This window comes from Homo sapiens, chromosome X (assembly GCF_000001405.40).
Source record: "Homo sapiens chromosome X, GRCh38.p14 Primary Assembly".
NCBI lineage: Eukaryota > Metazoa > Chordata > Mammalia > Primates > Hominidae > Homo > Homo sapiens.
In genome coordinates this window covers 16,402,587-16,930,083 of record NC_000023.11, presented here as the reverse complement: position 1 = coordinate 16,930,083, position 527,497 = coordinate 16,402,587, and the positions used below count along the sequence as shown (strand labels likewise).

General features: G+C 42.5%; 5 protein-coding genes, 3 long non-coding RNA genes, 1 other non-coding gene and 6 pseudogenes across 27 annotated transcripts, besides 33 other annotated features; 10 read left to right on the top strand and 5 right to left on the bottom strand.

The window, feature by feature from the left end:
• Window positions 31,563–32,724, top strand: SLC35C2P1 (SLC35C2 pseudogene 1; annotated as a pseudogene).
• Window positions 47,597–47,646: an enhancer, noted in NCBI's record as "active region_29457". NCBI's record gives its function as "activates an Ori minimal core promoter by ATAC-STARR-seq in GM12878 lymphoblastoid cells {active_cell/tissue: GM12878}" and the evidence as "EXISTENCE:reporter gene assay evidence [ECO:0000049][PMID:35858748]".
• Window positions 54,764–54,967, top strand: RNU4-6P (RNA, U4 small nuclear 6, pseudogene; annotated as a pseudogene).
• Window positions 59,028–59,706: an enhancer, noted in NCBI's record as "NANOG-H3K27ac hESC enhancer chrX:16888501-16889179 (GRCh37/hg19 assembly coordinates)". NCBI's record gives its function as "activates a minimal SCP1, AML or CMV promoter by ChIP-STARR-seq in naive H9 embryonic stem cells {active_cell/tissue: H9 hESC(naive)}" and the evidence as "EXISTENCE:reporter gene assay evidence [ECO:0000049][PMID:30033119]".
• Window positions 59,028–59,755: a biological region, named in NCBI's record as "NANOG-H3K27ac hESC enhancer GRCh37_chrX:16888501-16889179".
• Window positions 59,446–59,755: a silencer, noted in NCBI's record as "silent region_20683". NCBI's record gives its function as "represses an Ori minimal core promoter by ATAC-STARR-seq in GM12878 lymphoblastoid cells {active_cell/tissue: GM12878}" and the evidence as "EXISTENCE:reporter gene assay evidence [ECO:0000049][PMID:35858748]".
• Window positions 59,722–85,743, top strand: RBBP7 (RB binding protein 7, chromatin remodeling factor). Of its 4 annotated transcripts, none has more exons than NM_002893.4 (12): window positions 59,722–60,046; window positions 60,864–61,008; window positions 66,984–67,129; window positions 71,235–71,408; window positions 72,375–72,490; window positions 76,242–76,402; window positions 77,209–77,335; window positions 77,456–77,533; window positions 77,962–78,038; window positions 80,783–80,840; window positions 84,146–84,256; window positions 84,981–85,743. In NM_002893.4, exons 1-12 carry the CDS (start codon window positions 60,031–60,033, stop codon window positions 85,047–85,049), a joined length of 1,278 nt encoding a protein of 425 aa, NP_002884.1. In that variant the 5' UTR covers window positions 59,722–60,030; the 3' UTR covers window positions 85,050–85,743. The 4 variants fall into 4 exon arrangements, with proteins under 4 accessions (NP_002884.1, XP_047298248.1, NP_001185648.1 ...); XM_047442292.1 differs by having other exon boundaries at window positions 77,456–77,668; NM_001198719.2 differs by lacking the exon at window positions 59,722–60,046 and adding an exon at window positions 60,221–60,590.
• Window positions 60,086–60,135: a silencer, noted in NCBI's record as "silent region_20682". NCBI's record gives its function as "represses an Ori minimal core promoter by ATAC-STARR-seq in GM12878 lymphoblastoid cells {active_cell/tissue: GM12878}" and the evidence as "EXISTENCE:reporter gene assay evidence [ECO:0000049][PMID:35858748]".
• Window positions 60,156–60,495: a silencer, noted in NCBI's record as "silent region_20681". NCBI's record gives its function as "represses an Ori minimal core promoter by ATAC-STARR-seq in GM12878 lymphoblastoid cells {active_cell/tissue: GM12878}" and the evidence as "EXISTENCE:reporter gene assay evidence [ECO:0000049][PMID:35858748]".
• Window positions 60,716–60,805: an enhancer, noted in NCBI's record as "active region_29456". NCBI's record gives its function as "activates an Ori minimal core promoter by ATAC-STARR-seq in GM12878 lymphoblastoid cells {active_cell/tissue: GM12878}" and the evidence as "EXISTENCE:reporter gene assay evidence [ECO:0000049][PMID:35858748]".
• On the bottom strand, window positions 85,565–143,618 carry TXLNG (taxilin gamma). 5 transcript variants are annotated; one of them, NM_018360.3, is made up of 10 exons: window positions 143,495–143,618; window positions 111,207–111,510; window positions 109,829–109,920; window positions 101,820–101,990; window positions 100,314–100,508; window positions 97,342–97,461; window positions 95,727–95,801; window positions 92,399–92,491; window positions 90,168–90,263; window positions 85,565–88,656 (listed from the first exon to the last, which is right to left on the bottom strand). In NM_018360.3, the coding sequence occupies exons 1-10, from the start codon at window positions 143,594–143,596 to the stop codon at window positions 88,318–88,320; spliced, it is 1,587 nt and encodes a 528-aa protein (NP_060830.2). In that variant the 5' UTR covers window positions 143,597–143,618; the 3' UTR covers window positions 85,565–88,317. The 5 variants fall into 5 exon arrangements, with proteins under 5 accessions (NP_060830.2, XP_024308168.1, NP_001162154.1 ...); XM_024452400.2 differs by lacking the exon at window positions 143,495–143,618 and adding an exon at window positions 118,165–118,182; XM_047442249.1 differs by lacking the exon at window positions 85,565–88,656 and adding an exon at window positions 89,522–89,639.
• LOC124905251 (uncharacterized) lies at window positions 90,259–95,358 on the top strand. The gene is made up of 2 exons (XR_007068399.1): window positions 90,259–90,801; window positions 91,224–95,358. It is a non-coding gene; the product is annotated as an uncharacterized LOC124905251 (long non-coding RNA).
• Window positions 101,073–101,572: an enhancer, noted in NCBI's record as "H3K27ac hESC enhancer chrX:16846635-16847134 (GRCh37/hg19 assembly coordinates)". NCBI's record gives its function as "activates a minimal SCP1, AML or CMV promoter by ChIP-STARR-seq in naive H9 embryonic stem cells {active_cell/tissue: H9 hESC(naive)}" and the evidence as "EXISTENCE:reporter gene assay evidence [ECO:0000049][PMID:30033119]".
• Window positions 102,703–103,218: an enhancer, noted in NCBI's record as "H3K27ac hESC enhancer chrX:16844989-16845504 (GRCh37/hg19 assembly coordinates)". NCBI's record gives its function as "activates a minimal SCP1, AML or CMV promoter by ChIP-STARR-seq in naive H9 embryonic stem cells {active_cell/tissue: H9 hESC(naive)}" and the evidence as "EXISTENCE:reporter gene assay evidence [ECO:0000049][PMID:30033119]".
• On the bottom strand, window positions 126,731–126,851 carry RPL12P49 (ribosomal protein L12 pseudogene 49; annotated as a pseudogene).
• Window positions 140,776–141,276: an enhancer, noted in NCBI's record as "H3K27ac hESC enhancer chrX:16806931-16807431 (GRCh37/hg19 assembly coordinates)". NCBI's record gives its function as "activates a minimal SCP1, AML or CMV promoter by ChIP-STARR-seq in primed H9 embryonic stem cells {active_cell/tissue: H9 hESC(primed)}" and the evidence as "EXISTENCE:reporter gene assay evidence [ECO:0000049][PMID:30033119]".
• Window positions 142,833–143,272: a silencer, noted in NCBI's record as "silent region_20680". NCBI's record gives its function as "represses an Ori minimal core promoter by ATAC-STARR-seq in GM12878 lymphoblastoid cells {active_cell/tissue: GM12878}" and the evidence as "EXISTENCE:reporter gene assay evidence [ECO:0000049][PMID:35858748]".
• Window positions 143,319–144,051: an enhancer, noted in NCBI's record as "H3K27ac hESC enhancer chrX:16804156-16804888 (GRCh37/hg19 assembly coordinates)". NCBI's record gives its function as "activates a minimal SCP1, AML or CMV promoter by ChIP-STARR-seq in naive H9 embryonic stem cells {active_cell/tissue: H9 hESC(naive)}" and the evidence as "EXISTENCE:reporter gene assay evidence [ECO:0000049][PMID:30033119]".
• On the top strand, window positions 143,818–144,424 carry LOC124905250 (uncharacterized). The gene is made up of 2 exons (XR_007068398.1): window positions 143,818–144,014; window positions 144,121–144,424. It is a non-coding gene; the product is annotated as an uncharacterized LOC124905250 (long non-coding RNA).
• Window positions 144,023–144,222: an enhancer, noted in NCBI's record as "active region_29455". NCBI's record gives its function as "activates an Ori minimal core promoter by ATAC-STARR-seq in GM12878 lymphoblastoid cells {active_cell/tissue: GM12878}" and the evidence as "EXISTENCE:reporter gene assay evidence [ECO:0000049][PMID:35858748]".
• Window positions 157,555–158,080: an enhancer, noted in NCBI's record as "OCT4-NANOG-H3K27ac-H3K4me1 hESC enhancer chrX:16790127-16790652 (GRCh37/hg19 assembly coordinates)". NCBI's record gives its function as "activates a minimal SCP1, AML or CMV promoter by ChIP-STARR-seq in naive and primed H9 embryonic stem cells {active_cell/tissue: H9 hESC(naive and primed)}" and the evidence as "EXISTENCE:reporter gene assay evidence [ECO:0000049][PMID:30033119]".
• Window positions 158,081–158,606: an enhancer, noted in NCBI's record as "OCT4-NANOG-H3K27ac-H3K4me1 hESC enhancer chrX:16789601-16790126 (GRCh37/hg19 assembly coordinates)". NCBI's record gives its function as "activates a minimal SCP1, AML or CMV promoter by ChIP-STARR-seq in naive and primed H9 embryonic stem cells {active_cell/tissue: H9 hESC(naive and primed)}" and the evidence as "EXISTENCE:reporter gene assay evidence [ECO:0000049][PMID:30033119]".
• Window positions 162,181–162,239, bottom strand: RNU7-56P (RNA, U7 small nuclear 56 pseudogene; annotated as a pseudogene).
• SYAP1 (synapse associated protein 1) lies at window positions 164,744–210,472 on the bottom strand. Of its 2 annotated transcripts, none has more exons than NR_033181.2 (9): window positions 210,185–210,472; window positions 194,739–194,819; window positions 193,852–193,918; window positions 188,295–188,368; window positions 186,244–186,383; window positions 174,991–175,139; window positions 173,363–173,421; window positions 172,775–172,922; window positions 164,744–169,852 (listed from the first exon to the last, which is right to left on the bottom strand). NR_033181.2 is itself a non-coding variant. In NM_032796.4 (9 exons), the coding sequence occupies exons 1-9, from the start codon at window positions 210,357–210,359 to the stop codon at window positions 169,725–169,727; spliced, it is 1,059 nt and encodes a 352-aa protein (NP_116185.2). In that variant the 5' UTR covers window positions 210,360–210,472; the 3' UTR covers window positions 164,744–169,724. The 2 variants fall into 2 exon arrangements, 1 of the variants encoding a protein (NP_116185.2); NM_032796.4 differs by having other exon boundaries at window positions 194,739–194,857.
• Window positions 196,704–196,998: a silencer, noted in NCBI's record as "tiled region #4999; HepG2 Repressive non-DNase unmatched - State 7:EnhWF". NCBI's record gives its function as "represses a minimal TATA promoter and a strong SV40 promoter by Sharpr-MPRA in HepG2 cells {active_cell/tissue: HepG2}" and the evidence as "EXISTENCE:reporter gene assay evidence [ECO:0000049][PMID:27701403]".
• Window positions 210,603–210,662: an enhancer, noted in NCBI's record as "active region_29454". NCBI's record gives its function as "activates an Ori minimal core promoter by ATAC-STARR-seq in GM12878 lymphoblastoid cells {active_cell/tissue: GM12878}" and the evidence as "EXISTENCE:reporter gene assay evidence [ECO:0000049][PMID:35858748]".
• Window positions 217,174–342,085, top strand: CTPS2 (CTP synthase 2). 10 transcript variants are annotated; one of them, XM_006724503.4, is made up of 20 exons: window positions 217,174–217,362; window positions 221,566–221,665; window positions 227,143–227,347; window positions 230,991–231,161; window positions 231,748–231,848; window positions 236,597–236,713; window positions 236,860–236,943; window positions 238,464–238,544; window positions 240,483–240,634; window positions 246,858–246,990; window positions 251,634–251,722; window positions 259,410–259,504; window positions 262,360–262,422; window positions 262,527–262,570; window positions 290,841–290,937; window positions 309,752–309,807; window positions 312,838–312,934; window positions 320,399–320,543; window positions 339,222–339,332; window positions 340,309–342,085. In XM_006724503.4, the coding sequence occupies exons 3-19, from the start codon at window positions 227,182–227,184 to the stop codon at window positions 339,289–339,291; spliced, it is 1,761 nt and encodes a 586-aa protein (XP_006724566.1). In that variant the 5' UTR covers window positions 217,174–217,362; window positions 221,566–221,665; window positions 227,143–227,181; the 3' UTR covers window positions 339,292–339,332; window positions 340,309–342,085. The 10 variants fall into 10 exon arrangements, with proteins under 10 accessions (XP_006724566.1, NP_062831.3, XP_047298216.1 ...); XM_047442260.1 differs by lacking the exon at window positions 217,174–217,362 and adding an exon at window positions 217,415–217,526; XM_047442261.1 differs by lacking the exons at window positions 217,174–217,362; window positions 221,566–221,665 and adding exons at window positions 217,415–217,526; window positions 218,368–218,571.
• Window positions 217,543–217,632: a silencer, noted in NCBI's record as "silent region_20679". NCBI's record gives its function as "represses an Ori minimal core promoter by ATAC-STARR-seq in GM12878 lymphoblastoid cells {active_cell/tissue: GM12878}" and the evidence as "EXISTENCE:reporter gene assay evidence [ECO:0000049][PMID:35858748]".
• Window positions 217,693–217,962: a silencer, noted in NCBI's record as "silent region_20678". NCBI's record gives its function as "represses an Ori minimal core promoter by ATAC-STARR-seq in GM12878 lymphoblastoid cells {active_cell/tissue: GM12878}" and the evidence as "EXISTENCE:reporter gene assay evidence [ECO:0000049][PMID:35858748]".
• S100G (S100 calcium binding protein G) lies at window positions 275,414–279,926 on the bottom strand. Of its 2 annotated transcripts, none has more exons than XM_017029841.2 (3): window positions 279,881–279,926; window positions 278,943–279,181; window positions 275,414–275,679 (listed from the first exon to the last, which is right to left on the bottom strand). In XM_017029841.2, exons 2-3 carry the CDS (start codon window positions 279,075–279,077, stop codon window positions 275,575–275,577), a joined length of 240 nt encoding a protein of 79 aa, XP_016885330.1. In that variant the 5' UTR covers window positions 279,078–279,181; window positions 279,881–279,926; the 3' UTR covers window positions 275,414–275,574. The 2 variants fall into 2 exon arrangements, with proteins under 2 accessions (XP_016885330.1, NP_004048.1); NM_004057.3 differs by having other exon boundaries at window positions 278,943–279,085.
• Window positions 299,063–299,709: an enhancer, noted in NCBI's record as "H3K27ac-H3K4me1 hESC enhancer chrX:16648498-16649144 (GRCh37/hg19 assembly coordinates)". NCBI's record gives its function as "activates a minimal SCP1, AML or CMV promoter by ChIP-STARR-seq in primed H9 embryonic stem cells {active_cell/tissue: H9 hESC(primed)}" and the evidence as "EXISTENCE:reporter gene assay evidence [ECO:0000049][PMID:30033119]".
• Window positions 299,710–300,357: an enhancer, noted in NCBI's record as "H3K27ac-H3K4me1 hESC enhancer chrX:16647850-16648497 (GRCh37/hg19 assembly coordinates)". NCBI's record gives its function as "activates a minimal SCP1, AML or CMV promoter by ChIP-STARR-seq in primed H9 embryonic stem cells {active_cell/tissue: H9 hESC(primed)}" and the evidence as "EXISTENCE:reporter gene assay evidence [ECO:0000049][PMID:30033119]".
• MIR548AM (microRNA 548am) lies at window positions 302,999–303,072 on the top strand. Its single transcript, NR_039762.1, has one exon. It is a non-coding gene; the product is annotated as a microRNA 548am (primary transcript).
• Window positions 322,674–323,174: an enhancer, noted in NCBI's record as "H3K4me1 hESC enhancer chrX:16625033-16625533 (GRCh37/hg19 assembly coordinates)". NCBI's record gives its function as "activates a minimal SCP1, AML or CMV promoter by ChIP-STARR-seq in naive H9 embryonic stem cells {active_cell/tissue: H9 hESC(naive)}" and the evidence as "EXISTENCE:reporter gene assay evidence [ECO:0000049][PMID:30033119]".
• Window positions 342,658–343,441: an enhancer, noted in NCBI's record as "OCT4-NANOG-H3K27ac hESC enhancer chrX:16604766-16605549 (GRCh37/hg19 assembly coordinates)". NCBI's record gives its function as "activates a minimal SCP1, AML or CMV promoter by ChIP-STARR-seq in naive and primed H9 embryonic stem cells {active_cell/tissue: H9 hESC(naive and primed)}" and the evidence as "EXISTENCE:reporter gene assay evidence [ECO:0000049][PMID:30033119]".
• Window positions 348,946–349,792: an enhancer, noted in NCBI's record as "NANOG-H3K27ac hESC enhancer chrX:16598415-16599261 (GRCh37/hg19 assembly coordinates)". NCBI's record gives its function as "activates a minimal SCP1, AML or CMV promoter by ChIP-STARR-seq in naive H9 embryonic stem cells {active_cell/tissue: H9 hESC(naive)}" and the evidence as "EXISTENCE:reporter gene assay evidence [ECO:0000049][PMID:30033119]".
• Window positions 349,793–350,639: an enhancer, noted in NCBI's record as "NANOG-H3K27ac hESC enhancer chrX:16597568-16598414 (GRCh37/hg19 assembly coordinates)". NCBI's record gives its function as "activates a minimal SCP1, AML or CMV promoter by ChIP-STARR-seq in naive H9 embryonic stem cells {active_cell/tissue: H9 hESC(naive)}" and the evidence as "EXISTENCE:reporter gene assay evidence [ECO:0000049][PMID:30033119]".
• Window positions 350,800–351,302: an enhancer, noted in NCBI's record as "OCT4-NANOG hESC enhancer chrX:16596905-16597407 (GRCh37/hg19 assembly coordinates)". NCBI's record gives its function as "activates a minimal SCP1, AML or CMV promoter by ChIP-STARR-seq in primed H9 embryonic stem cells {active_cell/tissue: H9 hESC(primed)}" and the evidence as "EXISTENCE:reporter gene assay evidence [ECO:0000049][PMID:30033119]".
• Window positions 351,303–351,807: an enhancer, noted in NCBI's record as "OCT4-NANOG-H3K27ac hESC enhancer chrX:16596400-16596904 (GRCh37/hg19 assembly coordinates)". NCBI's record gives its function as "activates a minimal SCP1, AML or CMV promoter by ChIP-STARR-seq in naive H9 embryonic stem cells {active_cell/tissue: H9 hESC(naive)}" and the evidence as "EXISTENCE:reporter gene assay evidence [ECO:0000049][PMID:30033119]".
• Window positions 351,808–352,311: an enhancer, noted in NCBI's record as "OCT4-NANOG-H3K27ac hESC enhancer chrX:16595896-16596399 (GRCh37/hg19 assembly coordinates)". NCBI's record gives its function as "activates a minimal SCP1, AML or CMV promoter by ChIP-STARR-seq in naive H9 embryonic stem cells {active_cell/tissue: H9 hESC(naive)}" and the evidence as "EXISTENCE:reporter gene assay evidence [ECO:0000049][PMID:30033119]".
• Window positions 353,825–354,328: an enhancer, noted in NCBI's record as "H3K27ac-H3K4me1 hESC enhancer chrX:16593879-16594382 (GRCh37/hg19 assembly coordinates)". NCBI's record gives its function as "activates a minimal SCP1, AML or CMV promoter by ChIP-STARR-seq in naive H9 embryonic stem cells {active_cell/tissue: H9 hESC(naive)}" and the evidence as "EXISTENCE:reporter gene assay evidence [ECO:0000049][PMID:30033119]".
• RN7SL658P (RNA, 7SL, cytoplasmic 658, pseudogene) lies at window positions 390,645–390,947 on the top strand (annotated as a pseudogene).
• LOC100132857 (heat shock protein 90 alpha family class B member 1 pseudogene) lies at window positions 454,738–455,939 on the top strand (annotated as a pseudogene).
• Window positions 465,159–465,810: an enhancer, noted in NCBI's record as "OCT4-NANOG hESC enhancer chrX:16482397-16483048 (GRCh37/hg19 assembly coordinates)". NCBI's record gives its function as "activates a minimal SCP1, AML or CMV promoter by ChIP-STARR-seq in naive H9 embryonic stem cells {active_cell/tissue: H9 hESC(naive)}" and the evidence as "EXISTENCE:reporter gene assay evidence [ECO:0000049][PMID:30033119]".
• Window positions 466,625–492,707, top strand: LOC124905249 (uncharacterized). Its single transcript, XR_007068397.1, has 2 exons — window positions 466,625–467,241; window positions 491,023–492,707. It is a non-coding gene; the product is annotated as an uncharacterized LOC124905249 (long non-coding RNA).
• Window positions 482,487–483,012: an enhancer, noted in NCBI's record as "NANOG-H3K27ac hESC enhancer chrX:16465195-16465720 (GRCh37/hg19 assembly coordinates)". NCBI's record gives its function as "activates a minimal SCP1, AML or CMV promoter by ChIP-STARR-seq in naive H9 embryonic stem cells {active_cell/tissue: H9 hESC(naive)}" and the evidence as "EXISTENCE:reporter gene assay evidence [ECO:0000049][PMID:30033119]".
• Window positions 483,013–483,538: an enhancer, noted in NCBI's record as "H3K27ac hESC enhancer chrX:16464669-16465194 (GRCh37/hg19 assembly coordinates)". NCBI's record gives its function as "activates a minimal SCP1, AML or CMV promoter by ChIP-STARR-seq in naive H9 embryonic stem cells {active_cell/tissue: H9 hESC(naive)}" and the evidence as "EXISTENCE:reporter gene assay evidence [ECO:0000049][PMID:30033119]".
• Window positions 484,608–484,807: an enhancer, noted in NCBI's record as "active region_29453". NCBI's record gives its function as "activates an Ori minimal core promoter by ATAC-STARR-seq in GM12878 lymphoblastoid cells {active_cell/tissue: GM12878}" and the evidence as "EXISTENCE:reporter gene assay evidence [ECO:0000049][PMID:35858748]".
• Window positions 492,708–527,497: the final 34,790 nt, after the last annotated feature.

Sequence of the window (527,497 nt, the reverse complement as noted above, 5' to 3'; positions counted from 1 at the left end):
TCTTTCTTTGTCTTTCATGACCTTGACATTCTTGATGTCTACAAGCCATTTATTATGTAACGTTTATCACAGTTTGGGAGCAGATGGTATTCAATTTGCTTATAATCTGCATCTTCATTCCTCTGTAAGCTTTGTAAATCTTCCTGAGACACACATAAAAATAAGCAGTCCTAAATGTTTTTAAAGAATTTTTTTTGGCTGGGCGCAGTGGCTCACGCCTGTAATCCTAGCACTTGGGGAGGCCAAGGTGAGCGGATCACGAGGTCAGGAGATCGACACCATCCTGGCTAACATAGTGAAACCCCGTCCCCACTAAAAAAAATTTAAAAATACAAAAAATTAGCTGGGCGTGGGGGCAGACGCCTGTAGTCCCAGCTACTTGGGAGGCTGAGACAGGAGAATGTCAGGAACCCGGGAGGTGGAGCTTGCAGAGAGCAGAGATGGCGCCACTGCACTCCAGCCTGTGCCACAGAGTGAGACTCCATCTCAAAAAAAAAAAAAAAAAAAAAGAATTATTTTTTGAGACAGGGTCTCACGGTATCACCCAGGCTGGGGTGCAGTAGCATGATGTTGGCTCACTGCAACCTCCACCTCCCGGGTTCAGGTGATCCTCCCACCTCAGCCTCCCTAGTAGCTGGGACTACAGGCATGTGCCACCACACTTGGCTAATTTTTTTATTTTTGGTAGAGACGGGGTTTTGCCATGTTGTCCAGGCTGCTGAGCTCAAGCGATCCTCCCACCTCAGCCCCCCAAAGTCCTGGGATTACAGGCATGAGCCACTGTGCCCAGCCTAAATATTTTTAGTCTGTCAATGGCTTGTGAGCTGATAATTTTAAGAATTGGTAAATAAAGGGAAATAATCACACACTGACCTTGGCTTCCATATCAATCTTTACCACTGGGGAACCAAATATAGATGAGGTAGGTGAGGGGGGTTTCTTTTTTTAAAATTTTTTTTTTTAGTGACAGGGTTTTGCTCTGTTGCCCAGGCTGGAGTGCAGTGTCATGATCATAGCTCCCTGTAACCAAACTCCTGGACTCAAGCAATCCTCCAGCCTCAGCCCATGTAGCTGGGACTCCAGGTGGATGCCACCTGGCCCCTACATTTAATTTTAAATTTAAATTTAATTTTAATATTTTTATAGATACAGAAGCTCCATAGTTACCCAGGCTGGTCTCAAATTCCTGGCCTCAAGCAATTCTTCCACATTGGTCTCCCAAAGCACTGCGATTACAGGCGGGTTTGTTTTTATATGTTTCAGCAACTAAGTACCAAAGGAGTGACAGAATTAAAATATCACTATTTTGCAATTCCTAATGAATAAATAGATCCAAACATTGATCATCAATGGCTGCTAACATCACAAAAGGAGTCAGACATTATGTGCTTCTGGCCAGACACACCCAAAACTACTTACGAAGTACAACTGCCAAAAAAGCAAACCTGAATTTTAACAAGTCTCTCTAAATCAGCACTGTCCAACAGAAATATGATGCAAGCCACATATGTAATTTTAAATCTTCTAGTGGCAACATTCAAGGCAACTAAAAAGAAATATTTGAAATTAACTTTAATAATTATCTAACTCAAAATATCATCATATCAACATGAAATCAACATGAATTAATTAGTAATTAGATAGTTTAGATTCCGTTGAAACCTGATGTGTATTTTACACTTACAGCCATCTCAATTTGGACTGGTCACATTTCAAGTGTTCAATAAACACATGGGGCCAGTGGCCACCGCATAGGACAGTGCAGCTCTAGACAAAACCATCAAAGTGCAGGAAATACAGAAGGCAGAGAAACATGTTAGACACTGCCACAGAGAAGCAAACAGTCAAAGCAAACTGTGGGATTCTCTACAAGACAATTTTATTTCTTTAACAAATAAATTACAAGTGGGGAAAAGGAAATGGCTGGGGAAATTCTCCATGAGAGGAGGTTTAAGATGCATATAATCCAATCACGATCTGAGGATCTTGTTTGGACCCAGATTCAAACAAACTAACTAAAACAAATATATGGCATTTATGACACAAATGGAAATTTGAACACTGACTGGATATTTTGTGGTAGTAAGTAATTATTATTTAATTATTCAGGTGTGATCATAGTCTCGTGGTTATGTTTTTTAAAAATGAGTTCTTTTAAAGATATGTACTGAAGTATTACGGATGAAATTATACAGTGTTTCAGATTCATTTCAAAATTATTAGGGGCTTTCCATTTCTATTAAATATCCAGAAGAGGCATATCCATAGGGAAAGAAAGCAGATTGGTTTTTCGTGTTTGTTTGTTTGAAGACAGGATCTCGCGCTAATGCCTGGGCTGGAGTGCACTGGTAAGATCATGGCTCACTGCAGCCTCAAACTCCCGGGTTCAAGTGATGCTCCCACCTCAGCTTTCCAAGTAGCTGGGACTATAAGCATGCACCAGCATGCCTGGCTAATTTTTGTAAAAAAAAAATTTTTTTTTGTAGAGGCAGGGTCTTCCTATATTGCCCAGGCTGGTCTCAAACTCCTGGACTGAAGTGCTCCTCCTGCCTTGGCCCCCCAAAGTACTGGGATTACAGATGCGAGCCAGCATGCTGGGCCTGAAAGCAGATTGTTACCAGGGCTGGGAGGAGTGGGTAATGGGGAGTGACTACTCAGTAGGTATGCAGTTTCCTTTCAGAGTAATGAAAATGTTCTAGAATTAGATAGTGATGATGGTTGCACAAGATTGTGAATTACTAAATGTCACTTAATTGTACACGGGTGAAATGTTGAAAATGGTTAATTTTACATTAGGTGAATGCCACCACAGTAGAAAATTGTTTAAATGTTATGATTGAAAGATAAAAACTATAAGGGGCAGTGGAGAAGAACATGTGGGTTATGGACGAAACATTGAGTTTGAACTGATAATTGTTGAAGGTGGGTAATAGGTACATGGGGGTTCATTCTACTATTCTCTTCATTTCTGTATATATCTAAAATTTCCAATAGTAAAAAAGTTAAAAATAAAATCTGTTAACCATGAGGGAAACTTGAATATGGACTGAGTATTCAATTGTGTTAAAGAACACTGTTTATTTTTAAAGTGTAATAATGTCATACAATGTCATAGTGTTTATGAAAAAGAAACCCTTGGCCGGGCCTGGTGGCTCACGCCTGTAATCCCAGCACTGTGGGAAGCTGAGGCGGGCTGATCATGAGGTCAGGAGATCAAGACCATCCTGGCCAACATGGTGACACCCCGTCTCTACTAAAAATGTATTTTTGTAAAAAAATTAGCCGGGCATGGTGGTGGCGCGCCTGTAGTCCCAGCTACTGGGGAAGCTGAGGCAGGAGAATTGCTTGAACCTGGGAGACAGAGGCTGCAGTGAGCCGAGATCGCGCCACTGCACTCCAGCCTAGGTGACAGAGCGAGGCTCTGTCTCAAAAAAAGAAAAAGAAACCCTTACCATTTACCAATGCATTCTGTATTATTTATGGGTGAAATGACATGATATCTTGAATTTGCATTAAAATACTCAAGCACAAAACAAAAAAGCAGAAAGGGGATAGTTTGAAAGACGATTTTGAAAGTGCTGACCACTGTTTTAGCTGAGTGGTAGGTACAAGGAGGAGTATTATATCAATCTCTCAATTTTTTTATGTTTGAAATTTTTTGTAACAAAATATTTTAAAAATATATCAACCACTTCTTCACAATAGCAAAGACGTGGAACCAACCCAAATGCCCATCAATGATAGACTGGATAAAGAAAATGTGGCACATATACACCATGGAATACTATGCAGCCATAAAAAAAGGATGAGTTCATGTCCTTTGCAGGGACATGGATGACGCTGGAAACCATCATTCTCAGCAAACTAACACAAGGACAGAAGACCAAACACTGCATGTTCTCACTCATAAGTGGGAGTTGAACAATGAGAACACATGGACACAGGGAGGGGAATATCACACACCAGGGCCTGTCAGGGGGTGGGGGGCTAGGGGAGGGATAGCATTAGCAGAAATACCTAATGTAGATGATGGGTTGTTGGGTGCAGCAAACCACCATGGCACATGTATAACTATGTAACAAACCTGCACGTTCTGCACATGTATCCCAGAACTTAAATCCATTTGCAGCCCCATTTGTTCATTCCTATGTGTAAGCCCTCAGTGCAACTCTGGTATCTAAGTGCTTTTGAATGTTAACATTAAACAGAAATTTGAAACAAAATAACAATATTAAGGCATGCCTTTCTCTTTAAAAATAGTGAAATACCTGGCAACTAGTCCAATTTTTTGCTGTTTTAGAATGAGACTTCATGAGAAAGTTCAGCACATCTGGATGACAATGACTGCTTTCCTTTCACACAGGAAGAAATAGAAGTGTATGTTCATTTTGAAGAGAATGTTTATTTCACATGTGATGTATTATCTTTGTGAGACTCCACCCTTTAACTAAAATGGGAGTTAAGAACAGGAGCACTGCAAATAAACTGGATTTTTTTTAAGCTTCAGAACCTCTTGGAAGAATATGTGTTTGTAAACAGTTTCCGTATTATTATACATGTCAATCAGGTAACTATGAAAATAATAACACTGGATTAAAACACTAAAAAGTTGATCACCTCTGTAATTATTTCCATTTTAGAACTAGAGTACTGTACTTGCATTGACAGAAAAGGGCTTTAATGCACAATGAGGCTTTAATCCAAGGCCTGTGCAACAGAAAACTTGGAAACATTTTGTAGTTCATAAAACTCATCCTCAATTTTGACTGAAACCAGCTGTTTCATTTAAGCCAACAGAGATTAAAAAAAAAAAAAACTATGGTTTCTGGAGCCAGATCCCACATAGCAATGCCTCAACAGACTTCTGATCCTTTAGAAAATCACTATTAGAAACTTTTTACAAGCATGTTATGTCTCCAGGGATTGTTTTAAAGAATTGGCTTAAACTGCATATTTAGCCAAGTATATGAGAGTTCATCAAATATATAACATGATTCACTGGGACAGTTATAATCAAAAAGAGGGACAATAACAAGTGTTGGTGATGATGCAGGGAAACTGGAGCTCTCATACACTCCTGGTGGGAATATAAAATGGTGAAACCACTTTGAAAAACAGTCTGGCAGTTCCTCAAAAATTTAAACATAGAGTTACTGTATCACCCAGCAGTTCCACTCCTAGGTATATACCCAAGAGAAATGAAAACATGCATCCGCATAAAACTTGTCCACAGATGTTCATAGCAGCATGACTCATAATAACCATAAAGTAGAAAAACCCAAATGTTCAACAACTGATGAATGGATAAACAAAATGTGATATAGGCACATAATGGAATGTTATTCAGTGAAGTTCTGACACATGCTACAACACAGATAAATGTTGAAAACATACCAAGCAAAAGAAGCCAGACACAAAGGACACATATTGCATGAATCTATATTAATATAAATAGACTTGTTTATGAAATGTCCAGAACTGGCCAATCTGGAGAGACAGAGTGATTGCCTGGGGCTGGGTGGGGGTAGGTTGAGGAAAAATGGGGGCTTCTTTTTGAGGTGATGAAAGTGTTCTAGAATTATTAGTGATGGCTGCACAATTTTGTAAATATACTAAAAACTACTGAATTTTACACTTTACAATGGTGAATTTTATGGGATGTGAATTACGTCTCAATAAAAAAAAGTGTTTTTAAATACGTAGCATGCCACTACCACATCCCTATTTATTTCCTTGTAGAAGCAAATGAAGAGCACTGTGTAGCGGGTAAGAGAACAATCTAGTTCCTCTCTTTTGCCTAAGTCATGCTTGGAATTTAACTCTCCAGACATCAGTCTACACTGATCCAAAGAGGTAACACTTCACACGAGGTGTTGCCATCCTTTCACCACTTCATTGCATTGTGAAAATGCCGTGATCATATTGGACTACGTCAATTAAAAGCAAACATAAAGACTCTGCAGTGAGAGCAGTAGGAGTAAACCTTTTCAAATGGTGCCCTTTCTAAATCTTGTCTTTCCCTGCCTCTCTCTTAGCCTGGATCAGGGCCCCCAAAAGAATTCCTTGTCTCCAGAGAGTAGAACCACATGAGGCATCTTCATCTGAATATCCAGTTGGGGAGGGCAGTTCTCCAACCTTTTCCCAGGCTTCCTGACAGCCATTTCTCTTTCCCACCCTGTGTTGGGGGTTGTGTTTCACTTGATAACCCCTATGATGGGATATGTTTCAGATACATCTATGAAACTTTCTGTATAAACCTGATTTTTATAAAAATAAGTGAAATTTAAACAAATTCAGGACAAGATTTAAAATAAATCTTATTATGAATCATTTTAGTAAATGACTAATCACCTCTATTTCTTTGTTGGGTCATTTATCTGGTTTACTTAAAGAACAGGAGACATATAAACATTCTATATTACAGATACATAAATGAGTGTGTGTCCATATATAAATAGATATTATATAGTTATATATAACTATATAATATATATTAAATAATATGTATAATATATTTATATATTATATATATGTGTGTATATATGTATAATTATATATATATAATTCATTGGAGAAAAGCTTCCTGAGCCCAGAAAATAGTTAGGTTTAGATCTTAAATAGTGAAGTTAATGTAAAGCTTTCTTTTTAACAAGTTTCGAAGCCACACATCCGAAACTTAGTACGGCTAACTCTAGGTAGGTAGGTTTTATTTATTTATTTATTTATTTATTTATTTATTTATTTATTTATTTATATTTTTTAACTGAATGAAACTTGTGTCTTGTATCAGCTTATGTAAGAATTAAGTAGGGTATATATACATGTAAATAATAACTAAATTTAAAAAAATAATAAATGTGTTGCACAAATACCATCAACAGAGGTGGATAAACAAATGTGATATACACATACAGTGGAAGAATATTCAGCCTAGAAAAAAAAGAAAATTCCAACACATGCTGCAACATGGATGAGCCTTGAGAACATTCTGCTAAGTGAAAGAAGCCCATCACAAAAAGACAAATACTGTATGATTCCACTTATGAAGTACCTAGAGTAGTCAAATTCATAGACACAGAGAGTAGAATGATGGTTGCCAGGGGCTGGGAGGAAATGGGGAGTTACTGTTTAATGGGTACAGCTTTAATTTTGCAAAATGAAAAAGTTCTGGAGATTGGTTGCACAACAATGTGAATATACTTAACACTACTGAACTACACTTAAAAATAGTTAAGATAGTAAATTTTATGTTACGTATATTTTACCACAATTTAAAAATGTTTAATTAAAAAATAAATGTCTCGAAACATACCAATTCTTACTTAATAAAATCTTTTCAAAAACATACTTCCCACCCAACTTGTGGGCTGCTGATATTCTGGCAAATCATAATGTTGATGCCAATGGTTCTTCCTCCTATTGTCAAGGCTTTCCTGTCCCCAATCACTTTTTAAAATTGATACATAATAGTTGTACACATTTATGGGATACATAATATTTTGACACCTGTATACAATGTGTAATGATCAAATCAGAGTATTTAGGATATCCATCACCTCAAACAGTTATCATTTCTTTGTTAGGAATATTGCAATTCTTCTCTTCTGGCTATTTTGAAATATACAACATATTATTGTTAACTATAGTCACCCTACTGTGCCATCAAACACTAGAACTTATTCCTTCTATGTAACTGTATGTTTTGTACCCATTAACCGACGTCTCTTCATCCCCCACTCCCCTCTTCCCTTCCCAGCCTCTGGTAACCACCATTCTACTCTCTACCTCCATGCAACCATCTTTTTTTTAGCTCCCACATATGAATGAGAACATGCGATGTTTATCTTTCTGTGCCTGGATTATTTCACTTAACATAATGACCTCCAGGCTCATCCATGTTGCTGCAATGACAGGATTTCATTCTTTTGTAAGGCTGAATAGCATTGTAGTATATGTACCATATTTTGTTTATCCATCTATCCATTGATGGACACTAACGTTGATTTTGTATCTTGGCTATTGTGAATACTGCTGCAATAAATATGGGAGTGCAGATATCTCTGTGACATACTGATCTCCTTTCTTTTAAATATATACCTGGCAGTGGGATTGCTGGATTGTAGGATATTTCTATTTTTAGTTTTTTGAGGAACCACCACACTGTTTTCCATAATGGGTATACTAATTTACATTCCCACCAACAGTATGAGTGTTTTCTTTTTTCCACATTCTTGCCAGCATTTGTTATTTTTTGTCTTTTTGATAATAGCCATTTTAACTTGGGTAAGACAATATCTCTTTGTGGTTTTGATTTGCATTTTCCTGATGATTAATCCATTTTGAGTTGATTTTTGTATATGGTGAGAGAGGGGGGTCTAGTTTTTTTCTTCTGCATATGGATATTCAATTTTCCCAGCACCATTTATTGAAGAGACTGTCCTTTCCCCACTGTATGTTCTTGATGGCTTGTCAAGAATCAGTTGGCTGTAAATGTGTGGATTTATTTCTGGACTTTTTTATTTGGTTCCTTTGGTCTATGTGTCTGTTTTTATGCCCCTACCATGCTATTTTGATTACTATAACTTTGTAGAATACTTTGAAGTCAGGTAGTGTGATGACTCCAATTTTGTTCCTTTTGCTCAGAATTGCTTTGGCTATTTGGGGTCTTTTGTGGTTCTATACAAATTTTAGAATTTTTGTTTCTATTTCTGTAAAGAATGTCATTGGTATTTTGATAGAGATTACATTGAATCTATAGATTGCTTAAAGTAGTATGGGCATTTTAACAATATTAATTCTTCCAATCCATGAGCATGGGATGCCTTACTGTGTTTTTTTGTTTGTTTGTTGTTTTATTTTTTGTTTTTTTTTTTTTGTCTTTTTGAGACAGAGTCTTGCTCTGTCGTCCAGGCTGGAGTGCAGTTGCATGATCTCAGTTCACTGCAACCTCCGCCTCCTGGGTTCAAATGACTCTCCTGCCTCCGCCTCCTGAATAGCTGGGTCCACGGGCACATGCCACCATGCCTGACTAGTTTTTGTATTTTTACTAGAGACAGGGTTTCACTATGTTGGCCAGGCTGGTCTTGAACTCCTGATGTCAAGTGATCCGCCTACCATAGCCTCTTAGAGTGCTGGGATTACAGGCATAAGGCACCACATCTGGCCTAAATTATGATTTTCACAGAAACTTCATTATGTTTTCAATTATCATCACAATCCTAAAGTTTATGCATTCACTATAAAGACTCTATTAGTCAGTTCCTTTTGCTAATATTCAGTTTCTAGAGTACGTTTGATGTCAGCTAATATATTTTTGTCATTTACATATTATTACTTACATTTGTCCAATTTGAATTTTTTGTTGTAACCATAGTGCCCCATTATATTCCCAGTTTTTAAAAATGGATCAACAGTTCATTATAGTATAAAAGGGGTTAAGAAAAAGTTATCTAAATACTGCAGTGCAGGATAATTCATAAATATAAATAATACATAAGAAGTCAGTGTGAATATAGAGTATGACTCTGTATTAGTGGGGCAAAAGAATATGTAATAGTGGTGGCAGAAAAAAACGAATAAGAATGAGAAATACAATAATTATATGAGAATTAGATGCTATCTATAGATGCCTGTGCTTCACCTATTATGAAACTGTCAAATAGTGGCAGGAAGCCACCACAGCCTTTTTATGCTTTTCAAAAACAATGCACAATGACCTCTCTGGTGAACCCACTGAGATTTTCCAGAATAAGCTAAAAATTGTGCTTTCCAGGATGCTAAAGGTTCAAGTTGTACTGCTGCCAAGAACTTTGTAAAACCACTCACAAAGTTAATAAAAATGTTGTGCAAGAAGGAAAATTGAATGGTCTGTTGGCAAAATTCTCTTATCAAATGATGGTGTTGTACATCATCTAATATCAATGGCATTCTGCAAAAACAAGTACTTATTATGGTGCTTATGTGAGCAGATATTTTACATTACAGCTAAAATATGTTTGCTTTTGGCATATGTAATGAGCATACGTGAGTAAGATGTGCTCAGTGTTTTCTTCTGTTGATCTCTGAATACCCAGGTTACAAAAGTGATTTTTTATTTAGGTAAAAATTATTATGGGCGCCAGTACTGAGGTAGCACCCGCTATGCAAGCAGCAATGCCAAGCTTTGCTAGGTGAGTCAGATTGATGGCAAGTGATAGAAAAATAATTGCAACTGCCTTAAGCCATCGAGTGTTTATTCGCTCACACAATTGAATTCAGATACTCAAGCAATATCATCACACTGGTTTTGTCTCCATCTTTCCTCTCTGCCTTCTGCCATGTTAGCTTCAATTTCAGGCTCTGCAGAGTGTCTTACCGCTATTCCAGTCACATATGCTCTCATGTTGAAGTCCAACATGCCACTCTTCCAATAGCCCCAACTAAAATTTATGAGAATTTATTGGCTAAGTCCAACTGGGTCACATGCCCATCCATGAACCAGTTTCTATGGCCAAGGGAAGGCAATGCTTTGACTGGTCACACCTAAGTCACCATCCACCCCAGGAGAAGGGGATTAATTCAACTCTCCCCAAAGCACAGAGTCTGACATGCAAGGAGGGCTGGTATCCCAAAGAAAAATCAAATAATTATACCAAGAAAAGTTTGAATGGATGATGGAGATGGGCCAATAATAGATGTCAACTCTAGTGTCTTAGTAAAATGACAATTTTTTTCACACTCCTTTATTCACTTAGGACAGCTGGATGTTACCAATATGCTTCTTGAATCAGTATGGAAGTAATCTGACTAAATTGCCACTACTCAGAGCATGTTTCTTCAACATACTGTGAAAAGTCATAGGAGCATGCATAAGATGGCTTTTCCACACCAGAGTGCATTAACTATCAAGCAAAAGATGCTGACACTGCATACAAGTGTGACAGTGATAATGCCAGCAAGGACCATTTCTGCATGTCCCAGTGCTTGCTACTTTCCAAAGTGCAATTCAGTGGTGCATTTATTTATGTATTTGATACACTATATATGCACATATTTCTGAGGCACATGTGATATTTTGTTACATCCATAGAATGTATAATGATCAAGTCAGGACATTTAGGGTATCCATCACCTGAGTATTTATTATTTCTGTGTGTTGGGTACATTTCAAGTCTTCTCTTCAGGTTATCTTGAACTATCCAATACATTGTTGTTAACCACAGTCACCCTACTCTGTTATCCAGCATTAGAAATTATTCCTTCTATCTAACTGTATGGTTGTACCTATTAACTAATCTTTCTTCATCACCTCCTGCCCCATACACCCTTCCTACCCTCTGGTTTCTATCATTCCACTCTCTATCTCCATGAGATCAACTTTTTCAGCTCCCACATGAGTGACAACCTGCGGTATTTGTCTTTCTATGCCTATTTCACTCAACATAAGGACCTCCAGTTCCATGCATGTTGCTGCAAATGACAGGATTTCATTCTTTTTCATAACTGAATAGTATCCCATTTTTCTATATATCACATTTTTTTCATCCATATGTCTGTTGATGGACAGTTAGGTTGATTTCATATCTTGGCTATTGTGAATAGTGCATCAATAAACATGGGGGTGCAGCTATCCCTTTAATATATTGATTTCTTATTTTATTTATTTTCTTATTTATTTATTTTTTAGAGAAAGGGTTTCACTCTGTTGCCCAGGCTGGAGTGCAGAGGCAAGATCATAGCAGTTGCAGTCTCCAACTCCTGGCCTCAAGCAATCTTCCCATATCAGCCTCCTGAATAGCTGGGACTACAGGCACGTGCCACCACACTCGGCCAATTTTTAAATATTTTTGTAGAGACAGGGCTTCACTATGTTGCCCAGGTTGGTCTTGAAATTCTGGCCTCAAGCGATCCTCCTGCCTCGGCCTCCTAAAATGCTGGGATTACAGGTGTGAGTTACTGCACCCAGCCTGATTTCTTTTCCTTTGGAAAAATACCCAATAGTGGTATTGTGTTTAATACATTGAATAGTCTGAATTTATCACTTGAGATCCAAAATACTGTGATTTATAATGTTCAGCATAAAATATTGGGCATAAATATTTTTAAAAATATTTTTAAGGAAATCACACCAAGGTCCAAACAGCTCAATCACAAGGAATTTGGCTCTCTGTCAACCTTTTATGAATTTCTTCATTTGTGGAGAAAGAAACCACTGCTGTATTTTGGGGCTACATTTTGAAATCACATTCGGTTCTAGTTAAGCAAGGCAGATTGATCTCATATATGTATACATCTTAGGCCCCTCTTCAAACCCCACTAGAAAGACTGAAAGGAAATTTTTTAAGGCATAAGCTCACAAGGAATCAAAACACCCATCAAAATGACAGCAGATGAGATATGACAACAAAATTTTGAAAGCTGAAAAGTAGATGGCCAAGTGGCAAATAACACAATAAAGCAGAAAAAGCTAAGTGCCTACAAGGTGGGAAGCCAAGAAGAAGCAAGGTGATTCGTGTCACAGAACCCCAGAAAAGCTTAGGAATTAGAAGGAGAGAGCCTGCTGAAGGTGGGTTGCAAGGTAGAGCCAAAAACAGAACTGGTGAACATTCTTTAAAGGAACAGCTAGACCTCAGATCTTCGTCCCACCCCCACATAGTCCTAAATATAGATGAATGTGTGTAAAAAATTTACTTGACTTATTCATGAAGAAACCTGCAGCATAGGAAAGCTGTTTCAAAGATCATTTGAGAAACAGAAATTTATATATTCAAACAAGAAAAAGTGCTGATATAAGCACGTTAGCATCAAAACCCTTAATACCCTACAGGGCAATAAAGCCATAACTTTGGGGTTATCCTTTCTACTACTCTTGGTCAAAAATCTACACGTTTACTTGTAAGTTTACAGAGTATGAACCCTAATTAAAAGTGTCAAACAGGCCCAGGCGCGGTGGCTCACGCCTGTAATCCTAGCACTTTGGGAGGCCGAGGCGGGCGGATCACGAGGTCGGGAGATCGAGACCATCCTGGCTAACACGGTGAAATCCCGTCTCTACTAAAAAAATACAAAAAATTAGCCAGGCGTGGTGGTGGGCTCCTGTAGTCGCAGCTACTCGGGAGGCTGAGGCAGGAGAATGGCGTGAACCCAGGAGGCAGAGCTTGCAGTGAGCCCAGATCGCACCACTGGACTCCAGCCTGGGCCAGAGAGCGAGACTCTGTCTCAAAAAAAAAAAAACAAAAAAAAAAGGGTCAAACAAAGATACATTCTCCTAAAGAATGAAATAAACCTTGGGCAGGCCTGTTGGATAGTGCTGTCATATGACATTTGGAAGACTTTCAGTCACCCTCTTGCCTTGTTATATGTTTCACATTATTTTTTCTTGATAAGAGAAATAAACATCTCTTTGAAAAGCCGTTCTTACATGGACACAGGAAGGGGAACATCACACTCTGGGGACTGCTGTTGGGGGGGGAGGGGGAGGGATAGCATTGGGAGATATACCTAATGCTAGATGACGAGTTAGTGGGTGCAGCGCACCAGCATGGCACATGTATACATATGTAACTAACCTGCACATTGTGCACATGTACCCTAAAACTTAAAGTATAATAATAATAATAATAATAAAAAGAAAAGCCGTTCTTACTTAGCTTTTTTTTTTTTTTTTTAGCTTGCAGCTGAACACAATCACAACTAATAAGCCCTCTTTGTCGCAGGGAACTTGGCTACTGAGAGACAGAGCTCCTGAATTTCAAATCGTACAATTCCCACCACAATAAGGGATTGATTTAGGCTCTTTCTAATCACGAATTAGGATAGCAAAGGCATGTTGATACAAGTAGTAAGCTGTGTGGAAATTGTTTTCACTGTCAACCACAGCCCCTGAAATGGGTTCCAGAGCCTATTTTGGTGATTAAAAGTTATTTACTTAGTTTTTGCATTCCTGCTGTAATAGTCTTTAAAAAAATCTTCAAGACAATGAATGCCTCTGGCTTAATGTGGCAAAGTTCACTTTTAGAAAGTACCAACATGAACTCACATTAACAATCCTCTAGATTTTATCTTCCTACCTAAATATGGTCAAATCTTTTCAACTTTTAAAAACAAATCTCTCCAGGTAACCTGGGGGCTTGTCTTAGTCCATTCCAGTGACTATTATAAAATAGTGTAGACTGGGTGGCTTACATACAACTTTTATTTCTTACAGTTCTGGAGGCTGGAAGTCTGAGATCAAGACACAGGCAGATTTTGTGTCTGGTGAGGGCCTCCTTCCTGATTCATAGATGATGCCTTCTCGCTGTGTCCTCACATAATGGGAGGGGCAAGTGAGCTCTCTGGGGTCCCTTTTATAAAGACACTAATCCTGTTCATGAGGGCTCCACCGTCATGATCTCATCACCTCCCAAAGGCCCCACCGCCTAATACCATCACCTTGAGAGTTAGGATTTCAAGATAGGAATTTGGGAGGGATACATATATTCAGTATATAGCAGGGCTCATAGGGCATTCATCATCTTCAGTGATGCCCATTGTGCTTGGCTTCTCTTTTTCTTTATCCTCAGATATCTGTTTCTGGAGGACAGGGAGGGGCCTTGCCATCTCTGCATCCCAGTAGCTCCAGGAACAGCTCCTATGCATGGCAGATGCACACTAACTGCTTGAAAACTGGCACTAATAAAGCAGACAGGGAAGAGCAAAAATCAAAGAAAGAAAAACCCAAAGTAAACAAAAGCAACAACAATCTCCAAATTTTAGAAACAGAGGCTCACAGGCGCTGTTGCTACCCTTCCTTCTATCCCTTACAATCTGTCTACTGTCTGCTCTGCTCCATGACTTTTGCTAACAGCATGGATGGCATCATAACCACTAACTCAATCGTCATTTCTTATTTTTTATCCTGCTTGATCTCTCTCTGCCCATTTAGAATTGAGAAGGAATTATCAGAGAGGATGAAAGATAATCTGGAAAGCACAGTGTCATGAAAGTCTACAGAAGAATTTTGAGAAAGAAGTGATCAACATCATCAAATATTGTAGAGAGGTAAGGACCAAAAATCATCCCATAGGTTTTGGCAGGTAGGGGGTCATTTGTTTGAAAAGAGATTGTAGCCACTTGGTATTCAACACTTCCCTAATGTTCTTCTACAGTAGTTTTTCACCATTCAATCATGGTTTGTCACTGTCTGCAAATGCAGAGGCCTGCTCTCCTCAAATCAAGGACAATGGCTAATTTTATTGGTTGATTGCTAATTCCAAGAAGTTTATACCTAATGAAACCTTGCTTCAAGTTGTATTTATGGTTGTTCCTGTTTTGTCTTTTTTGCCCACTCTTCACTTTTCTTTCTTTCTTTCTTTCTTAGACAGGACCTTGCTCTGTTGCCCAGGCTGGGGTGCAATGATGCAATCTCAGCTCACTGCGGCCTCTGTCTCCTGGGCTCAAGCAATCCTTCCACCTCAGCCTCCCAAGTAGCTAGGACTACAGGTACACACCACCATGCTCAGCTAATTTTTTAACTTTTTGTAGCGACGATGTCTCACTATATTGCCTAGGCTGGTCTCCAACTCCTCAACTCCAGCAGTCCTCCTGCCTTGTCCGCCCAAAGTATTGGGATTACAGGCATAAGCCACCAATGCCCGACCTCACTCTTCATTTTCTATACAGCAATGCACCCATTGACTTTTGCAAAGCACCTCACAAAGACCACCAGAGCCACCCTTTGATGACACAAAGCTAAATTTATTAAACTTGCTGAGTAAGGGAGAGCCCTGAGTTTACAACATCTCAGTAGTGACTCAAAAGAAGGAAGTTAGATGGCTGGGCTCAGACGGTTCTAAGGCTGGGCTGGGTAGAGAAGGAACATATGTCAGATTTTGTAAACCACACAAGTTGCTGAATCTTGGAACACATGGCTTGGATGGGTTGGTACTAAAACAATTTGGGCTGAAGCAGTTTTTGTTGTAAGTTTACGGCCTGCCTTTCTAGAACAGATCATTATGTTATCCACTATAGAAAAGTATGCTATAAACGGTGCTCTAATATGACATTGAAAGGACAAGTGGCCGGCATTTTGTCTATTTCTAAGTTTTGCATATATTTTTCTTAACAAAAGTAAGAGATCTGTGAGCAACATGAAATAGCACAGGGATGACAAATAGATTTCACCAATAGATCCAACTTTGCACCATAGATGGCACAGTGTTAAGTTGAGAAGGATTGTTGAAGACCTTTTTGGGGTCTTAAAGAAAGAATCCCATGGCCGGGTGTGGTGGCTCACACCTGTAACCTCAGCAGTTTGGGAGGCCAAAGCAGGCAAATCATCTGAGGTCAGGAGTTCGAGACCAGCCTGGCCAACTTGGTGAAACCCTGTCTTTACTAAAAATACAAAAAATTAGCAGGGCATGGTGGTGCGTGCCTGTAATCCCAGCTCCTTGAGAGGCTGAAGCAGGAGAATCGCTTGAACCCAGGAGGCAGAAGTTGCAGTGAGCCAAGATCGTGCCATTTCATTCCAGCCTGGGCAACAAGAGCGAAACTCCATCAAAAAGGAAAGAAAGAAAGAGGGAGGGAGGGAGGGAGGGAGGGAGGGAGGGAGGGAGGAAGGAAGGAAGGAAGGAAAGAAGGAAGGAAGGAGAGAGAAAGAGAGAAAGAAAGAATCCCATGATCTATTACAACATTATTTTAGGGTGTTTCCTGTCCTGCAGAAATTGGAAAGCTAAAAACTACATTTTCTAGGTTCTCTTGAAACTTGGGTTTCAGATGTGCTTTGGGTTCTGCCAACCAAATGTCCCCAAACCAGCAGGGCATGAGGCACCCCCAGATTTTATTTTGTTTTGTTTTTGTCTTTGACTTTGTTTTTTGTTTTTTGGTTTTTGTTTTTAGTCCAAGTTCTGGGCTTAACCCCGAGATTTTGGCCTAGGCATGGCTGTGCCTGTCTTCCTTGAACTACATGAGCCAAACCAAGACCCTGCCATGAAACCCCTTTGTTACATACGTGAATCCTAGCTGAGCTTCTGCCACTTGCAACCAAGGATCCTGAGTGACATATCTATTTGCACATAAAATCTTGCATGCAATTTCAGGCCCTCACAAAACCCATCCACAAACTTCAGATTAAACAGCCCTACTCTAAAGACTTAATTATTAAACAGCCCTACTCTAAGGACTTAATTATTTTACTCTGGACGTGTCTCCACAATACTGAAATCTAGTAGAAAGTTTAGAAAATCCCTATTCATACACGTTTAGTCAAATGGTTATAAATACTGTCACTTCTGGGAAAAAATGATTATAAATAATACCTTTGGAAGGTCCAGGAAAAAAATTAGTCTTTTTTCCTCCATTTGCTCACCATAGTACCTAAAATCCAGTCGGAAGTATATATTTCTCAGTGTTAAACAATGACACCTTATTTATACTTTTTTTTTTTTTTTTTTTGAGACATGGTCTCACTCTGTTGCTTAGGCGGAGGGCAGTGGCACAATCACGGCTCACTGTAGCCTCGACCTCCCAGGCTTAAGCAAGCCCCCCACCTCAGCTTCCCTAGTAGCTTACAGTGCTTACAGAGACTATAAGCACACACCACCACATCTTGCTTATTTTAAAATATTTTTGTAGAGACAAGATCTCACTTGCTGCCCAGGCTGGTCTCAAACTCCGAGGCTCAAGCGATCCTCCCACCTTGGCCTCCCAAAGTGCTGGGATTATAGTCATGAGCCACCATACCCGGCCTATACTCTTTTTTTTTTTTTCAACAAATAGGCACCACATACACTGCACTACATGAAGAAGATAGGCTGGTCCGAGTGCAGTGGTGTTTACAACGACGTGATCACAATCAGTTATGGATGTCTTTGTTCTTTCTCCACTCCCACTGCTTCATTTTGACTAGCTGAAAAAAAATTAAAAATAAATAAAAATAAAAACTTCTTAAAAGATGATAGATACGATTCATGCCACCATGGAGCTTTAAGTCAAGTGGGTGAGAAAGACAAGTAAGCAGGGGGGCTCTTACTTAAATGCCCCTGAGTTGTCATTATCATTTATTAAACTAAATAGAAATCTGTTTACAAAATACTCAATCAGTTTAGCATTATCTACTGAAGCTAAACATGTGCCATCCCACGACCCAAAAATCCAACTGCTAGATATAGACCCGAGGAAAATGGTGCACATGTCTGTCCAGAGACTTATATAAGAATGTTTAAAGCAGCTGTATTTATAAGAGCCAAAACCCAGAAACATCTACAACAGGGCAATAGGTAAACGCAGTATGGCATATTCATACAAATAGAAAACTATACAGCAATAAAAAAGAACAAATTTGGCCGGGCGCGGTGGCTCACACCTGTAATCCCAGCACTTTTGGAGGCAGAGGCGGGCAGATCACGAGGTCAAGAGATCGAGACCATCCTGACCAACATAGTGAAATTCCGTCTCTACTAAAAATACAAAAATTAGCTGGGCATGGTGGCGCACGCCTGTAGCCCCAGCTACTCAGGAGGCTGCAGCAGGAAAATCACTTGAACCCAAGAGGCAGAGGTTGCAGTGAGCCGAGATTTCACCACTGCACTCTAGCCCGGTGACAGAGTGAGACTCTGTCTCAAAAAAAAAAAAAAGGAACAAATTCCTGTTGCACCCAACCATGTGGATGAGTCATGGACACAACAATAAGTGAAAGAAGACAGACACTAAAAAGTATGTACTGTATCATTCCATTTAAGTGAAGGTCAAGAATGTGTAAAACTAATATATGGCAATAGAACTCAGGAGAGTGACTACCTCTATGTCGGGGAGTGGCATTGACTGGGGAGGGAGCCATAAGGGAACATTCTAGGTTGTTGTAAATGTTCTATATGTTGATCAGATTGATTTTTTTTTTTTTTTGAGATGAGTCTCACTCTGTCCCCCCGACTGGAGTGCAGTGGCACGATCTCGGCTCACTGCAACCTCCATCTCCCGGATTCAAGCGATTCTCCTGCCTCAGCCTCCTGAGTAGCTGGGACTACAGGCATGCACCATCCACCTGGCTAATTTTTGTATTTTTAATAGCGACGGGGTTTCACTACGTTGGCCAGGCTGGTCTCGAACACCTGACCTCAGGTGATCCACCTGCCTTGGCCTCCCAAAGTGCTGGGATTACAGGTGTGAGCCACCACCCTTGGCCCCGAGTGATCTTTATATATGGATTTGTATATGTAAACATTCATTGAGCTGTATGTATTAGGTTGATGCAAAAGTAATTGTGGCTCTTGCCGTTGAAAGTAATGGCAAAAACTTCAATTAATTTTGCACATAAGATTGGTGCATTTGGCCGGGGGCCCTTTATCCTTCAGTAGCATTTCCCCTAATAAATCTCCTGCACATATAATTCAGTCTTGGTGTTTGCTTCTTGGATGATCCAAACTGACAGGGCTCCCAAAAACAAGTGTTCCAAGAGAAAGGAACCAGAACCTACCAATGCTTCTAAAAGCCTGGCCCAGAACTGGCCCACGGTCACTTCTGCCACATTCTCTTGTTTAACTCAAGTCATGGGCCAGCCTGACTCAATGTGGGAGGGGATTGCCACAGCATGAAGATTGGAGCCATCTTTGCTGACTAGCTGTCACAACTGTATGTATGTTATATCTCTATTTTTAAAGTTTTTTAAAAAAATATCCTGTCTTCTGGATAGACCTTGGATTCTGAAGCTGCAGGTGAAGAGTGTGCTGTGGAGGTCAAACAGCATAGAGGGAGACCTCTTGAGGACACCACCTGTGTTCTTGCCATGCGGCAGCATTGAAAGCGAGACATTTGCAAGTGCTGCTGATCACATATGGCTTCTGTGAACTATCTGTACTCCATTAACAGGGGTCATTCATCTGTCAGCTCAGCCTTGTATGCCCTCTGAGGATAAGGCAGCATACACAGCCAAGGATAGGTTAAGACAAGCACTAGCTGATTTCGGCTGATTTCATTTGTGAGCTCTTTTCACGAAATTTTTCAATTTAATCATTATTTGAGTTTAATATAAACAGTAATCTAATCTAATTAAGTAACTGCACTGGATCAAATTTGGCAGTTGGAAAAGTAAAACACGGCCAAGCACAATGGCTCATGCCTGTAATCCCAGCACTTTGAGAGGCCAAGGAGGGAGGATCGCTTGAGCCTAGCAGTTTGAGACCAGGCAGGGCAACACAGGGAGACCTCGTCTTTACTAAAACAAACAAACAAAAAAAGTTAGCTGGGCTTGGTGGCGCATACCTGTGGTCCCAGCTACTCAGGAGGCTGAGGTGGGAGGATCACTTGAGCTCTGGGAGGTCGAGGCTGCAGTGAGCTATGATGGCACCAATGCACTCCAGCCAGGGCAAAGAGTGAGGCACGGTCTCTAAAAAAAAAAAGGAAAGAAAAGGGCTGGGCGCGGTGGCTCACGCCTGTAATCCCAGCACTTTGGGAGGCCAAGGCGGGTGGATCACCTGAGGTCGGGAGTTCAAGACCAGCCTGACCAACGTGGAGAAACTCTGTCTCTACTAAAAATACAAAATTAGCTGGGTGTGGTGGCGCATGCCCGTAATCACAGCTACTCGGGAGGCTGAGGCAGAAGAATCGCTTGAACCCGGGAGGCGGAGGTTGCGGTGAGCCAAGATCGCGCCATTGCACTCCAGCCTGAGCAACAAGAGTGAAACTCCATCTCAAAAAAAAAAAAAAGAAAGAAAGAAAGAAAGAAAAGAAAAGTCAAACACACCATTGTGCTTTCTTTTTAAAAAAGAGATGGAATAAGTCTCAAAAAAGACAACACATTTTTTTCATATATATCATGCCTTGTCAACAAATGTTTGTAATCAAAAGACCAGAAAAGCTAAGACAGAAAAGGAAAATAAAAATTGAGGTAGGAAAGGCAGCTTTTACTAAAACACCAGAGTAAGTTAGTTAAACCACAGGATCCTCAGGTTCAGATAGGATAGAGCCATAGTGCATGTTGGTTAATTCCTACCTGGAGTTCAAGTCCAACAGAACTTATGTCTTACCTAGAGGGACTTGGCTGAAACAGAATTTTTTGCACTAGTTAGGTTGTCTGGGCAGACATCCTCTTTGGCAGCATGGGGACGAAAGGGGGGTCTTACTTTTTAAATTGAAGTATAATTGATATAAAACATATAGTTTTTGTTTTGTTTTGTTTTGTTTGTTTGTTTGTTTGTTTGTTTGGAAACAGGGTTTCGCTCTGTCACCCAGGCTTGAGTGCAGTGGTATGAACACGGCTCATGCAGCCTTGACCTCCCAGACTCAATTGATCCTCCCACCTCAGCCTCCCGAGTAGCTGGGACCACAGGTGCATGCCACCATGCCCAGATAATTTTTGTATTTTTTGTAGAGACGGGGTTTCCCCATGTTGCCCAGGCTGGTCTCAAACTCTTGACCTCAAGTGATCTGCCCACCTCGGCCTCCTAAAGTGCGAGCATTACAGGCGTGAGCCACCGCACCTGGCCTACATAGATCTTAAGTATACAGTTCTATGGGTCTTGACAATTATGTACTTGTGTAACCAATACCAAAATCAAGACATAGAATATTTCATTTTTTGTTTTCTGAGACAGGGTCTTGCTCTGTCACCCAAGCTGGAGTGCAGCAGCACCATCATAGCTCACTGCAACCTCTGCCTCCTGGGCTCAAGTGATCCTCCCACCTCAGCCTCCAGAGTAGCTGGGACTACGTGCATACCACCATGCCTGGCTAATTTTTTGTATTTTTTGTAGAGACGAGTTTCACCATGTTGCTCAGACTGGTCTCAAACTCCTGGGCTCAAGCGTTCCACCTGCCTTGGCCTCCCAAAGTGCTGAGATTATAGGCTTGAACCACTGGGCCAGGCTGACATAGACTATTTCTTCCATCTTAGAGGTCCCTTTTACCTCTTTCCGTTCAATCCCCATGTACCTACCCTCCCCACCCCTGCAAGTCCCTCCAATTACTTTCTGGATTTTATCACTATAGGTTAGTTTTGCTTGTTCTAGAATTTCACTTACATGGACTCTGACAGAATGGCTTTTTTCATTCAACATGATGTTTCTGAGACTCATTCATGTTGTTGCATGTGTCCTATTTATTTCCTTTTTATTACTCAGTAGTATTCCATTGTATCAATATACTGCTCTTTGATTATTAATTCTCCCGCTGATGGATATTTGAGTTGTTTTCAGTTTGGGGCTCTTAGGAAGAAAGTTGCTAATGAACATTTTTGTGCGGGGTTTTTTGTTTGTTTGTTTTGTTTGTTTGTTTGTTTTTGACAAATGGTTTCATGACTCATGAGAAAATACCTAGGCAAGGAATTCATGGGTCCTAGGGTAGATGTATGTATAACTTTATAAGAAACTGACAAAAATTGTTGTACTTTTTTTTTTTTGCGACAGAGTCTTGCTCTGTCGCCCAGGCTGGAGTGCAGTGGCACTATAGAACTCAGCTCACTGCAACCTCCATCTCCTGGGTTCAAGTGATTCTCCTGCCTCAGCCTCCCAAGTAGCTGGGATTACAGGTGCCCACCACCACGCCTGGCTAATTTTTGTATTTTTAGTAGAGACAGGGTTTTGCCATGTTGGCCAGGCTGGTCTCAAACTCCTGACCTCAGGTGATCCATGTTGTACCATTTTAAGTTCCTACCAGCAGTTCAAGAAAATTCCAGTTGCTCCACATTGTTGCCATTACTTGGCATTGTCAGCTTTTCAAAATTTTAGCCACATAGTGGTATCTCAACTGGGTTTTAATTCCATTTCCGCGTTAACTAACGATGATGAGCACTGTTACGTGTACTTCTTGGACATTCCTATGTCTTCTTTCATGAAGTGTCTGTTTTTAATGCCTTCTATCTGCCTTTTTTTTTTTACAGTCTGCATTAATTTCCCTTAAAGAAGCAGTTCTCCAAGTCTGCTGCCTGGAAGAGTTCTGTGATGAAACAGATCAATTCAAGCAATACATTTAGCTAAAATAGTTTTCTATGCTGGTCCAGTTTCACCATTAAAAAGCAAATATGCTTGCTCACATAAATTGGTATAACCTTCCCAAAGTAAAATGCTGACTCTAGCGTTTTACTTCCAACTTTGGGGTATGTATGTACTATAAGCACTTTCACCACAAGCATGACCACTATAGACTATGGTCTATTATAAATAATGTTTCAAAAAAACCAATGTATTTGCTTTTAAATGAACTCTAGCCTGGGGCAACATTGAAAATCATTAGTATTTCCATTCTCAAAAAATGAGGCTGAGGCAACAAGCATAATCAATAATTAATAATCAGTGAGTCTTAAAATACTTTAGAATGATTGGCATAAAATATACTGTAAGAGCTCATTAAAAGATAATGAGAAAACTTCATTTTCACCCACTACAAAGTGTTTCAATAAAGAATTAAAATCCTACAGAGAGGAAGTCGTGGTCTTATGAGGTAGGTTTACAGCAGTTCATCTAACTTTCATGTTGGCTATCACTGGTGACACCAGCTTCATCTTTGTACTTAAGGATTAATCAGTTTGAATGCTTGATTATTCCATCTTTGCTGGTGAAGACTTATTAAATGGCACTTTTATATGCTGTAAGGAACTTAATATTACTGAATGTAATCATAAATATGACATTAGGGTGTGATACAATGGCCATCAGGTAAGTCTCATTCCACTTGACCGAAAAAATAATCTCTTTTCTTCTCCTGTATCTATCGTATTATGCTCACATTACAACATTTCAAAGTTTTCTGATTTTTGCTCACTGTTCTTATATTTGGACTTTTATTTTCTGTGCTTTTGAGTACTGATGCCAATTTGTCCCTATTTCACAATAGCAAATTGCTTGATCTAGAGTATTTTAGGCATATTGTACTGAGTCACCTCGGCTAGAGCATCTCAAATCTTAGTGTGCATAGGAATCACGTGCAGTTCTTGTTAAACTGCAAATTCTAATTCAGTAGGTCGAGGGTGGACCCTGATTCTGCATTTCTAACACTTTCAGGGTACACCCATTCTGCTCACCAGGGATCCCACTTTAGTAGTAAGGGACTATAGAATAATTGCTGTCACCATTTTGACTGATATTCAATGTAATTTACCATTAAAACTTTTTTCAGACAGGGTCTTGCTCTGTCACCCAGGCTGGAGTGCGGTGGTGAGATTTTTGCTCACTGCAATCTCCACCTCCTGGGCTCAAGTGATCCTCCCACCTCAGCCTCCTGAGTAGCTGGGTGCATGCTATCACAGCTAATTTTTGTAATTTTTGTAGGGACTGTTACACCATGTTACTCAAGCTGGTCCTAAATTCCTGTGCTCAAGTGAATCACCAGCCTCGGCCTCCCAAAGTGCTGAAATTACAGGCGTGAGCCACCACACCCAACCAAAACATTTTTATTGATACACAATAATTGCACTTATTTATGGGATGGGTCCATGTGATATTCTGATACATGCATACAATGTGTAATGATCATATCAGGGTATTTAGGTATTTGATACATGCATACAACATGTAATGATCAAATCAGGGTATTTAGGTATTTGATACATACATACAACGTGTAATGATCAAATCAGGGTATCTATCACCTCAAATATTTGTCATTTCTTTGTATTGGGAACACTTCAAATCTCTTCTAGCTATTTTGAAGTATAAAATAAATTACTGTTAACTGTATTAGGCTGTCCTTGCATTGCTATAAAGAAATACCTGAGACTAGGAAAAGAGGTTTAATTGGCTCATGGTTCTGCAGGAAGCATGGTGCTGACATCTGCTTGGCTTCCAGTGAAACCTCAGGGAGCTTTCAATCATGGCAGACGGTGAAGGGGGAACAAGCATGTCACATGGCAAAAGCAGGAGCAAGCAAGAGAGAGTTGGGAGAGAGTTGCCACATGCTTTTTTCTTTCTTTGGAAAAGGAGTCTCCCCCTGTCACCGAGGCTGGAGTGCAGTGGTGCGATTTGGGCTCACTGCAACCTCCGTCTCCCGGGTTCAAACAATTCTCCTGCCTCAGCCTCCCAAGCGGCTGAGACTACAGGCACATGCCACTATACCCGGCTAATTTTTTGTATTTTAGTAGAGATGGGGTTTCACCATGTTACCCAGGCTAGTCTCGAACTCCTGAGCTCAGGCAATCCACCCACCTCAGCCTCCCAAAGTGCTGGGATTACAGGCGTGAGCCACCACACCCGGCCAGCCACATGCTTTTAAACAAAGCATCTCATGTGAACTCAGAGCAAGAGCTCACGTATCATGAAGGGGATGGCCTAAGCCATTCATGAGGGATCTGCCCCCATGATCCAATCACCTCCCACTGGCCCCACTTCCAGCATTGGGGATTACAATTCCACATGAGATTTGTGTGGGAACAAGTATCCACACTATATCATTAACTACAGTCACCCTGCTGTGCTATGGAACACTAGAACATATTCATTCTATCTAACCGCATTACAAGTTTTTAGCTACACAAATATTGCATCATGGCAGGTGATGTACTTTGCCTGCCTAACTGCCATCTCATCCCCACCTCCTCCACAAACCTTCTGTTTATTGATACAACTCCCATTTTATTTAGGGAACAATCTGACATTAGCTATTATGCTCCTCTTATCCACTTTCCCAGACCCCCTGCATCTAATAATGGCCACATTACCCAACACTGGCCAACAAAATGAAGGGAAGAATTCTCCTAGGATGCTTCTGGGAAAGCTTTTATTTTCTTGCTGAAAGAGACTGTAATAAAAAAAAAACCGCCCTCCCCCTACTTTTTTTTTCTTGGAGACAGTATCTTGCTCCGTCACTCAGGCTGGAGTGCAGTAGCATGATCATAGCTCAGTGCAGCCTCAAACTCCCAGGCTCAAGTGATCCTCCTGCCTCAGCCTCCCAAGTAGCTGGGACCACAGGCATGTGCCACCATGTTGGGCTAATTTTTTATTTTTTGTAGAGACAGGGTCCCACTATGCTGCCCAGAATGGTCTCAAATTCCTGGGCTCAAGTGATCCTCCCACCTCAGCCTGATTACAGGCATGGGCCACCACACTCGGCCGGGTTTATATATATTTTTAAAAGAAAAGACCACCCATATGTTCTGAGGATCCTGGAAAACATTGGGATAGGTCCAGAAGTTAAAAGCAAACAAAACAAAAATAAGCACCTATCAAAATATCACACTACTTTATCTTCTTAGTGCAATTTAAATACCATTTTTTTTAAGTTCTCAGATGTTCTATGGAATGGGGAAGCTCCTGACCAAAGTCTTCTGGCTTACGTTTTAAAAACTGTCACCAAAGAAAATGTTAGCTTTGCAAAGCCAACCACAAGCTGAAATGCAAGAAGAAATGAGAACTAAGAAATTTAGGGTGTTAAAAATAGAAATTATAACTAGCAATAGTATCACCCTGCTTCCTGGGCTTTTCGTTTTCATTTCTTTCACAAACATAATTATGAAAAATATTTGAGCTGTTAAAATTTTTTGAGATGATTGATTTTCTGAATTTAAATGTTGTTATAACTCTTAATGGGTGTCCATTCTAAAGAAACTTGACAAAGTTTAAAATTTTCTACCTAGGTAATGATTTCTACATTTAATATGTCAAGCTGAGTTTTGTTTCTGTTAGGGCTGCAAAATTTTTTTTTTTTTTTTTCTGAGACAGAGTCTCACTCTGTTGCCCAGGCTAGAGTGCAGTGGTGCGATCTCGGCTCACTGCAACCTCCGCCTCCCAGGCTCAAGCGATTCTCCTGACTCAGCCTCCCGAGTAGCTGGGATTACAGGCACTTACCACTACGGCCCAGCTAATTGTTGTATTTTTAGTAGAGACAGGGTTTCACCATATTGGCCAAGGCTGGTTTTGAACTCCTGACCTCAGGTGATCCATCCACCTCAGCCTCCCAAACTGCTAGGATTACAGGCGTGAGCCACTGTGCCTGGCCCAAAGCTATATATTTCTGTTTTCAGTGTTAAGTAGTAGTAGGTTTCTTTCTCACAAAGTTTGCTATGAAGTTTTCAGTATTTCCAGCTTGTTGTTTCACAAAGCAAATAAAATGGGGGAAGTCGGAGCAGGATGGTGGAATAGGACTCTCCAATGACTGCCCCACCACCACCTCTGCCAAAGCATCAATTTGAACAACTATCCATGCATGAAAATACTGGCCGGGCGTAGTGGCTCACGCCTGTAATCCCAGCACTTTGGGAGGTCGAGGTGGGCGGATCACCTGAGGTCCGGAGTTCGAGACCAGCCTGACCAACATGGTGAAACCCCGTCTCTACAAAAATTAACCAGGAATGGTGGTGGGCGCCTATAATCCCAGCTACTCAGGAGGCCGAGGCAGGAGAATTGCTTGAACCCGGGAGGCGGAGGTTGCAGTGACCCGAGATCACGCTACTGCACTCTAGCCTGGATGACAGAGCAAGATTCCATCTACGAAAGAAGGAAGGAAGGAAGGAAAATATGAATATAAGAAAGATATAGTCCCTACCTTTGAGGATCTTAGAGTCTACCAAAAGGGAGACGGGCACATTAACAAATGAGCACTAAAGTTATTTAGGTGTAAAATTAAAAATCTGGGCCAGCACCGTGGCTCACACCTGTAATCCTAGAACCTTGGGAGGTCGAGGCGGGAGGATTGCTTGAGCCCAGGAGTTCGAGACCAGCCTGGGCAACATAGAAAGATGTTAAAAATAAAAATTTAGCCAGGCATGGTGGTGCGTGCCTGTGGTCCCAGCTACTCGGGAGGCTGTGGAGGGAGGATCCCTTGAGCCTAGGAGGTCGAGACTGCAGTGAGCTGTGATCACGCCACTGCACTCCAGCCTGGGTGACAGAGCAAGACCCTGTCTCAAAAAACAAAAACAAAAAAACTGCATGTGGCTCTATGACTTCCAAAGAAATGAATGTTCAATTCTATCCAAAGCAGAGGGTAGGCTTCTTTGAGGAGGTAAATCCTGTTGTGTCTCTAAAGATGTTCAAAGATCAATGGTGGGTTAGTCTGTGGGACTCAGGGTGGGGGATTATATGCCAGTTGAACCAGCAGGAGCAATGATACAGGGTGTGGAGCAATGATACAGGGTGTGAAATAGCAAGGTGCATTCCCCATTAAAAAAGCTCTGTGTGCCCATTCTCTATAGTTTTGAGGTGGGGAGAAGGCATTATAGTGAGATAACATATAGCAGGTAGTCATGTATCACAGCTAAGGACTTTGAACTTTATCTTAGAGGGACGCAGAAGCCATGGGCTGGCCATTTTTATTTATTTCCTAGCCTAAATCATCCTGATTCTGAGCAATTACTATGGTCTATGATTACTGCAATAGATTGTTTTCAAAATGGGTACCATCATTCCCCTCCCTATATCCCTGCCTTGGGTAGATCTCTTCAAAATGGGTACCATCATCCCCCTCCCTATATCCCTGCGTTGGGTAGTTCTCTCCACTCTGACTCTTGAGCTTGGCCACGTGACTTGCTTTGGACAGTGGGTAAATAACAAACATGACACTTGGAAAGTGCTTGCACTGCAGTAATAAAGACACTATACACTATGATCCAGCAATAGGACTCCTTTGTATTTGATGAGTTGAAAGCAGGTCCACAGCAAACCTGCACAGAAATAATAAGAGTACATAAGGAAATTGAGAGAAACTAACAAACAAATGAACTAAATGTAAGACATTGACTGGAAACTGTTTCACAGAAGTTCAAAGACTATACATGAAAATTTATTAACTTCATAGTTAATTAGTAAAAACCAATATAAAAACACAAGACGATCCCATTTCACATACACTAGATAGACAAAAATAATTCATTAAAACATTAGATAGTTCCAATGTTGCCAATTATATGGAATAAATAGACACATGTGCAAGAATGGTGGAAGGGTCAACTCATACACTGTATTAGAAATTACTGGTAATCTTGAAGTTTCCCAGAACCTACAGCCCAGCAAATTTTCTCTAATGTGGAAAATTTGTTATGTATAGGCACTTGCAAACTTAAGTATGGTTCGAGCAACATTTTTCATAAGAGAAGAACATAAAATCAAAGAAAGCCAAATACTATAATAAATGGAATGGATGAGCAAATTGGGTTGTCCAAGACTCAGACACCAGCAGGTGTGAAATATCCTAGGGGGAAAAAAACAAAGGGATGCCAATCCATTTACTTCCTTTCATGGAAAGTGCAAATGAGGCAACATTAAATAAAACACTGCTTGGTGATAAATAGTGGATAGTAAGGCCATAAAAAATATCCACAGAATGATAGATAGTGGTCACCTCTGATGACAGAAGGCAAATGAAGTCAGGGTAGAGCACCACAGGGAGACTATGAAATGCACAATGTCTGTTCATTACTGTGAGCCTCCAGTCTAAAGAACTTTATATGATGTTTATCTAAATGTAAAACAGAACATTTTATGCATTTTTCTGAATAAGATATAATTTATTATACATATAGGCCGGGCACAGTGGCTCATGCCTTTAATCCCAACACTTTGGGAGGCCGAGGCAGGCGGATCACCTGAGGTCGGGAGTTTGAGACCAGCCTGACCAACATAGAGAAACCCTGTCTCTACTAAAAATACAAAATTAGCCAGGCATGGTGGCGCATACCTGTAATCCCAGCTACTCGGGAGGCTTGAGGCAGGAGAATTGCTTGAACCTGGAAGGCGGAGGTTGCAGTGAGACGAGATCGCACCATTGCACTCCAGCCTGGGCAACAACAGCAAAACTCTGTCTCAAAAAAAAATATATTACACATATATAAAGAAAGACTTAAGCACTAAAACTATAATTTATTTATTTATTATTTATTTATTTGAGACAAAGTCTCACTGTCGCCCACACTGGAGTGCAGTGGTGCAATCCTAGTTTACTGCAACCTCTGCCTCCCGGGTTCTAGCGATTCCCCTGCTTCAGCCTCCCCAGTAGCTGAGATTACAGGCGTGTGCCACCACGCCTGGCTAATTTTTGTATTTTTAGTAGAGACAGGGTTTTGCCGTGTTGTCCAGGCTGGTCTCAAACTCCTGACCTCAAGTGATCCAGCCGCCTCAGCCTCCCAAAGTGCTGGGATTACAAGAGTGAGCCACTGCACCCGGCTAAAAACTATAATTTAAAAAAAAGAAAGTCCTTGCACTTTGGGGTTTTTCCTGGGACCCATGCAGTCATCACCTTGTGGACAAGGCCAGGATGCCCTTCCAGAGACATGTAATCCAGTCACCTTCATCACTCTAGCCAACAGCCAGCACCCACTCCAGATATGTGAGTAATGCATACTACATCAATCATTTGTATTAATGCATAATCATTAGGGAAACTCAGAATGCTAGAGAGAAGGAGGCATGTCACTCATAATTATACTACCTAAATATAACTACTATAAGCTTTTTTAGTATTTTTATTTCCAATTTATTTTTTTAAGTTTTTTGAGACGGAGTTTCACTCTTGTTGCTCAGGTTGGAGTGCAATGGTGCAATCTCAGCTCACTGCAACCTCTGCCTCCTGGGTTCAAGCCATTCTCCTACCTCAGCCTCCCAAGTAGCCAGGATTACAAGCGCCCGCCACCACACCCGGCTAATTTTTTGTATTTTTAGTAGAGACAGGGTTTCACCATGTTGGCCAGGCTGGTCTCGAACTCCTGACCTCAAGTGATCTGCCTTCCTCAGCCTCCCAAAGTGCTGGGATTACAAGTGTGAGCCACCGCGCCTGGCCTATTTCCAATCTTATCTGCCCAGATTTCTCTATATGTTTATAATCAATATATATGGACAGTTTTGCAGCCCGCTTTTTAATTTGTATTAAACAAGTATATCTTCGGCCAGGCACAGTGGCTCACACCTATAATCCCAGCCTTTTGAGAGGTTGAGGCAGGCAGATCACTTGAGGTCAGGAGTTCAAGACCAGCCTGTCTAACATTGCGAAACGCCGTCTGTACTAAAAATACAAAAACTAGCCAGGTGTTGTGGCAGGTGGCTGTAATCTCAGCTACTCGGGAGGCTGAGGCAGGAGAATCACTTGAATCCAGGAGAAGGAAGTTGCAGTGAGCCAAGATCGTGCCACTGTACTCTAGCCTAGACGACAGATCAAGACTCTGTCTCTACAAAAAAAAAAAAAAAAGTATATTTTCGTATATGTTACACTTTAAATATACCATGTTTAATGGCTGGGTAATAGTCCATCTGATCTGGCAAATGAACTATAATTCCTTCGCTGTTGTTGAAAAATTAGGTATATGATGTAATAAACCTTTAAAAGCTTTAAGAGTAGGCACCCTAGTCAGAGCAGACCTGGGGACCTGTGAGCCCTGCACCCAGTTAACTGCTGAAGGGGTTGGCTCAGGCTACCGGCCCCTTTGGTGAGAACTCTGCCTGGGGCTCCGCTGATGGTTCTGAATCATGAAGGTGAAGAGGACTTCTCTAGCCAGGTGACGTTCTTGTTGAAAGCCATAGTCTACCTCAATCAGCTCTTCCTGCAAACTGTCTTTAAGAGAGGTGCCTGCCCCCGCTGATCCAGGATCCAGGGCGTAGCAGCTTCCATGGATAGGGAGGTGGGCCCTCTTGTGACCTTTGGGTGGAAGGCAATGTTGACTATGCTTCTGCACTGGCAGGCATCGCCTTCCACAATGAAGGGCGCTGGTTGAATGATCCAGCCACAAGACCCTCGAGGTGCTGAGCTGGACCTACTACCTCAGAAGAGTGGCTCCCACAGCACTGGCAACAGCACTTGACATAGGGTTGTCCAACTGGAGCTTCACAATAACCAAATCTTTAGCTGTCCTCTTCATCATCAATCTTCTCTCTGATCTCCAAGCTGGAGGAGCTGCAATGACACTGGTCCTTGTGATCCTCCTCATCGCCGGGGGTCTCTTCATGTTCACCTTCAAGTCCACACAGCCCAATGTGGAGGGCTTTGCCTTGGTGCTGGGGACCTTGCTCATTGGTGGCATTCGCTGAACCCTCACCCGGACATTCCTGCAGAAGGCTGATCTTGGCTTCCAGGATTCCATCGACAGCATGTTCCACCTGCAGCCACTCACGTTTCTGGGGCTTTTCCCTCTCTTTGCTGTATGTGAAAGTCGCCATTTGTCCATGTGTGGGGAAATATTTCATTTCCAGGATACAGGGCTGCTCCTGGGGTACTTGGGAGCCTCTTCCTTGGTGGGCATCTCACCTTTGGTTTGGACTTCTCTGAGTTCATCCTGGTCTCCAGACCCTCCAGCCTCACTCTCTCCATTGCTGGCGTTTGGAAGGAAGTCTGCACTTTGCTGTTGGCAGCTCATCTGCTGGGTGATCAGATCAGCCACCTGAACTGGCTGGGCTTCCTTCTCTGCCTCTCAGGAATATCCTCAAAGCCCTGCACTCCAGAGGTGATGACAGCTCTGAACCCTTGAAAGGGCTGGGCTCCAGTTCCCACCTGGAGCCACTGCCCTGAAGCGGCCAGCAGGAGGAAGATGACAATGGGGAGGAGGAGTACTTTATGGCCCAGAGGCAGCAGTGACCAGCCAAGGGGAGCAGCTTGAAAGCAGGCCACTCCCCACTAACACTTGGCAGTAGCTCAGGGGACCTGGGTGGCTGGCTCTTCATGGCAGCTGGGAGCAGTGGGCCAGGAGTCACCCGGGCATGACCATGTGGTGTGGCCAGGTCAGGGACTTGTGGCTCCTGCCCCTCCCTTTGGAGCATGGTCAAACAGAGAGGGTGAGCACCTGGCCAGAGCTGGGCCCAAGCTGTGCTAGAATCACAGCAGGAGATGGGAGTGGGCTGGTTCTCCTCAACTATTTCTCCGACTCTGACAGCCAAGTCTCATTTCTGAGGCTTAGCAGCTTTCTAAGGGGACTGGGTTTGGACTGCAGAGCAACTGGGAAGGGGATCTGGAGAGGCTGGGGCCCTCATCACCTGGGCAGCATCTTTTCTCAGACAGCAAATTTATTTATACTTTGGAAATACATGGTTCACGGTCCAGAGAAATGGAACAAAAAATCCCTCGTAAGCACAAAGGTTTCTTCAACTTTAGGATTATTCCATATAACATTCTCATGAAGCAGAGCAATTGGATCAAAAGGTGTGAATATCATTGAGGACCAATACACATCACCAACTCACATGAAGGATTTCATACCAGTTTACACACCCATCAACATTGTCTGAGTGGTCATTTCACCAAAGCCTCAAAGGCCCCATGGGTTTCTGTAGTTGTTCATTTTGTTTTGTTTTCTATCTTTTTTAATTTGGGTGAGAAATTAATTCTGGTTTTCATTTTAATTATTTCTTCAATAATTAATAAGGTGTAAGTGTTAGAAAGTCACATTTTCCAGTGCCTATCAGAGCACTAGGCTAGTTGATTTAAGTTGTGTTAAAATAACTTTCTTCATATCCACACAATAGCTGCTTCCAAATTTCCATATAGTGCCTAGAAATAGCTATCTGTTTGAATCTGTATTTGCACAGCAATTTCAAAATATTGAGAAGATGTCAGTTGTCTATAACTAAGAATAAGCCTACCCAGTGAAGATTATTCGGGGGAGACCTAAACTCCCAAGCTACCCATTGGTATTGCCAGGAAATCCACACCACAATATTGCTGCAATTTATACATGAGTACCCTAAGCCTTGGAGGTTTTAAGAAACTTGCCTGGCTGGGCGTGGTGGCTCACGATTGTAATCCCAGCACTTTGGGAGGCAGAGGCGGGAGGATCACTTGAGTCCAAGGGTTCAAGACCAACCTGGGCAACATGATGAAACTCCGTCTCTACAAAAAATACATAAATGAGCCAGATGTGGCGCATGCACCTGTAGTCCCAGCTACTAACTAGGGAGGCTGAGGCAGGACCGTCCCCTGAGCCTAGGAGGTCAAGGCTGCAGTGAGCCATGATCACACCAGTGCACTCCAGCCTGGGCAACAGAATGAGGAAGAAGAAAAAAAGAAAAAAGAAACTTTCTCAAGAGTCCTGTAGATATATAAACCTCAGAGAATGTAAATAGACGATCAGGGCAGAGTGGATGGGGGTCCTCAGTTCATAGAACAAAAATCAAATTAAGTAGCAAGAATGACATAACATCGTTACAAGATCTTTCTGGTACATCTCAAATACAATCACTTCTTATATCTCTACTGCTACTACCCCATCCAAAGCACATCCTCTCTGTCTCTGCTGGATTACCACAGTAGTCTGCAAACTAGTTTCCAAGCCCATCCATAATCCTCTACAGCTTACCTTCTACATGTCTCCTAAAGATGTTAGCAATCTTCTTTTTTTTTTTTTTTTCTGTTTTTGAGACGGAGTCTCTCTCTGGCCTAGGCTGGAGTGCGGTGGTGCAATCTCGGCTCACTGCAACCTCTGCCTCCTGGGCCCAAGCGATTCTTCCGCCTCAGCCTTCTGAGTAGCTAGGAGTACAGGCTCATGCCACCACGCCTGGCTCATTTTTTTTTTTTTTTTTTTGTATTTTTGGTAGAGACGGGGTTTCACCATGTTGGCCAGCCAGGCTGGTCTCGAATTCCTGACTTCAGGTGATCCACCCACCTTGGCCTCCCAAAGTGCTGAGATTACAGGCATAAACCACCGTGCCTGGCTGCAATCTTCTTTTTCCTTTTATTCATTTGGCAGTGAAGGGAACTTGCATAGGTGACTCTGGTCACTCTGGTGACTCTGGTCAACTTCCTCTGACATCTTGTAGGTCCTCCCCACCCCCAGTGGAAAAAAAGAACCATAAGTACATGAGCCCAAGCTGACGCATTCCCCACCTGTAGGACTTGGGCTTTGCCCATGCCAGGGTAGAAAGAGCAGCCAGACCATCATCTCGGCCACCCGAAACAGTCTCCTGCATTCTCCCTGCTCAATTTCCAGCCTGCCAGATGGAGGGGTGTCTTGAGTACCTGCTATGGGACAGACACCATGTCAGATAATAGGTACAAGACAGTGAACAAGACACAAATGATTCTAGAATTTTGGCACTTACTTTCTAGCAAGGAATACTGACAAAAGTAAATAAACAAAGAAAATTCACGCAGTGTGATAAGCACTAGGAAGAAAGTGCAGTATGAAACTAGCCTAGAAAGTAATAGGGAGGGCAGTCAACTGACTTATATCAGGTGGTTGACAAAGGTCTCCCTGGGAAAATGACATTTAAGCTGAGACTCAAAGGAAGAGAAGGAGGAGTGGGGTTGGGGTTGTGGAGAGGCTGAAAGAGAACAGTAAGTTCAAAGACCCTAAGGTGGAATAAAAATGGGCAAGCTCAGTGATCTGAAAGATCAGAATGTTCTTGGTGCACAGTGAGCAAAGGGAAGTTTGATATGAAACGTCCCTGAGATGTAAGCAGGAGTCCAATCACGTAAGGCCTTAGAGACTATGATAAGGAGTTTGGACTTCATTCAAGGTACAATGGAAAGGCATAAGAAGAGTTAATGAAGGGAAGAAAATTAATCAACTATCCCTTGATGTTTTATGAGAAATGGATTGGAATGTTCATGAGTGGTGTTGGGAAGACCAGGTGGGAGCCTGTGGCTCTGATCAGGTGAAAGTTAATGGTGGCTGGGACTGGGCTGGTGGCCATGAAGATGGAAAGAATTGGAGGGCTCTCAAGATACATTTTAGAGGTAGAATCAAAAGAAATTGCTGAAAAGGAAAACCCACATTCACCAAATACTAATAGATTCTTTTGTGTCTTTAGCAATTAAAAAATCACTAAATACCCCTAGATCAAAATGGCAAAAAAAAAAAAAAAAAAAAAAAAAGAAAGAAATGTAAAGACTATTCTAGAAAGAAATGTTGGCTGGGCGCAGTGGCTCATGCCTGTAATCCCAGCACTTTGGGAAGCTGAGGCGGGCAGATCACAAGGTCAGGAGTTCGAGACCAGTGTGGCCAGCATAGTGAAACCCAGTCTCTACTAAAAATACAAAAAAATTAGCGGGCATGGTGGCGGGCGCCTGTAATCCCAGCTACTTGGCAGGCTGAAGCAAGGAGAATCGCTTGAACCTGGGAGGTGGAGGTTGCAGGGAGCTGAGATCACGTCACTGCACTCCAGCCCGGGCGACAGTGCAAGATTCTGTCTCAAAAAAAAAAAAAAAAAAAAGAAGAAAAAGAAAGAAAAGTTATACTGCCATTTGTGATTTAAATTTTAAGAAATCATTCTGAAGGACTTCGATGAAACAGGCACTTATAATTGGATGGCTGATGACTCACAACATGCATAATCATTAAAAAATAAACTTTTTGGCTGGGCGTGGTGGCTCACGCCTGTAATCCCAGCACTTGGGAGGCTGAGCCGGGTGGATGGCCTGAGGTCAGGAGTTCGAGACCAGCCTGGCCAACATGGAGAAACCCCGTCTCTACTAAAAAACTACAAAAATTAGCCGGGTGTGGTGGCGGGCGCCTGTAATCCCAGCTACTCGGGAGGCTGAGGCGGGAGAATCGCTTGAACTCGGGAGATGGAGGTTGCCATGAGTGGAGATCCCACCATTGCACTCCTGCTTGGGTGACAAGAGTGAGACTTCGTCTCAAAAAAATAATAAAATAAATATAAATATAAATAAATAAATAAACTTTTTTTAAAATTGAGGATGACTCCAAGGTTTCTGGTTGAATAATGAGTTGGTTGGCATTGCCCTTTACTGAGATAAGGACAACTGGGCAGGGAAATAAGGTAAAGGTTGTGCACAGGGATTAAGAGTTCAACTCTAGACATGTTAAGTTTGAGGTGGGCTTAGTCTTCTTGACTCTGGATAAGGTAAACACACGATGGTTCTTTATAAAAATAAATGTGACAACAACAAATTAAGCACTAATAACAGTGGAGAACAATCTGTAAAAGACCTTCCAAGAGTAAAAGCACCCAAAACTGCTGTGTTTCTCAGAGAATGTATTTGAAACTTGCAAATAATAACACTATGAGATAGGTACAGGATTATTGCTCTCTTATTGTAGATGAGTAAACAGAGTGGAAAATTTAAAAACTCATCCAAAAAATACACATCTAATAAGGGGATAAATTGGGATTATATAAATTGTAACAATCTATGGTACATGTAGGAAAAGATTATTTTTCGAAGACCTTGGGCCCGATAGTACGTTATTGTCTCCCAGTTCCAAACTGGTCCTTGCCAGGGCTGGGACTCTGCAAACATTTCCGCTTTGTCAGCTGCTCTCTGCTAGGCTCTGCCAGTAGGGGGAGCTAGATAGAGACTGTAAATCGGGAAAAGGGAAAATAGTCTTGCTCCTCCCCATCTGCTTTCTACATCTTGACTGCAGCAGTTCCTTGCAGCAGGGGATGGCGCCCTCTCCCCTGAGGTCTGGGTCCCAGTTCCTTCCTCGACGTTTCTAAGTTTTAGTAATTCCAACCTCTTCCTTTGTTCACTCAGCCTTCCTTTGCTCACCTTAGAGTTCTCTTTTGAGTCTTTCCTAGGTCAAGATCCTTTACATTAATTTCTGCTTAAGTGACTGATGTGGTTTCTGTCTCCTGACTGACCCATGGCAGATACAGGCCTAAAAACTGAAAATTCCCAGCCAGTGTCACTTATGAATATAGACGCTAAATCCTAAATGTAATTTTAGTAAACTCAGCAGCAAAACAGTTAAGGCTCATGACATGGATCATCCTGGTGAAGCAGGTGTAATTTAATATGTTAAATTAATGAAATTTAACATATTATTATGCAAGACACAATCAGGAACAGGGGAGACAATTATGACCAAAATCAAAGTCCTGTCCTTCACGGAGCTTCAGTGAAGCCAGATATTTCTTGAATAGTCACACAAACACATGCTCTGTGAGAGCTTTTTATTTATTTATTTATTTATTTATTTATTTAATATATATACATATATTTTTTTTTTGAGGTAGAGTCTCCCTTTGTCACCCAGGCTCGAGTGCAGTGGCACAATCTCGGCTCACTGCAACCTCTGCCTCCCGGTTCAAGTGATTCTCCTGCCTCAGCCTCCCGAGGAGCTGGGATTACAGACACCAGCCACCACGCCTGGCTAATTTTTGTATTTTTAGTAGAGACGGGGTTTCGCCATGTTAGCCAGGCTGGTCTTGAACTCCTGACCTCAGGTGATCCGCCCGCCTTGGCCTCCCAAGTGCTGGGATTACAGGCATGAGCCACCAGGCCCAGCAATTTTATATATATATTTTTTTAGACAGCGTCTTGCTCTATCACCCAGGCTAGAGTGCAGTAATGTGATCATGGCTCTACTGCAGCCTCCAACTCCCGGGCTCAAGTGATCCTCCCACCTCGGCCTCCCAAGCAGCTAGGACTACAGGCACATGCCACCACACCCAGCTAATCCATGAGAGCTTTTAATAGGGTATGTGACATGGTCAGGAAGGTCAAAGGTCAGAGAAGGCTTCCCTGAAGAAGTGACACTTGGACAGATATTTGAAGGACACATAAATAGCTATTCAGGCAAAGAGACAAGGAAAGAGCATGTGCAAAAGTCATGTACTACGCTGGGCACAGTGGCTCACGCCTGTAATCCCAGCACTTTGGGAGCCCGAGGTGGGCAGATCGCTTGAAGTCAGGAGTTTCAGACCAGCCTGGCCAACAGAGTGAAACCTCATATCTACTAAAGATACAAAAATTAGCTGGGTGTGGTGACATGCACCTGTAGTCCCAGCTACTCAGGAGGCTGAGGCAGGAAGATCACTTGAGTCTGGGAGGCAGAGGTTGCAGTGAGCCGAGATCTCACCACTGCACTCCAGCCTGGGTGACAGATCGAGACTCTGTCTCAAAAAAAAAAAAAAAAAAAAAGAAAGAAATCTCCACTGCAGTGTGCTCATCCGGGGTGCTTTTAAATATCTCACACTGCACAGCAGACTAATTATGTCAAAATTTGGGGGGAAAACCCAAGCATCAGCATTTTTTAAAATTCCTCAGGTGATTCCAATGTGTAGCCAAGGTTGACAATTGACAGACTATCATTGTATTCCAAGTCCTATTCTAAATTCTAGTGGTGTTAAAATAAATAAATAAATAAATAAATAAATAAAGCATGCAATGTGTGCCTCAGCTGGGCATGGTGGCTCACCACTGTAATCCCAGCACTTTTGGAGGCCAAGGCACGAAGATCACTTGAGCCCAGGAGTTCGAGACCAACCTGGACAACATAGTGAGACTGCCATCTCTAGTTTTAAAAGTAAATATTCCTTTTGGTAGTAGATAGCTCAAATAAATAAATAAATACATAACATATTTTTAAAAAGAAAAAACTGTATGCCTGTATACGGAGTTACTTCACTTATTAATAACATGCTATTTTTACATAAAGCAATTTTTCCTTGAGCATTCTGGTCTTCTCAAACAATTAAAGATAAGCAGGTTGGTCAGACATTTAAACTTATAACTGTTTGAACCTTATTAATTGCCCACTTCAACAGAGCTAGTGGACCTAAGATGCAAATGAAAACTGCAAGGTTCAAAGCTATCAAAAAATTAATGATTGAACCGCTCTGTTGTTGCAGAGAGATGATTATTTGATAACACTCATGGTTATTTCAGAACCAAAGGAGATGCCTGTTATAAAGAAAGATTCTAATCTCCAGTCCCTTCATCTAGAATTTTAAAATTGTAGTCACTTTTTGGAAAAAGTTTTTATTGTGAAATAATTTCAAACTTGCAGAAAAGTTGCAAGAATAGTGCAAAGAATTTCCATATACCCCCTTCACCCAAACTTATCAATTGTTAACATTTTACCATCTCTAGATAGATAGATAGACAGATGATAGATGAATGTAGATAGCTATAAATAGTTTTGATTTATAAGAGAGTAAGTTTATCATGTCCCTTTACCCCCTAAATACTTCAGAGTGTACGTCCCAAAAAACAAGAACATTCTCTTACATAATCACAGTTCAATCACAAGAATTTGGAAATTTAAAGGTGCTATAACACTATTATCCAATCTACAGCTCATATTCAAAATTTTTAATTGTATCAATAATGTCCTTTCCAGCACTTTCTCCCAGTCCAGGATCTAATCCACAAGTACACATGGCATATATCATGTCATGGCTCTTCAATCTCCTTTCATCTGAAATGGTTCTGTTAATATGTTGCAGAAAATCCTTCAGTCTGGGTTTGTGTGATGTTTTCTCAAGAGTAGATTGAGCTACACTTTTTTTTTTTTTGAGACAGAGTCTCGCTCTATCACTTAGTCTGGAGTGCAGTGGCACGATCTCAGCTCACTGCAACCTCCACCTCCCAGGTTCAAGCGATTCTCCTGCCTCAGCCTCCTGAGTAACTGGGATTACAGGCACCCGCCACCATGCCCGGCTAATGTTTGTATTTTTAGTAGAGACGGGGTTTCGCCATGTTGGCCAGGCTGGCACATTTTTTTTTTTAGGCAGAGTCTTGCCTCCCTCTATCGCCCAGGCTGGAGTGCAGTGGCACAATAACGGCTGAGTACAACCTCTGCCTCCTGGGCTCAAGTGATTCCCATGCCTCAGCCTCTCCAGTAGCTGGGATTACAGGCACCCACACCCACGCCTGGCTAATTTTTTGTATTTTTAGAAGAGACACGGTTTCATCATGTTGGTCAGTCTGGTCTGGAACTCCTGACCTCAAGTGATCTGCCCGCCTCGGCCTCCCAAAGTGCTGGGATTACAGGCGTGAGCCACCGCGCCCAACCGAGTTATACATTTTTGGATGGGGATACCACATAAGAGATGATGTGTTCTTCTCGGGGAACCACATCAGAAGGTTCATGACGTCAACTTGCCCGATTGCTGGTGATGTTTGCTTTGATCACTTGGGTAAGATGCTGTCTAGTGTCTGTCAGGTTATCATGATAATGTTACTAATTTCCCTTTGTGATGTCATCTGTGGGGATCTACCTGCAGGGTCCAGACTAGGCTGAGGTGAGTGAGGCTTAGGGATGTAAGCGGTACTCCAGGCCCTGTTGGGGAGATCCTAGTCTCCCTTTTTAAAGACACCTTGTCACGTAATCAGTTCACCTACTGTCTCTTATCAGGTTCAGGAGGAAGTCTTGCAAAAATAAAATTATGCTATCAAAATTTTAACAGGAAATTTAAATCAAATCAAGACATCAAATTTGGCATAATTGAGAAGAAAAGAGAAAGCAGGAAGATTAATCTAGGCAGGTGGGGATCAAATAACAAAAGCAAAGCAACAGGACAGAGCAGGGTCTGCTGGGCAAACTCGGAGCAGAGCGTAGTGGTTGGGATGACTGTGAAGGCCTCCTAACTGGGGCCCCTAAGTCCATCCTTGTCCCCCTACAGTCTGTCTCAGCATAGAAAGCCAAGTGATCCTTTAAAACTGAAAGTTGCACTTGGAAGGAAAGGCTAATGGCTCACAGGGCCCTGCCTGAGCCACCCACACCCACCTTGCTGACCTCTTCGCCCACTGATTGCCATAGCTCAGTGACCTTGCAGTGCAGAGCTGCTCTGCTCCAGTCCTTCAAAAACAGAACAAGCCCATCCACCTCGCCTTGCCTCCCCTGCCTCGGGGACTTTGCGCTATATCCCTGGGCCTGGGACATTGTGTCCCCAGATAGCCATGTGGCTCCCTCCCTCTCCTCCTTCAGATTTCTGCTCAACCTTCTCAGCAAGACCTTCTCTGACCAACCCCCGCAAAATCCTCCCTGCTACCTCCCTACCTCCCTTCTTTGCTTTACTTTTCTCCAGGGCACTTATAAGCAGCCAACAGACAAATGGGGTTCTTTGCTTCGTCTTCGACATCCCATTAGAATGTAAACTCCATGAGGCGAGGAAGTTTTGTGTCTTGTTCACTTCTGGATTCCCAGAGCCTAGAACATGCCTGGTGCATAAGAGCTCAGTAAATGTGTGTGTGTGTGTGTGCGTGTGTGTGTGTGTGTGTGTGTGTGTGTCAGAGAGAGAGAGAGAGAGAGACTGAGACAGAGAGAGATAGAGAGAGAAAACGAAGGGAAGGGAGATCAGATAAGGTTGAGAGGTAGGTTGGAACCAGATTTTATTGGTTGTCTGACACGATGGATTTACCATGAAGATAATGAAGCTTAAGGAAAGGTCCTAGCAATGTGCACATGGCCATGTGTTTAAATTTGCAAAAGTAGGCTAGGTTCGGTAGCTCATGCCTGTAATCCCAGCACTATGGGAAGCCAAGGCTGGAGGCTCACTTGAGCCTAGGTGTTCGAAACCAGCCTGAGCAACATAGTGAAACTCCATCACTATAAAAAATACAAAAATTAGCTGGGCATGGTGACATGCACCTGTAGTCCCACCTGCTTGGGAGGCTGAAGTGGGAGCATCGCTTGAGCTCAGGAGATTGAGGCTGCAGTGAGGCGAGATTGCATCACTGCATTCCAGCCTGGGCGACAGAGTGAGACCCTGTCTCAAAAATAAAATAAAATAAAATAAATTTGCAAAAGTAAAATGCTTAAGCTGCAATCAGTTAGAAACACTGTCTCCATTCCAACTTCCCCTCCATCTCAATATATGCACAGAGCATAGTGCTAAGCTGGAGCTTTTTCCCAGAGTTCTCAGCTCTATGTGGTTCCAGGTTAGCACTGGCCACTAGAGACATTCTGCAGGCGATGTGGAGGGTAGATGTACACCAGCGGGCATATTTTTGAAGCTCTGAAGGTTAGTCTGGGGGTGTGGGGGTAGGCACTGTGGCAGCTTGCAGGCAGTGTCACTGATCTGATCCCTCACTTAGGCGACACTGGACAGCTCCTTCAGTGACTCCAAAGCCTGGGTCAAATGCATGTGTAGTTCCGTGGCAAAGAGTACCAGCTTCTCGTGCAGGCCACACACGACACCATGACAAGAGGTGGTGAGAGGTTGGACACGTGTTCCAGTTTGTCCGTAAGCATTCCAATTGTTATCCACATGCAGTTCTCCTTCCAAATGCTGGTCTGGCTGACCTATAGCAACTTCAGGCTCAACAATAAACATGGAGGTGACAGCTTACACATACTCTTCCCCCAGTCGCATAGGATCGAATCCCTATAATAAATCCCTTATTCTAGATCTCTCATGGCAGTTCTGCTTATCAGATCGACCCCTGACTGATACACTTCCCGCTATACTCAGTGACATTAGAGTGGCTACAGGCATTTTGGGGATCTAGCTAGGGGAAGTTGAGTTGGAGATATATTTGGCTAGGGTTTAGAGAAACATACATGTTTGACGGTCATTTCCATGAATGATTAAGTCATTGATTAGCCATCCAAATAAGGAATAGCTCTCAGGAATACTCCTACACCCCACTGCCAGAGGACATATCACAATATGATCATGTCTGAGGGCACCTGGCACCAGATGTGGGTAGTGGACAAAAAACGAGGCTTATGGTCAGGTGCAGTGGCTCATGCCTGTAATCCCAGCACTTTGGGAGGCCAAGGTGGGCAGATCACCTGAGGTCAGGAGTTTGAAACCAGCCTGGCCAACATGGTGAAACCCCGTCTCTACTAAAACTACAAAACTTAGCCAGGCTTGGTGGTGTGTGCCTGTAATCCCAGCTATTCAAGAGGCTGAGGCAGGAGAATTGTTTGAACCTGGGAGGCGGAGGTTGCAGTGAGCTGAGATCACGCCACTGCACTCCAGTCTGAGCGACAGAGTGAGACTCTGTCTCAAAAAAAAAAAAAAAGGCTTAAAATGCACAAAGCCAGAAGCAAGCCTGGGGAAAGTTCTTCCAAGCATATTATGTGATTTTTCCAGATTTTGTGATGTTTCTGGTATTTGTCAGCTTTTTAACATTTGTAATGTGTCGTGATTTCTCATTCCAAATACTTATTCACTTTTGTATCTAATGTTGTACTATGAAGTTCGTATTATTGTTCTTAAAGAGGGCCCCCAAACTGCATAAGCTTCAGCACCCATGAGATCATATTCTGCTCTTAAATATCAAGCTGGAGAAACTGGAATCCACTCTGGAGCCAATCAGAAATCATCACAGGATTCTGGCAGAAGAATGGAATAATCAGGTCTGTACCAAGCAGTGATGTGTTGGAGAAGGGTCATACTGGTTCATGAGAGCTCATTGTGAAGTTTTCAGGAATTTTATGAGGTGACTGACGTCAGATCGGTAGCTTGAAATCAGCCACTGCAGGAGTATTTATACCACAGAAATTGGCAAGTGCTGCAAATCAGGCCTTCCCCCACCACCAGAGAGCCGGTTATTAAACATATACCAACACATCACTGGTATAATACCAGGTGATTCCCTTGGTCATAAATCTTCATGAGAAAATATCCCTGGAATGAATTGACTCTCAAGTGTAGCTGATAGAGATGGGGGTTAGGGAGGGAAGAAAGGGTAGAAGGCATCACAGAGGAGAAGTTGCTTAAAAGCTTTAAGTACCTGAAGGAGAGAAATAAAGAAAAAGGATGTGAAACTCAAGAGAAACAAAATTGTACCCATCCCCCAACTTTGTCTAAGATGAATCTTGCTGATCTTCCATTCTACATGGGAGCACACTGCAGTGAAGTTTTGTTTGTTTGTTTTGTTTTGTTTTTTTGAGACAGAGTCTTGCTCTGTCACCCAGGCTGGAGAGCAGTGGCGCAATCTTGGCTCACTACAACCTCTGCTTCCCAGGTTCAGGCGATTCTCCTGTCTCAGCCTCCCGAAAAGCTGGGATCACAGGTGCATGCCACCACACCCGGCAAATCTCTGTATTTTTAGTAGAGATGGGGTTTCTCCATGTTGGCACACCTGGTCTGGAACTCCTGGCCTCAAATGATCTGCCCACCTTGGCCTCCCAAAGTGCTGGGATTACAGGTGTGAGCCACCACACCCAGCCTGCAGTGGAGATTTTTGAGTTTGTGTGTTGCATGGTTACTTGGGCAAGCTCTGATTATAACATATGTAATTTAATATTCTAAATTGGATTTAGAATCACAATAAAAGGTCATTGTCTTTGTTTCTGTTTTAATATATTCAGATATATTAAAATAAATATGAAGATACATATTTTCAATGACGTTATTAAATTACACAGATCATATTTCGTCTAGCTCAAGGTGCCATGATTATAAGATACACCATTATTTTATATATAAAACTAAGAAAAAATATGTTGCCAACTATACTATGACGTATTTCAGATGAACGTTAATTCAGAGATGTTAAAATGTGGGGGAAAAAGAGAATGAGTCTCATAATCAGTGAAATACGAAATAACCTTTGGATCTCTCCTGGGCTAAAAACATTGTTTGAGGAATGAGGAAATTATAGATCCGGAAGAGCAAACCATCTACTTAAGGGGATAGGCCTAGTTAGTGACAGAGTTGGAAATGAAATGCAATTATCTCCCTGCCTTGATCAGAGCTCACAGTGATTAGAGAATTTCATACATCAGAGAGCAATAAGGGGCTAATGTGGAAGTACCTTTTACCTCTGAGAATACAATGTGCTAAAATGTACGGATTGTCCTCTGATAAATCAGAAAATGCTATATAGGACAAAATGACAGCATCTGCTAAAAAGGTCCCCATATCTAGCATTGGTTTCTTTTTTTTTTTTGAGATGGAGTCTCACTCTGCCTTCCAGGCTGGAGTGCAGTGGCGTGATCTCAGCTCACTGCAACCTCCGCCTCCCGGGTTCAAGTGATTCTCCTGCCTCAGCCTCCCCAGAAGCTGGGATTACAGGCACCCGCCACCATGCCCGGCTGATTTCTGGGTTGGTTTTTTTTTTTTTTTTTTTTTTTAGTAGACACAGGGTTTCACCTTGTTGGCCAGGCTGGTCTTGAACTCCTGACCTCAGGTGATCCGCCCACCTCGGCCTCCCAGAGTGCTGGGATTACAGGCATGAGCCACCTTACCCAGCCTAGCATTGGTTTCTATTATAGATTTCCAGTGTCTGTAATAGTGCCTTGCTGAAATATTTATTGGCATATTGTAGGTTCTCAATGAATGTTAGATGCATTTATCTAGCTCAGTGACTTTCTTGATGACTTTGAACCAGTTACTTCATCTCTCTGGGTCTGCTGCATCTTCATGAAATGAGCATACTAATATCCTTCACTGAGGGGCATAGCAAAGGTTAAATGAGATGGGAATGTAAGTCTGCCTGGCACAGAAGCTGGCCAATGGTGGGAACATCAATGTTAGTTTTCTTTACCCTTAAGGTATTGTTGTTAGATTCAAAGTCGTTTAAATGCCAACTTTGTAAAGCCATTCAGAAAAATCAATATTCCTATACAGTCTAATGCTCTTCTCCAATATAGTAACCAGTAGCCATGTGTGGCTATTTAAATTTTTAATTAGCCAGGTGCGGTGGCTCACGCTTGTAATCCCAGTGCTTTGGGAGGCCGAGATGGTTGTGCGAGATCAGCCTGAGAAACATACAGAGACCCTGTCTCTATAAAAAAAATTTAAAATTAGCCATGCACGGCAGCTCAGGCCTGTAGTCCCAGCTACTTGGGAGGCTGAGGTGGGATAATTACTTGAGCCCAGGAGGTTGAGGTTGTAGTGAGCCGTGCTTTCGCCACTGCACTCCAGCCTGGGTGACAGAGCAAGACCCTGTCTCAAAAAATAAAATAAAGTAAAAATAAAAATAAATGTATAGTTAAATGAACTAAAATTAAAATTTAATTTCTTCAGTCATTTTAGCCACATATCCACTTGTGGCTAGTGGCTGACGTGCTGGACAACACAGATATTGGAAATTTCCATCATTGCAGAAAGTTCCATTGGATAGTGCTGCTCTACATTCATGAGAGGACCACAATGCCCCTGTTTTTTTCCTCAACCCAAGCCAGGAGGTCCTAAAACATGTTATACCAAACGTCACTTGATTTGTGCGCCCTCCCGTGGCTAGAGGTGGAAACTGGTCTGCGTTTAGCTGACGAAGCAGCACATTTATAAAAGGGATAGCTTAGTAATCTTCAGTAATCTGACTACTAGAAAGAAAAGAGACATAAAATAGAATATGCATTTTGAATGCTCTAGAGACTACTAAGGAAAATCTGTTTGAGAAGGTTTGATTCCGTAATCCTATTGTTCCTATATCTCGGTATTTCCTGGACTACCTACCCTTGTGGGATAAAGACGTTCTCTGTTTAAACAAAGGATGGTACTATATGGCTGTTTAAAAGTGCGGAGAGACGGGCAGGATTATTCGATGAATGATCCCAGGCGCTCTCTCAGTGGCACCTGGCAACAAACAAGCTGGAACCTGTGGCTCCCCCTGTGGGGACTGGGAGGACTAGACTGAGACTCCACTTCCCACTGGATGAAGGGGACTCCTGTTTCTGGGTGCCGGGCACCTGGCCCTTCCGGGCACTCCCCCACACAGCTGGCACCAGAGCTTAGCCTGCCTGGAGCCTGAGCCCAAGAGTTTATGCCCGACCTACCACCCATGCAAGGCTGTTCTCACGCTTGCGCATTAGAAATGAAGAACCGTGGAGGCGGGGTGGGGCTTCCCGCGAAGCAGTCCCCGCCTGAGTTCTGCGGGTCCCCAAGCACCCTCGCCACAGGATGCACAAAACGTGAGGGACCTGGGCGGCCGCTGACTCTTCTGCCTGGGATTTCAGCCTCACCAGTAACACCCCTGGTGCTGGGGAGGGGCGGGGCGGGGGGACAGCTAAACCTCTTTGTACAGATTTTTTTCTGAAGACATTAATATATTAATATTTCCACACACACACAAAATCAGTAAACACAGAGAAATACAAAGAAAATAAAGATCACTCAAAATCCTGTCACCCAGATAAAATCACTAATACAGCTAAATATACGGTTGTACTACACATAATGGCATTTCCCCCTACACTGGTTTACTTAACTTTAAGAGATATTCAGTGAGCAATGCACGTGGCCAAACAGCAGCTGCCTCCTGAGGTCTGGCACAGCTTCCGGGTCCCTCCCCCACGCAGGACATGCACAGTACAAGAATTGGGTTGAACCTGGTGCAGTTCTTCAACTCAGAACAGCTACCCCTTCAAATGGGCACCTACGTGTGTACACTGTGTTCGGTGCATTGTCCCTGTCTGGGAGCAAGTGCCAAGTCACATCCCTTCTCCTGCAGCTGCAACTCGTCAATCAAGAGTTTCACAAAGAATGTTTTTGGAAACCAGGTACACGCTGACCCGCTAACGTTCCACATTTATCTGAGCCCACTACATTCTGGGGCACAGAGACACATCGTGTTGGCTCTTCTTTTTTAAAAAATTAGCTTTATTGAGATGTAATCACATACTATACAATTCACCCAATTAAAGCATACAAGTGACTAGCTTTTAGTACATTCACAGTCTAATTATAGAACATTTTCATACCTCCTAAAAGAAAGTGGACAAATTAGCAATCACTCCTCATTTTCCCCTAAACCTTCCAACGTTAGGTAATCACTAATCTATTTTGTGTACTTATGGGTTTGTCTATTCTGGCCATTTCATATAAATGGAACCATACGGCCGGGCGAGGTGGCTCACGCCTGTAATCCCAGTACTTTGGGAGGCCAAGGTGGGCGGATCACCTGAGGTCAGGAGTTCAAGACCATCCTGACCAACATGGTGAAACTCTACTAAAAATACAAAAAAAAAAAAAAAATTAGCTGGGCATGGTGGCACACGTCTGTAAAACCAGCTACATGGGAGGCTGAGGCAGGAGTATTGCTTAAACCTGGGAGGCGGAGGTTGCAGTGAGCCGAGATCGCGCCACTGCACTCCAGCCTGGGTGACAGAGCGAGACTCCATCTCATAAATAAATAAATAAATAAATAAAGGAACCATACAATATGTTTTTTTTGTGTGTCTGGCTTCTTTCATTTAGTATGATGTTTTCAAGGTTTATCCATGTTGTAGCATGTATCAGGACTTCATTTCTTTTTATTGCCAAGCAATATTTCATTGTATAGACACAATGCATTTTATTTACCCATTTGTCAGTTGGTGGAATCCCATTAATATATATGTGTATCCTTACACCAGTACCACACTGTCTTGATCACTGTAGCATGTAGTAAGTCTTGATCTAGGGAAGTGTGAGTCCTCCAGCTTTGTTCAAGATTGTTTTGGCTTTTCCAGATGCCTTGACTTTTCATATGAATTTGAGGATCAGCTTATCAATTTCTGCAAAGAATTTAACTGAGTTAGGGATTGCGTTAAATCTGTAGATCACTTATACTGTTTTATAACCTGCTTGTTTTTCAGTCAAATATATTGTGGACATCTTTCCATTTCAGTATTTACAGATTTCATCTTCTTTCTTATGTAATAATTTAACAAATATTTATTAAACAATTACAAGACACAAGGTAGTCTGGTTTCCTAGGTAGAAAGCTTCTTTTTTTCTGGGTGTACATGTACCAAAAAGATTACTTACAGCTTTGCAAAATGAGTTAAATATAGATATAGCCTTTTAGCTAGACTAGGGTTTCTTGGTCTCAGCATTATTGATATTTGGGGATTATTCTTTGTTGTGGGGGGCTGTCTTCTACATTGGAAGATGTTTAGCAGCATTCCTGGCCTCTACCCACTAGATGCCAGAAGCATCCCCCTCTCCCAGTTATGACAACCAAAAATGTGTCCAGACATTGGCAAATGTCCCCTGGGAGGCAAAATTACCCCTGGTTGAGAACCACTGAGCTAGACCTTACATAATCATTTATGATGATTCCATAGTACATCCCATGAATAATCTACAATTTATGCAACTAATACCCTATAATTCCATGTTCCTGTTACGCCCAATTTTTTACTATTTTTTATAAAACATTACTTTTAGAAAGTACAACATCAGCTCGTTGGGGTAAATAACTATATCATGTTAGATTTTTTTTTTTTACTATAAAAGTTCTATGTGAAAATTATTTTTCAAACAATCTTGAAGCTAAAATTAAAAGGATTTATCTCTCAATCCTACTCCCCAGAAATAGTGTATGGTATGTTAGTTTTAAATTTTTACATTTATTCAGAAGTGAAGTGGTAAAAACCTTCTTTTAGTGCATTTTTATCATTACATGTGATAATTTTGTCTATTCACTGCACATTTTATCTGGAGCTCTCCAAGCCACATTTTTCGAGCTGCTGGTCTTGGCCCATTCGTGGAATCAAATTAGAGGGTCATGAGCAGCACTTTTTAAAATGAAATAGAACAAAACAGATCATATCAGAGTATATTATACATAACAAAAATAAGTACTATTTTTTGAAAAAAATGTTTCAGTATCAGATAGATAGATGAGATAGACATATAGATGAAAAATGTATGCGTAACTATAGGTTGCAGCCAAGAAAAATGTAAAAGCCACTGCTGTAAGCAATCTAAATATACATATTTAACATTCCTTTCTATAATGGTAGTAAAGTGGTGGATGGGGCAAGTCTCTTCTTTCTTGACTAGAAAAGAATAATTAATATAACATAAGCAAAAATACTTAGTGTTAACAGTTACCCCCAGAAAAACAACACCTATTTAATGTAAATTTAAGTTACCCCCAGAAAAACAAAATACTATTTAATGTAAATTTAAGGTACATCAACTCAAATTACCCTGACTCCTTAGGAATTAAATGATAACATATGGGCTGGTGCAATGGCTCACGCCTGTAATCCCAGCACTTTGGGAAGCTGAGGCGGGCGGATCATGAGGTCAGGAGATCGAGACCATCCTGGCTAACACAGTGAAACTCTGTCTCTACTAACAATACAAAAAAATTAGCAGGGTGTGGTGGTACGCACCTGTAGTCTCAGCTACTCGGGAGGCTGAGGCAGGAGAATCGCCTGAACCCGGGAGGCGGAGGTTGCAGTGAGCTGAGAGCGTGCCACTGCACTCCAGCCTGGGCTACAGAGTGAGACTCAGTCTCAAAAAAAAAAAACCAGGTGTGGTGGCAGGCGCCTATAGTTCCAGCTACTTGGGAGGCTGAGGCAGGAGAATCACTTGAACCTGGGAAGCCTGGGCAACAGAATGAGACTCCGTCTCACAAAAAAAAAAACGATTCAATAGGAATCATCCACAGCACATTTATACATTTACAACTTAAATAACATTATGATATACATTATGATGGTTGCTGATTTTTTTAAATCTAGTTCTCTAATACCTCATTCTTCACTCAGTTTGACTCATTAAACATGACCAAACACTTATGACTGCCAGTAGGGAGAATGGGACATGGTGGCTTATATAAATGTTGTACCTCCCTTCAGCAAGGAGAAGTTAGAATGGCAGAGTTCATATGGCCATGATGCTCTTGAATGTCTTTTAATTTAATGCCAGGATGAAACAATAAAGTCCATGTGACCAATTTACACTACTATATAAATCTTTATGTTCATTTAAGACTAAATTACTGTGATATTTGGCTACATGGCATGGTTAACAAAGGATTTCACTAAAATCATAGGATAATTAAGATTTCCTGGCCGGGTGCAGTGGCTCACTCCTGTGATCCCCACATGGGAGGATCCCAGGTGGGAGGATGGCTTAAACCCAGGAGTTTGAGACCAGCCTGGAATATAGAGAGACCATGTCTTTACAGAACATGCAAAAATTAGCCAGACATGGTGGCATTTACCTATAGTCCAGAGAGAATTGCTTGTGTCCCAGAGGTCAAGTCTACAATGAGCTGTGGTCACATCATTGCATTCCAGCGTGGGTGACAGAGCGAGACTTTATATCAAAAAAAAAAAGAAAGAAAAGAAAAAAAAATAAAGGATTTCCCCAAAAAATTTGAATATTTACTCTAACTTGAAATGATCATATTTTCAAGGTCGCTGAAGCTAAATTATAGATGAATACACAAAATGACCTTCAAACTAAGGAACAGAAAACATTTGCTAGACCTGAGAAACACGTTTTCCCCCAAAGTTTTATTTAAAAGATCACCAAAAAGACTTGATAAAGAAAACTTTTGAATCCTCTGTGTGAGCCTATTCTTTGCCGGAACACCCACAGCCAAGTGATGCCAGCTTGGCTGATCTATCAATGCAATCATTGAAAGCCACATGGCAGAGAAAGGGAAAAATAATAAAGTGAACCCTTTTGGAAATGTAAGGGGATAAAAAAACAATTTATCTCTACTTATAAATACAGGATTTCATTCTGAGATCTAGTCCAACTCCTCACTTCAGAGATGAGGAAAATGAGTCTTAGAGAAGATAAGGCTTTTTAAATTAATAGGCTATTTTTGTGAGCAGTTTTAGGTTTATAGAATAATTGAGCTGAAAGTACAGTTCCCATTAATACAGTTTCCCATGTTAATTCACCCATGTTAATCTCTATTACTTTAATTTCACACGTTAATCTTGCATTAATATGGCACATTTGTTATAACTGATCTGCCAATATAGATGCATTATTATTAACCAAAGTCCATAGTTTACATTAGGGTTCAGTCTTTGTGTTGTACATTATATGGCTTTTGACAAAGATATAATGACATGTATCCACCATTACAGTACCATACAGAATAGTTCTACTGTCCTAAAAATCCCATCTATTCATCCCTCCCTCCCCGCTCCTGAATCTCTGGCAAGCACCGATCTTTTTACTGTTCCATAGATTTTAGCCATTTTAATATATGTGTAATGGTATCTTCTTGTTTTAATTTGCAATTCTGTAATGGCATATGATGTGGAGCATCTTTTCATATGCTTATTTGCCATCTGTAGATCTTCTTTGGTGAGGTGTCTGTTCAGATTGTCTGTTCAGGTGTCTGTTTTTAAATTGAGCTGTTTGTTTTCTTAAGGTTGTGTTTAAGAATTGCTTATATGTTTTGGATACCAATCGTTATCAGATAAATGTTTTGCAAATATTTTCTCTATGGCTTATCTTTTTGTACTCTTAAGAATGTCTTTTGCAGAGCAGTTTTAAGTTTTCATAGAGTTTAATTTATCAACTTTTCTTTTTGGTAGATCATACTTTGGGTGTTGTGTCTAAGCAGTGATCACCAATCCCAAAGTCATCTAGATTTTCTCTTATACTATCTTTTAGGAGTTTTGTAGTTTTGCATTTTACATTTAGGTCTCTGATCCATTTTGAGTTAATTTTTGTGAGAAGTGTAAGGCCTATATCTGGCTTCGATTTTTTTTTTCTTGTGGAAGTCCAGTTATTCCAGCACCATTTGTTAAAAGGATTATCCTTTGTCCATTAATTGCCTTTGCTCCTTTGTCAAAGAGAGGTAAGACTTTTTAGCAACACCTTGAGGTGTTATTTTCTTATCAGTTCTTTTTGCTGATAAACTGACTACAGCTCAGTGTTTAAGGGAATTGTCTCTGGAGTCAGACGATCTGTTTTTTTATCTAAACATTTTCAGCTGCAATCTGTGAGATCATGGGCAAGTTACTTAACCTCTCTCAGCCTCAGTATACTCAACTGTACAATGGGTTTGATGATAATAACATGATTAATAATAATTGTAAGGTTATCAGGAGACAGATTAGATAATATAGGTAAAATATCTGGCACATAGTATACCCCCAAAAAATGTTGAGTAAGGGCTGCTACTATTGGAGTATTCCAAATTTAACTTGCTTTCTGCCTTGGGGCTCACTATTGAAATATACCAGACAAAAATATATGCACATCTTTCTTCATTCTCTAAACACCCTTCTAATTTTTATAAAATTATGTACCATTTAAGTAGGTTTTTTTCCAAAATCACGTTCTCTGCAAACTCATCTGTGGTGGCAGCAGCCAGATCCGTAGTTGCTCAGTAGTCATTGATGGAGGAAGGGGCACAAGGAAACTTCTGGGTGTGATTGAAATGTTCTGTTTTTTTGTTTTTTTTTTAATTGTAGTTGTGGTTTCATGGGTGTTTACATCTGTCAAAATCCATTGAATTGTATACTTTATATGGGTGCAGTGTATTGTACATACATTATACCTCCATAAAGCTAAGACACACACAAGCAGGAAATGTAAATACTATCTGGATATTGACATCAAGGAATTACTGTTAGTTTTTTACATATGAGAATGTATTGTAGTTATTTTGAATTTTTTGAAAAGTCCTTATCTTTTAGAGATGCATAGAGAAATACTTGCAGATGAAATAGTGTGATGTGTAATATTTGCATCAAAATAATAAGAGATCGGAAGGGTGGATTGGGGAGAGAGATGAAACACATTTGACTATGAGCTGATAACTATTGCAGCTGGATGGTATGTACATAGATAGTTCATTCCACTATTCTGTTTTGTTTTGTGTGTTTAAAATTGTCTATAATTTTAAAGCTTTTTAAAGAACCACTCCACACATACAGGAACTGTTGCTTTTATTTCAGTTGATAAATGGAACAGTACTGAAAGCATCATTAAGGTTTTTTTATTTTTTTCTACACACCATTTATTTTTTATCTATTTTTTTTATTATACTTTAAGTTCTAGGGTATATGTGCACAACATGCAGGTTTGTTACGTATGTATACATGTGCCATGTTGGTTTGCTGCACCCATCAACTCGTCATTTACATTAGGTATTTCTCCTAACACTATCCCTCCCCCAGCCCACCACCCCCCAACAGGCCCTGGTGTATGATGTTCCCCTCCCTGAGTCCATGTGTTCTCATTGTTCGATTCCCACCTATGAGTGAGAACATGTGGTCTGCACGCCATTTATACTTTTTAATTACAATTTTTGAGATAATTGTAGATTCACACACAGTTGTAAGAAATAGTATAGAGAGATCCCCTGTACACTTTGCCCAGTTTCCCACAAAGGTAACATCTTGCAAAAGAATAGTATAAGATCTCAACCAGGATAGTCAATCCACTCATCTGATTTAGATTCCCCAAGTTTTACTTCTCCTTGTGTGTGTGTGTGTGTGTGTGTGTGTGTCCTCTCCAGCTACAAATGTCATGTTCCTTATTCAGGATAATCTGTGGTTAAATTCAGGACTTAGAGAGAGAAGGAGGTAGGTTTATGCAAATATCAGATTTCTTTGATGGTAGGCAACAAATGGACACAGGCTAACTTAAGGAAAAAGGAAATCTATAAAAGCTACGTAGGAGCTTTGCACAGTGGCAGTATCGTAGCCAATGAGGTTTATCCGAGGCGTGATTATTGCTAATTGAAAAGCTAAGTAAGAGCTCACAGAATCAAAGGAGCCAACTTGGAAAGGGTAGGAACCAGAGCCATTCCAGAGATCCAGGAAGCAGGAATCAACGGACTTGCACCTCCAGGTGTTTCACCAGCATGAATCTATAGAACTCATATTCCAAGAAGGGTGTTGCCCACTGGGGTCAGGCGCCCTACCTTTTAGCTGGTAGAGAGTGGGACATCCTGATGCACAGTCCTCCCAAACTGTAACTGATTAAGGAAGAGTAGTTCACTCAAAAGAAATCTAGCATGCTGTTTCCTGGAGAAGGAAAAATGGATGGTGGCCAGAAATTACAACAAACGTACACTTTAATAAATTTCAGAAGAGGTCTTCAGTGGTAAATAAGAATGCATTGTATATGAAAACTTTGAATAAAAGAACATTGTGCTTGGAGTGAAACACTCAGGGCTATGTGTCTACAAGAAGATTCTACATTTAGGAGAAATAAGCTTTAGTGATCTATTCTACAGAATGGTGACTATAATAAATAGTAATGTGTTATACATTTCAAAATTGCTGAGTGTATATTTTAAGAGTTTTCACTACAAAAAATGTTAAGTACGAGAGGTGACGAATTTGTTAATCAGCTTGATTTAATCATCTCACAATGTAAATATAAATCAAAACATCACATTGTACCCCATAAATTTATACGATTGTGATGTCCATTAAAAATAAAATTAAAAAAAGAAGGTTTACATGCAAAGCTTTCTCATTGCTGCTTATGGATTGGGACAAGCCTAAGAAGAGTTTCTTGTTCATTATTTTTCGTTTGACAAATATTTATTTACCACGCCCCAGTGATTCTAAGTCTAAGCCTCAGTGATTCTGGTCTAGGTCATTTCCTTTATTCACTGTCCCCAATGCAGAGCTCAAGTGGCTTAGCCTCAATAGCTAGCAACAGGGTAGGTTGGTCTTTTAGAAATCCAGAGGGACACCCCACAAAGGTTACATATTAACACATTTGTAAGTATAAAACAGTTACTTCACTTTTCCTAATAAAATATCAGAATAGTCAATGCAAACAAAGTACGAGTTCAAAGAACAGTGTATTTTCTATTAAAAGAATTTTCCTTCAACTCCCTCTCACACAATTGCATTAAACAATATTTTAAAAGAAATTTCTTAGAATTTTATCACATTAAGACAACTCTTCATTTGTATTACTCCTCTGACATTTTTTTTTCTAAAATGCATGCGTTTTTTCTATTTATATGAGCACTATGCATCCAATGGAAAAAATTTTAAAATAGGGCAATATATGAAGAATAAAACAACAATATACTAGTATCAAGAGACAACAGCTATTAATATGTTAGCGTATTTTCTTCTGCTCCTAATAATGACTGGATGAAAACAATTTGGCCAGAAACAAAATTGGTATTCCTTATGCTCCTCTTTTGCTTGTATAATTTTCAGATCTTTCTGTAACAAGCTTTGTTTTTGTAATAAGAAAAACAAACAATAAAGGAGAGTATAAAAGAGCAGGGTCTCTGTATGCCTTGTTCATCCAGCTAGCTGCAGTTTCCAGAACACTGCTTGGCTCACAGTAGGTACTTCAAAAATTTTTTTGAATGGCTAAAACTTTTTTGCCCCCAACCTAGTGAACCACAGCTGCTAATGAACATGGAATCACTCTGCAGGTATGTCTGGGTACTATGTCTCTGATTCCTTTTAGTAAATAGTTTGTTCTATCCATAGGATCACTTTCGCTGTCTTAATATAAGACTGATTAAATTCAAATTCCAACTCCAACACTCACTAGCTATGTCACCTTGGCAAGAAACCTCACCACTTTGGCTCAGCTTCCTCATGTGGTGAGCACCGGTCCAGGTGCTGAGGGCACAACAAAACAAGAATCCTACCCTCTAATTTACATTCTAGTGTGCAAGAAAAAGCCTGTGGACAAACATCTGTCAGATGGCGATAAGCGATAAGCGCTGTGAAAAAACAGAAAATAGAGTAAAGGGGATAGGAGGTGATTACCTGTGGGGGTGGATGAGGGCGTGTTGCTATTTTATAAAGGGTAGTCGGCAACAGCTAAAGGTTTAAAAACTAGGCCCAGCACGGTGGCTCATGCCTGTAATCCCAGCACTTTGAGAGGCCAAGGTGGGCAGATCCTTGAACTCAAGAGTTCGAGACCAGCCTCGGCAACACGGTGTCTCTACTAAAAACAAAACAAAACAAAATCTGGGAATGGTGGCCTGTGTCTGTGGTCCCAGCTACTTGGGAGGCTGAGGTGTGAGGTTTGCCCGAGCCCAGGAGGTTGAGGCTGCAGTGAGCTGTGATCGTGCCACTGCACTCCAGCCTGGGTGACAGAATGAGAGCCTCTCTCAAAAAAAAAAAAAAAGAAAAGAAAAGAAAAAAAGAAAGAAATAGAAATTTAAAAATCATAGTGTAGTGTTTTTCAAACTTCAAGTTGTGACTAAGCGCAATCATGAAGTCCATTTAGAATTTGCATTTTCGAAAAAATGAAATAAAATTCATCCCTTCCTTGTGTGTGTGCACCTGTTTGTGCCTTACTCTATTAGCTGAGCACAGGAGAGACAAAAAGAACAACCCCAGAAAAGTGCCAGAAAAGATTAGGACCAGAGCTAAGAGGCTGGGGAGAAAGGCAAAACAAACCCAACAGTTAAGCAATCCAAGAGAGAAAACATATCACTTTTTTTAATGCAAAAAAAGTAGTATGGAAAAAAGGCCAAAAAATTAAATAGAATTGACAGATTCAATTTAACAACAACAAAAATGCAAAACTAATGAAATATGCTGTACATGACACTTTCGGATTAAATGCATGATAGTGTGTGAATATTCTCAGAAATTCCCAAAATATTTGTTCCATATTTCCTTCTCTGACCCTCACTGAGGTAAACAGTATCAAGATTTTAAAGCCAAGTCGTCTGGGAAGATTTCTTTTCTTTCAGTCCTTTAAACATTTCTTTTAATAGGTTTTGGAAATCATGTCTACTTGTCAGAAATGAGTACACTGTATTAAAGGGATACAAATCATCTCCCAAGCCGCCTCTTGCTTTGCACACGAGGTTCTCTTTGAAGCAGAGCCATAAGGTACAATTATTCTAGAACAAGGTGGGCAAACTACAGTCCTCCGACTAAATCTAACCCACCACATGTTTTTGTATGACCCTCGAGCTGAGAATGGTTTTTCCGTTTTCAAGTGATAGAAAAAAAAAATCAAAAGATTTTGTGACCCGTGAAAACGATTTTAGTGTCTGTAGTTTTATCGGAACGCAGCCAAATGCATCCATATTTTCCATGGCTGCTTTGCGCTGCAAAGCGACAGAGTCGAGCAGTTGCCCCCAAAGCCTAAAATATTTACTATCTCGGTCCTTTTAGAAAAAGTCTTGCCAACTAATGTCCTAGAATATGAGGGCTGTATTGCTTAAACACCCTTCCAACTCTCTTCCCTCTCTAGCCACCCCCTCAGCCTTAGGCACTAACAAGATTCCTTGACCCAGAATGGGGGGAGGGCGTTATAATAATGAACGGTATTGTATCGGAAACAACACAGTAAATATCTACAGAAGGGAATGTGACTGGTTCTGCCACTGACTAACGTCTGGGTTTGCGTCCCGGTCAGAAAAGTGGGCATGACAGCGGCATCTGCAAGATAGCATCTGAGCATGAAGGCACTTGGAAAGGTATCAAGGCAGCAAATGTTCCGGGGGTGCTTTTGCAAGAGGAGCCTCTCCCGGAGCTGGACGTACACTTCGGTTCCCTTTGCACGCAGGCACCTTGGTCGCCTCCCCCAACTCCGTCCCCTCTGCTCCTGGCCCTCATTTTCTTCTATTTCCCTTTTGGCCTTGCAGCCAGCTTTCTCCTCCCCCGACACACTCCTCAGGGGCTATGAAGTTCCTGAGCAGAGCAGGGCTCAGGTAAGCAGGCCCAGGGTAGTTCAGCCCTGCTCTCTCCAGCTCCGCCAGCTTGGGGTGGGGTCGCGCTGGGACCCCTGCAGGTGACAAAAATGACTCAGCAGGGGCCGGGGCTGGGATGAGAAAGGAACGCCAGTGCAGGGACAAAATCCCCTGAAGCGCGAAGAGGCCGCAAACCATCATCTTAAGGACCCAAACATCGAACAAATTAAAATGTAACAGTGTAAATCGGCTTCGGCCCGCCGGCGGCCTGTGCCGCCACAGGCTGCACATTTAGCCTAACAGGGCGGCCCGGCGGCTTTTGCAGGCAGAAAACGCCCGCGGCCTCTCCAAAAGCTCTCCTCCGTCTGAGACCAGCCCCACCTCGGCCCGACCGGGCCCCAGGAAAGGCCAGTCGGCTGGAGGAGAACATTTCAGGGGTGCAGAGAATTGCATGTCCGTGATTATCAGGGAGACTTTGAAGGCACAGTAATCTCTCGAGAACAGGAACCATTTTCCCCTCTTGCTCTGAGATTTTGCTTGGCTAAGCGGCGGCAGCCTCCCTGCCCCCCTCTCACCCCCACCACCGCTGCCGCTACAAGCAACCACGCCCCGCGGGCCCCAAGGCTCGCCGCCCCGGGGCTCGCGGCCCCCACTCAGCCGGCCAGCCGCGCCTCCATCAGCCCCGCCCTCGCGCGCCCCCATCCGCCCCGCCCCCTCGGGCCCTCATCCGCCCCGCCCCCGCGCGCCCCATCCGCCTCCGCGGCCGGCCCTGGGAGCGCCGGGCGAGCCCTCGCGCCTGCGCATCGCCAACTTCCTGCCGCGGCACGCTCCGCCCACCCCCAGAAGCCCGCCTCCGAACGCCGCGTGAAACCCGCCCGCCGCGCGTCATTGGTCTCGGCGCCGGAGCCGTTGGCTCCCAGACCCGCCTCTCCGCCTCCTCTCACTTTTCCCAGGGCGGATGCGCCTGCGCTCAGCTGCCTGGGCGGGCTGGGAGGCGCGGGTTGAAAAGTCTCGTTCCAAGTTTGGAGAGAGAGAGAAGAGCGCCTCAGACCTCGGTACCCGCGAGCGGGGAGGAGGCAGGAAAGAAGGACGCGGCGTCTGGGGAGCACCCAGGCAGCAAGACGGGGCCCGGGCTTTCGACAGTGGGGAGTGTGACGCGCTTGGGAAAGGCAGGAGCGCCAGCGGTCGGGCTGCTCTTGGCTAACGAGAGGAGTCCGAGGCGGCGGCGAGGGGCGAACGACCCGACGCAAGATGGCGAGTAAAGAGAGTAAGAGGCCCTGCGGGGCGGCGCGCGCCGGGGCCGCGGGGGGCGGCGGGCGCGCGAGGCCGCGGCACGCGCCGGCGAAAGGCGCGAATTGGCGTGCGGAGCAGGGGGCGGGGCCGGGCGCGAGACTGGGCGCGCGCCTCGAGGGGCCTGCGCGGGACGGGACCGCCGCGCCGAGGGCTCCGAGCACTTCCGGAGCCGGGCGCGGGGCCGAGGGCTGGGCCCCCCTCTTCCCTTCCCTCCTCCAGCGGCTGCGCTCCCTCCGGCGCCCTCGGCCCCGGGGCGGAGGCGGCCCCCGCCGCTGGGAAGCGAGCGCCGCGGCTCTTTCTACGCGCGCGCGCGCGTTGACCGCCTCGGGGTCGCGGCCCTTGTCCGGGGGTTGCTGGGGTCCTCAGGCCTATGGCTGCCGAGGCGGGCGTCGTGGGAGCTGGGGCCTCCCCTGATGGGGATTGGAGAGACCAGGCCTGTGGGCTTCTGCTACACGTGCATTTGTCTTCCCGACTGGGTCGCGCAGCCCCTGTACGTACAGGTCGTCATCTTAGAACAGGTGCGAACAGCTGTAACAGGGTAAACAATTTCCATGTCCGTGTAATTGACTACCCAACATGGTGTACGCAGGGGGTATTGATCTCAATGGAAAAAATAGGCTTCCTGATTGTTAGTATTTTCTCCACCTTCTGGAAGAGCAGTTAGTTGTCCGTGTCCAAATTAGAGGTAAAAGGAAAGAGTACATGAGGTGTGGCCATCTTGAGGTGACCTCCAATTTCTGACTTTGATCTATCTCAGCCACTTAATCGTGTGGGCTTTCTCCAAATTTCAGTGTTTGAAGATACTGTGGAGGAGCGTGTCATCAATGAAGAATATAAAATCTGGAAGAAGAATACACCGTTTCTATATGACCTGGTTATGACCCATGCTCTTCAGTGGCCCAGTCTTACCGTTCAGTGGCTTCCTGAAGTGACTAAGTAAGGGTTTCTGGCAACTTTTATTTTGTTTAAATTTAACTGTCGTTCTGAATTTCCTAGTTTTGGCGTTTTATGCATAGAACATAAGTATGTAATCAGCCCTTGCATGAGGTGGCAGGTGGTTTTTATTTTCAAAACTTACGTGATTTGTGGGATGATTTCTGGTGTATAGTGTGGTGGTAAAAGGGGAGAAAGAAGCTGTTGTGAGATTAATCGTGTTTGGAGGAAGCACTGAATATATTTGACATTTCCTGGGCTTGAATGTAGAGCAGCATCTTTCTGGGCCCAAACTAATGCGTTTCTTTAAAACTTTACTGAAAAATAGAATATTTACGGAAAAGTTCACACATCTTAAGTGTTGTATGGCTTGATAAATTTTTACAAAGTGAACACACGTAACAGTCATCCAAGATAAATACATTTTAATTGGTAAAGGGAAAAAGACCTTGTCAACAATTGACCAAAGAAAAGATGTTATCGGCTTATGGAATACACTTTGAGATTGCTGTTAGTCTTCATAAGAGTATTCTTTTCTGTTACATCTGCAGTTTCTCTGGTAATAATTGCTGGCATTTATTGAGCACTCAGAACAGGGCCTGGCACATCTGAAGAATCTACGTCCTGTTGTTTGTTGTAATCCTCATAATAGTACTATGCTGTAGGTACTTTTCATCATCCTTGTTTTACTGATAAGGAAACTGGGAGTGAGAGTTTAAGTGCCATCCCAAGATCACACAGCTGGTCCCTGCATTAGACTGCCTTTCTCATTCACTTGCACCTTTTCTAGTAGGAACTTGACCATGTACTTTTAAAGTGTATTAAATATGGGGTCAGGCACAGTGGTTTATACTCCTGTAATCCTAGTGCTTTGGAAGGTTAGCTTGAGCTCAGGAGTTCAAGGCTGCAGTGAGCCATGATTGCGCCACTGCATTCTAGCTTAGCCAACAGAGTGAGACCGTGTCTCTCAAAGAAACAAAAAACAAGCATCTTAAATTTGGGTGTTGCGGACATATAATTTAAAGAGGATTAAATGAAACTCTAACCTAAAAAGAGGATTTTGCAACAAGTTATAAAAATAATAAGCTAATTTTGGCTGGGTGCGGTGGCTCACGCCTGTAATCGTAGCACTTCGGGAGGCCGAGGCAGGCGGATTGCCTGAGCTCAGGAGTTCAAAACCAGCCCAGGCAACAAGGTGAAATCCCATCTCTACTAAAATACCAAAAAAAAAAAAAAACCGGGCGTGGCAGCGTGTACCTGTAGTCCTAGCTACAGGCTACAGGGAGGCAGAGGCAGGAGAATTGCTTGAACCTGGGAGGCGGAGGTTGCAGTGAGCCAACATCGCACCACTGCACTCCAGCCTGGGCGAGAGCGAGACTCCATCTCTTAAAAATAAAAATAATTATTATAATAATAATCTAATGTATATAAAACTGCTCTTACAGTGGCCGGGTTCTCCATATGCAAACATTGATTTCTATACAGATAGGAATTTCCACTAGGCTTCCCAAAAATCTAAATATAAATGTACAGATGTGGGAAGAGTAGAGAAGAACTAAATGATGGAGACTTGGAAGCATTGACGTTTACAGCCACAACAGATTGAAAAATAGATTAAGCATCATATACTCGGGTATTCAAGTTCTGGTTTGGAGCATCGTGTGCATTTGCCTCTTTGGTCTGTTAAGCAGATTTAAAATGTATTAACTAAATTTACCTTTTGGGGGATCTTTTTGACCCACTGTAACATAATAGAAAACAGCAGGGGCTTTAAACTTAGAGACCTGGGTTAAAATCATGCCCCTACTTCTTAGCTTCATGAACTGGGGCCGTGTTGTCTGGGCTGTAAATGGAGATGTTGGTCATACTGACTACCTACATTTGAGGGAATGAAATAAGATCATGCATGTTAAAGTGCCTGGTGCAGCATAAGTACACGGTAAGTGGTGACTGATGCTGATTCTCCCACCCCTTCCTGTTCAGAAATAATTTGTCAGGATTGAAATAGCTCTGTTTCTTCATTTGGATTTCAATGAAAGCTACTTGCTGAAGTTTTTTTTAAAAAAATGTTACCTATAATATGTAATACTTAGGAATGTAACAAAATGCTTTAATTAAATTATTTAATGTGTATCATGGTGTTCTTTGTATACAAAGCTGTTGTGGGATTGGGTTGTGGGATGTGCAGTGGCTTAGAGAATGTAAGAAAATGCCAAGCAGCCTGCATTCTTGGATGTTGAGGATTGTTGTGTGGTGCTTTGCAGGGTTCAGTTTGGGGTATAAAGGGACTGTGTTTTATCACCATACAGAACAGTAAAAATGTTGACTATTCTCAATGCCTGACTCTGAGGAACAAGATCCTACTCCACCTCATAGGCCTTTCTTCTGCTGACTTACAACATGCTTCATAACGATTACTTGGACTTTCTTAGCTATTGTCCTTCAATTGAGTTAGGTAATTGTCCAAATAATTGATTTGGCTGGCTGGCTTGCTTTCTTGCTTTCTTGCTTTCTTTCTTTCTTTTTTTTTTTTTTTTTTTTTTTTTTTTTTTTTTGAGACAGTCTCGCTCTGTCTCCCAGGCTGGAGTGCAGTGGCACCATCTTGGCTCACTGCAGCCTCCACCTCCCGGGTTCAAGCGATTCTCCTGCCTCAGCCTCCTGAGTAGCTGGGATTACAGGTTTGTGCCACCACACCCAGCTAATTGTTGTATTTTTGGTAAAGACAGGGTTTCACTATGTTGGTCAGGCTGGTCTCAAACTCCTGACCTCGTGATCCGCCCGCCTCGGCCTCCCAGAGTGCTGGGATTACAGGTGTTGATTTGGCTTTTAAAAGGTTTTATTTAAGTATCTCTAAGAAATTTGTTTTAATTAGATAGTTATTTCATATCTCTTGTTGAATAATGTCTTAAATATATTGAGACTAACTTATTGTCTACCTAAAAAGCTTTGTAATTTTTCAAATTCAGGAAGTATAAAAGGACATAGAGTGAAGAATAAGTCCCCTTTCCACATCCCTTACTGTCCTACTTCCTTTCCCCAGTCATTGTTTTCAATTTCCTAACCCATCCTTGCCAGCGTGTAGAAGTGCATACCTGTATCTTCATTTTTTATGGTAGCAAGTTCTTCACTTGAGTTTGTCAGTAAGAGTATGTATTGGAGATTTTCCTGTCAGCATGCTTGGATATGCTTGTTCTTTTCAAGAGTGCCATAGAATTTTGTTTATGGATACACTGTGTAATGTATGATACCAGTTCCTTGCTGATGGATACTTAGTTATTTTCAGTCTTTTTCCTTCTATAAACAATACTGCTGAGAATAATCTTGCAATAGGCCAGATTTATGTGATGCTTGGCTAAATTTCCTAGTGGTAGTTACTGGGGTCAAAGGATTCTGCACTGAAAATGAATAGGCTTTCTTAACCATTAGTCCTTCTGCAGCCTTTAGGTACATCCAGTATTGGAGGAAAATAGTGTCATATTGATTAGTTTAGGAAAACAGGCTGTGTTTTAATGATGGAGGTGAAGGGATTTCTAGTAAAAAGAAAAGTCCTCATATGATGATCAAGTTGGGGAAAACTGGAATAATTAAATTTGAGTCCAGAGGGATTTTTAAGCTCCTCCAGTCCGTCTTGGGACAGTGTTCCTTAGAAAGGGCCTGTGATAAACTGACCTACCTGTTATTTTTTACTTGTTGGTCTTAGTTTTCCTGCTCAACTCCACAAAAAACAAGTGACTTTTTTCCTTTGATGACAGTACCAGCATTGCTCTGTGGTGCCTTCTTTCTCTCAAGCATTATTATTTCTCTTTTTAAATATTTATTTAAATTTTTGTTTTTTGTTTTTGTGTTTTTTGTTTTTTGTGGAGATGGGATTTTGCCACGTTGCCCAGGCTGGTCTCGAAGTCCTGGGTTCAAGCAATCCGCTTGCCTTGGCTTCCCAAAGTGCTGGGATTAGAGGCGTGAGCCACCACATCCGGCCAAATATTTATTCTTTTTTTTTTTTTTTTTTTTTTTTTTTGAGACAGGGTCTTGCTATGTTGCCCAGGCTGGACATGAACTCCTAGGCTCAAGCAGTCTTCCGTAGTAGCCCTAGTAGCTGGTACTACGGGTGCACAGCACTGCACCTGGCTTACCCTTTCATTTTAAGCCACTATTCCCTGTAAAGGTTTGATTTTTATCCAAGTCCTCATAAAGTATGTTGCTTAGAGCCTAATTTTAATGGTTTTACTGGTTAAAAATAAGTGGGCAAGCCAGATATGGTGGCACACATCTGTAGTCCCAGCTGCTGAAGAGGTTGATGTAGGAGGATCAACTTGAGTCCAGGAGTTGGAGGCCAGCCTGGGCAACATAGTGAGACCTTGTCTCTTAAAAAAAGAAAAGGTCGGGGGTGGGGGGCACATGTGCTCATGTGCATTGCCCCCTACATACATATAAAGACCACCTAAGATGGAATTAATTAATTTTTTGATAGCCACATCATATTCTTGGCCCACTGTGCATGTATCAACCAAGACCCATGTTTTCTTTCTTTTTCTTTTTTTTTTTTTTTTTTTTTGGAGACGGAGTTTCACTCGTTGCCCAGGCTGGAGTGCAATGGTGTGATCTTGAGATCTTGACTCACCACAACCTCCACCTCCCAGGTTCAAGTGATTCTCCTGCCTCCGCCTCCTGAGTAGCTGGGATTACAGGCATGCGCCACCATGCCCGGCTAATTTTGTATTTTTAATAGAGATGGGGTTTCTCCACGTTGGCTAGGCTGGTCTCGAACTCCTGACCTCAGGTGATCCGCCTGCCTTGGCCTCCTAAAGTGCTGGGATTACAGGCGTGAGCCACGGCGCCCATTTGTCTTTTTTTCAAACACGTTGCTATTGCTTAGTCACGGCTGCCTTACTCTGTTTTGGGGGGAGTGTGTCTGTGTGTGTGTGTGTCTCTTCTCCATGTGCACACACTTTTTTACCGTAAGCCAAATTTTGGTAAAATTGCATCTTGTATTTTCTTATTACTAAATTACTTGCCTAGAAGTAATCTTCAATCTTTTTAGAAAAAAAAAAAAAATTGAATCCTTTGTGCAGCTGAAATTTAGAAACAGATAAATGGCCTAACTTGTCTTGTGTTAGGGCCTAGACCCCTACTTCTCAGTCCTCTTCATTGAAGTGGGACCATGGAGCACAGTTGAAAATTGTATTCTAGATAATACAAATGGGAAAGCCTTTTTAATAGATACTGATGCAAAAATCACTGCTCGGACCAAGGTGCCAAGAGGTTTGGGCAAGTTCTTCAGCCTCAAGGTGTTTCCACAGAACAAGGTAACAAAGATACCTCGGTAAAATTGAGAATGTTCGTTTCATAAACTTAGGTATCATAAACGTCAGTGAGTTTCACATCATGCCATTTGCACTTATAGCCTATTTTATTCAGTGAAGAAACTGAGGCCCCAGGGAGGTTGTGTTTTAAGCAACTGCATTTTAGTTTGATCCAGGATTTAAGCTAAGTTTTTTTGATTCAACACTTTCTGTCCATACTACCTTGTAGAATTTCTTATTGGGAAATAAGAAACATCTAGTGTATAAGATATTTTTAGGTGGGAAGAAGATTTCTTTAGGTGGGAAGTTGTGATTTATGAGTGTGGGGATTGTTGGTGGATTCCTGTGTAGATGTTTGTCTGTGTTTACTGAGTTGGGCCTACCTTCCCCGGAGTGCTGCTCTATAAAAGGTAGTGTTCACGCTGATAATTGAGGCACAGGAGGATGGCTCTTTGGGAAAGAAGCAAGCCCTCTGCATGTTGTAGCTAGAATATTTTCTTATATTTGCATATGTGGGGATTGTAAAGTTGGTAACCAGAGGGGGAGAAGATACACAGTTGATGCTAAGTATATATTTGCTAAAGAAATATGAATGTATTTTGAGGGAACTAGACTGAATTTGTTAGCAATTGGAGATTTCTTGTAGGATTAGTGTGACTTATTTTCTTTCTTAAACAGACCTGAAGGAAAAGATTATGCCCTTCATTGGCTAGTGCTGGGGACTCATACGTCTGATGAGCAGAATCATCTGGTGGTTGCTCGAGTACATATTCCCAATGATGATGCACAGTTTGATGCTTCCCATTGTGACAGTGACAAGGGTGGTAGGTATATCATATATTCCAATATTGGTGTCAAAGGGAAAATGTCTCTTTCAAAGCATATGCTATTAAAACTATACTATTAGCTTTTGGCCCAGTAATTTAACTTCTAGGACTTTATTCTACAGAACTTCCCACCCACATGTGCACAAGGATTTTAGTCGTAATTGCAGAATTGAAAAATTAGGATCAACCTTGTAACCCAGATGTTGGTTCATAGAAAGTTGGTTAAGCACATGGTATGTTTGAAATACTACTCAGCAATTAATAAGAAAGGCCAGGTGCCATGGCTCACGCCTATAATCCCAGCACTTTGGGAGGCCAAGGTGGGAGGATTGCTTGAACTCAGGAGTTCAAGCCCAGTCTGAAAAACACAGACCTCATTTCTACCAAAAATTTAAAAAAAAAATTTTTTTTTTTAATGAGAAAAATCTGTAGGCACTGGTATAGGAAGGTATCCAAGATAAATTAAGTGACTAACTGCTATGTGTAATTACAGTATTCCACTTTGGTAAAAGTAATATGTGTTGGTGTGTGCAATGGGTATTTTTTGTTTGAGGAGAGAGGCAGTAGTGGTAGGGTTAATTCAGGAATCTGTTGGCTGCTTTTTTCTTTTTTTAATTTGTCAAACATATACTCTCCTGTTTTGGTATTCCCATGACCACCCCAAGTTTGGTGATTTTGCTAGGACTCCCAAGAGCAAATTATACTTGTGGCTAAAGTTTGTTACAGTAAAGAACACAAAAGCAGCAGGAAAAAGATGTACATCGGCAAGTTCAGGGAGGTCTGGCACAAGTCTTGTCCAAGGCCACACAGGATGTGTCTTCCGGCAGCAAACTGCAGGGACATGTGTGAAATATCTCTGCTCAGGGAAGCCTGTTTGGGTCTTGGGGTCTGAGGCTTTCTTGGGGGACTAGTTGCATAGGCACATCCTGCTGACAACCAGCCACAGCAACTGTAACTTGAGGACCCCAGTAATACAAACTGAGGACCCAGTAATAAAAGAAGGTACGTGTCATCAATCTTGATATCTGCAGAGTAACCCTGACAAACTGGTACAACGCGGTCCATTGCTCCAGGTGCACACCACAAAATCATCAGTTCATCAGTGACAGAAAGAACATTCTGAGGTGCATGTTCCCAGGAGTTAGCCAAGGGTCAGTAATAGGGTCCCAGTGTTCCTCAGAGACTCCAGGGCTAAGCACCCAGACTGCTGTATTAACTCTTTCTTCACAGTCCCAAATGGCTTAACGCTATTAGCACTTTCTAATATGTGCCTTAGGGTTTTTTTCTTATTGAAAATAAAATACTGGCCAGGTGCAGTGGCTATACCCATAGTCCCAACACTTCGGGAGGCCAAGGCAGGAGGAACGCTTGAGCCTGGGAGTTTAAGACCACTCAGGGCACACAGTGAGACATTGTCTCTATCAAAAAATAAAATTAAAAATCAGCCATGTGTGGTGGCGCATGCCTGTAGTCCTAGCTACTTGGGAGGCTGAGGATCGCTTGAGCCCAGGAGTTCGAAGCTGTAGTGAACTAGGATCACACCACTGCACTCCACCCTGAGCAACAGAGCAAGATCCTGTCTCAAAAATACTACATTCTCTAGTGTAGTGAAACTGCTAGGTTGTATGGTGTATTCATTGTCAACTTCATAGAAAACTATTTTCCAAAGTGATTTACCCAGTTTACTACTCCCACAATTTACTGTTCATTCCCCGACAACTGTATGCATTATTTCTTTAAATATTGGGGTTTTTTTGTGTTTTGTTTTTGTTTGTTATGAGGCAGGGTCTCGCTCAGTCGCCCAGGCTGGAGTGCAGTGGTGCAATCTCGGCTCACTGCAACCTCCACCTCCTGGGTTCAAGTGATTCTCGTACCTCAGCCTCAAGAGTAGCTGGGATTACAGGCGTCCACCACCATGCCCGGCTAATTTTTGTATTTTTAGTAGAGACTGGGTTTTGTCATGTTGGCCAGGCAGGTCTCGAACTCCTGGCCTCAAGTGATTCGCCTGCCTAAACTTCCCAAAGTGCTGGAATTACAGGCATGAGCCACCACTCCCGGCCTGAATATATTGTAATCAGAAATTTTTAAATGGCTTTTAGCCCTGAAGTATGTATTTACCGGGCTTGCAGTTTAACAGTCTCTGCATAATGATGTTAATATATTATTAAAGTTACACATCCAGTGTATTCTAACAAGTAGCTGAAATAATTCAGTTAATACCTTTGTTAATATTCAGTATATATATTTTTTTTTTCTTTTTTTTTTTCTTTTTTTTTTCGAGACGAAGTTTCGCTCTGTCACCCAGGCTGGAGTGCAGTGGTGTGACCTCAGCTCACTGCAACCTCTGCCTCCTGGGTTCAAGCGATTTCCCGAGTAGCTGGGACTACAGGCGCCCGCCACCACACCTAGCTGATTTTTTGTATTTTTAGTAGAGACGGGGTTTCACCTTGTTAGCCAGGATGGTCTTGCTTTCCTGACCTCATGATCCGCACGCCTTGGCCTCCCAAAGTGCCGGGATTACAGGCATGAGCCACCACGCCCGGCCAATATTGAGTTACATTTTTTAATGGATATTATCATTAAGACAGTGACTTTTCAAAATTTTAAGTTTGAGAAAACAAAACTCTGTGTTCAAAGTAAATCCTACTTGGAAGCCCCGCCCCCCCCCCTTTTTTTTTTAAAGGAGAGCTCTTCAGGTTGTTTTAGCTAAAGGAATCAGGAAACTTGAGTATCTTTGTAGCAGAAGGGTTAGAGCCACTGGAGTCCATGGAATGGGATGTTGAAGGTCAAAGTGGAGCAGATTTGGAGCAGTCTCAGGAGGGAGGAGACGATTGGATCAGGAGGGGTCTTAGCATGCCGAGGCACATTTCTTCCATTGACACCATGGAACAGAAGGTGCTACGAGGAAAAAGGATCCTTTTGCATGTGGTCACATGAGAGTAGTGGGTAGAGGAGCTTTGGAGTAATCGTGGATTTGAGATACGGTTTTTTCAACCACACTGAAATAGTAAGCTATGTTTGCTTCAGAGAGGAACGGCTAGATACTGATATTAAGACATGGAAGCGAGTGTTCATTAAGCATTCCACATAGAAGGAGCTGCCTGGAACTGAGAAATGGTTTGCTCCTTTTGGTGGTTGCTCCAGGCCCCGGTCTATTTTACTTCTTACCTGTCTGGCTCCAGTAGGCATTTGTGTTAGTTGTCCCTGACCTGAGACACAGGGTGAGCTAAAATGGAATGTGCAAAGAAAAGGCAATATAGGTCAGGAAGAATAACACAATTGTAATGTGAACCCTCCTATCTTTTTAAGCGTCAGCAACTAATTCAGGTTTTTTTATCTATGAGCACAAAAAAGAATGTTCTTGTTTGCTGTATTTGCTTAGATGTTCTCTACTTGTATTCTTTCTGCTAACATGTTGCTACTTCTTGGAAGTTACCGTACTTTTTATATGACTTTGTTACTTTACAAGGCCTTTTTCATGATTATTTAATACTATAGTCTTATTCACACACCAGATGGGCGGAGAGGTTAACCTTGGCACTGCACTAGCAGTTAAACCAAGTATGCTGGCAGGGCCAATGTATGTGTGTTTAGGGACAGGTAGGGGTTAGCGTGGGTTTCTGATTGATTTGAGGATGCTTCTGACTTCAGACTCAAAGGGTGTTCATACTGTGGAGGGTTAAAACCTTTCCTGTTTTGATGAATCCTAAAATAAGATGCTAATTCAGTGCAGTACTTACAGTGAGTTGTATTTGAACTAAAAAGCTATTGGTCTGCTTATTATATGGTTACTTGAAATTTCAGTGAATAACTATATCATCTTCATAACTGAAAGAGGACAGTTGTTTTAGATCCAAGGTGGAACTGAATTAAGTTGCATAAGGCAGCTACCAATATTTTCCAGTGCAAATGGGCTTTAAGAATAAATTGATGTGGCAAATGAACCCACATTTTTGGGTTTTCTCTATGCATGTTTCTGTCTTTGTCTTGTCAGTTTGTGTTGTATTCTGCCAGGTCAAAATCTGTTAGGTTGATTGAACTAAGTGATTTGTGAATTTTAATCCTGAGTGTGTGTGTGTGTGTTTCTTTCTCCTCACATTAGAATTTGGTGGCTTTGGTTCTGTAACAGGAAAAATTGAATGTGAAATTAAAATCAATCACGAAGGAGAAGTAAACCGTGCTCGTTACATGCCGCAGAATCCTCACATCATTGCTACAAAAACACCATCTTCTGATGTGTTGGTTTTTGACTATACAAAACACCCTGCTAAACCAGGTATGTAATAATAGAGTTAGGTCATTACTTGAGCAGTTTTCTTGATTCAAACTGGTAATGTTTTTAAGGTCAAAGTAGCATACTTTATAATATTTAAAGGTTTAAAAATTGCTTTGGGGGTCCCATAACCATCCTCAAGTTCAGGGATTTGCCAGAACTACCTAAAAGCAGCTTATACTAACAGCTAAAGTTTATTACAGCAAAGAATCCAGAGCAAGAGTAGGAAGAAAAAGATACACATCAGGGGAAGTCCAGAGGGGTTAGCTACAGGCGTCTGAGTCCTTCCCATCCAGGGCCACGTGGGACATGTTTTGTCTCTAGCAGCAAACCATAGGAACATGTGCTAAATGTCTCTACCCAGGGCAGCCCATTTGAGTTTCAGAATCTGGGATTTTTGTGGAGGTCTGTTGGCGTGGGCACATCCTGTTCTATGACCAGCCATGGTAACAAAATTGAGGACCCCAATAGTGAAGCCAAATACATTGTGAATCTTGCTAAACAATCCTACAAGTCTTGACAGGTCCCTATGGCATACCCCACTGCTCTGGGCTTACAAAACTTTATCAGTCAGTGACGTGAAGAACTTTCTGAGGGTCACATTCCCAGGGGTTGGCCAAGGGTCATTTATGGTTGCAGGCTACCCTAGAGGCATGCAAGGACTGAGCAACCAGACCTGTTGTGTTAGAAATATTTCTAAAAAATTGGGGGGTTGCGGGGATACGGTCACCACTGCCCAAATTTGTAGGATAGCTATAGTTTTTAATATTTTTGTGTTGGGGATAGTATTAGGTTTTCCAAAGAAACCAATCATCTAATGGTCATGAGGCTCAATTTGCATTGGGTATTAAAGACCAGATCTCGTTCGTGTGCAGTTGCTGTAATGGTTCACTCAATGAAGGAGTGAGAATTTATTCTCACCAGTTCTGATAAACAGAGAATAACTTAATGTTTTTCATCTTTTCTTAGACCCAAGTGGAGAATGTAATCCTGATCTCAGATTAAGAGGTCACCAGAAGGAAGGCTATGGTCTCTCCTGGAATTCAAATTTGAGTGGACATCTCCTAAGTGCATCTGATGACCATGTGAGAAACGTATTCTTTGTAATTTGTTCATATAGTGAGAGCTGACGTGTCACAGCTGTGCTGAAGGAGTACTATATAGATGAAAGGTTTTCTAAGATAATACTGCTGATTATTGTGGTAACATTCCCCCAGGACTTTAGAGAGATGGTTTTCATACTGCCCTGTATGAGTCTTCGGATTCCACAGAGCTCTTTTGAAGTAGCCTTAGAATGGAGGGAGCATAGGCAAAAGGCCTCCCATTATTTAAAAGAGGACCCTCCAGGCCCTTAAAATGGAAACTGTAGAGTGTTTGTGGGACCTGATTAATATAAAGTATTTTTTAAGTGTACAGTTCAGTGGGTTTTAGTATATTCACAAAGGTGCACAACTATTGCCACTAATTCTAGAATGTTTTCATTCGCTCTCTGAAAGAGAAATTCCATACCCATTAAGCAGTGACTCCCCACTCATTCCCTGCCTTCCCCCAGCTCCTGGTAAGCACTAATTTATTTTCTGTCTCTATAGAGTTATCTGTTCTTGGTATTTCATGTAAATGGAATCTCATATATGGCCTTTTCTGTTTGGCTTCTTTCACTTAGCATAATGTTTTCAAGTAACATTACTTATGTTCCATTCCTTTTTATGGATGAACAATATTCCACTGTATGGATATACCACAGTTAGCTTATTTGTCAGTTGATGAACCATTTGAGTTCTTTCTACTTTGGGGCTATTTTGAATTATGTTACAAGCATTTGTTTACAAGTTTTTGTGTAGATGTATGTTTTTATTTCTCTTGGATATATACCTAGGAGTGGAATTATTGGATCATATGGTATCTCTGTTTAATTTTTTGAAGAATTACCAAACTGTTTTCCAAAGTGGCTTTCCATTTTACATTTCCACAAGCAATGTACAAATGTTCCAGTTTCTCTACATCCTCACTAATGCTTGTCTTTTTTATTATAGCTATCCTAGTGTGCATAAAGTGGTATTTCCTGGGTTTTTTTTTGTTTGTTTTTGGCTTGGGGGTGGGGAGTTGGTTTTTGTTGTTGTTGTTGTTGTTGTTGTTTTGTTTGTTTTTTGAGACGGAGTCTGTCTCTGTCACCCAGGCTGGAGTATAGTGGCACGATCTCAGCTCACTGCAACCTCCACCTCTCAGGTCCAAGCGATTCTCCTGCCTTAGCCTCCCAAGTAGCTGAGATTACAGCCATGCACCATGAAACCCAGCTAATTTTCGTACTTTTAGTAGAGACAGGGTTTCACCATGTTGGCCATGCTGGTCTTGAGCTCCTGGGCTCAAGCAATCCTCCTGCCTTGGCCTCCCAAAGTGCTGGGATTACAGGCATGAGTCACTACGCCCAGCTCATTGTGGTTTTAATTTGCATTTCCCTGATGACTAATGATGATGAGCATCTTTTCTTGTACTTACTGGCCATTTGCATATCTCCTTTAGAGAAATAGGTATTCAAATTCTTTGTCCATATTTTAATTTTGTCTTTTTATTGTCAAGTTATAAGAGTTTCTTATGTATTCTAGGTATAAGTCCCTATGATTTTCAAAAATTTTCTCCCATTCTGTTGTCTTTTCACTTTTTTTTTTTTTTTTTTTTTTTTTTTGAGACAAGGTCTTGCTCTGTCACCCAGGCTGAAGTGCAGTGGCTCAGTCTCGGCTCACTGCACCCTCCACCTTTCCAGCTCTAGTGGTTCTCTACCTCAGCCTGTCAAGTAGGTGGGACTACAGGCGCCCACCACCACACCCAGCAAATTTTTGTATTCTTTGTAGAGATGGAGTTTTGCCGTATTGCCCAAACTGGTCTTGAACTCCCGGGCTCAAGTGATCCACCTTCCTTGGCCTCCCAAAGAGCTGGGATTATAGGCTCTCTGAAAGGATGCTTCCCTCAAAGTGTGTATGAGACGGTTTCCCAAGTAGGGAAAGTGGATAAGTGGATTGTACTCAGTAACCCAATTACTAGTACCTTTTGAAGAGACCAGGCTGGGAATTGGTAGTAATAATAATAGCTGACATTTACCAGGGGCTACCCACATGCCAAGCATCATGCTAATCTTGCCAGGTCCTTCTGAGTCAGTGTGAATGGCAGGAGCACCACATGTTCCTTTCTCTTCAGTTCACACACATTGAGTGTCTTCATGTGTAAGTAACAACAGAGACTGAGGGCATATGTATTGTGTAAAAAAAAATTTTGTTACTGGGAAAATAGCCATTACTGGGAAATAGCTTTGTTACAGAAAGTCCTTCATGTGGCTGGGCACAGTGGCTCACGCCTGGAATCCCAGCACTTTGGGAGGCCAAGGTGGGTGGGTCACCTGAAGTCAGGAGTACAAGACCAGCCTGGCCAACGTGGTGAAACTCCGTCTCTACTAAAAATACAAAAAAATTAGCTGGGCTTGGTGGCATACACCTGTAATCCCATCTACTCGGGAGGCTGAGGGAGGAGAATTGCTTGAACCCGGGAGGCGGAGGTTGTAGTGCGCCAAAATTGTGCCCTTGCATTCCAGCCTAGGCAAGAGAGTGAGACTCCGTCTCAAAAAAAAAAAAAAGGTGATTTAATAAAAACAGATGAAGCCCTTTCATGATCACGTGCTATGAATTAAAAAAAAAAAAAAAACCCATACCAGTGTCGGTGGAACTATAATTAGTGCTAATATACCTTCATGGTATTATTTCTTATTAACTATTGAATGAGAATCGTTGCCCTATACCTTGCAATATTTTTTCATTAAAACTTTCCTCTTAACTCTTTCTGTGATAGGATGTCAAGGCCCACATCATGAGGCCTCCTTATTTGTGGGCTGCTGTGACCTTTGAGGCCCAAGCAGAGGCCCCATGGCCTCTGCTTGGGCTCTGCTGACGTTTCAAGGAGCACATCATTGGGGATCTGTCTGTGGGCGCCAGGCCTTGACCTCTCAGAGTAGACTAGTAGAGGTTTCTGGCCCAGTGTCGTTTACCTGTCCCATCTCCTGATGTCTGTGGTGGTTTCTGCCATGAAGTGAAAGACTTGTCCATGAGGCTTTTGCTATGTGAGAGGCAGAGTTTAATTTTAATTCCCAGTCTTCCCATCCCAGTGTAAACTTTTAGGATGTGCATTTGTGTTCAGTAGATGCTGAGCGCCGGGCTCTTGGTGATTTGTTGTGTTGTCTAAGTGAATTTGGGGTACTTGAATGTCTGAATGTATGTAGGTAGAAATTCCAGCATCAGTGTCCTTGCCTGCCACTGTACTCAGTCTCCCCTCCCCCTCATTACAGTGGAGTGTCCTTTTCCTCTGCACCTCACATGGAGGCTGCAGCCACATACTCTTCTGTTTGCTTATATTTTCTCTCTTGTGTTTACCTCAAACTTATATAGTTGAATAGTTTTGTTTGTAATGAAATTATTTTAAATAAGATGTTAGCATTTAAATTCAATCTCTTGACCGGGCACAGTGGCTCACACCTGTAGTCCCAGCACTTTGGGAGGCCAAGGCAGGCGGATCACTTGAGGCCAGGAGTTCAAGACCAGCCTGGCCAATATGGTGAGACCCCCGTCTCTACTAAAAATACAAAAAAAATGAGCCAGGCATGGTGGCTTGCACCTGTAATCCCAGCTCAGGAGGCTGAGGCAGGAGAATCGCTTGAGCCCTGGAGGCGGAGGCTGCAGTGAGCCGAGATCGCACCAGCCTGGGTGACAGACTGAGACACTGTCTCGAGGGAAAAAAAAAAAAATCAGTCTCTTATAGCCCTTGTTCTTTTTTTTTTCTCTCCTTCTCTCTTAGACTGTTTGTCTGTGGGATATAAACGCAGGACCAAAAGAAGGCAAAATTGTGGATGCTAAAGCCATCTTTACTGGCCACTCAGCTGTTGTAGAGGATGTGGCCTGGCACCTGCTGCACGAGTCATTGTTTGGATCTGTTGCTGATGATCAGAAACTTATGATGTAAGGTGGAAAATTCAGTGGGATCTTGTTAAATGGGTGACCTGAATGACCATCAGTGATTGCTGCAGGCTGTAGTTTGATTTTTTTTTTTTAAGTTATGGCTTTAAAAAACAGCTTTAGGTAGCTTACTCCTGTAATCTCAATACCTTGGGAAGCTGAGGCAGGAGGATTGCTTGAGACCAGGAGTGTGAGACTCTACACAAAATTTAAAAACAAAAAATTAGTTGGGTATGGTGGTGTGCACCTGTAGTCCTAGCTACTCAGGAGGCTGAAGTGGGAGGATCACTTATTATTTAGAAAAAAAGAAAACTAGGTATGGACATGTGAAGGAACATACTTGGTGTGGTGGTAAATATCAAAATTGAGATCCAGAGTGATGCCAGTTGGAGGTCGAGGAGGAAAATGATTTCATCAAGGTGTGGCCACAGGGCTTCATTCACTTATAATCTTATAAAGAAATACCTGAGGCAAATGTGACAAAATACTGGGCATTTGTCAAAACTAGTTTTAGGTATCAGATTGTGACATTATTCTCTACATAGTCTGTATTTTGTGTACACTTGAAATAGTTGGTAATTAAAATAGGAATCTAATTTAAAAAACAGGACTAACAGCCCTAGCTTGTTCTCTGTAGGTTTCGAATGTATCATTTAGTGGTCGAGGTCTGAATCACCAGCTGTGTGGTTGGTTTCTTCATGAAGGGGAGCACATAGTGGAGCTAGTTGTGGAGTGCAGTGACAGTGATGTGAGGCCGAATGTGAGTGTGTCATCCCTGGGTGCCGTGTGCCTTTACCTTTGTGTTTTAGATGGGACACCAGGTCCAATACCACCTCCAAGCCGAGTCACTTGGTGGATGCGCACACTGCCGAAGTCAACTGCCTCTCATTCAATCCCTACAGCGAATTTATTCTAGCCACCGGCTCTGCGGATAAGGTTTCGAAGTTTTTGCATTATTTGGTGTTTATAAAACCCAGTTCTCTTGTGCCTTAATCAGATATTTGAAAATTCTTAGGTAAAGCATAGAAATCATTTTCACTTGTTATTTTTCTTTAGACCGTAGCTTTATGGGATCTGCGTAACTTAAAATTAAAACTCCATACCTTCGAATCTCATAAAGATGAAATTTTCCAGGTATGTGACAGTTTTCTGGTGTCTGTATGTCAGGAAATGAAATCCAGGGATTCATCAGTTAAGCTATACCAGACTCGTGGGTCCACTATTGAAAAAAATGTCTTGTACGTGGTGTTACATGGAGATGCTCATAGGGTAAGGTACACCTTGTTGAAGAATTAAAAAGCTTCTGGGATGGTTATGGGGTCGAATAAATTTATTGAGATCCCAGGCTGAGTTCCTCAGTGCTGGGGAGTGCAGCCTTCCTGAGGACAGGATGGAGCTGAGCCCTTGCAGAGCACTTGAAAGTCGGGGACAAGAGAGTGAGGCCATCAGGCCAAGGATAAGATAATAGAGTGCAAGATGGGAAAATATCAGATTAGAACAACAGCCACAAACCTAGCAGCGGATGATTCTTTAAATACATTTTCAAAATTATCTATTACTAGGTCCACTGGTCTCCACATAATGAAACTATTCTGGCTTCAAGTGGTACTGACCGCCGCCTGAATGTGTGGGATTTAAGGTAACTTACAGTCCTGTGACAAGATACTGCATAAATGTGCCTATCTGGCAAGTTACATAGTCATTCATAAACTAGAAAAGCAATTTGGTAATCCCCCCTTCAAGAAACCTAATATTAAAGAAACTTCTAAGCATCTTCCTAAAGAGCCTTTGTTCTGTAAAATAGAAGTGAAGCAGCAAATGGACCATAAAATAAATTTCTCTAGTGTGAGTTTTGTCTCTTAATATTCAGGCATGAAGGTGTATGTGTCTGTTTTTGTTTTTGCATTCAAATGACTGTATTTAAAACACACTTGATATAGAGAAATCAAGATGTTAGCTGTTTTATGTCTCATTGGATCTCAGTACGTGTAGGCAGGACTGTTTTTTCTGGGTTTTTGTACCATTTACTTTGCTTTCAGTGATTCATTCTGCAGATGTGCACTCCTGCTGTGGGTTGTGTAACTGCTGGGGAGACCTTTGTGAAGGGGACAAGGACAGCCCAAGCTGTCAGAGAGCTTATGTTCTCTGGGGCCTCATTGTATAAAGAGTTTCTGCCAATTTTTAAAGTTCCTTTAGTTCAGACTTGCTGTTCTAAGAATTTTAGACTCCTTTACTTGTTCATCTGAGCCTTTAGAACTTAATAAAGTTGCTCAGTTACATACTCCTCCGTAAGATGTCATCTTAAGTTTAAATCATAAAATTACCAAAAAATAACTTATTTCCTGCTTGTATTAAATATATTGCTTTGAAGTGGACTGAATTTAGTACAGGTTGAATATCCCTTATCCAAAATACTTGGAATAAGAAGTGTTTGGGGTTTTGGAATTTTTAGGATTTTGGAATATTTGCATTATACTTTATTGGTTGAGCATCTCAAATCTGAACTGAAAGTCCAAATTCTTCTTCTTTTTCTTTTCTTTTCTTTTCTTTTTTTTTTTTTGGAGACTGAATCTTGCTCTGTCACGCAGGCTGGAGTGCAGTGGCGCAATCTTGGCTCACTGTAACCTCTGCCTCCCAGGTTCAAGCAGTTCTCATGCCTCAGCTTCCCGAGGAGGTGGGTCTACAGGTCTACAAGCACTGCCACAGCCACCATGCCCGGTTTTGTATTTTTTACTAAAAAAATAAATAAATAAAGGCAGAGCTTTGCCATATTGGCCAGGCTGGTCTCAGACTCCTGACCCCACGTGATTCTCCCGCCTTGGCCTCCCAAAGTGCTGGGATTACAGGCATGAGCCATTGCACTCGGTGTGAAAGTCCAAATTCTGAGTGTCACGTGGTGCTTAAAGTTTTGGATTTTGGAACATTTTGGATTTGGGATGCTCAACCTATATATTAAAACCAAGGCTGCCTTAATTATAGAGGCAGTAATCCTCAGTATATAGAAGAGACGCTGGAGAATAAAATGCTTGTATGTAAAACTTAAAATAGCTAATGTTCAGGGTTCTGATGGAGCAAACTCTTGCCGTGATAAATACTTGAAGATGTAGAAAACCTTTAAAGCAGACAGTTGGGGGCATTGTATTTGATTTAAAAACAATTTTAGTAGTAAAATAAAACCTAAATCAAAACTATAAAGAGGTTGTATGAAGCGTACAGCAAGGTTTGGAAGTCTGATGCCCTGGCAACTGAATTGCCCCTGAAGGTGCCAATAATTTGTGAGCATTGTGTGTAATTTCTTCTTAGAATTATTTCTTAGCTTGTTTAATATTAAAATTACATTAGATAGGGGGCCAGGCATGGCGGCTCATGTCTATAATCCCAGTACTTTGTGAGGCTGAAGCAGGAGGATCGCTTGAACCCAGGAGTTCGAGACCAACCTGGGCAACATAGACCCTGTCTCTACAAAAAATTGTAAAATTACATTAGATAAAATTTGGGATTAAAATGGTGAGTTTTAGCAACTATACTGACAGGTGGAAGATAAGTATTGTCTAGCAATCCCACAGGTTTGAGATTGTTTGGTTAGTTTTGTGGGAAGGAAAAAAATGTCTCACTTGGAGGGCTGGGTTTTGTTTTTTAGTAGTTGTTACTACTAAAGTCTTTGGGCTAGGTATAAGGACAGGGCTGATATTGATACATAAAGAGTGATTTCACTGTTGAGCACTGGCAAATTCTACAAATTGAAGTTTTTAAGAGAAAAACCATAAAAACATTTCCTTGGCTTACACATTTCTCAAAGTTTTATTGCCATATCTTTAGACAGATCTATAGTACTGATTTGTAATTATATTTTACTCCTGGGATGCAACAGGCTTTGAGTGAAGTATAGGGATTGCACATCAGTTTATGTGTAGATTTTTTTAACTATACATTTCACCTTTTAATTCTAAGGCAATAAACAGTTAATGAAGGGATTTTGAGTTAATGTTTATTATTGACAATAATTCCTCATTCTGCAACTTCAATTATGAACAACTCTAACTTATTTCCAGAAAGTAAACATCCCGTCCTTACACCAAATATAAACAGTAGCCAGATGTGGTGAGGCTGAGGCGAGAGGATCGCTTTTGAGCCCAGGAGTTCAAGGCTGTAGTGCACAGTGATCGTGCCTGTGAATGAATAGCTACTGACTGCAGCCTGGGAAACATAGCGAGGCCATGTCTCTAAGGAAAAAAAAAACCTAATTGATTGTAGTATAGAAATAAGTTGTTTTTGTGAGTGTGTTTATGTTTTAAGATTACTTTCTGGGCTGATACTGGTTTAGCAGATGTTCGTGCTACAAGAATTTCACTGATGAAAGCGTTATATTCTTTATTCTTACAGTAAAATTGGGGAAGAACAATCAGCAGAAGATGCAGAAGATGGGCCTCCAGAACTCCTGGTACGCATTGGCTTATAGAAGATGAAATGTCATATGCAGATTGGATTGTCATTGATCTCTTTATTTCGAGAATGGGTCAGAACTTCGAATTCTAGCTCTTGCAGATGGTTTCAAAATGGAGGCCCTGAAGGTTATTGCAACTGGGCTTTGACATTTATCAAAAATAGTAAATGGAGCCCAGTAGGTTTTTATGAATGTTTCACTGAGAATGGTTTGAGGTCCTGGAAAATAGTATATAGTAATTTCTCACTGATTTCAACTCTGGTATTTGTGATGGTTTGGGGATGGGGAGTGAGTATAATTGCTATTCAGTTGGCAGTACTTAACATTTCCTAACAGTATAGAAAAAATTTTAAATGCTTTTTAAGTTTCCTGCCCAGAAAAGGAGTGCTTTCTCAATCTTGATGTTAGCAGAGCCCACTATCTCCCTCCCATGCCTGATTGAAGCATCACGCATCTCCTTGGCCCTTTGAAAGCTTATGTGGTGGTATCTGCCCATCCTCATTCTTCCCGTCTGAGTCCTTCAGTGCTCACTTCGTCATTTTTCTATGAAGCATTGCCGGATTTAGCAATGGTTCCCTGTCCTTGCTCTGAATCCAACATTTGTCTCCTCCCATTATTTGGCCGATAGTCACTCATCACTCTGTCATTTACGATTTTAGTTCTAATGCCAGTACTCATTTTTGGCACACTTGTACTTTGTCCATGAGTTTTATTTATTCATTTTTTCTGTGAACCTATGGAGTATATTGAATGTCCACAAGTTTTCAAAGGTAAAGAAGGTCCTTGAGAGCAAGCCCTGCACACAGAAGATGTTCACTAAGCCCACCTTGTAAGAATGCTCCAGACCCTTTTATTTTGATGACGGCTTTACTGAGATATAATTTACATACCACACAGTTCACTTCTTTAAAGTGTACAGTTCAGTGGGGAGGGAGTGTTCTTGGGTTTTGGGGGTTTTTTTTCTTTTTTTGTTCTTGAAGTCAGTGGTTTTTAGTATATTCATAGACTTGTAAAACTATCACCACAAATCAATTCTAGAACATTATTCATCCCCTCCAAAAGAAACTATAGCTATCACCTCCCAATTCTCTTCTTCCTCCAGCCCTTGGCAACTACTGTGCTACTTTCTGGCACTATAAGATTGGGCTATTCTAGATATTTCATATAAATATGACTTTTGTCTTTTGGGACTGATTCTTTCACATAGTACAATGTTTTCAAGGTCTCCAGCTATTTTTTTTAGGGAGAAAGGAAAGCGTATTACTTTGTATATTATGCCTCTGCAACAATTCCAAGGTCCTTGAGAAAATACACTAGGATTTTGCTTTTTACAAGAGAGCTTGAAATCAAGGGACATTTGAGAGTAGTAAACTGGGCCTGGGCATGGTGGCTCCTGCCTGGAATCCCAGCACTTTGGGAGGCCAAGGCAGGTGGATCACGTGAGCCCACAAGTTCAAGACCAGGCTGGGAAACATGGCAAAACCCTGTCCTGTCTCTACCAAAAAAAAAAAAAAATACATAAATTAGCCAGGTGTGGTGGCGCGTGCCTGTAGTCCCAGCTACTTGGGAGACTGAGGTAGGAGAATCACCTGAGCCCGGGAAGTTGAGGCTGCAGTGAGCCATGATCACACCACTGCACTCCAGCCTGGGCAATGGGAGTGAGACCCTGTCCCAAAAACAAAGTAGTAAACTATTCCACCAGTATGCTTTGATAACTCCTGTATGTTTTCTAAGCCCCAGTGATCTTAAAATATATTCACCTGTGTACCCCTTAAGAGTACTCTCTCTGTCGCCCAGGCTGGAGTGCAGTGGTGCAATCTCAGCTCACTGCAACCTCTGCCTCCCGGGTTCAAGTGATTCTCCTGCCTCAGCCTCCCGAGTAGCTGGGACTACAGGTGCGCAACACCATGTCCAGCTAATTTTTGTATTTTTAGTAGAGACAGGGTTTCACCATGTTGGCCAGGATGGTCTTGATCTCTTGACCTCGTGATCCGCCCGCCTCAGCCTCCCAAAGTGGTGGGATTACAGGCGTGAGCCACCACACCCGGCCAGTATATTCACTTGTGTACCCCTTAAGAGTACTTTAAAAAGCTATTTACCTCTTTTTTTTTTAAGTCAAGGTCTGGTTCTGTCACCCAGGCTGGAGTGCAGTGGCGCAGTCTTAGTTCACTGCAACCTCCACCTCCCAGGTTCAAGCTGTCTTCCCATCTCAGCCTCCTGAGTAGCTGGGACTATGGGCACACCCCACCACGCCCGGCTAATTTTCGTATTTTTTGTAGAGACGGGGTTTTGTCATGTTGCCCAGGCTGGTCTTGAACTCCTGAGCTCGAGCCATCCGCCTGCTTTGGCCTCCCAAAGTGCTGGGATTACAGGCGTGAGTTTTACCCAGCCCCACCTCATATTTTTAACCCGATAAGATTATTCGGTAAAATAGATACATTGCATAATACCTAGTTGGCAGGCAGAGACCTCATTGTCAAACTAGAGTCAAATCAGACTTTGTCAGAAAGTGTGATGTCCCAGTTCCAAACAGTGTATTTAGTACTGTCCTTGTGAAGAAGTGTTTCGTTTAAATCTTAATTCTAAGATAAAAAAATAAGGCATAGTGCATTCCGACGAGGTTGTCTCTTGCGGGGAACAACTGCTCTCTTCAGAATTGTTTAGCAAAGCTCTCACCTTAGGCATAGCTTATGAGGGACTATCTGGAGCTATGCTTTTGGAGCCAGGGATTTTCTTTCACCCTGGTGCTGTCTGTGTACGTTGGAAAGATGGGCAAGAAGTATGCCTCTCTCAGTAAAGTGGAGAGGGGAAGAACCAGAAGACTCCTCAGGCCCCTTGTATAATAGAAGAGTATGTTACATGGCATATAACGGATTGATTACCTTAGATGTTTGCACCTAACTGTATATGAGCAAATGATGCTGGATTAATGTTCATCATAATCAGTATGGAAATGGCATTTTGACTAGGAAAATGTCCTCATTCTTAAGGGATGCAGGCTGAAGTCTTCAGCCATTTCATTGTATAGGCTCATGGATAAAGCATCAGTTATGCTAGTATCACTTGGTGAATCTAGGTAAAGGGTATACAGGTATCCATTGTACTATATTCTGTCACCTATTCTGGAGGTTTGGAAATTTGCAAAATAAGTATAAATAGATTACTGAGCCTGTACCACCTTCTAAAACCAGACAGCACCCACCCCCAGTTGAAATACTGATAGCTCTAAAAACTTAGTAAAACCTTTGTTAGGATTAACAGGAGAGTATATGAAATCAAAGCTTTTTTTGTTCTTGTAACAGTTTATTCATGGAGGACACACTGCTAAGATTTCAGATTTTAGCTGGAACCCCAATGAGCCTTGGGTCATTTGCTCAGTGTCTGAGGATAACATCATGCAGATATGGCAAATGGTGAGTTAAAATGTTTTTCTTGAATGACTGTCTTGTAAAGGAGAGATTTACTACTTACATAATGTAATAAAGTTATTTCGAATATGTAGGTGCATATTATGCCAAACATTTACAGAAACCGTTTAAAAGAACTTTTTCCATTTCAACAATACAATCTTTAGTCCCATATGGTGCTTCGTCCACTGTTTGCTATTTGTAGCACCTGTCAGGTCAGGAGAAATCTCTGCATCTGCACTGATTTTCATTGTTGTTGTGCTCTTCATACACTGGAGTCTTGGCGTCGCTACTCTGTCTCCAGTGTCTGTTCTGTGTGGTAGGCATGAGGGATACAGGAAGGAGAGGTCAAGGCATTCAAATGACAGCAAGTTCTCTGAGGATGAGCACTAAGTAGCTGACATTTCTAAGTTGTTGTTAACCGAGACTTCCATAACATCTGGGCTACCACTTCCTCTAAACGATGCTTGAAGTGCCTTTGGAAAACATCTCTTATGAACAGTGATTGAAATAAGTAGTGCATCGATGGGTGGCTAAGTATACATACGGAATTACACACTGGCAAAGAATTTTTCAAAATACTGGCTAGCCTACCATTTCCTTATTGAAGTTTTTAAGAGAGAAATGTAAAAATGAAACTATTAAGTTCTAAATAGATTAAATTGTTTTTACATGACCATGTGAAAACCATAGGGAGTTTTTACCTGTGAATTTATTTGGTTATCTCCAGGCTGAAAATATTTACAATGATGAAGAGTCAGATGTCACGACATCCGAACTGGAGGGACAAGGATCTTAAACCCAAAGTACGAGAAATGTTTCTGTTGAATGTAATGCTACATGAATGCTTGATTTATCAAGCGCCAAAAAGGCATTGTATAGTAGGAAATGTAAGTGGGGTGGCTTATGGCTTCTTTATCCTCTGATTCTAGCACTTTCAAGTGAGCTGTTGCGTACTGTATCATATTGTAGCTATTAGGGAAGAGAAGAATGTTGCTTAAGAAAGAACATCACCATTGATTTTAAATACAAGTAGCAGGGTATTGCCTTTGATTCAACTGTTTTAAGTCCTCATTTTCTCAAACTAAGTGCTTGCTGTTCCCAAATATGCAAGAATAACTTTTACACTTTTTCCTTCCAACACTTCTTGATTGGCTTTGCAGAAATAAAGTTTTAAAATAAAACTTGTGTTTTTTTAAAAGCTTAGTGGGGGGGGGCGGGGGAGTCTACTTTTTGAGTAGAAATGGGTAAAATGGTACCTTTGGACTCCTACAGTTAAGGTCACATGGATAATGAAAGAATACACAGAAGCTGTTAAGTTTATCATACATATTTACTTAATCTATACAGAATCAAGTAGATAAAATCAGATTCACATTAGTGAAAAATCTCTACAAAATGTCTTTGAAAAGCAAAACGAGACTGCCTCTTAACAATTCGTATCCTCATGAAAGACGTGGGCTGTAAAAATAAAGCAGTGTGTTTAGCACAAACTAGAAGATATCTGCATCATTTTTTTCACAGTTATTTCCATCTACAGTCTGAAAGAGGTAGATTTTTCTGCAACACCTGAGAATTGAATTGTGATAACCAGGTGTAATAAAGGCAGTTGCATACATAACTGAAAAATACTGGTCTCAAGACCAAGAAATGTACTCCTAACAAGTCTGAGGATGAAATGGTCCATATTACCCAAGACCCAAGTTTTCTCTACACCTTGGAGTCCACCGCCAATATAAATAATACACATCACGATTCCATGATGGTGCAACAATTGCAATTTAAGTGAATTCAACATTTAAACCTTTTCTGGGCCAGCCTAGTAGCATTACAGTGTTCTAGAATATGGTAGATACGGGGTGCGCTACAAAGCCACAACACTGGGCTGGTGAGGTGATCACTGTAGGAAGATGTCCTTCTCAGGGGGTCCCATTTGTTTTTATTCACAGGGTAATGGGAGGAAGGGTTCTGAAAGGACAACAAATGCATCCCAGACAGAATCCATATCCTTTCAACACTATAATAGCATCTAGCTAAAAATACAAAGTAAGCCAAAAGCAGCAGGCCAAGTACTGTTAATCACATTGCTTTAAAGCCCTTGGAAGTATGCAACAGGCCCAAGATTTACAATCTTCCACACAGGACAAGCACCACAAAGAAACGTGGTGGGCTACACAAATGGCTTAATAAAATGTTAAGAGCTGTACATCCAGCAGAGTTCTTGTGAAATAATGTGATCATTAGTACTAATTTTAAGGTGGATTATATTTCTGATCTATACCTGCATTCCCCCCCACCACCAGGGAAATGAGTCTAGTATTTTAGTAGCAGAACAGGGTGTACTCCTAAGAGGCTGTTGGAGGGTGGTGTTTTTTGCTTCTGACTCATTTTGATGGTAATTAGATAATCTACTTTGTGGATTTATTTTCCTCCACTGTGGCCCCTTGAATTAACATGACTGATAGTGGAGGCTTAGATACAACCCTCCTCCACTCCAGGCGGTTTCCTATCTATCTATCTGTTGGACAATTTTCAATTCTTTCAACCCAGTTTCGACCATGAATGTGACAGGACTTTACAAATAACACTTGTAACAAAGAGAAAACCCTTTTAACTGGACAAAACAGAGTTTATTCAGTCCAGTAAGCAATTTAACAAGTGTCAGTCTGATAGTTTTGCTCAGTGGAATGTGCTAACATCAGTTCTAGTAGAACCTTTTATTTCATAAAGCATTTCAATGCAAATTATACCAGGGACAAAGTCAAAACTTCCATCAGTGCAGCCTGATTAATCATCTGCATAACTGCGCCACATTCAACATTGAAACAAAGAACTAATTCAAAAGTTATGTGCTTAATTTCAAATTTTCCCCCAGTCCAAGTGTAGAGACCTTGATAATACTGTGGCTTTTCTTTTTTCTTCTTAAAAAAGAGATGGTAACTAAGAAGGGGGTGAGAAAACAGACTGAACACGTAAGTAACAGATCATGACTAACACTCTGCCAAGTCTTCCCAAAGTAAAAATGTTGGTGCCAGTGTTTGTTTTGGAAATGAAAATCAATTTCGGTTGGTACTGATCCATAATGAAAATTCCCTTTTGAAAAACCTGGAGTACTTTGCTGGTGGAATTTTTGTAGTAACTTTCAAGTAGCCAGAAGGTATTGGAGAAACTTCTGCCTAGTGAAAGTGACACGTGAATTGACCGTCCTTGTCTTTGACAAGGGACTTCATTGAACGGCAAACATGAACACCAGTTTTCAAAGAATAAGTGGCCTTCTATGGGAAGTGGAGAATATGTACTGAAATCCCAAATCAGAATCAAACACAAACCGCCATCCTCTACGGGAGCCCCTCATGGTCCAAATCCCACACCTGAAACCAAAGCAGGATGACTGTTCAGTCACGTAAACACTAAGCTTATTTGTCTAGTGATTTGCCTCTATGTACTATTTTGTCCACAAGTGACATCTTTATATACATATTCTGCCGAAACTTAGGATTCTAGGCATGTGGCCATCTCAATTTGTCCCGAGATATAAATGTTTTCAAAAAGCTAATTTCAATCAAATATGCTTCTGACCCAACACTAGGAGTTTTATTTTTACTTGGCATTTAAATGGGTTATTAGACAAAACTAATCGCCTTGGTATTTTGTTTTTCTGAATAATATTATGGGGGGGGGGGCTAAGACGTTTAAATTAATATTGTTTTCACATCAAGGAACCATCGTCAGAACAAAGTTCCCTTGTAATGGTCGGCCCTGTCAGTGAAATTTTCATTAGGATGATAATGTGCAAGGAGCAGGGAGAGAAAGGACAAGGCAATGAACACATGCATTCCAGTGGAGGGAGAACGAGGCTGATGTGCAACACAGCTGAGGAAAATTTATAGATTAAACTATTCAAAACTGCTAAGCAGCCTCCTGTACCACATAAGTCCAGTAGTTCTAAGAAAATACAGATATGGTAGAAAAAGTAAGAAAATTTTCACCACAAAACCAATAGTTAACTACTAACAGAGAAAGTTATACACAAAATATATCTCTCAATACAGTGATCACACCTCATCTTAGTCAACCGACTCGATGGCCGGAGCAGAGCCTGTGGACGGGGGCTTTTGCACAGCGCTTCTCTGACTCTTGGGCTCAGCCTCCAGGTGCGCTCCCAGGGCTCTTTTCGAGGAAGTGTTCAGCTCCTTGTGAGAATCCAGGGCAGTACAGGGCTGCATCACAGGTGTTGCTAAATCCCTGTTCGCCGCTTTGATGGCCGCTTTGATGGATACCTGCTCTTTCAGGACTTCCACCTTCTCATTGAGCTCATTCCTTTCTGTCTGAAGAGCCCTGCACAGCTTCTCTAACCGTTCCAGTTTTATTTGAAGGGCCTTGTACTCTTTATCACGGACTGTTTTCTGTAAGAAAAAAGAGGATTTCTGTAACCCTGTTAAATATCAATCAGGTTACAAAAAAATTAAGCCAGCTCAGCCATATTGGACACTTCTCACCTATGGAACATGTTCCGTCTCTTCAGCCTCCTAACATTCTAGCTAGCTAGCATGACTGCACCCATAACTATACCGAATGAGATTTAGCATATTGTTTCAGGGGGACAAAATTAAATTCCTTTTGTCACTTTTTTTTTTTTTGAGACAGAGTCTTGCTCTGTTGCCAGGCTGGAGTGCAATGGCGTGATCTCGGCTCACTGCAACCTCTGCCTCCTGGGTTGAGGTGATTCTCCTGCCTCAGCATCCCGAGTAACTGGGACTACAGGCGCGCCCCACCACGCCCAGCTAATTTTTGTATTTTTAGTAGAGATGGAGTTTCACCATGTTGGCCAGGATGGTCTTGATTTCCTGACCTCGTGATCTGCCCGCCTTGGCCTCCCGAAGCGCTGGGATTACAGGCGTGAGCCAAAGATAAACTTTTTAAGACATTTCCTATTGAACTATTAAGGAAATTCAAGATATGACAAAGAGTAGCAGACACAAAGGCCTACATACAGAAAATGACTCACTTCTACATAGATTTCTCCTCTTCCAATTTTTAGATGAGAAGTTTGTTGTTTTTTTTGAGACAGTCTCGCTCTGTCGCCCGGGCTGGAGTGCAGTGGTGCAATCTCAGCTCACTGCAACCTCCGCCTCCCAGGTTCAAGCAATTCTCCTGCCTCAGCCTCCTGGGTAGCTGGGACTACAGGCACGTGCCACTACGCCCAGCTGATTTTTGTATTTTTAGTAGAGACGGGGTTTCACGATGTTGGCCAGGCTGGTCTCGATCTCTTGACCTCATGATCCGCCTGCGTCGGCCTCCCAAAGTGCTGGGATTACAGGCGTGAGCCACTGTGCCCAGCCGAGAACAAGGTTCTTGTACACATGTGCCCCAGCGTTTTCTTTCTTTCCTGAAGTGTTATATAAAACAGGCAAAACGTACTTTGTTGCTTTTTTTGAAAGCCTAATAAGTCAAGCTAGAAAGGCCCTACATGCTGCATCAGCATCACCTGCATGCTTGTTAGAGAGGCGGATTATCTGCCTCCGCCCCCAAGAACTAGTGACTCAGCCTCTGGGAGAAGCCCAGCAATCCTGGTCTTAACAAGCAGGCGTCTGATGCAAGCTCAAGTTTGAGAAATCACTGCTGTAGAAGAAAGCAAAATCTAGATGTTTTATGCTATCTCCGACACAAGCCTGGGCTGATTAACTGGGTGGTAGGAAGCTCAGCCCCTCACTCAGGGCCCTGTCCCTAACCTAACTGCCAGGAAAGAAGTCACAGATTCTACCCAGCAACTCATCCCCACCCCCGCCCCAACGCGGGCTGGAGTCCTCAACTATGGTAGTAGTGTTACAGCACACGTCCCCGGCCCCGATAGGTACCTGAACTCAAGGAGTCCCCATGACTAAGACTACACCTTAGTCGCAGGAAACCATCTCACCTCTTCAGCCATTTGCAGAAGTGCTTTATTATTGTTTTCCCATTTGGTACGCCAAATTATTGTTTCTTTTTCCAGTTTTTTAATTTTCTTTGTCATCTGTGAATACAATTGCACATTTAAATTCTAAGTTCCCTTCCTTATCTCTACTCCCTGTCCCAGTACACAAAAATGTTTCTGTGCCCCTCCCCTCCCCCATCCCTGCACCTCCCTCACCCAGCTGACAGCTGTGTGTGTCTTTATAGAAGTAGCTGTGCCTGCCTGTCGGTAGCAGAGCTTATCTCAGAAGCTCCTAGGGTGGAACCAAAGAAGGGGGTTTGTATTATGAGAAAAACAAATTTAATCTCCTCAATTTCAGAGGCAGCAGCACATGGAGGAAGCTGTCAGCCACCACACTCTGAACTCAGTTAAGGCTGAAGTGCAGCTTTCATCCCAGCTCCGGGTAGCGAGAGACAAGCCCTCCTTCTCCCTAAGTTGTATGAAAAAATGCCCATGACTGAGTTTTCTGTCCATTAAACGAATTCCTCAGATTCTTGGGAGGACAGCGATCTTCAGCCCCACAAGACATTAAGAACTGACACTCCACCACAACCTCCAAGAACACATCAGTTTCAGAACTCAAGGCAGCATGATTCAGGTAAGACTCCAGTGACCAAGAAGATAAAAGTAGTTAATACCTCAGCTTTGGTCATCCTCACAATTCGTGAGGCTGATTTACTTCAGATTTTGCTAAAGATAAAGTGGGTCCCCAAATCAGGGAAGTGTTAAACCTATGCTACCAGAACACAATTTTCAGAAATTCAGGATGCATTTATCCATGCCTGTAGCTAGCTACTTTCTCAATATGCCTTCATCTACTGTTGACTGCACACCAGCTCTGATCCAGGTCGGGGCATTGAGCCAGGTGGTGTTAAGGGAAACAAGGATAAGACAGAGCCAGTGCCCTGTGCCTTGGGTAATTACCCACAAAACTGTAACACAAGGCAAACCGGGACAAAGGCCATGGGAAGAGCTGGTGGAAGACCTAGGTTGACTGCTGACCCATGGTGATCTCTGCAGCCACGGACAGAGAGGAATGTGTTCCAGTCCCAGAGGACCAGAAGGATGGCAGATCCAGGAGGCGGGAACTCTCTGTTCCACCTCAACAGTGAGTCTGTGCTGGCGTCCAGCTATCACCTGCACTGTGCCTAACAGCGCCCCCTCAATTGCAGCCTCAACTGAAAGGACTGGCAGGCAGAACGAATCTGCTGCTCATGGAATTCTCCAGATTACCAGGTCTAAAAATACCTGGAGGTGGTAATTTGAGCACCAATCAGCCACATGGTAACTGAGTACATGTTAATGTGCCAAGCACTGTCTGAAATACTCTATTTCATGAAGGGCAGGTTTTTGTTACCAATTTTAACAGTGAAGGAACAGAAAGGTTTAACAATTTGTCCATAGTCACACGTTCTATGATGCAACTGGGACATTAACCCAGGGCGCACGGTCTCCACCACTATGTGAGATCTAATAATAGTCATGACTAACATCTACTGAATGCTAACAAAGTGCCAGGCACTACTGTACTTCTCCCCAACCCAACGCTATGTTTTTAAATCCCCCATTTTTAAGGGAAGGATGCCAAGTAAAATAAGGCTGGCTGGCTGGCTGGATATGCATAGAATTATATACTTTGGTCCTTAGCTTGATCTCAAGGATATCTCTTTCCTTAACATAGGCAGGAAAATGCAACAGAAGCAAAAGAATTGGTTGGGTCAGGGGAGAAAGAATTCAGTGGGAGTAAAGATAAGAAAAACAGAGAAGCTAAAAAAGGTAGAAACACTGATATATCAACCAACCAAAATATATGATTATTATTCTGGGCTTGGATGTCTTTCAATAGTTAATCTCCAAGGACACAGAGTTTTATGAGAGGGCTGAGGATGATCCTCTAAAGTGGTTAAAACAAACAAAAAACAGCAACACACCAAAAAAACCACCACTTTATTTCTAACAAGTTGCATTTAATATAGGATTTCACTATAATAAAGGTAGAATTCTAAGAGCATAGAGAACATTAGCTACTTGGGGTACATTGAGGGCAAAATGACCAAAAATGCCACTGGAGGATCACTAAAGAGAAAATGAAGACAGTATCATAACAAAGGAAACTCAGCAAAATAGTAATCACACTTAAAAGAGCTTATACAAATTCCATTTGATATACTATTCTACTAAAAATATGTAAATACCTTTTCCATTTCCTGTCTGAAGGTTGTAAACAGTTCATTGCTTTTTGCCATGGTAGTCTGGAATTCTTCAAACTTATCCATATAAAGAGAAAGCTATAGGAAAAAAAGTATGAAACATTCTGAGTTCCATGCAAACAATTCCAGTTCCCAAACTTTCAAAAGAACGTAGTATGGTTACTTATTACAAGTGATAGAAATACGAACAAATGCACATCCAATCCTTGGACACCAGACATAGATGGCTAAAGTTCTGACAACCCACAGAAATGCATTAAAACTGAGGACATTCTGTTGACTTTAATATTAGATCTCCACCCATTGGTCATAACACAGCCTGAAGGATGTGGTGACTATAAACGTCATGCATGTGGAGTGCTCGCCCAACTACCCCTCTCCTGCCAAGTGAAAACTGTCCTTGGGAAAAGATCATTCCTTTAGAATACCACCTGCAGAGTTCTTAGTTTGATAGCAATGGTATCTCTTTCCTTAACGAAGGGAGGAAAATGCAACAGAAGCCAAAGAATTGGTTTGGTTGGGGAAGAAGAATTCGGTGAGAGTAAAATTAAAAGAAAACGTAAAGAGATCTACTCTTAACATAGTCCTACCCTCAAGGAATTTTTATTTAAGGATGAGGGAAAAATGCTAACCAACAAGGCAAGCAAAATATAAAATGGAGTCACCATCTTCTCCCCCTTAGAAAGGAGTCCAGAGAAGTATACGGGGAAGGGCACACTGAGGCTCAGGATACTTAGGGGAAGCTTCATGTGGGAGGCCTGAGCTGGCCCTCATAGGTGAGCTGAATGAGTTCATCTTAGACCAGGAGGGAACCTTTCAGAGACTATCCAACATAATCACATTATTTTCAGGATAGGGGAACAGAGAGAGACCCAGAGGAATAAAGTATTTTGGGCAAGATCACACGATAGATATAAGAAAAGCAGAGAAGAATAAAGGATCTTCAGAGGCCAAGAAACAGCATAAGCAGTGCTGGATGCAGAATATTCACCAGCACCACCTAGCGCACAGGATGCAGGGCAGGGTGGAATATGATGGTGCCCGCCCAGCCACAGCCAGCAGGGGGACGGGCCATCCCGGAAGCACTTAAGCAGCACGCACTGTGGTGTGGTGGACGCAGAAGCCAACTGAAAGTTAGTCATCTCACAGTGACCTTGTGCTTGTTAGGCTAGACGAGGTCCCTGTGAGATGGCCAAGCCACATCTGCACAAGGGCCTGGCCTGGGATGAGGACAAAGCAGGAAGAGAAATGCAGGGTGACCTGGAGAACACACAGGATTTGTTAGCAGACACTGACGGGGCCTCTGACATGACAGGCCTGGAGTTGGGGCAAGAGTGGTGCTCACGCAGAGGGAGGGAGCAGTATTAGTGCCTGAGGGACATTAGAAGTTACAGCAGTTTTGATGTGGTCCTTTAGGGTCTCACTCTGTCGCTCAGGCTGGAGTGCAGTGGCGCAATCACGGCTCATTGCAGCCTCGACCTCCCTCTTGGGCTCAAGCAATCCTCCCATCTCAGCCTCCTGAATAGAGGGGACTGTAGGCACACACCACCACACCTGGCTAATTTTTGTATCTTTTATAGAGATGGGGTTTCACCATGTTGCTCAGGCTGGTCTCAAACTCCTAAGCTCAAGCGATCCGCCCGCCTTGGCTAGGATTACAGGCATGAGCCACTGCGCCTCGCAGGCACAGTCCACTTTTATTGAAAATGGAACATCCAAATAAAGACTGTCCCATGTGAGAGTTCAGTGCTGGCCCAGTGGGTAGCCAATAAGTGGCCACTATTATCACACATGGACCTCCATGGCTAGATTACAAAACAGCGGGTGAAGACAGCACAAAGACTTTGAGTTACACCAGCAGATGCTGGGAAATGACATGGTGAGGGCAGAGAAGGTGAGACATGCTTGGGAAGGACAGCCACATTTAGAGGAAAACAAGAGGTGACAGCAAAGGAAACAAATAGTGACTGGATAAGAGGACTCTGAGTGGTACAGATCACAGACAACAGAAGCTACGATGGTGACAGTACAATAGAATTGGAGCTGGCCTGGGGGCTTGGTAAAAGGGCCCTCTGGTGACTTCCGCAGCATTGTCAATGACACCCACGTTCAGGAACATCTTCCAAAGCCATCTGGAGACTTCGTACCTTCTCCACATCAATTCTCATCTCTATTTACATGGACAACTGACTGTATAGGGCTGATAAGTAAGAGATTCAAATCTCCTAGAAGCTTTCTGGCATGATCTTCGGTTCCAAAGATTCCTCATATCTGACACCTCTTGAATATTCACTCTAAGTTAGGCTAGCTTTATAGGACCTTAAATTCATCACATTGTAAGATGTTCCCAAAGAAAAGCAGCACTCCAAAGAGGTGCTCATGAAGATCATGCCAGTCTCAAGGTCTCAGTGTTATTTTACAGCTAATCTAGAGTCTTCACAAAAACTTATATGATAAACTTTTAAGTAACACTTCTTTCAGCCAAATGTAATCTAGTTAACTGAAAAAAAGGATGAATGTATAGGTAGAAATGCCTAATTTTACCCATCTGTAAAGCCACGGCAAGTCTTTCCTGTACCTTTTTTTTTTTTTAAGGAGCTAACTCCTCCTACACTCATTCCACACAAGGCAACCACAGAGAGAGATCACAGCAGGACACACTTACAGGGTCTGGAATGAACAAGAGGGAGGGCCCTGATGAAAAACACCAGCACAAGCGATCCTGCCGCCTCGGACTCCTGAGTAGCTGGGACTACAGGCGTGCCACCACACCCAGCTATATGTAGTTTTTAAAACAACTTACGTGCTTATAGCACAAAACTCTAAAGATATTAGAGTTCACTATATGAAATTGCCATTTTTTTAGGCCAAGGACATATTCTTGTCTTGTTTAGCAATTTCACGTGGTTCAACTTGATACAAAATAAATAAAATATGCAGATGTATCAGTTTTCCTTTAGTGGGAAATTTAGTGTAACCGACTGAAAAAGGGAGGAATTATCTGGGCTCTTAGAAAGGGTCACTGAAGACAGGTTGACTAACCGTCCCAGGCTGCCTGAGACGGGGCATTTCCTGGGACACGAGACTTTCAGTACCAAAACCAGGAAAGTGCTGGGCAAACTGGGATGAGGTAGTTAACCTAAATAAAGTGGAAAATACCAAGAGGGCCATGAGATTTCTGCCTCAGTCCTGGTCAGCTCTGGCTGGGAAAAAGCAAAAAGCAAAACCATCTTAGAGGAGATTGAAGATATGCAGAATCAAAGGAACCACAGATTTTTCTTACAAATTGTACTATCCCCTGCTGTGAAGTTACCTGCTGTTTTAGTTGTACTTCTTGCTGTTTCATTTGTTCGTATTTGTGCCTCGATTCTGTCGCTTCTTTTAATAACTAGAAAACAGAAACATTCTGGCAAAATGCTAATGGTAATTACAAGCAGGACTAAATATCAAATGATCAGAGTTAGGCTTCATCCTTCTATTTTAGCAAGAACCACAGGTCTACAGATGAAACAGTCTGTTCCACAAATTGCCATTTACCTGTATCTTCTATCTGTCCCACTGGTTAACACTTAGGAATGCAGGAACAATCTTTTTATTGCTGAAGCAGAAAAAGTACCCTGGGGGCCTAATATGGTTTCTAAAACTCAGAGTTAAATTGTTGTGTTTTAGGTGAAAATAATTACATGTACAGTATTAGCAGAGAACACGGCTGATAATCTTGATATTATCTGGGTGACTTAGAAAAGCCCCGCTATTCCCTGAGGCAAGACGAGGCAGAGTGAAAGCGTATGGGGAAAGCAACGCAATCAATCTTGAGACCTGGTTTCTGAGCACTTTTTTAGAAAGCGGGGAGGGGGTGGACATTTTCATTTATATATAGTACTTGTGCTTTCAAGAAAATCACAAAGTTGCATAGTAGGCAGTTGTGAAATTCAGTCCCTGAAGTAAAATATCACACATAGTCCAAAGAAGCCTAGAAAAGTCCTACTGAAGCAACCAGAAAGTACACACATGTAATGAATATGAGTGTGTGTGTGTGTGTGTGTATAAAATTTATATTCCAACTTTGGAAATGATAACCATTTCTCAGCTGAACACTGGATACTATTGTCAGTTCATATGGAAGGATGACACTGTGAAAAACATGTCTCTCTAAACCCTAGATGCACTCAGTGTGACATGCCCGCATGACGAGGGCCACTCAGGAACTGAATCTTCACACTGTGCTCATGTCAGGGCTGTGGATGCAACAGTCTGCATTATTGCAATCATTTCTCCCTTGTGGATAAGCACTTAGCTGAATTTGCACATGGTAATATACATACCCAATGAGATTCCACTGTATTCACAATTACTGACAGGCAATAGAATCTGAGCATACACTGGCAACAATGCTGAGTGATTAGGGTAGAGAATTCTGTTTAAATTTTATCAGAAAATTATACCAGAGTAAGTAAATAAATGACTTCCCCAGTTTCAAGTTACTTGTTTGAAAACAAAATGTAATCATATATAGGAGAGCTGTGGCTTGGTAAGCTTGTTGTTAAACTGAATCACCAAATTTAACATGCTAAATGTGAGCACACAACTCTTGAACCTGATGACCATTATCTAAGATGGGAACTAAATATTCTAAGCACAGAAAAACAACAAGTGCAGGTCTTCCCACTGATTTGGTATAATCTTTCCAGTATATTTTCTGTATAAAAGGTTAAATAGAAATAAACAGCCAAATGCTTTCTAACACACACACACCACATACTCTCTTCTCAATCTACAGCAAAACACCAGCTGGCATGCCCCCAGGTGCTACATTAAAGGTAGAATAGATAAATGTTTCAAACGGCCTTGGTTACAATTTGATGTTTCAAATGGCCTCAGTTACAATGTTGGCAATAATGTCTTTGTTTTTAAGAAGTAGAACTTACAAACTCTCTCTCTCTCTGATGTTTTTCATCAGCTTCTTTTATCAGTTGTGTCGTTTGCTGCAGTTTGGCATCCACGAGCTGCTGTTGCAGTTCCTTATGTTTGAACACCTTATCAATGTGCTATGGGAAAAGGAGAGTTTCTTCCATCACTCACCAAAGAAAGGAACACAGTGGGGAGGAAACATCACAGCAGTTACAGCACCCTGCTCACCCTGCTGTTCTGCTACTACCACTGCAGCTAAGAACACCAGCTCTCTCTCTGTCCCTGTATACTCCGCTGAGAGAAGCGGCAATTTGACACCACCTTGCAAACCATCCCACATGGGCAGAAGCGTGGCCCTTTGACTGTTGCCTGTTCCCCCACCCTGTCAGACATGGGCTGTCCCCCTCACCAGCTTGGTATTTCCTATTTCTGCCCCACACTGAAAATAAGGCTCAGAGTGCACCAAGACAAAGAAGGATAAGAAGAGCAAAGTACTAAACCATACATCATGCACACAGTTCCTTTTTTCCCTCCCCATATTTTCCCAAATTCCTTAGCTGGAGGCAGCATGGTATGATGGTAGGAATGGCCCAGGTCAAATCCTGGCCAGTGTGTGGCCCTGGGCTAATTCCTCTCCACGCTGGAGCGCAGTGCCCTCCTCTGTACAGGGGGATACCTCCACCTACCTTGCAGAGCTGTAACAGTAAATGCGATGGTGGCACTAGGTAAGGTGCTTGGTGCCTGGCACACTTTAGACATTTGGTAAAAGTTCATTAGTATTTCCAAACAAAACTGTTAAGTGGTTACTGATGTATAATAAAGTCAACAGAACAATCCCTTCCCAGCTGGAGAAACGGAACTCTTCCAGTTACAATACCCTACATGAGAGGGGAAAATGCTGGTTGGTGAAGTAAGGTGGTCTAACTATGTATTGAGAGCACCACAGACTGCTCTCAAGAGAGCGCCTGCAAGTAATTTGATCATTATATTCTGACCAAAGAACATAACATAAGACACATACAATATGATTTAAACAAATCTGATTTTCAAATCTGCTACATCAGTTATGAGGTACATAGACTGTCAAAACAAACAACAAAACTAAAAGAATCATTTTAAGACAATTAAAGGCTTTATAATCTAATAAAAAGAAAATTTAACCTCTATGACAAAAAAGACGTTTCTTCAATAAATACAGTGTAAGAATAAAGGGGGGGAACCTATATTTTAGAGACTGGCGTTATATAAACCAGTGAAATGGACTTTCTTTGGATCTTGTTTCAAACAATTTCTCTTTTAAAAAGAAGCTGATCCAAAAAATTTGAATAGTGACTAGATACTTAATATTCAGTAATTGTTATTTATTTGAGACAGTCTCACTCCCATCACCCAGCCATGAGTACAGTGGTGGTGATCCTCCTGCCTCACTCTTCCGAGCAGCTGGGACTACAGGTGAGTACCACCTCACCCGGCTAGTCTTTGTATTTTTTGTAGAGACAGGCTTTCGCCATATTACCAGGCTGGTCTCGAACTCCTGGGCTCAAGCAATCCTCCTGCCTTGGCCTCCCAAAGTGCTGGGATTACAGGCGTGAGCCATTGCACCTGGCCTATTTGTTAATTTTTTAGGTATGAAACTGGTATTATGGTTATACTTAAATCCTTACTTTTTTGAGCTATACATTCAAATATCAATGGAATATTTGACATCTTGGATTTGCTTCAAAATAATCTAGGGGAACAGAGATGAAATTATCAGCCATGTACAGTGGCTCACATCTACAATCCCAGCACTTTGGGGAGCCAAGACAGGGGGATCACCTGAGCCCAGGAGTTCAAGACCAGCCTGGGCAATTTAGCAAGAAACTGTCTCTATACACACACACACACACACACACACACACACACACACACACACACACACACACACACGGAATTACGGTTTCATCTGCTGAAGCCAGGTGCTATATTATCTCTCTACTTTTTGTTAAGCTTGAAATTTTCCATAATTTTTTTTTAAAAAAAACAAAAGGCAGTAAGAAAAATAAAATCTTTAAAAAAAAAATAGCAGTTTTTGAAGGGCTGTATGTAAAACTATAAAGTTTGAGTTGAAAACAAGATAAAGTAACACACAGATGCCTGATCTTTTTTTTTTTTTAATTTGAATCAGCTTTTTGAATCCATTTCTGTAAGGAACATAACATAACAAGCCCAACATTTTACTAAATGTTAAAAGGCAGAGATGCACCATTTAAAAAAACCTAAAGCCTCTAACCCTGTCCATCGGCCCTCTAAAAGTGAGGAACTTGAAAAACCAGGTTAGTACCTTCTAGCAAATAGGTACTAACCTGGTTTTTCAAGTTCCTCGCTTTGTTCAGAGGACACTACCTCTGAACTTCCAGATTAGCTTATAAAATAATTCCAAAAGTCTTCATTGAAGGCCAATGGCCAAGTTCATTAGCCATGGATCTTCCCAGTAAACTTTTTACCCTCAATGGGCTTATGTGTGAGGGGTTAGAAGGGGTTAGAAGTAGGTTTTTCCTCCCAAATAATATAAAGCCCTCATTTAAAAAAAAAAAATCTGAAACATTAACTGTACAAGTATAATGCAATGGTAGTGGATACTGTAGAGATTATCATAGATGTCTGAGATACAGGGTATTTGGGGCCCAAATATTTATTCACTATTAGTCTGGATAAGGGAAAACAATCTACATGCGAAAATTGCAATCTTCCAGTATTTCATGGAAGACAAGCAGTACTTAAACGGGTCTCCTAGAAATAACCTCAAATAAGTCCCAAACCCAGTGACTCCTGGGACATCAAGTGATGATCTCATTTGTGGTGCCTGATCGTTTCCTAATAAATAACCGACTGCCACTATGCATATGCAAAGTTCTGAAACACCCGTGACAGCAGTTTTACTTTAGGTATGAATGGTGACACTTTTGCTAATCTTGAGAAGCCGTTTAAATAAACCAAATGCCATTACCTCTTCCCTCAGTGCGTACTGTTCGATGAGCTTCTTTAGCTTCTCCCCCAGCTCAATGTTTTCCTGTCGGAGTTTGGCGTTGTGGATGTCATGCTGCTCCAGCTGGGCTTGAATTTCATTTAAGGTAATCTGGAAATGTGCAGTTGCTTCTTTACGTCGTTCTTCTTCCTCTCGTGCCTGCTGCATATTTTCCTCCTTATTACCCAAAATAATTTTTGTTAATAATACAGACCTATAGAGAAGATGCTCACAAGAGAAGCTGCTGCAATGTGGGTTCATTTGTTGCTGCCCTGACGTGTTGCTTCTGAACTACAATTCCTCCCCCTTATTTATGACCAGAAGGCTATCACTGAAAAGCAAGCAGTTTTTCCTAAGTAGACAGATAACCAGAGAGATGCAAACTGTCCTGCTACAAAATAAATGTTATGGCTGTCTACAATTCACTCTACTGCAATACTCGCCGGTTACACAGGCCATCATCTTAGATGGGTCGGAAGAGATCCTGCCCCCTTGCAGCTTACTTTCTGGGTCACACTTACTCCCTAAAGGGCAAAGGACAAATGGAATCCTCATCTCAAAAAGCTTCCTTTCTGTAACTACTTTCTGATGATTAAAAAGAAAAAACAAAAAATTCAAAGCTTACTTTCAATTCTTGCTAGGATATGAGTGTCAAAAGACCTTTACATGTCTGAACTGTTACCAGCCTACTCAAAATATTGATTTCCTATGGGAAAAAAAAAATACCACTTACTTTGACATCTAAATCCAAGGGCTCAAAAGCAAAGAAGGTAATAATGGCTCCCATACCAGGTGAAGATCCATTTCAAGAGTGCACTTATAGTCTAGGGCCTTGGGAGTTTGTTGGGGCATAAAGGGAGTTTATTGGGGCATAAAGGGCATAAAGGGAGTCTGTCCCATTCTAAGAGGCAGATTCCTTCCCACGGCTCTGCTCCTTTCCTTCTTCCCCTGTTGATATCAATGAATCTTTGGATACCTATTCCCTCTTCCTTTACAATCAGCCAAGGTATAAGTGGTTTCCTAAAAGTACTTAGCAACTGAATGGCTGGGGGTGGGCCAGTGGAACTGGGCAATGCTCCACCCAGGAGCTCAGCAGTTCTCCCTTCCCAGACTGTCTGTTACTAGTTTCTCATTTCACTGCAGCTTTTCCTACTTGGTGATCAGCTGTATCAGTGCTCAGCAGAAAACTGGCAATTCTGAGCTTCCTAAGCCATGGCTCTAAGCAGGAGGGCCTTGAGCGTAGATTCCCGGGAGCCAAGTATGAGGCAACTAAGGTGCTCTTCCTTGAACAGGAAACCAAAACTTACGTAGAAAGAATTGGTCTTACATTTACAATGACCTCACACAAGGCATCAGGCCAAGCAAAATAAAAAGCAAGGCAGTATCTGTCTCCAAGTAGAGACAAGGATTTATTTCAGATAGGCACAGGGTTGATTATGAAATCAGATAAGTCCCTCCTGAAAAAAACAGACAAATGAAGCAACTAACCTTTAACGTCTTATTGTGACGCTGAAGTTCTCTGCAAAGAGATTCTAGCTTGCTTCTTGCCAAGATAGCCTTGCTATGTTCACTCTGCAAGTGAACTTTCTCTTTCACAATCTGGGCTTGCTTCTTCTGCAGGATCTTCATTTGCTTCTGAACACTCCTGCTCTCCTCCAGCTAAAATTCATAAGCACTTTGTATTTAGGAAGTACAGTAAAAATCTTACAGTTATGGCTAGAATTATAATGAGAGCTATGGAACACATTTTCAAAAAGTCAAATACTATGGTTTAATATATTATTTAAATTGTTTCATGCCATGCTACACTGCCACCCTTCTCTTCTCTCCTCTTCCAGTTGTGACAAAAAAGTAAGCAAATTTAGGGCAGCAGAAAATAATCCATCTTTTTCTTTTTTAAAAAAAAATCCTTTAGACAGATTTAATTTTCACAACCCTTTATTATCCAGGTTTTATAGAAGAAATGTATAAGCCTGGAGACATTAATAAGTTGCCTAACATTCTTTAATTAGTACAGATAATCAGTAAGGGGTGAGGTGGGATTTGAACCCAGCAGCCTGAATCTCTGGCTTTCTTGACTTCCGTATTGGCCTGCTATCCCCTGGGGTCCTGAATTTTGCCAGCTTTCTGACTTCAGACACTGATCACAGATCTTCTCCCTGCTTTCAACCCAACAACTCACAAGCAACATGGGCTCCTCAACTTCCAGCTATGATCTTGTGCTTTTTGAAGGATGATGCCCTTCAACTGGATACCTCCTGCCCCTGAATTTTCCTGGGCCCACTGGGAACACTGCCCAAGTATTCCAGCCTTAACCCTTTGGAAAATAAACCAGCTCCAGTTCTAGCTGAAACCTACTCCAATGTTGAAGGCCAGGAGTGACTCAGTGCTAAAGCCAGGCATGTCCCGAATTGCTGTTTGCTGGGTGAATGTCTGTCTAGATCATTTCCTACCTGGCAAAAAACCCGCTGAAATCCAAATATTTTAACAATCAATTTATTGTGCTTTGGGGTTTTGATTTTTTTATTTTCATTATCATTTTTTTAGATGGACTATTATTCTGTTGCACAATCTCGGCTCACTGCAGCCTCCACCTCCCGGGTTCAAGCGATTCTCCTGCCTCAGCCTCCCGAGTAGCTAGGACTACAGGCACCTGCCACCACGCCCAGCTAATTTTTGTATTTTTAGTAGAGACAGGGTTTCCCTATGTTGGCCAGACTGGTCTCAAACTCATGACCTCAATTGATCCACCTGCCTTGGCCTCCCAAAGTGCTGGGATTACAAGCATAAGCCACCATGCCCGGCCGGGTTTTGCTTTTTTGAGATGGAGTTTCACTCTAGTTGCCCAGGCTGGAGTGCAATGGATCGCGCCATTGCACTCCAGCCTAGGCAACAAGAGTTAAAGCGATTCTCCTGCCTCAGCCTCCCAAGTAGCTGGGATTATAGGCATGCGCCACCACACCCAGCTAATTTTGTATTTTTAGTAGAAATGGGGTTTCTCCATGTTGGTCAGGCTGGTCTCGAACTCCCGACCTCAGGTGATCCGCCCACCTCGGCCTCCCAAAGTGCTGAGAATACAGGCATGAGCCACCGTGCCCAGCAGGTTTTTGTTTTTTTAAATGATGCTTTAGGAGTCGATACCATCAAGTTTTACACCCACAGGCTACTATACTGAAACAGTCATCAGAATCTAAAACTCAGTAAACAGCACTCAGGGTTCTTTGTAAGAAGAACTGCTGCAGTTTTGGGTATGGAACAAATCAGTCTGTTTCAAGGTTAAATCAACATGAACAGATAAGATGGCAGCCTTACTGACCTTTCAATAAAGCTTTTACTGAAAAAGAAAATGATGCTGAGTCACAATTTGAAGAGCAAGAGTGACATCTTGTGGCCTACCAAAACATATCACGCATCCTTACAGCCACATTTACAGATATTAAAAACACCTTTACTGAAATTCTTGCAGGAAAAAAAATCATTGTTTTTGCATAATTTTGTAAAGCAAAATTACTGCGAACTGTACACGGCTGCCCAGTTTAAGAGGCTGCAGGTCCGGCACATACTAGCTGTAATTTCACCAGGGTGCAGAGCTCCTGCCTTTCCTGACCCAGGGTTAGCGCAATCCTGAATCCGGCGTTCATTATTCCTTCGCTTTCCTTTCTATATAATTTCATTTCATCTGTGTGCACTTCTCTAAAAAAAAAATCCTTTTGGTTTTAGCTGTTTTGACTTTATTGTAGCTAGTGCAAATGAGGAATTGAAATTTTCATTTAATTTACACTAATTTAATAAGCCACATGTGGCTGATGGCTACTGTCTTGGACAGCGCAACTCGATTACATTGCTAGGACTCATCCACATTGTTGGCGTGTAGCTGCAGATCAGGACTTAGCAGATTTTTTCTGTAAAGGGCCAGCAAGTAAATATTTTAGGCACTGCAGGCCACATATGGTCTCTGTCACGTGTTCTTTATTTTTAAACATCTTAAAAATTAAAACCATTCTTGTGGGCAGTGTAAAAACAGACTTCGGATGCATTTGGCCCACAGGCTGTATAATATTCCACTTTTTAAAAACACAGCACACACACAAACATACCACACAAAGTGAGAACCTGTCTCTAAAAAATAAACAGTGAGCCATGATTGCGCCACTGCACTCCAGCCTGGGTGGTAGAGTGAGACCCTGTCTGAAAAATAAACAAACAAGTAGATAAAAAATAAAAACACACCACACATACACACAAAACTCTTTATTAATCCATCTTCTTGCATCAACAGGCATCTGGGCTGTCTCTAGGTTTTGTTATTACTCACAGTGGTATGAACATTCTCATGTGTTTCCTGGTATACACGTGTCAGGAATTTCTCCTCTGTGCAAACATCAGAAATGAGGTTGCTGGGCAATGATTTCTAAATGTTTGATTTCACATGACAATGGTGAATTGATATTCCCAACAGCAATATATAAGAGACCACGTAGATCCACATCCTCTCCAAAATGATCAGATTTCTTCATTTATGCCACTACAATAGACGTAAAATGGCATCTCACTGTGGTCCTAATTTGCATTTCCCTAATCACTTATCAGGTGGAACATCTCTTTGAATGTTTATGGACCTTTATGTTAAGGTATCTTCGTATCTTTGTTTTTCCACTTCTATGAAATGTCCCTTTCATGTCTCTCATCCAGCTTTCCATAGGGCTATTTGTCCTTTTCACATTAGTGTTCTTTAGATATTCTTGATACTAAATCGCCTGCTGGTTATATTTGTTGGAAATATGTTCTCCCCAGTTTGTAATGTCGTCTCACTTTTTTTTTTTTTCTGAGATGAAGTCTCACTCTGCTGCCCAGGCTGGAATGCAGTGGTGCGATCTTGGCTCACTGCAACTTCCGCCTCCCCAGTTCAAGCGATTCTCCTGCCTCAACCTCCTGAGTAGCTGGAACTACAGGCGCGCAAACACCATGCCCGGCTAATTTTTTTTTTTTTATTTTTTTAGTAGAGACGGGCTTTCACCATATTGGACAGGCTGGTCTTGAATTCCTGACCTCGTGATCCGCCTGCCTCAGGCTCCCAAAGTGCTGGGATTACAGGTGTGAGCCACCGCGCTTGGCCATCTTCTCACTTTTTTTCAGGGCATCTTTTGACGAAAACAAAGTTCTTAATTTCAATAAAGCAAATTTGTACAATCTTTCCTCTGACAGTGCTTTTTGTGCTATAAGAAATATTTCCTAAACTCAAGGTTTGAAAAATATTTATCTATTGATAAATCAAAATAATATCTACAAATTTCAAAGCTTAATTTTTGACATTTAAGCCTTTAATCTATTTGGAATTGATTGTTGCCTCTGGTGTGTAAGGATCTAATTTTACTTTTTCCTCAAAAGGATAACTTTTTTTTTTTTTTGGAGATAGCATCTTGCACTGTCGCCCAGGCTGGGTTGCCATGTGGCACGAACTCACTGCAGCCTCCAATTCCTGGGCTCAAGCAATCCTACCACTTCAGCCTCCCAAGTAGCTGAGACTACAGGCGTGTGTGCGTGTGTGTGTGTGTACAGGGTCTTGCGACGTTGCCCAGGCTGGTCTTGAACTCCTGATTGTAAGCAATCCTGCTTCAGCCTCCTGAAGTGCAGATGCTACAGGGCTGAGCTACCATATCTGGCCAGGATAACCATTTTTTAAGTTACATTAATATCATGAGGATGGCAATTCTCCCCCAAATGTATCTACAGATTCTGTGAAATGCTCTTTGAAATCCCAAATAGTGCCCCCCAACACACGGAACTACTAAATTGAATCTAAAATCTATAGAGAGTAAAGGGCCAAGAATAGCCAAGATACTTCAGAAGAAAAGAGTAAGGAGAATGGAACCTACCCCAAGCATATATTAAGATTATTATGCTATAATAATCTGTACAAACTGACTACAGGATGGGAAAGAATAGCATTATAAAGTACTTAAGGATCATGTTAATGGTATCCACAGCTAAAAGCAAAATGCTACAATTTCATGAATCCATGTGATCTGGTGAACATGTTGGCCACAGGGTCTCTCCAATGGACAATCCCAGTTACAGTGCACAGAAATCCATTCCAACTGCTCCACAAAACAGTTATGCATGTCAGTGCAACAAGCACAATGACATCAGACGATATATGTCATAAACGGGCAGAAGACAGTGATGGCAAAAGGGAAGGGAACTTTTCAGAATAATCCTTGGGAAAAGGCTGTGACTCCCTTGGTGACCTCACATATATATACTCCACTTTTTTTTTTTTTTTTTTTTTTTTTTGAGACAGAGTTTCACTCTTGTTGCCTAGTCTGGAGTGTAATGGCACGATCTCGGCTCACCACAACCTCTGCTTCCCAGGTTCAAGTGATTCTCCTGCCTCAGCCTCCTGAGTAGCTGGGATTACAGGTATGCGCCACCACGCCCAGCAAATTTTGTATTTTTAGTAGAGACGGGGTTTCTCCATGTTGGTAAGGCTGGTCTCGAACTCCCGACCTCAGGTGATCCGCCTGCCTCAGCCTCCCAAAGTGCTGGGATTATACGCCCGGCCTATATCTACCTTTTAAGTGAAATATGTGTTGCTTCAAGAAATCAAGCTTTAGAACATTTTCTGGAAACAATACACATTTTGTCTTTCAAATTTTTGGCACAAATCTGTATAAAAGAGAGATTACTCACTAGGCAAGTCTTCAATGTGTCACATCCTGAAATGAACACAGTCATTACTGCTGGTGCTTAGCAATAACCTTATCCACAATCAAAACAATAAAACCAAAAGTCACAAACAAAAACACCCTAGACCCCTGCTACTTCAAGTGTGATCCAAGGTCTGGCAGCATCATCACTGTTGCCCGGGCATTTGTTAAAATGCAGATCCTCAGGCCCCAACCAAGGCCTAGTGAATCAGAATGTGCATTTTAACCACAAGTTCAATGATCGGTGTGAGTCTGAGAACAACCACCCCAGATCACTGTTTGTTCTCTCTTCTAACCAATTCATGGCTGTCTGTCATTGTCACATCACTGGGTTGGGTAGCTAACCTTCGACACTGCTTTTTCTGGTTTTTACTCTTTTCTCCATTTTTTCTTTTCCCTTTTCTGTTCTTGTCTTTCTTCTTTTTCCGCCATTTCTTGCATGATTCTCCCCATGTGAAAGGCACCAAGGGGGACTGGCTTCCACAGCCAATGGAAGCATTCCTTTCCTGAAGCCATCAATCCAACCACGCTGTGTTTTCGGCCATCTTTGCATTTGTGACTGCTCTGGGACATTTTCACTGATGCACAGGGCGTCCTGTTGCTACAAATAGTGAAAGGTGCCAAGCTGCTGAATGCCAGCTAACTGAGGTATACCTGGACCACTTCATAAACTAAGGGAAAGTAACTGTCATTTTTTTTTTTTTTGAGTCAGAGTCTCACTCTGTCGTCCAGGCTGGAGTGCAGTGGCGCAATCTCAGTTCACTGCAAGCTCCGCCTCCCGGGTTCACGCCATTCTCCTGCCTCAGCCTCCCGAGTAGCTGGGACTACATGCACCCGCCACCACACCCGGCTAATTTTTTTTTGTATTTTTAGTAAAGACGGGGTTTCACCGTGTTAGCCAGGATGGTCTTGATCTCCTGACCTCGTGATCCACCCACCTCGGCCTCCCAAAGTGCTGGGATTACAGGCGTGAGCCACTATGCCTGGCCTGTAACTGTCATTCTTGAGGCAATAAACTAACAGAATTCAGTTTTTTTATTTTTTATTTTTTTGAGATGGAGTCTCGCTCCGTTGCCCAGGCTGGAGTGCAGTGGCACGATCTCGGCTCACTGCAAGCTCTGCCTCCCGGGTTCATGCCATTCTCCTGCCTCAGCCTCCCGAGTAGCTGGGACTACAGGCGCCTGCCACCATGCCAGGCTAATTTTTTTTTTGTATTTTTAGTAGAGACAGGGTTTCACCGTGTTAGCCAGGATGGTCTCGATCTCCTGACCTCGTGATCCGCCCACCTTGGCCTCCCAAAGTGCTGGGATTACAGGCGTGAGCCACCGCGCCCAGCCTCAGAATTCATTTTTTTAGAGCTGATCATTGATTTAAAAAAAAGTAATGGCTTATGATATGGAATTAACTGTTTTAACAGATGAAGATGCATATAAATTGTACATGATAATTCACCTAAGTATGTCACAAAAGGCAATAATTTTAGCATTTATATTAGAACCACTTATTCTAAAAGCTTCCCGCAACCATTCCTTTAAAGGGTTCTATGATTTTCCCATTCTTCAATTCAAATAGGATGGCAGGGTTTCCAAGTTGAAACTGCCCTCACGGGCCAGGCACAGTGGCTCATGCCTGTAATGCCAGAACTTTGGGAGGCCAAGGCGGGCGGATCACAAGTTCAGGAGATGGAGAGCATCCTGGCTAACACGGTGAAACCCATCTCTACTAAAAATACAAAAAATTAGCCAGGCGTGGTGGCACGCGCCTGTAGTCCCAACTACTCAGGAGGCTGAGGCAGGAGAATAGCTTGAACCCGGGAGGCGGAGGATGCAGTGACCCAAGATCGCACCACTGAAATCCAGCCTGGGTGACGGAGCGAGACTCCGTCTCAAAAAAAAAAAAAAAAAAGAAAGAAAGAAAGAAAGAAACTCCAAAAAGAGAATTAATGCTACCTGTAATACCTGTAATATAGCTGAGAATGGACGGGCGCGGTGACTCATGCCTGTAATCCCAGCACTTTGGGAGGCCGAGGCGGGCAGATCACGAGGTCAGGAGATCAAGACCATCCTGGCTAACACGGTGAAACCCCATCTCTACTAAAAAATTAAAAAAACTAGCCAGGCGTGGTGGCGAGCACATGTAGTCCCAGCTACTCAGGAGGTTGAGGCAGGAGAATGGCGTGAACCCGGGAGGTGGAGCTTGCAGTCTGCTGAGATCACACCACTGCACTCTAGCCTGGACCACAGGCGAGACTCCGTCTCAAAAAAATAAAATAAAATAATATAGCTGAGAACAAACTCTTTGATAAGGTCACTGTTTCTAGAAAATGGAAAAAAGGATGCTTGACACATAGTAGATGCTAAAGAAGTATTTCTGAGACAAAGTATTGTTTTAGCAGATGATTTCATGTAACTCACAATCTCAATCAAAACAGTCCTCAATCTCTAGAATTCCCTTAGGAAAAGTTTAAGACAGGAACCACTACACCCCAACTGAGTGGCACCTAAGGCATCACAACATAGCAATGGAAAGGCTGACTTAGACTCTAAAACTGAGTTTTAGAAAATCTATGCCACATCTTAGTATTACAATGTTCCCTATATATTACCTCATAAAATGAAACTATACAACCAATAAAAAGCCCCAACAAAACAGATTCTCTTCTTCAATTTCAGAATAAAATATAATTTTACATTTAAGGCCATATCAAATTTGTACTTTAAGAAACTTATCAAGCACACACACATTTTGTTATATTTTATATGGCTCTCACATCCTTGGCTTAATACTCACAAGATCAGCATATTTCTTACAGAGAGCTGCCAGCTTCTCCTCTGGGGTTGAAAGGGTGTTTAGGGCTTGCATCAGTAATAAAACTTCTTTTCCTGATGGTTAACAAGAAAAGAAATAAGTCCCAGAAGAATGAGATCAAATCTAACCTGTAAATTCTACTAACAATTCCCGTGCTCTGACATCCAGAGTAAACTAATTTACACCTATGATTATAAATAAGAGATTTACCAGCTCAATGAAAAAGGCAATTTTTAAATTCTGGATTAGCAGGCCTCGCTCCCCTCCCCATACCCACCCCAAATTTCTTAACTCATTCACTAACACTGCGAGCTATTTATAAGAACTCTTGTTAAAAGCTTATAAATTTCCTTGCCTAATCACTGATGTCCAAGTTAAGACAAAGGGCAAGTTACAAAGGGCATGGAATTTTTTTTAAAGCTTCCTCCTAACCAAGTTCGAATATAGAAGCAAGTTCAAAGGGAGTTTCAGTTGGTACTACACTTTGCCAAAGACACACATAATCACAGGAGAACATATCTTTTCCTACGAACAATTTAAAAACGTGTGCTTTTCTTATGATTTACTAAGTATATTCTGTGTGTTAACTAAGGTTAACTAACCAAAGGATGACAAGATAGCTCTTCCTGTGGGGAAAGACCTTAGCAATACTGTAAGGACTTTGGCAGAGAGAGGCAGGTGGCTGAGATTAGGAGGGGACTAATGGCATTTCGAAGTAAGGGGTAATCTTTTATTTCTTAAGCTAGGTGATAGGTACCATTTTTATTTTTTTAATGTTCATTCTTATATGTAAGATATTGCATCAAAATATATATCTCAAAATAACTCTGACATACAGACTGCTATGGGGGAAAAAGGGTGACTTCAAAAAAGAATGCTTTTCTACTCACATAAAATTTTATTAATGAAATCTTCTCTCATTTAACCCAAGGCCAATAAGACCTTTAAGAGACGATTAAACACAATTACTGAAAATGATCAGAAATAACTGCAATGTGGCCGGGCACAGTGGCTCACACCTGAAATCTCAGCACTTTGGGAGGCCGAGGCAGGAGAGGACTGCTTGAGCTTAGGAGTTTGAGACCAGCCTGGGCAACACAGTGAGAACCTGTCTCTACAAAAAAAATTTTTTAATTAGCCAATTCTTGATTATTTGGAAAAAAAAAAAACTAAGCGTCCTCTCTGCTGTTTTCGCCTCCTGCACATAACTGCAGCAGACACATGGACTGACCTCACCGAAGACACTAGGGGTGTTGGCTAAGCACCTCTAAAGTGGCTGTGTTCAAAATTATCTGGGCTGCAGAAAACACAAGTAAAATGATTAGCATGTGAAACGTCCAACCACTGAACGGATTATTACCTAAAGTTTTTTCTTTGTTCCTGTTGCACTCTGAATCTTGCTGACCATCAGGGGGATCTGTTCGAGCTTCTCCCCCAGGGATTTCCTCTCTTGATTCTTGCGTGCAGTATGCTGGGCTCACCAAATTCCTGTTCTCTGTTATAAAGTCACTGCCTTCATCCTCTTCCAATGAATGCTTGTTACTTGTGCCACCACAATTTGAGCCTTGATGTTGAAGAATATCATTTGATTGAGAGTTACACAACATATCTGCTTTCACCCCTAGCCCACAAATTCCAGCTTCTTCCATTGTGCCAATTTCAAACTAGAAGAAAGGAGAAGGAGAAAAAAGATGGAGAAGGGGTTAAATCTAATGTAATCAATGTTTACAAGCAATGGAACATCATAGCCTGATAGTTTTTTCTTCCTTAGTGGTTTGCAAAATTGATGTAAATATGGTACTTTCTAGGTTTCACTGAGAGGTGACCTAACTATAAAGTATAAGGAAATTAGTTAAAATGAATCACACAACTATTCAGTACCAAAGGAGGCAAGAAACCCATTTAGTTATAAATCTAAATTGATTTCCACATAAAAATTCACCACTTAACATAATTAGCACCTTAACAGAAGTGAAACTGTCCCCAGTTAATGAATATTAATTATTCTAATCTTATCCTCAAGGAGACAGTACAGCAGGGATGGCTAGCTAGCTATCCATCAAAACCCCATGCTCCCCCAAGTTCCTGTGGAGTTGGCACTATGAGACAAGTGCCCAGCCAGGGACTATTCCCCAGCCCCCTTACACCAAGGGGCGACTTCCACGTGAAGTTCCCACCAACTGAATGTGGGCATAGGACACGACTGTCCAAGACTTTTATTCTTAGAAGCACAAGTTCTTTCTCAACCATCTCTCCCCGACTCTGGCAAAATGCAGACATCTCCAAGACCCTAAGGGATGGCAGAGCCACAGGATTAATGAAGCCTAGGCCTCCATATCCTATGTACATACAGGAAAGCCACCCTACTTACAAAGAAAACCTACACTGGACTATAGGTGAACAAGAAATAAACTTCTCTCATGCTAAGCCATGGAAATTTTGAGACTGATATTTTAAGCAGCTATCCCTGCCCTAATACACATGGTAAAGATGCCTTTATTCCAGTATGTTATTCTTATGTCAGTAACTGTCTTCTATCACATTGTTAACCCTATTTGAGTTTTTTCCCCTTGTGAACACTTCCTGGTCATGATGTGGCACAAATTTAAATTCTGTGCATTTACTCTCTGTATGAAAGAGGGCCTCTTCCTTTTCTGAATAATACTGTTGAGGTGAGGAGGTGTTTAGTATCCTTCTCTTATCACAAATGGACAAAAGCTACTTTCAAAATTTATGGGAGAGCAGATATTTGAGATTTTAGGTTATAATCATTTTGTGCAACTGAAGAACTCAAAATATCAAAGTAGGAGGGGATAGAGAGGTTAAGGAAAATAAAATCTTATATTTTATAGTCTAATGTTGATAAATCCAGTACTGTGCTTTCATAAGAACAAATTGGCAAGGACACTTTGAAAAACTCTTTGGCAATATATGGATACCTTCTAACCCAGTTAACTCTACTCCTGGGATTTTGCCCAAGTGTGTACATATGTGTATCCAAAGTCCAAGAATAAAGGAGCACTATTCCTAATAGCTCCAAAATGGAATCAACCCAAATTTCTATCAGTAGCAGAATGGATAAACTATAGTATCAAAGCAGTGAGAATGAACTACTGTTGGATGCAACCACATAGATGAGTTTCACAGACCTATGTTGTGAAAAAGGTGCTAGAAGAGTATCTACTATAGGAAATCATTTATGTATAAAGTTCAAAAACAAGGCAAGCTAATAAATGGTGCTAGAAATCAGGATAGCGGTTACCATTGGGGGTGGGGCCTCCTGGGGTGCTTGTAGTGTTCTATTTCTTGGTCTAGATGAGGTGACACATTCACTTTGTGAAAATTCATTAAGCCTAACATTTATGATTTGTATACTTTTCTCAATTTATGTATTTCAGTAAAGTTTATTTTAAAAGTTGCAATTTATACATTATTCAAGAAGTAAGAGGAACCAAAACAAATATTTTCCTCTAAGAAGAGAGATTAAAGATATGCTGCTTTTCATGACACTTTTAAAATAATGTGCATGTAATACTTTGACATCTTAAAAAAAATTAACACATTAAGGGGAAATGGGTTATCTATTTCAGAGTTATGGTTTGATGCCACACTCTAAGCCTAATTCAGATAGAAAAAACTTACAAATACTGAAACTCTTAAGTTATTTGAAAAGATTTTAAAAATTCACTTCCATATGTATCATATTCTATAGAGCAATGTTTCTCAAGCGTAACCCATAAAGTTTTTCAAAAATTCACAATGGCACGCATCGTGGGGCATGCTTGTAGTCCTAGCTATTTGGGGGCTAAGGCAAGTTTGAGGACAGCCTGGGCAATATAGTGAGACTTCGTCTCTTGGGGTGGGAGAGGATTCACAATCAAGTTTTAGGAAAAATCATTTGTAAGATTTCACTACTGTAGAAACTTCTTAAAATTGTTAATAGGCCGGGCAAGGTGGCTCATGCCTGTAATCCCAGCACTTTGGGAGGCTGAGGTGGGCAAATCACTTGAGGTCAGGAGTTCAAGACCAGCCTGGCCAACATGGTGAAACCCCGTCTCTACTAAAAATACAAAAATTAGCTGGGCAGAGGTTGTACTGAGCCGATATCGCGCCACTGCACTCCAGCCTGGGTGACAAAGCGAGACTCCATCTCAAAAAAAAAAGAAAAAAAAATCATTAATATACCCAAATAACATACTATAGCAGTATTATTATTAACAGAACAGATGCAAAGTGATAATTCAATGCTACATTTCACATGTAACTACTAGTTTCGCCTCTAATCAAATATTGAAATGTCATGTACTAATTGGGCGCATAGATATATAAAGAGACCCTTTACACAAAAGCAATAGAAAGGGAAAAAGTGAGTACTATCAATACCATTTTCCCCAATTAAAAAAAAAAAATTTCGGACAGGCGCAGTGGCTCACGCCTGTAATCCCAGCACTTTGGGAGACCGAGACGAGACGGGCAGATCACAAGGTTAGGAGTTCAAGACGAGCCTGACCAACGTGGTGAAACCCCACCTCTACTAAAAATACAAAAATTAGCCAGGCGTGGTGGAGCATGCCTGTAATCCCAGCTACTCGGGAGGCTGGGGCAGGAGAATCGCTTGAACCCGGGAAGCGGAGGTTGCAGTGAGCTGAGATCGCACCACTGTACTCCAGCCTGGGTGACAGAGCGAGACTCCGTCTCAAAAAAAATAATAATAGTTTCAAATCTATTCCCTGAAAACCATTAGGTATAAGAATGGCACTACAGGCCGGTCGCGGTGGCTCACGCCTGTAATCCCAGCACTTTGGGAGGCTGAGGCAGGCGGATCACCTGAGGTCAGGAGTTTGAGACCAGCCTGATCAACATGGTGAAGTCCCGTCTCTACTAAAAATACAAATTTAACTGGGCGTGGTGGTGCATTCCTGTAATCCCAGCTACTCGGGAGGCTGAGGCAGGAGAATTGCTTGAACCTGGGAGGCGGAGGTTGCCGTGAGCCTAGATCACGCCATTGCACTCCAGCCTGGGCGACAGAGCAAGACTCCATCTCAACAACAACAACAAAAACAAACAAACGAGAATAGAAGACTGCTTATCTCTAACACAGAATTTCTCAGACACTTAATGATAATAAAACCCACACAATCCCAGAAAATATGGTGTCAAGCCGTATCAAAAATACAGTGAGCATGAAATTCGTAGAAAAAAGGGGAAGCATAAATAATTTTCACCAAGAAAACCCTGAGGCCTGTCCTAACCCTGAGGCTACTTGAGGAATGAGATTGGTTCATTTGTAGTTTTTCAGTTCCATTAGCGATTTATTTTGTAACACCTTTATTGTGATATAATTCACATACCATACAATTCCCTAACTTAAAGTGTACAGTTCACTAATTTTACTGCATTCACAAAGTTGTGCAAACATTACCACAGTCAACTTTGCAACACTTTCATAACCTGAAAATGAAACCCAGTTCTCCTTAGCTATCAACCCTTAATGCTTCTATAACCTTCAGCACCAGGCCACTAATCTAGTTGCTGCCTCTATGGATTTGGCTATTCTAGACACACTTCATATAAATGGAGCTATACAATATGTGGCCTTTTGAGTCTGCCTATTTTTTCTTTTGAGATGGAGTCTCACTCTGTCACCCAGGCTGGAGTGCAATGGCACGGTCTCCGCTCACTGCAACCTCCGCCTCCCGGGTTCAAGCGATTCTCCTGCCTCAGCCTCCCAAGTAGCTGGGATTACGGGCACCCGCAACCATGCCCGGCTAATTTTTTGTATTTTTAGTAGAGACAGGGTTTCACCATGTTGGCCAGGCTGGTCACGAACTCCTGACCTTAGGTGATCCACCTACCTTGGCCTCCCAAAGTGCTGGGTTTACAGGTGTGAACCACCACACCGGGCTGAGTCTGCCTATTTGCATGTGGCAAATTTTCAAGATTCCTCCATGTTATAGCATGTATCAGTATTCCATGCATGTAGCTGAATAATATCCCTTATACAGAGAGACTACATTGTATTTATCCATTCATCAGATGGACATGTGGGTTATTTCCAATTTTTGGCTACACTGTATTTATCCATTCATCAGATGGACATGTGGGTTATTTCCAATTTTTGGCTATTATGACTATTTCTTTTTATTTTTTTTGAGATGGAGTCTCGCTCTGTCGCCCAGGCTGGAGTGCAGTGGCGTGATCTTGGCTCACTGCAATCTCCATCTCCCGGGTTCACGCCATTCTCCTGCCTCAGCCTCCCGAGTAGCTGGGACTACAGGTGCCCGCCACCACGCCCAGCTAATTTTTTGTGTTTTTAGTAGAGACGGGGTTTCACCGTGTTAGCCAGGATGGTCTCGATCTCCTGACCTTATGATCCGACCACCTCGGCCTCCCAAAGTGCTGGGATTACAGGCGTGAGCCACGGCGCCCGGCCAATTATGACTATTTCTGCTATGAACATTAATGCATTCATTTTTGTGTGGACACTTCTCCAGGGTACAGTCCTAGGAGTGGAATTGCTATATGACCACTCTATGTTGAACCTTTTGAGGAACTGTAAGACTATTTTCCCAAGCAACTGTACTTTTTTTTTTTTTTTTTGGAGACGAGGTCTCGCTTTGTTGCCCAGACTGCACAATGCAAGCTTACTGCAGCCTCAACCTCCTGGGCTCAAAGCATCTTCTCGCCTCAGCCTCCCAAAGTGCTGAGATTACAGGTATGTGCCACTATGCCAGGCTCATTTTTTTTTTTTTAATTTTGTAGAGGGAGAGTCTCGCTATGTTGCCCAGGCTGGTCTCAAAACTTCTGGGCTCAAGCAATCCTCTTGCTTCAGTCTCCCAGGGCACTAGGATTACAGGCGTGAGCCACCACGCGCAGCTCACTGGTACCATTTAAAATTCCCACTAGAAGTGTATGGGGGTTCCAATTTCTCCACATCCTCAGCAACACTTGTTATTATTATTTTTTTATAGCCATCCTACTGAGTGTGATGGTACCTCACTGTGTTTTTGATTTGCATTTCCCTAATGACTAACAATATTGAACATCTTTTCACGTGCCTATTGGCCATTTGTATACCTTCTTTGAAGAATGTTTTTCAGATCTTTTGCCCATGTTTAATTGGGTTGTTATTTTATCGTTGGACTGTAAGAGTTCTTTATGTAACTAGCTACAAGTCCCTTACCAGATATATTTTTCAGATGACTTCATGGTTACCTCAACTTGGAAGAAAGGAATAGGACTGGCGCAGTAGCTCATACCTGTAATCCCAGCAGTTTGGGAGGTTGAGGTGGGCAGATCACCTGAGGTCAGGAGTTCGAGACTAGCCTGATCAACATGGAGAAACACCGCCTCTACTAAAAATACAAAATTAGCCAGGCGTGGTGATGCAAGCCTGTAATCCTAGCTACTAGGGAGGCTGAGGCAGGAGAATCACTAGAACCTGCGAGGCAGAGGTTGTGGTGAGCCGAGATCACACCATTGTACTCCAGCCTGGGCATAAGAGCGAAACTCCACCTCAAAAAAAAAAAAAAAAAAAAAAAAAAAAGGCTGGCCGCAGTGGCTCATGCCTGTAATCCCAGAACTTTGGGAGGCCAAGGCCAGTGGATCATGAGATCAGGAGTTCGAGACCAGCCTAGCCAACATGGTGAAACCCTGTCTCTGCTAAAAATACAAACATTAGCCGGGCATGATGGCACACACCTGTAATCCCAGCTACTCGGGAGGCTGAGGCAGGAGAATCACTTGAACCTGGGAGGCGGAGGTTGCAGTGAGCCGAGATCGCGCCACTGCATTCCAGCCTGGGACAGAGTGAGACTCTGTCTCACAAAAAAAAAAAAAAAGGAATAAATATTCACTTATTTCAAAACATCATAAGGAGATTTAATTAAAAGTTACTCTTGTTTTCAGATTAAAAGTATACAGGTCATTGGCCAGGCACGGTGGCTCATACCTGTAATCCCAGCACTTTGGGAGGCCGAGGCGGGCGGATCACTTGAGGTCAGGAGTTCAAGACCAGCCTGGCCAATGTGATGAAATCTCGTCTCTACTAAAAAAAAAAAGCAAAAATTAGCTGGGTGTGGTGGCGGGCGCCTGTAATCCCAGCTGCTCAGGAGGCTGAGGTAGGAGAATTGCTTGAACTCAGGAGACAAAGGTTACAGTGAGCCAAGATCGTGCCACTGCACTCCAGCCTGGGCAACAGAGCAAGACTACATCTCAAAAAAAAAAAAGAAAGAAAAAAAAGTATACAGGTCATTTACTATTACCACTATACAGCAAAAAGACAATATAAAGACTCAGGGTCGGGTGCGGTGACTCACGTCTGTAATTCCAGCAGTTTGGGAGGCTGAGGCAGGCAGATGACGAGGTCAAGAGATGATCAAGACCATCCTGGCCAACATGGTGAAACCCCGTCTCTACTAAAAACATAAAAATTAGCTGGGTGTGGTGGTGCGTGCCTGTAGAGTCCCAGTTACTTGGGATGCTGAGGCAGGAGAATCACTTGAACCCGGGAAGCAGAGGTTGCACTGAGCCGAGATCGGGTCACTGCACTCCAGCCTGGCAGCGAGACTCCGTCTCAAAAAAAAAAAAAAGCCGGCCACGGTGGCTCACACCTGTAATCCCAGCACTTTGGGAGGCCGAGGCAAGCAGATCACCCAAGGTCAAGAGTTCAAGAACAGCCTGGCCAACATGGTGAAACCCCGTCTCTACTAAAACCACAAAAATTAGCTGGGCGTGGTGGTGCATGCCTGCTACTCGGGAGGCTGAGGCCAGAGAATTGCTTGAACCTGGGAGGCGGAAGTTGCAGCAAGCTGAGATCGCGCCATTACACTCTAGCCTGGGCGACAAGAGGGAAAACTCCATCTTAAAAAAAAAATAAGGAAGGCCAAAAAACTATTGTGTAATGCAGAATAATAGGTGGTGTCATATGGCATAAAGAAGAATATTAAATTAATCTGTATAGTGCACAAACACCACATCACCTATTTTCCTTTTAATTGTATGTCATCACTTCCTATTTGTAGTTAATACTTCCGATTTTTTTGTCTTTCCAGACACTCCTGCCTCTGAACTCTTATCACATATTACAATATCACGTATTTGATACATACAGCCTCCTAAGTAGCAATAGCTTATTATGCACAAATGGTACTCAAATGCCAACTGATGGGGAGCATACAGAGGCAAAAATGGCTGTTGAAAACAATCCACAAAAAGAACCTAGGCATTAATACACAAGTTATAGAAAATACCACTATTGGCCAGGCACGGTAGCTCATGCTGGAAACCCAGCAATTTGGGGGGCCGAGGTGGGTAGAACACTTGAGGTCAGGAGTTCAAGACCAGCCTGGCCAACATGGCAAATCACCATCTCTGGTAAAAATACAAAAATTAGCTGGGCATGGTGGCACGTGCCTGGAAACTCGGGAGGCTGAGGCACAAGAATTGTTTGAACCCAGGAGGTGGAGGTTGCAGTGAGCTGAGATCACACCACTGTACTCCAGCCTGGGCAATAGAGCAAGACTCTGTCTCAAACAAACAAAAAATGAAAATACCACTATTTTTATTTTATCATTAGAAGCAAGACAGTATTACATTTCCCTTCTCTCTTGTACAACTAATTTTGATGTGGTATTGGGGTATTTTTTACATTTGCTAATGAAAGATATACTTTGGCTCTACAAAATCTTTTTGTTTATTAATAAGCCCAGTTCCAACAGGACTTGATTCAAACCACAGTCTACAAATACTCTTGAAATAGCAGGCCCCAATTTTTCTACCACAAGGACTATTCAATTAACAACCTACTTGAGGCTCTGTACCTGGGCTATTGAATATTAAGCAAATTCTTAGGCCAATAACTTTATTAAATTGTAAATGATTTCTCAGACCTCATCTCCTCAACCAGAGAATTCTATATCATATGCCCAGTACAATTTCCTACTCTGTCTTCTCTCTCTGATGCCCATTCTGGATGCCTTTTCTTGGATCAATCTCTTATATAAATAATAGTAGTAGTAGCTAATACTTATACAGTAAATAGTACATCCAGGCACTACTGTAAGAACTTTCCTATATTAATTAGCTTAATCCTCACAACAATGCCACTAGGTAGGCACTATTATTTTCTCCATTTTAGAGATGAGCAAACTATGGCATGTAAAGTTAAGTATCCTGCCTAAGGTCACAGTTAGTAAACTGCAGGGCAAAGATTTGAACTCTAGCAGTCTAGCTTCTGAGTCCATGCTCTTAACCACAAAAATATACTGCTTCATAACTACCTTCTGTCTACTACTGTTCAAACATCCTTCTCCTGGCCCAGCCATCTTAGAGAAGCCTATTTAATAATGGGAAGAGATGCTCCCAAAATACGATGTACAAAAATGAATTACAAAACAGAATGTACTGTATATTTTGTATACGCACTATATATATGTATACAGATGCTGCTCAACATACATTGGGGTTACACAGTGATAAATCCATCCTAAAGTCAACAATGCAAGTTGAACCACAGTAAGCCAGGAACCATCTGTGTGTATGTACATACACACACAGAGAAGTGCTGGAAGAAAATACTGGAAGAAAATATCTTGGCCTGGTGCGGTGGCTCACACCTGTAATCCTAGAACTTTGGGAGGCTGAGGCGGGCAGATAAACTGAGGTCAGGAGTTCGAGGCCAGCCTGGCCAACATGGTGAAACCCCATCTCTACTAAAAATACAAAAATTAGCTGGGCGTGGTGGCGGGTGCCTGTAATCCCAGTTACTCGGGAGGCTGAGGCAGGAGAATGGCTTGAACCCGGGAGGCGGAGGTTGCAGAGAGCCGAGATCACGCCACTGCACTCCAACCTGGGCAACAGAGCGAAACTTCATCTCAAAAAAAAAAAAAAAACAACTATAAGATATCATTTTACACATCAAAAACTTCGACAACACTGTGGGAGGGGGTGGGGGGCATTCTCAAGCATTCCTGGTGGGAGGATAAATTGACTTAACCACCAAGGAGTCCAGTCGGGGAAGGGACTGACTGGGAACCAGCAGCACAAGGGAACCTCTAGGGTGTTGGTAATGCTCTGTATCTTGATGGGGATTTCAGTTACAGAGCTGCATGCATTTGCTAAAACTTAGCACATAATGTACTTCTGATGGCTTCATGGGTGAAGGGACAGATAAATGGATAACTGAAAAAGCAACCAGAGTAAAATGTCAAAGGTAAAATCTAGGTGGTGGCAAAATTGATGTTTAGTATAAACTTTGCAGTAGCTTTGAAATTTTTCATAAGATGTTGGAGGGAGAAAACATCAAGTCACATATGCTTTGATCCAGCAAATTCATTTCTTACCAGTTTTTCCTACACATATACCAGTGCATTTGTGAATGACATAATACATAAGGTTATTTATGCAGCATTATTTATGGTAGCAAAAATTCAGAAATATCCTAAATATCAATAAATAATAGACCGGATGAATAAACTGCTGTACATCCATCCAATTGAGTACCATACTGTTAAAAAAAAGAATAAGGTGGTTATATAATTACTGGTAAGGACACGTTAATAAGGGAAAAAGCAAAATACCCTGTAGCACATACCATATGCCATGATATGAGGCTTGAGGAGGTATAAATGTATGAGCAGAGTAGTATATCCAATCTCTGGCCGGACACAAAGAAACATTACTGGAGACAAACTGGGTGAGTGGGGACAAGACTTTCACAGCAGGCGTGTTTTCACCTTTTAAGTTAGGTGCCATGAGTTACCTTTACAAGAGCTTTAACATGTTTTTTAACAGCAAAATGAAGAGCTCTAATATAGTGCCTTATTTGGAAAAACAAAAGGGGAGGAAATATTTATTTAAATTCCAATCTCAAATGAAAATGAAACCAACACTGAGTAGTTTCCAGATGGATTTCTATTAGAACCCTTCCCTGCAGAAAATCAAGACACAAAAGCTATGACATCTGCATCTTGTGAGCAGCATGTGTACCTTTTAGAGAAGCACAACACTGTGCTACAAGTGTTTGTTTACAAGAGCCTTAAACACGAATAATCCCTCACCCTAGCCACTCCCCTCCGGTCAAAGGATATATTTCGCAATCTTCCTTCCACTGTCTCAATACTTGGAGCTAAGAGGACTCACTAACTGACCAAGAGATGCCTTCAAAATGGGAGGTCACCAGTTTATCAATAATAAATGACAGGAGCAAAGAACAACTATCATAGAAATTTTTGCAAATGAACATGAGGAAGTACTCTGCATTCATCAACTACTTGTAATAGCTTTTTGGATCAAAACATTCAAAACTAAGAACATGGAAATTAAAACCAGAAGGAAAAAAAAATTTTTAGGTTTCTTTCCCTTCTACCAACACCCACATTCACTTCCTAATTATTTCAACTACTGCTTGCTCACATGAGCTCAAACACCTTTGACCAGGGCCAGGCATATGCAGAGGACACAAATTACCCAGTCCTTGCCAGCAAGAGCTAGAGTGGACCTTCAGAGGGAGCAGTTGGGAAAAGTTGTGTGTATTTCTGCATTTTCCTAGACAGACATCCTTAGCTTGCCTCAGATTCCCAGTCTAGGAGGAACTTATCAAATAAGTAAAGGGAACCTTTAGCACCTCAGGCTGACACTGTGTGAGGTATTCTCAAAGTGACCCCATTTAACCTTCCCTGCCTCACTGAGATACAGGCCTTATTGTTCCCAGGTACAGAAAATGAGACTTGACGAGATTAAGTAACTCGCTCAAAATCATATTAAAATCAGTAAAAGGGGCTGGGAAAATTCAAAACCAGGTCCACCAAACTCAAGAGTCAATGTTCTCTCTATTACACTGTTTCCCTCACTTTATAAATCAGCTTTGGAAAATGCAAGTTCAAAGTCAAACAGATCTCTGACGCAGTTACAAAATAAATCTAAATTAAATGTCTAAAAATACACAGCACACTAGAAATACCAATATGCATTCAGAAAACATCATGAAAGATACGTAGAATTTTTAGCAGGGATTAACTCTGGGATTTAGGGAGGTAAGACATGTCTAATTTGGGGGTAGGGACAGCTTCAAATAATTTGAAGTGATTATTTAAGGAATTGGAGTTAGTTTGTTGTTTTTTAATTTTGTGGTTTGTTTTTGTTTTGTTTGTTTTAAGACAGAGTCTCGCTCCATCACCCAGGCTGGAGTGCAGTGGCCCTATCTCAGCTCACTGCAACCTCCACCTCCCGGGTTCAAGCGATTCTCCTGCCTCGGCCTCCTGAGTAGTTGGGACTACAGGCGTGTGCCACCACGCCTAATTTTTTTTTTTTTTTTTTTTTTGAGACAGAGTCTCGCTCTGTCCCCCAGGATGGAGTGCAGTGGCACGACCTCGGCTCACTGCAACCTCCGCCTCCCGAGTTCAAGCAATTCTCCTGCCTCAGCCTCCCGAGTAGCTGGGACTACAGGCGCGCACCACCACATCCAGCTAATTTTTTGTATTTTTAGTAGAGATGGGGTTTCACCGTGTTAACCAGGATCGTCTTGATCTCCTGACCTCATGATCCACTGGCCTCGGCCTCCCAAAGTGCTGGGATTACAGGCATGAGCCACCGCGCCCGGCCAATTTTTGTATTTTTTAGTAGAGACGGGGTTTTGCCATGTTGGCCAGGCTGGTCTTGAACTCCTGGCCTCAGATGATCTGCCCGCCTCAGCCTCCCAAAGTGCTGGAATTACAGGCGTGAGCCACCATGCTTGGCCTTAATTTTGTGTTTTAGGATAAACCAAATTATCTCTAAAAATCTTTCCAACCCTTTGTTTCTAATAATTTACCCTAAGAGTTGTTAACTTCAACCAGGAGTGTACGGACAACAGTGTATGTGCAACCATGCTCGCTCTGCCCTGGGAGGGGCAGTGGAGGCAGAAATGGATGAGGAAATAGTGAAAGATATCAAAGATACCCCATACTCTCGGGGCATCAGCTACTGGCCTTATTTGGTTTTATAAAACATAAACGTTCCTCCTAAACGCTTCCAGTATTTTGAGGGGCTTTCACATTTCCAAATACAAAGTTTTACAAACAAGCCTATTATAAAAATTACATTGTCATGTGGCTAAATTACAAAAATGACTTCAGCTTTGTATAAGTCATTTAAAACAGTGTATACACTAAGGCTATTTTAATCTTCCAAAGAACTATTGTGGATAGCACAGTTTTCCTCACAGCTAATGCTTTATCAATCATTTATCTCAAATTCCTGTTTTAACCATTTTGGATCAAAGCCTTTAAAATATGTATTACATAACTCAATGCCTCCTTAAATAGTAGTCTGTTTTACTGTGTTAGAACAAAGAAATGAAATGAAAGGATATTTATTTTTAACAGATAAAATATTACTGTGCACTATTATATAATTAGATTTTGGTATACATGTCTCTACAATATGCCTATATTCTTTAAGATAATAAATTCTCAATGTTTCCAAATATAAACTCCCAAAGGTTAGATCTTATGTAAATTTTAGGTATGAAATACTTGTCTGAGACTTCCTAAGTTATATAGCACTGTCTTTAAAAACAGACCACACAGACCCATACATGGGAATTTACTACATTAAAAATGGTGTCATTTCAAATTGGTAAAGGAAATAAATGATTTATGATATCTCCCAAACCATATGGGGGAACAAAGGGGTATCCTGTCTTACCCCCTCCAGATATACCAAGATTGAAACATGAAAAATTAAAACCACAAAGAGCTTGAAGAAGTCCTCAACAAATTTTTTTCCATAACCTTGGCATGAAGAAGGCCTTTCTTTTGTTGTTGTTGTTTTGGTTTTTTTATTTTTATGAAATTATATACAGCAGAATGACTGCTCCATAGACAGAGCAGGGCTATCTCAGTAGCACAGAGTAGCCAAGAAGGCCTTTCAAAGGAAAGCAAAAAGCCCAGAAGCTATTTTTAAAAAGGGGGTGGAGGGCGGGTGCGGTGGCTCACGCCTGTAATCCCAACACTATGCAAGGCCGAGGTAGGAGGATTGCTTGAGCTCATGAGTTCAAGACTAGCCTGTGCAACACAGCAAGACCTGTCTCTACTAAAAATAAAAAAATTAGCCGTGTGTGACGGCACACATCTGCGGTCCCAGCTACTCAGGAGGCTAAGGTAGGAGGATCACTTGAGCTTGGAAGATCAGCAAGCTATGACTGCACCACTGCACTCTAGCCTGGGCAACACAGCCAGGCTCTGTCTCTCAAAAAAAAAAAAAAAAAAAAAAGCGGGGGGGGGGGGTGGGCAGTGGTGGTGACTGGAGATTAGTTTGCTAAATAATTAAAATCTTTGAAATTCCTGGGGTGGAGGGACAACGGACAGTGAGGTATGAGAAATTACCTATTGGGCCCAATTTATACTATTCCTAGTAGTGATGGTTATACTAAAATCCCAGACTTCAGATTTCACCGCTACATAATGTATCCATGTAACGAAACTTGTACCCCTTAAATCTACAACAAATTTTTAAAAACTAAAAACTTTCAGACTAGCCAAAAGACTGCAGGAAGCCCTTACAGATGAGCCAGAGACACAGTTTTCAAGGGTTTGTGAACAGGCAGATCACAATTAAAGAACTAAAAATGCCCAATATACAAATAAAAATGCAAAGCAAACCAAGGTACCATCTTTAACTTACCACATTTTAAAGGAGTAAAAAAACAACCTTGGTGTGGGCAAACAGGTCACTCAACATACTTTTGGCGGGGGGTGGGGGGCTCTAAATTGGTAGAGTGGGTTTGTAGAGGTATTAGCAAGCTCTATCAACGTCTGAACTCACATGCATTTTCACCCAACAATTCTACCGCTTTGAGTTTATTCCAGATATTCTCACTCAAGTGTAAATGGTTACTCACCAAACCAGAAAACAACCTAAATGTCCACCAATAGGGAACTGGTTAAATAACGGCCAACCATACAAGGTAAAACCATGCAGCCATTCAAAGGAATAAAACAGATCGTATGCCGACATAGTATAATTAGGTAGGAAAAAAGGCAAATGGCCAGTACAGGATGAATACATCAGTATAAATTTAAAATATCCATACACTGTATAAGCCAATATATGGATACAATTTTCCTACAAGAATATCCCCAAAATTGTTCACCATAATTACCTTTGTGTGGATTGCGGACCTAGAAGTTGGAAATGAAGAATTATTTTTTCTTTTTATAATTCTTGGCTCTGCCTTAATTTATTTTACTTTTTGGCTGTCAAATGATCCTTTATTGGAATATTTTCCTTTGTGCTTCTTTTTTTTTGAGACAGAGTCTCACTCTGTTGCCCAGGCTGGAGTGCAGTGGCACGATCTCAGCTCATCACAACCTCCGCCTCCCGGGTTCAAGCGATTCTCCTGCCTCAGACCTCCGAGTAGCTGAGATTACAGGCGTGCGCCACCATGCCCAGCTAATTTTTGTATTTTTAGTAAAGACGGAGTTTCACTATGTTGGCCAGGCTGATCTCGAACTCCTGACCTCGTGATCTGCCCGCCTCGGCCTCCCAAAATGCTGGGATTACAGGCGTGAGCCACCGCGCCTGGCCCCTTTGTGCTTCTTAAATAGCTGGGTATTGGCCAGGCGCAGTGGTTCACGCCTGTAATCCCAGCACTTTGGGAGGCCGAGGCGGGTGGATCACGAGGTCAGGAGATCAAGACCACGGTGAAACCCCGTTTCTACTAAAAATACAAAAAAATTAGCCGGGCGTGGTGGCAGGCGCCTGTAGTCCCAGCTACTCCGGAGGCTGAGGCAGGAGAATGGCGTGAACCCAGGAGGCGGAGCTTGCAGTGAGCCAAGACTGCACCACTGCACTCCAGCCTGGGTGACAGAGTGAGACTCCATCTCAAAAAAAAAAAAAAAAAATAGCTGGGTATTGCACTGCATCACTGTTGATGTCATTTATGATGTCATGAGAGTGACAGCCATCAACATTGCAATCCACAGACTGGGCAGTCCCCAGGATCTCTAATGGTTATGGAGAGTTCTTAAAGATCCGTGCCACATCTGTAAGGCAAAGTTTGTTGGGTCAAACTTAGGCTGCATGGTGGAGGCAGCGGGTGTCCGACGAACCCCAATTTGGGACAACCAAAGAAAGTAGCAGGCCGGGCGCCATGGCTCACACCTGTAATCCCGGTACTTTGGGAGGCCAAGGAGGGTGGATCACGAGGTCAGGAGTTCAAGACCAGCCTGGCCAAGATGGTGAAACCCCATCTCTACTAAAAATGCAAAAATCAGCCAGGCATGGTGGCAGGTACCTGTAATCCCATCTACTCGGGAGGCTGAGGCAGGGAATTGCTTGAACCTGGGAGACGGAGGCTGCAGTGAGCCACGATCACGCCACGGCACTCCAACCTGGGCAAAAGAGCAAAACTCTGTCTCAAAAAAAAAAAAAAAAAGAAAGAAAGAAAGCATCTTGGCCTTCTCCGAGCAGAAAACTGAAAGCACTGTTTTTTATTGTATGAATGTATTACTTTTATTTTTTAAAAAAGACCTTTTAAGTTGAGATTTTGGTTGGATATCACAGTATCATACTTACTCACTTTTCCGTTACTAACGCAAGCTCAGAATCTGAACACAGCAGGAGGTCATACCTTATTTCATGTCATCTTTTCCCTTTGCCTTGCTCTATGCCAGTGGGAAATGCGACCAAGCCAATTTAACATAAGTAGCGGTCAGAATCACTAATAAAAGGGGCCAGGTGCACTTTGGGAGGCTGAGGTGGACGGATCACCTGAGGTCAGGAGTTCAAGACCAGCCTGGCCAACATGGCGAAACCCTGCCTCTACTAAAAATACAAAAATTAGCTGGGCATGGTGGTGTGTGCTTGTAATCCCAGCTACTCGGGAGGCTCAGTCAGGAGAATTGCTTGAACCTGGGCGGCAGAGGCTGCAGTGAGCCAAGATTGTGCCACTGCATTCCAGCCTGGGTGACAGAGTAAGACTGTGTCTAAAAAAAAAAAAAAAGGCCAGGTGCGGTGGCTCGCCCCTGTAATCCCAGCACTTTGGGAGGCCAAGGTGGGCAGATCACGAGGTCAGGAGTTCAAGACCAGTCTGACCAACAGAGTGAAACCCTGTCTCTACTAAAAACACACAAAAAATTAGCCAGGCGTGGTGGTGTATGCCTGTAATCCCAGCTACTCGGGAGGCTGAGGCAGGAGAATCGTGTGAACCCAGGAGGCAGAGGTTGCGGTGAGCTGAGATTGCACCACTGCACTCCAGTCTGGGTGACAGAGCAAGACTCCGTCTCAAAAAAAAAAAAAAAAAAAAAGAAAGAAAGAAAAAAAAATCACTAATAAAAAGTATCCCTTATTTGCCCAAGATTATGCAACGGTTAGGCCAAGATCTGAACACAGGGAGTCTGGCTTTGTTCAAAGCCTGGGCTTTTTATTACTGTCACACGGTTCACAGGCAACACTAACATTAAGAATAAAATACATGCAAGACATGGGCTTCAGGAGAACTCACCAATGACTGTAGACTCATTTATAAGCAGAGAAAATAGCCAATCTCTTTCCCTCCAACCCCACTAGCTGGAGAATTAATCTATCATAACGCTAAAGAAATCACTATCTTTGGGAGAAAGGTAGGTTGCCTTTAAATAAATCAGTTGACCACTGAGTAAAGGGGGAAAGTCCTTGACTATCTGGATGTTTTGGGGACTAGACTTCAGGTAAGCGTAATGGAAAGGGAGGTGTGTTAGGCCATTCTCATACTGCTATAAAAGAATGCCTGAGGCCGAGCTCGGTGACCCACGCCTGCAATCCCAGCACTTTGGGAGGCCGAGGCGGGCGGATCACCTGAGGCCAGAAGTTCGAGACCAGCCTGGCCAACATGGTAAAACCCCATCTCTACTAAAAATACAAAAATTAGCCAGGTGTGGTGGCATGTCCCTGTAATCTCAGCTACTCAGGAGGCTGAGGCAGGAGAATTGCATGAACCCGGGAGGTGGAGGTTGCAGTGAGCTGAGATCACACCACTGCACTCCAGCCTGGGAGACAGAGTGAGACTCTGTCTCAAAAAACAAACAAAAAAAGAATGCCCGAGACTGGGTAATTTATAAGAAAAGAGGCTTAACTGGCTCACGGTTCTGTTGGCTGTACAGGAAGCATGGCGCTGGCATCGCTTCTGGCGAGGCCCAGGGAGCTCTTATTCATGACGGAAGGCAAAACAGGAGCAGGCGTGCCACACAGCGAGAGCAGAAGCAAGAGAGCTAAGGGGTCAGGGGCATCACACATTTTTAAAAACCAGATCTCGCTAGAACTATCAGGGGGATGGTTGGCACCAAGCCATGAGGGCCCCTATGATCCAATCACCTCCCACCAGGCCCCACCTCCCACCAGGCCCCACCTCCATCACTGGGATTACAATATAACATGAGATTTGGAGGGAACAAGATCCAAACCGTATCAGGTCTGAGGTTGCTGAAGCCAAGAACTGCTCCACAGGAAATACACTAAGAAATAAGCATTTTTCAGAAGTATCTCCTCTTGGCCAGATGTGTTAGCACACGCCTGTAATCCCAGCTACCCAGGAGGCTGAGACAGGAGAATCGCTTAAACCCGGGAGGCAGAGGTTGCAGGGAGCTGAGATAACGCAATTGCACTCCAGCCTGGGCGACAGAGTGAGACTCCATCTCAAAAAAAAAAAAAAAAAAAAGTTTCCTCCTCTCCAGGCCTGGCTCGGTGGCTTACGCCTGTAATTCCAGCACTTTGGGAGGCTGAGGTGGGCAGATTGTTTGAGTCCAGCAGTTCCAAACCAGCCTGGGCAATACAGCAACACTCCGCCTCTAAACAAAAATTTGCCAGGTGTGGTGGTGAACACGTATAGTCCCAACTAATCGGGAGGCAGAGGCAGGACGATCACCTGAGCCTGGGAGGTGGAGGCTGCAGCGAGCTGAGACTGTGCCACTGCACTCCAGCCTGGGTGACAGAGTGAGACCCTGTCTCAAAAAAATAAAAAATTAAAAATAATAATAAAGTGGCTGGGCATAGTGGCTCACGCCTGTAATCCCAGGACTTTGGGAGACCAAGGTGGGTGGATCGCCTGAGGTCAGGAGTTTCAGACCAGCCTAGCCAACATGACAAAATTCCGTCTCTACTAAAAATACACAAATTAGCCGGGCGTGGTGGTAGATGCCTGTGATCCCAGCTACTCGGGAGGCTGAGGCAAGAGAATCACTTGAACTCCGGAGGCGGTGGTTGCAGTGAGCCGAGATCATACCACTGCACTCCAGCCTGGGCTAGAGTGAGACTCCATCTCAAAAAAAAAGATTTGATGATGGATAATTATTCCCAAGTGGAATTACATGGTCAATATCTAAGTTTACTATGTGAGATAAATGGAACACACAAGATGGCTAACAGAATACCTTCAAGGCTAAGTTCTGAGTGAAAAAAAGGAATAAAAAAACTAACATTACTAAATGCCTGACATCTTATTTATTTTTTTGAGACAGAGTCTCGCTCTGTCACCCAGGCTGGAGTTCAGTGGCGCGATCTCGGTTCACTGCAACCTCCGCCTCCTGGGTTCAAACAATTCTCCTGCCTCAGCCTCCCGAGTAGCTGGGACTACAGGTGCCCGCCACCATGCCCGGCTAATTTTTGTATTTTTAGTGGAGATGGGGTTTCACCATGTTGGCCAGGCTGGTCTCGAACTCCTGACCTCGTGATCCGCCCGCCTTGGCCTCCCAAAGTGCTGGGATTACAGGCATGAGCCACCATGCCCGGCCTAATGCCTGACATTTTAAATACATTATTTAGTTCAGTGTTACAATTCTAAGACAGTAGGAACATTACCCCATTGTATAGCTAAAGAAACCAGGGAGCAGAGTAGGAAGTGAGGGGAGGAAGCCATTATTTCAGACCTACATTTATTAAGCCTGGCATGGAGGTCGATGCTTCTATAAGGGGACGTCCTAAAGAACCACATCTAAAGCTAAGAATCATGATGAATACCCAAGTATCCATCGCCAGATGAATGGATATACAAAATGTGGTTAATATATAAGGTAGAATATTATTCCACCTTAAAAAGGAAATGCAGCTGGGTGTGGTGGCTCATGCCTATAATCCCAGCACTTTGGGAAGCCGAGGTGCGCGGATCACCTGAGGTCGGGAGTTCAAGACCACCCTGACCAACATGGAGAAACCCCATCTCTACTAAAAATACAAAATTAGCCGGGCGTGGTGGCGCATGCCTGTAATCCCAGCTACTCGGGAGGCTGAGGCAGGAGAATCGCTTGAACCCAGGAGGCAGCGGTTGCGGTGAGCTGAGATTGCGCCATTGCACTCCAGCCTGGGAAACGAGCGAAACTCCGTCTCAAAAAAAAAAAAGGAAATGCTGGCTGGGCGCAGTGGCTCATACCTGTAATCCTAGCACTCTGGGAGGCCAAGGCAGTAGGATCACTTGAGCCCAGGAGTTGGAGACCAGCCATAGTGAGAACCTGTCTCCACAAAAAATAAAAATATTAGCCTTGTATGGTGGCACATTCCTGTAGTCCCAGCTACTTGGGAGGCTGAAGCAGGAGGCTTGCTTGAGCCTAGGAGTTCAAGGCTGCAGTGAGCTATGATCATGCCACTGTATTCCAGCCTGGGCGACAGAGCAAGACCCTGTCTCTAAGGAAAAAAAAAAAAAAACTTTTGCTGTCCACCACAGTATGCTGGTGGTCTTCGAAAAAAGCACGAGTGCAGCTGTTTGAATTATGAACCCAACTTGCTGCTCTTTCTATGGAACATGTTTTAAATAGACAAACTATGGTTGTTTGTTCAGACCTGGGTATTTGGCAGATATTTTCTCCAAAATATACGAAGAAAGCCTGCCACTTCAAGGCAAGCAAACAACAGTACTTGTTGCCAATGATAAAATTTGAGCTTTAAAGCAAAAAATAGAATTTTTGAAAATTATCTGCCACCATGAGCTAAACAGCTTCCCAATACTTAAAAAGACTTTTCTGATGAGATCAGTGGTGATTAATGAACAAATGTAATTTTTATATAGTATACCAAAACGTACCAACGTTTGGAAGATGAACACAATTCAGTTAACCAATATTTTCGAAATGACTAATGGATGGTATTACAAAATGATACATGGGGAAAAGAGACCCATTTGACACGCAAGACAGACCAACAGAATCAAAGGATTTCCACAATTATCCACAAAGACTATTACAATACTCCTCCCTGTTCCAACTACATACATGTGTGAGGCCACATTCTCTTCATATACTTAGGCTGAAAGGGCATATTACAACAGATTGAATGCAGAAGCAGATGTCTTCTATTAAGCCATTCATTATAGAGATCTGCAAAAATGTGAAAGAATGCCACTCTTTCCAGTAACATTTTGGAAAATCAGCTATTTTTAATTTTTTTAAAATGTTACTTATGTTAACATGTATGGCAGCTTCTGCCATGGCCCCCAATGGTCCCCTCCCCTTGAGTGTGGGCTGAAACTAGTGACTGGCTTCTAATGAAGAGAGAATTTATCAAAAGTGAGAAGATGTCATTTCTATGATTACGATACAAAAGACTGCAACTTCCTTCTCTTTCATGCTGGCACTCTCTCTTACTCACTCTGATGAAGCAGCTGCCATGTTGTGAGATGCTTACAGAAAGACCCATGTGGCAAGAAACCAAGGAAGGCCTCCGGCCAACTGCTCATGAGGAACTGAGGCCTCAGTCCAACAGCCCACGAGGAATTGAATCCTGCCAACAGCCACAAGAGTGAGCTGGGAAGTGGATCTTTCCCAGTCAAGCCTTCAGGTGACTACAGCCCTCGACAAACCCTAAAGCAAAGGACCTGGCTAAGCCACACTCAGATTCCTAAACCCCGAAACTGTGAGATCACAAATGTTCCAAGTCAGTAAGTTTTGGGGTGATCTGTTACACAGCAATAGATAACCAGAGTACAACATTTCTTCTTTTTTTTTTTTTTTTGAGACAGTCTTGCTCTGTCGACCAGGCTGGAGTGTAATGGTATGATCTCGGCTCACTGCAACCTCCAACTCCTGGGTTCAAGTGATTTTCCTGCCTCAGCCTCCCAAGTAGCTGGGATTACAGGCATGCGCCACCACGTCTGGCTAATTTTTGTATTTTTAGTAGAGATACGGTTTCCCTGTGTTGGCCACACTGGTCTCAAACTCCTGACCTCAGGTGATCCACCCACCTCGGTCTCCCAAAGTGCTGGGATTACAGACATGAGCCACCGCGCCCAGCCTCATTTCATTTTTTAAGTGAATTAATAATGTTAAAATTTTTATTGAATTTCTAATATGGTAAATTAGGTAAAGAAGCCCACAAGAACAAAAGCTCCTTGGGACTGTCAATAATGTGTAAGTGTACAAAAAGATCCTCAAACCGAAGTTTGAGAACTGCTGTCCTGGTTGTGGTGGGAGCAGGAATAGAGAGACTAGAAGGCCAGCTCTGTCAAACCATGACCAGAAAGGGGTCCACATCTTGGCAGCAATAAGCAGGCAGATCCACCTCTAGGGAATACGCCCTGGGACCAGGGAGGAGAACAGGGAGAAGAGTGCCACTTCCTTCTTATTCAACTACACCTAACAAATAGGCATCTTTCCCCCTTTTTGTTAAGTGACAGATCTGCCAATCAGTGGAATCCAAATGGGTGGTGAGGGACAACTGGTATAAACACTTTCCCTTGACCTTCATTGCTCTGGCTCATTCAGAAGCCTCTGTAACAGTATTTAATAGACTACTTCCTCATTTAATTCTCAGAACTATCTTATAGGCAGGTATGATAAACAAGCAGCCTCAGTGATAAGGTAATTTAAGTACGATGTCCACGGTCAGGAACCTAGGAAAGGAAAGCAGAGACTGAATCCTTGTCTTTCTCTGTAAAGGGCATACTCTCTAAAGAGCATGCTCTTCCCAGGTTATGTTAAAAATAAACAAGTGCGGCCGGGCACAGTGGCTCATGCCTGTAATCCCAGCACCTTGAGAGGCCAAGGCTGGAGGATCCCTCGAGCCCAGGAGTTTGAGACCAGCCTGGACAACATGGCAAAACTCTGTCTCTAATAAAAAATAATAAAAATGAACAAGTGTAGTGACGGTCACACAACTCTGAATATATACTAAAAAAAAGTGAGGCCGGGCACAGTGGCTCATGCCTGTAATGCCAGCACTTTGGGAGGCTGAGGTGGGTGGATCACCTGAGGTCAGGAGTTCAAGACCATCTTGGCTAACATGATGAAACCCCGTTTCTACTAAAAATACAAAAAATTAGCCGGGCACGGTGGCGCATACCTGTAATCCCAGCTACTCGGGAGACTGAGGCTGGAGAACTGTTTGAACCCGGGAGGCAGAGGTTGCAGTGAGCCGAGATCGCACCACTGCACTCCAGCTTGGGCAACAAGAGTGAAACTCCGACTCAAAAAAAAAAAAAAAAATTGAATTATACACTATAAATGGGCAAACTGTATGGCATGTTACCCAAACAAATTACTAAATAAATGAAGCCAGAGAAATGATGGAGTTCTAAGGAGGGATCATAAATTGGAGGCAGGGTAAGTTCTAGGAGTTGTCCTAACTACTACCTGGGAGCAGGCAGCTAAAGGATCCAGAGTAACTGTCACAGCATGTAAGAGCACAAAGAACACACAGAACCATTAGTAGGTAAATGACAAGAAAAGAGAGGCAGACTAGTGCTAAACTAAGGGATGAGGGAACCTGATCTCCCCCACTGGGGAAGAAACCAAGAATGAGTAAAAGGATCCGGGAAAGGTCTACTTTGGACACAGCTTCTTTAGTCTCATAACCTAGCAGTATAAGTGCTAATATTGTACATTTACTGGTAACATCTATATTAGACTGTGTACATCATTTGCCTTTTAATAAGTGAATGTTAATGACTGCATTAAATTTTGCATTTAACTTCTGTGGCTATTTCTTTTATAAAAATAAATTATTATTTTTATTTTTTTTTGAGACAGTGTCTCGCTCTGTCGCCCAGGCTGGAGTGCAGTGGCGCAATCTCGGCTCGCTGCAAGCTCCGCCTCCCAGGTTCACACCATTCTCCTGCCTCAGCCTCCCGAGTAGCTGGGACTACAGGCGCCCACCACCACGCCTGGCTAATTTTTTGTATTTTTAGTAGAGATGGGGTTTCACCATCTTAGCCAGGATGGTCTCGATCTCCTGACCTCGTGATCCGCCTGCCTCTGCCTCCCAAAGTGCTGGGATTACAGGTGTGAGCCACCGCGCCCAGCTAAATTATTCTTTTATATAAATAAAGGATGCTGGATTCCATGATTTGCAAAATCACTTCTAGTTCTAAAACTGTAACTCAATGAATATCTGCAATCTGAAAGATACTTGTATTAGTGTAAGTACCTATTTCAGCAGCAAAAGAGCAGGACATTCAAAGATTTTAATGCCCAAAGCCACTGAAATATACTTGGACCTGATCTATTTACAGGACAGGGGCTGGGTCACACAACTAGCATCTTTAAGCCACAGACTCTTAGATGTAAAATGGTCCTTTACTTTTATGGGTTACCTAAGTGAACATCCCTGTCCCAATTTTATGAAGTCATCCTTCCCTAGATCCATATGGACCAATCCTGATACACCTCTGAAACATCAAGCCTTCTTTTTATTTGTCTTACTTCCCCAGACCACTTCAACTCTTTGCTAACACCAGGTTATATGAACTTTATTTACAAGAAGTTAAAGAGAGTCTCTCTAAACTCTCTACCTTTCAATTTATTCAAATTACACTTGGAGGTACTGTTGCAGGAAGTTGTAGCATGGCATACCTCCTAAATCATAAATCTCAAGGTTAACCTAGGGCCTAGGTGAATGAAGCAAAAGATATTAAGAGGCTCAAAACTCCTCTGGTCCCCAAATTACAATCAATTTTCGATATCCCCTAATCATCCAACTCCATCCCTCATAATTTGTCTTCGTTTAGCAAAAACTATTACTATTACTATTTTATCTACCAGCATGTTTTGCTCACTTTCAACTAGGGGCACTTATGTGACCTTTACTATCTGAGGAAATGTTAACATGAGAGATACGAAATATGGACAATGGCTTTGGAGCCCAAAGAGCCGAAACTCTGAATATACCACTTAGCATCTCCTGTGTGGCCATAGGGAGGCCAACCTGTCAGTTTCCTTATCTGTAAACTGGGATGTACAGTACTTACCTTCTTAGCGCCATAAGTAGATATAATAGGTATAAATTGCTGATAGATATAAACTGCTGACACATAGCAGAACTGTTATAATATTTGAATGAAGACATTTTACAGGCTGCGTGCAGTGGCTCACGCCTGTAATCCCAGCAGTTTGGGAGGCCAAGGCAGGAGAATCATGCTTGAGCCTAAGAGTTTAAGACCAGCCTGCGCAACATAGGAAGACCCTGTCTCTCAAAAAAAAGAAAAAAAACAGCCAGACATGGTGGCACACACACCTGTAGTCCTAGCTACTAGGAAGGCTGAGGCAGGAAGATCACTTGAGACCAGGAGTTCAAGGCTGCAATAAGCGTTAACTACACTCCAGCCTGGGCAACACAGGGAGATCCTGTCTCAAAAAAAAAGAAAAAAAAAAAAGATATTTTACAAAATGCATTCATTCTCACTTTTAATATGGCCCATTTTGCAATCCAAAAGACCCATAAAGAAATGAGTTTCTAAGCTACTGGCACATCTTTCTTGCCAAACCATTCTACTACCTTGAGAGTAGGGAAAGAAGAAACATGAAAAAAAAAAAAAGTAGCCAGTAAATATTACTCAGGACAGACTATAAGGTGGGAAGTAGGAGATAACAGAGGTCATTCTAGGGACGTTTTGGAAATGCAACACAGAATGCAAATCAACACCCTAAGCAATAAATGCTAATACAATTATTTTGATAGCATAGGAGGAAAACACCAGTTATTTTATGTATCTTTTCCTTCAAGTAATAAAATGTAAGTATTTATAAGTGCCAACAGAATTTCAACTAGGAGGTAGATTCAAACATAAAAATGTACTCCCAGGGTCTTAATGGATCTTAAAGGTCACCTTACCTATTTCTACCCTCTTCTAGAAATGTCCCATCTCAATGTTGATGAATATGATATTAAATTTGTATATTATTGTATACTTTTTTTTTTTTTTGACACGGAGTCTCCCTCTATGTCACCCAGGCTGGAGTATAATGGCACGATCTTGGCTCACAGCAACATCCGCCTCCCAAGTTCAAGTGATTCTCCTGCCTCAGCCTCCCGAGTAGCTGGGATTACAGGCATGCATCACCATGCCCAGCTAATTTTTGTATTTTTAGTAGAGATGGGGTTTTACCATGTTGACCAGGCTGGTCTTGAACTCCTGACCTCAGGTGATCCACCTGCCTCGGCCTTCCAAAGTGCTGGGATTACAGGCATGAGCCACTGTGCCTGGCCTATACTTTTTATTTTTATTATTATTATTATTTTTTAGAGACAGGATCTCACTCTCTTGCCCAGGCTAGAGCAGTGGCCCAATCGTGGCTCACTGCAACCTTGACCTCCTGGACTCAAGTGATCCTTCCACCTCAGCCTCCCAAGTAGCTGGAACTACAGGCACATACCAATGTGCCTAGCTAAGTTTTTTATTCTTCATAGAGACGGGGTCTCCCTGTGTTGCCCAAGCGGGTCTCAAAATCCTGGCCTCAAGCAGTCCTCCCGTCTCGGCCTCCCAAAGCACTGGGATTACAAGCATGAGCCACCATGCCTGGCCCATACTTTATAAATACTGACACACCCGTTATATTAACTAAAAGTTATTCATAATCACATTAGAACCAAACAAGAGGAATTAGGGGGAGGGCAGCAGGAAGAGGAGGAACAGGCAAACAGATTTCTTGAGGTATTAAGTTAAAACTTAACGAGGTAAGCAGAAACTTCCTGGGCATTAGAAGACATCTGTCATACTATCAATTACACAACTATACACTAACCCTAGCAAACGTCACCAACTGTGGGCTCTATTATTCAAGCAAGTTTGTTTCTGACTAAGACTCAGATGCCTTATCTATATACCTGGGGATACCACCTACCTTGCAGAGTTAAGGAGATATTAGAATGCATTCACACCTTAAGTGACTAACACAGTGCATGAAACACAAATGAAATTTGAGGTCTCCAAATTTCTTTCCTTTGAAACATAACTCTGAGAAGTGTAAAACTGTGACAGCATATCTATTTAATAGAAGCCCATTATAGTGAATCTTGTGAAGAATCCCACAAAAGCAGTTTTATGTCATTTGGATTTGATATATACCTTCCTAAACAAAACTTCTCTAGGCAAGACCAATATAAATAACACACAAAATAACATAAAACACCTTCCAGGCAGGGCGCGGTGGCTCATGCCTGTAATTCCAGCACTTTGGGAGGCCAAGGCAGGTGGATCACTTGAGGTCAGGAGTTCAAGACCAGCCTGGCCAACATGGTGAAACCCCATCTCTACTAAAAATACAAAAATTAGCCAGGCCTGGTGGCGCATGCCTGTAATCTCAGCTACTCGGGAGGCTGATGCAGGAGAATCACTTGAACCCGGAAAGTGGAGGTTGCAGTGAGCTGAGATTGCGCCATTGCACTCCTGCCTGGGCTACAGAACAAGACTCCATCTCAAAAAAACAAAATAAATTAAAAATAAATAAATAAAACACGTTCCAATAACATAATAAATATGACATAATATGATATGAAAATGTGGCATGAATAGCAGAATATGCTGTATCTGGTTTGTTCTCATTACTGCTTGTCCTATTTGATCCCAGTAAAAGAAAAAAATAAATTTACCAAAGCTTGGTGATACAATTAGAAAACAATGGTGTAAGCAGAAGATCACTTTACTTTACTTCTCATTACTTAATCTCTGTACCAGAAGAGTGGAAGTTCATCAAGTTGGCAAATGGGGAGAAAAACAAGATTAATGAAATGGCTTTTTCCTGCCCCCATACTCTTGCCCAACCCTGACCTGATTTCTCCTCATTATGTCTATCACGGAGAGATTCTGGGAAGAGGAGAGAATATAAAGGTTGGAAGATGGATTTACAAAATTAGCACCCTAAATGCAAGAGAAATTAATCTCTTCCATATGTCCTCCCCTCCAAACCATGTAAAATTCTACATATCCCACACTGTGCCAAATGTGTCCCATCAACTCCTTCTTCACAGTAATCCCCTGTGGTAGGTATGAGCATTATCCCCTCTTTACAGATGATGCAACTGAAGCTTAGAAAGATTGAGAAACTTGCCCAAGGTTGCAGAGCTATGGGCGGCAGAAAGCCAGGAGTCCCAACTCCAAAATCCATAGATTTACCCAGTACTACACTACTCATTACTGTAGTATAGATGAAAGAGTATTGGGTTCCAGACTCAGCTTCACCCCTTAGGCAAGTGAGTTAACATCGTTGAGCAGCTTGTCATCAGCAAATGAGGGCAGTGAAAGCTGCCCAGCCTTCTCCACAGCATCTGACTGGTGCTGAAAGAGTTAATGTATGTGCAAATGTGCCATAAAAACTACAGGGCATTATGTAAATGCAAGATTTTGTTAATTTGGGCCTAGGTACCTTGTATTATCCTTCCACATGGTTTATGGACCTAAAAATTAGTTTAATAGTAGTTAAATAATTTTTAACATTCCCAAGCAAAAATCTAGTAAAGAAAAAAAATACCAACCTTAGACAAGCTGGAAAAGGCAAAACTATGGAGACAGTAAAAAGATCAGGCCAGGTGTGGTGGCTCATACTTATAATTCCAGCACTTTGGGAGGCCAAGGCAGAACGATCGCCTGAGCCTAGGAGTTCAAGACCAGCCTGGGCAACATAGCAGGACCCCCAACTCTAAAATTTAAAAAAAATAAAATCAGTGGCTGTCAGTAGTCTAGGGGAAGGGAGAGAGGGATGAATAGGTAGAGCACAAGGGATTTATAGGACTGTGAAACTCTTCTGTGTGATACTATAATCGTGGATCCATGTCACTACACATTTGTCAAAATGCATAGAATATATAGCACCAGAGTGAACCCTAACGTAAACTATGGACTTAGTCAATAATAATATAGCAATATTGGCTCATGAATTTTAACACAAGTATCACACTAATGCAAGATGTAAATAATAGGGGATAAGGGTCGGGCGCAGTGGCTCACACCTGTAACCTCAGCACTTTGGGAGGCCGAGGCGGGCAGATCACCTGAGGTCAGGAGTTTGAGACTAGCCTGACCAACATGGAGAAACCCCGTCTCTACTAAAAATACAAAAAAAATTAGCCGGGCGTGGTGGCACATGCCTGTAATCCCAGCTACTTGGGAGGCTGAGGCAGGAGAATTGCTTGAACCCGGGAGGCGGAGGTTGTGGTGAGCCAAGATCATGCCATTGCACTCTAGCCTGGGCAACAAGAGCGAAACCCCATCTCAAAAATAATAATAATAATAGGGGGAAAGGGTGTGTGTGAGGGGGTATATGGAAACTGTACTTTCTACTCAATTTTTCTGTAAAACTAAAAACCATTCCCAAAAAAAGTCTATTAATTTTTTTTTAAATCAACCTTATAAAGCAAATTCTACATAGGGATTTAGGAAGTAAAACGAATGAGCCTGATGTTCTAAAAAATGCCTGACATACTAGATATTGTGTACTCATCTTTTTAGACCAATGCTGATAAAATTTTTATGCAATGATGAAAATATTCTAGATCTGCTCTAATACAGTAGCCACTAGCCACACTGGCTACTGAATACCTGAAACTTGGTTAGTATAACTGAAGAAAAAAATTTTTAATTTTAATTTTAGTTAACAAATTTAGCTACATGTCACTAGTGGCTACTATCAGCACAGTTTTAGAAAATTCCTGAAGAGACCCCTAGTAATGTACTGTAACATTACCTTTAGAAGCAAAAGGTTACCTCAAGAGACCATTCAAATGGTTGTAGTTATGAAACAATGCCACAATTAACTGAGCAGGTCGCGAGTGACTAGGCAGATGGTTAAAGCAACCAGGAACCAAAAAAGCCCATCTCCAATTGTTCCTCACTTCAGGTCCCATAATGTAACTAGATAATGACAAAACACTCACTTTTCTTTTAATTCTTTCAATATTTTCAAAAAACTCAATTCATTAAACATTTCTGCTTCCTGAAAAAAAGGATAGAAGTTAAGCTGGAATTAAGAAATATTTTTTCAAGTCAGTGACCCAAAAGAAATTTTAAAATTAAGGGACACAATGAAGTAATGTAAAAATGATTTTTAAAAAAATTTTTGGCCAGTTGCAGTGGCTCATGCCTGTAATCCCGCCACTTTGGAAGGCCAAGGTGGGTGGCTTACCTGAGGCCAGGAGTTCAAGACCAGCCTGGCCAACATGGTGAAACCCTGTTTCTACTAAAAATATAAAAATTAGCTGGGCGTGGTAGCACACATCTGTAATCCCAGCTACTCAGGAGGCTGAGGCACGAGAATCGCTGGAACCCACGAGGTGGAAGATGCAGTGAGCCAAGATTGCATCACTGCACTGCAGCCTGGGTAACAGAGCAAGACTCTGACTCAAAAAAAAAAAAAAAAAACACAACAAGTTTGTTTGTTTTTTTAAGAGACAGGGTCTCACTCTGCGGCCCAGGCTAGCCTCCTGCTTCAGTCTCCTGACTAGGTGGTACTACAGGTGCATGCCACCATAGCTGGCTTAAAAATGATTCTTGCAAACACAAGATAATTCACCCAATTTGTTAAATGAAAATTCAAAGATTAATATTTTACCATGTATTTGAATGCCGTCACTGTCAGTTAGAAATCAAAAAGAAAAAGATGCTCAGAAGAGCATAAGCAAAGAAGAATGGAGTATGAGGTACATAAACAAAAATGAGTAGACACACACATGACTATTCCTATCCAGCTGTTAACCAGAGCTCTGCACCTCAAAGGGTCATTACCTCCTATCTTGGTTATTTTAAATGCTAGTTGATTAAACCTCAGTTCCTAATTCAACGACTTTTTGTCCTTATCCCAGTGTCATAAAAGGGAACTTATATCCTCAATTGCAGTGGCTTTTTATCAGAGTCCTCCTCCCCTGGGGAACCTACGAAATCAAACACTGAGATTGGCACTCCACCCTTAGGGAATAAGTGAAGTGTCCAAAGTGATGGTGTTGAATCCCTTACAGGACATTGGTCCACAGCTTCTTTTTCAGTCCTGCAAGCACTGGATCTTTCTTTTAGAATACAAAGAGAGGGAGAGAAAGAAAGAGAGGTAATTGAGAAGTAGTAACACTGTCATGCAGAAACATGAAAATACCTGACCTTAGAAACAGGCCCCAAAAAGCTAATTCTTAACACTCTGCTCAGACGTAAACTGGACCTTTGTTCTCCCATTTGAAGTTTATGAATTGCATTAGAAAAATATTATTTCGTAATTTCATACAGGAGTTAAGAGTGTTCAAATACATAATTAAGTAATATTAAATAGCCCTCGGTGATCAAGCAAGATATCCAACAAGTCGAACGTTTCAGTATGTTCACCTGCAAGGAAAAAAAGAGATGGGGTTCCCACCTTCCCAGTCTCAGTCCCCGCAATTATCCATTCCAGGGCCCCGAAAACCCTGTACCCCGTTCGTTGTGCAATCTTTTTCAAACTCCACCCACTGAGCTCCAGAACAAGTGGAATTGTCCCGTTCTGAAAGAGGTCTCAATTTTCCTGTATCTAGGGAGGGACTGAAAACTCCTTGACGTGAGTCAAGTAAGGCAAGGGGAACAGTCCGGCCTGTTTCCCAGATTAAGAAAGACCCAAGGCCAGGGTCGGGAAGGCATTCAAGTTTCCACTCATCAAATTAAAAAAATAATAAATGAAAGAAAAAAAAGAGGGGAAAAAAGAGGAGGGTGGTAAATAGGACTGGGAGGACCAGCTATCATGCGATATCCCAACTCTGCAGGACCGAGGTCCTCCAGCATCGCCTCCCCATCCATCCCCGGCCCCACGTGCAGCCAAGCCCTCGGAGCCCCGGGGTCTAGGTCCCGGGGGCCGAGCGTCCCGCTCGCACCGGCCCTGCGACACTCACCCGCTCGCCTGCCCGCCCGCGCAGTGGCGGGGAGCGCAGGGGGGCGGGGGAAGGGGGGCCAAGCACACCCCGGCTCCCGCGCGGTTATCTTACTGCGCAACAGCCTAGCCTGAGCAGCCCGGGGGCACCCCGCAGCGCGCCCTGCGCACCTGCCCGACGCCAGGAGGGCGAGCCCACGACCCCAGCGAGCCCCCGGACGGCGGCGCTCAGCGCCGGGAGCACGGTGACGGCGGTGACTGGGAGAAGGAACGCCTGGCGCCCGGATCCCCGCGGTGCTGGCCGCACGTGGCTGTCACACCTGGCGCACCCCCGCCTCGCACCCCTTCTCCCTTAGAACCGCGTGCGCCCCCTGCCCTCCCTCCCGGCTTCCCCGCCGCGCGCCGCCAAACCCCAACCGTCGTCCCTTCCCACCCCATCCATCGCGGTCCCACCCCCCCCCACCTGCTCCCACTGTCGTCACCCCCGGGAGGGAAGAAGACCGGATGTTCGTCCCGTGGCTATAGGTAACCAGGGAGAGAGAAGAGGTGGACCCTGAAAAAGGGAGCCCAAACATCCCCCGGGCCCGACAACAACGAGGGCGTCCCCCTGACTGACCTTCTGCCGCGGGCTGCGTCGCCGTCCGCCCCGTCCGGCCTCAGTCGCCTCTTCGGCGCCGCCGCCTCTTCCCCGCGCTGCCTCCTCTACCCGCGTCGCCATGAGGTGACGGCAGCAGCCAAACAAGCGGCCCGACAAGGGGCACAGAATCTCGCAGGGCCTTTCGCCCCGCCCCCGAGCCCCCACGACCAATCGCCGCATGTGAGACTTCCCACGTGACCGGAGGAGGTTGGCCCCCGAGGGGACGGAGCGAGATGGGGATGGGGAGCATTGAATACTGGGCTGGGCTTCAGCAAGACCGAAGGGCAGATAGAGGCCGTGTGAGTCTGCGCGGATCGGGAATGGGACTCGGGAGTGGACTACAAGTCCCAGCAGGGCGTGCGGCCACAGCTCGCAGGCTCGGATCGGGATTGGGACATAAGGCGGCGTTCTGAAAAGGGGAGAGTGCTGCACCCAGTGTGCTTCGTGTGCATCCTAGTGGGACTTGCGGTTTCTGGGGGCGATGTCTGGCTATAGGAAGGTACTCGTTATGATCTTTCGCGGAAAGTTTAGAAATATCCCCGTGTTTGAGAAGGAGCACGATCGGCGACACATTCTTGTGTTTTTGTTTTTGTTGCCGTTCTTAGGAATTGGGCGCGAATGATTTGGGGATAAGGGAAAATACTTCACGACTTTCAAGACGGAAGGTGTATTGGCTCTTAGAATTTGAAGTTTCGTGCTCGGGCACCTGCCCCGAGCCCTGCCCCTCCACCAGAGTTGTTACCACGGTTTACTTGTCCCGAGCTCCCGCGGGATAGGTGCCGCATTCTATTCACCTTGGTTGAACCGCCCCGGCTTCTGCACACTTACTTGGCACTTCATTCATGTTGAATGTATCCTGCTTTCTCCCACCCCATTTACTCGTTTCATTACCTAAATTTTTTCAACAAACTCGGTTTGCTGAACCGAATTTTTTTTTTTATTGATATGATGTTGGGGGGGAGAGGGGAGATTTCCTCAGGAATATTCCCTATTTCCATCTGATGGAACCAGATCTCCAATGGCCGAGCTTCTGAAAGGCACAGACCATCATGAAATCCTGATATATTGTCTTAAATAATTCATTATGAGGCCGGGCGCGGTGGCTCACGCCTGTAATGCCAACACCTTGGGGGACCGAGGCGGGTGGATCACAAGGTCAGGAGTTCCAGACCAGCCTGGCCAACACAGTGAAACTCCGTCTCTACTAAAAATACAAAAATTAGCCGGGCATGGTGGTGGTGGTGGGCTTTTCTTTTTTCTTTGTTTTTGTTTTCCCAAGACGGAGTCTTGCTGTCACCCAAAGCTGGAGTGCAGTGGCACGATCTCAGCTCACTGCAACCTCCGCCTCCCAGGTTCAAGCAATTCTCCTGCCTCAGCCTCCCGAGTAGCTGGGATTGCAGGCACGTGCCACCACGCTGGGCTAATTTTTGTATTTTTAGTAGAGAGAGGGGTTTCACCATGTTGGCCAGGCTGGTCTTGAACTTCTGACCCCCTGATCTGCCCTCCTCGGCCTCCCAAAGTGCTGGGATTACAGGTGTGAGCAACCGCCCCCAGCCGGTGGTGGGCTTCTGTAATTCCAGCTATTTGGGATCTGAGACAGGAGAATCGCTTGAACCCGGGCAGCAGAGGTTGCAGTGAGCCAAGATCGTGCCATTGAACACTCCAGCCTGGGTGAGGAGAAACTCCATCACACACACACACACAAAAGTAAGTTATTCCTCAAAAAAAAATTTTTTTTTAGAGATGGGGCATTATGTTGCCCAGGCTGGTTTCAAATTTCATGATTTTCTATATTGTTTAAGTATGTATGGAATGAAAAAAATCAATAAAGTTATCTTTATTAAGGAAAGAGGCCGGCCACGGTGGCTCACGCCTGTAACCCCGGCACTTTGGGAGGCCGAGGCGGGCGGATCACCTGAGGTCAGAAGTTCAAGACCAGCCTGACCAACGTGGTGAAACCCGGTCTGTGCTAAAAATAGAATTAGCCAGGCGTGGTGACACGTGCCTGCAATCCCAGCTACTAGGGAGGCTGAGGCAGGAGAATCGCTTGAACCCGGGAGGCGGAGGTTGCAGTAAGCCGGGATCACGCCATTGCACTCTAGCCTGGGCAACAAGAGCGAGACTCCGTCTCAAAAAATAAAAAGAAAAGAAAAGAACTATGCCATTAACCCCAAGCCTTCAGAGAAATGAAAAATATTTAATTGAATTAAATGCATATCTTTTTTTTTTTTTTTTTTTTTGAGACAGAGTTTTGCTCTTGTTGCCCAAGCTGGAGTGCAGTGGCCAATCTCGGCTCACTGCAACCTCTGCCTCCCGGGTTCAAGTGATTCTCCTGCCTCAGCCTCCCAAGTAGCTGGGATTACAGGCGCGCCCCACCACGCCCAGCTAATTTTTCTATTTTTAGTAGAGAGGGGGTTTCACCACGTTCGCCAGAATGGTCTTCATCTCTTGACCTTGTGATCCGTCCACCTCGGCCTCCCAAAGTGCTGGGATTACAGGCCTGAGCCACCGTGCCTGGCCTCTTTTTTTTTTTTTTTTTAATGCAGAGTCTTGCTCTGTCGCCCAGGCTGGAGTGCAGTGGCATGATCTCAGCCCACTGCAATCTGCACCTCCCAGGTTCAAGGAATTCTCGTGTCTCAGCCTCCCTAGTAGCTGGGATTACTGGCGTGCACCACCACACCCGGCTAATTTTTGCATTTTTAGTAGAGATGGGGTTTCGCCATGTTGGCCAGGCTGCTCTCAAACTCCTGGCCACAAGTGCTCTGCCCGACTCGTCCTCTGCCCAACTCGTCCTCCCAAAGTGCTGGGATTACGGGCTTGAGCCGCAATGCCTGGCCTATCCTTTCTTTATGTCCAAGACTTTAAGGGTCATCCAATGTTCTGTTTACATTGATCTCACCTTTGCGCCAGGACTATTGTCTTTTAACTGTGCCTGCAGGCGTGGCTCACACCTGTAATCTCAGCAGTTTAGGAGGCTGAGGCAAGAGCATCGCCTGAGCCCCGGAGTTTGAAACCAGCGTAGGCGACAAAGCGAGACCTCGTCTCTAAATAAATAAAGTTATCAAATAAAAAAGCCGGGCGCTGTGGCTCACGCCTGTAATCCCAGTACTTTGGGAGGCAGAGGAGGGCGGATCACCTGAGGTCAGGGGTTTGAAACCAGCCTGACCAACATGGTGAAACCTCGTCTCTTCTAAAAATACAAAAAAAAAAAAAAAAAATCAGCTGGGCATGGTGGCGTGTGCCTGTAGTCCCAGCTACTCGGGGAGGCTGAGGCAGGAAAATCGTTTGAACCCAGGAGGCAGAGGTTGCAGTGAGCCGAGTTCATGCCACTGCACTCCAGCCTGGGTGACAGAGGGAAACTCTATCTCAAAAAAAAAAAAAAAACAAACACTGTGCCTGCTAGAAGGGTAAAGGCCACCAGAACAATAGCTCCTCATTGGGTACGGGGTGTTCTCTCCAGGCTCCCTAAGGAATGTGAATATAACCTGAATATGGCTCCATTTATTCAGATGTTTATTAAAGTCTTGAGCAAGCAGGCATCAAACAATTCATGTGAACAGTAAGCTCAATGAGGTCCCAACTCTTTGACCTTTGAGATGCTCTGACCACCGTTGTGATGAAATGTAGAGCTCTCAAGGTGGACTCACCACTATTACAGAGGCAGGATTCTGTTGGCCTTATAGCCGATATCAGGAAACTGCAACCCTCAGAGTTTATAGCTGGACACAGGACGGTTTAGAGGTTTAGCCTAGAGTATTATCCTGAAGGAAACAAGCTTCGGACTTGCTAGATTCTTTTTTTTTTTCTTATTAATTGTCTGTATGACAAAGATTTTTTTTTTAAGAAAGATTCTTATACTCTTTTAACGCAAAAGTGAGTAGAGTCTCACATATTTTAAACAATGCATATATCTTGAATATCCCTGATTTCACTAATGTGAGCCCATTCTAATGCTGTTATTTTTATTTTTATTATTTATTTTTGGTGACAGGGTCTCACTCTGTCACCCAGGCTGGATTTCAGTGGTGCCATCACGGCTCACTGCAGCCGCCACCTGCTGGGCTCAGGTGTTCCTCCTGCCTCAGCCTCCCAAGTAGCTGGGACCACAGGTGTGTACCACTACACCTGGCTAATTAAATATATATATATATATATATATATATATATATATATATATATTTGTAGAAATGGTAGGAGGGTGTCTCCCTATGTTGCCCAGGCTGGTCTCAAACTCGTAGGCTCAAGAGATCCTCCCGCTTTGGCCTTGTAAAGTGTTGGGATTACAGGTGTGAGCCACCATGCCCAGCCTCTAATGCCTGTTATACTAGCTAAAGCTAATAAGCTACTAATTTCACCTACGAAAACCCATTTCTGGCCAGGCACGGTGGCTCACACCTGTAACCCCACCACTTTGGAAGACTAAGGTGGGTGTATCGCTTGACTCCAGGAGTTCAAGACCAACCTGGGCAATATGGCAAAACCCCATCTCTGCAAAAAATACCAAAAAATTAGCTGGGTGTGGTGGTGCACACCTGTAGTCCCAGTTATTTGGGAGGCTGAGGCAGGAGGATCACCTGAGCCTGGGAGGTGGAGGTTGCAGGGAGCCAAGATTGTGCCACTGCACTCCAGCCTGGGCAACAAGAGCGAGACCCTGTCTAAAAAAAGAAAAAAGAAAACTCGTTTCTTTCTTCTTTTTTTTAGACAGAGTTTCGCTCTTGTTGCCCAGGCTGGAGTGCAATGGCGCGATCTCGGCTCACTGCAATCTCAGCCTTCTGGGTTCAAGCCATTCTCTTGCCTCAGCCTCCCAAGTAGCTGGAATCACAGGCATGTGCCACCACGCCCAGCTAATTTTGTATTTTTAGTAAAGACGAGGTTTCTCCACCTTGGTCAGGCTGGTCTCGAACTCCTGACCTCAGGTGATCCGCCCGCCTCAACTTCCAAAGTGCTGGGATTACAGGCATGAGCCACTGCGCCTGGCAAGAAAACCCATTTCTAACCTTCATTTTGCTACTTAAGAAAGCCTCTGTTATTGGTTGAGCTATGGCTAACAGAAGCATCTGTAGTGGCTAGAATAGGAAATATGGACTCCTGACCACCCCTGGTGTATAAAGTCCTAAGTGGGGTCATTTCCAGCTCTAAACACAACACACTCCTCCTCCACCTCTTCCTTCTCTATCTTTGCTGACAGTAAATTACAGGCCTCATCATACCCTATAATATGATCACAGATATTAACATAGCTAAAGAAGCAATGTGGGGCTGGGCACGGTAGCTCATGCCTGTAATCCTAGCACTTTGGGAGGCCGAGGCGGGTGGATCACCTGAGGTCGGGAGTTCGAGACCAGCCCGACCAACATGGAGAAACTCTGTCTCTACTAAAAATACAAAATTAGCTGGGCGTGGTGGCTACTAATCCCAGCTACTTGGGACGCTGAGGCAAAAGAATTGCTTGAACCCCGGAGGCGGAGGCTGCAGTGAGCCGAGATCGGGCCACTGCACTCCACCCTGGGTGACAGAGCAAAACTCCGTCTCGGGAAAAAAAAAAAAAAAGAAGCAATGTGGCTATGAGAAGAGAGGAAACCTAGAAACTTAGGGAGAGAGTAAGGAAGGCCAGGCTGCCAAAGCCCATCTAAGCAATTTTTGGAAGACAAAGAATCTTGGTCAAAAAGAGGACTTCAAAAATGATCATCCTATTTGTAAGGCTATCCTTTACGTGGGGATGGAGGCTCCAGTTATCCTAACACCTTTGATCAATGGGAATTGATTTGATTTCTTACCTAACCACCTTCCCATTGTAATTGTGCTTCCTACAATTGGAAGCAGGTCTGTGGTCTGACCACAGGGAGAGAATGTAGATGTGTACCTTTTAACTCCATGAGACACTTACATTTGCTCATTGTTAACAAAGGGACATTTTGACTTTATTATTATTTTATTTACTTATTTATTTATTTTTTGAGACAGAGTTTCACTCTCGTTGCCCAGGCTACAGTGCAATGGCACAATCTCGGCTCGCTCCAATCTCCGTCTCCCGGGTTCAAGCGATTCTCCTGTCTCAGCCTCCCAAGTAGCTGGAATTACAGGCACCCACCACCACACCTAGCCAATTTTTGTATTTTTAGTAGAGATGGGGTTTCACCATGTTGGGCAGGCTGGTCTCGAATTCATAACATTAGGTAATCCATCCACCTCAGCCTCCCAAAGTGCTGATTTACAGGCATGAGCCACCACACCTGGCCATTATTATTTTTGAGACGGGGTCTCACTCTGTTGACCAGGCTGGAGTACAGTGACACGACCTTGGCTCACTGCAACCTCCACCTCCCAGGCTCAAGCGATCCTCTCATCTCAGCTTCCCAAGTAGCTGGGACTACAGGAGTGCACCACCATGCCTGGCTAATTTTTTGTATTTTTGGTAGAGATGGGGTTTCACCATGTTGCCTAGGCTGGTCTCAAACTCCTGAGCTCAAGCAATCCACCCACCTCGGCCTCCCAAAGTGCTGTGATTACAGGCATATTCGACTTTATATAGCAGCTCTGGTTAATGTGTACCTATTCCCTGACAGAGAGTGTACTCTGGGTGATCCCTCCAGGAAGCCCCACTGGTCCCAGGATATCTTAGTTGCCTGTGTTATGTACCCCTAGCATACTGTACTTCCCATACCAGGCCAGTCCCCACTCTTCAAGGCAGTGGTTTGTCTAATTGACTCTTTCCCCCAGCCAGATGGTAAACAAAGTGAGGGCAAGGACTGTGCCCATAAGACTCCTATATTCCCAGTGCCCAGCAGAATGCCAGGCACAGTCTGCACACGGTGGTTCACGCCTGTAATCCCAGCAATTTGGGAGGCCGAGGCAGACAGATCGCTTGAGGTAAGGAGTTCAAGACCAGCCTGGCCAGCATGTTGACACCCGCCTCTATCAAAAATACAAAAATTAGCCAGGCATAGTGGTGGGCGCCTGTAATCCCAGCTACTACGGAGGCTGAAGCAAGAGAATTGCTTGAACCCTGAAGGTGGAGGTTGCAGTGAGCCGAGATCGCACCACTGCACTCCAGCCTGGGCGACAGAGCAAGACTCCACCAAAAAAAAAACAAAACAAAAAAACCCAGGCACAGAGAAAGCTCTCCACACATACTTATTGAGAAAAAGATCCCCTGAATAGGTAACTGCATTAAGAAATCTGTTTTCTGAATCTGTTCAGATGAGGACCAAACCTTCAATTCCCCAAGGTGATATCCTATCCCTTCTTGTGACATCTTGGAGAGTTTTCTGACAGCAGTGTCCCTCTGCAACACTGTGTAGACCCTCCAGCAGCCAAGGGACCAAGGTCATTCCAGGATAAACTTGGTGGCAATAGAAAGTTTTCATTCATCAGTTAAACAGGAGCACTGTATTAGTCACCAGGCATACCTTGATTTAGAATAAGGGGTACCCAGGCCAACACTGAACACTCACATGTACAACAAACAATAAAGTAATTTATAAAATGGAGGTATTGCAGGGTAACCTCTTGAGGGTTATTTTCTACTGGTGGTGGGGAGGTTTAAGGATGGTTTAAGGTGACATCTGAGCTGTGTCTAAAGGGTCAACAGAAGTTAAATTAGCCACACTAGTCTGACTTGTCCACCTCAGAGTACTTTCACAGAAAGAAAAGCTCCTACTAACTTTTAAATCAGCCAAGAGTATTGTTTCATCAAAAGAGTTGAATTTCATGTTTGTTGCATACTATTGGGGTTGTAGGTAGTGAAAAAGAGTGTTTGCCTCTTCATAGAACAAAAAGCTTATTGTTTAATATGATTACACAATACCATCTTTCTGAGCTAACCCTGATTTTAGTCCTTGTAGGAATTTGGCCAGTTTCTGCATTTGCTATAGATGTCCACATTTCTGGCAGACACTGAAAGATTTAGAAAATGATTATACTTTATACACAGATCACTCAGGCATACTGATGGCAGGCTATGGAGTGTACTATTAGATTGGCACACACCAGGGTGCCAGCTCTAGCAGAAAGAGGATTTTTAAAATAAAAACTCTTCTCATGTATGGACTATTGGGAGAGAGTATGTGCGTTTCAAAAATTCGAATACGTATATTGCATATTTCAGAGTATTGGGATTCATTCATTTTGTTTTGATATACTTCCCCAAGTCTCGCCTATAATTATAGACTTCAAGGACATGGAAACAATGTTCATGTATAGAGACAATGGAAAAGAAAAATACAAACTACAAATAGGTTTAGGCTTTATTGAAAATCTCGGGGCCAGGAGTGGTAGCACATGTCTGTAATCCCAGCACTTTGGGAGTTCGAGGCAGGGGGATTGCTTGAGGCCAGGAGTTCAAGACCAGCCTGGGCAACATAGGGAGACCCCATCTCTACAAAAAATAAAAAATTAGCCTTAGCCAAGTGTGGTGGTGCACACCTGTAGTCACAGCTACTTGGGAGGCTGAGGCAGGAGGATCGTTTGAGCCTAGGAGGTTGAGGCTGCAGTGAGCTGTGATCATGCCAGTGCATTCCAGCCTGGGTGACAGAGTGAGACCCTGTCTCAAAACAAAACAATTTTTTTTTTTGAGACAGAGTCTCGCTCTGTCACCTAGGCTAGAATGCAAAGTGAGACCCTGTCTCAAAACAATTAAAACAATTTTTTGTTTTGACAAACTGAGACCCTGTCTCAAAACAATTAAAACAATTTTTTTTTTTGAGGCGGAGTCTTGCTCTGTCACCCAGGCTAGAGTGCAGTTGGCACGCTCTCGGCTCAATGCAACCTCCGCCTCCCGGGTTCAAGTGATTCTCCTGCCTCAGCCTCCTGAGTAGCTGGGATTACAGGTGCAAGCCACCACGCCCAGCTAATTTTTGTATTTTGTGATCCCAAAGTGCTGGGATCACAGGTGTGAGCCACTGCGCCCAGCCGAACAATTTTTTCAAGTTTTTTTTTTTGTTTCATTTTGTTTTAAGAAACAGAATCTCTTTCTCTGTGTTACCCTGGCTGGAGTATAGTGGTTTTCATCCTAGCCCACTACAGCGTCAAATTGGGCGACAGAGTAAGACCTTGTCTCAAAAAAAAAAAAAAAAAAAGAGAGAAAAGAAAAGGGCTGGGCTCGGTGGTTCACGCCTGTAATCCCAGCACTTTGGGAGGCCAAGGCAGGTGGATCACCTGAGGTCAGTAGTTCGAGACCAGCCTGGCCAACATGGTGAAATCTCATCTCTACTAAAAAGAAAACACAAAAATTAGGCCAGGCACGGTGGTTCATGCCTGTAATCCCAGCACTTTGGGAGGCCAAGGTGGGCAGATCACTTGAGGTTGGGAGTTCACGACCAGGCTGACCAACATGGAGAAACCCCGTTTCTACTAAAAAATACAAAATTAGCCAGTCGTGGTGGCGCATGCCTGTAATCCCAGCTACTTGGGCCGCTGAGGCAGGAGAATTGCTTGAACCCGGGAGGCGGAGATTGCGGTCAGCTGAGATCGCACCATTGCACTCCAACCTGGGCAATAAGAGTGAAACTCCATCTTAAAAAAAAAAAAAATTAACTGGATGTAGGGGCGCGTGCCTGTAATCCCAGCTACTTGGGAGGCTGAGGCAGGGGAATTGCTTGAACCTGGGAGGTGGAGGTTGCAGTGAACTGAGATCGCACCACCGACAGAGCAAGAATCCGTCTCAAGAAAAAGAAAAAAGAGAAGAGAAGAGAAGAAAAGAGAAGAGAAAAGAAAGGGGAACCATCCTGGCCAACCTGGTGAAACCCCGTCTCTACTAAAAATACAAAAAATTAGCCAGGCATAGTGGTGGAAGCCTGTAATCTCAGCTACTCGGGAGGCTGAGGCAGTAGAATCCCTTGAACCCAGGAGGCAGAGGTTGCAGTGAGCTGAGATTGTGCCACTGCACTCTATCCTGGGCGACAGAGTGAGACTCAAAAAAAAAAAAAAAAAAGAAAAAAGAAAGAAAAAAGAAAAAGAAAGAAATCAGCATCCAGTTTAAACCACTGTAATTCTGGATTTTTCTGTCACTTGCCATCAAGCTGATTCTGAAATCACAGAAAGATATATATAGATTTGCTTCTAGGGAAGAGGGTCTATGCTTTTTCACTCACAGTCACACACACACACACACACACACACACACACACACACACAGATGCTCACTTCCTCCCATCATCACATCATCCTCTCTAAATGGTTGTTTTCATTTTGTTAATTTAATATCTTAATTTTTTTTACATTATTTTCATGTAGATATTATTCACAACCTAGTTGTATAGTATCCTATTAATAATTTCTTTTTTATGTTTCTTTTTTCTTTTTTTAAAATTGAGATAGGGTCTTGCTCTGTTGCCCAGGCTGGTCTCAAACTCCTGGACTCAAGTGATCCTCCCACCTCAGTGGGAGCCACGGTGCCCTGCTCCATGTTTCTTATCTTTTCTCTTCTATTTTCCTATATCCTGTTTTGCTACAGACAGTTCCAGGGTTACAATTTTTGATGTTGCGATGGTGCCAAAGTTGTATGAATTTGACTTTGAGTACCCATACAACCATTCTGTTTTTCACTTTCAGTACAAGTATTCAATAAAGCACATGAGATATTCAACACTTTATTATAAAACAGCTTTGTGTTTGATGATTTTGACCAACTGTAGGCTAATATAAGTATTATGAGCTTGGCCAGGAGTAGTGGCTTACGCCTGTAATCCCAGTACTTTGGGAGGCCGAGGTGGGCAGATCACCTGAGGTCAGGAGTTCGAGACACACCTGGCTAACATGGTGAAACCCCATCTCTACTAAAATACAAAAATTAGCCGGGCGTGGTGGCTGGCGCCTGTAATCCCAGCTACTTGGGAGGCTGAGGCACGCGAATCACTTGAACCTGGGAGGCAGAGGTTGCAGTGAGCCGAGATCGTCTCACTGCACTCCAGCCCGGGCAATAGAGCAAGACTCCGTCTCAAAAAAACAAAGTATTATGAGCTTACATTAAGGTAGGCTAGGCTAAGTTATGATGTTTGGTAGGTTAAGTGTATTTTTTTTTTTTCCGAGATGGAGTCTTGCTCTGTCTTGCCCAAGCTGGAGTGCAGTGTCACCATCTTGGCTCACTGTGGCCTCCACCTCCCAGGTTCAAGCAATTCTTCTATCTCAGCCTCCCGAGTAGCTGAGACTACAGGCATGTGCCACTACACCTGGCTAATTTTGTATTTTTAGTAGAGAAGGGGTTTCACCATGTTGGCCAGGCTGGTCTCGAACTCCTGACCTCAGGTGATCCACCCGCCTTGGCCTCTCAAAGTGCTGGGGTTACAGGCATGAGCCACCACGCCCGGCCAGGTTAAGTGTATTAAATGCATTTTCCACTTATGATATTTTCAACTTCTGATGGGTTTATTGGAACATAACGCCATCATAAGTCAGGAAACATCTGTACTTTGTAGATGATCTCAACTTTGTCTTCTAATACTACTAATGAAGTTTTGATCAATGTCATATTTTATTTACTTTTTATTTAATTATTAATTTGTGAGACAAGTCTTGCTCTGTCACCAAGGCTGGAGTGCAGTGGTGTGATCATAGCTCACTGCAGCCTCTACCTCCAGGGCTCAAGTTGAGGCAGGAAAATAGGATCTGGAGGTAGGGAATATAAGGCCGATTCACACTTCAGCTATGACAGGAAATAGCCTCTCCATAGGGCGTAGGCCAAGTAAATGATTGTAACTTTACTTTATCCTCTTCATTTACATAGGGCATACCTCAAGTAGAGGTTATTTTTAAACTCCCAAAAATTCTGAAACAGGGCCTTTGAGCTATGCTTGGGCCTGCTCAAACCCTGTGGAGTGTACTTTCATTTTCAATAAATCCCTTCATTCCTTCCTTGCTTTGTGCGTTTTGTCTAATTCTTTGCTCAAGACGCCAAGAACCTGGACACTCTTCCCGGGTAGCAAAGTGATCCTCCCACCTCAGCCTCCCAAATAGCTGGGACTAGAGGCATGCACCACCATGCCTGGCTAATTTTTATTTATTTATTTCATTTTATTGGTAGAGACTTGGTGTTACTATGTTGCCCAGGCTGGTCTTGAACTCCTGGGCTCAAAGGATCCTCCCTCCTTGGCCTTCCAAAGTGCTGGGATTGGTGTGAGCCACTGCCCCCAGTCTGCAGGACAATTCTTTTTTTTTTTTTTTTTGAGACAGAGTTTCACTCTTGTTGCTCAGGCTGGAGTGCAATGGCCCCATCTTGGCTCACTGCAACCTCTGCCTCCTGGGGTCAAGCAATTCTCCTGCCTCAGCCTCCCAAGTAGTTGGGATTACAGGCATGCACCACCACCACGCTTGGCTAATTTTGTATTCTTAGTAGAGACGGGGTTTCACCATGTTGTTCAGGCTGGTCTTGAACTCCTGACATCAGGTGATCCTCCTGCCTTGGCATCCCAAAGTGCTGGGATTACAGGCGTGAGCCACCACGCCAGGCTGACAATTCTTGAAGAGTAAATAGCTTTTCCCATCAAAAGGAATCAAGATTCCTTGAAGAAATGCCTGCTTCCAGGTCTGAGGAAAGGAAATGTAAATTATTACCGATTTTTCTTATTTTTCCTACTATGTTAAGCACAGAAATTCCCAAAAACATAACCACAAATAGTTAAAAAAATATATAAAAAAAAGATGGCCAAGTGCGGGTGGCTCACGTCTGTACTCCCAGCACTTTGGGAGGCCAAGGCGGGCGGATCACCTGAGGTCGGGAGTTCGAGACCAGCCTGACCAACATGGAGAAACCCCGTCTCTACTAAAAATACAAAATTGGCCCGGTGTGGTGGCACATGCCTGTAATCTCAGCTACTTGGGAGGCTGAGGCAGGAGAATCGCTTGAACCCGGGAGGCGGAGGTTGCGGAGAGCCGAGATCACGCCATTGCACTCCAACCTGGGCAACAAGAGCGAAACTCCGTCTCAAAAAAAAAAAAAAAAAAAGATATAGCCGCCATTTTGGTGTAAGCCTCCCGAGTCTTTTCTATGCATATGAGGCAGGAGAATAGGGTCCGGAGGCAGGGAACCTAAGGCCGATTCAAGCTGGCTTTCTAGAACTAAGTCAATGGCCGGGCGCGGTGGCTCACGCCTGTAATCCCAGCACTTTGGGAGGCCGAGGCAGGCAGATCACCTGAGGTCGGGAGTTTGAGACCAGCCTGACCAATATGGAGAAACCCTGTCTCTACTAAAAATACAAAATTAGCCGGGCATGGTGGCGCATACCTGTAATCCCAGCTACTCAGGAGGCTGAGGCAGGAGAAGCGCTTGAACCCGGGAGGCGGAGGTTGCGGTGAGCCGAGATCGTGCCATTGCACTCCAGCCTGGGCAATAAGAGTGAAGTCCGTCTCAAAAAAAAAAAAAAAAAAAACTAAGTCAAAAGGAACATCCCAACTTTCCACAGGTAAATAACAAAAGGATTGTAAACTACTCCCTTTGCAAATCCACCCCACCCCCACCCCACCTTTCTGTGCGGCAGATGGAAAATTGAAAGCATTTCTGATTGGTTGCCTTCTTTTCTTTCTTTCTTTTTTTTTTTTTTTTTTTTTTAGGGGGGTGGGGAAGTTGTCTACCTCTGTGGCCCAGGCTGGAGTGCAGTGGCACGATCTTGGCTCACTGCAATCTCTGCCTCCCAGGTTCAGGCGATTTTTGTGCCTCAGCCTCTCAAGTAGCTGGAATTACAGGCACGTGCCACCACGCCCAGCTAAATTTTTTATTTTTAGTAGAGATAATTCCTCATGTTGGCCAGACTGGTCTCAAACTCCTGACCTCAGGTGATCCACCCGCCTTGGCCTCCCAAAGTGCCGGGGTTCCAGGCGTGAACCACCACGCCCAGCCTGATTGGTTGCTTTCTGTAGCCAATCAGACGTTTGCATAGGAGTGAGTGTAACTTTGTAACTACACTTCATCCTCTGATTGGTTGCTTTCCACAACCAAACAGACTGATTGCAGGCCGCTATTTCATTTACATAGGGTGTACACCATGTAACCAATGGGAAACCCCTAGAGGGTATTTAAATTCCAGAAAATTCTGGGGCTCTTGAGCCCCTGTACTAGGCCTGCTCCAGCCTTGTGGAATGTACTTTTGTTTTCAGTAAATCTCTGCTTTTGTTGCTTCATTCTTTCCTTGCTTTGTGCGTTTTGTCCAATTCTTTGTTCAAAACGCCAAGAACGTGGACACCCTCCACCGGTAACACAAAAGCATGCCCAACACACACATACACGGGCATTTTTGGAAGAAAAAGTGTAATCGTATTAAATATTTTTGTAAATTGCCTTTTATATTTCATTTAACATTATATTGTGAACCTTCTCTTATGTCAAATGTAGCGCTTGGACGTCATTTTTGAAAGCATTCAAGAAATCCTTTATCCAAAAGAAATCACAGTCAGGGCATCGGTGAACAAAACAAATTGGTTGAGTTTCCCGGGTGGACTCTGGACTGGGCCTTTTCCCTACCTTGCAGGCTGCAGCCATGCTTGGGAGCTACGGCATTAATCTATAGGGCAATGACTCAGCTTCATTTGCATAACCATGGTGCACTGCATGCAATATATTTACAAGTTAAAAGCCGTAGGTGTCCTTTAAACCTGCTGTTTTGAAGAATGATACTTTTCCTTACACATTCGCCTGAAAGAAGTGCTGTATGTATTTGAGCTGGGCTTAATTTCACCCTCAGTGTACCAGAGGTGGCTGTTACCTGGCAACTGCCTTTCCAAGCTTGCTGTTGTTTTTTCTTGTTTTTAGATTAATAGAGTTAGTCGTTTTTTTTTTTTTTTTAATTCTGTTACTATTTTATGAGACAGGATCTTGTTCTGCTACCTACACTGCATTGTAGTGGTACAAATATGGCTCGCTGTAGCCTCGGCCTCCTGGGCTTAGACCACCCTCTTGCCACAATGGTAAATGCCCAGCTAGTTTTTTATTTTTACATTTTAATTATTTGTTTTTTTTTATTTGTTTTTTTTTGAGACAGCGTCTCACTTTGTTGGTCAGGCTGGTCTCAAATTCCTCGGCTCAAGTGATCCTCCCACAGCGGGGATACAAGCATGAGCCACTGTGCCTGGCTTTCCCTTTTATTAAAGATTTAAGCAAAAATAAAACTAAGTAGAGTTTGTTGGGGGTTTTTTGTTTGTTTTTTGAGACAGTCTTTGTTGGGTTTTTGTTTGTTTGTTTGTTTTTTAAGACAGTTGCCCAGTCGCCCAGGCTGGAGTACAGTGGTGCAATCACAGCTCACTGCAACCTTGACCTCCCAGGCTCAAGTGATCCTCCCATCTCAGCCTCCCGAGTAGCTAGGACTACAAGTGCATGCCACCATACCTGGTGAATTTTTTGTATTTTTATTAGAGATGGGGTCTCACTATGTTGCTCAGGCTGGTATAGAACTCCTGGGCTCAAGGGATCTGCTAGCCTTGGCCTCCCAAGGTGCTGGGATTATAGGCATGAGCCACCAGGCCCAGTGAGTAGAGTTTTAACTGGGTGTTTTATTGAGGTGTGTAATGTTGGGACCTGTCTTCTCCTTGTTTTATGTAGCTGTAGTTTCTTGATTTCTCTTATGCTATGTAATATCTGACTTTTATGGTAGCTGTTTCTTTTAGTTCTACTACATATGTAGTATAGTTGTACCTGTATTTGGAGTTTACGTAGGTCTTCTCTCCAATCTTGCATTTTCTGTTTAACATTACATTTATGAGATTCATAGATTCACTCACAGCACTGTGCACAGCTGTTATTTTTTCGTGTTCTTGGCTCTTTGCTATGGTTATCACACTGTCATTATAATTCCATTCTACTGTTGATGCACATTTGGGTTGGGTGCAGCCTGAGGTCACTAGAACATCACTTTTATTGACAGTCGTGCATGTGCCACCTACTAGCACATGCCATATGATGTTTTTATCTTCCACTTTACTAAGTAATGGTAGTTATTTTCATAAGTGGTTAATACCATTTGGTATTCCCTAGGAGAGGAACTGCTTGCTGGGCAAAGAGAAGTACATATTCAACTTTTCATTGAAGTAATGCCAGTTTTGGCTTACTTCCAAAGAGATTGTGCCAGTGCATAGTTGCGCCAATAGCACGTCGATGTTCCTGTTGTTTCACATGCTTACTAACTCTTGATATTTTCAGACTTCTACTTTTTTTTTTTTTTTTTTTTTGAGATAGGGTCTACTCTGTCACCCAGGTTGGAGTGCAGTGGCACGATCTCGGCTTACTGCAACCTTTGCCTCCCAGGTTCAAGTGGTTCTCCCACCACAGTCTCCCAAGCAGCTGGGACTACAGGCGCGCACCACCATGCCCAGCTAATTTTTGTATTTTCGTAGAGATGGGGTTTCATCATGTTGCCCAGGCTGGTCTTCAACTCCTGAGCTCAGGCAATCTGCCCACCTCAGCCTCCCAAAGTCTTAGGATTACAGGCGTGAGCCACTGCACCCAGCCTTCAGACTTCTACATTTTTGACCATCTGGTGGGTATAAAATATATCACTTAAAATATTTGCACACAATTCCATCATGTGGATGAACCACCATTTGTTCAAATCAAGATTCTGGTGTATGACATATAGGTACCTGCCAATTTTTCTATTGTATACTCAAAGTCTTGCTTGTCTAATTGCTTCCTTAGCATAAATTCCAAGAGTAGAAATGTCGGGTTAAATGTTCCTCACATTTAACATTTTGATGCTTGTTACCCGACTGCCATTTGGAAAGATTTAACAATTTTACACTCCCATCTACAGTATTTTTATGCTTTTTCCCCATACCCGTGTCAAAATTAGGTATTAAAAGAAATCTACAAAAATTAGCTGGGCATGGTGGCAGGTGCCTGTAATCCCAGCTACTCGAGAGGCTGAGGCAGGAGAATAGCTTGAACCCTGGAGGCGGAGGTTGCAGTGAGCCGAGATCGCACCACTGCACTCCAGCCTGGGCGACAGAGCAAGACTCCGTTTCAAAAAAAAAAAAAAAAAAAAGATGCATGTCCTTAATTTTAGAAGTCAAATTACACAAGGCTTTTAAAACAACAGAGACCCTTGACCAGTGCTTCTCTCTTTGTAACTACCCAATGGGTTCATTTTGCCCACTGCCCAGATGGAGCCGATTTATCAAAACAAGGGAATTGCAATAGAGTTTAATACACACAGAGCTGGCTGAACAGGAGACCGGAGTTTTATTATTACTGTGAATAGAAAATATCTTGGGCCCCCAAAATCACTAAGCTAAAGGGAAAATTCAAGCTGGGAACTGCTCAGGGCAAACTTGCCTCCCATTCTATTCAAAGCCATCCCTCTGCTCACTGAGATAAATGCATATCTGATTGCCTCCTTTGGAAAAGCTAATCAGAAACTCAATGCAACGGTTTGTCTCTCATCTACCTGTGACCTGAAAGCCCTCTCCCCTTTCGAGTTGTGCGCTTTTGCTTCCAGTTGTCCCGCCTTTCCGGACCACACCAATGTTCATCTTACATATGTTGATTGGTGTCTCATGTCTCCCTAAAATGTATGAAACCAAGCTGTGCTCTGACCACGTTGGGCACATGTTGTCAGGACCTCATGAGGCTGTGTCACAGGCACACATCCTCGACCTTGGCAAAATAAAGTTTCTAAATTAACTGAGGCCTGTCTCAGATTTTTGGGTTTCACATTCCTGAAATCAGTCTCCCTGAAGATTTGGAAACTGAGGTTTTTAAAGGATAATTTGGTGGGTATGGGGCTAAGGAGTGGGGAGTGCTGATTGGTCGGGTCAGAGATGAAATCCTAGGAGGTCAGTCGAAGCTGTGCTCTAGCAATGAGTCGGTTCCTGGGTGGGGGCCACAACACCAGATGAGCCAGTTTATTGATCTGGGTGGCACCAGCTAATCCATGGACTGAAAAATATCTTCAGCACCTAATCTTAGGTTTTATGGTAGTGGGTAGTGATGTTATCCCTAGGAGCAATTGAGGAGGTTTAGAATCTTGTGGCCTCTAGCTGCAAGACTCCAGAACCATAATTTCTTTATTTTTTTATTTTTTATTTTTATTTATTTATTTATTTTGAGACAGAGTTTCGCTCTTGTTGCCCAGGCTGGAGTGCAGTGGCACGACCTTGGCTCGCTGCAACCTCTGCCTCCCAGGTTCAAGCGATTCTCCTGCCTCAGCCTCCTGAGTAGTTGGGATTACAGACACCTGCCACCATGTCTGGCTAATTTTTGTATTTTTAGTAGAGACAGGGTTTCACCAAGTTGGCTGGGCTGGTCTTGAATTCCTGACCTCAGGTGATCTGCCTGCCTCAGCCTCCCAAAGTGCTGGGATTACAGGCATGAGCCACCGTGCCCGGGCTATTTTTCTTTTATTATTATTATTATTATTTTTACTTTCTTTTTCTTTTTTTTTTTGGACGGAGTCTCGCTCTGTCGCCCATGCTGGAGTGCAGTGGCGCGATCTTGGCTCACTGCAACCTCCGCCTCCTGGGTTCATGCCATTCTCCTGCCTCAGCCTCCCGAGTAGCTGGGATTATAGGCACCCGCCACCACGCCCGGCTAATTTTTTTTTTTTTGCATATTTAGTAGAGATGGGGTTTCACCGTGTAAGCCAGGATGGTCTCTATCTCCTGACCTCATGATCTGCCTGCCTCAGCCTCCCAAAGTGCTGGGATTACAGGCGTGAGCCACCGCACCCGGCTATTTTTACTTTCTTGGGCTTTCCAGTAAAGACCAGAAAACCTGCTAGATAAATTCTAAAACAGCTGTGACACTAAACCATAATATTGTGGCTCATGTGTTAGTCCTACAAAGGCAGTGTGGTTCCCATGCAAGAATGGGGTTTGTTTCAGGAAAGGGCTGTTACAATCTTTATGTCAAAGTTAAAGTTCTTCCCAAAGTTAGTTTGGCCTATGCCCAGGAATGAACACAGAAGCAAGATGGAGTCAGTTAGGTCAGATCTACACACTGCCATAACTTTGTCACTGTTACACTTTTTGCAAAGGCCATTTCACATCCCCAATTCCCACTTCTCAGGAGCCATTTAAAACTTAGCAATTTTGTCTGTTTGTGTCTGTGTCTCATAACAATATGCTTACGCCACTTGCCCTTGATTTTCAGTTGTAGATTGTGGCAGAGACCACAAATTGCCCACCCTGATACCAACTTTTCCTCAGCCTTCCGAGTTACTGCACCTCCAGAATTCCTGAGCATTTCCAGGCTTCTGAAGCATGAAAATGTTCTTGGTATCACTTGGCTGTTGCTGACCCTTCTGTTTTTGTCACTATGAATGTATAGCTTTTCTTTTCATTCCTTTACTGTCATTCAGTGGGGTTTGTGGATGGAGTGGAGATACATGCATATATTTATGTGAGAACCTAAGATATTGTACATTTCAGAAAACTAAAAAACAAAACCCCACTTTGAAAACAGAACTAAAACAGTATTTATTTTACAAAGGCCTCTTTAAAAATAGGATGACATTTTAGACATAGGTTGTTAAAAAACGTGCAGTCCAACCCTTTCATTGTACTGATAAAGAAGCTTGAGTGTGTCAGGCTGAGTATTTTCACCAAGTCTCCTGACTTTCCACTTGAGTCTCTTTCCCTGGGCCCCGTGGTTCTCAATCTTAGCTGCTGTTACAAAGTCTTGGAGAGTTTCAAACAACCCTGTACCCTCAAGGGCTACATCCCCAGCCAAATAAATCAGTATCTCTGCAGGGGAGCCTGGGCATCAGTAGCACCTGGACTTGCCAGGAGGTCCTATTGTGCGGCCACGCTTGAGGATGACTACCCGCTGCCAGGAGATTGACTGGTTTAGTCCATTTCTAAAAGCATGGTAATGTGGACATCAAGACATCCATCACAAGCTCATTATTATTTATTTATTTGTTTGTTTGAGACAGGGTCTGGCTCTGTCGCCCAGGCTGGAGTGCAGTGGCCTGATTGTGGCTCGCTGCAATCTCCTCCTCCTGGGCTCAAGCCATCCTCCCACCTCAGCCTCCCGAGTAGCGGGACTCCAGGTGCCCGCCACCACGCCTGGCTTTTTTTTTTTTTTTTAATTGAGAAAGGCTTTCACCCTGTTGCCCAGGCTGGTCTCAAACTCCTGGGTTCAAGTGATCCGCCCACCTTGGTATCCCAAAGTGTTTGGATTACAGGTGTGAGCCTCTGTGCCTGGCCTATTTTTATTAATTACATTTGTGTGTTATCCAGATTTTTTTTTTTTTTTGAGATGGAGTCTCACACTGTCACCCAGGCTGGAGTGTAATGGTGCGACCTCAGCTGTGACCTCTGCCTCCCGGGTTCACGTGATTCTCCTGCCTAAGCCTCCCGAGTAGCTGGGATTGCAGGTGCACACCACCACACCCGGCTAATTTTTGTATTTTTAGTAGAGATGGGGTTTCACTGTGTTAGCCAGACTGGTCTCAAACTCCTGACCTTGTGATCCACCCGCCTCCGCCTCCCAAAGTGCTGGGATTACAGGCGTGAGCCACCGCACCTGGCCCCAGATTTTAAATAGTATCTATTTTCATGCCTCAATTTCACAAGCATGTACTCTGTTACTCCAATTAACAATGAACACTCAACAATTTTGTTAGTGGCATCAATACAGTGTTCTTGTGCCACACTCCTTTGATAGTGGCATATTATTTAGCTCAGTTCTCACATGCCACTTATACCCTAAAGTAAATCTCCATGAAACAGTTTAAAATTGCTGAGTGACATGGTCATTTTGCTATATCAGGATTTTTTCATTGTCTAAGTGCAGTAATGGCAGAGAACATTATGCACTTTATTGCTATTATGCTGATTACAGTTGGACACTGGGTACTGTAGGAGTAGTCACTCAAAACCTCCATTATGATGAATTGATCTATTATCTCTATTTATTAGGTCATAGGAGCTGGTTAACGTCGCTGAGTTTTAGCTCTGGCTGGCAGAAAGCATACTCACTGTTCATTATGGTTATCAGGGAAGAACAAGAAAAATCACTATATATTGTCACTCCTTGGGGGCAGGTGGCAGTGAAGGAAAAATCCCACAACAGCCTTGGAATACCAGAGCTCCTGACCGTGGGTTAGAATGGTCTTTTATTATGAAGGACAACCCATTGAATTTGAGAAGTCTACAGTGAAAGCAAAATGTGTTCTTAAAATGCAATACTATCTCGAGGCAGTTTAAATTCTAACAATAGGAGCCTACATACCAGATGGCTTTGAAATATTTACAGGTCCTCTTTGCCTGAATTTTTAGTTATCCAGGAACAACCATTATAACTTATACCTTGCCACTAAAAGTAAGCTTTATTTATTCAGAAAAAAAGGTAACAATTTTTCATTTTGAAATAAATCAGGATGCACTGAATAAATGCTGTTTAAAAAGCCACACTTTTAACAACTGAAATCATCGATGGCTTATCTAAGTAAATCCCTTAGTGTGAAGACCAGATAAATAATTTGATGATTTGTGAGAAGTATATAACTGCATGTGATTAAAGCTTCATGTGTATTTGTCATGTCGTGACTCGGTAGTTTAGCCAATAGAAATAATCATTCATTAAAATGGCCCATCTTCCCCACAATAAAACTGATTATAAACCATATCAAAATTTCTGCCACTTTTGGCCAGGTGCAGTGGCTCATCATGCCTGTAATCCCAGCACTTTGGAAGGCCGAGGCAGATAGATCACCTGAGCTCAGAAGTTCAAGAACAGCCTGAGCAACATGGGGAGACACCCATCTCTACAAAAAATACAAAAATTAGCCAGGCGTGGTGGTGCATGCCTGTGGTCCCAGCTACTCGGGAGGCTGAGGAGGGAGGATCCCTTAAGCCTGGGAGGCGGAGGCTGCAGTGAGCTGAGATCCCACCACTGCACTCTAGCCTGAGTGACAGAGCAAGACCCTGTCTCAAAAAGAAAAAAAAAAATTCTACCACTTTTATTTTTAAAAGTTGAAAAACTGGCTGGGCATGGTGGCTCATGCCTGTAATCCCAGCACTTTGAGAGGCCGAGGTGGGCGGATCACCTGAGGCCAGTCGTTCAAGACCAGCCTGGCCAACATGGTGAAACCCCGTCTCTACTAAAAATACAAAAATTAGCCAGGTGTGGTGGCACACGCCTGTAATCCCAGCTACTCGGGAGGCTGAGGCAGGAGAATCACTTGAACCCAGGAGGCGGAGGTTGCAGTGAGCCGAGGTTGCGGCCACTGCACTCCAGCCAGGGCAACAGAGTGAGCCTCCATCTCAAAAAAAAAAAAAAAGAAAAAAAAAAAAGTTGAAAAACTAAATTTGCTAAAATTAAATGTGCCTAATTTTCCTAATTAAAAAATGTTTATCTTTACTTAAAAATGGAGGGGGGTATCTATTACTAGAAAGAGTAACTATATAAAATTATTTGAATTATTGATGCACATTCAGAGTCCTGGTTTTTAATACCAAAAAGCCATTAAGGTTGGGCGCAGTGGCTCACGCCTGTAATCCCAGCACTTTGGGAGGCCGAGGCGGGCGGATCACCTGAGGTTGGGAGTTCAAGACCAGCCTGACCAACATGGCGAAACCCTGTCTCTACTAAAAATACAAAAATTAGCCGGGTGTGGTGGCACATGCCTATAATCCCAGCTACTAGGGAGGCTGAGGCAGGAGAACTGCCTGAACCCGGGAGCCGGAGGTTTGCAGTGAGCTGAGACTGCGCCATTGCATTCCAGCCCAGGCAACAGTGTGAGACTCTGTCTCAAAAAAAAAAAAAAAAAAAAAGCCGTCAAAGAGGCAAATAAAATACTGCAAGTCAGACATAATCATAAGATTTCTGCTGAAACCTTTTAAATGTCCTGAAATCCTATTTTTAACAATATTTTGATTAAAGCAAATCATCTTGATTACAATAGTGCATCTTAAATCACTGGGAGTACAAGTGTAATTGCTGCTTTATCTCTGAAACAATGTTTCTCTAGTTTTTTTTTCAAAAATTACCAATTAAGGCTGTGGCTCATGCCTGTAATCCCAACACTTTGGGAGGTCAAGGCGTGCGGATCATTTGAGATCAGGAGCTTGAGACCAGCCTGGCCAACACGGTGAAACCCCATCTCTGCTAAAAATACAAAAAAATTAGCTGGGCATGGTGGCGGTTGCCTGTAATCCCAGCTACTCTGGAGGCTGAGGTGGGAGAATCGCTTGAACTTGGGAGGCGGAGGTTGCCGTGAGCTGAGATCAAGCCACTGCACTCCAGCCTGGGTGACAGAGCAAGATTCTGTCTCCAAGAAAAAAAAACAAACAAAAAAAGAAATGCCCGATTTACCAAGAATATTTCTCATCCCCCTAAAAACTTGCCCCCCCTCCCTTTTTTGAAACAGAGTCTCTGTCACCCAGGCTGAAGTGCAGTGGCATGATCATGGCTTACTGCAGCCTGGATCTCCTGGGCTCAAGCGATCCTCCTGCCTCAGCCTTCCAAGTAGCTAGGACCACAGGTGTGGGCTACCACACCTGGCTCATTTGTATTTTTGTAGAGGCAGGGGTCTCCCTATGTTGCCCAGGCTGGTCTTGAACTCCTGAGCTCAAGCAATCTGCCTGCCTCAGCCTCCCAAAGTGCTGGGATTACAGGTGTGAACCACCATGCCCAGCCCTTGGGTCTTTTTAATTTTGGTAGTATAGAAATAACTGGAACCTCAGAGGAGACACCTGTAATGCCAACTAGAAAAACACTGCTGCAAAGGACATCTAGTGGAAGGGTAAAAAGTAAAAAGCAGTAGAAACCTCAGCTTCCCTGAGAGCATATTAGACCAGTGCTTCCCAAACTGTAAATAAAGTCCATTCTCATCCCCTGGGCGTTCTTAGTAACATCAACTGGTCTGGGGCAGGCATTTCCAACATACTGCCAGGGCATGGCCAAGCTACACTGGTTCCTGAGCCACACTCTTTGAGTAGTGAGGCATAATCTCCATAGTGTGATGTTCATATTTTAGCATTTTATTAAGTTTTACAGGTTTTCATGCTTGGTATATCTTGTTGGCTAACCCCTAGGCATGTAATAAATACTTAGAAATTTTCCACCAAACATGGTGATAAATTATTTTGCTCTTTAAAGGAATAACACTTCAGTTACCTATATAATTTACTAAAGCAGAACATTTTACTCCTTGATGAATCCATAAAAATACAGCACAACTGTATTCTTACAGTATGTACAAAATCTTATTTTATCCTTTTATTTTCACAGGCAATGCATAATTAGGTTGTTTTTAAATGAGATATTATGTAAAATTGATAGCAATAACTGTCACACACCTCTATTGCCATTGTAGGGTTTTTCTCTTTCTCTGATACTTTTTTGTGTGTGTTTATTCAACATTTATCAATAAGAATTTTAGTGCATTCACTAAGAGCCAAGCACCGACACATCCTGATATGCTTCCATCTAGGACTTTTAGCTGCTTAAAAACATTTAACATGCTTCTTTTCCTCCAGCAAACTCTTTTAAAAAAAAAATGAAACTCTTTCCTTCAATGAGATTATTTCAGAAGTTGCCAGTCATCTTGGAACCCAAACTCAGTAATAAGCAACTGTGGCACCACAAGTGGAAACCTTTTGATGATGGGCCCAGTGGTTTCATGGAATACACGGGTTTACTGCTATAACCCAAGAGACTCCAGTTGAGACAGTCTGGCTCAGACACATGCATCCACAACTATGAACAGGAGTAATGCCTGGACTCATACCCAGTTCTCTTGTTGACTATATCTTTGCCAAAGGACTACTGACTAGTTTTAATGGGGCCAAGAACACAAATATGTATATTTTTCTTATAAAGAAACATTTTAATTCTATTCCCCTTTATGTAATAAAGGCTTCTTGAAAAACATGAAAGGTTTGGGGAGCAAATGCTTAGGAAGTTTTCTGACATTAAACCACCTTGTTCGTTCGTTCATTCATTCATTCATTCATTCATTCATTTTTGAGACGGAGTCTCTCACTCTGTCACCCAGGCTGGAGTGCAGTGGCGTGATCTCAGCTCACTGCAACCTCCATCTCCCAGGTTCAAGCAATTCTCCTGCCTCAGCCTCCTCACCTTGTTCTTTAAAAATAATCATATTCTATGAATATGTGTCTGCTGGTATAGCAGAAAGAGAAGGATTAATCAATAAAGTCCTAGAAGGTGAACTCGGAGGAACACAATTTTATGAAGACTCACAGTTTAAGACAAAGCTAAAACATTTATATGTGGTGATGATTAAAACAAGAACAACAGACTTTAAGGGGAATGGGCTTCTGAAGGTTATTGTAATACAAAAAGTATGGAAGGTCCCACTTTGTATAAAAACTGTGATGTAAAATTTCTGGTATAGTTTAAAAAGAAAAGAAAGAAAAGGCCCCAGAGAAAAACAAATATTTTCGCACAGCTTTTTTTTTTTTTTTTTTTTGAGACTGAATCTCACTCTATCACCCAGGCTGGAGTGCAGTGGCGCGATCTCAGCTCGCTGCAACCTCTGCCTCCTGGGTTCAAAAGCCTCCCTAGTAGCTGGGATTACAGGTGCCTGCCACCATGCCCGGCTAATTTTTGTATTTTTAGTAGAGACAGGGTTTCACTATGTTGGCAAGGCTGGTCTCGAACTCCTGACCTCCGGTGATCTGCCCACCTCGGCCTCCCAAAGTGCTGGGATTACAGGCCTGAGCCACCACGCATGGCCTGCACAGTATTTCTTAATGTAAAATTGTGTGATGCTTATATCATTAAAATCAACTTATTTATTTTATCTTTTGGCTTTCAGGTGGAATTTTAGAAAATACCTGGCAAGTGAATAGTTCTGAAAGTGCTTCCTCTTAAGTTCTTTGGTATAATTTGGTCATTTTGATAGTAATCAACCCATTAAGTAGGTACTTTAACACCCTCATATCAATTAAAATGGAATGTGGAGTACAGATATTTAGAAAACCATGACTGAGGAATAAATTATATTTTTGACCTCATGGAAAACAGAACTCTAAAATTTTACTTATGTTTCTGTGGCAAAGATAGCCATACTGCCTATGAAGACATCTCTAACTTTATATTAAAGAAATGTTCTATAAAACATCTCTTTCTGATTATTAGAAGTAACTGTTCTATATACTTTTTTAAAGTAGAAGAGGCAAGTTTCAACTTGAAAAAAGAATAATTTTGAATTTCATAAAATTATACTCTTTCATGCCTTCTGATTCAGTAATTGTCAACATCTAGAATTTAATGTCAGTTTGCAGACTGTTAAGGATTATTCTTCTATTTCAGGAACAGCTAATTTTCCTCTTGAAGCATTTTCTCTATTTCCTTATCCCAGTTTTCATCTCGTTTTTCAGATTCTGTCACCACTTCATATTCTTGAAGTTCCTGCTGCAGTTCTTTTTCCCAATCTGCAGAATCCTCTAAAAGAAACAAAGGAGAAGAAAAAGATTCTCTCTGAATTCATAATGCTGGTGTTCACAATTCGGTCCATCTCAATTACCTACGTAAAGTCCTAGCTGCTGTAATTTTTAGTATCTCAGGCTTCACTACTATGTGTGCTCAGAAAAACTCAGTAAATTTTAACAGTGACCAAGGATAAACACAATTAGAAAGATAAATCTGTTAATGTAGAAGCAAAGGTATCAGATGTCATCAATATATTTTGGGTGTTATTTTGCTTTCCCTATGCCTCTGCATTTCCTTTTATTTAAATGGGTAAATGATAATTAATACTTGGTTGCAAGTTAATTTTTACCACTACCAATGATGATGATGGTAGCAAAAGCAGCTAATGTTTATTGAGCACTTACTGGGCTGGGCACTGGCCCAACTGCTTTCTATGTATCACGCTTTTCACCCTTGGAACAGTCCATGGACAAGGTATTACTATTTGCCACATCTTATAGATAGGGAAATGGAGACTTAGGAGAGGTTAAGCAACTTGCCCAAGATCACACCGTTTGACAGCGACAGATATAAGGATGGAACCACATCTGCAGGCTCCACAGTCTATGCTTAACCACTATACAAAGAGCTGTCTCCTTAAGAGTGGAGACAGACACCGGGGTCTGAAGTCAGCCTGGACTCTCTCATGGTGTTCTGACTGGAGCTCTCACACTGGTCTTCCGCGTTGAGATTTAGACCTGCAACTTTCTACACAGACACTCAATATACCTCTGTGTGTGTAGGATAATGCATCTGCTATGTAATGTTATAAAATGGTGAGAAAACAAACTGGCTATTTAAAAAGTAAAGCTAAGATTCATTTTTGTCTCTTTTTTTTTTTTGAGACAGAGTCTCACTCTGTTGCCCAGGCTGGAGTGCAATGGTGTGGTCTCGGCTCACTGCAACCTCTGCCTCCTGGGTTCAAGCGATTCTCCTGCCTCAGCCTCCCAAGTAGCTGGGATTACAGGTGCCTGCCACCACGCCTGGCTAATTTTTGTATTTTTTTTTTTTTTTTGAGACGGAGTCTTGCTCTGTTGCCCAGGCTGCAGTGCAGTGGCATGATCTCAGGTCACTGCAAGCTCCGCTTCCTGGGTTCAGGCCATTCTGCTGCCTCAGCCTCCCAAGTAGCTGGGACTACAGGCACCCACCACCACGCCAGGCTAATTTTTTTTTTTTTTTGTATTTTTAGTAGAGACGGGGTTTCACCATGTTAGCCAGGATGGTCTCGATCTCCTGACCTCGTGATCCGCCCGCCTCAGCCTCCCAAAGTGCTGGGATTACAGGCATGAGCCACCGTGCCCAGCCTGTCTTTAAAAATAAACCTTAAACTTAGCTATAGAGAAAACAAAAATGAAATGCTTTAATCGTTCTACAGCAGCAACCTCAAAGGAAAAGACACCCTGTGTTGTGCAGGAAGCCACCAATTTCACAAATATTTATTAGGGTGCTTACTGAGTGCTAAGTTCCACATTAGGTACTGTAGGGGGACAGAAAGACAATGTGTAACTGCCCTTGGGGATCTTACAATTTAGTCCTGGAGCCAAGATATATAATATATAAAAGACTATTGGGGCCAGGCATGTTGGCTCATGCCTGTAATCCCAGCACTTTGGGAGGCCGAGGCAGACAGATCACTTGAGGCCAGGAGTTCGAGACCAGCCTGCCAACATAGCGATACAAAACATACAAAAATTAGCCAGGTGTGGTGGTGCACGCCTGTAGTCCCAGCTACCTGGGAGGCTGAGGCAGGAGAATCGCTTGAATCCAGGAGGTGGAGGTTGCAGTGAGCCGTGACTGCACCACTGCACTCCAGCCTGGGCGACAGGGTGAGACTCCATCTCAAAAAAAAAAAAAGACTGTTGGGCTGGGCATGGTGGCACATACCTATAATACTAGCACTTAGAGACACTGAGGTGGCAAGATTGCTTGAGCCCAAGAGTTCAAGATCAGCCTGGGCAATCTGGCAAGACCCCATCTCTACAAAAAATTAAAAAAATTAGCCTGGTGTGGTGGCACACGCCTATAGTCCCAGCTACATTGGAGCCTGAGGTGGGTGGATGGTGTGAGCCTAGGAGTTTGAGGCTGCAGTGAGCTATGACGGCACTATTGCACTTCAGCCTGGGTGACAGAGTGAGACCCTATCTCAAAAAGAAAACTGGTTTTTAAAAGCAGCCTGCTCCTTCCCAGAAGCAATGCTCTTTTGGCATGCAGCAGCTGGGAAAAGAATCTTCCATGTACATGTCTACAGTCAAGGAGAATGCCAGCTTTTAAAAATTTATTATTATTATTATTATTATTTTGAGATGAAGTCTTGCTCTGTCACCCAGGCTGGAGTGCAGTGGTGTGATCTCGGCTCACTGCAACATCCGCCTCCCGGGTTCAAGTGATTGTCCCATCTCAGCTTCCTCCCGAGTAGCTGGAATTGTAGATGTGAGCCACTGCACCAGGGCCAAAAACTTATTATTTATTTATTTATTTATTTTTGAGGCGGAGTCTCGCTCTGTCACCCAGGCTGGAGTGCAGTGACGCGATCTCGGCTCACTGCAAGCTCCGCCTCCCAGGTTCATGCCATTCTCCTGCCTCAGCCTTCCGAATAGCTGGGACTACAGGCACCCACCACCAGGCCCGGCTAATTTTTTTTTGTATTTTTAGTAGAGACGGGGTTTCACCGTGTTAGCCAGGATGGTCTCGATCTCCTGACCTCGTGATCTGCCCGCCTCGGCCTCCCAAAGTGCTAGGATTACAAGCGTGAGCCATTGCCTCTGACAAGAATCAATTTTGATGCAAAATTTACAACACATTTTTGTGCACTGGCTTCAGAATAACAATTTTCTACAATTAGCTTTGGAATTAGGGAGACGAATAGTTTCTTTGCTTTGATTTGTTTTGTTTTTTACCTTCCAGTACGGCTGTCTCCTCTTGCTTTTTGTCAAGCACTAGTTGCTCCATTTCTTTCCTTAGATCTTCCTGATTTAGGTTACAGGCATCGAAGGCATCACTGACAAACTCAGAAACACCTGGGCTAGTAGAAATTTCTTCCTCATCCTGAAATGCAACAAATGAGCTCTTGAAATGGTTTGCTAAGCGACATTTGTGTTATTCTGGTTTGCTATTGTCTCACAATTTAATGCCGTGCTATTTTTATTTCTTTTCTCTGCGAGCTGTAAGACAATGAGCACTGCTCTCCAACCTTCTAACTTGCAGTTGCTTGGTAACTACATGAGTTACCACCTGAGGCTATTATTCTCCTTCACAGTTTGAATCACTCCAACCCTTCTCTCCAATCCCTGATGAACACATCTAGAATTACATATGCCAGTAAATCGTCCTCAAGTCTCAGCCCTAGTTCCTTGACTATTCAAGTACCAGATGCTGCTTCTTCCAAACCCATATTCATACATAGTTTTAAATGGTATCAGAAAGAGTTAACACAGTTACTTTATTTCCAGATATCAACTACTAGGTACAATGTAAAACTGGATTACCTCTTGAGTTTTAAGCTGAGATTTGATTACAACGGGTGGCGTTTTGGGCCGTACTGCCTCTAAGAAGTGAGAATAAGAGAGACAATAATTGCTTGGTTCAGTTCTGAATACATATTATAATCACAGTAAAATATCCACAAGTATTATGATACTAAATAATTTTCAGAAATGAATTTTTATGTTATGCTTTCAGCTTTTCTTAAGTTATAAGAAACAGCCATGGTGAAACCATCTCAACCTCTTACTTTGGGGATATTTTTATCTATCTATCTACCTATCCATTTATTTATTTTTAGACATGGGGTGTCACTATGTTGCCCAGGCTGGACTCGAACTTCTGGGCTCAAGTGATCCTCCTGCCTCAGCCTCCTGGGGATATTTTTAACATGTCATCATATTCAATACATATCCTTACATAAAATTTCCAGCAGGAAATAATTTTTAACTACAGTGTTAGCAAAATTCATTGAAGAATAGTTCTGTACTTTTTTAGAATAATGAGAATTAAGCTATTTATCAAGTTTGCCTGCTGATAAGAGTGCTAGAAAAAGGCAGTCTTTATGGAATACTGTCATAAATCCATTTTGTTAAACAAGGCAGTATTTGGCAAAATGGCATTTTCCAACAAAATTAACATAAATGCTAAAGAATAACAGACAATTGGGATGCATGTTAACACTGATATACAAAATGACAAATTTTCCTGTGTAGAGCAACTTCACTCCATTTCCCTGACACTAACAGCAGTGTCAGATCCTGTCCTAGTATTCTGTATAACCTGTACCTCAGGACATGCTGTTTTGCTTAATCATTTAAAATTCCGTGAATTAAATCACCCCGCTTCTTGTGGGATAAATGTCCAGTTGTAATGAGTACCTACTATACACAGCAGGTACTCACTAAGAATTTAAACTATGACACAAAATGTGTTTCTTATTTTAATTATTACAGATTTCAAACAGCTGCCCTTATTATAAAACACATTCCCACAACCAGGGGTAAGTTAGTGTCACAATGAGTCCAATGTTCATCAGTGCCTAGCTCAGAACTAGATAGATCCTTGTAACTTGGGAGTGGAATGGAGCTTTGTTCTGCTCTACAGACTACACACACTGGAGAAACATCAGGTTGAAACAAACAAAAAGGAGGCGGACTGAATCAGGGTAGAGGACAGAAGTATAAAGAATCACATGGTTAAGGGCCAAAAATGAGAGGGGGGGAAGATGACGGATGTTTGAGAGAGAAATAAAACGAAAAAAAAACTCGCCAGGCACAGTGGCTCATGCCTGTAAGTCCCAGCTACTTGGGAAGCTGAGGCAGGAGGATCGCTTGAGTCTAGGAGTTTGAGGACAGCCTGGGCAACATAGTGAGACCCGTGTCTAAAAAAAAAAACAAAAACGAAAACAAGGAATGAGAAAGGAGATAAGCAAAGTAAAGGAAAGCTTGGGGAAGACATGTGTGAGCTGGGTCAGAGAGAAGGCAGTAAGAGAAAAATGAAGATTTCCTCTGGGAAGAAAAGAATTTTTCCCTAAGGCAATGACATTTCTGGTACGTATAAGAGGTCAAGCTCATTTGAGTCTCTAAGAACAACTTTTTCTGTAGAGTGCTGTCTTCTACCCAGAATATACCTGCCAGCGGCAAATCTTGCTCTCTGCCATTGCTCTTCTCCTCCTTCCCTGCGGCCTGCTGTTGGGCAGCCAGGGCCGTGAGCTGGGCTGACTGCTTAATCAGGGAGACGCGGTAAAAGTAGTTCCTCCAGAACACTTCTTCCTTCACACTTTTAAAGAAAGGCAAATTAGAACAGTGGAAAAAGGCAAAATTGAAAATCAATAAAAAGCAGACAGACAAGAACACATTTGAGAACGCACACAGACAAGTGCACGCAGGGGTTATTTGTTGTAAAGGGGACTGGAGTAGATGATTTGCAAGAGCACTTTCAAAGCTGAGTGAGGTTCAGAGGGGGTTCATATTGGCTTTAACAATTTTTTTTTTTTGACACGGAGTCTTGCTCTGTTGCCCAGGTTGGAGTGCAGTGGTGTGATCTCAGCTGACTGCAACCTCCGCCTCCTGGGTTCCAGCAATTCTCTTGCCTCAGCCTCCCGAGTTGCTGGGATTATAGGTGCCCGCCACCATGCACAGCTAATTTTTGTATTTTTAGTAGAGACGGGGTTTCACAATGTTGGCCTGGCTGGTCTCAAACTCCTGACCTCATGATCTGCCCGCCTCGGCCTCCCAAAGTGCTGGGATTACAGGCGTGAGCCACCGCACCCAGCCCATATTCACTTTAGAATTGAAAGCTAACAACAGGATAAACCTAACAGCTATCTTCCCCGTAGCAGCAAAATACAAGTTACAGAATACCAATGAAACCTCAGCATTTCTTGGTATCTTAATGATACCAATACTGCTCTCGGTAGAAGAAAACATGGCATTGTTGTGAAACTAGCATAATCAACCTGGGAAACCAGAAGCAGAGCCAGGACTCCACCAATCACTTGCTGTTTCTCAAGAGGATTAAATGCCTTCCAGCAGTGAGAAGCAAGCATTGTGGCTGTTGTTCCTTATGAAAGAGAATGTTTGGCAGCTTGCTAATAACTAGTAACCAGTAAGAGTTAGCAATGGGGTGGGAAATGCTTGATAAAAAGATTGAAGTGCAGTTCAACCTGAAAACTCTTGGTGGTTCTCAAACCTGGCTACCTATTAGAATCACCTGGTGTGATGTGTTGGTGCCCAAGTGGGTGAGGTAAGTGTCCACACAGGGGGGTGGCCTGGAACGGAGAGTGAGAACCAAGCAGGGAGAGAAGGGTGTTTGAGCAGAGGAGTGAGTGGCAGCAAAAATGACAGATCAGCCACATGCACAGGGAATAAGTAAAAATATTAAAGATAGTAGAAACCAGGTTTCTCACCATCAGAGAGGAGAGCTACAAACATGGAAAGGGAAAAAATGAAAATGACCTCCGTCATGAGGTAGCACCATGAACACATGGTTTTCATTCCACACAGAAATGAGCACACACACATTCCCTGGCTGTGTCCACTGAGAGCATGCAGAGCAGTGGCACCCCAATGGCAATGAGCACACCTAGCATCCAGATCTTGCAAAATACCAAGATTTAGACTTTCCACTAAAAGGATCCAGAGCTCCCTGGGGAAATGGCTGATTCCAGGGTTAGAGCAGAGGAAGAATACTATCTTGTGCCAGAAAGCAAGGAAACGTGTGAAGAAATGATGGGGATGAGTTAGAAAGACACAAGTCAGCTTGAATAGTCTCCCATTGGCCAAATTGGTAATTATTATTATTTTTTTTTGAGACAAAGTCTCACTCTGTCATCCAGGCCGGAGTGCAGTGGTGTGAACATGGCTCACTGTAGCCTTGATCTCACCAGCCCAGGTGATGCTTCTGCCTCAGCCTCCCGGGTGGCTGAGACTACAGGCACATGCCACTATGCCTTGCTAATTTTTTTTTTTTTTTTTTTTGAGACGGAGTCTCACTTTTGTCACCCAGGTTGGAGTGCAGTGGCGCGATCTTGGCTCACTGCAATTTCCGCCTCCCAGGTTCAAGCAATTCTCCTGCCTCAGCCTCCTGAGTAGCTGGGATCACAGGCGCCCACCACCATGCCCAGCTATGCCTGGCTAATTTTTTGTAGAGATGAGGTTTCACCATGTTGCCCAGGCTAGTCTTGAACTCCTGGGCTCAAGTGATCCTCCCAACTAGGCCTCCCAAAGTGCTGGGATTACAGGTGTAAGCCACCATGCCTGGCCTCAAATTGGTAATAATTTGAGCATCAAAATTACAGACCATTGCATGAGTCTGTACAAATATAAATACATGGAAAGTCTGATGAATAGAGTATTCACAGTTTCAAAGCACATCCCAGCAAAATAGTAATTACATTCAAAGAGGAAAAGAGTAACTTTACAGTCAAGAAACCTGGCAAACACCACCTGCATCAAATGACCCAAGTATGAACAGTAATGGGACAAATGGCTGCATGTGCCACCTGACAGCATGCAACAGACATAAGGAGATTGATGAGACATGAAAACCAAATGTAACCTGTGAGTGTGAACTGGGCTTTTTTGCTAAAAAGGACATTATTGGGACAAATGGAAAAACCTCAATGGGGTCTGAGAGTGAGATGGTAATAACGTGTAAATGATCATTTCCTAATTTGGATGGGCACACTGTGGTCATGTAGGAGAATGCTTGTAAAACACTACGGCATTTGGGAGTGATGCAACATTAGGTCTCAAGTGATTTGGAGAAAAGTTCTTTATGTTGTACCTCCAATTTTTCCATAAGTTTGTGTTTCAAAATAATAATAATAATAATAATAATAATAATAATAATAATAATCCATTGATAACTGTGCTCGCTTCAGAGAAATTAAATAAAAATCTTGAGGGTTGAATACAAAAAACAAAACTAAATAAAAGCAAAATGGGTCAGGCATGGTGGCCTACGTCTGTAGTCCCAGTGCCTTTGGGAGGCCAAGGCAGGAGGAATGCAAGGTCAGGAGTTTGAGACCAGCCTGGGGAATATGGTGAAATCGCATCTCTGCAAAAAATACAAAAATTAGCCGATGTGGTGGTATGTGCCAGTAGTCCCAGCTACTTGGGAGGCTGAGGCAGGAGAATCGCTTGAACCCAGCATGTGGAGGCTGCGGTGAGCCAAGATCGCACCACTGCACTCCAGCCTGGACGAGAGTAAGACTTTGTCTCAAAAAAAAAAAAAAAAAAAAAAAAGGCCGGGTGCAGTGGCTCATGCCTGTAATCCCAGCACTTTGGGAAGCCAAGGTGGGCAGATCACCTGAGGTCAGGAGTTCAAGACCAGCCTGGCCAACATGGTGAAACCCCGTCTCTATGAAAAATACAAAAATTAGCTGGGTATAGTGCATGCTTGTAGTCCCGGCTACGCAGGAGGCTGAGGCAGGAGAATTGCTTGAACCCAGGAGGCGGAGGTTGCAGTGAGCCAAGATTGTACCATTGCACTCCAGCCTGGGCAACAATAGCGAAACTCCGTATCAAAAAAAAAAAAAAAGAAAAGAAAAAAAGCATTAAAAAAGCACATATACATGCACACAAACATGTACACACCCAAGGAATGGCTTTGGTGACCTGCAGGGTGTGTGAAATTTTATTTTTGTTTGTTTTTGCCTGGAAGAGTGGCTCATTTTATGTTCTAATTTTTTTTTGTTGTTTTTTTTTTGGCAAGTAGAAATGACAAAAGGGTGGGAGAATGCCTCTTTATCCCTTTTTTTTTTTTTTTTGAGACAGAGTCTCGCTCTGTCACCCAGGCTGGTGTGCAATAGCGTGATCTTGGCTCACTGCAACCTCCATCTCCTGGGTTCAAGCGATTCTCCTGCCTCAGCCTCCCGAGTAGCTGGGACTACAGGCACGTGCTACCGTGCCTGGCTAATTTTTTGTATTTTTAGTAGAGACGGGGTTTCACTGTGTTAGCCAGGATGGTCTAGATCTCCTGACCTCGTGATCTGCCCGCCTCGGCCTCCCAAAGTGCTGGGATTACAGGCGTGAGCCACCATGCCCAGTCTATCCCATTTTTTTAGAAGGGATGCAAGGTTCTTAGAATGGGGGGAAAACGAGAAGAAAGCCTGACAGAAAAAGACTTTGAAAGAGTAGAATACGATCAGTCAGTGCTAGGTGCGGTGGCTCATGCCTGTAATTCCAGCACTTTAGGAGGCTAAGGAGGGCGGATCACCTGAGGTCAGGAGTTCGAGACCAGCCTAGGCAACATGGTGAAACCCCGTCTCTACTAAAAATACAAAATTAGCCGGGCGTGGTGGTGCACACCTGTAATCGCAGCTACCTGGGAGGCTAATGCAGGAGAATCGCTTGAACTGGGGAGGCAGATGTTGCAATGAGCCAAGATGGCGCCATCGCACTCCAGCCTGGGTGACAGAGTGAGACTCTGTCTCAAAAAAAAAAAAAAAAAATCAGTGAGAACTAGCAGAAAATAATGAGACTCAGGCTTGTGAATCTGGACAGAGCTTATCTTAGATGAGGCATCAGAATGCACAGTTGTCACACCTGTGAATGGAGAAGCTAGGCCTGGAAGCTAGCATGTAAGTGATAGAGGCAAAATGCACGATTACCTATACAAGCGAGGACAGGTAACAAGATGGAATTTGCTGCCAGACACAGCCCCACTTTTATTAATGCCACCAACATTTACCGGTGGAATTATGGTGCCATGTGCATCAGGCGCTATGCTGGGTGCTGGGGGAATAAGACAAGTTGTCTGCCATCATAGATGGTCACAGGAATAATAACCTCTCACTTGTTAAGTTCTTACTACATGCCAAGCAGCATTTCCCAAACTCATGTGGCCACACAACTGTTGTAACGTCTCTTGGAATTAGTTCGGCAAGAGGGATATTGGGCTTCATAGCAATTCATAAGGGATTATAGTTGACCACGAGTTTAGCTGAGCAAACCACAGTATGCTACCACTGCTAAAAGAGCTCATGAAATCTTCGGCTGCATCAAAAACATACAAGATATGCTATGGTGTGCTTTCTGCAATTAAGACAACGCATTATATTCACTCCTGAGGACTCACTTTAACGATGACACTGACAAACCAAAGGGTATTTACCGGCAAAACACCTGGATGGTGAGGGATTATAGGGACTAAGACATTTAGGGGAACTAAGAACTGGGCCTGTTTGTCCTGATAAGTTCCAGGGTCTTAAGCCATAACACTCGAGCCAAACAAAAGTGAAATGAGCCTTCCCATGAGGTAGTAGGCTGCCTAAATATCTTTGAAATCACTTTTTTTTTTTTTTTTTTTGAGATGGAGTCTCCCTCTGTCACCCAGGCTGGAGTGCAGTGGCACAATCTCGGCTCACTGTAACCTCCGCCTCCTGTGTTCAAGTGATTCTGCCTCAGCCTCCCGAGTAGCTGGGATTACAGGCACACGCCACCACCCGGCTAATTTTTGTATTTTTAGTAGAGACGGAGTTTCACTGTGTTAGCCAGGATGGTCTCGAACTCCTGACCTCAAGTGATCCACCTGCCTCAGCTTCCCAAAGTGCTGGGATTACAGGTGTGAGCCACCGCGCCTGGCCTGAATTCACTTTTAAGTCTGAGCTATGTGAAATGCCCAAAATGAGACTTAGGTATTCTAGGTACCTATGGTAGATCATGGGCACTGTTTGCTGTCTTGATTAATAAAAACAAACATGTGGACTGCTTTGTTTTCCATAGTCTCTCCCTCTTGATATGAGAGGTGCGGTCATAGAGGCACACTGCAGAAATAGTCTGTGTCACCCTCTGGGGAAGAGTCACAATACAGATGACGACTAAAGGTTCTGAGAAGTCAAGTCCTTTGGTAAAGAAATCCAGGCTGGGCACGGTAGTGGCTCACACCTGTAATCCCAGCATTTTGGGAGGCTGAGGCAGGAGGATCACTTGAGCTCAGGACTTTGACACCAGCTTGGGCAACAGAGTGAGACCCTGACTCTACAAGAAATAAAAAATTAGCTGGGTATGGTGGCATGTGCCTGTAATCCCAGCTATTCATAGGGAGGCTGAGGTAGAATTGCTTGAGCCTGGGAGGTTGAGGCTGCAGTGAGCCATGATCACACCACTGTATTCCAGCCTGGGCAACAGAGAGATACCTTGTCTTAAAAAGAAAAAAAATTCACGGCCAGGCACGGAGGTTCACGCCTGTAATCCCAGCACTTTGGGAGGCTGAGGCAGGCAGATTGCAAGGTCAAGAGATTGAGACCATCCTGGCCAACATGGTGAAACCCTGTCTCTACTAAATATACAAAAATTAGCTAGGTGTGGTGGCGTGCGCCTGTAGTCCCAGCTACTTGGGAGGCTGAGGCACAGGAGAATCGCTAGAACCCGGGAGGTGGAGGTTGCAGTGAGCCGAGATCGCACCACTACATTCCAGCCTGAGTGACAGAGCGAGACTCTGTCTCAAAAAAAAAAAAGAAAAAAAAAAGAAAAAAATTAATTGAGCACAGCAACTCTCAAACACTTATCTATTTGTTTTCCTGCACTATCTTAAGGCATTGTATCCTGTGAAAACCCTCCGGGAAACACTGGACAAATGTCACAGGCCAAGGCCAAGGCAGGAAAGGACTTGTGATTTCCCTACTGTCATCAGAATGAGGGCCTCAGAGGGTGCTTGTGATGTACCAGCAGGACCCTATCTCGGTCACAGCATTAGACTACCACAGGGAAGGGTTAAGCTACTAATATGCAGTTTGAAATCCAGAGCAAGTGTTTTGTTTTCTAAAGTGTTCCTAGTTAATGATGGCTTCTGTTCAGAAAAAGTGTTTCAAAGAGCAAAGTTGTGCTTCTGTGTGTCAGGCAGGAAAAGTCTGGAAACCGTATATTTGTGTCTGACAGCTTGTTTTTGTTCTGTTATGGAAATTTTCGACAAAACAGAAGTGAAGCAACTAGAACAATGAACCCCATGTACCTGTGACCTACCTACCGTGAGTATCAGCATTTCACCAGTTGCGTTCCATCTATCTTCCCCTCCCCTGCACACATGCTTTTCTTTGGGAATGGGTTGGAATATTTTAAGGCGAATGAGAGACATCACATTCTTTCATTTGTAAATACTTCAGCAAGCATTTCTTTTTCTTTTCTTTTTTTTTTTGAGACGGAGTTTCGCTCTTGTTGCCTAGGCTGGAGTGCAATGATACGATCTTGGCTCACTGCAACCTCCGCCTCCTGGGTTCAAGTGATTCTGCTGCCTCAGCTTCCCGAGTAGCTGGGATTACAGGCGCCCGCCACCACACCCAGCTAACTTTTGTATTTTTAGTAGACACGGGGTTTCACCAGGTTGGCCAGGCTGGTCTCGAACTCCTGACCTCAGGTGATCCGCCCGCCTCGGCCTCCGAAAGTGATGGGATTACAGGCGTGAGCCATTGCGCTCCACTTCAGCAAGCATTTCTAACAGATAAGGACTTATAAATAAAAACTATAATTTCTAAGTAATCCTCAACAAAATTAGTAGGAGGAAACTGGAGTCATATTGAAATATTTGATTGGCAGGTTGCCCTGTGACAAATTAGAAACACTAATTGCCAAATACCAATTCTCAGACAGTTTCAAAAAATCTAAAATTACTGTCAACAGTGAGAGGGGGCGGTCCACAATTGTAAAGAACCAAAACTGTGGACAGCTACATGCCTGCTATGAGCACCCCAGGCCACAGGCCTCAGGCTCCAGCCACTCAGGGCCTCTTGCTGGTCTTGAGAGCCACAGCAGGAGCCAAGCATATGGCTCAGGGTGATTCAAAAGGTCTTCAAGTTGATGCAGGCTGCAAGTGTAAAGGGCATCTGCACCCCGGAGCTTGGGTACCCTTCCCTCAGAGTCAGTTACTCAGAACAGGCACAGCCTCAAATTCTGAGGGAAGAGCTTGAAACACACACACACAAGCACATACACATACACATTATATATACAAACTCTTCAAAATTCAATTCTACCAGGAGCGTGGGTGGCTCTCGTCTATAACCTCAGCAACTTGAGAGGCTGAGGCAGGAAGACTGCTTCAGGCCAGGAGTTCAAAACCAGCCTGCGCAACACAGCAAGACCCTATCTCTAAAAAAGTTAAAAACAGTATTAGGCAGGCGTAGCAGCACAGGCCTCTGAGCTACTTGGGAGGCCGAGACAGGAAAATCACTTGAGTCCAGGAGGTCAAGGCTACAGTAAGCTACTGTGCCACTGCATTCCAGAGATCCTGTCTCTAAAAAATAATACTTTTTAAAATAAAAAAGTCAATTCCTATGATTTTGTGAGCATATGTAGTAAAAAAATAGATTAGATGGTACATTTAAAAAATATCCTTAACTAGGCTGGGTGCGGTGGCCTGTAATCTCAGCACTCTGGGAGGCCAAGGCGGACAGATCACCTGAGGTCAGGAGTTCAAGACCAGCCTGGCCAACATGGCGAAACCCTGTCTCTACTAAAAATACAAAAAATAGCCAGGCGTGGTGGCATGCGTCTGTAATCCCAGCTACTCGGGAGGCTGAGACAGGAGAATCGCTTGAACCTGGGAGGTGGGGAGGTGGTTACGATGAGCCGAGATCAAGCCATTGGACTCCACCCTGGGTGACAAGAGCGAAACTCCGTCTCCAAAACAAAACAAATCACCTTAACTAAAAATATCCTTAACCACAGCTATTTTAGACAAAGTCTAGCTGGGCGCAGTGGCTCACGCCTGTAATCCCAGCACTTTGGGAGGCTGAGGCAGGTGGATCACCTGAGGTCAGGAGTTCGAGACCAGCCTGGCCAACCTGGTGAAACCCCATCTCTACTAAAAATACAAAAATTAGCTGGGTGTGGTGGCGGGCGCTTGTAATCCCAGCTACTCGGGAAGCTGAGGCAGCAGAATCACTTGAACCCAGGAGGCGGAGGTTGCAGTGAGCCGAGATCACGCCATTGCACTCCAGCCTGGGCGACAGAGTGAGATTCCATCTCAAAAAAAAAAAAAGAAAGAAAAAAGACAAAGTCTAAAGATGAAATTTCTAATGAGATTTTTTTTTTTTTTTTTTTTTGCCATAAAACATACTTTTCTTATGGGAGGGTTGGGGAGGGCTCTAGAAATTTACCACTAATATGTTAATAATTATGGAGGGAAGAGTTTCACTACAAAGAAAAAAAGATTCCATATAACTGTTATTCTGAGTCTGGAAGAACACTTCCAGAGTGGTGTTTTCACAGACAGAAAACCTGTGCTGCTGTGTGAACCAAAAGGCTAGCAAATATTTGTTAAAACCGCTATGTGGCTGGGTAAGCATAGCAAAACAAACATGTGTTCATCTGTGCTCCCTCTGAAGATGCCAGGAAAGTAACAGAAAAGGAATTACATACATAAAAACACAAGGACAAAGAGAATGAGAGAGGAGAGGACAGTGGACGCTGTCAAGGGCAGTCAAGTGGAAAGCTGTCAAGTGGAAATGTCAAGGGCAGACAGTAATCTTTTTTTTTTTTTTTTGGAGACAGAGTCTCACTCTGTCGCCCAGGTTGGAGTGCAAATGGTACGATCTTGGTGCACTGCAACCTCTGTCTGCCGGGTTCAAGCAATTCTCCTGCCTCAGCCTCCCGAGTAGCTGAGATTACAGGCATGTGCCACCACACCAGGCTCTAATTTTTTGTATTTTTTTTTTTTAAGTAGAAACAGGGTTTCACTATTTGCCCAGGCTGGTCTCAGACAATCTGCCTGCCTTGGCCTCCCAAAGTCCTGGAATTACAGGCATGAGCAACTGCACCCGGCCTAGGCAAACAGTAGTCTACTTCGTTGACCAGAGAAAACTGTACTGAGTTGTCTGCAGCAAGGGTGGAAGCCCAGAGAGCCCCTGGGCCTCCCATCTTGCCCTGCCCTGCTCTGCCCATGTGGGGAGGGGAGCCAAGCTGCTCTACACTCAGGGACCGGTGGCACAGTTGAGACTGGGGGTGTGACATCAAGGTCAAGCCACAGGGGTCAAGGGATAGTCTGCCTATCAACTGGCTCTTCCCATTGTCCTGCCTGCAGCCAGGCAGGAGGCCGAGGAGTCCTCTGGGGATAAGCTACCTTCCCACAGCTACTGAGCCTCTCCAGGCCAAAAGGCTTGTCCCCACATTCAGCGGCCATGTACCCTTTCAGTATGGCACTGCTAATGCGAAGGGACAGGTAAGGAGAGTCTGCCACATAAACGACAGATCCCCAAACAAACAAAAGAGTCCCGAGGGAGGAAACAGCATAGAAAAAGGAGTCTGTCTTTTATTTGAGACAGGGTCTCACTCTGTTGCCCAGGCTGGAATGCCAGTGGCGTGATCATGGCTCACTGCAGCGTCGACCTCCCAGGCTCAGGTGTTCCTCCCGCCTCAGCTTCCTGAGTAGCTAGGACTAAAGGTGCGCACCACTACGCCCGGCTAATTCTTGATTTCTTTGTAAAGATGGTGGTCTTGCTATGTTGCCCAGGCTGGTCTCGAACTCGGCCTCACATGATCCTCCCGCCTCAGCTTCCTGAGTAGCTGGGACTAAAGGTGCACACCACCACGCCCGGCTAATTCTTGGTTTCTTTGTAAAGATGGTGGTCTTGCTATGTTGCCCAGGCTGGTCTCGAACTCAACCTCACGTGATCCTCCCACCTCAGCCTCCCAAAGTGTTGAGATTACAGGCATTGGCCACCGCACCCAGCTGAAAAAGGAGTCTTTTGAGAGAACTGTAACTAACGTACTCAGGGAACAGTAAGATACTGCACCCATATGACAAGGTTAAGAGAAAGGGAACAATGACAGAATAAGAAGGAACGCTGACTCCAAACATGCGACAGCTTCAATACAAGGGACTGGACTGGAGAAGGCACGGAAGAGCTTGAGACAGAACACCCAAGGGAAGCAGCAGCGGGGAAGGTGGCCCCTGTTGGCCGCACCACCAAGGCAGGCTTCCAGAATGCATCATGCATGCACTGGAGCCTACAGGACAAGCTGGGATTTGTGGAGCCCAGAAGAGCTGTTGGAGGAAAAGCCTTAGCAAAGAGAGCAGGAACACTGCCACTGGAGGGCAGAGCCTGAATGGAAAATGCAGTCAGCTTGGAAAAAAGATCCCGATGAGCCTCAGAGACCAGAATGTGATTCAGGGTGATGCAGCATGTTTGTGGTTTCTGTAGGGAAATGTGTTCTACCTTGTAACTGGGATAGAAAAGCACATTTCACCTCTACCCTGTATTTCCTGCCAAGTCAGACCTTGGTTTTGATTCCAGAGTGCCCTGACCAGGGGAGCTGCCAAAGGGCTGCGGGGCCTGCTTTTATGAACAGATAGAGACCCTTTTGGCCCCTTCCATCATTATGTGCTGATACTGAGCACATAATGGAGGCCATGAGGAAACGCTGGAGAACACTCTGCTTACAGTTTAGGAACGAGGGCAAATCTCATCTTGCTTAGCAGCTCATCCTCCTGGAGCATGACCAGGGCCACGGGGTACATCTGATCAAAGTCGAAATTAAATTGCACGCCAGCCGGAGGGTCACGAAGGAAATTCCTCTTGTCCTTTGATAAAAAAAGAAAAAAACACAGGGTATTCCACAAAATGCGATTAATAGATAACAATTTTTTTTTTTTTTTGAGACGGGTTGTCACCCAGGCTAGAGTGCAGTGGTGCAATCTCGGCTCACTGCAACCTCCACCTCCTGGATTCAAGCAATTCTCCTGCCTCAGTCTCCCGAGTAGCTGGGATTATAGGCACCCGCCACTGCGCCTGGCTAATTTTTGTATTTTTAGTAGAGATGGGGTTTCACTATCTTGGCCAGGCTGGTCTCAAACTCCTGACCTCGTGATCCACCTGCCTCGGCTTCCCAAAGTGCTGGGATTACAGGGGTGAGCCAATGCGCCCACTCTTTTTTTTTAATTTTATTTTTGTTTTGAGATGGAGTCTTGCTCTGTCGCCCAGGCTATAATGCAGTGGTGCAATCTCAGCTCACTGCAACCTCTGCCCCCTGGGTTCAAGCAATTCTCCTGCCTCAGCCTCCCGAGTAGCTGGGATTACAGGTGTGTGCTAGCACGCCTGGCTAATTTTTGTATTTTTACTAGAGATGGGGTTTCGCCATGTTGGCCAGGCTGGTCTCGAACTCCTGACCTCAAGTGATCCACCCACCTTGGCCTCCCAAAGTGCTGGGATTACAGGTGTGAGCCACTGCACCTGGCCTACTACATAACAATTTATCATAGACTGGGGAAATATTATATTCTTTCTTTATTTTGAGACAGTCTTGCTATGTTGACCAGCAGGAGTGCAGTGAGACTCTCAAAAAAAAAAAAAAAAAAAAAAAATAGAAGCGGACAGGGTGTAGTCGCTCATGGCTATAATCCAGCACTTTGGGAAGTTGGGCAAGAGGATCGCTTGAGGCCAGGAGTTCGAGACCAGCCTGGGAAACATAGTGAGAACCCATCTCTAAAAACAATTTTAAAAATTAGCTGGGCATGGTGGCTTACGCCTATCGTCCCAGATACTTGGAAGGCTAAGGCCGGAGGATCACTTGAGCCCAGTTCAAGGCTGCAGTGAGCCATAATTATGCCACTGTACTCTATCCTGGATGACCAATTGAGACTGTGTCTCTTAAAACAAAAACAAAACAAAACAAAACAAATTAAATTAAAAATTTTGGCAGCGCATGGTGGCTCACACCTGTAATCCCAGCACTTTGGGAGGCCAAGGCAGATGGACTGCTTGAGGTCAGGAGCTCGAGACCAGCCTGGCCAACATGGTGAAACCCTGTCTCTACTGAAAACACAAAAATTAGGCTGAGTGTGGTAGCTCACGCCTATAATCCCAGCACTTTGGGAGGCTGAGGTGAGGGTGGATCACGAGATCAGGAGTTCGAGACCAGTCTGGCCAACATGGTGAAACCCCGTCTCTACTCAAAATACAAAAATTAGCAGGGCGTGGTGGCGGGCACCTGTAATACCAGCTACTTGGGAGGCTGAGGCAAGAGAATCGCTTGAACCTGGGAGGAGAAGGTTGCAGTGAGCCGAGATCGTGCCACTGCGCTCCAGGCTGGGTGACAGAGCGAGACTTTGTCTCAAAAAAAAAAAAAAAAAAAAAAAAAACCACACAAAAATTAGCTGGGCATGGTGGCGCATGCCTGTAGTCCCAGCTATTCAGGAGGCTGAGGCAGGAGAATCATTTGAACCCGGGTGGTGGAGGTTGCAGTGAGCCAAAATTGCACCACTACACTCCAGCCTGGGTGACAGAGCAAGACTCCATCTCAAAAAAAAAATAAAAAATAAATTTTATGTGTACATTTTGTTAATGTACACATCATGTGTTAATGTGTACATTCCTAACATCTCAAAATATTTTAAAAACTGTATAGAAAAATAAATTCTACTAAAGTCACATCAACAGAGATATATCATGACAGAAGAAAGTATGTTCTATCTGGGGTACCACAAGATACTTACAGCTGATAAGGCCAAAATTTGTTGTTGAATTGTTTCTTCATCGTTAGTGTCAACCCATGGGGGCACAGCTGCTTCTATACAGTTTTTAATGGCAAAGAAGAAAAGAGAAAAAAATAGGTCATGATGGTTACACTGCAGTCTATGGTTTCAAAGCATGAAAGTTTCTGCATGACCACTAAAAGTAGCAATTTACCAATAAGTTCCAAATATGAACATTAACCGTAATAACCAGACTTATTATTATGAGTTATATGCACATATGCATTTGGTAAAAAAAAAAAAAACTCTACTTGAGGCCAGGCATGGTGGCTCACACCTGTAATCCCAGCACTTTGGGAGGCCGAGGTGGGTGGATTGCTTGAGCCCAGGAGTTGCAGACCAGCTTGGGCCACATGACAAAACCCTCTCTCTACAAAAAAATACAAAAGTTAGCCAGACGTTGTGCGTGCCTGTAGTCCCAGCTACTTGGGAGGCTGAGGCGGGAGGATCACCTGAACCCAGGAGTCAAGGCTGTAGTGAGCTGTGATTCCGCCATTGCATTTCAGCCTGGGTGACAGAGTTGAGACCCTGTCTCAGAAAAAAAACAAAAAACAAAAAACTCTACTTAAATGATACAGTGGAGAAACTGGACAACTCCTTAATCAGGTGATCAAAATCAACAATGAGGGAGAGATGAACATCATGGCCTTCCAGATGTGGTATCTTGAGAAGGACATCATCACCTATGTAGTATGCTGGCTAAAAATGGACAATCTGAGTCTAGTTATGAGGAAATATCAGATAAAGCCTGAATGAGAAAGAATCTATTAAAAAAAAGGAAGAGAAGTATTCTTCAAAAATATTAATATCATAAAAGACAAAGAAAGGATGTTGGAATGTTCCTGATTAAAGAAGGCTGAGAGACATGACAAAGAATACAATACCTTATCCTCAACTGGATCCTATACGAGGGGGACAAATGTTATAAAGGACATTACTGGGTCAACTAACAAAATTAACTGATGAACAGTAAAGTATTGCATCAAGGTGAAATTTCCTAATGCCGTTAACTATACTATGATTATGAAAGAGAATATCCCTAATTCTTAGGAAATGTGTACTGAACATTTGTGTACACACAAGGAAAAAAAGGGCACACACACAGCAAGAGCTGGAGAGAGGGCGTGAATAAGGCAAACAGAATAAAGCTAGAGCAATTTAGGTACTGGTATATGGGTGTTCTCTGTACTATTTTTATTCTTGCGACTCTTCTGTAAATTAAAATTTTTTCCAAATAGAAAAATTTTTAGAAAGTTACTTAAAAAAATGAAAGAAAAATGGGTAAGTATATTTCTGGAGGAAAAAAAAAGAAAGTTACTGTACTTGATTCATGATAAAAGGTGATGTTGTAAGACAGGTGATTAGGAATAAGAAGAGGGTTTTCAGGAGCTAAAAAAAAAAAAAAAAAGAAATGCACAAGTTGGAGGCAGTAAACAATAGGGCTGGAATCAAATCCTCAATAAGCCGTTAGAAGCTAAATGCTGGGAATGCCAAGATCTAGCCCATGTTTTTCTGGGGCTCACAAGATAGAGGTGATTAGAATCCAGCACTGTAAGTGCCGTGCCAGGTGACAAATGACAACCCTCTGGAGAGGTGAGAACTACAAGATTTTCTGGTGACCTAGGAGCCCAATCTTGGACTAGGAAGAGGAGGTCAGTGGTGGATGGGGGTGGGGGTGTTTAGAGTGGAAACAAAAACAATGGCAAGCTCGTCTGAAGATCTCTCCCATGTAAGCAGCACGGAGCAGCTAGAGAGCAGAGTGAAGGCTGCAGATCTGCGTGATCGGCACAGAAGACACACAGGCAGGGGGCCCTTAATAGCCTCATTCAGCAACCCACAGCGGCAAGATTAGGATGGGAAGCAGAAGTCACAAAAATGTGGACTAATTCATAAGCCACTGAATCACTCCTGCTGCCTTAACACTAGATTCTAGCCCTACTGGTCTTGCAACACAAAGTGAAAAGGCAAATCTTGCAAAACACACGGTGCTTCACAAAGTCAAAGTAAAGTGACATGGGATAGCTGCCTGCATCACCACAAAGCAAACAATAAGGAGGACCTGGCAGTTAGGGCACCTATGCCTGAAGGAAACACAAGGCTGGTGACCCAGCAAGTGCTTTAAAAGAGAATGATTTGGTCCCAGCTACTCGGGAGGCCGAAACAGGAGAATTGCTTGAACCCGGGGGGCAGAGGTTGCAGTGAGCTGAGAAGGTGCCACTGCACTCCAGCCTGGGCAACAGACAGACTCCGTTTCAAAAAAAAAAAAAAAAAAAAGAGAGAGAGAGTGATTTGAAAACCAAAGGGGCAATTAAGGCAGGCCCTTGGAGAGCAAATGCTTTGCTGTCCTGGAATATTTTGGCAGAAATAGTCCCTTTACTATTATGCTCTGAGTCAGAGGGAAGACATATCATATCACGAGCCCACTGAGAGAAAAGTTACATGCATGTGTGGATGGACACAGGGATGGATAGGCAGATGAGCACACGCTTCATTCTTTGGCTTATCCCAAGTCAGCAAATGGTGGCAATTATAATCCAAATTCTATTAATGATAAGATAATCTAAACATATTTGCACATTTTAAAGAAAAAATTAGGGTAAAGCCCCCAAAACATTTTTTCTCACACACTTTAGTCTCCATTCCAAGTCTCTTCACCTTGGGTAGTCTCTCCTGGTGCTATTTATGCTCAGATAATGAGGCCCTCCTAAGATACTTGTATGAGGAGATGCTCCCCACCCCGAGTTCCTGAAATTATTCTTTTTAGAGTGACCAAAACCTCTTGGTTCTCCAACCCCAAGGACACTTCTTAGTTCTCTTCTCTCTAGGCCAGTTTCCTTATCTGGAAAACGGAGGTAACAGTAAGTACTTTATAGAGTTACTGTGATTATGAAGTGAAGAAATGCATGGAACACATTTCCAAGGTGCCCTTCTCATGGTCATTGTAAGTGGACCTCTTGGCCCTGCCTCCCATGGCTGACTGCTCTCCTGGAAACTCTCCCCTCTCTGGGCTTCTGCTACTTCTCTCTCCTAGTTGTCCACTCTCTTGGGTAAACGGGCACTGTTTTTATTTTCTTTTTTTGAGATGGAGTCTTGCTCTGTTGCCCAGGCTGGAGTGCAGTGGTATGATCTTGGCTCGCTGTAACCTCTGCCTCCCAGGTTCAAGTGATTCTCCTGCCTCAGCCTCCCGAGGAGCTGGGATTACAGGCGCATGCCACTAGGCCCAGCTAATTTTTGTATTTGGTTTTGAAGGCAAATTTCAGTTTCATCACTTACCAGCTGAGTGACCTTCCGCAAATTACTTACCCTTGCTGACTGCATCTTTATTATTTATTTATTGAGACAGAGTCTCGCTCTGTCACCCAGGCTGGAGTGTAGCGGCACAATCGCGGTTCACTGCAACCTCCACCTCCCAGGTTCAAGCAATTCTTGCGCCTCAGCCACCCAGACAGCTGGGATTACAGGTGTGTGCCACCAAGCCTGGCTAATTTTTGCATTTTTAGTAGAGATGGGGTTTCGCCATGTTGGCCAGGCTGGTCTCAAACTCCTGGCCTCAAGTGATCTGCCTACCTCAGCCTCCCAAAGTGCTCGGATTACAGGCATGAAGCTACCACGCCTGGCCCTGACTGCGTCTTGAAATGAGATGTTATATATAAAATGCCTGCTGCTCAGCAGGCACTCAGTGATGTCAATTCCTTCCCCTCTTCCCCTCCCTAAACACTGTGGAGCTTCTGCTCATCTCCCTTCATGCTTGACACACTTTCCATAGAGGAGCTCATCTACTCTCATGGTTTTTATGTGACTTGATAATAATCTATATCACTAGATTGAATTCTGCTTCATGCTTCAAACAGGAATAAACTGCTGCAGGAGCCTGCTTATTTAATTCAGAGCCACACTGAGCAAACGAACTTTCTGCAATGACAAAAATGTTCTATATCTGCATTGTCCAGTGCGGAAGCCATTAGCCATATGTAGTTATCGAGGACCTGAAACGTGGCTGATGCAAAAAAAGAAGGAAATTTTCCCCAGATAAAGCACTTGTGTTCTCTTTCCTGTCTTTCTACATGTTCCTATCTCCGGGATGTCTAACTCACTTCAAAACTGAAGTTGCCTCCAAACCTTCCACCCCCACGCCCTCACAGTTCGTATCTCAGAGGCATCAGCTCCTACAGCAAGTCCCCAAGCCAGGATCACTTTTGCTGCTTCCAAATAATCACTAAGTGATGCTAACTTGTATACCTCACTTGTCTAAAAGAGTTGCTCATGCTTTTGAGTTTACCTAGGTGCAAGAATGCCTGATGGAAATTCACCATGGGATTAACTGTGGCACAACTCGAACTGAATTGTTTTCTACTACTTTTTTTTTGAGACAGGGTCTCACTCTGTAGTCCAGGCTGGAGTACACTGGCATGATTATAGCTCACTACAGCCTCAAACTCCCAAGCTCAAGTGATCCTCCTGTCTCAACCTCCCAAGTAGCTGGGACTACAGGTGTGCACCACCACACCCATCTGGCTAATTTCTTTTTATTTTTTTGTAGAGATAGGGTCTCACTATGTTGCCCAGGCTGGTCTCGAAGTTCAGGCTCAAGTGATCCTCGCGCCTTGGCCTGCCAAAGTGTTGGGATTACAGTTATACTACTTTTGCCAAATCTAAAGACACGAGGCTGGTTTTGTGTTTGGGTGCTACAAAATGGTAAGAGTAGGCATGCTGAGGCCTTATAACTTCAGAGGCATGTGTCAGCAGTAATGTATTGAGTATGTTCTCCAAACACCCGAGACTCTTTACGGCCCTCTGTCACTGCAGGTGCGGTCACTCGCCTCCCTCGGAAGCTCTTCCATTTTTTCTCCTGAAGACAGCAGGAACGGAGCCACCACTTGCTAAATGCCGGTCATGTGCATACTGTGCTCTGTGCTGGGCATGTGGTAGAAAGTCAGAACTGAGGCCAGGTGCAGTGGCTCATGCCTATAATCCCAGCACTTTGGGAGGCTAAGGCGGGCGGATCACGAGGTCAGGAGTTCGAGACCAGCCTGCCAACATGGTAAAACCCCGTTTCTACTAAAAATACACACACACAAAAATAGCTGGGTGTGGTGGCTCGTGCCTGTAATCCCAGCTACTCGGGAGGCTGAGGCAGGAGAATTGCTTGAATCTGGGAGGCAGAGGTTGCAGTGAGCTGAGATCACGCCATTGCACTCCAGCCTGGGTGACAGAGCAAGACTCCATCTCGGTGGGGGAAAAGAAAAGAGAAAGTCAGAACTGAAAGCTTACTTGCCCCTTTCACAGCCAGCTCCCCAGTGGGGCCAGCACTGGCAGCCCTCACCCAGAAACAATCTAGTCCCTTCCTTTAAATCATGGAAGTTTATGGGTTTGTCTCCCTCACTAGTCTTTGTGCTACCCAAAGGATGGGGCCATTGCATATGCATTTTTGTGTTCTCAGACCCTCAGTGTGGTATCTAGCACATAACAGGTGCTCAATAAAACCTGGCAGGTTAATTAAGACAAACCTATACCATACCTGACTTCTTTGTATGTTGCTCTTCAACAAATTTTTTCTGTTCCTTCTGAAAATCTCCTATAATTGTCTGTTAAAAAAAATACATAGTCAAATTAAATAGCAATGTATCTAAGGTTTAATTGATGACTTCCTTAGTTCAAATATCTACCAACATAAATGAAATGCCATAGGCCCACTGCAAAAAACAAACTCACTCCTTAGAGTCTTAAAAGGGTTGTTCCTAATGGGCTAGGACCTTAGTCGCATGATGCAAAGGCATAAATATATCCTCAAACAGTTATAAAGTTAAACTCACAACATGAAAAGTTGGCCAGGCGTGGTGGCTCATGCCTGTAATCCCAGCACTTTGGGAGGGCAAGGCGGGTGGATCACTTGAGGCCAGGAGTTCGAGACCAGCTTGGCCAACATGGTGAAACCCCGTCTATACTAAAAATACAAAAATTAGCTGGGTGTGGTAGCGCATGCCTGTAATCCCAGCTACTTGGGAGGTTGAGGCAGGAGAGTTGCATAAACCCAGGAGGCAGAGGTTGCAGTAAGCTGAGATCACACCACCACACTCCAGCCTGGGTGACAGAATGAGACTCCATCTCAAAACAAACAAACAAACAAACAAACAACCAACATGAAAAGTTTAGTATAACCCCCAAGTATCAATGTATTGATTGTAATATATTAAAATAAAAACAGCTATTTAAATCAAGTACTGTAATTTAATGATACTTACTTGTTATTCAAAGAGAGGAAAAAACCAAAAATCTCAACAATTAACATTTTTATCAGAATATGATATTCTACTTAGGTTAAAAAATGTTCATAAGAAGAAGAAACCATCAAGAGGAAACAATGAATTTCATACATTTCTACTTCCAAAAGATAATTGAATATACCTTGTCAATGATGCCATCTATTTTTCCTTCTTCTACGGATTTCTTTATTGTTTGTGCTGTTTCAGCAACTGATTCAGTTATCTTTTTTGTGGCAGCAGATGCAAAGTTAAATAAATAGTCTGTAAAGAATAAAAAGAATCTGTGGTTATTATGTTTGAGATTTTTCCCTTAAAGAGATCTTATGAGAATCTAAAGCATTAGGGCATGTTCCTTGTTCATAAGGACCTGAAACAAGTAATGAGAAGCACTGACAGTGATGAAAAGCACCACTTTCTTGGTGGACTGGCCAATCATACTGGGCCTTTCATTCATCTCTTTTTTTGTTTTTTTTTTTTTTTTTTTTTTTTTTGAGACAGTCTCGCCCTGTCACCCAGGCTGGAGTGCAGTGGCGTGATCTCAGCTCACTGCAAGCTCTGCCTCCTATGATCAAGCGATTCTTCTGCCTCAGCCTCTCGAGTACCTGGGACTACAGACGCCTGCCACCATGCCCGGCTAATTTTTTTGGTATTTTTAGTAGAGACAGAGTTTCACCATGTTGGTCAGATTGGTCTCGAACTTCTGGCCTCGAATGATCTGCCTGCCTCAGCCTCCCAAAGTGCTGGGATTACAGGCGTGAGCCACCGGGCCTGGCCTCATTCATCTCTTTCAAAGACCCTTAGTATACTCTTCCCAGTAGCTGCTTCAAAATTTTCTTGCTCAAGTCTCTGGTTCTAATTTATCTCAGTAAATAATCTACCCTCCTACTTTGCCAGGAAGAACAAGGCTCCTTTATACTTTTCTTCCTTTCTAGATCTCATGTATGCCATCTTTATTTTCTCCTCCTTCCCTCCTGTTCAAAGAAAAAATGCCCCTCCTTTCTCAAATTAACATGTCCCATGATAAATCTGGGGGAATTTTAAATAAGAAATAGAAATCTTGGCAAGCCCTAGTAGAAACAGAAATCTTTTTTTTTTTTTTTTTGAGATGAAGTCTCACTCTGTCACCCAGGCTGGAGTGCAGTGGCGTGATCTCAGATCTCAGTTCACTGCAACCTCCACCTCCCAGGTTTAAGTGATTCTCATGCCTCAGCCCTGCAAGTAGCTGGGATTACAGGCGCCCGCCACCACACCCGGCTAATTTTTATATTTTTAGTAGAGATGGGATTTCACCATGTTGGCCAGGCTGGTCTCAAACTCCTGACCTCAGGTGATCCACCCACTTCGGCCTCCCAAAGTGCTGGGATTACAGGCGTGAGCCACCAAGCCTGGACTAGAAATCATTCTTAATAATAATGAGCAAATAAGTAGAACAAGATTAAAAGTGGAACCCATAAAACTTCCAGTTTTTACAAAACAAAACCACAGAATTAGCTTTCTGGAAGATGTGAAAAGACATGTGTCAAGGTTCTATTGCACTATAAGGGCTCATTTGTTGTAATCCCAGCACTTTGGGAGGCCGAGGCGGGCAGATCAGGAGTTCGAGACCAGTCTGACCAACATGGTGAAACCCCGTCTCTACTAAAAATACAAAAAACTTAGCTGGGCATGGTGGCGTGCGCCTGTAATCCCAGCTACTCAGGAGGCTGAGGCAGCAGAATTGCTTGAACCCGGGAGGCAGAGACTGCAGTGAGCCGAGATTGCGCCACTACACTCTAGCCTGGGCAACAGAGCGAGACTCCGTCTAAAAAAAAAAAAAAAGGGCTAATTTGTAGACAAATATCATTTCAAAGTCCACATCCTACAGAATCCAGGCTGCTGAAAGAGACTTGAGGCAGGTCTTGAAGCTGGACCTGCTGGGGGATGCTCCCAGGCAATTGACATCCTCCTCTCATGAGAAATAGCTGGCACATTAGGGCGGTCTTGCCTCTCTTACTTACACCTGTTGAAGGGGCAGGCAGGTGGAGAAGGTCCCATAAGAATGGCAAAGAGAGCTCTGCACAACAGATTCCATCCTCATTCTGTGGGTGGTATTACTTCCAGGAAACCAGCAGACTGTATAGGTGTCTGGGAGCCAGTAATATTATCACTCCATCTGAATGATCCTTTCACCAGCTTCCCATTTAAAAATCTACTTCCTCCCATTGTGTCTGGTAGTGTTTATCTGTCAACCCCAACAAAACACCCCTAGGACATACCACAGGAAGCTACTTGCTACTTATCTCTGGTCTAGTTCTCATCTTTCTCCTTCTTCCCAGTCTACAGTCATATGATCACATGGAAATTCTTCACTACCTCCAAGGAGGCCTCCTTGGTTTGAAACATTTTTGTCTGCTCTCTCTTTATCTGGCTAACTCTCCATATGCTGTGGGTCTCCACTTAAATATCCCTTCTCCTTAGGAAATATTCCCTTGACTACGATGGATGTCCTGAGATGTGTTCCCTCCGCACATCCTGTGTTTTGAAGACTGTTGCCTGATCAACAATCTTCAAAACACTCTACCGATTACTTGGTGAATGTCTTCTCAGCCAGACTGAAAGCCCATGCTGAGCCCCATGAGTGCAGGGACCTGGGCTGTCTGATACCCCACTGTATCCCCAGCGGATGACCAGTGACCAGTACGTACTTGTTGAATGGATGAATGGGGAGTGACAGAACAAATGCTAAGATTGAGTGAAATCACTCATTTCTCTTTAGTTATGACTACTCTACTTGTACAGAGTGGTATGATAAAATGGGTAGACAGCCACACTAGTTTATAAAACTGTTGCAGGCCAGGTCTCACTAATATAGGCCTTCATCACAACTGTTTCAGTACTGACTGAGTGGTTAAGTTAAATATTAAAAGCCAGTGACCGGGCTGGGCGCGGTGGCTCACGCCTGTAATCCCAGCACTTTGGGAGGCCGAGGCGGGCAGATCACGAGGTCAGGAGATCGAGACCATCCTGGCTAACATGGTGAAACCCCGTCTCTACTAAAAATACAAAACATTAGCTGGGCGCCTGGGTGACAGAGCGAGACTCCGTCTCAAAAAAAAAAAAAAAAAAAGCCAGTGACCTTATGCAAAGGCTGGAATGTAACAAAAGCTCAAGAGTTTTTTGCCTAGGCCTTTCCTGAACCTTAAAGCATGACCAAACTATTTCACTACTGAAAATATACGAAAGAGTTCTAATTAGTTGGCTCACAGAAAAATAGAAGTGCTTAAATACTTTAACAGAAAAAAAGAAAGACTAGTCAAATGCTTTTTCAAGTTTATGTGACTTAAGTAAAATCTTTAATAAATAAGCTAGCTTTAAAAATTACTGGTAAAGTAATATTAGAAATGTCTTCGGAGTTGCCAGCATATATTTTTGTTTACATTTATTGATCAAGCAATTTCATACTTATCTCTGCCAAATACTATAAGGTATCAAAATTTGGCATAGAGGCTACAAAACGATAACTCAGCCCAAAACAGAGTGAACTTTGCTGTGTAATTTTTTTTTTTTTGAGACAGAGTTTTGCTCTTGTTGCCCAGGCTGGAGTGCAATGGCACAATCTTGGCTCACTGCAACCTCCGCCTCCTGAGTTCAAGTGATTTTCCTGCCTCAGCCTCTGGAGTGGCTGGGATTACAGGTGTCTGCCACCATGCCCAGCTAATTTTTATATTTTTAGTGGAGACATGGTTTCACCATGTTGGCCAGGCTAGTCTAGAACTCCTGACCTCAGATGTTCCGCCCACCTCAGCCTCCCAAAGTGCTGGGATTACAGGTGTGAGCCACTGTGCCCGGCTGCTTGTGTAATTTTTAATAAATAAAACACTGATATTGGTTTAATGAAGATAGCTACATCTTGAATTATTTAGTAAAATACCCTAACCTCTGATCTTGTGGCCTTAGGCAGTCTAGTCCACAGACATAAAGGAAGTTTGTTCTGGGAAAGGACGGTTATCATCTTTGTTTCAAAGCTAAACTATAAACTAAGTTAATGAACAAGAATAGCTTGGAGGTTAGAAGCAAGATGGAGTCAGTTACGGCAGATCACTTTCACTGTCTCAGCTATAATTTTGCAATGGTGGTCTCATAACTTTCAATGATGACTACTGCAGTTTTCATAAATAATCTAGGTAAATGATTAAAATAAATAATTAGATAAATGTAATGGGATACTCATAACAAATGTCATAATTTTGAATCTAAAGTTATATTAAATAACAGATATTTCATTATTTGGGTATTTTCCAATAAAAATATATTGTAGGAAAATATTCTTTCTAAACATTGTGTCCTTTTTAAAGGGTAACTAATTTTTGTCTAACTCAAAGCTTATTTAAAGGTTATATATAAAACATGGTAAAAGAAACCAGGAAATAAGAGAGATATAAAGAAAGTTATAAAAATAAAGACAGTTTTAAAGATTACTGGTAAAATAAAATATCTTCAAAATGTAAGCATTTGGTCTAAATTATGCAGGTCAAATATTAGGTTTGCTAAATGCTTTGCATCATAAACTGCTTCTTTGACTTAAACATTGTTTGATTTATTTTGTAGCATTAGATTCTAGAAAAGGCCTGGAGACATGTGAAATTAGCCAAGCCCCCTAGCTATGCAAAAGGTATTAGAGAAAAGAGATTTTATATAAGAAAGGACCTTGTATGGCAAATTCTTGTCCTAAAGTAAAGTAACTGGATGTTTAAAAAGAGGGATGCTTAGGACAAGTCAGAAAGTCAAGGTATGTCATAGCTTGTCTGTGTAAGTTGTGAAAGAATTTATGAAACGGAATTTATGCAACAAATATTGTACAATTTAAAGGTGATTAGGTCTCTTAAATGCTTTATAAAATGCCACTATGACTCTCAGCTGTACAACTTGCCTGCTTTACAGCTAGATAAGGCCTGGGACACATGGAGTTAGATGCTGGAATAAGTCAGACCTTATCTGCACTTCTGTCTACATCTTAGGCTCCACACCTAGTACATAAAATCCCAAACTTACCAAGGTTTTCACCAAAAGTAAAGGTTGCTAAGAGTTAACAGTGTAACATGTATTTAACACTACTGAAGAAACAGATTTTTGTTTGTTTGTTTTTTCTTTTTCTGAGACAGAGTTTCGCTCTTTCGCCCAGGCTGGAGCGCAATGGTGCGATCTTGGCTCACTGCAACCTCCACCTTCTGGTTTCAAGCGATTCTCCTGCCTCAGCCTCCCGAGTAGCTGGGATTATAGGCACCTGCCACCACGCCCAGTTAATTTTTGTATTTTTAGTAGAGACGGGGTTTTACCATGTTGGTCAGGCTGGTCTCGAACTCCTGACCTCATGATCCACCCACCTTGGCCTCTCAAAGTTCTGGGATTACAGGTGTGAGCCACTGTGCCCGGCCTGAAGAAAGTTTTACATGGAAAAGTAAAATATGCTTTTGGTAAAAAGCATATTTACAAGGAAAGTAAAATATGCTTTTGGTAAAAAGATTATAAGGAGGCATGAAAATGTGGATTTTTGCCTAGATTAAAAGGTTAAAGGATTGTTTTAAGTTGGATAAAATAAAGATGAAGGTTTAAGCAAGTTGTGGAAGATTGATTGTAAAGGAAATTCTGTGTGTAAACATACTGGCTAAAGTTAAAAGAGTATCATCCAGTTTTTCTGTAAATTGAGTATTAAAATAAAAGCACATAGGCTGGGCGCAGTGGCTCATGCCTGTAATCCCTGCACTTTGGGAGGCCAAGGTGGGCAGATCACAAGGTCAGGAGTTCAAGACCAGCCTGGCCAACATTGTGAAACCCCGTCTCTACTAAAAACACAAAAATTAGCTGGGCATGGTGGCACGTCTGTAGTCCCAGCTACTTGGGAGGCTGAGACAGGAGAATTGCTTGAACCTAGGAGGCAGAGGTTGCAGTGAGCCGAGATCACATCACTGCACTCCAGCCTGGGTGACAAAGTGAGACTCTGTCTCTAAAAAAAAAAAAAAAAATCGATAAAATCAATAAAATAAAAGCATAACAGGTTTCTTTGAAAGCACTAACCTGCTCTTCAACGAAAATTATAAAGGGTTATAAAAGATCTATAAAAATCTTACCTTATGGTCAAACATTAAAATTGTGTCAATATGTCTATGAGGTTTTAATAAGAATTTGGTTTAACATTAATAGTACACTAACGTAAAGGTGAAATTTGGCTTATTTAGTACCAAAAACCACACAGGAAGCATTGCCAAATATAAAATGGGGTTTGACTTTCTTTGGGCCATATATGTGTAAATATGTTATTGGTATGTGTTCCAAAATCATGTGAAACTCCTATAATTCTGATATATCAGTGTACGTTATCAGTAATAATTATAATTATGTTAAATTATTGTGTGCCACAGAGGTAACAGATTTTGTCAATTGTGTCTTTTTTTTTTTCTTTTTTTTTTTTCGAGATAGCTGCTCGCTCTGTTGCCCAGGCTAAAGCACAGTGGTGTGATCTCGGCTCACTGCAACCTCTGCCTCCCGGGTTGAAGCAATTCTCCTGCCTCAGCCTCCTGAGTAGCTGGGATTACAGGTGTGCACCACCATGCCTGGCTAAATTTTTGTATTTTTAGTAGAGACGGGCTTTCACTGTGTTGCCTGGAGTGGTCACAAACTCCTGAGCTCAGGCAATCCACACACCTCAGCCTCCCAAAGTGCTAGGATTACAGGCGTGAGCCACCATGCCCAGCCTCAACTGTGTCTTTATGGCTACCCGAAAACCTTTTGTCATCCATGAACAATTGTTGTCTTGTTTTGGTCCTCTTTATTTAGTTTTTTTTTTGAGGTGGAGTCTCACTCTGTTGCCCAGGCTGGGGTGCAACGGCATGATCTTGGCTCACTGCAAACTCCGCCTCCCGGGTTCAAGTGATTCTCCTGCCTCAGCCTCCCAAGTAGCTGGGATTACAGGTACCCGCCATCATGCCTAATTTTGTTTGTATTTTTGTAGAGATGGCGTTTCACCATGTTGGCCAGGCTGGTCTTGAACTCCTGGCCTCAGGTGATCCACCTGCCTTGGCCTCCCAAAGTGCTGGGATTACAGGCATGAGCCACTGTGCCCGGCTGTTTTGGTCCTCTTTAGAAGTTGATTTTATAATCAGCTATAAAGCTCTAACAAGTGCTCTTGAATGCAGGTTTCTGATAACTTTGGAGATTGTGACATCAGAACAGAGGAAAAATGTTCAGGACTCCTGAAGAGCTAACATGTTCATTAATATCAAGCAGGACAGTAATTAACTGCATGAACTGAATAGGAGACTGGAGTGATCTTTTTGAGTTTTTGCTTAAAATATTGCTAATCCTTTGTTTTACTTTTCAGAGTCAAGGAAACTTTTCTTCTGAGCTACTGACAGCTTTTAACAATTTAGTATACTCCCATGAACAAAATGTGGAGCATATTTGTTTCTACCCAATTTTCTCCAGAATTTGGAAACTATTTGTGAGTATTCTTAATTATGGCAATATAGTTATTTGCATAAGTTCAATAAGAATCTGTTTTCATTTATAACAGGACACAACTGGAAAAACTTGTTATTTTACCAAGGCTTTAACTGGAATGGTGTGTTTTCCTTTAATGAATCAAACTTGACTTAGGGAGCCAAGAAAACCCTTGGAAAACTGCCCTCATATTTTGTGTACAGTCCCTGTACAGGGTTTCTGATCTGTGGTAAGTAAAGAATGTCACCTTCTGACAGGCCAGGAACCCCAAGTTATCTTGGGACCTCAAGAGGAGAGGAATTCACCCAAGTCATAGGTATTTCATGGTACAAATCCATGGCTGGGCTTGGCTTTAAAAAGGTCTTATCTTACCAGGTAAGGTGGCTCACTTCTGTAATCCCAGCACTTCGGGAGGCCGAGGTGGGTGGATCACCTGAGGTCAGGAGTTTGAGACCAGCCTGACCAACATGGAGAAACCCCCTCTCTACTAAAAATACGAAATTAGCTGCACATGGTGGCGCATGCCTGTAATCCCAGCTACTTGGGAGGCTGAGGCAGAAGAATCACTTGAACCCGGGAGGCGGAGGTTGCAGTGAGCCGAGATCATGCCATTGCACTCCAGCCTGGGCAACAAGAGCAAAACTCTGTCTCAAAAAAAAAAAAAAAAAAAGTCTTATCTCAGATTCCTTCTATGGAACAAAGTTCCATCAAAGCCTGTTTTTTTTTTTTTAATTTTTAAAATATATATTAAATAAAAAAATTTTATTTTAAAAGAAAATGATTTTTCTTGCTGCACTTTATACAAATAATCTGGCCAAGTACAATAAAGCAAATTGGTCCTACCATGATTTGTCTTCTAATAAAAATAGGAAACTAGAGAGAGAAAAATTTTGTTTCAAAAACTATAGTATACCTGTTGTTAAATTCTATGCCTGATGTTTTTCAGTTTTTATTTTTTTCCACAGTTTGGATTAAATTCTAATTTTTCTGGCCACAGGTCTTCAAAATAATGTTTTCAATTTTTCCTTTTCCTTTTCCTTTTTCCCCATTTTTCCTATTTGGAAATCACTGAAACCTAAGCTGTGCTTTCTTAAAGCCCTGTGAACTGAAGACTAGACAACTTAAACTTCAGAAGAAAACAGCAGTAACCTATTTATATGTGTTGCTGTTACATACTATTATGTTTCAGCAGGTGCTGCCTCTAAGCCTCTGAAACAGAGAGTGCTACCGGGAACAAGTTGACCTCTTCTACTTCAGTGCTGCATTCAGTGCCCCATAATGATGAGCCCCTCTAAGCAAAAAGTAGCCAGAAAGATTATGATGCCCCATCTCCCTACGATTCTCATGATAAATAAATATACAAGCATGATAGAAATCATGCGCAAATTGACAGTGGGGATTGCGGCAGGCCAGGACTCACTAACATAGGCTTCCATCACAACTGTTTCAGTACTGACTGAGTGGTTAAGTTAAATATTAAAAGCCAGTGACCTTATACAAAGGCTGGGATGTAACAAAAGCCCAAGAGTTTTGCCTAGGACTTTCCTGAACCTTAAAGCACGATTAAGTAAGTTTTACTGGGGGGTCTGAAGAGACTCCCCAGGCCTCCACAAACAAGTTGATTGGGGGTCTGAAGGAACTCCCCAAACCTCCATGATTTAGCAGGAGACAAGATAAGGGTAATCACCTCAGCACCTGGACCCAGTTAGATTAAGTAAATTTACTGAGGCTCCAGAGGAAGGTCTTCAGGACTCAGACCTTAGTTATAGATTAAAAGAAGTTAATCACTTATGTCTTTAGATGAGTGCACACTTAACACGTAGACGTATAGCTTAGAAGGTATATAAGCTCTGGAAAACTTTCTAATTTTGCGTTGGTCTGGTGATAATTTCCAGGCCTTCTCCCTGGAGCCACTTACAGAAATAAAAACTCTCTTCCTTCCCAGTTGACCTGCATCTTGTTATTGGGCCACGAGAAATAGCAGCCTGACCCTCAGTTTGGTCCAGGAACAAAACCATGCTTTGCAGTCAGAGAAACAAATCTAAAGTTCCAAAAGAAGAGGGTTCTTTTGGAAATAAATTCCTTTTATCCCTTCCTCAGAAACATATTTTGAATTCAAACAATGATTTTTATTCCAAGGGAGAACTGTCATTTAAAAACTGGTATTTTAGCATAATCATTGCATTCCTTAGATTTTAATGACTCCATGGATGGAGTTTACTGAACACACTGAATATCTGAGAAAGCACAAGTTCTTGCCCTCCAGGAACGTCCATCTCTAAAGCAAAACAAATAAATAGAGAATCAAAGACAAAAAGAGGAACAAGATTATTCATTAAGCAGATGTGGCAGCATGGAGGGAGAACTGTCTCCAGAGAGTTATTAGAGTGGCCTGGGAGTGAGATGGAGAGCATGACAAGAGATTTTCAGGGAAGAAGTCCATAAAGACAAGAAGTGATTTATTAATTTTGCAAAGAGATCAGCTGACACCACGTTGAAGACAGTTTTTATTTTGATTTTTATTTTTTATAGAGATGGAGTCTCACTATGTTGTCCAGGCTGGTCTCAAACTCCTGGGCTCAAGCAACCCACCCGCCTTGGCCTCCCAAAGTTTTGGGATGACAACTGTAAGCCACCGCACCTGGCCAAAGACAGTTTTTATGAACTGTCTAGGAAAAAACTGAAACTAAGATAGGAGTTAACAGGAAGTAACAGGAGTACAATGTCCACTTCAGTCCATAAAGTGAGGGTCTGAAACGAAGTAGCGCCAAAGAAAAGGAAGTCAAATTCAAATGTATCTGAATACGACTTAGCGACCTGCTGGAAGGTGGGGGCCGACAGCTAACATTTAAAGTAGTTATTTTACCTTCATTTTAATTATGCCATGTTTTATTCTCATAACCTTCCTGGGACAAGGAGAAGGAATAATCTGCCCAGTTCAAAAAAAGGGAAGCTGAGGCTCACAGAGGAAAAATGATTTGTCCTATGTGATAGGGGCAGATCTTGCTGGCTGCCCAGCCAGTAGCCCATCTCTTCTGCCTTGTTAAAACCACCCCAATTTTGATGCGTGCCCATGTGGCCAGCCCCAGAGAATGAATCTTGACAAGTCCACACCAAAGAAGGTAATGGCACTACCTCTGTCAGGATCTCTGCCACATACTTGCTGAGAGTCCCGTGAAGCTTAGAAAAGCCATGTGACAGCTCCACCCCAAGAAATTTAAGGGGACACCTGCAAGTCGGCATCCAGAAACATTTTCTTTCTTAATAAAAAGGGAGCTATGGGGAGAGTCCTCGTCCTCCCTTTCTACTGCAGTTGCTGTCTTGTGAGCCTGAAGTGATCAGCCTGAGGATGGAAACCAACTCACTATGGATGAAGGAGAGGAAGCGTGGAAGAGATTGGTTCCCTGATCATATCGTTGAGCCATGGAACTGACCCTGGGACCTCCCTCCCATCCCCACATTTCTTGGAGACTCTGCAGAAAAGCATTAACATGGCAGGCCTGAGACTGCTGTCCTTGGAAAGGCTTGCTTTCAAGGTTGGCCACTGGCTGGGTGTCCGGGAACTTAGATTTCGGGAGGGCTCCCACCATTTCTTAAACTGCTAAGAATGCCTCATTGTGGTTTATGCTGAACTCCCGCTTTCCTTGTGGGGTCTGGAATTTGGATATGTGGTAGGCAGAGGATACCTATACGACCAGTCCCCAGTAAAAGTCCTGGGCACTGAGTCTCTAATGAGCTTCCCTGGAAGACAGCATCTCACACGTGTTGTCACAACTCCTTGCTAGAGGAATTAAGCACGTCCTGTGTGACTCTACTGTGCCTGCTTACCCCTGGACTTCCACCCCATGTGCCTTTTTCCTTTCCTGATTTTATTCTTGTACTCTTTCATTGCAATACATCACGGCCATGAATACAACTATATGCTGAGTCCCATAAGTCTTCCTAGCCAATCATCAAACCTGGGGATGGTTCTTGGGGACTCCCTGACACAAAAATAAAGTTTCTTTCATTAAGCCTCTGATCACTGGACTTTCTGTAATTTGCAAATGATATAACAATAAAGACAGTAAGTAGTGTAGGGAACTCAAACACAGGCTATCTGCCTCTAAATCCCAAGCTCATGCTCCAATCCCACGCTGCCTCAGGTCAGTTGAGCAAGTTGACAAGGGCTTGAAGAACTGAAAGGAATGGTAAGAATAAAGTAAAGTAGGAAGAGCTTCAAAGGTCAGAAAAAACATAAATTTGTTAAAGTAAACACAGAGCAAGGTAGAGTTTAAGGCCTGCCGCAAGAATAGGAAGAGAATAAGCATACAGTGGCAAAGTCTTAGGAAATTAATATTCTTATAAAGTAGTTGGTTAATTTTTCAAAGATACTATATTTCATACAATTTTAGAATTTCAGCATCTTAGTGTGGGAATGGACCTTCCTATCCAGGTAGCCCCACTTCCAGGGGTAGGGAGCACAGGACTTAGAAGGGCAGCCAGTAATTACTGTTACTCAACTCTAATCAGAAAATTCTTCTCACTTCTCTAGTCATTTCTACCCCACAGCCTCAGGTCTATCCTCATAAGGAACATCTACGACTTCTTTTCTGCAAAAGACCTTTCAGATTTTCTGCAATGTCCCTAAGTTTCTTCTTCAAATCGAGATCCCCAATTTTAAAAAGTATTGTTCATAAGCCCTAGGATCCAAGCTATTGACTGTGCATTGTAAACCTGGGTGTGTTATCAGAACTCAATTAGATATTTTACTCCCACATCAAAGCAGGTACATAGTCACCTCTGTACACTCTAACTTTAGGAGTCCTCTTAGTTTGCAAGTTAGGCAGCTGGAACTTGAAATATACTTTCCCTACAGAAGAAAAGGAGGACAGTCTAACACAGGTCCACTGCAATACTAATAGCACTTTTCAAAGGAGGAGGAGGTGGCCCTTTCCCCATTCCTAGGCATGGAATAGTTTTAGGGGCGGTTTAGAAAAAGCTAAAGATCACAAAGCTCATCTTTGGCCATCCTCCCACTGATGTAAACTGTGTGACTGATTCAGATATTTAACATTCTCAGAAGTACAGATTTTCTTTTTATTTATTTATTTTTTTCAGAAAGAGTAGAGGCAAAGCTTTAATTTGGTTGACTTTAACAAAAACCAACTAACCAACTTAACGGCATGGGGCCTTGAGGGAGGTAGGGAGGAGCTCTTAAGTGAGTTCTCCTATAAATTGTTCCTTCCTTTGGAGACAGTGACAATCGGAGGTTGTAAATTTATCAGGAGGGAGGGCCAAGAATCAGGAGACCAGGAGGTTTGGTTTTGAGTGAGGGAGTGGAATGCAGGCCTGGGTGTCCACCACTAACTGGTGAGTTGCCTGAATGTATAAATAGGTCACCAGGAACCAGGAAGTATTTAGTGTCCAGTCTTGAAGGTAGGCACTCAACAAATATATGCAGAACAAATGGGGCTCCCAGGAGATTTTTTTTTTTTTTTTTGTGAGATGCAGTCTCACTTTGTCACCTACACTGGAGTGCAGTGGCGCGATCTCGGCTCACTGCAACCTCCGCCTCCCGGGTTCAAGCGATTCTCCCGCCTCAGCCTCTTGAGTAGCTGGGATTATAGGCGCGCACCACCACGCCCAGCTAATTTTTGTATTTTTAGTAGGGACAGGGTTTCACCACGTTGGTCAGGCTGGTCTCGATCTCCTGACCTCGTGATCTGCCTGCCTTGGCCTCCCAAAGCTGCTGGGATTATAGGCGTGAGCCACCGCACCCGGCTGATATTTTATGTAGATTTCAAAAGACTTAAGAAATGAATCTACTCTGGGAGTCAGGCTCACAGATGTTTAATTCCAGTTTTCAAAACATAAATGGGTCTTCTTAAAGACAATATACTTCTTAGGATCAATATGTAGAAATAAAAAATATCTGATCATCTCTCTTGTCTCTCACAGTTTGTATATGAACTAGAACCTTTACGACTTTCTAAAATCACATAAATTTCAGAAAAGAAAGAATTCTCATTTATTCTGAAGCTTTAAATTCACAATGTGTGTGTGTTTGTGGGTACTTCCATCTAACCTCAGCTTCCGTAAATATCAAAAGAGAATCTGGTGAGCAGAAAGATGGCAGCATTAGCTCCAAAGTACACATCCATATGAAAAATGCAGTTATTAGAAAATATTCAGAGGGGCCAGGCACGGTGGCTCACGCCTGTAATCCCACCACTTTGAGGCCAAGGTGGGTGAATCACTTGAGATCAGGAGTTTGAGACCAGCCTGACCAACATGGTGAAACACTGTCTCCATTAAAAATACAAAAAAAAAAAAAATTAGCCAGGTGTGGCAGCGTGTGCCTGTAGTCCCAGCTACTCAGGAGGCTGAGGCAGGAGAATTGCTTGAACCCAGGAGGTGGAGGTTGCAATGAGCCGAGATCGTGCCATTGCACTCCAGCCTGGGCGACAGAGCAAGACTATTCTATCTGGGGGCCTTGGGCTGAGATTATACACTGTCATGGTTTGAGATTATGTCTGTTTTCCCTGTCCTTTCATCCCACAGTAAACTTTTAAACGTTAGGGCCCAGCCTGCCCAACATCGCGAAACCCCATCTCTACTAAAAATACAAAAATTAGCTGGGCGTGGTAGGGCATGCCTGTAATCCAAGCTACTGGAGAGGATAAGGTAGGAAGATCACTTGAACCCTGGAGGTGGAGGTTGCAGTGAGCCAACATCGTGCCACTGCACTCCAGCCTGGGCGACAGAGTGAGACCCTGTCTCCAGAAAAACTGTTCGGCCCTTTCTTACTCAAATATGTGTTTATCTACTCTCAGGCTGCTCTCCTCCCACATCCCTGTCTCCACCCCCATCCCCCCACCCCCATCTTTTAGTAGATTCTTCAAATGTTGCTGAACTTAGTATCTACCTTTGTTGCAGTTCTCTCACTTGTAGTGCTGGGCTGCTTTAGGGCTCACCTCCTCAAAGATGCTTTTTTGTTTTGTTTTGTTTTGTTTTTTTGAGATGGAGTCTTGCTCTGTCACCCAGGCTGGAGTGCAGTGGTGCGATCTCAGCTCACTGCAACTTCCACCTCCCCAGTTCAAGCGATTCTCCTGCCTCAGCCTCCTGAGTAGCTGGGATTACAGGTGCCCGCCACCACGCCCGGCTATTTTTTGTATTTTTAGTAGAGACGGGGTTACATCGTGTTGGCCAGGCTGGTCTCGAACTGCTGACCTCATGATCCGCCCACCTCAGCCTCTCAAAGTGCTGGGATTACAGGCCTGAGCCACCATATCCGGCCTCAAAGATGCTTTCTGTGATCACTGAAGCCCACCATGGTCTCTCCAGAAATGAGAATTACTACAGCATGTGTTTACTCCACGTCTATTATCACCTGTCCCCCAACCCCTGTAGACTGTAAACTTGGAAAGAGCACGGGCTTTAAAATGAGAAAGATCGAAGCTCAAATTCCACTTCTACCACTCACTATCAGTATAACTTTGGCCCAATAACTCTGGGCTTGTTCCCCCAACTCACTGGGGGTGTTTAACAGATGAAATGGGATATCTTTCATAAAACATCTAGTACTGCAACTTGCGTATAGCAGACAGTTGGCATTTTCTCTCCCTCCTTAAGGAAAAAGGTCTCTGTACCTAAAAAGCATTTGACCGGGGCAGACATTGACATTCAGTAACTGTCAGTTTACTTCAGACAACACGTTCTGACCTAGGGGCAAAAAATTATTTTTTCAACCAATTCAAGCTCGCCAACTATCCCCGATCTGGGGGGTGTAAATGAAGGTTTTCGAGTTGAACAAAAAAGATTCCTTGTCAAACCTGAAGACGTCGGGTCACACTGCTTGACTGCATACCTGATTCCAATGTCTGCAAACTTTGTAGACTTGTCACCAGGAACTTCAGGGACAGGACCTGACTGCTAGATGAAGCTCTGGCCTCGTCCAGATCCTCACCAATCTCTCCCGACCCGGAGAGGACTGACCGACAGACACATCTTCCTCCCCTGCCTCCCACCTCGGCCCCCTCATCCCCCAGCCAGTCGGGCCCGCGCCCCAGGGCCGTCCCAGAGGAGGAATGCGCCCCCCCCTTCCCGGTCCCAGAGCCAGGGTAGACTCACTGCCGAAGTCTTTGGCCTGGTGGAGGAGCTCCTGGTCTCCCGCTTGCTGCAGCTCCTCCTCCGCAGACTCAGCCACCGTCTCGGACGGCTGCTCGGGTGGAGCATCTCCATTGGGCTGCCCACCGCCTGCCACCGGCTGCTGCAAGCCCAACCAACTGCTCAAGCCCCGGAACATCCCGCTCGCGGGCCGCCGCCGCGGTCCCGATCCCCAGAGACCGCAGCGAGCACTGGTTGCCTTTGACTCCACTCTGCGCGACTCCCAGGGAGATGTCCGGAAGTCGGAGGAACACCGCAGCCGCCGCAGCCCCGCCTCTATGACGACTCCGCCGCGGCCGCGCAAGCGTCACTTCCGTCCAAAGGCTCCGCCCCTGGTGACGTCAGTTGTGACAACTGTTTTGTGCGCGTGGATAGGGGACAAAGAGCTTTCCCAGCGTAGCCCTGCCTTCCCTCTTTTCCTCATTCGCCAGCTTTGTAGGTGACTGACCTAGTAGGCATGTGGACGGTGTCTTTGTCACAGTCCTAGCCAGTCCCATTTTAAGATTGCCTCTAGGCAGCTTGGCTGGTGACTTAGTCTCGCCTTTTCAGGTCCCGCAGGGCTGCGTTCCCGCAGAATTGGATGTCTTTAGCCTCCTCCTGAGCCCAATTCAAAACTAACCCAAAGCCGCCAAGCCCAACAGGGAATAAGAGGACAGAATAAGGTGTTAAACAACACAATGGGATGCTGTCAGCAGAATCTAGACTATGAGAAGCCACAGGACAGACAACCTTGTTTCTTCAAATAAATTGCAAGGAAGAGAGGAGTGTGGTGGGGAACCTATAGATTAAAAAAGACTTAAGAGATGTAACACATGGCCCCTTGTGCATTTTATTAGGATCCTAATTCAGCAAACACATTGAAAAAAATAGTATGATACTTATTATAAGAACTGGAAATTTGGACACTGGGTAGTTGATAAAATTAAGGAATTGTGAAATTACAAAATTTTAATTGTGGTAAAATACACAAAATTTACCATCTTAATATGATTTACCATCTTAACCGTTTCTAAGTGTACAATTCAGTACTGTTAAGTACATTTACATTGTTGAGCAATCAATCTTCAGAACTCTTCATCTTGCAATTAAAAGAATGAAAAATAGTCCGAGTGCGGTGGCTCACGCCTGTAATCCCAGCACTTTGGAAGGCCGAGGCGGGAGGATCACAAGGTCAGGAGTTCGAGACCATCCTGGCTAACACGGTGAAACCCCGTCTCTACTGAAAATAGAAAAAAATTAGCCGGGCGTGGTGGCGGGCGCCTGTAGTCCCAGCTACTAGGGAGGCTGAGGCAGGAGAATGGCGTGAACTCGGGAGGCAGAGGTTGCAGAGTCCATTCTCAAAAAAAAAAAAAAAAGAAAAAAGAAAAATAGAACTTCATCTTGCAAAACTGAAACTACCTATGAAACAACTCCCCATTCCTGTCCTTGTCATCCCCCTCCTCCCCCCATTCTACTTCTTGTCTCTATGGATCTGACTAGATACCTTAATATAAGTGGAATCATTCAGTATTTGTCTGTAACTGGCTTCTTTCACTTAGTATAATGTCCTCAAGGCTGTGTCAATTTCTTTTTAAGAGTGAATAGTATTCCCTTGTATGTATACACCACGTTTTGTTTATCCATCTGTTTATCCACCGCACATATTGAGATTTTACCAAAGAAATGATACCATATCTGGGCCAGGCGCAGTGGCTCACGCCTGTAATCCCAGCGCTTTGGGAGACCGAGATGGGTGGATCACCTGAGGTTAGGAGTTTGAGACTAGCCTGACCAACATGGTGAAACCCCGTTTGTACTAAAAATACAAAAAATTAGCTGGGTGTGCTGGCGGGCGCCTGTAATCCCAGCTACTCGAGAGGCCGAGGCAGGAGAATCACTTGAACTCAGGAGGCGGAGGTTGCAGTGAGCTGAGATCCTGCCATTGCCCTCCAGCCTGGATGACAAGAGCAAAACTCCGTCTCAAAAAAAAAAAAAAGAAAAAGAAAAAAAGAAATGATGCCACGTCTGGAATTTGCTTCAAATTAATACAGGATGGGGGTGGGGGGAATGGGGGGGGATATAGATGAAACAAGCCTGGCCATGGGTTGAAGCTGGGTAGTTAAACATTTGTCTTTTTTATATTTTTAACTTTTCCCACAATAACATGTAAAACTAACAAAAAACTAGTGATGTGCATAACTACCCCTTCAGAGCAGGGAGTTCATGGACACATTTCCCAAGCACAGTCTTCAGTCATTAATTGTGGAAGGACATCCATGATTCCTTGCTCCCCAACTATTTTGAGAAGAGGAGGACAGTTCCGGTGACCTGAGGGAATACATGAGGAATTGATTACAACTCTGATTTCCCTGCTGTCCAGTTTTCCAGCCTGACTTATATTTATATTTTATTCAGGTCCAGGATTTTAGGTTATCAAGCCCAACCTGTTTTTTTCTTTCCCCCAAACAGCTGAGATTTAAACAATTCACCTGTTTAAAGTGTACAATTCAATGGTATATATTTTTGGTGTATTACACTATTAATATTTTAAATTGAAGTAAAAATAAATTTTTTTTAGTGTACAGTTCAGTGGCATTGATGACATTCCAGCCTGTTTTTAGAGTCCAAGTATTGATTCAGCTTTGAAGTCAGGAGATGTCTTAGGATCAATGCCTTTCTAGGCTTTATTAAGTCAATGAGAACCTGAAAGTGGTTGAGACTTTCGGGAATAGGATATTTGCTTCAAGTATGATTGAACAGAGCCTGGAATTTGAGTGAGAAGCCTAGGATGGGCTTCTAATTCCACCATCTAGTAGGTGAATAAACTTGACTTTTTTTTTTTTTTTAGACGGAGTCTCACTCTGTCTTGCCCAGGCTGAAGTGCAGTGGCACAATCTCGACTCACTGTATCCTCTGCCTCCTGGGTTCAAGCAATTCTCCTGCCTCAGCCTCCCAAATAGCTGGAATTACAGGCACCTGCCACCACACCTGGCTAATTTTGTATTTTTAGTAGAGACGGGGTTTCACCATGTTGGCCAGGCTGGTCTCGAACTCCTGATCTCAGGTGATCCACCCACCTTGGCCTCCCAAAGTGCTGGGATTACAGGAGTGAGCCACCGCACCCGGCCTAAACTTGACGTTTTACTCATCCTTTTGCCCCTCAAGTTCCCTCACTTGCAAAAGAAGTATAGTGCTGGTCCTTCCCACAGCAGAGATAGGGCCCAGCCCTTTCAGCCTTACTCTGCTTTATCTTAAGGTACACTCAAAATCGTGGTGAACACTGTGGTCACCAAGGGATAGACAGTTTTACAACTCTTCTGAAAGGTAGAATTCTTAAAAATAAGAGATTAGGCTGGGCACAGTGGCTCATGCCTGTAATCCCAGCACTTTGTGAGGCCGAGGTGGGAGGATTGCTTGAGTCTAGAAGTTTGAGACCAGCCTGGGCAACATAACGAGACCCTGTCTATACAAAAAATAAAAAATGAGCTGGGTGTAGTGGCTTGCACCTGTCGTCTCAGCTACTCAGGAGGCTGAGGCAGGGGGATTGCTTGAGCCTGGGAGCTGGAGGCTGCAGTGAGCTGTGATCGTGCCACTGCACTCCAGCCTGGGTGATAGAGCGAGACCCCGACTGAAAAAAAGAAAAAAAAAAAAGATTACAAAACAAGAACATAAGCAATCAACTTAATGATGGGCTTCATTTTCATTTTAAAAAAATCATCTGGCCAGGCACGGTGGCTCATGCCTGTAATCCCAGAACTTTGAGAGGCCGAGGCAGGTGGATCACCTGAGGTCAGGAGTTCGAGACCAGCCTGGCCAACATGGTAAAACCCTGTCTCTACTAAAAATACAAAAATTAGTCGGGCGTGGTGGTGGGCGCCTGTAATCCCAGCTACTCAGGAGGCTGAGGCAGGAGAATCACTTGAACCCGGGAGGTGGAGGTTGCAGTGAGCTGGGATCATGCCATTGCACTCCAGCCTGGGCGACAAGAATGAATCCCCACCTCAAAAAAAAAAAAAAAAAATCATCTTGTGCGGATTCAGCAAGATGTTATGCTGGTGGTGGGCCATGAACTGACACTTGTTGAATGAGGATACATCCTTATCCCACACAATTCAGTCAATCCACACCCTGTTATCAAATTTGTTTTCCAGCTCATTATTTTTCCCATTTGAGATTAATAATACAATAGTTATTATAATGAGCCCTTTGTATATACAGATTATCTTTTATCCATTAGCCTCATGGATGAATAGAATAGGACAATTGGATCAGGCCTCACATCCTGTGGTGGAGTCTGGCTGTGCATTGATGTCCTGGCTTTGCCACTCATATTAACTAACGTACCCTTGGTCAAGACATTTCACATCTCTGAACCTCAGGTCCCTCATTCTAAAAAGGGGATCATAACAACTGTCCTGGTTCTAAAAAGATAATGAAAGACGGAACTGTGGAAGGAAACCTTACATATGCGGCAGGTATTAAGTATTAGCACCCATACCAACCCATTTCACAAACATTCTTTCCCCTGAGCCCTCTGGAAGACTTGTTTATGCCTCTAGCCTTTTGACAAGGTGGTTCCTTGTCCCTCCCCTGGACCCCCCAACACCCATGGAGACCTGGATCTCCCCCAAGGCTACCCTGCTGAGTGAAGCGTCTGCTTATTTTCCCAGAAATTGACATCATTGTTCCAAGTTCCTTACTGCTTCCTCCACAACACTGTTCTTTCATCCTTGGTGGGGAGAAACTCCATTGTGTTTATTTTATTTTATTTTTTGAGATGGAGTTTCGCTCTTGTCGCCCAGGCTGGAGTGCAATGGCGCGATCTGGGCTCACTGCAACCTCCACCTCCCGGGTTCAAGAGATTCTCCTGCTTCAGCCTCCTGAGTAGCTGGGACTACAGGCACCCGCCACCGCGGCCGGCTAATTTTTTGTATTTTTAGCAGAGACGGGGTTTCACCGTGTTAACCAGGATGGTCTCGATCTCCTGATCTCGTGATCCACCCACCTCGGCCTCCCAAAGTGCTGGGATTACAGGGGTGAGCCACCATGCCTGGTCGTGTTTATTTTTTTAAATTAATTAATTGATTTTTTTTTTGAGACAAGGTCTCAGTCTGTCGTCCAGGCTGGAGTGCAGTGGCACGGTCATAGCTCATTGCAGCCTTGACCTCCTGGGCTCAGGCGACCTTCCTGCTTCAGCCTCCCCTGGGATGCATGCCAGCACACGTGATAATTTTTGTATTTTTTGTAGAGACAGGATTTTGCCATGTTGTCCAGGTAAGTCACCAACTCCTGGACTCAAACTATCTGCCTGCCTCAGCCTCTCAAAGTGCTGGGATTACAGGGGTGTGCCATGGCGCCAGGCCTCCATTGTGTCTTGAAAGGCACTGACATTTGTTCTGCAACCTTCTCCCTTTCCTTGTCACAGTCATCTATTAGTTTCAGGCTCACTACCCACCCCGCAACCCCAATTCTCTAAAGTTCCTTGACCTCGATTGACTCCTCCACCTCCTGCCATCCTTTTGGGACCCTCGATGTCCAACATACCAGCCTTGTGGGCACTAAACCCAAGGCCAGTGATGCCCATCTCACTTTTCTATTCCATTGTAGCTGCCACACCCCAAACTGTCTCATTTCCTGGAATATCCATTTGAAGGCCTGAACTCCAGCACCACACTCTCTGCTGCCAGTTTGCCAGTCCTCTCCTCAGAGGCCCTGGCCTTGGAGCCCTTCTCTCATCTGTCTCCCAGTCCATCAGCTCCCCGCTGGTTTTATTAACAGTTCCTGTCCTCTAGGACTAGAGCTCTGGCCCATCACTGCAATCGCAGTCTTTCTGTGCCCTCCACCTCCTCACCCTCTTGTCCTTCTATTCTATGCAAGCAGGAAACTTGGGTTTCATAACTAAGAGCTATATTTCTGTAGATACCTTGCCAGATTATAGCAGATTATAGCTGGACACCACTACACGATGATGGTTTCTAAACTCCACTAGGTCTTCAGTGACTCTTGTCTAACTTGTCGCTCTAGCATCTCACACTGGTTATGCGAAATTTCCACCACTTTCCTAAAACCTTCCATCTCACTTCAGACCCTTCTGTTGTCCATGTTAGCTTCCTTCAGTGGTTGGCTTCTTGCCTTCACCCGAAAAACCTCCTGTATCCGTTCCCAGCACCAATCATCCTCCAATACTCTTTTTTTTTTTTTTTTTTGAGACAAAGTCTCCTCTGTCACCCAGGCTGGAGTGCAGTGGCCTGATCTCGGCTCACTGCAACCTCTGCCTCCCAGGTTCAAGCGATTCTCTCTGCCTCAGCCTTCGGAGTAGGTGGGATTACAGGCAGGTGCCACCACACCTGGCTAATTTTGCATTTTTAGTAGAGACAGGGTTACACCACGTTGGCCAGGCTGGTCTCGAACTCCCGACCTCAGGTGATCCGCCTGCCTTGGCCTCCCAAAGTGCTGGGATTACAGGCGTGAGTCACCCGAAGAGTGACTTTTTAGAGTATTTGGGCGGGGTGCAGTGGCTCAAGCCTGTAATCCCAGCATTTTGGGAGGCAAGGCAGGAGGATCAGCTGAGGTCGGGAGTTCGAGACCAGCCTGGCCAACGTGATGTAACCCCGTTTCTGTTAAAAATGCAAAATTAGCCGAGCTTTTTGGCATCCGCCTGTAATCCCAGCTACTCCGGGGGCTGAGGCAGGGACAATCGCTTGAACCCGGGAGGCGGAGGTTGCAGTGAGCCCAGATCGCGCCATTGCACTCCAGCCTGGGCAAAAAGGGCGAACGAAACTCCGTCTCAAAAAAAAAAAAAAAAAAAAAGTCACTCTTGGAAGCCTTAATTGCCTTCCTCCCCTCACTGCACCCCCGCAACTCTTTGCTGCAGAAGTATTGTTCTAGGGAACCTTACTGGTTCCAACAGACGGGTGGACCTCCCACCAGACTGTGAGCTAGCTCCTCAAAGGCAGGCATTCTCTTTCCTTTTCCTTCTCTCCTGAGCGCTCCTGCAGTTCCTGGGGCGTAGTAGGGGATCCACAAGCGTTTGTGACCAGTGAAGTTCTTTACAAGGGTGAGATCTGCACGGGAGGACCCGAGCGAGGGTCTCGGCTTGCCAGGAAGCCGGGGTTCCCCGGGAAGCGTGGAGTTCACCCGCGCACTCGAAGTGCCTTTGCAAAGTGAGCCACGGGAGGGAGGAGCGGTCCCCGGGCTGGGCGAGGCCTGGGGCCCAGTGCGTCCAGAGCGGAGGGTGACGGGAGCTGCCTGTGCTGGAGGAATCACTTTTTAGGCGCTTGTTTTGGACCATTGCACAAACCCGGGTGCAAACCCCAAGCTCACCAGCGTGAGTGAGCTGGGCCAGCAGCAGGGAGGAGAGGGGAAGGTGGGCGAGGAGGGCGCCGCGCACCCCGAGGCCCGTGTGGGCGGTGGGAAGATCCCGGGGGCGGCTTTGGACAGCCCCGGCAGCGACCCCTTCCCCAGCCCGACAGGTGAGCGCCAGGCCAGCCGCGGGGTGGAGCCCGCCGTGCCCACCGGCCACCCTCCCCGGTGCTACCACCACCGCGCAGGTAACTTCCCTTCTGGGCCTGTCCCAGACCCCCAGGGCCTCGGCGCCCGGGCCATCCCTCGTCCCCAGGGCCTCTCCGCCCTGCACCCCCAGCCCCGGTGCACTTGTGGGGCCGGGCTCCTTTGTCCGCTCTCTGATGGCGCCGGCTCCCTGCCCAGCGCTGAGTCGGGTCCGGCCGCCAGCCCCGCGCTCGCAGACCTCGGCTGCCGGGTGTGGCGCGGGGACTGGGGAACGCTGGCCCGTGCCCAGTGCGGTTGGAGCCTGTCCCGCGCGTCCCCGGGACGCGCTTCTTCCCGCCTCCGCCCGCGCCAGCGCCCGCACCCGGATCCCCACTTCTCCCGGCCCTCGGGAGCCAGGAGAGCCCTGAGATGGCGTTGGCGGAAGTGAAGCCCCGAGCGGGGGTCTGCGAGGCTGGTGATCAGCGCCGGTAACATGGCCTTTCTGTCCTCTCCCCGGTCCCAGTGCACCCCTTAAACAACGACCCCCGCGTTTTCCCCGTACTAGATGGTTAGGGCGCATAGTGCCGAACTACGCTGCTGCTACAGAATAGCTTTTTTGGGGGCAACATAAAAAAGAATTGTATGTATGGTTTATATACAACAAAATGTCCCATTTTCAGTGTGCAAATCGACGGGATTTGACAAATTATACACTCCTGTAACCATTATCCCAAAGTGAACATTGACCATTTCCTTCACCCTGCAAAGTTCCCTGGTACCTCCTTTCTGTCAATCCACCCCAGGCCCCGCACTCAACCCCGGTTCTGATTGTTATCATAGCTTAGCTTTGACTGTTCTAGAACTTCATAGAACAAGATCATCAGGTAAGTACTCTTTTGTGTCTAACATTACTTTTTAAATGGCCATCACTGAGAAGGTGTCTCTGGGTGCTTCCGGTGCTTTTATTTGCTCTAGGCCTGCCTGGTCTAATGTGGGAGCCACTGGTCACATGTGGTTATTGAATACTGGAAATGTGGCAAAATCCGTACTGAGATGTGCTCTGAGTACAGGCACCTGATTTCTGAAAGCTTAGTACACAAAAAAGATGTCAAATATCTCACTAATACATTCTTACATTGTGCGTTAAAAGTGATAACATTTTTGGCTACATTGGGTTAAATAACATATATTAACATGAACTTCATTTGATTCTTTTTACTTTTTTAATATGGCTACTAGAAACTTAAAATTACGTACCTGGCTGTGTAATATTTTTTATTAGGTAGTGGAGACAGCACAGCTCTACACTGTGCTATCCTATAAACACTTGGTTCTGCTCACTGCATGTAAGAGTAAATGAAAAACTTGTCTTGACACCAGAAACAATCCTCAATGGAGGAAGTGATCTAAAACAGGGCCAGCCTTTCCCTGAACCTTTGAAACTTTGTTAAACTTACTTGTGTGCTTAAAAGAAGTAGAGGGCCGGGCATGGTGGCTCATGCCTGTAATCCCAGCACTTTGGGAGGCCGAGGTGGGCGGATCACGAGGTCAAGAGATCAAGACCATCCTGGACAACATGGTGAAACCCTGTCTCTACTAAAGATACAAAAATTAGCTGGGAATGGTGGCATGCACCTGTAGTCCCAGCTACTTGGGAGGCTGAGGCAGGAGAATTGCTTGAACCCGGGAGGCGGAGGTTGCAGTGAGCCCAGATCGTGTCATTGCACTCCAGCCTGGTGACAGAGCGCGACTCCAACTCAAAACAACAACAACAACAACAAAGTAGGAAGAATTAGGTGTCCCCTTGGTATTAAGTTGCATTTTTACAAAAGGTCTCTAAAATATCCAAGGTGCTTTAAAAAGGTATCTTGTGTTTTTGAAAAAACAGAAAATGAGCAATTGCTTATGTAGGGGAGGAAAGAGCTGATATCATAAGGGTCACGGCTGACAGCCTTAAACAAGAGACAGATTAACAAGAGAGAAGCATAATAATTTATTGAATCATAGGTTTATGTGACATGGGAGCCTTCAGAAATGAAAACCCCTTAAAGATGCAAGGGAAATGATCTGATTTTATGCTTGGAGTCCATGAAGCAGGGACAGATGAGCTAATGGAAATAGACTGAGTGGGGAAACCCAGCAAAGCCTGTCCACATTCTTCTTGGCCTCTCTGTTGTAGCGTTTCTTCCTCCCCAGTATGGGGTAGGACCTCTTTGGAATGAGGGTCTTAATTTCTTTATGGCCAGCTGTTGTATAGAAAGGTGGTTGAGAGGAAGGTTAGAGTCATATTTTTTGGCTTTATGGCTGGCTTTGGGGGGAAAAGGGTTCTAGTTTCTATGACTTGCCTTGGGGGAGTATGAGGGGTGAGAGACAGGAGGGCAGGAGAAGGTCAGAGAGAAACTTTGCTTCTGAGGCCTTCATTTTTGGGTTTTGTTTTCTGAGCCCCAACACATACAACCTAATCACCTAAATATATTAAGACATAACATGGTGTATCTTTGACCAAATTAAGATAGAAATCTGTTTTTTTTTTTTTTTTTTTTTTTTTGGAGACAGAGTCTCACTCTGTCACCAGGGTAGAGTGCAATGGCACGATCTTGGCTCATTGCAACCTTCACCTCCTGGGTTCAAGTGATTCTCCTGCCTCAGCCTCCCGAGTACCTGAGACTACAGGTGGGTGCCACCACGCCTGGCTAATTTTTGTATTTTTAGTAGAGACAAGGTTTAACCATGTTGGCCAGGATGGTCTTGATTTCTTGACCTTGTGATCCGCCCGCCTTGGCCTCCCAAAGTGTTGGGATTACAGGCGTGAGCCATTGCACCCGGCCATAAGATGGAAATCTTAGTGGTGACAAATAAAATTTAGATCTTAGTTTAAAAAAACATAGTCAATAATATATTCAATTTTATAGTCTGCTCTCTTTTTCAGGTAACATAAGCATTTTCTTTCTTCCTTTTTTTTTTTTTTTGAGACACGGTTTTACTTTGTTGCCCAGGTTGGAGGGCACTGGCACAATCTTGGCTCACTGCAACCTCCACCTCCCAGGTTCAAGCAATTCTCGTGCCTCAGCCTCCTGAGTAGCCGGGATTACAGGTGCACGCCACCACACCTGGCTGATTTTTTGTATTTTAGTAGAGATGGGGTTTCCCCATGTTGCCCAGGCTGGTCTCGAACTCCTGAGCTCAGGCAATCCGCCCGTCTTGGCCTCCCAAAGTGCTGGGATTACAGGCGTGAGCCACCGTGCCCGGCCACATAAGCATTTTCTTTTTTTTTAACTTTTTTTTTTGAGACGAAGTCTCGCTCTTGTCCCCCAGGCTGGAGTGCAATGGTGCTATCTGGGTTCACTACAACCTCTGCCTCCCGGGTTCAAGCGATTCTCCTGCCTCAGCCTCCCAAGTAGCTGGGATTACAGGCGCCTGCCACCACGCCTGGCTAATTTTTGTATTTTTAGTAGAGACAGGGTTTCACCATGTTGGCCAGGCTGGTCTCGAACTCCTGACCTCAGGTGATCCGCCTGCCTCAGCCTCCCAAAGAAGCATTTTCTTATACAAAAATTTATTAGGCATAATGTGACTTGTACGAATGTATGCCAGTTTTCTTCACCATACCTCTACGGCATTTTTCCATTTCGGTAACTTTTACAAAGAGAGTCATTTGAACAGTATAACAGTGCCAGAATAAGGTATAATTAAAGCACAGTTTATTTGCCCCTTAATCCTGCAGGAAAGGTGAAGTCCAGTGGAACATAGACCTTGTCTTTTTGTTTATCTCCATATTCCTAGGACTTGGAAATATGTCAAGCATGTAATAGATGTTCAAATAAACATTATATATGTAATATATGTATATATATAATTTATTTATTTATTTATTTCAGACGGAGTCTCACTCTGTTGTCCAGACTGGAGTGCAATGGTGTGATCTTGGCTCTGGGTTTGGATTGACAATGTTTTAAGCTATAAACATAGGTCAGATAGGTGGGTGCCCTGGTGACTAGTGAAGATGTGCGATGGCATTGAATGTGATCAACTGTGTTGTGTAGAGAAAGGTAGGCCCAGGGACTTAGGGAGGCCATCTGGGATGGAACATGTATATTTTGAATAGCTTCAGTTTACTCAGCCTGACCATGGTCAGCTAGTTCAAATGGAATTCACAGCTCTGACGTGTGATAACTTTAGTTAAGATAGTTTGTTTTGAAAGGTAAGCAGAGGAAACCACAAAATCAGAATGGGCATTCCTTTGAGGAGGACAAATAAGAAGTGGGTAACTGAAATTGTTCCTACCCGAATGCATTTGTGCTGAATTTCCAAGTATGTAAAAAAATTGTGAAATTACAAATGAAAGTGAAATTTATAGTTATTACCTTTTGTTAGTTACTGTCTCTCTCTCTCTCTCTTTTTATTTTTTCTTTTTTGGTACCGAGTCTCACCCTATTGTCCAGGCTGGAATGCAGTGGTGTGATCTCAGCTCACTGCAACCTCCGCCTCCCGGCTTCAAGTGATTCTCCTGCCTCAGCCTCCCATGCAGCTCATGTAGCTGGGACCACAGGCACACGCCACCACGCCCGGCTACTTTTTATATTTTTAGTAGAGACATTGTTTCGCCACGCTGACCAGGATGGTCTTGAACTCCTGACCTCAGGTGATCCGCCCGCCTTGGCCTCCCAAAGTGCTGAGATTACAGGCATGAGCCACCGCACCTGGTCTCTCTTTTTATTTTTGAGACAGGATCTTGCTTTGTCACCCAGGCTGGAGTGCAGTGGCACAATCACTTGGCTAACTGCAGCCTTGACCTCCTGGGCTCAAGCAATCCTCCTGCCTCAGCCTCCCCAGTAGCTGGGACTACAGGTGTGTGCCACCACACCTGGCTAATGTTTTATTTTTCTTTTGTAGAGAGGGAGTCTCACTATGTTGACCAGGTTGGTGTCGAACTTCTGACCTCAAGAGATCCTCCCACCTCAGCCTTCCAAAGTGTTGGGATTACAGATGTGAGCCACCATGCCTGGCATTATTTTTCTTTTTCTGTAACTGTAATTTTATATTGTGGTCTTACTCAGTTGCCCATTTGCCTGCCATGAGTACACAAATAATACTGTTTATGGTCTACTTTCACATACATGGTGAAATTACAAGAGCAGAAGGCCCCTGTACACACTCAAGGGAAAAACAATAGTACTCAAAGTAAAGAAAATCAAGTTATTGGGCTTCCTATAAAACAAAAGGGTTTGAATCAGAAAGCAGCAGAAAAGTCAAATAAATTTTCCTTATGACTGTCAACTTAAAAATCACAAGATCTATAAATTTAGAAAGGAGACTTTCTTTTTTAAAACATTTTCTTTTCTTTTTTTTTTTTTGAGACAGAGTCTCACTCTGTTGCCCAGGCTGGAGTGCAGTGGCGTGATCTCAGCTCACTGCAACCTCCGCCTCCCAGGTTCAAGTGATTCTCCTGCCTCAGCCTCCCGAGTAGCTGGGATTACAGGCGCATACTACCATGCTCGGCTAATTTTTGTTTGTTTGTTTGTTTGTTTTTTTTTTGAGACAGAGTTTCGCTCTTGTCACCCAGACTGGAGTGCAATGGTGCGATCTCAGCTCACTGCAACCTCCTCCACCCAGGTTCAAGCAATTATCCTGCCTGAGCCTCCTGAGTACCTGGGATTACAAGTGCCCACAACCACGCCCGGCTAATTTTTGTATTTTTAGTAGAGATGGGATTTCACCATGTTCGCCAGGCTGGTCTTAAACTGCTGACCTCAGGTGATCCACCCGCCTTGGCCTCCCAAAGTGCTGGGATTACAGGTGTGAGCCACTATGCCCAGCCTAACTTTTGTATTTTTTAGTAGAGACAGGGTTTCATCATGTTGGCCAGGCTGGTCTCAAACTCCTGACCTCAGGTGTTCCGCCTGCCTCAGCCTTCCAAAGTGCTGGGATTACAGGCATGAGCCATTGCACCTGGCCAAAATTTTTCTTACCTTTCGAGTCGGAGTCTCACTCTGTTGCCCAGACCGGAGTGCAGTGGCACGATCTGGGCTCACTGCAACCTCTGCCTCCCAGGTTCAAGTGATTCTCGTGCTTCAGCCCCGCAAGTAGCTGGGATTACAGGTGCCTGCCACCACACCTGGCTAATTTTTTATTTTTAGTAGAGACAGGGTTTCACCATGTTGGCCAGGCTGGTCTCGAACTCCTGATCTTAAGTGATCTGCCTGCATTGGCTGCCCAAAGTGCTGGGATTATAGGCGTGAGCCACTGTGCCTGGTGACTTTATTTCTTTTCTTTTCTTTCTTTCTTTTTTTTTTTTTGAGGCAGAGTCTTGCTCTGTCACCCAGGCTGGAGTGCAGTGGCACAATCTCGGCTCACTGCAACTTCCGCCTCCTGGGTTCAAGCCATTCTCCTGCCTCAGCCTCCCTAGTAGCCAGGATTACAGGTGTGCACCACCACACCCAGCTAATTTTTGTATTTTTAGTAGAGACAGGGTTTCACCATGTTGGTGAGGCTGGTCTCTAACTCCTGACCTCGTGATCCACCTGCCTCGGCCTCCCAAAGTGCTGGGATTACAGGGGTGAGCCACCACGCCTGGTTTACTTTATTTCTTTGCAGGCTGTAACAGCCTGCAAAGGGGCCATCCCACAGGCTGGGAAGCACACGTTTTAAAGAGACAGGGTCTCGCTATGTTGCCCAGGCTGTTCTCAAACTTCTGGCCTCAAGTGACCCTCCTACCTTGGCCTCCCAAAACCAGAGGCAGGCACTCTGAAGGAGGGTTCAGTTTTATGCTGAATGGGTTGGCTAAATATACATATTCAACAGGTTACAGGAGGAGCTATGAATATTCATGAAGGTGGTCCTGACTCATGTGTATTGAATAAACATGAAAATAGCATATGACCCCTGTTCACTTTGGGGATGGAGACTTAACATTTAAATGAATTTCAGTTAAGCCCTATGCATCAAAAGATCTTTCCAGGACATGAAGGCACGCAAGTCCACAGCCTCTGTAAACTGGCCAGAGCCAGTCCATGGTTGGTGGTCTTATCAGGAGAAAGTTACTCAAATCAGTCTCTTGTCCAATAAAAGCTGTAGTTTTGACTGGTGTAACAGGACTCAGTCAGTCAGCATCTGTGAGCTAGATGAGTTGTAATTATTTTAATATTGCTTATTTAAAAACAGTTTTTATTTTTTATTTTTTTGAGACAGAGTCTCGCTCTGTTGCCCAGGCTGGAGTGCAGTGAGCCACTGCACCTGGCAAGACTTTTTTTTTTAGAGTAATTTTAGGCTCACAGCAAAACTCAGTGGAAAGTACAGAGTTCCCATACACCCTCTCCCCCACTGCTATGCCCAGCCTCCCTGACTATTAACATCCTGCACCTGCAGAGTGGTACATTTGTTATAATCAGTGAACCTACATTGACGCATCATTTTTGCCTAAAGATCATAGGTTTTTGTTTTGTTTTTTTGAGACGGAGTTTCGCTCTCATTGCCCAGGCTGGAGTGCAATGGCCTGATCTCGGCTCACTGCAACCTCTGCCTCCCAGGTTCAAGCGATTCTCTCTTCCTCAGCCTTCGGAGTAGCTGAGATTACAGGCATGCACCACCACACCTGGCTAATTTTGTATTTTTAGTAGAGACGGGGTTTCTCCATGTTGGTCAGGCTGGTCTTGACCTCCCGACCTCAGGTGATCTGCCCGCCTCAGCCTCCCAAAGTGCTGGGATTACAGGTGTGAGCCACCGTGCCCGGCGGAAAGTCTGTAGTTTATTTACATCAGGGTTCGCTCTTCCTGTTGTCCATTCTGTGGGTTTGGATAAATGTGTAATGACATGTATCCATCATTACAGTATTATACAGAATAGTTTCACTGCCCTAAAATTCCTTTGTATTGTGACTATTCATCCCTCTCTCCCTCCTACCCGCTGACAACCACTGATCTTTTTACTATCTCTCTAGTTTTGCTTTTTCTAAAATGTCATATAGTTGAAGTCATACAGTATGTATGTTTTTCAGATTGGCTTCTTTCACTTGGTAATATGCACTTGAGATTCCTCCATGTTTTTTCATGGCTTGGTAGCCCATTTTTTTTTAACACCAAATTATATTCCTAGAGATTGTTGTATATTTTCCACTTTACAGATGAAGGAATAGGCACAGAAAGGATAAATAACTTGCCCAAGGCCGGGCGTGGTAGCTCACGCCTGTGATCCCAGCACTTGGGGAGGCCGAGGTGGGTGGTCACTTGAGACCAGGAGTTCGAGACCAGCCTGGCCAACATGGTGAAATCCCATCTCTACTAAAAATACAAAACTTAGCCCAGCATGGTGGTGCATGCCCGTAATCCCAGCTACTTGGGAGGCTGAGGCATGAGAATCATTTGGACCGGGGAGGTGGAGGTTGCAATGAGCCGAGATTGTGTCACTATACTCCAGCCTGGGCAACAGAGTGAGACCCTGTCTAAAAAAAAAGAAAAAAAAAAAAAAAAGAACTTGCCCAGGTACAGTTTGTACAGATCAGTCTGACACTGGAGTCTGAGCTCTTAAACATTTTAGCATGCCTGTGAATCCTAGAGAAATTTGGTTTATCATGATGAAGTTTGTTGCATGATAGAGTTGAGGTCTTTGGAAACCCAGGGCAACAGACCTAGGCACTTTGCTTGCAGAAGGTATCTACAGCTTTCTGTATAGTGACAACAATAAAAAGCCTAGAAGATAAGACTTTGTTTCAAAAAATTCAAGTATTTAGTTTGGACAGAAAACTGCTGTGTGCTTTTGAAATTTTGGTGAGACGAAGCATGGTGGCTCACTTTTGTAATCAGCATCTTGGGAGGCCAAGGCAAGAGGATTGCTTGAGCCCAGGAGTTTGAGACCAGCCAGGGCATCATAGTAAGAACCTGTCTTTACAAAAATGTTTTAAGAATTAGCTGGGAGACGTGGCACGTGCCTGTAGTCCCAGCCACTCTGGAGCCTGAGGCAAGAGGATTGCTTGAGCCCAGAAGTTCAAGGTTGCAGTGAGCTATGAACATGCCACTGCACTCCAGCCTGGGTGACATAGGGAGACACTGTCTCTTAAAAAAAAAAAAAAATTCTGAGCTAGGTGCGGTGGCTCATGCCTGTTATCCCAGCACTTTGGGAGGCTGAGGCAGGTGGATTGCTTGAGCTCAGGAGTTGGAGACCAGCGTGGGCAACATGGTGAAACTCCGTCTCTACAAAAAACCCACAAAAATTAGCAGGGCGTGGTGGTGCTCACCTATAGTCCCAGTTACTAGGATGCTGAGGTGGGAGGATCGCTTGAACCCAGCGAGCAGAGGTTACAGTGAGCCATGATTGCACCACTCACTGCATTCCAGCCTGGGTGACAGTAAGACTATGTCTAAAAAAAAAAAAAAAAAAAATTAATTCTGGTTGAATACACTGTCTGCTTTACTAGTTTTAAATATTTCTCTTTCCTTATCCATAATTTTATTGCCTTTCAGATTATATCTGGGTGTTGGCACCCAGCCACTATTCTGCCAATGAAGTACATCCTGGTCACGGGTGGGGTCATCTCAGGCATTGGTAAAGGGATCATTGCCAGCAGCATTGGAACGATTCTAAAATCATGTGGACTCCGAGTTACTGCCATAAAAATCGACCCCTATATTAACATCGATGCTGGCACTTTTTCACCTTATGAACACGGTACGAAAGTGAACCACTTCCCCCTTATAGCACTAGGCTCAACTGCATTCTTTCTTCCATTTTGGGTAATTTCTTTAGGATGTAGTTCCAGATTTAGAGTGACTAGATCGTATGCTATGAATATGTGAATTTTCTCATGGTCATTGATACATTGTTCATACCTCTGATGACATTCCAAATTAATCATCCCTTTTGGAAACATTGTATCTTTTGCACTACAGATTCTGTTTTATTTTTAACATAAAGGTAGTGTGTTTCTCTTAACATTTCCCACTGCCTGGAGTAACTATTATTAATGGTGACATTTTGATGTATGAGTATATTTGATTTATTTTTAAAATGGCATTAGCCCTTACATGCTATTTTTAAAAAACTTTTTATAAGGCCCAGTGCGGTGGCTCATGCCTGTAATCCCAGCACTTTGGGAGGCCGAGGCAGGTGGATCACGAGGTCAGAAGATCGAGACCATCCTGGCTAACACAGTGAAACCCTGTCTCTACTAAAAATACAAAACATTAGCTGGGCGTGGTGGCACGTGTCTGTAGTCCCATCTACTCAGGAGGCTGAGACAGGAGAATCACTTGAACCTGGCAGGCGGAGGTTGCAGTGAGCCAAGATCGAGCCATTGCACTCCAGCCTGGGCGACAGAGCGAGACTCTGTCTCAAAACAAACAAACAAACAAACAAACAAAAACAACAAAAAACCAACCCCCAAAAAAACCTTTTTATATACAAGCAAAAAAGTGCATAAATCATAAGTGTACAGTTGGATGAATTTTCATTAAATGAACACACTGTGTAACCAGCCCCTGATCAAGAAACAGAAATGTTCATGTCCTGCCGGGCGTGGTGGCTCACGCCTGTAATCCTAGCACTTTGGGAGGCTGAGGCGGGCGGATCACGAGGTCAGGAGATCGAGACCGTCCTGGCTAACACGGTGAAACCCCGTCTCTACTAAAAATACAAAAATTAGCCGGGCGCGGTGGCGAGCGCCTGTAGTCCCAGCTACTCGGGAGGCTAAGGTGGGAGAATGGCGTGAACCCAGGAGGCGAACTTGCAGTGAGCCGAGATTGCGCCACTGCACTCCAGCCTGGGTGACAGAGTGAGACTCCATCTCAAAAAAAAAAAAAATGTTTGTGTCCCTTGTTGCTATCCTGTCTTCCTGTTTTTGTTTTTTGAGACAGGGTCTCACTCTATCGCCCAGGCTGGAGTGCAGTGGCCAAGATCTCGGCTCAATGCAACCTCCACCTCCTGTGCTCAAGTGATCCTCCTGCTTCAGTCCCCTGGGTAGCTGGGATTACAGGTGTGCACCACCACACCTGGCTAATTTATGTAATTTTTTTATAGAGCTGGGATTTCGCCATGTTACTTAGGCTGGTCTCGACCTCCTGGGCTCAAGCAATCCTCCTACCTCGGCCTCCCAAAGTGGTGGTATTACAGGCATGAGCCACTGCAACAGGCATGAGCCACTGCACCAGGCCTTGAATATCGTGTTTTAAACTTTACTAACCTGAGAATAAAACAAACAAAAAGAGGGTATCTTATTGTTTTAATTTAGAGTTCTTTGATTTTGATTTTGTTTGTGAATGACTTATTCAAGTCTGTGGTAGATTGTATTTTTGCTTCAAAATGTTACCCACCATCCCTCTGTGGAGTACATTTCCCTGCCCTTTGACCTTGGAGTTTGGCCACGTAGGATAGTTAACTTGTCCTGGTTTGTTTGGAATGTTCCTGATTTTAAAACAGAAAGTCCTGTGTCCTGGGAGCCCTCTTAGTCCTGGGCAAACCAAGCAGGTTGGTCACTCTATTTGGCCATGTGATTTATTTTGTCCTATGGGATGTTAGGGAATATTAACATATGCCTTGTTGAAGCAGAAAATGTCAAATGCATCTGTGTGGTTTGGCTCAGTCTGTCTTGTGCTTCTGCCCTCTACCATGAGAACAGCCTGGTTTTCAGAGATTTCTCGTTCAGTCTGGGTCCTGGAATGAGAAGACACAAAGAATAGACTCACAAGTGACTCATAGCCCCCATGTAACATGAGGGAGAAATAAATAAATGTTTTGTAAGTTGCAGAGATTTTGGGGTTGTTTGTTGTGTGGCACCATTGACTAATGCCATGTGTTACACCAAATTTTCTTTGGATTTTTTTTTAATGATTTTTTTTTTCTTTTTTTGAGACAGAGTCTCACTCTGTCGCCCAGGCTGGAGTGCAGTGGTGTGACCTCGGCTCACTGCAACCTCCGCCTCCCAGGTTCAAGCGATTCTCCTACCCAGCCTGGCAAACATGGCGAAACTCTGTCTCTATTTAAAAAAATAATAGGCCGGGCACGGTGGCTCACGCCTGTAATCGCAGCATTTTGGGAGGCTGAAGCAGGTGGATCACGAGGTCAGGAGATGGAGACCATCCTGGCCAACATGGTAAAAACCTGTCTGTACTAAAAATACAAAAAAATTAGCTGGGTGTGGTGGTGCACACCTGTAATCCCAGCTACTCAGGAGGCTGAGGCAGGAGAATTGCTTGAACCAGGGAGTCAGAGGTTGCAGTGAGCCGAGATCGCACCACTGCACTCCAGCCTGGCGATAGAGTGAGACCCTGTCTCAAAATAATAATAATAATAATAATGGTAATACAAAGATTAGCCAGGCGTGGTAGTACATGTCTGTAATCCCAGCTACTTGGGAAGCTGAGACATGAGAATTGCTTGGATCCAGGAGGCGGAGGTTGCAGTGAGCTGAGATCACGCCACTGCACTCCAGCCTGGTTGACAGCGAAACTCTGTCTCAAAAAAAAACATTGAAAAAAAAAATTGAAAAAAAAAGTATTGTGATATCAATTTGCTTTTTTCCTTAAAATTAATTTTCTAGACCACAGTTATGTACCTTAGAATGGATAAATAAATTAGGATATAAAAGGCTTCTGATTAAATTTGTAAGTTAATCAACCTTTTTTCCTGTGGACATCTAACAGTAGGAATAAATGATAGTTCCCTTAATAGGGGAAAGGTTCAATTCTTACAAGGTGGCTTTAGAAACATACGACTCTCAGTCCATGCCCTGAAGTGACAATAGAGATCTACAGACGTGTCTAGTAGTTAAAGTTGGTGCTCCTCGTGTGACGAAGTCTGCACCTGTCTTTTATGACAGTGCATTGTGCACGTAGCTTATGGCACACACAGGCTTTTTCCCTCACTTTCACCAAGTTGCCTTATGGGTTAGCTGTGGCCTTGCTTTGTCATCTACTGTCTAATTATGGCTTTAATCAAGATGAGAATCAAGTAAAAGTTTCTTATCGCAGTTCCAGAGTCCAGGATACTGATGCTTTGAAGTAAAATGCTGTTTGTTTTTAAAATTTCTGTTTTCATGTCTTTTTTATGTGGCATATGTTGAGTTTGGAAAAGCTAAATCTTGAAGACAGAATTTCAGTAGATTAAAAAAAAACCACAATAGAATATTATAAATAGAATTTTCTGATGCATTTTCTTGGATATAATTGAATTGTTAATATCTCCACCAAAAAGGAGATGGTGATAGAATATGGCTTACAAATACATCTTTTACCAGCTTTTTAACAAAAATATGTCCATCTTTGAAAAATCTACTGGAAGCAAAGTTTTGATTTTTCCATTGCCTTTTTAATCCTAGGTGAAGTCTTCGTCTTAAATGATGGTGGAGAAGTTGATTTAGACCTTGGAAATTATGAAAGATTTTTGGATATTAATCTTTATAAAGACAACAATATCACCACGGGGAAGATATATCAGCATGTGATCAATAAAGAGAGGCGTGGTGATTACCTGGGGAAAACAGTGCAAGGTATTATATTCCACAGACATTATGGAGCCCTGTGTGCTGAATATCTTTGTACTGCTCAAAAGTAGAACTGAAGGCCGGGCACGGTGGCTCAGGCCTGTAATCCCAGCACTTTGGGAGGCTGAGGCCAGTGGATCACCTGAGGTCAGGAGTTCGAGACCAGCCTGACCAACATGGTGAAACCCCATCTCTACTAAAAATACAAAAATTAGCCAGGCATGGTGGCGCATGCCTGTAATCCCAGCTATTCGGGAGGCTGAGGCAGGAGAATTGCTCGAACCCAGGAGGCAGAGATTGCAGTGAGCCGAGATCGTGCCACTGCACTCCAGCCTGGGCGACAGAGTGAGACTCCATCTTAAAAAAAAAAAACAAAACAAAGCCAAAAAAACCAAGTAGAACTGAAAATGTCACAGTCCCTGCGCTCTACAAGTTCTAATTCTTTTAAAATTGTTGCGTTTTTTTCTTTTCATTTTCCAAAAATATGTCAGGGTAACTTGCCAGGTGACTTTCAGGTGATTGGGGAGGCCTAAAGCACATTCTTTTCTCATGAGCATGGAATAAACTTTTGTATTAATACTTCTTTCTACAGTTGTCCCTCACATTACTGATGCTGTCCAGGAGTGGGTTATGAATCAAGCCAAGGTGCCGGTGGATGGTAATAAGGAAGAGCCCCAAATATGCGTTATTGAGGCAAGCATAGAACTTTCTTTATAAAATTATATCCTGCTGGGTCTTTGAGCATCTGATCTTCATTTATTTGACAAATACTTACACACGCCCTCCTGAGTGCTGGACACTGGGCTAGGAGGTGGGGTCACAGCAAGAAACAACATAGATGGCTTCTGTCTTTGTGGTCACAAGTGAGTGGGCAAGATTGGCATTAGACAGACAATCACACCTACTCCTGGGTGGACGTGCAGTGATCTGCTTGTGGAGACTGATCAGCTGCTGATAAAGTCAATGTGAGGGCCTCTTCTGTGCCGGGGCCTGGGATGGGCACAGTCTCTGACCTTGGGGAGCTTGCAGACAACCCTGTCTACACACAACAGACTGCATTCTAGTGCATACTATTTGAAAAGTATTTCCGAAGTGCTTTGGAAGTGTAAAGAGACACTGGGTTAGGGAAGTCAGATGGTAGCGGTGATAAGTGATTAGTATCAGCTGTTTAAAGAAAGAAGCTAGTGGCTGCGCGAGGTGGCTCATGCCTGCAATTCCGGCATTTTCAGATGCCAGGGTGGGAGGATTGCTTGAGTCCATGAGTTTGAGACAGCCTGGGCAACATGGCGAAAACCCGTCTCTACAGAGACTACAAAGATTAGCTAGGCATGTTGGTACGCACCTGTAGTCCCAGCTACTTGAGAAGGTGAGATGGGAGGATCTTTTGAGCCCGGGAGGTTGAGGCTGCAGAGAGCAGTGATTGCACCAGCACTTCAGCCTGGGTGATGGAGCCAGACCCTGTCTTAATTTAAAAAAAAAAAAAAAAAAAAAAAAAAGTCGTATTTGAACTTGCCACTTGTTTACTTCCTTCACCTTGTTCCCTTCCTCTCCACGTGCAGAATGACAATAACATCCATATCCTCCTCCTCTAAATGTCAGTTGGCTTAATTGCCGGGCGAAAGAGCAGAATAATGACCAATTTGGTTCTTAGAGTCAGGCTGCCTCAGTTTGTATTTCTGCAGTGACCCCTGAGCCACGTATAGCTCAGTGATTAAGAGTCTGGAGGCAAACTGTCTGGGTTTGTAGCCTAGCAAGGTCACTTATGGGGAGGAGGGGGTGACCTTGGGCAAGTTTGCTCAACCTCTCTGTGCCTCTTTAACTCATTTAACTCATTTGTAACTCATTGTTTTGAAGATTAAATAAGTCTCTACACTTAGTGCTTAGAATGGTGTCACAGATATAGTAAGTGCTTAAAAATTATTAGCTATTATTAAGATGCCTGTATGACTTTTGGAAAATTCTCACAGTTTCAACGTCCTCATTTGTAATAATGTAATAATATAATATTATAATAATAAGATAATAACAGGATTGGGGATTAAATGCAATGTATCAGAGCACTTTGCAATGTCTGGCATTTAGGAAGTGCTCAGTGAACATAAGTTAGCTATTATTATTGTCATCAATGTAAGTGTTAGCAGATATCATGATATGTAGAAGATCCATTTTGTTAATAGTAGAACTGATAAAGTTACTGGCTATTTATTTTTTATAGATAGGGTCTCGCTATGTTGCCTCGGGCTGGAGTGCAGTAGCTATCCACAGGTGCGATCAAAGCCCACTGCAGCCTCAAACTTCTGGGCTCAACCAATCATCTTGCCTCAGCCTCCCAAGTAGCTGGGACTACAGTGTACCACCACTATGCCTGGCAAATTTTTAATTTTATTTCTTATTCTACCCTTGAATTGACTTGTCTTCACAATGATTAATTTAGCACTTAATATGTACTAGCCCTGATGATAGCTGCTAAGGATGTGAGGTTGAGTGTGATCTGACTCCTGCTCTCCAGGAGCTCATTGGCTGGATTTTAAATTTCATGGAAACAGGGAAACTGACAAACAGAACCCCTTCTCCGTTATAACCCTGATGTTTATATTTGCTTATTGGATACTAGTGGTCAACCATCCTCTTTGGTTGATTGTAAGTTGTGTTCAACAGTTGTGTCTGTGCACCATTTAAGCTTTTGAAGAAGGACTGCCAAAGCTGATTTTTAGTTTTAATCATAGAGGAGCTGTTGAAATGTCTTCAAAGCCATTTTTATGAGTGAGACCTCAACTTCTCATACCAGTGGAGCTGACAGGTTTTATTTATATTAGTACGAGTTATCTTGGCATGAACCTGAAATAATTTATGCTTGTCTTAAAGGAATAACAGTTTTCTTTCTTCTTGTTTATTTTCCAAAAAAGAAGACTCAGCCAAGTGTGGTGGTGCAGGTCTGTAGTCCCAGCTACTTGGGAGGCTGAGGCAGGAGGATCATTTATACCCAGGAGTTTGAGGCCGCAGTGAGCCATGATCTCACTACTGCACTCCAGCCTGGGTGGCAGAGCGAGACTCTGTCTTTAAAAAAAATTTAAAAAGGGCCGGGTGTGGTGGCTCACGCCTGTAATCCCAGCACTTTGGGAGGCTGAGGCGGGTGGATCACGAGGTCAGGAGATCGAGGCCATCCTGTCTAACACGGTGAAACCCCGTCTCTACTAAAAATACAAAAAATTAGCCGGGCGTGGTGGTGGGCGCCTATAGTCCCAGCTACTCAGGAGGCTGAGGCAGGAGAATGGCGTGCACCCAGGAGGCGGAGCTTGCAGTGAGCCGACATCGCGCCATTGCACTCCAGCCTGGGCAACAGAGCGAGACTCCATCTCAAAAATAAATAAATAAATAAATAAAAATAAAAAAAGAAAAAGAAAAAAGACTTTCATTAAAGACAAAGGCAAAAACAACTTTGCACATCTCATAAATTTGCTGCTGCTTCCATTTCAGCATAAAGTATTGTTATAGGTGATATTTTCCCTTTTATCTGGGGCAACAGTTAACTTCAAACTATTCCAGTAGTAATATTGAAGGTTTCTGAACACGATAATGTGGGTGACCTAGAGGTATGGTAATGGGAACTTCTGAATTAGCAGGGAGACTGTAGTACCGCTGCTGACCACGTGAGGGCAGAAGCTGATAATGTTTGAAGTTGGCCTCCTTTTGGCATTCACTATTATTGACCCCCCAGAGAATCCCCATCAAAACACAAGATGGAAGCACACGGTTTAGTTTAAGTGCAGACCTCTGGTTTTCCTTAGAAAAAATAAATGATTTTCAAAAATTAGATTTTGGTGCCTTGTATTTAGTGGGTACTTACACTCACTTCACCCCTGCCAAGTTCCTGATTGCATGTGATGTTTTCATTTCGTTGAGTTGTTGTTGTTGTTGTTGTTGTTTTTTAAAGAGACAGTGTCTTACTCTGTTCCCTAGGCTGGAGTGCAGTGGTATGATCATGACTCACTGCAGCCTGGACTTCTCCAGGCTCAAGCGATCCTCCCACCTCAGCCTCCTGAGTGGCTGGGACCATAGGCGCCGTGCCGCCATGCCCAGCTAATTTTTTATGTTTTTGTGGAGGCAAGGTCTCACTTTGTTGCCCATGCTGGTCTCAAACTCCTGTGCTCAAGTGATACACCTGCCTCCCAAAGTGTTGGGATTACAGGTGTGAGCCACTGCACCCAGCCCTGGCTTTGGTTCTGCTGTAATTTTGGTAACAGGTACTAGAACACTGTTCCTTAGGGCTTATATTGAATTTCAGGACCTTTCTGTCCTGGCCCGACTACTAAACTAAACCTCCAGTGCTGCATGCAGGGTACTGGGCTCATGCCCTCATGGGGCTTACAGTCTAGTGGGGTAGAGAGCCAGGAAACAAAGACGGAAATGAAATAGAGGCAACTTGTGCTGAATTCCTAGGATGGGTACAGTGCTGTGACAAGGGCTAGTGGGATATAGGCTGCTTTAGGTGGGGGGTCAGAGTCTGCCCTCCAAGGAGGGTCAGAGTCCGCCCTCCAAGGAGGATGCATCTCTCTTGGACTGGAGGATAAAGAGGTTGCTGTAGATGAAGAAGGAGGGTAGGAGGGCTTAAGGAGCAGGAAGGAAGAGCATGGAGTACCCAAGAGGCCAGCGGGGAGGGGACCAGATGGCATTGGAGACTCAGTGCAAGGGCCAGGTCCTGAGAGCCTTTTGTTGGCTGCATTAAGGAGATTTGATGCTAGTTTTTTGTTTTTGTTTTTGTTTTGAGATGGAGTCTCGCTCTGTCGCCCAGGCTGGAGTGCAACGGTGTGATCTCGACTCACTGCAACCTCTGCCTCCTGGGTTCAAGCGATTCTCCTGCCTCAGCCTCCCGAGTAGCTGGGACTACAGGTGTGCCCCACCACGTCCAGCTAATTTTTGTATTTTTAGTAGAGACAGGGTTTCACCATGTTGGCCAGGATGGTCCCGATCTCCTGACCTGTGATCCGCCCGCCTCGGCCTCCCAAAGTGCTGGGATTACAAGCATGAGCCACTGCGCCTGGCCTTATTGTTAGTTTTAATGAAGCAATGGGCTACTGAAGAGTATACACGTGGAGAAATCTTTTTTGAAGTTTTATTTTTTATTTTTATATTTTTTCAGAGAAAGGGTCTCGCTCTGTCATCTAGGCTGGAATGCAGTGGGATGATCATGACTCACTGCAGCCTTGACCTCCTGGGCTCAAGTGATCCTCCTGCCTTGGCCTCCCAAAGCGCTGGGATCATAGGTGTGAGCCGCCATACCCAGCCACAATTTAGTGATTTTGAACGTATTTATAAACCTCTGTGTAACCATCAAACTTTAGTTCTCATGCTCGGTTTATTAAGAACTCTTTTTATTAGCTTGTGTACTGTGGGAGATGTGTGGTCATTTGTGTCTTTTTTTGTTTGTTTTCCATTCCCAGCTGGGAGGCACCATTGGAGACATCGAAGGAATGCCGTTTGTGGAGGCGTTTAGACAATTCCAGTTTAAGGCGAAAAGAGAGAATTTCTGTAATATCCACGTTAGCCTTGTCCCACAGGTGGGCTTTCCAGATAAGTATGTGGACAGCAACTTTGATAAGTTTTCCTATGATATTCTATGTGTCCTGCATTTGAAAGTGGGGCACCATTAATCATCCATAGGAGCTAGTGTCCAGTGTGCTGACGGGACCCCATTTTTTTTCAGCTCAGTGCTACCGGAGAACAAAAAACCAAACCCACCCAAAACAGCGTCCGCGCACTGAGGGGTTTAGGCCTGTCTCCAGATCTGGTGAGTTGAGGACAGTGGGTAAGTCTATCCTGAAGGTCTCTGGGAGCAGGACCTTCACTTCTTTTTTTTTTTTTTTTTTAATTTGAGACGGAGTCTTGCTCTGTCACCCAGGCTGGAGTGCAGTGGTGCAGTCTTGGCTCATTGCAACCTCCGCCTCCTGGGTTCAAGCGATTCTCCTGTCTCAGCCTCCAGAGTATCTGGACTACAGGCACATGCCACCACACCTGGATAATTTTGGTATTTTTAGTAGAGACAGAGTTTTGTCATGTTGGCTAGGCTGGTCTTGAATTCCTGACCTCAGGTGATCCGCCCGCCTCAGCCTCCCAAAGTGCTTGGGATTACAGCCAAGAGCCACCATGCCTGGCTGCCCTTCACTTCTTTATCTTTATCATCATCTAAGTCCTTTCTCATTCTCAAACGGCTCCTGTGACAATGAGGTTTTTCTATCTGGGAGCCGGAAAAGGCTTATTCCCTTAGCCTCAAGTGTTGCTTCAATCTGTTCTTCCCTAGGCTCTCATTTGATGGGCCACATTGATAGTTGGGCAAGTGTGATGTCCTGTCATTTATATGATTCCTGGATTCTTTAGAATGAAGGTGAAACCTTGGGATTTTCCTGTGACCCTGCTATCAATGATAACCCTGTGATGGGTTATCACTGCTCTTTTTTTCTTTTTGAGACGGGGTCTGGCTCTGTTGCCCAGGCTGGAGTACAGTGGTGTGATCTTGGCTCACTGCAACCTCTGCCTCCTGGGCTGAAGTGATTCTCCCACCTCAGCCTCTTGAGTAGCTGATACTAGAGGTGCACGCTACCACAGCGCACTAATTTTTGTGTGGTGTGTGTGTGTGTGTGTGTGTGTGTTTGTAGAGACAGGGTTTTGCTATGTTACTGAGGCTGGTCTCGAACTCCTGGGTTCAACCAATCCTCCTGCCTTGGCCTCCTAAAGTGCTGGGATTGCACCACGCCCAGTCCGCTGCTCTTATTTTTAGTCTAAACAGTGATGTGTCCTTATAGCAGGTGATCCAGTCATCACCAGTAGTCTCTGTCAGAGGTTGACAAATAACAGCCCACAACTTGCTTGCCTGTTTTTGTAAGTAAAGTTTTATTGGCATGCAGTCACACCCATTCATTTACATATTGTCTGTAGCTGCTTTCACACTGCACCTCAATTGAGGATCAGGACAGTGACTGTGTCACCTGCAAACCTAAAATATTTCCCATCTGGCCCTTTTGAGAAAAAGTTTGTTAACCCCGATCTAGCTCTTTTCTTGTAGTTAATGAAGCAACACTTGTGAGCCTGGACTCTGTTCACCAGAGACGTCTCGATGTTTCGAGTTCTTACTGATACACTTATGCTGAATTTGATTATACTTATATTAGTGCTCAGACCAATTTCTAATAGTCCAGTGGAATGTCCAAAGTGAACAAGTACATACTTGGCCAAGTTTCTTGTAAAAAGAAATGAATGTGGCATCCTGCTGAAAGTGAATCCTGTTTGCTGAAGCATAACTGGCTTTGACAGATTGTCTGCCGAAGTTCAACGCCCATTGAGATGGCCGTGAAGGAGAAGATTTCTATGTTTTGTCACGTGAACCCTGAACAGGTTGGTGCTGCTCTTTAGATTTTATTGTCTGGCAGGCACTTCTGCTGATGCCAGTGTTTTGTACCTCTTCAATGATCATATTACTTTTCACGGCATTTATGCAAGCACTGGGGAACCCTGATCCAACCATGATTCCCTAGCCCTTAAGTGAGATAGGATGCATGTTTCTTTGCATGATCACTCAACTTATGTCACAAAACCAGGGTGGGCTTTCTTTTCTTGAGACAGAGTGTCACTCTGTCACCCAGGCTGGAGTGCAGTGGCATGATCTCAGCTCACCGCAACCTCTGCCTCCTGGGTTCAAGCAATTCTCTTATTTTAGCCTCCTGAGCAGCTGAGATTATAGGCATGCGCCACCACGCCTGGCTAATTTTTTTGTATTTTTAGTAGAGATGGGGTTTTGCCATGTTGGCCAGGCTGGTCTCGAACTCCTGACCTCAGATGATCCGCCCGCCTCAGCCTCCCATAGTGCTGGGATTACAGGCGTGAGCCATCGTGCCCAGTACCAGGGTGGGTGTTTAACTCACAGTCAAACCTCTAGAGAGAGAACCACATGAAGCCTACTTATCATCTCTTTATCTTGTGTTTCCTTCTGGAACACTTACTGCTTTCACTCATTTCTCCTCTCTACCTGTGGCAGCTTAAGTCACCCCAAACACACGAGCACGTTGACATTCGCACTAGCTCTTCTGACTCCATCAGTGGGCTCAGTTGACTTCATTGGTACAGAAACTGTACTGTGATTTGGGCTTAGGTTCTCTGCTCTGTAGGGCTTTCCACCTTGGTATTCTGATAATTCGCTTTTCTTTTTTCTTTCCTTCTCTCATCTCTGTCTCTTGATTCCAATAAGGCTTGGTTATAAGGGATTGGAGTTACCTATAGTTTAAAGAGAGTGATATAAATGGTGCTCAGGAAAAGGGTGAGGTTTGGCAGAAATCTTTTCTTCAGATTATAACTCTGGGTTCTCTGAAGTCTAAAAATGATCAAATTGAATTTTGGCATCTTGGAAAATAGTCTGATGGAGAGCCCCCTGCCTGATGCCTCAGAGTCATTGCCGAAGTCTGAACTACTTTGAAAAATGTGATGGCAGATTGAAGGGACACTTCTGCATCTGTATGTTGATATGTTGTCATGCCATTTTGTTTGCGTCCAATCTTTTTTTTTTTTTGAGACAGAGTTTCACTATTGTCACCCAGGCTGGAATGCAGTGGTGCACTCTTGGCTCAGTGCAACCTCTGCCTCCTGGGTTCAAGCGATTCTCCTGCCTCAGCCTCCTGAGTAGCTGGGATTATAGGTGTGTGTCACCATGCCTGGCTAATTTTTGTATTTTTAGTAGAGATGGGGTTTCACCATGTTGGCCAGGCTGGTCTTGAACTCCTGACCTCAGATGATCCGCCTGCCTCAGCCTCCAAAAGTGCTGGAATTACAGGCGTGAGCCACCACACCTGACCTGTCCAATCGTTTTGTGTACACTTCTTTTTTTTTTTTGAGATACAGTCTTGCTCTGTCACCCAGGCTGGTATGCAATGGTGCGATCTCGACTCACTGCAACCTCCGCCTCCTGGGTTCCAGCGATTCTCCTGCGTCAGCCTCTTGAGTTGCTGGGATTATAGGCACATGTCACCATGCCCAGCTAATTTTTGCATTTTTAATACAGGTGGGGTTTCACCATGTTGGTCAGGCTGGTCTCGAACTCCTGACATCAGGTGATCTGCCCGCCTCGGCCTCCCATAGTGCTGGGATTAGTTTTCTAATTAAATGAAGCTAACCTTGTGCAAATTCTGATGCTAGCTTTGGTTGCTGGGTTTTTGTGTGTGCGTGTGTGTGTGTTATATCAGTGTAAATAAACTGCCAGTCTCTGCTGAATTTTGTTTCATTCTTGTGGTGGCATATTTGAATAGATCCATCTAAGTATGGTGATTTCTCATCGCCACTTAGGTCATATGTATCCATGATGTTTCTTCCACATACCGAGTTCCTGTGCTTTTAGAGGAACAAAGCATTGTGAAATATTTTAAGGAGAGATTGCACCTGCCCATCGGTGATTCTGCAAGTAATTTGCTTTTTAAGTGGAGAAATATGGCTGACAGGTAAGCGAAAGGAATTACTTGTATAATCTTTAATAATTTTTGAGTTTGGGGGTAGAACTAAGACCTACTTGAAAGGGTAAGCGTGTGTATTTGGCATTTTGCGTGTGCACATTTTGGTCTGGATATGTCTAAAGATGGAGCATACTGTTGCGGTGCTTTGCTGTATTATTTGAAGATTTCTGGAGCCTTTGATTTTGTTATACATAAACCAAAGTGAATTAAAGGAATTCGAATTCTGGAAGGAATGTTTTTTTAGCTCTGGAAGGATTCTGATTTATTTGATTTATTTGCTAGTTCATTTTTTAGTTTCTGAATATTTAAAATTTTTTTTTGTTTGTTTTCTTTTTTCTTTTTTGAGAGTCTTGCTCTGTCACCCAGGCGGGAGTGCAGTGGCACGATCTCGGCTCACTGCAACCTCCACCTCCTGGGCTCAAGTCATCCTCCCACTTCAGCCTCCTGAGTAGCTGAGACTAGAGGCACACACCACCACACCCGGCTAATATATATTTTTTTTTTTTTGTAGAGACGGGATTTTTCTATGTTACCCACACTGGTCTTGAACTCCTGGGCTCAAGTGATCTGCCCACCTTGGCCTCCCAAAGTGCTGGGATTATAGGCATGAGCCACCATGCCTGGCCTTAAACAGTTTTAAACTTCACAGGTTTTTTGTTTTGTTTTGTTTTGCTTGTTTTTAAGATTTGGCTAACTTTTCCTAAAGAAAATCATTTTGGATGGGAACTTTTGGCTATGCTAGTTTTGTTTCATCCTGCATTCATTAACTGTTCAGCATAATTATTAAAACTCCTGATGGATTCTAACTTTCAGACAAGTATATTAATTTAAGCAAAGTTTCTCTATTTTGAAGTTATATGAAAATTAAGCTGTGTGCAGTGGCACTTACCTGTAGTCTCAGCTACTTGGAAGGCTGAGGTGAGAGGATCACTTGAGCCCAGGAGTTGGAGGCCAGCCTGAGCAACATAGCGAGACCCTGTATCTTAAAAAAAAAAAAAAAGGGAAATTAAGTCCCTGTCACTTGTTTTCTTTTTTTTTGAGATGGAGTGTCACTGTGTCGCCCAGGCTGGAGTGCAGTGGTGCGATCTTGGCTCACTACAACCTCTGCCTCCTGGGTTCACGCCATTCTCCTGCCTCAGCCTCCTGAGTAGCTGGGATTACAGGCGCCCGCCACCATGCCCAGCTAATTTTTTGTGTTTTTAGTAGAGACGGGGGTTTCACCATGTTTGCCAGGCTGGTCTCGAACTTCTGACCTCAGGCGATTCGCCTGTCTAGGCCTCCCAAAGTGCTGGGGTTACAGGTGTGAGCCACCGCGCCCGGCCCTGTTTTCTTTTACTAAATGTAGTTGAGATGGGACTTCTTGGGCAGCTTAGGTGAGCGCCAGTAGGTGCAGCTGTTACGTATGTAGGTTCTGGACTCAAATCCTGGCCTCTTCTCTTACCAGCTGTGTGAGTTTGGGTGATTACTTAACCTATCTAGGCTTTTTTTCCCTTCTGTATATAATAAGGGGATACCAGTGCCTACCTAGTGGCAATTATGAGAGGAAACCTTAAAGACTTAACATTGAGTCACGTACTATAATAAGTATCGGTTGCTGATGTTGGTAACCATAATTAAAATGATGGTGACAAAATTACTGACCCTTGGTAGATGACTAATCAGATTGAGGCTCTCTTGCTCTTTCATTTACAATTTTAAAAAATGCTTTAGATTTTCTGGGGCAAGTGGAATCAGGAAGGAAGAGCAGTTTCTGAGCTTAGATTCTCTAAAACCCTTGCTCTCTAGAGTGCTTAAAGTGCCAGTCATTTCACAGGAATTTTCTAAGTAGCTTGGGGCTGATACACTTTAAGCACTAGAAGTTTTAATATTTTAACTCTTTTTATTGGAAATAGCTCTAAATTATACTCTATGCGTTTATGCTTTTTTTCTTTTTCTTTTCTTTCTTTTTTTTTTTTTTTTTTTTGACACAGGGTGTTGCTCTGTTGCCCAGGCTGGAGTGCAGTGGTGCAATCTCAGCTCACTGCAGCCTCGACCTCCTGGGCTCAAGCGATCCTCCTGCCTCAGCGTCCCCAGTAGCTGGGACCACAGGTGCGCTACACCACGGCCAACTAATTTTTGTATTTTTAGTAGAGACGGGGTTTTGCCATCTTGCTCAAGTGATCTTCCTGCCTCGGCCTCCCAAAGTGTTGGGATTACAGGAATGAGCCATATGCCTGGCGCTTCTGTGCTTTTTAAAGCCACATGTTTGGTCTTTGTATTAGCTTCCTGGGGGCTGCCATAACAATGACCACTAACTGGGCAGCTTAAAAAAACACAACAGGAATTTATTCTCTCACAGTCCTGGAGGTCAGAAGTGCAAAATCAATGCATCCACAGGGTTGGTTCCTTCTAGAGGCTCTGCAGGAGATTCTCTGCCACACCCCTTCTCCTGGCTTCTGGTGGCTGCCAGCAATCAGTGGTGTTCCTTGGCTTGTGGCCACATCACTCCAATCTTGTCCTCCATCTTTTATTTCCTTATTTATTTTTTTTTTTTTGAGATGGAGTCTCACTCTGTCACCCAGGCTGGAGTGCAGTGGTGCAACCAGGGCTTAATGCAACCTTGAACTTCTGGGCTCAAGTGATCCTCCTGCCTCAGCCTCCCAGGTAGCTGGGACTACAGGTGCATGCCACCATGCTTGGCTAATTTTTGTGTTTTTTATAGAGACAGGGTTTCACCATGTTGCCCAGCCTGGTCTCAAACTCCTGAGCTCAAGCAATCCACCTGGTTTAGCCTCCTAACGTGTTGGGATTAAAGGCGTGAGCCACCATGCCCAGCCTTTGGCCTCCAGGCCTCCATCTTCACATCACCTTCTCACTTGTGTCTTCTTCCCTTCTCTTCTTTTGTAAGGATGCTTGTCATTGGATGTAAGGCAGGCCCTAATCCAGGATGATCTCAGCTGGAGAGCCTTACTTATGTCTGCAAAGACCCTTTTTCCAAACAAGGTCACATTCACAGGTTTTGGGGACAAATTTCTTTGGGGGGGGGCCACCATTCAACTCACTACAGCCTTTTTATTTTTAATTTTTATGGGTACATAGTAGGTGTATATATTTGTAGGGTACATGAGATATTTGGTACAGGCATATAATGCATTATAATCACATCAGGGTAAATGGAGTATCCATCACCTCAAGCCTTTATCCTTTCTTTGCAATACAAACAATCCAAGTATACTCTTTTATTTATTTAAGAATGCACAATAAATTGTTGACAATTTTCAAGCAAGGAGATATTGTGCATGGGTGCCTCTGCAGCACTGGGCCTCCCTCTGCATCACATTGGTGGTGACATTGTTAATTGATGCGAAGTGTCCATTCTTTAGCTTTGGTCCTCTCAGTATAGCCTGTAGAGAGGTGCAAGGAGCCAAACGGAGGCCAAAGGAACAGCCTCTATCATGGAGGCCCAGTGCTGCTCAGAGGCCAGGGGTCCCTGATTAAACAGGGACAGCTTGCCTGGGACCCGAAGTCAAGGTGGGCACAATTCTCCACCTCCTCCTATTCATTGTCTTTTTTTTTTTTTTTTTTTTTTTTGGAGACAGAGTCTCGCTGTGTCGCCCAGGCTGGAGTGCAGTGGTGCGATCTCAGCTCACTGCAAGCTCTGCCTCCTGGGTTCATGCCATTCTCCTGCCTCAGCCTCCCGAGTAGCTGGGACTACAGGCGCCCACCACCACGCCCGGCTAATTTTTTTTTTTTTGTATTTTTTTAGTAGAGATGGGGTTTCACCATGTTAGCCAGGACGATCTTGATCTCCTGACATCGTAATCCGCCCACCTCGGCCTCCCAAACTGCTGGGATTACAGGCATGAGCCACCACACCCAGCCCTCTTCATCTCTCTTGAGACCCGACTCTTGGGGGTGGCCCTGCAAAGAGGACTCCCCTCCCCCTCCCACAGCAGCTTGAAGTAGTATCACATGCTTGCCTCACATTCGGTGATGGCTGATGGCTGAGTGGGGCACATGAGGGAGACCTTGGTTGCTCTCGGAAGTACAGGTCCAAGGGGGAATGAGAGCTCCCTGGTAGGTGTGACCCAGTGGACTCACCTGTACCACCTGCTGCCCAGTGACTCCTCCCCTGGGAAGACCAGCTGTGAGTGAGCCGTAGGAGTAACCTGTGATACTGACCCCAGTGCTGCTTCCTTCCGGGGGCAGAGCTGATGTTGTCTCTTCTGTCTATGGAGGAGGGAGAAGGGGGTGAAGCCAAATCTGCTGTTCTCAAATGCGGCTCTGCCTGCCTGCCTCTGACATCATCTCTACTACTTGGTGTGCTGTCATCCTGCTTTCTGTTACCCGCATCCTCTTTTTTTTTTGGAGAAGAAGTCTGGCTCTGTCGCCCAGGCTGGAGTGCAGTGGCATGATCTCGGTTCACTGCAACCCCTGCCTCCTGGATTCAAGTGATTCTCCTTCCTCAGTCTCCTGAGTAGCTGGAACTACAGGCGTGCACCACCATGCCAGCCTAATTTTTGTATTTTTAGTAGAGACAGGGTTTCACCGTGTTGGCCAGGCTGGTCTGGAACTCCTGATCTCAAGTGATCTGCCGGCCTTGGCCTCCCAAAGTGTTGGGATTACAGGCATGAGTCACCACGCCCGGCCCGTTACCTGCATACTTTATGGAGAGGTGGTGTGAGATACAGACAGCTGTGAAACCTCCAGAGCAACATAAAATAAAGTAGTGAGTTCAAGGGTTAGCAGCTTGAACTATTTTAGTCACCTTTTAGTGACCTTTTATCAGCTATTTTAGTCATCTTTCTAGAAAGTTACCTTCCCTGTCAGTTTTGACTTCTTAGCTTCTTGTGCATTATTCCCACACATAGCCTGTTTGTGATCTAGTTTCTCTTGTACTCTTTACAGATATGTGTTCTTTTTGTTTTTGTTTTTTTTTTTTTTTTTTTGGAGACAGAGTCTCGCTCTGTGGCCTAGGCTGGAGTGCAGTGGTGCGATCTCGGCTCACTGCAACCTCTGCCTCCCGGGTTCAAGTGATTCTCCTGCCTCAGCCTCCTGAGTAGCTGGGATTACAGGTGCGTACCACCACGCCCAGCTAATTTTTGTATTTTTAGTAGAGACGAGGTTTCACCATGTTGGCCAGGATGGTCTCGAACTCCTGACCTCAGGTGATCCACCTGCCTTGGCCTCTCAGAGTGCTGGGATTACAGGTGTGGGCCACCGTGCCCGGCCACTCTTTGCAGATGTTGATATTCAAGAGAGATATTCGTCATCATGGTAACATTTTTCTAAGGTGTTTGGGGAAGGGTTTGCTTCAAAGCCCTAAAACACCTTCAGCCCCAAGATGACATTTCCACGTACCTAATACCAAACCAGATATTTTTCATGTTCTTTGAACAGATTTCCTGACAAAAGCAACACTAAAAATTGTGTCTCTAATGGTAAAATGTGATCGAGTGTCTTCTGTAGAATGGAATTTTTCTCATAAAAATGATCTAAATGGCTAGTAATATTTTAAATCGTTCTCTCAGCACCATTCTTCAGGCATGCCATGAATAACCAGACTTTTGTGGGTCAGCTGGGAATGTAACCATTTTAAATGTAGACACTTTGAATGCATTTTCTTACACAATGTCACCTTACAAAGTTAATATTGGAATGTTTCCTACTGACACGCAGAATGCATTTTTTTTATACAATGTCACCTTATTAACCAATGTAAGAATAGCTCATGTTTATGAGATTGGGATAGCTTTTCAATTTTTACTTTTAATGCTTTTAACTTTTTCTCTGATATACTTGAATTTTTATCTGTATCTGCTTGTGTAAAACAACGTTGGGATTTCTGTTTTTGTTTTATGAGACAGTGTCTCACTGTGTCGCCCAGGCTGGAGTGCAGTGGTGTGATCATAGCTCACTGCAGCCTTGGTCTCCTGGGCTCAAGTGATCCTCCAACCTCAGCCTCCTGAGTAGCTGGGATTGTAGGCATGCCCCACCACGCCTGGCTAATTTTTGTATTTTTTTGTAGAGACGGGGTCTAACTATGTTGCCCAGTCTGGTCTCAAACTCCTGGGCTTCAGTGATTCTCTCGCCTCAGCCTCCTGAGTAGCTAGGACTACAGCTGCTCCCGAGGATTTAAAAAGTGCCTTGGAGTAAGAGCAGCAGCTGCCATTGTTCTGTTTGTGATGTTCTGTTATGTGCATATAACCTTTGAGTTTGTTTTCTTTCCCAGGTATGAAAGGTTACAGAAAATATGCTCCATAGCCCTGGTTGGCAAATACACCAAGCTCAGAGACTGCTACGCCTCTGTGTTCAAAGCCCTGGAACACTCAGCCCTGGCCATCAACCACAAGTTGAATCTGATGGTGAGTCCTGGCCTGGTCTTTTGGCTATCTCAGTAATTCATGCCAATAGCACATGTTCCAGAGGGGCAAGTTTTGTTAAAGGGTCCCTGAGATCACCTGCAGGACTTACGATTCACCAGAAGAACTCACAGGACTCATCATATAGTTATACTCATAGCTAAGATTTATTATAGCCAGACAATGCAAAGCAAAATCAGCCAAGGAAAAGTCGTGCAGGGTGAAGTCTAGGAGTAACCAGGCGCAAGCTTCTAAGTGCTCTCCCCTGGTAGAGTCCAGTGAGTTGTGATAATACATGCAAACTGCCATTTACTAAGGAAGCTCATTGAAGACTTGAAGCCCAAGGTTTTTACTGGGGGCTGGTCACGTAGGCACCCTCTTCTTAGCACTTCCCAAAATGCCAGCCTCCCAGAAGGAAAGCATGCAGCAGAAACCATGTTGTCTGTACAGACACTTTCAGCACAGTGAGCTTCTCCTATCAGTTCTTGGAATGATGGGAACCCTCCCAAAATCAGAGTTTCCAGAAGCCAGTCAAGTCTCAATCTTGTAGCAGGCCTTTCCAAGGGCAGCAGCCAGGCTTGCTGTGTAAACGGTTTTCTTTTTTCCTTTTTTGAGACACAGTCTCCCTCTGCCGCCCAGGTTGGTGTGCAGTGGCATGATCTCGGCCCACCGCAACCTCTGTCTTCACCGTTCCAGCAATTCTTGTGCCTCAGCCTCCTGAGTATCTGGGATTACAGACTCCCGCCACCATGCCCAGCTAATTTTTGTATTTTTAATAGAGACGGGGTTTCACCACGTTGGCCAGGCTGGTCTCGAACTCCTGATCTCAGGTGATCTGCCCGTCTTGGCCTCTCAAAGTGCTGGGATTACTGGCATGAGCCACTGTGCCTGGCCTGTGTAAGCTGTTTTCTACATGTAGGTTTAAGGCACATTTCTGAAAGTAGGCTTTGCACATTCAGATGAATGAGCATGCTTGTCATGCTCGTTTAAGTACGTCGTAATTGCCTAACAGGAAAATAATAGGACATTTTTTCCCTTTAGCATTGGAATGGAATCTAGATTTTTTAAAATACTATATTCCCCTCTCTAACATGGAGGAATGATAGCTAGCAAACAGTGATTATTTGTTTTGGAAACTCAGTATTGTGGAATAACAGAGGCGTAGTTATCTTATATAGCTTGAGTATATTCTTCCATATAAGAACGGAAGTAGTACATGTTTAGAGTAAAACATTTAAACAAAGCATAAGCCAGGCGAAGTAGTTCACGCCTGTAATCCCAGCCCTTTGGGAGGCTGAGCCAGGTGGGTTGCTTGAGCTCAGGAGTTGAAGACCAGCCTGGGCAACAATGGGAGACCTCATCTCTATAAAAAAAACTTAAAAAGTTAGCCGGGTGTGGTGGCATGCGCCTGTAGTCTCAGCTAATTGGGAGGCTGAGGCAGGAAGATCACTTGAGCCCAGGAGTTTGATACTGCGGTGAGCTATAATTGCGCCACTGCACTCCAGCCTGGGTGACAGATTGAGACCCTGTCTCCAAAAAACAAAACAAAACAAAATAAAGCATAAATCTAAAATGCAGAAAGCAGATTCCTCCTCCCTGAAATCCCACTTGTTACCAGTTGGATACGTATATTTATATATCTATCTCACATTTATATTTAATGATATTCAGTATGAGTATATCATTGTTTAAGCAAGTCTTATCATCTTGACTTAAATGGCAAAAACTTTGTATAATGAGTAAAAAGATCCATTTATATGTTAAAGAAATTTAATGGCTTCCACTTTGACACTAGCTTAGGAGAACTAGCTGCTGTTTCTCTCTCCTCTTTTTAGCCTCCTTCTTTCCTAATCACTTTTTAAAAATTTTATTTTATTATTTTTTAATTAATTAATTAGTTAATTACTTTTTAGATGGAGTTTTGCTCTTGTTGCCCAGGCTGGAGTACAGTGGTGCCATCTCAGCTCACTGCAACCTCTGCCTTCTGGGTTCAAGTGATTCTCCTGCCTTAGCCACCCGAATAGCTGGGATTACAGGCATGTGCCACCACGCCCAGCTAATTTTTGTATTTTTAGTAGAGATGGAGTTTCTTCATGTTGGCCAGGCTGGTCTCGAACTCCTGACCTCAGGTGATCCACCTGCCTTGGCCTCCCAAAGTGTTGGGATTACAAGCGTGAGCCATCGTGCCTGGCCTATTTTTTAATTTTTATAGAGACGGGGTCTCGCTATGTTGCCCAGGCTGGTCTCGAACTGCTCAAACAATTCCTCCTGCCTTGGCCTCCTAAAGTGCTAGGATTACAGGCGTGAGCCACCATGACCAGCCCCTAATCACTTTTTACTTTTGGCTTTCTAAGGAATAGTTTACTTCCCATTCCTCCCACTCCTTCAAGTCGCCCGCCCCATTATGTAAAAAAAAGAAAATGGCAATGGAAAAATTGCCATGACATATACATTTTATAAAGCCTTTAGAAATTTGTATCTTAAAGTTTATTTGAATAGTCTTTTTTTTTTCTTTTCTTTTCTTTTTCTTTTTTTTTTTTTTGAGACAGGGTCTCGCCCTTTCTCCTAGGGTGGAGTGCAGTGGTGCGATCTTGGCTCACTGCAACCTCCACCTCCGGGGTTCAAGCAATTCTTGTGCCTTAGCCTCCTGAGTAGCTGGGATTACAGGTGCCCGCCACCACACCTAATTTTGTTATTTTTAGTAGAGACAGGGTTTTGTCATGTTGGCCAGGCTGGTCTTAAACTCCTGGCCTTAAGTGATCCACCTGCCTCGGCCTCCCAAAGTGCTGGGATTATAGACGTGAGCCACTGTGCTTGGCCAGGAGAGTCATTTTTACAGAAGAAATACTAAACTAATATAGATAGAGAGGGACTGTTATATACATAAGAATTGGTGCACATGATGCTTCATCTGATAGGATTCATTGACATTAGCTTCTCCTAAGTACTGTTTGAATCCTGGCCTTGTCATCTTCCTTCTAAGATTGGGCTGCATCTGTCTATCTCTCCTGGTTTGCTGCAGCTGCAGCGGCTTCCGGGCTGGTTTCCAGCTGCCAGTCTTCCCTGCCTTTGCCACACTCTACCAGAGTGATCATTGTAAAATCTTTCTCGGTTCTCTCTGTTCCTGTCGTCCCTTTACTTAAGATCTTTCAGTGGTGTCTCAGTCTGTTCAGGCTGCTGTAACAAAGTACCATAGACCAGGTGGCTTACAAACAACTGCCATTTCTCTCTCACAGTTCTGGAGGCTGGAAGTCCAAGATTAGGGTGCCAGCATGTGGCCGGGTTCTGGTGAGGGCCCTCTTTTGGGTGCAGAGGACCAACCTCTGGTTATATCCCCATGTGCGGAAGGGGTGAGGGAGGTCTATGGGGCCTTTTTTATAGGGGCACTAATCCTATTCCTATGTGCTCTGCCTTCTTGACCTAATCATCCCTCAAAGACCCCACCTACCTCCTAATACCATTCCTTTGGGAGTTGGGATTTCAACATAGGAATTTTGGGGGAACACAGACATTCAAACCATTGCAATTGGCTTCAAGTGTCAAGTCTGTGTCATGGCTTCTCAGCCTCGTCCCTTGCCTTCCTCCAACCAATCAGGTCTGTCCTCTCGCTGGGTGGGGCCTTTTTTGAGGGTCCCAGAGTGGCTACCACTTTCTCTCTTTTTCCTCTGAGGTTTCATATAAGTGGTTCCTTTGCTGGAGATTTCTTTTTTTTTTATTTATTTTTATTTTTTTATTTTTTGAGACGGACTCTCACTCTGTTGACCAGACTTGAGTGCAGTGGCACAATCTAAGCTCACTGCAACCTCTGCCTCCTGGGTTCATGTGATTCTTCTGCCTCAGCCTCCCGAGTAGCTGAGATTACAGGCACCTGCCACCATGCCTGGCTAATTTTTATATTTTTAGTAGAGACGGGGTTTTGCCACGTTGGCCAGGCTGGTCTTGAATTCCTAACCTTAGATGATCTGCCCACCTCGGCCTCCCAAAGTGCTGGGATTACAGGCATGAGCCAATGCGCCCGGCCTGCTGGAGATTTCATACCCTTCTCCCCTCCTCTCTTTGTCTCCTGCTGCCTCCCATCACACACGTGCTTATCTTGCTTCTGCTCTCCTCTCGGCTGGCTTCTTGAACATTACCTCCCCAGAGCTCTTCCTTGACGTCAATCCTTCCTGTCTTTCCTCCAGTGTTCAGTTCTAGTGACGTCCTAGTTGCTTTTTTTTTAAATTTTTTTTTGAGACAGTGTCTCACTCTGTCACTCAGGCTGGAATGCAGTGTTACAATCAGGGATCATTGCAGCCCGGACCTCCCAGGCTCAAAGGATCCTCCCACCTCAGCTTCCCAAGTAGCTGGGGCTACAGGCACGTGCCACCCCACGCGGTTGACCCCAAGTTACTTCTGCATCGTTCTCTTCTTTGTCTGTCATAGCCATTATCACAGTATAGTGTGGATGCCCGTTTATCTGGTTTTGTAATCTTTCTGAAAGATTATAAGAGCCGCAAAACAGAGACTGTTTTTCTATCCCTAGTGCCCAGTACAGTGTTTGCATAATAAGTAATTATTGAATAATGTGTCATAGTATTAGATGGCTGCAGTATTTTTGAGTGTTTATTTTTCTTAAATACTCCTTTTATCTGTTGGATGTTTTTTAGTACATAGACTCCATTGATCTGGAGAAGATCACTGAAACCGAGGACCCTGTGAAATTTCATGAAGCTTGGCAGAAGCTATGCAAAGCTGAGTGAGTACCAGGGCCCACGCACACCAGTTAGGATAGGACCATTGTACTTTTTCTGTAATGATTCAGTTTACCCTAATTGCTAATTTTCATGCATTTTGAAAGGTAGTTTGGAGTACTTGTGGTCTTTGCAGGTGATTGTTCCACGATCATACTGCGTTGATTTGAAATGTGCCATGTTAATGCTGGTGGCATGTGCATAGAAATGGTTTTATTTGGGGAGGATGGGGATACTGTGGGAAAGTGTGTTGATTCTCCTGAAGGATGCAGAGGGAAAGTGTGTTGATTCTCCTGGAAGATGCAGAGATGAATCTTACATATGCAAAGTTAAAGTACAAGAATGACAGCTTTTTTTTTCTCTCTCTTTTTACAAAGTGAAAGCAAGTTTATTAGGAAAGTAAAGGAATTAAAGAATGGCTACTCCACAAGCAGAGCAGCCCTGAGGGCTGCTGGTTGCCCCTTTTATGGTTATTTCTTGGTTACATGCTAAAGAAGGGATGAATTATACGTGCCTCCCCCTTTTAGACCTTATAGGGTAACTTCCTGATGTTGCCATGGCATTTGTAAACTGTCATGGCACTGGTGGGAGTGTAGCAGTGAGGATGACCAGAGGTCACTCTCATTGCCATCTTGGTTTTGGTGGCTTTTAGCTGGCTTCTTTACTGCAACCTGTTTTATCAGCAAAGTCTTTATGACCTGTATCTTTTGCTGACCTCCTATCTCATCCTGTGACTTAGAATGCCTAACTATCTGGGAATGCAGTCCAGTAGGTCTCAGCCTTATTCTACCCAGCCCCTATTCAAGATGGAGTTGCTGTGGTTCAATATTTCCCCTCTCCCTTTTATAGGAGAACTCTTAATACTAAGGGTTGCAGAGGGACAAAGCTCCATCTTCTGTAACTTCTTCGTGTTGAATAGGGGCAATGACATTCCTCCCTATTAGAGTCTCTTGTATTTGGGGTAGAGAAGAGGTCAGTCAGAAAGCGTCAGATGGCGAGGGCCATTCATAACTCTGAGTTCCAACAAAAGGTGATATCTGGAAGATTAATAAATGTTTAGTTTAAGAAAACATTGAGTAAGCTTATTCTGCATTCCTACACAAAGAGTACAATAGCAATATATTCCACAACAGTAAAGCAAAAAATTATCCCAAGTAAACTAAATTAGAAGGCTTTCCATGAACTGGGCAACTGTTGGAACCAAGCTGATATGCAGTTGCTAGCTGATTTCAATACATGCCCAGAATTAGAATACTGATCCCAATTTTTACGTTACCCATCCCTCTTGTTTTTTTTTTTTTTTTTTCCGAGACAGAGTCTTGCTCTGTCTCCCAGGCTGGAGTGCAGTGGTGCGATCTCGGCTCACTGCAACCTCCGCCTCCCAGGTTCAAGCAATTCTTCTGCCTCAGCCTCCCAAGTAGCTAGGATTACAGGCACGCGCTACCATGCCTGGCTGATTTTTGTATTCTTAGTAAAGACGGGTTTCACCATGTTGGCCAGGCTGGTCTTGAACTCTTGACCTCGTTATCCACCCGCCTTGGCCTCCCAAAGTGCTGGGATTACAGGTGTGAGCCACCACGCCCAGCCCTGCTCTTGTTTTTTTCTGAGCTGCAGTCACAGATCACTGATTGTTTCACAGGAATAAGCAGGGTCAGTCTAAATTGCAGAAAAAAACTTCAAAAACAACCAATAAGACTAGAATTCATAATAATAACAGTTAGACCATAGTTCTTGAAACATAATTTTTTCTCTCTCCAGTTTCCCATTTTCACTAAAGACAAATCATGGTAAGAACAATTTGCTTTATTATACTTGGCCTGATTATTTGTATAAAGTGCAGCAAGAATAATTATTTTTCAATAGGCTTTTAAAATTGGCTTTGACAGAACCTTATTCCATAAGGAATCTCAGATAAGACCTTTTTTAAAGCTGAGCCCACCCATGGGTTTGTACCCTCAAATACCTATGAATTGGGTAAATTCCTCTCTTTTTGAGGTCCCAAGATAACTTGAGGCTCCTGGACCTGTCAGAAAGTGACATTCTTTAGTTACCACAGGTCAGAAACCCTGTACAGGGACTGTGTAGACAAGGTATGAGGCTAGTTTTCCCACGGGGCTTGTATTGGCTTTACAATTCAAGTTCGATTCTTTACAGGAAAGCACACCATTCCAGTCAAAGCCTTGGTAATATAACCAGTTTCTCCCTCCAATTGTGTCCTGTTGCAAAATAAAAAAGATTCTTATTGCACTTATGCAAACAACTATATTGCCATAAGTTAAGAATACTCACAAATTCCAAATTTCCCAATTCTGGACAAATCAGGTAGAGAGAAACAAATATGCTCCAAATTTTGTTCACAGGAGTATACTTTACTCAATTGTTACAAGCTGTATATAGCTCAAAAGAACAGTTTTCTTGACTCCGAAAAATAAAACAAAAAGGATCAGCAACATTTTAAGCAAAGTAAAAAATATTAATTTTTTATTAGTTCATTCCATGGAGCTAACTCCTGTTCTACTTGATAGTCATGAACATTTCAGCTCTCCATGAGAGTCCTGAAAGATTTTCCTCTATTCTGCTGTCACAATCTCCAAAGTTATCAGAAACTTGCATTTAAGAACAGCTGTTAGAGTTCTATAGTTGATTTTTAACTACCTTCTAAAGAGGACCAAAACAATACAATTGTCTGTGGGTGACAAAATGTTTTAGGGCAGCCACTATTAAAGCCACAATTGACTAGGAATTTGTTACATCTGTGGCTTACAACAATTTTGCATAACAATGATAATTATTAATAACATACACGAATTCATATTAGAATTATAGAAGTTTCTTATAATTTTGGAACACATACAATAACATATTTATACAAATACAGCCCAAAGAAAGCCAAACACCATTTCATATTTGACAGTGCTTTTCGTATAATTTTTATACCAAATATACCAAACTTCACCATTGCATTAGTGCATTAAATTCATGTCAAACCCAATTTTTAATAAAACCTTATAGATAAATCTATCCAATTTTAGTTTGACCATAAGGTAAGATTTTTACAAACCTTCTATAATCCTTTACAAGTTTTTTTTTTTTTTTTGAGACACAGTCTCTTGCTCTGTCACCGAGGCTGGAGTGCAGTGGTGTAATCTTGGCTCACTGCAACCTCCGCCTCATGGGTCCAAGCAATTCTCCTGCTCCATCCTCCCGAGTAGCTGGGATTACAGGCACCCGCCATCATGCCTGACTAATTTTTTTTGCATTTTTGTAGAGATGGGGTTTCACCATGTTGGCCAGGCTGGTCTCGAACTCCTGACCTCAAGTGATTCGCCCACCTCAGCCTCCCAAAGTGCTGGGATTACAGGCATGAGCCACCATGCCTGGCTCCTTTAGAAGTTTTTGTTAAAGAGCAGATCAGCACTCTAAGAGAAACCTGTTGTGCTTTTATTTCAATGTTCAATTTATGGAAAACCTGAATACACCTTTAACTTTAGCCAATGTCCACACGCATAATTTCTTTTTTTTTTTTTTTGAGACGGAGTCTCGCCTTGTTGCCCAGGCTGGAGTGCAGTGGCGCAATCTCTGCTCACTGCAAGCTCTGCCTCCTGGGTTCATGTCATTCTCCTGCCTCAGCCTCCCGAGTAGCTGGGACTACAGGCGCCTGCCACCACGCCCGGCTAATTTTTTGTATTTTTAGTAGAGACGGGGTTTCACCGTGTTAGCCAGGATGGTCTCGATCTCCTGACCTCGTGATCTGCCCACCTTGGCCTCCCAAAGTGCTGGGATTACAGGTGTGAGCCACCATGCCCGGCCTGCGTAATTTCTTTTATAAGATTAATCCTTCACAAACCTTCTACAACTTGCTCAAACTTTCAGCTTTATCTTATCTAACTTAAAATAATCCGTTAGCTGGATGCGGTGGCTTACGCCTGTAATCCCAGCACTTTGGGAGGCTGAGGTGGGTGGATCACCTGAAGTCAGGAGTTCTAGACCAGCCTGACTAACATGGTGAAACCCCGTCTCTACTAAAAATACAAAATTAGCTAGGTGTGGTGGTGCATACCTGTAATCCCAGCTACCTGGGAGGCTGAGGCAGGAGAATCGTTTGAACCCACGAGGTGAAGGTTGCAGTGAGCCAAGATTGCACCATTGCACTCCAGCCTGGGCAACAAGAGTGAAACTTCGTCTGAAGACAAAAACAAAACAGCAAAAAACAATCCTTTAACCTTTTAATCTAGGCAAAAAAAAAAAAAATCCACATTTTCATGCCTTCTTATAATCTTTTACTAAAAACACATTTCACTTTCCTTATGCAACTTGCATGTAAAACTGTTTCTTCAGTAGTCTCAATTACAGATTACACTGTTAACTCTTAGGAACTTTTACTTTTGGTGAAAAACCTGGTTAGTAAGCAATTTTAATTACGTACTAGGTATGGAGCCTAGGACACTAGATAAGGTCTGACCTTTTCCAGCATAGCTAGGGGGCATGGCTTTCAACTTGTCCCCAAGCCTTACCTAGAATCTAATGCTCCAAAGTAGGTAAATTGAACAATTTTCAAGAGTCAAAGCAGTTTATGACCTTAAAGCATTGAGAAAACCTAATATCTGACCTGCCTAATTTAGACCAAATGTCTTTATTTTCCCAATAATCTTTAAAGCTGTTTTTATTACCCAAAGATTACTAAAGTTATGTGAACTAAAAGTCATTACAATTTTTACTTTTCTTACACAATACTTGATTTAAGCTTTACTATTTTTAAACCAATTAAAGCTTTTTTTTTTTAACATCACACACACAACACATATAAATGCACAGACAGAAAGAAGATCCAGTAGTTGTAAGCACCCAAATATCAATCAGAAAGGCTTATCCCCTAAACTAGGAATTGAACCCTGAACCCAGGTCACCATTGTGATGATGGAGACCAAGAGAAAGTACTGCCACATGGTTGCAAGGTCAAGCTCCCAAGGACATGAAACAAGATGAGAGGGAACCCTTATCTAGTTTTTCTTCAGGGACCTACAGCAAAGTTTGTTATTGACCAGTTTGCTGGGGTGGCTTGAACAGCAGGCTTACAGGGGTCCTAGGCCCACATTCTATCCTAAGACCCCTCATTATGACAGAACAATACAGAAAGACACACAAAGCACACCAGATTCACTGTAGCTTAAGAGTAGCCTCGGCCGGGCGCGGTGGCTCACGCCTGTAATCCCAGCACTTTGGGAGGCCGAGGCGGGCGGATCACGAGGTCAGGAGATCGAGACCATCCCGGCTAAAACGGTGAAACCCCGTCTCTACTAAAAATACAAAAAATTAGCCGGGCGTAGTGGCGGGCGCCTGTAGTCCCAGCTACTTGGGAGGCTGAGGCAGGAGAATGGCATGAACCCGGGAGGCGGAGCTTGCAGTGAGCCGAGATCCCGCCACTGCACTCCAGCCTGGGCGACAGAGCGAGACTCCGTCTCAAAAAAAAAAAAAAAAAAAAAAAGAGTAGCCTCACAAATCCTTTTTACCATTAATCAAAACTTTACACAGGAGACAGTGATTTTTACCATTCATTCAACCAATTTGCACAGAGAGAGAGAGAGGCCAGAAGTCTGACTGGTAAGAAATTCTTACCCTTTTGTCGGTATGCTAGGCTTCTGGGTTCCCTTTCCTTGAGCAGCCCTAGTGACCCGGCTGGCTGCACCACAGCCCTGGGGGCCAAGCTGTAACACAAAGGAAAATTATCTTTTCCTGTTCTGGCCAGAGCAAAATATGTGTGACAAAACATAGACATTAGCCACTCTGCCTAGCACCCAATATCTTACTGGCAAGGCTCAAACTTGCCCCTGGTTGGGCCCCATCATCATTAATCCAACCTCTGACCAGGAGTTTCAACTTGTCTCTGGGCAAGATGGTCGCCTTGAGTAACAGAAAAGATACGAAAAGGAAAGGAGATAAAGGGAGAAAAGCATTGCCCGCAGCATTTTGGGGAAGGCAAAGAGCTCAGGGAGGCCAGAGAAAGACGCACCCATTGCAGTGACACTGAAAAGTTCAGGTGGCCGCTTGTCGGTCGTGAAGGGATCTTTTCCAGGAGTCTCATCAACTCTCAAGTTTCCCCTTTTGAGGAGGAAAAAGCTCCCCATGTCCCATGGTCCTGTGCATGCCTAGTTCTGTCACCCATAGCTATCAGCAAAGAGTGCAAGGCAGAATAATCCAAAGAGAATAGCAATTAACATCCCATAGTGCCAAACCTATTCTTAGCAGAGAGGGACTTTACTGAGAGAGGCCTCTAACCCCCTAAACCTTAGGAAGGACTCTAACCTTCCTAAGTTGTGCCTCCAACCCAAGGTCATTCAAGCATCCTTGCCTTTTATTGAGAGGAGCCTTTAACTCTCTCTGTTTTAGGAGAGACTCTAAGTTGGGCCTCTAACCCAATCCCATCCTTTACCTGGGTATATGCACCCCATTTACCCAAAGTCAGCCAATTGGTGCACACAGACGATTTTCCTTTGGGTCTGGGGTCTCTTCAGTATTGTTCTTTCCGTGTTTCACTAGAAAGATGTTACTGGAGGCTGGGCATGGTGGCTCACGCCTGTAATCCCAGCACTTTGGGAGGCTGAGGCGGTCTTATTGCCTGAGCTCAGGAGTTCGAGGCCAGCCTGGGTAACATGGTGAAACCCCATCTCTACTAAAATACAAAACATTAGCTGGGCGTGGTGGCGTGTGCTTGTAATCCCAGCTACTCGGGAGGCTGAGGCAGGAGAATTGCTGGAACCCGGGAGGTGGAGGTTGGAGAGGGCCGAGATCGCGCCACTGCACTCCAGGCAGGGTGACAAGAGCAAGACTCTGTCTCAAAAAAAAAAAAAAAAAAAAAAAAAAGAAAAATGTTACTGGACCCCACCACGTACTCAGTATTGTCCCTTCTGTGGTCGCTAGAAAGATGTTACCAGAAACGGGTCCCAATCCAGACCCCAAGAGAGGGTTCTTGGATCTTGCTCAAGAAAGAATTCAGGGTGAGTCCATAGAGTAAAGTGAAAGCAAGTTTATTAGGAAAGTAAGGACATAAAGAATAGCTGCTCCATTGACAGAGCAGCCCTTTCTCTCTTGATGATATTTTCCACATGTCTTAGATTTTAGGTTTTATTTTGTAAGTAATTGACAGAACTCTTGGGGGCAGCATTGCATCATGAGGTTAGCATGATCCTCCTGGGTTTTCTGTTGAACTGTGTTGCTGTTGTGTTTGCCTAGGTCTGTGAAGTCTTCTAGCCAAGAAATTTTCATTTGCCACTACTTAATTAGCATTTGAAATCTTAGGCTGATTTTTCCAATTTAACTCTTTCTGATGATGTCAGAGATCTTAACATTTTTATAATAGTGTTTTGAAAGAACCTTAACCTATTTTCATTCAGTTTCTTTTCCCAGTGGCATTCTTAATTGAATTGGGTTTCTCAGTTAGTATGCTCTGATGCCACAAAGACTTATCGTAAAATATATATTGAGGTCAGTTGTGAGAAATTGTCACAATTTCTTCATAACATTGGGAAGATTTCAGAAAAAAAGTTCAGGGTGTGAAGTCATATAATTGGTTCTGAAAATAGAGCTTGAGCATAGTCACTAGTGATTGGACCAAGCATTGCACGAATGGCTGAATACACTAGTTTAAAAAAAAAATGGATAGTCAAGTTTACCCTCATTTTGTATTGATTTCAGTGGTATTCTTGTGCCTGGAGGCTTTGGAATCAGAGGAACATTGGGAAAACTCCAGGCGATTTCTTGGGCAAGGACAAAGAAGATTCCTTTTCTGGGTAAAACTCATGTTTATTGACCCTAACTATGAGTTTATTAGATTTTTGACACCTAGGAGGGGTAACACTAAAGGTTTGTTATCGTAAAGGTGTGAACTCGGATTTGAAAGTTCAGGTGCCAAATAGTCTGCTATAGGGTCAACAAACTATATTCTAAATTTGGCCCACAGCCTGTTTTTATGAATAAAGCTTTATTGGAACACAGCCACACCAATTTGTTTACATATTGTCTATGGCTGCTTTTGTGGTCCAACGTCAGAGTTTCAGACCCTACGGCCTAGAAGCTTTACTATCTGAAAGAGGCTAGAATCTTTACTATGTGACCCTTTACAGAAAACGTTTCTCATCCTAGGAGAACTTGCTGCTATTCCAGCTGGGTAGCAGAGGCTGGGAGAAGGCTCCATCTGCAACTGTGCTTACCTTCTCCAATTCCCACCTCAGTCTCCAGAGTAGCTGGGACTACAGGTACACACCACTGTGCCTGGCTAATTTTTGTGTGTGTGTGTGTTTTTTTTTTTTTAAGAGATGGAGTCTTGCTATGTTGCCCAGCCTGGCCTCAAACTCCTGGGCTCAAGCAATCTGCCCACTTCAGACTCCCAAAGTGTGGGGATTACAGGCTTGAGCCCCCGTGCCCGGCCGAGTTGAGCCTTTTTAATGCTTTTTTTTCAAATTGCGAAGTACGGCTTCTGTACCAGGGAAACCAGAGGAAATGGGACCTTGATGCGGGAGAGGCAGCCCTGTAGCTGGGGACTCAGGCAGGAGGGGGAGTGCAGAGAGGCTGTGTTTCCCACTGTGCAGTGGATGGCTGGGTGGGTTTATGAGCCCATTGGACAGGCTTTTAGTGCCAGCAGACCATTTATTTCCCCCCATTACCTGCTCTTTGATTAGCTTCTTAGACTCTCTCCTCTTAGGATCCATTTTCAAAATAGAAGACTGGAGTAGTTACCTGGATACCTTGTTTTCTTTTACTGGTCTAAGCTCGTTGGGGGCCATTGTTTTTTTTTTTGAAGTTTCTGTCTAAATGTGGGTAATGTTCCTCAGATTATTTTAATAGTATGGAATGGTTTGCAGGTCTTTAGCTTTCCCTCTAGCATAGCATCTCTTTATGTCCCAGCCATATGGAACTTTCTGAAATCCCCCTCACCGCCACCCCCACCCCCCAGCACTCAGCTGTTTCCTGCTTATTGACTTCTGTTCTGGCATCCCTGATATATTGATTGCTCCCTTCTTTGTTTCCCCTGTGTACATCTTAAGTATCTATCGGAGGAGCATCTGGGATGCTCTTTGGCATTTGTTTAGTGGAGAGAATTGGTGAACTGCAGTGAAGGCGGAGCTGGGTCTGGGAGCATCCCTGTGGCAACAGGCTTGGGCGACACAGGTCTGCCTTCCTTCATCACCGAGCACTCTGTTCAGGCCCATCGTGTCTCCTTCCCTGCTGCCCACCATGCTCAAGCCCACTGTGGAGTCTCCAACCCCCACCCCCCACTGCTGCTTTTCCTTACAGTGAAGGCTATGGGGCTGCCTGTGGGTTAGCAGCCTGACGTCCTGTAGGCACTCAACCTCTGGCCAAGCCTGTGTTTATGGCTGTGAAGTCACCATGAGAAGGAGTGGGAAATCTTAGCCCAGGAAACTCCCTCTGAGTTGGGGTGTTAGATGTTCTCTGAAGGAATCAGGCACTGCAGCCCACTAAGATGCCTCAACTCAGGGACAAATCTAGAAGGTGGCAGATTTGTCTCATGGACTCTGCCTCTTTCTTTCCTTCTTTCCTTCCTTCCTTCCTTCCTTCCTTCCTTCCTTCCTTCCTTCCTTTCCTTCCTTCCTTCCTTCTTTCTTTCTTTCTCTCTTTCTCCCTTCCCTCCCTTCCCTCCCCTTCCTTTTCCTTCTCCTTCCTTCCTTCTTTCTTCCTTCTTCCTTCCTTCCTTCCTTCCATCCTTCCTTCTTCCCTTCTTCCTTCCTTCCCTCCTTCCTCTCTCTCTTTTTATTTTCTTTTTTTTTGAGACAGAGTCTCGCTCTGTCGCCCAGGCTGGAGTGCAGTGGCGCGATCTCTGCTCACTGTAAGCTCTGCCTCCCAGGTTCACGCCACTCCCCTGCCTCAGCCTCCCGAGTAGCTGGGACTACAGGCACCCACCACCATGCCTGGCTAATTTTTTTTTGTATTTTTTTTTTTTTAGTAGAGATGGGGTTTCACCATGTTAGCCAGGATGGTCTCGATCTCCTGACCTCGTGATCCGCCCAACTCAGCCTCCCAAAGCGCTGGGATTACAAGTGTGAGCCACCGCACCCAGCTCCTCCTTCCTCTCTTTCTCTCTTTCTTCTCTTTCTTTCCTTCCTTCTTTCTCACCCAGCCTGGAGCACAGTGGTGTGATCTCAGCTCACTGCAACCTCTGCCTCCCGGGCTCAAGTAATTCTCCTGCCTCAGCCTCCCAAGTAGCTGGGACTATAGGTGCATGCCACCACACCTGGCTAATTTTTGTATTTTTAGTAGAGGCTGGTTTCACCATGTTGGCCAGGCTGGTCTCGAACTCCTGACCTCAAGTAATCTGCTCACTTTGGCTTTCCAAAGTGCTGAGATTGCAGGCTTGAGCCATTGCGCCCAGTTGACCCTGCACTTTTCTGACCTCATGTTCCTTCTTTGTCAACTTTGGGACTTAGGCGGCTTCATGATAGTCTAAGCCCCTGCCCTGCTCTCTGTCAGGGATTCTTCTGAGAGGACAGCAGGGAGCAAAACAGGCAGAGTCTTGCTCTCTGGGAGTCTGCATTCTAGATAGGGGAGACAGGCAGCCAACAAATGAACAGAAAATGTGAACAAATACAAAGTGAGTTCATTTGCTTTGCATATGTGCTTTTTAAAATAGGAGTTTGTCTTGGGATGCAACTAGCAGTGATAGAGTTTGCAAGAAACTGCCTTAACTTGAAAGGTAAGTTCGAGGTTTGCTAATGACCATTTATTTAAAAAATTTTCTCTCTTCAAATATTTTTCAGCACTATTGGTGAATTACTGAACTCTTTTCTTAATCTTCAGATGCTGATTCCACAGAGTTTAGGCCAAATGCCCCAGTTCCTCTGGTAAGTGGCTTGTTTATCTTTCTGGGTCCAGTCATTGTCACTTGGGTCCTGGCTCTTGCCTAAATTCATAAGGGGCTATTGGCTGGGCGCCATGGCTCACCCCTGTAATCCCAGCACTTTGGGAGGTCAAGGCGGGCGGATCACTTGAGGTTAGGAGTTCAAGAGTAGCCTGGTCAACATGGTGAAACCCCTGTCTCTACTAAAAATACAAAAATTAGCTGGCTGTGGTGGCAGATGCGTGTAATATCAGCTACTCGGGAGGCTGAGGCAGGAGAATTGCTGGAACCCGGGAGGTGGAGGTTGCAGTGAGCCAAGATCATGCCACCGCACTCCAGCCTCAGTGACAGAGTGAGACTCCTTCTCAAAAAAAAAAAAAGGCGGGGGGGGGTCTATTATTATTTTTTCTTTACAGCACCAGAACATTTTAAATTACATTATTCTTATATTAAATTCCTTTGTTCTTGATAGTCCATCTTCTCAGCTATGCCTTAAAGACAGTCACAATCCTGGACTGATTTCTCTTTGTCGCAGCTTTCAAGCTTAATGTTTAGGAAAGGATTAAATCGGCTGTGACAACAATTTATAACATCTACTATAAATAAATGAGCTGTCCTGTCTCCAGACTCATCACCAGTCTGCCTATTTTCCACACTGGTGGTCATCTGTCTTTCTAAAACAAAAGCGACAGTGATTCTGCTGCCAGTCCTCATCTTCCATCAGTTTCTTTTCCCTTAAAATATTCAGTCCAGGATTCTGGGCTGGGTCCCAAAGCCACTGTGCTCTGTCACCTGCTGCTTTGCTGATTCATCCCATGGCATCCTGATTCCTCCCAGGCTTTGAGTTTTTTTCTTTTTTGTGTTTTTTTGAGGCAAGTTCTCACTCTGTCACACAGGCTGGAATGCAGTGGCATGATCACGGCTCACGGAAGCCTAGACCTCCCGGGGTCAAACAATCTTCCCACCTCATTTTTTGATTTTTTTTGTAGAGACAAGGTCTCACTATGTTGCCCAGGCTACATGCTTTGAGTTTTACGTTTGGACAATCTAAACTAGTTTTTCAGATACAGCCTGAGGTTCCCTATACCTGAGATGTCCACCTGCCTAAAATCCCTCTCCCCCTGGAATCTCAATAAAAGCATTGAAAAATTTAATTAACAACAACTCAGTTACCAACAACTTCCTATTCATCTGAGGAAACCTTTCCTGACCTCTTTTCTTTACCTGCCTCTGCCTTCTGCCTCATGCTACTGTGCTCACCACTAACAGAGCGAGTTCTGCAAGATGATGGTTGGCCTTCAGTCAGCCTGTTTGCCAGCCACCCATGCACACCCAGTCGTGTCCCTGCTGCTGGGCACCTACTTCTAATGGAGCTCGCGCCTCACAATCGCGATTGGTTTTTTAAACAGCTTTATTGAGATACAATTCATATACCACAAAATTTAGCCATTTAAACTGTATAATCCGGCCAGATGCGGTGGCTCACGCCTGTAATCCCAACACTTTGGGAGGCCTAGGCAGGTCAATCACTTGAGGTCAGGAGTTCGAGACTAGACTGGCCAACAAGTTGAAACCCCATCTCTACTAAAAATACAAAAAATTAGCTGGGCGTGCTGGTGCATGCTTGTAATCCCAGCTGCTAGGGAGGCTGACACAGGAAAATTGCTTGAACCCAGGAGGCGTTGGTTGCAGTGAGCTGAGATCGTGCCATTGCACTCCAGCCTGGGCAACAGAGTGAGACTTTGTCTCAAAAAACAAACAAACAAAAAACTGTATAATCCAATGGTTTTTAGCATATTCACGGATCTGTGCCACTCTCATTACAAGCAATTTTGGGCCATTTTCATTACTCCAAAAAGAAACCCCACACGCCTTAGCTGACACCCCCAAGCCTCCTATCTCCACCAGCCCCAGGCAACCATTAGTCTACCTTCTGTCTTCATAGATTTGCCTGTTTGAATCATTTAATATAAATGGAATCATCCAATATGTAGCCTTTTGTGACTGGTTGCTTTTACTTAGGATAATGTTTTCAAAGTCTGTCTATGTTGTAACACGTATCAGTACTTTGTTTCTTTTTATTGCTGATTAATATTTCATTATATGGACATGAAACATTTTATTTATCCATTGATGAACATCTGCATTGTTTCTACTTTTTGGCATTGTGACTAACGCTGCTGTGAACATTCATGTGCAAGTTTTTGTGTGGACATATGTTTTCATTTCACCAGGAGTGGAATTTCTGAGTCATATGGTAATTCTGTGTTTAACCCTTTGAGGAGCTGTAGGACTGTTTTCCAAAGTGGCTGCAACATTTTAATTTCCTGCCAGCAATGTATGAGGGTCCTAATTTGTCCATATCCTTGTGAACATTTGTTATTTCTGTCTTTTTGATGATAGCCATCCTAGTGGATGTGAAGTGGTGTCTCATCGTGGCTTTGATTTGCAGTTGCCTGATGGCTAAGGATGTTGAGCATCTTTTCATGTGTTTATTGGCCACTTGTATGTCTTCTCTGGAGAAAGGTCCATTCACATCCTTTGTCTATTTTAAAATTAGGGTATTTGTATTTTTATTATTGAGTTGTAACAGTTCTTTATATATTCTAGATATAAGTTCCTTATATATAATCTGTGCTATCGGCATTTGGGAACACATCATTCTTTGTTGTATGTGGGAGCTCCTGCCCACTAGGTGCCAGTATCACTCCCTAACCCCTGCCCAACTGTGACACTAAAAGTACCTCCAGATATTGTCAAATATCTCTTGGGGGCAGGGGCAGAATCGCCCTGGTTGAGAACCACTGATTTAGAGAAATCTAGTTCTATTTCTGTCCCCTGTAGCCTGTTTAATCCCTTCCCTTATGGCAAGCATTCATTCTTTTTTTTCTTGGTTCATCTTCCCATTTTTTACATATAAGTAAAGCTGTATGTCTTTGTCATCCACTTCCCTTCTTAGGGAAATGGTAGCATACTCTACACAGTTTTTTCCTGCCTTGCATTTTTCGCTTAACACTGTATGCTGGAGATCACCCCACGGAAGCACATAGAAGCATTCTTCACTCTTTTTTTTTATAGCTTGTAACTCAAACCATAATGAACCATAACTTACCAGCCAGATGGTACTTTTAAGTCTTATGCTCAGAAGGCCTAATACCAATGAAGGGTTCCTTATGAGCCTTTAATATAAACATATTTCCTGACTAATAGCTGAAATGGCTGTGCCAGGAAAACTATGGGTTTTCTTTTCTAAGATATACTTTGGGATAGGAAGTGATTTTACCAGTAGGTGCCACTGTTAGATAGTGTTGGCAAGGTTAATTCTTTGATGATTATTCTTTACTGGGGGTGTGTGTACGTGCGTTAAAAAATTTTTACACATGGCCGGGCGCAGTGGCTCATGCCTATAATCCCAGCACTTTGGGAGGCCAAGGCGGGCAGATCACAAGGTCAGGAGATCAAGACCATCCTGGCTAACATGGTGAAACTTTGTCTCTACTAAAAACATAAAGAAATTAGCTGGGCGTGGTGGCACGCGCCTGTAGTCCCAGCTACTCGGGAGGCTGAGGCAGGAGAATGGCGTGAACCCAGGAGGCAGAGCTTCCAGTGAGCCGAGATTGCACCACTGTACTCCAGCCTGGGTGACAAAGCAAGACTCTGCCTCAAAAAAAATGAAAAAAAATTTTTTTTTACACAGAGTAAAAAAGTTAAGCCCTGCAGAAAAAGGTACAGAACTGTCTCTCCTTTGCCCCCACCTCACTTCGGTTCCCTTCCCCAGTGGCAACTACTTTGATCCATTTCTTTCTTTCTTTTTTTCCTTTTTAAAGAGATGGGCTGTCTCACTATGTTGCCCAGGCTGGATATTCACAGGTGTGATCATAGCGCACTACAGCCTCGAACTCCTGAGCTCAAGTGATTTTCCCACCTCAACTTCCCAAGTAGCTGAAACTACAGGAGCTCAGCTGATGCATTTCTTTAGTTATTTCAGAGATTTGTGTGTGTGTTTTTGTGTGTGTATACCCACTTAGCCACACACATATGAATATGTATTGCGTTTAAAAAAAAGATCTTGGCTAGGTGCAGTGTCTCATGCCTGTAATCCCTGCACTTTTGGAGGCTGAGGCGGGAGGACTGCTTGAGTCTTGGAGTTTGAGAGCAGCCTGGGCAACATAGTTACACCTTGCCTCTACAATAAATAAATAAAATTACCTGGGCATGGTGGCATGCACCTATAGTCCTAGCTACTCGGGAGGCTGAGGGGGAGGATCACTTGAGCCCCAGGGGTTGAGCTGCAGTGAGCTGTGATCACGCCGCTGCATTCCAGCCTGGGTGACAGAGCGAGACCCTGTCTCAAAACAAAACCAAACAAAACAACTTTGTAGCATGCTCCAGACACTGTTCCCACCTTGCTTTATATACTGATCATTCCACATCAATGTGCAGGGATGTCTTCGGTGTGCTTGCTCTGCTGTATGCTATATGGCTGCATCCTTATTTATTTAACCAGTCTCATATTTAGTTTGTGTCCATTATTTTGCTGCTTTAATTTATGCTGCAAATTAGTATCCATGTACATATATCCTTGCACCCACGCGCGAACACATCTGCAGGGATAGATTCCTAGAAGGGGAGTTGCTAAGTCAGAGGATGTGTGCATTTTACATTTTGATGGCTCCTATACACATAAGTGAGATGAGAACAATAAAAGCTAATTGCTATTGAACGTCTTTATGGCCTGCAATGTTTGTTGGAGAAAAATAGCCTTAAGAGCTAGCACTTGTATCGATGTGAGAAGTCTTATTAAAAAAAAAAAAAAAAAGACTAAGGAGATAGAATCATAAGGCAGCAAGCACCATGAAGCCTGCAGAGTTACTTAAGCTTGAGCAAATAACAGTTACTTTGTGGGGACTGGTCATTCTGGCTGTTCTAGCTAGGAAAGTAAACAGTTTGGAAACCAGGAGCCTTCTATAGGGAATATTTACTCCTAAGATCTCTTCATAGGTCATCATGACCCTCCTTTGGCATGCATGATTAGTGCTATGGCTGTTGATGAAATCAATAGAGACACTGGCATCCAGAACAGTTCCAAGAGAAAGTGTCTGTTATACACATAAAAAGAGAAACAGATTTTTCCCTAAGGGTTAAGGTAGACTCTTTCTGCGTCTCAGAGTGCCCAGGAGAGAATGAGTAAAATTTATTTTATTGTGTCATTTCTCTGCTTAATCCACAAGGTGAAATTGAAGGCTCTGGGACTTTGCAGAATACTTAGGGTTCTATAGCAACTCTGGTTTTTTGCCCTGCTTCAAAGTAGTCTCAGCTGCCTTCTAGATGGTACATAACCAAGAGCGTAGCTGTTGCTGACTTACATTCTAACCCTATATCAATCACATGGCTGCTGCTGACATCCTTGACCTTGAATTTGGCTTCAGATCTCTCCAGTACATCTGTAGTGTAGTTCACAGCACTTTGGACTTTATATTTTGAATATTTTCAGCTTTTGAGGCATATATATATATATATATATGAATGAACAATCTCAATCTAATGTGTAGGCATGTGAATGTGCTTAACTCTAAGCATTTCTTTTCTGTTTGTTGAAAAAGGTAACTAAAAATTCTAAATTTACATAAGATATTACACCCTGAAGACAGAATTCATGTTCCACCTTCAAAAGACATCAGCACACACATGCACACTTGGATGGTGGTATGGGAAAGGAACAGGGAGAAATTCAAAGCATTTTAACGAGATGCAAATGGATATTTGAGATTTTGGTATTTGATATTATTTCAGTTTTCATTATTTATCATAGGTATGACGTCATTTATCCCTTTTTGATCCAGGAATTTTCAGGGTTAAGTGAATTTTACATCTACCATAGTAGATTTGTGAAACAGTCACATAATTAAAAGCTGATTTGGGTGAAAGTTGATTTTTGTTATACATGAAGTATAATTGATTAATGCATAACATTTTCCTGCCTTTAGTTGAAGCCCTGTTTAAAATATTTTCCTCATCTGTATTATTTTTCAACAACTTCATATGGAGTGCAAATTAAGAGGTGTTGAAAACAAACCAGATGGCCCACTTAGAATTATCTTTTAGGCAATTTTGATTACTTTGAGGATTTTCTTGCATTTAGAGTGTTGAAGTAAGCATCTCCTGACTATTACAAAGATCATATAGAAATCACTTGGAGGTTAGTTAGGGCTAAAAATCCTTTTTCCCATAAAAGTAGTCATTAGGAATACAGCTATAGGCCGGGTGTGGTGGCTCACACCTGTAATCCCAGCACTTTGGGAGGCTGAGGCCGGTGGATCGCCTGAGGTCAGGAGTTTGAGACCAGCCTGGCCAACGTAGTGAAACCCCGTCTCTACTAAAAATACAAAAAATTAGCTGAGCGTGGTAGTGGGTGCCTGTAATCCCAGCTACTGGGAGGCTGAGGCAGGAGAATCACTTGAACCTGGGAGGTGGAGGTTGCAGTGAGCCAAGATCGCGCCATTGCACTCCAGCCTGGGCAACAAGAGCGAAACTCTGTCTCAAAAAAAAAAAAAAATGCAGCTATAATATGGGTTAAATAGCTTTTTACAGACCACTCTGGGAGCCTAATACTCCTTTGATACTGTCTCTGTGGGGATAGTAGGTTTAGAGTTGACATCAGACTGTTGGCTGAGGTAACTTTTTTCTACTCAGAGAAAGAAAAGTTCTTGCCTGGGCACGGTGGCTCACACCTGTAATCTAAGCACTTTGGGCAGCCAAGGTGAGAGGATTGCTTAAGCCCAGGAGTTCAAGACCAGCCTAGTCAACATGGTGATACCTCGTGTCTACAAAAAAATAAAAAAGTAATCCTGGCACTTTGGGAGGCTGAGGCAGGTGGATCACGAGGTCAGGAGATTGAGACCATCCTGGCCAACTTGGTGAAATCCTGTCTCTACTAAAAACAAAAAAATTAGCTGCGCATGGTGGCACGTGCCTGTAGTCCCAGCTACTCAGGAGGCTGAGGCAGGGGAATCGCTTGAACCTGGGAGGTGGAGGTTGCAGTGAGCTGAGATTGCGTCACTGCACTCCAGCCTGGTGACAGAGCAAGACTGTCTCAAAAAATAATAAATAAATAATAAAAAATAAATTAAAAAGTTAGCTGGGTGTGGTGGTGTGTACCTGTAGTCCCAGCTCCTCAGGATGCTGAGATGGGAGGATCACCTGAGCCTGAGGAGGTCGAGGCTACAGTGAGCCATGATCATGCCACTCCACTCCAGCCTGGGTGACAGAGTGAGACCCTGTCTAAAAAAAGAAAGAAAGAAAGAAAGAAAAATTCTCCTGAAAGGGAACCCTTGCACACTCTTGGTGGGAATCTAAATTGGCATTACTATTACGGAAAATAGTGTGGAGGTGCCTCAAAAAATTAAAAATAGAACTACCATATGATCCACTTATCCCACTACTGGGTATATATCCAAAAGATATGAAATTATTGTGTTCAAGAGGTATCTGCACTCATGTTTGTTGCAGCATTATTCATAGTAGCCAAGATACAGAATCAACCTAAGTGTTCACTGATAGATGAATAGATAAAGAAAATGGAAAATGTGGGGTGTGTGGGAGAAATGGGGAGATGTTGGTCAAAGGGCACAAACTTGCAGTTATAAGATGAGTAAGTTCTGGAGATCTAATGTACAGCATGGGGACCATAGTTAATAATACTGTAATCCCAGCACTTCGGGAGGCTGAAATTTGCTTAGAGAGTGGATCTTCATTGCTCTCATCACACACACACAACAGTAACTACGTGAAGTGATGAATATGTTAGCTTGCTCGTGGTAATCATTCCACAGTGTATACAGAGATGAAAACATCTTGTTGTACACCTTGAATATATACAATTTTTTTTTTTTGTCATTCTGTGACTCCTACACCTTCTTACTCCCTTTGTGACCTTGGGTGGACTCAGCATGGTGACCAAAGACTTTCATGATCTGAAGTGGGTGTGCCCTCTTCATTCCTCATACTTGACATTCCACCCCAAACATGGTGTACACATTCTTTAAACAGCCTTGCATTTGGGCATGATGTGTTTGCTTGGGCTGTTTTCTCTCTTTCTGAATGCCCACTGCTGCCCCTTTCCTGCATGCTCCCCTCAAGGTTCTTTCTACAGAGCCCAGTTGAAATGCTACTTTTTTGATGAATCCTTCCCCTGACCTGGTCCCAAACTTACTGACTTAGAATCTCAGAGGTCTGGAAATTTGTGTCTCTCATGGCATCTTGTATAGTGCCTTGCCCATAATAAGTACTTTATATATGTTGGAGTTGAAATAGATAATGTATATTAACTCTGCGAGGGGCTAATTGATACCTAGAATGAACATAGGCTAAAATGAGAAGCTAGCATGAGCTAGATATCAGAACTGAACAAAACACACACCACAAATAATAAAAACTCAAACCATAGACTAACGTTGGTTGGGAATGAAGATATGAAAAATCTCAAATAAAATATTCGAACATCCAATTTAACAGCATTAAAGAATGATCATGACTGAGTAGTGTGTTTATCCTGGGAATTAAATTAACACATTATATTGATTGAACAAAAGAGAGAGACTGTGTAGCGCCATACATGCTCAACATCGAAACCTGGTGCTCACAGTCTCATAATGAACTAGGAAGACACCAGTACTTCTTAAACAAGAAGAATATCTTCCACAAAGCAGTAGCCAACAGTAAAGTTCATGGTGAAATAGTAAGGGATTCTTATTACAACTAGCAACAAATAAAAAATGTGCACCATCGTGAACAAAACAGTTGTTAAAATGAGACCAGCAAATGCTCTCTGGGAAGTGAAGCTGGCGTTCTCCTTCCTGCCTGTAGAGTTATGAATCCATACAACCTTTTGGGAAATCAGTTAGGTGGTCTGTTTGACAAACCATACAAATATCCATACCCTCTGACTCAGACATTTACTTCTCAGAAATTCTCCTAAGGAAATCAGAAATGTTGACAGAAATATGAATAGGTACTCATTACATTTAGAAGAATTAGAAATGACAACAATCTACTCATCATAACATTTGGAAGAATCGGAAATGACAGCAATCTAAATGCCCCACAATGGGGAAATAGTTAAGATTATTATGGGGTATCTGTACAGTGGAATGTAATGAGTCATGAGAAATGTTTAAGAGTTTTAATACCATGAGAATGCTCTTGTGTTGAATTAGAATGATACAAATTGTATTTAAACAGTCCCTCAACTGTTTATAAAAATCTCCTCTGTTTCTTGGTGGGTTAGAAATCACCTTTTTTTTTTTTTGAGATAGAGTCTTGCTCTGTCACCTAGGTTGGACTGGAGTGCAATAGCACAATCTTGGCTCACTGCAACCTCCGCCTCCCGGGCTCAGATAATCCTCCTGCCTCAGCCTCCCGAGTAACTGGGATTGTAGGTGTGCGCCACTATGCCTGGCTAATTTTTGTATTTTTTGTAGAGACAGGGTTTCACCATGCTGCCCAGGCTAGTCTTGAACTATTAGACTCAAGCGATCCACCTGCCTCAGCCTCCCAAAGTGGTGGGATTACAGGCGTGAGCCACTGCGCCCGGCCACCTTTCTATTTTTCTGGTTAACTTTCTAAATGTTTGAAATGGCTTCCAATGAATTTCATTTTATTATTGGGGGAAACTTCCACACTTATTTTCTTTCTTCCCAAATCTCCACAAGTATACTCTCCTCCCAAAATTTAGATAGTTGTATTTTTCTGATTATTCCAAATAAGAGTGCTGAGAGGCTAATCACAAAGAGCAGCAGCCAGAGATTTACAAAGTGTTCTCTTACTATTGAACATTTTCACTTATTCTTTTTGATAGGACACACATCCATATGGCTCAGAAATCAAAATGTCCAAGAATTTGTCAAGTGAATAGTGGCTCTCTTATTCCTGCCCCCCCATCTGCCCAGTCCTCTTGAAGCACGTAACCAATGATAATAGTTTCTACTGTGCACTTGCAGAGATTTTCCAGGAAATTTCAAGCACCTTGCCTTCCAAGTCACTATATACCAGCTACTCATCTCGTGCCCAGTTCACTTTGGTCACCCTGTCCCCACCATCCCTGTGCTTACATCAACCGGTACTTCTCTCTCTCTGAGCTCAAACACCCCAGAGAGAAGCCTGGCCCTGCCCAGCCTTTTATGGGTAGATGAGGTGGGAGCATGGGTACGTGTTCCTTTGCCCACCTCGGAGAGTCATCCAGCTTCTGGAAAAATGATAGCAGCCAACTTGACAGAAGAACCCAGCATACACATTCAAGTTCATTAGATTAAAAAAAAAAAAAAAAAAAAGGCCGGGCATGGTGGCTCATGCCTGTAATCCCAGCACTTTGGGAGACGAAGGTGGGTGGATTGCTTGAGCCCACGAGTTTGAGACCAGCCTGGGCAACACAGGAAGACCCCTGTTTCTACAAAAAGTAAAGAAAAAAAATTAGCCAGTCATGGTGGCACATGCCTGTAGTCCCAGCTTCTTGGGAGACTGAGGTGGGAGGATCACTTGAGCCCAGGAGGTCAAGACTGCAGTGAGCCCTGAAAGTGCCAATGCACTCCAGCCTGGGCTACCGAGCAATACCCTATCTCAAAAACAAAACAACAACAAACAAAAAAACACAAAAAAACCCTGAAACTAAAAATAAGTCAAAGGCAGTACTTTGCAGGCAGTTATTTTCAGCTTGAAGGTAGAGCCGTATAGCAGAATCTTGGAGAGGGCTTATGTTGTTTGAAACGCCTTCAGTATCATCATTTTCTACACTTTGAAAGTGGAAATGGGCCGGGCATGGTGGCTCACGCCTGTAATCCCAGCACTTTGGGAGGCCGAGACGAGCGGATCACAAGGTCAGGAGATCGAGACCATCCTGGCTAACACGGTGAAACCCTGTCTCTACTAAAAACACAAAAAGAAAAATTAGCCGGGCGTGGTGGCGGGCACCTGTAGTCCCAGCTACTCGGGAGGCTGAGGCAGGAGAATGCCGTGAACCCGGAAGGCAGAGCTTGCAGTGAGCCGAGATGGCGCCACTGCACTCCAGCCTGGGCGACAGAGCGAGACTTCGTCTCAAAAAAAAAAAAAAAGGAAAGTGGAAATGATCCCATATCTTTCTGATGTTAACTACAGAAAGTATAGTGTGGCAGTCTGGGCTCTAGAGCGCGAGGTAAAAATAATAAATGGCTTGAAGAACATTGTTCAAAGGCATATCATGTACAATTGGGTTTTTGATGGGGAGGGCAGCAGTGGGGTTAAAAAAAATCTCATGTCTAAAGCACAGATATGTGCACAGCACATAAACAGATGCACAAGACATCTCTGGAGTTAAAATTTCCTGGGGGGTGGCGATTAGAAACAAGTGTTTAACAAAGCTCCTTAGGAGGTTGATAATGGCTTAGGAAAGGTTGAGAGAGGCCGGGTGCGACCTGTAATCCTAGCACTTTGGGAAGCTGAGGCGGGTGGATCACCTGAGATTGGGAGTTTAAGACCAGCCTGGCCAACATGGTGAAACCCCGTCTCTACTAAAAATACAAAAATTAGCTGGATGTGGGGGTGCACACCTGTAATCCCAGCTACTTAGGAGGCTGAGGCAGGAGAGTTGCTTGAGCCCGGGAAGCGGAGGTTGCAGTGAGCCAAGATCGTGCCACTGCACTCCAGCCTGGGCGACAGAGCAAGACTCTGTCTCAAAGAAAAAAAAGAAAAAAAAAGAAAAAGAAAAAAAGAAAGGTTGAGAGAGACTGTTCAAAGGCAATGGGACCCAATACTGATACTTTGATACTTCATGGGTGTTTTGCGGAGGAGAGTTGCGAGGATAAAGAAGAAATAAAAATCTAGCTTCCGGGGCACTGCTGTGACCAGGCTATTAGGGTCAGCTTGAGCCATTGGTAACTTGGACAAACTTGAACGTTAACATTTGAACTCTTATCTGGTAAGGGGTAGCAGAAAGTTCCCTTCCCTCCTTGAACGTTAACATTTGAACTCTTATCTGGTAAGGGGTAGCAGAAAGTTCCCTTCCCTCCTCTGCACTTCTTGCCTCCATATTCCACACTGTTGTCACTTCACCCCCTGCATCCCCTAGCTGGACGCAAAAAGTGGAACTTGAACTTGAGGGCTGGCTGTTTTCTCAGAATACAGGATGCCAAGAGTTGAGAGGGCCCAAGGTCTTCCTGTGATCTTTTATATTACACGTCACATGCCAGTACCATGGCGTTAGGCTGGTAGACCCGAGGCCACCCGGTCAGTGATGAGTGGGGCCGCCTCTAGGTCCTGTGTTCCTTCTGTTCCCCGTCGAGGGTCATTCATTAAGAAAGCACAGCGAGTGCTGGGAGATAGCATGACGTCAACTGTCTGTTTGTGAAGTGTTTTTCTTGCTCGCTAGTGGATAGTGTGAGATCAGAGTGGAAATTGGAGATGACCTGAGCACTGAGGAGTTAAGGAAGGAGAGCAAGCAACAGGGTGATTCTGGTGGAAAAGTGGAGCAAGGGAGTTGGTTTGGCATTTCTGGATTCTTTTCAGGTCTCCCACACCATCTTTGTAGTTTTCGGCAGGATCACAGAGCTATCTTGGCCCTCACATTTTATTTTTTTATTTTTATTTTTATTTTGTTTTATTTTTAGACAGGGTCTCCCTCTGTGGTCCAGGCTGGAGTGCAGTGGCGTGATCATGTCTCACTGCAACCTTGACCTCGGGGGCTCAAGTGTTCTTCCTGCCTCAGCCTCCCTCTCTCTCTCTCTCTCTCTCTCTTTTTTAAATCTATAGAATTAGTTGAATCAGACTAAGGTTACTTTCAAGTCTATTATGTTATGAGGTCAGTACTTAACAAAGTAAGGTATGTCTAATAATTTCTTTATTAATAATAACTGAACCTCACAGCCAGGTTATTATAATTGCAAAGAATTAAACCAGAGACTTTGGGGGATTCCACATAGGATAAGACCACAGCACAGGCGCTCTTCCTCCAGTGCTCAGGGTTCTATTTTGTTTTCTCCTTCACTGGGATATCTTTTTTACTAATACTTGGAATTCTTCAAAACTAACTTCTCCATCTCCATTCTTGTCCAGTTCTTGAAAGAGATCATCTAGGGTGTTTGGACCCTGTTTTACATAAAAAAGGATGGGAGAAGGGAGGGGAGAAAAAATGAATCAGTTACTGCTACACATTCTCAGAAATTAGAGGCCTTGGGGTCTGTGTGCCAAGAAGGCAGCTCAGGTTTCCAGTGACATGCATCTAATAGCTAACAGAGAGAAACCAGCTTTAGCTGTTGTATTGCTCCGTGTCATAGAACTGGCTACCTTTTTGTCCTCCATATCACACATCTGTTATTTTAATACAATGCGTATTTTAATACAGTTGTTTTCTTATGCGATCTTGGGTCTTTTTCTTTATGCCTCTAAAAACATTCTTCTGAGAAGGGATCTGTGGGCTTCACTGGATTGCCCACGGCACACAAACAGTTGAGGACCCCTGCCCCAAGGTTTTCCTGGAAGCTGGGTTTGTCTCCTGCTCCAGGGCTAGGGCTGACATATTACATGAGGCAGCAGGCAGGGAGGGCTCCTTCTGTAATCCTTCCGACCACCCTATGAGGGAGATCTACTTTACAGGTGGGGAAACAGGCTCAGAGACAGGCAGTCACTTACTTGAGTGTCCACAGCTGGTTAACAGAGGGGTTGGGGTCCACACGTTGACTCCAGAGCTCAACCCCTTAACTAACCACCGCCCAGTTTTTCCCAAACGTTGAGCTATGCAAAATGACTTTGGCTCAATGGTTCCCATGCTTTAGCATGCATCAGAATCACACGATAGGCTTGCTGACCTTAGTAAATACAGACTGCCAGCCCCACCTCCAGAGTTTCTGATTCACTAGGCCTGGGGTGGGGCCCGAGAATCTGTACACAAGGTCTTGCTCTGTCACCCAGGCTGGAGTGCAGTGGCATGATCACAGCCCACTGCAGCTTCCACCTCCTGGGCTCAAATGATCCTCCTGCCTCAGCCTCCCGAGTAGCTGGGACTAAAGGCGTGTGCCACCACACCTGGCTAATTTTTTAAAAGTTTTAATAGAGACAAGGTCTTGCTGTGTTGTTCAAGCTGGAGAATCTATATTTTCAACAGCTTCCCAGGTGGTGCCAATGCTGCTGCTCTGGGACCACACTTGGAGAACCACTGCTTGAGATGTCGTGTGAGATCGTGTGCAGGCTTTTTGACTACTGGACTTCCTGCAGTGTCTTAAGTGGAGTTAATTTTTGTCTCTACCATAAAACTCTAATCTTAAAGCCATTACTACTTGGACTTTCAGGTAGGAGTCTATCTGTGCAAAATACTACTTAGAAAACCGATTGAAATAACAGTTCAGTTTGTCAGTTTCAAATTAGACTATATTATATATATATATGTATATATAAATTGTGGTAAAAAACACATAACATTGAATTTACGCTCTTAATCATTTTTAAGCATACAGTTCAGTAGTGCTAAGTAGATTCACAATTTTGTGCAGCACATCTCTATGGAAGATATATTTTAACCCCTAAGATTCCTACAAAAACACTTAGCACTTTGCTTTAATTACAAGACCAAACTGTAAGTTACTTATTCAGCCTTTGATTTATGAATATGAAACACTGTTTTCCTGAAGCCTTTACTAGATTCTAAACCATGCATGGTGATGATATATGTAAACAGAGTATGGTGGAAAACCTTAGTAATGGAAACCTTATGGGAATATAATCAGGTACATGTTAAGTAGACTTTCAGAACTTACCATTAGTCTTCCTACCTCGTTCCAGATTATGTCTTACGTACTTTTTGTAGGAAAGACATAAAATATAGAAAAAGTTACCCGTGTTACCTTTTGAAACAACTTGTTTGAGTACATGGCCTAGGCTTTCCTGTTAGATGATTATTTTTCTTCCTTTTAGAAAAAATAAAGGGTCTTTTAAAATTTTAAATTTTTTCACTAACTTGTTTTGCTGTTTAATTAAAAAGTCCCTTTTTCTGCTAGTGACTTTAAGTGTTTTTACAAGTTCTTCTATATTTCAACTATGAGAAAATGAGAAAATATCAGATTCTGGGGTCATTGAATTCAGCTTTTTTCTTTTTTAGTATTAAAAACAGAAGTCTTTCCAATTGTCATATTGGCAGAAGGGACATTTCTGGTTAAAATCTGGAGAGCTGGTTAAAATATTTGAAGAAATGTTCTTTCCTGAAGTTAGAGCTAAATAGTGACTGAGTCATACAAAACAATTCCATAGTCACTTCTGTTGTGAAGATGGTTTTTAATTGCAAAATGACAATGACTCTCTCCTTTGAGTCCTCTGCTCGACTAGGCCTGACCTTGGGCTTCCCTCTCTGTCCTTGTATCTGACTACCCTTAATATTTGATCACCTGGCCTGCCTTCAGCTAGAATCCTATCAAGGCAATTTAGCCAGAAGCTCCTTATCCTGGATATTTCCTTGGTAATTTTCCATCCACTGGCCCCCCCCATCCTGCTCTATGGTCATAAACCCCCACTTATCCTTTCTGGAGTTGAGCCCAATCTCTCTCCCCATGGCAAGAACACGTTTCAGTGGTCCCTGTATGGGTCGCCATGGCCCTCCTGGAGTAAGTTGCCTTACCATCCTTGGCAAGTGTCCTGACTCAGCTTTTTCTTTAGCAAAAGGAAAGACAGTACTGTATATTGGAGTGAGGACGATCAGCTCTTCTCTGTACTCTGTTGCCTTGAATGCATTTTGATTTTGACAACTCTGGGGTGATTTTGATGTGAAACTTTATGGCCCAGGAAATTTAGTCCTTTCTTGAAAGTTGTTTAGAAATGCACGGTTGCCTCATTAACACAAATTTAAGTGATGAACACAAATGTAAATGCTTTTGAAATATAAATGAGTGCTGACAAGGCAATTTGTCAGTGGGTTTTCCTAACAGACTGCTAAGTAAGTGTTGGTCTTGTTGAGGGATTTTACATACACAAATGAAGCCTGTCCAAGGCCAGCTAACACTATTTTGCAGTCCTCTTTGTTTTCCTAAAGCCTGGCACAGAAGTACTGAATCCATGCTGAAGGCCTTATTGGGTTTGCTTGGTGACTTGTGGGTCTTCCAGGCATAACTTGGCATTGCTTCCATTTATTATGGCTAGTCCTGCAGAGTCCTGTGCTGAGGCTGCAGGAGGGATAGAAGGCTTGGCCCTTGTTTTCTGAGAGCTTGCCTTCTGAAATGTGGCCTGACTTAAGGGGAAGAAACCCCACCTGCATGTGTCCTCCCTCAAGCGACGGTCCCTATAAGGCTCTACCGGAGTCCTCTCCCCTCCCTCCCTCCCCTCCCACCATCAGTCCCATTAAGTGGGCTCTGCGGATGGCCACTTACTTTGAGTAAACTGGGGAATTCAGCCTGAATCAATAGCTTCAGTTCATCCTTTGACAACTGGTCTGGATCACCTTCTTTGGCTGCATATTTTTCAAAAATCCTCTTCAGTTCCTCAGGAGACTTTTTAGTACTCATTCTGGTGTCTTATAAATTGGGAAGAAAATAAACTTACCAAAAAGCTGAAGTACAGTTTTGTGCTGAGGGTTGTCTGCAGGATTTTAGTGCCATTGGGCCATTTCCTTGGCATAAATGGGGAAGAATAAGGAAAAGAGAATGTCGGGGTCGGAATGGCACCAGTAACTACTAACATGTTTAAAAAATAAGCATCTTAGGCCAGGCACGGTAGCTCATGCCTGTAATCCCAGCACTTTGGGAGGCCAAGGAGGGTGGATCACTTGAAGTCAGGAGTTCGAGACCATGGAAGCCTGGCCAACATGGTGAGACCCTGTCTCTATACAAAAATTAGCCAGGCGTGGTGGTGCGTGCCTATAGTCCCATCTACTTGGAAGACCGAGGCAGGAGAATCGCTTGAACCCGGGAGGCGGAGGTTGCAGTGAGTGCGATGCCACTGCACTCCAGCCTGGGTGACAGAGCGAGCCTCCGCTGCAAAAAAAAAAAAAAAAAAAAAAAGACATCTTAGATAGTATGTTAAATGTCTGTTCTTAGAGTACATCTGTTAGGAGATGGTCCCTGGAGCCAAACATTTTTATTAGTAATTAATGACATTCTACACTTTTTATGTACCTGATCTGCACTCTGCAGGCTGTGGTCTTGAAGAATACTTGACCACAGCTTCTAGCTTCTAAGTTACAGGGAATATCTCCAGATGGCATAAACTCACCTTCTCTCCAGACCATTATCTTTCACACCATTCTAAAAGGAAGCAGAGTATTAATGCAAACAGAAGGAGCTCTAGGTAGTACCAAAATCACACTAACCTGGTTGCCCAATAGTGAAACAGCTAGAAGAATCAAAGAGGAGTTTGAAGAGCTGAGCAGAATCATGACACTTTTATAGTCTTTACGGGCACGCCACCCTGATTATGAAAATTTCCTTTTGTTGGCCATTTAAGGGTAATTATTAATGGTTTTTGAAACTCAGGCTTAAGACTGCATGAACCCCATAATTAAGGGCAAGATCCAGTAAAGGTCCATCTCGACAGTTGCTTCATGGTTCAGAGTCGTAAGCTTGGATTTTTTTCCCCCTGAGATTATATTTTCCCTCCAATGTAGAATTATATTTGCTCACAGTTCACATTTCATAAAGCTTAGATATAGAGGATTCTTTTCAATTTAGTTGCATATTTAGGCTTTAAAAAATAACTTTCTTCATATCCAGAAAAAATAAATGCTGCCCTGTGCGGTAGCTCATGCCTGTAATCCCAGCACTTTGGGAGGCCGAGGCAGGAGGATTGCTTGAGGTGAGGAGTTTGATACCAGCCTGGTCAACACAGCAAGACATTTCTACTGAAAAATTTAAAAAATCAGCCAGGTGTGATGGTACATGCCTGTAGTCCCAGCTACTGTAGAGGCTGAGGTGGGAGGATTCCTTAAGCCTGGGAGGTTGAGGCAACAGTGAGCCATGATTGTGCCACTGCACTCCAGCCTGGGTGACAGAGTGAGATCCTGTCTGTAAAAAAGAAAAAATGCTGTCATAGAAGGACAATATTACATAGTTTAAAAAATTACGGTATGGCCATTGAAGTCCTTCTGATGTCTTTACATATTAGCAGCTTAAATATTTGAATACATGAATGAATGAATGGAAGTATTGCTTCAGAAGCAGGTTTAAGAAGTGGAAAGAAGATACTCAGTAATTTGTGGTTTTATTTGGCAAATCAATATTGAGTAACATGGTCATTTTTTCAGCTCTTTCATTATTTGTTGGTCCTGTGTCTGCTTTTTATTTCTCATTATCCTTTTCCTTACCAAATATATTTCGTGATCATTCGAAAAACTTGTGAGAACACTCGACTTACTCTTGTTCAGTTGGAAATACTTCAAACTTTTTGTAACTGCCATGATTTAAAATTGCCAAGGAGATTGATTTCTACTGGAAAGAGTTCCATGAAATAAGTAGGACATTTCCAAGGGACATTGATCTAATGCTGATTGTAACTCACAGGAAGGGGTTCCAGGTGGATTTTAAGAGCACTTTACAGCTTTGAAACACTTGTACACTTCCACACTTATAGAATTTTCCCTGACTCTGCCTTATATCACCTACAAACTGAGGACTGGACTATTGGGACTGTATTTCTCCCTGATGTTTCTCAGCTCTAAAATTCTAGGGCCTTATTTACATTGGAGAACAAATGGGAAATCTAATAGAATTCCTTAAAAGCTTCCCGCCAGTCTTGAGCATTTATCATTCCATGTGTCTTTGCTGTCTTGTATATATTCTTCTTGTTTTTATTATGGATTCTTTGACTTTGCTATGCACCAATATAGAATATGTATTAACTCACTGGTTGGAGTAAAGACAGGCATTTTATTTTTAGTTATAAGATTTTACACAAAAATATTCTGATTTTGGCAATGCATTTTAATCAAGATTTTAGAAAATTGCCAGTGTTTTTACACATATGTTCTGTTTTCCTGGGAGGAAGTAGGCGTTTGTGCTTAATCATAACAAGAACTATCTTTTTTTAAACATCTTTTAAAAAATATTTCAGATCTACAGAAAAGTGGCAAGAATAGTGCAATGAACACCAGTCTGCCTTTCGACTAGATTCACTAATTGCGAACATCTCCACATTTGCTTTCTCTTTCTCTGGACAGATACTTTCCTCCACCCCTGAGTCATTTGAGAATCAATTACAAACATCCAGATGCTTCCCCCCTGAGCACCTCAGCATCTGTCTCCTAAGGACAAAGACATTCTCCTATGTAACCACAATGCCATTATCATAGCCCACGTCAAATCTCTCCAATTGTTGAATAGCATCTTAAATCATCTTTTCTCTCAAATTACCACTAGTGAGCTAAAATCAAATGGGGTGTTTATTATGTTTTGCATCTGGTTTTTTTGTTTATTTTTTTGAAGCCACTTCACTGTGTCACTCAGGTTGGAGTGCAGTGGCGTGAACACAGCTCACTGCAGCCTCAACCTCCATGGGCTCAGGTGATCCTCCTACCTCAGCCTCCCGAGTAGCTGGGACTACAGGCATGTGCCACCATGCCCGGATACATATATATATATTTTGTGTATTTCTTGTAGAAAAATACAACATGGGTTTTGCCATGTTGCCCAGGATGGTCTCCAACTCCTGGGCTCAAATGATCTGCCCGCCTCAGTCTCCCAAACTGCTGGGATTACAGGCGTGAGCCACTGCACCTGGCCTATTTTTTGCATCTGAAGAAATGATTTTAATAACTATATGTCATCTTAGTAACGATATAGGATGAAAGATAACATGTTCTATATAATACACCCATATATTACATATGACGTGTGTATGTATATATAAAAATTATCTCTAAGAAAAACTTTTGGAGCAGTATTGGTTAATAGTCTTCTAGGCTACAAATCTCTTCTTTCAAGGGACAACTTCTGATTAGAATCAGCCCAATGCGGCCGGGCACGGTGGTTCACGCCTATAATCCCAGCACTTTGGGAGGCCGAGGTGGGCGGATCACCTGAGGTCAGGAGTTCGAGACCAGCCTGACCAACATGGAGAAACCTCATCTCTACTAAAAATACAAAAATTAGCCAGGCGTGGTGGTGCATGTTTGTAATTCCAGCTACTCGGGAAACTGAGGCAGGAGAATTGCTTGAACCCGGGAGGTGGAAGTTGCGTTGAGCTGAGATCCTGCCATTACACTCCAGCCTGGGCAATAAGAGCGAAACTTTGTCTCAAAAAAAAAAAAAAAAAAAAAAAAAAAAAGAATGGGCCCAATGCTGCCTATTGTCAGAATTTATACTTGTAGCGAATGCTAGCAAAACTTGAACTTGAAAAACAGCCTGTGCGGCTTCTTAAGTTTTTACTTGCTCACTTCTACCAGTCACATCTCTTGTCTCTTATTTTTCTCTTTACCCATAGACTTAAAAGCATGAGGGTAAACTTGCACTTGGAAGCATGAAAAATCCACTAATAGATACTCTTGTGAAACATTAACTAAAAATATATGGAGACAAGTGATAATTACAGGGTGTGTTCACAAGAGTGCGTTTTGAAACCAGAGAAGGGGGGAAACGACAGGCACAAGGGTGGTAATGGGAAAATGGAGAGGCAAAGGTTATTTATCACCTCACTGTTCAATTGTTTGATCTTTGGACAGGCTTAATTTTTCCTAGGAAAGCCAAGAGTAACATATTTTAAGAGCTCTGGGCACCACAGGCTTCTGTGGGTTATTCTGCTTGAAGGTGACAGCATGCAATGTCTTGAAAAGCACCTTCAGGAAGAGGGTACAGTGTTAGTACCTGGTCCCTGCAAAACAAAATGGGTGTGAAATGCTATCCATGGGTTCTTGTTATCTTTGATCCTGAAGTTTAAAAGAGACCTTGAATACTCAAATGCTGCTTTCCCAGAAAGTATAGCTTGCTTGTCACCTGACCTGGTGTCTACCTTCCCTGGACCTTCAGACAAAGTTCACTTCCAACCTTTGCCTGGGCTGTGAGGCTCACTGTCTTTTGGGTCAGCCTGTGCTCACCTTCAGCAGTTGAGTTCCCAGAGGTCTCCTGACCATAGCCTGTGCTTCTTGAGTGCGTATCTTTACTATGGGCAGTGTGCTGACCTAGGCACCCAACTCCCACGGCCTCCTTAAATCCTTGCTGCAACTTTATGAAGTGGATGCTGTTGGTCCCCCCAGTCTGTAGAGACATCCAAGGACCTGCTCAGGGTCACACTGCTGGTCAGCAGTAGAGCTGGGATTCAAGTTCAGGCCCAGCCTGCACCCTCAACCACCGTGCCACATGCCCCTCCCAGGAGAAGGGCTTCTCTGAGGACAACCATTGTATGTTAACATTAGGACCACAGGTAGTATCACACTTAAGTGTTAGGTTTACATCTGGAGGTATAAGAAGGTTCTTTTTCTGAGGTGTAAGAAAGTTCTTTTCCTGATGAAAATGATATAGGCCTTTGTCTGTTTTGCACTGCTATAACAGAGTACCTGAGACTGGCTAATTTATAAAGAAGAGAAATTTATTTCCTCACAGTTCTGGAGGGTGGCTGGGAAGTCCCAGATCAAGGTGCTGGCATCTGGTGAGGGCCTTCTTGCTGTGTCATCATGTGGTAGAAGGCATCACATGGGTGAGAGAGAGGGAAGGGGACTGAACTCATCCTTTTACCAGGAACCCATTCCCATGATAACTAACCCATTCCAATGATAATGGCATTAATCCATTCATGGGGGCAGAGCCCTTATAACTTAATTGCTTCTTAAAGATTCCACCTCTCAACACTGTTGCACTGAGGATTAAGCTTGCAACACATCAACTTTGGGGAATGCATTCAAACCATAGCAGCTTTCTTTTACTGGTGGGGAAAAAAACAAGTTTAAAAGACTGGAAAAATACATACGTACTTATGGGACTGCTCATTGATTTCCTCATTGTAGATTCCATTCTCACACTACTTGGTGACACAGCAGCGCAGGTTGGAAGCCAGAAATGGGAAATAAACTGCTTCAGGTTAGAGGCAGGACTCTGTCAGGCAGGACTGGGCATAGTGTGTACTCGGCCTCTGAGTAGGGCACCACCCCTCCCTTCCCGTCTGCTGAAGAGACTCACCTGCAACTTGGGACATCCATGAGTATCTCAGACACCCCTCTGCTACTCTGTGGCCCACTGACCCATCCCTTAGTCTCCCCTGTTAGTTTTTAATACACTTAAAACACTGTGAGATTCCAGGCCGGGTACAGTGGCTCATGCCTGTAATCCTAGCACTTTGGGAGGCTGAGGCGTGTGGTTCACAGGGTCAGGAGATCGAGACCATCCTGGCTAACACGGTGAAACCCCGTCTCTACTAAAAATACAAAAAAAAAAAAAAAAGTTAGCCGGGCATGGTGGCGGGCGCCTGTAGTCCCAGCTACTCAGGAGGCTGAGGCAGGAGAATGGCGTGAACCCGGGAGGCGGAGCTTGCAGTGAGCCGAGATCGTGCCACTGCACTCCAGCCTGGGCGACAGAGCAAGACTCCGTCTCAAAAAAACAAAAAACAAAAAACACTGAGAGATTCCATTATTGAGTACTTGATCTGAACTTGACACTGTGTCGAACTCCTCAGTGGAGATGGAAAATAAAAAGATCTAATCCTTGTGCTTGATGAGCCTACACTTAATTTATGAGAGGAGATGCATTTATGAAATAATAGAGGAAGTTAAAGCTGTTTGTAGTAAATAACGGTATTAGATTCCTATGGCTGTTGTAACAAATTACCACAAACACAGTGGCTTAAAACACATATACATTTCTTCTGGAAGTCAGAGATATAAAGTGGGTTGGCAGGGCAGTGTTCCTTCTGGAGGGTGTACGAGAGAATCCATTTCCTTGCTTTTTCCAGCTTCTAGAGGCCACTTGCCCACGGCCATCCTCCATCTTCAAAGCCAGCAGCATAGCATCTTCCAGTCTCTCTGATCTCTGCTTTGTGGTCATATCCCCTTTTCTGACCCTGACCCTCCTGCCTTCCTGTTTTAAGAGCCTTTGTGGTTACAATGGGCCCACCCTGATAATCCAGAATCTTCCCTTCTCAAGAGCCTCAATTTACAGGCTGGGCATGGTGGCTAATTCCTGTAATCCCAGAACTTTGGGAGGCCAAGGCTGGAGGATCATTTGAAGCCAGGAGTTCCAGACCAGCCTGGGCAACATGGCGAAACCCCATCTCTACAAAAAAATACCAAAAAATTAGCCGGGCATGGTGGCATGCACCTGTGGCCCCAGCTACTTGGAAGGCTGAGGTGGGAGGATCACTTGAAGCCAGGAGTCAGAGGCTGTAATGAGCTATGATCATGCCACTGCACCCCAGCCTTGGAGACAGAGTGAGATCCTGTCTCAAAAAAAAAAAAAGATCCTCAACTTAATCACATCTGCAAAGTCCCTTTTGCCACAGATTCATAGGTTTCAGGGACTAGGATGCGGATATCTTTAGGGTAGGGGAGGCATTATTCAGTCTCCTACTATGAGTTACTGAAAATGAATTGATGATGTATAGGTTATTTATTTGGTAGGCTGAGCATAACAATGGCATTAATTATGAGGCAGTAAGGGGAACTGGAGGGGGCCCCTAAAGCATGAGGAATGGGAGGGAGAAGGTATCTTGGGAAAAGTAGAGAAGGAGGTGGTCTGTGTGTAGTATGGTGGTGGGTAGGAGAGTGGAGGTGCCATTGACAATGGCCCCAGCTAGCTGTGGTAGAAGCTACAGGTTCGAATACATGAGGAGGGCATGGCTAGTCTGGGCTCCTGTGTGAGGTAGGACCTGAGAGCCACCCAGAAGAGTTTAGGTTTAGTCTGTAGTGATGGAGGCTGCTGGAGCTAGCAGTGCAACCCAACATTAGGGAAAGTAATGCTGATGTAAAACTGCTTGATACTTTATGTACAATTTGAATATGACTTAGAATCAAAATCAGAATCAGGCTTGAAAACCTAATGAGCAGTAGGAAAGGAATGAATTGGAGAATACTTGTAAAGAATACTAGAGGAGGCCGGGCGTGGTGGCTCATGCCTATAATCCCAGCACTTTGGGAGGCTGAGGTGGGCGGATTGCTTCAGCCCAGGAATTCAAGACCAGCCTGGGCAACATGATGAAACCCCGATGCTACAAAGTGGAAAAAAAAAATGCTAGAGGAAATTGCTGTATGTTGCCTAAGAGTCTGGAAATAGAAATAGCTGCTGGTGAGTAGGCTTTCCCTTTGTCTCCAGGTGAAATATTCAACGATGAGGAACAAAAGGAAAGCTGGGCTTACCAGGGTAGGTCAGGTAGGTCCAGTCAGGAATTTCACTGTTGCTAAGAGAACCTAACTCCTGTAGACTTTGTTGTTTAAGGCACCTGGGATGCTGTAAAGTCTTGAACTCATTACACTTTTATTATGGGCTGCAGAAAACATCAGTAAAGGTTAATTAGTGCCATATTTATCCTTACATGCTGATTTTACATCTCCTAAAGCTTTATCACTTATTGATCCTTTTTTATTTTTCTCATACTATATGGCTCAGTTCCAAGAGAGGACAAATCTGGGGATCAGATGACAGCCAGTATTTAGGCTGAATTAGAGGAAGCAAAGGCAATCCTTTTGCAATGGAAGATGCGTTTTCCTTTCAGATGCAAAAATCTAGAGTATTTTGGAAATGTTGGTGTTAAATCTAAAGCATATTTGAGATTATTTTCTTTAACCACCCCAGTAACAATAAAATAGATATGTTTTGAAACTGTGATGTTCTCCTGTCTCTCAGGCTTTTAGTGGAAGGAATGCAAGGAACAAAGACATTTTTGTTAATTTTTGCTGCTGAATCAGGTTGCTTATAACCCAAGAGGCAGCCAGCCATCATCATCTTGTAGGATCCAGCTTGTAGGATCATCTGATAACTCTGCAAGGCAGCTGGTGTGTCAGGCTTGGGCACCATAGTCTCTGCCTTGCCCTGACCTTCCGCTTCCTGAGTGTTGGGGTTCCACCAGCTGGTGCCTGGCAGCGTTCTTTGCCTGAGTATGTGATGGTGATTCCCAGATGAGATCTCCTAAGCTAGGCCCACACAGAACCTTCCTGTTCCCTCCCTCCATCAGCGACTTGCCTGTCAATTCTCTCCCTGCTTTTCTCCTTTCACTGATGTTCAGGGCAACATTTGGTACTGGAGACCTATTTTCACCTGCTTCCCACCTCTTCTCTAGCATTTTTTGCCTTCTCCACTGGTTCCTACGCTAGCATGTTTTAATCAGAGGATCACAGTGGCATTTATACCTTGGATTTTCTTTCTGTGCTATCATTTCAGGAGAAGGTAGCGTTTATTACTTCTGAAAACAGCAGGGATAATGTGAACTAATACCCTAGTGTAAGGCCTAAATACTACATTTTACTCTTGATGACTTAAACTTGTATTTTCATTAGTAAAATACGATGTGCAAAGTTTAAAAAGCCAACAGTTCTGAAAAGCCTATAATGACAAAGTCATTAATCCTCACTCCCTCTGTACCACTCTTTAGCTTCTTCTAGCTCTTTCTCTGTGTTTGTCTCCATGTTGCTAAATAATCTCATAGTATTCTTTGAGGACTTTTTAGACTTCTCCCGCTTTGTTGAAGGAGTTTTTAATGCTCTTAGGCAGCCCCTATGCCCACTGCATTTTCCTTCTCTCCCCACCTCCCACCCCTACACTTGACTTTTGGAAATATTTTCTGGTCTTCAAGTGTTTGTCAAGTTCATCCCAAGTAAGCAGTAAGGCAGATTTCCTGTTCTTTTTCTTTTCTTTTGTTTACATTTTTGAGACAAGGTCTTGCTCTGTCATCCAGGCTGGAGTGCAGTGGTGTGATCATAGCTCACTGCAACCTCCGCCTCCTAGGCTCTAGCAATCTTTCCACCTCAGCCTCCTGAATAGCTGGGACTGCAGCCTGTGCCACCACACCCAGCTAATTTTTGTATTTTTTGTAGAGACCATATTGTCCAGGCTGGTCTCGAACTTCTGGCTCCAGTGATCTGTCTGCCTTGGTCTCCCAAAGGGTTGGGATTGCAGGCGTGAGCCACTGCACCTGGCCTCCTGTTCTTAGTTGGCTAATTTTACTCTAATCTCAATGCTTCATACCAGAATATTTCTTGAATACCAACCTTGCCAGTAACTGAACAAACTACATGTAAAGACTCTTCTTGGGTATTGGGTATTGGGACCCAACACAGTGAGGAAGACTGAAGAGTCGTAGTGCACTTCTATCAAGAAATTAGGGGAGGTTATCCCTGTAGTCTGCCTAGATGGTTCAGGTTGTCTGAAACTTAAATGGAAGTTGAGGCTCTGAATACACGTAGGACTTCTGAATCTGTGGCAGGTGGTGCAGTCTTACCTGATTTAGAGAATACATAGAGAGGCCAGGCATCTATGTGCAACTCAGCTTCATCGGCCAGAAGTGAATGCCCTATCTCACCTCACTCCAGTAATACTTAACCTAGCCATAATTAGCTAACCAAAGATAGGAACAAGATGCCAAGGCCAAGAGCACTTGAGAATTGAGCAGTCCATCTAACAAGGGAGGTCATCGAGTTTCTTCTCCACCCTTTCCCTGAAGTAACTCTTGGAGCAAGCTTGGGACACTGTGTTCAGATGGCTCGGAAAGTTCTGGGGCACTGATAAGATCAGACATTTTGTTGGGAATTTTTTACCTCAGAAAATTCCAGTTGTCAAAGATTCCTGTAGAGCAATATGTGGCAATTACGGTATGGGAAAAAAACAACAACAACAAATGAAAGGTTTTATGAGAGGGAAGCTCAAGCAATTCCATTAGAACAGGTCGACTCACCCAACTGTAGTCTGTTCTAACAACTTTAAAAAAGAAGATGAGATGAAACCATGAGATCGTAGTGAACAGAACTGAGAAAACAGATGAATTACGAGACTCACCAGGATAGGCTTTTCATAAAAATCACCTGTTTCTCAATTTCTGCAGTGCGATTGTGATCATAAATATAAAGCCACTCCGGCTCTCAAAGATTGACTGTCTCTCCCACAAAGCACTCGCCAGACACAAACTGAGAGAAAGGCAGGGATGGGGAAGAACCTCGTTCTGTGAGGGCACAGAGAGAGGACCCTGACTCAGCTATGGCTCCCAGAAATACCAGCTCCTGGAGTGGCTGATGTTGGATAGTGGAGCTAAGATTTCAGGGTTAAGCATGGTTTCATTTAGGAAAAGAGGGCAGAGGAATGGGAGGAGATTGTCCAGGCAGAGGGCACAGTGTGGGCCAAGTCGCCACGGCGGGAGGAAAGGAGATGCAGTTGAAAAACTCAAAGAACCAGCACTCAGGGTGAGAGGGGCAGGGAATATAAGATAAGGCTGGACGGTTAGGCTGGCCTGATACCATGAGGTCAAGGGTTTCAAGCAGGAAAAATGCCGCACTAAGATTTGCTGTGTGAATAGACCACTCTGCCTGCAGTAGGTAGGGTGTGCTGGGGCCATGGGAATGTTGAGTGGCCAGTCAGTGAGCCATTGCTGTAGCCTGGGAGAAGGCTGGAGAGAAGTGGATGGATGCGGGAATTCTGGAGGGGATAAATCCACAGGACTTGACAGAGTGGCTATGAGGGAGAGGGAGCGATCAAGGGTGCCACTTAAGTTTCCGACCTACAGAGTGTGCTAGACTGGATGATACTTCTTTCTTTCTTTTCTTTTCTTTTCCTTTTCTTTTCTTCTTTCTTTCTTTCTTTCTTTCTTTCTTTCTTTCTTTCTTTCTTTCTTTCTTTTCTTTTCCTTTTCTTTTCCTTTCTCTTTCTTTCTTTCTTTCTTTCTCTTTTTTTGGAATCCCTCTAATGGTTTTCTATAAATAGGTTCTTTTGGTATACCTTTCCACAGTACAAGTACTGATAGATTTGCTTATGGAAAATCTTTAGGGAATGCACTGGGCAGTGGGGGAAGAGGGTTATCATGAAAGATGTGAACACCGAAGTGGGAGGCCTCAGCAATCCAGATCTCGAAGTGTGAGGACTACTTGGAACTGATGGTTTGAGTAATGGCAGGAGGGACATCATCAAGATGCTCCTGATACATTGTTTTATAAGTGATTTAAATGAAAGATGAGAAGCAGATGGAAAGGAAGTACAATGTGCAGTGTGTCTATGTCATGCCTGTATTTGAACATGATCGTTGGAAAGACTGATCAAATGTTATAGTTTAGGGACCATGCTTACCCAATGATCATTCCTTTAAACGTAAAGCTTGAAATTTGGGAAATGACATTTTTACAAGATGGCAAAACTGGACTTGTTTTGTTTTCTAAGGTGATTGATATGCCCGAGCACAACCCTGGCAATTTGGGAGGAACAATGAGACTGGGAATAAGAAGAACTGTTTTCAAAACTGAAAATTCAATATTAAGTAAGTTTCCCATATTGTTTATTTTACAAGATGTTGGATGTGGCTCATGTGACTGCAGGTGCCCAGCACTCTGGGTGGTGGAGACTCCCCCTGCCCCTTCCAGCATCCTCGGAGGGCCCTGATTCTCTCTCTTCCCATCTCCCCTGCCCTCACTGACCCTCTGCTCTGGGCATTCTTCTCCCTAGTAAGCTTGTCCCTTGGGCTGGCCTCAGTAGAACACACTGAATGCCCCTCCGCATTTGATCTGCGTGACTCCCTGTTCATTGGGCTGTTTTGTGAGTTACCGATGCTCCTGGAGATGAACTTGGACTGGGACTTGGACTGATTCACACTCAGTTCTTTTGAATCCACAGTTCTCTCCATTACATTTGAACCGGTTCCCTGTTTAATGTCTGTTTGCCTGGTCTTAGTGACTCACAAATGAACTTCCGAGTAGGAGGGCAGTTATGCACCTCAGAAGCGTATTTCTCTGTTCCCTGGCAGCCCCAGTGTGGGGAGATGGCTCGCCATTTGATATTTGCTGATCTTTCCACTCCCCATAAGGTTAATTCTAATTTCTGTGGAACTTTTTCATAAATTAGCATATTATATAAGAATAACTTATTGTTTAAAACAAACTAAAGCCTTTAATTCAATTTAATAAATGTATCTTGAGTGCCCACTCTGTGCCATGTGCAGATATAATAGTGACCAGGACAGATACCAGCCCTGCCCTCCTAGGGCCTCAAAACAAGGGGAAGAAATGTGACAAAAGGGGAAGGCAGATTGCTAAGGGGACCGGATGCAGAGAGGGAGCTCAGGAATTGTGAGTGTTCAGTGTCATTTTCGTGAAATTATAAGAATCCCTTAGAATCCTGTGAAGTTATAAGAATTCTTTTTTTTTTTTTTTTTTGAGACAGAGTCTCGCTCTGTCACCCAGGCTGGAGTGCAGTGGCACGATTTCGGCTCACTGCAAGCTCCGCCTCCTGGGTTGACGTCATTCTCCTGCCTCAGCCTCCCGAGTAGCTGGGACTACAGGCGCCTACCACCGCGCCCGGCTAATTTTTTGTATTTTTAGTAGAGATGGGGTTTCACAGTGTTAGCCAGGATGGTCTTGATCTCCTGACCTCATGATCTGCCCGCCTCGGCCTCCCAAAGTGCTGGGATTACAGGCGTGAGTCACCACGCCCGGCAAGAATTCTTCAGAAAAATGCCTTCTTAACTCAAGAAAGAGTAAGACCAGAAATATGAGCTTTTCCTTTAAAGATGAATATAAACCTTCTAAGGAATAGAAAGCTTCCTAGCCAGAATGAAATTAAAAAAGGAAAGGCTTCAAAGTGAATACAGTTTCCTCCTTTCTCTGCATAAAAAGCCATTGTTCTCTAAGTCACTAACATTTTTCCTTACACATACTATATAAGAACTTTTTTTCTTCATGAATGTTAGCAATTCTGTAGCTTTCAGGTGTCTTCAGATTCTATGAAACTTTGTTCAAGTAATTGCCTACGTGACAAAAAATGGTTGGTGAAAAATTAATGTCCTAAAATTATATCTATTGAGAAAGATTCAGTGATAATTGTACTAAGTTTTTAAAAAGAGCATTGTACTCAATATAGTTAAAAATTTGATAGATATAAGTCTGATTTAAGATTTTTCTTGGCCAGTCGCACTGGCTCACACCAGCACTTTGGGAGGCTGTGGCCGGCAGATTGCTTGAGCCCAGGAATTCAAGACCAGCCTTGGCAACATGGGGAGACCCTGCCTCTACAAAAAATACAAAAATTAGCCTGGCATGGTGGCTCATGCCTGTGGTCCCAGCCACTTGGGAGGCTGAAGCGGGACGATCACCTGAGCCCAAGAGGTTGAGGCTGCAGTGAGCCATGATGGTGCCACTGCACTCCAGCCTGGGTAAAAAAGATTTGTTTTTCTTAGTGCTGGATGTGGTGTAATGTGCCTGTAGTCCCAGCTGCTTGGGAGGCTGAGGTGGGAGGATTGCTTGAGCCCAGGAGTCGGAGACCAGCTGGGCAACATAGTGAGACTCCGTCTCAATTTAAAAAGTAAAATTTGTTTTTCTTCACAGTAGACATAAAAATATTGATGATTTGATGATTTTCATGAATCTTAAACACAGCAGCAAAGCTTGTTTTGAAAAATTTTGAAAACAACTTTATTGAGATATAATACATCATATAATTTGTCTATTAGTAGTGTACAATTCACTGATTTTATTTTTTATTTTTTATTTTTTTTTGAGACGGAGTCTGGCTCTGTCGCCCAGGCTGGAGTGCAGTGGCGAAATCTCGGCTCACTGCAAGCTCCGCCTCCCAGGTTCACGCCATTCTCCTGCCTCAGCCTCCCAAGTAGCTGGGACTACAGGCGCCTGCCGGCTATTTTTTTTTGTATTTTTAGTAGAGATGGGGTTTCACCGTGTTAGCCGGGATAGTCTTGATCTCCTGACCTCGTGATCTGCCCGCCTCGGCCTCCCAAAGTGCTGGGATTACAGGCGTGAGCCACCGCGCCCGGCCCAATTCACTGATTTTTTTAGTGCATTCACAGAATTGTGCAACCATCACCGCAATTTTAGGATATTTTCATCACCTCCTGTAGAAACCCTGTGCCCATTAGCTGTCACCATCCCTACTTCCCGCCAGCCCCTGGCAACCACTAATCTACTTTCTGTCTATAGGTTTGCCCATTATGGACATTTCATGTAAATGGAACCATATGATTTGTGGTCTTTTGTGTCTGGCTTCTTTCTTTCTTTTTTCTTTTTTTGAGATAGTCTCACTCTGTTGCCCAGGCTGGAGTGCAGTGGCATGATCTCGGCTCACCGCAACCTTCACCTCCTGGGTTTAAGCGATTCTCCTGCCTCAGCCTCCTGAGTAGCTGGGATTACAGGCACCCACTACCACGCCTGGCTGATTTTTGTATTTTTAGTAGAGACGGGGTTTCGTTGGCCACACTGGTCTCGAACTCCTGACCTCAGGTGATCTGCCCACCTTGGCCTCCTGAAGTGCTGGGATTACAGGCGTGAGCCACCATGCCTGGTCTGTCTCCTTTCTTCTAGCATAATGTTTTTTTGCTACATCCACATTGTAGCATGTATCAGTACTTCATTCCTTTTAATGGCCAAATAATATTCCATTGTATGGATAGACCACATTTTGTTTATCCATTCCTCAGCTGGTGGACATTTGGGTTGTTTCCAGGCAACAATTTCTTTAATTTTTTCTCCTTAATTTTTTAAAAAGTCCTTTTTCTAAAGGGAAAGAAAAGTATGTTGCCTTAAATTTAAGTTGTGCTTCATAGTTTCCAAGAAGTATGTGATATATGAACTTGTGCCCTCCCACTTGTGCAGCACTGTCTTCCACAGGTCTCCAAAAAAGGCTGTGCCAGAGATAAGAATGTGACCACTGTGCAAGGCTCTACTGAGTGGCATACAAATATCAAAACATATAGCATGATAGTGTTTTTTTGTTTTCTTTTGTTTTTTGAGACGGAGTTTCACTCTTGTTGCCCAGGTTGGAGTGCAGTGGTGTGATCTCGGCTCACTGCAACCTCCGTCTCCCAGGTTCAAGTGATTCTCCTGCCTCAGCCTCCCAAGTAGCTGAGATTACAGGCATGTGCCACCACGCCCTCCTAATTTTGTGTATTTTTAGTAGAGACGGGGTTTCTCCATGTTGGTCAGGCTGGTCTCGAACCCCCAACCTCAAGTGATCTACCCGCCTCAGCCTCCCAAAGTGCTGAGATTGCAGGCATGAGCCGCCGTGCCTGGCCGATAGTGTTTTATGAACGTTTTTTTTTCTCCTAGTCAACATATTTCTTTTGTAGAATTTTATGTATTTATTTATGTTTTTATAAGCTGGTACATTTCTTTTGTAGGATTCCCCCATCCCGTATTGGCATATTTCTTTTGTAGACTTTTTTCCAAGTCAGCACATTTTTGCAAGAATGCTATGAACAAAATACATTTGCCTACATTGCCTGTGAAAACAATTAACAATTTTGATAGAAAGCATTGAAATGCTACTCATTTTTTTCATTTAAATTTGACTTATAGGCCAGTAGTTACAATGCTTGGATTAAATAGAAAAACAGGAAAGTAAAGAGTCCTCTAGTAAAAAATAATGCCTTGAAATAGGGTCACAGCCTAAAGATATTGATAGCCGCAGTGGATGGATGACTAGAGTGAGCCTTTTTTTTTTTTTTTCTCTTTTTGAGACAGAGTTTTGCTCTTGTCACCCAGGCTGGAGTGCAGTGACACCATCTCGGCTCACTGCAACCTCCGCCTCCCAGGTTCAACCGATTCTCCTGCCTCAGCCTCTCGAGTAGCCGAGAGTACAGGCATGCGCTACTATGCCTGGCTAATTTTTTGTATTTTATTTGATGTGGGGTTTCACCACCTTGGCCAGGCTAGTCTGGAATTCCTGACTTAGGGTGATCCTCCTGCCTCGGCCTCCCAAGGTGCTGGGATTATGGGCGTGAGCTACTGCACCCAGCCGAGCCTAACTTTTATATTCAAGAACAATTCCTCTTTTTTTCTTAATAACCTGTTAATTCCTTAAGGGTTATGAAAACTATGAATTCACTTTTTCTGAAGTGGAGATTATAGGTTTGAATTGATTTGGACAAAAGTACTGGTAATGATTATTTGCCCTACTTATAAGCAGTGTGTTCCTAGAAGTTCCCTTCCTGTGTTCTATGTGTTGTCTTCATCTGCAAAGGCCTTTTCCTATAAAAGGGCTAATGACAGTGTGTGTAGAATTATCAAAGCTGATTCAAGGGTCCTTAGAAATGAGACATTTTGAGGAAGAGGGAGAGATTTGTTAAAGGATTCAAAATAATTACCCTGATTTGATCACTATACATTATATGTATTGAAATATCACTATGTGCCCCATAAATATGTATAATTATTGTCAATTAAAAAAAGAAAGAAGATTTTTTCTAAACTGTATTATCTATAATCCTGTATCTGAGTATTAACTGCATATCCATGGTCTTTTCCAGACTTCATCAAGATTAGTTTTTATGTAGTCTTTTCTGGTGGCATCACTTTTTCCTGTATCTGGTCTTCCTGTCTATGATCTGTGCATATAGTATTTAATCGCGTTAAGGAGGCATATTCTGCTGATTCATTTCCTACTGATAAAACACTTCACATGGTTTCTGGCATTTTGTTAGAAAAATGCTGAATCGAACATCCTGACACAGTGTTTTCGTTCTTTTGAATATTTCCTTAGTATAGATTTCCAGGAGTTGGATTATTAGGTCAAAGGGTATGAACACTTTTATGACTGATAATTCTGCCAGACTGTTGGAAAGAAGGGCTGAGCAAGGTCATAATGACATTCACTGTACTTGTGTCCCTGCTTTCCCTAGTCTTTTTGGTAGGATTATTTTTCTTCTTGCTGTATTAATGGAAACAAAAAGAGCCCTATTTCTGTTCATTGCTAAAAAGTGAAAACGTTTTCTACTTCGAATGTTGATTTACTTGTGTATATAGTGCCCAGGTCTGAAGTCTTTATTAGGACTTAACTATGGGTTGGTAAACTTTTTCAATAAAGGGCCAGTTAGTAAATATTTTTGGCTTTGTAGCCATTGTGGTGTGTAAACAGCTACAGGCAAATATGTGAGTGAACGAGCACGGCTGTGTCCCAGCAAAACTTTATCTATGGGCGCTGAAAGTTGATTCCATATCATTTTCATGTGGCATGAAATAATATTCTTTGATTTAATTTTTTCAACCAATTTAAAATGTAAAAACCATTCTTAGTTCAAGGGCCAAACAGAAACAGTCAGGGGGATCCCATGACTGTGGGCTGGGCCATAGTCTGTTGAATTCTGGTCCAAACAAGAACCTTTCAGCCTGGGCAACATAGTGAGACCCTGTCTCTACAAAAAAATTTTTAAAAAATCAGCCAGGTGTGGTGGCATACACCTGTAGTCCCAGCTACTCAGGAGGCTGAGGCAGGAGGATTGCTTGAGCCCAGGGAGTTGAGGCTGCAGTGAGCCATGATTGTACCACCGCACTCCAGTCTGGGCAATAGAGTGAGACCCTGTCTCAAAAAAAAAAAAAAAAACAAAAGAAAAGAAAAAGAAAAAGAACTGCATGTTGAATGAACTCCACGGATGAGGCAGTGAGCTGCTCCCATCCTAGGCAGAGTTGAAGGACATCATCTCCCCACTTCTCTACTGGCTTGCATACATATCCTATTTTATGACAGAGAATAGGACTAAGGGGGCTTTCAGAAGCCGTTTGATCTAACCTCCTTATTTTTCAGCTGAGGAAATGGAGGGCTGAGAGATGAAGTGGCACACAGTTGGGAGAGTCAGAACCAGGGCTTGGACACTCTTCCCACGTTATTTTCTAGTCTTCTAATAAAACATGCTGTCCTGGCTCCCCCATCTAGTGCTATAATCACTCTCCAAAATGTAACTCTTGGCCAGGCATGGTGGCTCATGCCTGTAATCCCAGCACTTTGGGAGGCCAAGGCGGCCAGATCACTTGAGGTCAAGGGTTTGAGACCAGCCTGGCTATCATGGTGAAACCTTGTCTCTACTAAAAATACAAAAATTAGCCGGGCATGGTGTGGTGTGTGCCTGTAGTCCCAGCTACTTAAGAGGCTGAGGCAGGAGAATAGCTTGAACCCGGGAGGCGGAGGTTGCAGTGAGCCGAGATCATGCCACTGCACTCCAGCCTAGGTGACAGAGCAAGACTCTGTCTCAAAAAAAAAAAGAAAGAAAGAAAAAAAAGGTAACTCTTGAAACACCCAATTGTTAGACTCCTTGATGCTCTACCTTCAGGTCTGTATATTTAGTTGCATGTAAATTATACCTCGATTTTTTAAAAACTCATTTTTCTCCTTTTAAAAAAGTTTTTAATTTTAAAAAATAGAGACGGGGTTTCTCTTTGTTGCCCAGGCTGGTCTTTAACTCCTGGCCTCCAGCAATCCTCCTGCCTCAGCCTCCCAAAGTGCTGGGATTACAGGCATGAGTCACTGTGTCTGGCCTTAAAAAAGCTTATACTATCTGGAAAGTTAGATAGTAGGGCTTGTCTCCTTATAGTGATGCTATTAGTTGATTAATTAACTCATTAGACGATTTTTGAAAAGCAGGGAGAAGTGGCACAGTGTGGGTAAGTCTTAAGTGGGGTGCTTTGAAAAGTAAGAAATGTAGAATGAGGAGTGGCTAAAGATGGAGGGATCAGGCTCAGGTGAGAGGGGAGCCAGGGGAACACTGAGGAACTAAGTTAATAGACGGTTTTAAGACTCCAAAAATAAACTTTATTGTTTTGCTTGTGGCTCTCAACTGAGAGCACAAGAGATGGGAACATAATAAAGCACAAAGAAATTCAGACAAGGTTCAGAGCTCATTCAGGGATGGCCAACAACTTGATAGTGTCTCTAAAATATTACAAGACCCTGGCCTTAATTTGCTTGGTCAAGTCCCAGATGTGTTGCCAAGACATCCAGCGAGGGAGGCAAGACTTTGTGTTGAATGTGGTTTCCAAACCAAACTGCCACCTGCTAGAAAGAACATGTTTTTCAGACCATTTCAGTTCACATGTTTGAATACTGCACAATCTGGTGTGTGTGAATTTAGTAGGAATGCTAGCCCCAAACTTATTTATTTATTTCTTTATTTTAGAGACAGGGTTTCACTGTGTTGTCCAGGCTGAAGGGCAGTGGTGTGATCGTAGCTCGCTGCAGCCTCAACCTCCTGGGCCCAAGCAGTCCTCCTGCCTCAGCCTCCTGAGTAGTTGGGACTACAGCCACATGCCACCACGCCTGGCTAATTTCTAATTTTTTTTTTTTTTTGAGACAGAGTCTTGCTCTGTCGCCCAGGCTGGAGTGCAGTGGCATGATCTTGGCTCACTGCAACCTCCACCTCCCGGGTTCAAGCAATTCTCCTATCTCAGCCACCCGAGTAGCTGGAGCTACAGGCGCCCGCCACCACGCCTGGCTAATTTTTGTATTTTTAGTAGAGACGGGTTTCACCATATTGGTCAGGCTGGTCTCAAACTTCTGACCTCAGGTGATCCACCCGCCTCGGCCTCCTGAAGTACTGAGATTACAGGCATGAGCCACTGTGCCTGGCCTAAAATTTTTGTAGAGATGAGGTCTCTTTGTTGCCCAAGCTGATCTGAAACTCTTGGCCTCAAGAGATCCTCAATGGCCTTTTGTACACTTTTTCAATAAGGGACCAGATAGTAAATATCTTTGGCTTTGCAGCCATTGTGGTGTGAAAGCAGCTACAGACAAATATGTGAGTGAATGAGCATGGTTGTGTCCCAACAGAGTTTTATTTATGGGTGCTGAAAGTTGATTTCATATCATTTTCACGTGGCATGAAATGTTATTCTTCATTTTGTCCAGCCATCAACCTAATTTAAAGCTCCCAAATTCTCTATGCCCTCCAAACCAGCACCCAAACAGTTAGGGAGCACTTACCCTTAGAAGCAGGGGAATGCCACAAGGTGGAAGGGTGCAGAGAAGACCCACAGGCTCGAGGAGAGAGAGGAGGGAAGAGGTGGGCCTTGAGCACGGGGTTGTACTGTGGGCTCCCTATAGGGAGGTGTATCTGGTCCGGTTAAGAATGCAACACAACACAGGGCCGGGCGCGGTGGCTCACACCTGTAATCCCAGCACTTTGGGAGGCCGAGGTGGGCGGATCACCTGAGGTTGGGAGTTTGAGACCAGCCTGACTTACCTGGAGAAACCCCATCTCTACTAAAAATACAAAATTAGCCAGGCGTGGTGGCACATGCCTGTAATCCCAGCAACTCGGGTGGCTGAGGCAAGAGAATTGCTGGAACCCGGGAGGCAGAGGTTGCAGTGAGCCGAGATCACACCACTGCACTCCAACCTGGGCAACAGAGCAAGACTCTGTGTCAAAAAAAAAAAAAAAAAAAAATACAACACAACAAACTTGAAGGAATTAGGAGCCCAGGGCAGTGCAGTTTATACAACTGGAGACTAGGACCTGGTGATTTCCGGAGTTCTGTGAAGCTGGCCCTCATCCTCAGAGCAGATGACATGAGGACAGTGAGGTTTGATGCAGGCAGATAACAGCTGGCAGAGGAGGCCAGGGAGAGCTCCTCAGGTTGATGCCGGCAGGAGCATGACATGACTCTGGCATACAAGACACGAGTGAAGCCTTCTGGACCTGGCAGGTGGAAATGGAATGCTTTAAGAAAAGGCTTCATTCCTTTCAGGGACCTTCTCTGCATTTCCTCGTATTAAAGAAGAAGAACTTGACTAAAACGACCAGTTCTGCTTTAATGTAAGGGAAAAAGTGTTTTGTTTGGAAAGAACAGAGGCACGAGGCCCATTAAAAAGATATTGAGTGAGACCCAGTGCTGGGAGTCCCGGTACAGTTTATGGCATTGCAAATGCAGAGTGGTTAAGTCTAAAATTTGAAAGAGCTGAAAGAAATGGGGAGAAGTTTTCAGGGGCTAGAAAAATGGCTTTTGCTTTCTTGTCTCTTATCAAAGCATTGATATGGAAAAACAGCTTCTGGCTCCTGGTGTGATTAGATTAGGAAGTTTAAAAATTAAAACCAAAACCAACATTGAATGTTCGTGAAACATTAGAGCAGGGGAAAAAAAAGAAAAACCATGTAAAAAAAAAAAATCCTCGACTGAGTTAATGAGGTAATTTACATAACAGTTTAAAAGAGGTCGCCCGGGATTTAGGGACCCTGAGTCCATGCCATGGTAATTTGTCATTGTGCTGAGACACAAATTCCAGAGGAGCACGGCAGGGCTTCGTGAGAGCTGCATACCACTTGGCGAGCCTCCCCGCCTGCCCCCAGAGCCCAGGTCCACACTGCAGGGTGGCTGTCTTCTTACTGCTTCTTGCCTTTTACTGGGGAAACCATTCGCTAAAGCGTGTTTGTTAATATGGAGGTTCATAGGTCTGGGACATAGCACCTTTCATCCTAACAACAGATGGCATTCCTGCCCCCTCTCTAGACAAGCACTTGTCCTCATCACTTCACCGAAGGGAACTAGTGGAGTGGTTAAGAGCCCAGCCTGTGGAGCCACTGCTCACCAGAGGCCCGTTGGGCCTCAGCTCTCAGTCTCTGGCTATGTGGAGCTACTTACCCGCACCACGCCTCAGTTTCTGCATCTGAAAGACAGAGATAAGAGCGCCGCCTCATGGGGTTCTTGTGAGGGTTAAATAAATGATATGCGGGAGCCCTTAGAACAGTGCCTGGCACAGAAAAGGCACTGTTTAAGTGTGGCTGATATTTGAGAGCATTGACCTGTGATCTTCTCAAAGCTTGGGGCAAACGTCGGTTAGTGACCTGGCATTAAGAATGAGGTCCCACTAGGGGAGTGGGAGGGAAGAATAGGCTTTCCCTTGCTCTTGCAAGGTTATTTCTATTCTGTCTTTCTTGGCTGCTAGCTCCCCACTTGCCAATGCATAAGATCTAAGAAAAGAGATGCCAAGAATGAGGTAAGAATACTAAATGGAAAACAAATGAAAGTGATGAAAGGTGGGGTGTGGTGGCTTACGTCTGTAATCCCAGCACTTTGGGAGGCCGAGGTGGGTGAATCACTTGAGGTCAGGACTTTGAGACCAGCCTGGCCAACATGGAGAAACCCCGTCTCTACTAAAACTACAAAAATTAGCCAGGCGTGATGGTGCATGCCTGTAATCCCAGCTACTTGAGAGACTGAGTCAGGAGAATCACTTGAACCCAGGAAGTGGAGGTTGCAGTGAGCCGAGATCACACCACTGCACTCCAGCCTGGGCGACAGAGTGAGACTCCGTTTTAAAAAACAAAACAAAAAGAACAAAAAAAGTGATGAAAAAGAATGTAATGCTATAATATAGAGTTAAAAGCAAAGACGCATTTTTCAACTCAGATGTATTATACTAAAAAATTGAGATAAAAGCAGATTAGGAAGATAAAATTAGGGAAGGGGGAGGAGTTTAGATACTAAAAGAAATGAAATATTTTATAAAAATTGGAGAAATGACATTCTAAAATTCAAAAGTAAGAAATAAAGGAGAAATATAGGAGAAAGTAAAGGAGAAATAAAGGAGCCAGCTGTGGCTGGCTGCAACTCGGTGCTTTCTGCACACCAGTAATTAAGACATTGCTCTCATCACCCCTAGGACCCAGCCACCATTTTGCACAAAAGAAAGGAATCTTAGCAAAGTTAAGTCACTCATCCAGGTCACTTGTTAGAAAGTCATTGAGCTGACTCTTTGACCACCTCACTGTACCAAACGGCTGGACCTTAATCAAAGAAGAGGCAGAAAAACCCAAACAGCTCCCAGAGCTGGATGCTGCCCTCACTGAGAATCCTGAGAAAAGGTTTTGCAGGTTTCGGGGGTGTCTGGTGGGTGGAGAGCAGGGGGTGCAGAAAGCGAAGACCCTACCCCAGGCCTCTTCTGAAAGCCAGTCTGAAACCGCGGGTTTAGCTTAAGGATAGACACAAGCACTGAGTCAGTTTTGCACTGAGCATCTAGGCCAGTAGGGCATGCAGACAGGCAGGTGTGAGAAATGCCACAGCTTAAGCTCAACAATCAGCAGCAGCTACACTGAGCCTTAGAGTTAGAGAGGCAGTAAGGAGTGGTAGGGACTGTGGCAAATCAGCAAGCATGTGCCCCATCAAAGAAGTGACTTCCACAGCTGGTAGTTGTATCAAGAACTGTGGATTCACTGCTGCCAGTCTTCTAAATTTTCAAGAAAATCTGGAAATCTGGAGTTTTATGTAAAATCTCCTGACGTTTAAATGTTGGCAACTTATTTACATTTTTAAAATATTGTGTGTTTGCCAGCACTCTGCAAGCGAAATACAACAAATATCTGCACCCTGGGCAGCCTCTTAGGATCTTTGAATTAGATAAGCACTGAATTAGATAAGCATCAGCAAATTCTTGCACATACGAGAGGGCTCTGGTCCTTAAAATGCCTAATTAGCAGAAGGCATGGTTGCAGGTAGTCTTAAAAGTGAAGTAAATTAAGACACTGGTGCAAAAAGGACATTTGTGTAAAAGCAAGGCAATTCTACCAAGAAAAGAGGTAATGAAGCCCAGCAGGTAGTGGTTTTACTTTTTTATTAAGTTGGTGCAAAAGTAATTGCGGTTTTTGCCGTCGAAAATAATGGCAAAAACTGCAGTTACTTTTGTACCAATGTATTAGATGCTATGGGTGATTGCCTTTAGCCCCCTGGAAATAGGAGATATGGCACCGGGGGAAAGATAAGGATCAGAAGGTATAGAATGGGAGTGGACAGCTATGTGGGTGATAGCTTCCAGGGGAGCGAATGTGGGAGAAGAAAAGAGGGTACAGTCTTGGGCAGGGGTCCCCAGTTGAGGATGATGAACAGGTAGATGGGGCAAAAAGTGCCTGGAGGAGCAGAGGTCACAGAAGGGGAAGGGTGGCAGCTGAAGACAGACCTGCTGGATTTTAGAGAGCAGTTCTGTAAAGTCACAGGAACAAAAGCCAGGTTGCAAAGGGTGGGAGTGGGAGGTTTGAATAAAGGGTGAGTCAGAGCAAGAGGGCATCATGGACAAGAGTGGGGCTGGATGATTTTTGTTTTTTATTTTAAAAATTTTTAATTGTGGTAAAATATACATAACATAAAATGTACCATCTTAACCATTTCCTAGTGTACAGTTCAATTGTGTTAAGTACATTGCATTGTTGTACAGTCTCCAGAACTCTTCTCATCTTGCAAAACTAGAAACTATACCCATTAAATAGCAACTCCCCCTTCCCCTGGCCCCTGGCAACCACCATTCTATTTTCTTTCTTTCTTTTTTTTGAGACAGAGTCTCACTTTGTTGCCCAGATTGGAGTGCAGTGGCATGATCTTGGCTCAGTGCAACCTCTGCCTCCAGGTTCAAGCGATTCTCCTGCCTCAGCCTCCTGAGTAGCTGGGATTACAGGTGTCCACCACCACGCCCAGCTAATTTTTGTATATTTAGTAGAGATGGAGTTTCACCATGTTGGCCAGCCTGGTCTCGATCTCCTGACCTCAAGTGATCTGCCCCCCTTGGTCTCCCAAAGTGCTGGGATTACAGGCATGAGCCACCATGCCTGGCCTCTATTTTCTGCCTCTTTGGGTTTGACTACTCTAGATGATATGGACAGGAGACCGGGAAATACTGGGCAGAAGAGGGCGATTCTCTGGCAAAGGCCCGACCCTCAAGCCTGGAAACCTGTGGCCCTAAATAAGAACAAGCATTCCTGTTTTCACCCCCAAATGTTGCCTTTTGGCCCGCCATGCCCCCTATCCTGTACTATATAAACCCCAAACCCCAGGCTCCATGAGCAGAAGAGTGGTGTGGCAGAGAAGGAGAGAAGAGAAGGAGCATCTGAACATGGAGAGGAGTCCGGCTGGGGACCATTGGAGAGGAGATTGGCTGCTGGACGGCCAAACTCCAGGGGAAGATCATCTTCCCACTCCATCTCCTTCCTCCCCATCCATCCCACTGAGAGCCACCTCCACCACTCAATAAAATCCCCGCATTCACCATCCTTCAAGCCCATGTGTGACCTGATTCTTTCTGAATTCCGGACAAGAACCCAGGCACCAAGAAGGCACTGAGCTGGTTAACACTTAAGCCATCTATGGACGGCAGAGCTAAAAGAGCACTGTAGCAAGCCCAGTGGAGTTTCCGGAGTCACAGGCACCCACTCCTAGACACTACTGTGTGGCTGGAGCCCAAAAGTGTTCGCCCTGGATCCTGCACCTGCCCGTCTGTGTGCTCCCCCTCCCATAAGGGATTTGAGTGCACACAGTGGCTGAACAGATGAGCCATACCTCTGTTGCACGTCCTGTGAGGGGGGTCAGGGAACTCTCTCGTTTTATCGATACCTCCTTGAAGTAGAATCATACAGTATTTGTCCTTTTATGAGTGGCTTATTTCACTTAACATATTGTCCTCAAGGTTCATCCATATTGTAGCATGGGACAGGATTTCCTTCCTTTCGAATGCAGAATAATATTCCATTGTGTGGATGGATATGCACATTTTGTTTATCCATTCATCCCTCAGTGAACATTTGGGTTGCTTCCACCTTTTAACTTGTGTAGCTTTTTTGGGGGGATATTTTGGCTCTCAAAAGGACAAAGGAAAAAATTAGGTTCAGTTGCTAGGATTACTCACATGAGGGTAGGCATGGGCAGGACCATTAAACAGGTAAAAATATATTATGTATGAGGCAGTATCTTACCCAGTAGCAAATTAGAGAAAGAGATGGTATAATTTGGAAAGGTGGTTTTTGTTTCTGATAACCCTTTTATCCACATTTTTGGTGTCTTTCTGCCTGCATTGGGAGTGCTTTATAGGTCCTAAGACTTTTGTTGGTTTTCTTTCTCTAAAGCTTTGCTGACATTTACTTCTTAAGTGAACATTTTATTTTGTCTCTAAAAAGACTAGGACAGAAAGAAAGACTGAGTCACTTTGTTGTTGAGATTTTCCCCCATTCCTAGGATCATTTCATGGCACCTGTGACAGAGGACTGCTCTTAGGAACGTGGTGTGTATACCTCTCAGTTTCTGACTCTACTCCTAGATTTTACATTCAACAGTATCTAGCATTTTGCCTTGTCGTGGAATGTTCTTATACTGCACTTTCAATGTTGGTGTAGATTAGTTGATTCTAACCAGAAATGCATGTCAGGGTGACTTGTGGTGCATTTTTAAAACCCACGTGGCCAGACACTCTCCTGAGAGTAATCAAATCAGAATCGATGGTACTGGGGTACCCGGGCTCCAGAATGAGTATTCTTAGTTTTATTTTGTTTTCGGGATGTTCTCAAATAGAATTTCATTGGTAGCATTCTGAACTGATTCTCAACATAGAGTTTTTAAGGAAATTTTAATTTTTCCTTTTTCACAGGTATAGCAATGGATTAATTTTGTAAATTCATTTCTGATAGATTTGTAAGCAATGAAGAAAGATTTTGAATGCATAAAATAGAATTTCCAAAGTTCTGAAAACATGTTTCATTGTATATCGTATCTGTTGTATGTTGATTTCATTCAACAATTCATTATTGAGTACCTGCTTATCTGCTAGGTGCTGGTCTTAAGAATTGAGGGGATGGGCCAGGCGCGGTGGCTCACGCCTGTAATCCTAAGGCGGGTGGATCACGAGGTCAGGAGATAGAGACCATCCTGGCTAACACGGTGAAACCCCGTCTCTACTAAAAATACAAAAAATTAGCCAGGCATGGTGGCACACACCTGTAGTCCCAGCTACTCGGGAGGCTGAGGCAGGAGAATTGCTTGAACCCGGGAGGCGGAGGTTGCAGTGAGCTGAGATTGCACCATTGCACTCCAGCCTGGCGACGGAGTGAGACTCCGTCTCAGAAAAAAAAAAAAAAAAAAAAAAAAAAAAAAAAGAATTGAGGGGATGACTGCTGGGTATATACCCGAAAGGAAGGAAGTCAGTATATCAAAGAGATATCGCAGTCCCATGTTTATTGCAGCACCAGTCACAGTAGCCAAGATTTAGAAGCGACCTAAGTGTCCATCAACAGATGAATGGATAAAGAAAATGTACTTATACACAATGGAGTACTATTCAGCCATAGCAAAGAATGAGATCCTGTCATTTGCACAGCACAGATGGAACTGGAGATCATTATGTTAAGTGAAACAAGCCAGGCACAGAAAGACAAACATCGCATGTTCTCACTTATTTGTGGGATCTAAAAACCAAAACAATTGAACCCATGGAGATAGCAGAAGGATGGTTGCCAGGGGCTGGGAAGGGTAGTGGGGGGCTGGTAGGGAGGTGGGGATTGTTAATGGGTTCAAAAAGTAGAAAGAATGAATAAGACCTACTATTTGATAGCACAACAGGGTGACTATAGTCAGTAATAATTTAATTGTACATTTAAAAATAACTCTAAGAGAGAGTAATTGGATTGTTTGTAACTGAAAGGATAAATGCTTGAGGAGATGGATACCCCATTCACCATCATGTGATTATTACACATTGTATGCCTGTATCAAAACATCTCATGTACCCCCTAAATATATATACCTACTGTATACCCACAAAAATTTAAAATAAAAGATTTAAAAAAATAATTGAAGGGTCAGGTCCCTATTTTGTCTGTTACCTCGTATAGCTTATGTTCTAGTTCCATTCATTTGGATTTTATTGTCTGGAGATAACAATATCAATCACTGAAATGGTTCGCTTTCTGTTCTCAGTGCTTCCCATATTTTGATTTATTTAATCCTTACAACTCTATGAAGTAGGAACTATCATAATCCCTATTTTATAGATGAGGAAACTGAGGTAGAGAGGTTAAATAATATGCCCAAGCCACACATCCGTTAAATAGTACAGTGGAATTTAAAGCCAGGAAGTCTGACTTCAGAGTCACTACACTCCCCTACCCCTTTCTGTCACCTCTGAGATATCTTAGCAAATACAGAGTCTGCCTTAAGCCAGGCAGCAGTCAGAAACCATGCAGTTTCAAACATTCTCATGATATCCTGCTAGTCCCCTTGACTCGAAGATACGATTCCTTATATCCTAATTTGGAGATTTGTGCCATTTTCCCCATCATCTCGAGAAATGTTGGCAGACTCTAGTATTGGATTTACAAATCACCTATTGTAATGAAGGGAACAGAAAAGAAATTTTGGACTATAGGAGGAAAAGATCAATGTCAAAGTCAGAGGTCATAGGACACTTAGGATCCTCTGAGGCAACTTCCTGATGCTTCTATGTTTTCTTTCTTTTTCTTTTTCTTTCTTTTTTTTTTTTTGAGACAGCATCTCGCTCTGTCACCAAGGTTGGCAGGTTGGAGTGCAGTGGTGACATCCTGGCTTACTGCAACCTCCGCCTTCCAGGTTCAAGTGATTCTCGTGCCCCAGCCTCCTGAGTAGCTGGGATTACAGGTGCGCACCACCACGCTGGGCTAATTTTTGTTTAGTAGAGATGGGGTTTCACCATGTTGGCCAGGCTGGTCTTGAACTCCTGACCTTAAGTGATCCTCCCCCTCTCAGCTTCCCAAAGTGCTGGGATTACAGGTGTGAGCCACCGCGCCCGGCCTTCCTGATGCGTCTGTGTTTTCTAACTGTATGTTATTGTGCTTTATTTCCCATTTTTATTTTAATTTTTATGAAGCAGTTGTTTTAGTTTAGGCTGTCCTGAATGACCCCTGCCAGTGGTATGTTCGCATTCTCTCAAAGGAACTCCCTGCCCCCACTATTCCCCTTTTTTCTAAAATACATACCTTAAATATTCACTATCATTCATATCGTCACCAGGGAGCTCAGTCTATATGGACAGAATTGCAAATAGAAGTTCAGCTGTGATCATTGATCGTACAAAGTTATATGAGAATACAACCCATTTGTGTTTGCTTGATCCAAGTCAAAAGCTCAAACAAGATGCAAAGAAAGCATTTATTTGGTTTTTCTTGGTTGAAACATCCTGTTCCAGCCTCATGATGTCTTTGAGAGTCTGATAATTCCCTGCCTGTTGAACTGAGCATGGCTTCTGATTCTGTTGGAGTTTCAGCATGACTTCCAGCACTGTTATCTTCTTAACCCTTGGCTGTGTACCTGGGATCTGCGTTTTGAGGGCTAGTGCTGTAGGAAGAGTCTCTGGTCCTCTCAGACTGCTCCAGTGCTGGAGCCCACTTGGTCCCTGGACCATCCTGCTTCTCCACATGCTCCAGTAGGGGCATTCTTTTTATTATTATTATTATTATTATTATTATTATACTTTAAGTTCTAGGGTACATGTGCACAATGTGCAGGTTTGTTACATAGGTATACATGTGCCATGTTGGTGTGCTGCACCCATCAACTCATCATTTACATTAGGTATTCTCCTAATGCTATCCCTCCCCCAACCCCCTACCCCCCGACAAGCCCCGGTGTGTGATGTTCCCAATGGGAGCATTCTTGAGAGGTGTTTGGTGATGGATCCGACTCCTATTCACCTGACAATGAAGTCACTAGGCAGCTCGTTGATCGCCGTGCCCATCGCCACACTGGTCATGCCCAGGGTGCTGTGCTTAGCTGCAGTGCCTCAGCTACGTAGGCATGTTTAGGCAGCTCCCCAGATGATTCTCAGCCACACACCCCTGGTTAAGAGCTGTTGGCATAGATGTGCTATCATTTAATCCACCAGTTTGTCTATTCTTGATGCTCAGCTTGCTTCCAATTATTTGCTATTAAATAATTCAGCAGTGCACATCTTTGTGGTTAAGTCTTTGTCCTCATTTCTATTTTCTGGGATAAATTCTGAGAAGTCCAACTGTAGGATCATAGGATAGGTACATTTTTAAGGTGGAGTACATTTTGAATGTGGCCAGTACGGTGTGAAAATCTGGAGGCAGCTGGTGGAGTGGAGAAAGCATTGGGCCAGGTGTGAGGAAGCCTGGGATCAAGAACAGGCTCCGCTGCCCAGCAAGGCAGGGCTTTGGGCAAGTCTCTTCCCTGCCCCCAGTTTTGTTTTCTTCCTTTGTAAATGAGGCTCATTACAAATCTGCACTGAAGCGATAGTGCAGACATGGCCGTCTCTTAGTCCTGCAGGCAGGTGTATATAAGGAGGGCAGATCTGCTGGATTCTGTGGTGGACTTGTGTAGCATCTGGCTTCCTTTTATGCAATGGTGATGGCTTACTTGAGAAGTGCTTCAGGTTTTCAAAGAAGCTATCGCCATCTTCTATTAGAAAAGAAGAAAATCTAGATGACTATATGGAGTCTATTAGTTCATTTTTAGTCCTCTGATAGATAGATAGTGATCCAGGCACTTGCCTCCACAAAGCATCATGGATGTGCTTGTGAAGCTGCTTACTCTAATATTAATCTCGCTCTTGTATCTTTACAGGGAAACTTTATGGTGATGTTCCTTTTATAGAAGAAAGACACAGACATCGGTTCGAGGTACGGCTTTCATGCTGAATTACTGGGGAATATGGATGCTTAGTGTGAGGAACCCAGTGATTACAAGCTGAGCCTCTGGAAAAGGTGTCTAGCCTGGTGGTATTCACAGGGCTCAGAGAGGACCAAATTTCCCACAGTCTCCCACTTCCAGAGGAGATGGGCGGCGAGGGGACAGGGGTGGGGAGTGGGGGGCGGAGGCTCTCATGTTTTTGGCTTTCCAAAGGCAAAATCTTTATGTACCTGCACATGGGGCCTATCAATGCCCTTTGTTACTCTAACTGCCATCTTCTAGATCATGATAAGGCCATCATTTCTTATCCTTAGCCCCCACCCTTTATTTTGCCAATTTTGTGGAAAAGAGGACTTGAATCTTCTGAGAAGGAACCAAGTGCCTTTTGGGATGGGGGTGCATCCCTGGGTATCAGGGGGTGATTAGTTTGAGAACCTCTTTGGAAATTTACATTAAGCTTGAGGCTTAGCGTCACATGACTAAAAGGAGTTAATTGTTGAGGTTGCCACATGAGAAACATAGATTTCTCGAAATGTAGATCGTCTATGCCAGGATTAATGAGTGTGTCAATTACGATGCATTTGACTGTGAAGAACAGAAATCCCTGCTTGTTGTCACTCAAATCACCCTAAACATTAAGGAAATTTGTTATCTCAGGCACCAGGTTGTCCAGAGGCTGGACAGGCTCCAGGCATGGCACAACCAGGGCTCCTGTTGTCTCTGTGGTTATCTCAGCCCTACCCTTGTCTGTGTGTCTGCTTCGTCCTTTAGCTGGTCTCCCATATAGTTCCCAGGTGGCTGCCAGCAGCATCTGGGACAAGAGGCATCTCTCCAGACAGGGAAATCAACTTAGATTACCTGCCCACCTGTGAACTAGTAGCCATTTTTCAGGGCAATGCTGAACATCAGTGGGCTTAAACCTGGGTTCTTGCAATATTCATCTTCCAAGAGGGCTGGGTTTATTATGTTTGGCTTAGACCAGTTAGAACCAGTTTCTGGAATGGGACAGATGGAGTTTCCTGGTTCATATAGGGGTGGAGTGGATACCAGGACAAGCCTAGGGCTCTGTTTTGAAGGAGGACTCGTGGGAATCAATGCCAAGTAGGCAATGAACAGTGTCACTATGACCAAGGAACATAATTTGGTACATGTAGGACATTTTTGGTCTTATTTCCATTGGGAACGGGCCCAACTGGTGGGATAAAAATTATTGAGCTGCTTTGGCTAAGTGGCAATGAGAAGGTGCAAGAACTGGTACGTACGCAATAGCGTAGCCATTCATTCATTCACACCTATTTTGCATCTGGTATGCATTGGAGATGGAAAGGGGAAAGACAGACATGGTCTCCCTCTTGTTAGGGAGCTTACATTCTAATGGAGAGGACAAAAAATAAGATAACATAATAATTACAGATTAAATCCTGTATTGGATAAGGGACTTGTATCTAAAATATATGAAGAGCTCTTACAACTCAATAATGAATAATTGCAAATGATATGAATAGATATTTCTTCAAAGAAGATGTACAAATGACTAATAAGCACATGAAAAGATGCCCAACAATCATTAGTGATCAGGGAAATGCGTATTGAAACCACAAAAAGATACCACTTCACACCCACTAAGCTGGCTATAATCAAGCACAGACAATAATAACAAGTAGTGGAGAGGATGTGGGGTAACTGGAACCTTCATGCATTGCTGGTTGGAATGGAATATATTGCAGCCCCTTTGGAAAACCATCTGGAAGTTTTTCAAAAAGTTAGACATAAGAATTACCATATGACCCAGCAGTTCCACTCCTAGATATATACCCAAGAGAAATGAAAATGTATGTCCACACAAAAACTTTTATCTGAATGATCATAGCAGTAATATTCATAACAGCCAAAAAGGCAGAAACAACTCAAATGTCTACCAACTGGCGAATAGATAAGCAAAATGTGGTGTATTCATTCAATGGAGTATTATTCAGTCATAGAAGGAAATGAAGTACTGATTTATGCTACAACATAGATAAACCTTGAAAACATCATGCTGAGTGAAAGAAGCCAGATACAGAAGCCCACATATTGCATGATTCTATTAATATAAAATGACCAGAATAGGCAAAGCTATAGATGTGGGATATAGATTAGTGATTGCCAGGGGATCGGGTCAGGGTGATGGGGGGTTGGGGGATGAGGTTAAAGGGTACAGGGTTTGTTTTTCAGTTGGTTGTGGTAATGGTTGTACACCTCTGAATATACGAAAAATCATTTGTGTATTTCAAATGGGTGAATTGTATGGTATGTGAATTATGTCTTAAAGCTGTTAAGGAAGGAAAAATAATGACAATACGAGAACTGGTATAATTTTAAAATGTAGAATAAAAGCTCTGAGGTTAAGATTGCAAAGAATAGGTGAGACTCCACCTTAACTTTTGACAGGGAAGCACTTTCACTGAAGGAGAGGCTGAAAAGGAGTCCTTAGGTTTGGGAAAGGGCTAAGGTGAGATGGGGGCCAGAAAGGGCCACAAGCCAGGTCATCAAGTTGCCATCTATTAGGATATTTTAGTAGAAAACTTGCTCCAAGCTTCTCTTTAGAGCTTTTATGTAACTGCATGTAAAGAAAGCATTGGGGTTAGTCACAAGGGAAATAGGATAGTTTTAATCTTCAAGCAAATTTGTGATTCGGGGAGAGATAGGGAAGTACACATAACTCAAGGGAAGAAGCAAACATGGAAATGGCTATAAATAACTAGTCTCAAGGTTCCAGGTCAGAATGTCTGGGTTACAGGGCCTACTTTTTGAATCTCACCTTTGGGTAATAGAAGGCACCTCCTAGATTTAGGTGCTGTGGTTACATTTTATATCTGAGGTTCATCATTAGTTTAAAATTGGCTTTGAGCATTGAATATAGACATTAACTACTAGTTAGAGGATCACTGAAATGGAAAACCCACCCAACTGATGAAGGACCTGGTATGGCAGCTGGTATTGCACTGTGGCCCATAAACACTTAATTTCTTGTTTTGCAGGTAAACCCTAACCTGATCAAACAATTTGAGCAGAATGACTTAAGTTTTGTAGGTCAGGATGTTGATGGAGACAGGATGGAAATCATTGAACTGGCAAGTAAGTGGGCTCTTCATTTTTGAAAACCTTCCAATAACTTGCCTTTTTGTGGACCACAGACTAATTTGAGACCCAGTTTTTTTTGCATTCTTTCTTTTCTTCTCTCCTTTGAAACAAATATGTAACTACAAAGTACATGAAAAAAACAGACTGCTGGCTGGGCATGGTGGCTCACGCCTGTAATCCCAGCACTTTGGGAGGCTGAGGTTGGCGAATCACCTGAGGTCAGGAGTTCGAGACCAGGTTGGCCAACATGGTGAAACCCCATCTCTACTAAAAATACAAAAATTAGCCAGGTGTGGTGGCGTGCACCTGTAGTCCCAGCTACTCAGGAGACTGAGGCAGGAGAGTCGCTTGAACCCAGGATGTGGAGGTTGCAGTGAGCCGAGATCGCGTCACTGCACTCCAGCCTGGGTGACAGAGTGAGACTTTGTCTCAGAAAAACAGACTGCTTATAATCCTGATCATTTTGGAGCCTATTAGTCTGACTCCACCATAAAATGATGTATTATTCCAAGTCTACCAGTTCTACAAGTAGTATGCTTCCTTACCAACTCCTCTCTTTCTGAGGCTACTTCTTTGTGCCAGCCTCTAGGTTAGGTGCTCTGGGAAAGGCAGAGTGGCACTGTTGAGTGGCACCCTGCCTGCTCTCCTCTTTTGAGAAAGAATAGCCAAGTGCCACCTCATTTTTGGTGACTGATGTTGATTTCTGTTGCTTGAGGGACCTGGCTCCTCTCCTGCCTTTCTCCACTGTGCTGGGTGGTCAAGCACGGGTCAGTCATTTAACTTCTGAACACTAATCACTGCCCCCAGAGTTGTTTTTAAGAGCAAACAGAACAGAAATAAAGGCATCAGAATTGAGGAAGAACACCGAAGTTGTTGTTAGTAACCAGGCTGGAACACCCGTGAGCACATAGGCACAAACTACACATTTACTATTGATGAGACAGAAGGCAGTGTTCTTCTCAGTCAGCTTTGCAAGGACATGGTAAGCTCATGGTCACAGCTGGTCTCAGCTCTTTGTCTTGATGTTCTAGCCCAGGGGTTGGCAAACTACTGCCTGTGCACCACGTCCAGCCTGCTGTTTACAGCCAGCTTATGAGCTGAGAATGATTTTTACATTTTTTAATGGTTAAAAAAATTTAAAAAAGAATACTGTCTGTGACATGTGAAAAGTGTATGCCATTCAAATTTGCATCCATAAATAAAGTTTTATTGGAACACAGTTTAGGGGTAGAAAGGTGTTATCTGTGACCTTCTTACCCATCATAAGGGTCATGACCAACAACCCTATAACAAGACAGGTTGACAAGAGAAAAGCATAACAAATTTATTTAATCAAAGTTTTATGTGACACTTTAGTCTTCAGGAATGAAGACCCAAAGACTTGGGGAAAACTTCATTTGTATGCTTAGGTTTGATGAACAGTGGACAGCCATGTAGCAATGTGATTGGGCAAAAGGGCATACTCTAATGGTAATAGACTGACAGGGAAACCCAGAAAGGCCTGTCTGCTCAGATTCTTCTTGGCCTTTCTGTGTAGCATCCCATTCCCCCAGGTCTAGAGCAGGACTCATCTGGAATGAGGGTCTTATGACCTACTTTCAGGAAAGGTAGGTCAGATAATTTATTTATAGCCAGCTTTCACATGGAAAGGCGGGGGAAACATCACAGTGACCTTCTTGCTTTGGAGGTCTTCCCAGTCACCTTCAGTTCAAACTACTTTAGGGTAGTATTTTCTGAGCTCCGACAACAGCAACACTCATTCATTTATGTCTTGTCTATGGCTGCTTTTAATTTTTATTTTTTTTGAGACAGGGTCTAGCTCTGTCACCCAGGCTGGAGTGCAGTGCCATGATCATGGCTTACTGCAGCCTTGACCTCTTGGGCACAAGTAATCCTCCCACCTCAGCCTCCCAAGGAGCTGGGACTGCAGGTGTGCATCACCCTGCCTGGCTACTTTTTTTTTTTCTTGAGATGAAGTCTTACTCTGTTGCCCAAGCTGGAGTGCAGTGGCGCGATCTTGGCTCACTGTAACCACCACCTCTCAGGTTCAAGCAATTCTCCTGCCTCACCCTCCCGAGTAGCTGGGACTACAGGCATGTTCCACCATGCCCGGCTAATTTTTGTATTTTTTAGTAGAGATGGGGTTTCACTATGTTGGCCAGGCTGGTCTTGAACTCCTGACCTCGTGATCCGCCTGCCTTGGCCTCCCAAAGTGCTGGGATTACAGGCATGAGCCACGACGCGCAGCCAATTTTAAAATTTTTTTTGTAGCGGCAGGTTTTTGCCATGTTGCTCAGGCTGGTCTCACCTGGGCTCAAGGCCTCTTCCTTCCTCAGCCTCCCAAAGTGCTGGGATTACAGGCATGAGCCACCATGCGCAGCCAATTTTTAAATTTTTTTTGTAGCGGCAGGGTTTTGCCATGTTGCTCAGGCTGGTCTCACCTGGGCTCAAGGCCTCTTCCCTCCTTAGCCTCCCAAAGTGCTGAGATTACAGGCATGAGCAACTGCACCTGGCCCATGGCTGTTTTTTATGCTACCATGGCAGAGATGAGTAGTTAAGAAAGAGACCTTATGGCTCACAAAGCCTGAAATATTTACCTTTTATAGAATATTGGCCCTTTACAGAAACATTTGCTAACTCCTGGGCTAGACTCACACATATACACTTCATTTAACTAACTTGAATTTAACATTTTCACGTGCCTCCTTGACCTGTTTGTGTATTTGGATGTTGTGTTGCCACTTCCATCTCAACTTATTTAAAACTAAATTTACATGGTCTCCCAATTAGTTCATTCTCCTGTTTCTGTTAAGATATCATCAATATCCTTGTCCAGGGTTTCTCAGCCTTGCCACTATTGATTGACATTTGGAGTGGAATAATTCTTTGTCGTGGAGGCTGTCCTGTGCACTGTATAGCAAGCTTGTCCAACCCACAGTCCGTGGGCTGCATGCAGCCCAGGGTGGATTTGAATGTGGCCCAACACAATTTCGTAAACTTTCTTAAAACATTATGAGATTTTTTTGCAATTTTTTTTTAAGCTCATCAGCTATCATTAGTGTTAGTGTATTTTATGTATGGTCCAAGACAATTCATCTTCTTCCAGTGTGGCCCAGGGAAGCCAAAAGATTGGACACCCCTGTTGTAGAGTGTTTGGCAGCATTCCTAGCCTCTACTCACTGCCACTATCATCCCTACCTCCCACGTTGTGACAACCCAAAATATCTCCAGACATCATCAAATGCCCCTGGAGAGCCAGGTGCAGTGGCTCACGCCTGTAATCCCAACGCTTTGGGAGGCGAAGGTCGGAAGATCACTTGAAGCCAGAAGTTCGAGACCAGCGTGGGCAACATAGTGAGATCCTGTCTCTACAAAAAACTAAATAATTAGCTGGGCATGGTGGTTCGTGCCTGTGGTCCCAGCTACTTAGGAGGCTGAGGTAGGAGGTTGAGCCTGGGAAGTTGAGGCTGCAGTGAGCCATGATCATGCCACTGCACTTCAGCCTGGGTGACAGAACAAGACCCTATCTTAAAAAAAAAAAGGCAAGTCCCTGGGGGGCACATTTGGTGGAGAACCATTCTCCTAGACTATCAGGCTAGAAATTTCACATATTAGCTCTTCTTCCCCTTCAGATCCCAACTAGCAGTGTGTTGTCAAGTCCTGCAGATTCTGCCTCTGGAAAGAAAGCTGGTGTTTAGAATTGCACTGCCATCCCTAGAACACTAGTCCCAGTGCATGCCAACTCCAGCTCACACTTGTCCTCAATCTCCTTCCTGCTTCCAAGCCATCCCTTCTCCAATACCTCCTAACAAGAACAGAACTCTGCAGTGTGTGACACTAATTTGTTGGATAAACCACTCTCATATATTGAGTACTAAGGGTGTGCAGGATACTGTAAAAATGGTACCGTGATGTTCCAGAACCTGCATTTCCAGCCTATATGCTTTAGGCTCCAGATAAATTGGATTGCCTGTGCGTCTTCTAACCTCCCTCTTCTTTCTCCGTCTTAGCTCATATCACTATTCTCCATTTCAAATGCCTTTTCTCTGTCTCTTTTCCTTTTTGTCTCTAATCTGTTCAAGTACTTCCAGAGTCCCGAGCAGAGGGGAGAATTGAAGTCCAAGAAGGCTCCTTTGAACGTTGTAGCATTTTACCTAGACCTGAAAGAAGGAAAGCAATGGACATTCAGTGTGCACTTACTGGATGCTTGTCACTAGACCTCTTGCTAGGGACTTTGCATACCTTATGTAACTAACAAAGCAGATGATGCTATTCCCACTTTACAGAGGACACCGGAGTGCAAAGAGGTTAAATGACATGCCCAGGGCCATCCAGCTAGTCCTTTGCAGCAAGAGCAAACCCAGTTGGTTACCTCCTTCTGCCACCACTGCTGTGGGATTTCATTGTTTCTCTTGTTTTCACGTTCTACCTAAGATGATCAATTCATGCCTAGAGTTTTGAATTAGAATAGTAAGTACGCATTTCCAGGAGTCTTTCTGATGGAAATGCCCATCATTTAGAATTAAAGTGTGGATCGCTGTTGGTATTGAAGCCTCTTAAATCTTCCTAGCATGTGAGAAGGCAGAAAATTTCTTAAGCAAATTACTATTTGTTTACTTTGTTTAAGTACTTATTCACTTTTAATTCTTCTGGTTGTCATTATTGTCATCAAATACTTAGAAGGTTCTTTCATCATAAGGATTTAGATTCCCACTGGGGCTTTCAAATTTCATGTGGATTGAAAAGGAAATGAGAGCTGCTATAAAACCTTGCAGTTTTTAAAAGCGGACTGCAAGCAGTTATTAAGGAAAATTCCCCAGAAGATTTTGATCTTAGATACCCCTTGGAAACATATCCACGAATCTCCACTGTTCCTGAAGGGTTCTGAGAGGAACAACAAAGCTTGAGATTAATATTATATAATGTCAGAATTTGGTTTAAAGCAATCAACAGCATTATTTTAAAGATAATTTTATCTAACTGATAGAACATCATCAAAATAAAAACTTTTTACTTTCTCCTCATATTGGCATAGAGGATTTTTTGGATAAAGTGATTCAGAGCAATGATCCATTCATTCACATAGTCTGTCCCTGGCTATTACATGATTACATTGCTCAGCATCTGTCTGTAGTGATACAAAAGCACAGTTACTGTCTGCTTTTTTTTCAAAGATGTCCCTAGATGTTATGCAGTAAGATTTATTGTCTCTTAAATTTTAAGCTACATTGCTTAATTTCTTCTCTAAGTGCGGATGATTTCTCTGCGTTTCTTGAGGGAATACATTCCTGGGAGAAGGTGGCATTCCCCTTATCAGGCTTTCTTACCTGCATATTCCTCTAATTCAAGGAGGTTTCTTCTTAGATGTAGAGGATTTCTACACTGGATTTTTCTGGGATCAGAGCTGTCCTATAGAACTCACTGGATTTTTCTGGGATCAGAGCTGTCCTATAGAACTCACTGCAATGATAGAACTAGTCCACCCTATCCAATATGGTAGCCACTAGCCACATGTAACTTTGAACATGTTTCAAATGCTGAATTAATGTTAATGAATTTAAGTAGCTACATATGGCTAGTGGCTACCATTTTCTATAGCAGAGCTTTTTTTTTTTTTTTTTAATAATTTCAACTTTCATTTTGGATGCAGGGAGTACATGCGCAGTTTTTTTTGTTTGTTTGTTTTTGTTTTTGAGATAGGGTCTCACCCTGTCACCCAGGCTGGAGTGCAGTGGTATTATCATGGCTCATGGCAACCTCCACCTCCTGGGCTGAAGCGATCCTCCCATCTCAGCCTCCCAAGTAGCTGGAACCACAGGTGCACGCCACCACGCCCAGCTAATTTTTGTATTTTTTGTACAGACAGGGTTTCACCATATTGCCCCGGCTGGTCTCGAGCTCCTAGGCTCAAGAAATCTGCCCACCTTGGCCTCCCAGAGTGCTGGGATTACAGGCATGAGTTACTGTGCTTGGCCCACGTGCAGATTTGTTACATGGTTATATTGTGTGATGCTAAGGTTTAGGGTATGGATCCCATCACCCAAGTACTGACTAGAGTACCCAACAGATAGTTTTTCAACTCTTGCACTCCCCTTTCCTTCCTCCCTCTGGTAGTTCCCAGTGTCTATTGTTCCCATCTTTATGTCCATAAGTACCCAATGTTTAGCTCCCATTTATAAGTGAGAACATGCAGTATTTGGTTTTCTGTTTCCGTGTTAATTCGTTTAGAATAATGGCCCCCAGCTGCATCCATGTTGCTGCAAAGGACATGGTTTCGTTTTTATGGCTGCATACTATTCCATGGTATATATGTGCCACATTTTCTTTATCCATTCCACCATTGATAGGCATCTAGTTGATTCCATGGCTTTGCTATTGTGAATACTGCTGCCATGAACATGTAAGTGCATGTGTCTTTTTTGTAGAATGATTTATTTTCCTTTGGGTATATACCCAGTAATGGGATTACTGAGTTGAATGGTAATTCTGGTTTAAGTTCTTTGAGAAATCTCCAAACTGCTTTCCACAGTGGCTGAAATAACTTACATTCCCACCAACAGTATGTTTTCTTTTCTCCACAGCCTTGCCAGCATCTGCTGTTTTTTGACTTTTTTAATAATAGCTGTTCTAGCAGGGCTTTAAATGATTACCTTAAGAAAGTAGACATTTGCATTCAATCATCATTTCCTTATTACTGTAGTAGTAGCTTTGGATCTTTGCTGGTAAGTGATGGGAATTTGTGATTTTGAATTCCATACTAGATTTTAGATCATTTGATAAAGCACCTCATTGAAAGCTTTAAAGTTATATTTACTTCCCCCTCTTAAACTTATTATATTTTATTATCTTTAGTTTGAGTCATAGCCAGGGACAGGATATTTGAATGAATGGATCATTGCTCTGAATCACTTTGTTCAAAAAATGCTCAGTTTTGTGGTGCTATGAGTAATACCCAACTTAAAGCTGTGACTAGAAAAGCAATTGTCCTCGTTGGGTTCCCAAGGGTAGCCCAATGGGTTGATATTGTGCTGGTTTATCCCAGGGGACACTTACCCTGGGAAAGGAGAAGACCTTGCAGGAAATGGCCTGAAGCCACCTAAAGAAAGAAAGACCCAGGGTTAGCCTAAAGTCCAAGGGAAATTGAACCAACATAAATCTACAAAGTGCCTTCAAAAAGCAGGCAGATTTGGGGAAAGTGGAATTCTTCTTGCCATTCAAAAATTTTTGCTTGACTTTGCTCACTCTGACACCTTCCGCACATAAAATTTCCAAGATGTGTTTTACAATTTGAAATTCCACGAAGGAATGGATGGATAGTGAAAGTAACTGGCTGTAATGATAACAGGTTAAAGAATCATCTTACCATTTAATGAGTTTTCATATTCAAAGATAAGAAGATCTTTAAAGCAGTTCTCCTGTTTGTCTGCTTTAATCGCATCGTGATTGTTCTCATTTCAGATCATCCTTATTTTGTTGGTGTCCAGTTCCATCCTGAGTTTTCTTCTAGGCCGATGAAGCCTTCCCCTCCGTATCTGGGGCTGTTACTTGCAGCAACTGGGAACCTGAATGCCTACTTGCAACAGGGTTGCAAACTGTCTTCCAGGTAACCAGCTTACTGCTCTTAGCAATAAACCAAGATGCATAGTTATTAATATCTTAGGGTTTCTTACAAAAATTAATACCACTATAGAATTTTTAAATGTGAAGAATCAGTTTTTTTCTCTTAAACATAATTTTCTTCTCTTTGTGAAAATGATTTAATCACACCTACGGTAGTAATGTGTCAGCTTTCCAAATCGTGATGACACTGGGTATTATTTTAGAAATTTTTTTCATTTTGATAAGTGAAAAGATTGTCTTTTGTTGATTCTTTGATTAATATATATGAATTTTTATATGTTTATTGGCTGTTTGTTTTATGAATAGTTTGTTCATATCTTTTCTTCATTTTGGTATTGTATTATTTTCCTTACTGATTGGTAAGCTCTTTATGTATAAAGGTCATTAATCCTTTGTTAGGCTGCAAATATTTTTCAAAGTGATTTTGCTTTCCTTCTAAATTGTTAATGGTAGTTTTGTTCTCCCTAAAGAGTTTAGTCCTTTTTTATGTTTTTTAAAAATGTATGTAGTCAAATATTTTACTTTTGTGGCTTCTGCCTTTACTCTCATGCCTAACATCTTTCCTTATGGAAAGATTATATAAATAATAACCCCTGTGTTTTCCTCTAGCATTTTTCTGGTTTCAATTTCATAGTTTAAATCTATAATCTATATGGATTTTATTTTCAGTGAAACCTGTGAGGTTGGGATTTGGCTCCCTACTTCCCTGCCAAATTGTCAACGAGTTGAGTAATTTGACTTTGTTTCAGGGATTTCTATTTTGTTCCATTGATGATTTTATCTCTTACACCTGAACCTTTGCCATCCTTTTCATTTTCATAGCATTATTATAAATCAGGACCTTATCGATCCTACTCCCACCATTATTAACATGTTTAGTGTGTTTTGCTATTCCTCCAGGCAAACTGTTATTTATTTATTATTTTCTTAGAGATAAGGTCTGGCTCTGTCACCCAGGCTGGAGTGCAGTAGCACAATCATAGCTCACTGCAGCCTTGAACTCCTAGGCTCAAGAAATCCTCCTGCCTCAGTCTCCCAATTAGCTGGGACTACAGGCACACACCACCATGCCTGGCTAATTTTTTTAATTTATTATTTTTGTAGAGACAAGGTCTCACTATATTGTCCAGGCTGGTCTTGAATTCTTGACCTCAAGCAATCCTCCTGCCTTGACCTCCCAAAGTGCTGGCATTATAGGTATGAGCCACTGTGCCCAGCCTGTACAATGCTTTTTAAAAATCAAGTTTGAATAAAAAATTCCTTAGGGATTTTAAAATTAAATTAAATTAAATTAATTTATTTATTTATTTAGGGACAGGGTCTTGCTCTGTTGCTCAGGCTGGAGTGCAGTGGAGCAATCTCAGCTCACTGCAACCTCCACCTCCCAGGTTCAAGAGATTCTCCTGCCTCAGCCTCCCAAGTAGCCGGGACTACAGGTGTGTGCCACCATGCCTGGCTAATTTTTGTATTTTTTAGTAGAGACAGGGTTTCACCATGTTGGCCAGGCTGGTCTCGAACTCCTGACCTTAAAGTGATTTGCTTGCTTTGGCCTCCCAAAGTGCTGGGATTGTAGGCGTGAGCCTCCGTGTCCCGCCAAAATTTCATTACATTTCAATACTAGTTTGGGGAGAGTTTATTTTTCTTTCTTCTCATCCAAGGATATCGTACCTAATAACTTGAAAAGCAGAAGCAACCATCCAGAATATCATAGACTTTGGTAGGGGTTATTACCACAATAACCAGATATATGTTGTTCAGAAGATTACCACTGCCAACCCTCATTCTGGCAAACAACCCTCGCAGTGTTGCTGTTGAGGGCTGGCAGGATCTGTGTGTGGTGTGCACGTGTGTGCTTGTTACACAACCCTACTTATTTGTGTCATTACCTGCTAGGAGAAGCTCACAGCTCTCTAGCATTTCCTTTCACCATGTGTTCATATGGGAACAGCTTCACATAATTTGCACTTTGGGCATCTTACTGTATTGATGTTCACCCCTTTCAGTGCACTGACTTTCAAACTGTGCTCTCGGAGCTGGAGTCTGGGCTGCTGCGGGAGCAGGCCATGGGGGCTCTGGGCTCCTTCCTGCTTCAGCTGAGCAGCTCCACTTTATCTGGCTCATGTGCCATGGTTCTGCAAGAGAGATTTCATCTGAAGAAGAGCTTCCTGTGTTCTGAGACTGCACAGCTTATGCCACTGATTGGACATCCTAATGTGGTCCCATGTCAGATGTGGGCTGTGACCCTTTGCAGCCGTTTTACAATTCCCGTTATTTTAGATTCTCACACTGAAAGGAAGGTGATAGTGGGACAAGTTAGATGGCTGGGAGAAATAACTCACTTATAACTATCTGGCTGTTTGCAAATACCAACTAATATACAAATCCTGTCTGGCTCGTGTGGACTGCCCACCTGTGTGTTGTATGGCCTGCCAATTCCCGCATGGCGGGTGGTGGTCTCTGGGTAGAGCTTCCAGCGGGGTGTGGTGGCTCACGCCTGTAATCCCAGCATTTTGGGAGGCCGAGGTGGGCAGATCACCTGAGGTCAGGAGTTCGAGACCAGCCTGGCGAACATGGTGAAACCCCGTATCTACTAAATGTACAAAAATTAGCCAGACGTGGTGGCACACGCTGCTGCTAGGGAGGCTGAGGCAGGAGGAGCGTTTGAACCCGGGAGGCAGAGGTTGCAGTGAGCTGAGATTGCACCACTGCACTCCAGCTTGGGCGACAGAGGGAGACCCTGTCTCAAAAAAAAAAAAGGCTTCCTAGTAGTTTCTGAAAAAACTGACTGATTGCTAGTGACTCCTGAGTGAGATATAGTATGTCTCAGAGAGAAGGAAAGACCTCTTAACCAAGCTCTGATGCTGGCATTGGAATTATAGCTGACTAGTAGGCTTCCATGACACTGAGGGAATTCCTACGTGTATCAACCACAAATTGGTACATTCCTTAAGGACAGCCAGCATCTTATTTATCTTTATCTCCCTGGCTCCCTTACACACAGGGGTTGTTTATTACCCATTAAAGTAATGAATGCAGGTAGCAGGGGAGTCAAATCTTGACACATTTCAGAGAGTTTTCTGACAGAGGGTGGTGACTATGAATTAATCCAGTGACAGACACCAGGATTCCAGAGGAACCTTGCACTTCAACTCCTCTCTGCCCAGCTCCATGAGATTAGTGAGCTTTGAAAAGCAAATGACTACTCTGATGCCAGGCTCTAATGTGAGCTGAGTTGGGGCTGTATTTCTGACAAACAAGATTACTGCTTGTAATCAACCCTAAACAATGTGACAAGGAATATGAACACTAGAATAATGACTTCCTTTCCCAGAAGTTGGCGCTGATGATATTCAATTGTATGGCACGTGTACGGCCAATGTCTTTAAAGCATGGAGTGTAAAAATCCTTGCCTTTGAGTTAAGCGTACCTGAGGTGTAACCTCCGCATTCTGCCTAGCGGAGAATATTTATCTTTTAGGGCCTGGGAAGTTGCAGTAAGACTATTATTTTGGGATTTACAGCTAGTGAGCTAAATTCTCAGCTACTTCATTATCTACAGAATGGCAGCAGTTAGGAAGACCAATTTCACCTGGTTTTAGGCTTGTAGTGGGCAGTTCAAGGGCACAATAGCTTCAGGACAGTATTTTTTAGGTTTTTATGAGCTATTTAAAAATACATGCAAAATCAAAATAAGAGTCTTGTTTAGGGGGTCCCCCCAAGACTGCCCACACTTTGGTGATTTGCTGAAAGTAATCAGAATATAGCTGTACTCATAGCTAATATTTATTTATTTATTTATTTAGAGATGGAGTTTCACTCTTGTTGCCCAGGCTGGAGTGCAATCATGTGGTCTTGGCTCACTGCAACCTCCACCTCCCGGGTTCAAGCAATTCTTATGCCTCAGCCTCCCGAGTAGCTGGGATTACAGGCACCCGCCACCATGCCCAGCTAATTTTTGTATTTTTAGTAGAGATGGGGTTTCACCATGTTGGCCAAGCTGGGCTTGAACTCCTGACCTCTGGTGATCCGTGTGCCTCGGGCTCCCAAAGTGCTGGGATTACAGGTGTGAGCCACCGCGACCGGCCTTATAGCTAATATTTATTATGGTGGCAAAGTAAACATGCACAGCAAGATCAGTAATGGGAAAGATAAGTGGAGTCTGGAGAAATTCATTTGCACGTTTCCTATGATCTCTCTCCTGTGATAAGTCACGTCGAGTTCGCCTTCCTTCCAGCAGTGAAAATGCAACTATGCCTATGTGATGTTTCTGCCCAGATGAGCCAGTTTGAGGCTCAGAGTTTAGGGATATTTCGAGGGCTGGTCACATAGGCATTTTCTACCTAGCAACCACCAAAATTCCAGATGCCAGAGGGAAAGCAGGTGTTCACCATAGATCACATTGTATAAACAGCCTAAGCCCAGCAAAATGACCTTATCAGTTAGTAATGGAGCACACATTCCGAAAGCCATGTTCCCGGACACCAGCCAAGAACTAACCCTGCAAGCAGGCCCTTTGAAAGATAGCAGCCTCAAGCCTGCTGTTAACTCTTTTTTTACACGAGTCTAACTAACAAACCATTTTGAAAATAAAAAAATCAAATGGGAAATAATGGTCCATTAAATAAATCATTGCAATTCTTTGCTGATCTCTCTCCTCTGGTGTCTAAACAATTTGTCTCACGTATAAAAGGCAACCACAAATTTGCATGGTCTTGCTGACACATAATGTAAAAGAATGAGACTGCTTCATGTAATTATAAGAAATACATTTCAGGAGAATATGAAGGTGCTTGTAATTGCAAGTTTTCTTTGTTTGTTTGCTTGTTTAAATCTAGAAACAGAGCATCTAATCTCTTTCTGGAATTCCTTTTTTTTTTTTTTTGTTTCTCAGGCTGGTCTCAAGCTCCTGGGCGCAAGCAATCCGCCCACCTTGGCCTCCCAAAGTGCTGAGATTACAGGCATGGGCCAATGTGCCTGGCCTGAGGCCTAGAATTCCATTTTTAAGTAAGGAGAGAAGGATCAGAGTCTAAAGTTCATAGATTGTTTTCTAGCATGTGTGTCTCTGTGGCTGCCTGCAAGGCTCTTGGGAGCAATCACTACACACCAAGTTTAGGCACAACTTCCAGTTTTTATTTGTCAGATCAGAGTAAAACTCTCTTCCTTGGACAGTGCTTGATGTATATCAGAAAGCAAAAACTTAGATGGGGTTCAGTTTGCAGTTCACAGAAATGCAGCTTTTTGGGAAACATATTTTTAAGTATAAAACCAGAATCTTGAGTCATTTGAGTAGCATTTTATTCTAGTTTTGGAACTTTGGATTCCATGTCTCCATCCAGCAATTACTGTCTCTTGTGCAGATAAATCATCTTTTTGTGGCAAAACAGGAAGCAGCGTGGTACAAAAACAACAGGAGGGAAAGGTACTCAGTGATTCACTGTATTTGCTTGACTGTTTCAGACCAAACCCAAAAGCCGAAACTACTTTGTAATAAGAGAGTCTTTAAAGGAAGTACACACCTGAAGCCAGTTCCTTCCGTTTCCTCTTTCCTTTGTGTGCCCCTAGGATCTAAGTCCATTCTCTCCTCTGTGCTTAGCCCTTCCCTCTATATTTGTTGAGTCCTGGCAACAGTCAGGGTGAGAAGGAACCCATTTCATTCACCATTGTCTCTGGTCTCTCTTCTGTGACAATATATCGGGGTTTTTTCCTGCTAAGTAACATGCTGACTTCTAGCCTGGGATGGTTTTGTTTTCTGTTAACTTCTACATGTAGCATTACAGAAAATTTAGAAAAGAGAGAGAGAGAAAAAAAAAGCACCCACAAACCCACCAGCCTAACATAATTACTGTGCTCATTTTCAAATATTTCCTATGAGCCTATACCTGTATATGATTCTTTCTGTGGCTGTAATAATAGTGAGTGTATCTATCTATCTATATAGATATATATACACACACACCCACACTCTTTTATTTTGAAAACTTGCAAACCTACAGAAAAGATGAAAGAGTGATACAGTGACGGTCTGGAGATCTCCTTTGCAAAGGAACATTTTTCTCCATTTTGGTTTTATTTATTTATTTATTTATTTATTTATTTATTTATTTATTTTTGAGACAAGTCTCACTCTGTTGCCCAGGCTGGAGTGCAGTGTCATGATCTCGGCTCACTGCAATCTCTGCCTCCCGGGTTCAAGCAATTCTCTGCCTCAGCCTCCCGAGTGGCTGGGATTACAGGTGCCCGCCACCATGCCCGGCTAATTTTTTTGTATTTTTAGTAGAGATGGGGTTTCACCATCTTGGCCAGGCTGGTCTTGAACTCCTGACCTCGTGATCCACCCGCCTCGGCCTCCCGAAGTGCTGGGATTACAGGTGTGAGCCACCGCGCCAGGCCATTTTGGTTTTTAAATACCAAAAATTTGAAATGAACTAGGGCTCCTGGAAGTAATGGTTGATTCCAGGACTGGGGCAGGAAAAGTACAAGATGAGCCTGGAACATATTGCTGTATTTAAAGCAAGGAACAGCTGAAAATGAAAGGGGTATGAGTTTTCCAAGGTCAAAGAAGCCAGCTTGAAAGGGCACCCACTGGCCTTATTTTGGACAATTTGAACATCAAAAAGAACAATGACAGTATTAGATTATAACACATTTCATTTTCTGAAATTCCATGAGTCCATAATAATACTAAGAAAATACAAAAGCAAAGAAAAAAGAAAAGCCAATTAAAAATGTAGATGTCATCTCTGATGTAATAATGGATTCAAATAAGGATCATCAGTGGATGCTAAAGCCACTGGGTGAAATTTGTAAGAAACAGAATATTCATATGTTTTCAGAATAGCACCATAAATTCTTTATTAATTACAGAAGTTTGTATTTTGAACTTAACACTTCATATGCATTTTTCCAAGTTGCATGAAGTTCATTTTTAATGGCTGCACACTTCACCATTCACTCAACACACCCCCTATGTTAAAGCTTATTCTATCCCAGCCACTGTGCTGGGTGCTTGAATAAGTGCTTAAATAAGAACATGTTCCCTGACCTGGGGACTCATCAGGTAGTATAACTGTTCTCTAAATTTTGGGAGGTGACAGACTTCCAAGATTGTGATCAAAGCTGTGGGCCCACTTCCTGGAAAACTGCCCAAACATACCACTTTGTAGTTTCCTTACATTCATACCCCCAATGCTACCCCCGTCCCCTGCATCCATAGACTTTCTTCTAGGGGTCTTCAGCTACAGACCTTCCCATCCAGGAAAGGGCACAGACCTGCAAGCGCACAGTCCCAGCAGTGTGGGAAATGCTGGCATTAGAGCTTGTTCTCTCTTTCGTGGTTGTACCCAGGGAATGCTCCCAGGTTGCCAGGATTAACTAACATTAAGATTAATATCTTCCTGCAAGTGGTACCATCACCCACACAGTGTGACCTGGCTGGACTCCCCTGGGGAAGCTCAGATTCCTCCTCCCTCATCCCCATTGCTCATAGTCAGCAGGTGCTGGCAATTCCTGTTGTTGGAATTCACTCCATCTTTTGTCTATTTTCTGCCATGCTGCAAGGGAGTATGGCCCGGAGTCAGGACTCTAGCTGTCAACCGAGTTCAAACTGGCTCTTTTACTTCCCAGCTGGCTGTGACCTTGCTCTTCTGTGCATTGCTTTCTTTATAAAAAGGGGATGGTAATAGTCCCCACTTGACATGGCAGAAATGAAGATTAAGTTTCACACTAAATGTAAAGCACTGAGCGTAGTGCCTGGTCTATGGTAGGAACTTAAATGGGAATTATTATGATGATGCTATTATTATTACTTTTCCTTTAGTTCCAGTATCTATCTCTTGCCTACTGCAAAGCCTCCTACTTGGTTTCTCTGCCTCCAGCTTGCTTCCTCCCAATCCGTCTTCTGCGGTTGGAATGATCTCCCCACATTATTTTGGAACTTAAACCCCCCCCCCCCCGATGGCTTCCCTTGGTTTATAGGATAAAATGCACACAAATCCATATGGAACAGCTTGCAGTTCCCTGAACTCCCCAGAGGGTTTTGCCTGTTGTGTCTTGATACACATTCCTGACCTGCTTAGTGAGAGGGGAATAGGGATCTATATCCTATTAGAATGGTTGTTCACGGACTCGTTAGGTGAACAAGGTGAATCGGAGGTGACAAGGTGGCGAATCGGAGGTGAATTATTAGGTGAATTGCAGGTGAGAGTGGCTCCCTCCATTGTTCACAGAGGGTGCATTTCACTCTCCCAGGCATGCTTCTCTTACGTTGCGTGGCTCTGCTCTCTCTTGGACTTGGAGAGCAAGGTACTCTTTTCCCTTGCACAAATCCGACATTCTGTTTCCAGCACTGCTTGAAACTTGGAATCGCTTTGTTTCAAACTTGGAATCACTTTGCTTTTTGACTTTGAGTTGCATGGTTGATGTTGCCAGGGGCCATTCTTGCACCATGTGGTGCAAAAATATTTTACTTCTGTGGGGACACTATTGACAAGTAGGGTAGATGCTATGGATTTTACTTCTGCGTCTGCTGCTTATTGAGTAATTTTGTCCAAGTCACTACTCCTAAACTTGCTGATTCTCCTCCTTAGGGCCGCTGTGAGGGACAGTTGAGGTGGTGCTTTATAAACTCAACTGCTATCAAAATGCCACTTTCCCCGCTTTGTTACACTTCAAGCAAAAGTGAACTGAAATTAACAAAAGATTCTATTTTGCTTTCTTTTGAACTGTTCTTTTAAACATTTTAGAAAACCATTCACCCCTGTGATTGTTTGACTTCAACTCCATACCTTGAGATATTTTTTAGGGTAAATTATTGTTAATGAACCACATTTGAGTACACCTTCCCTTGGGGTGGGATAAACGTTGGTTAAAAGGTGCTTTTAACCAGATCACGGTGCACTGCAGTGTGGATGGTGTGGTGCCAGACACGAATGGAATTAATAGTACTACAGACTACCGTGTGCTTTTACCACCCTGCCTGGGTGGTATTCTACTGTTTACTATGAAATATAAAACTCATTCAAAGCAGACTAAGTTTTTGTTCCATTGTTCTTATATTTTATGGCTTCCAGGGGCCCTTTATGAAGGAAATAAGTATAGTAGTAATACTGCTTTGGGGAAAACTGTGTTCATGACAATCTGTTTTTAAAACATGCTGTTTCACAGGAAACGGATTTTAATATAAAGTATTGTAAGGAACTCATGCATGCTGGGAATCCTAACTATGCCATTAAAATCTTTAAATTCCAACCACCTCTTTCTGTTAATGGAGAAGAAATGGTTTAACAGCTGCCTTGGGGTAGCGTAAAGGTGGGCTATATGAGGCATTGCTATACCCTTTCCCTAGCACCTTGGAATATCTGTTTTCTTATGTTGGGAATTTATTGGGAGCCAGAAGTCCTTGACAAGCAAACTTCACTATGACAAACCTTTCGTTTGTCAAGAGCCACATGTTGGCTGGGCACAGTGGGTCTGTAATCCCAGCACTTTGGGAAGCCGAGGCGGGCGGATCACTTGAGGTCAGGAGTTCAAGACCAGCCTGGCCAACATGGCGAAACCCTGTCTCTACTAAAAATACAAAAATTAGCTGGGCATGGTGGTGCATTCCTGTAATCCCAGCTACTTGGGTGGCTGAGGCACAAGAATCTTGAACCTGGGAGGCAGAGGTTGCAGTGAGCCAAGGTCACACCACTGTGCTCTAGCCTGGGTGCCAGAGTGAGACTGTGTGTCAAAAGAAAAAAAAAGGGGGGGGGTGCCGGGTGCGGTGGCTCACGCCTGTTATTCCAGCGCTTTGGGAGGCCGAGGTGGGCGGATCACCTGAGTTTGGGAGTTTGAGACCAGCCTGACCAACATGGAGAAACCCTGTCTCTACTAAAAATACAAAATTAGCCAGACGTGGTGGCACATGCCTGTAATCCCAGCTACTCGGGAGGCTGAGGCAGGAGAATCGCTTGAACCCAGGAGGTGAAGATTGTGGTGAGCTGAGATTGCGCCATTGCACTCCAGCCTGGGCAACAAGAGCAAAACACTGTCTCAAAAAAAAAAAAAAAAAGAAAAAAAAGAAAAAGAAAAAGAAAAGAACTACATGTTGACCATTGTGGTAAAGTCTTGTCAGTATAGTGATTCCTCTGTGTTGCTGCTGGTGATTTTGGTTTTGTCTTGCAAGAAATGGTACCATAAAATACTTTTTAAAAAGAGAGTTTTCATGATTTGGGAGGCACACGCATGCATAAGAGATATTTGCTGTGATTTTCATTAATGGTAGATAGACCTTTAAAAAAAACTTTTGGCCCTTTATTTCCTTCTCCTGTCTAATTGCCCTGGCAAGAACTTCCAACACTATGTTGAATAGGAGTGATGAGAGAGGGCATCCCTATCTTATGCCAGTTTTCAAAGGGAATGCTTCCAGTTTTTGCCCATTCAGTATGATATTGGCTGTCGGTTTGTCATAGATAGCTCTTATTATTTTGAGATACGTCCCATCAATACCTAATTTATTGAGAGTTTTTAGCATGAAGGGTTGTTGAATTCTGTCAAAGGCCTTTTCTGCATCTATTGAGATAATCATGTGGTTTTTGTCTTTGGTTCTGTTTATATGCTGGATTACATTTATTGATTTGCGTATATTGAATCAGCCTTGCATCCCAGGGATGAAGCCCACTTGATCATGGTGGATAAGCTTTTTGATGTGCTGCTGGATTCGGTTTGCTAGTATTTTACTGAGGATTTTTGCATCAATGTTCATCAAGGATATTGGTCTAAAATTCTCTTTTTTGGTTGTGTCTCTGCCCGGCTTTGGTATCAGGATGATGCTGGCCTCATAAAATGAGTTAGGGAGGATTCCCTCTTTTTCTATTGATTGGAATAGTTTCAGAAGGAATGGTACCAATTCCTCCTTGTACCTCTGGTAGAATTCGGCTGTGAATCCATCTGGTCTTGTACTCTTTTTGGTTGGTAAGCTATTGATTATTGCCACAATTTCAGCTCCTGTTATTGGTCTATTCAGAGATTCAACTTCTTCCTGGTTTAGTCTTGGGAGGGTGTATGTGTCGAGGAATTTATCCATTTCTTCTAGATTTTCTAGTTTATTTGGGTAGAGGTGTTTGTAGTAATCTCTGATGGTAGTTTGTATTTCTGTGGGATCGGTGGTGATATCCCCTTTATCATTTTTTATTGCGTCCATTTGATTCTTCTCTCTTTTTTTCTTTATTAATCTTGCTAGTGGTCTATCAATTTTGTTGATCCTTTCAAAAAACCAGCTCCTGGATTCATTAATTTTTTGAAGGATTTTTTGTGTCTCTATTTCCTTCAGTTCTGCTCTGATTTTAGTTATTTCTTGTCTTCTGCTAGCTTTTGAATGTGTTTGCTCTTGCTTTTCTAGTTCTTTTAATTGTGATGTTAGGGTGTCAGTTTTGGATTTTCCTGCTTTCTCAGCCCAAAATCTCCTTAAGCTGATAAGCAACTTCAGCAAAGTCTCAGGATACAAAATCAATGTACAAAAATCACAAGCATTCTTATACACCAATAACAGACAAACAGAGAGCCAAATCATGAGTGAACTCCCATTCACAATTGCTTCAAAGAGAATAAAATACCTAGGAATCCACCTTACAAGGGACGTGAAGGACCTCTTCAAGGAGAACTACAAACCACTGCTCAATGAAATAAAAGAGGATACAAACAAATGGAAGAACATTCCATGCTCATGGGTAGGAAGAATCAATATCGTGAAAATGGCCATACTGCCCAAGGTAATTTATAGATTCAATGCCATCCCAATCAAGCTACCAATGACTTTCTTCACAGAATTGGAAAAAACTACTTTAAAGTTCATATGGAACCAAAAAAGAGCCCTCATTGCCAAGTCAATCCTAAGCCAAAAGAACAAAGCTGGAGGCATCACACTACCTGACTTCAAACTATACTGCAAGGCTACAGTAACCAAAACAACATGGTACTGGTACCAAAACAGAGATATAGATCAATGGAACAGAACAGAGCCCTCAGAAATAACACCGCATATCTGCAACTATCTGATCTTTGACAAACCTGAGAAAAACAAGGAATGGGGAAAGGATTCCCTATTTAATAAATGGTGCTGGGAAAACTGGCTAGCCATATGTAAAAGGCTGAAACTGGATCCCTTCCTTACACCTTATACCAAAATCAATTCAAGATGGATTAAAGACTTAAACGTTAGACCTAAAACCATAAAAACCCTAGAAGAAAACCTAGGCATTACCATTCAGGACATAGGCATGGGCAAGGACTTCATGTGTAAAACACCGAAAGCAATGGCAACAAAAGCCAAAATTGACAAATGGGATCTAATTAAACTAAAGAGCTTCTGCACAGCAAAAGAAACTACCATTAGAGTGAACAGGCAACCCACAAAATGGGAGAAAATTTTCGCAACCTACTCATCTGACAAAGGGCTAATATCCAGAATCTACAATGAACTCAAACAAATTTACAAGAAAAAACAAACAACCCCATCAAAAAGTGGGCGAAGGACATGAACAGACACTTCTCAAAAGAAGACATTTATGCAGCCAAAAAACACATGAAAAAATGCTCACCATCACTGGCCATCAGAGAAATGCAAATCAAAACCACAATGAGATATCATCTCACACCAGTTAGAATGGCAATCATTAAAAAGTCAGGAAACAACAGGTGCTGGAGAGGATGTGGAGAAATAGGAACACTTTTACACCGTTGGTGGGACTGTCAACTAGTTCAACCATTGTGGAAGTCAGTGTGGCGATTCCTCAGGGATCTAGAACTAGAAATACCATTTGACCCAGCCATCCCATTACTGGGTATATACCCAAAGGACTATAAATCATGCTGCTATAAAGACACATGCACACGTATGTTTATTGCGGCACTATTCACAGTAGCAAAGACTTGGAACCAACCCAAGATGTCCAACAATGATAGACTGGATTAAGAAAATGTGGCACATATACACCATGGAATACTATGCAGCCATAAAAAATGATGAGTTCATGTCCTTTGTAGGGACATGGATGAAATTGGAAATCATCATTCTCAGTAAACTATCACAAGAACAAAAAACCAAACACCACATATTCTCACTCATAGGTGGGAAATTGAACAATGAGAACACATGGACACAGGAAGGGGAACATCACACTCTGGGGACTGTTGTGGGTTAGGGGGAGGGGGGAGGGATAGCATTGGGAGATATACCTAATGCTAGACGACGAGTTAGTGGGTGCAGCGCACCAGCATGGCACATGTATACATATGTAACTAACCTGCACATTGTGCACATGTACCCTAAAACTTAAAAGTATAATAATAAAAAAAAAAACAAAAAAAAACTTTTGGCGAGGCATGGTGGCTCACACCTGTAATCCCAGTACTTTGAGAGGCTGAGGCGGGAGTATTGCTTCAGTCCAGGAGTTCTAGGCCAGCCTGGGCAACATAGTGAGACCCCATTCCTACAAAAAATAAAAATAAAAGGTTAGATGGGCACGGTGGCATGTGCCTGTAGTCCCAGCTACTCGGGAGGCTGAGGTGGGAGGATCTCTTGAGCCCAGAGGTGGAGGCTGCAGTAAGCTGTGATCGTGCCACTGCACTCCAGCCTGGGTGACAGAGCAAGACCCTGTCTCAAAAAAAATTTTTTTTAAGGAAATGACAAGGACCATTGCATGGTGACTGTAGTTTGCTTTTTAAAAATCATTATTCATTTGTTTTTAGATCAGTACTATCCAATATAACTTTCTACGCTGGTAGAAATGTTCTATAATCTGCACTACCATATATGGTAGGCACTAGGCGCACATGGCTACTGAGCACTTGAAGTGTGACAGGTGCAAATGAGGAATGGAATTTTAAATTTTATTTCATTTTAACTGATTTAAATTTAGATAGCCACTGTGGCTTGTGGCTACCATATTGGACAGTGCAGTTTAAAAATTTTCCCCTCTTCTTGGGAGGCCGAAGCGGGCAGATCACTTGAGGTCAGGAGTTTGAGACCAGCCTGGCCAACATGGAGACCCTGTCTCTACTAAAAATATAAAAAATTAGCTGGGCGTGGTGATGGGTGTCTGTAATCCTAGTTACTCAGGAGGCTGAGACAGGAGAATTGCTTTAACCTGGGAGGTGGAGGTTGCAGTGAGCCCAAATCACTGCACTCCAGCCTGGGTGACAGAGCGAGACACACTATCTTAAATAAATAAATTAATTAAAAATTTCCTCTCTTCAAATGTAACAAGACACATAGGGACATGTCTGTATTTTATACCACTTCATAAAATTTAACATGCAAGACTCTAATATATGATAATTCTTCCCTGTGAGAAACGTGTGTGTGTGTGTGTGTGTGTGTGTGTGTAAAAGATTGCTGAAAAAGATAGGTTAGTCCTAAGATAGAGCTGGATATCTTGAATTAAATGAAAATATACCCAGACACATCTAGCTTATGACTTAAGTTTGTTCTGTGTGAAACAGAAATGAACCCGGCATAGAGTAGCGCTCACGGCGCATATGCAGCACAGAGTGCACTCACATTTTATTGCATGTGCAAGAGCCACTGTTGGTCTGCATTCAGATGACCCACATTTTATTTCTAGCAGTTGTTTTTTATTGGCAGATGAACGTCCTAAAATCAGCAAGTTCAGCAGTAACGTATATTTTGATAATTGTGTTCTTGAGTGTCATGGTTTGTTTTATTGTCCTACCGCCAGTCTCTGAACATATGAAAGACAATTAGTGAACCCAGTCATTAAGCTTGGAGATGAATAAATTCAAGCTGAACTTCATTTTGTTAAACTCAGCCTGTGCCATTTGGATGTGTTGGCAGAGCTTGGGGCAGACAGCCATCAGATAGGAAATGAGAGCTGTTAGATTAGAAACAGGCCCGCCCAAGTCCACTTGCTAATGTGGGTAGGAAATTATACTTGGCATAGGAAACAATCCTGAAAATCATACACTTAGCAGTTTTTATTGGTTCTTTATGTTTCCATGACTGTTTGAGGAGATACCAAGTTATGAATATATAACCCCTATCAATAGCAACATCTTATGTTTTTATATAGTTTTCAGAGCAAGTTTATACAGTTTCTTTTGACTCTCAAAACATTTTGGTGAGTTTGGAGGTATTATTGCCATTTTTTCTAGACTCAGAAGTCAATGACTTGTCCAAAGGTACGTGGCTCATAAATAGTATAACCAGGAGTGTGGGGGGAAGATATGAGCCCACTGTATTCTTCCCCAGGCTTAGAGATGGGGAAGGAAGTGGGTGTAAAATCTGGCACGCAAGGAAATGAAGTTCCCTCAGTCCTTTGGCCCTTGTCACTTGCGTTAGGGGACATGCCCTAGTGGGTCCTGCTGCCCTACCTGTGGCACAGCTTAAACCCTACCCTGTGCCCCGAGCTAGTATAATGGGGATTCTGGCTTCACCTTGAAGGATCTATGTGCCAAGTAAGTCACTTGAACGTCCTTGACCTTCATGTCATCTCAGATAGGAAGTTGAGTGCAACTTCCAAATCCCCTTTCTTGGCTAATTCTATGACACAAAATGTTGCATAGAACGAGGAAGGAGTCTCCATTTGAGCAGGGAGAGTGCATGAATAGGATGTATCAGCTTTTTTGGCTGTTGTTTTTTTTTTCCTCCAAATATTCTTCAGTTATTCCTATGTACCAGTAGAAGGGATTTCTCTGAACTAAAGTCTAAGTAGGAGGTATCTTTCTACTTGATTGGTTTTAAGGATATGTTGTTTTATATGTTTATCTAACATATGTTGTCTTTTCTGCCAGTTCTGAATCTTCTATCTCCTCTCCTTATTCTAGTGCTCCCCCCACCCCCGCCACCACCTACGCTGTTTTTGTTCAAAAGCCAGAGAAGGAAGTGAGCATGCAAATCAGGAAACAGATTGTCTTTTTGCCTATGCAGATTTGTCTGTGATTTTGTTTATTTATTAATATTCACTTAGCATGTTTAGAGTAAAATCTTCCTTTTCTAGTCTATCAGCATAGGGTTTCTCCAATTGTTCCCTTTCCTCAAAAAAAAAAAAAAAAGTAAAATTTCACCTGTTAGGGAATTCAGACTTTTTTTTTTTTTTTTTTTGAGACAGAGTCTTGCTCTGTCGCCCAGGCTGGAGTGCAGTGGCGCGATCTTGGCTCGTTGCAAGCTCCGCCTCCCGGGTTCACGCCATTCTCCTGCCTCAGCCTCCCGAGTAGCTGGGACTACAGGCGCCCGCCACCACACCCGGCTAATTTTTTGTATTTTTAGTAGAGTTGGGGTTTCACCGTGTTAGCCAGGATGATCTCGATCTCCTGACCTCGTGATCCGCCCACCTTGGCCTCCCAACGTGCTGGGATTACAGGCGTGAGCCACCGCACCTGGCTGGGAATTCAGACTTTTATTGCTATAAATCAGCAAAAGTTTGGCCAAGACTGGGGATGGGTCAGGCATGAAACATTTCCTTGTAATATCATCTCCATAGATCAGTAGAACTCTAGTGGAGTAGATCAGTGTGCTGATTTATTTGGAACTGAGTAAAAGGAACCACAAACAGACCCCACAGCTCAGAGTGAAAGTTGAGTTGCAGAGCTATCTCATGGGGAAGGGGTATTTCTAAGGCAACCCAACCTGGCGATATTTGTCAATAATTGGTCCTATTTTGAATACTTTCTGTGACTCAAGGTAATCAGGGCATTCCATATATTTCTAATTTTGAAATTTGCATAATTGTGAAAATTATTTCTCCAACTCTTGGACCTATGAGAATGTTGGAAGGGAAAACTTTCACGCTGCTGACCTAAAATCATAATGAAAACATGATCTGAAGGAGATAACATTTCAAGGCAAGTGTAGAGAGTGCGTTAACATTTTTTATGTCACTGCAGGGTGTTTTCTGGGTCTTGAGCCAATATGCACGTCTTAGTCCTCATGACCACCAAGTTCAAGCTCCTGTGCAATTTGCTGATCGTAGATGACTAGTTCCTCCGTAATGAGGAGGTGCTGTGATTCTCAAGCACGGAGGCCAGCACAGATCTGGATCTAGGGAGGTGCTGTGGTCCTTAAAACACAGAGCCAAAAGCCAAACTGCAGCTGAAAAGAATTACAGCATTTCGCTAATGTAATCAGGGATACACAGCTGTGTTCACTGTTCTCTAGTCCTTTCATGTTGCTAGAGGGGAGAAAAGATAGTTTTTCCTCTACCCATCATAGGTTCATGGCCAAGGCCCTGATAACAAAAAAACAGATTAACAAGCAAAAAGCATACAGTTGGGCACAGCAGCAGGTGCCTATAATCCCTGTTATAGCAGGTGCCTATAATTCCAGTTACTTGGAAGGCTGAGGTGGGAGGATCCCTTGAGGCCAGTAGTTGGAGACTAGCCTGGGCAACAGTGAGGCACCACCTCCCCACACTCACACACACACACACTCCAGCCCCATTTCTTAAAAAAAAAAAAGAGACAGAGAAAAGCATACAAATTTATTTAATGTAAGTATTATGGGAACCTTCATAAGGAAATGAAGATTCAAAGAAACAGGTAAACTCTGGTCTTTCTAAAACAGACCTGATGAAGAGTAGAGAGTCATGGAGAGTTATAATAGAGCAAAAAGAGTGTGATCTCATGGTAATATAGTAGGGGAACTTAGCAAGGCCTGTTTATTCAGATTCTTCCCTGGGATCCTGTGTCTTCAGAGATAAGGATACTCGTTTCCTCTGGGTATGGGGGTTGGGGGTACCTCTCACCTGAGGGCCTTTTGACCTGCTTGGAGAAGGTCAGAAAATCCTTCCGGGGTGTTATGACCTGCTTCAGTGGGGGAAGGTCAGAGGAAGGTCAGAGAGAACTTCTTGCACATGCTGTCTCAAATTCCTTCCGCTTCATGCAATGTATATGTGGGGGCTGTTATGGTTAGAGTCATAATAGTCTAGGTCAGGGGTTGACAGACTTTTTCTGTAAGGTTAGAGAGTAAATATGTTAGGCTTATGAGCCATACGCAATATGCCAAGATGCCATATTTTGGGGTAGTGTGTCCTGAACTCCCTCATTGCCAAAGGAAACAGTTGTCATCAGAAGAATGAAGAATGAAAAAAACAAACTGAAGATCCAGGTAATATCGTATGCTATGTTATTACATTGAAGAACAAATTGACATCAGTAGGAGTAGGACTAAGTGATGCTCAACCTCAGATGGACTGAGGTTTAGTCCCTAGTATGACAAGAGTAGATTCACAGAAAATAAATGGGTCCATCAACTCAGGCTTTCATTTTAAATCAGTTTGTTAATATAACACCTCTAGTAGAAAGCAAGCAATAGTTAAGGTGGCAGGAAGGCAATCTACTTTCAAGGCTTTTATTAAAGTTTAGAAATGATCAGTGGTCTTCAGAAGATTATAAATTTCAGTCTAAACTGAAATGCGTTTTTAATTTTCTGAATAAGTAACTTCCAGTTTACGATGAAAATAAGTGATCAGTTTCTCTGACCAAAGAAAGAGGCCATTGCATGTGATTGGACTGACCTCTTCCTGTGGTGACTAGAAAGTGCTAAAAGAATATTCTTTAGTATTTTCTCTCATACTAAGGGGTTAATATGGAATGTGTTTGAAATTGCAAATTGAATAATTGTCCAGGTTTTTTTTTTATACCTTGCTAAATTAGTTCCTCTTTTAATCTAGTGATAGATACAGTGATGCCAGTGATGACAGCTTTTCAGAGCCAAGGATAGCTGAGTTGGAAATAAGCTGAAATGAATACATGACTGGGAATAATGGGGACTGCCTGTGAGGGTAAGATGGAATCTTCGAGGATTGTTCATTTCTCTCATGGACAAGCTGTCATCTTGGTATAGAGGCGGGTATTATAGGACTCGCCTCACAGGATCTTGCCCCTTTGAGATACTCCCATTTGACTGGCACAGTTAGCAGGACACGCATGACAGCCCATGACAGAGTTAGTGTTTGGGGAAAATGGAATGCACCTTGGGCCAGGAAAAAAAAAATATAAGTACACCTATAAATGTATATGTGGGGGCTGTTGTGGTTAGAGTCATCATAGTCTAGGCCAGGGGTTGACAGACTTTCTGTAAGGTCAGAGAGTAAATATCTTAGGCTTATGAGCCATGCAGTTCCTGCGGCAACTACTCAATTCTGCTGTTGTAGCAGGAAAGCAACCATAGACAATATGTAAGTGAACAAGCATGGCTGTGTTCCAATAAAATTTTATTTACAAAAACAGTTTGCTGATCCCTGGTCTAGGCCACTCATAGAAGAGCAGATTTCCTTGGATTTGTATAAAATAAAATTAAAATAAAATAAAACATAAAATAAAATAAAATAAAATAGTATTTGATTTCTTTGTAGGGAGATGCAAGAGACAGGCTTAGTGTCCAAGGGCAGCTTATTTTTCCATTGCTCTATTATGCACTATTAGAGAGAATACCAGCCTGGATAGCTTCAGTAAATTTATGCTCAGTGGCAGATAGTGCCTGGATTGCCCTAGGCATTATGGCAGGCCTTGACTTGTATAAGCTGTTCTTTAGCAGAGACAGCAGCTTTTGGAAGACTTGTAAAGTGTTCATTGCTTTCCTGTGAGGTCTCTTCATGTTTATCAGGGAAGATGCAAAGCTGTGTCTATTTAGTTTTGCCTCAAACATGGAGACCCTTTGGAGCAAGCCAAAATGGTGCAAAGGTTAGCTGGAGATATTGAAAGACTTGTATTATTCAGTTCCTGGTGTTGCTAATATTTATATTCTTTTCTTTTAAGCCTCTGAAATAATTGAAGGCAAGATGAAGGAACTATCTGAAGAAATCACTACACTCTTAGAGAATCCCTCTGTTCTCCAGCAAACATGGGATGTAAAGCCTCACAGGGAATCTGATAATACATACTTCTGTCAACCAGAACCAGAGGGGTAGTTTTCTTTTCCCTCCAGAGGCAGCCTTTGGTACTTAAAATATCTGTAGCTGATTAAATTTTTCCCAACAACCTCACTGGGGAGAAAGTGTGTTCATGTTTTGTCCAGCGGATCAGGATGTTAGGATGACGAGCAAGAGTCCAGGTCACTGTGCCTTTGCTGTGTTGTATGGAAAGGATGGCAGGGAACATGCTGTAAGTAATTTTGAGTAAGAAAATGAGTCACTGTGTTACCTGGAACTCAGCCACAGATTTGTGTGTGGTCCAAGATCATTGCAGTTTCTCACCCTGTTTATTTCCTGGTAAAAGTAAAATTGAATAGGTCCAAGACTTGGGGGTGGCAAGTAAGGCTTTGCCTCAGGCACAAAATTTAAGGGGGCTCCAAAAAACTCAGGAATCAAGATCAGCAATACAGTCTGAGTATCCCTTATGTGAAATGCTTGGGGCTAGAAGTGTTTTGAATTTCAGATTTTGGAATATTTGCATATACATGCGATATCTTGGGGATGAGACTCAAGACTAAACATGAAATTCATTTATGCTTCATATACACCTTATATACATAGCCTAAAGGTAATTTGATACAATATTTTAAATAATTTTGTGCATGAAACAAAGTTTCGACTGCATTTTGACTGTGATTTCTGGCATGAGATCAGTTATGGAATTTTCCACTTCTAGCGTCATGTTGGCATTCAGAAATTTTGAAATTTTGGAGCATTTTGGATTTTCAGATTAGGGATGCTCAACCTGTATATATATTTTTTAATCGACGTGAAATTCACGTAACATAGAATTAACCATTTTGAAGTGAACAATTTGGTTGCATTCACTGATGTTGAGCAACCACCACCTTTAACTATTTCCAAAACATTTTCATCACTCCAAAATAAATGCCTGTACACACTAGCAGTCACTCCCTATCTTCCCCTCCACCTGTCCGCTGGCAACCACTGATCTCCTTTTTATTTCTGTGGCTTTTTCTATTCTGGATATTTCATATAAGTGGAATTACACAATATATGTGGTCTTTTGTGTCTGGCTTCTTCTGAGACAGTAGGAAGGGGGGCTTGGCTTTGGCTCACCCCCACTAGAGCATTTTTTCATGCATTCCCACTGATCACAAAACCCATACTACTACCTCATTGACACCATACCTGCTAACCTCGAGGCTTTAGTCATACAAAGAAAATGGCCTTTCTGTATTGTTCTTCTGTGCTCTCATAATGCTTAACCATGTCTTTTACTTAAACAATTCCAGGAACTGGCCTTAGGAGATCCAAATAGGGAACCAAGATTGCAGAGTGTCCCATCTTGGGAGGGAATGCTGAATAATTAATTGATTTACAGCCTTGTTGCCGCTGGCCAGACCACCAGGTGGCCCATTACTCGAGATGATCATCACAACCAGATGATGCTAACCTATATCCTCTACCCTTCGCGTGCTTTGTCTGGGAAGTCTTTTGGCCCCATGTCAGTTTCTATTGCATTGAGAGCCCAAGAGCCCCTGGTCAGTCAGGCTTCCATTTAGCATGGCGTTTGCAAGGTTTACCCATGTTGTAGCATGTGTCAGAATTTCATTCCTTTCTATGGCTGAATAAAATTCCATTGTATGAATATACCACAATTTGTTTCACCTTTTGGTTATTGTGACTAATACTATGAACAATCACATGCAAATGTTTGTTGGAATGCCTGTTTTTAATTCTTTTGGGGTGTATGCCTAGGAGTGGAATTGCTGTGTCATATGTAATTCTCTTTAACTTCTGAAGAAGGATCAGTAATATTTTAATGTAGTATTATTTTAAAAAATCAAAATTAGGCCAGGTGCGGTGGCTCACACCTGTAATCCCAGCACTTTGGGAGGCCAAGGCGGGCGGATCATGAAGTCAGGAATTCGAGACCAGCCTGGCCAACATGGTGAAACCCCGTCTCTACCTAAAATACAAAAATTAGCTGGGCATGGTGGCCCGTGCCTGTAATCCCAGCTACTTGGGAGGATGAAGCAGGAGAATTGCTTGAGCCCGGGAGGCGGAGGTTGCAGTGAGCTGAGATTGCACCATTGCACTCCAGCCTGAGCGACAAGAGCAAGACTCCGTCTCAAAAAAAAAAAAAAAAAAAATCAAAATGAAATAATTCACATTTGAACACAAAATCAAATTTTCAAATAAAGACAGGATCCAGCTCTGCACCTCCTTCACCTCCCCCAGTCCTTGCCCCATTCTCTGACGTTCTTATCTAGTATGTTTTCTACTTTTTCCTGTTGAATGTGCTTGAGATGACTTAGTTGTTGCCTACATTTAAGCTTTCTAATACTAATTTAAATATTTTAATTGTTCAGTTAATTTTTTTGTGGTGGTTTTGCTCCCCCCCCAACTTTTTTTTAATGCCATAAGGTATTATGGCCTTATTTTGTAAGATGCCACAGAAAATTCATCTACCAAGCACATACAAAAATGAAATGAGTAATTCTGGTAAACAAAAAAATTAAAGAGCTTTAGGGCCCTGCTTGCGAAAATTACAGCTTGAAGATCACAAGAGGCTCCAAATGAAAAGCCCGCACCCACGGTAGGTTAAAAGCTGGAATAGGCCTCATAGAGAGGGGGTTGGAAGCTCAGAGGCAACACTTTTAACATCACAAAGGGGTAGTCTGGCTTAAATGGAAGTTTTCAATTTTAATGATTGTGATTTCTAAAGTCATTTGTAACAGAGTGCTTTCCTGTGGGCTAATGATGCATGTAAACAGGACCAGAAAGACAAGCACTTAAGAAACAATAAACCATCCTGTCCCCTTGAACTTGGAATGTAGGGAAGCACAGAAGGACAGTAGCATGGCTGCTTAGCATACAGGTACTGGAACAAGAGTGAGACATGAGCACATAGAAAGTCACTATAAATCATTACTCAACAAATGTTTCTTGAGCCAGGCATGGTGATAGGGGTCCCAGTCCAGACCCCAAAAGAGGGTTCTTGGATCTTGCGCAAGAAAGAATTTGGGGGCAAATTCATAGAATAAAGTTTATTAGAGAAGTAAAAGAGACAAAAGAATGGCTACTCCATAGACACAGCAGCGGCACGCGCTGCTGACTGGGTATACTTATGGTTATTTCTTGATCATATGCTAAATAAAGGGTAGATCATTCATGAGTTTTCTGGGAAAGGGGTGGGGAATTCCTGGAACTGAGGGTTCCTCCCCTTTTTAGACTATATAGGGTAACTTCTGAACACTGCCATGGCATTTGTAAGCTGTCATGGTGCTAGTGGAAATTTCTTTAAGCATGCTAATGCATTATAATTTGAGTATAATGAGCAGTGAGGATGACTAGAGGTCACTTTTCTCACCATCTTGGTTTTGGCTGGCTTCTATACCACATCTTGTTTTATGGTCAGAGTTTTTATGACCTGTATCTTGTGATACCAGTCCTGCCAACCTCCTATCTCATCCTGTGACTAAGAATGCCTAACCTCCTGGGAATGCAGCCCAGTAGGTCTCAGATTCATTTTACCCAGCCCCTATTCAAGATGGAGTCACTCTGGTTCAAATGCCTCTCACAATGTCAGGTGCCGGGGGTGCAGTGGGGAGTAACCTCAGATAGAATAGAAAAGGAACTCAGTTCCTTTTTCACGTTTTTTTTTTTCTTCTTGTCTCACTGATCACAAGACCCACACCCCTGCCTTGCTGACAATTGGTTTTAGATAAGGCTTCAGGCTTACAAAGAAAATAGCCATTCTTCTGTGCTCTCATAATGTTTAATCATGCCTTTTACTTAAAAGAATTCCAGGAACTGGCCTTAGGAAATCTAAACATCAAACCGAGGTTTCAGAATGTCCCATCATGGGAAGGGAAGGAACCCTGAACAATTGATTTGCAGCCTTGTTACAGCTGGCCAGACCCCCAGGTGGCCCATTACTCAAGATAACCATCACAACTAGATACGCTAACCAGCATCCCCTACCCGTCACGTGCTTTGCCCAGGCCAGCCTGCATACCCTACCCATGATACCAATTCCTGTGTTTGCCTAATAAAAAAAATCCCTACCACCTTTTCAGGGAGTCAGCTTGAGGGTCCTTGTACCTCTGGTGTCTCCCCTGCACTCGAGCACAAGCCCCAAGATAAAAGCCTTTTCTGGAAATCTGCTTGTCCCCATGTTAACTTTTATTACATGATGAGCCCAAGAGCCTGTCATCTGTAACAAACCTGCCTTCAGACCTGACCATCTCTTGGGGGAAGGCAGGCTTTAAACAAATCTATAGGGAAATAAGTATTTAATTATATTAATAATTGTGATATGTTTAGAGGCTATGACACTATCAAAGAACAAGGACAAGGGGGCTTGAGAGTTTAAAATGGGGTCCTATCAGAAACTAGAGAGCCAAGGACAGCCTCCTGAACAAAGCAGGTAAATACTTTACCTGGTTTTGTGTGTGGTCACACAGTGCAAAGACAACGGGCCGAGAGCTCTGAGACCCAGTGGGGATGTGCTTTTCCTGACTGACAGGACAGTTGGGTGAGTGGTGGCACTGTTTCAATGGTATCTTCATCTGCTTGTTGTCAGCCTATAAATGTCAATGAAGTGAAAGTGTAGGCTAAGTGACAATTAAGAATGGAGTTAGGGCTGGGCATGGTAGCTCATGACTATAATCCCAACATTTTGGGAGGCTGAGGCAGGAGGATCGCTTCAGCCCAGGAATTCAAGACTGGCTTGGGCAATATAGTGAGACCCTGTCTCCATGAAAAATAAAAAAAAATTAGCTGGGCATGGTGGTACATGCCTATACTTCCAGCTACTTGAGAGGCTAAGGTGGGAGGATCACTTGAGCCTGGGAGGTCAAGGCTGAGGTGAGCTGTGATGGCACCACTGCACTCCAGCCTGGGAGACAGTGAGACCGTCTCACAAAAAAAAAAAAAAAAGCTAGATGGCTTATGGAGAAAACAAGCAAACAAGAATGGGTCTCTTCCAATCTAATTGTCACTTTTGTTGCTGTATTTCTTTCTTGAACTTTCTATTTTGTTAAAATAAGTACTATTTACATACACATCTGTACTCTGTTAAAGTCAGTGCCAGACATTGGCCGTCACCACCATTTCTCCTACAGCTAAGGTTCTGCAACCCAAAGGTGCCATAGAAAATCAGGTAAGATACTTAGAAATGTGTAGGGGAGGGCCAGGTGTGGTGGCTCACGCCTGTAATCTCAGCACTTTGCGAGGCCGAGGCGGGCGGATCATGAGGTCAGGAGTTCAAGACCAGCCTGGCCAACATGATGAAACCCGATCTCTACTAAAAATACAAAAAAATTAGCCAGGTGTGGTGGCACGCGCCTGTAGTCCCAGCTAGTCAGGAGGCTGAGGCAGGATAATTGCTTAAACTGGGAGGCAGAGGTTGCAGTGAGCCAAGACCACGCCATTGCACTTGAGCCTGGTCAACAGACTGAGACTCCGTCTCAAAAAAAAAAAAAAAAATGTGTAGGGGAGGAAAAATATTTTTTTTAATCTACCCATTCCAAGTTCATGGCTGAGGCCCTATAACAGAAGACAGATTAATGAGAGAAAAGTGTACAAATTTTTTAAAGTTTTATGTGACACATGAACCTTCATAAGAAAATGAAGACCCGAAGAAACAGTTAAAGCTGAGAAGCTGAGGGTTTTTTATTGTAGGTTTGGTGAAGAGTGGAGATTGTGAATCCCGAAAATCTGAGACACGTCTCAGTTAATTTAGAAAGCTTATTTTGCCAAGGTTGAGGACGTGCACCCATAATATGGCCTCAGGAGATCCTGATGACAAGTGCCTAAGGTGGTCAGAGCACAGCTTGGTTTTATACATTTTAGAGAGACATTAGACATCAATCAGTATGTGTTAAGATGTACATTGGTTCAGTCCGGAAAGGTGGGACAACTCGAGGCAAAGGCGTGTGAACCCAGATAATTTGAGGTAGGTCCCAGTTAATTTAGAAAGTTTATTTTGCCAGGGTAGAGGATGTGCCCATGACACAGCCTCAGGAAGTCCTGACGACATGTGCCCAAGGTGGTAGGGGCACAGTTTAGTTTTATACATTTTAGGGAGACATGAGACATGAGACATCAATATATGTAAGAAGTACATTGGTTTGGTCTGGAAAGGCGGGACAGCTTGAAGCAAAGGCAGGAAGACTCAAAGCAGGGACTGGGCTTCCAGGTCACAGATAGGTGAGAGATGGAAAGTTGCATTCTTTTGAGTTTCTGCTTAGCCTTTCCAAAGGAGGCAATCAGATAGCATCTATCTCAGTGAGCAGAGGGGTGACTGTGAATAGAATGAGAGGATGGTTGGCCCTAAGCAGTTCTCAGCTTGACTTTTCCCTTTAGCTTAGTGATTTGGGGGCCCCAAGATTTATTTTCCTTTCACAGGTGGGACAACTCAAAGTGCGGAGGGGGTTTCCAGGTCATAGGTAGATAAGAGACAAATGGTTGCATTCTTTTGAGTTTCTGATTAGCCTCTCCAAATGAGGCAGTCAGATATACACTTATCTCAGTGAGCAGAGAGGTGACTTTGAATAGAATGGGAGGCAGGTTGGCCCTAAGCAGTTCCCAGCTTGACTTTTCCCTTTAGCTTAGTGATGTTGGGGCCCCAAGATTTATTTTCCATTCATATTTTCCCCCTTTTCTTTTTAAAAATCTTTTGGAGAAAGCATTTTAGGAGAAAATGAGTCTCTGGTCTCAGGTTTCATCTGATCTGTCATGGCTAGGATGGTTTATTCCTAGACGGGTAGGTCCCCAGTTATTAGGAAAGTTCATTTTTAGCAGGTTGTGAAGTCTCATGTCCTATGAAGAGAAAATGGGGGAGGAAGGGATAAAAACAACAACAAACAAAAGAACAATCCTGGAAAATCGATATAGGCCACATTACTCTGAAGTTTATATATCAGTAGGCAGGGATGAAAGTGCCTTATGTATGTAAGCAGGTTGCTGTTATTTTCTTCTAAAGTTTAAGTTGTCTGGCTTCAGTTTGCAGGGTTTACAAAAGCACAGCTTAGTTTTCAGTGACTCCAAATTAGGAAAAATGGGGGAAAAAAAGAAGGAAAAAACTTGAAAACATTATTTTGAAGACTTGTAGCCAAGAAAAATTAGAATTCAGTCCAAACTGTAAAAAATAATAACAATTGAAAAACATTAGGCAAGGCTAGAGTCTAACAACAGGTGTACTATAGTTTCTGAAACGTAATTTTTCTCTCTGCAGTTTCCCATTTCTACTAAAGAGAAATCATGGTAGGACCGATTTGCTTTGTTATACTTGGCATGATTATTTCTATAAAGTGCAGCAAGAATAATTATTTTTTTACATAGGCTTTTAAATTGGCTTTGATGGAAATTTGTTCCATAGAAGGAATCTCGGATAAGACTTTTTAAAAGCCAAGCTCAGCCATGGATTTGTACCATCAAATACCTATGAGTTGGGTGAATTCCTCTCCTCTTGAGGTTCCAATATAAACTTGGGGTTCCTGGGCCTGTCAGAAAGTGACATGCTTCACTTACCACAGGTCAGGAACCCTGTACAGGAACTGTGTAGACTAGGTATGAGGCCAGTATTTCCAAGGGGCTTTTATTGGCTCCATAAGTCAAGTTTGGTTTTTTAAAGGAAAGCACACCATTCCAGTCAAAGCCTTGGCAAAATAACCAGTTTCTCCAATTGTGTCTGAAAACAGATTCTTATTGCACTTATGCAAATAACTGTGTTGCCATAAGTTAAGAATATTCACAAATAGTTTCCAAATTCTGGAGAAATCAGGTAGAGAGAAACAAATATATTTTAAATTTTGTTCATAGGAGTATACTAAATTGTTAAAAGCTGTCAATAGTGCAAAAGAAGTTTCCTGACTCTGGAAAAACGAAACAAAGGATCAGCAGCATTTTAAGCAAAAAGTCAAAAAGATTACCTCAGTTTTGTATTAGTTCTGTCCATGCAGTTAATTCCTGTTCTGCCTGATGTTCATGAACATTTCACTTCTCCATGAGTCCTAAAAGTTTTTCCTCTATTCTGATGTCACAATCTCCAAAGTTATCAGAAACTTGTACTCAAGAGCACCTGTTAAGAGTTTTATAGATGATTATAAAACCACCTTCTAAAGAGGACCAAAACAAGACAACAATTGTCTATGGATGACAAAAAGTTTAGGGGCAGCCATAGTCAAGGACACAACTGACAAGGAAATTCATTACCTCTGTGGCACACAATAACTTAACATAACAGTTATAATTATTACTGATAATGTACACTAAGCATATTAGAATTATAGTCCCATATATCCATATTTATACAAATACAGCCCAAAAAAACCCAAACACCAGTTCATATTTGACAATGTTTCCTGTATAATTTTTATACCAAATAAGCCAAATTATGTTATTTTGGACTTTAGGGAGCCTAATATCTTAAAGGATTAATTAGGTCAGAGAAAGACATAATTTACAATTTGATTTTGGAAAGTTTGTCAAATATCAAAGATTTAAAACACGTGATGTCACAGGTCATTGTAAAATAAGTCATTCCTTTGACCAAAGTGATAACTCAAGGACTTCAAAAAAAGGAGAAAACCTTCATTCTTTGAGAGGAGACTTAATTTTGCAAACAATAAGCCCTAATAGAAACATCATAAAGCCAATTAAATTTGTTTTTCAAAATTTTATAAACAATGTATAAGATTTTTAATCTTGACCGTAAGATATGACTTCCATAAGCCTTTTATAACCTTTATAACCTTTATTATTATTAAGCAGTCGGTTAATGCTTCAAGAAAACCTTGTTAATTTGACATAGGGGCACATATGCTGGTCTTGCATCAGTGTGTCTTTGACATTAATGATTAATTTATAGAGAAACTGAACTTATTTTATCTCTCAAAATCAGCCCTTACAATCTCACATGTCCACGTCTTCCACGATAGTCCCTGGGCCTTGAGGAGTTGAATAGCTTTAATTTCTGGCCCTGTGTCTCAGGAATGCAGTTTATTTTGATTGACATCTTCTACCACGCCTGAGGATGAAGCTATAATTGCTGTCAGTGTTTAAGATTTAGCAGGACTTGGTATCCTTTTTAGACCCAGGAGTCAAAGCCCTGTAACTCAATGTCACAAATACTTTAAGAAGCACATACATCTTTCTAGATATACAGATGTAATAACCTTAATTTAAAAAAAGTTTAATCTCAGTTTTTTCCCTAAGCAAACCGAAACTTAATTGTCAGGTCTCTGAGCCCAAGCCTGCACGTATACATCCAGATGGCCTGAAGTAACTGAAGAAATCACAAAAGAAGTGAAAATGGCCGATTCCTGCCTTAACTGATGACATTACCTTGTGAAATTCCTTCTCCTGGCTCAGAAGCTCCCCCACTGAGCACCTTGTGACCCCTGCCCCTGCCCGCCAGAGAGCAACCCCCTTTGACTGTAATTTTCCACTACCTACCCAAATCCTATAAAACGGCCCCACCCCTATCTCCCTTCGCTGACTCCTTTCGGACTCAGCCCGTCTGCACCCAGGTGATTAAAAAGCTTTATTGTTCACACAAAGCCTGTTTGGTGGTCTCTTCACACGGACGCGTATGACAATAATAATGGCATAGGAATTGTTTCAATAAAATGTAAAGTCTGTTAGGCCAGTTACCAAAAGGCAAAAGAAAAGGTCTGCACTGCACAGAATATTATGTTGGAAGAAAACATTTCCTTTAGACCTTTAAGAAAACATTGTTAGCATTAGTCCACAACAAACAGAACTTAAGGAAAAAAAAACTTTTATGAGCTGAAAATGAGTCGAAGGAGAGCTTTACTGTTTCGCACCTTTTAAAAGGGGAGAGAAAACAGAAAATGGTGAGATGCAATAAAAGTTGAACTTTATTGCTTCTAACCTCCAAGCTGTCCTTGTTTATTCCTGGGCATAGGCCGAACTAACTTAGGGAGGAACTCAGTTTATAGTTTAGCTTTGAAACAAAGACAATAACAGTCCCTTCCCAAAACAAACCTTACTTGCCTGTGGACTAGACTGCCTAAAGCCACACAATTAGAAGTCATGGTAATCTTACTAGATCTAAGATGTAGCTATTTTTATTTAAACCAATATCAATGTCTTATTTATTAAAGTTTACACAAGCAAAAATTATTCTGTTTTGGGCTGGCTTTATAGTTTTGTAGCCCTTATGCCAAATTTTGATAACTTATAGTATTTGGCAGGGATAAGTATGAAATTGCTTGATTAATAAATGCAAACGAAAATGTATGCTGGCAATTCTTAAGACACTTCTAATATTACTTTAGCAATAATTTTAAAGCTAGCTTATTTATTAAAGATTTTACTTAAGTTACATAAACTTGAAAAAGCATTTGACTAGTGTTTTCTTTTTTCCTTATAAAGCATTTGATTCAAGCGCTTTATTTTTTAAGCCAATTAATTAGAGCTCTTTTATATATCTTCAGTAAACACTGTGTATGCAACACGATACGTGGACGTATTAGGTATGCTGATAGATGTTACAGATTCATAAAAACCTTTTTTTCCCCCATCTTAGGACTTTCAAATTCTTGATAACCTGTTTTATTACCCTAGGCAGTTGTCAGCTAAATAGCTTTAAATTTGCATATGAAAGGAAACAACTCAGGTGAAAATCAAAAAGCAAAATTTACATCCTAAGGTACGGAGAGAAAAAGTCTGGTGTGCTAGAGGGAAATTAAAATGGATTTAATTGCCAATTAAACATAAAATTATAGAAATTATAAAGGCCTTTCAAATATACACAAACACACACACACACAAAGATCCTCTAGCTTTTACTTCAGAACTTTAACCATGAGAACTTTAGCCATGAGATAAATACAAATTCACAGGCTTGCAAAAAAAACCTGTTTGATCCAAACAGTGGTTTTCACTTAATAGAAAAATAACAGCAGATTTAAAGTAGGCAGAAAAGAAAAATAGAGAAAAAGAGAACTTAGGAACTCTATAGTTTGCAGGTCAACCTTAGGGCTCTTTTTCCTTAATGTAAATGAGCACAAAAACCATATTACTTCTATTTTACATAAACTCTGCCAAGTAGAGGTGCCATAAAACCTAAGGAGTGCTCGAAAGGGGGTCATTCTCTTTGTTTTCTCCTCAGTTTTAGATTGTCTCCCACATTTTTTTTCCTTAAAAGGAAGAACTGAGCTGTGGCCTAGGGGTTTTGTGTGGTGGATCAATGCGTGCTGCTTGTGGGCAGGACTCCACAGTGTGTCACCACTGAGTTGCTTCCACCCTCTTACATGTCTCAGCTTCTCTCTCCAGAGGTCTGTGACCTTGGAGAGGGCTCAAAATGCCTGGTGATCAACTCTTATGTGTGTTTCCTGGATGAGCCTTTTTAAAAAATTAATTTTTATTGGGGATTTCCCTGTGGGGCTACTGCCACTGGGGTTAACCCCCCAGACACTCCCATGAAGCCCCTGGTCACCTGGGGCACCTTTTGGCTGGGAGGAGCAAATGCCCTTTCTTTTTGGAGCTGAGAAAACTCAGTCTCTCATTTATCTATGAAAACAATAGCTCAGTTCCTCACGCAAATGAGCACAGACAAGCTGAATTGAGATTAATTTTGGGAGAAAAAGCAATAGAGAAGACCCCTTAGAATGCATGCCTGAACTAGAATTAAGATCCTTAACAAGTTCCTAGGAGAGAAAAAACAACAGCAGCCGCCAAGACCATTTCCTGTAAACTGTGCTCAGCCACCCCTACTTTGTAGCTCTTGTCCGCCATTACACACACCAAGGTCAAATCTTCTCACAGTACATGGTAATCTCTGGTACCTCCAAAGCCAAAGAGGTCAGGTCAGGCAATACAGGAAAACAGAGCTTTCATCCTAAGAAGAATCTGTCCATGACTCTTGAAACTCCACAAAGAAAACAGAACACCCCCTACAAAGAGGTAAGTGGCACCTTTGTTCTGAATTCTTTAAAGGAGTTCAAGTCATTAGAAGCCTCCTCTAGAAGGGAAGGAGGTGTAGGGTGAAAGAAAAGTAAATGAAAGAACTTTTTTTTTTTAAGACAGGAAGCAAACACAGAAACCAAGGGCATTGTTTTTTGTTTTTGTTGTTGTTGTTTTCTTTTTTCCCTCTTTTGCAGCTGCAAGGAATTTGGGCCAAATTAGAGAGGCTTTGTTACCCATAATTTGGAATTCTCACTCAGATCGGACCAAGTCAGGTAGAGTTGGTCAAATCTGATGGGAGAAAGACCGGAATAAACAACAATAACAAAAAACCCCCAACATGATCACCGAGCGCTCTAACGGTAAAGAGAAATTAAGACCAGCTGGTAGTTAAACTTTAACCAAGACAAAACCCCAATTCAGCTACTTACCTAGGAATGGGTCTCAGGCTGAAGACTGCTTTCTACCATCCTAGAAGCAGGAAAAAAACCCTCAAACTCATCTTCCTTGCTGGGAGTGAGCTCAAACTCTATAAGGCAGTTACCTGCCTTCCATTGTCATGGAAACAGGAAATCCTACCTTCCTTGTTGGAAGCAAGGAAAACTCCAAAAAAAAAAAAAAAAAAAAAAAAAGGAGTTGTATAGCAAAATAAACTTTTGATCTCAAGCAAATTTTGGGGATTCTCTGGAGGGAGTGCTTCCAGACCTCAACAAATTGTCCTATTGGTTTGAGCCATAAAGTTAGCTCAGGCTGGTACCAAGCACTGATAGGAGATTTGCCTAAGGTCAGGGGCATCTCCACATATAATCCCTTCGTGGTTGCCAAAATATGAACCCCCAAAGTCTGAGACAAGTCTCAGTTAATTTAGAAAGTTTATCTTGCCAAGGTTGAGGACATGTGCCCATGACAGCCTCAGGAGGTCCTGACAACATGTGCCTAAGGTGGTAGGGGCACAGCTTGGTTTTATACATTTTAGGGAGACATGAGACATCAGTCAACATGTGTCTGGAATTGGTGGGCTCTTGGTCTCACTGACTTCAAGAATGAAGCCACGGACCCTCGCGTTGAGTGTTACAGCTCTTAAGGTGGCGCGTCTGGAGTTTGTTCCTTCTGAAGTTCGGATGTGTTCGGAGTTTCTTCCTTCTGGTGGGTTCGTGGTCTTGCTGGCTCAGGAGTGAAGCTGCAGAACTTCGCGGTGAGTGTTACAGCTCATAAAGGCAGTGTGGGCCCAAAGAGTGAGCAGCAGAAGGATTTATTGCAAAGAGCGAAAGAACAAAGCTTCCACATTGGGGAAGGGGACCCCAACGGGTTGCCACTGCTGGCTCGGGCAGCCTGCTTTTATTCGCTTATCTGGCCCCCACCCACATCCTGCTGATTGGTAGAGCAGAGTGGTCTGTTTTGACAGGGCGCTGATTGGTGCGTTTACAATCCCTGAGCTAGACACAAAGGTTCTCCACGTCCCCACCAGATTAGCTAGATACAGAGTGTGGACACAAAGGTTCTCCAAGGCCCCACCAGAGTAGCTAGATACAGAGTGTGGATTGGTGCATTCACAAACCCTGAGCTAGACACAGGGTGCTGATTGGTGTGTTTACAAACCTTGAGCTAGATACAGAGTGTGATTGGTGTATTTACAATCCCTGAGCTAGACATAAAGGTTCTCCAAGGCCCCACCAGAGTAGCTAGATACAGAGTGTGGATTGGTGCATTCACAAACCCTGAGCTAGACACAGGGTGCTGATTGGTGCATTTACAATCCCTTAGCTAGACATAAAGGTTCTGCACGTCCCCACCAGATTCAGGAGCCCAGCTGGCTTCACCCAGTGGATCCCGCACTGGGGCTGCAGGTGGAGCTGCCTGCCAGTCCCGCACCGTGTGCCCGCACTCCTCAGCCCTTGGGTTGTCGATGGGACTGGGTGCCGTGGAGCAGGGGGCGGCGCTCGTCAGGGAGGCTCGGGCCGCACAGGAGCCCACGGAGCGGGGGGAGGCTCAGGCATGGCGGGCTGCAGGTCCCGAGCCCTGCCCCACGGGAAGGCAGCTAAGGCCCGGCGAGAAATCCAGCACAGCGCTGGTGGGCCGGCACTGCTGGGGGACCCAGCGCACCCTCCGCAGCCGCTGGCCCGGGTGCTAAGCCCCTCATTGCCCGGGGCCCGCAGGGCCGGCCAGCTGCTCCGACTGCCGGGCCGCCAAGCCCACGCCCACCCGGAACTCCAGCTGGCCCGCAAACGCCGCACGCAGCCCCGGTTCCCGCTCGCGCCTCTCCCTCCACACCTCCCTGTAAGCTAAGGGAGCCGGCTCCAGCCTTGGCCAGCCCAGAAAGGGGCTCCCACAGTGCAGCGGTGGGCTGAAGGGCTCCTCAAGTGCCGCCAAAGTGGGAGCCCAGGCAGAGGAGGCGCGGAGAGGGAGCGAGGGCTCTGAGGACTGCCAGCTCGCTGTCACCTCTCAAACATATGTAAAATGAACATTGGTTCCATCTGGAAAGGCAGGACAACTGGAGATGGAGAGGAGGCTTCCAGGTCACAGGTAGGTGAGAAACAAATGGTTGCATTCTTTTAAGTTTCTGATTAACCTTTCCAAAGGAGGCAATCAGATATGCATTTATCTCAATGAGCAGAGGGATGACTTTGAATATAACGGGAGGCAGGTTGGCTCTAAGCAGTTCCCAGCTTGACTTTTCCCGTTAGCTTAGTGATTTTGGGGCACCAAGATTTATTTTCCTGTCACAAGATTAATGGAGAAATATGATAGGGCAAAGAGTATGATCTGGGGTAGTGAACTGGGGGAACTTAGCAAGGCTTGTTCATTCACATTCTTCTCTGTGTCCCTGTGTCTTCAGAGATAAGAATGCTCCTTTGCTCCAGCTGTAGGGACGGCACCTCTCACCTAGGGTCTTATGACCTCCGTCAGAGGAGAAGGGCAGGGAAAGGTCAGAGAGACCTTCCTGCTATTGTGGTTTCCTCAGATTTCTTCAGCTTCAAATACTTGATACGCTGAAGTGACATATTTTGGAGTAGTATGTCCTGAGCCCCATCACAAGCAGCTTCTTTTTTAAAAAAATAATTTCAACTTTTATTTTAGATTTGGGGGTATATGTGCAGGTTTGTTACTTGGGTATATTCCATGATGCTGAGGTTTGGGGTACAAATGATCCCATCACCCAGGCAGTGAGCATAGTACCCAATTGGTAGTTTTTCTGTGCTTTCTCCCACACTCTCTCCCCAGTCTAATGGTCCCCAGTGTCTATTGTTCCCATCTATTTTCATGTGTACTCAATACAAATAGCTTCTGTTCTTTGAGACTGATGTCCCTGAATATCACTAAAAGATGATGGCAAATTCCATGGACGTCATTCAGTTTCATTGCTCCTGAGTGAGGCCCACTTTCCATCCCTGTGGCTTTGTCTGTATTACCTGCTTCCTCTGAGACAAATAACAGTGAAAAGCTGGGGAATCCAGTTGATACCATTTGATCATAGAGCTCATTTTTAAGCTTGAGTGTTGTCTTAAACTTTCATCTTTTTCTTCGACACGAAATTGTTTTGAAGATAGATGTATTGTTTCGATTTGTTTTCTCTGAGGGAGACTATGCTTTTAGTCAATATGCTGGGAGAATTCTATAGAGTAAGATAAAAGCCTAGAACCTGGAGGATGGAGCCAGCATCCCAGGAAACTAAAGTTTTCCAGGCTGAATCATCCTCTCAAGGGGATTCTCTGAACTAGAGAAACCTCATCACATGCCACAGACCAGGATGATGAGACTACTTGTCATGATAATCACTTCTGTAGAGAATTTAATGGTAAGAGATTGATATTTGGATAATTTATATGATCTACATTTCTGGAATAGCAATTTCTGAGTTGATTTGCACAATTGTTTCAGTGTCTTCAGAGGTAAGAAGATGCAAAAGTAATTTTCAACCCAGAATGTGACTTCTTTGTTGCCAGCATTGATTCATACCAAGATTTCTGATAGGATGAGATTTTTCTTTTGTGGCTTTTGAAACATCTTTGCTTTTCTGAGGGACTATCACAGACCCTATGGTTTTATCTCATAAACTAGATGTTTTTCTCCTGTTCCCCCCATTATCTTTCCTTTTTTCCAAACTTCCTAAGCATAATTCTTTTATAATTCTTTTTTTTTCTTTTTTCTGTTTTTTTTTTTTTTTTTTTTTTTTTTTTTTTTTTTGCGATGGAGTCTTGCTCTGTCGCCCAGGCTGGAGTGCAGTGGTGTGATCTTGGCTCACTGCAACCTCTGCCTCCCGGGTTCAAGAATTTCTCCTGCCTCAGCTTTCCAAGTAGCTGGGATTACAAGCATGCATTTTCATGCCTGGTTAATTTTTTCTATTTTTAGTTGTGATGGGGTTTCACTGTGTTGGCCAGGATGGTCTCGAACTCCTGGCCTCAAGTTATCCACCCACCTCAGGCTCCCAAAGTGCTGGGATTACCAGCATGAGGCACTGTGCCCAGCCCTAAGCATAATTCTTTACTTGAATTAAAAGATTTATTTTAACCTGTTTAAGAATGAAAAAGTAAAGAGCATGATTACAAATTCTGTATCATACAAAGGAGGCGTTATTTAAAGATGTGACTTCCCCCACCTCCTACCCCTAACAGGCTCAGGCCTGCCTATTTTTGTAAATAAAGTTTTATTGGAACACAGCCGCACCCATTCCTTTATGTCTATGGCTGCTTTCATGCTACAAAAGGAGAGTAGTTGACACAGATTCACAAAGCCTAAAACTTTTACTATCTGACCCTTTACAGGGAAAGTTGGTCAACTGCTGATCTAAAGGCTGTGATGCAAGAAAATCTTTTTCAAGGCTTCAGTAGAATCCAAGTTTTAAAACCCTTTTTTCTATATAGTGAAGATAGTCTCTTAAAAAGGTTTTAAAAGAATGTATGACATGAGGTTCCAAAATAAAAGGTCACAGAAAAGTCTCTCTTTAACCTCTGTCCTCAACTACTTTGTTCCCTTCCCTGGACGTCATGTTACCAGACTGTTCTGGGTTCTTCTAAAGACATATCACACAAAAATGATTTTTTTTTCTATATTGTTCAAGCGGCATTCTTATTTCAGGTGAGATTCTACTTCTCTATTTAGTGAAAAAGATAACTATGAGAGATACTAAGGAAAAATGTACAGGGAAAAGGCTAATAATTAGTTCAGACTGTCACAGGTATTGTACACACATTGATGGGCTTGACTCTGAATGATGCAGCAGAGAATACAGAAGACCTGTAAGATATGATCCAGCTGGGGAAGGCCTTAATACAATGCTTGAACCAAGTCCTGAGAGAGGAGTAGGAATTGAGTAGATGCATCATTGTATTGTAAATGCAGGCAAGACCAATTATTAGCTAGCATCCCAGACACTTACCAAAGATGCTCCTCAGGCCCAGTGTGTCCAGCTTCTCAAAAAACGTTGCCCAGAATCAGAGCATCCTGAAAGTTGTGAGTCACTGTGAAAGCTGTCACTCTTCTTATTAACAGGCAGAGACATCCCAGGTTTTAGAAGAGCTCCAAGATCCCCTTTCTCTTTCCTTCTTTACGCTAGCTGCTCTGTAGACCTATGCTATCCAAAAAATATAATGTGAGTCACCCACATGCATTACTCGAAATTTTCTAGCAGCTGTGTTAAAAAGTAAAAAGAAACAGGTGGGTTGGGCACAGTGGCTCGTGCCTGTAATCCCAGCACTTTGGGAGGATGAGGCGGGCAGATCACTTAAGGTCAGGAGTTCAAGATCAGCCTGGCCAACAGGATGAAACTTTGTCTCTACTAAAATACAAAAACTAGCCAGGTGTGGTGGCATGCACCTGTAGTCCCAGCTACTCGGAAGGCTGAGGCAAGAAAATCACTTCAACTGGTGGAGGTTGCAGTGAGCTGAGATCACACTACTGCACTCCAGTCTGGGAGACGGAGTGAGACTCTGTCTCAAAAAAAAAAAAAAAAAAAGAGGTGAAATTACTTTTAGTAATTGAGTAATTTTAACCCAATATATCTAAAACATAGATTCCAAGATGTAATCAATATAAATTTTACTAATGGAATATGTTACATTCCTTTTCCCATATCAAGTCTTCAAACCTTGGTGTAAATATGACACCTGTAGCATATCTAATTTCAGACTAGCCACATTTCAATGCTCAATAGCCACATGTGGTAATGAAACGGGAAAAGTTCCCTTGTCCCCCTTGCAGGGTGTGCCATGGGGTTGTGGCTTGCTTCTTCGGTGCCCCGCTTGTGGTACCCCTAGGGGAAGCATGCAGATGGGCAGGTTGTGGAGAGCGTGGGCTCTGACCCCACAGCAGCATCTAGGGTTGAGTGTTTACAACTCCCGAAGCCCCAGTGGGCGTGTGTTACAATGCGCTTTTTCAGTTTTGCCGTCCACAGGCAGCTTGTGTTAATCAGCTCAATTAGACCCTCTGTCTTATTGCAAGGACAGAAGGCTTTCTGTATCCCGGGTTCTTGCCTTAGTGTACTGGAAAAATCGGATCACACGTGGGCCTTATTGAATGGCGGAAGTAGCTCTCAGCAGATGGATGGGGAGCCAGAAGGGGGATGGAGTGGGAAGGTGGTTTTCCCCTGGAGTCAGGCTGCTTTGACCACCCTCCACTGAACTCCGTGTCATCCCACCATTCTGCAGTCCATGGCTTGCCAGAGTCTGTCAGTGTGTTCTTCTGCTGGTGTGTTTTTCTGCCCCTCTGCTTCTCTAGATGTCCTGCCGCTTGTGTGCTCTTCTGCTGGTGTGTTCCTAGCTGCTTGTGTCTCTGCCCACTAGGGTCCCAGGGTTTTTATAGGCACAGGATGGGGGCATGGTGGCCCGGGGTGGTCTTGGGAAATGCAACATTTGGGCATGAAAACAGAAATTCCTGTCCTCACCTAGGTCCGTGGGCACAGGCCTGGGGGTGGAGCCCTCACCAGGGACCCCATCCTTCTCCTCCCAGCACTTCCCTGTCCTCCTACCATATCAGTAAGTGACAACAGATTGAAAAGCACAGCTTTAGACTCTGTAAAAAGGGATGTGCAGTGTTAAAGAAACATTTTTCAATGTCACTTGTTAAACAACAATAAGGCAGCGCCTGGCACCATGGCTCATGCCTGTAATCCTAGCACTTTGGGAGGCCAAGGCAGGAGGATTGCCTGAGCCCAAGAGTTCGAGACCAGCCTGGGCAACATGGCAAAACTCTGTCTCTACAAAAAGCACAAAAATTAGTCAGGCATGGTGGTGGATGCCTGTAGTCCCAGCTACTCGGGAGACTGAGGTGGGAGAGTCACCTGAGCCCAGGAAGGTTGAGGCACAGTAAGCCATGACTGCCCCACTGCACTCCAGCCTGGGCGATAGAGTGACACCGTTTCAAAACAACAACAACAACAACAACAACAACAACAATGACAACAACAAAAACAAGGCAGACTTTATTCAAGGGGAGGGGGACTATCATGATTGGTGTAGGGATCACTGCTATGGGGTCTTGCTGTGGGGGAGAGAGACTGGGCTCAGTTCCAACAAGGACAAGGGGTGATTTGTAACCAAGGGTCAGAGTAGGGTCAGTAGATGGAATATTACTAAGAGGAAACACAGGGGTAAAGGGGATTCTTCTAGACCCAAAAGAATTCTTGCTGAAGGCAGGCCAGGGTTGTAAGATATCAAGGGTGGCAAGATACCAAGGGTGGAGGGTTTTCACTAAACTGACTTAGGAGGATTCTTGTGCAAACTGAATTCCACAAGGACAGAGAGGGAAGCCCAAGGTCAGGCCTAGTCGAGCAGAGGGCTCAGAGGAGCTTGACTGTAGTTAAGTCAAGGAGAGAGTCTTTGCCAGCAGATCTACCACTTGCTCATGGCAGAATCCCTGGGTATAATTCACAGAGCACAAGAATATATATTAAAATCTTAAAGCATCTAACCTTTGGTTATGTATATTTTCATGTTTGGGATGAAACCAGTATGAAATGGACATGTATGAGACCTGGTATTGGGTGTAGTAATCTGTCATCTTGCTTGTTTCTTCCAGCAGCTCCCCAGGCCCCCTAGCCCTACCACACTGCCTCTGGGTTTTGAGAAAGTGCTTGCTTCTCTTAGAACTCTCTAGATGCTGAATAGCATTTTTTTTTTTTTTTTTTTTGAGACAGGGTCTTGCTCTGTCCCCCAGGCTGGAGTGCAGTGGTGTGATCTAGGCTTACTACAACCTCCACCTCTTGGGGTCAAGTGATCTCAGTCTTCCGAGTAGCTGGGACTACAGGTGCATGCCACCATGCTCAGCTAATTTTTTAAGGTTTTGTAGAGACGGGGTCTCACCGTATTGCCCATGCTAGTCTGAATAGCATTCTTGAAGAGAAAAAGGACATGGGTTAATTCAGTTTGCTGTTCTAGCATCTGCCACTCTCTACCCAAGACCATTGTAGGGGAAATTTACTTGGCAGGTTCTTTCAGAGTCCCCTTAGGAAGGTTTGCAAGTAATGAGTACTTTCTGCATTCAAAGGAGAATAAGCATTTGACAGCAAAATCTACTGATTGCCAAAGTTTTACTTCTGTATTTCATCGTTGATTTGGGCGTAGTTTAGAAAAAGCCAGTCTTTTTGGCAAGCTTCAGATGGAAGCTACCATTGATAAGCAAATTTGGCCCTTCTCATCAGTAGGACTAAAGAAAATGGAGGTTTTTAACAAAGAAATATTGAGACACGTGGATCATTCAGTTCATCAACAAATGTTTTTTTTGAGTCAACTTTGCCAGTAGGGTGCTAGACAGTGAGATACAAAGGTGACTTAGACCCCTGTGTTCAGAGAATTCTGTCTTATTTTCAGGGCAGATAGGGAGAGATTCACATATGAGTAACATCTGAATCTTTCAAGAGTGCTTCAATACGGTCGGGTGTGGTGGCTCATGCCTATAATCCCAGCACTTTGGGAGGATGAGGCAGGAAGATCTCTTCAGCCCAGGAGTTTGAGACCAGCCTGGACAACATATGGAGACTCTATCTCTACAAAAAAAATAAAAAATTAGTTGGCCATGGTGGTGCATGCCTGTAGTCCCAGCTACTTGAGAGGCTGAAGTGGGAGGATGGCTTGTACCTGGGAGGGCGAGGCTGCAGTGAGCTGTGATTGCACCACTGCACTCCAGCCTGGGCAACAGAGCAAGACCCTGTCCTAAAAAAAAAAAGGTACTTCAATAGAGGGATAGAATAATGGCTTGGAATCTTACTGGGGAAGTAAGTGATCATGTGGGTGTCAGGCTTTCAGTATTACTGAGAAAAGCTGTGTAGCTTCTCACATACACGTGGACATGCACAAGAATGATTTACTCCAACCTAGGTATAGATTGGTAGATTTGTGGAATTGTGACATTGTTTATGAAAGGATTCTATAATAACAATTTTGGCACTTTCAGCATTTATTAAATTTGTAAATTGCACAAGAACCCCTTTCCATGGCTCTCCTGATTCCTGGCTACTTCTGGCTTGATAATAAATAATTGTATATTAGTGTAATTTTTTTCTAAGCTAAAAGAGAATAATAGTAACCTAGCAAGCCTGCAGCAAGTGGGGAGTTCCTAATGTTAATAATCCAATCAAAGTTGTTTTAATATGTCAAGTTAACAAGGCAAACCATAATTGTAGAGTAGAAAGTCATTCAAGTGTCTATGTAAATGATGTCTTTCTTTATTTAGAAGTGATATTTGACATTTATTGGAAGTTTGTTTTACATTTGGTATACAGTCTGGGTCTGTTGACCTCAAGAAAGAGGACATTCTCTCTGGTATGCCAGACCATGTGGCTGGTCCCACGGAAGTAGGAAGCCTGGTGTCTGCTATGGACTGAATGTGTGTGTCCCCTCCCAGATTCAAGTGTTGAATCCTAATCCCCAATGTGACGGCATTTGGAGGTGGGGCTTTTGAGAGGTAATTAGGTCACGAGGATGGAGCCCTTATGATGGCATTAATGCCTCTATAAGAAGAGACGCAGGAGAGATGATCATTTTCTGCCATGTGAGGACACAGGGGCAAGGTGGCTATCTGCAAACCAGAAAGAGAGGCTTCACCAGACACCAGATCTGCTGGCACCTTGATCTTGAACTTCCCAGCCTCCAGGAATGAGAGAAATAAATTTCTGTTGTTTAAGCCATCCAGCCTATGATATTTTCATTACAGCAGCCCAAACTAACACAGTATCCAGAATACATCATTAGTAACACTATGAAGTACATATATAATGTTATTTCTCTTTATTGATTAGGGGAATATGAAGGCAAGAATAACCTAACTTCTGGGTTACATCTTGCAAACCCGGGATTCACCAAGGATCTGGTAGCCAAAGCCCACTTCATGGAGAAGTGATACCTTTTTATTTAAGAGAGATGGGCTTAGTCCTCAAACATGATACCACTGGCCCAGAGAAGAGCAAATTGCCTGGCCAAGGTGGCTGCCCTGGAAAACTACTGAAATGATTTGGATAAAAGTCAGCCTCCTATATCACAGCATCTTCTTGATCTGAGTGTGGTAGTATGTTTCTATTTTCTCTTCATTTAATCTGAAGCCATACAATATGAATTGGCTGGTTTTGAAATGGCAATTATTTGCTCTTGGTATCTTTCTGGTCTTATAGAAACAGCCTAGCTTAAACTGAATTCTGGCTCCAGGCAGAAATAAGAATTCAGAAGGTGCATCATAGGAAAAATAATATGTAACCTAGAATACCACTTAGAAATACAGCACAAGTCGGGTAAACACTTAAGATGTTTTGGTTTGTTTTACCCTGTTTTCGTGGCTTCCTCAATTGCAGCTTTACTCTTATGCCCCTCAGGAAGGCAGCCATGACAGCACTTTAGGGGTTAAACTACTTAGAGTTTAAGCCCTAGGAATAGGTTTATTGTGAAGGCAAAACTGCTGTTGGTAGGATTCCACAGCTGTGGGAAAATGCTGAATGCTTATAAATTGGCAAGCCAATCAAGATAATTTATTTATTGTCCACACCTGAGGGTATTTTTTTAGCAATAACTCTTCTGATGTGAAAAGAAAATAGTGAAGAAGGTAAACATCATGGTGTACACTCGTTAAATAACTGAAATGTCTTTTTTTTTCATAAGGCATCTTTATTTCCCCCTAAAACATACCTGCAAGTGACCTTATGCAAGTCAGCAAATCCGGCTGCTGAACACTTTTTAAGCCCCTTTGCCATAGCTTATTTAACCTTAAGAAATCCTATTTTATGACAGTAAACAAAAACAAAGTGGGAAAACTATAAATAACTTATATGTAACATAGCTATATAAAAAGTAGTAGAAGTATAAATCACCTGTATGTAAAATAGCTATGTAAAATAACTTTAAAAAGCATTCCATTGAGAAAACATTAGAAAATATTAACAATGGTTATCTTTGAGTGGTGGGGAACATGGGTGAACTTTTTTTTCTTTCTCTACATTTCTTTTTTTTTTTTTAAGAATCACCCAGAGTGAATCAGTAAAATATTTGACTGTGTTATTTATTTAATTAAAAAAAAAATCGGGCCCGTCGTGGTGGCTCACGCCTGTAATCCCAGCACGTTGGGAGGCCAAGGTGGGCGGATCATGAGGTCAGGAGTTCAAGACCATCCTGGCTAACATGGTGAAACCCTGTCTCTACTAAAAATACAACAAATTAGCTGGGCATGGTGGCGGGTGGCTGTAGTCCCAGCTACTCAGGAGGCTGAGGCAGGAAAATGGCATAAACCCGGGAGGCGGAGCTTGCAGTGAGCCGAGATCGCGCCACTGCGCTCCAGCCTGGGCGACAGAGCGAGACTCCGTCTCAAAAAAAAAAAAAAAATCTCTGATCTGTATTTACGGCTTACTATCCTTTGTGGTCAGTCTAAGCCTCCTGTTTTTGTTTCTGTATTCTCCCCACCCCACCATGCTCTTTTTTTTTTTTTTTTTTTTTTTTTTTTCTGAGACAGAGTCTCGCTCTGTCACCCAGACTGGAGTGCAGTGGTGCGATCTCGGCTCACTGCAGCCTCTGCCTCCTAGGTTCAAGCGATTCTTCTGCCTCAGCCTCCTGAGTAGCTGGGAATACAGGGGCACACCACCATGCCTGGCTAATTTTTTGTAGTTTTAGTAGAGACAGGGTTTCACCATGTTGGCCAGGCTGGTCTCTAACTCCTGACCTCAGGTGATCCACCAGCCTCGGCCTCCCAAAGTGCTGGGATTACAGGTGAGAGCCACCACGCCCACTCCATGCTCTTTTCTTTTGAGACAGAGTCTCACTTTTGTCACCAAGGCTTGAGTACAATGGTATAACAGATCACTGCAGCCTTGAACTCCTAGGCTCAAGTGATCTTCCCGCCTCAGCTTTCCAGGTAGTTGGGACTCCAGGTGTGTACCACCATGCCTGGCCAATTTTTAAATTTTTTATAGAGACAAGTTCTCACTCTGTTGCCCAGGCTGGTCCTGGACTCCTGGCTTCAAGCAGTCCTCCTGTCTTGGCTTCCCAAAGTGTTGGGATTACAGGTGTGAGCCACTGTGCCCAGCGCCCACCATGTTCTTGAAAAGATAATGTCCCTGAAATATTGATAGTGTTGTTTTGTGCACATATTTGTGTTCTATTTACCAAAATGGCACTGTGCTATGATTCTTATTATATGCTTTATTATTATCACTCAACACCACGTTTTAAGTCTACCCCATTGCTATATGTACATTTAGCTCATTGCTTTGGGGTGCTGCATTCCTTAGTCTAGACCCATCACCTTTTACTTATGTATTCTGCGAGTTGCCTCCACCTTCCTGCTACCACAAACAAAGACTATCCTTGAACACATGCCCTAATGGAGCTATGTGTGAGTTTCTTTGGAATACACATATCCAGCAGTGGAATTGCTGGGCCATGGGAATAGGCACACTTAACTTAGCCAAGACCAGTCAGTTCCAGAAAAGGAAAGTGGCTGCACCAGCCTGTCTATGTCAGCAGGGTCCCAGGTCCCCATGTATTTGCCAAGCATTATCCACCTTTCTACTTTTTGCCCGTCTAATGGGTGCAAAGTGGTGTCAAATTATTGTTTTAATTGACATTTCTGATTGCTGGTGATGTTAGCCATTCTGATTTCTACCTTTGTGCACTGCTTCTTCTTAACCTTTGTTTTTTCCTTTTTGACTTCCAGACTTTAAAATGTGTGTGTGTGTGTGTGTGTGTGTGTGTGTGTATGTATATATATATGTATGTATGTATTTAATAGCTTTATTGAGATATAATTCACATACCATACAATTCACCCACTTAAAAAGCATTAATTGGTTTTAGTATGTTCAGAATGTTGTGCAACAATCACCACAATCGATTTAAGAACATTTTTGGCCAGGCGCGGTGGCTCACACCTGTAATCCCAACACTTTGGGAGGCCAAGGTGGGAGGATTGCTTGATCCCAGGAGTTCAAGACCAACCTGGGCAACATAGATCCTATCTATGAAAACACAAACGAAAAGAAAAACATTTTCATCAGCCCCCAAAGAAATGCTATACCCATTAGCAGTCACTTCCCATTTCCCCCAATCCTCCTAGTTCTAGGCAACTGTTTTCTGTCTCTATAATATATTTTTCTGTTCTGGACATTTCAATAAATGAAAATACACAATATGTGGTCTTTGTAACTGGCTTCTTAGCATAAAGTTGTTTTGAGAGAGAAGAACTGAACTAGGAATTTTAACATTTATAAAGTATTTACAATTGCTGGATCCTGAGACTACAAATAGAAATATGTATAACAGGCCGGGTGTGGTGGCTCACGCCTGTAATCCCAGCACTTTGGGAGGCCGAGGCGGGCGGATCACGAGGTCAGGAGATCGAGACCATCCTGGCTAACACGGTGAAACCCCGTCTCTACTAAAAATACAAAAAATTAGCCGGGCGTCGTAGCGGGCGCCTGTAGTCCCAGCTACTCAGGAGGCTGAGGCAGGAGAATGGCGTGAACCCGGGAGGCGGAGCTTGCAGTGAGCCTAGATCGCGCCACTGCACTCCACACTCCAGCCTGGGCGACAGAGCGAGACTCTGTCTCAAAAAAAAAAAAAAAAAAAAAAAAGAAATATGTATAACAGATACTGGTTTTCTAGACCATCTAATTGGTAAAAATGACAAAAAAGAGAAAAGAAACAAAACACATAAGTTGTAGAAAATATCTATAATATTAAGCTAAACAAAAAGGTTAACTCACAGTAGTGTATAATATTAGCCCGTGTATACTTGCATAAAACAAAGACAGGACTGATGTAAAAGAAAATGTTATTAGTGTTTATAGTTGCATGGTAAGATTAAGGATAATTTATTTTTCTTCCAAATTTGTATAGTGAACCTGTATTTTTTCAACAAACAAAGAATCTAAAGTGATAATAAAATGATAGAAATGTAAACTTAAGACCCATCTTTAAAAGTAATAAATCTTTCTCAGCTATAGTACTAATTTTTTTTTTAAGTAACAAATCTTTTTACTATGGAAACTTTACAACATTACACAAAAATAAAATGAATGTACAATAAACCCTTAACTCACAGCACTCTTGTTTTATATATGCAAGTGTAATTCAAAGTTGAGTGTGCATCAGAATTATCTGGAGGTTCTGTTAAAATACAGATTGCAAGGTCCCACCCTCAGATTTTCTGATTTTATGGATCTGGGTTGGGGCTTAAGAATTTGCATTTCTCACAAGTCCCCAGGAGATGCTTATACTGCTCTCTGGGGAATACACTTTGAGAACCACTGACTGTTCTATACCCTCACCTACTTCGACTGCTACCTGGATTATGTGTAGGAAATCCTAGACATCATTTCATCTGTAAATATTTCAATATGTATCTCTAGAGAATAAATATAACCGCCATACTGTTATTATATATGTTAAAATGCCTAGGCCGGGCGCGGTGGCCCACGCCTGTAATCCCAGCACTTTGGGAGGCCGAGGTGGGCAGATCACGAGGTCAGGAGATCGAGACCATCCTGGCTAACACAGTGAAACCCCGTCTCTACTAAAAATACAAACAATTAGCTGGGCATGGTGGTGGGAGCCTGTAGTCCCAGCTACTAGGGAGGCTGACGCAGGAGAATGGCATGAACCCCGGGGGGCGGAGCTTGCAGTGAGCCGAGATTGTGCCACTGCACTCCAGCCTGGGCAACAGAGCAAAACACCGTCTCAAAAAAAAAAAAAAGAAAAAAAAAGTATATATATACATTTTAAAACGCCTAGTGATTCCTTAAAATAATCAAAGAGCCAATCAGTGTTCACGCTTCCCTGTCTCATATATATATATATATATATATATATATATATAAATATGTATATATATATATATTTTTTTACAGTTGGCTTTTTGAACCAGGATCTATTCTAGGTTTTGTCTTACATTTGGTTGATCTGTCTCTTAAATTTCTTTTAATTGGCTTAAAAGATTGGCCGGGCACAGTGGCTCACGCCTGTAATCCCAGCACTTTGGGAGGCCAAGGTGGGTGGATCACGAGGTCAGGAGTTCAAGACCAGCCTGGCCAAGATGGTGAAACCCCGTCTCTACTAAAAATACAAAAAAAAATTAGCCAGGTGTGGTGGTGGGTGCTTGTAATCCCAGCTACTCAGGAGGCTGAGGCAGAGAATTGCTTGAACCCAGAAGGCGGAGGTTGCAGTGAGCCGAGATCGAGCCACTGCACTCCAGCCTGGGCGACAGAGCAAGACTCTGTCTCAAAAAAAAAAAAAAAAAAAAAAAAAAGATTAAAATCTGTCTGAAAAATAAAGGATGAACATGGTGTGTTCCTTGCCTCAATTTCGGAGGATGAGTGCACACATCGTTCAGGTCAGACTCTGCCAGATCATCTAATCCAACTACATTGTGAATTCACAGCTCAAGGAGACATTTTAGATTGAGCACTCTCTGTGACCTTGTTGATCATACAGCCCTGGGCAAAAGGTCCATGGACTCTGGTTGCTCAGGCCATGGTTTCTGTCTTCCACAGCTTGATTGTTCACTTCCCTTGGATTGTGTGAGCTTCCTCAGTGTCCTTCCAGTGAATCTCCCTGCAGCCCCTGCCTTTCTTTAGTGCTTATTGCTAGCATTGGTTTTTTGTTTTCCAGCAACCAAAAGAATGTTTATTAAGTCAGAAATTTGTAACTAGAAGAGGGATTTTGCAAGCAACAGACCCTAGAATGTGAAATGAGTTGTGGTGAATGGCAGAGCCCCCATTTTGCTATAATAATAAAGGGCACCAAAACTGTTGATCAGTCTATGGCTTGTTTCCTCCTGGGACTGTGTGCCTGCCTATAGAAATGTAAGGATGTTTCCCAGCCTAGGCTATGTCTTTCTGCCTTTCTCGAGGTGCTTCAAGAGGGAGAGCTAAGCTTTGGCTCAGGATGGTCCATGTGACAGCAGAGAATGAGACTGATGTATGGTTTCATTAAGACTTTTTTCTTCTAGAGATGGGGGTCTCGCTATGTTGTCGAGGTGGTCTCAAACTCCTGAGCTCAAGCAATTCTCCAGCCTCAGCCTCCCAGGTAGCTGGGGCCACAGGTGCGAACCACCATGCCTAGCTATGGTTTTATTAAGAAAATATACACCCTGGCCAATGATGTTCATGTCAAGGGCCTGTCAGTCATACTCTCTTAGAAAGTGGGCTGCTAAGGTGATATAGTGCCCAGCAGGGAATCTTCCCCACTGCCTCTCTCAGGTGGGGCCTTGGAGGACCCTGGGTAATAAAAATCCAATGGGCACAACGTGAGTTGACCAAGAACCTTTCTCCATGGCTAGGGAAGTAAGTCAACAAGTGGACATTTACAGAAAATGGTCCAAAAGGATCATGTTCATTGCTTTTCCTTTTACTGAACATTTTTGGCCCCCACTCCTCACACTGTACATTGGGGTAACATTCAGCCCACAAATTGCAAGATCATGAGAAGACACATCTCATCTTGCCTGAGACATGGACATCACCAAAAGATCCTTTACTCGCGAGCTGAATGGGAGACTGGCTGTGAATTTGGGTTGTCTCCTAATGGAGAGGGGGTCAGTTCATTTTTGGCTGTATGTGAGATAGCTGTACTGTATTAGGTGGTAGCATTTTTCAAATGTGTGCACAGGAATAAAGGTGTGTGTGTGTGTGTGTGTGCGCGCTGAACTACCAAGGATAGACTGTGGGATATATTTATTGTTTTGTTTTTCCAGAGCAGGGAAGAAACCTGTATTAGTCAGGTTTCTGCTGTGCTAATGGTACATAACAACTAACCTCCCAAATCTCAATGGCTTACAAAAGCAAACATTTATTTCTTACTTATGGGTCTGCAGGTGGTTTCGGCTTTGCAGCACGTGGCTTCTGGCTGCAGGTTGGTTTCTGGTCTGCTCCATATATCATCAGTGGCTACCCACAGCAAGTTCTTGTGGCTAATGGCAGAAAGGCAGAAAAGAGACCAAGCTAAACCTCGCAAGCACAATTAAAGCTAAAGCTTTAATTTGCGGCTAAAGCAAACCACAGGACCAAGCCCCAAATAAATGAGGGTTGGGATTTATTCTTGGCCCACAGCAAACCCTGGAAAAGGAAGGGAAGGAAGACTTGAGAAAAATATAATCCATTCGACTATACTCCCCCTTCTTCTGAGAAATCAACCATGTGGTTTAGATGTGTTTCCTTTCTCAATAGACTGCATCGTTATCCATTCAATTGCTCATGTTAGTAGCCTAAGATACAAGAAAAGTTATGGATTGGGAAGAGAGGAGTATTTGTCCAGTGTGAGATCTATGGAGTATGAGGTGAGTCTGGGATAATCAGAGAGGTGAGGAGACTGTTGGCTGTACAGAACTAGAGTGAAGCCATTTTGGTTGTTAATTTTCCTACCTGAGTTCCTACAAGTTTCATGAGTGGGGCTAATGACAAATGTTACTGGTTTCTTAGGGTCCTCTCACTAGAGTGTCCTTATGTTGTTACCCTCGTGAAGTTACTCTGGGTTCTGAACCGAGACTGGTCCTGTTTCCTTTCATCTGTAACTCTGTGTTATGAAATGCCACATCAAGATTCTCTGTGTGAAATTGCACGCAGGCTTTTATTACTTCAGAGAAGTTCTTTGACCAAAGAGCATTGGCAGGTCCTATTTTTCAGTTTCAGCCTGTTTTGGTTCACTGTTTGTAAAGATTCTCCTGAAAAAGGAATTTCTGTGTTTGTGTAAATACACTTGAGTCATCATATCTTGTGCAAATTGTCTGTATTGATTAATGGTCTCTTGTTTGCTTCCTTTCGCTTGTTGTATTTATAGCTCACATTACTTATAATTGTTGGACAACATAATATGGACCAGATGGCTTCATTATTCTGAGTTTCACATTTTGAATTTTAAACATTGTGTTGGACTGCCTGTGGCCAGCTGTGTCCTGGAGGAGATGATGAGGCCAGACCACAGTTCAAACATCTTGGGCCAGATACCATGGACATTAAGTGCTTTTGAGGTTATTAGCATTTGAGGTGTCCTCTGGTCCCCTGCTGTGGTTTCACTTGGAAGCTCTGACTGGAGAGCCAGGGAGAGAGAGGGAGGGAGGGATTGGAAGAGAGAGAGAGAGAGACTGTGTATTGAAGATCTTCTGATCATGTGAATGCCCTATGATTGCATTGTATTTGAAAAAGCTTTTCACCCATAAGCTCATAGAACTTATTATACTTTAGACATTTTAAGTATAGCTAGTAATATTTAAAAATAAGAGTATAAATCGGGGTCAGCAGGAAACAGGTGTCATACTCAAATAGGATAATAGAACAATGATTACCTAAGGGACTATTTACAATGGTATGGGCTCAGGAAAACAAGGTAAAGTGAAGTAACATTCTAGACTTGTATGGGCAAGGTGAAAGAGTGGTTACCAGGACCCGGAGAGAGTAGCTATAGCTACAGGAAAAGGTGATTGGATCACAGAGTGCCCAGACATTTGGCCAAACATTATTCTCGGTGCATTTGTGAGAATGTGTCATCTGGATGAGATGAACATTTGAATTGGTAGACTGAGTGAAGCAGAATCCCTCCCTAATGTGGGTGGGCCTCATCTAATTAATCGAAGATCCGAAGAAAACAAAAGCACTGAGTAAGAGGGAAATCCTCCTGCTTGACTGCATGAGTTGGGACACTAGTCTTTTCTGGCCTTTGCACTTGGATTGAAACATAGGCTCTTCTTGGATCTCAAGACTGTGGCCTTTCAAGTTGGAATTTACACCATTGGCTCTCCGTGTTCTCTGGCTTTCAGACGCAGACTGGGACTACACACCAGCTCTCCTGGATCTCCAGCTTGCTGCCTGCAGATCTTGGGACTTCTCAGTTTCCATAATCATGTCAGCCAATTCCTTACAAGAAATCTCTCTGTCTATATATCCTATTGGTTCTGTTTTCTGGAGAACCCTTACTGATATACAGGTCAAGGTAGCAGGTGCTGTGGCCTTTCTTAGGGGGACATCTAGACAATCCTGGTCACCAGGTAGAGGAGGGAACTAGGGGAATAAATGCTTAAATCTCATTCTTCTCCCTAGTGCCTGTAATTGGCTGAACTCACTTGGCGATTATAGGGCAAGGGAGCCAGTTGATGTAGCTTTTGAAGAATCTGGGACACGCACTAGGATGGAGAAGGATAAAAAGTGGATCTAGAGGGTGCAAATGGAACCTTACCAGATAATTAGGTTTTATAACAACTATTGTTATTACTTTTTTACATTCTTCCAGATATGCTGTGCATACATAAGCATATATGGAGATCTTCGTAGTATTCATGATATTTCACTCTTCCAATATCACTTTTATGGCTGCATGACATTAAAGAACCTTTCATTATTAAATAGTCTTACATAGAATAGATGTAACAGTTATATAATACAAAAATAGTAAGGAAAGAAACACCTGTGTACCCCTTCATCCTGTTAGAATACTACCAAAACTTCTCAGGGTTGCTGTGAGCACCTTCCCAATTGCATTTTTTTCCCACCAAGGGTAGCTGTTATTTTGAAATTTTAAATCACTCTTTTGAGATAATTTCATTATTATTATTATTATTATTATTATTATTATTTTTTTTTTTTTTTGAGACGGAGTCTCGCTCTGTCACCCAGGCTGGAGTACAATGGTGCGATCTCAGCTCACTGCAACCTCCGCCTCCTGGGTTCAAGTGATTCCCCTGCCTCAGCCTCCCGAGTAGCTGGGATTACAGGCACCTGCCACCATGCCCAGCTAATTATTTATTTATTTATTTTGAGACACAGTTTCACTCTTGTTGCCCAGGCTGGAGTGCAATGGCGCGATCTTGGCTCACTGCAACCTCTCCCTCCTGGGTTCAAGCAATTCTCCTGCCTCAGGCTCCCAAGTAGCTGAGATTACAGGTGCCCGCGACCACGCCTGGCCTATTTTTTTTTTTTTTTTTTTTTTTAGAGACAGAGTCTTGCTCTGTCGCCCAGGCTGGAGTGCAGTGGCACAATCTCAGCTCACTGCAAGCTCTACCTCCTGGGTTCACACCATTCTCCTGCCTCAGCCTCCCGAGTAGCTGGGACTACAGGCGCCCACCACCATGCCCAGCTAACTTTTGTATTTTTAGTAGAGACAGGGTTTCACCAGGTTGGCCAGGCTGGTCTCGAACACCTGACCTCAGGTGATCCACCCACCTCGGCCTCCCAAAGTGCTAGGATTACAGGTGTGAGCCACCGCTCCGGGCTTATTATAATTTTTCTGCATAAATATCTATTCTCAAAGTATTGTCAAGTTTTATATGATTTTGACATTTATGTCGTTTTGAGCTGCATGTAGATTTCTGAGAATCAATTTTTATAGTTAACAGTATAATTTTGAGATTCATCCAAGTTGATATATGTTGTTATAATTTTTGTTGCTGTATCCTGTTCCATTATATGTATGTGCTATAATTAATTTTTCTATTTTACTGTCAATGGACATTTGTTGTTTCTACCTTTTCATAGTACTGCTATATAATTTCCTAGCATATATGTGCATTAGTTTTTCTATGATAAATAGTTTTTCTGGGAGAAAAAAAAAAGCCTGATGACAGAGCTCATCTTCAACTTTTCAGAGATAATGCTATATTGTATTATAAACTTGTTGCAGTTTTCACTCCCACTACCAAACTGATGGATTGGACTGCGTTAAAACTAAAAACCCTTGATCATGAAAACACAGGCTTAATGTTACCAACAGGCAAGGGGTTCATTCTAGGTCTTGTTGCTTACCACATGGAAAGCCAGTCACTGAGACTATGGTATTGTCAGGGAAGAAGGCTTTAATCAGGTGCTGCAGCCCAGGAGAATGGGAGATTAGTTTCAAATGTGTCTCCTTGACCAACTAAAATTGGGGTTTTATATAGCGGAGAAGGCAGGGAAACAGGAATCAGGGAGGGGTAAGGAAGCAATCATGGTGGATGAGGGTTTGGCATCTCATGGTCTGGATGCAGTTATCTGGTGAGTTTTAGTTCCTTGCCTGAGGATCGGTTTCCTGAGAAAGGAATGCGGGTACAATAAATGTAAGTTTCAAGTTTTGTAACTAGGGAGGGTCAATTTCTAAATTTATTTAAAAAACTGTAAACATTAGTTCTATGGAACAATTGGGCTGGTTTTCATTAAGACAGTAAAAAGGCAAGGCACATAATACGAGAAAATATTTTCAGTACATATGTTGAACAAAGGACTGATATTCAGAGTTTCTTAAAAACCCCGAGTCAACAGGAAAAATACCGACATCTCAATTTTTAACAATGGGCAATGACTGGGCATGGTGGCTCATTCCAGTAATTTCAGCACTTTGGGAGGTCACCGTGGAAGGATCACTTGAGCCCAGGAGTTTAAAACCAACTTGGGCAACACAGGGAGACTTTGTCTCTACAAGAAAAAAAAAATTAGCTGGGCGTGGGGGCATAACCTAAGGTCCCAGCTACTTAGGAGGCTGAGGTGGGAGGATCGCTTGAGTCTGGAAGGCTGAGGCTGCAGTGAGCTGTGATCATGCCACTGCACTCCACCCTGGGTGACAGAGTGAAACCCTGTCTCAAAAAAAAAAGTATAAAAGACTTGAACAGACACTTCATAAAAGATAATCTCTGAGCTGCCAAAAAACATAGAAAAGGTGCTTGGTTCATTAGTTCATCAGGGAAATGCAAATCTAAGACACATTAAGAAGTCACTATATACTTGCCAAATCCTAGCACTGGAAAAACTGACCATGCTAAGTGTTTGCAATGGTGTAGAGCACCAAAACCTCTTACTCTCTGCTGGCGGTAAAATGATTGTAAGTTGGTACATCCATACTGGAAAATTGGTACTATCTACTAAAACTGAACCTAAGCATAGCTAAAACACACAATTCCATTCCTAGGTATATACCCAGCAAAAATGCCTACAAAATGTTAATAACAGCACTATTCATAGTAATCTAGCATTGAAAACAGCCCAAATGTCCATCAAGAGTTGTATATCCATGCAACAAAATGGATGAATCTCACAAATTTGGTGAAAGGTAAAAGACATCAGATACAAAATGGAGCATACTGTATGGTTCTGTTTATATAAAATCCAAACAAACAAAACTTACTGATGGCAATAGGAGTAAGAATAATTGGTTACCTTTGGGGAAAGTGATGATTTGGAGTGGATATGCTGGGGGCATTTGGCACTAATAACATTCCTTATTTTGCTCTGAGAGTGAGTACATGGGGTAAATTCATTTTGTGGAAATTCATTGAGGTGTGTACTTTTGATTTCTGTATTTTTCAGTATTTATGTGGCACTTCAGTAAGAACTGTCTTGAAAAGCCATATGTTTGGAAATTAACTAAAGCATGTCTAAATAATCATGAGTAAAAAAGAAATTATGATGGAAATACAACTTAATGATGACAATACTTCCTGACAAAACCTGCAGGAAGCAGGTTAAACGGTACTGTAAGGAAAATTTTCAGTCTTAAATGCTTACATTGGAAAGAAAGAAAAGCTTAAAAATTTGAATCAAGCATCCAAATACAGCAGTAAAACTTACTAACTTTTATTTTAAATTTGGGGACACACGTGCAGGGTTGTTGCATGGGTAAACTCATGTCACAGGGGTTTGTTGTTCAGATTGTTTCATTACTCAGGTATTAAGCCCAGTAACCAATAGTTATTTTTCTTGATCCTCTCCCTCCTTCCACCCTCCACCCTCCAGTAGGCCCCAGTGTATGTTGTTCCCCTCTATGTGTCTATGTGTGCTCATCATTTAGCTCCCACTTAAAAGTGAGAACATGTGTTATTTGGTTTTCTGTTCTTGCGTTGGTTTGCTAAGGATAATGGCCTCCAGCTCCATCCATGTTCCTGCAAAGGACATGACCGCATTCTTTTTTTTTTATGGCTGCATAGTATTCCATGGTGTATATGTACCACATTTTCTTTATCCAGTCTAGAATCGATGGGCATTTAGGTTGATTCCATGTCTTTGCTGTTGTGAATAGTGCTGCAATGAGCATACTTGTGCATGTGTCTTTATGATAGAACAATTTATATTCCCTTGGATATAAAAGTATAAAGAAAGCATTAATAAAAATAAAATAGAAAACAAAGATACAATTTAAAAAAACTAAATAAAGACCAAAAGTTCAAGAAAACAAACAAAGAGAAAAAGCACAAATATACAACTTTAAGGATGGAAAGGAGAACATAACCACAGGAGATCCTGCTGTGTCCAGTTGCACAGGGTTTTCTAAAGATCACTTGTGTGGGGAATCTTTTATAGGGAACACGAGTAGATGCAGGCAGGCCTGTTAAGAGTTTATTGCTGTAATCCAGGTGAGATGAGATGGTAGCTTTTACTGGAACTAGAGTCTTGCTTAGGAAGGGTGATCATATTCTAAGGTTATCCATTGATTCTCTTTTATTCTAATATTTTTGAGACTCTTTACACATAAAACAGTAATCCTCATTTGGAATTTAAAAAAATATAATGTGAGGTAGAGATATAACTTTTCTTTTCAGATGAAAAACCATTTATACTAGCACAATTTATTTAAAAATGAATTGCAATACCATCCTTGTTGTATAGTAAGGTTCCATATTTACTTGAATCTGTTTCTGAATTCTCCATTCTTGGTTCTGCCATCTATTTGTCTCTTCCTATGCAGATACTATACAATGAGTTTTACAGTAAGTTTTAAATCTGGAAAGGTATACTATCCACTTACCATTTTTCTTTAATTTTTCTTTGGCTTTATTTTCTTACATTTATTCTTCCATATGAACTTGAAAACTGTTTCAGGCATTAAAAAATTCTCATCTTCCCGCTGATTTGAATGGATTTTATATATTAGTTTTAGAAGAATTGACACTTGTCTTTCCTTCCAGAAATATATTCTAATTTTCCATTATTTGGGTCACCTTTTTTTCCCCATGAATATAGGTAATCAAAACTTGACTGCCCTTATGTTCAGTGTTTTGTGTCTTTTATTTGAATATCTGAAGGTAATATTCACTTTACGCTATATGTAATTAAACAAGGAAATAGTGCTTGTTTAATCACTTAATATTCTAAACATTTCCAACATTTTAAGTGTAACATTTTGAATATGGAAATTCTTCTTGCTCTGTGACTACTGAAAGCCTCTGATTCAAGATTAGTTGGAGAGAAGAAAAAGTATTAAAAGTAGGTTAATCAATTTTATATAATTTTTATTAAAAAATTTTTTGTAGAGATGGTGTCTTACTATGTTGCCCAGGAGGAACTTCTGGGCTCAAGCAATCCTCCCAGGTAGCTGGAACATGGGGTGTGCCACTGCATCCAGCACAATTTTATATAATTTAACAGATACTCAGTGTAACCTTTGAATTGGTTATACACCATTGTCTCTTATATCAATCCCCTTTTCCAGGTTTTGATTTCGTCATACAGCAAAGCAATGGCAGAGCAGGTTTGAAATTTGAATCAGATTATCTTCATATTTTCTGAGTGAATCAGGATTACGAGTCCATCCAGAATTACTCAACAATGGAACTTCTAACATCCTTCTCTCCCCCAACTGAGGTGGTATGGGGAAGAAACTCAGTCCTGGCAGACAGGTGGCTTGGTAACCCAGGTCCCAGTGGCCTCACATGTCCCAGCATATTCCTCCTCTGCCTTTTTGCCTCCCTTAACAAACCGATCCAAGTCATGTAGCAGGAAGGGAGACCTCTCCTAATTTAGCTGACCAGGCTGAGTTCCTAACCATAAAAGGAAGAACCAAACCATTTATCTCTTTGAGTGATGCTTTCTGAGGTTGCTTAAGCAAGACTCTGGCATTCCCAATAAGGACCTGACCAAATTCAGCTGCCTGAAGACAAGATGGACTCCAGTGCCAACCTTTCATCAACTTTTTCTTCATTATACTTTCACTGTAATACTTAACTCTCTGCCCAAGGTGGGTCTTATCTGCCATTTTCTGGTCATGCAATGCATGTTAGAGCACAACGTCCCACTATGCAAGCATAGAAAAGACCGCACCTGATATGGTTTGGCTGTGTCCCCACCCAAATCTCAGCTTGAATTGTAATAATCCCAATGTGCCAATGGCAGGGCCAGGTGGAGATAATTGAATCATAGGGGTGGTTTCCCCCATACTGTTCTTGCGGCAGTAAATAAGTCTCATGAGATCTGATGGTTTTATAAATGGGAGTTCCCCTGCACAAGCTCTCTTGCCTGCTGCCGTGTAAGATGTGTCCTTGCTCTTCCTTCACCTTCCACCATGATTGTGAGGCCTCCCCAGCCATGTGGAACCATGAGTCCATTAAACCACTTTCCTTTATAAATTACCCAGTCTTGGTTATGTCTTTATTAGCAGCGTGAGAACAGACTAATACACCACCTAAACATGCTTGGACCCCACCTAAACGTCCCTTTTCCCACCTCAACTTCTTTAAAATGACAAGAGCTGATTCCCTCGGGATCCCTTTCCTGTATGCTGCTCCCTTGTGGGCTGGAGGCACAAGCCTATCAAACCTTGCCTGAGAAAATCTTGGCCTGGTGTAAATTTCTACCTACATAAGTGCCAAAGAACTTGGGGTCTGGGGTGCAGTAGCACAACCACCACCACCTTGGTGCTTAGAGAAGAGAGAGATTACATTACTCTCAAATAGCAAGACTCCCAGTGAGTGAGAAGCCTCAAGACTTTACCAACATTAGCATCTATTTTCCTTTCTTGTTTTAGTGAGATTTGGGGATGCAGCCCCTATTTATTACCTGGATTTTCTTACAGAAATGGTTCTAGGAGCACCAGCAGGCTTTTACCCTTACCTGGGACAGAGGATGCATGGAGATGGAGGAGGTTAGGGTTAGTGGAAAGGAAGGAGAGTGTTGATTTGTTCTCTCAATCTCCACTCAGGGCCAAGAATCAGTGCTCCTTGACTGTTTTAACCTCTCCTCTGTCCTCCTAAGGACAAATCCAGTTTTATCTAGAGAAGATTGGGGCTAAACCAGAAACTGCAAAACTGTGAAAGGGAACTATTTTGGGAAAACATTCTTTTCTCAATGCTAAAACTGCCTTTGCAGAGTTATAAATAATGAGGTAAATCTAACATGACTGACTCCATCTTGCTTCTAACCTCACAGGCTAAATTGTTTTTTTGTTTGTTTGTTTCTGTTTTTGTTTTGCTTATTCTAGCACAGCAGCCAAGATAATTACGAGAGGGATTTAGTGGACAGTTGAATTTCGAAGCAAGGGAAACTGACCTCCCTCCTTGTCCGGAGATTGAAGCTGCATTCATAAGGCAAGGTTAAAATTATGGTAGGGGCTTGGAGTTTGATAAAGAATAGGCACAGTTAAACAATGACCTGCTATCGCTTAATGTGTTTTCCTGTGAGTTGCTTACTGCCCCAGAGTCACGTAACCAGGGTCACAAGATTTGTAACTTCCCCAACTATTCCTATAGATAACATCATTATTGTGAAACCTAAAGACCTGGTCTTTGAGATACTTTTCAGATTTTTCATTTCAGTAGACCAAGAGGTACCACCTGGTCCTGAGAACCCCCTCACTCCTGGGAACTGACTCACCTGCTTAAAGAATTTTAGGCCACCCCGTGATTTCATCCCCAGCCAATCAATTGTTCCAGTTCCCTAATCCCCTGCCCACCAAAGTGCCCTTAAACAACCCTAGCCTCTGAATTCTCAGGGAGATAGGCTTGAGAAATTTCTCCCTGTTCTTCTCACTTGGCCAGCCCTGAGATTATTTAACTTTTTCTTTGCTGCAACACCTGCTGTTCACATTGTTTTTTTTTTTTTTGGTGAGGGGCGTCAGGCTGTGACAATACCTTTATTTTAAAATGAAGCAGGTAGGAGAATGTGAGGGGGAACTCTAAATATGATCTGTTTGTGGGGAAGGGATGGCATGATTTACTTTTAGTCTAATATTTTAACTCAAGCAAGATGTGTGCTCCAGCCACACTGGTGGAGTGGGGCTTCTTTGCGGCAGGAGGTCACACCCCAGGCTACTCCTTAGAATCACCTGGAGTGATATGAAAAATGCTACTGACTCGACCCATGCCTCAAGAGGTTCTAGAATAACACCAGTTGGTGGTCTGGGATTCGCCCTGGGCATGGGTCTTTTTTAAAGTTTAATGGTGATTCTAATGTGGGCCAAGGTTAAGAACACCGTTTTGGGGAAATTGCTGTGTCTAGGAGAATCTGGTTTTTTAGCAATGTGTGAAACAAAATCACAAGAAGATTTGGCTGAGGATTGCAAAATGATATGTAAACGGAGAGTGAGAGACCCCTGTTTTAAGTCATTAGGGAACAACCAGTGTCCTGCTAGTTAAGCTCGTGGGCCTATTTTTTCCAATTTGGATTTTTCATACTGAAATAATACAATATTTCCATCCAATGAAGAAGAATGTCATTCTCTCACATTTGTCATTATGTGAAGTCATATCTTGTGAAGCAATGCGTGCCTGCCACTGTAATAAGCTGATTTCAACAAAGGCAATATCAAAAATAGGGATTTTGGGGTCTTTTTTTTAGCCTAACTGTGAGCAATATAAGCCTTTTTTCTTTCTTTTTGAGATATGATCTCACTATGTTGCCCAGGCTGATCTCAAACTCCTAGGCTCAAGTGATCCTCCCACCTCAGCCTCCTGAGTAGCTGGGATTATAGGTGCACACCACTATGCCTGGTGATGGGGGTCTTCTTTTCTTCCTAAAACGTATATGACCATATTAGTTGCTTCATGAAAAAACCTTTTGGTCTTATTGCAACCTGAATGTTAGAATTTATTAATATATTGGAATAGAAAAGTCATTAAACCTTCTGGGATTCATCTAATTGCTCATTTACTTGTTTATTCATAAGGTACAGTGTATTACAGATATTTCCAGTGCCTTTAGGCGTCTTATTTTCCCCAGCTTCCAAAAGAGTTCTTGCTAATGTGGAGATAAAGCCAATATTAAACTCATGATTCTGATTATTCATTATTATTATTTTTAAATTAACAAGTTATTACACTGGCTATGTTCTTGTCACTTTTCTCTGATGCTCTAATTATCCAGGCATCAAAAATCATAATGAGGGGGACAAGGAGAGGTTGGTCAACAAGTATAAAGTTACAATTAGATAGGAGGAAAAACTTCTGGTATTCTATTGCACAGTAGGATGAAAACAGTTAACAATAAGGTAATGTATATTCAAAATAGCTAGGAGAGAGGGTGTTGAAGCTTTCCACCACAAAGAAATGATAAGTGGTTGAGCATGAGCAACCACTTGAGAAACATGGTGAAACCCTGTTTCTACAAAAAATACACAAAATTAGCTGGCTGTGGTGGTGCTTGTCTATAGTCCTAGCTACTTGGGAGGCTGAGGTGGGAGGATCATTGGAGCCCAGGAGGTGGAGTTTGCAGTGAGTGGAGATCATGCCACTGCACTCCAGATTGGGCAACAGAGCGAGACTCTGCCTCAAAAAATAAATAAATAAACAGACAATAAATGTTTGAGTTGTAGATATGCTAATTACCCTTATTTGATCATTACACTATGTATACATGTGTACAATTATTATGTGTCAATTAAAAATAAAAATTCATAATGAAATGATAAGAGAGAAGAATATTACAAAAACCTTCTGGATAGGCCGGGCGTGGTGGCTCACGCTTGTAATCTCAGCATTTTGGGAGGCCAAGGCGGGCGGATCACGAGGTCAGGAGATCGAGACCACGGTGAAACCCCGTCTCTACTAAAAATACAAAAAATTAGCCGGGCGTGGTGGCGGGCTCCTGTAGTCCCAGCTACTCGGAGAGGCTGAGGCAGGAGAATGGCGTGAACCAGGGAGGCGGCGCTTGCAGTGAGCCGAGATTGCGCCACTGCACTCCAGCCTGGGCGACAGAGCGAGACTCCGTCTCAAAACAAAAAAACAAAAAACCAAAAAAACAAAAAACACCTTCTGGATAACATCAGGGTATTGACATATGTAATAAAATTAGTTTTCTGGTCTGGGAATGTGCCTGCATGATGTATGGGACATTCTCTCCTATGAGAAGTTGAGTGCAATTTTTAAACTAAACCTCCAATGGAAATTGTTGTGCTTCTCACTTTGATGTCTTTGAAGTCTGAGGGGAGGCTTCTAGGGCTCCTGTGATGCTTCTGCTCCACGAAGTCATTAGAAGCTCAGGCTACTTCCAGCTCTCTCTCCCCTCTGCCATCCCTGGGGCATGGCCTCATCCTAATGGTTCAATTAAAGCTAGAGTCATCACATCAACATGTTAATCAGCTGGATGTAGGAAGGTGAAGGTGGTGAGAGAAGGGGCAAAACATGTGCTCTTGTTGTTAAGAAAGTTCGTCAGATAAGATCACTAGATGAAAAAAATCACTAGATGACATCACATTTCTAGCTCATTGGCTAGAACTTAGTCACATGGCCAACTTTGCTGAACAGGAGGCAGGGAAATGTAGCCTTAGGCTGGTGACCATGTGCCTAGCTGAAAATCAGGGGTTGTAAGAGAGGAAGAATGGATGTTAGAGAACAACCAACAGTCTATGCCTTAGGCAGCATAAGATGGGTTGGATAGTCTCTGGGGAATTACTTTTCTACAAACTTATTTTCTGTCAGAGACTTCACCACACATTACTACTTAATTACTTTTCAGGATTTCTTCTCTTTGTGTTTTTTTTTCTCTGGGACCATGATGGGATAAACAAAGAGAACTCCATAGAAATTAAACTTAAAAGGGACATCCTGCAGAGAAGTGTATTTATATTCTAACCTATCCCTTATTCAAATAGACAATTCACTCAGTTGTCTCACAACATTTTTATTAGGACCCCCTCAAAGATTGATATAAGATAGAAAAGGTAGTTACCGAAAGAGAGGGATTTGACATTTGACAGGTGCCACTAAAGGCCTTCCTACAAAAAAAGTCTGCAGTCTTTTCCACACATCACCTAAGATTTCACTAGTAATAACAGTGCTTTTTAAAATGCAAAGTATGTTGAAGGAATTGTAAAGCATTAAGCTCTTTTTAGCTATTTATGCCTTAATATAAGTTAGTTTGTTATATGCATGAGATATAGCTGGAGTAGGGACTTTGAGAGGTGAGATGAGTGGGAAATATAAATTAGGAACATGTTGGGAAAGACCTGGGTGGGGCCACAAAAGTGCTTCACCTGTACCTCCTAAGCATCCTCCATTCCAGTATACACCATTGCTTTCTACTGAAATATCGGGACCCTGGTTGGGAATGTTGAAGGAATTTGCCAAAAGAATGGGAGATGGCAGAGTGAAAAAGACAAATATCACCACTTCAGGCTCCAGCTGAGAAAGACACTTATACAATTACTTAATTTTACTTAAATCATTTCATTATCTAACATTCATGCAAACTCAAATAAGAGTAAATCATGTTTTGAGATCAAAAGTTTATGACAAAAAAAATCATAATGCATTACTGGAAATCTCACTTTACCTGAGGTCAAGGTATCTGAATCCAATATCACTTCTACAGACATTTCCTTTCCTGCTAATGGATTTTTTTTTTACTTTTGATGATGAATGGGAATTTTCTTGTAAATCCAGAATGACAGTGATAAAGTTCATTGGGATAAGCAAGTTGTCAAAATGGCGGGAAGAGCATTGGAATTAAATGTCATCTACCGTGTCAGCAAACAGTGATGCATATCACATATATTTCATTGACTTGCATGTTCTTTGCCTTCTCTGCTTGTGTTCACTAGGTTACAGGGATCCTTATGCAATTGTTCCCAGAGAATAGAAGAAGAAGAGCCAACCATGCTGGGTGATTGGAGTGCAAGTTAGTTGTATTATGCCAGTTTGATATTATATAGGAAAAGCTCCATCAGGGGCTAGTGCAGGAGAACAGTCTAGGCTGAACAGGTCTAGGGTATTCATCATAGCAGATGAAAGTAGAGTACCACCCACACTCTGAAGCACTCAACTTTCCAGTACCCATTAGTGCCAGTGGCTTCTTACTGGCACTTGCAACTCTACCTGAGGGCTTTCTCTGGCTACAGGGGAGGGCCTTGTGCAGGGTGGGTCAGAGGTGGCAGGATCTGAAGGCCCCCAGGGGATACCCTCAACCAATGATGGAGGGGTTGGTGGATGAATATCTCAGCTTTCTTGCCCCTGGAAAGGCCTGTTTGACACGATCTCCCAGAGATCCCCTGCAGGATAAGCTCCCATTTGTCCATAGTGATAAACTGCTCACAAATGCATTCTATATTGGTTTCTTTCTGTTTCCTGTTTCATGTTCCCACCTCCCCTGCCAGAGCTTCCTGGGATCACCTCCTAAATTAGCTACTTGCATTCAAATACCTATCTCAGTGCCTGCTTCTTGGGGGAACCCTACTTGAGGCTTAGGCAATAAAAGCAATAGAAAACTGAAGAAGACATAAAACCTATCAGTGGTAGAAACTGGACGTCAGCATGTAGAAACCAGGTAGTGCTTTACATAACTTACTCCTTACAAGGACTTTAGTGAGGGATTGTGAGAACAGTACCACGGGATATTGACTCTAAATTCAGAAATGATCCTACTTGGATAGGTGGACTGGGATAGAGATAATTTAATGCATCAAAGTTCTTTATAAGAGTTCTATAGTTGTTTGGAAGTCTTGCCTGCTTGCAGCAGTGACTGGGAGGTCCTTGATGACTGCGCATGAATGAGAGAGAGGCAGAGAGAGAGACACTTTTATGAATAAATTAAAATCTGGAGTTGGGGAGTGGGGAGATCATCCATGCAGGATGAAGAGGAGACACTGAGACAGGATTCCAGAAAGAGAATAAGAGATGGGAGAGGTTCTTGCATGTTCATGTGTGATCTCTTGCCGCAAGCTCTTAAACCTTGAAAATATTATATTAAAACCCACAAAATGCCTGAAGTGAGTGGGTCCTTACGGGAACTGGTGAATGAACTAATTTTTGCATAGCGGGGTGACTTGGGACAGATCAGAGATGGAATAGGTGAACATCACAGCCTGACCTCAAGAGAGCAACTCTGGGAATAAGCAGAGATCACAGGGAGAATTCAGGACTTGCTCAGGCTTTGACACTGGTTGGGACGCATGACCCTTTCTCTCTGGCCTCCTAGGTGCCAAGGAGCCACAGCTGGCATCTCTGAGATGGGCTGTGCTTCAGAAAGGGGAACAAAGGAGGTGGTAGAAGTGCCTCCAAAATGCCTTTGAATTTTTCTTTTGAGTCAGTTAAGTGTTGCTCGTTCCTGGAACAGATAATTGGTTTAAATAGTTTTTGGAATTTCTTCTGGCTTGATTTATGACTCTGTGAAAGGAATCTGAAATTGTACGATAGTTGGGTATTTGAAATTTTTTCTTGGAACATTCTAAAGAAATAGAAATAGGCGGAAATGGGCTTTAGCTGACTTGGGATTCTGTTTTCAGCATCATATCCAGCAATTGCCTAATTCTATCTTTTGTATAATTGTTAAATACCCATTTTCATCCTGTATCTGAAATTCATGAGTCATATTCTTCTCTTCTACATTTCCATGACTGATACTTATCTTCCGCCTGAAGAATTTTTCCTTTTCTTTCTTGTTTTTAATTTTCCAAGAGCCTTCTTAGAACTCAAGGACTTAATGGCATTTTCTGTCGATAATGTTTTTATTTGATTTGGTTCTATAATCCCAAGGAAGACATTTCTGTTCATAAGTTTGGAGATTTCCTGCTGTTGCTTCATTGCTGGTCCTTGCCTGGCATAGGACAGGGAAAGTTCCAAGGGCAACAGCCTGCAGAAGCCCACCACCTGGCCCAATGGCTGAAGACAGCAGGCTTTCCCTAGAGCTACCTTTGTCTGTGCCCTCTCTCAATTCTGGGTTGCAGGTTACCCCAGAGCTTGAGCTATATATAGATATATAGAAGAAAATATATCCATCTATCTATAGATATAAAGATTCCCATCTCTCTCTCTGTCTATCTATCTATGGAAGGAAAAAGAAAAGAAGAAACCTAGGGAACTCACTTTCAGTTCATCCTTCAAGACCTGGGTTTCTTCTTCTTCTTCTTCTTCTTTTTTTTTTTTTTTGACAGTGTTTTGCTCTTTTACCCAGGCTGGAGTGGAGTACAGTGGCCCAATCATAGCTCACTGCAACCTCAAAGCCCTGGGCTCAAGTGATTCTCCCACCTCACCCTCCTGAGTAGTTGGGAGTACAGGTGTGTGCTGCCACACTTGGCTAATTCTTTTTTTTTTTTTTTTTTCATTTTTAGTAGAGACGGGGTCTCGCCATGTTGCCCAGGCTGGTCTCAAACTCCTAGGCTCAAGTGATCCTCCCACCTTGGCCTCCCAAAGTGCTGGGATTACAGGTGTGAGCCACCACGACTTGCCTAAGACCTGAGTTTCTTTTTTTTTTTTTTGAGATGGAGTCTCACTCTGTTGCCAGGCTGGAGTGCAGTGGCATGATCTCAGCTCACTGCAACCTCTGCCTCCCGGGTTCAAGCGATTCTCCTGCCTCAGCCTCTCGAGTAGCTGGGACTATAGGCGCACATCACCATGCCCAGCTAATTTTTGTATTTTTAGTAGAGACAGGTTTCACCATGTTGGCCAGGACGGTCTTGATCTCTTGACCTCGTGATCCACCCGCCGCGGCTTCCCAAAGTGCTGGGATTACAGGCGTGAGCCACTGCGCCCGGCCAAGACCTGAATTTCTTAGCCAGCCTACCTATTCTTTATCCAATGTGGTAGGCAGAATCATGCCCCTCCCCAGAGATATCCATGTCCAGATCCCTGGAACCCATGACTATGTGACTTTACATGGCAAAAGGGACTTTGCAAGCCTGATTAAGTTAAATGGAGATGTTATCCTGGATTACCTGGTTGAGCCCAATGTAATCACAAGGCTCTTATAAGAGAGAGGCCGAGGAAAAGGGTCAGAGCCAGAGGACCCGTGATGATGGAAGCAGAAATCAGAGTGGTGTGAGGAAAGTGCCATGAGACAAAGAATGCAGGCAGCCTTTAGAAGTTGGAAAGGAACAAAAATGGATTCTGCTCTACAGCCTCCAGGAGGAACACAGCCTACCCGTCCATTTTAGGTTTCTGACCTCTAGAACTGTAAAATAATCAATTTGTGTTGTTTTAAAGCCCTAAAATTGTGATAATTTGTTACAATGGCAAAAGAAAATGGATACATCCACCTTTTAGAGTCTTCTGGTAGTTACTTTGTGTATCTTGTCTAGGGTTTTGTGTTATAATCAGAAGAAGAGATGAAGTGGAGTGTCCTTACCCTATCTTGAGTGGAGCCAGCAGTCCATTATTCTTAATTTTCAAATTTTATGACTTTGCAAGGTAGGTGCTAACTTCTGTGTCCTGTGGACCCCTCCTATTAATCTTTGAAACCTTTGCTTTCTCATATGATGTCTTGTGCCTTTCCTGCTCCAGACCTGGAAACAGCCATTTCTCCAAGGAATATATTTAAGTTAATGAAAAAGTGTTTCCATTAAAATGTGCTATGGGAATTTTAAAAAGTCATCATCAAAGGCTATCACTATCTAGTGCTCTTCTCCTTATAGCCACAGGGCAATGTGGGCCTGCCCGGAGACACCCTTCTCCCTCTGCTAAGGTACCAGTTGGGGGGGTTTCTGGGGCAGGGTGGAGGTAACTGACTCCCTTCATAGGCACTGCCACCCCAGGCCTATCATTTGGGCAGAAATACCCAGGGTGGGAGGCAGAGCCAAAGCCTGTCCCCAGGTCTGTGGCATCCCTCTGCCCCAGCACAATGCTTGGCCCACAGAAGGGGCTAAATGCATGAGTATTGAATCCTAACTAATGGTTCAAGAGTCAGGCCCAGTGGCTCACACCTGTAATCCCAATACTCTGGGAGGCCAAGGCTGGCAGATTGCTTGAGCCCATGAGTTCAAGACCAGCATGGGCAACATGGCAAAACCCTGTCTCACCAGCCTGTGGTCCTAGCTACTTGGGAGGCTGAGGCAGGATTGCTTGAACCCAGGAGAACGAGGCTATAGTGGAGCTGTGATTGAGCTACTACACCATGCTGGCCAAGCTGGGCAGAGCCTTTGGTTTTGTAAAGGAGAGACCCAGAGCTGAGTCAGGTGAGAGAGGTTGAAAAAATGAGGAAAAAATTCCTTCTTTGAAATCTGTCTCACTAAGAAAAGGCATGCGTCCATGAAAAATAATTTTGTGAAAGAATTTATTATTTCTTTTGTGAGCCTGGAAACATGAGTTCTTAGGGAGTTGAAACTTGGGACTGGGGTGGGTGGGGGAGATGGGAGAAGGTGCTGTGTTCTGAGGTGGTCGAAGCATGAATGGGGTTCAGAGGGACAGCCAGGACACACACAATCCCTGGGAATATTCCAGAAATATTCTGGTGATACCTGGACCTCCCCTGATGGAAAAGTGATAAATTACCCAGCCCCATCATGGCCTCTATATAAAGGGGGAGAAATAAATGATGAAGGCAGAGTAGTGGCAATATCTAACTCAGTACTGTTGAAGAGAAATATAATGTGAGACACATATGTGTTTTTAAATTTTCTATTAGTCATATTAAGAAAGTAAAAGGAAGCCAGGCATGGTGGTATGTACCTGTAGTTCCAGCTACTTGAGAGGCTGAGGCAGGATCATTTGAGCCCAGGAGTTCGAGTCCATCCTGGGTAACAAGGTGAGACCCTATCTCTTAAAAAAAAAAGCAAAAAGAAATAGGTGAACTCTATTTCAGTAATATATTTTATTTAACCCAATATATCCAAACTATTATTACTCAATATACAATATTATTAATGAGATATTTTACAATTAAAAAAATATTAAATCCTTGAAATCCAGTATATGTTTGACATCTAAAGCACATTTCAACTCAGGCTAGCTCTATTTATTTATTTATTAATATTTTAAATTTCAACTTTTATTTTAGATACAGGGAGTATACGTGTAGGTTTCTTACATGGGTGTATTGCACCCAGGTAGTGAGCATTGTACCCAATGGGTCGTTTTTCAAACCCCTCCTCTCCCTCCTTCGTCTAGTAGTCTGCAGTGTCCATTGTTACCATATTTATGTCCATGTGTGCTGAATGTTTAGATCTCACTTATAAGTGAGAACATGTGGTATTTGGTTTTCTGTTTCTATGTTAATTCACTTAAAATTATGGCCTCCAGCTCCATCCATGTTGCTGAAAAGGACATGATTTCATTCTTTTTTAATATCCTCCTGTGGCCAGTGGCTACCATATTGGACAGTGCAGGCCCAACTCTTTATACTCTGTGGTTACTAAAATAATTCCAAAGCCTTTCTTCCTCTCTTTCTTCCTCCCTTCCTCCTTTCCCTCTCTCTCTTTCTTTCTTTCCTTTCCTTTCTTTCTCTCTCTCTCTCTCTCTCTCTCTTCCTCTTTCTTTCTCTTTCCTTTTTTTTTTTTTTTTTTTGAGACGGAGTCTCACTCTGTCGCCCAGGCTGGAGTGCAGTGGCGCAGTCTCGGCTCACTGCAAGCTCCGCCTCCGGGGTTCACGCCATTCTCCTGCCTCAGCCTCCTGAGTAGCTGGGACTACAGGCGCCCACCACCACGCCTGGCTAATTTTTTTTTTTTTTGTATTTTTAGTAGAGACGGGGTTTCACCGTGTTAGCCAGGATGGTCTCGATCTCCTGACCTCGTGATCCACCCGCCTCGGCCTCCCAAAGTTCTGGGATTACAGGCGTGAGCCACCGCGCCCGGCCTCTTTCTCTTTTCCTTACCTTTCCTTTCTTTTCCTTTCCTTTTTCCTTTCCTCTCCTCTCCTCTCCTCTCCTCTCCTTTCCTTTCCTTTCCTTCTTTCTTTTTCTTTCTTTCCTTCACAAACAGAACTTGCTGTAAGAGCCTGCTCATCTCAATGACTTTACCTTTGCCATAAAAAAAACAAAAACAAAAACAAAGATCCATTATGGCATACCCAGTCTCTTTATTTCAGAAGATTCTTTACAAAAGGCTCATGAACTGCTTATGGCCAGGGGAGGCTTCTGAGTGGGCAGACAGAAGTAAGCCCATAGGGAGATGAAGAATAGACTGGCGTAATCACCAATGAATTGAAAAATAAAAATATTACAGCCACATCAGTATAATGGTTACTTAGGTGATAAATCTCTACAGGAGCTAGCTTAAAAATTCAACTCCTACTTAACTTATTTCCAGGAGTCTTCTGAGAAAATGCCATGTTGTAACAAATGAGGCATTAATTTATTGGAATGAAAGGAAAAGACACTTTTCTCATTGATTAGAATGGCTATATGTAATGCATTGATCTCTTTTGTCTCTGCTGCCTATATAACCCAGGCATCCCAGCCACATCATTCTGGAGGTTGAATAGGTTAAAACAATAGCAACTAAGCTCATAAACTTTGTGTAATTCAAAACCCACACAATTCATGTGAATATTCTAATAGGAGCATTATTTCTGTTTAATAGCTAACAAGGTTGTGCCATGTGACAATTGGATAAATCAGTATGAAATTCACTTGGCCATGCAACTATGAAATTATGAGATTCTGAAATTTAAAAAATTATGACAGTTCACATTTTGCACATAAAGTGAGACTTCCTTTATCTTCTCATACTGCAAAATGGCAAATTTACTTAATATAAAACTGGAAGAAAATGACACTCCAATACCTAGGCTCAGCCTCCACATCCTGCACTCTGTTGGAACTCTGGTCTAATTCCTTCTAGGTGGTCTTGGGATTCTCAAGGAGGTATCTCATGAAGGCTCCACAAGCTGTCCACCCCATGGCACCTATTTGTTTCCTCTCTTCTCCAGACTTCTATGGGAAAGTCTCTTCATACTGCTAGTGCCCAAGATGGCAGCTGGGTCACTGTTGGTGGCATTCAAAATGAGGCCAGGTTTGGCACGGTGGTGTGCACCTATAGTCCCAGCTACTTGGGAGGCTGAGACGGATGGATGGCTTGAATTCAGGAGTTCTGGGCTGTAGTGTGCCATGCCAATGTAGTGTCTGCACAAAGTTCAGCATCAATATGGTGATCTCTCGGGAGAGAGGGACCACCAGTTGCCTAAGGAGAAGTGAACTGGCCCAGGTTGGAAAAGGAACAGATCAAAACTCCTGTGCTGATGAGTAGTGGTATCTCACCTGTGAATAGCTGCTGCACTCCAGCCTGGGCAATATAGTGAGATCCTGGCTCTATTATACAATTATTAAAAATTAAAAAACAAAACAAAATGAGGCTAGAACTGATGTTTGTCTTGAAGCTGCTCAAGTCCCATGCCCCATGCTGAGGGCACTGATGCCTGTCCTAGGAAGGCACAATCTCCCTTTGCTGCAAGAGCCATGGGCAGTGGGTCCTGTTGCCCATGAAAGGAGCTGCCACAATTGACACCTGGCATTTCAGCTCTCATGTGTTTTGCTAGCTCCTTTGCTTTAGCCCCTTGGTTGTGGAACTGCATCATAAATCCAGATGATCTGAAGACCTGCCTCCTTCTCTTATCTTGTCCATTATCCTAGTGCCCAAATTGTTCTTTATGAGTCTCTTTTCTTAGGATGAGGCTCCTTAAAGGCACATTTCTGTATGTCCTCAAGGACCCCCAATCTACCTCTCAAGCCCCTAAATATTCCTGATTTCTGTGGTGAACGAAATTTAGGTTTCAGCTGAGTTTCTTGCTATGCTAAGGAGAATATTCTAGATTACATTTTTTCCTCCTTTCACCCTCCTTAGTGTAGCGTTAAGTGATCCAGTGAGTAATATCTATTTTAGTTTTAACTTAATAATCAGAAGTCTGGCATACAAGAATAGGCAGTCAATGAATATTTGTTGAGTGAATGAGAACTTTTATTTGCAAGGAAATAAAACTTCTCTCATTTTGAGAAAAAAGACTGAGTATTTTTTCCAGCACACAGATCAAGGTCAATTTCAATTTTTGTTCAGAGCATCTGTTCCTTTTGGTATTGGCATCAGGTGTCTGAATAGGGGCAAGGCACAAGCCTGCACAGCAGGATAGTTAAGAATAGAACAAACCTGAGGCAGCGTAGTGATTGAATATGTTAGTTAAATTTTCTGATCTCTTTCCTCATTGTGTAATGGGAACAACATCTAAGCATAGGGTTGTGTGAGGATTAAATGAGGTAGCAAGTCTTTAGCATTTACCTATCACATAACATTTGCCCGACAAATGGTAGCAATTCAAAAGTACTATTGATATTTCTAGAGAAGGAAAAAGAATATCAAGTGTTTGAAAATCATTTGCATTTATCACTGTTATCTGAGTGTAGAGCTTGGAAACCATAAAATATCAAACCTTATGCGAGGGTATCAAAATGATCCCCAAATATATATATATATGTGTATGTATATATATATATATATATATATATATGCTATATATACATATATATATAAATACAAAATATGTACATATATAGCATATATACACATATGTGTATATATATATATATTTGGATGGGAATAAGGACATTGCAGCCAAATGGTTTGTAGCTCAATGTATAAGAGAGTTTTTGTTTGTTTGTTTTGGTCATGAATGTTTCTGCTTATGTCATTATTACCTATTTGGAGGTAATAATGGGGCCAGAGGCTATTTAGCTTTTTTGATCCCTATACTACATACCTGAAAAAATTGCCAGGAGTTTCATAAATGTCTAGGCAATGGTTGCAACAAGAAACTCCATTTCTGAAATTCTGTTTTGTCTGTTAATTGTAGATGAAGAACAAATCAAAGTCACTGCAAAATTATTGTCTAGGAGAAACAAAAGTTTGGTAGTTGTACTATATAAAAACTGCTCAGCAATAAAGTTTGTATTATTTTAAAAAGTAGTTATGCTAATATCTGGGTGTCAGAAAACTATGTATATTTTTGACATATTACATATTGAGTTAAAATAACCAGAGGAACAAAGCTCTAGTTATATCAGATTAATGTGGTGAGTCAATAATTTTTCCAGGTTGCTACTCTCTCATATAATTGACTAAATGCACAAGCCAGTACCTATCTCTTGATATTCTTCTAGATGCAAAACTCTTTTGAAGGCAGATAAATATTGTTTGGACCAAAACCAACCTGGGTAAATTTTATTTTCTTCTTCAGACACATAATCATAGTTAAAACTCAGTTATGACCTATGATTGTAAAGACCTACTCATGACACCGTGGCGAGCAAGAGGATCAGACAATCCTCCCAATACAAAACAAATGGAAGTGCTGAATAATCTATAGCTAGCTTCATTTTGGATATAGAGCTGAGTTCACAGGAAAGTAAAGAAAATCTCTGGGGGAGAGAGAGGGCAAAAATAAAGAGAAACCAACCCATTCCTCAATCCCAAGACTGAAAAATGGAAACTGAATCTTTGGATGCTCTCAGGAAGGTTGCGGAGAGGGGTTGCCAGTCCCAAGAACCATGAGAATTGAGTTTTAGAGGCCTTGTACAGACAGGAGAGGAGGCTTTGGAATGATTCAAGGTAGGGAGATGGAACTGAGACACTATCATAAATCTGGAACTCTAGAAGAGCTCAAGGAAAGTTTTATCAGAAAATAATCTCTTATCAACTGTCATGGGAGACAATAAGGAAATTTGTCTATCGTGTTTTTGTCTTCTGTGGGGAAACAAATTCTCTTGAGAACTTGCAACTATGGGCATGCCTCCTTGTAATTTGGATCTTGAATTTACATTACCTGTATTAAAAGTGAATCCCCAACTCAAGAAATAGGCAAGAAATGTGGTCCAGGCTGATAATATCTTGGGGTTCCTGATGAAAACTCTCTGGAGGACCACATCTTCAACCTAAGCAACATGTAATCTCACAGATAAAAATCCCACTGAACAGGAGCTGATAATTTGAAATTTAAAAAACTAATGGAAATCCATGAAGAGCAAGAGTTAGCAGACACAAAAAGCAGCAAAATTAGAACCCCAAGAATTTCAGATTATAGAATTACTGGATAAACATTATAAAAGAAGTTACCTAAGACATAAAGAAATAATTGAAAACACAAGAAGAGACTAAGTCTCTATATATCTAGGCAGATTTTAAAAAGACATATAGAACTTCTAGAATTAAAATATATGTTTGTTGAAATTAAAATCTTAATGGACTTTAACAGCATGTTAAACACTGCTCAAGAGAGAATCAATAAACTAAAATATGGATCTGAATAAATTTCTCAGAAAGTAACAGAGTGTTAAAGAGATGAAAAATATAAAAGGAGGAAAAACAAAGAAATGGAAAAGCAAATGAGGACTTCTAAAATATATACCCAGGAGAAGTTCCAGAAGAAGAAATGAATGAGAGAGAGAGAGAATGGGGAAGATGTGATATTCAAAGAGATAATGGCCCCAAATTTTCCAGAATTGGTTCTGGGTAAAATAATTAAAAAAATAAATCCACGCGAGGACACATAGTGGTCAAATGGCAAATGAAGTAAAAGTTTAAAAGGAACCAGAGAGGAAAAAACAAATAAATAGGTTACCTATGAAAGAAAGACAATTAGATTGAAAGCAGATGTCTCAATTGCAACAAAAGAAGTCATAATATAGTACAATATTTGTCCTGCTGAGATAAAGTTATGATCCATCCAGAATTTTATATGCAACTAAACTATCATAGAAGAATGAAAGTCAAAGAGAAATGTTTTCAGAGAAGCAACAATTAAATCTACAACTCACATACTCTCACTGAAAAAGCTACAAAGGTATGTACTTCAGTAAGAAGTAAGTTGAATCCAGAATGAAGTAAGATGCAAGAAGGAGTGATGATTAAAAATTGGTAAACAGATGGGCAAATCGAAAATGCTGATAATGTGAAATAACTATACAAATATTAACTCTTGGAAACAGAAGAGAGGCAAAATTAAAACGTTGATCCAAAGCAATGTAAAAGAAGAGTGGAGATGATCAGAAAAGAACCCTTCTGTGGCCCGGGCACAGTGGCCCACGTCTGTAACCCCAGCACTTTGGGAGGCTGAGGCAGGAGGAGTGCTTGAGCCCAGGAGTTTGAGACCAGCCTGGGCAACATAGTGAGATCCACCCCCATCTCTACAAAAAATTAAAAAAATAGCAGGGCATGGTGGCTTGCACCTGTAGTCCCAGCTCCTTGGGAAGCTGAGGTGGGACGATCACTTGAGCTTAGGAGGTGGAAGCTGTAGTGAGCCATGATTGCACTAATGCACTCCAGCCTTGGTGACAGAGTGACACCCTATGTCCAAAAAAAAAAAAAAAATTCTTCTATGGATTACATTGCTTTAGAATAAAGATTTTTTTTTTTTTTTTTTTGAGACAGAGTTTTGCTCTTGTTGCCCAGACTGGAGTGCAATGGCGTGATCTCGGCTCACCGCAACTTCCACCTCCCGGGTTCAAGCGATTCTCCTGCTTCAGCCTCCTGAGTGGCTGAGATTACAGGCATGCACCGCCACACCCGGCTAATTTTGTATTTTTAGTAGAGGCAAGGTTTCTCCATGTTGGTCAGGCTGGTCTCGAACTCCCGACCTCAGGTGATCTGCCCGCCTCGGCCTCCCAAAGTGCTGGGATTGCAGGCATGAACCACCGCGCCTGGCCTAGAATAGAAATATTTTAATTTAACTTTGTTGAGCAAGATATGAATGTTAAAATATTAAAATTTCAAGGAAAAATCACGAAAGGAATAGTATCTATAGCTTCCAAACCAATAGGAATAAAGAAAGAAAGCCTTAATTAACAGAAAAGAAGTAAAGAATTTAAAAAAGCCGGGCGCAGTGACTTACGCCTGTAATCCCAGCACTTTGGGAGGCCGAGGCGGGCAGATCACGAGGTCAGGAAATCGAGACCATGGTGAAACGCCGTCTCTACTGAAAATACAAAAAAAATTAGCCGGGCGCAGTGGCGGGTGCCTGTAGTCCCAGCTACTTGGGAGGTTGAGGCAGGAGAATGGCGTGAACCCGGGAGGCGGAGCTTGCAGTGAGCCGAGATCGTGCCACTGCACTCCAGCCTGGGCAACAGAGCGAGACTCCGTCTGGGAAAAAAAAAAAAAAAAAAGAATTTAAAAAGAAGAAAGTATAGAAATAGCAGGAAATAGAAAGCACTAAACAACAGGCGAGAAATAAATCAAAATAATGGTGTTTCTGCCATAATCTAACATCTATATTCCTGAAATATCTTGCAGTTTATGAAGTCAAACACTAAGAATTAGATAGCTTAAGGGAAAAACAAGGTGGGGAAAGATGATATTTTGCCATAGTCTATGACAGACAATAGTATCTAGCCAGAGAGAGAATTATAGAGAGAAGAGAAACAATCACATAAACGTATAATTGCTTAAATCTGTGTGGCAAACTGTTTTTAATAAAACTAGCTTGGTCTTGTTTAAACATCCAATGGCGTATTATTTATGTCATTCCACTTCCCTCTATTAATATATTTAATGAAATGAACTTTTTCTTCACAGCATTGTAGACAATGAGGGTTAGAGGGAGAAAAATAAGAGAACTCAGAGAGGCAAACTTCTTATGCATGTTCTTCTTTCTCTTTGGAGATGGAGATGAGGGGCACCTTCCTATAGTCATCTTAACTGAAATGCAAGCATAGGGAAGAACTGCAGAGATTGGAAGCAATTTCAGATTCTTCTGTGAAATGAATCATTTCAGAAAGTTCATGTGGACTTTTCATGTTGGAGTGAGGGAATGAGGATGCATGTTTTCTTGAAGAAAATAGAACAGCGTTGCACTCAATGAAAATGAAATATGTTGGAGAAAATAAAATAGTGAGCATGCTTTCAATCAGAGGTGGTATTCAAAATATAGAATAATCTTTTTGGTACTATGCGGAGGATGTAGTTTCCACAGGTGTCCATGCAAGGGCAACTGCTAGAAAGTGCGAGCCTGCAATGGTGGGCCACAGCCTTGGAGACCAGATGGACACTTGAGCATTTGTTCAGTGGGTGCCAACATTGCCCGCTGGAGTGTCATCTCCCTAGCAGGGGATTGAGCCTTCTCTGGCTAGGAGGATACATAAAGATGGATGCTGGTGCATGGGTGTTGTAGTGGGCTAGCTTGAAGGCCAATGGACACTAAGTGCCCAGGCAACACTCGTTTGGGGCTCTCCAGGCCTAGGATGGTCAGGCTAGTGTGGTAGGGAGCACTCAAAGGGGCTTGGAGAAGCAGCTACTTATCAATCGGCATGGAACTATTTCTATATTGAACACCCTGGATTTGAGACCTTTCTAGTAAAATTGGTTGTTTGGTGGGACTCCTGATTTCTGTAGGGAGATATATCAACTACAACAATGAGCGAACGTATTGCTAAGTGGGAGGGCAAGGGGATTATATGTCAGGAGACAATACACAGGATTAATCTGGAGATAAAGCCCCAAAATACTTCCTACAGATGGCAACTTCCCCCTTGCCTTGAATTAGTTTAAACTGGTTTCTCTGGTTATTTTCTTTGTGGACAGTTCGACATACCTGCTCACTCCCAAGTCCCTTTGCTTTGACAGAAGATTAAAATTCCCCCTCACAGAGCAAAAAGGCCCGTTAACTAAGATAAATTGTAGTTGCAAGCATAACTGTATCTCATTTAGTGTTAGCCTTTAAGGGAGGTGTCTACGAAAAATTTTCTGCAAAATTAATTTATGTAAAGGAATGAATTTCTTTCAGCTGGTTATATTTTCAGAACTAACACTTTGGAAAATGGGATCATGATTCTGGGAGTGCACAGTAAAAGATGTTTTGCTACAAACAAAATATACTGCTGCAAAAGACTTCCTAGTTTCAGACAGGCGTTGAAAAGTAGTGCTTCCTATTATCCATCGTGAAATTGGCTAATTTACATAGTAGAATAGACTTGGATTTGAATTCTCCAGGTCTTACTCTTTAATACAAAATTGTGTGCCCTTTGAGGTTTCTACCCGCCAAGCAGTTATTTATGTTGATGAGACATTGCAGATCAACTGAGCTCCAAGTTCACGCCACAAAGTGGGTCATGCAAAGGAGCCCTAGACTGAGATCCACAGCACTTGACTTTTTTCTTTTTTTTTCAAGCTTCCAAATTTAATCAAATACAGGAAATACAGGACAGAAGGACATGCTAAACAGCACCATGGCAATTTAATCAGCAAAATATAGAATGAGGGATTTCTGTAGAACAAACAGCTCTGTGTCCTTAATAAATGAAAGAAGAAAAAACAGAGAAAAAGGAAGCAATATATTAAAGGCAGTGTAGAGATAACACAATCAGCCCAATTGTGGATTTTGGTTCCTATCAAAATAAGCCAATTGTTGAAAATAATTTTGAGTATTCAGAGAAATATGAACACCAAATGGATATTTGATATTATTGTGGAATTTTTGTTCAAGTTTTTGAAATGGGGAAGGCTGTCCTTGGGAGAGAGCTCCAGGCATAAATGGATTTCAAAGAACTTCAGTTAGTAGTTTCAGATTGGGGTAAATGCAGAAGGCATTTGAATATTTTGTCACTGTGCAGTGTCTCCTTTCATCTCTTATTTTTTTCTTTTAATTTTTAATTTTTTAATTTCAATAGGTTTTTGTGGGAACAGGTACTGTTTGGTTACATGATTAAGTTCTTTAGTGGTGATTTCTGAGATTTTGATGCACCCATCGCCTGAGCAGTGTACACTGTACCCAGTGTGCAGTCTTTTATCCCTTGCCACCCCTCACCCTTTCCCCCCAAGTCCCCAAAGTCCAACGTGTCATTCTTATGCCTTTGCATCCTCATAGCTTAGCTCCCACATATGAGTGAGAACATATGATGTTTGGTTTTCCATTCCTGAGTTACTTCACTTAGAATAATAGCCTCCATTTCCAACGAGGTTGCACAGCACTTGACTTCTAAGCCCAGCTCAGTCACCAGGCGACTATGGATGTTTGTGATCTTTGTGTTTCAGGAAGAATCAAAGTGACCTTGTCACTTTGAGATACCTAATGCCCTTGTTTTCTTGACCTGCCTGGGCTTTTCCGATTTATTTAGCACAGCATTCCCAAGTTAAAAGTCTGCAAAATATGTGACTTAGAAAATCACTGCATATATGCTCTTCAGTGTTTATGGGGGGAGATTAGCACATCTCAAACAAGTCAGCCTTTTCAAATGACAATTTCCTTTCAGTATCTGTAGAGACATCAGGATGGTGGTAAGGAATCATGGAAGTCAATGGATATGCATTTAAATATCCATTTATTGGAACATTATGGCCTCCCAATACTGTGGCTGCAAAATGTTTCACTGCCCACTACAGAGTTAGCCAGACAACCCTTCCCAACTTAAATTGAGGTTGATGAAGCCAAAAAGTAATTTATAACTCAAAGGCAAGAACAACAGCAAGAGAAAATCTCATCAACCTCAAGACACTTCGATAATGCGGCAAAACAAAGCATCCTTCCTCCAAACTGGGGGAATGTTATCAGCACGTGCAAATGTGCAGAAGTGATTTGCTGTGTTCCTGGGGATGGGGACAAGGCCCATATAGGAGGCTTCGAGTCCCCATGAAACTCAGGTAAAGGGCAAATTCTAGGGTGTGAACTCCAGATTTTAGTAACTTTATTAAAATCACAAGTAAACAAATAGTCTTTTATTTAAATGAAATAATGAAGTATTTGGAATCATCCTTTTTTCTGTAAGAACCAAAGAAATGGTTGTATTTCTGCAGTAGCACTTTCCTCACCTCCAAGTGTAGCAGTTGACATTTTCTTAGCGTTTCCTATGTGCCAGGTTCAGACACAACCACTTTACACATATCATCTCATTTACTCTTCAAAATGACCCTATCTGGTAGACAGTGCTAGTATCCCCATTTTAGAAATGAGGGAACTGAGGTTCAGAGGTGTTAGAGAACCTGTCCAAGGGAAACACATCAGGGAGGGATGCAATTTCAGGCAGTCCGACTCCCAAGTTCATGTCCCTAGCTTCTAGGCAGCACTGATTTCAGGGGCTCCTGGATCAGCCTTTGATACCCTCTGGCTAAGATCACATTTTCATAGATGACTGTAAGGACTAGAAATAGTTGACCCAAGAGTCTGGAAGATAAGACACAAGATGGGGGAAATCTGAAGCATCACCAGTCAGGATCAAATTCCAGCAGGCTTTGCTCGCTTTACACTTTGGTAATCCATTTCCACGGTCTGGACACCCTTTGGAAATGACCTTCTTCTTAAGGCTTATGCTCCATTATCCATGCCCTCTGAGCACAATCTCCTGGCCTGCCTGTTCCCATACTCTTTTATTTCTAGAACATCTGCTCTCCTAACTTACTTGCACAATTCCTTTACCCCTCCCTCTCTCTCAGGTTTTTACCCCCTTCCTGGACTCAATTCCTTCCCCCTCCAATGGAGATTTCATAGTATATCACTTCACCATCCTCCTGCCACTATCCTCAATGCCATCCCATTCCCGTCTTTCTATCTTGTCCGCCCTACAAAGCCCAGACTAACATAAATGCAACCTTTGCTCTCTCCATCTTTCCACCTGGGTTGTTGAGAGCTCTTGAAGAAAACCATGTAAATCTGTAGATTTGCACCATGAAGGAACCAGCAGCAAGGCAGACTGAGCCAATGTGATCCCAGTGCCCACTCCACTTCACTACAATGTTGGTTAAAATGGTATAATTTCAGAGCTGAACTGGAAATAAGAAAGGGAAGACACCAGGTGCCAGTAAGAAGAAAAGAACTCATAGCACCCAAGCTGATGTTCGGGTGGCCCAAAAGACTGGGCGCAAGCATCGGATATGGGGGCTACCATTGAACATCCACAACCTAGAAAAATATCCAGGTTACTAAGTCCGTTTTGCCACTGCAAGGAATGAAGGCAACCCCAGGTTGGCACCCCAGGAGGACCACGGGAGGCTAGGCCCATCCCCTCAAGAGAGGTGGCCTTGGCTGTGTGGGAGGTGGGGAGCTGGAATTAGGATCCCAGACCAAAGCTGCCACCTAGGAAACAAAGTTTTCTAGTGAGGGTAACTAGAAAACTCTGCCATAGGGCTAGGAAAGAAGTGATCTTGTCCCAGATGTGGTGTGGGATGAAGAAAAATAAGTTTCCTGTGAGCAACTGAGACCCCAAACCTGTTTCATACAAGGTATGGGGCCAAAATCTGTGGTCTCCATGTGGTGTGGCACTCCCCTGCCAAAGAATTAATGTAAGACTAGCTGCAACCAATGCCACAAGGCAAGGAAAATAAATAAGAGGCACAACGTTTATAAAGGAAGAAATAAAACTGTCATTACTTGTAGGTTCCATGAATGTGTATCTATCAAATCTAAAATAATTCTCAAACTATTAGAATTAATGAGTGAATTTAAATGAGGTCACTGTATGTTTACGTGCAAGAACAAATAAACTAAATAAGACTAAAATCTTTGCCTCATGCCTCAAAGCCACTGCCCACTCCATAACTTGGCAGATAATGTTGTCTTATACTACAGAAAAATGAGGCCCTGAGGTTTGAACTCCCACAACTTCCTGATCTCATGACCTCAAACTTACCTAAGTTGGCCCCCACCGTCACTGCCTTTCCTGTATTCATACGGGCACATCCTTTTCCCTTCTCTTACAAACCAGCCCTTTTCTCTGTGCTTTTAAGTCTCTTCTCTCCCATCTCTGCTAGAATAAAGAGAGCTTCCTCTGATATTTCTCTTTCTTATGTGTTCAACCTGGCATCTTCTCTGTAGCCTTTAAAGATACTCAAGCTGCTATTACCTCAAAAAACAGAACAAAACAAAAGAAAAAACTATAACAAGTCTTGACAAACCCCGAAATCACCTCTAGCTATCGTATTTTCAAAAGAACAGACTAAACTGGCTGCATCCATTTCTTACTTCTTAAAAACACTTAAGCCCATTTCAATCAGATTTCCCTTCCTATCACTCCTCTGAAGTGGCTTTCATCAAAGTGACCGATGACCTCCTTAACTGCTCAATCCAATGGGCTCTTTCCACTCCTCTGGCACCCACCACTGGATTACTCCTGTACCCCAAGAGCTCTACATACACCTTGAACATGAACTCCTGGGCCCTTGTATAGGCCTGGCTGGTTCCTTGACTCTGTCCTTTATACTCAGTCTTATTTCAGTTCCTGTAATCCTTGCCTAAGATTGTCCACATTCCTCATGATGGCAACAAGGGCCTAGGAACTTGGATATTTTTCTAGGTGAAAATGTAGAATCAGGGTAGGCAAAAGTCTGAGATGTAACCTACGGGTTAGACTGTGGGACTGAGCACAGTGGCTCACGACTGTAATCCCAGCACTTTGTGAGACTGAGGAGGGAGGACCGCTTGAGCTCAACATCACTGCAGTGGTGTTGCCCAGGCTAGTGTCGAACTGCTGAGCTCAAGTGATCCTCCCACCTCAGCCTGGCCCACATATAGCTATTTTTTATTGTATAAAATTAAGGTGTACAACATGATGTACACCTTAAAATCTTTGCCTCATGTACAAAATGATGTTGTACACCTTAATTTTATATAGATATATGTGGACCAGGCATGGTGGTTCACGCTGTAATCCCAGCACCTTGGGAGGCTGAGGCAGAAAGACTGCTTGAGTCCAGGAGTTTGACACCAGCCTGGGCAACATAGTGAGGCAATGTCTCTACAAAAAATAAAATAAAAAAAAAAATAGCTGGGCATAGTGGAATGTGCCTGTAGTCCCAGCTACTTGGAAGGCTGAGGTGGGAGGATTGCTTGAGCCCGGGAATTCAAGGTTACAATGAGCTAGGATTGTGCCACTGCACTCCAGCTTGGGCGACAGAGTGAGACCCTGTGTCAAAAAAACAAAAAGCAAAAGACAAACGAATAAACACACACACACACATACACAGACACACACACAAGACCATGGCACAGTCATTGAGAAGTTATTAAAGAGACTTTTATATGGCTTCTGTTTTGCTTCCTGATGAATGTATGTAACCCAGGAGGCAGGAAGTAATTGTGAAACTGCCCAGTGGGTTCATCTTGCTCAGTGCCTAGATAGAGCTGATTTATCAAGACAGAGGAATTGCAATAGAGAAAGAGTTTGATACACATAGACCTAGCTAAACAAGAGACTGGAGTTTTACTTTTACTCAAATCAACCTCCCTGAAAATTCAGAGGCTAGGGTTTTTCAAAGATAGTTTGGTGGGCAGGTGGGGCTAGGGAATGGGTGCTGTTGCTTGGTTGGGGATGCAATCATAGGGTTGTGGAAAACAGTTGTTTTGCGCTGAGTCCCCTTCTGGGTAGGGCCACAGAGAAGTTGCTGGTACAAGTGGGGTCATCTGGTCTTCAGAAATGCAAAAGCCTGTAAAGACATCCCAAAAGGCCAATCTTAGTGACATGGTTTGTTTCTGTGTCTGCTTCCCCTTCTGCCATGATTGTAAGTTTCCTGAGGCCTCCCCAGCCATGCAGAAATGTGAGTCAGTTAAACTTCTTTCCTTTATAAATTCCCCAGTCTCAGGGACGTTCTTTATAGCAGTGTGAAAACGGACTAATACAGTTAATTGGTACCAGGATTTGGATACTGCTATAAAGATACCTGAAAATGTGGAAGTGACTTTGGAATTGGGTAACAGGCAGAGGCTGGAACAGTTTGGAGGGCTCAGAAGACAGGAAGATGTGGGAAAGTTTGGAACTTCCTAGAGACTCATTGAATGGTTGTGGCCAAAATGCTGATAGAGATGTGGACAATGAAGTCCAGGCTGAGGTGGTCTCAGATGGAGATGAGGAACTTCTTGGGAACTGGAGCAAAGGTTACTCTTGCTATGCTTTAGTGAAGAGACTGGTGGCATTTTTACCCTGCTCTAGAGATCTATGGAACTTAGAACCTTAGAGAGATAATTTAGAGTATCTGGCAGAAGAAATTTCTAAGTGGCAAAGCATTCAAGAGGAAGTAGAGCATAAAAGCTTGGAAAATATGGAATATGACCATGAGGTAGAAAAGAAAAACCCATTTTCTGGGAAAGAATTCAAGCTGGCTGCAGAAATTTGCGTAAGTAACAAGGAGCTGAATGTTAATAGCCCAGACAATGGGAAAAATGTCTCCAGGGCATGTCAGAGACCTTCACAACAGCCCCTCGCATCACAGGCACAGAGGCCTGGGAGGAAAAAATGGTTTTGTGGCCTGGGCCCAGGACCCCCCTGCTCTGTGCAGCCTAGGGACTTGGTGTCCTTTGTCCCAGCTGCTGCAGCTCCAGCCATGGCTAAAAGGGGCCAAAGTACAGCTCAGGCTGTTGCATCAGAGGGTGCAAGCATCAAGCCTTGGTGGCTTCTATGTGGTGTTGGGCCTGTGGGTGCACAGAAGACAAGAATTGAGCTTTGGGAACTTCCACCTAGATTTCCAAGGATGTATGAAAATGCCTGGATGTTCAAGCAGAAGTCAGCTGCAGGGGCAGAGCCCTTATGGAGAACATCTGCTAGGGGAGTGCAGAGGGGAAATGTGGGGTTGGAGCCCTGACAAGAGAACCCCAACTGGGGCACTGCTTAGTGGAGCTGTGAGAAGAGGGCCATCATCCTCCAGACCCCAGGATGGTAGATCCACTAACGGCTTGCACCGTGTGCTTGGAAAAGCCACAGGCACTCAATGCTAGCCGCAAAGGAGCTGCCCAAGGCTATGGGAGCCCACCACTTGCATCAGTGTGCTCTGGATGTTTGACATGGAGTCAAAGGAAATCATTTTGGAGCTTTAAGATTTAATGACTGCCCTGTTGGATTTCAGATTTACTTGGGGTCTGTAGCCCCCTTTTTTGGCCAATTTCTCCCTTTTGGAATGGGAGCATTTATCCAATGCCTGTACCCCCATTGTGTCTTGGAAGTAACTAACTTGTTTTTTGATTTTACAGGCTCATAGACAGAAGGGACTTGCCTTGTTTCTGATGAGAATTTGGACTTGGACTTTTGGGTTAATGCTGGAGTGAGTTAAGTACTTGGGAGACTCTGGGAAGGCATGATTGGTGTTGAAATGAGAAAAGACATGAGCTTTTGGAGGGGCCGGGGTGGAATGATATGGTTTGGCTCTGTGTCCCCAATCAAACCTCATCTTGAATTGTAATCCCCACGTGTTGAGGGAGGGACCTGTAATCCCCATGTTTAAAGGGAGGAAGGTGATTGGATCATGGAGGCATTTTCCCCCATGCTGTTCTTGTGATAGTGAGTGAGTTCTCATGAGATCTGACGGTTTTATAAGAGGCTTTCCCCCCTTCACTTCTTCTCTCTCCTGCTGCCTTGTGAAGAAGGTGACTGCTTCCCCTTCTGCCATGATTGTAAGTTTCCTGAGCTCCACCCCCACACCAGCCATGCGAAACTGTGAGTCAATTAAACCTCTTTCCTTTATAAATTATGTAGTCTCAGGGAAGTTCTTTATAGCGGTGTGAAAATGGACTAATACACTTAGGCTCTAGTAATTGGGGACGTTGCAAATCTTGTGACCTCTGGAATAATGGCTGGTAATCATTTAACTACATCTATATCTTAGCAGAATTAGGGCTCCTCTCATCCTCCTAACCTGGTGGCCTTTTATTAGTTTTACAAAGGCAGTTTAGTTTTGGGACGGGCTACTACCATTTAAACTATAAAGTAAATTTCTCCCAAAGTTAGCTTGGCCCATGCTGAGGAATGACCAAGGGAAATTTGGAGATTAAAGGCAAGATGGAGTTTGTTAGGTTAGATCTCTTTCACTGTCATAATTTTCTCACTATTATAATTTTTGCAAAGGTGGTTTCAGTTGTAACTCATGGGTTACTGGACTTCTCAGCTGTAAACAGTGGCTGATAACCAATGGCTAATAACTGGTTTGGTGTTGGGACGTTTTACAACCCATGGGGAAGGGAGGGGAAGTGGGCACAGATGATTAAGATTTGGATTCTTGCCAGCTGGGAGGAACTAGGGCTCAGAGTCCAATTTAGGTTGACTTAAAAACAATTTAAAAGTGTGGCTTTTCATGCACAGTTAAATTTTCTAGCTGAGATCCACACCTGTTTCTTATTAAAAATGTCCAATAAATGGTATCTTTTAGTGTAGGGAATAATTATTTAGCTCCCTGAATCTGTCCCAGTGCGCTGGGAGACTCTCAGCTGTTGAAGCAAAAATGATCTGATGCACTAGATTGCCAAGATGGATGTGACCACTTCTGACTGCAGAGGAAGTAGAGAAATAAAGATTCGTGTGCAAGAGAGGGTAGACTCATAGGGTTATTTGACTTAAAGAAGGGCACCTGAGGGACTTGGGATTTTGCAGTGTGCAGAGACTGAAAAAGAAAGACATTTGGCTACTAGCAGCCCTGAAATAAATTTACTCTGACCAATGTTTCTGCCCAACTGCATTACCTAATGCAAGAACAAAATTTGAAACTTCAGCTCATTATCGTTCTGCTTTTGGCAGCATGATTTTTCCTGAGGCTTTTAATTCTTTCCTTAAAGTCCTCTATATTAACTTTGAATCATTGATGTGTTTTCAAATATTGGCTGGACTGGTCTTGAACTCCTGGGCTCAAGTGGTCCTCTCACCTTGGGCTCCCAAAGTGTTGGTATTAGAGGCGTGAGCCACTGTGCCCAGCCTCAGCATGCTTAAAATCAAGACACACACAAAGCATTTCAGGTTGTGATTTTATTTAAGTGAATAAATTGGCTGTCTAGATGTATCCTATTTCATATACAAATGCCTATTTTCATGTAAATAAACTTCTATAGGAAAGTATTAATGATGTAAGGTGTCATAGGAAGGTCTTGAATATTTATTTCCTTTCAGAGTTCTGGCTTTTTTATTACATTATTGTTAAATCATTTGTTTATACCATTACCTTGTTAGTAGTGGGACTAAGTATCCTAAAGCATTCCTTTTCTTATTTTCATCATTCGCCTTTTCACATACCAACAAATTTTAAAAATAAAACTTTGTTGATATATATACAGGAAGAATTTTTCCAGCTTTAATGATCTCAATGACAAAGGATCCTCTTTTATACTTTCATTCTACCAATCTCAATCTTTTTTCTTTCAAATTCCCTTCCACTAGACCTCCAGAGCCTTTATTATGTTGTCAATGACTTTCCCTTATTTTTGGGCAATTACAGAATTGAACGTCTGGAAGGTACTTTAGAGCCTTGCTACTCAAAGTGTGGATCATTTCACCCTGTCTCTGTTAATGATTGAATCTCAATCTCTCTTCTTAATCATCTGTGCCCTAAGTGTACCAGATATATTTTTCCAGTAGCTTTTTGGATATCTCTGTGTGGATGTCAGCTAGTGTAGCAGAGTCAACAGGCCTTTATTTTTATTTTTTGAAAATAGAGATGAAGTCTTGCTATGTTTATGTTGCCTGGACTGGTCTTGAACTCCTGGGCTCAAGTGGTCCTCTCACCTTGGGCTCCCAAAGTGTTGGTATTAGAGGCGTGAGCCACTGTGCCCAGCCTCAGCATGCTTAAAATCAAGACACACACAAATACAGCAAAACACATTTAACTTATCATTATCCCCTTCACATGATTCTTTTTCTATATTCCATTTTTCTTTGATGATGATATTGCCATCTTTATGGTCATCTCAATGGGACATAGAAAAAGCATTATAATATAGCTCTCTCAATGCTACCTCCAATTTAATCAGCCCATACATCCTGTGAATTAAACTTCCATCAAGCCCTGGGCATAGATTCCTTCTTCTCTATTCATTGTTGCTGTTCTGATTTACATTTTCATTATCTCTTGCCTTGCCTAATGCCAACTCTCCTAACTTATCTCTTTGCCTTCTCCAGTCTCTCTTCCTTCTTTTTGTAATTTTTTTTTTTAATTTTAGATTCAGGGAGTACATATGCAGGATGTTTACATGGATATATTGCGTGATGTTGAGGTTTGAGCGTTTATTGAACCTGTCACCCAAATAGTAAACATAGCACCCAATAGGTAGTTTTTCAATCCTTGCTCCCCTTCCTCCCTCCTTTTGGAGTCCCCAGTGTCTACTGTTTCCATCTTTATGTCTGTGTGTACCCAATGTTTAACACCCACTTATAAGTGATAACATGTGGTATTTGGTTTTCTGTTTCTGTGTTATTCCTTCTTAGTTTTTTCATTGACCCACTGGCCATTCTGGAGCACATTGTTTAATTTCTATGTGTTCATATAGTTTCCAAAATTTCTCCTGTTACTGATTTCTAGTTTTATTCCATTGTGGTTGGAGAAGATACCTGATATAATTTCAATTTTTTTTTGAAAATTTTAAGACTTGTTTTGGTGGCCTAACATATGGTAAATCCTTGAGAATGATCCATGTGCTGAGTAGAAGAATGAGTATTCTGCAGATCTTGGAGGAAATGTTCTGTAAATATCTATTAGATCCATTTGGTTTATATAGTGCAGATTAAATCTAATGTTTCTTTGTTGATTCTTTGTCTGGATGATGTGTCCAATGCTGAAAGTGGGGTGTTGAAGTCTCCAGTTATTATTGTATTGGAGTCTACCTCTCTTTAGCTCTAATAAAATTTATTTTATATATCTAGGTGTTCCAGTGTCGGGTGCATATATATATTACAATTGTTATATCCTCTTGCTGCAATGGCCCCTTTGTCATTATATAGTGACCTTCTTTGTCTCTTTGTATAGTTTTTGCCTTGAAATCTATTTTGTCTGATATAAGTATAGCCACTCCTGCTTGGTTTTTTTTTTTTTTTTTTTTGGTTTTTATTTGCATGGAATATCTTTTCCATCTCTTTATTTTCAGTCTATGTGTGTCTTTATAGGTAGGGGTGTTTCTTGTAGGCAACAGATTATTGGGTCTTGTTTTTTTTTAAATCCATTCAACCATTCTATGTCTTTTGATTGGAGAGTTTAGTCCCTTTACATTCAATGTTGTTGTTGATAAGTAAGGACTTACTCTGCCATTTTGTTATTTGTTTTCTAGTTCTTTTGTGGTCTTCTCTCCCTTCTTTCCTTTCATCCTGTCTTCCTTTTAGTGAAGGTGATTTTTTATGTTGTTATGATTTAACTTCTTGCTTTTTATTTTTTGTGTGTCTGTTTTATGTTTTTTCATTTGAGATTACCATGAGGCTTGCAGTACTATCTTATAACCTATTACTTTAAACTGCTGACAACACTGATTGCATAAACAAACAAATTAACAAACCAGCAAAGAAAAAACTAAAACTCCACACTTTAATTTCATCTCCCAGCTTTTTAAGTTTTTATTGTTTGTATTTATATCTTATTGTACTGTCTGTATATTAAAAAGTTGTGATAGTTATTATTTTTGATAGGTTCACCTTTTAGTCTTCCTACTCAAGATATGAGTAGTTGACACACACAGTTACAGTGTTATAATATTCTGTGTTTTTCTGTGTACTTACTATTTTTTTTTTTTTCTGAGATGGAGTCTCGCTCTGTTGTCCAGGCTGGAGTGCAGTGGTGCAATCTTGGCTCAGTGCAACCTCCACCTCCCAGGTTCAAGCAATTCCCCTGCCTCAGCCTCCCGAGTAGCTGGGACTACAGGTGTCTGCCACCATGCCTGGCTAATTTTTTTTGTATTTTAGTAGAGACGGGGTTTCACCATGTTGGCCAGGATGGTCTCAATCTCCTGACCTCGTGATCCGCCCGCCTTGGCCTTCCAAAGTGCTGGGATTACAGGTGTGAGCCACCGTGCCTGGCTGTGGACTTACTATTACTCATGAGTTTTGTAGCTTCAGATAATTTCTTATTGCTCAATAATGTCCTTTTCTTTCAGATTGAAGAACTCTCTTCAGGATTTCTTGTAGGACAGGTCTGGTGTTGATAAAATCCCTCAGCTTTTGTTTATCTGGGAAAGTCTGTATTTCTCCTTTATGTTTGAAGGATACTTTCACTGGATGTACTATTCTAGGGTAAAAGTGTTTTTCCTTCAGCACTTTAAATGTGTCCTGCCATTCTCTCCTGTCCTGTAACGTTTCCACTGAGAAGTCTGCTTCCAGATGTATTGAAGTTCCTTTGTCTGTTGTTTCTCTTGCTGCTTTTAGGGTCCTTTCTTTATCCTCAACCTTTAGGAATTTGATTATTAAATATCTTGAGGTAGTCTTCTTTGGGTTAAATTTACTTTGTGTTTTATAATAATCTTGTATTTGAACATTGGTATCCTGCTCTAGGTTTTGCAAGTTCTCTGTTATTATCCACTTAATTAACTTTCTACTCTTATCTCTCTCTCTACCTCCTCTTTAATGCCAATACCTCTTAGATTTGCCCTTTTGAGGCTATTTTCTAGATCTTATAGGTGTGCTTCATTCTTTTTTGTTCTCTTCCTTTTGTCTCCTCTGTGTATTTTTCAAATAGCCTGTCTTCGAGCTCACTAATCCCTTCTTCTGCTTGATCAGTTCTGCTGTAAAGAGACTCTAATGCGGCCAGGCACAGTCGCTTACGCCTGTAATCCCAGCACTTTGGGAGGCCAAGGTGGGCGGATCACGAGGTCAGGAGATCGAGACCATCCTGGCTAACATGATGAAACCCCATCTCTACCAAAAATACAAAACAAAAATTAGCTGGGCATGGTGGTGGGCACCTGTGGTCCCAGCTACTCGGGAGGCTGAGGCAGGAGAATGGTGTGAACCCGGGAGGCGGAGCTTGCAGTGAGCTGAGATTGCGCCATTGCACTCCAGCCTGGGCGACAGAGTGATACTCTTTCTCAAAAAAAAAAAAAAAAAAAAAAAAAAGAGAGAGACTCTAATTCATTCTTCATTATATCAATTGAATTTTTCAGCTCCAGAATTTCTGCCTCATTCTTTTTAAATTATTTCAATCTCTTTGTTACATTTATCTCATAGGATTCTGAGTTTCCTCTCTGTTTTATCTTGGATTTCATTGAGCTTCCTCAAAACAGCTACTTTGAATTCTCTGACTGAAAGGTCACATATCTCTGTCTCTCTGGGATTGGTCCCTGGTGCCTTATTTAGTTTGTTTGGTGAGGTCATGTTTTCCTAGAAGTTCCTGATGTTTTTGGATGTTTTTTGGTATCTGGACATTGAAGAGTTAGGTATTTATTGTAGTCTTCACCATCTGGGCTTGTTTGTATTTGCCATTCTTGGGAAGGCTTTCCAAGTATTCAAAGGGACCTGGGTGTTGTGATCTAAGTCTTTGGTCACTGTAACCATATCTGCATTAGGGGCTATCCCAAACCCAATAATGCTGTGGCTTTTGGGGACTCGTAGAGGTACTGCTTTGCTGGTCTTGGGTGAGATCCAGGAGAATTTTCTGGATTGCCAGGTAAAGGGTCTTGTTCTCTCCACTTACTTTCCCTCAAACAACTGGAGTCTGTCTCTTTGCTGAGCTGCCTGGAGCTGGGGGAGGGGTGACACAAGCAACCCTGTGGCCACCACCACTGGGACTGTGTGGGGTTATACTCAATGCCAGCACAGCACTGGGTCTCGTCCAAGGCCTGTAGTGACCACTGCCTGGTTAGTGCCTATGTTCATTCAATGCCCAAGAACTCTATAATCAGCAAGCAGTGAAGCCAGCCAGCTTGTGTTCTTCCCTTCAGGGCATCAAGTCTCCCCCCTGTCCCTGGGTGGGTCCAGAGATGCCATCTGGAAGCCAGGACCTAGAGTCGGGAACCTTAGGAATCTTCCTGGGGCTCTATTCTACTGCAGCTGAGCTGGTACTCAAGACACAAGACAAAGTCCTTCCCACTTTTCTCTCCTGTTTCCTCAAGCAAAAGAGTCTGTCCTTATGGCTACCACTGCTTCAGGCCCATAGCAAGTACTGCCTGGCTACTGCTGATGTTCACTCAAGGCCCAAGGGCTCTTCAATCAGCTTGTCAGCTTGTGGTGAATGCTGCCAGGCCTGGGTCTCTCTCTTCAGGGCAGTGGGCTCCCATCTGGCCCAGGGCAGGTCCAGAAATGCCATCGAGGAGCCAAGGCCTGGAACCAGAGATCTCAGGAGTCCACTTGGTGCTTTACCCGACTGTGGCTGAGCTGGTACCCAAGCTGCAGGACAAAGTTCCCTTTACTCTTTTATCTTCTTACCTGAAGCAGAAGGAGTCTCTCCCCATAGCCACCACACCTAGGAATGTGCTGGGTCACCCCTGAAGCCAACATGGAACTGGGTCCCATCTAAAGTCCACGACAAGTACTGCCTGGCTACCACTGCTGATTATTCAGGGGCCCAAGGTCTCTTTAATCATCAGGTGGTGAATCCTGCCAGCACTGGGTCTTTCCCTTCAAGGTAGTGGATTCCCTTCTGTCCTAGGGTGTGTCTAGAAATGTCATCTGGGAGTTAGGGCCTGGAATGGGGGCCTCATGGCTCTGTCTGGTACCCTATTCTACTGTGGCTGAACTGATATCCAAGATACAAGACAAAGTCTTCAGACATGGTTTGGATCTGTGCCCAAATCTCATGTTCATTTGTAATCCCCAGTGTTGGAAGTGGGACCTGGTGGGAGGTGATTGGATCATGGGGGCAGTTTCTCATGAATGGTTTGGCACCATCCTCTTGATGCTGTCCCCACAATAGTGAGTTCTTACGTGGTCTGGGTGTTTAAAAGTCTGTAGCACCTTTCCCTTTGCTCTCTCTTGCTTCTGCTCCCACCATGTAAGACAGCTGCTCCCCCTTTGCCTTCCACCATGATTGGAAGCTTCCTGAGGCCTCTCCAAAAGCAGAAGCTGTTGTGCTTCCTCTACAGCATGCAGAACCATGAGCCAGTTAACCTCTTTTCTTTATAAATTACCCAGTCTCAGGTATCTCTTTAGAGCAATATCAGAAGGGAATAATACAAAAAATGGCTAAGCTGGTGTCCAAGATACAAGACAAAGTCCTCTTTACTCTCCCCATTCTTGTCCTCAAGCTGAAGGAAGGAGTATCTTCTAGAGTTGTGAGCTGTGCTGCCTGAGGTTGGGAAGAGGTGACACAATCATTCCCTTTGCTGCCTCAGCTGGTGTCTCACTAGGTCATATGTACCCCAAGTCCACTGGCTCTAAGCCCAGTCCAGCACTGGAACTTGCCTAGGAATAGCAGTCCTTGTGACCTAGACTGTCTTTTAAGTTTATTTAGGCCCCAGAGTGCTTTGCCTTTATCTCACAGTGATAGGGCTTGCCAGAACGTAGGTTCCAATCATGAGGATGGATGATTTGCCTCTGGCTAGGGCTAGTCTAAATGTTCCCTCTGTGGGTGCTGGCTGAGTTCTGCCCTGTTTCTTTCTGCTGCGACTGGGCAGCACTGAGTTCCAATGCAAAGTCCCACAATCATTGGGCTGTCTCTCCCCCAAGCACACACAGATTCTCTTTCTGTGCCATGTGGTCATTGTTAGAGAAGGGGGGAGGAGTGGTGTCAGCAGTTCAAGACTGTCTTTCCCACCCTCTTCAGTGCCTCTTTCCTTAACATAATGTTGAAACCAGGTACTATGATCGCTCACCTGAGTTTTAGTTCTCATGAAGGTGCTTTTTTTGTGTGTGGATAGTTGTTCAATTTGGTGTTCCTGCAGGGGGGATGTTCGCTGGAGGCTTCTATTCAGCCATTTTGTTCCACCTCCCACTCATATGGTTTTTTGTAGGCCTCCGTGTTTTACCACATGAGCCTTGCCACAGGGCTGCCTTAGCACATGGAAGGTGGCTTCTCCTGCAGAGTAATTAGAGAGTGAGTCTCCCAGATGGAAGTTGCAGTCTTTTTATTGTGTAATCTTGAAAGTGAGATCCCATCTCTTCTGCCATATTTTATTCATTAACAGAGTGTCACTAAATATAGCCCACAGTCAAGAAAAGGGGAACCAAGTTCCATCTCTTGAGGAGAGGAGTATGGAAGAATTTGTGAATGTATCTTCAAAACCACCAAAATCTGTTTTCTGGCCACAAATTATTTGTCTTCCTCCCACATGCAAAATACATGTCAAAGAATTTGTGGGCATATATTTAAAACTACACCATCTTACACTTCACAGAAACTGGGATCTTGAGACATATCTTTCAGTGACTCCATTTTACATACATGGGAGGGCTCAAACTCCCCAGATCCTCCACCATCTGGTCCTACTTACATATTTTCCGCCACTTGCTTATGAATCCTGCATACAGTCAAATCAAATGATTCACCATTTCTTTTCTTTCTTTCTTTTGTTTAAGAAGATTTACTGTATATTTAATTATAACTTTTTGTAAAAAATACAAAAACCCCCGAGGCAGTGGGATATGCCTGGATTCTCTGCAGGCAGCACATTTTGAAGGCAGGCTGGGGTGGGGGAGGGACAGAGCCATCATATTAACCATTCTGTATTGAGTACCTATCACTTTCTGTTTTAAAACTTTTATTTTAGGTTCGAGGGTATGTGTGCGTGTTTGTTATACAGGCAAACTTGTGTCATGTGGGTTGCTTGTACAGGTTACTTTGTTACCCAGGTACTGAGTCCAGTACCCAATAGTTATTTTTTTCTACTCTTCTCCCTCCTCCAACCCTCCACCCTCAAGTAGGCCCCAGTGTCTGTCGTTCCCTTCATTGTGTCCATGAGTTCTCTTCATTTAGCTCCCGCTTATAAGTGAGAACATGTGGTATTTGGTTTTCTGTTCCTGTGTTAGTTTGCTGAGGATGATGGCCTCCAGTTCCATCCACATTCCCACAAAAGATATGATCTCGTTCTTTTTTATGCCTGCATAGTATTTCATGGTGTATATGTATCACATCTTCTTTATCCAGTCTATCATTGATGGACATTTAGGTTGATTCCATGTCTTTGCAATTGTGAATAGTGCTGCAATGAACATATTCGTGCATGTGTCTTTTTGGTAGAATGATTTATATTTCTCTGGGTGTGATATAGTTTGGGTCTGTGTCCCCATTCAAATCTTATGTTGAATTGTAATCCCTAATGTTGGAGGTGGGGCCTGGTGGGAGGTGATTGGATCATGGAGGTGGATTTCCCCTGGGTGCTGTTCTTGTGATGCTAGTGAGTGAGTTGTTGTGAGATCTGGTTGTTTAAAAGTGTGTGGCACCTCCCTCCACACTTCCTTGTGCTCTGGCCATGTAAGACATGCTTGCTTCCCTTTCACCTTCTGCCATAACTGTAAGTTTCCTGAGGCTTCCCCAGAAGATGAATGGAAGCTACTATGCTTCCTGTACAGCCTGCAGAACTGTGAGCCAATTAAACCTCTTTTCTTTATAAATTACCCAGTCTTAGGTATTTCTTTATAGCAATGCAAGAATGGACTAATACAGGGCGATATACCCAGTAATGGGATTGCTGGGTCAAATGGCATTTCTGTTTTTACATCTTTGAGGAATCGCCACGCTGCTTTCCACAATGGTTTAACTAATTTACACTTCCACCAACAGTGTATAAGTGTTCCTTTTACTCCATAACCTTGCCAACATCTGTTGTGTTTGGACTTTTGAATAATAGCCATTGTGACTTGTGTGAGATGGTATCTCATGGTGTTGATTTGCATTTCTCTAATGATCAGGACTCACCTTTTATTAATCATACCCTAAATCTACCATTCTCTGTACCTTCATGGATGCTCTTACCCCAGGCTGGAAAGTACTTCCTTATCTTTCTTTTCAAATCCTCCACAAAAGTCCTACGCTTATTTTCATACATTACCTTCTTCAGAAAGTATGGCAGCGCCCCTAAAATAGAATGTATTTGCTGCGTTTGATTGTAAATGGCTAGAGAGTAGGAAGCATACCTTGCTCATTTCTGTATCCTTCAAAACAGGATGCCTATTTCACTGGGCCCAACATGTGTTCAACAAATGCTGAATGAAATGATGTGAAGACAGCATTTCTCCATTTTAGCTGAGACAAACACTTGGAGTTGTTTGTGCCCATGTGACACATCAACATCATTATAGCATTTTATTTGTTGTGTAAAATCTGTCTTTCAAAGACATAATCCAAAATTGCCATGTGGAGGGCATCCTGACGGAATTGGTGGTAAAATTTCCAAATTATATCAACATCTTCAAAGTCCCAGCCTTCTGTGGCTATATTGGAGGGCCAAGAAAAATTCAGTTACCAACATGGGAAGTACCACGAAGTACAAAGTGGGAAGTACCACAAAGATCCCACAATGTGAGGAAGAGGGAGCTGTACCCTTACGCTGTCTTTAGCTATGCTGTAGTAGGATATCTCTTGCTTAATTTTTTAAGCTTTTTTCTCCCCACACACTTTCTCCCTACACACTTTTCCTCCTTCCTTTCCTCTCTCATTCTCTCCTCCCTCCATCCCTCCCTTCCTGCCGTCCTTCCTCCCTTCCTCCTTCCCTCCCCCCTTCCCTCCCCCCTTCCTCCTTCCCTCCCTTCCTTCCCTCCTTCTCCTTCCTTTCTTCCTTCTTCCTTCCTTCTCCACATCACTTTCTCATCTGACCTCTCCTTGTTATTCTTGCTCTAAACTCTGTGAGGTTCTATATGAGTATTCTGATGGGATCGCTGTCCTTTAAATTAGTCAAATAGAAGTTCTGTCTTTGCTAACAGCGTTATTGAGGTATAATTTACATACCATAAAATTCATCCATTTTAAGTGCACAATTCAATGATTTTCAGTAAATTTAGAGTTGTGCAACCATCACCACAATCTAGTTTTAGAACATTTCCATGATCCCAAAAAGTCTCCAGGGCTGACTGAATTTCTTAACGTATTGTTTTTTACCTTCTCTTGTTATAAAAACAATAGAAAGTTACTTTAAAGCTGGACATGGTGGCACATGCCTGTAGTCTCAGCTACTAGGTAGGATGAGGTGGGGAGGATCACTTGAGGCCAGGAGTCTGAGGCTGTAGCGAGCTATAATCATGCCTGTGAATAGTCATTGCCCTCCAGCCTGGGCAACACAGAGTGACCCCATTTCTTAAAGTTACTTCAGATATTTTAGAAAATACATAAAAGCAGAAAGAACTAAATAAAAAAAAATCCCTCATTCCACAATCTACAGGCAACCACTGCTATTTTGGCATATATTTAATCCCTCTTTCTGTCTACCTATTTATTTACATCTTAGAAGGGAAGCTTCTATTTAGGGAGCCTGAGAAGTTGATTTGCTCTGGGGACACAGCAGCTATGTATTAACAACTTAAAAGAGCAGGGAGGATCTCTTTTTATCTTATTAAGATAATTTGACTGGACTTTTGACTTTGAAATTACCACATTCGATATCTATTTATGTGTGAGGGTAAGAAGCCAATTAAGGCCATTGTTCCTGGACCAAACTGAGGGTCGGGCTGCTATTTTTCGAAGCGCAATAACAACATGCAGATGAACTGGGGAGGAAGAGAGTTTTTATTTCTGTAACCAGTTACAGGGAGAAGGCCTGGAAAACATTGCCAGGCCAACCTCAAAATTACAATGTTTTCCAGAGCTTATATACCTTCTAAGCTATATGCCTACGTGTAAGTGTGCATTCATCTAAAGACACAAGTGATTAACTTCTTTTAATCTATAACTAAGGTCTGAGTCCTGAAGACCTTCCTCTGGAGCCTCAGTAAATTTACTTAATCTAAATGGGTCCAGGTGCTGGGGTGATTAGCCTTATCTTGTCTCCTGCTAAATCATGGAGGTTTGGGGAGTTCCTTCAGACCTCCAATAAACTTGTTTGTGGAGGCCTGTGGAGTTTCTTGAGGCCCCCAGTAAAACTTGTTTAATTCTAAATGGGTTAAGGCCCAGGAAAGGACTAGGCAAAACTCTTGGTGGGCTTTTGTTATATTCCAGCCTTTGTATAGGGCACTGGCTCTTTCAGCTTTTAATATTTAACTTAACTATTCAGTCAGTACTGAAACAGTTGTTATGGAGGCCTGCGTTAGTGAGACCTGGCCTGCCACACAATGACTAGGCCATTATGTGCTGGGGATTGCAATGTGGGTTTGAAATGTGTGTGGGGTGGGAGTGGCTAAGTGGGGGAGGGGATTCAGTAATAGATGCCTAGAGGCCTCACGGAGGACCCTAAATACAGAAGCTGTGTGCTGGGGTGGTCGGAGGGATGTGAGCTTGAGAAAATCAGAACTCTTGCAAGCAAAAAGCAAGCTGGGCTTCAAGCGCCTGCCTTGGGACTCCCCAGCATTTCTTTGAAATGGTAACATGAGGGGAAAGCGGAATAAAAAGGGAAGGGCGTGTGATAATGCAGAAGGGGATGAGCATGTCAGGAGATTTCTGATGAGCCTGGTACAGTGCATTGCCCAGACTGTCAAAACGTGTACCAGTAAATGGGCAACAGAGCTAAGATATGGAACTGGATAATCAAGTCGTGGATGGGGCTACGGGGATTGCCCATTCCTGGCTGAGAAGTTGGCAGTTTCTGTTTTGTATTAGCAAAGAAGTTGGTTAAAGTGTCACCCATGGCATTTTTGGACCAAGACCTCATGTCTACTGAAGCCGAAGCTTTGGGGGAACTGGTAGGTAAACAAATGGAGATGTTGGAATATGCTGGTGATTTTCTGTGGTTTCCATTAACTTTTACAAGAAAGAGAAAAGCATCTCAACTTGGGGCTATTTCAAAACTTTACTGTTAGAAGTCCTTTGGCCTGCAGCCAGCAATTTAAGTTGTCTGCGAGTCAGGAAATCACAACACATGCAGGGTTGGAAAAGGTGAATTCTTTGTTTTCACTAAAGTGAAAAGGGAGAGGCAGAAAACAAAGTTGGTAATGAAACTGGGGCCTGGGAAGCCTCCACATCCCTGCCTCTCCTGGGCATCTTCTGCTGTATGTTCCCTGCCTGACAAAGGTTTAGAACATGCAGTCTGGGAATACAGAGTATCTGGGCCTCCCCAATTCTGCTATTGTTTTGCATTTCTCTAAATCAGATGTCAAGATGGAGGCCATTAAGCTGGAGGCTGCAGGCAGAGCACTGAGATTTGTTTCTGAAAGACAGAAATTTTTAGTTTAGGGTCTGGATTCGTGGACCATGACTTGATAAAATCTCTGACTTTGGTTTTTAGCTTGAAGAATCCACTGAATGAACATAAGCAAAAACTGATCAAGCTTTTAAGTAAGCTGTATTGCAGGAGAAACCCTAGATCCGATGAGTAAAGGTCATGATCTCCTATTTAACCTAAAAGGTTATTTTCAGGCCTCCACACCTGCAACAATGAGGATTAAACTGCTAAAAGGTGCAGTCCCCTAATAGGAGACTCCCCTACTAATGCCCACCTCAGCTGTAGGTGTGAAAGATGATGAGTAAGGCAGCTTTTCCCAGAGAGCAAAACCAGGGGCAGCTGGTTTTCTAGGGAAGGGAGTTGCTGAAATTCTTAAGGAGTATATATTATTGCTTGTGATCATTGTGTTTTTTCTTCCCTTCTCTTTTTTCAAATGGGAGCTGTTTTTCTAAAGTGGTCCTGTTGTCCATGCAACTTCATACACTGGGTCTGTTGGTTGTGGTTAAATAACTTATTTATAGACTTCAGACAATAAGGAGCTGCATTTAGACTTGTCTGGGAGACATCACCGAGGTATCTTGAGTATAATAAGTTAATGAGACTTAGCATTGGAGTATATTCTTTTGGGAAGGGGGTAAGTGCAACTTTGGCAGTCCATGGAACAGTTGCATAATGATGGTAGGATGCATTTTAAAACCTGTATGTATAAAAAAAGGTGTATAAATGCTAGGAAGTCAAGGGGCAGACTGTAGTGAGTCCCAATGACATTATTTGATACAACTGTGACTGAAATGAGACTTCCTTGCCTGTACTTTTCAATTAAGCCAACAAATTCCCATCTTAGTATAAGTGGGTTTGAGTTGGTTTTACTATCACTTTCAACCACAAATGCTTGACTGATATAACACATATATATATTTAATAAATATTATGTCAAAGTCTTATATGTAGATAATATATAAGGGCAAATGGTGTTAGTAACTAAGAAAGTACATATATATTTACAAGTAGGTCAACTTATTTTCTAGAATGTAAACTACTTTTTACAAATTTATCCTTTGAAGAGAGGGAATATTTCCTGCCATGTTTACATCCAAGCATCCAATTATGTTAATTCATGATTACTGTATTTCTCAGATTTTAGTCGATCATTGGCATATGTGGGTTTTAAACATAAGGGGATCAGATAAAGTATTTTTAAATTTATATTTTCATTATTGGTAGATATATTTGGGTGTGACAATCTAGTCTTTATGGTCATGTAGACTTACTGGACATAGTAGATTAGTAGATTAGATCCTTGGCCAAGGAAATTTTACAAATAGTTTCCTAAGCTATAAACTTTGCCTATGCAATTCACAACTATCTAATGATATGTAAATGATGTGTTAATACTGACAGATAATTACTTGCACTTAAAGTAACAATTTTTGATAAGTCATTAAGTATTATTTTTCTGTTCAGGCATTGAAGACTCTGTTTCACGCACCTGTTCACTACAATCCACTGTTTTTTTTTGTTGTTGTTTTGAGACAGAGTCTCACTCTGTTGCCCAGGCTGAAGTGCAGTGGCGCAATCTTGGCCCACTGCAACCTCTGCCTCCCAGGTTCAAGCAATTCTCCTGCCTCAGCCTCCTGAGTAGCTGGGATTACAGACTCATTCCACCATGCCTGGCTTATTTTGTATTTTTGGTAGAGATGGGGTTTTACCATGTTGGCCAGGCTGGTCTTGAACTCCTGACCTCAGGTGATCTGCCCACCTTGGCCTCCCAAAGTGTTAGGATTACAGGCGTGAGCCACCATGTCCAGCCTACATGTCACTGTTAGTAGTATTATTTTCAAAGAACTCCTCCAATAGTTTGCATAGTATTTCTCCAAATTTCCAAAGTTTTGATATTTTTTCCCCTTTCTCTTTCCCCCTAGTTAAAAAAAATCTCTTCTTGATAATTTTAATGTGGTTTGGGGAAGTAACAAAAGTAGATGTGTTTTTAATCTATTATTTTAACTTGGAAGGTACCATTATATCTTTAAAGTGCCTGGCCCAGATTAGGTACCCAATAAATGGTAGTGATTATTATTGTGGGGAGGAGGGTGGTGGAGCATGAGGAATCAACTTATACAGGGGTCTCCAACCCCCTGGAACTGGGCCCCACAGCAGGAGGTGAGCAGCGGGCCAGCGAGCATTACTTCCTGAGCTCTGCCTCCTGTCAGATCAGCGGCGGCCTTAGATTCTCATAGGAATGTGAACCCTATTGTGAATAGCGCATGCAAGGGATCTAGGTTGCACACTCCTTATGATAATTTAATTCCCGATGATCTAAGGTAGAATAGTTTCATCCCCAAACCCCCACAACCCTCCACAATGGTCCCCCAGTCCGTGGAAAAATTGTCTTCCATGAAACCGGTCCCTGGTGCCAAAATGGTTGGGGACTGCTGAACTAATGTTATTTCATTCATTTCATTTCTTTTTTCACTCTGTCACCCAGGATGGAGTGCAGTGGTGGGATCTCAGCTCACTGCAGCCTCTACCTCCCCAGGCTCGGGTGATCCTTCCACCTCAGCCTCTTGAGCCATTGGGACCACGGGTGTGCACCACCACACCCAGCCAATTTTTGTATTTCTTGTCAAGACAAGGTTTCACGCCATGTTGTTCAGGCTGATCTCAAACTCCTGAGCTCAAGCAATCTGCCTGCCTCTGCCTCTCAAAGTGCTGGGATTACAGTCCTGAGCCACCCCCTCATGCCTATTTCATTAATTTCTCTGTAGGAGATTGGACTTCTGATAAATGTGGATAAATCTGTTTACTCAGTACATGTGAAATGCACATGTATTTTATGCTTTAATGAATTTTTGGGTTCTTTGTTTCCTTTTAGTTTTGTAATGAGTATTCAATTTGAAAATCCCGAGCTTATCTTGGTAGGAATACAAGGAAACAGGAGCTCCTCAAGCATTGTTGACATTATTAGGGTCATCTTTGTGGTATCAGACCTGGTCCCTACCATTAGTTATGCTACAGTTGAGCCATCATCTTAGTTGTATATTTGCATATTATTTCAAATTCCCTTTTCATCTATTTTTATTTTACTGAATTAATTTCATCATTATGGCTTCAAGCCATGATAAAAATATTTCCCGTGGAGCTGGAGGAAGTTTTGGTGAACACCAAAGCATATCCAATTCTGCAGTCATTTATTGTTAGGCATCTTGCAAATGCCAGACCCTGCAGGAGAAATATCAGTATGAAGATTGAATCCCTGTTCTCTGGCAACTAAAATTCAGTAGAAAGGATAAGGTAAAATGCATAGGTCACTAAAATGAGGCAGAAAATAGCAAAATATATACCACTATGTAAAGTACTTACTCTTTGCCAGTCACTCTTTTAAAAGCAGTTTAAAAATAGTTAATTCATTAAAACCTTAAACAATTATTATTATCTCCATTTTCATATGTGGAAACTGAGACACAGAGAGGGTGAGTAATTTGTCCAAGTTACCAAAGTAGTAAGTGGCAGATCTGGGATTTGATCCACTTGATCCAGAGAGTCCGGTTCTAGAATTGGCATGCTACCTTGCCTAGGTTAAACCAAGTTCCATTCATCTGAATGTTCCTATTCAAATGAGTGAGTGATTCTGTATGCTCATGCATGAGTGTGCATGCGTGTGTGCATGTGTGTATGTAGGGAACAGAAATGGGATTTTAAAGAGGTTGTGGCATTTGAGCTATATCTTTCTGGTTTTATGTCATTTTATGTTCAATTTGTTACATCTTGATCTTTTCTTAACATTCCAATTATACTCTGCTTGAAACACTTCAAAACTCCTGGACCTCTGATGTCTCCCATTATCTATCCAAGTCTAACCGGCTCAGAACTTTACAACTTTGGATCAAAAGCCTTTGCAAAATTTCCAGGGCAAAGTGGAGGTACCTTATGTTCTTCAGAAAAGGTTATAGGTTTTCAGACAGAACAGAATGAAAGTCACCAAGTCTATGACCACACATTATAGTGCTGGTTTTATGATGGTAATTATCAGACCAATTCATCACTGTATCCAATTGACTTCGGTGTCCCACATTACTTGGGCTCTGTTTTTTGAGGTCAGCTGAGTAAAGATAGGGAGTGTGAAAGATGTGTGTGTGTCTTTGTTGGATAATAGGTGAACTGAGGATGCCTGCCTGGGCCTAAGCTGTTACCAGCCCTGTAATTCACAAATATCTGGGAAAGGATGATTAACGGGTACCAAAGGTCTATAAGCAGGAGAGTTTGAGGAGGAATAAGGACAAGAGAGCTCAAGGATGATTACTGGAAAATACTGGAGAGGACAGCATGGTGTCTGTCTTGGACATGCTCTCCAAAATGGCCCTATGGGCTCATGGTGGAGGTCTGTGGTTGGTGGGGCCATAGGCAGAAGACGTGAGAGAGGCTTTTCCATAAAGAGTTTGTGACACAGGGGCACAAACAGTATCATCTAGGTGCCCATGTGAGGAAGTGTAACTACAGTGGGGAAGAGGACATTTCTTTCCCTTTCTGTGGTACTCAGTGTAATATCAGTGTGGTAAGAACCCCGGAGGAAGGAGGGTGGCCCTTACTGGAAGCAGTGGATGCTGGGGGCAGAACCAGCTCAATTGGCAGAGACCTGACTGACTTGTTTGCAGGTTATGTGAGACACATTAGAGTCTTCCTGAAAATGACTTAGAGGAGCCTCAAATGTAGGAACAGGAGGGAGTGAGATGTGGCTCATGTTCTGCAGAATACCCACCAGCTAGTGCAGCCCAGGAAACGGGTTATGTAGTAACTTCTGTTTTACAGACTAGTTCTTGAATGAATTCTACTGCATGAATTTATTAGTGTTAGATGACTCCAACACAAGTTAGCCACTGCTCTAAATTCATAGGATATGCTGTTTTCTTGATGTGAGATCCCCCCAGGAAGAAGATATTGAGACAAGATTCTATGCAAATTCTGTAGTTCATTGGTAAGTTAGTTCTAAGAAACACTGGTAGGGGAGTGCGGAAGTGAGACAGAAATAAGACGGTAGCCAGTAAAGGGAGAGTTATTAAGCCAATTACTATTGCAGACAACAGGGGTGCAATCTCACTGGGAGAAACCCTGGGAAGCATTGTAGAACACACATCTCAGAGTCATCCCACTTGAGGGGCAAGGAAGCTGGGGTATGTATCCACCCACTCTTGTCAGTCATTGGTTGAGGGCTCTTCCCAGGGGGATCTTAATCCTTCAGCACTTCCAGCAGAAAGAGCTGCTCTAGCAGCCAGAGAAAGTCCAAGGGCAGACAATTGCAGGTGCTGGCAGTTGGAAGCCAGGTTGGTGTGCGTGGAAATGCTAAGTGTGGGAAATACGGGTGGGGTGCAGACAGTGGTGCTACTCCTGTGACACGCAATGTCTTCTAGCTTGTTGGTTCCACAGTTTGACATTGTCTTGGTCATGTAATGGATTTACTTGCTGATTGACACTCGAAAACTTCTCATGCCTCCCCTGCTCCTGGTTCCATTTATTGTTCCCCTTCTTCCTTGTCTTTTCACTTCACTCAGTTCATCACCATTTGCCTTGGCTTTGGCATCAAAGACCTGTGGGAAGCTATTTCCTTTTTTGAGCCTCAATTTTTCTAATCTCAAGGTAAGAATAATAGTATATTTTTAGGGTTTTTGTGTGGATTGAAGAATGTGTTAACATATAGAAAAAACCATGTGTTATAACCTGTGTTTGAGAAAGGCTAGCTCTGTTTCTATTGCCATAATTATTTTTCTCTTGACAAAGCCAAGAACTCTTGGAGACCTTATCTTTCTGGGAACCCCCCCACCAAAACTGAGATGTGTGGATAAAGGCTAAGTTTGTCCTCTAAAAAGAAAACTATGCATTTTATTATTTTTCTAATAATTTTATCTAATTTAAAATGATTACATGTTTACTTTTGATATTTAGTAGAACAATACAAGGCATACTTCACTGATGTCTAAGCATATTGCATTTACTTTGCTGTCTTTCATCACTTAACTTATCCCACAAATAATTAGGGTAGGAAGAAGGGACTCAGCTTTATGAAGCTATGGTCATGGCTCTGCCCTGAGCTTAGGCCAATCTCAGAGTCATTTATGTGTCTCAGGAGACTGTGATGTTTTGTATTCCTGGCCTTTTGTGCCCTGTGGTATCTATGTTGGCTGTTGATTCTACGGGTTACCATTTTTTGCTCTGAATTATTTAGGATGGAGGGAAGGAGAGAGAGAAGGGAGAAAGGAGAAGAGAGAAGGGAGGAGGAAGGAGAGCTGCTATTGTTGGCTTCTGAATAACCTGTAATTTTCATAATGACACTTTCCTAGATATACTCATGCTGTATATAATTACAAAGTACTCTTACATATATTTAAAAATTTAATCCTCATAACTATCTCATAAAATGAGGAGGAAGAAAAAGATCTATGAAGAGCAGATTTGTACTAATCCTTTGGAGGAGGCAACTGTGAAGAAAAGGAAACTCAGAGAAAAATAGGATGCCATGCACCAAGGCAGTAATATTACGCCTTTTGTTTGCTTAGGGAAAAAAGAATGCACCCATGGGGTCCATTGCTTTTTATGCTGTCAAGATGAAAAGGGTGGATTACTGAGGTTTGAACCAGTCTTGGCCCTAGCAGTTCTGACATGAGTTATTTTGAGAAAGGTATCTTATCATCATGAGCCCTGCTTTCCTTATCTGCAAAACTGAGGTAAAAATACTTGCAGGAGAGACCAGCAATCACATGGAGGTAGCTGTAAGAATTTAACAAAATGTGCATAAAAGCACTGTACAAGCTGTAAAGTACTATACATAGATACTACACACTGATACTTCACTGAAAATGAAGACATGATTTTGTAGCATCAGGAGAGTATAAAATATCAAACTTAAAAGTTGACCTCCTAATGGCATTATTGGGAATCCAAAGTTTATTGACTTGGAGGTTCAAGATTTGTCTGGCAGAGGCATAGAAAGACAAATATTGCATGTTCTCACTTATTTAGGGGATCTAAAAACCAAAACAACTGAACTCATGAACATAGAGAGTAGAAGGATAGTTACCAGAGGCTGGGAATGGCAACGGGGGGTTGGTGGGGAGGTGAGGATGGTTAATGGGTATAAAAAATAGAAAGAATGAGTAAGACCTACTATTTGACAGCACAACAGGGTGACTATAGTCAATAACTTAATTGTACATTTTCAAATAAAACAGCGGTCCCCAACCTTTTTGACACTGGGGACCGGTTTTGTGGAAGACAATTTTTCCATGTTGAGGGGTGGGGGATGGTTTCAGGACAAAACTGCTCCATCTCAGATCATCAGGCATTAGTTAGATTCTTTTTTTTTTTTTTTTTTTTTTGAGACAGAGTCTCACTCTGTTACCCAGGCTGGAGTGCAGTGGCGTGATCTTCGCTCACTGCAGCCTCTGCCTCCTAGGTTCCAGCAATTCTCCTGCCTCGGCCTCTCAGGTAGCTGGGATTACAGGCATGCCCCACTATACCCGGCTAATTTTTGTATTTTTAGTAGACATGGGGTTTCACCATGTTGGCCAGGCTGGTCTTGAACTCCTGACCTCAGGTGATCCGCCTGCCTTGGCCTCCCAAAATGCTAGGATTACAGGTGTGAGCCACCGCGCCTGGCCCAGTTAGATTTTTATAAGGAGTGCACAATCTAGATCCCTCACGTGTAGTTCGCAATAGGGTTCATGCTCCTGTGAGAATCTAAAGCCACCACTGATGTGACAGGAAGCGGAGCTCAGGTGGTAGTGCTTGCTTGCCCACCACTTAACCTCCTGTTGTATGTCCCGGTTCCTAACAGGTCACAGGCCAGTACCAGTCCAAGGCACGTGCACTGGGGACCCCTGACTTAAAGAGTGTGATTGGATTGTTTATAACTCAAGGGATAAATGCTTGAGGGAATGGATACCTCATTCTTTATGATGCGATTATTATGCATTGCATGCCTGTATCAAAACATTTCATGTACCCTCCATAAATATATATACCTACTATCTACTCACAAAAATTAAAAATAAATTTTTAAAATTTCTTTTTATTTTATTTTATTATTATTATACTTTAAGTTTTAGGGTACATGTGCACAGGTTTAGGGTACATGTGCACAGGTTAGTTACATATGTATACATGTGCCATACTGGTGTGTTGCACCCATTAACTCGTCATTTAGCATTAGGTATATCTCCTAATGCTATCCCTCCCCCCTCCCCCCACCCCACAACAGTCCTCAGAGTGTGATGTTCCCCTTCCTGTGTCCATGTGTTCTCATTGTTCAATTCCCACCTATGAGTGAGAATATGCGGTGTTTGGTTTTTTGTTCTTGTGATAGTTTACTGAGAATGATGATTTCCAATTTCATCCATGTCCCTACAAAGGACATGAACTCATCATTTTTTATGGCTGCATAGTATTCCATGGTGTATATGTGCCACATTTTCTTAATCCAGTCTATCATTGTTGGACATTTGGGTTGGTTCCAAGTCTTTGCTATTGTGAATAGTGCCGCAATAAACATACGTGTGCATGTGTCTTTATAGCAGCATGATTTATAGTCCTTTGGGTATATACCCAGTAATGGGATGGCTGGGTCAAATGCTATTTCTAGTTCTAGATCCCTGAGGAATGGCCACACTGTCTTCCACAATGGTTGAACTAGTTGACAGTCCCACCAACAGTGTAAAAGTGTTCCTATTTCTCCACATCCTCTCCAGCACCTGTTGTTTCCTGACTTTTTAATGATTGCCATTCTAACTGGTGTGAGATGATATCTCATTGTGGTTTTGATTTGCAATTCTCTGATGGCCAGTGATGGTAAGCATTTTTTCATGTGTTTTTTGGCTGCATAAATGTCTTCTTTTGAGAAGTGTCTGTTCATGTCCTTCGCCCACTTTTTGATGGGGTTGTTTGTTTTTCTTGTAAATTTGTTTGAGTTCATTGTAGATTCTGGATATTAGCCCTTTGTCAGATGAGTAGGTTGCGAAAATTTTCTCCCATTCTGTAGGTTGCCTGTTCACTCTGATGGTAGTTTCTTTTGCTGTGCAGAAGCTCTTTAGTTTAATTAGATCCCGTTTGTCAATTTTGGCTTTTGTTGTCATTGCTTTTGGTGTTTTAGACATGAAGTCCTTGCCAATGCCTATGTCCTGAATGGTAATGCCTAGGTTTTCTTCTAGGGTTTTTGTGGTTTTAGGTCTAACATTTAAGTCTTTAATCCATCTTGAATTGATTTTGGTATAAGGTGTAAGGAAGGGATCCAGTTTCAGCTTTCTCCATATGGCTAGTCAGTTTTCCCAGCACCATTTATTAAATAGGGAATCCTTTCCCCATTGCTTGTTTTTCTCAGGTTTGTCAAAGATCAGATAGTTGTAGATATGTGGCGTTATTTCTGAGGGCTCTGTTCTGTTCCATTGATCTATATCTCTGTTTTGGTACCAGTACCATGCTGTTTTGGTTACTGTAGCCTTGTAGTATAGTTTGAAGTCAGGTAGTGTGATGCCTCCAGCTTTGTTCTTTTGGCTTAGGATTGACTTGGCGATGCGGGCTCTTTTTTGGTTCCATATGAACTTTAAAGTAGTTTTTTCCAATTCTGTGAAGAAAGTCATTGGCAGCTTGATGGGGATGGCATTGACTCTATAAATTACCTTGGGCAGTATGGCCATTTTCACGATATTGATTCTTCCTACCCATGAGCGTGGAATGTTCTTCCATTTGTTTGTATCCTCTTTTATTTCATTGAGCAGTGGTTTGTAGTTCTCCTTGAAGAGGTCCTTCACGTCCCTTGTAAGTTGGATTCCTAGGTATTTTATTCTCTTTGAAGCAATTGTGAATGGGAGTTCACTCATGATTTGGCTCTCTGTTTGTCTGTTATTGGTGTATAAGAATGCTTGTGATTTTTGTACATTGGTTTTGTATCCTGAGACTTTGCTGAAGTTGCTTATCAGCTTAAGGAGATTTTGGGCTGAGACAATGGGGTTTTCTAGATCTACAATCATGTCATCTGCAAACAGGGACAATTTGACTTCCTCTTTTCCTAATTGAATACCCTTTATTTCCTTCTCCTGCCTAATTGTCCTGGCCAGAACTTCCAACACTATGTTGAATAGGAGTGGTGAGAGAGGGCATCCGTGTCTTGTGCCAGTTTTCAAAGGGAATGCTTCCAGTTTTTGCCCATTCAGTATGATATTGGCTGTGGGTTTGTCATAGATAGCTCTTATTATTTTGAGATATGTCCCATCAATACTGAATTTATTGAGAATTTTTAGCATGAAGCGTTGTTGAATTTTGTCAAAGGCCTTTTCTGCATCTATTGAGATAATCATGTGGTTTTTGTCTTTGGTTCTGTTTATATGCTGGATTACAGTTATTGATTTGCGTGTATTGAACCAGCCTTGCATCCCAGGGATGAAGCCCACTTGATCATGGTGGATAAGCTTTTTGATGTGCTGCTGGATTCGGTTTGCCAGTATTTTATTGAGGATTTTTGCATCAATGTTCATCGAGGATATTGGTCTAAAATTCTCTTTTTTGGTTGTGTCTCTGCCCAGCTTTGGTATCAGGATGATGCTGGCCTCATAAAATGAGTTAGGGAGGATTCCCTCTTTTTCTATTGATTGGAAGAGTTTCAGAAGGAATGGTACCAATTCCTCCTTGTACCTCTGGTAGAATTCGGCTGTGAATCCATCTGGTTGTGGACTCTTTTTGGCTGGTAAGCTATTGATTATTGCCACAATTTCAGAGCCTGTTATTGGTCTATTCAGAGATTCAACTTCTTCCTGGTTTAGTCTTGGGAGGGTGTATGTGTCAAGGAATTTATCCATTTCTTCTAGATTTTCTAGTTTATTTGCATAGAGTTGTTTGTAGTATTCTCTGATGGTAGTTTGTATTTCTGTGGGATCGGTGGTGATATCCCCTTTATCATTTTTTATTGCATCTATTTGATTCTTCTCTCTATTCTTCTTTATTAGCCTTGCCAGCGGTCTGTCAATTTTGTTGATCCTTTCAAAAAACCAGCTCCTGGTTCATTAATTTTTTGAAGGGTTTTTTTTGCCTCTATTTCCTTCAGTTCTGCTCTGATTTTAGTTATTTCTTGCCTTCTGGTAGCTTTTGAGTGTGTTTGCTCTTGCTTTTCTAGTTCTTTTAATTGTGATGTTAGGGTGTCAATTTTGGATCTTTCCTGCTTTCTCTTGTGGGCATTTAGTGCTGTAAATTTCCCTCTACACACTGCTTTGAATGTGTCCCAGAGATTCTGGTATGTTGTGTCTTTGTTCTCGTTGGTTTCAAAGAACATCTTTATTTCTGCCTTCATTTCGTTATGTACCCAGTAGTCATTCAGGAGCAGGTTGTTCAGTTTCCATGTAGTTGAGCAGTTTTGAGTGAGTTTCTTAATCCTGAGTTCTAGTTTGATTGGACTGTGGTCTGAGAGACAGTTTGTTATAATTTCTGTTCTTTTACATTTGCTGAGGAGAGCTTTACTTCCAACTATGTGGTCCATTTTGGAATAGGTGTGGTGTGGTGCTGAAAAAAATGTATATTCTGTTGATTTGGGGTGGAGAGTTCTGTAGATGTCTATTAGGTCCACTTGGTGGAGAGCTGCGTTCAATTCCGGGGTATCCTTGTGAACTTTCTGTCTCGTTGATCTGTCTAATGTTGACAGTGGGGTGTTAAAGTGTCCCATTATTATTGTGTGGGAGTCTAAGTCTCTTTGTAGGTCACTTAGGACTTGCTTTATGAATCTGGGTGCTCCTGTATTGGGTGCATATATATTTAGGATAGTTAGCTCTTCTTGTTGAATTGATCCCTTTACTATTATGTAATGGCCTTCTTTGTCTCTTTTGATCTTTGTTGGTTTAAAGTCTGTTTTATCAGAGACTAGGATTGCAACCCCTGCCTTTTTTTGTTTTCCATTTGCTTGGTAGATCTTCCTCCATCCTTTTATTTTGAGCCTATGTGTGTCTCTGCATGTGAGATGGGTTTCCTGAATACAGCACACTGATGGGTCTTGACTCTTTATCCAATTTGCCAGTCTGTGTCTTTTAATTGGAGCATTTAGTCCATTTACATTTAAAGTTAATATTGTTATGTGTGAATTTGATCCTGTCATTATGATGTTAGCTGGTTATTTTGTTTGTTAGTTGATGCAGTTTCTTCCTAGCCTCGATGGTCTTTACAATTTGGCATGATTTTGCAGCGGCTGGTACTGCTTGTTCCTTTCCATGTTTAGTGCTTCCTTCAGGAGCTCTTTTAGGGCAGGCCTGGTGGTGACAAAATCTCTCAGCATTTGCTTGTCTGTAAAGTATTTTATTTCTCCTTCACTTATGAAGCTTAGTGTGGCTGGATATGAAATTCTGGGTTGAAAATTCTTTTCTTTAAGAATGTTGAATATTGGCCCCCACTCTCCTCTGGCTTGTAGAGTTTCTGCCAAGAGATCTGCTGTTAGTCTGATGGGCTTGCCTTTGTGGGTAACCCGACCTTTCTCTCTGGCTACCCTTAACATTTTTTCCTTCATTTCCACTTTGGTGAATCTGACAATTATGTGTCTTGGAGTTGCTCTTCTCGAGGAGTATCTTTCTGGCATTCTCTGTATTTCCTGAATCTGAATGTTGGCCTGCCTTGCTAGATTGGGGAAGTTCTGCTGGATAATATCCTGCAGAGTGTTTTCCAACTTGGTTCCATTCTCCCCATCACTTTCAGGTACACCAATCAGACGTAGATTTGGTCTTTTCACATAGTCCCATATTTCTTGGAGGCTTTGTTCATTTTTTCTCTAAAGTTCCCTTCTCGCTTCATTTCATTCATTTTGTCTTCCATCACTGATACCCTTTCTTCCAGTTGATCGCATCGGCTCCTGAGGCTTCTGCATTCTTCACGTAGTTCTCGAGCCTTGGCATTCAGCTCCATCAGCTCCTTTAAGCACTTCTTTGTATTGGTTATTCTAGTTATACATTCATCTAAATTTTTTTCAAAGTTTTCAACTTCTTTGCCTTTGGTTTGAATTTCCTCCTGTAGCTCGGAGTAGTTTGATCGTCTAAAGCCTTCTTCTCTCAACTCGTCAAAGTCATTCTCCATCCAGCTTTGTTCCGTTGCTGGTGAGGAACTGTGTTCCTTTGGAGGAGGAGAGGTGCTCTGCTTTTTAGAGTTTCCAGTTCTTCTGCTCTGTCTTTTCCCCATCTTTGTGGTTTTATCTACTTTTGGTCTTTGATGATGGTGATGTACAGATGGGTTTTTGGTGTGGATGTCCTTTCTGTTTGTTAGTTTTCCTTCTAACAGACAGGACCCTCAGCTGCAGGTCTGTTGGAGTTTGCTAGAGGTCCACTCCAGACCCTGTTTGCCTGGGTAACAGCAGCGGTGGCTGCAGAACCGCGGATTTTCATGAACCGCGAATGTTGCTGTCTGATCGTTCCTCTGGAAGTTTTGTCTCAGAGGAGTACCCGGCCATGTGAGGTGTCAGTCTGCCCCTACTGGGGGGTGCCTCCCAGTTAGGCTACTCGGGGGTCAGGGGTCAGGGACACACTTGAGGAGGCAGTCTGCCTGTTCTCAGATCTCCAGCTGCGTGCTGGGAGAACCACTGCTCTCTTCAAAGCTGTCAGACAGGGACATTTAAGTCTGCAGAGGTTACTGCTGTCTTTTTGTTTGTCTGTGTCCTGCCCTCAGAGGTGGAGCCTACAGAGGCAGGCAGGCCTCCTTGAGCTGTGGTGGGCTCCACCCAGTTGGAGCTTCTCAGCTGCTTTGTTTACCTAAGCAAGCCTGGGCAATGGCGGGCGCCCCTCCTCCAGCCTCACTGCTGCCTTGCAGTTTGATCTCAGACTGCTGTGCTAGCAATCAGCGAGACTCTGTGGGTGTAGTACCCCCCGAGCCAGGTGTGGGATATAATTTCCTGGTGCGCCGTTTTTTAAGCCTGTCAGAAAAGCGCAGTATTCAGGTGGGAGTGACCCGATTTTCCAGGTGCCATCTGTCACCCCTTTCTTTGACTAGGAAAGGGAACTCCCTGACCCCTTGCGCTTCCCGAGTGAGGCAATGCCTCGCCCTGCTTCGGCTCGTGCATGGTGCGCTGCACCCACTGTCCTGCGCCCACTGTCTGGCACTCCCTAGTGAGATGAACCCGGTACGTCAGATGGAAATGCAGAAATCACCCATCTTCTGCATCGCTCACGCTGGGAGCTGTAGACCGGAGCTGTTCCTATTCGGCCATCTTGGCTGCTTAGGAGCAATTTTTAAAATTTCTAAGTGAAACATTAACAGATTAAATGTATATACCATAAACAAGAATTCATTCCACCATAGGAGATTTCATATGGACTATTATATCAAAATAAAAGAGAAAAGCCAAAATGATTTAAAAAAAGATTTGTCTGACAGAAGATTGTTTGATTATTCGTTTGTTTTTAAAAGGAAGATGCCAATACAAATTTATTTGTCCAGTGCCTTCATTGACAGTGGAGGGGTAATATTGGAATATTTTGGAGGCACCTTTATCCAAGTATTTTAAAGTAATGCTTATGCAATGTAGAATTGTCATGAATTTGCCAGATAATGGCAGGAACTTCCACTGCATTGGACTGTTGGGTTTTGAAAGATCCATGTTTAAGTCCACATTCTGCCACATAGTAGCTGTGCAACATGAGGCTTGCTATTTTATCATTTGTAAAAAAAAAAAGGATAAAAGTTCTTCTAGGGATCATTGTGAAGGATGGAATGAAACATTGGGTGAGAAAATTCTCTGAAAACCATGAACAACTCCATATATATAAGGTGTATAGTTTTTATCATTACTCGTGTTTAAAGAAGTGAAACCAAAAAACAAATGTTCAATGACACAATTTAGAGAGAATCAAGTTGGAAATTAATGAGGTGTAGTCAAAAAGGAGACACAGATTGCCTTTTGATAATGATTTCTTCCCATATGGCTTTGATATGGGATGTTTATGGGTGATAAATGGGGAACTATGCAAATGTGATGCATGTGCACACATTTATTTTAAGATTCATAGCTTGCCTTGCTGGCAAGCTATGGACTTCTAAGAGCTTCAGTCAAACCTGCTCAGTCCATTGCCTGTTTCGGACTTAGAAGACTGTAAATAAATTTGATTCAACCCCCAACAACTCTGTAAGAAAGCCATAGGGCTGACTGACCTCAGGTGTCAGAAGGCAGTGTAGGAGTTCTAACTATGCAGAAGGGCTCACCTGGGCGGGGCCAGGTGGCTAGCCAGGAAGGTTCTCCATAGGATACCCTTATTGTGGTAAATTTGCCACAATGCGCTTTCTGGGTGGCAGCATTGTAGCATATAAAATCCAATTGTGTCAACATATAGAGAGTAGATCTTTCTCTCTGGTGTGCAGTCACATTATTCCTACTCATCATGTGAAGTTTAAAACCTAATGCCAATTAGTTAATTTTAACGACAAACATAGTTACCAGGAAATCCAGAATTTCTAGCTAACACACGAGAAGCCAAATTACCATCATGAAATTGCTTGGTGAGCTTGGAATCTGAACAGGCATCATCAGTCACCTGATTTGAATGTTAAAGGGTTTGTTGGTCAAGTTTCTTGAGTGCAGGCAACAAAATTCCCTATTGACTCACCTAAGCAGAAAAGAAATTCATTGGTACTTCTTGGTCAGTACACAGACGTGATGAGTAGGCTGGAAAGCCAGGCTCAGAAGACAATGGGAACCAAGAGAGGCTATGAATGGCAGACACATTATCATCAGTTCAGTGTTCCACTGCTGTCAGAAATCTGAGCAGTTGATGCTGCTACTACCTTTGGACTCTCAATGCCTGATGCTACTGCTGATTTTTTGGGAAATGCTCACACCACCATGTATAGCTTCTCAGCTGTCCTTGCATCTTCGTTTCTCTCCTTCAAGATCCAAAGACCTGGCTAGGAACATCTGGTTGCTGAGTTCAGGTCATATGCATCTACACAGCTATTGGGATGCTAGAAGAGGAAATATATGGCCCCCAGACCTGTGCTTCTCAAAGTGTCATCTGCAGACTGGTGCCAGGCCTTGGAATGATCATTTTTATTTTGTGATGAGGCAAGGAACTCATGCTCGAATGTAAATCAATTTAGTGCTTTTCCTACTTAGGCAGCTTTGCTGTGGAAAAAGTGTCAGTTTAATTAAACAGTGTACTACTAAATAGAGCAGCACTTTCCTTGACTTCATGATGGGAGACTAGGACCTGACATCTGGGGACTCCCCACAAAAGAAGAGTGTTTGGAACCCATGTTGTAAAAAAAACAACAAATATCCACCACAAATGAGATCAGGCTGAGTAAGTCTGATGTCTACTACTCCACCATAGAGACATTTTTGCCATCAGTAATGTGTGCATTATGAGCATCTAGACATACCCTCACCTGGCTGGTGTTTAGTTGGATATGGTGATTTTGACTGTCACTACTGTCTTTCCCACAGGGCAGGTTGCTAGCTACCCTCTTGGGAAAGAAAAGGTTGGGGGAGACAGTTTCATGCCCACCCAAGTTGGCTGGTTGAGACTCTTCACTGTGATGGTTGAGCCAGTGACCCTCAGATGACCTTGGAGTGGGGTTTATCATCTGTCCATTGTGAATCCTGCCCTTTCTGTCTTCCGTAAGCCAAATACTCATAGCACCTTGATGGAGCAGTTCTTTATCCAGTGGTTCAGGAAATGATCACAATTTAAATAGTTGGAGAATGGTGTGAGAAGGAAAGCAAGTATTACAACTCTGGTTTAGCTTCTTTGGTCCTTTGTATTATACATAGAGGCAAAAGCATCACTCTGTGAGCCGTTAGAGTATGTCTCATGTGAATTCCCCTTGTTCTCTTGCTCTTCCACTTCTCCTTCAGTCCTCTCTTAAGATCTTCCCTGTTGAGTGCCCCTCCCAGCACTTCCCTAGAGATTGCTAACCCTCCCTACAGAGTAGTAAAATTCCCATCTCTTCTTGAGACTTTTGAATTCAGACACCCCAGTAGTCTCCTGGATGTAGAGGACTTTTCCCTTCACTTTAGCTGGTTATCACAGTATGGGAAGCTCTGGTCTTATGAATGGGGTGGAGAAAAGACAGTAGAGTGCAGAAGAATTCCTTTTAGGTTCCTAAAAATTGAGCACCAGTCACCATCTGATATGGTTTGGATATGTGTCCCTGCCCAAATCTCATGTCAAATTGTAATCCCCAGTGTTGGAGGAGGGGCCTGATGGGAGGTGATTGGATCATGGGGGTGGAGTTCTCATGAATGGTTTAGCACCATCCCCGCCTTGGTACTGTGTAGTGAGTGAGTTCTCATGAGATTTGGTTGTTTAAAAGTGTGTGACGGGGCGTGGGGGCTGACGCCTGTAATGCCAGCACTTTGGGAGGCCCAGGTGGGAGGATCACGAGGTCAGGAGATCGAGACCATCCTGGCTAACACAGTGAAACCCCGTCTCTACTAAAAATACAAAAAATTAGCTGGGCGTGGTGGCGGGCGCCTGTAGTCCCAGCTACTCAGGAGGCTGAGGCAGGAGAATGGCGTGAACCTGGGAGGCGGAGCTTGCAGTGAGCCGAGATAGTGCCACTGCAGTCCAGCCTGGACGAAAGAGCGAGACTCTGTCTCAAAAAAAAAAAAAAAAAAAAAAAAAGTGTGTGACGTCTACCCACTCTCTCTCTTGGTCCTGCTCCTGCCATGTGATGTGCTGGCTCCCACTTCGCCTTCTGCCATGATTGTAAGTTTCCTGAGGCCTCCCCAGAAACAGATGCCACCATGCTTCCCGTACAGCCTGTGGAACTGTGAGCCAATTAAACTTTTCTTTATAAATTACCCAGTCTCAGGTATTTCTTTATAGCAATGTGAGAACGGACTAATACACCATCTAAGGGATGAATGGCCTTTGAAAGACTACTTAAAAATTGCACGATAATATCAATATGATCTTTCTCCTCCTTATTAAACTAAGCTGCATTCATTGCTTATACATCTTGAGTTTCAGTACAGAACTTCCTATGATAATGGACTATGAATGGTGCCACAGTGAAGTTGCTCTTCTCCAAAGCTCAGTGTTCTTCCTGCCTCTAACTCTGATCACGAAGGAAGGGAATGTTGGGGAGAAGTTTTAGTTCAACCTACCTTATCCTTCTACTCTGTCTATAGCTGACAAACTCCAATTCTCATAGATTAACCCTCAATCAGGTTATAGACACATCTTGTAGTTTGAGAGCACAATTCCGTATCTCTAATATAACTTAGAAAGTTCTGATATTATAGACTAATCTGAGCTGCTTACCATGTACCCCACCAAGAAAAGCTATGAAAAAAATGCATGTTAACTGCTATGGACTTGAAAACAAGAAATAAAAGAGGAAGAAAGGAAGGGAAAAAGAAGGAAAGAAAAAGTAGGAAGGGAAGAAAAAAAAACTCATATTTAGAGAATAAAAGATTATCTTTTCAAATATTATGTAGTGGGTAGGTTAAAATAATTGGAATTTTCTGGTGTAATTAACTTGCAGTAGAATGGCAAATATCCTTCATCTGTCATTGGACTCATGCCATAATTATTTATTTTTTCTATGGAAAAAAAGGACTGGAAATCTGTTTTATTTATTTTTATTTAATTTAATTTATTTATTTATTTTGAGATGGAGTCTTTCTCTGTCGCCGGAGTGCTGGAGTGCAATGGCACAATCTTGGCTCACTGCAACCTCCGCCACCCAGGTTCAAGCAATTCTCCTGCCTCAGGCTCCCAAGTATCTGGGATTACAGGCGCATGCCACCACACCCGGCTAATTTTTGTATTTTTTAGTAAAGATGGAGTTTTGCCATGTTGACCAGGCAGGTCTTGAACTCCTGACCTCAGGTGATCTGCCTGCCTCGGCCTCCCAAAGTTCTGGGATTACAGGTGTGAGCTACCACACCCTGCCAAAAATCTGTTAACTTTAGTACGTTAAGTGCAGCCTCTTTCTAATGGGATTTGCATTTGTAAAGAAAAGGAAGGATTTTTTACCTGAGGCAACCTAAAGGCAAGTGTGCTTAGGGCATTCATCGATTTCACTAAAAAGTGATCTTTAGCTTCTGCATCCCATAACTCCAGGTTCAAGGGTTTTTTTTTTTTTCACTGAGTTGATCTGGTTTAGTGTTTTAAGGTGAAAGCATGGTAAGTTACTATAGAAGAAAGGAAAATTAAGAAGAGTGGGAATGAAGGAGGAAGGTTGATGGTGCATGGGAGGAGAAGAGATGGGCACACACCATCAGCACATCTGAATGTAGGAAGTGGGAAAGGTAGGACTCGGTGATCACACGGTGTGAAATTTCTCCGATGTTTCACATGTGTGGGACAAAATCAATGAGTCACTCAGCAAGCATTTTAATGAATATTATGCATAGAGCAATGGGGGAATTGGAGATATTAAAAGGTAGACACACAAAATTATTTAAAAATTATTTTAAAATTCTATATTGTAAATGCTAAAGGCTGAGTAGAAACAAGAAGTGTTAATAGCTCTGAGTAAAGGTGCCTCTAATTCCTCCTTGGAGTTAGACCTTGGTTAGGCATTGAAGGATGGAATGATAATGTCAAGAATTGTGAAAGGTCTGAGATTTGACCCTACTTGAAAGCTGACAAGTTAGCTTGCCACAGTTTCATGGATACTGGCAGAAGATATAAGACCCTCGGATCAGAAACAAAGACTTTATTGCTCACAGCACAGCAAGCAGAATGAGCCAGAATCTTTTTTTCTTGTTTTGAAAGAGAAATTTACAGAGGGAATAATAGAGGAAAATAAAGGGATCAGGAAGTACAACTTGTTCCTGACAGAGTAGAAAGTGAGAATCCAAATTGGGTTTTGACACAGCAGATGTGTAGCCCAGACAGTAGAGCTGGCTACACACACAATTATCTCTAAGAGGAGGGCTGGCTTCCGGTTCATTCCTTATTCCTCCCCCATGGCTCACTCCTGCTGGTTTTGGTCTCTGGTTTCTATAGAGGGCACTGGTTCAGCTGCTAAATGAAACATAGTGAATGAGGGGTTGTTATCCCAGGGTCTGTTTTTTTCCCAGGGTCACCTTTCCATAGTCCTATGCTGTTCAATACTGCAGCCATGAGCTACATGTGGCAATGCAGCATTTAAAATGTGGCTAAACTGAAATGTGCTGTAAGTGCAAAATACACATTGAATTTCAAAGACTTAGTAAAAGGGAAAATAATCTCATTAATACTTTTTATATTGATTACATGTTGAAATGATAATATTTTGAATACATTATTTTAATAAAATACGAACATTAATTTCACCTATTTCTTTTTACATTTTAATATATGCTTCAAGAAATTTTAAGTTACACATGTGGCTCACATGTGTGGCTCATGTGATATTTCTCTTGGATAGGTACCTTTGAGCAAGAGAGGAGGCTCCCTGAGGTTCTCCTTATTATACTCCAAAGGCTGTGTTATTGATTTCCTGTTTTCTCATGGACCTCAGTTGGGCATGGCCTGGGCCATTGACCTGCATTAAACTGCAGTCCTCCTTGATGTACTCTGCTGCCCCTAACCAGAGTGTTTTCAGATGGGAGGAGCAGGGATATAGTCAAGACTTACCTTTCCTCTCATGACCTTGTCCTCTACTTGCCTTTACAAAGTTTTGCCACTCACTTTGCCACTCACAAAGTTTTGTAGGTAATTCAGGCTTTATGGAAGGGTCAAAGAATGCTAAAGGGAATTACAACCTATGGGGGAAGGACTTTCAAACTGTGTATTGATTGTGTCTTATTTCCATGGTCTTTGAAAAATGTACTCAGGGATTGAAACCCTTCACAGGGGATCCCTTTGTGCATCCTTAACCTTGCTCTTCTGACCTTGAGTCTTTACCCCTCCAGGAGACTACCATCTTCTAATATCTGTCATGAAAATCTGCTACTCTTTTTTTTTTTTTTTTTTTGAGATAGAGTCTTGTTATATTGCTGAGGCTGGACTTGAAACCCTGGGGTCAAGTGATCCTTCTGCCTCAGCATCCCAAGTAGCTGGGACTACAGGTGGGTGCCACTGCACCTGGCATGCTACGCATCTTGTATGAAACTCTACCAAGAACTCACAGAGATGGTCTTATCTAAGGATATTCACCCCCAACCCTGTTTTCCACTGCCTTTGAATGCTGGATTCCTGAGAATACTACCCTAACAACCTGTTAATAAGACAAAGTTAAGTTTACTCTTACCGCAGTAAGGGTGAGCATTACCTCAATGCAGTCTTAGTAGCTTCCTTAGGGGAAAGGGCTAAGTTGTGATGTTTATGAGGCTTCAGATACTAGTTTAAAGTGGGCCTTTCATGCAGAGGATTGATCATCATTGGATAAGAATCATGATATAGTAGTTTAAAATTGGTGGACACAGCAAGGGGAGATTTTGAGGTGAATGTTTTTATTAAAGAGTCTTAGGGAGTAAATAGCTGTTGATGCTGTCTATTGAATTGAATAGTTTGATTTTCACTTAAACAATTTTCTTGGGGAAGGTTTCTGGAAAAACCTTATTTGCAACTTTTATCCTCTTAGACAAAATTTTTTTTTGGAATAGTAAAGTCAATGTTGATAAAGACAGCAGAATTGTAAAGTGATGTTAGTAAAGTTAGTAAAGTGGGCTGAATAGGAAAGCTATGTTAATGCAGACAGTAAACTGTGTAGGCCTAGGTGGTACAGTTCTCACCCACAGCAAGACATGCCCCCATTCTGTGTTACTCACTTTTCAGGGCTCCAGAAGAGTAGTCTTGGGCACTCTATGTCTAAAGATATTATAGTGCACGTCAGCTTACCACACGTACACAGACGTTTCTTGTCCTAGTTTGGGCTTCTCTCAAAACAGACTCTGAGACAAGGATTTGGTTTATTTGGGATGTGATTGTAGGAAAAGCAGGAGGGAAGGTGGAAAATCAGTCAAAAGTGCATGAATTAGCAGGTTACCACTGGAGGCAACAGGGACTTAATCCCTCCTGGAACCTTCTGAAAGACTGTGGACTACCTTGAGGGGTAGGAAGTTGGAGTCCTCATCCACTTCCATCCTGGTACTTCTGGCCTGTCCCAGACAGGGTGAGCACACTCTTTAGAGGTTAACGAACACCTTCAGAGGGAGTCCATTAGCCTGTAAAAGAATTCTCTGTAGGCGGCCTATGGGAAGATCCCAGGGGTATGGGCATGGCAGATTTCAGCACCTGCTATACAGCCCAACATGGTGGTAGACCCATAGTAGGTGCTTGATAAATACTTATTGAATGAATGAATAAACACACATTGTTTAAAGATGAGCTTTAGTTCTCAAACTGTAGTCTAAACTTGATGAGACAGACCTTTCCTTAACTGCCCCATAACTATAAGGCTGGTCCTCTCATAATAAAGTTAGCGCCTCACAATGTTATACATCCACCTCCTCTGCCCTCTTTTCTCCCTTTAGCCCTGCCAAGAATGAGAAAAGGGTGAATCACTGAGCCTTTTAATAGCAACTCATTTAGCTTCATGAAGACTGACTGTGAAGACTGGAAATTAACTTGCAAAGGCACAGTGAAGTTCTTAGATGGGAAATACTACCTTCTGCCGTCCGTGCTAGTAGAGGTTGGGGAGTTAGGGGGTGGGATGACAAGTGTGTTCTTCAATTATAGAGTTGTTTGTTTTGACATCTGTTGTCCCTGGTTTTGGTTCCTTTCTACTCTGGAAACTATGTATTAACCTAAAGGAATGGTTATCTTGGTGGGAATGTCAGGGATGGCAGCAGGCCTGTGGGTGGCTAGGAGGCTAATTTGGAACAAGTTGGGGGTGGGGGAGTAGGCTGCGATTCCTCAAATCACACAAATAGAGGCCGGATCTGCAGTGTGTGAAGACCTTGCTTGGCAAAAGGTAGTGCCAACATCATTGAGAAAGAGTTGATTTAGGCTGATGTGAGCTAAATGTACATGAGAGGGCTCCATTGACCAGAGATAAGACTCCCAGATATAAAACATAACAGAAAAAGGACTACTTAACAAGCAAATATTTATCAAGCACCAACAATATTTAGGTATTGTGCTAATGTTACACTCCCAGCCACAACACAATAAAACTACATTGGTATTGAACTAGGGATTGCTAGTTAATTTATTTATTATCTGTCACTTTCTTTGGGACTAATTTGGGGGAAACCAAATTTTCTACTTTAGTGTGTAAAGTAAGAGAAGAAATGTTAAAAGATACTGTTATGGACTGACTGTGTCCCTCACCCCCAGATTCATTTGTTGAAATCCTAACTCCCAATGTAATGGTATTAGAAGGTGGAACCTTTGGGAAGTGATTGAATTTAGATGAGATAATGAGGGTAGAGACTTCATGAATGGTATTAGTGCCCTTATAAGGGAAGACACAAGAACTTGCTATGGCTCACCCCTCTTACCATGTGACAATACAATGAGAAGACAGGCTTTCTGCAAATCAGGAAGAGAGTCCTCACCAGACACTGAATCTGCTTGTGCCTTGATCTTGAACTTCCAGTCTCCAGAACTGTGAGAAATTGTCATTTAAGTCACCCAGTCTATGGTATTTTTGTTATAGCAGCCTGAACTAAGACATACTCTTCGAAGAAATGTTAAAACCAGGACAAAAATAAAGTGAACACTTATAAAATATCTTATTTATCAAATTAATTACTAAGGGAACCAGTAAGACTTTATAATCAGTTCAAAGGAGAATTCAAAGAACACATCAGGAATGCTTACATAAATTCAGAAATAGATGCAAAACTGCTTGATGTCCATTCCATTCCACTGACACAATTCATTTGCATTTCTATGTACATGAATCATTTACATTATTATCTGTTTTTTTCTACAATGTACAGAGTTGTAAAATAGGTTGAAGGCATCAAAAGGCACAAACCAGGCTGGGTGTGGTGGCTTACGCCTGTAATTCCAGCACTTTGGTAGGCTGAGGCAGGCAGATCACCTGAGGTCAGGAGTTCAAGACCAGCCTGGCCAACATGGTGAAACCCTGTCTCTACTAAAAATACAAAAATTAGCTGGGCATGGTGGCACCTGCCTATAATCCCAGCTTCTCGGGAGGCTGAGGTAGGAGAATTGCTTGAACCCCAGGAGGCAGAGGTTGCAGTGGGCGGAGATCACGCTACTGTACTCCAGTCTGGAAGAGAGTGAGACTCGGTCTCAAAAAAAAAAAAAAAAAAAAAAAAAAGCACAAACCCCTGTAGAATCAGATAACCTGAAAGAATGTACCAGACAGGACACTCAGACATATTTTTTTGGCCCATTTCAAAGTCTTTCACAAGTGCTCCTGATAGAAGTAATGTTTTCTGAGTAGTCTTTCTGGAAGCAGAAAATAGATTGCAGACTGGCCAAGTCTTTTGAATCAAAAGAAAAGTAGCTTCTTGTGGCAACATTACATACTACCCAGGGTATAAGTGAGGAATCATTTGGAACTGCATCTTCTAAATACAAGAGTACTGATCTATATTAGGGAAAGAACAATTGAAGGAAAATTTGATGAAATTTGCCCCATGAAGAGGAACAGAATCAATTTAGCAGGCACTTCAGTTACAGAATGTTCAGCTACAAATAAAACCTATTGAGGGAAAAAAGGAAGTTCATGAAACTTCCTTTTTAATGAACTCCCTGGTTCAGATTTCATAATGAATTGTGACAAGAAGTGGGAAGAAAATTACTTTTATTTTTTAACAGCTATATTGAGATATAATTTACATACCATACAATTCACCTATTTAAAGTGTATAATTAATTTTTTTTGTTATTTTCACCTATTTAAAATAGGTGTAGAATCACAATCACAATCTAACTTGAGAATGCTTTCATTCTGCTAAAAGAAACTTGGTACCCATTAAAAATCACTCCTCATTCCTCACCCCATTACATCCTTTAGCCCTAAGAAATCACTAATCTACACTCTGTCCCTGTAGATTTGCCTATTGTAGACATTTCCTAGAAACAGAATCATATTAGTATGCGGTATTTGTGACTGGATTCTTTCAACTAGCACTTAGCATAATGTTTTCAAGGTTCACTAATCAATACTTCATTTCTTTTTATTGCTGAGTAATATTTCATTGTGTGGGTATAGCACTTCTTATTTAACCAACTGTCAGTTGATGGACATTTAGGTTGTTTCTACTTTTTGGCTATTATGAATAGTGCTGGTGTGAACATACATATTTTTGTATGGACATGTATTTTCATTTCTTTTGAGTGTACACTTAGGTGTAGGATTTCTAGGTCATTTGTAACACTATATTTAACATTTTGAAGAATTGTCAAACTGTTTCCCAAAGCAGCTGTGCCCTTTTATACTCTCACCAGCAGTGTATGAGGAAGGTTTCAGCTTCTCCACATCCTCACCAACACTTGTTATTGTCTCTCTTTTTGATTACAGCCATCCTACTGGGTGTGAAATACTATCTTATTATCCTTTTGATTTGAATTTCCCTGATGACTAATGATGTTGAATAACTTTTCATGTGCTTATTGGTCATTTGTGTATCTTTTCAGAGAAATGTCTATTCAATTTTTTTGCCCATTTTTAAATTGAGTTATTAGTCTTTCTATTATTGAATTGTAGGAATTCTTTATACATTAAGGATACCAGTTAGATACATGATTATCTATTTTTTCTTTTGTCACTTGTGCTTTTGGTGTCATATCTGAGAAATCATTGGCTAACCCAAGGTCAGGAAGATATACTCCTATTTCTTTTAAGTGCTTGATAATTTTAGCCCTTACATTGAGGTCTATGATCCACATTAAGTTAATTTTTCCATATAGTGTGAGGAAGAAGTCCAACTTCAATCTTTTGCATGTTGTCTCAGCACCATTTGTTGAAAAGACTATTTTTCCCCATTGATTTGTCTTGGCACCCTTGTCAAAAATCAATTGACCATAAATGTAAGGGTTTATTTCTGGACTCTCAATTCTATTCCATTGGCCTATGTGTCTATCCGTATGCCAGTGCGACACCATCTTGATTACTATAACTTTAAAGTAGGTTTTGACATTGGGAAGTGTGAGTCCTCCAACTTTGTTCTTCTTTTTCAGATTGTTTTGACTATTATGAGTCTCTTGCATTTCCATATGAATTTTAGAATCAACTTGTCAACTTCTGGAAAAAACAAAAGCCAGCTGGGATTTTGATAGGGAGATCCAAAGATTAATTTTAGACTTTAATAAAAAGATTGCTAAACCAAATTTTTGTTTTCAGGTTTTTGAGTTTCAACCATTCTCATGTAAATTGTTAATATGTTTATTTTACTCTATAAGTAAAGTAGAGCTGTTAAGATCTTTGCTGTTAGCACATTGGCATTGATTTATATATAATTCACATTTCACTAATGTGTTAAATCTTATACATCCTTCTTAGTTTATTCAATTTGTAATGATGTAGTTGTATAGACTGTACGGAAAAGCAAAGGACAGGAAGAAGGTGATAAGAATTTGTTAGAGAAGTAGTATGACATGGTCTGGTAGTGAAATAACCTGTCTTTTGACCGTACATACATGTTTTAATGTGCTTCATCAAACATGAGATGTTAAATAGATTGGTAGTTTCATTGAGCTTTCCTCATCGTTATGTAAATGGATATAAGGAATTTTAATGCCAAAAAATGTTTTCAGGGAGATTAAATAGCTTTTTTATTCAGATGTTACAAAATTGGGAAGTACTGTTTTACTAAAAAGTATTTTGAATGAACCATTATAATCACCCCCAACTCCAGAAAAGCAAATGTATTTGAATGAAAAAAAGTAGTTATGTTTAAGCGTCTAGGATTATAAACCCAGAGGGTATGTCATGGATATGTGGGACTGTGCTTGATTTCATAAAGAAGTTGCCAGATCAAATAATTTATTATTGAAGATGCTACAAATTAATCTGGGAGTACAAAAGCAGTTATTGTAGAAATAAATACTAAAAAATGTTGTTCACAAGCTGTCAGTCATGATCCTACCAAGAGAATGAGACATTTAGGCTACAAAGACAAACTTAAAATGCCTGTGACTCAGACTGGTTTGGCTTTGAAGCAGGTTGTACTTGTAGAGCTACTGAGAGAGGAAGTGGTGCACAGTGAATCAGCCAGGACTTGGGTCTGCACATATGACTCAGGAATAAAGAGGAATTAACATCTGCAACACAGTGCCTTAAAGAAATCACAGATTTCAACTGAGTTGGCATTGAACTACTTGGACCTGGCTGGAAATTTGTGATTTGGGGAAAAAATGTTAAAAGCTTGTATCCCAGAAGGTGGAGCTATTTGGTATGGTGCAGCTGTAGAGTACAAGACTATCTTGGGGTTATGGTAGCATGAATGACCAGGAAGAGGTCTCATTTCTGAAATCAGGAAGGTGACATGCTTTGCTCAGAACAGGGCTTGGGTGCAGCAGGGGCTCAGGAACTGAGGGAATAGGTTCATCATGCAACCTGTTCAAATTAACATCAGTCCTGATAAGGAAGGCTGTACTTCATAAGCATGTTGAGGTCAAGACTTTTTCAAGCATGTGGCCTATGGTGACCCATTTAGTTCTGCCTCTTTCTGTTAGTGGAAGTCTTGCCTTGAATAAGACTAGATAGTGCTAAAAGTATTGGCACATCTGGGTTAGACAACAGCTGATATTTCTTATTGAGGTAACCAGAACCTCATTGTTCATTCAGTTATTAATTTAAAAAAAAAGTGATCATTACTGTGTATTAGGTCCTGTGCTAAGATTTGGGGATATGGAAATGAATGGGACCTAGGGCTCATAATTGGGTGAGGAGACCCACATGCCATATTTTTGGATGGATGCTGCTACTATTGATTGAGCAAAAGATTAAGGGAGGAAGAGCAAGTTTTGGAGGACAAGGAATTTCATTTTGGAGAGAAGTTTGTGAAGTCTGTAGAGCATTTAAGTGGAGATGCCTGGTGGGCAGTTGGAGTTGTATCTGACTGTCAGTGGGGAAGTCCAAATGGGAAGTCTGGATTTGACAGTCATCATTTAAAGATGATAATTGAAGTCATTGACATTGATAAAGTCACACAGAGATTCTATAGAGTAAGGAAGGGAGAAGGATTAGAACTAAACCCTGGGGAATCCTTCCAGTTCAGCAGTGACATCTGATGAATGCTATTGTCTGAATACATATTGCTCTCACATCAGTGAATTTACATTTGAAAAGCATGAATAAACTTGCAAAAAACACATTCAAAAGGAAATTATCACTGCAAATACAGACCCAGAAATTTTCAAAGTAAAAATTTAAAAATCAGGCCAATAATAAAATCCAAAGTATCTTCAGAATCAAAGAGGAAGTTTAGGTATTAACTCTATTAAGGGAATAATATAGATAAAGTGATCAGAGTTTTTGATCCTAAAGTAAGCTCTAATAAGTTTGATTGTTTTTATGGGAACTATGGGGGATAATATTTGAAATCAAAACTGTCTGGAATGCATGACTGAGATCAATATAGAACAGTCAAGTAACAAAAGAACAGCTTAAACATAAAAACTAGGAAAATTAAAAGGCTATCTAGGATGCAGATTTGTTGAAATCCTTGAGTGAGATTGGTTGAATTGATAACCAGAGTTGTCTCAGTTATCTCTTGCTGTGTATAAAAACTCCCTCAAACCTTAGTGGATTAAAACAATAACAGTCTATTAATTCTCATGGATTCTGTGGATTCACTGGGCTCAGCTAGGTAGTTCTTCTGCTAGACATGGTGTTGGCTGTATTCAACTGGGAGCTCAGCTTGGGATGGACTGACTAAGATGGCATACATACATGCCTGGCCTCAGCTGGAAGGGCTAGGGGCTGGTTATGCCCTGTCTTCTCATTTAGTGGCCTCGCCTGAGCTTTTTAACCTATCGGCTGATTCCAGAAACACAAAAGCAGAAACTACAAGTGTTCTTAAAGCCTTATAGTTCTTGTAGCTCTTAGGAGTACTAGAACATCACTTCTGCCTCATTTGATTGGCCAAAACAAGTCATGAGACCAGTTCAGGAGAAAATAGACCTCACCTCTTGATGGGGGAGGGGTGTACAGGGATAGAAGGATTGTTGGTGGCCACCTTTGGAAATGATCTACCACAAGAGTTGATTTCCATTTTCAACTTGGCTGCAAGTACTACGGTTTTCTTTCGGCGGGACACTGAGTAGGATACTGTGCTTGGTTCTCACTTCCAGGTGAATACTAAGAGTTCCTGATGGCATTGTAGTTCCCATAACTTTCTAATATGTTTTGCCGAAAAAGTCTACTGGAAGGGAAGTCCATAAACATTTTTAAGGCCTTCTCAAAACAGAGCTTTGACACTAGTTATCTAAGTTTCTCTTTTCTTTTCCTTTCTCTTATGCTTACCAGTCCCCCTCCCCCCACACCCCCAACCCCGAATCTATCTTAGTCTTGTAATAAAGTTAAGGAATTGTTATATTGTGAAATTCTACAAGTACACCTTTTCCAGTTACACGTATGCAAGTGTTGGGGGGCTGAGGGTAGAGGAAGAGAAGTCTTTTTTGAGTTATTTTAGGAGTAGCAGAGCAGGTGGTTTTGGCGACTTGATCTGGGCCTGGCTGTACCATTCACTGGTGCTCAAGGGGTACTAGTGACCACTGCCCTGCTTCAGATATGAAGTAGGTATCTGCCTTCATCAGGAATCTGGAGCTGAGCAATAGCTCCCAAGCAAATACAGGAGGTTTGAAAAATAATAAGGTTGGGTTTGTGAACATTGCCATTTTTTTCTGTGTGCTGAAGAACAGGCAGGGTTTAGTGATCACATAGCTTACAGGCAGGTGAAGAATTAGGAAGAATGGCTGTCAGATGAAAATATGGCATTTAGACATTCACAGCCTTTGGTTTTTTCCTGCCTGTGACAGGGTGTTCAGGAAAGGCCCAGGTTAATGAAGGAGAGAGAGAGGGAGGGGAAGTGGGAAGGAGAGGGAGAGAGAAGTGTAGTGGTTTGTAGCACAGACTTTGTGATATTTTGGGAAGTGACATATGGGATGATTTGTGGAAGAGAGAGTTAAGAGTAGCATGGTGAGAGAGTAACTTCTCAGATAGGATAGTGAAACATTTCTGGGAATTTTGGGATGCCTGAAAATGGGAGAGGAAAGAGGATTTTAGTAAGAGTTGTGCGCTCTATATCATTGGATCCCTTTATGTAGGGATTGGGGTTCCTGTTTGGATGGTGCTTCTTTAACAGCAGCACTTCTCAGGCCCACTGCTTTAATGACATTACCTACTTAGGGAATTTTGGACTCCAAATCTTCACTTGGGAACGTTGACTTTTTTGTGCTATTCTTATCTTCTTGCTTTTTTTCCCCCCCTCTTGGCAGTTTATAATGCAATTTGGGAAAATGTCAGTCTGCTTCCACTCTGCCATGGAAACACAAAGAAAAAGGTTTTCCCTGAATTGTTCAGCTAGAGAATGAAGGAAAGAGTATCCTGGAGGAAGGCGCAGAAGTAATCAAAATGAGAGAACAGAAAGCTGAATACAAAGCTCAGGGGTGAGAGGGTTGGCTTCTTACCAAGGTTATCATCACTTTGCTGCTGTTTAATTCCAGTCAAGGGCTTTTCTCTGCCTCTTTCTTGACCTGGTTCTATCTGACTACTGTTTTCTTATAGCAGTGGTTCTTAGCTGCAGCAGGGGAGGCCGCACGTAGTTTGGATAAGTTGCATGTGTGATGCTGATTGAGAAGGATTGTGCCAGGGGCTTCCCATCAAGTACTGAATGACACGTCAACTCTTGTATTAAACATTCAAGGATCTTAATGTGGCTCCCCAGACCATACCTCCCACTCACCTTCCAGCCGAACCTATTACTGTGGCTGGATCAGACTCTGACTTCAGGGCACCTCACACTCGTTTTCAGCCCTGCCGTTTAACACCAGTGTGATAGACTGTTCTCCATATGCCCTGCCTACAAAAGGTTTTGCCATTCCTCAAGGCCCCACTCAGGTCTTTCTTATTTTATGGAACCTTCCATAAATGCTCCAGCCACATTGATTGGATCTTGTTTCTGGAATGGCAGTTAAATGGGGCCAGCGATGGGGAAAGGAGGCTGTGAATGCAGGGAAATAAACAGATTATTTATATGGAAATCTGTCAATAGCTTCTTATATAGCTGAGTTAATCTAATGACATCAATGCTTTGGACAGAGGTTTCCAGTGGTACAAACAATTTTTTTCCTCAAAGAGTCTTCCGAAATCCCCTCCGCCCTCCTAGCACAACAGTTTGAATTTCTTAATGAAGGAAATGTGCGAATTGACCATGTGGCTACCACAACCAACACGTGATTTATCTCCACAAACTTGAAAATGCAAATCATGGAGATTGGCTGGGGTAAGCAGGAGGAGAGCAAAGATACCTCATCCAGAAGACAGAGGATCATCAAAGACTCACAGGCAAGTGAGTGAGATCATATATGTAAGAGCAAGTAATGTTAAGAGTCTATTCTTAGTAACACTTTGCTCAAATAATATCACAATGAGTTTGCAGATAGCTGCCTGATATTTCAATGTTTAGAGATACAATAATTTTCCTCCACTATTCCCCTTTGGATATTCAGGTTGTTTCTAGAGTTTTTGTTAGCATAAAGAACACTGTGGTGGACATCCTTACTCATATCCATTTGCATACTCTTTTCTATAGTTCATGGTCTCCCCCCAACCCACCCATCTAACTCCATGAATACAAGCAAGCTATTCAGGACTTCTTTAGGTCCATACCTGCTTAAAAAAATTCCCTATAGCTTCATAAATCCATCAATACCATGGTTGATCAACAAAAAATTGCAAACTTGACGAATTGACACTTACAGAGCCATCTTATTATAAATCCACTAAATGTTCTAGCATTTTGAAAATGTGCCAGGCTTATTTCAAGAAGTTAACTTGAAACTACTGGGCTAAATCAGGAGCGGGTGTGGGAAAGATGAGAAATAGCTGAGTAGGTGGAAAAAGTCAGAATGAAGTAGACAAAGGGCAATGGTTAATAGTAATTAGTAAATATCAAAAGCAAATAAGGATAAGGTATGCCTAATGATTGTGCTAGAGGTAGGGTGGGCAAAGTGAAAGTAAAGTATCCAGTTATTCTTCTAGGGCTGCTTAGTCAAGTTAACTGGAAGATATGACAATAGTTTGCTCTATGAGCTGAAATCATGAAGGCAAAGGCCAAAGATGAAAGTTGTGTTTAAAATTCCCATCAGCTGCGTGACTAACAGGGGATGAGTGATCAAATGAATCACCTTAGGCAGTTGAACAGCTTTACTTGTCAAAACCATTAGCCATGAACCTTTCTTAACACGAGGCAGTCACCTTCAGCAATCTGCTTTTCCAAAAGTAAAATAAGCCCCAGATGGCCACTTATTAACTTCAGCAAGACTTGACTCTTCTCACGTTGCCAGACAAAATTGATGGAAAATAGATAAAATCTTACTCCAGTTTATCAGTACAATAGCCTGTGGTTCTGGAATATGTGATATAAAAGATCTTGGACTATTGTTCTGGTATTTAGACATCAGGAGATCATACTGGGGTGGTCAGATATATCTATTTGTCCAACATCATTTCAGAATTTCTGGAACCATCAAATGAATAAAACTTCTTTACATAATATAAATAGTATATATTTTTTCTAATTATAAAATATTATGTGATTATTGAAAAAAGATAATAAAAGGTATAGCAAACTTCAAAGAAGCAGGATCATCCTCTACCCCACCATAATCAATCCAGTTGTCTGCACCATTTTGGGTGTTTTCTTCCTGTTTTTTAAAATGCATTTTTTAGAACATAGTTGAGATCATACAACATATAATGGATAAGATCTATATTCAATCTAAAGCTATTTTAATTTATCCACCTAAGAGCAACCATATATTATGAAAACTATGATCTGAAACAAAGAAATGGAATGTTTGACATAATCAGGCTAAATAAATAAATAAATAAATAAAAGCAGGCCAGTAACTCCTTGTTTTCTCTAACCATTAACTCATCCCTTTCCTTCCTCATTCTGTTTATTAAGTCTGGAATATCCCTGGCTCCTCTCTTCCCTCCAAAGTCTCCTCCTTGAATGTGCCTATCATATTGATTTTTCACTTCTCTATTGTCCACTAAATTTGAGAATTCATTTACATGTAGTCTTGCTTCTAATTTTTTGTTTAATGATTTATATGTCTTACCTCATCTTACTTTTTGAGGTCAGGGGACATTTATTATAGTTTTTATACCCATCCTAATAAGTAGCAAACAGCCAGGAACATAGTAGGAGCTGAAGAAATATCTAGGGTTGACACCAAAAGTGTTTTAACAAATAGTTGCATGGGGAGATGTAATAGTTGAATTATCCAGACCTGTGCAGACAAAAACTATAGCTGCAGTGTTCAAAATGGTAGCCACTAACCACATGACTGTTGAGCATGTGAATTGTGGCTAGCATAAATTGAGATGTGCTGTAAACATAAAGTACATTAGGCATTTCAAAGGCATAGTATACAAAAAAAGAATGTAAACTATCTCAGTATTTTTTATGTTGACTACTTGTTGAAATGATAATATTTTGAACATAATTGAATTACATAAAATGTATTATTAAAATGAATTTCACCTCTTTCTATCCTTTTCAGTGTGCTACTAGAAAATGTAAAATTACATCTGTGGCTTGCATTGTACATATATTTTGTTGGATGTTGCTGTCTTGTATGGCAATGAAATGTAATGTTCGAGATTATTCTTTCTACAGGGCAGAAATTCATTATATTTCTAGATACAGTGTATTTGCATTTCAATGGATAATAATTATTTGCTTTACTAACAGTTTTCTATAGCTTAACTTCTACCCTTACAGAGTTACAAAATAGCCTAAATAATAGGAAGACAATCAGTCAAAGGTACATACCTGGATAGAGCCAGACAATCCTGGGATGGTCATTTGGATAATATGCAAGCACTTCACTGAAAGGACACTCAGTAATCTTTTGCCCATTGCCAAGTCTTTGGCAATTTTTCCTAAAAGCATCTTTCCATATTCTTTTGTTACTGTCCCATGTGATTATGTAGGATCACGTTTTCTTTTCTAGTTAATATCGACAAACTATACTTGCAAAATTCATACTTCAGCCAGAAAACAATGTTTTAGGAACTATGACGTTCCTAATAATAAGGTTAAAAATGTTGGGAGTAAAATTAAAAAGAAAAAAAAATCATATAGAATAGAACCAAACTTGAATAAAGAATCATATAGAATAGAACCAAACACTTGAAATGATTGAAAAGATAGTGAAATTAATTGCATTTTGTCATTACTCCTTAGCTTATCATACTCTTGTCGAATGGGTGGAAACCATATTCTTTTCTACTATTTAATTAGCTGGAAACAAAGCCTGGCTATTGGTTGACTGGATCTAGTATAAATCCCCCCTCCCCCATTTTTGATTAATCAAATTGCCACTCCTTATTTATTTATTTAAATTAACAAATAATTGTGTATATGTTTATGGTGTATGGCATGAGGTTTGGAATTATGTCTACATTGTGTGGAATGGCTAAATTGAGCTAATTAACATATGCATTACCTTAAATATTTATTTGTGGTAAGAACACAAAATCTTAGCAATTTTCAAGTATATAATATATTGTTATTAACTACAGTCTCCATGTTGCACAATAGACCTCTTAACTTATTCCTTCTGTTTAACAAACTTTGTACTCTTTGACCAACATCTGCCCCGCCCACAGCCCCTGGTAACCACCATTCTATTCTCTGCTTCCATGAGTTCAACTTTATTAGATTCCACACATAAGTAAGATCATACGGTATTTGTCTTTGCTCTTTCTTTTAAAGGAAATAAATTCTTCTCCTTTTTAAGTCAAAGGACTTTTTTTGTGACTTTTGGGTCTGTTCACTCTGCTATGGAGATTAACAAATATTAATTAGTGGATGACTGCTAGGAAGTGAAACTCACAACCAATGAAGTGGTTAATTAAAGTTGAACTTTTTGATTGTCATTTCTAATATTTTTTATATTTTATATATATATATATATATATATATATACAAGTTTCTTTAAATTATTGATTTAAACACCTTAGTCCAAAAGAAGATTAAAAAATGGCTGAAAAGGGATTACAGAGATGACTTTTGTTTCAAATATTTTTAAAACATCCAAAATTTAAAGTAGATAACTATCCCTCAAAGTTAGCTGCTCCAAGCTTGATTTGACATTTGACGTTCCTGATGCTCTGGCTCAGATCAGAGCAGTTCCAAGAGGCTTGGTGGTGGCGATGGGGGTTCGGTGAGAAGTGGGGCAGGCAGGTCTAGATCCGGCCCCGCCCTTACCCCAGGACACCCCCTTTTCTGTGTGCTTTGGACTTCAGCGTCAGTTCTTCCGGCCCAGGGAGGCTATGGAATTGAGGGCAAGTGTTTGCATTATTGATGAGGGTACAAAGGACTCCAGAAGTTTTGAGGCTTTGCTTTTCCCCTTAGCCCTACAGGGTCAGGCTTTCATGCAGAAATTGGCCTGGAAATTCTCCACCGTTTTCATAGCTGCAATGTTTTTGAGGTGTTTTTTAGATAACAAAAAACTAAATACAATTCTCAAAGCTTATTTTGTTTACTTTTAGAGTACACAAAGCAATTTTGCAACAATTACAATTATATATATTCTACTTGCTACTAAGACTGTATAACATTGGTGGGGATAAGAGATTATATGTTTTTTCCTAAAAATATCTACTTAATGCACTCTTTTAATTTTTATTTTTATTTCAATAGTTTTGGGGGTACAGGTGGTTTTGGTTACATGGATACATTCTTTAGTGGTGATTTCTGAGACTTTTGCTCTCCCCATCACCCAAGCAGTGTACACGGTACCCAATATGTAGTCTTTTATCTCTCACCCCCTCCTAACTTCCCCCTCCACAGTCCCCAAAGTCCATTATATCATTCTTATGCCTTTGCATCCTCATAGCTTAGCACCCACTTATAAGTGAGAACATACGATATTTGGTTTTCCATTTCTGAGTTATTCCACTTAGGATAATGGCCTCCACTCCATCCAAGTTGCTGCAAAAGACATTATTTTATTCCTTTTTATGGCTGAGTAGTATTCCATGGTGTATATATACCACATTTTCTTTATCCACTTGTTGGTTGATGGGCACTTAGGTTGGTTCCATATCTGCAATTGCGAATTGAATGCATTCCTTTTAATAGTTAGTTTTGCTGTCAATCTCTTTTCCTGTTTAATTATTTGAACTATTGGACCCTGAGGATCTGCCCCTGAACATCTCCTGAGAAGTGCTCCAGCAGAGCGAAATCTTGAAAGTCATTCATGAAAACGTTGTTAAGAAGTGGCTTGAGCCCTTCTCTGAGCTGGCAGAAGTGAAGGAGAATTACAAGAAATTCTATGAGGCATTCTCTAAAAATCTAAACCTTGGGATCCATGAGGACTCCACCAACCAGGGACGTCTGTCTGAGCTGCTGTGCTATCACACCTCCCAGTCTGAAGATGAGATGACATCTCTGTCAGAGTATCTCTCTCACATGAAGGAGGCACAGAAGTCCATCTATTACATCACTGGTGAGAGCAAAGAGCAGGTAGACACCTCTCAAAGCGGGGCTTCGAGGTGTTATATTAGACCAAGCTCACTGATGAGTACTGCGTGCAGCTGGTCAAGGAGTTTGATAAGAAAAGCCTGGTCTCTATTACCTCAGGTCGAGCTACCTGAGGATGAGAGGAGAAGAAGAAAATGGAGGAGAGCAAGGCAAAGTTTGAGAACCTCTGCAAGCTTATGAAAGAAATCTTAGATAAGAAGGTTGAGAAGGTGACAGCCTCCAATAGGCTTGTGTCTTCACCCTGCTGCATTGTGATCAGCACCCTATGGCTGGACAGCCAATATGGAGTGAATCAAGAAAGCTCAGACACTTGGAGACAACTCTCTAATGGGCTACATGGTGGCCAAAAAGCGCGTGGAGATCAACCCGACCACCCCATTGTGGAGATGCTGCAGCAGAAGGCTGAGACAGACAAGAACAGCAAAGCTGTCAAGGACCTGGTGGTGCTGCTGTTTGAAACTGCTCTGTTTTCTTCTGGCTTCTCCCTTGAGGATCCCCAGACCCTCCACCTGCATCTACCACATGATCAAGCTAGGTATAGGTATTGATGAAGATGAAGTGACAACAGAGGAACCCAGTGCTGTTGTTTCTGATGAGATACCCCTGCTTGAGGGTGAGGAGAATGGGTCTTACATGGAAGAAGTAGACTAGGAGTTTATATTTGGAAACCTTGTGCCCTTGTATAGTGTCCCCATGGTTCCTTGAGTGGCTCTGTCCCGCGGCCTTGAGTGGCCTTATCCCACCTGGCTCCCTCTGCTGATGTCTAGTGTTTTTTCTGTCCTGTCCGTGTGTCTAAGGCAGGAAACAAGAGCCTTAAGCCCCATTCTCTTTCTACTTTTATAACAGGATATTGGATGTTGTGTATTGTGCTTTTTTGTTTATTTTGTTCTGAAATGAAAGTATACCAAATAAAGCAGATGCCGTTTTTATGTGGGAAAAAAAAAAACACTTGCCTGTTCTGTGTTTTGATTTTCTTGATAGTAACATTTGCAGCACAAGCATTTTTAATTTTGGTGAAGTCCAATTTATCTATTTTTTCTTTTGTCACTTGTGCTTTTGGTTGTGCTTCGACCTTGTCAGATCTAAGGAGCCATTGTCTAATCAAGTAATTAGCTTTCAGTGTCTCCTGAGAATAAGGGCCATAGAAGAGGCTGAGTAAAGACTTGCAACAATGATATGTAATTGCATGTGCATTTTTAAAAATAGACTATTTTTAGAGCAATTTTCATTTTACAGCAAAATTAAGCAGAAAGCATAGAATTTCATATGTCCCCTTCCCCTGTACCACATCTGGCCTCCTCCATTACCAACATCCCACACCACAGTGGTTCATTTGTTACAATTGATGAACCTACGTTGACATGTCGTTATCATCCAAAGTGCAGTTTGCATCAGGGTTCACTCTTAGTGGTGCACATTCTATGGGTTTGGACAAATGTATAATGATATGGATCCACCATTACAGTATCATACAGAATACTTTCACATTCCTATACATCCTCTGTGCTTTGCCTATTCATCCCTCCCTCTTCCCAACCCCTGGAGAAAACTGACCTTTTTACCATCTCCATAGTTTCACCTTTTCCAAAATGTCATATAGTTAGAACCATACAGTATGTAGACTTTTCAGATTGGCTTCTTTCACTTAGTAATATGTATTTAAGGTTCTTTCCTGTCTTTTCATAGCTTGATAGCTCATTTCTTTTTAGCATTGAAAGATATTTCATTGTCTGGATGTACCACCATTTATCCAGGTACTGAAGGACATCTTGGTTGCTTCCAAATTTTGGCAATTATGAAGAAGGCTGCTATAAACATCTGTATGTAGGTTTTTGTGAAGACATAAATTTTCTACTTGTTTGGGTAAATACCAAAGAGCATGATTGCTGGATTGTATGGTAAGAGTATGTTTAGTTTTGCAAGAAACTGCTGAACTGTCTTCCAAGGTGGCTGTACCATATTGTAGTCCCACTAGTAATGAATGAGAGCTCTTGTTGCTCCACATTCTTGCCAGCATTTGGTGTTATCAGTGTTTTGGATTTTCACCATTCTAATAGGTATGTAGTGCTATTTCATTGTTGTTTTAATTTGCATTTTCTTGATGACAGATGATATGGAGCATGTTTTCATATGTTTATTTGCCATCTTCATATCTTCTTTGGTGAGATGTCTGTTCAGATCTTTTGCCCATTTTTTAAACTGGATTGTTCATTTTCCATATTGCGGGGTTTTAAGAGTTCTTTGTGTATTTTGGATTATAGTTCTTTATCAGATCTGTCTTTTGCAAACATTTTCTCCTAGTTTGTGGCTTGTCCTCTCATTCTCTTGAAGTGATTGTATTTCCTTGAATTATTCACTTCACATTCACTTACTGAGCATCTTCTATGGTCTAGGTTCTCCGCAAGGCTCTGGGTATATAAAAGTGATTAAGACATAACCTTGCTTTTAGACACTTTTAGTGTGATGAAGGAGAAGGATGAGTAAATAGGTGATTAGAACACTCTTCTAAGTAAGCAGTCTCAGGCTTCTTGGAAGAGGAGTGTAAGACATAAAGAAAAAGGATATTGACAACAAGCACAGGTGGGCAGAGCCTTCTGGGTGAAGGGAACACTACATCACAATGACATAAGTAAGTTCTTGTCAATATGATCATTAGCTATTATTGCTATGGTAATAGTGTGTCTAGGCTAGAAGTAGGCAAACTATGGCTGTGGGCCAAATCTGGCTGGCCATCTGCTCTTGTAAATAAAGTTTCATTGGAATACATTCATGTCCATTTATACACATATTTTCTGTAGCCACTTTTGTGCTACAAGTAGTTGCAAAAGAGACAGTCTTGCTTGCAAAGCCTCAACTATTACTCCCAGGCCCTTTACAGGTGGGGCTCAGACTGGAGGGGCAAAGATAGACTGCTGCTTTAGTGAGATGCTTTAGTGATTTTTCCGCGGCAAAACCACATGGCAAAAGTCATGGACAGGTGGAGAATTGATTCCAATCACATGTCTGAGGGCATGGCAAGCTACACATATTTTTCAGGAGCAGCAGAAGTTTCATTCATGGCTGGTCAAAATTAATATCTGTTAAATGACAGCGACTTTCTCCCCATTTCCTGTGTCTAAGAGGAACTACACTGTAAAAAACTCCTGGCAGGCAGCTCTGACATTTTTCTTTTTTCAGCAAGGTAAACAGATGTAGATCACTTTCTTTCTGATTGTCCCAGAATAATTTGAGATGAGAAAAGAAGACATGACCTGGGGCACTTAAAGACAGGTTGCTTTTCACTAACAAAGCTGGAAGACTTTTTGAGCTCTTCTAAATTATAAGTTTATTATAGCTGGAAAGACTTTCTTTTCAGATAAAGATAAAGAGGGCATCTCAATTTCTTTGTGAGATATGATTAGCTTCCTGGAAATCCTGTCTATATAGCTCACTCGTGATGCTTACTTTTTAGGTGTTATCTACTTACATGGTATTTTTCATTTCTCCCTTAACATCAGTGTGCTGGGAAAAAAGTACACCCACACGCATAATTTACGTATATAATTGTATAAGTGCATATATATATATATCTCCATTTGTCCTGAGACTGGGCCAGGTTGTGAGGCTGTGAAGTATGAGGTTGGTAGAAACTACCTTTGAGGGGTCTTTCAGTTTTCCTTTGATCTGTCTTTTAACCAGCCCCCGATCCTGCTTTCTGCTCCCTAACTAATTTCTTCTCCCATAACTCCCCACCCCTTCCTGGGCACGGGGGTCTTTTGGGCTTGTCACCTCTCTGGAAAGTGCACTGTGTGATAAGCACATTTGTACTGACATGTTAGTAAGTTTATGGCTTTTCAAGTGGGACATGAGAAGTGGGCACGACTCAACCAAAGGAAAAAAATACTCTGATAATTGAACTGTAGACAACAGCACAGAAGAGGTATTATGTTTATATTGGGGATTTTCCTAGCACCTCTCCCTTTATATTATATCACATAAATGATTACCCCCTTCATCAAACAGAACCTGCCCTTGGGCTGGGCATGGTGGCTCACACCTGTAATCCCAGCACTTTGGGAGGCCAGGGTAGGGGGAGGATCACCTGAGGCCAGGAGTTCAAGGCCAGCCTCGGCAACATAGTTTTAAGACCCCATCTCTAAAAAAAAAAAAAAAAAAAAAAATTACCCAGGCATGGTGGTGCATGCTTGTAGTCTCAGCTACACTGGAGGCTGAGGCAGGAGGATCACTTGATCCCGGGAGGTCGAGGGTGCAGTGAGCTGTGTTTGTGCCACTGTACTCCAGCCTGGGTGACAGAGCGAGACTCCGTCTCAAAAAAAAAAAAAAAAAAAAAGAACCTGCCCTTGTTTTATCAGTATTATTTTGGTATTTACATAAAATATTAATTGATTATATTATATTGTTATCATCATCATCATCATCTAAGCTTGAATTTATTAGGCCTGGAGGGTAAACCATTCTAGGACTCTAACTCCTTAGTGGAAATTATAGCTCCTTAATGACAGCTACAAGATGTCATGACCCAACAAACCCAGTGTATGGTGCAAGAGCAGAAGCAACCCTCTATGACATATGCTGGAGAGATATTATGATTTATTATTTCCATTTTACAGGGGAAAGTCGAGGCTTAGAGAATATAAATGCCACACCCAAGTTCATATGGCTACTTGAGGAAAGGAGGAGGAGTAGGATCTGATCTCTTTTCACTCCAAGCCTGGGACTCTTTCTTATAGCAGGACCTCAGAACCTCACACAGCTTCTTCAGGGTTTCACTAAAGCGTTTCAACCTAGGTTGCCCTGCCCAGGAACCAAGCGGAACAGGTGGCTTGCTTGCAGGGAGTCTAAAGAACCCGGCACGATCTGCCCCCAGCAGTTCAGTTGGTGGGATCAGACTTGCCTCAGTAACAAATTCTGGCCCCTAGTGGTGAGATGATTTGGGGCTGACTTTTGCCGAAGGTTGGGGCACTGAGGGAATTGTATGTCCCTCTGGGGCTTGCAAAGGAACCAGAGTTCTTTTGAACAGCTGCATCACAACTAGGTAGCAGTGCTGCCCTCCCAGACCAGGACACCAGGGGCCCCTGCCCTGGGCCCCACACCTTATAAGACCCCATACACCACAAGCAATGAAAGACAATGACTTTTGGAATGTTTTTGAACTCATAAAATTTGAAATGTTTTAAAGTTTGATGAATTTTTAATGTTTTTAAAGACGTTTTTATAAGTGCGATAACTGATTAAGTTACTGGGAATTACGGGAGAGAGATGTACTCTCCTAGGCCTCCCAGGTCAGAGGATTCTGGGCTGAGAACCTGTAAGTGTGTGTGTGTGTGTGTGTGTGCGCGTGTGTGTGCACGCGTGCGTGCATGGTGGAGGGTGGGGAGACAGCTTCCACTCCAGGAAACCAGAGGAAGATTGGCTGCTTTCATTTGAAGATGGCCATTCTAGTCTGGCACAGTGTGGTACACCTGTAGATCCAGCTACTCTCTTGAGCCCAGGAGTTTGAGGCTGCAGTGAGTTATGATCAGCCATTGGACTCCAGCCTGGGTGACAGAGTGAGACTCCATCTCTAAAAAAAAATGAAAATTAAAATTAAGAAAAAAACACATTAAGTTGGCTGTTCTAAATCACCCAACGTGGGTGATTAGGCAGATGGGGTGCCCCAAATAACTGTTCCCTCCTCCCCCTCTGCTTGGGTGGTGGTGTTTTGGAAAATGCTTAGAACTGCCTGGAAATCTTGAGCTGTGAAAGTGTCCTTCCCAGCTCCTTGGGGAGCTTGACTTGGTCGGTCTAGGGGCGGATCCAGTCACCCTGACACTGCCTAGGCATCCTTGACTTGGGTCCAGCTTCCACCATGCCCTGTCCCACAAGACCCATTCTGGTATTTAGACTCACAGACACAGCTGACCTTGGGGTAAACTTAGGTTTCTTTAGCCTATCCAAGGGAATGATGGTCCCCAGGGGTGTGGGGTGCTGGGTGGGAAGGTATGCCAAGCTGTTGGTGTAGCTTGATTTGTAAATTCTATATCTTTAGACTACGGTATGTGAGACTGCATTCATATGCTTGCTCCAGGCTCTGCAAATGTTACTTTGCAAAGCTGTTGTAGTAGCTTTGCAGGTTTTATGATCTTTGCAATAATGTTTTGAACCCCTTATCTGGGATACCTTCTATTATGGGTTGAACTGGGTCCCCCCAAAAGATAGGTTGAAGTCCTAATCCCTAGTACCTGTGACTATGACCTTTTTTTGGAAATAGAGTCTTTGCAGATGTAATCAAGGTAAAATGGGTCATTAGGGTGAGCCCTAATTCAATGCGACTGATGTCTTTATAAGAAGAGAAAAACACCATGTGAAGACAGAAGACACACGGTGAAGAAATGACCACGTGGAGATAGGGCAGAGATTGGAGTGATACTGACACAAGCCAAGGAATGCCTAGGGTGACCAGAAACTGGAAGAGGCAAGGAAGGATCCTCCCTACAGACTTGGGAGGGAGTATGGCTCTGACAACACCTTGATTTTGGACTTCTGACGTGCAGAACTGGGAGAGAAAAAATTTCTGTTGCTTAAATCCACCAAATTTGCGGTACTTTGTTATAGCAGACCTAGAAAATGAATACACTCATTCAAAGATGTTTCTGTCTGTGGCTTTAAAGAGCAGGATTGGGATGAGAGTACGGTTCTTGCAGTGCTCAGTTCTAACGTCATAGAGATAGCAAATTTTTAACTCTCCTGAGTTAAAGTGACCGTGACATTGTGTACTGACACTAAACATTCAGTTTTAAATTCAGAATCGGAACAGATGTGATAACTAATTAAAAACCCAGGGTGGCATTTTTTCCTTGTGGTATCAAATTAATTCACTTTTATAGAAATATGCTGATGATTTACCTTTCCAAGGGGAAGTTGTTAAACTTCCTTGGGCGAACAGATTTCTTTAGCATAGAAGGTTACAGGCTGATGTTACAGACTTTGAAACTGTCAACCAAGGCAATGTGTCTCTGTATTCGCATCTATTGCCTCCAGAACATATGAATGTTTAAAGAAGATTAAAAAAATTCCAATTGAGCCCCTCCGAAGTCATTTTCAATTCTAGGAAATGGAAATGCAGCTTACATCTGTATTTCCCAAGGAATTGATGTAATGCAATTTGTATAAAATAATCATAGAGAGTTAGAGCAGAGAGTGGATCTTTGCATTAAAGTGAAATCAGCCCAGAAATCGCTCTTCTCAGGGTCTGTCTTTCAGAACCCCATTTAGCTTTTAAATAAGACTCCTCTTTCCTGACTTGCTTTGATGAGCCACTCTCATCTCAGTGATTGCTCCTGACATTTAGCTGCCTGTACGATTAACTGGGGGCCATTCTTTTCTCTTGGAGAAGGACCATGTGCAGTGAATATGCATTTGCAAAGTGTTTCTTTGACTTGGGAGAGTGGCTGTGGATAAGTAGATAGGATGATGCCTGGAGTAAAGTTTGTGATGGAGACCCCAAACACTCACCCTTAGCAAAGCTGTGAGTGGCTATCATCAGCACATACCCGCTCCACCTCCCTTGCAGTCCCCAATTAAAGCTCATTGAGTTACCAGGTAAGCTGGTGATTTCTTATCTCAAGGAATGAAAAATTAAATCTAATAAACTTCTCTGAGGATTGAGAACTCCATATGTCGCCCCTACAGGTGATTTAAAAAAAAAACCAAGGAAATGACTCACAAAAAGGATTGAAATTTTTACAATGAGATTACAGATATCCGGATGGGAGATATTTGTTCCCCTTGGCATGACTGTGCCTGGGCCAAAGCCTGGGCCAGCAGGTAGAACAGTCAGGGATGGAATAGATCAATGAGACTGTAGCAGAGAAAAACGGCTGCCTACCAAAGATTCTGCTGTTCTTTCTAGCATAGCACTATAGTTGGGGCTACGTTCCCCAGATTGCTTTACAAAGCAATGGGGCTACATAACATTTTATTGCCATGGCCTGTGAGTGGAAGGGTTGTGTATCACTCTTGGTTGGAGGTGACTGAGAAGCAAGTGTACCTTCTCCCTCACTTTCCTCATCTACTGACAATCTTTAGAGGACTCCCAGTCCCTGGGAAGGTGGAGCCATGAGATGGAAGGAGCCTGTCTCTGAATCACTACAAGGAGGGAAACTGCCCTGAGCTATTTTGAGAGCCGCAAATGAAGTTTGATTGACCTGACTCATTGCATTCTTTGAGCTCCTTAGCTCTTATCACTACCTAGTATGCTGTGTATTGTTGTTTATTTCTTTTTCACTAGTATGTAAGCCTCAGGAGGGCAGAGATTTTGGTTTGTCTCACTCGCTGCTGTATCCCAGGGTCGAGAACACTGTCTGGCACTGAGTAAGTGCTTGATAATGTTTGTTGAATGAATAAATGAGAGGATAAATGCAAGGAATATAGTTGTGATATGATGGAATTTGGAGGGGTTTTTTTTCTTTTTTTTTTTTCTGAGACAGGGTCTTACTCTGTCACCCAGGCTGGAGTGCAGCGGAGCAATCACTGCTCACTGCAGCCTCGACGTTTCGAGCTCAAGCTATCCTTCTGCCTGTCTCCTGAGTAGATAGGACTACAGGCACACACCACCATGCCCAGCTAGTTTTTAAATTTTTTTGTAGAGATGGGGCGGTGGGGGGCGGAGGGGGTCTCCCTATGTTGCCCAGGCTGGTCTTGAACTCCTGGACTCAAGCAATCCTTCTGCCTTGGCCTCCCAAAGTACTGGGATTACAGGTGTGAGCCACTTCGCCTGGCTGGAAATGTTAATTCTGGTTTCACCAGATACCACAATCTTGAATTTTTTTCAAGGCTGTTTTAGACATTTTTTTTTTTTTGTGGAGAAATGAGATGTAATTGCAGTTTGCAATCATTTACTCAGAATTACATTTTGAGAATCTGCATTAGTTATCTTTTGCTGTGAAATAAATTACCTCCAAATTTGTGGCTTACAACAACAAAAATTTATTAATTTTATAGTTTCTGAGGGTCGGGAATCTGAGAGTGGTTTGGCTGATGGTTCTGGCTCCAGGTCTCTCATGAGGTTGCAGCCAACCTGTTGGCTGGGGTTGTAGTCATCTGGAAACTTGGCTGGGGCTGGAGAATTTGCTTCCAAGATGGTGCATTCACATGGCTCTTGTCAGGAGGTGTTAGATCCTCATGACCATTGGCTGGAGGTCTCCCTCAGCTCCTTACAATGTGTTCCCCTCCATAGGCCAGCTCACAATATGGCAGAGGGCTTCCCCCAGAGCAAGTGATCCAAGAGAGGGCTAGAGGTGACGTGACCAAGATGGAAGCCACAGTACCTTTTTATGACCTAATCCCCAAACTCACCACCCACAGTCACTTCAGCCACATTCTATTTGTTAGAGGTGAGTCACCAAGTCCAGCCCAGGCTAAAGACGAGAGTTAGGCTTTACCTCTTGAAGGGAGGCATATCAAAGGTTTTGTGGACTATCAAAGGTTTTGTGGACATTAAAAAAAAAAAAACTACCATGAAAACTTATTCCAAGGTTGCCGTTTTTAACAGACAACAGTCATTGAAGCATGTGCTCAATACCAATTATATTTAGTGTTCAAATAAGACTGTAGACATATTTATTTTAATGTACTTTTCAGATTGATATTCATAGGGCATAGAAATTCACAGGGCAGTTTTCTTAAGTCAATGAGCAACTTTCTTATGTCATGAGTCAGATGTGACACTGCCAAATTCACAACTAAGTCCACTGGGAGTTAACAGGAAAGAAGATGGAGAACCTATCATATTTGTTATTTTTTAGTTCGTGATATGTAGCTAAGTGTTCATCCTATCCTGCCCTTTCCTTCTCTGCCTTCTCTTCTTGAGTAGAGAGCGGACTGAAATGGTCAAATACACTTCATCTCTGATTCATGTCTTCCAATTCTTTTGTTCCTCTACCTGACAAATGTATCTGTTCTTTTCTAACAGTTGAACAGTTCTATGAGGACACAAGCATGGTGTGTACCTTCCTGTAATAATAGTTTTCTATTTGGAATATAAGAAAATATAATTTTTTTTTAAATAAACATTTTGTATATTTGAATCCTCATTAGTAATAATAATTATTATATCAAAATGCCAGTAATTTATTAGGGTTTAGAACATCAAATTTCTAATAGATCACATTGAAAAGATTAAGTATAAAGTTAATGGAGAGGATCATGGGAATGTGGGGTACATGTTTTGGAAATGTACTTTTTTTTAAATACAGAAAGACACTGCTTTAATTGATCATTTGCTAATGAAGGAGCTCGATTTAGAGAGGCATATGTGCATCCTCTAAAATACATGCACTGAAAGAAAACAATTATGTTGTGAGCCTCCATGTACTTCATTGTCCTGATAATTACTTTCGATTAACAAAACTATGGGTGCAGGCTTTGGGAGTTCAATAAAGAACCCACCATTGCAGAGCATTTTCACTGACAATGTGACATTCGACACTCACAACAACTCTGCAAGATACATATCACTGCCGACAATTTACATATTCAGGAACCTAAGATTGGAAGTTAATGACTTGGCTAGGACCATGTACCTAGCAAGTGGCAGACTGGTGTTTTTTTGGGGGGGAGGGGGGAGATTTTAAAAATTCAAATTGGTAATAACACGTTGACATAGTTCAAAAACTAAAAAAATGTTTTAAAAATACAGACTGATAAGCTTTCTCCTCGTTTGCTTCTTCTTGGTTCCTTCTTGCCTCCTATGTAACTCCTTTCATCAGGTTTTAGAAAGAATCTTGCCAAATACATGCAAGTATGAATACGGTTTGTAATTTCCCCCCTTCTTACACACAAGAGTATATGATATACAATGCTGTTCACCTTGTTTTTTCCACCTACCATTATTTCCTGGAATTCTCTGTGTAGCATTAGGTGGACATCTCCCTCATTCTCTTTTTATAGCTGCACAGTTTTCATTGTTTTTTCTTTTCCTTCCTTCCTTTTTTTTTCAGGGTCTTGCCTTGTCACTCAGGCTGGAGTGCAGTGGTGCAAACATGGCTCACTGCATCCTTCACCTCGTGGGCTCAAGTGATCCTTCCGCCTCAGCGCCCCCAAGTAGCTGAGACTATAGGCGCAAGTCACCATGCCTGGCTAATTTCTATATTTTTTGGAGAGACAGGGTCTCCCTACGTTACCCAGGCTGGTCTTGAATTCTTGGGCTCAAACAATCTGCCTGCCTTGGCCTCCCCAAATGTTGGGATTATAGATGTGAGCCACCACGCCCAGCCCATCGTTTTTCTTTGCATGATGTGCCATGGCTTATTCAACCAGTCCCCTTTTGATGAATACTTAGGTTATTCTCATTCTTTTGCTGTTTAAAGCCCTGCTGCGATAAGTAATGTTATAGACATGTTATTTTGGGCATAAGCAGTTGGATCTGGAGGCTAGCTGCCCAGAAATGGAGTGAACTGGGTTTTGAACCCATGACTGAATGATGTAGCGGCTCTCTCCCCACACAGCCCATGTGTGCTCACTCTTTTCTTAGCTGCATTTTGCCCTTTCCAGCGGGCAGATAATAAAACACTGTTTTGATTCTCATTTGTGATTTTGTGTACGTCTGATTCCCTTAGGAATCTCAAAAAGGGAAAATTGACTGAGTAGCTAGGCAGGATTATGGCGTCCCAAGCCCCCTGACCTCAGTACCATCAATCTGGTTGTTAAATGCCATCTTCTTTTCCTTGGATCAGCAAGGGGTAATTTTTAGAGCAGGGCCTGGGCAAGCCAGAGGAGTTGGGAAATGCAGCAATGGCCAAATGCCATTTGGGGGATATTTTTAGTTACCTAAATAAACTGTATTTCCACAGTGTCTGCAGAGCTTATGGTTTGTGTGCAGTAAATAAAATGATGGAATGCCATGAGGGAGCCCAGCCAGATGACTCCATTTGTGTGCATTCTGTTCCAGAGGAATCCCTTCAGCAGCAGACGGCTCCATGTGATTCAGTGAAGGCGCACAAGCTGCTCTCCAACCGCCGTGGCTTCTTTCCTGTTCTGGTTATTTTGCCAGTTTCACCACACCACACTCGGAGCAGTTTCCCAGAGAGCGTGGGTGTTAATGATCAGGAGGAACAGAGTTCTGTGATCAAGTGAATTTTGGAAATGCTACGTCAAGCAGAGTTAAATAAGGTGCGTTCCCATAGAACATGTTAGCACTGCTAATAATGTATATCAAGAGGGTGGTGTGTTAAGTAGGGTTTTCCAAACTTATTTGAACACAAACTCCTTTCGTAGTTAAAGAATAGCCATTAATATCAATCTTTTGCCCCTCAGCTCCAAACCCACACTTTGTTGCCCAGATTGTGATTCTGGGATGTTTTCCCCTTGCTGACTGGCGTGATGCTGAGCTTTGTTGGTAGAGGCTGCTGGGATGACTCGGGAGAAGGGTAGGGCTTCTCTTTCTAGCGTTGGTATGCTTTGCTTCTCCTTGTTCCTGTGGCAGTGGGCTGGGCATGTGGGATACCCAGTGGAGCTCATGCCAGTGAGTTTCAATGGCACTCCATGGGCAGCTTCATGGCAAGTTTTGCAGGTGCCCCAGCTGTGGTGGGGCTCAGTGACAACCTCTTCCATAGGTGCCCCGGCTGGCTTCCCCATGAGCTCAGCAGGACCCCCTGCAGGTGACACCTTTGTGATTTTCTGGAGAGTCCAGCCATGGCAGCTTCCCAGAAAATTCAACAGCATTCCCCAAGGGAAACTTTGTCATGAATTATCAGGACTCCAGTGGGCAGTTTCCTTCCTACCAGCCTTGGCCTGCTGGCCCATGTTGGGGGATTTCCAGCTTGCCAGCTGTGGCCCACAGTTTCTGGCCAGGGCTCTCAGTACACAGACCAGCTCTGGCCCAGTGCAACCCCAGGACAACCCAACACACTTCTCCTCCACCAAGTGGGCTGTAGCCCATCCTCTCCAGTGAAGGCTGAATCCTAGCCTTGGGGAGGCCTCTCCCGCATCCCATTTCAAGTTGGTTTCTTCCTTAGTCTCCCTTAGCCTGAAAGCTTGCTTGCTTGCTTCCTTCTTCCTTCCTAGTTTCCTTCCTCCATCCCTCCCTCCCCCTTTCCCTCCCTCCCTCCCTTCCTCCCTTCCTTTACATTTGAGATATAATTCACATACGATACAATTTACCCTTTCAAAGTTTACAAGTCAGTGTTTTCACAAAGTTGTGCAACTATCACCACAATGTAATCCAGAAGATTTTCATCTCCCCAAAAAAGAAATCCTATACCCATTAGTAGTCACTCCCCATTCTCCATTCCCTGCACCACCCCTAGCTCCCGACAACCATGAATCCACTTTTACTCTCTAGAGATTTACCTTTTCTGGGCAGTTCATATAAATGTACTCACATGTACATGGTTTTTTTTGTGTGTGTGTCAGGCAGCTTTCACTTAGCATAACATTTTCAGGTTACATTCACGTTGTAGGATATATCAGAATTTCATTTCTGTTTATGGCTGAATAACATTCTACTGTACGGATATACCACATTTTGTTTATCCGTTCATCAGTTGATGGACATTTGGTTTGTTTCCACCTATTGGTTATTGGAATAGTGCTGCTGTAAACATTCATGTACAAGTTTTGGTGTGGACATATGTGTTCATTTTTCTTGGATATCTACCTTAGGTGGACTTGCTGAGTCATATGGTGACTCTGTTTAACTTTGGATTTGACCAAAGAGAGTGTCAGGTGGTTAATTGTCTTATTAAAAGATTTATCCCAGTCTTATTTTAATTAACAAGCAGCCTTGGTACATTTAAAAAACATAATTTGAGGCCAGGCACGGTGGCTTATACCTGAAATCCCAGCACTCTGGGAGGCTGAAGAGGGTGGATCACCTGAGGTCAGGAGATCGAGACCAGCCTGGCCAACATGGTGAAACCCCCGCCTGTACTAAAAATGCAAAAAGTTAGTCAGGCGTGGTGGTGCACGCCTGTAATCCCAGCTACTGGGGAGGCTGAGGCGGGAGAATTGCTTGAACCAGGGAGGCAGAGGTTTCAGTGAGCTGAGATCGTGCCACCGCACTCCAGCCTGGGTGACAGAGTAAGACTCCGTCTCAAACAAACAAAACAACAATAACAACAACAACAACAAAAACATAATTTGAAACATTATTGTGAGGTGCAGATAACATGGGCTTTGGAGCCAGGCAAGCCAGGGTCAGATTCCACCTCTGCTGTTTTTACCTGAGATGTGGTGATGGACTGAGGTAAAAGCCCCCCTCTACCATTGTTAGCTGGGCTATGGCACATTCTGATGGGGGAAAGAACAGAGTACGGTCTTCCCTGCTCAGGGTGGAATCCGAACAATGATTTTTTTCTGTGACTTGATGTACTAAACTTAGTTAAGCTACACATGGAAATGGGTTCTTCTGGTTAATTAAATATTCTGGCTGAGAGAACAATACCACAGACCCACCATAGATGAATTCTTTTAGAAAAGAATTTGATCACAAAAAACATCAACTCAGTACTCAAAGCACATCGATAGCTCTTCGCGATGGTTTAAAGTGGATTTCCAGAAATCAAGGATGATTCAGACTGTCACAACTTGAGGGACCCGGAAGCAGGGCCAGATGCCACTTGGTGATGAGATGGGAGTTCAGCTGAGGTGGGACTGGGAGGAGCTTTCTCAGTCACTCCAAGACCAGACACATGAGCCATTGGGTATTCTGAATATTTGGGACTTTAAGGTAATCAGAATGGGTTCCTTTATCTTCTTGTCAAAATATATATTAATAAATTGTGTATATGTTATGTTGGGGTACACTGTATAGTCATTCATTACTTGTGATTTAAATCAAGCTAGTAAAAGGCTTAGGAGTAGCTCTGAAGATCATTTAGATTTTGAAAATTCTCAGCAGTTTTCTTCCCCTCAATCAAAGGACTTTCTAATGGTGAAAACATTTCACGCAGTAAGTGCATTAAAATGCTTTCTCAGATTTTACTACTCCAATTAATGATTCCATTTTCTTCAAGGGTTATTGACTGAAATGAGAGTGATTCCCATGTGGGAGGCATGTTCATGTACTTAATATCTGAGGGCTGCCAGCAGCCTACCTCAATGCTGTGTTCTTTGAACCTGCAACTATTAGGACCAGAGCAAGTCCATAATTGAAGTAGGTCCACACCGTGATGCAGTTTCTCCAGCTGTGGAAATTTCTAGGGCTTATCAATATCCCATGGAAAATGAGTCTCTACGAAGGCCCACATTTACTGTGCAAGTGAGAGACAAAACTATCCCTAATTCTAATGCACCTGGAGTAAAGCGATATGCGTATGCATTACACAGAATTATAAATGCTCTGGCCACATGTCATCCATCTGCACCTTCTGTGCTACCAGCAGATCATGCTGAATGATCTCAGAAATTCAGATTATTATTATGCAATATGAGAAGGATCTAGGTAAAGGCAGGTGGGGTGGATATGCTTACAGGTGTCTTCCCATATATTCTATTCATGCCTAAAGTGAAACACAGGTTTATTTTAGGGCTCATTTTTCATGGATCATTGATCATAAGTTTTAAAAACGCCTGCAGAGTGAAATCCAAAAATGTCCAAAAGCCAGTGCCACAGCAACAATAACTGCCTCACAGACGTACATTGCCTATTATGTACCATCCAGTGTATGTTAAATAGTAGACATTATATATCAAATATTACTTGTTATATATCATAATCTTGAGTTTTAATAGCTTGCAGCTTCAGAGAGTAGAGTAGGAAGCTTGGCTGCATACAGTATGTGGGATGCTCAGATAGGAAATATGTAAACACTGATGAAACACATGCTCATTCTGGTCAATAACCTCGTGTATATAACAATTATGAAATGCTACTGTAGGTGATCTTAAAAGGCTTCCTATTACATACATTCATACATCAGAATAAAATCTATTACATCTCTTCTTCAGTGTTGTGATAAGTGATACTGTGAAAATCACCTTATTGCCAGGCTTTCTAAGTAATCATGAGGAGTAGGAGAGGGTTCAGGAGAGTAACAGGTAAGAAGGTCCTATGCAGCCATAAAAAAGAATGAGATCATTTCCTTTGCAGGAACATGGATGGAGCTGGAAGCCATTGTCCTTAGCAAACTAACACAGGAATAGAAAACCAAACACTGCATATTCTCACTTATAAGTGGGAGATAAATGATGAGAACACATGGACACGTCGGGGGAACAACAGACAATGGGACCCACTGGACGTGGAGGGTGAGAGGAAGGAGAGGATCAGGAAAAATCACTAATGGGTATTAGGCTTAGTACCTGGGTGATGAAATAATCTGTACAACAAACCCCTGTGACATGCTTTTACCTATATAACAAACCTGCGCGTGTACCCCTGAACTTAAAAGTTTAAAAAAAGACAAATATATAAACAAACAGTGGTACCTTGATTCTTTAAGAGAAAAGCCATGAATTCCCCAAACTATAGACTGGTGAATTTGATATTGATTCTAAGCCAGAGGTCAGCCAACTTTTCTCAAAAGTGTCAGAGAGTAAGTAGCTATTTGAGGCTTGTGGGTCACATGGTCTCAGTCACAACGACTCCACGCTGCTGCAGGAGTGTGAAAGCAGACACTGACAATGTGTATGCGGATGAGCATGGCTGTGTGCCAACACAACTTGATATTCAAAAATGGATGGAGGGCCAGATGCAATATTCTAGAATAGGCTTAAAAGAAAAAAAGACTGTGAGTCCTTAAAAAGAGATGTGTTGATCCCCAGGAGTTTGCATGAACGCAGTGGTCCTCAGCGCCAGCAAGGACCACATTAGCCTAGCAAGGCTACACATTAGAATCACTGGGGAACCTTGAAAAATCCTGGTGCTCGGCCTATATCCCAGACTAATGAAATCAGAATCCCTGGGATGGGGTCTCAGAAGTTCATCATTTCTAGGGGATTCATAAGTGATTCCAATATGAAGCCACAGTTGAGAACCACGGTATGAAGTTGTGAAGTAGTGCCAGGTTAACCTCACTTCTTTTTCCTGAAAAGCCTCTGATAGTTGCTATTTGGCACTTTGGAGAATAATTTGCTGATCTCTGGCTTAGAATCAATATCAAATTCATCAGTCTGTAGTTTGGGAAGTTCATAGCCTTTCTCTTGAAAAACCAGGGCACCATTGTTTATTTGTTTTTTGTTTTTGTTTTTAATATTTGGACCTTCCCACCTGTTATTCCTTCCCTTCGTTCCTCCCTCCATCCCTCCCTCCCCCCTCCCTTCTTTCCTTCCTTCCCTCCCTCCATCCTTCCCTCCCTCCCTCCTTCCTTCCTTTTCCCTCCCTCCCTCCCTTCCTTCCTTCCTTCCTTCCCTCCTTTCCCTTTCTCCCTCCCTCCCTCTCTCCCTTCCTTCTTCTTATCTTTCCTTTCCTCCTCCTCCTCTTGGATAAAGTAGCCAGACAACTCTATTGGGGAAAAATAGTAGATGCTGTCCATGTGGATTTCTGCCAGCCATTCGCCAAAACTTTTCATTACTGTTCTGGTGGACAAATTAGGACAATGTGTTGGATGACAGAGCTGGGCTGTGATGAATAGAGTAGATACTATCCAGAATTCTTTCATGGCCTCACCCCTCCCCATTGGTGACTGTATAACAGGCATCCAGTAAATCTTTGTTGTGGGGACTGGAAATCCAACCTATAAGAAATAGTTGAGTGAACTAGGAATGTTTAACTTGCAAAAGAAAAAAAAATTATAGTGGAGTTTGAAGAGGGGTAAACATGACAATTGTCTTAAGATGTTTGTTGGGTTGTTATAATGAAGAAACAGATTTCTTTTGAAATTTCTAGAGTAGAAATAGAATCATTGTGGGAAGCCACCAGGAGGCATTCATTTGACAAATATTTTTTGAGCAGCTACTCTGTACCAGGCACTGTTTAGGCCCTTGAGACCTACCTATGAACATGACCTAAGATCCATGCCCTTGTGGAGTTTATGGTCTAGAGACTTATTTTCACATATCCGATGATTAAAGCTGTCAGAAAATAGAATGGGCTGCTTCAGAAGGTATTGATTGTAGGTTGGATAATCACTTATTTGAGGTCATTATTGTCAGGCCTCTGAGCCCAAGCTAAGCCATCATATTCCCTGTGACCTGCATGTATACATCCAGATGGCCTGAAGCAACTGAAGATACACAAAAGAAGTGAAACTAGCCAGTTCCTGCCTTAACTGATGACATTCCACCATTGTGATTTGTTCCTGCCCCACCCTAACTGATCAATTGACTTTGTGACAATACACCCTCCCTGCCCTTGCAATAATGTATTTTGTGATATTCCCCTGCCCTTGTGAATGTACTTTGTACGATATACCCTCCCCACCCTTGAGAAGGTACTTTGTATTATCCTCCCTTGCCCTTGAGAAGGTACTTCGTATTATTCTCCCCACCCTTTAGAATGTACTTTGTAAGATCCACCCCCTGCCTGTAAAAAATTGCCCCTAACTCAACCGCCTATCCCAAACCTATAAGAACTAATGATAATCCCACTACCCTTTGCTGACTCTCTTTTCAGATTCAGCCCGACTGCACCCAGGTGATTAAAAAGCTTTATTGCTCACACAAAGCCTGTTTGGTGGTCTTTTCACACGAACTCGTGTGACATTTATAAGCCACAAAAATCCAATAAGAATCTTTATCCTTGAGTATCTCTGAGTCAAGGAAAGTACCTTCTTCCTTCCCTCTCTTTGCACTCACCTTCCCTTCCCCCATCACTCCCCTAATCCCACACTCGTTTTCAAGGTAGCAATGTCAGAAGTTTACAGTTTGATCTGGCAATCCCAAAGCTCCAGGCAGAACAATCACAGGCAGTGAATAAAGCTGTGGACAAATTGTCCCTCTCTTGCATGACAAGGCCAATGGAGGCAGGGAGGGGCTTGCTCCCTGCTTTGAGTTTCTGGGACTAGTTTTATGTTAGTGTCATCCTGCACATCCCATACAATGGGAACGGACAATGTAGTGTTTGGGGCCATAAACATTTAAATTATGTGTCTTTGGAGTCTTGGGGTTTCAAAGACCACTGACTGGCTGGTTGATACGTAGTACTACAATGAAGTTTCCTATTTGTATGTGGTTTTTCCTTTCAACTCTTTGCCACAACCAGATACTAGTAATGGGTTGAGATGATGGGAAAGTTGTGGGGAGGAAGGATGCTGTATTTTCTTTCACTGACCACAGTGATGCACATACATATATATATATATATATATACATATATGTATATTTATATACAAACACATACACACATGTACATGTGTGTATATATAAATATACATCTATGAATATTGTTTGCTCTGTGGCTGGTGGGCAAAGGAATGAACACAGTGAGAGAGTGGAGGCAACAAAGTGGCCCCATGAAGTGTGGCACACTCCTATTTCAAATGCCTAATGCTGACCTCCCAAGAAGAGCAGAATGGAAGAATTTCACCATCTGGGGAGAATGAAGTTAAATTTGAGGGCAAGAGAACCAGGGACAATGTGGAAGACAGGCTCCTGGGAGGGCTGGCAGGAACAAGAAAGGATGCGAGCTTCAGAGAACCTAGGCACTACACCTAGGCACTACAAAGGCAGGCTTTGCTCCAGGCTGGACTTCAGGCTGAGGGGAGAGGACAGGCTAGCATGGTGAGTGTGTTGGGGGAGCATGACACAAATAAGAGATTGAGGGTCGTGGGACCCTGAGTTTTAGAGATAAGGAGGACCACAAGATTTTGTTTTTCTTTCTTAGGCACAGAGCCCAGTAGGCTTACTTACAATTACCCAGTTATTTTTTATTGCATGTTATGGAGGAAATTATAATTTCTGTGGTATTTCTCAATTTGAGGATTCACAAGAATGTAAATGGTCTGTTGTCAATAACTGGATTCAAGTTTTAGAAATATCTGGATGGTGTAAAAATGATTTAAATGTTGTAAAACCAGAAAGTTACCATAACAGAATTAAAATGTCCCATTATCTGAAGATTGCAATTGTTTTTAATTACTGGAGCTGAATCATTGTTGTTCTTTTGCCTAATGTCACCTAGAATATTGAGCTAAAGCAAGCCTGACAGATAGTTTCAGTGTCACTGTGTAGGGTTGTGTTTGTTCGTTGATGTTTACCCAGAACCTCCCTGAAAATGCAGGCTGGGAGGTTGGCCCCAGAGTCAGGAGTTGTTGGTGTAAAAATCAATGTTAAGACATGGCCATTCAGCGAGGTCTTTTCTGTTTTCAACATCAGTTGAGAAGAAGTAATTTAATAATGGTTTAAATTAGGTCAGAGGACAACAGGGCTTCCCTGCAGAATTACAGATCATATAGATTTTTCTCTAGAAGCAAGATAGTGTTGTAGGAAAGTTTAACCAATTCCCTTTACTGCTACATGGTTTGTTTGTTTGTTTGTTTTTTTGAGATGGAGTTTCACTCTTGTTGCCCAGGCTGGAGTGCAATGGTGGGATCTCAGCTCACCGCAACCTCCGCCTCCCAGGTTCAAGTGATTCTCCTGCCTCAGGCTCCTGAGTGGCTGGGATTACAGGCATGTGCCACCACGCCCGGCTAATTTTGTATTTTTAGTAGAGATGGGGTTTCTCCATGTTGGTCAGGCTGGTCTTGAACTCCCGACCTCAGGTGATCTCGCCTCGCCTTCCAAAGTGTTGGGATTACAGGCGTGAGCCACCACACCCAGCCATGATTATCTTGATATCAGAAAGATTCTGTGTGTTTATTTCACTGCGGAAACGTGGCTGCTTCCTCCAGGAGGCAGCATGGGTGGTTGGGGTGCAGATGTCTTACTCCTCTTTGGTGTCTTCCTGCCTCAGTCCTCAGTGTAGTGCCTAGGTTCTCTGAAGCTGGCATCCTTTCTTGCTCTTGCCAGCCCTCTCAGGAGCTGATGTGCTTCCATGTCTTACAGAGTTCCTGAAGCTGGCCTGGGCATGCCCCCTTTCTATTGAGATAGCAAGACGCAGCCCCTCCAAGGCAATAGTTTCCAACCCTGGCTACACTTTAGAATCTGAATGCTGATGTGCAAGCCCACCTCCAGAGATCTTGAATTAATTGGCCCTCACAGCGGGTACTGGGGATTCTGATGTGCAGTTCGGGTTGAAAATACTACTTTAATCAGTTGTAATTTTGGTTCCAGCCCCTTTGAGTTTCATCCAATGTTAGAATAAACTTTCAGGAAAATCCTCTAATGAGGACTGTATAACTAGATTGGGTCAACAGGTTTGGGAATATTTAAATGGTGGTCACGACAATCCAGCAATGGAAGTTACAGAATGATTGCTTCCAAAGGGGGTCTAGAATCATTTTACTGACACTTACATACTTCTGTGGTTGATACAGTGAGTAGTTCTTTGTTGGCCTAGACTAGGCTTTGAAAAACACTAATGTGAGCATTAAATTTTGTCCTCCATGGCTCTGGGTTTTTGGAGGCTGCATAGAATTGACAGGTAGACGAGTAAGCCAGGATCATAAGCTGTGAAAGAGTATTAAAATAGGCTTGAAGTTTGACAGCTTGCCACATTCATTCAGGCTCTGGGAAAATGCTTATATAGGGGAGGTACTGGGTCATTATCTGCAGAATACGTTCGTCATGATCATAAATGACTTATTTCCTTCAGTTTTAAAAATCCTGTTGGCAGAGAAGAGCCAGTCAATTTTTTCTTTTTTCTTTTTTCTTTTTTTTTAGTGGAGGTATGACGTGATAAAAACTGTGGTTAAGGATTGCTTCTATAATAATACAGTCACGCCCCACATAACGTTTTGGTCAAGGATAAACCACATTTGCAACAGTGGTCCTGTACGATCATAATACCGCATTTTTACTGTACTTTTTCTACATTTATTTATTTACTCTAAATATAGAGACAGAGTCTCACTCTGTCACCCAGGCTGGAGTGCAATGGCGCGATCTCAGCTCATTGCACCCTCTGCCTCTGGGGCTCAAGCAATTTTCCTGCCTCAGCTTCCCAAGTAGCTGGGACCACAGATGTGCACCACCATGTCTGGCTAATTTTTGTATTTTTTGTAGAGACAGGGTTTCGTCATGTTGCCCAGGCTGGTCTTGAACTCCTGAGTTCAAGCGATCCACCCACCTCAGCCTCCTGAAGTGCTGGAATTACAGGCATGAGCCACCGCACCTGGCACTTTTTCTATGTTTAAATGCAAAAAAAAGATACTTAACATTGTGTTACAACTGCCTATAGCATTCAGTAGTCACATCCTGTGCAGGTTTGTAGTCTAAAGCAATAGGCCATACCACATAGCCTAGGTGTGTAGGTTTGTATAAGTACACTCTATGATGTTTGCACAATTACAAAAATCACCTAAAGAAGCATTTCTCGGATTGTATTCCCATCGTTGAAGTGACCCACAACTGTGTATTGGATGGATGGCAGGAGAGGAAGAAACCCCAAAACGGCAGTTCAACATTACAAATTATACCTCTAAATTGAGACAGGGGAAGTGCCACTGTGGTCAGAGGGTTTGAGGAGACTTCAGGGAGGGGATGGTTGGAAATTGATCTGAATCTTGAAGGACGCACAGGATATTTGGAGGGAGGTGAGAGTCATTCCAGGGTGGGAGATGTTTATGAACTGTCATCCAGTCACGTTAAGAAATAAAAAAATTGGCCGGGCACGGTGGCTCACGCCTATAATCCCAGCACTTTGGGAGGCCGAGGTAGGCAGATCATCTGAGGTCGGGAGTTCAAGACCAGCCTGACCAACACGGAGAAACTCCGTCTCTACTAAAAATACAAAATTAGCTGGGGTGGTGGCACATGCCTGTAATCCCAGCTACTCAGGAGGCCGAGGCAGGAGAATCACTTGAACCCGGGAGGTGGAGGTTGCAGTGAGCCGAGATCGCGCCATTGCACTCCAGTCTGGGCAACAAGAATGAAACTCCATCTCAAAAAAAAAAAAAAAAAAAAAAGAAATAAATAAAAAAATTAACACCTTATTTTGAACTCCTTCCCATTGCCCATTCACATTCTGGGCAATTGTCTCACTTCTACTGCTGCTTGCATGTAAAATCTGTACTCTGTGCCAGGGCCTTGAGTGCCTTGTACAACACACTCAAAAAAATCTCTATAAATGTCTCTTCCCAAGTCTCTCCTCTCAGCCATTCAATTTCCCAGCTCCAGCCCCGACACCACTTATCCCTTCAGGCGGCTTCTCCCCTTCTTTCATTCCTCCCCTGGGAAGATTTCAGCCCTGTCCTGGTTTCTTTCTTTAGTCTTGTTACTGCCACCCAACAGGCAGGATTCCTTAGGTATGGAGGGGCCATTTTACTGAGGATAAAGCATTTGGGGTGCCTCCAGCTCTCGGCACCTGCCCGCCTGCCGACTGCTATCATAGAGTGAATTGAAGATTTTTTATAAAGGTACTTTTCATTGTGCAAGTTAAGTACAAACATGATCCCTCACTGTAAGAAACTTATGATCTCACCATTGGGTGGGGCTATACAAGACTGAAGAAAGAAGCCAGGACATGGGGAAAATTTTCCACATAAGTAGGGTAGATGGTGATATCTGAGCTGGAGGAAAAAGATGAGCCCAGGAGTTGCATGGCTCAGAGAAAAGACTTGGGGAGAGGTATTTATAGGAAATTTTATGAGATGTGCTATGTGCTGTGCAGTGCAGATTTCTTATTCATCTCCTCAGGAGACGATCAGTGGATTTTCACTGATTCTTTAGCACAAATGGATCCTTTATGATGTCTGAGGAGAGTGCTCAGTCCTGCTTATGGTGAGAGGACAGAGGCTGCCACCTGTGAGATTGGACACAGGGACTTTCTTGCTCTCCTGCTTCTCCTCTTGGCCCAGCATGGTGGAATACAGGCTGGATGCCCAGTAAATACTTCTGATTCAAATGTATTTTTATTTTTACAACTTCCCTTTGAGACCCACAATTTTATCCTTGTTTTCCAGATAGGAAAACCATGAGCCTGAATTACCATACTTCTGCTTCCCAGATTCTTGCACACTATAGGAGAGATATTAGAGGATTTATGCTAGATACTGTCTTCTACTTTATACATTATATCCGAATGCATAAGTCTTATTTCAGTCACACAGCCTTCACTTTTGTGTTTCATTTTCACTTTTCAGCACAAAGATTATATATTATATCTGGGTAATAAAATCAGAGGTAATGTTTGGCTCCAAGAAAGCAAACATATATCTACCTATGTTGAAATTTTACCCCTTTTCCACAATAGTTCAATAGCCATTAAGACTCATGCCTAAGAAAGCAGTGATAAATAAGAGGAACATATGTACAAAACGTTGGTTAAAGGCACAAAGCCATGGGTGCTCGAGGAATTCTGAAATATTTGAACTCATCAAGAATTCTGTTGGAGTTCTATCAGTGTTTGCTGGACTTCATGATTAGTGATGGTTCTCACTGCTCTTTGAATTAGAGTAGACGTTTGGAAAGGGGGCTTATTGTAGAACAGAATGCCATATTTAGATGAATGTTGTAACCACTTCAGAATTCAGGATCTTGTTTCTTAAAACAATACAGAATGTTAAGGGTGGAAGGAGCCTTAGAGATGGGGAAGCTGAAACCTCAAATAGTGAGTAAATTTGGTCCAGAGTCCAAATCTCCTGAGGCCCAACTTGATGTTCTTTTCACTGGATGTTCTGTTGGCACAGTGCAGGGCAAAGGGTTTAATTGACAGAGAGAAATAAAACTTAATTTTTCATCTGGGAGTATAGATTAGATGGCCTCTCAGAACCTAAAAGAGTCCATATTCCAAGAAAAAAAAAACATATTCCACATATCATGAAAACAAATGAGGATGTTTATTCCTCTTAAACTAAATTTCTTAAAATTTTACGGCATCGTATCTCTTTGTAAGCAAATATCTTTTTGAAAATCATGTAGAAGATGATTGACAAGTTAACTTTTGACTTATTCACTTGAAGTTGAGGCTGATCAAGACAGAAATAAACATACTTTTCACCTTTCTCAGGGTGGAAGAAGACAAATTTACTGGGGATGTGGGAAGGCTGCCCTGAAGGTAACCCATAACTGGGTTGGACTATCAAAGAAAGGGCGTGGGTGGAGACTTCTGCTTGGAAGTCTAAAGAGGGAAGAGTCTTGATTCTTGGGTGCTATGGATCCTGGGGATAAGGAAGAGGGACCAGGATGGAAATTCCACAATTGAAGACAGTGGCACTCACAGGAGTGTAGCACTTTAGATGTGGAAGGATCACAGAGAATGCTCTGTTGATGGTGGAAAGCATCATGGTTAGCAGGCGCTGTAGCAGCTGACCAGATCAATGGTGCCCAATCAGTGATGGGGGAACTGTTCATCAGAGGTCTCAAGACACAGAAGGGAGAAATAGCTCAGCACTGCTACAGCACTGAGAGTCTTCGAGGAGGCACCAAGAAATTGATGCTTTAGTTTCTGCCAATACCCATTCAGCTGAGTGGGTGCTCAAGCCATATTTTCTTTGATTTAGACAAAGCCATGCGTTGTAGCTATTTTCCTAATGCCAAGGAGTAGTTTATACCTATTTTATTATTAATAATTGTAATAGTAATACTAGCTATCATTTGCTTACTGTCTTTTGTTATGGAATGAATTTTGTGGCCCCTGAAATTCTTATGTTGAAGCCCTAACTCCCAAAGTGATGATATTTGGAGATGGCACCTTTGGGTGGTAATTAGGGTTAGATGAGATCATGAGGGTGGGGTCCTCTTGATGGAATTTTTTTTTTTTTTTTTTTTTTTTTTTAAGACGGAGTCTTGCTCTGTCGCCCAGGCTGGAGTGCGGTGACGCGATCTCAGTTCGCTGCAAGCTCCGCCTCCCAGGTTCACACCATTCTCCTGCCTCAGCCTCCGGAGTAGCTGGGACTACAGGTGCCCACCACCACGCCCAGCTAATTTTTTGTATTTTTAGTAGAGACGGGGTTTCACTGTGTTAGCCAGGATGGTCTCAATCTTCTGACCTTGTGATCCGCCCGCCTTGGCCTCCCAAAGTGCTGGGATTATAGGTGTGAGCCACCGCGCCCGGCCTCTTGATGGAATTAATGCCCTTATAAGAAGGGGAAGAGAGAGAGAGAGAGATCTGTCAGCTGTCTGTCTGCAACCCAAGGAGAGAGCCCTTACCAGGAACTGAATCAAACAGCAACTTGATCTGAGACTTCCAGCCTCCAGAACTGTGAGAAAAGTAAATTTTTGTTGTTGAAGTCACCCATTCTGTGGTATTTTGTTATGGCAGCCTGGGCTAAGATACCTACCATGTGCCAGGAACTTCCTGTATGTTGCTTTGACTAATCCTCAAAACAACTCTTCAAGGTAGGTATTTCTACCTGGCAAAGGAAACAGAAACAGAGAGGTTAACCACCTTGCCCAAGGTCACACAGCTAGCATGTGAGAAAATGTTTATAAAATGCCTAGTGCAGTATCTAGTACAGAATAAGCCCTCAATAGAGAGCTTTTTATAACTCAAAAGCTCATGTTGTTTTCCATATACATTCAGGTCACCATTTTGTCTGAGCTTGTAAGCTGTCTTTGTTCTTTCCACTCCATAGCTACCACTTGACACAGGGATTCTGACCTTATTGTGACATCCTGGAAATTAAGTTCAGCCAGAGGTGGCTCCTGACCTAAACAGAGAGCCCAGCCTCATTGTTCCTTAAAGTCTCTCTGAAGTAAGATGCCTCTGGAATAATAACCAGTAGTGATGGAATCCCAATCAGGAACCCAATGGGGAACTTTTCTTGAGAAACTCTTCCCCTAAGGCCTGAGCCTGGGTGCTACTTGACTGCTGCTCCATGGCTTACTATGGGCAAGGTCTGGAAAGCCTTGGAGAAGTCTAGGCAGTCACAGGTAGCAGCCAGTGTAGAGGATATTAGAGGACAGGGCCAACATAGGAGGTGGGTTCATAAGGCAAGAGGCTGGGGACAGACTCTTGGCTCTTCCTTGGATGGGTCCAAATCCCAGAGCTGGCCTTGCATTGGGAGAATGATCAGAGCAGGAAGGCCTTTTCCCAAGTCCTATCTGAGCCACACAGCAAACCCTGGGGGGCGTGGAGGGAGCGATGTACCTTTAACCCCAAGGCTGACCATATCTCCACGCCATGCCTGGGGTTTCTGCCATTCAGGGGTTCTGGGGTCCAGCAAGGGTGAAGTGAAGAAAACAGGAGGAAGAAGAGAGGAGAGGGAGAGCAGGGTGTTTGGAAGCCTCAGGATCTGGTAAGAAGAGGAGAAAGCAAAGAGCAGCAGGAGCCACGAACGCTTCATTTCCTGCTTGTCCTCCCTGCCTCATTCTTGAATGAGGATCTTGAAGTAATGAGTGAGGAGGATTTTCCTAGCTACTAGCATAAGGGAGTATAAGAAAATAGTAGATAAGGAATAAAGTCCAGAGCTAATAAGAAGCACCTTTACTGTTGAATTCTTCTGAGAAAATTTCAGAAGTAAAATTCCTAGGTAAATTTTAGTTTATGTTCCATTCTAGGGAAATGTCAGCCACTCTCCTCTAATTAACATTGCTAAAAGCTTAGAGTGAAAGCTTTCATTTCCTGTTGCTTTTTACATGGACTTGCCACAGCAATCAGTGTCTGTGTAGCTTTCCTTCCCTCGGCTCTTGGTGTTCTTTCTCTGACATTAAGAAATTCTCTTCCTGCATGGAACAAGTGTTATTTTGTTAAAACCGGATGCCTGTCATTTATTCCTTGCAACTGTAAACCAAAAAGGAACTGAGACAAGTCTCAATCAATGTAGAAGTTTATTTTGAGGGCCGGGTGCGGTGGCTCACGCCTGTAATCCTAGCACTTTGGGAGGCTGAGGTGGGTGGATTGCTTGACCTCAGGAGTTTGAGACCAACCTGGGCAACATGGTGAAACCCCGTCTCTACTAAAATACAAAAAATTAGCCGGGTGTGATGGCACACGCCTTAATCCCAGCTACTAGGGAGGGTGAAACAGGGGAATCACTTGAACCTGGGAGGCAGAGGTTGCAGTGAGCTGAGATCGCGCCATTGCACTGCAGCCTGGGAGACAGAGCGAGACTCCGTCTCAAAAAAAAAAAAGAAGTTTATTTTGAGAAGGTTAAGGACGTACTCATGACACAGCCTCAGGAGGTCCTGAGAACATGTGCCCAAGGTGGTTGGGCCACAGCTTGGTTTTATACATTTTAGGGAGACATAAGATATCAATCAGTACATGTAAGGTGTACATTGGTTTGGTCTGGAAAGGTGGGACAACTGGAAGTGGGGGCTTCTAGGTCAGAGGTGAATTCAAAGATTTTCCAATTGGCAATTGGTTGAAAGACTTCTTCTAAAGGCCTGGAATCTATGGGAGGGAGTGTCTGGGCTAAGATAAGGGGTTGTGGAGACCAAGGTTCTTATTATGCAGATGAAGCCTTTAGGTAGCAGGCTTCAGAGAAAATAGATTGTAAATATTTCTTATTAGACTTAAAAAGGTGCCAGACTATTAGTTAATTCTCTCCTGGATCAGGACGAAGACCTGGAAAAGTAAAGGGATTCTTTCCAGAATGTAGATTTTCCCCACAAGAGACAGCATTGCAGGGCCATTTCAAAATATGTCAAAAAATATATTTTAGGGTAAAATACTTCAATTTCTTTCAGGGCCTGCTATCTGTCAAGTGATGCTATAATAGAGTCAGGCTGGAATTCGGTGTCTTATTGCTACAAAGTCTTAAGATGTCTATTGTAATGTGAATGCTGGTCAGTTGTGCCTGAATTCCAAAGCAAGGCGGGTATAAGGAGGCATGTCCAACTATGCCCCCCACTGCCCCCCAACCCCGCCAGCCCCGGCATCCCATCATTGCCTGAACTAGTTTTTCAGGTTCTTTGGAATGTCCTTGGCTGAGAGAAGGGGTCCTTTCAGATGGTTGGGGGGCTTAGAATTTTTTTTTTAGTTTACACAACTAATATAAATTTTATCAAAGGTTTCTGATGGTTCACACAGAAGTCCCACGGTGCAATTCTCCACTGGAAGACATTTTTATTTCCTAGGGCTATTAGTTGGCTTACAATAAAAACTTTAAAGCACTTTTCTTTCCTGAGAAAATTGCTCTCTGAATCAATGGGATTGAGCATAGATAATGGAAAGAGACAGTAAGATGTTCTTGCCTGTAACCAAGCTCCTGTTTAGCGCTTAGTTTGTCTGTCCAACCTGGAGAATCATGGGATGCCCCAGGAATTGTTCCTGAGATTTAAGTTTCACATTGAGACTTTAGGGTTGTTTCCTACAGATTGACTCTTCCCAGAGTGGGTGATCCATCCATGGAACAACCTTGGGTGGGCCTGTGGGTGCATCCTTAAAACAAATGAGGGCTCACTCTGAATATAAGGCAAGATCTTTCAACTGTGGCACTATTGACATTTTGGACTGGACAATTTTGTGTTATGGGAGTGTCCTGTGCAATGTAGGATGTTTGGCAGCATCCCCGGCCTCTACCCACTAGATGCCAGCCTCCACCCCTAAGCTGTGACATCCAAAAATGTCTCCAGACACTGCCAAATGTCCACTGCAGGAAAATATCACGCCCTGTTGAAAACCACTGATCCAAAGCACCCGCAATTATTTATTCTGGTACAGTTGTAGAAGGCCTCGAACACTTTTCTTCAAAGGGCTGTACAGCCTTAAGAAACCACTAGAGGGCGAGCAGGGCTGCTAATTTGAGCTGCTTCATAAAGGTGTCACTGCAGGACTTGGCAGAAGCAGGGGGCCAAGGGACTCCCCTTGGGAGCTTGATGGAACCACTGAGAAGAGCAAGTCCTGCCATCCTAAGAGCATTAGGGAAGCAGCCACCAGTAAGAACGCACCCCTCACCCCAGGAGCTGAGAAGACCATGGTTATGAGGTGACTGTCAAGTGATGGGCTCCATCACCCAGGGTGAGGTAACCCTCTGTGAGGAGGGGTCAGCCAGCCTCTTCTGTCTCCTTGATGTGGTGTACTTAGTGTAGAGAGGAAAGAGATTATTGGTCTTATCTCGATTTTTCATGAAGGGGAGATAGCATTCAGTTCAATAAGTATTTATTTCATGTCTACTATTTATAAGGTTCTGTGTTTGATTATGGGGATATTGGTAGATTGCATAAATGGCCACAAATTATTTACCTGTCTGTATCCATGCCTTTGGGCAGTCCCCTCCCACATTGACTCTGGGCATAGCCATTTGATTTGCTTTGGCCAATGGGTCAATAGCAAATGTGATGCAAGCAGAGACCTGAAAGCTCTTGCTCACTGGGGCATATCCACTCTTGAGGCTCTTGGGACCCTGCCGCTGCTGTCGTGTGAGGAAGCCCAAGCTAGCCTGCTGAATGATGAGAGATCCGTGACCCCAGGGGCTCCTATTACCTCAGCTGACAGCCAGCCAACTTCCAGAAGCTGAGACACCTAGTTGACCAGCAGCCAACTGGCACGGCTTAACTCAGTATAGCAGAAGACCAGCAAAAGAAAGGCCCAGCCCAAATTGCCAACCCACAGAATTGCGAGTCACGTAGTTGGCTGTAGTTTTTAGGTCACTAAGCTTAGGGTGGACTGTTACGCAGCAAAAGCTAATGAAAACACAGATGGATGAGACATAGTTCTTGCCTTCAGGACTCCACAGCCTAAGAGACCAATAATTTGCTCCCAAGGCAGGCTGCTTGTGTAATTGGACCCTTAGAGCCATACGAGACAGTAATAGCAGTCACGTTCGTTTTTCACTCCTGGAATACTAGTTAAAAGCATGAACTTGAAAACCAAAGCGCTTGAACTTAAATCCCAGCTCCATCACTTACTAGCTGTGTGACTCTGTGTAGGTTCCTTAATCTTTGTGTCTCTATTTTCTCGAAAAGGGATAATGATAGAACCTACCTCATGGAGTTGTTGAGGGGATTAATAGGTACACATTTCTTATGATAGGGTCTATGATTTAGTAAGTGTTTTGAAAGTACTAGCAATATATGTTTGGTCTAAAATGGAATCAGCATTAAAGTGTTTTCTTTTTGAATAACACCTTCCACTACATATAATAGTAATACATGTTCTTTGTGAAAAGCTGAAAAAAATACAGGAAAACTATAAAGAAGAGAACAAATGTCATCCCTTAGATTTTGTGCCAACTTTAGAAATAACACATTTTATTTTAAATCAAGCTACTATGATCAGCTTTGGAGAAAGGTCATTCAAGATACTCAGGGAATAAAGGTATCAAGTGCTTAGCCGAGTGAAGCCCTTTATATAGACTTTGCTCAGTGTACATTTCTCCAGTTGGATTGAAAGAGATCAAGTAGTTCCTTGTCCTATAGCATCTGGGATATAATTTGCAGATCCCAATGGACTAAATTAAACATTGGAGCAAAGTGCAAAGGAAAACCAGAAAGGAAGGCAATGATTAGCAACTCTGGACCCATGGAGCATTTCTAACTAAGGAGTATGTTCTTATTTTATTTTTATTCATATTATTTTTAATAAATCATAATTGTACATATTTATAGGGTATAATGTGATGTTTTGATGTATGTATACAATATGGGATAATTAAATCAAGATAATCAAGATGAATTAACATATCCATCACCTCACTTATCATTTTTTGTTGTGTGACATTTGAAATTTACTCTTACTTTGAAATATACATTATTATTGACTATAGTCACCCTGCTGTGCAATAGATCTCAAAACTTAGTCCTTCTGTCTATCTGAAATTTTGTACCCTTTGACCAACAGCTCCCCATTCTCTCTTTTCCTCTACCACTGGTCCCTGGTAACCATCATTCTACTTTCTACTTCCGTGAGTTTAACTTTTTAGGATTCCACATATAAATGAGATCACATGGTATTTATTTTTCTGCACTGGCTTATTTCACTTAGCATAATGTCCTCCAAGTTCATCCATGTTGTTGCAAATGACAGAATTTCCTTCTTTTCATGGCTGAATAATATTCCATTGTGTATATATACCACATTGTAATTATCCATTCGTCTGTTGATGGATACTTAGGTTGATTCCATATCTTGGCTATTGTGGACAGTGCTGCAATAAACATGGGAGTGCAGATATCCGTTTGACATATTGATTTCAATTCTTTTGGCAATATACCCAGAAGTGGGATTACTGGATCATATGGTAGTTCTAGTTTTAGTTTTTTGAGGAACCTCCATACCATTTTCCATGATGGCTATACTAATTTACATTTCCACCAACAATGTAAAGGCATCCTCTTTCTCTATATCCTCACCAACACTTGTTATTCTCTATATTTTTGAGAAAAGCCATTTAAGGCTTGTTCTTATATGCTGCCTCTCTTGATGTGCAAGGCTGTTTAAGTTTGAAACGGCACTTGTTATTAAACTGACTTTTGCAGAAGCAGAAGTTGTATCTTAGAATGGTGTAGTAGCTGGCCAATGTAACACAGGTAGTGATTAGTGGAGCTGGGTCCAGGCCACTGACCTAACATCCAGTGGTCTTTTGTGTTTGGCTTCTTTTACTAGCATAATGTTTCTGAGATTCATCCAAGTTGTAGCATGTATCAGTGCTTTGTCCCTTTTTATTGCTGAATGGTACTGTGTTGTATGAATATACCACAGTTTATTTATCGATGAACATTTTGATTGCTTCTACAAGTCTTGTAGAGACATATGTCTTCTATAAACATACATCTTCATTCATTTCCCTTAGGTAGATACTTAGGAGTGGAATTGTTGGGTCATATGGTGACTCTCTGACATTTTGAGAAACTACAAGACTGTTTTCCAAAATAAGTGTACTATTTTACAATCTTGGTAGCAATGTATGAGGATTTCCAGTTTCTTCACATCCTCATCTATACTTGTTACTGTTTGTCTTTTAAATTATAACTATTCTAGTGGTTGTGAAATGCTATTTTATTTTGGTTTTGACTTGCATTTTCCTAATGCCTAATGTTGTTGAGTATCTTTTCATCTGCTTATTAGCTATTTGTATATATTTTTGGTAAAATGTTTTTTCAAATCTTTTGCCTATTTAAAAATTTGCTTATTTTTCTTCTTTCAAATTATTTGTTGTATAAAAACTCAACATGAATAAAGGACTGGGAAAGAGAGAATGGCAACTTGGAGAACCTGGTGGTTAGATATACCTATAGCATGAATCTTATTAGAAGGCTAAAGAGGTAGGCATGGTCCTGACCTTGTAGAATTGCACTATCCAGTATGGTGGCTGCTAACCACATGACATGATGGATTATGGAGCATGTCAAAGGTGGCTAGTCCAATTTGAGTTGTGCTGTAAGGGTAAAACGCACACCAGATTTTAAAGACTTGCTATGAAAAACTGAATGTAAAGCATCTCATCAATAATTTTTGAATTATTACATATTAAGATGATACTATTTTGAAAATATTGACTAAAATAAAATACAGTATTAAAATTAATTCTATTTTTTAAAATAAAAAATGGCTACTATGAAATTTAAAATTACATACATGGCTCCCAATATATTTCCATTACATAGCAATGTTCTAGAACCTTGACCATCAGTAAATTAGATCTTGATATGTAGAGAAATGGGAAGGCTTTGATAGGTTTTAAGCATGAGGAAATTATGACCGCTTTTTAAAAAAGAGATTACTTTCAATGCACTGTGGTGAATAGATTGGAGAGGACAGGGAATGGCTGGCCAGGAAATGGAGTAGGCAGCTTTGCAGTAGTCTAGATGATGGATGATAGTCACTTGATAGTGATACAGAACTCAATAGTCACTTCATAGGGAAAAACAGCGTTCTGTTCAATATCTCAAATCTACTCAGAATTTTGTAGAAAATACTAAACATTTATGTGTCTCTCAGGGCTAATATCATCTGGAATATACTTTCAGAGGGAGCTACTTAAAATTCTAGACTCTTCTGTGTCTAAGGTGAAGACCACAGGTTACCTGGATCACATACCCTTGTAGGGAAGAGCCACTTAAATAGCAACTCTATACTATGCAAAATGTGGTGCTAGATCATGGTAAAGATTTGGCTTTGACCCTGAGTGAGGGGAACCATTGGAGGCTTTGGAGCACACGAGTGATGTGACCATCAGGTCATTGCTTGTTAATTGGATAACACTGGCCACTGCACTGAGAATAGACTGAAGGGAGTGAGGGTGGGAGAGGGAGGGCCCTGCGATTTAAGCAATTCTTTATTGTTAGGCATTTTCATTGTTTCTAATTTTCTCTAATTTTAAACAACAGAGTAATCAATGTTGTGCAAAATTTTATTACATCCTTCATTCATTTTCTTAAGATAAATTCCAAGAAAAGTGGCAGTTGTGGTCAATGGGGACATCTGTTATTACAGCTTTTGATATATCTTGCCAAATTGCCTTCTAGAAATTTGGACACAGCTTAAATTGCCACTGCTGTGTAGGAGAGTGTCTGCTTCCTTCTTCTTGTGCCAGCCCTTGGCAATGTTACTATTTCTTAAACTTAATCAAGCAAGAGTTCCAAGTATGCCTTTAAAATAATTCTCATATGAATTAGTCCACATTTTTCTTCATGAAACACTTCTCCCCATTGTGTCCTAGTTCAGCTATTTTATTAAACTTTAGGTAAATTATATATTCAATCATTTCAGGCTAGTGATGACAATTTATTAAATTTTTTCTGTTCCTAAAGGTGGGAGGATCTTGTCAAACTGGCACATAATTTGATTTCTACTTCTTTAATATTTTTAAAAGGAATGAAATGATAAACCCAAAATAAGTAGAGAAAAGCAAGCTCTGAACACTTTTTTTGAACTTGTGAGATATTAAACTTTTGGTAAATTTCTAATCGAGGCACGTATACACCATGGAATACTATGCAGCCATAAAAAAGAATGAGTTCATGTCCTTTGCAGGGACATGGATGAAGCTGGAAGCCATCATTCTCAGCAAACTAACACAGGAACAGAAAACCAAACACTGCACGTTCTCACTTATAAGGGGGAGTTGAACAATGCGAACACATGGACACAGGGAAGGGAACATCACACACTGGGGCCTGTTGGCGGGGGCGGGGGAGGGGGGCAAGAGGAGCGAGAGCATTAGGACAAATACCTAATGCATGCAGGGCTTTAAACCTAGATAATGGGTTGATAGGTGCAGCAAACCACCATAGCACATGTATGCCTATGTAACAAACCTGCACATTCTGCACATGTATCCCAGAACTTAAAGTAAAATAAATAAATTAAAAAAGCAATCTAGACTTACCTGTTGGGAGAAAAAGCATAAAGGTAAATAAACTATGTTTATAAATATGCATGCATGTATTTAAGTATAAGTTCTATTTCTCTCTGTTCCCTGGAAAGTCACAGGTTGAAATTAATTTTAAGAGAACATTGACCAGGCCCCTTAAAGGTTAAATTAAACTGAGGGGTGCTACTGCAATTTAATTACGTTTTCATCTTTTCGGATTAGTCATTGAATACAGATTGAAATCCTATTTTCACACATCTCTATAGGTCACCTAAATGGCTTGTTCAAAATTCTAATTTTTTTTCCCTCATGAATAATTTCCCTCAAAAGGTAACCTTTCTTCTCTATGGGCATAATAAAAGTGTTTATGTAAAAATGGCAAAGGAAAATGGATTATATTTTGTAACATACTGAGTTGTGAAGCAGAATTATGCCTTTGTACTATGAAGCTGTTCTTTTCTTTTTCCAAATGTGAAGATTTAGAAGCGAGGTGACCCGCTATTGTAGCTATGTGAAGAGGGGGAGAATCAGGGCTCCCATTACAGAGCGTAGGAGGGATGATGAATACCATAGTGAGGTTTAGTGCCACTTAAGAGCCAAAAAATTTCTGTCACAAACCTACCCCTGCTGTCTCACATTTCTGATATTAGTTCCCATTGATTGTTTCATTGCTCCTCATTGATTCTTCCAGAAATTTCTTCCTCCTTCCTAATGTCCTTTGGCTTTGCATCTCATGCCATCAGACTTCACCACTTTCTCCTCTTTCTTGTTGCAGTCATCTCCAGAGTCCTGGGTCATTCTTCTTTCTTGAAGAGTACAAGGAAGAACGCTTCCTGTCATTCTTTCCAGCACTGCTCCAGCATAATTCCTGGTGATTTAAATACAGTTGATTCTCATTATTTGGGGTAGTTAGGGTGTATAAACTTGCGATGAACACCGAATCAGTGAATACTAAACATCGTTCCTAGGGGAAAAGCACAAGTTCCTGCAAGCTTCTGGTAACTACATTGTCATGAATAGATCAAACATAACCCTGTTTTATATATGTTTCTGTCTAAAGACACCTTGTTTAATATATATTGTTGATTCATTAACATTGAACTTACAGCTAGAATGCATGCTTGAAAGAAGCTTTTCTAACACAAATTATGTATTTATGTATTTATTTATTTATTTTCCCATAAGGTACATCACAGCCTTCTTGTACTTAGGAGTGCTAGGCAGCACTAAGCTTGAGGACCATTTTTAGGTTTTTTGTTTTTTTGAGACAGGATCTCACCATATCACCTAGGCTGGAGTACAGTGGTGCCATCATGGCTCACTGCAGCCTCGACCTCCCTGGGCTCAGGTGATCCTCCCATCTCAGCCTCCAGAGTAGCTGGGACTACAGGCACATGCCACCAGCAGGCCTGGCTAATTTTTTTTTTTGGTATTTTTTGTAGAGATGGGGTTTTGCCATGTTGCCCAGGCTGCTCTCAAACTCCTGGGCTCAAGTGACCCACCCGTCTCAGCCTTTTAAATTGCTGGGATTACAGGTGTAAGCCACCCTACCCAGTCATTGGGGACCATTTTGAACAGCAAAATCACCAACAAAAAGCACAAAAATGCAAAAAACATGGCACTAAATAGTGAAAAGGACACTTGTTTATAGCCTGAGAGCTGAAACAAGAAGGCAGAGTGTCGCCTCATTTGACTCAGCTGGTGGCGTGCACGTTGGGCAACTCAAATTTTTTGCTGCTCTGCACATGTCTGCGAATGACTGCTAAAGTTCCAAGCATATTGATTTTTGGGGCTGCAAATAAATTTTAGAAAGTAGACAAATTTGCAAACAGAGAATCTGTGAATAATGAGGATTGGCTGTGTCTATGTTGATGATCTTTCTGATGATGTGAGCACTGCATTTCTTGACTTTCTGTCTAAGTATGGTAGATCTTGTCTACCATACTATTTTAGCCATGCACCCCCAAGATCATGCCGAATGTCATGAAAAGACAATATTTCCCATCCCAACACCTGTTTTTTATACAGGGATCTGAAAGTGTCAGAACCAGGGTAATTTTTTCTTTGATGTCTCATCCCCTCTGTGTTTACACCCCCACCTCCCTATCCATATGCTGAAACCCTAACCCCCAGTGTGGCTGTGGCCTCTAAGGAAGTGATTAAGGTTAAACGAAGTTGTAAGGGTGGGGCCGTGATCTGATAGGATTAATGTTCTTATAAGAAAAGACACTGGGGTTGGCCCGCACATGCGCTCACTCATGCTCATGTGCGGTCTCTCTCTCTTTCCCCCTCCTTGTGCCCTCAGAGGAAAGGCCATGTAAGGATGCAGGAAAAAGTCAGTAATCTGCAAGCCAGGAAGAAAGCTGTGGCACCACCAGAATCTGCAATCCGCTAGAACCTTGATCTTAAACTTCCCAGCTTCCAAAACTGGGAGAAAATAAATTTCTGTTGTTTAAGCCACCCAGTCTATGATACTTTGTTATTGCAACCTGAGCTGGCTAAGACACCCTTTTAAGGTATTTTTCTCTCTAGAAGAGCTCTCATTGTCTCACCTAAGTGCACTGTCCTAAACAGGTATTCTGTACTTCAAACTTTTCCTACCCACCACCAAAACATACCTTTTAAATATTCCCCAGTACTTTACTTTTCTAAAAATTGGTTCACTAATAAACCAATTGCCATCAATTAGTATTATTTTTATTATCTCTACTAACATTTTAACTTTAAAAGTAAGATATATGTTCACTTTAGGAAATTTGAAAATGACAGAAAAACGTAAAGTAGAAAATAAAAATTACTTTAATTCTAAAATGTTGGCATTTTGATATATTTCTCTTCAGTCTTTTTTTTTTTTTTCTGTGAAAACTTGCCGGAGTTCTTGGTTGCAAATCACTTTAAGCTACCCTCATTACCTTGATGAGAAAAGAAGCTTATTGGTAAGATATCAGGCAGCTCAAAGAAATATGGGACTCTTGGAGAACCTGACTGGGAACGTGGTAGGAGGCATCCATATTAAACTGGGCTACCAGAACTTCTTTCGAGCGCCCTCTAGTGGAACAGTCTGATTCGGACGCCTCTGTTGCCACTGCTGGACATATTCTGTGGGTGACACCGCTGCACTGGATACTAGAAGCCCTGTCAGCACCACCGCTAAGACTTTCTTTGAGTCATTAACTCAAGATTCAAAGAGCTGAGTGGGAGCACCTGATTGGCCAAGCTTAGACTATGTGCCCCCTCCTAGCGCAGCAGCCAGGGCTCAGAGAAAGCCAGAATCTGATCTTTTCTTTTGCAAGAGGGAGGAACTGCCTTCCCTAAGGCTCACGCCATGGGACATTCTCCAGATTTAAGGATAGCATCCAGATCCTGGAAAACCCTTCCTAGAAAAGCAATTACAATGTATTCTTTGGCTACTTGATATCCACATGTACTTTTCTTTCCATATTTTCATGTCACAGTAATCAAGGAAATGTGTAGCGTCTACTGTCACCATTTATACTTCTACCACAAGGCAACAGCTGGTATTTATAACTCCCACCTCTCCCTATTCCAGATCTCCTTTGCCTGCAGCCTGTACCTCAGATTCTCAGTGTGTTTTACTTAGTAGAGTCACTCAAATCTTCATTTCTAAGGAAATTGAACTCTTGGTGGGCCTGCCTGGATTGTCCTGTATTAGTATTTCATTAATTTTTATTACTGGACAAGATAATAATAGGAGGAACTGTAAGACTCACCCAATTTCATTCATACTCATCCCTGCTTGTATCGAGTAGCAGCAACTCAACTGACCCTTAATAGTAAGATGATACTTACTCCTCACCTTTTTTTTTTAATGAGTTTTTTTCTCACCTTTTTTTCTCAAGGGAATGTGTGTGGAGGCCAGCATGGTAATGTGAAAGTCTTGGCTTCTCACTAAATGAAAATCATTCTTGTGGAAAATTTATTTCTTTAGGTACTAAAGCACTTTACATATATTAACAACTTTAGCCCTCCCCAAAATACCGTGGGATTTTACCTTTTACAGATAGGAGAATAGAGGCACAGAGAGGTTAAGTAACCTGTTCAAAATCACACAGCTAGAAAGCAGTAGAGATAGGATTTGAACCCAGCCAATCTGGTCCCTGCTCTTCATGTCTTCTTAATATGATACAGTATTCAGGAATGTCCTGTGTGGTGGCGAGAAAGTCAAGGTTCCTGCATAGCAAATTGTGGAACAGAACTAGAAAAGCCCTGTGACAAGTTGGTAAGGTGTTCTGCTATCCCTGCTAGGTAAAAGCAAAATGCTTCTGGTGTTTATCAGATAAGAGACAAAGATATTTGACTCTGCAAGGATGGACATTTTTGTTTGTTTTGCTCACTTCACTATACCCAGTACCTAGAACATTACCTGGAACATAGTAGGTGCTCAATTCACTGAAGAATGAATAAATGCCAGACACCAGGGACTGGGTTATGTTTCCTCATTAGTAGGCCACATCCATAAATGCAGCTGCAATTGGAATCACCCCCTCATGAAGCACATGTCAATCCACCATCATTCTCCAAGAAGCCCCCATCCTCTGCACTGGACAAACTGGAAAGTTAGGTGGGGATGTACTAGGAATCACCTTCCCTGCATTTCTTAAGATTTTCATGGTGACACTAATTGCTATAATTTTCTCAGATATGGTATTGCTTTTTATTTTTCATTTTGAGTGCAATGGGTAATCCTAGGGGCTTCCATTGGACTTATTTTACCTGTGGTTCAGAGACAATGTGGGGATTCTAGCAGTGGCTAGATTTACCTATTCAAAGTAAATCCTTAGGAAACAGATAGATAAACTATCATGGGCTGAGTTCAGAGTGTTAGTCTGTCCACTTTAAATTAGACTGGGACTGGGACCTAAATGCTATTGATCACCTGAATCTTGTAAGTCTCCACCCTAATTAGTGAGTGGCAGTGTTATTTACTCAGATTCAATGTTCAATAATATCTGAAATGGGTAGGCATTTCCCTTTGCCCAATACGCTGTTTCCTTGATAAATATTTACAAGTCAAAGGATAGGAGGAAGATTCCCCAATATTTTTGTGAAGTAATTTCAGGACACTTCTTTAAGGCCCTGCCTGACTTCCCCTTCATTAGGGGATTCAGGGCCTGTGAAGGTTAGTCTTCCTTGTGCAAGGTAATTCTTACAAGGAAAGAGAGTTACGGAGTCTTCAGGTAAGTCATGAGCTGCCTCAGACGTGGGAGGAAGAATGGCTTGAGCTGAAAACCTAGGTTCAGTGGAGTTTGGAGATTTGGTGTTTGAGGCCTTGACACCCTCCCACTGAACACCATTGCAGTTCTCAGGGTCTGCTCTTTCCTTATTGATGCCCTAACTTTCATATAAGGCCCTTGATGAGTCTGTGATTCAGTTGATGTTCTAAATTAGTCCCCACTGGAGTAGAGGATTGATTCTGGGTAGTTTTGTACTGCTGCTACAAAAAATAAGACATTCTTTTTTAGCACAGGGATACAAAATCCTCCTGGTTCTGGGTTTTGCTTTCAGCCAAGAACTAGGGATTTGAGTATCATTCTCTCTCTTTAAGCTTTCCAGTATTAGCCACCTCATTCTCCAGTCCTGGTTTCTCATGCTGCTGTATATGGCACCACCAATGTGGGCTCCCAAGGCTTGCTTACAAACCACCAATGTGGGCCCCCAAGTCTTGCTTACAAAAAAAATTACTGTATAAATTACAGTTTGATTAGTTGCTCTTCCACTGTGGGCCACTGTTTACCAGATTTTCATTCCTGAATGTTTGCTGCCCTTACCCCAACCAAGTTATATAACCAATCCTGGATTCTCCTCAATTCCAGAAGATCTGCTGTCTGAAGCCCCTCCTGGTAACAATTTCTGATCCAGTTAGGGTTCATGACATAAACAGCATAAACTGAGCTTGCTTATCCTAAGCAGAAAAGGAATTGATTAGAAGGCTATCAAGTAATGGGAAAGCTGTTGAACCAGGCTCAGGAAATGGACTAGAATCCTGTGGTCCCAAAATGTCCCAAGCCAGACTTTTTGGGTCCAACTGCTCTTCTCACTGGGCATTGAACGCTGTCGTGACTGACAGTATTAGAAGACATTCCAAACTTCCTTCTTGGCATCCTGATTGGCTGAGCTTAGGTCATGTGCATCATCTTCCTAGTGCCTGGGTCCAGGGAAAGCAAGTACTTGGCCTTTGGCTTCTGTGGGGAGGGGACCCTATTTGCACCCAAGATTCAAACAGTGACAGATTCCTCCAATCTATAATGTACATATATATTATGACATTGGGATCACAATTGTGAGTAAAGGGTTAACCTTAGCACTGGGCTGATCCAGGCCTGCCTGTGAGAACCATCGACCACAGAGTCCTGTTTCTTTGGAAACTGCAGTGATCAACAGATGTGGAATATTGCACCTGCCCTGCTTGCTGTGAAGCCCTGCTCTGTGGGACCTCTTCTGGACTGGGGCTGCTGGGGGCTGACATGCAGTTTTGGGGCTTGTGTTACTGGAACCATATAAAAGATTGTTGGGAAGCTGTGACTGTGGCTTCTCTGTGTCAAGGTGATTTTATGACACTTTGGATGTCATTCTGTGGCAAACTTGCATTTCCTGTGTGGGTGTGGGGGCAAAAGAAGCTGTGCACTTGGGTAGCTGTCAGGCATTGCATTCGTTTCCTATCACTACTGTAACAAATCCTCACGAACTTAGCGGCTGGAAACAACATAAATTTATCACTTTATAGTTCTGCAGGACAGAAGTCTGACACAGTTTCACAGTAGCTAGGATCAAGGTGTTGGCAGGGCTGCATTCCTTTCCGTAGGCTCTAGGGAAGAATCTGTTCTCTTGGCTTTTCTGGCTTCTAGAGGCATCTGGCATGCCTTGGCTCATGGTCCCTTCCTCCATCTTCAAAGCCAGCAATGGAGGATTGAGCCCTTCTTACATTGCATCGCTCTGACCTCCTCATCTGCCAACCTCTTCCACTTTTAAGGATGTTTCTGATTACTTCAGGCTCATCTAGATAATACACAGAGTAGTTTTCCTGTTTTAAGGTCAGCTGACTTATCAACTTTAATTCTATCTGCACCTTAATTCCTCCTTGCTATGTAATGTAACATATTCACAGGTTCTGCAGATTAGGGCATGAATATCTTTGGGGCACTGTGATTCTGCCTACCACGGGTATCCTGAAGAAATGAAGGTGCTGTACATGCTATTTCCTGTCTTCTGCCCTTCCACAAGGCCGAGTGAAAATTAAAGCCAATAGTGTGCCTTGCATCTGATCTCCAATTTGAACCTGCAACCACTGCTGTGTCAATACCCAGTAGGACACAGTTTGGAGAGGGTGGATATTTTATTGGGGCCATTTTTACGTGTTCAAACACCATTTATTAAATCTCTGCAGGGGTATACTGTTATCCCGAAATAGACTAATTTCTTAATTATGTAGCCCCTAGGATTTCTTTTCTTTCCAAAACCTCTGAAAATAATTCTAAGATAGGATGCTGGGAAATAGGTTTCTTGGACTCTTGTAACTATCCAAATCTCCAAAGCTTTAGGACTTTTCTTGGCTGACGGAAAGAGTTGAAAACTACTGTTTTCTTTTAGAGGAAAAATGTTAAAAAAAAAACCTGTCTAATATAAATTTTAAATGAAGGCAATATCCTAGGCTGGGCTGATGTAAAATTATTTTCATCATCACATTCATTGTGTCAGCCAGATCTTTGGCTCCAAACATGCTGTCCTTGTAAAAATTCCATTTCAGCTGTCAGGGTAATCAAAAGGTTTCAAAAACTTTTCTTGAATACTGAGTTGAAATAAAATAATAAAACACACTATCAAATGCCAAAGTCTGCAGAAGGATGATACCAGATATGGGCAGGTTTTACATTTTTAAAAAGTCAATTTTATTAAATTCTTTACTTGGATATAACTTTGGAGTACCTATTCCTAACATATACAATTTCAGGATAAATCAAGTTGATTTTCCATCTGAAATCAGATATGGGACTACCACATAATTAAACACACAAAATCTAAAACAATATTTCATTGATTTAAATTAACTTTTAATGGCACAGTTTATGTTGTGTAACGGTATTTTTATAATGTCATTACATTGCACGGGCAGAAAAAGAAAATAATGGCTACAAGTTTTATCTTTAAAATTTTGACACCACAGATCTGTATTTCTAAAAAACCATAAGCTACAGATGTCTGCAAGTTACAAGATCTTATTACTCTATTACAGAATGAAGATGTTGTTGAGGTTGCGGATGACACAAAAATGGATATGAGAAACACATTTTGGAGTGAACACATTGAGTAGTCAAAGGGCTATACAAAATATTGTTCAAAAGATGCTTCTTTTTAAAAACATTACCCAGCTTAGTCACAGTTAAAAAACCCCAGTAACATATGGGAAGACCTTTTTAGAGGCACTGTGGGGCTGAAAGTATGTGTTTTGCTATTGTTTCAGTGTCTTAGTCCATTTACTATTGCTATAAAGGAATATCTGATGCTGGATAATTTATAAAGAAAAGAGGTTTATTTAGCTCATGATTCAGCTTGCTGGAAGGTTCAACATTGGGCATCTGGTGAGGGCCTCAGGATGCTTCCACTCATGGTGGAAGGCAAAGGGGAGCTGAGTGTGTAGAGATCAAATGGCAACAGAGGAAGGGAGATGCCAGGCTCTTTTTAACAACCAGATCTCACAGGAACTAATAGAGTGAGAGCTCACTCACACCCTCGCCCCAGTCAGCCCTTCTCCCTGCATTAGTGTATTCATGATGGATCTGCACCTGTGACCTAAAACATTTCCCATTAGGCCTCACCTCCAACATTGTGATCAAATTTCAACATGAGGTTTTGGGGGAAAAGCATCCAAACCAGAGCAGTGAGTATCAGAGCAGCAGGAATGTAAATTTTCATCTTTCCTGTGCCTCTTCCTCAAGGAAACCTCTTGACAACCTTCCCCATCTGTCCCCAATTTCCTACCTCTGACCACTTCTGTATTTGCACCTCACAATTCTTTCCTGCGCTTGGTGTTCATCTATCTATTTGTCCTTCATTCCAGTAATCTTTCATTGAGTGCTGCTTGTAGGAAGTTCATTATAGAAGAATTGATATAGTTGGGAATGATATTGATCTGTATTACCTAATAATTCAGACACAGGGAAAACTTCAAGGGAAAAGGGAATGGATTAATTCACCAGTTTCCAGAATCTGGGCCTTGCCATCAGTCATTCTTGTTGACTACCCGGATTGGTCACTGTGTTAGGCACTGGCAGGGTAGTAGGATAAAAAGGACATAAGTTGGCAAATTGCAAGTGGGGATCAGTTAACTGGGACAAGGATGGGGAGGAAAAGGGTAGGCTAGGAAAGAGGGGTTGGACCAAATTGCAATGTGATTGGAATTCTCCATCACCATTTCATATGCCTAGAATCTGTTGGTAGCTACTCCTTTAAATTTCCAGGACATTCTATTTTTCTGTAACTAGTGAAGGACCCCTTCACTCTGCACTCCCAGTCTCCACTGGGGGACCATGACTGTCTCTGTCTCTCATCTCTGGATTCTACCGTTGTGGCGTCTCTCATGAACGTGCCTTTTGTCCCACTTCATTATGGAAGAGTCCTGTTCTAAGGGCTGGTCTTTTCATTTGATTAGCCAGCAAGTGAGGATACATAAAAGGAGGCATTCTCCTTGGAGGCAATGTGGAAATCCTAGTGACTCTAATAAAACTCACCAGATGGGCAGAACTTTCACTACAAAACACATCACACCATGTGAATAATTACCTATAAGTGGTCTTGATATGCACTTTGCCAAAATACTGCTTCTAATTCCGGAGCAGCCAGTCAATGGTCCTTGCCAAAGTTTCTCTATAGTAAATGGCAAGAAGGGTATGTGAAGCTTCTGCTGCACGTCTTTTCCTGGGGTAGGGCACAGTGAATTCAGTTATATCAATAGCAGAACAGATCACAAAAATGGCCTCAATACTTTGCAGCTCCTCCCGTCAAGAGTTGGAGTCTATTTCTCCACTCTTGAATCGGGCCTGGCCTTGGGAATGTGGTAGAAGTGGCATTAGAAGAGTTTCAGACCTAGACATCAAGGCATCAAGAGGCCATGAGGCTTCTGTTTTCATTTGTCTTGAGACTCTGTGACCACTGTGTGAAGGAATCCAGGCAATCTTGCTAAATGATGAAAGACACGTGGCCCTGTTGCTCCAGTCTGCCAACTGCCATACATATGAATGTGACTACCTTAGATGATCCAGCCACCAGCTGCTGGCCAGCTGACTGCAGATGCATGCTCAAGTCTAGAAGGCGTCAACTGAGCCAGCCCAGATCAGAGGAACATCCCAGGCGACCTCTACAATCAGCTAAATAAATAGTAGTTGTTTAAACTACTAGGCTTTGGGGTGGTTGTTCACCCAGCAAAAGCTAACTGATACAAGTATTCATGTAAGAATAAGAATATGAATATGAATATGTAATCCCAGCACTTTGGGAGGCCAAGACGGGTGGATCACGAGGTCAGGAGTTCGAGACCAGCCTGACCAACATGGTGAAACCCCCATCTCTACTAACAATACAAAAATTAACCAGGTGTGTTGGCACGCACCTGTAATCCTAGCTACTCAGGAGGCTGAGGCAGGAGAATTGCTTCAACCTGGGAGACAGAGGTTGCAGTGAGCTGAGATTGCCCTACTGTACTCCAGCCTGGGCAACATAGTGAGACTCTGTCTCAAAAAAAAAAAAAAAGGGCGGTGGGGGGAGGTAGGATGGATCATCAACAGTGTGGATTTAGATCTATAAAACTTGGCTTTGTAGCCTGAAGGGGAGAATAAGTGAAAAAGAAAAGGATGTAAAGATGTATATATCTATAACATGAAATACTACTCAGCTATAAAAAGGAACGAAATAATGGCATTTGCAGCAACCTAGATGGAATTGGAGACCATTATTCTAAGTGAAGTAACTCAGCAATGGAAAACCAAACATTGTGTGTTCTCACTCATGTGTGGGAGCTAAGCTATGAGGATGCAAAGGCATAAGAATGATACATTGGACTTTGAGGACTCGGGGAAAGGGTAGGGGGTGGCGAGGGATGAAAGACTGCACATTGGGTACGGTGTATACTGCTCGGGTGACAGAGGCACCAAAATCTCAACCACTAAAAAACTTATTCATGTAACAAAACACCACCTGTTCCCCAAAAACCTATTGAAATAAAAAATAAAAAAACGTATTTATCTAAAACTATCCAGAAAACTGAAATCTGTTTCCAATACTTGCTATGAAAAATCCATAGAGTATCTGAATAGGTTTGGGTAACATGCCCCCCAGCATGAAGGAAGACGTCCTGATTCTAGACAGCACTCAGCTTTTGTGGCATATATCCAAGTTCAGCTCAAATTAAAATTCAGACATTGGTGACTTCACCAGGTATCTGTTTATATGTGTGATATGCCTGACTACCTTTTTTTTTTTTTTTTAAAGAGAGAGAGTTCTTTGTTACTTGGCATAACCTGAATGCAACTGGGGTCACATATAGCTCAGTCTCTGAGCAGTGTTCCTTTCAAAAACCAGCACTGTGGCAGAAAACAGAATGACAGCTATTCATGTCTGTACTCAGTCTCTTGAAAAAAAAAAAAAAAAAAAGCCAATGGGAGAGTACATTCATAATGCCAGCAAAGCTCACTTAAAATAACATCCTTTTTAGACATCTTTATCATTCTTGTGTGCCCTGCAGTGGAACTTCTAAAAACTCTTTCTGGAAGTGGCTCATGAAAATATAAAATATTCTCTCCGCACACTATTTAGTCCTTGAAAACTCTTTCCTGAAAGCAAAATGCATGTCTCTTCTGCCTCTTGACTGTGAGTTCTCACTCACGCACATAGCTAAAAATCTTTCTTTTCCTCTCATCTAAACTCTTCCATAATCACTGCAATACTCCCTCATTCACTTCCTCTTTTCTATTCCCATGTTGTTCATGCATAGTGGTCCCTTCCTAAAAGCTAATGCTCCCTGCACCTGACCCTCCACGATGTATTCAGGCCTCTGGGTGGGGTGGGTAATCTGGTTTTATTTCCCTGAGGATCATCTCCTTATCCAGATTCCACACAATACAGGAAAAACTAGGTGCTTAACTCTCAAGTAAGATTCCTTCTCCTTTAGAAATGGGCGGGGGGCGCATGGGAAGGGCTGAAGTATTCATATATTAATATAGCCTTATGTGAATTTGGATTATATGAATATGAAATAATGTTATGTAAATATAAGAACAAAGTCTCATTTCTGGAGCAAAATTTGAAATAATGTGAATTTCCCCAAATGAGGAAAAACAATCAATAATCATGTATGTTCAAAGGTGGACTGAGTGAATTCGGAGGTCTATTTGTGTTATTGCTATGGTAGCTGGTAGACAGAATGACCGGCTACTATTCTTTGCCAGTCCTATGGAAAATTGTTCTTGAATTATATGAGATTTGAATTACAAAAGTTGTTCTGGAAAACACTGTGGCATAAACTAACTTCAGTGTTCTGTCTTGTTATGTTGGCTTTTGTTTGTGAGGTCAGGGGAGAACGTTTGGGGAAGACTAGGAAAGGAGGGTCAAGTTTCGAGTCCTCATGAAGAAAGGCAGAACCAGGCACTGAATGGGCTGCTTGAGGGTCCAGGTGACAATGGGCATCACTATGAAAGGACAAGAGCCCACTAGTATCTCCACTTCTCCCTGGGACTCAGGAACATTCTGGAATTTTCAAAACTGGCAACTCCAGGACCACAAGGAGACACGGTCAAGGGTGTTCTCTGAGGCTCCTACTAGTGGCTGCATGAGCAGACACATTGACCAGGAGGGGATGGAAAGGAGAGAAAATACTGTGAAGACACAGTGACTGGCTGATACCTGGTCCATGGGCATAGGAGAGGTAGCCTTTGAAGACTTTTAATAATATTTGGGGCCAGATGTGGTGGCTCATGCCTGTAATCCCAGCACTTTGGGAGGCTGAGGGTGGCGGATTGCTTGAGCCCAGGAGTTCGAGACTAGCCTGGGCAACGTAGTGAAACTCCATCTCTACAAAAAATACAAAAATTAGCTGGGCATGGTGGTATGTGCCTGTGGTCCCAGCTACTTAGGTGGCCGAGGTGGGAGGATTGCTTGAGCCCGGGCAGGTTGAGGCTGCAGTGAGCTGTAATCATGCCACTATACTCCAGCCTGGGTGAAAGAGTGAGACCCTGTCTAAATATATATATATTTGGGAGTAGGAGAATTTTTTGGAAGGCCTGTGTGAGCAGGAAGAGTTAAATGCAAGAAGTTTGAGATGCTGATGATAATGACCTTGAATTTATGTCCACAGGCTGCTGAGGCTTGGAATTCTTATTGCTCCTATACACACCAGTATGCTGATTTTGGTCCTTCTTCTCTTTGTGGGATTGGGCTATTTAACTCCTTAAACCTCTGATTCCTCTTTTGTAGAATGGGGGAATAATAACTTTATGAGATTTTGTGTGGTGATTCAATGAACTGATGCAGGAAAGGAGCTTAGCATGGTGTCTAGCCTGTATTGTAAATGCTCAATAAATGTGAGCTATTATTGTGTCATTGTCACATCCATGGGCTTTGAAGTATACACTCTCAGTTTCACAGAATCCTTGGAGTTGTTAACATGGTTCGCTGACCAGACTTCCTTGATAGTATTAGTAATTTCTGAGTCTTGGATCCCTGTTGATCTTTAATGATTGATGTGGCAGGAGGCCACAGCTAATGATTCTTTATTAATCTCAGGCCCTCTGTAAAGGGAACTGCCATTGCAGTCGGCGTTTTCCAATTTTCTGCCACATCTTACGGGAAAACAGTAACTTCTTACTCAGGAGAGATGATATTTTATCAAGCAAAACCAAGCTATTCTGGGAGCGGAGAAATTACTCATATGTTCTCATTCTCTGACCTTTTGGGAAATTTACTGCTGTTTGCATTCTTCTTCATTAAATGGTGGAAGCATTTTTCTATTAAAGCAATTAATGGAAAGCTAACTATATTAAAGCCACATTTGCTCTCTCTATTACAGTCAAAATGGCAGGTCGCATAAACCCTTGACAGTATGACTAGGGTTTCTGTGGCAACCAGATGGTGATGAAGGAGGAGGCCAAGTTCGGGCTTTAGGTGCTTTTTTCTCTGACTCATTGGGGACCCTAGAGATTCCCATGTTTGTGGTTCAGGAATGGGGTTGGCTAGAGGTTTCCTTGCCATGACTCTCAGCCCAGCCTAAATTTAGGGTTCCATATGGCCCTTTGTACTCAAGGTGGGGCTGACAAATGTTGACAAAGTGACTTCCCCCATGAGTAATATTACCAGAGATTGGATTATGGTTTCTAGTCCACAAAATGTTTTTATTTACAATATTTCATTTAATCATGTTGCATTTACCCTAAGGTAAGTTGTCTGCATTCTACAGGTAAGGAAGCAGATTCAGAAAGGTGAAATGGTTTGCTAGAGTCAAGTGGCAGGGTCAGAGCCTGTATCATCCCACTCCAAGGCCAGTGTCCATTCCTTTGGGCCGTGGTATGTGTTAGAAGATCTGCTGTATACACTGTGGCAGGTTGGGTGGTTGGAGGGAAGGAGGTTTTACCTGTCCCTGTTGGAGGCTGTGCTGGAGAACAGGACACAGCTATATGTGCTCTCATGAAAGGCTTAGTTGACAAGATGAGAGATGAACACTTTGTGGAGAAAAGGAACATTGTACTTCTTCCATGATGCCTGATTCTTTGCTTATTGCAGTGTGTAGCTCCTCACTGATTGTAGTAATGAAAGACACTCTTTTATTGCATCTACTAACACAACTCTTCTACAGTTTTCTTCAATGACACTGATTATTTCCCATTGTAAATTTCTTTTCTGAGCCCTTGCCTCAAGAAGCCTCTGCAATTTCATCTCCAATTATTATATTATTGTAAGAAGTGGCTCCCCAGAGGCACAATGGAATGGATGGGATTTATGTCATTTCAACCTCTCACATGAAGCATTCTCTAATTTTTGTTTGGGATGAAAGAGCTGGTTGCTGACTGGAGTTGGATGGGCTACATAAGTATCCTAGATCCTTAATTATGAAATAACATTGTAATTATTTTCCGACTTTAGAATCATCTCTCTCTTTCACTTTCTACTTGCAGCCTGCCACTAAGCATTTCCTTCCTCTGCAATATTTCTTGGCTCTCCTGCTTCCTTTTCATTTTCACCCCAATCCCATAATAACCAATGGCCATCTTAGATCCACAGTGCATCATCTGCCTTCTTTCTGGTTTCTCTGTTTCTTGTCTTTATTCCAGTGCATTCTACACATAGCAGCATGAATCCTTTCTACAACTATTATTGGATTAGGCCACTCCCATTCTAAGAAGCCCAGAATAACTCTCAATTTCCTCTTGAATAAAATTAAACCTCCTAATCACATACTCTAAGCTCCTTAGCCTGTAACCTCCTCTACTTGATGCCCCCCTTGCCTGCCTCAATTGGACATCCTACTGCAGCTACATAAGCCCGTCTACACTTCCTGTCCGTTGTGTGTATTTACACCCACCAGTTAACTCGACAAAGAGCCTTTGGGCATCTCATCTCTCCTGTTCAGAATGTCTCCCCTCTTCATTTTACCTGGGAAACAATTGGTTTGGTTTAATTATGTTTAACTCAGTGTTTCCCAAATTTATTTCACCATGGAACACTTTTGCTCACAAGATAGCTGTTAAAACTGTACTGGATAGCTCTTGTCTTCTCCTTCTCCACCCACAACCCTCCTCTATTCTGCTATGTGCCTTGTGAGGGAGGCAGACATGGATGGTCTGCATCAACAGATCCCCTTTGATCTCCATCGTGGTTACTTTTATGTGTCAACTTGCCTAGGCTCTATTGCCCAGTTATTCAATCAAACACTAATCCAGATACTACTGTGAAGGTGTTTTGTAGATGTGTCTAATCAGTACACTTTAAGTAAAGCAAATTACCCTCCATAATTTGGGTGGGCCGTATCCTAATTGTTTGAAGGCCTTAAGAGCAAAAACCGAGGTTTCCTGTAGAAATTCTAGCTCAAGAAGGCAACATTAGCTTCTGCCTGAGTTTCCAGCCTGTCCTACGCATTTTGGACTTGCCAGGTCCCCTTATCCCCCCACTCATCCCCCAAACAAATGAGCCAATTCCTTAAAACCTTTCTTTCTCCCCACCTTCCCCTGTCTTTCTCTTTCTAAATATTGGTTCTGTTTCTCTGGAGAACTGTGACTGACACACTCTTTAACTTCCGGTTAGTTTGGCCAGTGGGTGCTGATCTTATGATTAGAAGGAGGAAGGACTTAGGATATTTATCCTCTGGGTCACCTACAATTCACTGCATCTGTGGACAGAAGTCACAGTTCCTCTCTGGAGCCTTCTTTCTGTGACTCTTTCCTTCTTGCTTCTGGGTTCAGTAAACCACCCCATCCTCTTTTCCCTTTAGGTCTGGGGATGGTAAGAACTTTCAGCTGTTACTAGACCTGGGATACTGACCTATTTCTTGTGGTTTCCCTACGCTGTTGCGGGAAGTCAGGAATCCCAAACGGAGGGACCGGCTGAAGCCATGGCAGAAGAACATAAATTGTGATGTCAGGGGAAATTCAGCCAGGTATTGGGCGAAATTCACCCCCAATATTTCACGTAGGTTCTTTTCTATATTCCCTAAGTGTCGGCTGGTCTGAGAAACAAAGGGACAGAGTACAAAAGAGAGAAATTTTAAAGCTGGGTGTCCAGGGGAGACGTCACGTGTCGGCAGGTTCTGTGATGCCCCCCAAGCCGTAAAACCAGCAAGTTTTTATTAGTGATTTTCAAAAGGGGAGGGAGTGTATGAATAGGGTGTGGGTCACAGAGATCACGTGCTTCACAAGGTAATAGAATATCACAAGGCAAATGGAGGCAGGGCGAGATCACAGGACCACGGGACTGGAGCGAAATTAAAATTGCTAATGAAGTTTCGGGCATGCATTGTCATTGATAACATCTTATCAGGAGACAGGATTTGAGAGCAGACAACCGGTCTGACCAAAATTTATTAGGCGGGAATTTCCTCGTCCTAATAAGCCTGGGAGCGTTACGGGAGACTGGGGCTTATTTCATCCCTATAGCTTCAACCATAAAAGACGGCTGCCCCCCCGAAGCGGCCATTTTAGAGGCCTACCCTCAGGAACGCATTCTCTTTCTCAGGGATGTTCCTTGCTGAGAAAAAGAATTCAGTGATATTTCTCCCATTTGCCTTTGAAAGAAGAGAAATATGGCTCTGTTCCGCCTAGCTCACCGGCAGTCAGAGTTTAAGGTTATCTCTCTTGTTTCCTGAACATTGCTGTTATCCTGTTCTTTTTTCAAGGTGCCCAGATTTCATATTATTCAAACACACATGCTCTACAAACAATTTGTGCAGTTAACACAATCATCACAGGGTCTTGAGGTGACATACATCCTCCTCAGCTTACGAAGATGATGGGATTAGGAGATTAAAGTAAAGACAGGCATAGGAAATTACAAGGGTATTGATTGGGGAAGTGATAAGTGTCCATGAAATCTTCACAATTTATGTTCAGAGATTGTAGTAAAGACAGGCATAAGAAGTTATAAAAGTATTAATTTGGGGAACTAATAAATGTCCATGAAATCTTCACAATTTATGTTCTTCTGCCATGGCTTCAGCCGGTCCCTCCGTTTGGGGTTCCTGAATTTCCACAACACTATACTCTGCCACATCTTTGTGAACAGCCCATTATTCATCTTTCCTCAAATTGCCCAATTTAAGTGTACTGTTTCCTGACATGACTTTCACTGATATAATGGCTCATGGAATTAGTGTTCCAAGGAAACTGTGCTTCAACTTCAACCTTTCTTTTATTAGGATGGCAAAATTGTAGGGCTCATTGTTTCCCAAAACAGCCTGGGGAAGTCAGGACAAGCTTCACAGAAAAACTGATTCCGGGTTAGGAGTTGAATCATGGGTAGGTTAGTTCCACTGGAGAGAAGGTGGGCATGGCAACAGAGAGTGACAACTAACATTTGTATATTTGGCAGTTATAAACTTGGTCTGCGTATCTTATCTCATTTGATCCTCTCAACAATCCTGTGATGTGAACAATTATTCTTGTGTCACAGATAATAAAAAAATGAGCAAACAAGCAGGGTGTGTGTTCAGGGATGCAGGAGATATTGTTCTAATTAGAGAGTTCTTGATGAAAAGTAGGGAAGAATAAAGGTTTTAGTTTAGGCAGGGCCAAATGATGTGTGATCCAGAGGGTGGAGATGAGGAGTTTGATTTGATGCAAGAGGCTGCAGAGAGCTTTTGAAGGATTATTTCAAAAATTTTTAAATTGACTATATAAATAACACACATTCATGGTAGAATATTTGGGAAAGTAAAGTATAAAGAAGAAAATAAACATCATCTGTAATTTTATCACTGATATGATTTGGATCTGTGTCCCTGCCCAAATCTTATGTTGAATTGTAATCCCCAGTGTTGGAGGTGGGGCCTAGTATGAGGTGATTGGATCAAAGGGGTGGGTTTCTCATGAATGGCTTAGCACCATCCCCCTTGGTGCTGTTCTCGTGATAGTGAGTTCTTCCAAGATCTGGTTGTTTAAAAGTGTGTAGCACCTCCCCCCTTGCTCTCTCTCTTGCTCCAGCTCCTGTCATGTAAGACGCCTGCTCCCACTTTGTCTTCTGCCATTATTGGAAGCTTCCTGAGGCCTCCCCAGAAGCAGAAGCTGCTATGCTTCCTGTAAAGTCTGCAGAACCATGAGCCAATTAAACCTCTTTTCTTTATAAATTACCCAGTCTCAGGTATTTCTTTACAGCAATGCAAGAATGGACTAACACAATCACCAAGTGATATCCTTGTTTTTCCCCCTCTTAAAATTTGAGATCAATCAGCATTCATAACATTGTGCCCTGTTTTAGTCATCTGACTCAGAAGTTTCTCAACCATGGTGATACTGACATTTGCAGCTGGATCATTCTTTGCCGTGGGGGCTGTTCCTGTGCACTATAGAATTTTTAGCAGTATCCCTGACCTTTACCCACTAGCTGCTGGTAGCACTCCTCTCCCTCCAGCTCTGACAACCAAAAATATCTCCAGACATTTTTATTTATTTATTTATTTTTTTGAGGTGGAGTTTCGCTCTTGTTGCCCAGGCTGGAGTGCAATGGCATGATCTCAGCTCACTGCAACCTCCACCTTCTGGGTTCAAGGGATTCTCCTGCCTCAGCCTCCCAAGTAGCTGAGATTACAGGTGCCTGCCACCACGCCCGGCTAATTTTTTGTATTTTTACTAGAGATGGAGTTTCACCCTGTTGGCCACGCTGGTCTCGAGCTCCTGACCTCAGGTGATCCACCCGTCTTGGCCTACCAAAGTGCTGGGATTACAGGCATGAGCCACCACGCCTGGCCCAGACATTTTTGCCAAATGCTCCTTGATGGGGAAAATAATCTCTGGTTGAGAATCTTTGATTTAACTTTATATTGTGAGCACTTTCTCCATATCATTGAGTAGTCATTTAAAAAATCCATGTGATAGACATACCATACTTTATTTACTTATGGCTTTTTCCCCTCAAATATTTAGTTTGTTTCTTTTCTTTTTTTTTACATCATGAACAACACAGTGATGAGTATCCTTGCCTATACATCTTTGGTAGAATTTCTAATTATCTCTTAAGCACCAATTCCTAGAAGTACATTTTCTTTCTTTCTTTCTTTTTGTTTTTTTTGAGACGGAGTCTCGTTCTGTCGCCCAGGCTGGAGTGCAGTGGCACGATCTCGGCTCACTGCAACCTCCGCCTCCTGGGTTCAAGCAATTCTCTGTCTCAACCTCCCGAGTATCTGGGATTACGGGCACCCGCCACCATGCCTGGCTAATTTTTTTTTGTATTTTTAGTAGAGATGGGGTTTCACCATCTTGGCCAGGCTGGTCTTGAACTCCTGACCTCGTGATCCACCCACCTCAGTCTCTCAAAGTGCTGGGATTACAGGCATGAACCACCGCGCCCGGCCTAGAAGTACATTTCTGAGTCAAAAGACATGAATGTTTCAAGGCTCCTGGAATATTGTTCTGAAAAAGTGCCTCTATGTTATCAACCCTCATAAGCCCTGAGGATTATCCTTAGGAAAACTCCTGGTATGTATATAAGTTTTAAAAAACGGACATCCTAAAATTTTAATTTGCACTTTTTGATCTTTAGTAAAGTTTTTCCATATGTTGCTGGAAAGTCTGGATTTCTTTTTGTTTATTTCCTTTTGCCTAACTTGTAGATTGTTGGATGTTTTAATCATTATGAAAGCAGTGTTTAGAAAGATACCATCTGACCTGTGTTTTGGGGGATTAAACTGATTTGCATTTCTGTTTTTCAGGTCTCTTGTTTTTCCAGTTTTCAGCTCTGATGTCAGAAATTTATTCAACTTTGTAAGGAAAATCTAACTCCAGGCCAGGTGCAGTGGCTCACGCCTGTAATCCCAGTACTTTGGGAGGCTGAGGCGGGCAGATCATTTGAGGCCAGGAGTTGGAGACCAGCCTGGTCAACATGGTGAAACCCCATCTCTACTAAAAATACAAAAATTAGGGAGGTGTGGTGGTGCGCACCTGTAATCCCAACTACTCAGGAGGCTGAGGCACGAGAATCACTTGAACCCAGGAGGCGGAGGTTGCAGTGAGCCAAGATTGCACCACTGCACTCCAGCCTGGGCAACAGAGCAAGACACTTTCTCAAAAAAGAAAAAGAAAAGAAAATCTAACTCTGTCCTCAAAAGAAGCATGGAAGGAAAGAAAGCAAAGAAAGACTTGCAAATAGACTTTTCAAACTTCTAGTTAACAACTTCAAAGTCCCACTTTCTGTAGCCAAGTCTGCTAGTATTTTCTGCTTAGTATTATAAATGGATTGTTATTCACTGCTGTGCTCTCCTGGGGATGTAAAATTAGACCTGGAATCCAGTCCCAGCTCTTCCTCCAACTACTTCTCTAATCTCAGGCAATTGCTTCATCTCTCTGAACCTAACTCTCCTCATTTATAAAATAATGTGGTCAGTGAAGATTATCTCTCAAGGCCTTTAGAATTCTAGAAATTTGTGTTCATGTAGTGGGAAGAAAATAACTGGATGGCAACAACCTGGGACCCTGGAGTCTTGTTTTGAGCAGGGGGAAGAAAAGCCATGCAATGTTAAAATACTATAATGAAACAAAATAATGGCAAAATGCAACACTTGTCAATTCTAATCGTTAATGAGCTTTATGTCTCTTACCTTTTACTATTCTGCAGCACTTTTGTCTACTAACAACAGGAATTTTCCTGAAGTGCCAAATATTTACAAAGGCAGTGGTAGAGTGGGGGGGTTTACTTAGGGGTTGCTGTTGAGACAGGAAAAGTTGCAAAATTGGTTTTTGCAGGTGATATAGTCTATCTCATTGTATATATTTGTCTGTTTACTGTCTTCTCCACTGGAATGGAAATTCCATGAGGAAAGAGACTTTTTGTGTATCTTGTCCATCACGGGATCCTCAGTACCTAGACAGTGCCCAGCACATGGTATGTGCTCAGTAAGTACATGAAGAACAAATACATAAATAAATGGATGAACTGGAATGTCTCTGTAGCACATACAAGTATAACTTATGAAAACAACTTACTCAAAGAGTCGCAAGAGCTCTCCGATTTTAATTTTGTGACTATGGAGCTTGAACCCTAATCAAGTTCCTCAAAATGTGCCCTCTGCAAATAAGTCCAGCAAATATAGCTTTTTTTTTTTTTTTTTTTTTTTTTTGTGAGACAGAGTCTCACTCTGTCACTCAGGCTGGGAGTGCAGTGGTGTGATCTTGGCTCACTGCAACCTCTGCCTCCCTCAAGCGATTCTTATGTCTCAGCCTCCCAAGTAGCTGGGATTATAGGCATGTGCCACCATGCCCAGCTAATTTTCGTATGTTTCACCATGTTGGTCAGGCTGGTTTCAACCTCAAATGGTCTACCCGCCTCAGCCTCCCAAAGTGCTGGAATTACAGGCATGAGCCACCACGCTGGCCAAATATAGCTATTTTAAAGTTAACTAAATGGATGAAATTAATTATATTTGAGAACGATTGACTGAACAAATGAATGGAGAAATAAAAAAAAGCAATGAAGGAGCAAGTGGTCTAACAGATAGATTAAAATAAACTTGGCTAAAAATTAATTTTACAGGAGAATTTGGATATGAGTTTCCTTTGCCATCATTTAAAGCTTTTATGAAGATAATTTTGGAAATATGTTCATCAATATTATTATCATTTATTAGAACAGAGATTTATGAAAACAGATGCTGTTAATTTTTTTCTACCACCTAGAAGGCAGATTAATACATGTTCACAAATACAATAACAAGAAGGGTGATGAAACTACAGATATAGGGGAAGGAAGCCACTTCAGGACTGCAAAACAATGAGGACCTTTGAGCTCCATTTGCTGCCTCACCTGTAAAATGAGAATGGAAACTCTGTAAAAATGGTGAGGGAATAGCTATGATTGCTGTTTGCAAGGTATAAATAGATTTTGGGAAATTATCATTGCAGCAGCAAGCAGTTTCAAAATTATGTTAGAGAACTCCATTTTGCTGTGAAGTTGTAGACATGCAATGCCAAAGAACACCAGCTTTTGACTCCATGTGATTTATGTGTAAAATTCACTCTAGAAGTTCAGCAAGGCTGACATGTGGGTCCACAAGTTTGCCAATTGTCTTCAAATGTGCAGTCAAGATGTATGAGCCAGCCAAATAAATCCTCAAAAGTAGTAAGAGAAAAGATAATCTATTTGAATCACACTTTCTTTTCAGAGACAAACTTCTTCAGTCTCTCAACATAATATTAGCAAGCTATGTTACTACTTCTTAAGATGAAATTATTGTTTTCTCTGGTAATTAAGTATTTAATTCCAATGACTACAGTGACTATGTCTGGCTGGTTTGTGGTAGAGACTATTGGGCTGTCAACCATACTTGTTTCCTGGACACACAACTGAACTACATTTCCCAGCCTCCCTTGCAGTTATGTACAGTTAGGTGTGACAGAACACTGGCTAGTAGAATGTGAGTGGAGGTGATGTGGGCCACTTTCAGGCCTGGACCATTACAATTTCCCACACGATACTCTAAGGTGGCAAAGTCTTAGTCAGCCTGGGTCCCTGGGATACTCTGTGGAGCAGAGATGTGACCCACTTCCCAACCCTCAGCTTACTGGACAATATTTTAGAGAGCAATCAACTTTAATTGTTTAAACTGCTCAGATTTCAGGGCAACTAGCATTGCACTAACTCAGGATAGACAATGGGAACACTCTAGAACAGAAGCAACAGAAACACATAAATAAACAATTGTAAAAATAGAAACAGTGAAAGTATGGAGGCATGCCTGGCCTTTCCCATTGCAGTGATCTGGGCCAGTCCATTTACAAAATATTATGCAGCAGCTGCCCACGTGCTGAGAAATAATTGAAGTGGAACCTTAATGGGAACAAACAAATAATAACCAATCTGATTGTAAACAATTTCAGTTCAAAAAACCACTAAGTATTTAAGAACACTTCTCTATTTATAATTCAATGACAAAAAGTTTTTATTGCTTTTTTACTTACTGTGGTATATCATTAAGGGGGTGAAGTCAGGAAGAGGGAAGAGAAGGAAAGAAGGAATGTAAGGGAATAGCTATTGGCTTTCTCTAACTGGCTTTGCTGGTGCGGGGCTTGATTCAAATGATCAAGATGAGTGGGTCATGCCCAGTGCGACCACTTGGGAAAGGAACACTGCAGCTGCAGGGTCTTCAGCCAGCCAAGGGCAAGTCTTCTTAGTAATCATCACAAGAAGAGCCCTCAGGTACTCAGGAGTGAGAAACCCTCCTTGAGCATCGTTAAAATGGAGCACAGTGGGAAGGAATGAGAAATATAATGAACACAGGGACACAGCATCAAAACCCGTTCCCTGAAGTTACCAGGCAAAAAAGAAGAGAGAAAAAAGAAAAGATCTTTTGTGCTGAGTGAAAACTGAACATCTCTTCTGCCTCTCTTAGGAGCTTATGATGTCTTCTCCATCTTATGATGGCATCAAAACTTCTGTTATTTTAATACAATTATATTAGTTCTGCGGGATAAACAATGGCATTATGTAATAATAGTCATATTTGATTATTACTTAATCAAATAGTTTAATGAAATAATAATCATATTTAGGTTATAAATTAGAATTAGGTTATAATTATATCTTCATATGTAAATTATAATTAGATTATCATATCAACCAGACGACTAAATCTACTAAAGAAGTATCTGCATCTACTTCAGAAGTGAGTTGTTATTTTTAAAAGTCCGTAGTTGAAGATAACAATGTAACCCGAACAGCTACCAAAGGTATCAAGACCTAGTACTCAGTGTAGCCAGGCTATTCATTTTGACCAAATAACTACTCTTCATTTGCTCATTTTCAATTCTAAATGTTCTGGCGCACATAACATTGCAGTTAATATGTTAGGTCAATTAGCAGAAGATAATTTCACAGACAGTTAAGTGATGCCAGACCTATATCAAAAGATTTCAGATGTTTCAAATGGAAAAGCAATAAATACAAACCATGATTTTATTTTTCATCCATTTCATGAAATCAAAGCAAAGCTTTGGACATTCATTCTGCTAAAAGTGAAATACCTGACATGAATGCAATTACAAATTTAGTTATAAAGTTCAACACGGAAGATAAAATTATTTGGTTTTATGTGAATGTGTATGTATTTCACACATATTTTACATACGTATTACATATATTTCACGGAGGACAGTGATGTGGTACAAACAATGGCATTATTTCATCAAGAAATGTGTGGAGAAGATATGTTTTTGAAATTGGTTTGCTGCATACGTTATTCATGATTGTTTTCAAACAAGCAGGAATATTTTGTCAATCAAAACAGAAGCTGTAGCTGCCAAATTTCAACATGTTTTTATATATACTCAAAGTAACTAAACTACAATATTTTTTTATGACAAAAACAATGTTGGATGCAAAAAGAATTTGTCAGCATGGCAGTGCATGCATTCTTTCTTTGCTACTCTCATCTATCAGATTGTAGAAATGTTTGACCTTTTGAGCCTTCCAACAGAATAAGATTTTTGTGTGTGTACAAAGAATCATCTAAATTTTGGTTGCGTTTTTTCTCCCCAAATCTATTGAACATCTTTAATCAAGGTATTCAACAAATGGAAAACCAAAATATTTAAGATTTTAATCAAACGTAATAATTAAAATAAGGTCTGCGGATGGAAGTCATTAAAACATGTTGGTACAAGCACAAGAGAAAAGCCAAACAAAATAAATGATAAGAACTTAGATCATATACATGGTTTAATTTGACATTCTATTATTGTGTTATGGGATGTCTTGACTTGTGAGAAGAACCTTGGGATGGCACTCACATTATTAATTGGATAAATTCATATATTTTTCACTAGATGGATTTAAATTGATAAAGCCTACAATTTTGCAACATCTAAATTTGGTGACACATTCAAAAGAATCCTAAAAGAGAGACAATTTTTGGTTGAGTTTTGTCTTATAAAAGTGCTTGTTGAAGAAAGATACCTGGAAACAAAATGACAGTACCTATAAAAATTATTTGGGCTTAAATTCTTATACATTTGAATATCCACAAAAATAGAAATGAGAACATTCCCCATTTAGCAGAATTTACTCAGAATCTATAATGAGAGTAAATTCTCAATTAAAAATATTATGGTCTAGAGATAGCTGTTTGATGTATCAATAGTTTCAAACCAACAACCACAAAAATGCAACTTTAAAGAAAATTGCAACCAATTTTATGAAAAAAATTAAAACGACTGTATTAAAAATACATTCTTCAGGTAAACACTAACGACACAGTTTTAGAGAGTAATACAGTTAAAAACTAATAAAAACATGTAAATACAGTTGACTCTTGGACATCTCAGGGTTCAGGGGTGCTGAACCCCCGAGCTGTCAAAAATTTGCATATAACTTTTGATTCCCCGCAAACATAACTACTAATAGCCTACTGTTGACTGGAAGCCTTACTGATAAACAGTCAGTTAACACATAATTTGTATGTTATGTGTATTATGTACTGTATTATAATAAAGTAAGCTGGATAAAAGAAAATGTCATTAAGAAAATCCTAAGGAAGAGAAAATATACAGCATTTACTATTCATTAAGTGGAAGTGGATCATCATAAAGGTCTTCATCCTTGTCATCTTCATGTTGAGTAGGTTAATGAGGAAGAGGACAAAGAGAGGTTGGTCTTGCTGTCTCCGAAGTGGCAGAGGCGGAAGAGGTGGAGGAGATGGAAGGGGAAGCAGGACAGGCAGGCACACTCAGTGTAACGTTATGGAAATATTGTACACTTATTTCTTTCTCTTTTGCTTTATCATTTCTCTAACAATGTTTCTATACGATGCCAGTCCTTCCACAATTTGCTGTAGTTTCAGTGCCCATATCATAGAAGGGTCTGTGTCATAAAAGAAGTCATAAATACTCTTGAACAATTAGAACCCTTCTGCAGGATTGTCTAATGTCAATTTGTTTTCTGGAATGGCTTCTCCTACATCTTCCTCATTGTCTGGCTACTGGTTCAGAAGCACTCATCTCCATGAAGTTATCTTTTGTTAATTCCTCTGGTGTGGTGTCTATTAGCTCTTGAATTTCTCCAAGTTCTGTATCTTTAAACCCTTCACCCCCACTTTTTTTTTTTTTTTTTTTTTTTTTTTTTTTTTTTGCCATATCCACAATCTCTTTCATGATTTCCTTGACTGGCTCTGTCATAAATTCTGTGAAGTCATGTACAGCATCTGGACACAGTTTTTCCCAGCAGGAATTTATTGTTTCAGGCTTGATGGCTTTCACAGTTTTTTCTATAACAACAATGGTATATTCAATGGTGTAATCCTTCCAGATTTTTATGATGCTTTCTCTATCAGGGTTCTCTTCTATAGCGTTGACAATCTTTTCCATAAAGTACTGTATATAATGTGCCTTAAAGGTCCTTTTGACCCCCGATCTAGAGGCTGAATTAGAGACATTGTATTTGGGGGCAAGTAGATCACTTTGACACCTTTGGTGTTGAACTAATGGGGTTCTGGTGGCCAGGAGCATTGTCCAATATGAAAAGAACTTAAAAAGGCAGTCCCTTACTGGCAAGGTACTTCCTGACTTCAGGGACAAAGCATCAATGGAACTAACTCAGAAAGAGGCTCTTGTTGTCCAGGCCTTCTTGTTGTACAACCAAAAGACTGGCAGCTGATATTTCTTTTCCCTTCAAGGCTCAGGGGTTAAATGAGGGCAGTCCTGATCATAAACCTGACTACATTTGCAGAAAACAGTAGAATTAGCCCATCCCTTCCTGCCTTAAATCCTAGTGCTTGTTTCTCTTCCCTACTAATAAATGTCCTTTGTGGCATTTTTTTTTTTCCAGAATAGGACACTTTTGTCTCCATTAAAAACCTGTCCAGGCAGATATCCTTTTTCCTCAATGATTTTCTCAAAGGTGGCTGAGAACTCATGCACTGCCTCTTGGTCGGCAGAAGCTGCTTCTCTTGTTATCTTGACATTTTTAAAGCCAAATCTCTTTCTAAAACTATCAAACCATTCTTTGCTGGTATTAAATTCTTTGGCTTTAGATCCTTCACCTTCCTTTTGCTTTAAATTGTCATATAATGACTTCACTTTTTCTAGAATCATGTTAGAGTCTATAGGTATACCTTTCTTATCGCAATCCTCCACCCTCATAAAACCTGCATTTTCAATACAAGATAAAAGCATACTTTGCAAAAAGTGCAAGGTTTTCATACCTGCTGGCATAACTGCAGTGATGGCTTCACAAATTTCCTTTTCTGTTTTTACAGTGGTCCTTACGCTGGATTCATTTATCTTGAAATGATGAGCAACAGCAGCTGCAGACCTCATTCTACAGTGCTCAAGCAATTCAGCTTTTTCCTGTCATGTTATGACTCTTCTCTGCTTTTTGGGAGCACTTCCAGCATCACTAGTGGCACGTCATATGGGTCCCATGGTGTTATTCAAGGTTTACAGTATTGCACTAAATACAATGATAAATACTTGAGGACCGCAAGAGATTACTTTTTACTGTGATCTGCAATTTACTGTAGAGACAAACTGTTCACGTAAAGATAGTCAGCCTCACATGGCGGCATTTTAAGCGCATACTTACAACGCTTGAGCTCACCATGATAGCAACAGGAGGTGGCTATGAAATGATTACAGTAGTGCAGTATTACTACAGTAAATTTTATGCAGTCTTGATTTAGAACTGCATCTTTACATTTGTTTACATTTCCCTCGACTGTTTACCATGTATTGTCTGTGTTTGTGTGCATAAGTTTTGATAAATTTTAACTTTTATAGATTTGTGTATATTTTATGGTAGTAAGTGATGAAGTAAACTAGTATCTACGTATATTTTATGCATTCATGACATATCTAACTTTTTCTTAAATGTTTAGATATTTCTAGGCTATCTGGTTTGGGAGTTTTTCAAATTGTCATAAAATCTTTGAAATATTTTCCAATATATTTATTGAAAAATATCTGCATATAAGTGGACCCATACAGTTCAAACCTGTGTTGTTCAAGAGTCAACTGTGTATACAAAAATCATCGTTCTGCTTGTTATTTTATTTTTTTGAGACAGAGTCTCGCTCTGTTGCCCAGGCTGGAGTGCAATGGCACATTCTTGGCTCTGCCTCCTGGGCTCAAGTGATTCCCCTGCCTCAGCTCCCAAGTAGCTGGGATTACAGGCACTTGCCACCATGCCCAGCTAATTTTTTGTATTTTTAGTAGAGACAGGGTTTCACCATGTTGGCCAGGCTGATCTCGAACTCCTGACCTCAGGTGATCCACCCACCTTGGCCTCCCAAAGTGCTGGAATTACAGGTGTGAGCCACCGTGCCCAGCCCTGCTTGTTATTTTTTAATGTCAAGATTATCAACAAAAAAGTTTCAATTTTGTTTTCACGTGCGCATATATATATATATATATATATATAACTTTTATTTTTGAAAGATTTTAAAAATAATTTCAAGTTTTATTTTAGATTCAGGGGATACATGTGCAGGTTTGTTACATGGATATATTGTGTGATACTGAGGTTTGGGGTACAACTGATCTGTCACTCAGGTAGTGAGCATAGCATCCAATAGTTAGTTCTTCAACCCTTACCTCCTCACCCTCCTACCAGTGGTCTCCAGTGTCTATTGTTTCCATCTTTATGTCCATGAGTATGCAATGTTTAGCTCCCATTTATAAGTGAGAATACATGGTATTTGGTTTTCTGTCCCTGCATTAATTCGCTTAGGATAATGGTCTCCAACTGCATCCATGTTGCTGCAAAGGACATGATTTCATCTTTTTTATGACTGCATAGTATTCCATGGTGTATATGTACCACATTTTCTTTATCCAGTCTATCACTGATGGGCATCTAGGTTGATTTCATGTCTTTTTTTGAAATATTTTATTTCAAAATAAGATATTAAATATTTTAAATATTTAAATGTTAAAAAAATTAAATGAAATAAATATTTCATTTATTTTAGACCCTCCCATTTTACTTTGGATGTGTCTTGGTTTGGACTACAAATTACATGGTCAACCTAATTATAATTGTTACCGATAATCATTGTTTTATTTTTTTTTTTTTTTTTTTTTTTTTTTTTTTTTTTTTTTTATTATACTCTAAGTTTTAGGGTACATGTGCACATTGTGCAGGTTAGTTACATATGTATACATGTGCCATGCTGGTGCGCTGCACCCACTAATGTGTCATCTAGCATTAGTATATCTCCCAATGCTATCCCTCCCCCCTCCCCCGACCCCACCACAGTCCCCAGAGTGTGATATTCCCCTTCCTGTGTCCATGTGATCTCATTGTTCAATTCCCACCTATGAGTGAGAATATGCGGTGTTTGGTTTTTTGTTCTTGCGATAGTTTACTGAGAATGATGGTTTCCAATTTCATCCATGTCCCTACAAAGGATATGAACTCATCATTTTTTATGGCTGCATAGTATTCCATGGTGTATATGTGCCACATTTTCTTAATCCAGTCTATCATTGTTGGACATTTGGGTTGGTTCCAAGTCTTTGCTATTGTGAATAGTGCCGCAATAAACATACGTGTGCATGTGTCTTTATAGCAGCATGCGATAATCATTGTTTTAAATTATCCAGCCCTTAAAGTGAGAGCCTGTCTCAAAATAAATAAATAAATAAAAATTGTCTAGAAGCACCAAAAAAAAAAAAATGTATCCAGCCCTGTTTGATCCACCTGATGACTATACTCACATGAGTGACCCAAGCCCAGATCAGCAGAGGAACCACTCAGCTGAGCCTAGCATAAATTGCTGATAGACTGATAAGCAAACAAAATAGCAGTTAAGTCCCTAAGTTTTGGGGTGGTTTGTTAGGTCGTAATGGATACTTGATACATTATCCTTGCCTGCTCTAGTCTGAGAGCACTTCATTTGATCAGCTAGAGCTCTCCATGCTTTCCTTGAAAGAACAGTGTTAATACATCTGTGTGTGGAAAACATCGGAAAAGAAGGAATTGGTTATTAGTAACCAAGTTTAATACTTAATCACTTGTTAAAGGCAGAATTCTATTCGCTGCTTATGGGTTTCCCATGCTACTGCATGAAACCATCACAGAAGTTGTAATTACAAGATGGAAGTCAAGAAAATCTGCTCAGTTTATATAAATACATCTATTCATAGTATTACTTCCTTAAAAATGAAAATCCCAAAACAAATGCTAAACTCAACAGGATGTTAGAACAATAAGTAGAAACTAGATTATCCCAAGCCAAAGAGTATAGTTGGTAGACAGCAGGCTCTAGTGTCAGCTGGCATAGATTTAAATTAGAAGCTGGGATTATGGGCATATCATTTGACTGAAAACAGCAACCATTTTGTTTGCTTATGAGTCTATGTGTCAGCAATTTGGGCTGGGCTCAGCTGAGTGGTTCCTCAGCTGATCTGGGCTTGGGTCACTTGTGTGAATGCAGTTATCAGGTGGTTCAAACAGGGCTGGATAGCTTAAAACAATGGTTATCGAGCAATATGGAGTTAAATAATATGTCCTTTTAGCTCTGACCCATCATCAACTGGAAGCACATCCAGAATGATCCTGTCTGTGGTGATGGTGGTGATGATTTTGAATCATGCCACGAGAGATAGCATTGATTAAATTGTAAGTAGGTTCAAGAAGATATTAAAACATTGACTAGGTTTAAACAAAAAATATTGGGCACTACACATTTAAAGTATCATTGAGGGAAGAATTTAGGGCTCTTTGTGAGCAGGGGGCAATCAAGTATAGCTAGTAGAGAACAGGCTCTAGTGGTAGCTGACATGAATTTGAATTCAGATGAACCTAACACTTAGTAGTTGAGATGCTGGGCACGTCATTTAACTTCATATGCCCTATTTCTGCCTCATCTGTATCATGGAAAAAATAACTACCTATCTTGCAGAGTCCATCTAAGGATTAAATGCATAATATACATAATTCACTTGAAATAGTGCCTGGTCAATAGCAAGTACTCAATACACCATCCTCAGGCTCTTAAGATAAGTGTCAGTGAGTACAGTCAGTGAAAACAAGGGACTAGAAAACCACAGGTCACACCCAGTATAACATTTGTTGTAGTTGAGATGCTTTATTCTTTTTAAGTTTTATGGTCCATTAGACAGCAATGATGGGCACTGACATTGCCATTGTTGGATTGGTAGGTCACCAAAACGTCAACACATTTGGTGAAAATGAACAAGCTGAGATCATCAGTTGGGTACACAAAGCAACCAGCCAACTCAAAATACATCAGTTACAAAAATGTCTAAATTAGTGGATTAAACAAATAGTTATTTCATGTTTTTCCTGTAACAATCCAGTCTAGGGCTAGTGGTTCCATAATAACACTCTTTCCTCAGCTGTCCTCATGTGTGATCCATCTCTTTCCTCAGCTGTCCTCATGTGTGATTGTTGCTCAGGTCACAGTTGGCTGCTTCTCCTTCCTCACTGTGCCCACATTGTGGGCAGGAAGATTGGCAGGGCAGAGGTCACAGGGTGGAGGGTCCCCTATCTGAGTATGCCCTGCTGCCTTCTTTTTTTTAAGACAAGGTCTCACTCTGTTTCCCAGGCTGGAGTGCAGTGATATGATCATAGCTCACTGCAGCTTTGACCTTCTGGACTCAAGAGATCCTCCCACCTCAGCCTCCTGGGTAGCTGAGACTACAGCTGTGGGCCACCCTGATACCCTCTTTAAGGTGAGCTGTGAGCCCGGCCCCCTATGCAACAACTTCCATGTATGTTTTATTGGCCTGAACTGGCTTACGTGGTCATCCCATCTGCAACAGAGGCTGGGGAATATAGTTTTTAGCTGGGCCTGTTGCCTCCTCCAACAAAAACAGAGTTCTGCTAGCAAGGAAAAAAGGGGGACTAGATACTGGATTGTAAAAGATAGAATTCAGTTCACTGCCTTTAGCTCTCACTTGCTATCACACAAGATCATGGTGAAGCTAGAGTTACAAAGTGGATGTCAAGTAAACCCATCTCAGCCGACTCTCACTCATCAAGTTTTTCATTTTCCATTCAGTTGTCATGAAGTTGCACTGATACACTCATTAAGGGACTGGGGGAATTTGTAAGCACCTGGGGGACCTATCTCTCAAAATGTTTATTTGGAAGACCATTTAGCCAATTCAAGAGATTGCACTGTGAACAATAATTTGTCTTTTTAGAGGGATATGGGGAGAGTCAAGCCACAATACTTTATTTTGGGGAATTTATATCATCCTCTCCCTGGATAGATTTGAACACCACAGGCAGGAAATATAAACAAGATTTTCTCTTATTCTCAGAGCATTTCCGGGACAATAATATCTTTGAGACCAGGTTTGGTTTGGTTTTCTCTAGTTTCTCTGTAGCTGTTAGCAAAAGCCTATTGTGATAATGCGTGAATCTCTGTGAGAAAAATGACAAAACACAACAGGGTGTTTTCCTATGTAGGAGCAGGCTCAACGTGGCTCCCCAGCAAATAAAACCCAGTTACAGAATTCCTTTCTCCTCTTAACTCATGTAGTACATTGTCCCTCTATTCTTCTGTTTCACAGTCACGCTGCCTTCCATTAGTTACTTCTGGGTCTATTTCTTCCTCCATGTGTCTCTCCACTATACTAAAACAATTTTTTTAAAGGTCAGAGACTAAGACATGCATCTTTTTTTATCATCAGAAACTGTCCAGTAGAAACAGGATGTGAGTCACTAAATTTTCTTCATACTAATTGCTCTCATAGCCACATTTAAAAAGTAAAAAGAAATAAGTAAAATTAATTTTAGTAATGTATTTCATTTAGCCCAATATATCCAACATGTGAGCACTTTAACATGTAATCCATACAACACAGCTGAGATATTTCACATTTTGTTGGTATTACATTTTTCAGAATTCAGTGTGTCTTTTACACTTACCTCACATCTCATTTGGGACTAGGCACATTTCAAGGGCCTAATAGCCACATGGGACTAGTGTCCACCATAATGGACAACACAGGCATAGACAATGCCTTGGACAATAAGGGTACATCATAGTCACCAGTAGAATTTTACTTAGGCACAAAAAGAAGCTGTTAAGTGCTAGGATTTTAGAAAATACCGTAGTTACAGCTTAGTGTGATCCACAAAGATTTGACTGTCTCCCTTATAGTATGGCCAGCTTTATACTGCATTAACCAGGCTCAAGAGATCAGAGATGGGGGGTACGTGGGGCAGGTTAATGGGTACCAAAAAAAAGTTAGATAAAATGAATAAGACCTACTATTTGGTGGCACAACAGGGTGACTATAGTTAATAATCACTTAATTGTACATTTTAAAATAACTAAAGGAGCATATTGGATTATTTGTAATACAAAGGGCAAATGTTTGAGCGGATGGATACCCCATTCTCCATGACGTGATTATTACACATTGCATGCCTGTATCAAAACATCTCATGTGTCCTATCAATATATACACCTACTATGTACCCACAAAAATAAAAAAAAAGAAATCAGAGAGTGGGGAGAAATTTTACTTATCTAGATTCATATAATAACTTGACCTCAGAGAACACAGAGTCAAGTTATCTCATATTATAAATGGAGGTAACTGAGGCCCAGTTAAGCCTTTAAGTGATTTTTCCAAGGTCACACAGCTAGTCAGTGGCAGAGCCAGTCCTAGGACCCAGTTATTGACCCAACATTTATTTAGCAAGTTATCAAGAGCCTTCTATGTGTAAGATACTGTGCTATATGCTTGGGATATAAAGCCATTAAATTGCAGTTTCTGTATATGAGGTGTTGACAGGTAAGAGGGGGAGACAAAGGATAGGAATCATACTCTAAGACATTCTGGATGTTATACACCATGTATAGTGGAGCCCAAAGGAGGGGAAAGTGGTGAAAGGGGTGAGGTCTGGGAAGACTCATCTGTTGCCCACTTTAGTGCTGCCTGTAAGCTCCAGAATTCAAAACATGGGAGCCACTTGACCCATTAAATAACACATCATTAAACGTGGAATTTCTTTCCTTTTGAATATAGTTAAGGATTTTCCTCTCACATATTTGGGGCATGTCTTAGCTTGTGTTTCCTGAAAAGCAGATCCTGAGACAAAGACTTGGGAGCCAATAATTTAATTGGGAGGTGATCCCAGGATACCCAAGTTAGGGAGTGGGAATTGGGGCAAGGAAGAGAGAAAAGCCAATAAAGGGTGAGTGAATGTGTGGATTACAACTGCAGATGACTGGGGCTCAATCTTATTGGGGATATTGGGAGACAATGTAGAGCACACCTCAAAATTGTCCCAGCCTGTGAAGGTGAACCTGAGGTGTGTATCCACTGAATCTGGCTCCGCCTTGGTTGATTTAATCTGAGGGTGTTAAATCTGAGCTTCTTGGTGCACAAGCTCTCTCGAAGGCAGAGGGATATGGGTGCTTGAAGCAGGGAGCTGTCAGGGAGCCCAGGGAACAGTCCACCGTAGCAGCAGGTGGAGTCTGAAGTGTCAGGAGGGGAAACGAAGCAGGGCACCAACAGCATCTGCCATGGGAAATTACCCTCACTTTTTCAGTGTTAAGTCTGAATATCTTCCGTGCAGGAATGTTTTCCTGTACTGTATCGTCAAGTTTACTGTTTGCCCCAGTTTTCCTGCTTCCCCCTCTACAATGCCTGTTTTTAGAAGCTTGTATCTTTGTTCCTGTTGCTGTAATCTTTTTTTTTTTTTTTTTTTTTTTTTTACCATTTTCATCCTTTTGTTCTTTCCCCTCATTATTTTTGGAGTGCTGTGTAAGTTTGCCTTATACATTTTTTATTTGTTTCCTAATGCAGATTCTGCTCTTTTGTTGGCTCTAGTGGATACTTCTTTCTTTGTAGTTTCCTTGGATTCTTTGCAATTTGTCCCAGCTCTTTCTTCACCCTTCTATTTTCATGCCAGCCTTGCATGCTTTTATTTCTTCTTTCATTGCCTACTTCACAGAGTTCAGATTTTCTTATATATAAGGATGGTGCAAACGTAATTGAGGTTTTTGCCATATTTTTGAGAACCTAACTTCTTCCTGTTTCCCCACAGTTGCATACTTTCTTGATCTTTGCTGCTCAAACTGTGGTCTAAGCACCACCAGCATCAGCATCACCCAGGGGCTTGTTAGAAATGTACATTTTCAGACTCCACCCCAGACTCACTGAATCAGAATCTGCATTTTAACATAACATGCTCCCCTGCCCCCACTGCCACCCTCCCCACTTCAACCAGGGATTTGTATGTGTCCTGAGAGTTGAGAAGCACAGGTCCCTGGTTCCCTGGGAAGGAGCCTGGGGCGTGATTAGGAGCACAGACCTTCAATTTTTATTTGAGTCCCAGCCTTGGCACCAATCAGCCATGTGACTTTGAAGATTTAATTATCCTTCTGGGACTTCAGTGCCTCTCTCATGGGGTGGCTCTGAAAATTAAGGTAGGTAAGTATGTGAAGTGCTAAGCAGAGTACCTGGAACATCAGCATTTGAAAAATAACTGCTATGTGATCAGGTTTTAATGTTGCAAAATATTTTTATTGATCTTTTCATGTTAAATTCTTTTATTCCCCACCTGTGAGTTCATCCTTGCAAGAAAGAGATCTAGCCTGACCTGAGTTTTGCAGAAGATGAGGTAATACTACTCTCTCTCTGGTTATGTTCATGGACCAATTGGGGTTTGTCATAATTTCTGCCTCAGATTGTAACTTGAGGGAGTGAGTTGATGGGTACAGGTCTTAGCCAAATTCTTGGTATCTATAATCCTAAGCGACTCAGAGGGTTGTTTTCCTGCAGAAAAGGTGTGACTCAGACCTATTCTCTCCAAGGTAGGGGTGGATATTGGGGGGTCAGTTACATTCCACTCCTTCCTATTTCCTCTCTGGCTCTGTCCTGTTTCGAAGGACTAGGAAGTGAATACGACAATTTAATGTCAAGCTCATCTCCCCTACGGCCAACAGAATTTCTACTAGTGGGAGGCAAGTCATTGATTGCTTTGCTCAGCTTCCAGGACTTCTGTGAAATAAAATGTCCTGTGCATCCATGGGTGTTCTGCAGTGATAATGGAAACTGAGGAGCACACAGTGCTAGCTAGCTGCCATCACACCTGGAAATTCAGAAGTCTTGCATTTGATCTGTGCTGACCTTTGTAATTTGAGTTTTATGCATCCCACATATTAATACATTATTCATCAGGAAATCCTTAAACTGCCTTTCATTAGCCAAATTGAAATTTAAGTATATCATCTGATGAGTGAGTATTTCAAGCCATCATATATTGGTGCTACCTGTCATTCATCCATCAGGTTTAAAAGCATCTCCATCTTTGCACAGCAGTGCTTGTGCCATTATTTGAATGTTTTATTATATTTTATCTTTATTATTTTGTAAAAATGTCAGTGAGAAAAGCCTAGATCTCAAACTCAATATAGATTCTTAAGCATGGTAAAAGCTGATAATCTTTATTTGGATGCTCATCAGACTTCATAGGTACACTATAATAATTATGATGAACATGAATAAAAATAATGAACATCTCCAAAATTCTGAAAATTGAAGTGTGTCAATATGTTGATGTGTTTTGGATTT

Bases quoted from the DNA above. Each gene is read 5' to 3' on its own strand.
- SYAP1 (NM_032796.4), bottom strand. From the start codon at position 210,359: ATGTTCCGGGGCTTGAGCAGTTGGTTGGGCTTGCAGCAGCCGGTGGCA. The intron at 188,369-193,851 runs GTATGGTATAGG...AAAACTGTATAG, and splicing joins GCAACATACAAAGAAGTCAG to AAGCAGCTGTGCCCCCATGG. The intron at 169,853-172,774 runs GTAAAAAACAAA...TGTTTCTTTTAG, and splicing joins GGAGACAGCCGTACTGGAAG to AGGATTCTGCAGATTGGGAA.
- S100G (XM_017029841.2), bottom strand. From the start codon at position 279,077: ATGAGTACTAAAAAGTCTCCTGAGGAACTGAAGAGGATTTTTGAAAAA. The intron at 275,680-278,942 runs GTAAGTGGCCAT...TATGTAAAACAG, and splicing joins AATTCCCCAGTTTACTCAAA to GGTCCAAACACCCTAGATGA.
- TXLNG (NM_018360.3), bottom strand. From the start codon at position 143,596: ATGGCGACGCGGGTAGAGGAGGCAGCGCGGGGAAGAGGCGGCGGCGCC. The intron at 100,509-101,819 runs GTTAGTTGCTTC...TTGGGTAATAAG, and splicing joins GTCACAATAAGACGTTAAAG to GAGGAAAATATGCAGCAGGC. The intron at 88,657-90,167 runs GTGAGATGGTTT...TTTTTCTTACAG, and splicing joins TTCTGCAAATGGCTGAAGAG to AAAACAGTCCGTGATAAAGA.
- CTPS2 (XM_011545545.3), top strand. From the start codon at position 220,274: ATGGCACGATCTTGGCTCATTGCAACCTTCACCTCCTGGGTTCAAGTG. The intron at 236,714-236,859 runs GTGGGCTTTCCA...ATTTTTTTTCAG, and splicing joins ACGTTAGCCTTGTCCCACAG to CTCAGTGCTACCGGAGAACA. The intron at 246,991-251,633 runs GTGAGTCCTGGC...GATGTTTTTTAG, and splicing joins ACCACAAGTTGAATCTGATG to TACATAGACTCCATTGATCT.
- RBBP7 (XM_047442291.1), top strand. From the start codon at position 60,443: ATGGCTGCCGAGGCGGGCGTCGTGGGAGCTGGGGCCTCCCCTGATGGG. The intron at 60,591-60,863 runs GTGCGAACAGCT...TCCAAATTTCAG, and splicing joins AGGTCGTCATCTTAGAACAG to TGTTTGAAGATACTGTGGAG. The intron at 61,009-66,983 runs GTAAGGGTTTCT...TTTCTTAAACAG, and splicing joins TGGCTTCCTGAAGTGACTAA to ACCTGAAGGAAAAGATTATG.